The following is a 576,716-nucleotide window of genomic DNA, read 5'->3' as shown; positions in this document are numbered from 1 at the left end:
CTCTACCTATTGATTCAGAAAGAAAATCAGCATCCTCTGTCGCTATCTGTGCCCTAAATTGACTTCAGTCCCTATCAGCCGTGCCCCACACCTATACAGACCTGCTGCCCCTTCTGGGCAGCCACACCCCAGCAAAGACATAGCCCTTGGGCAGCCACAGGTCCTACCCATCACTTGGACGCAATGGCCACAGCCCGCTGGACTAAGGGTGGCACTCTGTCTAATGATGGTCCTTTGATAAGCTGACCAGCAACCCATGACACGGTCCAGCATGGTCATCAGCCTGAGTCAGTCATCATCTCCCCTAGGAATGTGAAGAAGCTGAAGCTGAGGGCATATTTTGAGGTAGAAGGGTATCCATGATGCACCATTCTCTGTACAAAATTCTGAGGGAGAAGTTGCTGGAAAAAAAAAAAAAAAAAAACAGACCCGGAGTAAAGAATAGAACACAGAGAACAGAGGGGTGGGGAAATAAGCCAGCCGGACGAGAGAAACAGACTTAGGCCAAGAGTCACCGGGTCTCCTGGTGAGGTTCCTGGAACCACCTCTTGTCCTGCTCCCCTTAGTGGGTGGGCTTCTGAGCACAGGTCTTAAATGTCTCTTTGTTTGAGGTACACTGAATCCTGGCCACTTAAAGTTAACCCTAATTAAAGCGTGTTCTGATGGGGGGTACATTTGTTTCCTCTTGCCACTGTTACAAATCGCCATAAACTTGGGGCACCTGGGTGGCTCAGTCGGTTAAGCATCCGACTCAGTTTCAGCTCAGGTCATGATCCTGGATCATGAGATCGAGTCCTGTGTCAGTCTCTGCACTGGGCATGGAGCCTGCCTGAGATTCTCTCTCCCTCTGCCCCTCCCCTGCCCCCAAAAGACAAATCACCATAAATATATGGCCTAAAGTAATACAAATACAAGATCTTTCAGTTATGGAGGTCTCAATTCTCAAATGACTTCCCCTGAGCTCAAATCAAGATGTTGAAAGGGCTGCATTACCCCTCGAAGCTATGGGGAGAATCTGGTGTCTTGTCTTTTCCAATTTCTAGAGGCCGTCTGTATACCTTGGCTCTTGGCCACTAACCTCTCCTTTGGTGACACTCCTGCCTCCCTCTTTCCCTTCAAGAACCCTCATGATTACACTGGGCCCACCCAGGTGATCCAGGAAAACCTCCCCAGCTCAAGGTCTTTAACCTGAATTGTATTTGCAAAATTCTCTTTACCACATTAAGTAACATAGTCACAATTTCTAGGAATTAGGACGGGGACATCACGGGGGACCATTTTTCTGCCTACCAGGGGAACCAGGGTGGTCCTCTAAGAAGAGCAAAGTAGACTGAGCCCTTGAAATACCCACAAAACCACCGTAAGTCAGCTAACAGAGAGATGCATTTTAAATGCTTCAAACAGGAAGCAATCAAGCCAGCCGACAAACAGGCAAGCAAATGTTCTTCTCACAAATATTCAACAAAGACCAGAGCCTCCCCCCACATTCTTAAGGCTGGTTTCCAGGCCTGACATGAACACAGGGGTTCCTGGGCACATGGGCTTAATTTGAAATGTCTGGTCAGCCCAGATGCACACTGCTGCGTAATTATAGGGCACTAACAAATGACATGATGGGAAGAGAGGAGAAAAAATGATTCTAAAATAATGCCCAGGGGCAGCCCTGGCCGATCGACCAGTGGTGCAAAGCTGCACCATCCCACGGTGCACGAGGGGAGAGAGACCGAGAAAGACGCCAGGTCCCATCCCATTCTAGTTCCATCCTTCCCAGCTCACCTTCTGGCTGCTTCTCTGCTGTGGAAGGAACATCAGGTGCCTTCTCTCGTGTTTAATTGGAAAGGAGCCCTATAGGTCTGGGATTTCATGGAAACCAGTTGTTTAAGAAGCAGAGATGCTTAATCCCCCCCCCAAAAAAATGTTGAATTTAGTTTTTAAAAAAATACATAAGTACCAAACACCAGGCACTGCATCTTCAGCAGCCAGTGACTGAGCGTTCAAATGTCTCCAGGGGGAGTCGGGTACCCACCTCCACTCCTGGGTTAGCGAATCCCCAAGTAGATTCTTTACCACACCCGTTCATAAAGGACATGAAATCAGCGTGATTCAAACATGTTGATTCTCTCTGATGTGATACGTAGTGATAATGCTTCAGACATGGCCCGAGGGCTTTGGGACTGCCTCTAACACAGCCTCAACTGGACCTACACTGGGCTAAATCTAGGTCGCTAGACAATCAGAGGGTTTCATCTGAGTTAGGAGGTCTGAGCTCCTCGAGATTTCTATGTGGGCATTTGTAGGTTCCTGAGCCCCAAATGTTAACACTGAAGAGTCAAAGATAGAGAAATGACCTCCATCTTCAGAGTCTCCCAGAGGGTTTCCCAGACCACCGACAATTTGCATAGACCAAGTGCAGAGTCTGCATGGCACAATTTCCATCGGTTCCATTTCTTTATGAATTCTCTACTGTCCCAGAGCCCCTCACGTAAGCGGCCTGTTTTCTGTTGTTGTGTAACAAATGAGATTAGGAAGGCAAGAGAAAAAGAGCGAAAGGGTATCCCTTCTCATCTGTTGAAATAACTTAGAACATTTTCTCTCTCTCTCTCTTTTTTTTAAAGATTTTATGTACTTCTGTATTTGCCAGAGAGAGATTGAGAGAGAGAGAGCACAAGCAGGGGGAGCTTCAGACAGAGGGAGAGGCAGGCTCCCCACTGAGCAAGGACCCCGATGCAGGGACTCGATCCCAGGATTCTGGGATCATGACCTGAGCCAAAGACAGATGCTTAACCTACTGAGCCACCCAGTTGTCCCACTATGACGGTTCCAATACAAAGGACAGCTTGTGGAACTTGTTGGAGCAGGAACTGGACTAGAGCCATCCCAGAAGTGGTTTTTGCAGACTCGGGAAGCAGGAAGCCACAAAGGAGCAAGCGCACTCTCTGCTCCCAGATGGATTTATTCCGGCAAGAAGTCCAGACAGGAAGGAGCGAATGCATATAGTACGACCCTACATAGCAGCACAGTGGGACGGAGCTTCTATAATGGGAAACTGCCTAGAAATACTGACGCCAAGGAGCAGAGAGGCTTAGAAAGCAGAAAGAAGAGACACTTCTGCTCTCTGATCTGATTTCAGATTTTGGGTCTTCAGTGAAGAACCAGAGGCACAGTCCTTATGAAATGGCTTCTGGAAAACCAAAGTAGGACTCATTGGAGGCCAGAAGGACCCTCTGACACTCTGAGAATTATGAATACCACAGGAACAGGAACTAAAGATTATAGAGCAGGCAAAGGAAATTGTTTCCCCGTCGACTTCGGTAGGCAGGAAAAGGACCCTCCCCCCAAGGATTTCCACGTTCTATACCCTAGAACTTATGAACCTGTTAGGTTCCAAAGCGAAGGGGAATTCATGTTGCAGATGGAATTAAGATTGCTAATCAAGTAACCTTGAGATGGGGAGATTATCTTTGGTTATCTGAATGGACCCAAGGTCATCACAACATTCTTAAAAGTGGGGGAGGAAGACAGAAGAGAAGGTCATAGGAATTCAGAGGCGTGCCCTGGGGAAAGGGCTCAGGCTATCCTTGGTGGTTTCATAGAATAACAAAGGAGCCAGGAGCTGAGGAAGGCAGCTGAAAGAAGCTGGAAAAAGCAAAGGCACAGATTTTTCCTAGAGCCTCCAGAAGGAGCTCAGCCCTGTGAGCACCTGATCTTAACCCAATAGGATCTTTTCAAATGGACTTCTGACCTTCAGAACCTTAAGATGACAAATCTGTGTTGTCTTTAGCCGGTAAGTTTCTGGTCAGTTTTCAGCAGCTATCAGAATCACACACCTGCCAAGGGAGTCGAGAATCGTTACAGGTGTCTGATTGGTCTCAATGAATACCAGGTGTATACCTCGCGCTCCCCTTGGGGCATGAAGTTTTTGAGGAACTCTAAGCAGTTGTTAGGAGGAAAGGAAACGTTCTCAGATTCCTTGATTTTCATACCTTGACTGTTAAGCTGGGGGCGTCTGAGCCATGAGGAGGGTCCACTCTTAACGGAGGTCAGGGATCAACCCTCTGACTTCCAGTGATGTGCAGGCACCTTGGCTGAGGATGGTATATCCACAATGAAAACACTTTTGTAACATTGTGGTCTCTGTCTGAGAAAGATCTCAGATGTGCCAATTTGTTGTTTCAAAACTAGAATTGGGTGTATAAAAGTCATGGTATGGCAGACACCATTGGAGGTAAACCCAAAGGTCATTGTCTCAATCTTTCTTGCTAAGAGACTCTTTGTTTTGTTTAGGTATCCACCTCTCCCCCCAGTGAGCTTCAGGGTCAAGTGGTGATTGCTCTAAGCCAATCAGTGGTCACTTTTGCCCATGACTATCCTCATGGGCATGTGATACCATTCTTGCCAATGAGCTATAAAGGGAAGTCTGCTTTTGACTTCCCTTCCTGTGAAAAGAGACTCATGGAAGAAAAGACACTCTTTCTGCCTCTGGGTGCTACTGGGATGAAGAGATGATTTCTGAAGTTCCAAGTCATCATCTCCAGACCATGGAGGCATGAGGCTGAGAGCAAGGCCATTTGTCAAGGATCACAGGGTGGAAAGAGAGAACCTGGGTCCCTGGTGAGGCCAAAGTCCCTGAATTAACCAATTTCAGAGCTTCCCTATTTGGGTCTTCTTTTCTTTTCTTTCTTCTTCTTCTTCTTTTATTTTTTTTTTAAGTAGATTCCATAACCATCATGGAACCCAACATGGGACTTGAACTCATGACCCTGAGATCAAGACCCGAGCTGAGATCAAGAGTCAGATGCTTAACCAACTGAGCTACCCGAGTGCCCCCACCTAGCTGGGTCTTCTAATTTATGCAATTACGAATCCCTTAGTTTTTCTTTTGGTTGCAACTGAAAGTATCCCACCTGATGAACAGATGGCTAATTAACATCCTTAAAACATAAAAGTTAATCAGAAAAAGACGCCTATTTTAAGATTTTAAAAATTAAGCAAAAGAAAAGAGCAAATAACTGCCTAATGAAGAAAAACAACTAGACGGTAAACATTTGAAGAAGCATACGAATTAACTAATCACCAACCGAATGTCAATAAAAATAACCAGATACTATTTGTTGGCTCCAAATTGACAAAGTCCTTTTTTCAACAATGGTATTTAATATTGTTGATGGCTCAGAGAAGTAGGCGTTTCTGTTGGAAATGTAAACGGACCCATCCTTTCTGAAAAACAACTTAGTCACATGTTATTACAGAGAAAATCCCTACTGGCTGGATCAGAGATTGGAATAGCCCTGGCAACACTGTCCTTGTTTAAATTCTCTGATTTGCTGGGGAGGCCAGAAGCTCTCCTGGAATTATCCAGAAGTATGTCCTCATCTGAAGTTCAGACATGTTTGGTGAATTACATGGGGCCATCTGAAATTCAGAGCAAAAACAGCAGCCTTGGAAGGAAGTCTTCCCCGAAGAAGAAAAAATCAGACAGACTTGTCAGGCAACAGGGTCTCCAAATGAAGGAGGTAGCCATTCAATCACATCACAAGTAGACCAGCCACCGAGGGTGTTCTAGGGAGAAAAAATGCTACATTTGAAACCAGAGATCCTTAATACAAAGATGGTAAGAGCTCACACCCCAGGGTCCTCTGCAAGGGGGGCCATCATCAGTATAGATTAGACAGGAGGGAAGGTGAGCACCCAAAGCAATGGGGAACAGCTCAGCAGCACCCCACAAGGCACACACTGATAGTGAGTGTGCCCGTGTGTCTGAGGGACCACCAGCCCAGAGGAGGCACCCTCTAAAAACCTCTGTAATACGCTCAAGAGGAAAAGGAAGCTGTACAGGGAACTCCAGTAATAGCAGCTATTCAAGTAAGAGGAGAGGCCCTCGGTCCAGTAAAAGCTGCCCTTCTTTGGCAGCGGTTGTGGGGGCGGGGAGCTGAATGTTGAGTTTATCGCCTTTTATATTTTGAAAATGCACATCAGCACAAGTCTTCAGCACCATGGGGATTTAGTACAAGACAAATCACCTCCTAGTTTACAGACCCTTTGCCCACTGAGCTGACCTCCTCCTGGTTTGGGAATTCTTTTTTTTTTTTTTTTTTTTTGGTTCTCAGCTCAATTTATTTTGATACTTGCCTTTAAGCTTTTTTTTTTTTCCCAATTTATTTATTTTCAGAAAAACAGTATTCATTATTTTTTCACCACACCCAGTGCTCCATGCAAGCTGTGCCCTCTATAATACCCACCACCTGGTACCCCAACCTCCCACCACCCCCCCGCCACTTCAAACCCCTCAGACTGTTTTTCAGAGTCCATAGTCTCTCATGGTTCACCTCCCCTTCCAATTTACCCAAATTCCCTACTCCTCTCTAACGCCCCTTGTCCTCCATGCTATTGGTTATGCTCCACAAATGAGTGAAACCATATGATAATTGACTCTCTCTGCTTGACTGATTTCACTCAGCATAATCTCTTCCAGTCCCGTCCATGTTGCTACAAAAGTTGGATATTCGTCCTTTCTGATGGAGGCATAATACTCCATAGTGTATATGGACCACATCTTCCTTATCCATTCATCCGTTGAAGGGCATCTTGGTTCTTTCCATAGTTTGGCGACTGTGGCCATTGCTGCTATAAACATTGGGGTACAGATGGCCCTTCTTTTCACGACATCTGTATCTTTGGGGTAAATACCCAGGAGTGCAATTGCAGGGTCGTAGGGAAGCTCTATTTTTAATTTCTTGAGGAATCTCCACACTGTTCTCCAAAGAGGTTACACCAACTTGCATTCCCACCAACAGTGTAAGAGGGTTCCCCTTTCTCCACATCCTCTCCAACACATGTTGTTTCCTGTTTTGTTAATTTTGGCCATTCTAACTGGTGTAAGGTGATATCTCAATGTGGTTTTAATTTGAATCTCCCTGAGGGCTAATGATGATGAGCATTTTTTCATGTGTCTGATAGCCATTTGTATGTCTTGATTGGAGAAGTGTCTGTTCATATCTTCTGCCCATTTTTTGATGTGTTTGTCTGTTTCGTGTGGGTTGAGTTTGAGGAGTTCATTATAGATCCTGGATATCAACCTTTTGTCTGTACTGTCATTTGCAAATATCTTCTCCCATTCCGTGGGTTGCCTCTTTGTTTTTTTGACTGTTTCCTTTGCTGTGCAGAAGCTTTTGATTTTGATGAAGTCCCAGAAGTTTATTTTCGCTTTTGTTTCCTTTGCCTTTGGAGACGTATCTTGAAAGAAGTTGCTGTGGCTGATATCGAAGAGGTTACTGCCTATGTTCTCCTCTAAGATTCTGATAGATTCCTGTCTCACGTTGAGGTCTTTTATCCATTTTGAGTTGATCTTTGTGTACGGTGTAAGAGAATGGTCGAGTTTCATTCTTCTACATATAGCTGTCCAGTTTTCCCAGCACCATTTATTGAAGACACTGTCTTTTTTCCACTGTATATTTTTTCCTGTTTTGTCGAAGATTAATTGACCATAGAGTTGAGGGTCCATATCAGGGCTCTCTACTCTGTTCCACTGGTCTATGTGTCTGTTTTTATGCCAGTACCATGCTGTCTTGGTGATCACAGCTTTGTAATAAAGCTTGAAATCAGGTAAGGTGATGCCGCCAGCTTTATTTTTGTTTTTCAACGTTTCCTTAGCGATTCGGGGTCTCTTCTGATTCCATACAAATTTTAGGATTATTTGCTCCAGCTCTTTGAAGAATGCCGGTGGAATTTTGATCGGAATGGCATTAAAAGTATAGATTGCTCTAGGCAGTATAGACATTTTAACGATGTTTATTCTTCCGATCCAAGAGCATGGAATGGTCTTCCATCTTTTTGTGTCTTCTTCAATTTCTTTCATGAGTGTTCTATAGTTCCTCAAGTATAGATCCTTTACCTCTTTAGTTAGGTTTATTCCCAGGTATCTTATGGTTCTTGGTGCTATAGTAAATGGAATCGATTCTCTAATTTCCCTTTCTGTATTTTCATTGTTAGTGTATAAGAAAGCCACTGATTTCTGCACATTGACTTTGTATCCTGCCACGCTGCTGAATTGCTGTATGAGTTCTAGTAGTTTGGGGGTGGAGTCTTTTGGGTTTTCCATATAAAGAATCATGTCATCTGCAAAGAGAGAGAGTTTGACTTCTTCATTACCAATTTGGATACCTTTTATTTCTCTCTGTTGTCTGATTGCTGTTGCTAGGACTTCTAATACTATGTTGAACAAGAGTGGTGAAAGTGGGCATCCTTGTCTTGTTCCTGATCTCAACGGGAAGGCTGCAAGCTTTTTCCCATTGAGGATGATATTTGCTGTGGGTCTTTCATAGATAGATTTGATGAGGTTCAGGAATGTTCCCTCTATCCCTATACTTTGAAGCGTTTTAATCAGGAACGGATGTTGGATTTTGTCAAATGCTTTTTCTGCATCAATTGAGAGGACCATGTGGTTCTTCTCTCTTCTCATATTAATTTGTTGTATCACATTGATTGATTTACGAATGTTGAACCATCCTTGTAGCCCAGGGATGAATCCCACCTGATCATGGTGGATAATCTTTTTAATGTGTTGTTGGATCCTGTTGGCTAGGATCTTGTTGAGAATCTTAGCATCCATATTCATCAGTGATATTGGTCTGAAATTCTCCTTTTTGGTATGGTCCTTGCCTGGTTTGGGGATCAGGGTAATGCTGGCTTCATAGAAAGAGTCTGGAAGTTTTCCTTCTGCTTCAATTTTTTGAAACAGCTTCAGGAGAATAGGTGTTATTTCTTCTTGGAAGGTTTGGTAGAATTCCCCAGGGAATCCGTCAGGTCCTGGGCTCTTGTTTTTTGGGAGATTTTTGATCACTGCTTCAATCTCGTTATTAGATATCGGTCTATTCAGGTTGTCGATTTCTTCCTGGTTCAATTTTGGTAGTTTATATTTTTCCAGGAATGCATCCATTTCATCTAGGTTGCTAAGCTTATTGGCATATAACTGTTCGTAGTAACTTCTGATGATTGTTTCTACTTCCTTGGTGTTAGTTGTGATCTCTCCCTTTTCATTCATAATTTTATGAATTTGGGATTTCTCTCTTTTCTTTTGGATTAGTGTAGCCAGTGGCTTATCGATCTTATTGATTCTTTCAAAAAACCAGCTTCTAGTTTCATTGATACGTTCTACTGTATCTCTGGTTTCTCCCTCATTGATCTCAGCTCTAATCTTGATGATTTCCCTTCTTATGTGTGGAGTTGGTTTGATTTGTTGTTGATCCTCCAGTTCTTTAAGGTGTAGAGACAGCTGGTGTGTTCTGGATTTTTCAATTTTTTTGAGCAAGGCTTGGATGGCTATATATTTTCCCCTTAGGACCGCCTTTGCTGTATCCCATAGGTTTTGGACCGAAGTATCTTCATTCTCATTGGTTTCCATGAATTGTTTCAGTTCTTCTTTGATCTCCTGGTTGATCCAAGCATTCTTAAGCAAGGTGGTCTTTAGCTTCCAGGTGTTTGAGTTCCTTCGGAACTTTTCCTTGTGATTGAGCTCCAGTTTCAAAGCATTGTGATCTGAGAATATGCAGGGAATAATCTCAGTCTTTTGGTATCGGCTGAGTCCTGATTTGTGACCCAGTATGTGGTCTATTCTGGAGAAGGTTCCGTGTGCACTTGAGAAGAATGAGTATTCTGCTGTTTTAGGGTGGAATGTTCTGTATATATCTATGAGGTCCATCTGGTCCAATGTGTCGTTCAATGCTCTTGTTTCTTTATTGATTTTCTGCTTCGATGATCTGTCTAATTCTGAAAGAGGCGTGTTAAGATCACCTACGATTAGTGTATTCATATCAACATGACTCTTTATCTTGATTAACAGTTTTCTTAAGTAATTGGCTGCTCCCATATTGGGAGCATAGATATTTACAATTGTTAGATCATCTTGGTGGATAGTCCCTTTAAGGATTATGTAGTGTCCTTCTGTATCTCTGACTACAGTCTTTAGTTTGAAGTCTAATTTATCTGATATGAGAATCGCTACCCCAGCCTTCTTTTGAGTCCCATTGGCATGAAAGATGCTTCTCCACCCCTTCACTTTCAGTCTGCGTGTATCTTTAGGTTCAAAATGGGTCTCTTGTAGACAGCATATGGATGGGTCCTGTCGTTTTATCCAATCTGCAACCCTGTGCCGTTTTATGGGTTCATTTAGGCCATTCACATTGAGAGTGATTATTGATAGATACGTTTTTATTGACATCGAGTTACCTTTGAAGTCTTTCTTTCTGTAGACTGTCTCTATATTTCTGTTCAATGCTATTCTTGGGATTTTTCCTCTTTTATAGAACCCCCCTTAATATTTCCTGCAGTATCGGCTTGGTGGTTGCATAGTCTTTTAAGTCTTGCCGGTCTTGGAAACTCTTTATCTCTCCATCCATTTTGAATGTCAGTCTTGCTGGATAAAGTATTCTTGGCTGCATGTTCTTCTCATTTAGTGCCCTGAATATATCTTGCCAGCCTCTTCTGGCTTGCCAGGTCTCTGTGGACAGGTCTGACGTTATTCTGATGGGCTTCCCTCTGTAAGTAAGGAGCCTCTTTGCCCTGGCAGCTTTCAAGAGATTATACCTACAATTATAATTTCTCAATTTGACTATCAGGTGTCGTGATGTTTTTTTGGAGTGTATAATCTTGGGTGGAGACCGTTCAGCCTCTAGTACATGAACGCTGGTTTCATTCGCGAGATTCGGAAAGTTTTCATGAAGGACTTGTTCCACGACATCTTCTAGACTTCTTTCTTTCTCCTCCCCTTCAGGAATTCCAATAATTCTGACGTTGGAACGCTTCATGGCATCACTTATTTCCCTAATTCTGCTTTCGTGGGATCTAAGCTGTTTGTTCCAGGCTTCCTCCTGATCCTTTCTCTCTATCTGTTTGTCTTCCAGATCACTAATTCTATCTTCTGTCTCAGTTACCCTAGCTTTGAGAGAGTTTAGATTGGATTGGAACTCATTGAGAGCATTGTGGACCTCCTCCCTGGTAGCTTTAAGCTCCGCCCTAACATTGTGAACATCCTGTCTGGTCGCTTTCAGTTCGGCCCTAATCAATTCTGTTTGGTCATCCATGGCTTTCTCCAACCTAGCTATTGCCTGGATAATTGTTAGCCTGAATTCTCTTTCCGACATATTGTCTATGTTGATAGCCGTTAGCTCTATTGCGGAAGGTCCATCCTCTGTATTTTTCTTCTGTTGGGCATTCCTCCTCCTAGTCATTTTGGTGGGAGAAGACTGAACAGATGTAGCTGGATGTATCAACTCTGGTGCAGTCAAGGTGCACCCTGGAACACTTCCTGATCTCCGTCTCAGAAGCCTCAGTCTGGGTGCAGAAGCTGAATAAATTCCCCCTTGGACGCTGGCAGTGCAGGTTCCAAGTTAAAGACCCTGGGGGCGCAGGATCTTTTGCTCGTCCCCAAAGCCAAGGCAGTGGCGGCTGTCTGGGAGCTCCTGACCGCCAGAGAGGTTCCAAGCAGCGATCGCACACTGAGATTTTGCCGCCGGCCGGGGCTGGGAGTGCCCGGCTTGCGCGCACCTCTTTTCAGAGGCGGCTGTGGGTCGGGCGCGCGTCTGGGGCACTGAGAACGGGGCGCTGGTCCGTAAGCCGCAGGCTGGGCTTTTGCGCGCCTCTGTCCGCGGAAGAGTTTCGCGGGCGCGCGGCTTAGACTTTGAAACAATGGCCCGGGTCAAGAAGCGCCCCAGGGCCTTAGAAACCCAGGAGAGCTGGAGCGACGTGCGTGTGCATCTCAAGCTTTGTGGTAGGGCTAGTGCGCATTCTGCAGACCAGCGCGGCTCCCATCCCCTCACAGGAGCCGGAACGCCCGCGCTCTGGGGCGCGCTGGCGGCTTAGGGACCAGGAGCCGGTTTCTCCGCCGCACTCTCTCTGCCTCCGCGCCGGGGAGGCCTTCTGGGACCGGGGACTTAAGCCCCTGTCCCTAGCCGCCCCGATTCCCACAATTTGCCCCCGCGATCCTTTGCTCTTTTGGAGTGCTTTCAACCAGTCTCCGAGTTAATGCTGGTCCCCAGACGCAGGGCACTCTCGCTCGTATCGGGGTATTACTTTCGCACCGGTCGCCTCTGGTGGCTCCCTCCCCCTTTTGTTTATCTTCCGATATCAGTCCGCTGTTCCCATTCCGCTTTACCTGCTCACTGGCGTCTTCTGCCCCTGTAGAGATCCAGACGTGTATAATTCTGATCTCAGGCTGATTTCATGGGTGATCAGAGTTCTTTGGTAGGTAATCAGCTCACTTTGGGGTACCAGCTGAAAAGACGCCTCTTCCTAGTACCCCGCCATCTTGTCCCCCCCCCTGGTTTGGGAATTCTGGCTGCTTCTTGGAAAAGTGAGGAGCTCAGGTGAGATCAGCAACAGGTGAGTCTCTTGATGGCCCTTGGAGGTCTTGCCACCAGAGCCCTTCAAGACAGCTGCCTCCTCGTTCAATAGAGTTGCAGATGCTGCTTTGGTTTTAAGCTAAGGAGGGGGTATTGCTCTGCATTGGACCTCCATGAGACACGGTGCTTTTGGCCGATAAGGTTCGCTGTCTTACTTAAGCTGTTTTATTCTCAGAGTACACGGAGGATTATAAGTCTGTGACTTCGCTTGTGTCCATATGCTGGAAAGACCTGAGTGACATTCACCACGTTCAGGAGACCTACATCTTTTCATACCCTGTGACCCAGCAGTTCTCTTTCGAGAATGTATCCTGATAACCAAGATTCACTCAAAGATCTTTGGACAAGAATATTCATCATAACTCTTTCATAATTGCAAAATATCAAACAAAAGATGTTGAAGAATTAGAGAACGGCTAAGTAATTCATATCATCTTTAGAAATTATATTTCTAAAAAGTACTTAACAACCTGGGAAAAAATGTTCGAACTAACCAAGGAAGGATGAATACAAAGAACTCAATGGGTGCTATGACCCTACTTTTTTTTTTTTTTTAATGGAAAAAAGACTGGAAGGTAATCCACCCAAATTTTGCTTAGTAATTAAGTCAGGATGCTGAGATTATGTAGGATTTTACTTTTCATCCTTTTAAGGGAGGGTTTATTTTTCATTTTTCCAAGGTTTTGCAATCATTTTACCATGAATGTGAATCGCTTTTGTGACCGAAAAATTATATGATTATAAGAATGCTGTGCTAATGAATTTGAAAACATCAATTCAAAATCTGATATTTCATTTACTTTTTTATTTTAATTCCAGTATAGTTAACATATGGATATACATATATCCAGTATAGTTAACATAACATATAGTTAACATATATAGTGGTCAGGTATACAATGTAATGATTCAACAATTCTGTACATTCTCAGTGCTCATCACGATAAATGTCTCATAATTCCCATACCTATTTCCCCCATCCCCCTTACCTCCCCAAATGTTTGTTCTCGAGAGTCAAGAGTGTGTTTCTGGGTTTGCTTCCCTTTCTCTTTTTTTCCCTTCTATGTTCATCTGGTTTTTTTTTGTTTTTGTTTTTGTTTTTTTAAGATTTTATTTATTTATTTGACAGAGAGAAATCACAAGTAGACAGAGAGGCAGGCAGAGAGAGAGAGGGAAGCAGGCTCCCTGCCAAGCAGAGAGCCCAATGCGGGACTCGATCCCAGGACTCTGAGATCATGACCTGCCGAAGGCAGCGGCTTAACCCACTGAGCCACCTAGGCACCCTGTTCATCTGTTTTGTTTCTTAATTTCCACATGTGAGTGAAATCATATGGTATTTATCTTTCTCTGACTTATTTCACTTAACATTATACTCTCTAGCTCCATCCATGTTGTTACAAATGGCAAGATTTCATTCTTTTTATGGCTGAGTAATATTCCATTTTGTGTGTGTGTATGTGTGTGTGTGTGTGTGTACAACTTCTTATTCCACTTATTTATTGATGGAGACTTGGGCTGCTTCCATAATTTGGCTTGTTGATAATGTTACTATAAATACAGGGGTACCTATAGCTTTTCAAATTAGTGTTTTCATATTCTTTGGGTAAATACCCTATAGTTCAAAGCTTATCATTTTAAAAGAAAAAAAAAATACAACAGGGTTAAGTTCCTTGTTCAGACAGAGAGTAGATTCGCCTCTAATTTCTTTTCTGTTAATCAATCTGCAAGACAGTACTTAAGATGATTGCATTCTGAAGCAGGCTATTTTAAAGCTATGTTTCTTTGTAGGCACCTGGTACATTTTTCTGTGATTTAAAAAAGATAATTAGTTCTATGCTGGATGTATTCATTTGTTGTAAAATGTTCCTCAGAATTAGGATATTCGGTTTTAATATAAAGTGGGAATATTATTTCTCTTCTAATCTATCATTTATTTTCATTTGTGTAAATACAGGGTTTAAATATACCTTTTTGCACTTAATGGGTATACAACTAGATTTGGAGAAATTTTTTAAATATACTAAAACTAAGTAAATAGGTAAACACAACTAAGGAAGCAACTATCATCATCTTTCGTGTTCATTACAAAATCACCTCACAAGAACAAATGAAATGTTTGGGGAAATGTTAAACGGGATGTGACAGCAAAGAGGAGCTGATTTTGGAATTCGCCTGGTCCTCTGACCCATCCTGATCCTCAGCTCCACTGGGCAGGGGCCTGGCGGTCTCTGTGGGGTGACAGCCCAGAGGCTGCCGAGAGCGCTCGGGGCCCCCCACCCTCACCCCGAGACTGCCTGCCGCTGAGCTCAGCCTCTGCCTGTCCAGCAGAGAGGAACTGAAGCATGCCAGAGGCTTGGGCACTGGCTGATGTCCCTTCAGCCCTATTTTCTAGAAGTAAGGATGTTCAACCCCAAAGCCTTCCCCATCCCCTTCTCATTCCTGGATGTCTGAACCCTGGTATAGATTCTTGATGGTCTCAAGTGAGCCGGGCCTTCTGGCAACCAGAAGCCCATGGAGAAACACAAGAAACACGGAGCAAAACACCAGCTTCTCAGACCTCACACTGAATTCTCACCATTTCACCTGCATCTTGGTCTTGCCCTACTGTCTTACCAACCTTCTTCCTGCCTGGCCTTCCATGCCTGCCTGGCCTGCCATGGCCTGCCATGGCCAGGCCCTGTTTCACTTCTTCCCCCTTCCCTCTCTCTCTCCCCTTTCACACATGGACACACAAGCACACAGAATTACACTCACACATACACACAGGTATACACATGTATATACACACATGCACATGCATGCATATACGCGTGTGTGTCTACACACATATACAAGCATACACATGCATATATGCACGTGCATAAAACATGTGTATACATGTGTGTGCATACATATACACATACACATGTGCATAGGTGCATACGTGCATGTGTGCATACACGTGTGTACACATGGGTTTACATGCATATATGTGTGCATACCTGCACACGTGTGTGCACATGCCTGTGCACACCTATGCAAGCATGTGCTCATGTCTACATGCATGTACATAAACATATGCAGGTATGTACATACACCAGTGCTTTGCAACTTACCCGTCATCAATTAATAAAAACCATTTACTTTTAAACTATTTGATTGTCCCTGCTACTGCCTTCTAATTTAGTTCTCCTCTTTTTCAAGTGTAAGTTTTTTTTCTTTTTTCAGATACTAAGGAAATCCCCACAGGTCAGTACAACTACTGTAGGCCCTGATTGAGAATGCCCATCCACTCCAGTGTCCACCCATGGGCGCTCCCAGAGTTTTTGCTTTTCCTCCAAGCCCCCAGATACCAATCCCAAAGCACAGGGGAGAGACCTCTGCTAGGGGTCCCTCTGTCTCAACTCTGCCCAGAGCCCAGCGCAGCCCTGGGAAGCCCCACACACACAGTGACTGCTGTGATGGTGTGGTCTGCTACAGAGAGTGCCCAAGGTCAAGTGTGCTATTAAATGTACAGGCTTGGTCCCTCCAGGACCCTGAAGCTGATGTTTATCTTTATTCGTCTGATCATTCTTTTGGTTCATTAACATCTCCCTTTGCAACAGCCTTTGTAACAATTCCCTTCCAACAGCCTCTGTAACACACTCTGTAACTTGAAAGAGAGTTGGGGAACATGTGGTGGTCATAGGGGCTCTCTCCAGTCGGGGACCACCCTGTCTGTGACCCGTCAGGCTCCCTGCTCTCACATACCTGAAACTCCCTCCCACTGTCTACTTCGTTCCAGGCCAGGAACACTGTCCTGAACTTCACTCCTCCCAATTGTGATTCTGACCTTCTCCCTCATTCCTGCCAGCCTCCTCCCCTCTATGACCATATTCTGCTTCCTAGACCCCAACCTGTGGGGTTCATGGCCTCAGGGCAAATGGGCTCAGTACCCAAAACTATGGGACTAGCACCTGACTTCCAGATCACCGACAGCCTCAGGCACTGCCTCCAGACCAAAACCAGTGAATCAGGACTCTATAATCTTTTCAGCTCTGAAGCAAGCTGGAGACCCTGCCTGCAGGAAAGGAAGTCCTGGAGCTGGGATACTTGTCCAACTTCTCCCTCATTCCCACCTCATTTGAACTGAAGCAACCGGCTTCAGAAACACCCAGATTCCAATTCTAGCCTTTGTTACTTACTAGAGGTACAATATTGGGCAGGTACTTAACCCCTTTCCACTTACCTGCTTCATCTTAAGAAATGCCCACAACAGAGGCGCCTGGGTGGCACAGTGGGTTAAAGCCTCTGCCTTCGGCTCAGGTCATGATCCCGCGGTCCTGGGATCGAGCCCCACATCGGGCTCTCTGCTCTGCAGGAGCCTGCTTCCCCCTCTCTCTCTGCCTGCCTCTCTGCCTACTTGTGATCTGTCTGTCAAATAAATAAATAAAATCTTTAAAAAAAAGAAAGAAAGGCCCACAACAACAACAGCTTTACAAGTTTGTCAGGGGGTTACAAGTAACAGTGTTCAAATATGGTATAGGGCACAGAGTAGACAAACAAAACAAGGTCCCCGCTACAATTATGCAGTCTTAGTATACCCTCTCCTCCCAGACAGGCTCAGGCTTGAGGCCTGCCTGTGGTCTATTCCTGTAATTTCCCAATTTGGACCACTGCCCACCTTTATACCCCCACCCCCAAGGCCTGCCTTTAGCAACACACACAGAACACCAGGGGTACACTGGAGCTATTTGTACTGACTAGCAAGAGCTGGTCATTACATTTTCAGGAATGTTGCTAGTCGGCTGAAATTAACCATGGTAGGAATATTTACACCATGGAAATTGGCAACCATTGCAAGTAAATCTGACCCCTCCCCAACTCCATGACCCCTGTTGCAGATTTATGATCCCACCCACACTCTACCCAGTGCTCACTCTTGAGCATGACTTGTCTATGTGACCCTCCCTTAAACCACATTCCTCCTACCACCTCATTGCCCATTACTAAGACCTCCCCTTAGGAAGGACTCACGGGGGACTGTATCAGGGATCTAGGACCTGTGATCCCAGCATGGCATATAAAGAATCCCAGATGTGGCACCATCCAGGAGAATAACACAAACTCTGGACATCCCAGAGGACTCTCAGCTTTGTTTACTATCAAGTTCCCATACATCCGAGACAGCGCCTGTCAAAATAGAGGCAATAGACCATTTCACACATTAATTATCTCAGACTGCAAACTTAATGGGAAGATTTCAGAGGTTCTCCTACCGAATAAATAAGCCCTGTCAAGGTTCCATATAAAAGACTCTGGAAATATGAGAGTCTAAATGACAGTCCCCTAGTAATATTTTAATTGAGATGATGCCATATGACAGAACGAATTCCATCCACGACTTCCTGTTGGCTCCCTGTGACCTCTCCCCCCATTTTTTGACAGATTTGTCTTGCTGAACATCTTGTGGAGAATGTGAAAAACATCCCCCCCCCTTTTTTTCTCTGTCATGCTGAAATCTGAATCTCATGAATTTATTTTCCTTAAAATAACAGGTGCTACATATTCTGATCACTTCTTGCTTCAATTATATTTGGTTTAACACTCCTCTTCTAAGTAGCTCTGCAGGTCTTCTCTCTCCTCTGTCAGTGAGAGATTATTGCTTTGACCTTTAAGTTGACCATGGTCAGCAAAAGAGCAAAGGGATCAAGAATGCTGTTGTTTCCCTGAGTATAAGTTCAGAGTCTGTTTTTCTAATCTTGACACCATCTTTAGTGCTTTTAAACCACAGAGGATAACTTTGAAAAGTCCTATAAGATTTACAGACTTCAGATGCCTTAAGATAGGAACAGGTGAACACGTCTGTCCATCCATAGTAATTCAGGTCACCTACATTTACGTAGCTGTTATGGACTAAGGCTCTTGCTATACCTCGTCTCAAAGACAGTGACTGCCTAGTAGGAGAGAGAGACAGGCAAGCAGATAAACACAGCAGGGCCTGATATGGGCAGAGACACAGTACAGACAAAGCACAGAGATAAACCATAGTCAAGAAGGTGGGATGACCGAGTCAGGTGGGGAGTGTATCCATTTCCCGTTGCTATTACGGCACATTCCCACAAACCTAAGAGTTTAACATCACAAAGATTTACACTCTTACAGCTCCAGGAGAGAGAAGTCCCAAAGCAGGCTTCAGAGCTAAAATCAAAGTGTTGGCAGGACGGGGCCCTTCTGAGGGCCCCATGGGGAGAATCCGTCCCTTTGGCTCTCGCGTCTTCTAGAGGCTTCTCGCATTCCCTGTCCTGTGCCCCCACCACTCCAGTGTCTAGCTCTGTGCCCACATTCCCTTCTCTTCTTTCACCTCCTGCTACTTCTGATACAGAGCATTGTGATGACAGTGGGTCCCCCACCAGCCACCCAGGAACACCTCCCCATCTCAAGACCTTTCACTTAATCACAAGGGCAAGTCCCTTCGACCCAGGTAATGAACGCACAAGTTCTGAGAAGGCTAGACACCAACATCCAGCCAACCACAGGCAGGATGCATGGAGCAGAATTCTGTGAAACTTCTTCCCGAGGAAAGGATGGTGGGGCCACTTGCTCTGTCCTGTCCAAGGAAAGGATGGTGGGGCCACTTGCTGTGTCCTGTCCAGGTCTCGCCACTCTCATACTGCAAATGGCCCTGCCACAGATGGCCAGCCATCAGCCTCTGCCCTTCTTAACTCCAGAGGAAACCTCAGCCTCCAGCTCCCCCAAGATCATGGTGGGGGTGTGAGTCTGGAGCTGTCTAATAGTCCAAAGTTGAGCTAGAAGCCCACTTGGCAGTGGCCCACCAACAACCTCCCTTTCTCAGGTTCAACAGCTGAAGTACAAAGGGCTTCCTGCTTTACATTGAAAAATAATGAGAATAATTTTTAAATGGCTATCTGCCATTAATACTTGTTATTAACAAGGGATACTACATGATTTATATGAATAATCTCCTTTAATTCTCAAAAAAAAAAAAATAACCCCCATGGCAAATACTGTCTTATTCCCATGTTCAAGCTGTATGAGGTTGATCCATTTGTTCAAAGTCATAAAGTCATAAAGTAGAAAAGATATGAGCATAGATCCTGGACCTTAGCCACATATAAACTTAGAAAATCGGGTCAATTGATTAATTTCTATGTGCCTCAATTTCTTAACCAGAAATTGGAGCCAAAAATAGGAGCCATTTGAGAGGATTACCATGGGGATTATATGGGATGATACTGGTCAGTATTATGTACCTGGAACACAATAACCCATTATTGTTAGCCATTTTACTGTTATTGAACTGAGTAAGTGTTGTTGAGAGTAGAGAACAGATGCATCTTCTGTCCGGTGAGGACTGGACTAGGGAAAGTTGTTCTTTGACAGGGAACCTGCAAATGAGGTTGGTGATAAGCATCTTGGTGCATGATCTAGGTCCAAAGAAATGTCAGCTCTCCTGCAAAGGGGATGCGAGGGCCATCGCCATGGTAAAGGGCCTTGGTCTATCTGTTATATAGACTATATATATATATAGTCTATCTGTTATATATCTGTTATATATCTTGGTATATCTGTCTTTCAGCTCTAAACTCCCTTCTACAATTCGCGCATGAAGACTGGGCTCGGAACTTGGCCAACTCTGTTTGTCCTCTGCCAGCTCTCCTTGTTAGGCTCCAGCAGTTGGTGGCACTGGATGAAGGCCAGAAGACCACAGGAGAGGGACTTTCTATACCTGTCTACATCACCCCAAGGATGGCCCTTCTTCCCAGTGCCAGCAGGTCAATCCTAGATGCAGGTGGCTCCCATTCCCAGCCTCCTCTCACTGTCCCAGAACATGGCTCCCAGGACTCCCAGCCCTCCTCTGAGGTGCCTCACCTGCCAAGAAGTGCCCTCTCCAGACACCTGAGCCCCGCTCCCAACTACTGCGGTTCCAGCAGCTGTCAGACAGTGTCCCCTCCTCAGAAGTCTGTCACTTACGTGGGTCCCCATCCCAACTTCCAGATCCTGGAGACCCCAACAGCTTTGTTCTCCCAGGCCTAGGGCTCCCAGCTTCTTCCTGCAGAGACTGTCTCTGTGCCAACACTGTTACTTCTGTGTTCTCTTCTTGCTTTTTCTGTCCAATCAACAGCTGCTTGATCAATTCCTTAGAGTAAATCCTCTCTATTAAAATAACTTGTGTGGATTCATTTTCCTGACTAGATCCTGAAGAATAACATGCTCGCACACACAACATACTTATGTACAGACACTGTTCATGGACATTTGTGTAGATACGTGCTTTCTAGATGCAGACTCCTAGCACTTTCCTCAGTTCCAGCCCTGCACCTGCTCCTTCGGCCCTCATCAACACTCTATCCTTCCCGGATTCTAAAAGGCATTGGAAAGAACAAAGCGACAGAGTTCTAGATGATGCAAAATCTTTTCCCTTTTATAAACATAAGCATCTGTTCGATGCTTCTATAGTCAAAAACTTACAGGCCAACTCTTTTTAACATCAGGCACTCGTGATGGTAACATTTGTTAGCAACTTACTGGCTCAAGTGGGAAATGTTAAACAATTCAATGATAGAAAAAAATCTCTCTTGAAATTCTCAATGGATTCCTTCATTTATTCCACATACAGCATTTTCTACTCGGTGCCCAACACTCTTCTAGATCCTTCCAATCCAAGAAATTAGATGAACAAAGTCACAGCCCTTGGGAGGTAGGCCAGGGGAATGAGGGACAAGGAAGTGGTCTGTGCACAGACCTGCGGCAGGGAAGACAGGTGCAGGGAGTGACTTCAGGCAGGTAGAATAGAGCCTCCATGTGAGCTCTCTGGAGTCTAACCATCTTTTTTTTTCTTTAATTTTTTATAGTTCTTTTTTTTTTTAGATTTTATATTTTCAGTGTTCCAAGATTCATTTTTTATGCACCAAACCCAGTGCTCCATGCAGTATGTGCCCTCATTAATACCCACCACCGGGCTCACCTAATGCCCCACCCCCATCCCCTCCAAAACCCTTTTGTTTCTCAGAGTCCACAGTCTCTCATGGTTCATCTCCCCCTCATTTCCCCCAACTCACTTCTCCTCTCCTCCTCCTAATGTCCTCCTTGTTATTCCTTATGCTCCACAAGTAAGTGAAACCATATGATAATTGACTCTCTCTGCTTGACTTATTTTATTGAAAAGAAGGGCCATCTGTACCCCAATGTTCATAGCATCAATGGCCACAATTGCCAAACTGTGGAAAGGGCCAAGATGCCCTTCAACAGACGAATGGATAAAGAAGATGTGGTCCATATATATATACAATGGAAGATTATGCCTCCACCAGAAAGGATAATATCCAGCTTTTGTATCAACATGGACGGGACTGGAGGAGATTATGCTGAGTGGAGCCTAACTATCTGGTTTCTTCTTTTTTTTTTTTAAAGATTTTATTTATTTATTTGACAGACAGAGATCACGGTGATCACAAAAAGGCAGAGAGGCAGGCAGAGCCGTTGAGCCACCCAGGCGTCCCTAACCATCTGGTTTCAAATCCTACCTTGACCAATTACTGGCCAAATGACCTTGGGAAAGTCCCAGAACTTGTCTGTGCGTCCTGTTTCCTCTTTTTCCAAAATGGGCATGATAATAAAGACCTTCTTCAAAGGGTTGCTAGGAAAATTAAAATAGGAAATGGGGGCGCCTGGGGTTAAAGCCTCTTCCTTCCGCTCAGGTCATGATCACAGGGTTCTGGGATCGAGCCCCACATCGGGCTCTCTGCTCAGCAGGAAGCCTGTTTCGGCGGCTCTCTCTCTGTCTGCCCCTGCCTACTTGTGATCTCTGTCAAGTAATTAAGTGAAATCTTTATATAAAAAAAAAATAGGGAATGAATAGCGCTTGCCACGGTGTGGGATGGCCATTATTACTATCAATACATGTGCTAGCTAATGCTTATCAACATCAGTGGAGCTATGCTCAGAGGGCTCATTTGCCCTGGAAATCTGACTCATTAATCCAACAGAGGACTCCAGAAGTGCCAAAGGCACTACCTACCTGTTTCACCTGCAGGCTTCCCTTTCACCATGACAGGGTTATTCATCAGAATTTAGACATTTACCTAATAGGTGTATCCAATCACCATTTAGTCAGTCATTTGGTATCTAATTATTTATTATGCAACAGTTTGCTGAGGGAATGAAAATTTTTAGGGTGCACAGGAGCTTCTACCTGGCCCTGGAGAAAGGTCAAAGTGTCCGAATAGCAGAAGGAGCACCGAAAGGGGAGGCGAAGCTGCACGAGAAATGATTTTCTCCCGCAAGGCAGGGCTGGCCCCGTGTATACAGCCTGGGCTGCCACAGCGCTTCACACAAGACTCATGAATCACGCTGACTATGTCCTCCGGGTCATTTACTTCCCTCTATCAATTACTAGGCAAGCCAGACACCGTCAGAATTTAAACCAAATCGTTTTTTCCGCCCCTCCCCCAGACTGCGACCCTCATCAACATCGTTATCCTCCAGCCTTTCTAGGGAGGGAGACAAAGAAATGCCCACATCTTGAAAATAACCTTTCCAATTACATGTTTTCTCCATCCTGATGAGCCTGGCAGAATCACGAGCCCCATCTCTGGATCCCATAAACGGTCCGGGCAGAGCCAGAGACCGGCAGTAGCTCCCCTCCTCCTCAGCTTATCCCCCGGTCATTGCTACATTGCTACGTAAAGCTTCTTGGGGTTTTTTATCATGTTAATTGCATCTTGCATGCCTACCATTTCTGCTCAAGGAGCTCCCAGTATTAATCACCTCCCGAGTCACATTGGGTAATGCTGAGTGCTTTATCTTCTGCTCTTGTCACCAACATAGGGACACGGGAGGTCGCAGGTAGGCAAATGGCTTCCTCTTCCATCACAGCCTCCATGAAATCCTAACCATGCATGACCCCGGAGGAAGACTTCTGGCCCTTTCCTCTGGGCAGCCATTCTTTACTCTAGTGAGTTGCCGCCAAGGCCAAATTCATCAACGTCCATCCCACTGGAAAAAAAGACAACCTGGCTGAGGTTTTATTAACCCTTTGCGTGCCATCCATAGAGGTGAATGACAGCAAGCTGCACGACAGGAGTTTCTAAAAGCTGAAGCCAATCAGTCTTAGCCTCGCTTGGCTCTGGGAAATGCAAACTCTTGGGCCCCACCAGGACTGTCTGAATAATCAGGACCTTGGGTGGGAGCCGGAAGCCTGTTTGATTACGTGCTCCCTGGGCTCCCGGTGCCCCCCTTAAGTCTGAGAGCCACTCTGGGTGGGAAACAGGAGTGCCTGCAACACAGTGATGAACCAAACCCCATGCCTTTGGTAGGGCCACTTCACTTTGCGCCTAAAGATAGGCAAACAAATGTCGCAAGGCTCTAGGGCCATCTGGGATTCGGCTCGGCAATCCTGACCCACCCGCCCCGTTGGGTTCAGGTGTAGGCTCCGGGCTTTGCCCCGGCCCCTTGGTATTGCTAGCAGCTCAAACCACCCGACGGCATGGCTGTCAGCCCCGGTCCTGGCTTCTCCAGCTAACGCAAGCTCTTTGAGGGGAGGGAGCCCACTTGTACACCAGCGTCTAGCCAAAGGTCTGGCATTTAATAAGTGAGTGAATCAAGAATGAATAAATGTGCTTAGAAAACCCAGAGGCATCAGCCAAGTTGTATCTTGGAGCCCCTTCAGTGACCACACCCTCCCCTCGCCCATCCCCCAAAACCCTTATTTGCTTGTGTACCTTGGAAATCTCCATAAAGAATTGGCTCAGGCTTTCCTTTTTCAAATACGCATGAAAGATCTGTCCTCTGAAAGCTGTGTCTTAAAGCTCATTGTTTTCGTGTGTGATGCCCAATTTCTAAGTGGGAGGTGTAACAAAACCCTTTTCATTAAAATGTTCCTGCATTTCTCCTCATACAAAAGCAACAGCTCTTCTCCCTCACTCATTGTCCCTCAGGAGACGGATTGGGAAGCTCAGCCTCAGGTTCCCTTAGCGAGGTGGTGTTAGCTTTTCCATAAGCCATGCACAAAACAAATTACAAGCATGTGAAGATTGTATTGAAAATCCTGAAACCATCCTCATAGACCAAGCAATCGTGTCCAAGGAAAAGGCCTCAGGGTTGGGGATGTGCCCAAAAATGGCCTCACTGTAGACCCATAAGCTGTTCTCACTCTCTAGCACACTTTCAGAAACTTTGTCTATGAGGCTGTGTGGGGAGAATTCTTAGAAGGCTCCCGAGATCCCACTCTCCCTGGGTGTACACACACCTTCTCCCAGTCATTTGACCAAACATAAGTCTGAGTGCTTCTGTGCAGGGATTTTGCAGATATAATTAAGGTCCCAAATCAGTTGACCCTAAGAAAGGGAGAGGGAGATTACCTCCAGTGGGCCTGACCCTATCAGGTAATCCTTTAAAGCAAAAGGACTATTCTCAGCAAGAGAGATTTGAATCATGAAGGACGTCCTCCACCACTGCTTTTGAGGATGGAGAAGGCCACAAAATAAAGAATGCAGGTGGTCACCAGCTGAGAGGCAGCAAGGACATAGGACCTGAGTTCTATGGCTACAAGGAACTCAATTCTGCCAACAACCTGGATGAACACTGGAAGCAGACTCTTCCTCAGTCGAGCCTCCTGATAAGACCACAGCCTGTCTGGCACCTTGACCTCAGCCATGTGAAAGCCTGAGCGGAGAACCCAAACATGTTGCACCCAAATTTCTGACCTACAGACTGTGAGTTAATAAATGGGGATTGTTTTAAGCTGCTAATGTGTGGTGATGGTCAGACAGCAGCGAGAAACTAACACAGAGGCTAATAGATAATGCCCCCTCCCTTACCCTAAAAGGTAAGTCTGCCCTACCCTACCATAGAGATGGCTAATGTATACTCCATGCCCACCTCTCACCCCCACTGCCATTTTTAGCCTTGCCAGACAAGGCTCCAGCAGTATAAAAACTCCCTCATTATAACAGAGGGCAAACACACGTGTGAGGACAGGAAGAGGCCAGGCTGCTCTGGGGCAGGCAGTGTCACACGCACGTTACCTGCCCCGCACCTGAGTAAGGCTATCATGTGCTTTTTGCAAAGAATTATTTTTATGCCCCGTGTCATCTAGCACATTGCCCTCACCCTCACGGAAGAGTCCTGAAATGTCACAGATGGTGCCGACTGCCTTTTGTTTTCCATGACCCTCCAGCTGTCTGCTTTGTTTTATTGGCCCAAATAGATGTCCTGACTGCGCTACACCACAAAATCAAGACGGGCCCTATTCTTCAACTTTCATGAGTCGTTTATGGTCTCTCTGGCTGGCCTCTTTATAAACAACAAGGCTGAGTTTATAGGCTCAATGTTCGGCAGGAATACCCAAAACAAATTACAAGTCAAGAGATTTCCCTGCAGGGGCAATTAGAGGGAGAGGGAGGTGGTGTCTTTTTTTTTTTTTTTTTAACTTCCTGGTCTTGGCAATTAACATTTAATGTCATACATCACCATGAGTCACTGGGGGAGGCTCTCCCACAGTACTCATTAGCTTATTAAAATGAACACAACTGCTTTGGTTCATCTAGATTGTAAAGTGATGATAAAAATAACAATAACAATAAATTATATATCCATTTCATCCCTTCTTCTGTAATATTTCAGTGTGCCTTCCCCCGATCCTGTAGAAGAGGGATGAGGACTGGTAACCAAAAGGGAAACTTACCACCCCCACCTACGGAATGCCATTCTTGAAGCTCAGGATGGCTCCCACCTGATTTGCTCGGTACCTAAGGGAGCAGGAAAGGGGAAGCATTCCCCTTTGCGTGCCCCAGGCAAGCACTTGGACTCTGTTTTGTTTTTTGTTTTATTATTATTGAAGTATAGTTGACACACATGCTATATTATTTTCAAGGGTACAAAATAGTAATTCAACTTCTCTATACATTATGCCAAGTGTAGCCTCATCTGTGCCCATACAACACCATTACAGTACCATTGACTATATTCCCTATGCTGTGCCTTTCATCCCCGTGACTTATTCATTTCATACCTAAAGCCTGTACCACATGCTCCCCTCACCCTTCTTACCTCTGGCAACCATCAGTTTATTCTCTATATTTATGAGGTTGCTTCTGCTTTTTCTTGGTTTGCTTTGTTTTTTTTGATTCCTTATATAAATGAAATTGTATGGTATTTGTTTTTCTTAGACTTATTTCACTTAGCATAATTCCTTCAAGTTCCATCCAAGTCTCAGGTGGCAAGATCTCATTCTCCTTTATGACTGAGTAATATTCCATTGAATATATACATCTTCTTTATCCATCTATCAGTGGACACTTGGGTTAGTTCCATTGTCCTCTATTTTGAAGAGCAGTGTAGCCTACTAATTAGTTCCCAAATTTCGCTGCATCCTGGAACCCACCAGTAATCTTTAAACAATACTGACACCTGGCTCCCACCCAACTGTTGGAGGAAATAATCAAGAAGGCATGACCACCAGCTGACCCTTGAGCTGGAACTGGGCAATCAGACGCTCCATAGCCCTCCCCCATCCTTGGAATGGTACACTATGCCTACTGTTCCCACATGGGCGCTGTTCCAAGGACATAGCCTTGAGAGTTGAAGGTGTTGCTGAGACCATCTGGATGGTATATGTGACTAAACCCAGTGAAGACGTGTTTATAAACTTTTAAGATTCGGATGGTGGGTGTGGAGATCTGTGGATCCTGCGACTACTCAATACAAACCCACAGGTAAGTTTCCTCACTTATTAAACCTGCCACCTACCGATGTGGAGTGGCCACCTCTTTCTGCGGTGTCTCCCTGGCCCCCGCGTAAGGGGCTGGTACACCTGATACTCCCAAGTAGGTTTTGAACAAACACCAAGACACTGATCTCATTGTGAGTGTAACCCGGGAACAGAGAGTCTTCAAACATCCCAGGTGATTCCAGTGTGAAGCCAAAGGGACCCACTAGCCTGGCAATTAAATAACCCTCATGTCAACCACTTTCAGGTGGACAACTGAGAGAAAGTCACTTATACTTTCTATACCTCAGTTTCCTAACCTGTAAAATGGTATAAATTGGCACCTACTTCATAGATACTACTAAATGAAAGAATGCAAGCCAGTTGTTTACCACAGTGCCAAACACTACCAAGCAGGCAGTCTGTGTTAATTGTTGACCTTCTAATTATTGTCATCGTGATTTCTCTTGGCCTCTGGGATCGTGGAACCCAAGAATCTTATGCTGGCAGAGACTTGAGTCATCTATGTTTGGAAGTTACTTTTCAAAAATCCTTGGCAAACGATGATCCAGTTTCAACTCCTGAGCACATTTTCCACCCAGTGGAACCTACCCTGATATTTAAATCCCCATACAGATGATCTGAAGGCATGGTGTGGGGGATGGGCAAAGTAGGTAGCATACTAAAACTCCGATTAATTCAACAAGTGTTTCCCAAACATCCACTCCCGGCCAGGTACTATGCTGGGAATACCACGTGGGACGCATAAACTCCCAATCCACTTAGTACAAACTCCTCCCTCTTGGTCACCCCATGGCCAGTTAAAGCTGAGAAGCCCCGTTGATTCACTTGTAAATTGGTTCTTTGACTGGGGTTTTTCTGATGCTTGGAACCCTCAGAACCCATCTGTTGTCTGGGCCTCCTCTTCCCCATGCCCCACCTCCCACCCCTACCTTTTGATCCATTTCTTCTCGCTGCTTTCCCCTGCCCTGTACCTCTGTTTCCTTGGTCCTCAGATCAACTGTGCCATTCAGCTATCCCAACTCTTGTGCCTTTCCCAATATTCCTCGTCTGCCTCTCCACCATTAGGGTATTACCTATCTATACAACCTGTTAATCACAACCACGCAGCACATACCAGCCTCTTTTAAGATTTTTTTGGGGGAGGGGCACCTGAGTGGCTCAGTGGGTTAAGCCTCTGCCTTCGGCTCAGGTCATGATGGGATCGAGCCCCACATCGGGCTCTCTGCTCAGCGGGGATCCTGCTTCCTCCTCTCGCTCTTTCTGCCTGCCCCTCTGCTTACTTGTGATCTCTGTCTGTCAAATGAATAAATAAAAAATTTTTTTAAAAAATCTTTTTTTTTTTTTTTTTTTTTTTTGACAGAGATAGAGACAGTGAGAGAGGGAACACAAGCAGGGGGAGAGGGAGAGGGAGAAGCAGGCTTCCTGCTGAACAGGGAACCCGATGTGGGGCTTGATTCCAGGACCCTGGGATCATGACCAGAGCTAAAGGCAGATGCATACGCACTGAGCCACCAGGCACCCCCATACCTGCCTCTTTCAAACGACCTTCTGAATGTCTGTCTAGAAATTTACTCCCTTATAAATTAATAACCAACATTTGAGGGAGTTTGCTGTAATTCCACCACTCTGTTTTTCTGTTCCCCTTCCCAATAAAATGCCCCAAAGTAGTTGTCTATACTGTTATCTCCACTTTCTTCCTCTCCTCCTAAACCCCCACCACAATCAAGCTTCTGCCCCTACCACACCACTGAACCCCCACTCCTATGTGCTGCTACAGAATCCTCCAATACTGGAATTCAGTTCTGAAGCTAAGCATGTAGACTTAGTGCGGACCCCACAAGTTAGGAGCTCAGTCCTCTGCAAGACTGCTGCAAGTTCTGGCGTGCCCAGGCCCCCTTTCTGACCAACTGGCTACAAATTCAGGGGTTCCTATGGTACTCAGTATTGATGATTCACTAGGACTCACAGAACCCTGGAAAGCACTATGCTTAGGATTCCAGTTGTATTATAAAAGATCCAAATCAGAACAAGCCCAATGAAGAAACACATAGAGCCAAGACTGGGAAGGTCCTGAAGGCAAGGTGTGAGCCCCCTCCCGCAGAATCGGGGGCATATCACCCTCCCAGCTCATCACTGTGTTGACCAACCCGGAAATTCTGCTGAGCTCACTAGTAGGCATGGTTGATGGAATTAGTGGCCGCATGATTAAACTCAATCTCCAGCTGCTTTCCACTGCCCAAGGTCAGGAGATCAGGCTGGTACCCTTGACTCAAAGACCCAACCTCTCATCATATGGTTAGCATTGTTCCTGGCATGGCCAGCCCCCATTCCCAGTCATGTCATTAGCATATGTGATCCAGGAGCCCAGCATGAATAACAAAGACATCCCTGGCAGCTGGGCAATTCCAAAGGTTTAGTCTCCCTCCTAAGAACCCAGGACAAAGACAAGCCAAATTCTTTTTCATACAGCAACCCCCATGATGCGGATCCAAAGATCCACGTCCTTCTCAGCAACCTTGGACAGTGAAGCACGTCCTTTTCTTGCAAGTTTCCCCGCTGATCTCTCCAGCCGTCCTCCTAGCTCATTGGCCCTGCCTCCTCCTGGGCCTGATGCTCGTCCTCTCAGAGGCCTGATTCTCAGGGTACCCAGAACTCTTCTCTCTCTGTATACTTTCTCTCACCAAGTCCCAGCCTTTAACTGACAAAGGCACACTGATGTCCCCAGATCCTTTGTGACCTTCTTATGTACCTAAGAGTCCTGGGACTCTCAGAGAGCGGCGATTCGCTCCTTCCACGGCTCAGATTCTTCACTGAGGGCTCTCTCTCTCTCAGAACACGGGGAGTGGGGCTACTTCGCACCAGCCCTGTGGCTGGCAGGCTCTTCCAAGCCCAGCATCTTTCATCCACACACCTGGCAACACTCCTGGAGTTCAGCCTACACTGCTCTCCTGCCGTGACTTTCCCGCAGCTTCACATCTTACTTAGAACCCCAAATCCTTCCAGGTGACCTGGCCCGCTGCCCCTCCCTCCATCCTCATCATCTGCCGCTCTGCCCTGGGCTCTCCCTGCTCCAGCCGCATCTCCAGCTCCTCTCTCATGGACTCTGGGCTCCCGTTCCTTCTGCCTGGAGCACTCCTGCCCAGACCCCGGCATGTCTCCCTCCCTCCCACCCCTCCATTCTCTATAATGCCGTATCCCACAGCCGCTGAGTTTCCTTCCTAAAGAGCAGACCCCATCCATGGCACACCCAGTCCTCTGGCCCTTCTCACTTCTTATTCTACATTTATTCACCTTGGTTGATAATGTCTTTACTTTGGAGGGGAAGGAGAAGGGCGTGGCGCCGGCAGGGGGCCGCGTGTATTAGTCAGCTCAAGATGCCATAACAAAACCTTACAGACTGGGGGAGCTTAAACAACAGATACTTATTTTCTCCCAGATCGGGAGGCTGGAGGTCGGAGATCAGGGTGCTAGCAGGATCGGGCTCTGGGGAGAGCTCTGCTTGCCTTGCAGATGGCTACCTGCTTGCTGGTCATACAAGCAGTCCTTGTTTTCATGGACTAGCTAAAAGAAATGCAGTGAGAAGAGCTGCTTTTACAGAAACAAAACAAAACTAAGACCAACAAAACCCCACGTCATTGTCCTCACGGGGGTCTTCCGCTAGAGCGAAGAAGGGGCACATGAACTTTCGAAAAACAGGAGACTCTTCAGTTCATGTCATTTTATGCTTATGAACGTTTTCATAGGAATCCTCCAGTTTTAGATAACGGGGGAAACCCATGTCTAGGCACCCACAGCCCAGGCAGACTGACACCCCACAATTAACCGTCACTGAGAAGAAAGCGTAATGAGCCGTCAAGTGTCCTTTCTCGCTTTAGCCCCTTCTTCTTCCCCACATCAGAGTTTGGGCAACTTCCTTATAAGCTCCAAGAATCATGGATTGAGAAGCAAGCAAGGGTGGGTGTCTGATGGTTCATAGAGCCTTCCGCTGCCTGTTTCCAGATTTCTTATTATAAGATGCAACAATCTATTCTTATCTTACGGATGTTCCTATTTTTCTTTTAATTTTTCTATTCTGGGCAGCCAAACTAAATTCCTTATAGACACGGGTTTAGACTTTATGGTCCCTAATAATAGCCTAATGTCCTCCTACTTGAGTACTCTGTGACGTGTTCTTCATGCAACAGGCTGCATTTTATGCCAGCCCCATATTTTTACCCTAAATGTTCAAAGCAGTAACCAGACACATAGCAGCTGCCAACCCACTAGACAGGTTGTACTCATCGCAGCTGTACCTCTTTTTGCCTCTTCCCAAATATTTGTACAACCACAGGGCACTATCAGCCACAGACAAAACTGAGAGGCCACCCAGAACCCAGAAGAGAGAGAGAGAAAATTCAAAAGGACTTGTTTCAAAACAATACAAGAGCAAACAAAGATGTTTGACTTCCATTTCTGTGACATATCCAAATTGTTTTGGAATTTATCAAAAGCACTGGAAGATGTAAACAGTGGGAGAGGGAAAGCTATGGATTTGCCCAGCTGTCCAGAGTCTCCTATAGACAGGCTATGCTATTTTAAATGCCTGTGCATGGCTATAATTGGGGATTTCTTCCCCTCTGGCCAGGGGGCTGAATCAGAACCAAAATTACGCTTTGACCTTGACTCTAAGGTGTAGTACATTTCTGGTTCAGTGCCTTGGTCCCTGAGCTTATCCAGATTGTGCACTGTTGAGCTGGGAGCCTTAAAATCTTAAAATCTCTCAGAGTCCCTACCACTGAGCCTCATTTATAACCCGAGCTCAGAAAATAGGGATTGGTGAATTGCCACATATTACAAAACAGTGAGTGGGCTTCTGAAAGCTGGACTCGTTCTTTAATGGAGGTACTATTTTGTTGAATAATATGAATTTAGCTTATAGATCATGAAAAGGGAGTCTATAACATGCAGAAAGAACATTCCAGAAACAAAAAGTGTATAGTAACGGAGAAGGAATGTCACAGATAATTTTAAATGTTAGTAAGTAAGAAAAAACAGGCATCTTGCTGTTGCTGGTCGAGCTGTTCTGACGTCATGGCAACTTCCTTGCAGCATCAGTCTCTTTCTGGTGGCCGGGGAGATAGCCGGCTTCAGCAGGATCCTGCACAGACACTGGGGAGCTCAGTGGTTAGGACAGTGATTGAGGGGCCTGACCATGCTGTTAGAGAAACCGTCAGACATTCTGCATGCTGGGAATGAAAAGGTAATGTAAACTGTGCCACAAGCCACATATGGAAGCAATTTGTACGTGATTCCCTAGAGAGCTGAGCTCCTCCGCTGGCCTGCAGAGTCCTCCCTGCCTGTTGGTTCCACACCTCTCTACGTATCTGCCAATTCTTCTCTTTTGCTGCAGACAGACTTTCTCCAAAGTGTAAAAGGTAAACCCACCACACCTGCCCACCTCCTGTTGTATATTGAATTGTGTTCCCCCAAAATTCACATGTTGAAGTCCTAACCCCAGCACCTTGGAATGTGACTATATTTGGAGATAGGGCCTTTGAAGAGCCAATGAAGTTAAAATGAGGTCCTCGAGTAGAGCCTCATCCAATGGGACCTGTGTCCTCATAAGCGAAGGAGGAGACACCAGGAATACACACAGAGAGGGAAGACCTTGGGAGGACCCAGGGAGAAGATGGCCATCGACAAGCCAAGGAGAGAGGCCTCAAGGAGAAGTCAAACCTGCTGACATCTTGACCTTGGACGTTCAGCCTCCAGGACTGTGAGAAGTCAGTGTCTGTTTTTTAAGCCTCCCCATTTCGCCCGGTCTGTGGTGCTTATTTCCATCAGTCCTAGCAGACGAATATGGCTGCCAGCAGCCCCCCACCTTGCTTCTCACAGCTGCCAAACCTGCAGAGGGGGGCCCTCTCAGTTCCAGTTCCTACAACATCCTGAGAGGCTTGGCCTGGTTTATAGTCAGGTCGACTCTCAGACCAGCCAGGAGCCAGGACCATGAACTGCACAGCAAGAGTGCTGGCTCTTTCTACCACAGTCCCCCTCCAATCACTTCCTGCTGGTCCATCAGAGAAGCAGAACCCCTAAGATAGGCACACACACATACGTGCACATGCACACTCGTTATAGGGACTCGACTGTAGACAATTGTCAGTGCTGGGTGAAGGGTCTCTGCAAAGCTGTTTCTCTGACTCTGCTGCTGGAAATTACAGTTTGCAGGTCAGAGAGCCTGGAAGGGAGGGTGGATGGAGAGTGCTGTGGACTGAATATGCATATGTTGGAAGCTAACCCCAGTGTGATGGCATTTGGAGGCAAAGCCTTCAGGAGGTAACCACATCACAAGGGTGGCGCCCTCGTGAACATGATTAGTGCCCTTGTAAGAAGAGACACAAGAAAGACGTGAGGACATAGCAAGAAGGCGGCTGTCTACAAGCCAGACAGAGGCTCTCGCCACAACCCAACAATGCCGGTACCCTGATCTTGGACCCCCAGCCTCCAGAGCTGTGACAAATAAATGTCTACAACTTAAGGTCCCTGGTCTATGGCATTCTGTTATGGTAGCCTGAATTCAGACAGAGGAGGACACTGAGGACAAGCCAGAACTCACAGGACAGACTGAAGCCCAACCTCCATGATGATGGGGCATCCCGCAGGACTCCAAAGCTAGGCCCCTTGGTCACGGAGCTGCACACCTGCCTGTCCCGGTTACTGGAGAAGCCGAGGGAGGATCCTGGTGATGTAGCTACTCGTCCCACCAATATGAGCCAGCAGATAAATGATAACGTGGAGAGGTTGCCGTAGCCCTGACTGTCAAGGGTAGAGACAATATGGATGCCCTCCACTCTTGTGTGAAATGTCACTTTGGCCCACCCTAACTGGAAATACACAAGAAAGGATGTTCTTGGACATGTAGTGCAGCCTGGTCAACTTAACACATGACAAAGCCACCACACTTGCTAAGAGCAGCCACTCTCTGCAGGACCATGTGGGTCTCCAGCAGAGCCCACCTGGCTGCCCTTCCTTCCCACATCCCTCTCCCGCTGCCTTCTCCCTTGCTTCCTTTCCCTTTGCCCCATTATCTATGAAGGCCATGGTGCCAGATGGTGGGAGTGTTCCAGAAAGTGTTAGAACCAAGGAGGGCCCAAAAGAATGCTGCCAACCCCCAATCGAGCTATGGGGACCTATGCTCTTCAGTGAGATAGAAACCCAGGGTGCAGACCCCAGCCCAGGGCTCCTGTACCCCCCTACTCTAGTCTAAAACAGGCTTGAACTCATTTTTGTTTCCAACCTTTGGAACCCAAAAAATGAGAGTTAGGCAGATCATAATAATTTTGTTTTCTAATATTTGGAAACACCTACTCAGTATTGAACAATATTCTAGAAATGGAGGTGGTTTCTTTCCTTCTTCCTGAAAGGGGACAAGTCTCTTAATGTCATCAGAAACACCTTAACAGATTCAAAGATTCAAAGTACTGTATTATTCAAAGATTCAAAGTACTGTATTATCCTCAAGAAGAGTCCTAATCTAGATCATGTACACATTTTTCCATGGATACAAATCTCAGTTGTTCACCCCTTCTCATTATTCATAATCAAAAGATAGAAGATATGAATTTTCAGAAGAAGGGAGGGCCCTCAAGTAGAAAAACCTGTTTTCCATGGTGACAGTTCAGAACAGGGAACTGAAGAAAGTACTTGAATTTGAAATCCATACCATCAGTGAGAGTATGGATGAGTGGGTGTGAAGTCACCTCCGCAGTGACTTCAGATGTTAGGAAGGATGAGTCACTAGTCATTTCATAAGCGCCATTCCTAGCCAGGCAGGTGGCTTTATATTCAGACCTACCAGGAAAAGGCAAGGGAGTCTAATTTACTGACCCTGACCAGGGGAAGCAGAGCTTTCTTTTCCCAAGTCACTCAAAGTTTTCTGAAGCATGACTTAAGAATTACTTATTCAACAGGTAGATTTTCCTCTCCTGGGGTCAATTACATCCTCACTAGAACAATGATTCACAGCCTTGACCATAGGTTAGCGTAACCTGGAGAGCTTCTCCAACAATACTGATGGCAGAGCTCCCCCTCTCCTGACATTCTGCTTCCAGCCACTGGAACTGGGGCCCAGGTGATGGAAGGTTTTCGAAGCTCCCCAGATAAGTCTAACGTGCATCCGGAGTTGAGAACCACACACTGAGTCTCTCTCCCCATTAAACAGTTTCCACAGGTCGTTTGGCAGGAGACAGGTCTCCCCTGCCCATCCTTCCAGTTATTGAGGGCTTGCTATGGGGAAGACTGAGGACTTGCATTCAGTTGTTTGCCTTAACCTGCCAGCAACCCTGTGGGGTAGATGCTATTTGATCTCTGTGTTGTAAATGAGACAATTAAAGTATACACAGGTTAAATAGTTGCCCACGTGGTGCAGAGTTAAAATGCATAGAGCTGGATTCAGAGTCCAAGCTGGTCACCCAAACCCATGCTGCTACCCACAGCTGTAGTACCCTCTCCAATCACTGGGTAGCCCTCTAGCTACTAAAATCATGTCCAGTTATCCAGTCTCATCCCCATCACACAAGAGGCAGAAGCAAAGACAGAAGATAAACGTACCTCCACAGCTAGACTTGGGAAGTCCTAGAGAAAGTTCTAGAGTCTTAGTGCTACTGCAGACCTTCAAGGAGACCCATTTCTACCACTGAGGAAACACAACTCCAGAAAGATCACATGATTTCCAAAGTTGATAGGGAGGTCAACTTTGGAAACATAAATCCTGAAAGATCACACTATTTCCAAAGTTGATAGGCAGGTCGACTTTGGAACCCCATCTCCCAGTTCTAAGTCAGGTGACTTTTCCCTGCATGAGTCAATTTCCTGTTGATCATCTAGTTGAGAGGAAACAAGCGGATGGGTCGGGTGAACTCACAGTTGGTTAATGGGAGCATTGAGAGGTGGGAGCATAGAGCAGGAGGAGCTTGCTTGGGACTGGCAAGATTGGGGAAATCGTCTTGGAGGAAGAATCTTCTGGTGGGAGCCTCAGGCTTTCAATGTGCTGAGCTGAAAGAAAGAGCACTCCATGGGGAGGGAAGCATGTCAGCCATGGCAGAAAGAGGGGAGATATGTTCTGGGAATGGAGGGTGGTCTGTATCTTCTTGAGAAGAAACCAGAAAAAGGAATAAGGAAGACAAGCCAGGGTACCATCCAAGGGGGCTGTCCTCTAATTCAAGGGCAGTAGGACCATAGCCACTGTGTTCAGGGGATGAATAACAGCTTCAGAAGTTGCAGAGCAGAAGTGGGATTCGAACCCACGCCTCCATGCGGAGACCAGAACCCTCTGTCGGAGGAAGCGGAGCTTGAGTCTGGCGCCTTAGACCACTCGGCCATCCTGACGCCTGGGTGGCTCAGTGGGTTAAGCCGCTGCCTTCGGCTCAGGTCATGATCTCAGGGTCCTGGGATCGAGTCCCGCTTCGGGCTCTCTGCTCAGCAGGGAGCCTGCTTCCTCCTCTCTCTCTCTGCCTGCCTCTCTGCCTACTTGTGATCTCTCTCTGTCAAATAAATAAATAAAATCTTTAAAAAAAAAAAAAAAAGAAGTTGCAGAGCACAGACCAAGGTGCACAACGAGGTAGTGGGGAAGGGGAGGGAGTGTGGAAGTGGGAGCAAAAAGCCACAATGGGCAAGTGACTGAGAATGCAGGGAAAGGGACAGATGGGAGGGACTGGCACGACCCCCATGGGCTGCTGGAATTTCCTTGCGGGGGTCTCACCCCATAAAAGAGAAACTAGAGAAAGAAGAAAACATGGGATGATAGGAGGCTTCTTCTGGTCACCTCAGTAAAGGTCTACTTTCCAAGGTGAGAGCTCAGTGGGAGTGGAAAGTTCTGGGAGCACGAGAGGCAGGACAGGTTCAGAGGCTGTGGGGTAGGAGGGCAAGGGCAGGGTTGGGGTTGAGGGGCAGGGAAAGACCACCAGAGAGGAAAACGGGGAGCTGGGGGCAGAAGCCAAAGGAAAGCCTCCGTTTTCTGCCCCTTGTCCTGCTTGGGTAGGTAACGAAATAGTCTCCGTGGGGACAGTAAGTGACAATGAACAGAGTTCTGGAGGAATGTCATGGACACAGGCATGTAGACTCTAACCCACTGGAAGGCAGCGCATTCCCCACCCTCAGCTGGGCTCGAGGAAGGAGGCAGAACTCCATTCAGGTGGTTGGAGGGCAGATACTTAAAGGAAGGTATGGGCTGAGCTAAAGAAACCATTTTCCAGGGACACCACGGGTGGCCTGAGGAGAGGTTCCAGAGAGGATGGCAGTGTCCTCAGGTGGGTGCTGCACAAGGTGGGCCTGGGAGAAGCCTGCTGACTTTTCTCTTCTGCCCCCGCAGGGCCCCTGCATGCTTCCCAGTGGTGAAATACAAGGGATGTGGCCCCCAAGGCCTCCCGGGGGGGTGCAGTCCTTGGGGATGGGCCCAGAGCAAGCAGAAAGGGACAGAGAACGGGCGTGGGAACAGGGCAAATGAAGAAGAGCTAGCCTGCCCAGCAAAGTGAAGACCTTGGCTGTGAGCATGGTGGAGCCCTCCGCTGCGTTGACAGGAGCCTGGCCCAGCTTGGAGGGGAGGACACAGCGACCAAGTCTGCCGGCCTTGCTGCTGCCACCCTGGGCTCCTCCCTGGCAAAGGACGAGCCACGTTTGGGGAATCTCAGGTGGGTGCTGAGTCATGTAAAACCTACAAGATGAGTGCACACCTTTCAGCTTTCATGCTATGGCAGACCTTGCCCTGTTGGGCCGGTGATTCCCAGACACTAAAAAGGGTTCTGCAGTCTGTCCAAGTATTTTCATCCTTTCTGAGTCTGAGAAGAAGCTTGGAAGATGTGGTTGGGAAGATGAACTGTTGAAATTCCCAGTTATTTTGTTTTTTGAAGGTGAGAGAAAAATTATGGTATCGCTTCTAAACGATAACCATAGCATGGAGTGTTAGGCCACTCCCTGCCAGAAAATTCAAAAATGTGTAGCTTTTGGAGCAGGAAGAAGGACATTCAGGGACCAACTTCTGATCAAAGTGTAAAGTCACGTCAGATTAGAAGAGACACAGATGAAGTGCAAAGCTGTGATTTATTTGCTTTATAACAAGAGTGCCAGAATGTTCTTTGCACAGCCCCACTCACTTCCCACTGCACCCGCTGTCCACTCCCGGAGATCAGTACCTTCCTGACACCCTCCGACCCCCAGCAGGCCTGACAACACCCTCCACCCCCCACCCCCAACCCCTGCCTGCTATCTTCTCCTCCTTGTTGGACAGGGAGCTGAGATTCCATCAAATCCAAATTGCATTGTCAGTTTAAAAATAGCTTTTCTTGAAGGGAAAAAAACACCGCTCTATCATAGGTATATATTGATTTTCAAAAACATAACATTAGAAAAAAATCTTCCATCAAATTTCAAATCTTCCCACTTCCAGGGGGCCACCTAGAAGTTGTTTTCTTGATTACAGTAATTCTCATGAAATTGCCGCAGAGTCTGACTGGCTGGCGTGGGGGAGTCGTCTGCTAACTGGAAGGACTCTACCATTTGTGGAGCAAGGGAAAGGAGATACTTTTGACCCAGGAAAACCATCTTCGGCCCATTTGGCATGCTGTTTCTAAATCTTACTGCTCCCAGACTTTCATGCCAAGACTTCAAAGGGCTTTACTGAGTCACTATTTGTATTCCAAGAACTAGCCAGCTAAAGAAATGGTAGAAAGGGCAGTCCTTTTTCCAGTTCAGCAAGAGCAAGGCCTCCCAAAGTCACCTAGGTATCAGAACTACTTGGGAGTTTTGGTGAAGTGACATGAAGATCATGAGGTATAAGTCCCGTTTAACAAACAATAAAAAGGGATACCCCATAACCTCTAAACCAAGATGAAAACTCTCATGGGGCCAGTGCTAAGGAGGAGAGGGGTATCCAACACAGAAAAGAAGATTAGGGGATCTGCTTTGTCAAGAAGGCCAGGGAAGTATTGACCTCAGATCCGAAGGATAAAGAGAAGTCAATTAGGCAAAGAGGATGGAGAAAATACATGCAAAGGCCCTGCGGTAGAAAGGACCATGAGCAAGTAGGAGAGACTGGAAGAAGTTAGTGTGACTGGGACAGAGCAAATTGGGAAGTAGGGAGCTCTGAAGCCAGTGTGTCAAGGTCTATGCAGAACCTTGCAGCCAATGTTCCGGAGTTGTCCTTTCTTGCTTGCTTCCTTTTTCTCTATCAATTAAGCGTTAGGGTTGGCAGGAGGTCCTGAAAAGCAGGAGAATGGCATTAACAGGCTTGATTTTTGATCAGTCTCTCTGACTATAGTACAGAGAATAGGACCTGCGGCAAGATTGATGTAGAAGATCAATTAAGAGACCATAGCAATAGTCCAGGTGAGAGATGACAGGAGTCTAAACCGTAATGGTCAAAGCAAATATAATTAATATTTACAAGCAAAAAGAAGAAAATAAAAATCACAATTCTGGAGGCCGGAAGTCCAAAACCAAAGTGTTGATATTACGATGCTCCCTCCCAAAGCTCTAGGAGGGAACCCTTCCTTGCTCCTTCCAGCTTCTGGTGCAGAATCCAATCTCTGTTTCCATTATCACGCAGTCTTCCCTGGGTCTCCCCTCCTCTCTTCCTTCTAAGAACATTTGCCATCGGATTTAGAGCGTACTTGAATCCAGGATGACCTTGCCTTGAAATCTTTAGCACAAATATATCTGCAAAGACTTTTTTCAAGTAAGTTTCCTTTTGCAGCTTCAATAGACCTATCTTTGCGTCCTTCCATTCCCATTTCCTGAAGCACCATTTCCTCAGACTTTCCCCAAAAGTCTCCAACCCCAAAACGAAGCACCAACAATCCTATCCTTGCCCCTTAACACCCAGCCACAGCCTTCCCCAGCCAGGTCACAACAGCCACTGACTATGACATAAAGCTGGTGCCCCCCCACCACCACCACTCCCCTAGCCAGCTGATAAGGGAGACTGTTCTCTTTTTTTCCAGACCCCAGGTCTCACTGCACCAGGGAAATAATTTTTCTTTGCTGGATGCGTTTCCACAAAGACTCATTGCTAAACTGCATCACTAAGTTCTATCACCTTCTTTGTTCAGGACTTGGGGCATCTCTTAGGATAAATGGTATTTTATGGGTATGGGTATGGGTTCCGGAGGAACTTCAGACAATGTCCATTTCCACACCAGGAACCCTGTTAAGGTTTCCTGTATCAATTCCTAAAAAAGAATCAGAACTCACCAGAGCTGACTGATAATTGGTCCCTCTAACCATGAGGACAGACTTGGGGCTACATTAACAGGTCTGTGGGGTGGGCGAGGGGTCTTGCTGGCTGCTTTCTCCTGAGAGCACAGGGGAATGGTGCACATGGTTCAAAGTAATTTTCACATGAATAATTAAAGACCTTTTTATGGGCTTCGTGACTTAAGAACTATATCTTCTTTTCAAGATGATCAAGAAGAAAAAGTGGCACTTCATTTAACTGCTGCGATGAAGTGCCGTTTTAAAAATACAGCTGGAATCTCTCTCCTCCCAAGAGCTCCTAATAGTCTATGTGTTTAACTTTGCCAGATTTCAGAAAAGCACTTTCAGATCCATTTCCTTCTGTAGTTGGAGAAACTGAGGCACAAAGACACTAAATGAGTGCGGTGCCTTGTCTTGGCCACCTGTGGGGCCATTTGTCCATTCTCAGCATCACAAAAGACACTTAAAGACTTAACATTGTCTTTCAGGGGGCGCCTGGGGGGCTTAGTCGGTGAAGCATCTGCTTTCAACTCAGGTCATGATTCCTGAGTCCTGGGATGGAGCCCCAGGGCAGGCTCCTGGCTCAGCAGGGAGCCTGCTTCTCCCTCTTCCCCCTGCTCATGTTCTCTCTCTATTTCTCTCTCAAATAAGTAAATAAATAAATAAAATATTTTTAAAAATTTGTCTTTCAGAAGTTATCCTGTCGCTGAGCAAGAAATAGCACACAAGCTTCATTTTCTTGGTTTTATGTTTTGTCTTGTAAATCATTGGGTCCCAAATCGGGCTGTGGGTAAAGTAGCTTGTTAACCTCTCACCTTCTGTTCTGCCTCAGACCCACTGAATCAGAACCTCCAGAGGTCGAGAATAGGATGTTGTTGGCTGAACCCCCCACACACACACACCTTTTCCGATGCTCCTTCACATTTGGGACCCCCAGCTATGGGCCCCCCGGGGAGCTTTGCTTGGCTATCTCTAAGCACCGGTTCCTGACCTTCTAGTAGTACCAGAGGCTATCTGAACACACTTGGTTTTTGGTATCCATATCTGGGCTCATGTTGCCTCCTGATAGACAAAACTGTACGAACGAATTGTCCCTCGGAAGGCTTCCCTGGTCACACAAATGAACAGCCAATTCCTTTAAACCCCGGGCAAGTTTCAGGCAAACTAATGAAGCCCATTCTCTGTGGGGCCCAGCCTCCAGTTAGTACAGGGAATGAAGTATGGATTCAGACAGCAAAGTAAACCTGGCCCTGCCCTTAACCTCTCCTTGGACCTGAGCCTTAATTTCCCCATCTGTACCAAAGACACAAGAGGGGAGCAGGAACAGTGATATAAAAGAAGGGTAACTTAAAAAAAAAAACAAAAAAAAACCAGTACGTATAAAATGCCTGGCGTGGTATTTAAGAAATGCCAATTCTCTTTTCTTCTCTCTAGAAGGTTCCCCTTTCCATTACACCAATTCTGGGAAACGCTGTTCCTTCTTTCTATTATAACAAGGCCATGGCCAATCATTCTGTGTGTGCCTATTTAAGTTACAGTTTGCACTTTAAAATTTTAACTCCCTGAGTTTCCCAAGCTGGCTGAGGAGAACCATTAACCATTAGTTCCTGATCAGATAAACCACTCTCTGTGGCTGTTCGCCTAATTCTTAACCAGCAGAATTACCCAGGTAAGAAGACGTTTGCATATCAACTCCGCAATTTGGGGCGTCCGTCTGGAGCTTGTCTGAAATCATTATTCTTTGCTTTTATGTATCTATGGCATTTCTGCCAATAATCATGAGGCCTCTGGCTGTATCCAGGTTTGAGGCTCATTTGAGAGTTCTCCCGACCCAAATCTCCAGAGTGATTTTTGCACACTCCCCAGATCTCTCTATTTTGCCGAAGATGATCTCAAAAATAACCTCCCATTGAATGAGATAACATCTCAACAGGCAGAAATAGGATTTTATTTATTTGTATGAAGTCAAAGGCTTGTCCTCCCAATTACCAAAATTCAAAGACTAGGAAACTGTGCAGTGACCAAAGCATCCCTGTTTGTCCAGAACAGAGGTGTTCTCTGGACCTACAACCAGGAACAACCCAGATAAATCCGGACACACCAGCCACCATAGCAGGGAAGGGATAGAGAGAAACAGAAGACTCTCCCACACTCTTTCAACAGCATTGACTGATGAGCCACTGCTCATAGCCACAGCTATGGGTAAAGCTGGCCCAGGGAAGATGCACCCAAGCCCTGTTAGGTACAAGTACATACCTCGTTGAGACACTCCAAAGTTTAGAGCTATCCAGGCTCTTCGAAAGCTAAAAAAAAAAAAAAAAAAAAAAAAAAAAGTTGGGAATGGCACACCAAGCAACTAGGATTCCTGCCACTAGAACAGCAGCATTTGCTCAGAATAATCTTTCAATCATATGACGCTCAGGACCAGTCTTGCAGTAGAAAGAGAAAGGGAGTGGAGACAGACTCAGCCCCTTACTAGCAGAGCCCCTTACTAGCAGAGCAGCCTTGGGCAAGTCCTAAGTTTGTCTGGTGTTTGCTTGTGTCAGTTTCCGCACCCGCGCGTCAGGGATGATACATCCTTCAAAGAACAGTGGGAAGAATCCCGGAGCTAAGGAGCATTCACTTAAAAAAAGAAACAGATTTCACGCCTCTTCCTTACCACCTCCCCCACCCCGCTGTGACGAGATTACATTTAGGGAGGGCTGGACGACCCCACTAAATGCTCTGTTATGAATTTAGTCTGATTCTCACCATTAGCATCACAGAATACCAGAGCTGGAATTTTTTTCATGTTCTGTTTTCCTCTTCTCTAGCATGGGCGTCGCTAACGATCCATGATGCTGTGAATTACAAAAATCCAGATTCTCTCGTCTAGCCGTTTGGCCGATAAGGAAACCAAGGCTCAGGGTGGACAGGTGAGTCACATGCCCATTCGACAGATCTAAAATCCAGTCTTCTGACATCCACTCTTCTGATCCGGCTGCTTCTCCGTCACATGTCTGCTAGCCTTTTCCTCAAGGAAGCAGTCTCTGACACAGTGAGAAAGAATCAAAGCCTTAAGAAGATGCCACCCCATTACTGATGTCTGATTGAAGGGCACAAATGCTGGTTTTGCTAGAAGGACACAGGAAGAACCTCTAAGTATCCAGTACCTCTAGGAGGTCAGTGGAGGGGGAACGAGAAGACGGGGTTTAGAAACACTAACCAGGGGGTGCCTGGGTGGCTCAGTCGGTTAAGTGGCTGCCTTCAGCTAAGGATTGAGCCCCAAATGGGTCTCCCTGCCGTCCGGGAAACCTGCCGTTCCCCCGCTTATGCTTGCTCTCTGTCTCTCTCCCTTGTTCTCCCTGTGTCAAATAAATAAATAAAATCTTAAAAAAAAAAAAAAAAAACACTATCCAGAAAGAAGGCAGCAAATGTTACCCAACTAGTTGGTTTCAGGGTGACCCTGATCAAGAGATTATGCTTGACATGTGATGATAGTGACCTAAACTTGGCTACGTTTTTTTAAGAGGTACATTTCTAATTACTGTGATGCATACTAAAAAAAATGGGGCTCCCTGAACTGGAAAAATGTGGGACCAGAAGCCGCCCTAATTAAATGGGGTGCTGATGCGAGCCTTTCCAAGCTATCAGATGAGCATCTTTTATATCTAGGACGCTGGTGAAAGCAGGTTCACCCGGTTTCCTTGTATCTGTAATTCTGTAGGGCTTCTCGCTTACACCTCGGGGCTGCCTCTATAATTTCGGCTTGTGCCTTAGGACAGCTTGCCCCTTGATGAATGAATCATGCCGCTAACATGAAATCACTTTGTAAGCCAGGAAAGAACTGAATGCATGATTGAAAAGCTATACCCAATTTGCTCAGCCCAAGAATCCGACAGCTCCAAAGGTAGGAAGTGCTACTTGCCAAGAGTGGATGGTGGATTAGAATAAAGTTTTTTACAGCAGCCCTGCAGTAACCCTGACCTTTGCCCTCTCACCCCATCATTTTTTTTGCTCAGGAGGGAACTATGGGGATGGTTTCAAGTTGTTTTAACTGTATTTTTTTTCCCCTTAAACTGAAGATAAGAATCAGGATTCAAAGCAAATTCCCTTCTTCTCACTAATCTACAAAGAAAAATGAGCCTGTTTATCAGGTTCTCAGGAAGCTGGAGATTTAGCTGGATTTAGGAATAACCTCTGACAGAGACAGAGTATTCCTGAAAATAATAGAAGCAAAACAGAATGTGATTCTCTATAAAGTGTGTTCAATTATGCATTAGATTAAAATGGAAAATAAATTATAGGTGAAATTGCTCATAACAAAAGAGATTTCTACACTTTATCCCTGGCCCACTTATTAAGAACCATACTCAATGAGTCAGAAGTCCAATATACCAAAGAAGTATTGTGTGATCGGGGCTCCTGGGCGGTTCAGTGGGTTAAAGCCTGTGCCTTCAACTCAGGTCATGATCCCAGGGTTCTGGGATCGAGCCCCACATCGGGCTCTCTGCTCAGCGGGGAGCCTGCTTTCCTCTCTCACTCTGCCTGCCTCTCTGCCTACTTGTGATCTCTGTCTGTCAAATAAATAAAATCTTAAAAAAAAAAAAAAAGAAGTATTATGTGATCACTTGAAGTCTGTCAAATGGGTTTAACGTGTAGTAAAAGAATAATAATAATAAGAGCATTTATGTAAATGCTTATCTTCTGCCAAGGGGGAAGCCAATCACTTCCATGCATCTTGTAGTTGACACAAAAATAAGCATTCAATAAACATTGGGTACCATCTTGGTTAACACATGTAACCAGTACAAACCTAGGAGTTATGTACCTTTATTGTTCCCGTTTTATAGAGAAGCAGACTGAGGTTCCAAGACATTAGGTAGTGCGCCCAAGCTCCCAAGGTTGTACGTGTTGTACCTGGAGTATCAGTGAATATCTGTCTGATCCACGAGGCCATGCTTTGGACTCCTGTACCTGGGACCTCCCTGCTATCCATGTTACCCTTGTTCAAAGCCTCTGTCCGTCTGGCAAAATCAATTATGCAACTAATGGTAAGAGTCCCATGGATTATGTATGTGAATTTTTAGCATTATGTATGGAACTAGCTCTACTACTTATCTGTTGTGTGACCTTCCGCAAGTTACTTAACCTCTCTGTGTCTATTTCCTCATCTGGAAAGTGGGGATAATAATACCTCACAATATGGTTATTGAAAGAAAAAATTAACACCAGATAGCTTCTCTATAAATGTTACCTATCATTATCACTAAATGAACCTACAGTCTTAAATGCAAATAGCCTCTCAATGACATACTTGTCTATACAATATTTGTTAAAAGGATCGTAATGTCTTAGGACAATTTTTCCAACTGGGGAAGACACCCTCGTCCTAGCCAATAGCCATAGATTCTAGGAGACTGAGCTTGCCCCAGCTGTGTGGGTGATGGTTCGAGAGAGTACCTTAAGCTACAGGAATAGAGACTCTATTTTAAGTACTTTTTCCCTTTGGGATTTATAGACACTGATGATCATACACTGTGCATAGATGACTAGCATGACCAGAGTTCTCTTGACATGGACCAGGTGTGAACTGTTCATTTCAGTCATGGCCACAGCTGGCTCAGTCAGCTTCTAGTTAGAAGAGGCTCCCCACTCAGGCTTTCCTGCCAGAAACCATGATCCCCATGTCTGTCATTCCACCATTACATCTTCTCGCCAGTTCCCAAAGGCCCTTTCTCCTGAAGAATCCACTGACAGGATTTGAATATGCCTGGAAGTTTCCATGGTTTATCAAAACCCACTTTGATGAACTTCCCACTGACACCTTCCACAAGCATCCTGGTGAAAAGTGAGATACTCCTAAGGACTAGACCCGGGACTGGCCTGGGTCCTAGGGACTGGCCTCCTAGAGACTGGACCTGGAAAGGTGAGGGATCAGACAGCGAAGCCAGCCTCTGGGAGCTGTGCTTTTGTGGGTATCCAAGCCCCTCAAGGCATTAACAGTATGTCCTGCCTATAAAAAGACATACAATAAGATGGCGCCTTTACCTACAAGATTCTATAGAAAAACTCACATCTGTAACACCTACAGTCTTTTCATGTCCTCACTAAGGACCCCAGGAATAGGCTGAGGCTTTCCAGAACAAATGAAGGGCCTGATGATTAAATCACATGTGTCATTAAGCCATTAGTGATTCATACATCTAAGTCTAATTAAAAATGGACTACTCCACTTAATCATTGTCACAAAGAGAAAGGTGCTCAGTGATTCCAAATATGTATCCTCCGTCTAGCAGGAAATGTGGCTTTTACCAAAGACTGGGCCACTAGGACCTTTCTTATTAAACAGAAGTCCCTCTCAGACAGGTTGAACTGTCCTCCTCCTGTTAAGGACACTACCTTCAAGTGCTAGATGCTGATGTTATTCGATTATCTCTAAGATGAGGAGGTAAGAGGAAAAATGAAGTTAGAATGTTTGACCATGGAAGAAATTCCCTCTCCATTTCTTTGTAGTTCAAATGAAAAACTTTCCTTACCCAATGAAAAGGCATTCAAGATTCATGCTTCAATGGTAATTCTTTAAAAAACAAATTGTGCTATCTTCTTGTGTGTTGTACTTGCTTTTTCTTCTAACCCTCCGATGTTTGTTTACTCATTTTAAAATCCAAAGTGTTATAAATAGTTTAAACACACACACACATACACACACACACTCACACACAGACTTTTGGGCTTTGTTTTGTTTTGTTTTCGATTCATTGAGGAAGAAACTGATCACAAAATTGTCATGATGATACTTTTATACATCCTCACCCGATCCCTTGGAAAAATCCTGGCTGGATATTTCAGGCCTGTCCTTCCTGTTCAGTTTTCTAGTTGGGGAGACATAATGAAAGAAATCATGCATAAAGGCAGATAACAGAGAAGAATACTGTTGTAATCCTTTCTTACTTCTCCTGTCCTAATTTAAAATCCAGGAGCTATTAATGCTGGACCAAGGACCCAACTTCTGTCAAAGCCCTAAGAGGTCTGCCCTCTTTTCCTCACTGGGGACTCCCACAGAGTGAGAACCCAGCTGTCTCAATGGTCCCAGATGCACCCAGAAGTCCCCTCTCCTCACAAGACAGGAAGCAGGTTTGGTGAGATATGAGCTGGGGTTTGGCCTTTGAATCCTAGTTCTGCCCTTAGTAGCTGCTAGATCTTGGGATTGTTCCCCAACCTCTTGAGCATAATTTCCTTCTTTACAGAGTATGGGTTCAAATAAGTACATCATAGATTTGTAATGACAGAAGTGAATGACAAAAGATACTTAACCAGTGTTAATTTCCTGCCTCTGATATGACTATTGATTATGAATTTCTAACTCCTTCTGTAAACCATCCTCCTTTTCAGAATTTTAATATAGTCTTTATCTTTGGCAGCCGTCCCCAAAGGAGTTATGATTTATGAAGGCTCAGGACAGAATGCAAATTTAAAAACTGCTAGCAAGACTGCCTTTAGGAACACACAGAGATCAATAAATTCTTGATGGATACCAGGTTGAATAGGGGTCCTCCACTAGGATATGTGCAAACCCAAATCTCAAGAACCTCTGAATGTGACCTTCTTTGGAAGATAAGTCTTGGAAGATGGAATGAAATTAAGGATCTGGAAATGAAGAGATGTCCCCATTTCACACTGGATGATCTAGACAGGGCCTAGGCAGTGAAGTGTCCTTAGAAGAATGAGCCACATGCAAATAACACAGAAGAGGAATAGGCAATGTGATCTTGGAGGCAGAGACTGGAGTGTTGTGGCCACAAGTCAAGGAATGGTGACAGTCACCAGAACCTAGAAGATGTAAAGGTCAGATTCTCAGAGGGAGCACAGTCCTGCCACATTTGGAACTTCTAGTCTCCATACTGAAAGAATGAAAGTCTCTTCTTTGAAGTCACCAAATTTGTGGGACCTTGGTATAGACTCCAGGAACCTACTATAAGGTGCTATTCTTATTATTAATAAACATAGACTTTCTTCTTCTCAATGTTGTTGTAAAAACCTAAAACTGCTCTGAAAATAAGGTTTTACATATACACGTATGTCTATAGACATATGTACATATGTGTGTATGTATGTGTGTGTGTGTGTGTGTGTGTAGAAAAAGAGATGTGTGTGTGTGTGTGTGTGTGTGTGTGTGTGTAGAAAAAGAGGAGACTGCCTTTAACCATTTAAACCAATACGTTTTAGCCTGGATAGAGAGAGCATTGAAGTCCCTACTCTTGGCATTTTTGTGACAAGGGTCATACTAAAATAGTGGCAGTCAAGGGTGGGTGGAAGAGTTTCTTGGCACATTAAAATCATACGAAGTCATTCTACTTTGAGTCACCAAAAGTGTCCCAAGAGTACTATGGAGAAAGACAAAGAGAAACTACAGGTAAAGAACGTTAGCCTTTGCGGGTCCATGTGGATGGTGCTGGGAGCTGTGTGGACACTCTGTGTTACCACTAGAGAGGGACGCCCCATCCCCACCCCACGCCCAGCCCAGATCTGGTCAACAAGGACAAGGAAGATACCTGATGACCCCACCACCTTTTTTGCATCACTTGCAATGCTGATAAATGCTCGGCATTTCAATACCAAAAGTAACATGTTGGCTCAGCCCTCTAACCTTCTTCTCAAAGTTCTTATTTCACTGTTGGGTACCTTCAGGTTGGTCTCACTCAGGAAATTGTGCTCTTTCCTGAATGCGCAATGAGCTAAGATTCTCTCGAAGGTATAGGTATGTGCTTAGGAAGAAAAGTTTCTAAGATTCTCTTTTTAACTCTAATAATTAAAAATTAGTTTTCTCATAAAAAAACAATTTTCCTTTTTCCCAGGGGTGTCGTACAACTGGAAGATCAGAGCTCATGGAGAACAAAACATCCAGAGTGAATGTAAACAAGTATTAAAGGTGATTTGGTACTCGGAGTGGCAGCGGGGTAGCTTGGTATCTGTGCTATTATTAAGATTGCAGTTTGGGAGGATTGCTTTACATCTCAGTTCAAATGAGGTTAATGGACTTTCCAATGATCCCTGGGTGGGGAGGCTGTGTGGGGGCAGCACCAGCATCTTTTATGTGATGAGCATGACGCCCTTGGCTTGTTTTGCAATTCCTTTAGTAAGTCGTGAAATATTTAAGTTGTACTCTCCCTTTTGCTCATTTTTTCCATCTATTTGGTACATGCTGTTTCTCTCTTCCACAAGAGTCAAGAAAGCATCTGATAGAACTTTTACCTCTTTTTGAGTATTCAGAAAAAATGTATAGAGACATTTCCTGCTTTTAAGTACAAGCTAAGCCTGGAGACTCGGTGGCCCATTATGGGAGAGGATACAAACTTCACATTTCCCCAGACCTTTGTTTGCAGCACCATAGTGGGTATACATATTAACTGGATCCTGAAAGAATATGTTTAAATGAATATGGTGAGCATCATAAGTAAAAAGGCATCACATGAGTAAGTCATGAAGCAAAGAGTAAGTTTTACTAGGAAGCATGAAAAGAGGACCAAAAAAATGATCAGTATTGAACAAGCCCCTACTATGTGTCAGGCACTTTTTAGGCACTGGGAATGCAGTGAGCAACACGAAACCCCCTGCCTTGTTGGACCGTCATTCTAGCCAGGGAAAAAGACAATAAACAAACATGGGGCACCTGGGTGGCTCAGTTGGTTAAGCATCTGCCTTCAGCTCAGGTCATGATCTCAGGGTCTTGCAATGAGTCCCACACTGGGCTCCATGCTCAGTAGGGAGTCTGCTTCTCCCTCTCCCTCTGCCTCTGCCCCTCCCTCCCCTCATGCTTTCTCTCAAATAAAATCTTCAAAACATATAAGGCAAAGTTAGGATTTCTACTTGAGATACCTGTAGACATTCAACCTAAAGTAAGGGTTGGTTGACTTCCAGGTCGATTCACTCCTTATTTTAAATCCCCCAATTTTAATTTTTCACAGTGCAGCATATTTTAAATGGAAGAGATCCATGTCTGCTAATCTTTTAGAGCTGACATCTTATGAAAGCCTTTTCCAGCTGTATACCACAACCCAGAAGTGGCACCAAAAGTCTAAGCCAGTTTCCCAAGATGTATTCTGCAAACCTGAAAATGAGAATTATTTGTTTATTCAGCACTTCAACAAAATATTTATTGCATGCCAAATACGTTTCTAAATACCAACTTTAGGGATACAGCTGTGAATGTATCAAAATCCCTCTCCTCTTGGAGCTTTTATCCTAGGGAGAGAGGCAGGCAGGTAGCAAAGAAATACATACACATTGACATATTGATAACTGCTATGAAGAAACACTAAGGAGATATATTTTAAATAAGATGGTCAGGAAATGCCTGTCTAATGAGTGATCGTTTAAACAGGGTCTCTAATGAAGTGAGGGAGTCAGCTATGCTGAATGTCTGAGGAAGAACATTTTAGGCAGAAAACAGCAAGTACAAAGGTCCTGAGGCAGAAGATCAGTGTGACAGGAACACAATTAAAAGGTAAGTGATAAGTGGTAGGAAATGAGGTCAGAGAGATAATAAAGGGCCAGATTAGGTACGGTCTCACAGACCACTGTTAAAGGTTTTGGCTTTTATTATGACTGCCACTGGAAGATTTTGAGCAGAGGAATGACATGACTTACATTTTTAAAAGCTGCTGTGTGGCGGTGCCTGGATGGGTCAGTCAGTTAAGCATCTGCCTTTGGCTCAGGTCATGATCCCAGGGTCCTGGGTTGGAGCTCCGAGTTGGGCTTCCTATTCAGCGGGAAGCCTGCTTCTCCCTCTCCCTCTGCCTCTCCCTGCTTGTGCTCTTGCACTCTCTCTCTCTCTCAAAGGAATAAAATCTTAAAAAAAAGAAAAAAAAGACTGCTGTGTGGGAAGCAAATGAGGGAAAACAAGTGTGGAAGCAGAGAGATGAGGTAGGTGGCTAAAACAACAATCCAGGAAGAAGACAGTGACAGGTAGACTAGGAGTTCAAGTGGAATTACTGAGACATGATCAGATTGGGGATATGTTTTCATGGCACCAGTAGGGTATGCTCATTTTTTTTTCCACATGTGAACAATTAGAAAAGGCAAGGAGTTCCTGAGACTTAGGAACCAAGAAACTAGAGTGAACTCACCACTTCCTAAGATGGGGAAGATGAAAGTTGGCTTGGAGAGGCAGAGGTCAAGAGTCTATTTCTGACCCTGTTAGTTGGAGATGTCCTACACATCCAAGGGGAGCTACATCAAACAGATTATGCCCTGTCCGAAATGAGGGCTTGTATCTTAGGGGACAGAGTTCTATGGGCAAAAGATTTGGAAATACTAGGTTAGACCTAACAGGTTGTTTTACTCTAGGCCTTCTTACTTTTTAACCCAAATATACTTCGTGAACCTCTAAGAGAAAGATTTAAGGTTTAGCAAACATTTTTTAACTTATTAAGTTTTATCAAAACTCTTATTTTGGGGAACTTGCAGTCCCACTATTATTCTATAGAAGTCCCTTCGTAGATTAGTGTTGAATCAGAGACATTAGTTTTTTAATAGAACTGTCTCTAACTTGAAGCAAGGTAGCACACGAAGCAATGAGTTTAGAATTTATATCTTTGAATCAGTGCTTGATGACTTTTGTGCTTCTTTGCATGTCCCCCTTGTGAATCAATAGCATCCCATTCTAGATTGGAACGCTATTTTGAGTTTGGTGATTTGAATTGAACCCCAAGATCTTGTGATCAAGATCAACCTTGGGGCAAACAAATTAAGTTTCTAAACCTCCAGAGCAAAGGGTTCAACCTCACAAAGGTCAGGCTGAAACAGTTCAACATGCCTTTATCCATTCTTCAATGCATCGGTCTTACAGATTTCAGCCAACGCCTGAGTCACCACCTGATTTTATTCATCTTGATCAGTTTCAGGCTTGGACCTCTTGTCTTCTCATCATCTCAGATCTCTTCCCTGATATCTCGTGTTCTCCCATACCTTAAATCACATACATGCCAATGGCCCCCCAATCCACATCTCCTGCTTCCAACTCTCTTGAATTCCAGGATGGTATTTCTACTGATGTCAGCATCCCTACTGTGGTATCCTAGGAACACTGCCAACTCAGTGTTTCCCAAACTGAGTGAGATGAACCTTTCCTCAAAACTTGGTCTTCCTCCTGAAATGTTTATTTTGATTCTTAGCACCGCAGTGCTCCTGCTGCCCTACACAGAAACCTGGAATCAGCCCCAACTCAGTGCCTCCATCTGTCTCCCTCTCCCCCTGCCCCCACATACAGCCCTTCATCATGTTATGTCATTGCTACTTTCCAGATCCCACCCAGACTTCTTCATCTTCCCCTTCCACTGATAATCACTCCCTCAGGTCAGATCCTCATTCTGTTTTACCTGAACTGTCTCATGAGCTTCCAGTGGTCTTCCCACCTTCCCTATGGGGCCATGACCAAAAACAAGTCCTCCTTTTGACTGCCAGAGTTGCCTTGTCAAATCAAAAACTCATCTTGACTAAAAGCCATCCCATGTCTCATTTTCTCCAGAATTAACCTGGTGTGCTCAGGGCCACCTTCCCTACTTTGCCTCCCACTATACCTCCAACACACACACAATAGCTCTTTCTGCCCATGACCCGAGCTTTCATACCTCCATAATTTTGCACAAGCTAGAGTCTTGCCTGCACTGGAAACATGTACCACCTCACTTCACCTCCATTGAGAATCTTCTGGAACCCTCAAGCAGTCAGATTTCTCTAGAACTTCTTCTAGAACCTTTATATTAACACAGGCTTTCCTGGGCCTCTGCCGCCTGGAGGTAGAGTGGAAGTCTGTGGGTCATCTGAGTGAGTCTCTTGCTCTTACTCCTGCCAACAGAAGTTAGGCATTGGGGGTTAAGATAAACACTCTGTAGGTGGGTGTTTTTAAGGCTGAAAACACTGGTGACAATGACTCTTAACATCCCAGGCAAGGAACCCAGCCCATGGAGGACTGAGGAGTAACATGGAGTCTTATAGAGACTGGAGATGAGAATTTGCCCGGGAACCAATGGGAGCTCTTGGGCACCAAGTGGTCCTACTGTCTCGTCAGCAACTAGAGTTCATGAAGCTCATTCCAGAACTCAGTTATACTTTCTATGTCGGCTTCTCTCTGGATCTATCCATATCTACAGCTCTACCAACTGCCAAATTTCTCCCTACTCCAGTACTCTCAACAGCTGAGATTCTCATTGTCAAGCCCACCCTGGAGGTCTCTGGAAGGTCTTTAAAATGTTTCCCTCAGATCAGGTGCCCTCACTTGCACCAGCAGTTATGGTCATAGGGGCTGCAAGAGCAGAGCCCTCAGCAGTGACTGGGTCCATCATGAGCACTACAATGTCTTGGCAGGTTCCACTACCTTCATTTTGTTTGGAGAAATCCCTACTGCATCACCATGTGTCCTTGAACCACCACGATGGTCTTCCACTTCCACATTTTGTGTATTTCCTCTTTTTCCCTGTGACCCAGATGCTCGATCTGTGTATGGCTCTCTGGTCACTGCACAGACAGATGTCACTTCTGTTATGAAGGTGGTGTTCCTCTGGCCCCTGCCTTCACCATCCTGAACTCAGCTTCTGCGCTCGCTATTGTTAGCTTGGTCTACAGCCATGTCTGTGTAAGAGCACAGTGTTCTTCATCCAGCTCATGTTAAACCCTCCTGAACCCTAGGGAGTTTCTAGCAGTGCCTATTATGAGGCAAATTTTTCCCTTTAATTTGCTTGTTTGCTTCCCTACAGCTCATCCACTCTGGAGGAACCTGACATATACAGGAGGTGACACCAGGAAACAATGTGACCATTACCCTCAGATGCATTCTGTCAATCCCCAGCCAGTATCCCAAACCAGGTTGTGCATTTCTACACTCTCTCCTCAAGGTGAGTTCTTTTTCCTTGGAGGACATCACCTAGCAAGTGAATTGCATATAAATCTTAGCATGAGGATAAATCATCAGTTAATTTGTCCACGCACTCATTGTCTGTCCCGAGAAGCTCATCAAACCCCCATAACTTATGACATTAGCCCCCAATGGCACACCTACCACCCCCCCTAACTGTGGTCCTGAGTAGGTAGGTACTCAGAGCCCAAGTCCTCGCCCTTACTCTAAGGATATACACCTCCGATTATCCTAACACTTGCCATGTCCCATTAATAATTATCTGGGAGAGAAGGAAACCAATATTTACTGATACCTGGTATGACCCAGATTTTTGTATTAGATGCTTTACATACATGACGTTATTTAATCTTCATGCCCACCTTTGGTGAGGGGGATACCTCCCTTCATTTTACACGTAAGGAAATAGCTCCAAGAAGTGACAGGTCCTGTCACAAGACCACAGGGCTAAAGAGGGCCAGAGCCGGAATTCATACCCAGGAGGGCCTGACTGAGCGGATTCCCCCCTCCCCACCATGCTGCCTCATCTTTATTTATGCCTGCCTCCCCCCGCTCCGCCCCCACTAACTGTGAGCTCCTCCTTGGCAGTAACTGTCTGTAATTTGTCATTGTATCTCCCCTGCATCTGTCACACTCTAAGTAGGGGCTCAAACAACACTTTCCAAGCAAAGATGGAAGGGAAGGAGGAAGGGAGGACGGAAAAGCAACAGCCACAGATTTTGGCTTGCACTTCGTAAGCACTTAATAGATGTTTATGAATGGATACCAAGTTGGAGAGAAGCCCTCAAAGCTTTCCCCGAGGCAACCGGGTGATCTGATTGGCGGGACTCAATTTATCAGCCTCCTCCAGGCAAGCCTGTGAAACAGAGCAGGAATGACGGGGGGCTGGAGCTAATGCAATTTCAGATGAATCCATTAGAGTCGGGTCCCTGGACTGTTGGAAACTGGGACGCAGAATTAAAGTGCCCTTTATAATTTATACTCGAATGCAAGTGGCATGTGGAAAGTGGAGCCCTTACTTTATATTCTGAAGCTTTTTCCTCTGGCCCTGGAACTGGTTATCAAATGACGAGGGGTTCCACAAGGGAAGAAAGCTGGGGATGATTTAGGAGCCGTCAGCCTCGTCCCAGAGCCAGGTGAGCTGACCTGTAGAGCTCCGCACCCATCTTTCAAGTTTATGATTATACTGTGTGGGTAACGGGAGGCAGGAGAGAGGAGGCGGGCAGAGGAGGGGAGCGCCTGTCGGATGAGAAGCTGTCAGGTTCGAGAGAGCGTGCAGACAGGCTGGGAGTCTATTTCACGGTGGCCCTCGACCCTGTCACTGAGACACTGTAATCAATAAATCATGGCATACGAAGGTATCGATGTTTCCAGAGCCTCTGTGTAAGAGGGGTCAGCTGGGAAAATAGGAAGTTTGCATCCACGGAGCTCTCTTACTTAGCATTCATGAAAAGATAAAAAGGATATTTCAGGAATTGGTGCTTGGAGCAGAAGTGGAGGGAGAGGGAGAGGGAGCACGTGAGACCACATTTTAAATTTACACCATTATCTTATCTTTGGGAAGAAATCTGCGGAATGAAAGTAAAGACTAGTGAGACAGATCTCCATCTCTTAAGACCGCATGGACTTTAGGATCCTAGGATTTTAGAGTCAGAAGGGACCTTTTGTGCAGCTCCCTGATGGTGTAGAAGAGAGGCGCTGGGATGCACAGGGATCTCGCTTGCAATAGTGAGAAGCAGAGTCCAGGCCACACCACGGTTACCGGAGGCCCGCTGCGATCCTGGAGGAGCAGATTCTACCAGTATCTCAGGATTCAGCGTCCTCCAGAAAATCAGTATAATAACCATACCTTGTCTTTTCCATTCATCAAAGAACATTTTTAAAAATAACCTTCAAATGAGATAACACGTTGGATGAATATGTTTTGCAGGTTATAAATCCTGTAAGGTACTATAAACCTCCGAGTAATCAGAAGCACCATTACATTGTTGGCATTAAAAACCATTTACCCTGGGGCGCCTGGGTGGCTCAGTCAGTTAAGGGCCTGTCTTTGGCTCAGGTCATGATCTCAGGGTCCTAGGATGGAGCCCCATGTCTGGCTTCCTGCTCAGCAGGGAGCCTGCTTCTCCCACTCCATCTGCCTGCCACTCCCTCCGCTTGCTCTCTCTCTCTCTCTCTCTGTCACATAAATAAATAAAATATTTAAAAAAAAAAAACATTTCCCTCTATTATATTGTCATTGTAAATAACAAAGACACATTTTCTTTCTTTGCAGGTGACTTTTTGGTTGACACTTCCTTTTTAACCCTTGAGTAACAATTCCTGTAAGTTTTCTTTACAAACTCTTCTTTCTCATTATACAAAGTAATATATGCTTATTATAGATAATTTTCAAAATACCAAAATCCATAGAAAAAATGTCACCCATGGTCCCCCAAACCAGAGAGAGTCACCATTAATCTTTTGACATAGAACCTTCTGAATGCTCCCTCTGCATATTTTAACAGAATTACAATGGTATCAAACGGAATATTCTATTTCTTGATGTTTTTCATTTAACATTGTAAAACATGTTTTCCCATATCATTAAAAACTTTATAAAATGTCTTAATGGTTGTATAGTATTTTTCCCCTACGGATATATCATAGTCTACTTAATCATTCTTCCTTATTAGCGACAAGGTGGTTTCCTTTTGTAAGATAAATGTAATGCAACAACTAATTATGAATAAAGCTGTTCTGCAGCTCACTCTAAACATTTTAGGATAGATTATTAGAAATAGAAACCCTGGGGCGCCTGGGTGGCCCAGTCGGTTAAGCATCCATCTCTTGGGTTTGGCTCAGGTCGTGATATCAGGGTCTTGAGATCCAGGCCTGTGTCCGGCTCTGTGCTCAGCCAGGAGTTTGCTAGAGAGTCTCTCTCTCTCTCAATCTCTCTCTCTCTCCCTCTGCCCCTTCCCCCACCATGTGCGCTCCCCCTCTCTCTAAAAAAGAAAGAAAGAAAGAAAGAAAGAAAGAAAGAAAGAAAAGAAGTAGGAATCCTGAGACTATAAATGTTTAAGGCTTTGATACATTTTTAATTACTTTCAAGATTTTATTGGGGCGCCTGGGTGGCTCTGTGGGTTAAACATCTGCCTTTGACTCAGGTTGTGATCTCAGGATCCTGGGATGGAGCCCCGCATCGGGCTCTCTGCTCAGCAGGGAGTCTGCTTCTCCCTCTTTGTCTCCCTTTACCACCTCCCCTTGCTCGTTTTCTCTCTCTGTAGCAAATCAATAAAAATCTTAAAAAGAAAAAAAAGATTTTATCAAGTCACCCCTGCCTGTCGGGATGGCAGTAACAAATGACAACAAGCTAAGTGGCTAAAACAACCAAAGTTTATTCTCTCACATTTCTGAAGTCAAGGTGTCAGCAGCACCCTGTTCCCTCTGAAGTCTCCAGGGAAGAATATGTTCTGGAATCTTCTACCTTCTGGTGGTTGCCAGCAGTCTTTGGGGTTCCTCAGTTTACGGCAACGTAACTGCCATCTCGGCCTCCCTTTCTTACAGCCTTCCCCTCTGAGATCCTGCATGCTCCCAAATCTCTCTCATAAGGACATGTCTTTGGACTTGGGGCTTGTCCTACTTCATTAAAACCTCATCTTAACTTGACTGTATCTGCAAAAACCCTATTTCCAAATAAGATCACATTCACAGTTTACTGGGGATTAGGAGGACTCAGTTCAACCCACAATCCATCTCACGTAGCCCCCAGCAGTATCTCGCTTCATATTTTAATTGCTTTATGTATACCCTCAAAACAGAAATAGATTTCCATAAAGATCTTCACCAATGTTGAGCATGGTGGAAAGATATGACTTTTCAGGGTTGTTGTTTTTTTTTAGATTACAGTCTTTTTTATATAAGCCAGCTTGATGTTTATGTAAATTTTGGAAACAGCACTGATTTGCTTTTGGTGTTGACCTGTATGCCAGGTCTTCCCAGACCCTTAGGGAAGCAGTCTATGAGGAGCCATCTGAAGACAGGAAGCTCACAAGCTCAGTAATGAAACAAACCTGCATTCAAATCCCAGCTCTGCACTTGGCCCTGTGTCACCTTGACCATGCACTTTGTCTCTCTCGGCCTCCATACGTGGAAGGATCAAGCACTTAGGCCAGCACATGGTAATTACTCAGTACCTGTTGACTGTGGTTATTCATGTTTGCTCATGTGGTCATTAATGGTATTATTATAATCTTGCTGCTGAGTCTTCTCAGTTTGTGTCCTAGGGTTCTGTCCCCGCAGCGAGGCATGCCGTGTCTGCACACTGTTCCTGGAACACAAGCATTTCCTGTCTGACTCTGACTCTCGGCCACCCCACCATTTATCATCTGGGTTCCCGATGCACTTTGCATGCCTGGATTCTCACCTCGATATCTTTGGGTCCCCTGCAGGGCCTTGTTTTTCTTCACCAGATCTTCCCCCCTCATGTCAGTGGGTGTCCTCTGCTACAGAAACAAGCCTAGGCAGTTTAGTTTCCACCTTGTGCCCAGTCGCATTTCAGTATTCCAAACCCAACCTGCATATCCAGAACTTGCTTTGTGTATAAGGCCTCCTGCCCAGACATCAGATGCTACTTAGCATTTCCCTTCAGCCCAGCCTTCTCTTCCAATCACTATGGCACACTGTGATTTTCCAAAACTTGATGACCTTTTCTGGACAACACCAGGCCCAGCTGCTTTCTCTGAGCCTGTTCAGTCTCTTCCCTGTTCAAGTTCTGGTTTCAAGAATTGACTTTGCCAAGATCATCCACATTCCTGGTTTTGAAAAGATTCTCCAGTACCATCTGCAAGAATTCCTGGAATAAAAAAAACCCAAGTGATGTTTCCCCCAAATTGAGCAGTTTTCTGCTCCTCAATTACTTTCCAGTCAACAGAATCAGTCATGGGGAATGGAAGGGAAGAGAGGGAACGGTCAACTTTTAAAGAGGTCTGGGGCCATGGATAATGCATACATTCTCTCCCATTTCTGATCGAGTAGCAAATTACTTACTCCACTTAACAAGGTGAGGGAATCTCAAAACTCATCTACACATATTTTATCATGTGTATTTATGTTACTTTGGGGTGCCTGCTTACCGTAGTTATGGTCAAATCCATTAATGATGAATTTTATCTCTTCTTAATGTCAGAGCCATCTGCTTGACCTCCCATCATGCATATTCATGGTGTCATTAACAGCGAGGTCATGCCCCTCCAGTCAGCAGGCATAGAACAATGGGTCCTCCATGACCTGGAGTTGCATGGTAAAATATTACACTTTAAATGATGTTTCACACTAGGTAAGACTTAGTCCCATGAGTCAGATATAGCCTCTTTGCCCTACATCACTATAAGTTCTCCTAAATGTTGCCAGATGTCTTCAAGCTGGCAGGCACTGGCGCCTTCCTTGTTGTCCTCTCCAGGACAAACCTCTTAATTCAAGAACAGCCAGAGTTTTAATGGATGCTTAGAAATGCCAAGACTTGGGTTCTAATGAAGGCATATGTCTAGAGTCAAGATAAAAGATGCCATACTGGATCTGATATAGTTTCTCCGGTTGTGTAGCCCATTGACGTGAATTTTAACTCATAGTTATCCATGTTATATTACGTGCCTGCAGATAGACCTACATACACACCCAGGCCTACTGAAAAGCCCCTGTGTGTCTTTCCCATACTCAAACTCACAAACTGGCAGTCGTGCTGCTCAAGGTCTTCACCTTATCTTAATTTATCAGGAAGGGGGGGTGACACAGCCCTAAGAGTGGGAGACCTTTTGCTCTGGGGCCTTAAAGTCCCTCCATCTTTCTAATCATAAAAGGGTTTTGGGACCTTCCCAGGGTTGCAAACAATATCCTAGTGGTTTCTGGTGGTTGCCAGCAATCTTTGGGGTTCCTCGGTTTACGGCTTTGCATACGAGATGGCGCTGAGATCAAGTTCAGTTTTTTGGTTCAGGTTTGGGTTTTTTATTTTGTTTTTTTAAGTAGACTCCACACCCAGCATGGAGGCCAACATGGGGCTCAAACTCATGAAGCTGAGATAAAAACTTAAGCTGAGATCAAGAGTTGTATGCTTAACCATCTGAGCCACCCAAGTTGCCCCTCAAGCACTGTTTAAGAAGATAAATTCTAGAATTCTGGGATGGAATTCTAGAAAACTGGGAGTTTATCTATTGTTACTATAGTTGCTTAATTCTTAAAGGATAGCCTCTCGTGGGAAACCAGCCACCATGGGATATTCACATGATGGAAGAAATGATAAGCTGATGAAGGAATGTAAGACAGTTGGGAACCAATTTAGAATCCCTCTTGATCTGACTGAGGTTAACAGCTAAGATTTGATCACTTAAAGAACACTTATTTTTAAGGGGCGCCCATTTGGCTCTGTTGCTGGAGCATGTGACTCGACCTCACGGTTGTGAGTTTGAGCCCCACACTGAGTGTAGAGATGACTTAAAAATCTTTCTTAAAAAGAACATTTTTATTGCCCGAAAAGAAAATGAGTATGTGCTAAAGCATAAATGATCAAGAAAAGTCTTATTCACAGAACTTAACAGAACTGCTTGGTGCCTGTGAATTATTTGCTACAATCATGGAAAGGGGGAGAGGCTGGTCATAAAGTGAAGAAAGCTGAGCTCTTCACTCTGCAGAGGATACAGATCTCAGAGCTGAGCTACACAGTAAAATCAGCTCATGATTTGGTCTTAGAGGTCTGAGACTGGGACTGACTCAGGGCTGTAGCCTGACATCAAAGGGCATTTTGCTCCTTCCCAGCACGCTGATGGCCTCCTAATCTGGTCACCTTTCACACCCCTCTCTTGGGGCGGTCTGTCTGGCCCTAATCCCACGGCTCTCAAGAGCTGGAATGTTGCTCTGCTAAACAGTGGGGGCAACTAGTTGTCATTCACTATAAAGTGGGAAAATTACTTTCTCATACTCCTGGGCCTCTCAGTAAGGGTGGCAAAATGAAACATGAGTTTCACTCTGCTTCTAAATAAATAAAAGCCTATTAGCCCACAATTTTTTTTAAGGCCACAACTCTTAATAACATCTTTTTCTACATCTTCTCTCCCGACCAGGAATGGAGACTACTTTAATCTTCCCTTTCCTTGAAACCAGCATCCTTTCTTTTATTCTCAGGGATGGATGTTCCTTATGTCAGAGAACTGTGGTCATGGGGAGTTATCTTTATCTTCATATTTTCAATAACTAGTGTGCATTCACTTAGCTATTGCACATGCAGGACTTTGAAACATGTGTGGCCAATCCTAATAGTCTTCCCTGATTTATTCATTTGATCTCTTAGCCAACATTTCTACAACTCTCTCATGGTGCTGTTTGGCTTACAGATTCAGAGCTACAGATATACCATGGGTACCCTCAAAAAAGTGAGATTCAGACAGAAAGAGGAGGGGTAGAAAAGTTTAAGATAAGTCAGGAAGATTAGCTACCAGATATGCAATATAATTTCAGAAGTTGTAGAAACTTTATGAGAGCCTCAATGAAAGGTCTGAAATTCCTAGATGTTCATCAAGATATTTAATACTACAAAAATAAAGCAAATTCCCCGAAGGGATTTGGAAGGGAAAAAAGGGACAAGTTGCCCAAATAAAAACAAAAATTAGATTCCACAGTGTTGCTTAGGAGATTTTGAGAAGAAAATATTATAACCCAAGAATTCCATTCTCAGTCAAATAGCATATATAACACAGATATGACCTTCAGCTAAATTTGAATTTCAGATAAATAATGTATATGTTTTTAGGATAATTATGTCCCATGTAATATTTGGTACATACTTATCCTAAAAACATATTTATTGTTTATCTGAAATTCAAGTTTAAGTGAGATCTTGTATTTTACCTGCCAACTCTGATATAAAAAATATTTATCTTTCAGACATTAAATAACTATAGGACTTACCACATTGCATTGTTTTCTGTAATAATGACTAAAGATATTCACAAAGTACATAAAAATTTGCATAAGAGAGTCATGATTTAAGGGGGTTAAGGACTAGCAGTGACCACTCAAACTAAATTCAAGAAACCAACATAAATATGGTTAACAGTCTAGGAGAAACTACATAGTACTAAAACGTAATCATGTATAAGGAATGGAAATCCTAACAATCTGGAACCTCTAACTGTCCCAAGAACTGGATGCAGTTGATGGCTGGGGATGAAGGTTTTGCCTATCCAGAGCACATTTCACACCAGGTAGCAAGGTTACAAGGAGGAATTATAACACACCTTATTTTGCAGAGTGCTGTTGCACATACTATGCCATTTTGTTCTCCCATAGTCCTGGCACAGTTGAGAGAATTAATAATAAGGCAGGCAAGCACACATTTCTCACCTACAACCATTGGAAGATGAGGCCAGGAGAAGGTGAATGGATCACCCCATGTTTAACTCCTCATAAGTAGCAGGTTCTTATCTTCAAGTTCAGTGGGTTATTCCAAGCCAAAGTGAGATACCCTCTTGGGGTTAGCCAACCCTCAAATCCAGCTTGTTGTTACCTAAGAGGTCTAAGAAGCCACTCCCACTCGATAAATATTTGTTGACTAATGAACATTTTCTTTGTCTGCTCAAGTGTTTATCGAGTGAGTTCCATGTACCCAAGAGGTATGTAGAAATAGTATGAAATATGACCTCTGTCTTTCAGGTTTAAAATCTACTTAGAGGGGTGCCTAGTGGCTCAGTCAGTTAAACATACAATTCTTGATTTTGGCTTAGGTCATGATCTTGGGGTCCTGGGGAGAGCCCCACATCACAACAGGCTCTGTACTCAATGGGGAGTCTGCTTCTCTCCCTCTCCCTCTGCCCCCCCACTTGTGTGTGCTTCCTCTCTCTCTCTCTCTCAATCTCTCTCTCAAATAGATAAATTAATCTTTTTTAAAAAATCTACTTAAAAGACCAACACACGTGGGTCAAGACTACAGGGAAGGGCTGTATTTCTAAGCCCAAACATTACAAAATAGTATTAACAGAATAATTCTAATTTTTCTAATTTGTGTATTTTTAGTTATGCTGAGGAAGAAAACCCTGGATATAAACTACATCTTTGTGATTTTCTACATTTCCCAATTTTTTACAGTGGATAAGAAAGACACATCAAGAAAAAATATCTTGTTTTGTTGTTTTTAAAGAAGATATTTTTCAGAAGAACAGAACTTAGAAATGTAGCCTTCTAAAAAAGTTGTAGGTGATTCTAGAGCTGCCTTCTCTGCCATGTGGCTCATGCAAATTTCCATGTGGTGTATTTCACTCCATATTTTGAAGGCTTGATATAAGAAAGAAAAGTAAGATGTCTTAATGTTAATATTGATTTTTACAAGTTGAAATGGTAATGTTTGGGATATATTGGGTTACATAAAATAAAATTAATCTCACTTGCTTCTTTTTACCTTTTAAAATATGATTACTAGAAAAAAAATTAAGGAGTAAAAGGTATTTTAATAAGTTGATGCTGTATTACTGTTTCATTTCTCAGAAAAATTGCAAAGATATCAGGGACAAATCAAACTTGGCATGCCAGTTAAAAAAAGGACAGCATAACTACCTAAGATATGCAAGGCTAAGAGCTACTGCCTGACCTGCAGCACACAGCAACCCTTTTCCCAAGATTGTCCTAGGCCTATCCAGAGCACCAGTATCATAGACACAAAAGGGTCATTCCTGGGTGGTCTTTACCCAGGAAGAAAGATGGAGGCAACTTAACACAAGATTTTTTAAGGATACACTCAAATGAAAATGTCTAAGAGAAAATGTCTTCCTTAGGACACAAAGGGAAAATATAATGGGTATAACAGAGCTGTACGTATGTTGTCCGTGACCTCTGTGGACATTTGCCTGAATCCCACCTGCATATGAATGGGGCAACAGGGCTGAGTTCATTGGGGGATGTGTGTTTTTGTGGTGTATGTGGCAGTGTCTCTGGGGTTGGGGGCTATAAAAATGAGAAAGCAAATAGAACAGGATGGACAAAGAACAGAATAATCAAGATTAATGGGGGCTCTAACTAGATCTATTTTGTCATGGTTCCCCCCACCCCCCAGGCCCTCCACAATCACAGAGACTTCGGGAATATGCCACACAGAATCAATTAGTTCAAAGACAGGCCACATGGAACTGATTTGTTAAATATCACCCCTCCTTTACCCTCAGCCTCCAGCAGCCTCCCTTAGAGTGACAGAGGCAAGGAAGACCTAACGACTGGGAGGAATCCCCAACAATTTTCCAGGGAAGAAGTCAGGCTAGTCCAAAAGCAGTTCTTCTTTTAGGGTTTTTGGGAAACCTCAGACACTGGAATTTTTATTAGTATTGGCAATGTTTGGAGTAAATTCAGCTCCAGGAGCTGCACGGTTGAACACAACAGGGGTTCCACCAATTGCCCCAATTCCTTCCACTGTAGCAACTTGGCCAAAGGGTTCAGTGGTTGGTGGAGTCGATCCCAAGGTTCCTTCTGGCATCGTAGTGGCAGGTCCTGGAGGAGCTGGGGTACCAGCTGGCACTGGAGCAGGGGCATGGCGCCTCTGTTGTTGATGCCCATAGCACCTCCCTTAGCCATCCGGTCCACCGTGTCTTCTGTTCTCTTGCCTCAGTGCATGTTCCCTTGAATCCTTCTTACCATTGCCACAGCTCTTCCTCATGCACCTACGCTCAAAATCCTGTCTGAGCTCCAGTTGTTTTCCTTTCTGCACTTCTTGGTTGAGCAACATTTCCATTCTCCAAAGTTGTTCTCGTTGCCTCGTCAAATCCTGTCTCATTAACATGACCTGGTGCTCATGGTGAGTGGCCTCCATCTCCACCTCCAGCTTCTCACCAGCTTCCCTGATGTTGTGGTCTGCTTGGTCCTGCTGCTTTTCCATCTCAGTGAGTGTCCTCCAGCTCCTGGTATACTCGTACTCCAAGGAGCCAGGCTGTGCAAATCTGGGCGGCTGCTCTCGCTCCTCGTGAAATTGCTGGTTCTTTATCACCAGCTTCTCTGGAAGTCCTCTTCATCATCCAACCAGTCCATGGGCTCCACAGTCACGGGCCTGGGAAATGTGATTAGCAGGAAGGCACCTTCCCTGCACCTGTCCAGAATCTTCTGAACTAGTGGCTTCCCTGCGAGTTCAACAACGTCTTTTCTTGAGTGCCTTTCTTAATCACCCACGATGACTTCAGATGGCCTTTTCCATTTGGCCAAACACAGAAAAGGCTTCGTCCCCTAGCTCATTAGCAACATACTGAAGAAGGTTTCGGTCTGTGAGGGAATGCACTGGGGCATGCAAAGCACACGTGCTGTGGCTTTCAACGGAGTGGCATGTTGTCCAGCTCTGCTCTGGCAATTTCTGCTGTGGTTCCTGTTCCCAAGCAGATAAAGCCAAAGCTCTACTCTGTGAATGCAGACTTCGCCTGCCTTCCCTTCTGTCTCAAACAGTTTCCTCATCAACTCAGTGATGTCATGAGGAAGATTGCCCACAAACCGCCAGCTATGAAGGTCTTCTGGTTTCCTAAAATTCTTCAGGTCAAGAGTCAAGCCTTCATTTGAGCTTCTGGGATGATGCCCATTGGCAGGTACTGGTAGCCATGGTGGCTGCTGCTGGTGACGCTGCTGGTGCTGTTGATGCTTCATTGGAATATGGTTTTGCTTCCCCAAGTTAAAGGTTTTATTGCTCTGCATCTCTGCACCTCTCTACCAACTCCTCTGCCCTCAGAGTAACAGCAGTGCTACACAGCCTCTACCATCCCTAGAGTGATGACTAGAAAATTGCACGACAATTTTGACATGCATGGCTTGCATTGGTTTTCACATATTTCTATGGAACAGTGGGGCTCTACACAGACCTTCTACATGGGAATTGGATATTGTAGAAAATGCTACAGATGTACCATTGGGGGTCCACACAGCCCCAGGAAGTTCTACCTGGGCATGCTACCAAAACAGTGAGTTATTTCTATTTAAAATCAGGGGAGGGACATCTGGGTGGCACAGCTGGTTGGTTAAGTGTCTGACTCTTGGTTTCAGCTCGGGTCTGATCTCAGTGTCATGGGATCGGGGCTCTGCACTCAGCTCTCTCCTTTGTCATCTGCCCTCCTACATGCCCCCCACCCCCAGGCTCGCTCTCTCTCTCACAGAAATAAATAAATAAATTTTTAAAAAATTAAATAAAATTAGGAGAAAGTCTCAGCGACATGAATCAATGAATCCAAGTCAGGAATCATTGAGTAGGGTACTTGGAATTTGCATTTTTAAGATCTTTCTCTACATGGTATATTCTTTTCCCCCACAGTGTTTTGAATTTTGAAAAATACGAGCAGAAGCGAATTTCTACAGTTTGTGGAATAGACTCTATCTACAAGTTAAAGGGGGTTCAGAGGCGGGCGATGGATGGGTATTTAAGAGAGTTTCCTGGATGCGGTGCTACATACACTGAATCTGGAAGGACAGTGAGCTTTTGAAAAATGTAAGAACATTTTCAGGCTCTCAGCCATGCTAGCATCCCGGGCAGAAGAGACATACGGAACACGACAGCAGGTGGCTGAGAACCCAAATGTGCCTGTCTTACTGCCGTCCACACGGATCACTGTTTAACTTCTTGGAGCCTTGGTTTCCTCCTCTGGAAAGCAGGGATAATAATGCCAACCTCAGTGTGCTGTTGCAAGGAGGAAATGCGATAGTTTCTGCAAAGTACTCAGCACTACAAAAGCACTCCACAAACTGACCATTATTATTGTCATTATTACTAATGGAAACTAGAGCTGTTTTGGCAAAGAGAGGACCAAAACTTGAGAGTTTGGGAAACCACTCAGAGAAGTTAAGAAACACAAAGGGCACATGGTGGACTAAAGGGAAGAACCAGACCCCAAGAGGTCCATCGCGAGGCTGATGTGAACCAAGTGAGAGGTGGTGTAGTCCCTTTCCTGGAGCTGCTGGAACAAATTACCACAAACTCGGGGGCTTAAGACAACAGTAACACACTGTCTCAAAGTACTGCAGGCTAGAAGTCTGAAATCAAGGTGTCAGCAGGGCCAAATGCTCTTCTGAGACTCTCGGGGAGCTCTCGGGGACGGTCCTCGCCTCATTCAGCTTCTGGTGGCTTGGCTGGATCTGGTTTGGGGTTACATCACTCTCAATGTCAAGACCAGCATCTTAGAAAACTGTTTTCCTCTCACAGTCTCCTCCTGTGACTTCTTTCAAATCTCCCTCAGCTTCCCTTTGGTAGATGTGATTGCACTTTGACCCACCCAGATAATCCAACAAAAGCTCCGGATCTCAAGATCTTCACCTTGATTACATCCTTCTGAGTTCACAGGTCCGCCTTTTAAAGTAAGCTATTTATCACACGCTTCTTATCTTTGGGGGATTTTTCACCCCACCATGGGTGGTAAGGACCTAGAGAGAGCAGGTTTTTTTGTTTTTGTTTTTGTTTTTTTTTTAACACTCCTGGGCTCCCAATTACGGGGATATTAACCCCTGGTGTGCTGGGTCCCAGGTGAGTGGCCAAGGACTGGCCTGGGTAGGGGGAAGAACTTACCAGTAGCTATTTGCCAGGTGGGATGCTTACTGGGATGCCAGTACAACCTAGAAGAATATTAAGCCTGAGTATAGGATAGAAAAGGAGAGAAAGGGGCAGCTGTGAGAGACTTCTTAGAGGCAAAACGGATGGGCCTGGTTATGAAACACGATGCTCAACAGACACCATGTAAAGAGAGAGATTGACAAGGGACAGAAGAAGGAAAATGTTCACATTTAGCCCAGAAGGCTGATTGATAGCCTGCAGAGTTCCAGTAAGGATCAGATACATGCTGGTTCCTACATTTTTTTTTTTTTTTATTATGTTCAGTTAGCCAGCATATAGTACATCATGAGTTTCTGATGTAGTGTTCAGGGATTCATTAGCTGTATATAATACCCAGGGCTCATCAGATCACGTGCCCCCTTGATACCCATCACCTGGTCACCCATCCCCCCAGTCCCGTCCTTTCTGTAACCCTCAGTTTGTTTCTCCGAGTCCAGAGTCTCTCATGGTTTCTCTCTCTCTCTCTGATTTCTCCCTATTCAGTTTTCCCTTCCTTCCCGTGATCCTCCCCACTATTCCTATGTTCCACATACAAGTGAACCCATATGATAATTGTCTTTCTCTGCTTGGCTTATTTTAGTTAGCCTAATCTCCTCCAGTCCCACCGATGTGAATGTGAATGGTGGGTATTGTTCCTTTGTGATGACTGAGTAATATTCCATTGTGTATATGGACCATGTCTTTATCCATTTGTCTGTTGAAGGGCATCTTGGCTCTTTCCACAGTTTGGTTATTGTGGACATTGCTGCTATGAACATTGGGGTCCAGGTGCCCCTCTTTTCATTACATATGTATCTTTGCTGCTACATTCTTTTATTTTTCTTTAAGATTTTATCTATTCAACTGACAGACAGATCACAAGTAGGCAGAGAGGCAAGCAGAGAGAGAAGGAAGCAGGCTCCCTGCTGAGCAGAGAGACCGATGTGGGGCTCGATCCAGGACCCTGGGATCATTACCTGGGCTGAAGGCTTTAACCCACTGAGCCACCCACTCACCCCTGTTGCTACATTCTTAAAGGGTCTCACAACTGCCAGTCCATCTCACCAACAATCAATATCAAACTGAATGATAAGCATCAGAAAAATCTTGCGAAAGTAGTTTATGGGTAGAAAGTTGAAGATATTTAGGATCTAATACTCCTGCACATTCCACTCCTCCCCCCACCCTCTGCTTGAGCACTAAGCATATAACCACCAGCTTAATACAACAAAAAGTGCAGCTCTTTCTACTCACAGGCCCTTCCCCATGCTACTTAAATAAACTTGGGTAGTTGCACCATACAACGTCTCGAGAATTCTTTCTTGACCATTGGGTTCCATGACCCCCCCAGCAATATCCCTATCTGTAAGAAAGATCTAAGGGCTTATTGTCCAAGCCATCCAACACTGAGGCTTCCAGGATGGGTCGTGTCCAGTGTCATCCAGTGTCGTGTTCTGGATGCCAGTTCCTGGTGCTGCGGGAACAGCAGAGGACCCTGCCTAGCAGACGTTAATGAATCCACTTCCCAGTCTTCAGACCTTGGGAGGATCCTGGTGTGAAGCTGTCAGTGACTGCAGGGTGTCAGAACAGACTGTTTACCAAGCTCCCGCAAACACGCAAATATCACAAAACCCAGGGGACTGCTCTAAATTAGGAGAAAACAGGTTCTTTCAAGACAGTTAGTGCCCCTGCCAGAAACTACTAATAGAGGGCTGCTTTTCAGTACCCTGTGAGCTGATTAGGAGGTTGATGGGTCCTAATTAGAATATGAGGTTTATTCATCTGTAAACTTGCAAAAGGAATGCTCTCTAGGGATTGTGAATCAGAATTGTTTCCCATCGGCGGCCTGGCTTAACAAAAAACAAGATATTTTGCCTCTCTGTTTTTCCTCGTAAGCAGGTAGACTAGAAGAGAGATTATTTCTTGATGATCCTTTTCAAATACTTATTAGACATCAGTACAGGCTTCAGTGACCTAGCAAATCAGCTTCCAGTATTTTCAATGAGAAAATGATATGAACGCTCATTAAAAGTGCATAATTTGACCCACGGGCCAAGAAATTGAGAACTGAGGTCGGTAGGGCACCTTAGACTCCATTCTTTGCATGGATGAGTAATCGTGATGGGGACTGTATGCTTGAACAGAAAAATCTCTGGTGAACGTTACTGAATAAGAATTAGATGGCTTCAATTTGCATTTATTGCAAAAGTGGGGTTTGTTTGCTATAAACATGAGACAGTAATAGCACGGCGTGGTAAGGCCAGGCCTCACTCCACGCACCCCTGGACCCATGTGATCGATGTGGATTTATTTATTTTTGCTGTTATGCAAATATGGGAAACAGGCTCAAAATGGAATAGACTCACCATCCAAAAACAACTGAGTCCTGCTCTGTACAGACACCCACAAAATGTCACACAGATTAAGAACAATAGCCCTTGCCTTCCAGGAGTTAACAATTTAACAATCAACTTTCATTGCCTAGGCAAAAATTATTTCCATTTCATTACATTCATTTGTTACAGATGCTTACATTTGATTTCTCAGGAGAATAGGAATAAGACTTCAGAAAACGCTTCGACCTATATTTTCCGAATCCCTATCTCTAGCTAATCCCAGAAGTCCCCCTTCACAGCTGAACACTCCATTGGTTCTGTTTTTTCTTAAGAAACATGTAATAAATCCCAAGGATCAGGACTGTTTAATACTTAGCCACATGCTTTAATGAAATGCCCTAGGGTTAGGCCAATTGTATCGCTAATCAGCAACTCCATCTTCCCGCATTTAGACACCCCCAAGCTGCCTTCCTCTCCAGATATCCCCAACATCTACTCCTGGCAAAGCTTGTCCTAGATGAATGGAAATCAGTCACAGGACAAAAGAGGGGCCAGCAAGGAGACACCTGGCCCTAATTTAGTTATTTTTCACACTCCAACAAAAGAGGAACGCGCGACTGAGTCTGAGTCCTGCCTAGAATAAGAAATGAGAATGAAGTAGTGTACCAGCCATTAGGAGAGCCCCCAAACCCCCTAATCCAGGAGTGCAACTGACTAAAGATTTAGGGCTGTGTTCTGAAATCCCTCCCAGGCATATTCTCCCCGCGCCCCCCTCGGGGCAGCATTTCCTGGCGGCTCCTGTGGTCACTAGGCACAGCCAGGATAGGAAGGCAAGCCTTTCAGTGGGAAGTACAGGGTTCTTCCAGCAGGAAGCTTTGCCCAAACTTCCTTAGATTTGCATTGCCAGCTAGATCACTTCCTCTCTGGGGTCAGACTTCTATCAGGGTCTGATGGCTTTTCAAGCCTCTCCCGGCTTCCTCCCCTTTTCTTTCAGGCATTTCTCCTAATTAATTTCTTGCACTTTTAATGGATCTTGGTAACAGCTTCTCAGAGGACATGGAATAACATAAACGGGGATCCACCAGGAAGAACAGAAAGCACCCAGGGGAGGAGGGACAGGAAACATGGTATTGGTTTAAAAACCAAACTCACTTCCCGAAATACGGGCCACCGTGTGAGGCTTTAATGAGGCGTTCTCAGGGCTCACAGGGATGGCTTTGTAATCTGCGTAATTGGCCAGGCTGGACTACATTTCCCAGGATTCCTTTTCCTTCTATGTTTTAGGTTAATAAGGGCCCCAAGGGATGTCGTCTCGCGAGAGATGGAAGCGGGCAACGGGGCGGCAGCCATCTTGTAGGGCGCCCCTCCTTGCTGTCGATCACCCCACTGAAGCTGAGGTAAAGCTGCTGGTGGACCCAGGCTTTTGCTCCCTTTCCGCTGGGCCTCCCTTCCTTTAGTTTGTCTGCACCCTGTGGCGGGTGTATCCTTGTTCAGCAGTGTGGTACACGGCGTCCGCGTCTGCCGGGTCCCTTCATCGATAAGGTCGGGGGAACAAACAGGACGTGGGTTTCAGTCTCCCCACGTGGCGTTCCAGCTCCTGCTTCTGGGGGTTCTGACCTGCCCTCGTGAGCTTCCCTTCTTGACTGTCTTAGGAATTTCGAGCTCCAGCGTTGGCCAAGACAGCCTTGTAGATGGAGCGTGCCTGGCAAGGCTCCCCTAACTGTGCAAGTCCGTTCCTAAGAATTCACGTATATTTTTCAGTCGTAGATACGTGAACATCCCTACCTATATGTCCTTCCTGGTTAAACCCGGAGTGATGCACTCGTGATGGGTCCTCCCCTCGCCCCTTTACTTCGGGGCAGCGGTACACGTTAGGAAGCGGAATAGGCCTTAGGGCTTCAAAGAACACGTTGCCAGCCCTAGGCTCTGCCGCTTTAGCCAGACCTGGACTTCAGCAACGTAGAGGAAGGGAGAACTGCACCTGGCAGAGAGGCAAGATTCATGATTTGGTTTTTTTAAAACTAAATTTTATCCAGCTTTGTGTCCTCCTCTCCCTAGCTGGGAGGACCTCCCAAAGCGGTTATTGCAGGGCCGCTTAGCACCACCACTTACCCTGATAGCTCGGCGTGGTGGAGACTCGGAATCCCGGGGCTCATAGAAATGGACTGGAGCCTGGTCCTTAGTCCCGAGTGGATGCTGTCCCTTGCTTCCTCTTGTTTCCCGGTGCCACTGTTGAGCTTGATCCTCTTCAGCTAGGGGATGTAACTGCCACTAAGAAGCCTCTCAACATTCCAGTCAGCGTTAGCCTAGGTCCCAAGGCTTCAAATCCAAGAAGTCCATGGATAAGTTCCAGGGAGCCATATGCCACATCATCAGAGGTCCTGACACCCTGAGGGGTGCATGGGGCGGGTATCCTCTCCCCCACCCACAGAACCTTCCATCCTGCAAGTCTCAGAACCCAATTCTCTTGGATCCACCTACATCTCTACCCACTCTTTGCCTCCTGTAACTTTCTGTTATCCAAAATAACCTGTGTGCTGTGTCCTGCTCCCGCCCCCACTCCCAGATTTAGAGAAACCCGGAGCAGATGTTACCTTTTACTTCACTTCTCTCCTGATAAATCTGTAAATACTACCTTTTTTTTTTTTTTAAGTTTCTAACCTATGGTATTAAAAATCAAAATAACTTTTATTCTAAGTGAAATAAGTCTGACAGAGAAAGACAGTTACCGTATGATTTCACTTATATATGGAATCTAAAAAACAAAGAAACAAAAACCGGACTTTTTAATACAGAAAACACACTGGTGGTTGCCGAAGGGGAGGTGGGTTGGGTAAGTGGGTAGGAAATGAGGAAAAGGGATTTAGAGGTACAAAAAAAAAAAAAATTAGGATACCTTTAGTTGGAAGGATGGAAGTAGAAGTTAGAGGGATCACAATGTGGGCTTTGGGGATGCGGACAGTGTGTTGTTTCTTCATCTGGGTGACCATTAATGATAATCCATTGAGCTGTGTATTTATGCTTTGTGTGCTTATCTAGATGTCTTATCCTTCAGTTTTTTTTTTTTTTAAAGATTTTATTTATTTATTTGACAGAGAGAGATCACAAGTAGACAGAGAGGCAGGCAGAGAGAGAGGTAGAGGGAAGCAGGCTCCCTGTTGAGCAAAGGGCCCAATGCGGAACTCGATCCCAGGACCCTGAGATCATGACCTGAGCCGAAGGCAGCGGCTTAACCCACTGAGCCACCCAGGCGCCCTTATCCTTCAGTCTTTTAAAGTTTAATAAAATCCAAATGCTAAAAAGAAAAACAGTTAAAAAAAAAATCCCTTTCCCACACATACATTCTATGCCCCATTTCCCCTCCCTAGGTGAATAGTGTATTTAGGAATTCCCTCCAGTACCTTGTAAGCATTGGTGGATTTTACTGCTGTTCCACTTCTCCTTCAGGGCACATGGTCTCACTGCATTTCCTGACCCTCCTGAGCTTGGATGGGAATGTGTGCCTAGTTCTAGACAGTAGGTTGTAAGCAGAAATGATGTGGGTCACTTCTGGGCCGGGGCATACAGTTGCCAGAATGAGATCCTCTGGACTTCTCTTTCCCTCCGGCCACAGTGACCTGCCATTTTTCAGTTCCTGTTCTCCATCAGCTTTGGTCTCAGAGGGTATGACAAGGGGCCACTGCGTAACAGACATAGGCAAGAGGCATGAGCAAGAAATAAATGATGTGTTAAGCCTCTGAGAGTTGGAGATTGGTAGTGCACTGATTCACAGCGGTACCTCCTGGAGAGGGGTGTGTGTGTGTGTGTGTGTGTGGTCTGTAGATCTCTGGAGAGTACACCAAGACAAGAAAGTTGAAGTAGAAACAGAGCTATAAGAGGAAATATGCATGTAGCTAATGTAGATACATGTGTCTGTTAAGGTATTTTCAGTTTTGTGTGTAGAAACCCAAGGTGAAGATTGTTCTGCACAGTAAGAGTATTGCTAATATAAGAGACGTGTGGTGGTCCCAGGACTGCTTTGTTCTGCTGCTCAACAGTGTCATCAAAGAGCCAGATTTTTTTCTGTCATTCTTGGTGTGTTGGCTGACTCCTGTTTTGGCTACAAAATCTCTTCCAGTCCACACTTCTCCAATCAAGACATACAAATGGCTATCAGACACGTGAAAAAATGTTCATCATCACTAGCCCTCAGGGAGATTCAAATTAAAACCACATTGAGCTATCACCTTACACCAGTTAGAATGGCCAAAATTAACAAAATAGGAAACAACATGTGTTGAAGAGGATGTGGAGAAAGGGGAACCCTCTTACACTGTTGGTGGGAATGCAAATTGGTACAGCCTCTTTGGAGAACAGTGTGGAGATTCCTCAAGAAATTAAAAATAGAACTTCCCTATGACCCTGCCATTGCATTCCTGGGTATTTACCCCAAAGATACAAATGTAGTGAAAAGAAGGGCCATCTGTACCCCAATGTTTATAGCAGCAATGACCACGGTCACCAAACTATGGAAAAAACCAAGATGCCCTTCAGCGGACGAATGAATAAGGAAGATGTGGTCCATATACACTATGGAGTATTATGCCTCCATCAGAAAGGATGAATACCCAACTTTTGTAGCAATATAGAGTGTTCTTTTGTTGGGTGACCATAAAATCAAGGAGGACCCATGACAGCCAAGAATTAAGAGAAGTGATGGAATGACATTTGCTATTTCCTGGTACCTTGACTTGGCCTGGTACTGAGCTGTGTAGTTTTGAGCTAGTTACTAACATCTCTAAAGCCTGCTCTTCTTCTCCTCCCCATAAAGGGATTAACAGTTGTACCTTTGTCACAGATCTGCCGTGAGGCTTAAGTGAATTAATACAAAGTGCTTAAACAGTGGCTGACACATAGTAAATGCTATAGAACCAGTAGCTATTATCATTATAATAGGGCTTTGGGGAGAATTAAATAAGTTAATGCATGTAAAAGACTTAGAATAATGTCTGACATATAGTAAGTACTCAATAAATCTTTGCGGTTACTACTATGGCTGTGATTATTATAGCTTTAAATAAGATTGTGGAAGTTAAGGAGGGTAAAATACAGAGTTAATCTTTTAAAAATGAATGTATCAGTAGGAGGTACATTTGTCATCTTAATTATCATGATCAATAATAAATTTTCATTGAACACCTCATGTTTACAACAGAGTAGACTAATCAAAAAAGAAGTCATCATCCCAAATATGTTCTAACAACTTCTATGAGACCTGAATTGTGCAAACCATCTCTTTAAAAGCTTCCTATAAAAGACAAAACTAGCTGGAAAAGATATATTGATGCTTACCGCCATCAGCACATTTCCTGTTGATCTGTTTATAACAATGAATATGTTTCTATGTGTTGCCACTTAGACACTTTATATTATCTTACTGTTTTAAAAAATAAAACAGAAACAGTACCATTTGGGCTGAACATATGGGCTTTTATAGTTATACCAAGTGTTTTTAGTGTCAAGCCCTAATATGTGTTGTTAATGGTGAAGAAGGCTCTATGGCCCAAAAGGAACTAAAGGAAACGAAGAAGGTACATTAAGAACTTTCTGTGTGATGGTTACCTCCATGCTGTGCTAGGAAGGCCTGACATTTAGCAAACAACTCCAAACTCTGTAAGACAGTGCCGAAAAATGCACTGACAGGAGCAGATGCACATTTCCTGTTTTGAACATGATTCTGAGTGGGCATTAATAAATGCTAACCGGCATTGCTTCCAGGTGTAAAACTAATAATGGAGTTGGATCTGATTAGGAAAATAAAATCAGACCTCTCAGTATTCTTGTGTCCCACCTGGGACAGCTTTAAAAAAGGTGGGGGTGGTCCTACCATCTCATCGCCAAAGAAGCATTCATCAACCAACTAATGTTAACTTAGAACAGTACATTGTCACTTAAGGAATAAACAAGTACAACAAACACAAAAACAGAAACATTTGGGGGCTGCCTGGGTGACTCAGTGGGTGAAACATCTGACTTGACATCTCAGAGTCATGAGATTGAGCTGCACATCGGCCTCCACACTTAGTGGGGAGTCTGCTTGAGATTCTCTGTCTCCCTCTCCCTCTGCCCTACCTGCCCCCTCTCTAAAATAAATAAATAAATCTTAAAAAAACAAAAACGAAAACAGACACATTTTCGGAGCACTCTAATGTGCTTATTATTCTCTAGGTTCCTCAGGCTACCAAGATCAAGGGTCATTGTCTCACAGAGCGTTGTGGTGGGAAGCAGCAGTGAACAGGTAACAACCGTGAAATGGCCTCTTACAATGGGACTTGGTGTTCTTGTTGTTATTGTTGTTTTAACTTTCTATTTTGAAATAATTGGAGACTTAAAAGTCTTTCAAAAAATGGCATGGGAAGTTCACATAATACTTTTGACCCAGCTTCCTCTAATGTTGACAAGCACACTGTCAAAGCCAGGAGATTAACATTAGTACAAAGCTAGTAACTAAACAACAGACCTTATTCCCGTTTCATGCTCTTTTACATAACAAGAAAAATTGCAGGGACAAAAACTTGAAAAGAAGATGCAGAGATGAAAACTCTGTGTGTGTGTTTGAAATGGTCAGTTTAATGTACTGATTTTTCTTTCCTTAAAAAATTCTCTTTAATGTATTATATCTTTCAGTTATTATTATATTACTTATATATTATATTATTCAATTAAAAAAATCTTAACTTGCCAGTATTATTCTTTCTTCCCTTCAGTAGGCACTTTCCCATGGAAATAAGGTTGTTAAATTTAGCAAAAATGAATGCAGGTTATATAGTTCAATTTGAATTTCAAATATTCAGCAAGCAGTATTGTTTTTGTTTTTGTTTTTTTCGTATTACCATGTCCTGTGCAATATTTGGGACATGCTTATGTTTAAAAATTATTTTTGTCTCTTTGACATTCAAATAACTGCACTTACTATATTTTATCTGGCAATCCTACAGGAAAAGAACATAAAGATGGAGAGTGGAGCTTAGTGTCCTGCACCTGGGAGGAGGGATGGCAGGACGTCTTCAAGGTAAGAAGATTAAAAAATTACCTCTCCAGCATTCTTCACCGTGTTGTGCTAGAGGAACAGTTTCTCGGAGGATAGAAAGTAGTTGCAGGGAAAGGAAACCCATTAAGCTTTTTCAGGAGCTATTTCAGAAAAACTGTTTACTACAGCTGTTACCTGGCCCTGGCCCACCTCAGCCAGACCTAGTATGTGGGGAGGGGTACAGAGGGGTAAAAAGGAGTGCATGGGGGGAGCAAGTGGGCAGTTAAGCATGGGGGGAGGCCTGGAAATGCAAAGGGAGAAGCAAATGCCTTCAGTACGAAGAACAAAAAGAGACTGGCCTTTTCCCCCCACTTCCCTTAAAAGAAATAAAACTGTGGGCCTATTCAGGTGTTAATAAAACTGAAAATATGCCTGTCCAGGCCAGTGCCAATTTCCGATTACTGCCTCTAGGCCCAAGCTATAGTCCTAAACAGATAACTCAAGATCTATTTCCAATGAGCTTGCTACATGCCTAGTTCCAACATAAAATCTCTAGAATCCAAAGCAGTAATTTAGGAAATACCATAAGAAGCATCCTGAGGCTTTCACCAGCGGAAATCCCATACTCTGGCAAGTCTACTTTGCCTGGGAGATGTTGGCTGCTGCCTTATTTAAACTCTGTCACCAGCAATGTGCCGAGTCTTTAGCTCGGTGGCAGGGATCTCTTCCCCTCCCACTCCGGTCCCCTGCCCAGCCCAAACGCTGCACTTCCTCCCCCCTGGATGAGCTGGTCAAGCTCCGAAATCCACCAGAGTGCCCTGGAAGGGCCCATGAATCCCACATGGAAACTGCTGCTACCCCCGGGAACTGCCCATCATTGGAGCACCACGTCCTCCAGGGTGTTTTTAATTTCAAACAGGGATTTTCCTAAGTGTGCTCCTGTTCATCATTTTTCTTTATAAATCCTTTTTCCACCTGCTTCTGCTAGTTCCCTTGGAAGCCCTAACTTGTAAGTGATTTACTCCCACCGTGTGTGTTGACATGTGTTGATGGTGCAGGCGGGCCAGGTGTGAGGACCCAGAGGGGGTCCTGCAGGACCAGCTAAGAGGATCCTTGGCTACCTGCAGGGTAGAAGTCAAATTCAAGCCAGTTGGAAATGAGAGAAAGGCTTATGGAAGGTGTAAAGAGAGAACAGATATATACTGTCTGGGAGACAGAAAGGAAAGGAGAGACCATTCCATCTTTGCTTGCGGTTTTGGGTTTTGTTCTGTTTTGTTTTTCCTTAAGATTTTATTTATTTATTTGAGAGAGAGCACGAGCAGGGGGAAAAGCAGAGGGAGAGGGAGAAGCAGACTCTTTGCTGAGCAGGGAACCCGACGTGGGACTCAATCCCAGAACCTTGGGATCATGACTTGAGCTGAAGGCAGACACTTAACTGACGGAGCCACCAGGTGTCCCATGGGGCCTCGGATTTTTGACTGAGGATTGTGGTCTGGCCTGCAGGTCCTCTCAGGCATCCAGGAGCCAGGTGAACAAAGACAAGGGTCTAGGTGTCTGTGATAAGTCACTTATTCCCTGGAGCCAGGGGTCTTAGCGTTGAGATGTCTAACACTGGTGGTCTGGAAAATGCACATGATGACTCCGGCCGTCGTTCTTCCCCAGTCCTTCCTTTGATGTTATCTACTGTGCTGGAAGACGCTAAAGAGATCATTAACTTCTTGTCCCTTACGAGGAAGACATACTCTATTTGCACTGTGAGGCATGTGCAAAGTGGGGGTGTAGGATCCTGAGGAACCTGAACTCTAGCACTGGCTTTCTCCTTTACTCCCTACAAGATCACAGATGAGCTATTCAGTTAACCTTCTCAGCTTCCTGTCTGTCAAAATGGATACGGTTCTTTTGGCCTACCTCACAGCTTTGTTACATGGGAGAAATGGAAAGAAATGGGAGTGGTTTGTAAACTATAAACCTGCTGTGCCCATAAGAGCAAACCTTTCTCAGTATCCGCCATGTGCTAGGCATTGAGTTTAGGTGCTTATCTGTTGAATTCTCACAGTAACCTCACATAGTAAATACTTTCATTCCCATCTCACAGATGATCATACTGAGGCACAGAGAGCTTAAGTATCTTGCCAAAGCATCATACCAGTAGTATGGTGGTGGCGTTGGGATTTGAACCCAAGTCATCTGGCAGCCACGCCTACTTACCACCCTGCTGAGCTACTTCTGGTATAATTAATGGATTAAAATCAACATTAAAAATCAAGGAGAAAGATACTCTTTCCCTGGCTTCACTGGTGCCCTCATCTTGGGCTCTCTCCTGTGACCTTTTCCTTCTGTGCCCTTAACTGTAGGCCCCACGGTGAGGCTAACTTGGAGGAATCAGAACCACTCACTGCTTACTAGCTCTTATCTATGTCTACGTGTTACATTTTAGGGAACATATTCAGCTAACAGCATATCCCCAGTTGCATACTAGAGAGGTGTGCTGTATTAGTCCTGCTTTTCTAAGACTGACAACAGAACAGGAATAACAGAAGACATCTATGACTATGAAATCTCAGACATGCCAATGGTAGTTTGGTGTAGCGTGGGATTTCTTAAATGTCTATCCAACATAGACATATTCTTAAGGAAAAGAATTCTCATGGATTCTAGGATCTTCAGAATCTTAGGACCTTCCTTAGGACCCCAGTTTGAGAAATGCCAGTGTGTGCTAGACAAATCAGTGCTGAACCCGCACTCAGGAATTCCAGGTTCTCATCCTGCCATCGCCATGATGCAGGGCACTATTGTTGCCTCAACTGTAAAATGAGATAGGTTAGATCAGTGCTCCCAGGGGCCACAAGCCCCATGGGGGCAAGCAGGTGACCTAAATGAATGTCCAGACCTGGTGAAAGGCAGTAGTGAGTAGCAATGACCTCAGTTCAGTGTGGCCATGAGGGAGTGCAGGCATCGTCTGTCCTCATCTTCTTAGTTTTTAAGAAGAGCTTGATATTCATGACTTCGTACAAAAATCTGTTGATTCTAGGGGTGCCAGGGTGACTCAGTTGGTTAAGTGTCTGCCTTTGGCTCAGGTCTTGATCCCAGGGTCCTGGGATCAAGTTCCATGTTGGGCTCCCTGCCCGGAGGGGAGTCTACTTCTCCCTCTCCTTCTGTCCCTCCCCCTACTCATGCTTGCTCGCTCTCTCCATCTCTCTTTCAAATAAATGAATAAAATCTTTTTTTAAATGTATTGATTCTACAAAAAAAAGTCTGTTGATTATAAGTGTTGGAAATTAGTACAACAATGTTTAAAGCACAGAGGAGCCAAAGAAAAACACCTCCATGAGCCAGAGCCATGGCTTGAAAACTGGGTCGAGATTCTGAACAAGATCGAGGGTTTTCAGGCTGTTTCCACTGAAGAGTTCCACAGAGCTTTTGTGAGGGTTCTGTGGAGGTCAGGGGAGGCCAACTCTTCCCCCCATTTCAACCAGAGTAGCTCAGCTCTATCTGCTTTTCTAATGACTAACAACTAAAATAGTTGATATTTAAGAGCAGTTACCTGCAACTTGTATTTGTAGCTAGAGAAGTCTTTAGGGGGGCTCCTGGGTGGCTCAGTCACGGGAATGTCTGATTCTTGATTTCGGCTCACGTCATGATTTTGGGGTCGTGGGATCAAGCCCCGTGTGTGGCCCTGCGCTCAGCGTCTGTTAGAGATTCTCTCTCCCTTTCTTTCTGCCTCTCTCCCACTGCTCGCTCTCTCGCTTTCGCTCGCTCGCTCTCATAAATAAATATTTTTTTTAAGTCTTTATGGTGTGCTTTAAAAAAACCAAAAAACATTCAGTGGGTGCAGACAGCTGGAACAAGAAGGTCGCATCCCTGTCAAAGGCAGCAACTCCCTGCTTCTGCTTGTGGACATTCTGTTCTGCTGGGCTCAGTGTTACTAGGCATCCCAGAATTTCCTTACGACCCAAGTGTTAGAAAGAAAAGCCTGGCTCTAAAGAAACACGGAGGCCAGCCAGCCAGCCTGTTTCAGTCCCTGGCAGGTTCTTACTTAGCAGCAAATTGTGGCAGTGTTAACTTTCCCGAAAATGGCTCCCTAAAAACTGATCAGTCTTGAAGGCAATTTCCCCTGGCTTGTAAAGCCCTTCCTAGACCTTTAACTGCCCTGTGTTTATCCTTTGGAGGAAGAAGCTGGCATGTTTGGGAGTGCATGCAGCAGAGAAGCTAGAAGTAACACTGCCATAGAAGAGTCCAGGAGCCTCCCCTGGAAACGTGGGAGGGAGTTTTTGCCAGATTCGCACAGTTGAAAGGATGTGGAGTGTTGACAACACGGCAGTCCCAACAGAGAGAAACTGCTGTTTGGATGCGGCAGGGACCCAGTGTGCGTCTGCGTGTGAGTGCGAGCTACAGACTTGGCCATCTTTATTCTCTCAGTGATCGTTTAAGTGGCTCTGCAGTTGCTTCAGCGGGCATCAAACCTAAGGGGGGGGGGACTGTTCGGACGAGTCTAAGGGAACCAACGTGAATGTAAGAGAATTAAAATGAAAGAAAGAAAAATACAAAGATAGGAGCAGAAAGATCTCTCGAACATTGCAATGTGATGAACCTAATGAGTTTCTCAAAGGAAAATAGGCAGAAGGTTCATTATGGAGGATAGAGAACTGAGATAAAAAACCATCTCCTGATGCTTCATTTAAAAAGGGATTTAGGGCGCCTGAGTGGCTCAGTCGTTAAGCAGCTGCCTTCAGCTCAGGTCATGATCCCAGGGTCCTCAGTGGAAGCCCACACGGGTTTCCCTGCTCAGCAGGAAGCCTGCTTCTCCCTCTGCTGCTCCCCCTGCTGTGTTCTCTGTGTATGTGTGTGTCTGCCAAATAAATAAATCTTTAAAAAAATATAAATAAATAAATAAATAAATAAAAGGGCTTTATGTTGAGAGTGGGAGCAGAAGGTAAAAGATGATGTGATGTTTTCCCAAACCTGCACATGCCTCTAACCCTCATATCCCAGAAATCTGAAAACCTTAGTCCGTGAGATTTCCAGGATTCACCGCACTCCCCACATCCTTCTCTTGAGAGGGAAGGTGTGTTTACTGCCCAAATCTTCCTTCAGTTTGATCCCATTTGTCCCATACCTGGCGTAAGGTGAATGTCATTCCAGCACTGGGCTGGTCCTCTGTACTTTAGCGTCTTTCCCTCTGTTTGGCTAAGTGAAGTCTACAAGCCTAGCATGGCACCAGTACTACTAACTTTTCTGGATGTCTGGCTGGATTATGTTCTTTTTCTCAGAGGAGCTCATGTGGATTTGGGAATAGAAACATTACAATGACGTCTTTGATAACGTTCTGTACAGCAGCCCTCTCCCACACTGTCACACACCTCTCAAAGGCTTTGAGATTCTTGTGCTTCTGAACGAGATCAGTGGCATGACCTTTCTTTGCTTTTGAGGCAAACCCATAATTCCAGACGGCCTACAAAAGCAGGAGGTATGCCTCTCTTTTCTGTCCTATGTGTTTGGGATGGCATGAAGGCAGCATTTGTAACAAGTGCACTACTAGTGTGTCATGAACCAGAGCTCAAATGTGAGAAACATCAGTGGCTTTGCTAACTCAACCCTGGTCTCTTCTGAGTTTCTAGACATGTGTATTTTAAGTATAAGCCTAAGCGCAGAAGTTGCTGAGAAAAGCACTGTTATTTCGATGTTCACTGACAGGCCCTGCATATCAGATGTTCTTCTGTCAATTCATCTAAATTTATGTTTTGACAGGTGCCATTTTATTTAGTTGGCAGGGCTTACGCTTATTGTTTTTCTCTTCGACCCTCTTTGAATTTCCTCTATAAGGTAGAAATACCAAGCTAATATAATAGGTAGCTTTGTCAGCCAGAAGTGATCATCAAAAGACAAAATTAACCAGTTCTAGAAAAGACCTCAGCAGTTCTTACACAAGCTCTTTTGTGGTATTTTATTTTATGAGGTGGTCTAAGTTTAGTTTAATTCTTTAGTTAATCCTTTTTTCTTTCCTCTGGTAAATTATTGATCCCTCAGGCCTCAAATGGAGATTCAGATAAATACTTGGCAAAGCAAGTTTAATGACTACATGTGTTTTACCAGAAGGGAGACCTCTATCCTCTCTCTAATAGCTCTGTGGCCTCACTCAAGTGTTACTGAAGTAGCCTCTCTGGAGAATCACAACACTCACTCTCTCCTTGACTATAATACCCCGAAGGGAATTCTGTTCCCTTCTTTATGTCAGTATAAGGAAATGAGTTCCATGGAAGACTGTAGTTATTTGGACAATTCTTGGCCTTCTCACTTGGTTTAAACCAAAGATAGTGGGTACATTTCATCAGGAATATCTCCAGAGACTAAAACTTTCCGTTTCCTTCCTAAGGGAGAAGTTAGACAACCTAGTGCCTCCCTTCTCTATGTTTAAAAACTTTTCCTTTGCAAGAAGGTGCTGCCCTTTTCTTTCTCCCATTTAGTTACTTAGTTTCTGTATTTGAAGTTGAACCCCAAATTCCTAAGCTACAGTGTACAACATGTGCCCTCGTTGGCTCTCACGATCTTAAGGATGTTGGGATGAGGTCATGTCTGTGGGACTTGATGGACTTCAAATCCCTCAGGGCTTGTGCCTTTTAGACATTTTCCCCTATCAGTCAACTTCAACCTTTGCTCAAGTTCTTTTGACAGGGCTATGTGAAGCCTGCCTGCATTCTGGCCTTCTCCGTGATTAATTTGCTTAGAACTGGAAATTGCTCTTCAACTGAGAACATAGCTAATTCTCTCGCCCTTGAAAACCATTCTATGCCTTCCTTAGAAGTCTCTGTCTTCCCAAGAAACTACCAATAAAAGAATTGGAAGGAACTTGTTAATATTCTCTGTGTCTGGAAAGGCAGAAAAGCCAGCCAAGAAAGAGCTCCCCTTCATTGCATGCAGTGCATAGGCAGTGGGATGCTGCCCAGACCCCCGCCCCTGAAGGCAGTCAGGGATTCCTTGGCTGTGGACAACCCCCTTGAGTAAGGTCACTCCCCTGCCCACACACCTCAGTGGATGAAGTGGGAGTATAAAGACCAGGTCATCTCAACCCCAGCTGGGATGATTGTGAAGGGCCAGTCTAACTCCAGCTCCCCAGTGGGCTGTGACTGCCAAGAGGTCTGCATTGCAGTCAGCTTCTCTCTCAACCCGCAGATGCTTCCTCCCAGAGGAAATTCCTAATGCATTATTTCCAAAGCACCAGAAGTTGTTCAATAAATGGGTCTATTGTTTTCACTGGATCATAAGCCCCTTGGGGGCAGAGATGGAGCTAATTCAGCTCTAGCCTCTTAAATAGTGCCTGGCAATATGGAGTGCCCTTTAATGACACATGACAAAACAGATGGGATCAAATAACAGTAGAATGGGAACCATGATGGATCCTGAGTTCTCTGGTAGTTACCCATGTGATTGTTGGAAGCTTTGCTGGGTCTCTGTTTCCTCAGAGGTAAAAGGAGGAGCTTTAACAGGGTCATCTGTACAATTCATCCTAGCCTTAAAATTTAGTGATTTTGTGGAGATAACAAAAGTTTAGGCACAGAGATGGATAAAGTGGATTGGAGTTATCTCCAATTCATCTTTCTCTGTCCTTCCTACAATGACAGCTGAATACTAGACTTGCAGGACAGGGAAAGGAGAATCCAGGATTCAACAGTAGAGCTTCATCCTCTGTCATAGCACCTTGCAACCAAACTACCTTGTTCCTTAGGTCATCTTGAAGGCAGAAAAGGATAGAAGCCTTAATGTCAACCAGAACCTATATATTGTTCTGGTCAAATTTACTAGCTAAGAAGAAGCATGAATAACACTAAAAGCTTAGAAAGCTTCGAAAAGGAGGGATCCCTCTCTCATTTCAGTAAAGATGATTAACTTTGAGGATGAACTTTGTCCATTAGTTCAGAATCACAAATATTTTCAGGTTTTTATCTTGTCCTAGCTAAATTCCTATACTGGTAAATCTTGCAACTTTTTGTCAAGTAATATGGATGTAAAAGACTTAAGAGTTAGGCAGACTTTTGATACATAATTTAAAATAATGGTCAAAAAAATACTCACTGAACTTGAGAAAAGAATGGAGCATCTCATTGAGGCCCTTGAAAAAGAGATAGAAAATCGAAAAAAGAACAATCATAGATGAAGAACTCAATAACTAGAATTAAAAATGTCCTAAAGGGACTAGATAGTAGACTAGAGGAAGCAGAACAGATCAATGACCTAGAAGACAGTAATGGAAAGCAATCAAGTTGAATAGGAAAAGAGAAAAAAGGATAATAAAAAATGAAAATAGACTTAGGGAATTCAACAATACCATCAAGTATAACAACATTTGCATAATTTGCATAATAGGGATCCCAGAAGGATAAGAGAGAGAAAGGGGGCAGAAAATTTATTTGAAGAAATAACACCTGAAAACTTGCTGAATCTGGGAAAGGAAACAGAAATCCAGATCCAGGGGGCAGAGAGCCCTGCCAACATAATCAACCCAGGAGGTCTGCACTAAGACACATATTAATTAAAATGGTAGAAAGTAGTAATAAAGAGATTTTTTTAAAGCAGCAAGAGAAAACAGTTATATATGAAGGAAATCCCATAAGCCCACCAGTTGGTTTTTCATCAGAAACTTTGCAGGCCTGAAGGGAATGGTGTGATGTGCTAACAACAACAACAAAACCCTCTACAACCAAGAATACTCTGTCCAGCAAGGCTGTTGTTCAGACTAAAAGGAGAAATAAAGAATTTCCCAAAGTTAAAGGAATTCATCACCACTAAGCCAGCCCTATAAGAAATGTTAAAGGGGATTCTTTGAGTAAGAAAAGTAGGAAGCACAAATGCAGTAAAGTATGTCTATAAAAATCAGTCAAGGGATTCACAAAATAAAAATTTATAAAGCAACTTCTTTCAAGATACATCTCCAAAGGCAAGAGAAACAAAAGCAAAAATGAACTTTTGGGACTTCATCAAAATCAAAAGCTTCTGCACAGCAGAGGAAACAGTCAACAAAACAAAGAGGCAACCCACGGAATGGGAGAAAATATCCGCAAATTACAGTACAGACAAATGGCTGATATCCAAGATCTATAAAGAACTCCTCAAACTCAACACACACAAAACAGATAATAATGTCAAAAAATGGGCAGAAAGCATTCTTCTCCAAAGAAGACATACAAATGGCTAACAGATACATGAAAAAATGTTCATCATCACTAGCCATAAGGGAGATTCAAATCAAAACCACATTGAGATACCACCTTACACCAGTTAGAATGGCCAAAATTAACAAGACAGTAAACAACATGTGTTGGAGAGGATGTGGAGAAAGGGGAACCCTCTTCCACTGTTGGTAGGAATGCAAGTTGGTGCAGCCACTTTGGAAAACAGTGTGGGGATTCCTTAAGAAATTAAAAATAGAGCTATCCTATGACCTTGCAATTGCACTACTGGGTATTTATCCCAAAGATACAGATGTAGTGAAAAGAAGGGCCATCTGTACCCCCATGTTCATAGCAGGATTGGCCACAGTTTGGTGACTGTGGAAAGAAGCAAGATGCCCTTCAACGGACAAATGTATAAAGAAGATATGGTCCTTATATACTACAGAGTATTATGCCTTCATCAGAAAGGATGAATACACAACTTTTGTATCAACATGGATGGGACTGGAAGAGATTATGCTGAGTGAAATAAATCAAGCAGAGAGAGTCAATTACCATGTGGTTTTGCTTATTTGTGGAGTATAAGTAATAACACGGAGGACATGGGGAGATGGAGGGGAGAAGTGAGTTGGGGGAAATTGGAGGGGGAGATGAACCATGAGGGACTGTGGACTCTGAGAAACAAACTGAGGGTTTTGGAGGGATGGAGAGTGGGGGGTTGGGTGAGCCTGGTGGTGGATACTATGGAGGGCATGTATTACATGGAGTACTGGGTGTGGTGCATAAACAATGAATTCTGGAGCACTGGAAAGAAATTTAAAAATAAAAAATAAATAAGATAAAATCTTCAAAAAAAATCTCAGAGGAAAAAAAATCCCAGGAAGAGCAAATAAAACTTATATTGATAGAAATGAAAAAAAAATGTATGAAGTATTACATTCTATAACTAAAATGTGGTAGGGGGGTTAGGGGAGAGGTGGGGAATAAAAATTCAGTGCTTTTAGAGTGGGTTCAAACTTAAGTGACCATCAAGTTAGTATAGACTCTTATATGCACTGAAATGTTATACATAAGTCTAATGGTAACCAAAAATAAAAATGGTAGTAAATTTGCAAAACAAACAAACAAAAAGGAATCCAGTATATCACTAAAGAAAGCCTGCAAACCATGAGAGAAGAGAGCAAGAGGAGAACAGAGAAGAACTACAAAAACACCTATAAAACAAGTAACAAAATGGCAATAAGTACATACCTATCAATAATTACTTTGAATGTAAATAAACTGAACAATCCAAAGACATAGGGTGACTGAATGGATAAAAAAGAAACACCCATATATATACTGCATGCAAGAGACCCTTCAGACCTAATGGCACAGATTTAAAGTGAAGGGATGGAAAAGCATTTACCGTGCAAATGGAAGCAAAACAAAAACTGGATATCAATACTCATATTAGGTAAAATAGACTTTAAAACAAAGACTGTAATGAGGCAAAGACACTACATAATCATAAAGGGAACAATCCCAAAAGAATTGTAAATATTTATGCACCCAAATGGGAGACCCAAGTATATAAAGCAGCTAATAACAAACGTAAAGGAAATAATCAATAGTAATATAATTATAGTAGGGGACTTTAACACCCCACTTATAGCAATGGATCATCCAAATAGGAAATCAACAAGGAACCAGTGGATTTGAATGTCACGTAGGACTAAATGGATCTAAAAGACATATTCAGAACATTTCATCTGAAAACAGCAGAATATGCATTCTTTTCAAGTGCACATGGAACATTCTCCAGAATAGATAACATAAAACAAGTCTCAAAAAATTCAGAAAGTTTGAAGTCATATCATGCATCTTTTCCCAACCACAGTGCTATGAACTAGAAATCAACCACAAGAAAAAATCTGGAGAAAACACAAATACATGGAGGTAAAATAACATGCTACTGAATAATAAATAAGTCAGCTACAAAATCAAAGAGGAAATAAAAAATACATAGAGACAAATGAAAATGAAAACACAATGGTCCAAAATCTTTGGAATGCAGCAAAATCTGTTTTAGGATGCAGTTTTATAGCAATACAGGCCCACTTCAATAAGCAAGAAAAATCTCAACCTAACCTTGCACCTAAAAGGGCTACAAAAAGAACAGCAAGTAAAATGACAAACCAGTAGAATAAAGAAAATACTGAATATTAGAGCAGAAATAAGTGAAATAAAAAAAACAATTGAACATATGAGTGAAAGCAGGAGCTGTTTCTTTGAAAAGATCAACAAAATTAATAAGCCTTTTGCCAGACTCATCAAAAAAAGGGAGAGTTCAAGTAAATCATAAGTGAAATAACAACTGATAGCACAGAAATACAAAGGATTATAAGAGATATTATGAAAAAGTATATATCAACAAATTGGACAACCTAGAAAAAATGCATAGTTTCCTGGAAACAAAACCTCCCCAAGCTAAATGAGGAAGAAATAGGAATTTTGAAAGACTGATTACCAGAAATGAAACTCAATCAAAAAACTCCCAAAAAACAGAAGTCCAGGACCAGATGGCTTCACAGGGGATTTTACAAAACATTTAAAGAAGAATTAATACCTATTCTCAAATGATTCCAAAAAACAGAACAGTAAGATAGTTTCCCAGTTCTATGAGGCCAGCATTATCCTGATACCAAAACTAGATAAAGACATGACAGAAAAAGAGAACTACAGAGCAGTATCTCTAATGAAAATGGATACAAAAACTCTCAACAAAATATTAGCAAAATGAATACAACGATATATTAAAAAAGCATTCACTACAATCAATGGGATTTATTCTGAGGATGCAGAGGTGGTTCAGTATTCACAAATTAATGTGATACATCACATTAACAAGAGAAAGGATTAAAAACTATATTATTGGGGCGCCTGGGTGGCTCAGTGGGTTGAGCCTCTGCCTTCGACTCAGGTCATGATGTCAGGGTCCTGGGATCGAGCCCCGAGTGGGGCTCTCTGTTCATCAGGGAGCCTGCTTTCCCCTCCCCCTCTGCCTGCCTCTCTGCCTACTTGTGATTTCTCCCGCTCTGTCAAATAAATAAATAAAATCTTTAAAAAATTTATTTAGAAAACCTATACTATTATCTCAATAGATGCAGAAAAAGCATTTGACAAAGTACAACATCCACTCATGATTAAAAAAAAAAATTCTCAACAATATAGGTTTAGAGGAAACATACGTCAACATAATAAAGGCCGTATATATCTTAATCTCACGAAACAAACTGTGGGTTGCTGGGGGGAGGGGGGTTGGGAGAAGGGGGGTAGGGTTATGGACATTGGGGAGGGTATGTGCTTTTGGGTAAATTGGAAGGGGAGATGAACCATGAGAGACTATGGACTCTGAAAAACAATCTGAGGGGTTTGAAGTGGCGGGGGGGTGGGAGGTTGGGGTACCAGGTGGTGGGTATTATAGAGGGCACAGCTTGCATGGAGCACTGGGTGTGGTGAAAAAATAATGAATACTGTTTTTCTGAAAATAAATAAATTGGAAAAAAAATAATAATAAAGGCCGTATATGAAAAACCCATAGATAATACCACATTCAGTGGTGAAAAACTGACAACTTTTCCTCTAAGATCAGGAATAAGACAAGGATATCCACTCACATGTATGTTGTTCAACATACAACTGAAAGTCCTAACCACAGTAATCAGATAAGAAAAAGAAAAGGCATCCAGATTAGTAAGGAAAAAATAAAACTTTTGACTATTTGTAGATAATATACCATATATAGAAAACCCTAAGGACTCCACAAAAAGAAAAAACTACTAGAACTCATAAATGAATTCAGGAAAGTCTCAGGGTACAAAATCAATATACAGAAATCTATTGTATTTTTGTACACTAATAGTGAAGTAACAGAAAGAGAAATTAATAAAACAGTGCCATTTATACCTGCACCAAAAATGATAAAACACCTAGGAATAAATGTAACCAAGGAGGTGAAAGACTTGTTCTCTGGAAACTATAAAACATTGATGAGGGGCACCCGAGTGGCTCAGCCAGTTGAGCGTCTGCCTTCGGCTCAGATTATGATTCCAGGGTTGTGGGATCAAGACCCAATTTGGGCTGTCTGCTCAATGAATAGTCTGCTTCTCCCTCTCTCTCTTCCCCTTAACACCATTTTGTGCTCTCATGAGTACACATTCTCTCTCATAAATCTTAAAAAAAAAAAAAATTGAACATGACTCAAATGAATGAAAAGCTATTCCATGCTCATGGATTAAAAGAACCAACATTAGGGCACTTGGGTGGCTCAGTCATTAAGCATCTGCCTTCAGCTCAGGTCATGATCCCAGGATCCTGGGATTGAGCCCCACGTCGGGTTTCCTGCTCTGCAGGAAACCTGCTTCTCCTTCTCCCACTCCCTCTGCTTAGGTTCCCTCTCTTATTATCTTTCTCTCTGCGTTGAATAAATAAATCTTTTTAAGAAAGAAGAAGAAGAACATTATTGTTAAAATGTCTATACTGCCAAAAGCAGTCTACAGATTTAATGGAATCTCTATCAAAATGCCAACAACATATTTCACAGAACTACAACAAATAGTCCTAAAATCTGTACAGAACCACAAAAGACCCCAAATAGCCAAAACAATCTTAGGAAAGATGAACAAAGCTGCAAATATCATAATCCCAGATTTCAAGATATACCAAAAAGCTGTAGTAATCAGAACAATATGGTACATTTTAAAATTCTGGCTCCATCTCTTGCAAGATAGGTTAGGATAATCACCATCTGAGCTTTGATTTTCTCACCTGTTAAAGAGGAGTGTAGGCGTAATAATGCCTATATCTTAGAGTATTGTGAGGATTATGTAAAGTATCTAGCATATGAACATGTAAGGAAAGATTTAATAGAAATTGTTCCTTATCATTAGCAAGCTAGGCCACAGTGACATGGTTGACAAGATAGAAACATCCTATCTCTGGCAATGTCACAAGATATCCCTACCTCCCACTATCTGCTGCACCTCTAAGAGCTCTCAGCCATAGGAAAAAGTGATCTGATTACTTAAAATTTTGCAATGATTTGGGTATAGATAATATTTTGAGAGAGCTGCAACAACCATAATGTGTTACAAAAGTATCACGGATTTCCACTGGTGACAGGTACTTCAAAAACTCCTAGGGATTGTTTCCTATACTCATAACTGACAGAAATGACAAATTTTTCCTTACAGGCTACTGAAAACAAAAATGTCATTTTTCCTTGCCCTATTTTGTGGGCCCTCTGGAATCTCTCCATAGACTCCAACAGGAGTCTGTGGATTCCATCTTAGGAACTCACAGAAATAGACTGACTTAAAAATAATTTAACACCCTTGTCTCTGCATTATCTTCCATTCATTCTATATACATTTATTGAGCACCTAATATATGCTAGGCATTGTGCTAAGTGCTGGGTATACAAGCTTTGAATAAGACACTGTACCTATCCTTATGCCCTACTAAGATAAATGTGTTAAACTGACAATACACATTACAATATGGTACCAAGATATAAACAAATTATTGTGGATGTGCTTGTTTGTGGTTTCCAAGTATAAACTGTAGTCTGTTCTTTCCCTCTGGCTAAGCAGTCTAAAATAGACTTCTATAATTATGTTACTTTTCTCTCTCATTTCTCATAAATGCCTTCACTATGCATCCATGCTAAATTGGTGATTTTCCAATTAGTTGCTCTATTAAGGTCTGATTATCTAAAAACAGAAGATATTTAATGCAGGGAATTGGCCACACAGATTATGGAAAAGTTGAGAAGACAATAGAAATAGTGAGGCATCTGAGAGATTAGAGAAGGAAACCCTTAACCATAGACTGGCTGGAGGAACAGAGAAAGGAGGTCATGTTACCAGAGTCCAGAGACCGGGATAGCCCACTGGGCTATACAGATCTTGCTATATAGTTAAAAGCTAGGGAAAGTAAGGGATGGTCCAAAGGCAAACATGCCCAAGATCAGCATAGTTGCATTTCTTCTTGACATGCAGTGCTACTTCCTGTCCCTTCTCCTAGATAAATGACTTCTGTTAAACTGCCTCAGATCCACATTCAGTGGCCTCCACAAACAGCAAACACCAGACTGTGGCTTTTCTTCTTTGGATCTATAAGAGGATTTCTCAAGATTGTCAGTGCCTATGAATCTTCATTTTGCTCTAGAACCTTACATACTACTAACTTTTTTGAATATCTGAAATAACCTACTATGGTCAAGGTTCTCTTGTGTTCTGTACCCAAAGGATGTGTTCTCAGCAGGGATAATATCACACCCAAAAGAGCAAAAATTGGTTCTTGGAGGAAGGCAAAGGGATGGGTGAAAAACCTTAGATTTTACAATGCTTTGGGATCCTCCAAAGTTCAGCTGTACCTGACAACATATTATTCTTAGCATTTAATTTCTCCTATCTGGGAGAGATTTAATTTTAAACATTAAATTATTGATTTTATTTTTCTTCTCAGAGGAAAGTAGTGAAGAGCAGAAAGGAATAGCAAAACATTGCCCCAAAGGATGAGAAGGGTACTTTCATCTTAAATTTTATCTCCTTAGGGCGCCTGGGTGGCTCAGTTGCTTGGGTGTCTGCCTTCAGCTTGAGTCATGATCCCCGAGTCCTGGATTTGAGCCCTCTGTTGGGTTCCCAGCTTGGTGCGGAATCTGCTTCACTCTCTTCCTCTGACTGCCATTCCCCCTGCTTCTGCTCTCTGTGTCAGATAAATAAATCTAAAACAAAACAAACAAACAAAAACCTTTCATCTCCTTGACACACTCTTATGCCAATAGAACTTCTTCACTTCCATTCTGAAACTTTTTTCATGGATTATTGTTTCTGTACTGGTTAGAAATTCTATCTCTACAACTAGACTATAGTTCTGGTTGTAAAAATAAAAATCAAACCTTGGTTGATTTAACAAAAGAACATTTTTTTAAATTAATAGGATATTGGGATCTTAAGAAATATTCCAAGTTACAACAAAATAAGTTTAAAAAAAAAAGTTGAAAGGGGGCACCCGGGTGGCTCAGTTGGTTAAGCATCTGCCTTTGGCTCAGGTCATGATCTCAGTGTCCTGGGATCCAGCCCTAGCATATGGCTCCCTGCATAGCAGGGAGTCTGCTTCTCCGTCTCCCTCTGCCCTTCCTCCCCCTAGTCCCCATGCCTTCCCTCCCTCTCTCTCTTTTTCAAACAAGTAAATTTTCATTTAAAAAAAAAAAAAGAAAGAAACGAGGGGCGCCTGGGTGGCTCAGTGGGTTAAACCTCTGCCTTCAGCTCAGGTCGTGATCCCAGGGTCCTGGGATCGAGCCCCGCATCGGGCTCTCTGCTCTGCAGGAAACCTGCTTCTCCTTCTCTCTCTGCCTGCCTCTCTGTCTACTTGTGATCTCTGTCTGTCAAATAAATAAATAAAATCTTTAAAAAAAAAAAAAAAGAAACTAGACAGAATTAATGAAGGAATGAAAGGGGAAAAGAAATTTATGAAAATAGAAAACAAAAACCCAGGTAAATTCAAAAGCAAGTTCTTTGAAAGGATTGATAAACACTTTTAAAACTATAGATAAAAGAGAAATTATAAGTGAATACTACATGCAACTCTATGGCAAACATCTTAAAATCTAGAATAAATAAATAATTTTCTAGCTAATTTAGAAAATGTAAGAATAAACCAGTTACCATAACAGATATTGGAAAGTAATTAGAGTCTACTACTGGACAAAATACCAGAACCAGATGGCTTCACAGCTGAGCCTTATCTAACCTCTAAAGAACAAATTATTCCAATGTTATTTAAAATATTCCAGTCATTTGAAAAAGATGAAAGCCCCTCCAATTTATTTTATAAAGATAGCATAACTTTAATACCAATTCCAGAATAAAATTTCAGATCAATCTCAGACATGTATAGAAATTTATAAATTCTGAATAAACTTTAACAAAATCCAGCAACATGTCAAAGGAATAATCCATTATAAAAGAGCAGAGCTAATTAAAAAAAAAACTGAAAGTAATAAGGCAGAACTTGCATAAAGTGCAAATGAATGTCAGGAATATCGTTAATATAATCTATTAAATGAGCAATTAAGGGGGTAAAAAAGCAAATGTTAAAGATCTGGTGAAATTTATTGCTTAACCTTTATAAAAAAAAATAAATAAAAGTGACATATCCCTCCCTGATGGAGGATGGCTACAGGGAGCCTGGCACCTCTGCCGCCAGTATTAAAAGTATGAGACAAAAACTATTAATCTTCCAGTCTCTTTTTGAAAGGGGCGGCACTCATGAATAGCTCTGATGGTACATTGGGGCAAAAACTAATAATGCTACACTCATTCATAGGTCGTTTGCTAAAAGCTTAATATGTGCTAAATGCTGAGGTAGGTGCTAGGGAAACAAAGATAAATATGACCGCGAGAAAGTAGAATTGAAATAGAAGGAAATGACTTATATATAATAAAGACTAGTTAACAAAAAATAAAACTGTATACTATAATAAATGATAAATCACAAACAATTTCTATTAAAGTCAAACTAGACTGCTTTGTCACCATTGCCATTTTTATTTAACATTATCTTGGAAATTTCAACAATCGAAACAAGAATAAAAAATTAAATAACTGATATCAACACTGGAAAAGAAGAGGTAGAGGTAGAAAACCCAAGAGATACTGTTACAAAAAGAAAATTGACTTACGAGCTCTAGGCAAAGTGGCTCGATAGAAGATAGGTATACTAAATAAATAAATAAATAAATAACTTTATCCTACAAATAAGCCTAAAAATGAATATGGAAGAAATATTCCATCCACAATACTGATAAATACTATAAAATGCTTAAGAATAAATATAATTTAAAAAGCAGGGTATAGGAAATTATAAACGTCTCAATGAAGGATACAAAGACATAGAATGTTTGGATGGAAACACAAATCATGAGTTTGCATGGAAAAATATTTAATATCATAAAAGTCTCAATCCTCCTAAACTAATATATAAATTTAATGAAACTCTATTCCAGTGAGAGTTCTTTCATTACAAAAGGAGGGAGAAGATGAAAGGAGAATTAAATAAATGATTTTAGAGTTTATATCAGTGGATAAGTATCTAAGAATAACCAAGAAAAGTATGAAAAATAAGATTAGTGAAGAGGAGTAGAGGGACATGCTTCAGCAGTTTAAATAACACAGCATCATCTGCTTTGATAAAAATGTTATTGGCATAGGATAGACCTCAAAACACAATAGCATAGACAATCCAATTACATACGAGAATTAATATAAAGATAGAATTTTCATTTAAGTGGGGAAGAGTGAGTTATTTAATAAATGGTGGTAATACAGTTATCTGACTGAAAGAAAATAAAATTAGGCCTTCATCTTACACAATATATAGAAATAAGTTCCAGATGGCTAAAAGACTTAAATGTAGAATTAAGAAAAAATTACATAGGGTGCCTGGGAGTCTCGGTTAAGCAACTGCCTTCGGCTCAAGTCATGATCTCGGAGTACAGGAATCAAGTCCCGCGTCAGGATCACAGCTCCGCGGGGAGTCTGCTTCTCCCTCTGACCTTCTCCTCTCTCATGCTCTCTCTCACTGTCTCTCTCTCAAATGAATAAATAAAATCTTAAAGAAAAAGAAAAAATTACAAAAAATATTTGAAAGACAACATGGGGACAAGGATGGAAAAATAGACACACAAATAAAATAGACATTTTGTCATATGTAAATTTAGAACAGTTTTATAGCTAAGAAACATAGTCAATAATAACAAGTTTAGAAAAAAATAATTGCAATGTAGAGAACATATGGGAGTTAATTTTAATATACAAAAATCTCTTTGAAGTTGAAAGAAGAAATTTTAAAAGTTGGGCAAAGGATACAGAGAGACCGTTCATAAGAAGGTAAATTCTAATGGTCACCAACATATGGAAAGATGAAACTCACCAACTATTGAGAAAATACAAATTAAAGTAATAATAAAATATCATTTTAACACCCAACAGAATGACAAATATTTTCAAGTATTATAACACCAGTTGCTGGCAAAAATGCTGAATATGAATTGTTTCAACCTTATGAGAAATCAATCTGACAATATTTATTGAATTTAACTACACAGAAGCATACCCTTTTGAATATTTAGAGGGGAGAAAACAGAAAACCATATATATAAAATGGTAAAATATTGAAAGCATTCTCTTTGAGATTAAAAAAAATGAGAAGAATTTCTGATAACACTTACCTAATTTAGCATTATAATAGGTCCTAGACAGAGTAGTAAGACAAGTAAAAAAAATTAGAATAGTCAGAGAAGATTGGCATTATTTGTAGATAAGAAAATTATATGTCTAGAAAACTTGAAAGAATCCACATAAATTACAAGATTTAAAGAGTTTAGCAAGTTTGCTTGATATGAAGCTAATATATAATCATATTTATAAGTACTAGCCACCAAATAGAAAATAAACAGTTTTTAAATTGTACTTATATTAGTATCAAAAATACCAGATGTCAAGGAATAGTCTATCAGAAAATATACAAGACTATTATGGAGAAAACCATACAAATTTTGAGAGGACTTAAAAATTACACAAATGGAGACACATACTATTATCATGGATTGGAATCCTCATGCTGCTTTTCCCCAGTTCAATAGATTTAGTGTGAAGCCATCAAAGTTCCAATAAATCTTTTTTTTTTAAGATTTTATTTATTTATTTGACAGACAGAGATCACAAGTAGGCAGAGGCAGGCAGAGAGAGAGAGAGAGAGGGAGAAGGAAGCAGGTTCTCCACTGAGCAGAGAGCCTGATGCGGGGCTGGATCCCAGGACCCTGAGATCACAACCTGAGCCGAAGGCAGAGGCTTCAACCCACTGAGCCACCCAGGCACCCCTCCAATAAGTCTTTTTTTCATGGAACTTGGCATATGATTCTAAGATTTATTTAAAATTACAAGAATAGTATTTTTCCAAGAGTAATTAAAAGCCTCTGAAGAACAGGGTAGGAGACTAGCTCTACCATATATCATGAATTTTTTTGAACTTTTTTTTTTTTTTAAAGATTTTATTTATTTATTTGACAGACAGAGATCACAAGTAGGCAGAGAGGCAGGCAGAGAGAGGAGGAAGCAGGCTCCCTGCTGAGCAAAGAGCCCGATGTGGGGCTCGATCCCAGGACCCTGGGATCATGACCTGAGCCGAAGGCAGAGGCTTTAACCCACTGAGCCACCCAGGCACCCCAAATTTTTTTGAACTTTTAAAAACTGAGCGATTATAGTACTGGCATAGAGATAGACAAATAGACTAACGGAATAGAAGAGAGAGTCCCTCTTCCTTGGGGAGATGGAGAGGAGAAGGGAGTTGAGGGAAATTGGAGGGGGAGATGAATCATGAGAGACTATGGACTCTGAAAAACAATTTGAGGGTTTTGAAGGGGTGGGGGTGGGAGGTTGGGGGAGCCTGGTGGTGGGTATTATGGAAGGCATGTATTGCATGGAGCACTGGGTGTGGTGCATAAACAATGAATTCTGTTACACTGAAAAGAAATTAAATTTAAATAAAAAGAAATTTAAAAAAAAAGGAGAGTCCAGAAATAGGCTTATGCACTATAACTCATTGTCAAGTTACAAGTTTTTTCCTCAAAAAAAGAGTTGTTACTTGCCTAGAGGGGTTTGGTTTTGTTTAAAACCTGAGGGTCCTCCACTGTAATTCTCCTAACAGATTTTCCAAAGAATCTGTCCAAAGAATCCAGAAATATATTTTCTGCCACAGGTACCTTGAGCACCTCTGGACCTTCTGGTAATAAGGGCCAAGGGAGAAAATTGCTTGTACCAACACCTAGACAATTTGAAGAAATTTCTCTGGGCCCCAGTCAAAGCTACCTTTCCAGTCACCCAATAAATAAGTCAGTACAGCACATTTGTATCAGTTAGGCATTGTATTAGGGACAAGATATCCAACCCTGATTGTTTAACCAAGTGGGGAGTTATTTTTGTCCTATTTTAGGCAGTGCAGAGGTAAACAGCCCAGGGCTTGTGCAGTGACTACCTAATATCAGTAGTGTCCCAGGATCCTTCAATATATCTGCTCCACCATCCTTCACCTGTGATTTGTGCTCATGTTTATTGCCTTACAATCATGGTCACAGGTGGTCTACCACAGCTCCTGATAGGAAGAGGGAAGGAAACAAAAAGGGGTGGTACCTTTCTTAGAAGTCTTGAACTTATGTCACATTAGTCCCACTCTGATAGTTGGGTGACTTCTAACTGCAAGGGTATCTGAGTATTTTTAGCAGAACACATTGCTGCTCAAACAGAGTTAGAGTTCCATTAAAAAAAAGAAACCCATATTGGTAGACAATTATTAGTGTCTGCCTCAGCATCCAAATGTGGTACACATGATTTCCAAAATTTAAAAAGATCTATAAAGCCTTGTGCCTCTTTCTTAATGGTATGAAAAGCAATGGACAGCTACTGTCTTTGATTTTGTAGAAATACATCCCAACATTCCCCAGTTCTTCCCCCGCCAACACGCACACATGCACACATACTTGTAACTTCATAAGATAACAAGCCCCCTAATTATATTTATTCTTCACCATCAGACACACATGATTTACCAAGACACCTAGGCTGCATGCTACTTCCTGTTTCCAAGTTTATCAGTTTGATGTCAGTACTATAGTTAACCAGTTCCATATTCTGTGGACTAAATTCGATACAAACCCAGAGAACTGGCATGACCCTGACGCAGTATATGGTGAGAGAATATTGCTGACCCTGACAAATGAAAACACCCCTGATGTCTCTTATAGGCATAGAGGAGGGAAAAGCAAAGGATACTCTGTGGGAGTTCAAGATTCAGGCTATTGTGGGTAAACTAGGTTAGACTGCAAGGGCTGGTCTTGGGTTCAAAAACTAATGAGAATGACTATTCAGATTTGGCTTAAATTATTTTAACTTGGTTTAGTTAGTAAAAGAACAAAATAAATGTTTGCCAAGTTTGATAGCTTCAGCGCTTCTCATGGAGTAAGGATTCTTTTTTTTTTTTTTTAAAGATTTTAATTTATTTATTTGACAGACAGAAATCACAAGTGGGCAGAGAAGCAGGCAGAGAGAGAGAGGAGAAAGCAGGCTCCCCGCTGAGCAGAAAGCCCGATGCGGGGCTCGATCCCAGGACCCTGGGATCATGGCATGAGCCGAAGGCAGAGGTTTTAACCCACTGAGCCACCCAGGCGCCCCAGGATTCTTATCTACCATTTATATTGTTTTGTTCTTGAAGATGGGTAGAGGAATCTGCCAGTATTCAAGGGTCCATCATGTCACTATGTAAGGAAATTCTTATAGTCAACCATTAGGTAATTGGGTCTTCTCAAGAGTTCAGTGCAGCAGGAGTGCCTGGGTGGCTTAGTTGGTTAAGCGTCTAACTCTTGATTTAGGGCACAGGTCATGATCGAGCCCTGCATCAGGCTCTGCACTCAGCCTGGCGGCTGCTTGTCCCTCTCCCCTAACCCCTGCCCCCGGCTTGTGTGCACTCTTTCTGTCTCTCAAATGACTAAATAAAATCTTAAAGAAAAAACGTTCAATGCAGCATGCCTTGGTCATGTCGTCCATGAATCATCTAAATATTCCCATTGAAATTCTCTAGGCCCACTCTCCCCCAACCAAGTTACAGCTTTCTCTTAAGAAAACGGGCTTAAGATGTAAATTCAACTCTTTTCTTCCTTTTTTATACCTTCATTTCTCCCCCATCATGTTTTTATTTAAATTCTAGCTGGTTAACATGCAGCGCAGTATTAGTTTCAGATGTCGAATTTAGTGATTCATCACTTCCATACAACACCCAGCACTCATCACAAGTGCCTTCCTTAATACCCATCACCTATTTAACCCAACCCCTGCCCCGCCCCAAGTAACCCTCAGTTTGTTCTCTTTAGTGAATTCAGCTCTTTTTAGTTCAGTAATTTTCAGGGTCAAACTGTACATTTGATATTTGACTTCCTGCATACTTAAGCAGCAAGTGATAAATTATTTTAACAAAGGCACAGAAGCCTCTGGTTTTTAGCATGTGCTTTGAACTGAGAATTTGGGAACTTGAGCATGACTTTCTTTTTACTTAAGCTATCAATTATCATTAGAAGAAGTCTTCTCATCCCGTAGTCCTTGAATTCCCTGTGACCTTCATATTATTCAATAGTATTGATCTCTTAGTTCCCTGAAGCTTTGCCTTTGATGGCAATTCAGTCTGGATACACACAGATGATGATCTGATTAACTGCTTCGCCAGATCATGACAAGAACCCTTAACAACGCCAGCTGGATTTTCATCACCTTCAGCCTCAACCAAGCCAGATGACACGTCCATGTTTCCACATGCGTCCCATATTTCTATAGGGCTGTATGACTTGCAACCTCTTCCTTCCAATTTCTGGATCATTCATAGTTCTTAGTTGCAAAGACTAGAAACCAACTCTGTCATATTGAAGGAGAATTTATTATAGAGTATTGTGTGGCTCACAGAACCTCTGGGAAGGCTGCCAAGTTAAGTATGTAGTGAGACATCAGGAAGAGTACTCCAGTACTCCTGAGAAGGGACATGGTGACTTGCATAGGCTTATGGGACCCCGGGCCCCACCAGCCCTTCTACACTCTTGCGCCAGAAGCTTGATCATTCTGCCACTCTGACCCTGAGACACCCTAGAGAGTTTGTTATGACTTCATCTCCTGCTATTACTCATGCTGACTCTAGAAGTAGAGACCACGAAAGCAAATATCTGGCACTTCAGTTTCTCTTGTAGAAGGTGTGCCGTTTCATAGACACAAGATGGGCAAATCCAAACATGGGAAAGGGTTTTAGATACTGAACAGCCAAAAAGAAGGATGAATGTTCACTTTACTTTCTAATCAACCAAAAGCAGGCAGACTTCAAGCCTCTTGCCCTTCTTCATTAGGGAGACAAGACCACATCCAGCAAGAAAACAAATCATGGCACCCATCCTGGAGGTCACTGAACCACATTTGTAACTGTGCCTGTTTCCTGGGCCTTACACTGAATTACATGTTCAAGTTTCATGCCCCTTTAGTGTCATTAGCCAGTTCACCACCTCTCTGCACTCGAGGTTTGTCGTAACACAAGAGCTTGCTTGGCTGCTTTCCTCCCTTTGGGTTCCGTCCAATACGGACCAACTATTGGGTTTCACATTGATTTTTACCACAGTCTTGTCTGTCTTTATTTCACAAGGACATAAAAGTTCACATTCTTCAAGGAAGGAACCTAACAAGGAAGGGTGATTGATGATTAGAAAAATGTAAGCACTCAGATTTTTCATAAAAATATCCAACATTTAAAGTATCTGAAAGCAAATAAATAAAACAAAACTCCCCAGAACTCCAGGGGTCTCCCCCTTGTACTTGGAATAAGCCCAGACTCATACTGAGCCTATGGGGCCCTCCAAGATTGGGGGTCCCACCTTTCATACTGACCTCCTCTTCCACTTCATGTCTATGCTCACTATGATCCGCACCCCCCAGCCGTCTTTCTGTTCCTTGAACAGGCCAAGTTCAGTCCCACGTAAGTGTTTGCACTTGATGTTCCCTATCTGTCATAGTCTTCTCCATGACTGGCTTCTCAGGGCATCCCTGAGCACTCTGTGTAAAATAGTACTCTCTTTCCAGTTACTCCATCTGATCAGTCCTATTTCCATTATGTTGTGTATTTACACACCTCTCCCCACCAAGAACATAATCTCTCAGAACAAGAACGTTGCTGATCATGTTTATTGCTTTATCCTTAGCAGACTGCATAGCACCTGCACATAGTAAGGTGTCAGGAAAAGTTTAATGTATGAACTAGGGCATACATGAAAAGATGGTGAAGTCCAAAGTGATCACAAGGGCAACTGTGGGCAAGTCAGGGGGTCAGGATACTTAATGATGCAGATCTCCAAGCTGTGCTAGCACATCCTAGATTTTCATATTTTCTGCAGATCTTTCTCGCCCTTTATAATGGAAGTATCTTTGGTCCAGAGAATGGAAGTATCTTTGGTCCAGTCCAGAAGAATCACATGGATGTTATGGCATTAAAAGCTGGGAGGCCTGGATTTGATCATCATTTAAAGAGTCTTTTCCAATAGGAGGAAAGCACTTGCTTGCTGTAATCTCATTGCAAAGGCAGGTAACTTGGGAAGGCATCATTCTGGCCTTTTCCACGTAGTGAGAGATGGCAGAATCTGCCCTCTTATCTGGTTGTGTGAAAACAACAATGTGCTCGGTCTCATTACATTTCAGGACTAGCAGCAAATAGCAGGACAAGCTCCAAATCAGCTGCTTCTCTTGTCAATGTAGCAATAGCATTGGCAACTTTCACTTTATCTCAGTACTCTGAAGCTATTTATACACTGGCATAGGGAAACATATTATTTGCAGAAATGCCTCCGGATCCTATGTCATTTGTACAGAGACAGAAGATGTTTGCAAAGAACCATATTTCTGTAGTATTTTTGCGACAAAGACTGTACAGCTTGCTGATCTGCCAGGTTGTGTGGGTGTGAAAACAGCCCCCATTAACTAATCTTCAGTTCTACTTTGGCTGTTTAAATATCTATTCAAGTTTTCAGTCTGCCCATATTTAGATTTTGGGTTTGACTCATGATCAATTAGCAGCTTTCAGAGTACAAGAGAGTGCTTGAGAGTTCCTTTCTCTGTCCTCTCCTTCTCTCTATTGGGTTTTATTGGAATATCAGTGCCCTTTGGAAGTCCTTACTTTAGATAATCTGGAAACCTGAAACTGGTTTCATTGCCATAGGCTCCTGTGTTAGTTCGGGTCCTTCTAGAAGCAGATACCAAGACAGGATTAGACATGCAAGAGATTCGTAAGGGAAATGCTAATGGGGGGGGGAGGGGAAAGAGCTGGAGGCAGTGAAGAGAACTAGGATGATGAGAGGGAAGTGGTCTCAGCAGTCTCCACTGGGTCAGCAGTGTCAGACTGCAGCCCAGTTCTAAGAATTTCTTAGCCAGGTTGACAGAAAGACAGGCTTGGCGCCAGAGTCCCCCATCAGAGGAGTCCCCCGTTTTGAAGGAAGAGGCCTGCATAAGCAGCCCTGTCATACCAGTCACTGGCCAGGCACTCCCCTGGGGAGCTTGGAGTCCTACAAGAGCCATAGGAAACCCCCATCTATCCCTACGCTCCCTGCAGCAGGAGATCTGAGTGGTGTGTTTTCATGGCCACTACAGCTCCCACTCGGTTTCTTTTAAAAAGTAAAAGGCAATGGCTTTTAAATTATATGCCTTAAAGCTCTGGGGACCTAAAGTGGGCCATCGGTACTCACTGGGAGGGAAAACAAGAGGTCAAGGACCACTGTAGAGACCCCTCCATCTTCTTCACCCAGAGAAGCTTTTTTTTTTTTTTCCTAAGATTTCTCTTTTTATAAGACAGAGAGAGCATGAGCACAAGGGGGAAAGGGAAAGAAAATCCCAAGCAGACTCCACACTGAGCACAGAGCCCAGCACAGGGCTCTATCCCACAACCCGGAGATTACGACCTGAGCTGAAAACAAGAGTTGGAAGTTCAACCGACTGAGCCACCCAGGCACCCCCTGAGCTTTTTTTTTACTGTTGTGGATACATTTGAGGGTTCTACATCTACCTTATGGGGGAAATGATTCACCTGTCTTCTGAATAGTTTTAAGAGTAGTTCAAGGAAGACCACTGGTTGGAGAGATTCTTCTTAGAACCCAAACCCTTCATCTGTGGGTCACTTGAGGGGGAAAAGATATTTTCTGCATGGTACTTATTTTCCCCTACACAGCTGTGGCTCTCTGAATGGTGTTCCATGGATCTGCAAGGCCTCTCTCCCTCCTTTATACCTAGAAAATTCCTTATACTCCAGGACCTGTCTCCACTGTCATCACTGCTCTGAGGCTTTCCCTCCCTGACTTTCGTGGGCATGGAAAGCAGTTCCTGCTGCTGCGTTCCCACGGTGCTTTGTGTCTTGATTACAGCATTTGTCATATTTTTATAATAAATTAGTTATACATTTGTGTCCTCCAAATTGTAAGATCTTTTATTTTTTCCCTCTTTCTCTAAAGAAAAAACATTGGCATTATTCCATAAATGGACATGCTCATAAAATTTTATTGTTTTACAACCGTGACTAATACCTCTAGCTGGTTAAGAAAAACCCATGTACTTCCTACATAATTTTGAAGTTCCCCTCTATGCTTTTAGAAGGAATAAAACTCAGACCAAGGCAAAGCAGCAAAACAAAAGTTGGCGTTCAAAAGGTGGCTCTGAACTAACTACCAACATGGGATCATTCGCATGACAACTTTGTGAGAACCATGAAAAGCATATATGGCAAGAAAATTGTACCTGTAATTCATTTATCCATTCATTCCACAAATACTGACTGAGAACCTCTGGTGTGCCAGGCAGTGTTCCTGGGGCTACCATGATGCAAATAAAACAGTGAAGTGATAAGGAGTGATGGAGAGGCTACTCCCGGTTGAGTGATGAAGAAAGAAGCTTTCCATAAGGTGTTAGGACCAGAAGCCTGTGTGAGGCTCTAGGGCTGGAGCAGTCCTGACAGAGAACAGCGTGGGAAGGCCCTTAGACGGAAATGCACCAAAGCCAAGGCGATACGCCTGGTGAGCAAGGCAAGGAGGGCTAGACATCGTTAGAGACGCAGTCAGGAGTCAGTTATGCAGGGCTTTGCAGAACAGTGGAAGGGTTAGGATTTTTTTTTTTTAAAGATTTTATTTATTTATTTGACAGAGCGAGATCACAAGCAGGCAGAGAGGCAGGCAGAGAAAGAGGAGGAAGCAGGCTCCCTGCTGAGCAGAGAGCCCGATGTGGGCCTCGATCCCAGGACCCTGAGATCATGACCTGAGCCGAAGGCAGCGGCTTAACCCACTGAGCCACCCAGGCGCCCTAGGATTTTTTTCATATGGGGGAACAGGAAGTTACTGGAGGATTATAAGTAGGCAAATGGTATGATGGGATTTATATTTGTAAAGGATTACTGTAGATACCATGTATAAAATGGATTGCAGTGGGTTAAGAGTAGAAATAAGACTAGCGGGGAGTCACTGAAGTCCAGACAAGAGCTAATAGGGGTTTGGGTTGGAGTGTGGTAGTACAATGCAGTGTTAAAGTGTGCAAATAAATACTGTATACGGACGCAAGCACACACACAGAGAAGCATACACATCATAGTGAAAGCAAAAAAAAAAATTAATGTCATCCCAATTATGCTCTTGCAAGAAATGATTAAACATAGCTTGTAAACCCACTTCTACCCTTGTTCTCTGCTCTCTGCTCTCTAATTATTAAGGGAAATGATTAAACTGAGCGGAGAGGATGGGAATTTCTGTTTGAGGGTTTGGAAGAACACAGGTTATAGAAACGCAGAGTTTGATCTGTGTGGCTACTTTTTTATTGTCCAGGTCTGCATTCATGAATTCAAGGTGATTTTTGATTTACTCCCCTGAGCAAATCACTAGTTATAATATTCTGAATGAATTAAAAAGGGGGAGGGAGACTTGGTGTTTAATTAGTTGACCATCTGTTCTTTTAAATCATTGCTTACCTTGACGAGGCACAGGTTCTTAACTGAGCTCCCTCTGTCCAGTGTAAACTTCCAGATCCATTCACCATATTGTTGCCAGAGGGCTAGAGCTAACACACGACTCTCACCATGTCGCTGCTCCCCTGCTCTGTAAAACCTTCCCGAGCTCTGGCTGCCCGTAGAATGAAGTTTCAGCTCCTTTGGTGCATCCAAGGCCATCTGTATCTCATGCTGTCGCAACTCTGGGGTCTGTCCTCACTGCACCTTTTGCTTGACTGGCACTGAGAAAGGGAGACCTGCTCTTCACACCTGGTGCCTTTGCTGGTGGTGTTCCTTATGTCTAGACAGTCAGCCCTTCCTTACGTATGTCTCCATTGACATGGAGCTGACAGGGCTGACTGTCTAGACATAAGGAACACCACCAGCAAAGGCACCAGGTGTGAAGAGCAGGTCTCCCTTTCTCAGTGATTGAGCCTCAGCGCAGGCTTCACCCTCTTAACAAAGCCTCCTGGCATCTTCCCAGGCTGTATTAAATGCCTTTTGTGTCTTTAAAACAGTGGTTCTCACAGTGTGGCCTATGGAACCCTAGGGGAGAGGAAGTTCCCTGAATTACTATGGGGGTCTACAAGGTCAAAATGAGTTTAATAATAATACTAAGGTGTTATTTGCCTTTTCTGCTATGCTGACATTGCCAATTCTAGTGTGAAAGCAAGGGTGAGTAAAATGCCAGCATCCTAACACAAATCAAAGCAATGGCGCCAAAGGACACCGGTCGTCCCTCTTCCAGTGTAGTGTCATTCTTCACAGACTACAAGCTTTCCACCACATCCTCACAAAAAGAAAGGAAGAAAGAATGAAAAAAAAGAAAAGACCAATTGCCCTTAACAATGTCCTTGATGAAGCAATAAAAATTAACTAATTTTATTAAATCTCAATCCTTGAATACACAACTTTTTAATATTCTACATGATGACATGAGAAATACAAGTAAAGCACTTCAGCTGCATCCCAAACCACAGTGGTTGTTACAAAAAGCACCTGTGTTTGAGTTGCAAGCTGAGCTAGCCGGCTTTGTTTTTGTCTTTTTCATAGAACACCATTTTTTATCTGAGAGGACGACCGACAGACAAACTAGGATGATTCAGGCTTGGGCATTTGGCAGACATTTTTTGAAAAAGGAACCAAGTGAGCCTGTCACTTCAGGGAAAACAACTGAAAGTATTTGTTGCCAGTGATAAAATTCGAGCTTTCCCGCAAAAATGAGAATTTTTGGAAAGCATGTATCTGCCACTGGGAACTTGACAGCTTCCCAGTACTTGGAAGCATTGCTGAGATTGGTGGCGATATTAATGAAGATGTTTTTAAAATACATTGTATAATAAAGTGTGTAAACATTTGGAAGATCTGCATGACTCAGTGACCCAATATTTTACAAATGACCAACCCATGATATTACAAAGTCATGTTTGGGTTAAATCCATTCACACTGTGAAATAATCAATGTATTTTAATGTGACAAAGTATAAAATGTTTATTTCTATCACCCTGAATGGATTTATAGAATCAGTGCAATCCCAAAGTGCCAACAGGCTTTATTTTTTTAAAACTTGGCAGGCTAATTCTAGATTATATATATAGAAACGCAAAGAAACTAGAGTAGCCAAAGCAATTTGGAAAAGAAGTTGAAAATTTTCTACCTGACTTCAAGACTTACTGTTAATCTACAGTAATCAAGATACTGTGGTATTGGTATAGAGATAGACATATAAGTTAATACAGTAGATACCCTAGAAATAATTCTGCATATATATGGCCAATATATTTTTAATAAAAAATACCAAGACAGTTCAATGGGGGCAAAGATAGTCTTTTTAGCAAATAATTCTAGAACAACTGGATATCCATTAAAAAAAGAGGGGGAGCCTCAATCTTTATCTCATCTTATATACAAAAAATAATTAAATAAATCAAACTGCATCCCTATCTTAAATGTAGGAGTCAAAACTATAAAACTTTTTAAGGAATACTTAGAATTTAGTGACCCTGGGTTTGGCAAAGATTTCTTTGAAAAAGCACAAACCATGAGGTTCCTGGGTGGCTCAGTTGTTAAGCAGCTGCCTTCAACTCAGGTCATGATTCCAGGGTCCTGGGATCAAGCCGCGCATCAGTCTCCCTGCTCAGTGGGAAACCTGCTTCTCCTTCTCCCACTACCCCTGCTTGTGTTCCCTTCCTTGCTGTGTCTCTCTTTATCAAATAAATAAATAAAATCATTTTTTTAAAGGCACAAATTATATATACGATGGAATATTACTCAGCCATCAAAAGAATGAAATCTTGCCATTTGCAACAACATGGATGGAACTAGAGGGCATTACGCCAAGCGAAATAAGAAATAAATACCATATGATTTCACTATATGTGGAATTTAAGAAACAGAACAGATGATCATAGGAGAAGGGTAGGAAAAATAAAATAAGATGAAAACAAACCATAAGAGACTCTTAACTATAGGAAACAAACTGAGGGTTGCTGGAGGGGAGGGGGTGGGAGAATGGGGTGACTGGGTGATGGGCATGAAGAAGGGCACTTGATGTAATGAGCACTGGGTGTTATATGCAACTGATGAATCACTAAATTCTACCTTTGAAACAATAATACTCTGTATGATAATTAAATTGAATTTAAATTTAAAAAAATAAAGTATTCACATTATCCATGAAAAAAGCACAAACTATAAAAAGAAAAAATCATTAAATTAATGAAAGTTTAAAACTTTGGCTCTCAAAATGCCAAGAATATAGAAAGCAAGCCAGAGCTTGTGAGAAAATATTTGCAAAACATACTTGATAAGACTGATATCTAAAATTGATAAATAGCTCTTACAACAGTAAGAAGACAAGTTACCTAATAAAAGGGGGGCAAATAATTTGCACAGACACATCAAAAAAGACACACCAAAAAAGATCTATGAAAGAGAAATAATATGTGAAAAGTATTGGTCATTATGGAAATGAAAATTCCATAGAATCGCCAAAATTAAAAAGGTCAGTAATAACACTCATTGGAACTCTTCATAAATGCTGATGGGAATGTTAAATGGTACAGCCACTGTGGAAAACAATTTGACAATTTTATAAAAAGCTTAACATATACTGTATGACCCAGGCATCTCACTTCTAGGTATTTTCCCAAGAGAAATTAAAATATATGTCCACACAAAGACTTGAATTTAAATATTTATAGCGGACTTATTTATAATAGCCAAAACGTTGATGATGGGAGAGAACAAATGTCCATCATGAGGAGAAAGGATAAACAAATTGTCATATCCAAATAATGGACTACTATTCAGAAATAAAAAGAACAAACTCCTGATACATTATAAAACATAGATACATTTCAGCATAATTATGTGAGTGAAAGAAGCAAGTCAAAAAAGAATATATACTTTATAATTCCATTTAGATCCAATTTTAGACCTGCTCTGTCAACTCTCTAGCCACTATCCATATATGACTATTGAGCACTTAAAATGTAAATAGTTCAAATTGAGTGATGCTGTTAAGTGTAAAATACGTACCAGATTTTGAAGACTTAGTATGAAAGAAGAGAATGTAAAATATCTGTCTTAGCCCATTTGGGCTGCTGACCATTGACTGGGTGGCTTCTAAATGATAGGAATTTATTTTTCACAGTCTTGAAGACCAGTAAGTCCAGGATCAAGGTGCTGACAGATTTGGTGTCTAGCAAAGGCCTGTGTCCTGGCTTATCGTCTCATATGTGAATGTATCCATACGTCAAACTCATTAAATTGTACATTTCAAATGTGTGAATTATTATTGTATGTCAGTAGTATCTCAACTAACTTGTAAAAAATAAGTTTATTGATATGTTTTCAAAGTTAACATTAGAAACAACTTCTAAGAAACTGTCACTTTTAAAAAAAACAATCTTTTCCCAAGTTTTTGTGTAATAGTAAAGAAGAATATCCACAATTATTTGAAAAATTGCTAAAATACTATACCCATTTCAAACTATAGATCTGTACATAAATAGGGGGAGTAAAAATTGGGTGCCTTTAAAATAGGTTCAAACATAAGCCACTATCAAATGAATATAGACTGCTATACACATAAAATAGTGTGTATGAAACTAATGGTAACCAGAAATCAAATAAACAACCTAAACTTCTACCTAAAGAAGCTAGGACAAGAAAAACAAAGCCCAAAGCCATAGGCAGAAAGAAATAATAAAGATGGGATTAGAGCAGAAATAAATGAAATAGAGCCTAAAACAACAATAGAAAAGATCAATAAAACCAGGAGGTTGTTCTTTGAAAAGATCAAAATAATGAACAAACCTTTAGCCCAATTCATCAAGGAAGAAAGAGATGACTCAACTAAACAAAATCAGAAATAAAGGAGGAAAAATAACAACTGACACGAAAGAAATATAAAGGATTATAAGAGAATATTATGAAAATTATATGCCAATAAATTGGACAACCTAGAAGGAATGGATATAATGATAGAACCATATAAACCTCTAAAACTGAATCAGGAAGAAATAGAAAATTTGAACAGACTGATTACTAGCAGTGAAATTGAATCAGTAATCAAAAAAACTCCCAACAAACAAATAAAAGGTCTGGATCAGATAGCTTTACAGGTGAATTCTACCAAATATTTTAAAAAGGGTTAAAACCTATTCTCGGGGTGCCTGGGTGGCTCAGTGGGTTAAAGCCTCTGTCTTCGGCTCAGGTTATGATCCCAGGGTCCTGGGATCAAGCCCCACATCGGGCTCTCTGCTTGGCAAGGATCCTGCTTCCCCCACCTCTCTCTCTGCCTGCCTCTCTGCCTAGTTGTGATCTCTGCCAAATAAATAAATAAATAAAATCTTAAAAAAAAAAAAAACACAAAAAAAAACCTATTCATCTGAAACTATTCCAAAAAATAGAAGAGAAAGGATAGCTTCCCAATTCATTCTATGAGGCTGGCACCAAAACCAGACAAAGACGCTACAAAAAATGAAAGTTACAGGGCAGTATCTCTGATGAAAAGAAGTGAAATCATCAACAAAATATTAGCAAACAGCATACAACAATACATCAGAAAATCATTCACCATGATCAAATGGAATTTATTCTAGAGATGCAAGGGTGGTTCAATATTCACAAATCAGTGGATATGACACATCATGTTAACAAGAGAAAGGAAAAAAAAAACTGTATGATCATTGCAATAGATGTAGAAAAAGCATTTGACAAAGAACAACATCCATTCATGATAAAAAAAAAAATCAACCTCAACAATGTAGGTTTAGAGGGAATATACTTCAACATAATAAAGACCACAAAAACCCCACAGCTAATACCATCTTCAGTGGCGAAAAACTGACAGCTTCTCCTCTAAGATCAGGAACAAGACAAAGATCTCCAGTCTCACCACTTTTATTCAATATACAACTGGAAGTCCCAGACATAGCAATCAGACAAGAGAAAGAAATAGAGGATGTCCAAATTGGTAAGGAAAAAATAAAACTTTCACTATTTGAAGGTAACATGACTTGAGACATAGGAAACCCTAAAGATTCCACCAAAAAATTACTAGAACTGATAAATGAATTCAGTAAAGTCTCAAGATGCAAAATTAATATATAGAAATATGTTGTATTTCTGCACATTAATAATAAAGTAACAGAAAGAGAAATTAATGAAACAACCCCATTTACAGTTTCAGCAAAAAGAATAAATACCACGGAATAAACTTAACCAAGGAGGTAAAAGATCTATACTCTGGAAACTATGAAACACTGAAGAAAGAAATTGAACATAATATAATCAAATAGAAAGATACCCCATGCTTACAGATTAGAAGAACGAATATTGTTAAAATATCCATACTACCAAAAGCAGTCTACAGATTTAATGTAATCCCTATCAAAATACCAACAACATTTTTCACAGAACTAAAACAAATAGTCCTAAAATTTGTATGGAACCACAAGGAACCCCAAATAGCCAAAGCAATCTTGGGAAAGAACAGAGCTGGAAGTATCACAATCGCAAACTTCAAGATACACCAAAAAGCTGTAGTAATCAAAAATCAAAAATTTTTGATTACTACACGTACCAGCAAAAAACCGATATAGAGATCAATAGAACAGAATAGAGAGCTTAGAAATAAACCCACCCTTACATGGTCAATTAACTTACGGCAAAGGAGGCAAGATACACAATGAGGAAAAGACAGTCTCTTCAACAAATGGTGCTGGGAATACTGGACAGCTACAAAGGAATGAAACTGGACCACTTTCTCTCACCATACACAAAAGTAAACTCAAAATGGATTAAAGACCTAAATGTGAGACCTGAAACCATAAGACTTTTAGAAGAAAACATAACGATAGTTTCTTTGACATAACCATGGAAACATTTTTCTAGATATGTCTCCACCGGAAAGAGAAACAGAAGCGAAAACAAACTAGTAGACTACACTAAAATAAAAAGCCTCTGCACAGCAAAGGAAACCATCAAGAAAAGGACAAGGCAACCTACTGAGTGGGAGAAGATATTTACAAATTTTATATCTGATAAGAGGTTAATATCCCAAATATATAAAGACCTTTGCAGCTCACACAAAAACCCGCAAATAATCTGATTAAAACCTGAATAGACATTTTTTCCAAAGAAGACATATAAATGGCCCACAGACACATGAAAAGATGCTTCACATCACTAATCATCAGGGAAATGCAAATTAAAACCACCATGAGATAGCACCGTACTCCTGTCAGAATGGCTAGAAGCAAAAAGATAAGAGGGGCGCCTGGGTGGCTCAGCTGTTCAGCGTCTGCCTTCGGCTCAGGTTTGGTCCCAGGGTCCTGGGATTAAGCCCCACATTGGGCTCCCTGCTCAGTTGGAAGCCTACTTCTTCCTCTTCCACTCCCCCTGCTTATGTTCCCTCTCTTGCTGTTTCTCTCTCTGTCAAATAAATGAATAAAATCTTAAAAAAAAAAAAGATAAGAAATAACAGGTGTTGAGAAGGATATGGAGAAAAAGAAAACTTTGTGCACTGTTGGTGAGAATGCAAATTGGTGCAGCCGCTGTGGAAAACAGTATGGAGGTTCCTCAGAAAGTTAAAAAATAGGAGAAAAAAAAAGAAAGGAAGAAAATTAAAAATAGGATTACCAATGATCCCATAATACCACTGTTGGGTATTTATCCAAAGAAAACAAAAACACTAATTCAAAAAGATATAAGCCCCCTTATGTTTATTGCAGTATTATTTGTAGTATCCAAGATACAAAAGCAACCCAAGTGTCCATCAATAAATGAATGAATAATGATGTGGTAAATACACACACAATGGAATATTACTCAGCCATAAAAAAGAATGGATATTGCCATTTACAGCAACATGGATGGAGCTAGAAGGTATAATGGCTAAGTGAAATAAGTCAGTCAGAGAAAGACAAATACCATATGACTTCACTCATACGTGGAGTTTAAAAAACAAAACAAACTAGGAAAAAAAGATACAAACAAATAAAACCAAACTTAAATACAGGAAACAAGTTGAGGGTTCCCAGAGGAGAGGTGGGTGGGGGGACGGGTGAGATAGGTAAAGGGGATTAAGAACGTACTTACATGATGAGTAGTGAGCAATATATAGATAGCATTGCTGAATTATTATACACCTGAAACTAATATAACACTATGTTAATTTGCTTCAGCTTATATATATTAGAAAAATGCCATTCACATTTTAAACTATATATCTGTGCGAGGTTATTTTTTTTCACATCGTTCACAAAAACAGCATATCTCAACAGATTGAATGTGAGCATATAAGAGAACCCATCTGTCTTCTATTAAGCCAGGTATTGAAAAGATCTGCAAAATTTTAGTATCTTGCCATTCTTCTGACTAAATGTTTTATGTTCTGGAAAATATAGTTATTTTTTAAATACCTTATTTAAATTAACACATAAGAGATTTATTATTAGTTACTTTGTATTGACTTAATAGATATTCAAAATGTTTTCTGTTTAATTGTCTTAAAGATGGAGTCAATGAGACACATAGTTTTTTTAACATGTCCTTGGAATCTTACAAAATGTTTGGTGCATTACAGGTTTTATAGGAATGGGAATTTCTAAAAGAAGTTCTTATGAAAGCAAGGAGAAAAAATATGCATGTGTATTTTAAAAATCATTCCTATATAGCTGATTAAATATGTGTATCTGTAAATTCATTTCTCTTTATAGCCCAGTCAAGTAGACTTTAGGAAAAGGCTTCTGAGCTACAAAAGAAGTAATTTTTTTCTTCTCTTATCCACAGGAAGTACTTAGCAACCAGTCCTGTGCATTCCATTAGGATTAACACTGACCTCGATCTTACTGTTTTAGGAAAGAAGCCAGAAATCACACCAGTTACTTTAACAGAGAAAATGTAACAGAAAGGATTACTGGCCAGGTACTAGAACGCCAAAAAGGCAAGAAAAGGAGACTGGTATCATGGAAGGGCATCCCAGTGTGCAGCTACTACCCGTAAGACTGAGGAACTAAAGAAAAAGGTCAGGGGCACCTGGGTGACTCAGTGGGTTAAAACCTCTGCCTTCGGCTCAGGTCATGATCCCAGGGTCCCGGGACCAAGCCCTGCATCGGGCTCTCTGCTCGGCAGGGAGCCTGCTTCCCTCTCTCTCTCTCTTACTGCATCTCTGCCTACTTGTGATCTCTGTCAAATAAATAAATAAAATCTTTAAAAGAAAGAAAGAAAAAGGTCAGAATTACTGGAACTCGGAAGCCTGGAGAATGGGTCTCACAGTGGGAATTCAGCCCTCAGAGGAGGGGCAGTGATACAGATGATGCACGTACCTCAGAGACTGAGGGAGAGGAGCAGGGAAGCAGACTGTGAGGAATGGGCTGGGGATCCCTGCTCACTGAGGCCGTGTCCCTGCAAGTGTATGACAAGGCTGTTTCTCCAAGGTGTAGAAAATTGGCAAACTGAAATCAGCTGGAGCCTCTAGAAGGGGCTGCTGCTGCTGGCGTGAAGTAGCTGGCTAAGGTGAGTTGACAAAAACCAGGAAGCAAACAGGAAAGCAGGCCTTGCTTCCTTCTCCACCGTTGAGCTCTCCCTCTGGTGCCTGAGGGGCAGAACCTAACGGAGCCGGCTGGGAAAGCAGAAAGTGGTTTGCTGCCACGGCATCGTCAAGCAGAATAGATTTCTTCTTTTTCTGAAAATACTTCCCTTGATAAACAGAAATTCACATATATGCATATAGATATAGGTTATAGTAACATACCTATTTCATGGCTAGGTCCCAACCTCCTCCTTATGCTTATCTCCATAAACATGACCCTTGCTTTATGTCTGTCCCCCAAATCCTATGCTGTCCTTCCTGGGGAGCATATTTGTCCAATAAACTATTAAGTAAATAAAAACAGCAGAGAATTCCATGCTGTTAGATTCAAACTTTAAAGCTTAGCAAGGCAAAGTTTTGTTTGAAGAATCGACAGAAGTACAAGTTATCGTTTCTGAAGGAATTTTTAAAAATTAACATATAATGTATTATTTGCCCCAGGGATTCAGACCTGTGAAACATCTGTCTTACACATTTCACAGTGCTCACCACAGCACATACCCTCCCCAGTGACCTTCACCCAGCCACCCAGCAGCCCTCAGTTTGTTTTCTGAGCTTACGAGTCTCTTTTGATTTGTCTCCCTCCCGATCCCATCTTGTTTCATTTTTTCCTTTCCTACCCACCTTAATCCCCTGCCCTGCCTCTCAAATTCCAGAAGGAATTTTAAGATGTTCACTCATGGGGTCCTAATTTAATGGTAGCTTAAAATGATGATTATTGTGGGGCATGATGTAAGGTTTAAGTATTTGATTCTGAAATTATCTTTTACCAATACTTGGGAAGAGAGCCCATGAAGCCCATTATTCCATGTGAGTTTTATGTAAAGGAATAAGAAACTCCTAGGGTCTGCACATACTTGATTTGATTAATCTCAAAATGAAAAGCGCCAAGGGATTAAGAATACAAGATAGAGCATTTCCCCTCTTTATACTCAATAAGAATGTTAGACTACACTACAAATACGAATGCATCAATACCAAAACTTAATAAAGTCATCATTCACTTAATGTAAGGGAGCCCTACCCAGCAAAAAAAAAAAAAAAAAAGAAGGAAAGAAAAAAGGCATAGAGCATCCTGGAAGCCAAACTGGGCCCTGCCTGTGAAGAGTTTTCCTAGATAGAGGCGCGATGGAAGGGTTTCCAGACCTCAGCCTTTAAGTCCGACCTCACACCTTTATTTTAGGCCATGGACTTCCTGCTTTACCGTATTCCCACCAAGAAATTCTTCACAGAGAGAGAGAGCTCGCTCAATGCCCAAATTCAGAAATTGAGGGCTTTTAAGCAATATAAATTCATCAATTAATGTTCTGTAAACATATTCCTTTCTCAGTAAAATTATTTCAAAATAACAGTGGCTATCACAGAATGTCAGAAGGTTTGAAACACTTGGCTTCTCCTCCCATTGTAATCAGCCAACTTCATTATGCTTTCTGCTTAATAATTATAGATCTTATTAACAGAGATGGGTCTAATAACATAAAAATAATAGGAATTACAAATTGCATGTTCTCCCAAGGGACTAGAGATTTGTGGCATTTCATATACCATATGAAAACGTGCCTTTTATTTAAACCCATGTGCTGAGGTTTCCTAAATATAGTAAAGTGATATGATTTAACAAAAATATAAAATGCACAGGTCCTTTCTGACAAAATGCCATTTCATCCCTGCTTTGAGGAACTGACAATGATATATCCTACCTGTGCCATTACATTTCTTTCTCTCTGTACATGAGTCAGTTCATGTATGACAAATATAAAAATATGCCACCACCTTAGAATTTTTAAAATATCTTCTTGTTTTTTAGTATAATGGTGGTGGTGCTCATTGTAGAAAATCTGGAAAATAGAGAAAAGCATAAAGAAAAAACAAAATCACAATCCCACAATCTAAAAATTACTACTTGTTAATATTTTGGTTTATTTATTCCATTGTTTTTATAGATATTTTACATCGAGATCATTTTGTATTACTTCATAGTACTTTTTTCATTTAACATAACATAAATATAACATAAATATGAGCATTTTCTCTTTCCATAAAAATTGTGGGCTTATCCTCCACAATATGAGTCCACAGTAAGTTACCCCATCTTCCCCCTGTTGATGAATGTTTAGATAACTTACTTTTTCAGCATTGTCAGAAACACTTGATAAATATGCGTGCACATTTATTCTGTGAACTGGGACCCAGGCCTCTGAGGAAGGAAAGAGGGAGGTCCCTGTTGACTGAGGCCATGTCTCTGAGAGTTTTGAAAGAAAGAGTCCTAGTAGAATTATAAGGTCAAAGAATATGAACATGTTTAGAGCTCTTAATACCTTCCAGCAAACTGTTCTCCAGAAGGTTGTCCCAATTTATACTCCACTATAAGAATTCCCACTTCACAGTATCTTTGGCAGCATTGAGTATTAACATTTTTAAGGTGAAATGGTTTATCAGTGGGTTATTAGTGAGTTTGAATATCTTAGTCCCAAAGCATTTAACTCAATGCAAGAAGCATAAAAATAATTTTTGTAGGATACTTCCTGCTAAATTGGCATAGCAGATCCTCCTTTCAGTCAATTCTGAATTCTTACAAGAAAAATATTTCAATTATCATTCCAAATTTGAAGGTCTCGTCCTCTGGCTAAATAAAAGAACTGTTTACTTAACATTAAATCATGGCTTAAAGCAAAATCTCGGGTTAAGGACAGTTGGTGGTGGTTTGTTTTTTTTTTAAACCAGAAAGACTTCAATATATTAGAATATATGGAAGTATACAGTTGGAAATTTAAAAAGCAATTCAGAATTTTGCCCAAAATGTATTTCTCCATCCAGAGGAGTAATTTTAATATCAGGGGTAAAACTTCTGAGAATATACAATTAAGAAAAATCACTTTTTGCATGTCTCCAACAAATGATTTGGTTATGTGTTCCAATCAGAAGACTTTTCCTCATTGATCTCTCTCTGTGCCTCCCGTGCTTTGAAGCTAGTACTGATTCTTCCGATCCATGAGCATGGAATGGTCTTCCCTCTTTTTGTGTCTTCTTCAATTTCTTTCATGAGTGTTCTGTAGTTCCTTGAGTACAGATCCTTTACCTCTTTGGTTAGGTTTGTTCCCAGGTATCGTATGGTGCTATAGTAAATGGAGTCCATTCTCTAATCTCCCTGTCTGTATTTTCACTGTTAGTGTATAAAGAAGCAACTCATTTCCAAGCATTGATTTTGTATCCTGCCACATTACTGAATTGCTGTATGAGTTCCAGTAGTTTAAGGGTGGAGTCTTTTGGGTTTTCCATATTAAGTATCATGTCATCTGGGAAGAGAGAGAGTTTGACTTCTCCATTGCCAATTTGAATACCTTTAAATTTTTTCGTTGTTGTCTGATTGCTGTTGCCAGGACTTCTAGTACTGTGTTGAACAACAGTGGTGAGAATGGGCATCCTTGTCGTGTTCCTGATCTCAAACGGAAGGCTGTCAGCTTTTCCCCTTGATGATAATATTCGCTGTGGGTTTTTCGTAGATAGGTTTTACGAAGTTGAGGAATGTTCCCTCTTTCCCTATATTTTGAAGGGTTTTAATCAGGAATGGATGCTGTATCTTGTCAAATGCTTTTTCTGCATCAATTGAGAGGACCATGTGGTTCTTCTCACTTCTCTTATTGATTTGTTCTATCACATTGATTGATTTGCGAATGTTGAACCACCCTTGCATCCCACGGATAAATCCCACCTGATCATGGTGGATAACCTTTTTAATGTACTGTTGGATCCTATTAGCTAGGATCTTGTTGAGAATCTTGGCATCCATATTCATCAAGGATATTGGTCTGAAATTCTCCTTTTTGGTGGGGTCTTTGCCTGATTTGGGGATCAGAGTAATGCTGGCTTCATAAAAAGCTAGTACTTAACATGATCAAGGAATCAACTTTTCTTTCTAACTGTTGTAGTTACAAACATCCTCCCATGCACTCATAAATCTCCTTCTTAAAGGGCTGGTATTCCTTTTTCAGAAGTATTTCAGCCTCCAGAAATTATGTAAAGTGTCAGGCCATATCTTCAGAACTTAAATACTGATGAAAGAGGGAATTCAGGTCAGGATGCAACAGGCAGCAGAGGGTGAGAGTTTCTGACCAAAGTTTACCCAGTGGGATGTGGAAGCCTTGTCACAATCTTCTGGTTTTCACCCCACATGAGCTTAGTTGATAATAAAGTCTACCAAGGTCATGCTGTTGTACAGTCTGTAATCTTTACATATGTTATTTTTTTACCACACAACAATGCTGACAAAATAGGTCCTAGTATTCCCATCCTATAAATGGAGAAATTAAAGCCACCTGGGCTAAAGCTAGGATTAGAACCTATGTCTCTCTCATTCCAGAATCCAGGCTAGCTTTCATTTTATGTTTAGTAATATATAAAATACCTATGAAGAGCTTATAGAAATATATTACACCAAAAAAATAAAATAAACACCACTCTATTACCATCAGTTTACCTTAGAAGCCCCTTTGTGCCACTCCTCGGGGAATCTCCCCCTCCTCTCCTGAATTTTGTGTTATTAATTTACTTTCTTTTCATTATAATTGTTCTTTATATGTCTGTATCCCTAAACACTGTATTTTTAGGTTTTGCCTGTTTTGTATTTAATCTATATGGAAATAATGAATAATGTCTGTCTAAGAAAAATTTCTTTGTCATGCATTAATCACAGACTTCTCACCCTATCTGTAGTGCTAGACTTTTAAAACCAAAGTAGAAGGCCTAGACTCCTAGTTTTAAGGTAGACTTGCCAGATTTAGCCAATGGAAGTATAAATAACATTTCAACATGTATATCCCATACAATTCTGGGGACACACTTACACTTTAAAAAAATTTTGTTCTTTATCTGGAATTTCAAATGTCACTGGACATCTTGTATTCTATCTGGCAACTCTGTTTTAAGGAGACATTACATCAATTACCAGACTGAATGCCAACGGCTAACCACCCTGGAGAGTAATCAGCATCTTTCTAGTAATCCCCACAACACATTGGTGGAAATGACACAGATTCTAAACTTAGAAGATGCAGGTCCTAATTTCCATTGGCTCTTGGTTATGTGGTCTTGGACAAGCCCCTTAAACTTCCTGAGCTTTGGTTTGCTTCTCCTCAAAATAGGGATCATGGGCGACTTCCTCAAAAAAGTGAAATCAAGGGATGCCTGGGTGGCTCAGTGGGCTAAGCCGCTACCTTCGGCTCAGGTCCCGATCCTGGGGTCCTGGGATTGAGTCCTGCATCGGTTTCCTTGCTCAGCAGGGAGCCTGCCTTTCTCTCCACCTCTGCCTGCCTTCTTCCTGCCTGTGTGCTTTCTCTCTCTCTCTTTCTGGAAAATAAATAAATAAAATCTTAAAAAAAAAAAGTGAAATCAATTGCTAACATCTAGACTTAGAAACCAAAAAATAATAGCATAAGCACATTCCTCAGAGATAGGCAGGGACCATCAGAAATCCTGAAAATGCTAACAATTCAAATGCTTGCCCCTGAGTTTCAGAACCAGGGACGGAGTGTGGGAAGGGGTAGCACAGGAAATGCTCCTTCTTAAGATAAGCTGTGTAGTGGCATTTCATGTTTTGAACATCAGTTTACTTTGGAAGATTTTCAATTGTTAAAATAAAAATTGAATGAAAAACAAAACAAGATTGAGTTTTAAAATGATAATAAAATAGGGATAGTCATAATGCCTCCCTCACAGAGTTAGGGGTAGAATGAAAACATGTATATAAGAATTCTAAGAAAATACCAAAGTGGATATCGTGCCCATCATTTTAGACAAGGGAAAGGAATGGTATCACCCTGCTGTCTCCGAAAAAAATTGACAGCAGGAGAATTTCCTCCAGCATTTTTCCATAGGTCACTCAACCTTGACGGGCCAGCATGTTTAGTCTTTTCTGGCTCAACGCTCACAAGCGTACAATGCTGCTGAAGGACTTTATAAATAATTTTCATGCCAATGATGAATTCAAGTTACAGAATTTAATTCCAAAAAAGGAAAACTCCTCCTGGGCTCCCAGTGCCGGGCAGCATCTCAGAGAAGACAAGGTGCCCCTCCCAAGCTGGCCTCTGAAACAAGGTAGATTTCCACCCCCACTCCAGTGAGGAGCTCCCTGCCTGGACTGCGGACCTGACGGCAGGAGCAGCAGCGCCTTCTGGGGACCCGCCGGGGAGATGCAGCGAAGGGCTAAGGCTGCAACCCAGGAAAGCGCATCCTCAGGCTGAGCTCTGCCCTCTAGTGGCTGCAGGGGCTAATTATGCTTCAAAATGCTCGTTACCCCCTGCGGGTCGTCTCCCTCCCACAGGACCCAGAACTTTGAGTCCCAAACACCGAGAGAACTAACTAGGGAGACAGACAAATGAGAAACAGTGCAGATGGCACATGCTGTTGAGATGTGGGTGAGAGCTTGGGTTTCCACTTCTCTGAGCATCTGTCCTCTGAGCTACTGGTTCCCTCGAAATTAGAAAAACAAGACTAAAGCACCCAGCAACAGTGCCTTGAAGTTAAAGGACGGGCTTTCATTCAGAGATTTTGTGTTCTGCTTCCTGAAATGGTAACAGTAAATGGTGAATTTCTTTTAATGTCCGATGTCATCTTCCAAATGCCTTGGGTGTTTTTACCCATTTGTTACATCTAGAAACCAGTGTTCCAGCCCACCATGGGGCAGCCTTTCACATCATAATCACAGAATTATTTTCAGTTAGAGTGGTTGTCTAAGGTCATCATATCCTAGGAAAAGAAGGTATTCTGTCCATGTTATTGACTTGAGACCTTGGCAGGGTAAGTAATCTGCCTGGAGCAATTCAGTACCTAGCAGGAACACAGCAGGAATTCAGAAGGGAATGGCCTGAAACTCACATGTTCTGCCACCTTAGGCAATGTCCTTTTCACCACACCAGGATCACAAGATTTCTGATAAGATACATGTGTGGTGATCTGCTTGATTGAAGAACTGTTAACTTTTCATAACCAGAAAGGGTTGGACTGGGGCCCAGAATAGCAGGAAGTTCAGTGGGGACGGTAGGGAGTGTCTTTAGAGAGGATCAGATTGGACTAGGGGAAATTTGGGATAGTTGTTATCGCTCTTGGTGGCTTTCCGCCCTGGCTGGCCGATGACTCAGACTAGGGGGTGGAGAGGAAGGCTTCGTGTGCTGCAGAGAGCAAGTAAGGAAATAAAGGCTTATGAGAGAATGGGAAGGTTCTATACCATGGAGGGAGACGGGGAGGGAGCCTTAAAACTAGCTGTAAGGTCTAGTGCGTGCAGCTTCCAGAAAGCCAGGTGCCCTGAGTAGAGTGAAGGAGTGAGTGACTGCATCGCTAACATAAAATCCAAGCAGCGGGTCAAAGTGACCTTTAAAAATTTCTGTACATTTAAACTTTGACAAACTCTGTTTTATGGTTTCAGAAAAACTGTTTTCAAAAATATAATTAATGATGTTGGTAAGGACATAGAGAAATTGGACCCCTCCTGCATTGTGGATTGGAATGCAAATGATGCAGCCCCAATGGAAATCAATGTATTGGTTCCTCCAAAAGTTAATCATAGTATCGCTACATAATTCGTCAGTTCCACTCCTAGGTATATATGCCAAAGAATAGAAAAACAATGCTCATAGCAGCGCTGTGCATAAGAGCCAAAAGAAACAACCCAAATATCTGTCATCCAATAAATGGAAAAACAAACTGTGGTATATCCATGTAATGGGATATTAGCTACTAGCCCCCAAAAAAGAAATGAAGTACTGACACGGGCTACAGTGTGGGCGAACCTCAGAAACAGCACGCTAAGTGAAAGAAGCCAGACCCCAGAGGTCTTACGTCATATGATTTCATTTATATGAAATAGCCAGAACGAGAAAAACCCATAGAAACAGAGAGAAGATAAGTGGTTGCTGGGGGCTGAGGACAGTAGAAAATGGGGAGGAGACTGCTTAACAGGTGCAAGATATCCTTTTAGGGTGATGACGCTTTTTTAGGATCAGATGTGGTGGTTACACAACATTGTGAATGTATGTAATGCTATTAAATTGTGCCCTTTTCTTTTTTCAAGATTTTATTTATTTATTTGACAGACAGAGCTCACAAGCAGGCAGAGAGGCAGGCAGGGAGAGAGAAGAAGAAGCAGGCTCCCCGCTGAGCAGAGAGCTGGGTGCGAGGCTCGATCCCAGGACCCTGAGATCATGACCTGAGCCAAAGGCCGAGGCTTTAATCCACTGAGCCACCCAGGCACCCCAAATTGTGCCCTTTTAATGGTAAATTTTATCTTATGTGACTTACCACAATGAAAAATGAGATGGGGGTGCCTGGGTGGCTCAGTGGGTTAAGCCTCTGCCTTCGGCTCAGGTCAGGATCTCAGGGTCCTGGGATTGAGCCCCGCATTGGGCTCTCTGCTCAGTGGGGAGCCTGCTTCCTCCTCTCTCTCTCTCTGCCTACTTGTGATCTCTCTCTGTGTCAAATAAATAAATAAAATCTCTTTTAAAAAAAGGAAAATGAGATGAATTTTAACGGTCTAAAAATACATTTAATGCAAGTCACTTTAGTAACTAGTTACTGGTTAAAAGAATGAGAAGAATATTGTAATCTACATAATTGCCACGTGTTCCTCTTGAATTTAAATAATCAAATTTTAAGGGTTCTTTTCTTTCAACTAGTTGTATTTAAACTACTAGCAAATTGAAATAATTTTATGATCAACCCTGCAGTTCCCTTTCATGAGATGATTATCAATGTGCAAATAACGTTAGGAGAAATGTGAATGAGAGGATTTCTTGTCCCCTTTTGCTGTAGTTGAATTGCTATAGTTAGTAAAATTTAGCTACTCCACAATAGTAGAGAGAAGGAAATCAGAATTGTTTAGACATGAAAATCATTAAGGTCTTCTGAACTGGGTGTGTCATTGAATTTCGTATTTCATTGATTCTAAGATTCCTTTTTTTTCACATTTTAATATTGCTGAAACTGAGAGTCCTCTTACAGCTCCTGAAGCCAGAAAGTTCTAACTGATACTTATAGCCTCTGAAGCTAGAAAATTCTAACTGGGCCTCAGAACATTTTTTTATTTTTCAGGTTTTATTTTATTTTTATATTCGAGTACATTTAACATACAATGTTATATTAGTTTCAGGTATACAGTATAATGATAAAATAATTCTATACATTTCTTACAATAATTCTATACAATTCTATACATTTCTTAGTGCTCATCATAGTAAGTCTACCCTTAATTTCCTTTATCTATTTCACCCATTTGCCCACGCACCTCCCCTCTGGCATGAGTTTATTCTCTGTATTTAAGAGTCTGGTTTGTCTCTTTTTTTCTTTGTTTTGTTTCTTAAATTCCACATATGAAGGAAATCTCATGGTGTTTGTCTTTCTCTGACTGGCGTGTATCACTTAGCATAATATTCCCTGCGTCGTTGCAAGTAGCAACATCTCATTCCATTTTATGGATGAATAAATTGCGTTGTAATTTACAACACACCACTTCTTCTCTATCCATTCATTCATTGATGGACACCTGGGCTGTTTACATATCTTGGTTCTTGTAAATAAAGTGAAAAAATATCATTAGCAAATATCTTCGCCCATTCAGTAGGTTTTCTCGTCATTTTGTTGATGGTTTCCTTCACTGTGCTAAAGTTTTTTATTCCCCAAAATTTATTTTTGCTTTTGTTTCTCTTGTCAGTGAGACGCACGCAGATAAATAAATGTTTCCGTGGCTGAAGTCAAAGAAATTACTGCCTATGTTTTCTTCTAGGGCTTTTGTGGTTTCAGGTCTCAGGTCTTACTAGGTCTTTAATCCATTTTGAGTTTATTTCTGTATATGATGTAAGAAAGTTGTTCAGTTTCATTCTTTTGTTTGTAGCTATCCAGTTTTCCCCACACCATTTGTTGAAGAGACTGTCTTTTCTCTGTTGTTTCTCTGCCTTCTTTGTTGAAGATTAATTGACCATATAAGCGTGGGTTTATTTCTGGGCTTTCGATTCTGTTCTATTGGTTTATGTATTTTTTGTGCCATACTATTTTGATTACTACAGCTTTTTGGTGTGTATTGAAATCTGCAATTGTGTTACTTCGGCTTAGTTCTTCTTTCCCAAGACTGCTTTGGCTATTTGGGGTCTTTTGTTGGTTCCATACAACTTTTAGGACTGTGTGTTCTAGTTCTATGTAAAATGTTGTTGGTACTTTGATAGGGATTACATTAAATCTGTAGACTGTTTTTGGTAGTATGGACATTTTATCAGTATTGGTTCTTCTAATCCATGAGCATGGAATATCTTTCTGTTTGTGTCATGTTCAGCTTCTTTCATCAATGTTTTATAGTGTCCAGAGTATAGGTCTTTTACCTACTTGGTTACGTTTATTCCGAGGTATTTTATTCTTTTTGCTGAAATTGTAAGTGGTATTGTTTTGTTAATTTCTCTGTTACTTCATTATTAGTATATAGGAAGGCAACAGATTTCTGTATATTAATTTTGTATCTTGAGACCTACTGAATTCATCGATCAGTTCTAGTAGTTTTTTTGGTGGAATCTTTAGGTTTTTCTATGTCTAATATCATGTCATCTGCAAATAGTGAAAAGCTTTATTTTTTCCTTACCAATTTGGACATCCTCTATTTCTTTGCCTTGTCTGATTGCTGTGTCTAGGACTTCCAGTTGTATGTTGAATAAAAGTGGTGAGAGTGGAGATCTTTGTCTTGTTCCTGATCTTAGAGAAAAAGCTGTCAGTTTTTCCATCATTGAGGATGATACTAGCTGTGGGTTTTTCATATATGGTCTTTATTATGTTGAGGTATGTTCTCTCTAAACCTACATTGTTGAGAGTCTTTGTCATGAATGGATGTCGCACTTTGTCGAATGCTTTTTCTGCATCTATTGCAATGATCATATGGTTTTTATCCTTTCTCTTGTTAATGTGATATATCATCTTGGTTGACTTGCATACTGTCTTGCATACTGAACCACTCTTGCACACCTAAACTAAATCCCACTTGATAGTACTGATGATTTTAATGTATTTTTAATGATTATTTAATGCTATTGCTAATATTTCATCGAGGATTTTTGCATTTATGTTCATCAAGGATATTGGCCTATAGTTTTCTTTTTTCATAGTATCTTTATCTGGTTTTGGTATTATAGTAATGCTGGCCTTATAAACGAATATGGAAGCTCTCCTTCATCTTCTGTTTTTGGAATAGTTTGATAAGAATAGGTCTTAACCCTTTTTTAACTGTTTGGCAGAATTCACCTGTGAAGTTATCTGATCCATGTCTTTTGTTCATTGTGAGTTTTTTGGCTGCTGATTCAATTTTATTGCTAATAATCAGTCTGTTCAAATTACCTATTTCTTCCTGATTCAGTTTTGGGAGATTATGTATTTCTAGGAGTTTATCTATTTCTTCTAGGTTGTCCAATTTATGGCATATAATTTTCCATAATATTCTCTTATCCTTTGTATTTATGTGGTATCAGTTGTTATTTCTCCTTTATTTCTGATTTTATTTACTTGAGTCCTCTCTCTCTCTCTCTCTTTCTCTTTTTTGATAAGTCTGGCTAAACGTTTATCGATTTTGTTGATCTTTTCAAAGTACCATCTCCTGGTTTCCTTGATCTAGTCTATTGTCATTTTGGTCTCTATTTCATTTATTTCTGTTCTAATATTTATCATTTCTTCCTTCTACTGTCTTTGGGCTGTATTTGTTCTTCTTTTATTTACCTCCTTTAGATATAAGGTTAGGTTATTTGAAATTTTTCTTGCTGCTTGAGGTAGGCCTGTAATGCTATAATCTTTCCTCGTAGAACAGCTTTGCTGTGTCTCCAAGATTCTGGACTTTCTTGCTGCTTGTCTTTTCATTTTCATTTGCCCCCATGCAGTTTTTTATTTCCTTTTTGATTTTTTTGGTTGATCCATTCTTTGTCTAGTAGCATGTTATTTAGCTTCCATATATTTGTGTTCTTTTCAGGTTTTTTCTTGTAACTGATTTCTAGTTTCATATTGTTGTGGTCAGAAAAGATATTTGATATGATTTTAATCTTTTTTACCTTACTGAAAATTGTTTTGTGGCCTAACGTGATCATTTTGCAGAATGTTCCATGTGCACTTGAAAAGAATGTGAATTCCGCTATTTTTGGATGAAATGTTCTGAATATATCTGTTCGTTCCATCTGGTCCAGTGAGGCATTCAAAGCCATTGTTTCCTTGTCAATTTTCTGTCTGGGTGAGATGTCCATTCATGTAAGTGGAGTGTTAATGTCCCCTACTATTATTGTATTACTGTCAATTTCTCCCTTTATGTCTGTTAATAGTTGCTTTATGTAGTTAGGTGTTCTCATATTAAGTGCACACATATTTACAATTGGTATAGCCTCTTGTTGAATTGATTGTTCCCTTTATCACCATGTAGTGTCCTCCTTAGTCTCTCATTACAGCTTTCATTTTCAAGTCTATTTTGTCCAGTATAAGGATTGCTACTACAGCTCTCTTTCTGCTTCCATTTGCACGGTAAATGACTTCCTATCCCTTCGTTTTCAATCTGCCTGTGTCTTTCAGTCTGAAATGAATCTCTTGTAGGCAGCATATAGATGAGTCTTGCTTTTTTATTCATTCAGTCACCCTATGTCTTTGAGCTGGAGCATTTTATCCATTTACATTGAAAGTAAATAAGGATAGGTATGTATTTATTGCATTTTGTTACTTGTTTTACAGTTATGTTTGCAGTTCTTCTCCATGTCCTCCTTCTCCTGCTCTCTTCCCTTGCATTTTGCTGATTTTCTTTAGTCATATGCTTTGATTCCTTTCTCTTTAGTTTTTGCATATATAGTACAGGGTTTTGATTTATGGTTACCATTAGGTTTGTATATAACATCTGATGCATATAACAATCTGTATTAACCTGATGGTCACTTACGTTTGCACCTATCCTAAAAGCCAATTTTGGCCAAAAACCAGAGGTGGTGGTGGTGATGGTGGTGAGCGGGTCCTTGCATCCTAGGAAAATCCTGCAAAAAAGTCTCCATACCCACCTCTTGAAGATCTGAACGTAGACAAAGTTATTCAGGCTCAAACTGCCTTTTCTGCGAATCCTGCCAACCCAGCAATTTTGCCTGAAGCTTCTGCTTCCAGCTCTCAAGATGGAAATCTCTATCCTAAATCGTATCCGGAGCTCTCCCAGGACATGGGCCTGAGTTTAAATGAGGAAGAAATCCATGCAAATATGGCTTTGGCCCCTGGGGCATCAGTTCAAGGACCTTCCAGTTTGGACTATATAGTGGCTTCATAACTGTTAACAGTGTTCGCATTCATAGAGCAGAAATTAAGGAAAGGATTCATGAAATCATTTTGTGTAACGATCAAGATGGAAAAATTGGGTTCAGGCTTAATTCAATAGATAACAGTTTATTTGTTCAGCTGGTGCAGGCAAATTCTCCAGTCTCACTGGTTGGCCTGAGATTTGGGGACCAAGTGCTCCAGACCAGTGGGGAAAACTGTGTAGGCTGGAGCTCTAAAAAGCACACGAGGTGCTCAAACAGGCTTTTGGAGAGATGATTATTATGACTGTGCATGACAGGCCCTTTGAATGGACAATTACCAGGCATGAGAATAGTACTGGATGTGTTGGCTTTATCTTTAAAAATGGAAGGAAAACATCCACAGTGAAAGATAGTTCTGCGGCCAGAAACGGTCTTCTCAGTGAACGTAACATCTGTGAAGTCAATGGGCAGAATGTCATTGGGCCGAAGGACTCTCAGCTTGCAGACATACTGTCAACATCTGAGACTGTAGTTACTATTACAATCATGCCAGCTTTTATCTTTGAGCATATTATTAAATGGATGGCACCAAGCATTATGAAAAGCCTAAGAGACCACACCATTCCTGAGGTTTAAAAGTCATGACACAATGGAAACTTCACCAAACTTCTCCAGTTTATTTTGTGGGCAATTTAACTTTATATTATAACTTTATATCATATTATAACTTTATATTATGCACTTGAAGCTTTCTAGGAGTCAGAGAGCATATGCTGATGAAGACCTTTCTATCTTGTCGGTGCCCGAGCGGCTTGTGGCGCATGCGCGGTGGGTTGGGCTGTATGCAGGGCCAGCGCGGAGCCGGAGCAGCCCCGGAGATGCTTCTGGGCTCCGCCCTGCCCGCTCGTTGCCTCGGCCGCCGCTGCCTCAAGCCGTCGCCGCTCCGGCTGGGCCCGCGGGGGAGTCCCGGGCGCCGCACGACTTTGTCGGTGCCCGAAAGTAAACACACCATTAAGATGGCGGCTGGATGCGAACCAGTAGGCGGAACTTAAGATTTTGTATCTATGTGGCTGCAAGTGATTGGTTGTGCAACCTGGGTATATATAGACATGCACGGGCGGGGGAGAGAGAGATCCCAACAGCTACGCAGAAATAAAGCTTGCTTCGCTGAGGTCTCCTGGTCTTTCTTGCTGGCGAGAGCGACACTATCTGACATTATAGTTGGGAACCTTACTGTTTGGGTTGGATAACTTGTTCACACTTCAAGAGTGGTTGTGGCCTTATCCTGGTTTTACAGATGTGAAACTTTGGACAGATTTACTGATTTTCATAGAGTAGTTTCTCTACTGGAAACCTGATGCTTTTATAAACTATTATAGTTAGAATGACTGATACGGGCTTAGCTCTGTGTTAGAACCAACCACCTTTATCTAACATATCAGTAGCGCTGTTCATATTACTTTAGTTCTATGGCATAGCTACATTTTTCATGTGTTACCATAGTCCATATAGAATGACTTCTTTTGATGGTTTTTCAGTTGTGTGTGTGTGTGTGTGTGTGCACATGTGTATGGGTGTGTGTGTAAAACACCAATTAAGTATACTGGTTTCATTCCACGTAAGCATTATACAGTGTATGTAGATTATAAGAGATTGTGTTGCTCATCATTAAATTGTAACTACTGTTACTTAAAAACAAACAAATAAATAAATGCACTAAATTTTTACCCCCACACACAATGTTATGTATATGATGTCATACTTCACATCCTTTTATTTTGTGAATCCTTTAACTGATTTTTATAGATTTTAAATTGATTTTATGGCTTTTGTGCTTTAACCTCTGCACTGGTTTTATAAGTGATAATCTACTACTTTTATTATGTTTGTACTTACCTGTGGAATATTTTCCTTTCATAGTTTTCGTACTCCTGATTATAGCCCTTTCTTTCCACTCAAAAAATTTCCTTTAACATTTCTTATAAAGCTGTTTTAGTGATGATGAATTCCTTTAACTTTTATTTCTCTAGGAAACACTTTATCTCTCCTTCTATTCTGAATGATAACCTTGCTGGATGTTTTTGGCTGCAGTTGTTTTCTTGTTTGTTTGTTTGTTTGTTTGTTTTCCTATCAGCACTTTGAATATATCATGCCACTTTCTTCTGGCCTACAAAGGTTCTGCTGAAAAATCAGCTGATAGCCTTATTGTTTTTTCCCTGTATGTAATTGTTCTTCCTCTTGCTGCTTTTAAGATCATTCATTATTACTACTTTATGCCATTTCAATTATTATGTGTCTTGATATGGATCTCCTTGGATTGGTTTCGTTGCGGGGTCCTGTGTGCTTGTTGGATATGGAAGTCTGTTTCCTTCCCCAGATGCAGGAAGTTTTCAGCTATTATTTTTTCAAATAAATGTGATCTTTCTTTCTTCTTCTTCTTTTTTTTTTTTTTTTGTAGAGGGAGAGGTGGGGAGAGAGAATCTTAAACAGGCTCCATGCCCAGTGCAGAGCACAACAAGGGGCTCAGCCTTACAACCCTGAGATCATGACCCAAGTTCAAATCAAGAGTTGGACACTTAACTGACTGAGCCACCCAGGTGCCCCTACTGCACCTTCTTATTTATAAGTAAGTATGCTTTAATTCAGTAGAATTTACCTCCTTCAATAAATATTATTTGAAAATCTGAAAAAAAAAAAAAGAACTATATTAGGTATAATGTGGAATATCAAAATAAATAAGATGGCCCCAGCCTGGGTAGCTCAGATGATTGAGAGTCTACCTTTGGCTGAGGTTATGATCCCAGGGTCCTGGGATCGAGCCCCACATTGGGTTCCTGGCACAACAAGGAGCCTGCTTCTCTCTCTTTCTCGGCCTCTCCCCTGCTCATGCTTTCTCTCTCTCTGTCTCAAATGAATAAATAAAATCTTAAAAAAAAAAAAAAAAGACAGCCCCAGGCCCCAAAGAATTTACAATCTAGTGGATAATTTATATTACTTTTCTGGTGTGTTTCATTTATTTATTCCTTCAAAAATATTTGCCAGACAATCGACCTAAGATTATACTCTTGCCTGACTTTCTATCCTCCCCCATCTTGTATCTCCCTCGACCTCACCCTTCTGTCCTGGGAACACCTCTTTAATAAATCATTTGCACTTAAATCCTTGCCTCAGGGTCTGCTTCTGGGGCATCCAAACTAAGACGAATAAATAAATATCTGAAGCCAAGAGTCTAGATAAACTACAAGATATCAAGAGACTGGATACTCATAATTTTTGTCGATATTTAATGTTTTAAGAGATTTGAGTGTTACTTTTTTGGAACCAAGGCAATTCTGAATGTTTCCAAGTATGGTTTATCCCTAAACAACATGGTTTTGAACTACACAGGCCCACTTATACACGAATTTTTAATATAAATATATTTTCTTTTCCTTCTTCTCTTTTTTAAAAGATTTTATTTATTTATTTATTTGAGAGAGAGAATATGAGTGAGGGGGAGGCTCACAGGGAGAGGGAGAAGCAGACTCCCCACTGAGCAGGGAGCTTGGTATGGACCTCGATCCCAGCACCCTGGGATCATGACCTGAGCCAAAGGCAGAGGCTTAACCAACTGAGCCACACGGGTGCTCCATCTCTTCCTTATTTTCTTAATAACGTTTTCCTTTCTCTGTTGACTTTATTTTAAGAATAGAGTATATGATACATATAACGCACAAAATATGTGTCAGTTGATTGTTACTGGTAAGGCTTCTGGTCAGCAGTAAGCTATGAATAGTTAAGTTTTGGGGAAGTTGCATGTGGATTTTTTACTACATGGGAGGTTGGTGCCAAAACCTCTGCATTGTTCCAGGGTCAGCTGCATAAATCCTGCCCTTACACTGCTGAATTTGTATAACAAGCATCCAGGACTCAGCTGGAATAGGATTTCTGAACTAGGCCATCCCCTTGATATATAAATATTGGTTTCTGGACACAAGTATAAAAATGAGTAGAGGAGGGGCGCCTAGCTAGCTCAGTCAGTAGAGATTGTGACTCTTGATCTCAGCCTTGTGAGTTTGAGCCCCATGTTGGCTGTAGAGATTACTTAAAATCTTTTTTTTTTTTAAGATTTTATTTATTTGAGAGAGAGAGTGTGTGCAAGAACGAGCAGGGTGGAGGGGCAGAGGGAGAAGCAGACTCCCCGCTGAGCAGGGATCCCAATGTGGGACTCGATCCTAGGACCTGAGGATCATACCTGAGCCAAAGACAGATGCTTAATCAACTGAGCCATCCAGACACCCATAAAAATAAAATCTTAAAAAAAAAAAAAAAGAAAAGGGACACCTGTATGGCTCAGTTGGTTAAGTGTCTGCTTTCAGCTCAGGTCATGATCCCAGGGTCTTGGGATCGAGTCCTGCATGAGGCTCCCTGCTTGGTGGGGAGCCTGCTTCTCCCACTGCCTGCCTCTCCCATGCTTGTGCTCACTCTGTATCTCTCTCTCTGACAAAGAAATAAAATCTTTTTTAAAAAAATGAATAGAGGAATATGAGTGTATGTGCATGTATGTGTGTGTTGGTATATGGGTACAGAGCAAGGACAAAGCAGTCCTATGTATGTGGTTGGCTGTTAAGGCGGCAAGGTGAGGGACAGTCTCAAACTCGACTAGAGAATACATCCCAGATTCTAGAATTATCTGCCACATATTTAAGAGTAATGTAGGCACATTCCAAAAAGGAAAAATGGCCATGAATGCATATCATTATTCACTCAAAACTATTTGTTTTAGGCCATTTACTATATGTCAGGCCCTATGCTGGGAATTGGGGATACAGTGTGAATTGGCACACGTAAGTCCATTTTCTCCCTGCACTTATATTTTGCAGGAGAAGGATTAAAGGAAAAGGAGAGACAAACATTAAATAATTACCTGAGTAAGTAAGTATTTATGTACAATTTCTTATGTTAAGAAAAAAAGCACACAGCATTATTAGAGTAAGTAACTTAATAAGAAAGGCCTCTCTGAAGAAGTGACCCCCAAGCCGAGCCTGAAGGGTACATAGAATTAAGCACAGAGGATGTATGTTCTGGATCTGGGGCCCAAGCAGGTGTTTCTTCAAGCCCTAAATGATATTACGGCGGTGCTCTAGCCATAAGAATCATCCCAGCAAGACCACAGGGGATTTGCCCTCCCAGACCCTTTTTTCTGAAAATGGATTTTGCCAGTGCCCTACCTGGAGGCCATCTGCTCATCTCTCAAGATTCAATTCGAGCCACTACCTCTTGGAATCTTTTGCTGACTCCGTGAAATGTTAGACACTCCCACCACCAGGTGCCTTGGGCGTTCCTGGCACATCATACGTACTTGGAAAATATTCATTAGATATTTAGTGAATAAATATGATAGCACCTTATTCAGTAGCCTTTTTTACATGTTTAGCCCATCCCCACACTCTGAGCCCCGGGAAACAGAGGCTGTGTCTTGTTCATTCATCAGAAGTTTGATTTATGACACTTTTTAAAGGTTTGTTGAATGAACGCATGAGGTTAGGGAACTGGTGGTGAAAACAGCTAAGAGATGAGGTTTCAGCATAACTGAGGTCAAATCATGGAAGGTCTTAAATGTTATTTGAAGGAGTTTGGACTTGTGTGGACATGGGGAGGCGCTACAGGTGTCTGAAGGAGAAACTGACCAGTCTAGAGCCGTGTTTTATGAAGATAACTCGTGTCAGCAAAGTGAATGATAGGCAGAAGCAGGAAGGGAGTGGAAGGGAGCAGACCAGGTAAGAAGTTACCTAGATGAGTGGTAGTAGCAAAGGATGGAGAGGAGACAATTGGAAGGCAGAACCAGCTGCATCAGGCTGACATGACTCCCCATGGGAGATTCATGCTGGGGCATTTACCACCAGAGGCTGTAATTTGCATAAACTCTCTATAATGTTTCCTAAGAATTCTCCAGAGGCACATGAGTTTCCTAGTTAGGTAATTAAGAAATAGTTTCATTCTCCAGAGAATAGTTAAATGCCCTAGATACTGCCTCCAATTCTGATTTAGCAAAGGGTATGATAGCTATGCCAAAATTCCTTTGTGGTTAATTCCTACTGGTTCAAAATAAATAACCATTGAGTAACAACCCAGAAACATCAATAACCTAAGCTTTTTCTAGAAATTTCCCTGTATCAGCTCCTAGATTCTGGGCTTCCCTCTAATAACTAGAGTTAATGTTTCATTTTTATTGCTCCATCCCCCTGCAGCTTTAATTACTAATATGGTAGACAATGCTGTGGGTTTATTTGTTCATTCAAAGTAAATAAAATGAAAAAAGAGGAGGGAGCATATAAAAAACTTAGAGTGTATTACAAATTTTATACCAGAAGTCAGGAAATAGAAAACTGAATATTCTCAAGGCACATGAATATTAATTTGTCTGCCCTGCATATGTTTTACAAGATGTTTTGGTTTGCATCCTGAATCCAAACTAATCATCTGTAATGTGGGTGGGTTAACATTAGTATAATATATCTTTTGATTTTTTTAATTTCATGAACAATATTTATGAGTGACTGTTCTGTGTACTTCTAAACATTTATGAGGACCCATTATATTCCAAGAACTGTATTTTGCATCCTTACATATCTAAAACTTGAATGTTTGCAAAGCTCCTGCAAGATGTTGTATTATTATATCTATTTAAGAGTTGAAGAAATAGGCTCAGAGTGGCTCAGTGACTTGCCTGAGGTCACACAGCTCACAGGCAGTGGAGCCTGTTGGGAATTAAATCCACTTGGCTCTAAGCATGCCCACCATGCTGCTTGTCTCTCAGATTGACCCACACTGCAAGTCAGGCCTAACATAGCAAAACAACTCAAGAAAACATTGACAATGTTCCCTAAAATTTGCAAGTAAGTAGAATTAAAGCTGTCTTCCAGGCTGCCTGTGGTCAAAGTCAAGAATAAGCCCCTATAAGCATAATAGTTGCAATGAGCAAAAGAAACGGACTCCCAAGAAGTAGTGCAATGACCACAAAGCATGTACTAGCTTTAAAATCGTTTTCTCTTCCTAATGTAACTGCTTTCCCAGGTCTCACCAGATCATACAGTTGTAACAATACTGCAGGTTTCAGTGGACTGTTCCATTGAAAGTCTCACACTTTACAAGCATTTTCCCTCTGCGATACTTGTTATTGTGTGGAACAAGACTCTGAAGCATTTAAAGGTAATTGATGGCTTGTTTATATTTACAACAGCCCTCCCCGTGGTTTGAAACTGAGTGCGGCTGTCTGTGTCTCTGTCTCTCTCTCTCTCCTGATGTATAGAAAATCAGGAGTCCCAATTGGATGCTGAAATCAAATGCTGGTCTCTGGCTCCAAGTTCAGTGTGATCTGTGTACTTGAAGATTATCCCTTACTTGTTAATGTGGGAAAATACTAAGGATAGATGCTTTCCTGAGGACTGCAGGATAAAAATATTACCTATCTTTTTTTCTACCTCTGAAGTTCTGGAGGAAGGGATTTGTGGCTTCTCGTCCCGCTCTGCGTGCAGCTGTGCCAGCCAGCCAGTCCCTCACTGCGCCATCCGCATTCTGGATCTCCATTTTACAGGCAGGCAAACAGAATCTCAGATACATTAAAGAAATGGCCCGAAGCCATTCATCTAGCCAATGGCAGATACAAGGTTCAAACCCAAGGTAAACAAAGCCCAAGCTTGTCCCACCCTCTCAGTACTACATCTCTCACTTTTTTATCTTTAACTACTGATATCTGTCAGAAAATTCTAGAAACAGGCATGAAAAAAACACAAATAGTTAAAATTCACAGATAACTGCCAATTCTTATTTTTGTGTTTCTGCCAGATCTTTAATTGGAAAATCAAGACTGTTATGTACTTAAATCGGCTGCCATGAAATCCCATGCTTCACCCTAGCGATGTTCTGTATAATCGGGATTTACTTTCATATACGTACTCCTATTTGAAGAGTAAATTTCAGATATCTTAATTTTGCATTTTAAATAGTAAATTCATAATATCACAAAGAAGCAACACCAGTGTATTTTCTTTTTCTCATGGAAGTTCAGGATGAATGTTTTGAATCATCATAATAGACTAAAACTTTTCATTTCTTTCCCAAAGCATAGTAATTTCTCAAGGCATTGTAATACACATGTTACAGAAAAAAATGCTAAATATTCCTTTTTAAGGGGAGAAATGTACAGAGCTGATAAGGAAAGATTAGGGAGTAACTGCTGACATCAAAAATATAGAGAAAGGAACACCCCCCCCCCCGAGTCTGGGTCCAGCTCTGGCCATCTCACTGAGGTGGCCTGACACAGTGCACCCTGGGACCACATGCCCACTCCCACTCCAGCTCTGACTGGCCTGTGAAAGCCACTGAGCACACACAGTCTAAACAGGGGTTGTTTCTACACAAGGCAATTCCTTCAAGACCGTAGAGGTAGCTGTTCTGCCTAATTCATAGAAATAAACACAGAAAGTCAAACAAAATGAGGAGACAGAGGAATATGTTCCAAACAAAAGAACAAGATAAAAGCCTGGGGGATGGGGAACCCTTCTCTTCTAAAGTGAAGAGATGGAAAAAGATATTCCATGCAAATGGAAGCAGAGACAAAGGTGGAATAATAACACCTGTATCAGACGAAATAGACTTTAAAACAATGACTTTAACAAACGACAAAGAATAGCATTATATGGGGCGCCTGGGTGGCTCAGTGGGTTAAGCCTCTGCCCTCGGATCAGGTAATGATTCCAGAGTCCTGGGATCAAGCCCCGCATCAGACTCTCTGCTCAGCAGGGATCCTGCTTCTCCCTCCCTCTCTGGCTGCCTCTCTGCCTACCTGTGATCTCTCTCTCTCTCTGTCAAATAAATAAAGTCTTCAAAAAAAAATCTAAAAAAAAAAAATAGCATTACATAATGATAAAGGGATCAGTCCAATAAGAGCATGTAACATTAGTAAATATTTATGCTCCCCAAATAGGAGCATCTAAATATATAAAGCAAACATAAACAGACATAAAGGGAGAAATTGACAGTAATTCAGTAATAGTAAAGGACTTTAATTCCTCACCAACATCAATGGGTAGGTCATCCAGAGAGAAAAACAATAAGAAAACATTAGTCTTAAATAACCAAAGAGACCAGATAAACTTAATAGATTATACAGAATAATACACCAAAAAAACCTGCAGAAAACACATTTTTTTTTCCTGAAAAGCACATGGAACATTCGATAAGATAGATAACATATAAGGCCATGAAACAAGTTTCAATGAATTTAGGAAGATTGAAATTATATCAAGTATCTTTTCTGACCACATGGTAAAAGACTAGAAATCAATTACAAGAAGAAAGCTGTGGGGCGCCTGGGTGGCTCAGTGGGTTAAAACCTCTGCCATCAGCTCAGGTTATGATCCCAGGGTTCTGGGATCGAGTCCCACGTCAGGCTCTCTTCTCAGTGGGGAGCCTGCTTCCTCCTCTGTCTCTCTCTGCCTGCCTCTCTGCCTACTTGTGATCTCTGTCTGTCAAATAAATAAAATAAAGTGAAATCTTAAAAAAAAAAATTACAAAAAAGAAGAAGAAAGGTAAATACACACACTTATACACACATACACAAGCACAAACACATGGGACCTAAATAGCACGTTACTGAACAACTAATGAGTCAGTGAAGAAATCAAAGAGAAAATAAAAAAATACCTTGAGACAAATGAAAATGGAAACACAACTTTCTAAAATCTATATAAAACAAAAGCAATCCTAAGAGGGAAGTCCATAACAATACAGAACTGGCTCCAGGAACAATAAAATCTCAAACCCTAAATTTGTTATCCCAAATAAACAATCTAACAATATACCTAAGGAAATTAAAAAGAGAACAAATGAAGCCCAAAGTTAATAGAAGGAAGGAAATAATGAAGATCAGAGCATAGATAAATGAAATAGACTAAAAAAAACACAAGAGAAAAAAATTATTGAAACTAAGAGCTTGTTCTTTGAAAAGATAAACAAAATTGATAAACCTCTAGCCAGACTCATCAACAAAAAAAGAGAGAGAGACCAAATAAATCGGAAATGAAAGACAAGTTACAGCTGACAACAAAGAAATACAAAGGATCATAAGAGACTATTAGGAACAATTGTACACCAAAAATCGGAAAACCTAAAAGAAATGGATAAATTTTTGGAAACACACAACCATTCCAGACTGAATCATGAAGAAATGAAGTAATCTCTACACCCAATGTGGGGCTCAAACTCATGGCTCTAAGATCAAGAGTTTGGGAGTCTTCTGACTGAGCCAGTCAGGTGCCCCTACTTTACAGTTAATTTTGATGAAGAATAGAGAATTTAAGTGTGACCGACAGCCTCCTACATTAAGCCAGCAAAGTTCAGTATGAAATCATCCAGTCCCTTCTTTCTTGGAGAGGCACTATAACCCTCAAATCAGAGTACCTGAATTTGGCTCTTGACTTCACCCTACACTGTCTCTTAGAGCTTGAGCTGGTTTGCATCCCAGTGTTTCCAAACGAATCTTGTATCCCAGCATTGGCCTGTAACTGCAGTAAGACACACTGGGCAGGAAACACCTTCAGCTCACTCGGAAGTTCCAGGCAGTTGACAGGAGTTTCAAAAGGTCCAGGTAATGAGCTTTGTAGTGATGAGCTGAACAAGTGGGAGATTGCTGGCAAGCATAGTTGTAGACGCGGGCTAAGGAAACTTTCACTTATATGGATTTGTGTCATCTCCCAAGCATTTTGTCTTCAGCTTCATGGGGAAATGATGCAAAACAGGACCTTACGTGGCCTTAACTTTTTCAGTTTATTTTATTATAGTGCTAGGAATTTAACTAATGACAGATTCAGTTGTGTGAACAAATAAAACCAAAGCTTTGCAGACAAATGCAATAAAATCTGCTAAGTGATTCCAGGAAGCCTGGCTGGCTAGAAAGGAGTGGAATGTGAAGAGACTGATTTTAAGACAGGTGGGAGGCGATGATAGACCCTTCTCACCATTCACGGGGAAGAAGGCAAACCAGCCTCCACTGGTCTTCTCTCAAACGCTTAGAAACCAAACAACGGAAGCACCAAAAAGGCCCAAAGCCTTTCTAGGGTTGACTGTGGGATTGGGGTATTAGGATAAGTTTTGGGGTAGAAGGGAGCTCCTTCAGTGGAATAAGTAGCATGTCATCCTTTGGAGGTCTTATCCCCACATTCATGGTACTGATGGGGAGGCCGGGGCTGTCATCAGGCAGGTGTTTTGTGTCAAGCACCAGAAACCCGTTATTGAATGGAAAGGAATTCATCGGAAGGAAACTGGGGTACAGAAGGAAAATGGAGAAAGGCAGTTTCAAAATGGACAGGCTCCGGCATCTCCAAAGACCGCAGTAGCAGACATTACTAAATGGTTTTACCTGGACATCCCCACTGGAAAGGATGAACCATTCCAACTCTTCTTAGTCTTTTTGTGCCTAAGTTGAAAGAGGAAGACAGCAGTTGGCCTGTGCAGGGTTGGTTTGCCCAGCCATTGGCTACAGACAGGATGACCAATATGATTGAAAAACCCATTCAATACATCCAACAGGAGAGGGGTAATTCCTCCAAATGAGTGAGTGCTTTTGCCCAAGGAAACTATAGGAAGGTAGACTGCCCAGAGCAACTCGGATCTGTTACAAAGGTCAGTATCACCATGCAGGATTCATTTCTCAGTGGGAAAATGAACGGTCCTGCCTCATTGAGGCAGAATAATCAGGCACGGGGTGGGGGGGGGGGCGACAGCCCCACGCTGCTGTTCTGCAGGTGGTGACTTGTTTTGTCTCAGGAGGCAAGGAGTTGAAAAAAAGGATAATTACAGTCTGAGGCAAGGTCTCAGAAAAACAGATCTATTATTATCTCGTGTCCCATTTGATCCTCCAAACTTCTATTGCCAGGTGAAATCCCGAACACAGAAGCAGTCTTTTCCAAAGACCTACGCACTTATGGAAAGGAAAAGACTGCTAGAAAATCAGATGTTAGTTTGGACGAATTAATTGTTTGCTTTTCTGTTCATCTTCGTGAGGGACTAGGGTTTGAGTAAAGAGGTGGAGAAGGAAGTGGGTGGTTTGGGGTGCCCTAGAGAAGTTGGGGCTGACCCAGGAGAAGCGTCAGTGTTTAGGACAAATGAAGGTCCAGATCCCTGGAGAAAGGGGGATCTGCGGTGGAGGAGGGCAGTCAGGGCTGGCATTGGCATTGGACCCTGGGAGGAGCACTTCTTTCTCTTCCTCTCCCCAGAGGATGTGGCTCCCACTCCCAGACTCGGAACTCAGGCTTCTGTTCTCATGTGGCCACACTGAGGGTTAAACCACCTTCTGCAGAAAAGTCTTTGCAACCAAGTCACCACTTACAACCTTGTGATTGGGGAAGACATGCATCTTGGGTTTCTAAGCACTGACTTAGAAACTTCTGGAGCTCAGCTTTTTCATAGATTGGGCACTGTCTATAATATGTCATTTATACTCTGTGATTTTGTTGGTGGGATTTACTCTGAACCATCCGGCCCGGGGAGTTGCATCATCAAGCAAACATTTCTCTCTCACGCATGTAATTTGGTTAAGCCCTTAAGGATGCACAATGGCTTTTATCATGTCTGCCTCGTGGCTTTATTTAGTCTGACTGATTAACTAGCTCAAATCCTGTGCCTCTGCGGAGTACAGAGATAAACAAGGGTTTAACAAACTCAAGGGGACTGTACAGTCAGTCTCCTGGGCGGCAGTGAGAGACGGGGGGAGCTTCTCAGAGTGCTCTTCGGGGCAAGAGCACGTCAGTGACCTGAGGTTAAGAGGGAAAGAGAGGTTTGGTTACCCAGGTTGGACCGGAGAGGTGGGAGGGGGACCGGGGCTCTCTGCAGAGGATTGTATTGGAGCCTAGTTAAGGGAAACATCTTTCCCCTTTCCCTTGGTCAGCCCTCCCACTCCCCGGCCTGCCCAGGAGAACATAAAACCACAAGAGGGAGGAAGAACAAAAGCCAGAGCACAGACTGGTCCTGACCTCATCCATCTTCCTCTCCAGGAGGCTCCACTGAGCCTTGGCCTGCCCTGCATCTCAGGAGGGCAAGAGGGGAGGATGGAGCTTTACAATGGACCAACCTCCTTTGGTGGGGGAGGGGGAGGGTGGCGCGGAGGTTAAGTGCTGGAAATTGCAGTTTTGTGAAGAAATGACTGATGTGTTATTTTAACTGCTATAACTTCAGCTTTCTTTTCAATAGGATATATTTAGCATAAACCATTGTAGTTTTGCATTTCTACTATTGAGATTGTTGGCAGGAAGCCTTTAATTAATATTTGTTTTCTTTTCCAAAAATAGTGTTCCAAGGACATTTGTATCAGGTCAGATTTCCAAGGGAAAGCTGGCCAATTTTCTAGAAGTTTTCAAAGGGCAAATAGTGCCCCCAACAGAGATTGTGCTATTCCATGTTCATTAATGGGGGCCAAGTCTGATGGGGAAGAGCAGTGGCGTGTCTGGACACACCCCCTACTCCCCAGACAGTAGATGTGAAGACAAGGCACAGGTAGGACAAGGGGAATTTATTGGCATTTAACCAAATTCTGATTGATTAAAGTCACAGCTTGACTCTGATCTTCACTTCCGACTCCCATTCCAGCCCTGAACTATTTTTAGGGCAAAGAACTTGAGACTTTACATCAGAGGTTAAATTTAGTGATGACTGTGAAAGGGGGAGTTAATGGAAACTCTCCTCCCACTTGAGGACATCATCAGGTTTGGGTCAAATGCATTTGTGTCGAATGCAAAAAGCCATAAAGAAATGACAACGAAAAGAGGGGGAAAAGGTCCAGTTTGAAGGCTGGATCTGATCCTTGACTGAATTCCATTTGGCCTGTGAGACGAGTTCCCAGATCTGATTTTATTTAGGGCTGCAGTCGTGAAAATGCAATAAGGTATTACATTTAGTAGTGATGCTCTCCGTTGAAAGATGAAGACAGGATGGTTTATGGTCCCTTAAGAGTACACAAGACACTTTAAAAAGAGAGAAAATAATCAGTATGGCCCATGTTTCCCAGACTGTGCCCCGTGGGAGTACAAACAAGGGGGTATGGGCACAGGAACACATTTCTGACTTACCACTCCCTCAAGGCTAGACTCTAAGATGCCAGGAGATCCTGCTTCATGAACCTGGGGTAAAATTATTATATGTCAGCCTCCAAACTCCACCTGTCACTTGAATGGCTTTCTTCTCTCTGTACGGGCCTCCCTCTCATAATAAAGCAAAGAACTCAGAGATTGTCTTCGTTCAAGGAGCTAGACTTGCTTTATTTGGCTAGAGTCAAAATTCAGGTTCACCCCCATGAGGCTAGAGGGATGACTATTACTGGATACAGCTTATTCTGTGCTAAAATCATTCTGGGCTCCCAGTGAAAGCATCTCTATGATTCCGGTCTCTGTTACATACATAAACATACTGACTTACACACAACCATTTCCCACCCACCCTTTCCCCACAAGCCCTGCTGTACGCAGATTAGCCCTTCACCAATAGAACTGGGGCCATGCTATGGGCCCAGGTGATCAGCGCAAACCTCTCTTCCCCAGCTTCCTCCCCCTCCCTTTCTACCAAGATGACTTTCCCTTGGGTCCCTCTAGTCCACAGTCTTTCTGTCCCCTGACCTCTGTGAGACCACCTTGACCTGTCTGAGATGTTTCATAATGTTGGATGGCTCCCAAAGGGAAGGGATTAGCGTCCTTCTGTCGCTTCAGCAGGCTCCATGGACTGTTTGCAATTCTGTGCATCTCCTCACCTCCCCAAATATTGTATTTCAACCTTCCTTGGGAGCCAGCTAATGCCGATTTGCATTCATCTGCACTCATTTGCATAACCAAATGGGGCTGCATTAATGCTTCTTCCTTGAAGACCTGCTCCACGATGACCATTGTCCCCACTGTTTGGACCCTGTTCTGTGTTCCTCCTAGTCAAACAATCACAGATCCTTTAGAAGTGTAACTGACTCCAGAAATCCTTCTTATAGTGTGAGCTGAGTGAAAGTCAGATGGGCTTTGGGACTATTTCCTGAGGCTGGGGGCTCCAGAAACGTCATTTCTACGGGTAAGTATCAGTAGGCTGTGTGTGACTGCCCAGACCCCAGTGCCATGTAGGGGACTCAAAATGCGGGTTGTCCTCCTGCAGTCATACAGGCGTGCCTTAATCCTCTGAGTTTGAGGAAGTGACGCTGGGGATGACCTGGACGTGACCCCACTGTCTGTGACTACAGGCAGAAGCAGGGCGCTTTGGTTTGGTCAATAGGATGGACGGATTCCCCAGCCTGAGCCTACCTCCTCTCCTTCTTCTCCGCTAGAGTCAAGGCTCCACACCCCACCCAGGTTTCTGACTCACATTGACATGGGGAAACCTCTTGGGCCCATAAGGGAAGTCTCCTCCTCCCTGACCCGAGTCTCTGCTGCAGGATCCTAGCCAGGGGCCGCGTAACCCTCTCTGGCTCCCTTCCAGATGGCAGAGCGCAAAGGCGTCTTGCGTGGACATGGCCCACCCCTCCCCCGCTCTGCCCCTAACACTGGTGGGCTCTGGGTCTTCTCTAGTCCCTCCTTCTAGGGTCTTGCCAGGCTAGAAGGTGTTTCCCTGCCGTGGTGGAACCATGGAGAGCTGCACCATCAGGCTGCCTGGCTCAGCTCCCTCTGCTGCCATATAACCAGGTGCCATTTTTTTTTTAAGATTTTTATTTATTTATTTGACAGAGAGAGAGATCACAAGTAGGCAGAGAGGCAGGCGGGGGTGGGGGGAAGCAGGCTTCCTGCGGAGCAGAGAGCCTGATGTGGGGCTCGATCCTAGGACCCTGGGATCATGATCTGAGCCGAAGGTAGAGGCTTTAACCTACTGAGCCACCCAGGTACCCTAACCAGGTATGATTTGCCAGGAGCTGGCCCTGAAAGGCTGGGCCAAATGTCCAGCCTCACCAACCAAACACACGCAACTTCCAGGAATTTGTGGTGATGTCACCGCATGTAAATTTCCCAGATGGCCCCCAGTGATAGGCCTCACTTTGTGATTCCTTCTTCTAAAGCAGAGTCGAGGCTAGTCCTCCTCCATTGGGGCGGTCGCAGTCACACATAAAGCACCAGTCCCCTCCCCTCTAGATCATAAGCTCTTCATGGGTCCGTTGGTGCCCTCGTGTCCCTATTTCCTCATCTCTAAAATGGGCAAAAAAGGATGTGGAAGTGCTTAGAACCCTGCCTGACACAACAAGCTCTCAGTAAATAACAAACATCGTCGTTGTTATAATAATAATTTAAGATAATATCAGCACCATTACCGCGTCCCTGGCATGCAGTAGAACGCCTCGAGTAGGCGGAGCCTCACAGTTATTCACTGAGTAGACAAAGTTGCAGAAAACCATGAGGACTCAGGGCTTGCAGATCGGAGCGATGGCTTTTGGGAAGCCAGGGGAAATAGCTACGTGGAATGTTCTCTTGGACTCCCTCCCTGCCAGTCCATCTTACTCTCTTGGTAACAACCAAGTATCTTGTCTTCACTACAGCCTCCGGAAGGGGAGGAATGGGGCTCCCGCTATGGTTTTTCCCTCCCGTGACATTTCCTGTATTTGCAAAAGTGGAAGTTTCATGAAAAGCCCTTCATGGGCTAGTTCATCCTCTCTCTGTGCCATGTTTCCTCACCAGTAACACCAGGTCATGAGTGGTGGCTAAGTCAGAGTGGGCCAGCACAGTCATTAGACCCCCTCAGGAGCAGGACACCAACAGTGGAGGAACAATTCAATATATTCTCCAACCTTTTATTGGCATATAACAGGTTTTTTTTTTTAAAGATTTACTTCTTCACTATACAGTGGATAACTGAACATAAAAACATAAAGCAATTAAAAAAAGATTTATTCATTTTTAGAGGGAGAGAGAGAGAGAGAGAAAGAGCACACACATGCATGTGTGGGGAGGGGGAGAGAGAGAAACCAAGCAGACTTCCTGCTGAGCACAGAGCCAAACATAGGACTCCACCTCATGACCCTGAGATCACAACCTAAGCAGAAATGAAGAGTCATATGCTTAACTGACTGATCCGTCTCTAAAATGGCTTATTAAGACAACAAATACATCTTTCACTTCTACTGGTGTGTGAAAAATAAGCAGAGACAATACACGAGTTGAAACAGAGGAATCCAGTACTGGTGCGTGTGAGAACCACTTTCTTTTCTTCCCTTGAGATTCCCAGCATATCACAAGGCAGTGTTTGAAAACTTTGTTTACTGTGTATAAACCTCTAAATAGAAGCAACACAAGCAAAAGGCTACCAGGTACACACTGGATACATTGTCTCTAATTTAGCTTATATAGCTAAATTTATATAGCTAATTTATTATTAATAATATATTATTATATAGCTAAATTTATATAGCTAATTTAGCTTATATAGGCTTATTTCCTCTTGAATGGGTCTAGGAAACAGCCTCCTCTAGTCCCCTTTTAGGACACAATTAAAAAAAAGAGAGAGAGAGGGGCCAAAGCAGTTCTTGCCCCTGTTTTTTATCGTTTGACCTGTAACCTGGCCCCAGTAGCCAGGGTTGGGAACGGGTGCTGGGGCTCCGGGCACATCTAGCCTGAGTCAGGCAGGTTGGTTCGGAATATTTGTCTGTTCGAGGCATTCTCTGTTAAACGAGAGATCAATGAAGGCGTTTAGAGCTTTTTTCTTGTCCCTGGGGAGGGGGCAGTCAGTGGCAACGGCAGAAACCAAGAGGCAAGGGAACACAGAGAGATGGAGAAAGCCGAGCCATCAGGTGGTAAGTATCATATGGGAGAGCGGAGATTAGAAAGAGTGTAAAATGGAAGCGGAGGGCTCATTCAGAGACAACAGGACTGGAAGAGGCATCAGGAGAAGGGACAGGAGCACTTTTGCTGGAATGACAGCTCAGAGCTGCTTAAGACATCAGAGCGTTTGTTGTTTCCTGAAGGGCAGCCAGACCCTTGCAGCTTGGGCGGCCTGGCCAAGTCTCAGAGGCAGCTGGTTCCAGAGCTTTCCTCCGTTGGCTGTGTACACAGCCCTACCAAAAGACCACAGGCCTTGGGGCAGCCTGAGCACTGCCATGCTCCTGACCGATGCCCGGATGAGGGCCTCCTGTGCCCCTCACACTGTTGCCTGTGGGGTCAGCCAGCCCGGAGTTGCTCAGGCCCATGCACCCAATGTTACAAACCAAAGTGATGGAACTGGTGGCTCTTTGAAGATGCTGGGAAAGGTGGGGAAGACGGCCACCTACAGTGCTGGAGACAGGGAGGGGCTGGGTGGATTCTGAGATCACAGGTGCTGTGCCAGCAAGAGTGTTTGCTGCCTTTCCCTGCAGAAGCTTATTAGCTCAGTGTTCCTGGCACCCACCGATTGGAATCACCCAGAAGCTTTTTAAACAGCACAGATGACGAGATGGTGCCTCCGACTGATTAAATCAGAGGGTCCAGAGGTTGGGCCCGGGGAATAAGTATTTTTTAAATGCTTCTCTGGTGATTCCAAAGTGCAGCCACGGTTGAGAACCATCCGTTCAACCACATTTAAAGAACTCTTTCCAGTTACCTACTGAACTCTCTAATTATCAGCTTCCAGGGCCATGGACAATTCCTGTAGATAGAGAGGAACTCTTTGTGCACCAGAACGTGATATTTGCTTTGCTCTGCAATCCTTTTCAGTTGTTAGGATCTCCCTTCTGCACACCCCCCCAAGCTTATAGTAAGCTGATAGTTAACTACCGGTAATAATTGTCTCAATCATTTTTGTGTGTTTGTGCTAATTCTTACTAAAGTGTCCGTGTGAATTAAATTCTCCCATCCAAAGAAGTGCAGCTGATGTCCTTTCCGAAAAATACTTTTTTCTAGGGAAGACCATTTATGTATAGGATAGCACGTGGTCTCCTGTACCCTTTTAGAGCCTCTCCACTTTGATGTATGGCTTCACTTGGTGGTTTCGGAATATTTCATAGGTCATACAGATCCAAATGCAGATGAACAAAAAGGAAGAGGCTTCCTACTCAAATGCACTGTGCAGTATCTTTTTTTCATCTGAGCAAAAAGATGAGATTAGGTGCCTGATTACATGGCATTAGAGCGTGATACATTTTTTGAAACATAAATACAGCTGAGCTGCCCGTCACTGTTCCTTCTCGGCTCTCACCTTTGCTCCTTCCTGTTGGAATTCCCCTGCTGCCTCTCTCTGGCTCGGATCTCTGCTTCCCTTCTCAAAATGCCATGCTGATGTTACCTTTCCAGCTTCCATAGCTCACCTTACTCTTGGAACTATCCTTACCTCACGAGAAAGGATTAAAGCCTTTAAATGGTTTCTTCTGACCTCTTTAAACACTTAAAATTAACATATCAAAAATATGTGGATAGCTTGGTTTGTAAAAACTTAAAATAAGTTAATATTGGCGTACTGTAGATTTACAAACCCAAGATTTCCGTAATTCACATGGTTACTGTGCCTTTCAGTTACGCCAGAGGACCACTGCCAATAAAGCGGTGTGACATATTCTGGGTTCTATAGCTTCTTCTTTTATAGCCTCTTTCTCTTTGGTTCTAATTCTACCAGATTCTCACTTCGCACTCCCTACTCGAAGAATCCATTGAGACAGCGAACCCCTTTCCTTGGCCAGTGTCCTTGAGGAGTGCTTCTCACTTCTTATATGAATACGAATCACCTGGGAATCTTGTTAAAATTTGGATTCTGATTCAGTAGGTCTGGGTGGGATTGTGAGAACCTGCATTGCTACAAGCTTCCACCTGACACTCATGTTGCTGATCTAGGGAAGCAATAGTCCAGGTTCTTCTGTGCTTGTGCCAAATGTTTTATAACCAGAGCTTTCTCTGTGCTTTGCAAATATCAGATCAACTCTCAACCAATTGCTGGATTAAGATGAGGCCAGTAGCCTTTAATATTGATGTTGCTTCTCTAACTACACTTAAAAACTTTATTGTTGTTGTTTTCATTTTGCCAATCAATCTTTCTAGCTTTCGGCTAATTATCCTAACTAAGATCAGCACAACATAGCACATGCTTCAAACCTTGGTCCTTAATCATTCTTGCAAAACAGCATGTGTGACCATAGCCATTTTCTCTTTACATTCATTTCCTAAAACTTACTCTTGTTTCTTAATAATTGTCCTTTCTTATTAGCCCTTTTAAAACTTCCACTGATTTTCGATTTACCAGACATGATGGGATTAAAAATGTTCATAAAACACCTTAAAATGAGACATACACGTGTCATAGACTGATAATGCAGTGGTCAAGACAAAAATGATTGGGCATGACAAGTAAAGCCATTTCCTAGTGATGGGCAGAGTCTTTTGTTCTGATTTGGTCCTTTGTAGGAACCCATGAAATAGTAAATTGACAATTTATGAGCAGAGGTAGTTACTTAATTGAATAAACTTTTTAAAGATTTAGTATTTCTCAGTAACTGTGGCTTCCAAATCAACTAAATACTGAGGCATCTTTCGCGATAGACTTGATCATGTGATCACTTACTCAGTACCCATTTCTGGGAGGTTGGAGGAGGGCTCAGCGACAGCACCCCTCTCCCTTACTTGTCTGAACCAACCGAGAAATAAGACAAGAGCGTCAGCATAAAGTGGCCAGAACATCACTTTCATTTCTGGTAAGGCTGATGAAACACATGGCTTATGTAATATTTATGGGCCAGCAGAATTCCTGTTACTGAACCTCAGTTTAAGGCTTGCCTCTCCAGTCACAGAAAGCAACTGGGTCGCCCCAGCCTCCTCACCAGGCAGCCAGTCCTTGTGGAATGGAGTGAGTGTTCTCTGCTGGAAATTTGCAGCCACAATAAAGAAAAGAAGATGAGGCCGGGCTCCTTTGTCCCTAGCTTACTAACCAACACAGTCACCTCTGCTCCAGGAAAGGCCTGGAGTGTTACACTGTGGAAGGAGACTTCTCCACAGGGAAGAAATTATCCAGAGGGGGCAAGAGGTGTTCCCCGCTGCCCCAACCATAAGCCACATGCTTTATCTTATTTGATTCCTACAACAAAACAATCAGTATTTTCTGTTTATGTTTGATATTTTGTTTATCACATTTTTTGTATGAATTCTGATTTTTTAAAATATTGCATTAAAATATTATTTATTTTGAATACTGAGCTTTTTGGCTCCCCTTAAATTTTGCACCTGAAGTGAATACCTTACCTGCCTCACCCTAGTCCCAGCCCTGAATTTATAATAAATGATGCTAAAAAAATTAGTCAATAAACAACTTTTTCTAATAATTATTAAATAAATTACCAGAGAGTGATGTGTACTAAGTTGAGAAATAGGTCGTGTACAGGAAGTGACTGTGTGGGTAACATGAATGATCTGTGAAAACCTACCTAAGGGGTTGATATTTAAGCTGAGATCTGAATGCCATAAAGAAGCCAACACTGGGACATTTTGGAGAAGAGCTTGTGAAAAGGCCTCAAGATGGAAATGAACCTGGAGTTTTCAAGGAACACACACACAAGGTTACTATGGCTTAAATGACAAGGTCATGATAGGTGAGTAGTACAGTTGACCCTTGAACTGATCCCCTAAGCAGTTGAAAATCCACATATAACTTTTGACTTCCTCAAAACTTAACTACTGGGGCGCCTGCGTGGCTCAGTGGGTTAAGGCCTCTGCCTTCAGCTCAGGTCATGATCCCAGGGTCCTGGGATCGAGCCCCGCATCATGCTCTCTGCTTAGCGGGGAGCCTGCTTCCTCCTCTCTCTCTCTCTGCCTGCCTCTCTGCCTACTTGTGATCTCTGTCTGTCAAATAAATAAATAAAATCTTTTAAAAAAAAACAAAAAAACTTAGCTACTAATAGTCTATTGTTTGCTGGAAGCCTTATCAATATAATATAAATAGTAGATTATTTTATATATGTATTAAATACTGTATTCCTGCAACAATACCTAATTTTTCTTTTTTTGATATTTCTAGGCTATGTGCTTCCTCTTCAGGTTTCTTCTAATTGTCACATATCTCCAAAAAAAAATTTTTTTTAAAAGATTATTTATTTATTTATTTGACAGAGAGACATCACAAGTAGGCAGAGAGGCAGGCAGAGAGAGAGAGAGGAGGAAGCAGCCTCCCTGCTGAGCAGAGAGCCCGATGCGGGACTCGATCCCAGGACCCTGAGATCATGACCTGAGCCGAAGGCAGCGGCTTAACCCACTGAGCCACCCAGGCGCCCATCCAAAAAATTTTTAATGTATCTATTGAAAAAAATATGCATGTACGTGGTCCCACACAGTTCGAATTCGTACTTGCTTTGGAGAGAGTATCAGGAAGGGGTCAAATTTTAGGACTTTTTAAGCCAAGTACGGAGTTTGAATTTTATTCTGAAGGCACAGGAAGCAACTGAAGGCTTTAAAGTAGGAGAGCAACATGATCTGATCGCTCTTTAAGATAATTCTCTACAGTTGCCATGTCAAGGATGGATTACAGGGGTGTAGATGGCAAAAGACTAGAATCAGGGGAACTGTCAGTGTTCCTAGTATGAGCTGACAGTGTCCTGGTCTAGGGTGATTATAATGAAGATGGAGAAAGGGGAGCAGGTTCCAGGAATACTTTAGAAATAGAGTGGATAGGAAGTAATAAAAATAGAGTGACTTAACTTGAACAGCTTGGTGGATGGTGACGCTATTTACTAAAACGGAAAAGACCGGGGAATGAGCAAGTCAGGAGTCGATTATGCAATCAGGTCTTCAATTTGGGGTATGCTGGCTTGGAAATGCCTACTGCATACATGTTAAGTGAGCAACTGGTCTAAATTGAAGGGGCAGGAAGGAGGACAGGGCTGGAAATAAAGAGTTGGGCGTCCATGAGTGCCTTGATAAAATTTCCAGCATGGTAGAGCACACATGCAGAGCGGGAGGCTGGTGATGGGGCCCTGGGAGCGGCTGTTTGAAACAGGAGTGGAGGGGAAGGGAGAATAGAAATAGGATGTCAAGAGAAGGCAAGAGAAGAATGTGTCTTAAAAATGGCACGTGGGGGGGGGGTGGTCAGAACCTGGGTGGCTCAGTCTGTTAAGCTTCCGCCTTCCACTCAGGTTATGATCTCAGGGTCCTGGGATTGAAGCTGGGGTGGGGTTCCCTGCTCTTGTGCTCTCCCTGCTCAGCAGGGAACCTCCCCCTGCTCTTGTGCTCTCGCTTACATGTTCTCTCTCCCCCACTCAAATAAATAAATAAAATTATTTTTAAAAAATGGTATAAGGTACTGCTTTGAGAGCCACTGAGAGGTCGAGAAAAAAATCAGGGCAGGTAAGTAACAAATGGCACTGGCAACATGGCAGTCCACGGTGACCTGACAAAGGCGATCTCCTTTGGTATGGAGGGCACAAAAGCATCATGAAGGTCGAAGTGGAAAAGGGTGATGTCGAAACAGCTGATTAATCGTTCCCATTTTACGAAGGAAGAAACCGAGGCTTAGAATAGTTAACTGTCTCATCCAAGGGCAAAGCCGCGGGGTCAGATCCTGTACCTGGTGCTACAGGGATGTGCATGCTGCCAAGAAATTTACCCAAATCTCTTCCAAACCGTAAAAACCAGCCCTGCATTCAGCGAAGCCCTCGATGAAAACATTTTCTCATGATGCCAGTTCTGTTTCGGAGAAAAACGAGAGGGCCTGGTTTGGGCTACAAAACGGCATCAGGGCCTCAGTGGCTTGCTCAGCTGGACAAGAAGAACCGCCCCTTTTCCGCAACCCGAGGCCGACGCGTCCCACTGCGCCTGCGCGGCCCTGGGCGCGGCGGGGGCGGGGCGGGAGCGCGCGAGCTGGGGGCGGGAACGCGGAAGGGGCTGCGGCGCTGGGCACCGACCGAGCCGGGGGCGGGGTCGGCTGCGAGTGTGCGGGGCGCGCGGGTGACAGGTGTGGCGGCAGCCTTGGGGGACCCGGGGCGACGGCAGCGGCGGCGGCCTGAAGCCTGAGCGGAGGAGACGCGGCGGCGACGATGCTGGAGACCCTGCGCGAGCGGCTGCTGAGCGTGCAGCAGGATTTCACCTCCGGGTGGGTATACGGTGGGGGACGGGAAGCACCCGGGGGCTGGGCCGGGGACCCCTGACGCCGCCTCCCGCCCTCCCGCGCCCCGGTCCGCTCGGGTCCCGCCCCGCACTTCCCATCCCCGCCCGGCCGAGGAGCGGAACGAACTTTGCGGCGTCGGTCCGGCGGCTCTGAGTAACTTGGGTCCCCGCCGGCCGGCTCCGCCTCCCTCCGCGGAGTGAGCGGGGGACGCCCGGGCTCCCGTCCCGGCAGCGCGGCCCGGCGGGGCAGTCACGTGGCGGGCAAGCGCGCCCCCCGCTTCCGCCGGCCGCGGGACGGGGGCCTGCGCCTCCGAGGCACCTGCCGGCTCGGGCCTCGGGCTCCCGCGGCGTCGCGGGGAGCCGGGCCCTCCGCCCCCTGCCCAGGCCGGAGGTCACGGGCGCCGTCGCGCGCGCTGCGGCTCCGCGTCCCGAGTCCGCGTCCTGGGGCGCCCCGCTCGCCGGACCCTCGGCGCTGCCGGCCGGCCGCCTCTTTCCCTCCCTTTTGTTTGCGCCCTGTGTGTCTGCCCCGGGTTCGGCGCCTTGCTGAAGAAATTCGTGGGGCGAGCACAGCCGCAGAACTACGGCGACGTTGCTCACAGCGAGGTCATGGTGACAGGCGCAGACCAAGCGGTTCCCCAGCTTGTCCTAGAGTCCCCGGGGAATCTTGAATGCGCCCGACCCCAGGCTGGCGCCCTTGCCGATGTAATGAGTTTTCAGGATTTCCCCCGGCTGATTCCGGGGCGCGGGGAAGTTTGGGAACCACCGGCACAGATTCCCGCGCCAGACTCCCGGACTCTCAGTCTCCCATCTTTTGCACAGTACTTGAGTTGTCTTGCCTCCGTTTCCACAACTGCACGGAGGTGATCAAGATGGTACTAACAGGATTGTGAAGATTAATGGACATTAAGACACAACATGTAGAACAGAAAGCACCGCGTCATCTGTTGTTACTAGTTCGTACTTAATTCATATTTTTTCATTTCTTTAGAAAAGGTGTCACCTTCATAGTCTGTTACTTTATCATACAAATCCTTCGGAGAATTTTCTGAATGAGGACACCTCGATCATAGGGTTTTAAATTGTCATTGAGAAAGATGGGGCTAAGATTTTGTCTTATGGGACAAAAATGTTTACGTGGTTTGCCTTTTGGATGCTGAGGATTTGAGGCAAATACTGGAGCACTTACCCCATGTAAATCATTTTTGATAATTTTGGTTTGTAGTTGGTGAGAATATGATACACTCTCTGTGAGTTATTAATTTATGGATTTATGGGTTTTTTGTTTTGGGGGGTTTTTGCACGCTTGCATCCCCCCCATTTAAATTGAAAAAGTAACTTCAGGTGTAAATGATCGAAGAGTTTCAGTGGGATTCTGGAATAGTCTGCTTGGAGCATGAGAGTGGTCATAAATAAACCCACCTGGTACACCTTTTATTACGTTGAAGGAGTTTTGAGGAGGTAACGGTCCAGCTTCTGGTAGTTACTCTCTCTTTCCCTTGTGTAGTTGCCATTCATACTCATGATCTTTGCTTAAGAAGGTTAAACTTAACTAGGAATAAACTTAACTAGGAATGTAGACTCTGGACCCAAACCATCCTGGGAGGTCTGGACACTGCGTTTAGGGTTTAGTTAGGAAGAGAATTGAGATCTGGTTAGAGTCCCTTGGAAACTGACTTCTTGACCCTATCATAGACTGGAGCCACTTTGGGATTAGATGTCCTGAGAGGGCTGTCAGTCCATGTAGACACTTGATTGGCTCCCTCCTGTACTGGCCGCTGTCAACTGACAAACACCCTGGTCACTGTGTGCCACTTAGCTTGTCACCTGGCAGAGAAATCACTCCTTTCCAGGTGAGGTCTGCCTTGCCGCTGACTGGCTGCTCTGAACTCTGATGTTCCCTTTTGTCCAGTTCACAAATTCCTATAGGACTCTTAGAAGAAAGAATCCTCTTAATTAACTTTGGTAAACACTCTGTATTCAGCTGGCGATCAAACTATTTTACGTAACTGGGTATTTTGCCTTGCTGAGGAAAGATGAAATTAATCAGCAGACGTGTGTATTACATGAAGGCTCAGGGGAATTCACAGGTGAAAGCTACATGGCCCTCACCTCCCAAAACTACCCAGCTGCACCTGATACTCGTTTAGAACACTTGGTGTTAGTGCGTGTAGAAGAAACTGGAGCAGCGTGCTTCTAAGGAATTGGAAACTTGCAGTGTTGGGTTGCCCGAGGGAATGAGTAGAAGGAAGGCCTGGTGGGTTTCTGTGTTCCTTCAGTGTTGCGGGAGCTGCTCTTTCCAGTTGCCCAGAGTGCCATCCTCTCAGCTTTTCTGCTCATTTTCAAATTCCGAAAGTTCATGGAACTGGACCTTAAAATGTAGGAAAATCTACTTTTTTTTTTTTTTTTTTTAAGAAAAGAGGCTTAGCTTTATCAGTCTCCCAGGAGAATGTCACATTAGTGATAAAAGCATGTCTGAACACAGTGAATTTCCACCTTCCATGCAGACTTTAAAAAAAAAAAATGCAACTTAAGATCAGTTTGGGACAGTGGCTAGAGATGCTGGTGGCCTGTGGGGGGTGGGGACTAGAAGTTGTCCATGGACTTGGGGTATTTTTATAATTTTTAAAAAGGTTATATTTGAGAGTGAGAGTGCACAAACGGGGCGGGAGGGGCCGAGAGGGAGAAGCAGACTCCCCGCTGAGCAGGAAGATCACAGGACTCAGGGTTCCTGACCTGAGCTGAAGGCAGCCATTCAACCAACTGAGCCGCCCAGGCTCCCCTTTGTAAATTTTTACTCCTAATAATAGTTATGCCAAAATTGAGATAAACCTGGAAATTATATCATGTTCTTTCTGACTTAAGTGGTTGGCTGGCTGGTCCAAAGGACCACAGGAGTGAGGTTTGGGACCTCACCCTTCTTGAGTCCTAGTTTCATTTAACCTACTCAGAACTCTTCGAGCCTTTTGGGGTGTTCACGTAGAACATGCACTTTTTAGGGATCGGCTTGAGCTCCGAGGGAAACTTTGGGAAATAATGAAGAACATACTTCAAATCCACTCTGGTGTTTGGTTTTTACCTTCTGAGCAGGTAGGACGGAAAGCCTCAGGAATGAAGTAGTCAGGAATGCAGGACCCTCAGGGAATTGATAATCAGATTTACTGAAGGTTTATAGCTGCCTGTCACCGACTGGTGTTTCCTGTTTTTTTGCTCTGGGTTCTTGCAGGTAGGGATAGAAAACTTGTTGCAGCCAAAGGGTGGGTGTTTACCCCGGCGAGGTTACCCCTGCCCCGCAGACTCATTTTCTCTGCTGCCCTTCCATAATATCGAAATCCACTGGAAGGAGAGGCTCGAATAATCTAATTCATAGTGTGCTAAAATGGCAAGATTTTGCCTAAAATCTTGACTCTTCCGGGATTACTCACCTTTTTAATAAGCATGGAAAGAGTCTCAGTATTCGACCTGATTAAGTTAGTATGTACTGCGTTCCTACTAAGTGTCAGACACTACTAGGTGACGCACTCAGACGTGTCCTTTTTCCCAGAAGCTCTTTCTCATTTCATTAAAAAGCAAAAAAATGTAAGCCATGTGCTCAGTTTTCTTTACTAATCGGTGTGTGTGTGTGTCTGGCTGGATTCTGGGGCTACAAAGTCCTGGGAAAATGTAAAGGGAGGAAGGAGGAACAGAACAGTAAAGATACAAGTGAATGTGTGCGTTGTGTGAGCCCAAAGTGAGGAGTCCTTCATTTTTGCAAAAGGAAGCATCGCAGAAGGCTTCAAAGAGGAGGTGGCTTCTGGACTGGGCCTTGAAGAATGAGGAGGGGTTGTAACAGATTTGAGGGAGGGCATCTCCAAGACAGAAGTGGTTGTGGGAGAGGAAGCTGAGAGGGAAGTTGAGTGACTAAGAGAAGATCTTCAGCCCGTTGCTGAATTCATTCATTTATCAAATGCTTACTGAGCACTTACTGTGTGACAGGCATCTTCTGGGAGCCAGGGATGGAGCAGAGAACGCAGCAGGCAGCAGTGAGTGTCCCTGGGCTCGCTCTTGTGGCTGGAGGCACAGTATCTGGAAGGCCATAGGAACCGTTGCAAACAGTAAAGCAGGTTAAAGGGGTTGGGGTAGTCCTGACGGAGTCTTGGAAGGTTTTTGTGGAGGGAGCAGCGTGAGCCTGCGTTTCTGGAAGAAATTTGAGAGGCTGTGTGATGGAAGAGCCGGCGATGGGGAACAGGGAGAGTGTTTAGGAGGCTCTAATTACGGGCCAGGGGAACCATGGTATGGTGGTGCTGGTAGCAGTTTCTCAAGGGAATGGACAGGACAGGCACCGGGGGATTTGTAAACAGTGAAATGTAAGAAAGGAAGATGGTGGGGAAATTAACGATGTCAACTCGAGTATCTTAGATAAATGATGTCATTTACAAACAGAAGAATTTCAGAATAGTTTTTTTTTTTTTTTTTTTTAAGATTTTAAAAGAATTTATTAGAAAGCAGGAGCAGGGGGAGAGGGAGAAGGAGAAGTCAGCTCCCCACCCAGCAGGGAACCCGATGCTGGGCTGGATCCCAGCACCCGGGATCCATCAAGACCGGAGCCAAAGGCTTCCCTGACTGAACCACCCAGGTGCCCCTCAGAACAGTTTGAAAGAGAAGGGGGGTTGGCTGTGAATTTGTTGTGTGAGATCACTTAGGGGTTGACCTTGAAGAAGCAATTAAGACTGTGAAACACTTTATACACAGAGCTAACTGCCAAGATGTTGTTTCTTAGAAAATGAGTAAGTCTGCTGTCTTATGGTCATTCCCGGCTGTAAGCTGAGATTTACCATATAGGCATTAACTAGGTTGAAAACATGGGCAAATCAGATAAAATAAAACCACAGCAGGACCAGTGGTGAGGGATGGGGGGAGACGAGTGAAACGCTTAGGGCACAGGTCAGCACTGACTCGGTGTAGTTGGGGTTAATTAGGATAGAGATGGTCTACATTCCTCTCCCTTTCCTGTTTGTGCAGCTTTTGTGTGACTCTCTCAGGCTCCAGAGCTGAGGGGTCATGTGTACTTTTTTTTTTAAAGATTTATTTATTTATTAGGGGCACCTGGGTGGCTCAGCCATTAAATGTCTGCCTTCAGTTCAGGTGGAGAGCCAGCTTCTCCCTCTCCCTCTGCTGCTCCCCCAACTTGTGTGTGTGCGTGCTTGGGTGCAGACTCTCTGTCAAATAAATAAAATCTTTAAAAAAATTTATTTTAAAGCCAGGATACGAGTGGGGGGAGGGGCAGAGAATTTTTTTTTAAAGATTTATTTTTTGACAGAGATCACAAGTAGGCGGAGAGGCAGGCAGAGAAAGGGGGAAGCAGGCTTCCTGCTGAGCAGAGAGCCTGATGTGGGGCTCGATCCCAGGACCCTGAGACCATGACCTGAGTCAGGGGCAGAGGCTTAACCCACTGAGCTGCCCAGGCACCCCGGGGACAGACAATCTTAAGCAGGTTCCTTGCCCAGCAGAGAGCCTGACGTGCTGGGCTCCATCCCAGACCCTGAGATCATGCCTTGAGCCTAAATCAAGAGTGAGATGCTCAAGAGACTAAGCCAGTCAGGCACCCCAGGTCATGTGTATTTTTAAGTGTGATCGATGCTGTCTTATCATGGTCTTGTTTTTGAAGGAAAAAAAAATGACGAACATTCACGGGGGAAAAAAACCAGTAGATTGGATTTGTCTTTGTAAGGAGAATTTAAAGTCAGAATAATGGGGACTCGTACATGGTTAAAGGAATTGAACCTTAATGACAAAATCTGCTCATTGATAGGTTTTTGTGGTGTTCTGCATCCTGAGCTTTCACAGTCGCTGATGAGCTTTGCTGATTAGGAAATTGAAGCACAAAGGAATGCCATTAAGGTCCCCCGGTGAGGTTGCGTCAGCTAGAGAAAGCGCCTTTCCTGCTCACCTTTCATTACGGAGCTCCCGAGGTCATTGTGTTGATCTGCTTCTCTGTAAACTTGTTGTGGGGCAGTTCTCCTAATCACCTCCATGTCTTAGGAGGATGCCCCCATTTTAATATTTTCTGCACAGCCTTTAAAAATAAGTGTGCTCTTGTCAAATCAGTATGTAAGTCTTTGAAACAACCTGAAAATAAATTGTTGAAGCCTTAGGACAAATTTGAGGTTAGTGGCTTTTGGCCGAAGATAATTAGGTGCTCACTTATGTCTAAATTGGTAGTCACACAGCAGCGCTTATGTCTTCCTGGGGTTGTGTGGGTTTCGGAAGAAGACTGGGAACGGTGGGGAAGCCTTTTCTGGAAACTGGTGCATTCAGGAACCTCCACTTTATTTGGCCTGGGCCTGATAATGTACGGAGGTTCTTACCTTTCTTGGCGGAGATAATTCTTACTATACTTTTTATGTGAGTGAGTTCTGTTTACAGAATGCTGACAAAGTCGTATGTGGACTTTTATTTAATTCCTGTGGCAAATCATTACTGTCAGTATTATACCACCATTTTATGTTTGTGGAAACTGGAGTATTACACCCAAATCAGTATTTCCCTCTTAGTGAGTCCTGACTTGTGAGGCATTAAATTGCTTTCATCAGCGTGTTGTTCCCAGCACAGAATCACCATGAGAAACTTGAAGTAGAATTAGTACCCAATAAAAACAGTATGTTGCTTTTGGTTGAATTCTAGGTTTTGAGTATATATTTTAGAAGGGACTTTTTTGCTTTTTTTGTTACTTGTTAAATATACCTGACCTTAAGGTATGTGTGTGTCTATGAATATATATATACATACATACACAAATATCTATATACACTTGACCTCACTTTTTCAGCTCTAAGAATAATAGTCCTTGTGACCCTTGTCTGTGTTCCTCTCCTCAACCTTCTTCACTGTTTCCCACCTCCTTCCGGCTTCCTTGTTTTCTCCATCAGTTTCTGTTCTGAATTTTGGCGCATGGATGATTTATGTTGAGAAGGTGTGATGAGAAGAGGTGAATGTCTAAAAGACTGTGTTTGTTACAAAAATGTTCACAAAGTTTCAAACATATAAAAAATAGAGTCACCCGGTTGACGGGGCATATCCATGATTGAGATCCAACAGTTGTCCCTTTTTCTCTGTCCAGTTGTCCAGTGTCGCCACTTTCCCTTTAGTCTCCTGTCACGGCTGTGATTGTATAGTGGTTAGTACTCTGTGATGTGTCTCTCCGGTCATTGTAAAAGTCTCAGATTTGTCTATTACATCTCTCCATCAGTTTGCACCCCTAAAGAAACAGATTACATAAATGCAATCCCGACATCATTCTTAACAGAATTAACACCAATTCTTTGATATTATCAATGATCCAGTCCATAATCAAATTTCCTTGTTCTTCGAAGTGCCTTTTTACAGGTGATTTGTTCAAATCCAGATTAAATAAGTTCCACACATTACATCTGGTTAAGGACCAATTTTAAAGCAGACGGCTGTTAAGGAGCCACGTGGAGAAGCTCTCCTTGACCCTTCCAATGATTTTATTTTCAGCTTCCTGTGATATTCCTTCTTTCTATTTTTTCTTTTTTGGGGGTGTGTGTGGAGGAGCACCCCAAATTTGATGTATTACAGTTGACAAAGCAAAAGTTTATTTCAGAAGTAAATATTTGAGATACCAACCTCCAGATTTGCCAGACCATGTAAGAATGGTCCAGAAAGGATCTTAACAGTTCCTTGCAATATCCTTGTATACCTAACTATATGGAATTGCCCTCGATCACTAAAAAATTATTAAAATAATTTTGAGTATAATGTACCACTGCGTATAACCATCCTCGTATAATTCTAGCTGGGACGTCACAGCTAGGTGCCTCTCTCAGTTTTGGAGTGGAGGTGATAGAGGGGACGGTCAAAATACCTTCTCCTAGTTGTTGCGTAATCTTAATTTAAATCTTAGTTGAAACTGGATTTACTAGTTGCCAAGATGAAGCTTGGAAATTTTTTTTTTTTAAGTTTATTTATTTATTTATTAGAGTGAGAGCGACAGAGAGAGAGCGTGAGCGGGGGCAGAGGGAGACGCAGGCTCCCGCCACGCAAGGAGCCGGATGTGGGTCTTAATCCCAGGACATTGGGATCGTGACCAGAGCTGAAGGCAGACGCTTAACCCACTGAGCCACCCAGGTGTCCCGAAATTTATATTGTTTCTCTAGGACAGTTCAGACTTTTAAAATACAACTCCTAGACTCATCTAGAGAGAGAAACAAATGAGTTTTGTATTAAAGAGATTGCAGAGTCTTTTTAACAACAAAGAGCTCATCTCATCAGTATTTTAGTTTTTGAAAAACAACATAGAATAATGTAAAAATTTTTGTATGAAACTGGCATTCCAGTTTTTTGTTTTTGGTTTTTTTAAGTCCCTTTCTGGTGGTTAGCCAGGCATTACAGACAAAAAGGATGGAGTCCTAGGTCTGGGCTTACACAGAGAGGCTCAGGCGCGGGGGGCGTACGTGGGAGAGTCAGCTTGGACAGTCTCGGTTTCCAGCTGAGAGCAGTCGAGCACTTTGAAGAAGGGGCACCGGTTTCTTGTTTTACCAAAGGCATGTTCGGGCTAGTGGGGGTACTGTGGCCTGTGTTTCAGACTCTACATAGAAACAAAGATCTGTTGAAATAGCCACATTAAGAACATTTAACAGTAATATCTCATCTGATATTAGAGTGGCTCACAAGGTAGCACTCACTTTCTAGCAACTTCTGTTCTATGGTACAGGATCAGCAGCCAAAAGAAGAAGAAAATGGGCCAGAGAAGCAGAAATAAACTGTGCAGAGTCTGTGAACTTCATATGCTCTGTATGGAGGAGCCCATTTAATTTTATTTTTCTGTGCATCTCTAGCCCATTTATCTGTTTCCTAGTCCAGGAATTTTAAAAAGCTAATAACAGGGAGGGAGGAGGCTGCAGTAGCGCGGGAGCAGCTGAAGCAGTGAAGTTGGCCAGTGGTGGGAGTGGGAGATTTAAATCGAGAAAAAAAAGAGACACAGGATCCCAGACACCCTCAGATCACCGTAGACTGACTTCGGGTAGGGAGATGAAAAGGCATTCCCAGCTCGGACTTCTGAGGAGATGACCACGAAAAGTCATCAGTGATATTCATAAGAATGACCTGGAGTTAGCAGAAAATGTTAAATAGAATATACCAAGTCCTCTTCGTGGGAACCCTCCTGTGCTGGTGGTGGGAATGCCAGCTGGTGCAGCCCCTGTGGAAAACAGCATGGAGGTTCCTCAAAAAGCTGAAAATAGAGCTACCCTGTGACCCAGCAATCGCACTACTGGGTATTTACCCTGAAGCTACAAAGGTAGTGATCTGAAGGGGCACGTGCACCCAAACGTTTATAGCAGCAATGTCGACAACAGCCAAACTATGGAAAGAACCTAGATGTCCATCAACAGATGAATGGATAAAGAAGATGTGGTGTACACACACACACACACACACACACACACACACACACACACAGGAATACTATGCAGCCATCAAAAGAAATGAAAACTTGCCATTTGCACCGACATGGATGGAACTAGAGGGTATTATGCTGAGCGAAATAAGTCAATCGGAGAAAGACAATTACCATATGATCTCTCTGATATGAGGAATTTGAGAGGCAATGTGGGGGTTTTGAGGGGTAGGAAAGAATAAATGAAACAAGATGGTATTGGGAGGGAGACAAACCATAAGAGACTCTTAATCTCACAGAACAAACTGAGGGTTATTGGGGGTGGGGAGGGGGTGGCTGGGTTATGGACATTGGGGAAGGTATGTGCTATGGTGAGTGCTTTGAAGTGTGTAAACCTGGCAATTCACAGACCTGTACCCCTGGGGCTAATAATATATGTTAATAAAAAAAAATTTAAAAACATTAAAAAATTTTAAAAATAGAATATACCAAGTCCTCTTTAAAGAAAAAGGTTTAAAGAAAACTTTTGATCAGTGTCTAAAATTTCACAAATAGCTTTGAGTGCCTAGTATCTTACCTGTTTTATTAAAATGTGCTGCTTAGGCATCTTTGTTACCTACAAAATTCACCTGTGTGCATCACTCCTTTTTCTACTGATGCCAGGTAAATGACCTTTCTCTAGATCAATCAGACTTAGGAATAATTTATAAAAAGGGGATTGGGGAAGAAAAAATATGAAGATGTTTGCTCTAGATATTCTATTTGGGGTGTGACATACAGTAAACACTCAAATGCTTGTCTGTGGAGGTCCTGAATTCTTGCTAAAATAATTAGCTCATCTGATCTAAAATTTTAAGAACTATGAAATTCATGGTTGCAAAAAAATTTCTTAAGCTGTAAAAATATGATAACTTCTACTTATTGAATTATAGGCTGAAGACTCTAAGTGACAAGTCAAGAGAAGCTAAAGTAAAAAGCAAACCAAGGTAAGTCTGTGCTAAGATTTAATTTACTGTGACTTAAATTTCACACGGCCTTCGGCTCTAGTTCTAATAGCATGATTACTTTAGTGGGGTTCACGTCTGTTGAGTGCCTCTGATTACAGAGCAGTCAGTATTTATAAATTGTGTAATGCGGGAAATTGATAAAATTGTGAAATGGCTGAGGACATGGCGAGGTGTAGTTGTTTTATTCTTGGACAGCCAGTGGTTACTGTTTGATCACAGTTAATCATTTTGTATATTAAGCACAAAGTAAAAGTCCTCCATTATTGAGAAGCAGATTAATAATGAAACAGTACTTGGCAAGGGAGCCTCTGGGGCTGTAACCTGTTTTATATAAAAAACAACAGTATTGTGCAACTTTTCATTTTTTTTGATACATAAAACATGACCAAATTTTACTTTAAACCTAGAGATTATGAGCTTTTAAAAAATTTTCTTGGGCACCTGGGTGGCTCAGTTGGTTAAGCTACTGCCTTAGGCTCAGGTCATGATTCTGGAGTCCTGGGATCGAGTCCCACATCGGACTCCCTGCTCAGCGGGGAGTCTGCTTCTCCACGGATCTCTCTCCTCTCATGCTCTCTCTCTCTCTCTCTCTCAAATAATAAAATCATTAAAAAAAATTTAAAAAAAATTTTTTTTATTGGGGCGCCTGGGTGGCTCAGTGGGTTAAAGCCTCTGCCTTCGGCTCGGGTCATGATCCCAGGGTCCTGGGATCGAGTCCCGCATCGGGCTCTCTGCTCAGCAGGGAGCCTGCTTCCCCCTCTCTCTCTACCTGCCTCTCTGCCTACTTGTGATCTCTGTCTGTCAAATAAATAAATAAAATCTTTAAAAAAAATTCTTATTTAGCTTTTTATCAAGGTGTTTATCTTATGTGCTAAAACCAACTGTAGGGCAGAATGATGGGTGATAGTATATTACAGTATTTTAATTGTGAACAAAAGCAATACATTTCTCTGAAAGTTTAGGTAAATTATCATTAGTAATTTACAAATATTCCACATTACAATTAACAGTGTCAAAATTCTCATATGTAGCTTTTTTTTTTTTTAAGATTTTATTTATTTATTTGACAGAGAGAAATCACAAGTAGACTGAGAGGCAGGCAGAGAGAGAGAGAGGGAAGCCGGCTCCCTGCTGAGCAGAGAGCCCGATGCGGGACTTGATCCCAGGACCCTGAGATCATGACCCGAGCCAAAGGCAGTGGCTTAACCCACTGAGCCACCCAGGCGCCCTGCTTTTTATTTTTTTAAGTTGGCCTAAATTAGAAGCAATTTTAATTATATAAGTGGGTTTTTTGTTTTGTTTGTTTTTTGGCAGAACTGTTCCGTGTTTGCCAAAGTACACTGCTGGTCTAGAATTACTTAGCAGGTAAGTGTTTCCATTTAAATAAGAAAATTATGCTTCTGACTATTGTCTAAAAATATTTATCATTTTATAGATAGAATCCTTAAAGCAACTAAATTGTACCTAAACAGTGATTAGAATTATTAACTTATTCGTTTCCCAGAGGGGTTTTTACTTCTCATAGATTAATGCAAAGGCCATTCAGACTTTAAGCAGATTGATCACTTTTGTATCTGCGAGTCAGTACTTTATTATGTGTATTTATATTTATGGTTTTTTTGTTGCAAGAAAATTGATTTTGAATTTAAGTCCTTGATAATCCTCTTACTTTGGCTTTTAATTTTATGCCATTTCTTCTCTACTCCCCTCCTACTGGCACGCAGATTAATATTAAAATACATAATTTTCTTACATGTGCACCAGAAGCATAAGCCACAAAAGAAAAAAATAAATTGAACTCTATAAAAATTTAAAACCTTTGTACTTCACAGAACCCATCAAGAAAGTGGAACAACAATCCACAGGATGGGAGGAAATATTTGCAAATCATTTTTCTGCCGAGGGACTTGAATCTAGAGTATATAAATTTTATAACTGAGCAATAGAAAGACAGTCCAGTGAGGAACAGGCAAAGGATTTGAGCAGGAGTTTCTCTATAGAAGATAAAAATAGCCAGAAGTCACATGGAAAGAAGCTCAGCACCGTTGGTGAGATGCGCCTTCACACCCCCTAGCCGGGCTGTAATCAGGAGCACGGACCGTAGCCGGCCTGGAGCACCTGGAGAAGTGGCGCCCGTGTGCGCTGCTGGTGGGGACAGAAAGCGGTGCGGTTGCTGCGCACAACCGTTCGGTAGTTTCTTAGAAAGCTCAGTGTAGAGTTATTGTCTGACCTGGCAGTTTCACACCAAGAGAATTGAAAACAAATGTCCACATAGAAACTTGTGCACAAACGGGCATAGCGGTAATATTCATAATAGCCAGAAAGTAGAAACAACACAAATACTCATCAACTGATGGGTGCACGGTCAGCCACCGAAAGGAACGGAGTGCTGGTACGCGTTGCGAAGTGGGTGACGCCCAGAACCAGCACACGGGCCACGTGCTACATGATTCCATTTGTGCACATGTCCCGGATCGGCAAATCCGAAGAGACAGAGAGTAGATTAGTGGTTGCCAAGGATTGGAGGAGAGAGGGGAGTGAGCATGGGATTTCTGCTGGGGGTGAGGACAGTGATTTGCGATTAGATGGTAGGGACAGTTGCCCAACACTGGGAATACGCTGAACACTACTGAATGACACACTTTAGAAGGGTGTGTTTTATGGTGTGTGAATTACCTCAGTATAGCTGTTACAAAAATACGTGATTTAAGTATCTTATATGCAGTTCTGAACTTAACGTGCCCTCTGACAGATCTGAGCCAAAGATGTGTCACTCCTTGTCCTGAGCTGTGTTTAGGATGACACAGTCACCTGCGCCTAGAGTTCGCTTTCTCTTTTCTAGCTCTTTACTGCCTTTCTTTTTGTGGTTGCTAAATCTAGAGATTTTTTTTTTCTTTTTTGAAATGAAAAGTGTTTAATTTGATGCCAATTTCCTGCTTGGTTTTGTTGAGTGAAGAGTAAGTGAACATGAAAGAAGGTGTAGTAAAGAGCAGTGGTGTACTGTCTTTATTTTTGTAAATCTAGTGATTTCGTTGAATGGACTTCATTGAAAGAGGTGTTTTAGATGCGTAGCTCTTCCTCTGTGGTAGTGGTTTGAAAGGGGGTGCACCGTGGGACTTAATATGAAAATTTACAGCTGTAGGAAGATGTACATAATATGCCCGTTGATTGCCTTTAAACACTGCTTTAGGGGCACCTGGGTGGCTCAGTGGGTTAAAGCCTCTGCCTTCAGGTCAGGTCATGGTCCCAGGACCTTGGGATCGAGCCCCATATCGGGCTCTCTGCTCAGCAGGGGGCCTGCCTCCTCCTCTCTCTCTCTGCCTGCCTCTCTGCCTACTTGTGATCTCTGCCTGTCAAATAAAATCTTTAAAAAACAAAATAAAACACCGCTTTATTCTCTTCGGAACTAATATGTGGAGGAAGGACTATTTTAAATAGCAGATCTCTAAATTATAATGTTTTTAACTGTGAAAATTGTGAGGAAGTGCCCATAACATGAAATTTACCAGCTTAACCATGTTTAAGTGCACGTTTCAGTTCAGTAGTGTTAATAAGCACATTTACATTGTTACGCATCCAAACTCCACAACTTTTCATTTTGCAAAATGGAAACTCTGTGCCCATTAAACAACAGTTCCTGGTTGCCACCTTCCCTGTCTCTGGTGGCCATCATTCCACTTTCTCTTTCAATGAATCTGACTACTCTGGGCACCGAGTGTAAGTGAACTCAAGCAGTGTTTGTCTTTTTGTGACTGGCTTGTTTCACTGAGCATGCTGTTGGCAGTTCTGACATATACTGTCGAAGCCTATGTCAGAAGTTTCTTTTTAAGGCTGATTAATTTTTTTTATAACTACATACCATATTTTGTTTATCCATTCATCCATTAGTGAACACTTAGATTGCTTCCACCTTTTGACTATCGTGAGTAATGCTGCTGTGAACGTGAGTGTGCACATCTCTCTTCAAGACCCTCCTTTCAGATTTTTAAATCCTTTCAGATTTACTCACAATTGCTGGATCATATGGTCATTATATTTTTGATTTTTGGGAGAACTACTGTACTGTTTACACAGCAGCCACACCGTTTGACATTACCAACAGCGGTGCCCAGCGGTGCCCGTTTATCCATATCCACACCAAAACTTACCTTCTGGTTTGGGTTTTGTTGTTGTTTTTTTTAATAGCCATTCTAATTGGTTTGAAGTAGGATCTCATTGTGGTTTTGATTTGTATTTCCTTAACAATTCATGGTGGTGAGCATCTTTTCATGCGCTTATTGGCTCTTACTATATCTTCTTCAGATAGGTGTCTGTTCAGGTCCTTTGCCCATTTTTGGATAGGGTGGTTTTTGTTGAGTTTTAGGAGTTCTCTCAGTATCTGGATCTTAATCTCTTATCAGATAGATGATTTGCAAGTATTTTCTCCCATTCTGTGGGTTTCCTTTTTTCTCTGTGTTCACTGATGCACAAAAACTTTTAATTTTGATGAAGTCCAACTTCATCATTTTTTGTGCCTTTGGTTTCCTGCCCAAGAAATCATTGCCAAACCCAAAGTCATGAAGCTTTTCCTGTGTTTTTTCTAAGAATATTATAGTTTTAGTTCTTATGTTTAGATTTTTGATCCATTTAGTAAATTTTTGATGATGTAAAGGGCACAACCTCATTTTTAGCATATGGATATCCAGTTTTCCCAGCTCCATTTGTTAAAAAGACTGTTCTTTCCCCATTGCATGGTCTTGGCACCCTTGTTGAAAATAATTTGACTGTGTATGTGAGGATTTATTTCGGGGCTGTTTCATTGGTCTGTATATCTGCTTTTAAAACAGTAGCACACTGTTTTGATTACAGTACCTTTGTAGTAAGTTTTGAAATCATAAGTGTGAGTCCTCCAGCTTTGTTGTTCTTCTCAAGATTGTCTTGGCTGTTCTCGGTCCCTTGAGGTTCCATATGAATTTTAGGGTGGATTTTTTTTCTGCTTCTACAAAAAATGTCATTGGGATTTTGATAGAGTTGGCATTAAAATTTATAGATTACTCTGTGTATTATTGATAACATCTCAATGATCTTAGTCTTCCAATCTAGGAACATGGGGTATCTTTCTATTTATTTACATTTCTTTAATTTCTTCCAGCAGTGTTTTGTAGTTTTCATCTCCTTTGTTAAATCCTAAAATTTTTTAATGCTTTTACAAATGGAATTTTTAAATTTCTTTTTTGAATTTCCTTGTTGACATATGGAAATACAATTAACTTTGTGTGTTGATTTTATAATCTGCTACTTTGCTGAATTTGGTTATTAGTCCTAACAGGGTTTGTTTCTGTGGAATCCCTAGGCTTTTGTACTTGTAAGATTATATCACTGGCAAACATAATTTTACTTCTTTCTTTCCAATTTGATACCTTTTCTTCTTTTTCTTGCCTAATTACGCTGGCTAGATCTTCCAGTATCGTGTTGACTAGAATTAGCAAAAGTAGGCATCTTTTTCTGTTTCTGATTTTTGAGGAGAAGCCTTTTAGTCTTTTGTCACCAAGTAAGATGTTTTTTATATTTTCATATTTCATATGTGGTTTTTATTTTGACATAGTTCCCTTTTATTCCTTGTTTTTTAAAAAATTTTATAAGATTTTATTTATTTGAGAGAGAGAGAGAGAATGAGAGAGAGAGCAAGAGAAGGGGAAGGGTCAGAGGGAGAAGCTGACTCCCTGCCAAGCAGGGAGCCCAGTGTGGGACTTGATCCCAGGACTCCAGGATCATGACCTGAGCTAAAGCCAGTCGCTTAACCAACTGAGCCACCTAGGCTCCCCTGTTTCTTGAAGTTTTATCTGAGTTCATGGAAGTGTGTTGAGTTTTGTCGAATGCTTTTTCAGCATCAATTGAAATTATATATTTTTTCCCTTTCATTTTGTTAATGTAACATTGATTGGTTTTCATATGTGAAGTCATTCTCAAATTCTAGGATAAAATCCTGATAGGTTGTTGTCTATATCCATTGAATATGCTGCTGAATTCAGTTTGCTGTATTTTACTGAGGATTTTTACATCCATGTTCATAAAGGAAATTTATTGGTCTGTAGTTTTCTTATAGCATCTGTGTCTTTGGCTTTGGTAACAGGTCAGTGCTGGCCTAGAATGCATTAGGGAGTGTTGCCTCCTCCAGTTTTTTGGAAGAGTTTGAGACAGTTGTTTTTTTAATGTTTGGCAGAATTCATTGGTGAAGCCATCAGGACCCAGGCTTTGCTTTTCTGGGGAGGTGTTTAAATTTTTTTTTCCAGTTTTATTAGATGTAACTGAGAAATGTCACTATGTAAGTTAAAGGTGTACAGTAATAGTTGCTTGATATACGTGTATTGTGAAATGATCACAGTGAGTTAAGTTAGCCTTTATTATCTCATAGAGATGAAACAAAAAGAGCAAAAATAGAAATTTTTTCCTGTGATGAGAATTCTTCACAGCTCCCATACATGTCACACAGCAGTATACTGAAGTCATCCTGTTATACTTCCACTCCTAGTACTTACCTTACAACTGGGCACGTATACCATTTGACCACCTTCCTCTAGTACCCTCTCCCTCCACCCTCTGCCTCTGGTAACCACAAATCTGATCTCTTTTTCTGAGTGAGGTTTTTTTTTTTTTTAATTCCACATATAAGTGAAATCACACCATAGTTAGCTTTCTCTTTCTGATGTATTTCACTTAGCTTAATACCCTCAGAGTCCGTCCATGTTGTCATAGACGGCAAGATTTCCTCATTTTTTGTGGTTGAATAATATTCTGTTGTATATATTGTATATGTATACACCATTCATCCATCAGTAGATGCTTCCATTGTTTCTGTGTCTTTACTATTGTAAATAATGCTGCTGTGAACGTTGGGGTGCAGGTAACCTTTTTGAATTAGCGTTTTTGTTTCCCTTGGGTAAATACCTAGAAGTGGGATTGCTGGACCATTTGGTAATTCTGTTTTTCATTTTTTAGGGTCCCCCATTTTCCATAGTGGCTATACTTGTTTAAAGTCACACTAAAGTGCGGTGAGGGTTCCTTTTTCTCTACATCCTCCCCAGCATTTGTTACATCTTTCTGATGATGGCCATGCTAACAGGTGGGAGGTGCTGTAGTTCATTGTGGTTTTGATTTGCATTTCCATGATAATTAGGATGTTGAACACCTTTTCATATACCTTTTGGCCATTTGTCTGTCTTTGGGGAAATGTGTACATCTTTCAAAATTGGATTTATTGGGGGGGGTTTGGTATTGTATATGTTCCTTATATATTTTGGATATTAACTTTTTACCAGATACATGGTTTGCAAATATTTTTTTCCCATTCTTTAGGCTCTTTTCACTTTGTTATTTCTTTTGCTCTGCAGAAGCTTTTTAATTTGATAGAGTTCCACTTCTTTTTATTGCTTGTTCTTTAGATGTCGTATCTAAAAAATCATTGCCAAGACCCAAGTCATGGAACTTTTTATGGGTGTTTTCTTCTAGGAATTTCATGGTTTCGGGTCTTACATTTAAGCCTTTAATCCATTTTGACTTAATTTTGGGGTGAGGTATAAGATAGGGGTAGAGTGCCATTATTTTACATGTGACTATCCCATTATCCCAGGACCATTTACTGAAGAGACCATCTTTTCCCTGGAGTATTAGTTGACCACATATACTTGGGGTTATTTCTGGACTTTTATTCTGTTCCATTGATCTGTTTGTTTTTATGTCAGTTCCATACTGTTTTGATTACTGTAGCTCAGTAGTGTAACTTGAAATCTGGAAATGTGATGCCTCACTCTTTATTATTGTTTACTAGGATTGCTTCAGCGAGGTGAGGTCTTTGTGGTTCCATATAAATTTTAGGATGGCTTTTTGCACTCCTGTTAGAAAAAAAAATCCACTAGAATCTCGATAGGGATTGCATTGAATCTATGGATGGCTTTTGGTAGTACTGATATTTTAACAGTTCTTCCAGTCCATGAATGTGGGGTGCCTTTCCATTTATTTTCCATCTTTAATTTCTTAAATCGTTGTCTTAACAGCTTTCAGAGTAGAGATCTTTCCTTTCTGGGTTAAGGTGATTCCCCATTATTTTATTGTTTTTGATGCTATTGTAAACGGGATTGTTTTATTTTTCAGATAATTCATTGTTTATAGAAATGCTACCAATTTTTGTATATTAATTTTGTATCTTGCAACTTTTATTGCATTTGTTGATTAGATCTAACAGGTTTTTTTTGTGGAGTCTTTAGGATTTTCTACATTTAAAATTATGTCATCTGCAAATAGAGACAGTTCTACTTCTTCCTTTCCATTTCTGATGCCTTTTATTTCATTTTCTTGTCTGATTGCTCTGGCAAGGAGTTCTTAGTACTCTGTTGAATAGGAGTGGTGAGATTGGGGACCAGAAAAACTTTGAACCTTTCACTGTTGAGTATAGAGTTAGCTGTGAGCTTATATATGGCTTTTATTATGTTGAGTTATCCTCTTTTTATACCTAATTTGTTAAGATTTTTTATTATGAGCAGATGTTGAATTTTGTTAGGTGCCTTTTCTGCATCTATTGAGAAGATCATAGGATTTTTTTTTTTTTTGGTCTTTCTATAAATGTGGTATGTCACATTGATTTGCAGATGTTGAACCATCCTTTCATCCCAGATCAGGTCATGATCTCAGATCAGGTCATGATCTCAGGCTCCTGGGATGTGCATGCTGCACTCCCTCCGTCACATCCCAGATCAAAACAGATCGTGGTGAATGATTATTTTAATGTGCTGCTGAATTCAACTTGCTAGAATTGTATTGAGAGTTTTTGCAGGTGTATTCATCAGAGATATTGGTCTATAGTTTTCTTTTCTGATACTGTCCTTTACTGGCTTTGGTTGAAGAGTCTGCTAGCCTCCTAAAATGAGTTTGGGAATATTCCTTCCTCTTCATTTTTTGGAGGAGTTTGAGAAGGATTGGCATTGACTCTTTTTGAAATGTTTAGTAAAATTCATCAATGAAGGCATCTCATCCTGGGCTTTCCTTCATTGGGAGATTTTTGATTACTGATTCAATCTCCTTACTCATAATTACTATTGAAACTTTTTGTTTCTTCCTGATTCCATTTTGGTAGTCTGTATGTTTCTAAGATTTTTTTCCATTTCGTCTGGATTATCCAGTTTGTTAGTGTATAGTAGTTCATAGTAGCCTCTTGTGATTCTTTATATTTTTGTGGTGTCAGTTATAATGTCTCCTTTTCCATTTATAATTTTGATTTGGGTCCTCTATCTTTTTTCCTGCGGTTAGTCTAGCTGAAATTTTGTCAGTTGCATTTGTCTTTTCAAAGAATCAGCTCTTAGTTTAGTTAATCTTTTCTATTGTTTTCCTATTCTGTTTCATTTATTTCTTCTCCAATCTTGATTACTCTCTTCCTTCTTCTAACTTTAGCCTCAGTTTTTTTTTGTTGTCTTAATTTTTTCTAGTTTCTTAAAGTGTAGAGTTAAGTTGTTTATTTAGGATCTTCTTAATGTCGGCATTTGTTGTGAACTGCCCTTTTAAAACTGTATTCCATAAGTTTTGGTATGTTCTATTTTCATTTGTTTCAGGATACATTTTTATTTCCTGTTTAATTTCTTCTTTGATTCATTGATTATTCAGGAGTGAGATTTTCAGTGACTGATTCAAACTCCTTACTAGTTACCAGATTTTCTATTTCTTTGGGATTCAGTCTTGGTAGGTTTTGTTTTTCTAGGAATTTGTTTATTATTTTAATTTTTTTTTTAATTTTATTTATTCACTTGAGGGAGCATGCACATGAGCACGAGTTGGGGGGAGGGACAGAGAAAGAGGGAGACGGAGGGAGAGGAGCACACATGACCCCAGGAGCCTGAGATCAGGACCTGAGCCGAAGGCAGACCCCAACCAACTGAGCCACCCAGGTGCCCTAGGATTTGTCTGTGTCATCTAGATTATCTGATTTTTTTGGTGTACAGTTACTCATAGTGCTCTTATAATCCTTTTTATTCTGTAAAATTGGTAATGTCCCCACTTTTTTTTTTTTTCTCATTTTGAGTCTTCTCTTTTTGTTCCTTAGTCCACTTAAAGATTTAATTTTGTTGGTCTTTCTGAAGGACCAATTTTTTGGTTTCATTGATTTTCCCATTATTCTCTATTTTATTTATCTGCCATGGTGTTTATTTTTTCTTCCTTTTGCTTTGGGTTCAGTTTGTTCTTCTTCTACTTTAAACTGTGAAGTTATGCTGTTGATGTGAGATCTTTCTTCTGTTTAAATGTAAGGCATTTAGAGTTACAAATTTCACTCAAAGCCCTGTTGTTCCTGAGTTCCTTAAGTTTTGGTATGTTGTGGTTTTATTTTGATTCATATCTTAGTATTGTTTGATTCCCCTTATGATTTTTTTCCTTGATTATTTAAAAGAATTTGTTGAATTTCCACAAATTTGCAAATCTTCCAGTTTTCCTTTCATTGAGTTCAAACTTCATCCCATTGTGGTCAAAAAAAAGATACTTCGTATGATTCTCTCTCTTTTTGTTCAAAAAAATATATAGACTTTTTTAGAGCAGTCTTAGGTTAGCAAAATTGAGCCAAAGTTTCAGAGATTTCTCATTTACCCCCTTTACAAAAATCTCCTGAGAGTTAATCTGTGGCCTCGCAGATAATCTGTCCTGGAAACTGTCTTGTGTGCACTTGAGAAGAATGTGTATTCTGCGGTTGTCTGGCACAGTGTTCTTTATATATCTGTTCTACCTAGTTGGTTTATTGTGGTGCTCAGGTCCTCTCTTGTTTATCTTTTGTCTGGTCACTTTAACCATTACTAAGAGTGGGGTATGGAAGTCTCTGTTCCTGGAGAACAATTTATTTCTCCCTTCCATTCTGTCAATTATTGCTCTGCGTATTTTGAAGATTTTGTACAAGAGTACAGTTGTGGAACCCAGGAAGTTAACACTGCCCCCTGGTCTGCAGACCTCGTGCAGATTTCATCAGCTCTCCCTCTAGTGTCCTTATTGTGGGACCAGGATCCAATCTAGAATCATAGGTATAGTTAGTCACTGTACCTCCTCCATCTCCGTTAATCCAGAACAGCTCCCGAGTCTTTGTTTTTCCTAACCTGGACACTTTTGAAGAGTACTTTTTGATATTTTGCAAATTACCCCTCAATTTGGGTTTATATGCTCCCCCACCTGATGATTAAAGTCAGTGATGTTTTGGCAACACTACCACAAGGGCAGTGGTGTGTGCTTCTCAGGACATCACATTAACAGGCACATGATGTTTCTATGTTTCATTACCGTGGATCGTGTGGTTAGGGGAGTGTCTGCCTGGTTTCTACATTGTTGTACTATTTCCCCCTTCTTAATTATGGGTGTCCTGTAAGGAGATATTTTGAGACTGTGTAGTAAACATGTTGTTTCTCTTCATAATTTCTCATTGATTTTAGCATCCATTAGAATTCTTGCCTGAAACAATTATTGTCATGTTTACCAAGTGGTGATACTTTATTATCGTTTTTTCTGCAGTTGTTAATTGGAAGTCTACAGGAGAATTTCTCCCCCTCTCCCCCATTCATTTAAATTGCTGTGAACTCGTGGATGTTTGTGTTAGCCCTTGAGTTATAACCGTCACTATCATTATTTATTTTGTCGCTCAAATTGCCCCAGGTTTGGCCATTGGAAGCCTCTTCAAGATTCTTCTGTGTCCTTGTGTGTTGTTATTTTTCCTAGGATACCATAGGATGTTCCAGGTTCATCTTTAGATGTTTTCTTTTTTTTCATATGTGATTTGCATTTTGAATTACTTTTTGCTTTTTTGAGGTATGAAGATACATGGGCTGCACTTCACAGGAGAGCCAAGGAATGTGCAAGCGCTGGAGAGGTAAGGAACCGGCTGATCTTACACTTGTGGGAACAGTATCTGTCTGCAGTGCTAAAGGCTAGTTTCTAAGGAATTCCATTTGGGATTACATTAAAATATTTTACAGGATATCTGCAATTATATTTGCTAGTTGATTATGGAACTCCCTCAATTACATTTTTGTAATTTCTCCAAACTAAGCCCAAGATTAGTTAGGCTTAGAGAGATTATTTTATTTTCAAGTCACAAGTAAATATTTGGCTCATCTAGGTGCAATGCTCTGAATTTGAGTCTGATGCCTAAAATCATTAATTTGCTTAACCAATAAATGTAAACGTTTCAGGGCTCATCCTCAATTCACTCATCTTCTAGCAGTATGTGTACAGTGTATAATGAGTAAAAGTGACTTGTAATTAAAAGTATTTGGTACATGTACTGAAAGCTTTATTAGCCAAGATCAAATACTCTGTGCTTTTGATGTCAATCAAACTTACTTCTTTCTAAAAACACTTCTGTGATTCTGACTTTTAATTAATTTAACCTGACTTCTTTATCACTTACCTAAATTAGTGAAGCTGTAACACTTACATAGAGTAGAGTAATACATGTGATAAAAATTAGACATTAGTGTTTCTCTTAGAAATTATTGAAAAGAGAGAATATAGGTTTCTGGTAGTAAGGTAAACCAGGTACTTTGAAAAACCCTGTAGCTATAAACCACTTCAGTGCTGGATAGATTTTTTAAAAATTATTTAACACACTAGGCTCACAAAAATGAAGGGAAATCCTAAAGGGCCCCCCCAAAAAAAAAAAAAAAGCCCATCCCTCCCCCCAAAAAAAAAGAAGAAGAAGAAGAAAAGAACAGGGAACTGAAATCAGAGTGGTTAAAAAAAAAAACCCTGTGGAACCTGGGGTTAAATACTAAGATAAAAGCTTTCAAGCTCTATGGAGGAAGGAGATTTTGTAGGGAACTGGGTCGGAGACTCCTGCACAAAGCTCTTGAATTTTTGAAGTGGCTGCATCCCTCTTGGTGAATGGTGAAGGTAGGAAAGAAAAGCTCCCTGTTTACAAAAAGAAGCAGCATGGAAACCTCTCTGTCTTCATAACAGCTTGGAATAAATACAGCTCCCTTTCTAGATTTCTCAGAAATCTAGAAAACGCCTTGGCCTCGTTTCAGTGTGGGGCTCAAATTTATCCTTCCTGTACGACTGACGAACCACCGAGTTAAGAATGTAAGGACCAAACGTGACTAGGTTCTTTGACACCCAACAGAGACAAACACAAATTCTACATGGATGAAACTCTGTAAACCTAGGTCCCTCCATATTTCTACGGATTAATTTTCTACAACCCCTCCACAAAAAAATTAGCAAACACAAATTCTATATGGATGAAACTTTATAAACCTAGGTCCCTCCGTATTTCTACAGATTAATTTTCTATAGCCCCTCTACAAAAAAATTAGCAAACACACAGAGGAATGTATTTTCAAAAGCTTGAGGGGTGCCTGGGTGGCTCAGTGGGTTAAACCTCTGCCTTTGGCTCAGGTCATGATCTCAGGATCTTGGGATCTGCCCCCACAAAAAGGCCCCCTGGTCAGCGGGGAGCCTGCTTCCCCCTCTTTCTCTGCCTACTTGTGATCTCTGTCAAATAAATGGAATGTTTAAAAAGAAAAACAATGTTTGAGAGGCACCAGAACCAAAGAGTACAATTTAGACCTACAAAGGTGTTAGATATTGCACCATTGGGTGCAGACTATTAAATAGGTAAATGCATAGTCTTTTAAAGCTTTTATAGAGATAAAAGATGGATTAAAAAATGAATAAGGAATAAGATTTTATCAAACATGACTTTAATAAGTCACTGACAGTGAAAACCCCAAGGGTGTGCTTCAACAGCAATTATATAAAAATGAAGAAAGACTATAGTGATGTAGAAGGGATTCTGAGATAAAGTGGAAAATATGAAAAACAAGTTAACAGAGAATAGTTCTAGAAGATCTTGAGGTTGAACCAAATGAGATGACCAGTATTAGACTAATTTTGATCTGTAAAGTTAGAGTCTCTTATGGGTCAACTTATCTAATAAACATTCTAGAAAGAATGAGGAAAAGACAATGTAAGAGAAGATCAATAAACAAAAGGCAAATAGAATTACAAGGAAAAAAAAACAGATAAATCCATAATCACAATGGGAAGATTTTAATACATTCCTCTTAATTGAGAGGGGAAAAAAACAGATAAAACAAGTATGGATATAGGAGAATTAAGTAATGTGAGTAACAAACTTCACTAGGTAGGCAAATGAGAATACCGTCTCAGCAAATATAAAATACAGGTTCCTTAAAGCATATCTGGAACACGCAAACATTGACCATGTGCTGAAACATAAAGCAGTCCTCAGCTGAAGCATAAAGCATAAGGGAAGTCCTACAGACTGTTCTCTGATCTCACTGCGGATGAAGCTGAAAGTCAGTTCAGGAAAACAAGTTTGAAGATTCCATGTGTTTGGAAATAAAAAATATTATGGGGCATCTGGGTGGCTCAGTTGGTTAAGCAACTGCCTTTGGCTCAGGTCATGATCCTGGAGTCCCAGGATCAAGTCCCACATTAGGCTCCCAGCTCCACGGGGAGTCAGCTTCTCCCTCTGACCTCCTCCCTTCTCTTGCTTTCTCTCTCTCTCTCAAATAAATAAATAAAATCTTTAAAAAAATATTATGACTATGCATGGCTCAAAGAAGGGAAAGTATTGAAAAATTTGCAGTTTACATATGAATAATTGAATGAGCTTATCTGACTTAAGAATTTGGAAAGAGAAAAGAATAAACTTCAAAGAAGCAATGAAAGATGATAAAGATAAAATAAGTAAATGAAATAGAATATAAAAATACAGTGGAAGCTAAACAAAGTGCAAAAGCCTTTTTAAGTTTTATTGATTTATTTTTAAGTAATCTCTACACCTACCATGGGACTTGAACTCACACCCCAAGATCAAGAGTCACATGCTCAGGGCGCCTGGGTTGTTCGTTTGGTTAAGCAACTGCCTTTGGTTTAGGTCATGATCCAGGGTCCTGGGATCGAGCCCCATGTCAGGCTCCTTACTCAGTAGGGAGCCTGCTTCCCCCTCCTTCTGCTGTTGCTCCCCCTGCTTGTGCGCTCGCTCGCTCTGTCAAATAAATAAATAATTTTTTTTTTTTTTTTAAAGTTACATGCTCTACTGATTGAGCCAGCTAGGTGCCCCGAAGTGAAAAGTTCTTGGAGAAGACTAATGCAGTAGGTAAATCTCTGTTCAAAAAACAAACAATTTTAGAATCAATATCTGATCAAGAAACAAACAATTTTAAGAATTGAAGGGAATGTAACCAGTTATCACACAGAGTGAGATTATGAGTTTGTGAACAATTCTGACAAATTCGAAAAGTTAGATGAAATGGCAGAAATCCTAGAAATTTTTACCCAAACCAGTTCTAGAAGCAATTCAAATCCTAATTAATATTGTGGTCACTAAACAAATTATGTTCGTGTAGTGATTAAAAATTTTTTTCTGCTGAAAAAGCACCAGGTCTGTCTGCAGAATTAGGAGATTCCTATCAAACTTTCAGGGAAGCTTCCTTTTCAGTGTTAGACAGACTTTTGCAGCAAGTGAAAAAAGAGCAAACTGTGCCCAGCTCATAATGAAACCCATAAGGGAAGTATGAGAAAGTGACACCGAGTCTAGTCACACTCATGAATATAGATACAAAAATTAAAAACAAAGTCAAGTCATTATCTTTCACCTAACTTCCGTTTCTGAAAATCAGATGTTCTATGCAAAAACTCTAGCTCGGACCCTGTTTCCCATATTCTAAATTGTAGAAGTTACAATGTGTTCGGTGTCAACCCCAAACCCTCAACCAACTTGCCTAAATATATGTAAAGCCAGCAAAATGTCTACACATGGGTGTAGTGCTCAAGGCCTAGTTTTCTGATTACCAAACCTTTCACATGCCTGTTTGTAAACAGTTGCTTATGTGTGGTAATGAGATCCCTCAACACTAGCAGCACGTAAGGCCTGCAGCTCCTTCATGGGTGTGCTCCTCGTACTGTCCTGTGATTGTGGGATGCTACCGATGGTATTTGATTTATAATTTGAGAATCTTCTTGCACATTGTCTTAAAATGTGTATCAAGCTTAAATATAAAGTCTTCCTAGGTAAATATTAGCTAGAACTCTGTACTGTTTATGTGTATGTCCTGTGAGTATTGGATGATAGACAGAAGGCATTCTACCGGGGACACCTTTGGCAGTGTGTGGTTGTGTTGGCAAACCAAAGCCAGCAGTGCATAAAAATCAAAATACTGTACACCAGGTTTATTCCAGGATTGAAAGGTTGACATTACAGTGTTTTCTTTTCTTTTCTTCTTTTTTCTTTTTTAAAGTGAGAGAGAAAGTAGGGGAGCAGGGAGGGGCAGAGAGAATCTTAGGCTCAATGCCCAGCATAGAGCCTGACTCAGGACTCAATCTCATGACCCTGAGATCATGACCCGAGCCCAGATCAGGAGTCGGATACTTAACTGACCGAGCCACCCAGGCACCCTGACCTTAGAGGTCTTTTACATGTAATTGACCATGTTAACATATTAGAGGAGAAAAATACATGATGCAGAAAATACAATGGACCAGTTGTACAATATACAATCAAAGGTAGAAATTCAGTAAAATTAAGCACCTCTTTAGAATAAAATGATTTGGCAGGTTTTTGTAGAAGAGAATTTCATTGTCCTGAAATCTGCCCAAACCTGCAGTATTTGACTTGTAGTGCATTTCAGCCATCTTGCTGAATCCTCTTTTCTTTTCTTTTTTTTTTAAGATTTTATTTATTTATTAGAGAGGGAGAGGGAGAGAGAGAGCGAGCATGAGCTGGGGGGAAGGGCAGAGGGAGAAGCAGGTTCCGAGCTGAGCATGGAGCCCGATGTGGGGCTCAATCCCAGGATCCCAGGATCGTGACCTGAACCAAAGGCAGCCGTTTAACCAACTGAGTCACACAGGAGCCCCAAAATCCTCTTTTCTAGTAATTTGTATTTGGGTGTGGGAATTCTTTTGTGTAGATGGTAGGTTTAGTTTCTTCCTCCCTAATGTGTGTAACTTCCCTGTCTTCATGTTTTTTTTTTGTTTTGTTTTGTTTTACACTGGTATACCTCCAGTATAATGTTGAGTAAGAATAGATGAAGACCTTTATTCACATTTTGGCTCCATCAGAGTTGAATGTGAAAGGGAAATTATTTCTTTTGGGAAACAGTGGAAGACCTTTAAGACCTCCAGCTAGAGAAAGATTCCTTAAGGAAGGCATAAAAAGCACCACTGAAAAATACTAATAATCTTTATCAGGGCTTCTACTCATTAAACAACACCATGAAAAAGTTAAGCAATTCATAAAACACAGAGCACAAGTATTCAGAAAATATGATCAGCATATACAAACCAATAAAAAGAGGGCAATAACCCAATATAGAAGTGAACGAGGGGTGCCTGGGTGGCTCAGTGGGTTAAAGCCTCTGCCTTCAGCTGAGGTCATGATCCCAGGGTCCTGGGATTGAGCCCCGCATCAGGCTCTCTGCTCAGCGGGGAGCCTGCTTCCTCCTCTCGCTCTGCCTGCTTATTTTGATCTCTGTCTGTCAAATAAATAAATAAAATCTTTAAAAAAAAAAAAAAGTGAGCGAAAGATAGGACCAGGCATTTTACAGAAGAAAAAATACGAGTGGCCAATAAACATGAAGATGCGTTTCAAGGTGATTAGTAATCAAAGAAATACATATTGAAACCACAGGTTTATACTCATTAAGTTATCAGAAATTGAAGCCTTGAGTCTCTGTGCGATGGTCATTATTTACAGAGGACAGTTTTGGTTTCTTCCCTGGGGAAGAATCATGATGAGCAAGTAGAACTGGAGAATATAAGTCCATTGCTAGAATTGTATTAGAAAACAAACATTGGCAGGGGCACCTATGGGGCTCAGTCACTGAGCGACTGCCTTCAGCTCGGGGCATGATCCCGGGGTCCTGGGATCCAGCCCTGCATTGGGCTCCCTGCTCCGTGAGGAGTCTGCTTCTCCCTCTTTCTTTGCCGCACCCCCCGACCCCACTTGTGTTCTCTCTCCATCAAATAAACAAAATTTTTTTAAAAATTTAACAAAACAAAACGAAAAACAGACCTTGGCGTTAAGTAGGAGTTGATGTTGGAAGGTACCTCTCCAACAGCAGTTCTGTACCTGGAGGGACATCTGCAGAGCATTTTCATCTCACACTTTCCCCTAATAGTACTGGTGTGGCACATATTTCCTCCGATAATATTGCCATGGTCTTTATTACACAGTAAGCAGATGAGGCTACTTGAAGTCAGAGGTAGCTAGGCTGGGGTTGTCTGATGACCCCAAGGCCCACTGAGCCACTCTGAGATGAGACCAGTACCTCGGATGCCTCCGTAAGTCATTGGTGAAACTTGACTGCGTGCACCAGGAGATTTGTACCAGAATGTTTGAGCAGGTTTTTTGAAACTTTAGACAGTCCTGCGGTCGGTCTATCTACAGAATAAATTACAGTATCATTCATAAAATCAAATATCGTACAGTGGTGAAAATTAGCGAATGACTGCATCTGTGTGAATCAGCATAGAGGAGTCCCACAGTGCTCAGTGAAGACTGTATCTTTTAGGGGGGCCTTAAGAAATAATTCTTTTGATTGTAAGAAGTATTTTTCTATTAAATATATAGGAGAAAAAAATTTAAAAAATATATATATAGGAGAAAGAATTTCCTGTAAGGTATGTTGTTGAGTTTAGGCTATTTGGTAATGTTAAATTTATTCATAGACTTGTTTTGAGACCCCCATCTGATCAAAAGTGCCTCTGTTGCTTTCCAGAAATACAGTACTCAGCTTTAAAAATGAAAATTTTGGGGTGCCTGGGTGGCATAGCCGGTTAAGTATCCAACTCTTGGTCAGCTCAGGTGGTGATGTCAGGGTCCTGGGGTTGCTGCCCTTCAGATCAAGCCCTGTGTTGGGCTCTACACTCAGCATGGAATCTGGTTAAGACTCTATTTCCCTGTCCCTCTACCCCTACCCATAGCATGCACATGCTGGCTCATGCTCTCTCTCTCCCTACCCCCTGCATGTGTGTGTATAAATCTTTTACAAAGAAAATTTTTTGTTTGAATTCAAGTATTGTTAGTTTCTGAGGTAGAATTCAGTGATTCATCATTTATATATAATACCCAGTGTGCATTACATTACATGCCCTCCTTAATACCCGTCACCCAGTTACCCCATCCTCCAACCCCCCGGCCCCTCCAGCAACCCTCAGTTTGTTTCCTATGATTAAGACTCTCTTATAGTTTAAAAAAAACAAAAAAAACAGAGTCTCTTATGGTTTGCCTCCTTCTCTGATTTCATCTTGTTTTATTTTTTCTTCCCTTCCCCATGCTCCTCTATTTTGTTTCTTAAATTCCACATACGAGTGAGATCATATGGTAATTGTCTTTCTCTGACTGACTTATTTCATTTAGCATAACACCCTCTAGTTTCATCCACATCGATAAAATGGCAAGATTTCATTTTTTGCTGGCTGAGTAATATTCCACTGTATATGTATATATACCACATGTTTTTCCATAGTTTGGCTGTTGTGGACATTGCTGCTATAAACATTGGGGTACAGATGTCCCTTTGGATCACTACATTTGTATCTTTGGGGTAAATACCTAGTAGTGCAATTGCTGGGTAATAAGGTAGCTCTATTTTTAACTTTTTGAGGAACCTCCATGCTGTTTTCTAGAGTGGCTGCACCAGCTTGCATTCCCATCAACAGTGTAAGCAGGTTCCCTTTTCTCTGCATCCTTGCCAACATCTGTCGTTTCCTGAATTGTTAATTTTAGCCATTCTGACTGGTGTGAGGTGGTATCTCATTGTGGTTTTGATTTGTATTTCCCTGATGCTCAGTGATGTTGAACATTTTTTCATGTGCCTATTGGTTATTTGTATGTCTTCTTCGGAGAAATGTCTGTTCATGTCCACTGCCCATTTCTTGATTGGATTATTTGTTCTTTGGGTAATGGATTTGGTAAGTTTCTTAAAGATTTTGGATACTAGCCCTTTATCTGATAAGACATTTCCAAGTATCTGCTCCCCTTCTGTAGGTTCTTTCAGTTTTGTTGACTGTTTCCTTCGCAGTGCAAAAAGTTTTCATCTTGATGAAGTCCCAATAGTTCATTTTTGCCTTTGTTTTTCTTGCCTTTTGCAATGTGTCTAGCAAGAAATAACTGAGGCCGAGGTCACAGTCACACAAAATCTCTAGCGTTTTGATGGATTCCTGTCTCACATTTAGGCCTTTCATCCATTTAGAGTCTATTTTTGTGTGTGGTATAAGAAAGTGGTCCAGTTTCATTTTTCTGTGTGTGGCTGTCCAATTTTCCCAACACCATTTATTGAAGAGACTGTCTTTTTTCCATTGGACATGTTTTCCTGCTTTGTTGAACATAGAGTTGAGGGTCCATTTCTGAGCTCTCTATTCTGTTCCATTGATCTGTGTGTCTGTTTTTGTGCCAGTACCATACGGTCTTGATGGTTACAGCTTTGTAATAGAGCTAGAAGTCCAGAATTGTGATGCCACCAGCTTTGGTTTTCTTTTTCAACATTCCTTTGGCTGTTCAGGATCTTTTCTGGTTCCATACAAATTTTAGGATATTTGTTCCAGCCCTGTGAAGAATGTTGATGGTATTTTGAAAGGGATTTCACTGGATGTATAGATTGCTCTAGGTAGCATAGGCATTTTAACAGTATTTGTGCTTCCAATCCATGAACATGGAACATTTTTCCATTTCTTTGTATCTTCCCCAATTTCTTTCATGAGTACTTCATAGTTTTCTGAGTAGAGATCCTTTGCCTCTTTGGTTAGGTTTATGCCTAGTCATGTGGTTTTTGGTGCAATTGTGAATGGAATCGATTCCTTCATTTCTCTTCTTTCTTAGTGTTTAGAAATGCAACTGATTTCTGTGCATTGATTTTATATTCTGCCACTTTGCTGATTTCCTCTATGAGCTCTAGAAATTTTGGGTGAAGTCTTTTGGGTTTTCCACATAGAGTATCATATCATCTGTGAAGAGTGAGAGTTTGATGTCTTCTTTGCCAGTTTGGATGCCTTTCATTTCTTTTTGTTGTCTGATTGCTGAGGCTAAGACTTCTAGTACTATGTTGAACAACAGTAGTTATAGTGGACATCCCTGTCATGTTCCTGACCTTAGGGGGAAAAGCTTTGTTTTTCCCCATTGAAGATGATATTTGCTATGGGGTTTTCATATATAGCTTTTATGGTATTGAGATATGTTCCCTCTATCCCTATACTGTTTTAATCAAGAAAGGATGCTGTACTTTGTCAAATGCTTTTTCTTGGTCTGCTGAGAGGATCATATGGTTCTTGTCCTTTCTTTTATTAATGTATTGTATCACATTGATTTGCTGGTGTTGAACCAGGCTTGCAGCCCAGGAATAAATCCCACTTGGTTGCGGTGAATAATCTTTTTAATGCACTGTTGGATCCTATTGGGTAGCATGTTGGTGAGAATATTGTTGAGAATTTTGACATCCATGTTCAGTAGGGATGTTGGTCTGTAGTTGTCTTTTTGGTGGGATCTTTATCTCATTTTGGGATCAAGGTAATGCTTGCCTCATAAAATGAGTTTGGAAGTTTTCCTTCCATTTCTGTTTTTTGAAACGGTATTCTTCTTCAAATGTTTGGTAGAATTCCCCTGGAAAGCCATCTGGCCCTCGGCTCTTGTTTGTTGGGAGATTTTTTTTTTTTTAAAGATTTTACTTATTTATTTGACAGGCAGAGATTACAAGCAGGCAGAGAGGCAGGCAGAGGGAGAGGAGGAAGCAGGCTCCCTGCGGAGCAGAGAGCCCGATGCGGGGCTCGATCCCAGGACCCTGAGATCATGACCTGAGCCGAAGGCAGAGGCTTTAACCCACTGAGCCACCCAGGCGCCCCATGTTGGGAGATTTTTGATTACTGCTTCATTTTCTTTGCTGGTTATGGGTCTGTTCAGGTTTTCTATTTCTTTCTGTTTCGGGTTTGGTAGTTTATGTTACTAGGAATGTGTCCATTTCGTCCAGATTCTCACAAATGAATCTTTAAAAAAAGAAAACTTATTTTAAAACCTGATGTATTTTTTTTAATTTTTAAAAACTTTTTAAAATTTCTTTTCAGTGTTCCAGAATTCATTGTTTATGCACCACACCCAGTGCTCCATGCAATAAGTGCCCTCCATAATACCCACCACCAGGCTCCCCCAAATTCCATGCCCCCTCCCCTCCAAAACCCTCAGTTTGTTTCTCAGAGTCCACAAGCCTTCTGATGTATTGTTGAGACATACGTAAGTTTTTAAAATGTATATCTTTGATACGCATAGTGTTAAACCTATGATGAGTTATATTTTGTCAGATTGTGCTCATGTGAGAGGCCGAACAACCTGCCAGGGCAAATATACTTAAGAACCAGTCATTCTTTTTTGACAAGTTATTTTATACTCATTTCCTTTAAGGCTGTTTCTTACTGCATAGTCTTAAAATTCAGACAGTATCTTGTAAAATAAACATTCATAGTCAATAATAACTTTAGGCATTTTCTACACTTTTTTTTTTTTTTACAAGTTCTTTGACTTTTTTTTCCTAGCAATATTATAAATGAAGAATAATAACGTTAGGGGTTAGACTCTGAGGGCAGTTTTTAAAAGCTAGACTTCCAGTGCATTATTTGCTTCTGATTCCTATTGCTGTGAAGTATTTGCTTGCCTTCATGTTGAACTCCTAAGGTTCATGGTTGAACAGTTTGAAGTGTAAGCTGGTTAAATGAGACATGCTTCACTGTCGGGTCCAGGGTGGCTCTCCTCTGGCTGTGGCAGAAAGTTCACTGAACTGGGTGATGGAAATCCTACTTTCTGCGCTAGTCCATTTGACCTTGGGCCCCTGATTTGGTTTCTCTGTTCTTGGTTTCCCCGTCTATAAAATGATATAACACTACCTACCTTGCTTACCATATGAAGTTGTTTAGAAATCACATGAAATTGTGTACCCCAAAACACTGAACTGATGAGCTTGGTGTTCTCCTTTTGTCTTCATGCTCCTGCTCCAGTGTCCGTGGGAAGGAATTTTGGAATGAAGCACGGCGGGTTTGCTTTAATTGTTTGAGTTTGATTTCCTGGTGTTTGATCTGGCTTTATTCAGAATTGTTTATTTAGAGGTGGAAAAACTGGCCTTCTGGTGATAGATCATTTCTTATCATTAAGTAGAGTTGAAGTATGATTTTTTAGAATGTTTTCTTCCGCTAGCTTCTCACTCCTTCCTTGCCTACACCCCTGTAGCGCAATCTCTAGACTCCTGAGTGAGGGCCTGGACTTGAGTGTGAAATTCCATGGGAGGATTGACCTCAGTCCACGGAGGCCCTTGGAAAAGAGACAGCTTCATGACACCTTAGGGCCTTCATCTGTAAAATGGAGGTGCTAGAAGTGCTTAGTTTATAAGGTTGCTGTGTGGTCTAAATGAGATAACATATGTAAATTGCTTAGCATAGGACTTGGCCCATAGAAAATGCTCAAAATGTTCTTAGTATTATTGCATAATTTTTTATCTCATTCTTTTAAATAAAAATGGTGTTTTAGTGTATTCTTATATTTTTTTCTGTATATGCTGCTTCTATCCTGTGTTGAGAATATGATTTTCAATTTTGTGGAAGCCGTGAACTAGATTGTAGTTGTTTTAATATTTATGTTGCACTTTCAGTAAGAAGTGGTTAATATAAAAAAATTGTTCTCGATTTTTCAAAGTAACCTAATTAACCAGGGTAGTTATGATTTCACAGACTTTATAAAAAAAAAATACACCATGTACCAGGAAAAATATATTTAGCCTTAAATCAGCCCTGTGATCCAGGAATTATTATTATTTTTTTTTTTTAGAGTTTAAAAAGTGAAGCTAATTTGGGAGACCTGCTGTGAGGATTTAAGCCCCCAGGGGGCAGGATTTTTTTTTTTTTTTTTTTTAAGATTTTATTTATTTGGCAGACAGAGATCACAAGTAGGCAGAGAAACAGGCAGAGAGAGAGTGGAGGAAGCAGGCTCCCTCCCCGCTGAGCAGAGAGCCCGATGTGGGGCTCGATCCCAGGACCCTGAGACCATGACCTGAGTTGAAGGTAGAGGCTTAACCCACTGAGCCACCCAGGCGCCCCTGTTTTGTTCACTGTTACATCTCCGTAGCCTGAACAGTGCCTGGCAGACAGGGAGCGGTCAGTACAAGTTGTACAGATGAATTTTAGGGACACAGATCTTCATGTCAGGCCTTAGTTTTCTTATCACTGCACAGCCAGATATGGTAGCATCGCTCAGCATTTCCTAAACTACTCTAACCATTTTTATAAAAGTGGTTAGCAATACGCATTTTTAAGTATATGAAATTAATGAGCTGTGCCACCTGGGTAAAGCTTGGTGTCACCTCTCCAGCTCAGCAGAGGCTTGTCCCGGAAGGATGACGTGGTCTTCTCTCCAGTATAGACCAGAAAGCAGTGGGGAGGTGTGTGAGCCAGGGGACACAGTAAGGAAACCAGGCAGCTTTTAACCCCTCTGTCGGAGCTTGGTTCTTTTGTTGCCATGTTGGAATTTCTAGAATATTAAAATCTAGAAACTGAAGCAATCTAGCACTACGTACAAGTAACTTTGCACTTGATTTTGATATTTTTATTTCTCTAAAGTAATTTGTTACCTTAGTGGGATATAGTAAGAATTTGTGTTCAGGGGCGTCAGGGAACTCGGTAAGTTAAGCATCTGAGTCTTGATTTCAGCTCAGGTCATGATCTCCGGGTCCTGGGATCAAGTCCAGCATGGGGCTCTGCGTTCAGTGGGGAGTCTGCTTGTCCCTCTGTCCTTCCTCCCCAGGCTTGTGTGTGCACATGCACGTGTGCTCTCTCTCTCTCAAATAAATCTTTTCTTTAAAAAAAGTCTTTTAAAAAATTTGTTGTATTCATGTTCTCACTTGAGAAATCTTAATCTTAGGATGAGTAAATTGCCTTTTTATTTATTTTTTTAACTGAATTGTGAACTCTGACTTACAGATAAAATTCAAGTGCATTTTGTTATATAAGGGATTTTGCAGTCTTTGTATTTACTGTACTCCTGTGGTTCTCTTTCACAATTCTTGCTTATCGTTGGTGGTGTTTTCAAAAGATGACCTCTCCCTGCTCCTTCTAAATCTTATTCTAAGCTCTTTCCCTCCCGTTATGTTAAGACCAAAATAGAATTGTCTGGGAGAAACTCCCGATTGCCATTTTCTATATAGTCTTCAGTAAAAGAGGTTAGCGTTCTTTCAGGCCTGTCTGCTATGTCACAGCCGTGCTATCAGGAGCTTTACGTCTGAATTCCTTCTCTGGAAGGAATGCTTTCCCCCATTTTTTCTGGAATTGGTCAATTGCCTTAATTCCTTCACATACAAGTACTGTTTACATTACTTTTTGCAGTGTGTTGCTGTTTAAATATAAATTCAATCGTATATATTCTAAATGGATTCAGTAACTTTTCTGTTCATAAAAGCCCTTTTGTAAAGCAAGTAATTATCCGATAATTGTGGTTTGGGTTGTCGTGTTTTCTTTTCGGTTGTTAGTGTTGGGTTTTTTATTTATTTTTTCTAGATTTGGATTTTCAAATACATAGTTTCCTTAAAAACAGGGTATACTTCGTGATTTCTAAGGTCAGTTCTGGACTTTCTCTTCTCCAGGTTATGATGCAGCGAGACAAGCAGTAATTTGAGGTTTTCTGCACTGAATGTGAAGCTGGTGCTTTTCTAAGAAAGAAAACAAGTCCAGTTTTCTCTGGGGGGGGGTCCTGTTGTGGACACTCAGTGGAGGGGTTTTAAAGATAACATTGAGTAACCCTCATTCTGCTGTCATTTCCTGGTGCCTGAAATCTGCTTTGACTTTGCCCTTGCTCCTCTGTGTTGCAGCTGGTGGACAGCGAGGTGGTTATGCTCTCAGCGCACTGGGAGAAGAAGAGGGCGAGCCTGGTCCAGTTACAGGAGCAGCTCCAGCAGCTTCCCGGCTTAGTAGCGGACTTAGAATCCATGACAGCCAGCCTGAGTGAGTTTCATGTTTGTATCATGTCCATCACTTTGAGGAAGGGGAGTAATTTGGACAGAAATGGGAAGAAATTCAAAGCCCTCTAAGAATACATTAACTTCTTAATTAATATGATTTTTTGGAAAAGAGTGACTTCTAACTGTAACTTGTAACTGTAACCTGTAACTATAATTTCATGTCTGATTAACGGAGGATTGGACCGGAAATAGTTTGAAAGTACAGAAATTATTTCGAAAATAAATCACTAACCTTTTCTGCCTCTGTTCAGCTCAGGAAGCACAATTATAATTTTTTGATTCTTAGAGTGACTCGGGTGTGTGTGTATGACATTATATCCCAGTGTAAAAGGATAAATATACGGGGCGCCTGGGTGGCTCTGGTGGTTAAGTTTCTGACGCTTGATCTCAGCTCAGGTCTTGATCTCAGGGTCACGAGTTTGAGCTCCGCATTGGGCCCTGCGTTTGGTGTGTAGCCTATTTAAAAAAAAATCAAAAGTACAAATATATAAAATAAAAGGGGTTATAGTGACTTTGTTCTGGTTGTAGAATGTATTCTGGAAGTTGTTGCTTTAAAAATGAGGTCTGCTTAGAGCTTTATGTCTTGAAATGTGGTTTTTTTTTTTTCCCTCTCCTTGAACACTTGAGAGATGAAACAAACCCAGGCAAATGAGGGTGCGTGTTTGGCTCAATTTATACCTGAGGAGGTTCATACTGTTTTGTTTTCATTGGAATGAATTTTGCTGATATTCTTCATTTCTTGGGTTTATAGTCAAAAAATTCCCTTTTCGTTTGATAGTGCCACATGATGGGATAATACTGTGGCTCACTTTTCTGACCGAGCTTAAGATCTTAGTGAAGTATAAGAGGTAGGAGTATCTATGCAGGAAATAAACTTCCCAGGCCAATAACCTGATTCAGTCTTATAGGTAAGAAGGTACAGATATCCTGTCATCTCTTTCCGGTTTTCAATATTACCCTTCTTAAGCAAAACAAAAATGGTTTACAAAGCCAGTAATTTGTCATAACACTGTTTTTTTGTGTGTGTGTAGATAAAATGGCCCTGAATGGCATTGGGAATGGTGTAGCTGAGAACAGTAGCTAACATTTACAGCACCTGTCATAAGTCAGAGACGGCGAGGTGCTCTACAGACATGACCTGTAGTCCTCACGTGAACCCTTTAAAAGTAGCTATTACTATCCTACTTTATAGCTAAGGAAAGCAAGTCTCAGAGAGACCGTGAGCTGCTCAGGGTGGCACAGTTACTAAGTCGGGGTTCCAGGATCCCAGTCACAGAGATGATGTCCTTAGTGGGGATGAGACAGGCTGGCAACTGTCCGCCGCATCAACTAGACGAGAGAGCGCGCGTGGGAAGGGTAGAGGACGAGGGAGAGAGAATCTTGAGCTGAAGGCAGATCCCAGTGTGGGACCTGAGATCACCACCAGAGCCAAAACCAAGAATCAAGACACGTAACAGACTCTGCCCCCGGGCACAGCACCACCCCCTCCCGCGAACTGTATTCTGAAAGCCCTGGCTGTTACAGGCATCACCTGGAGCCCATGTTTTGTTGTTTCTGAGGACAGGGCATGAAAAAGAGATTCTGGGTCTTAAGAGACATGTCAAAAAGCTGTGGTTACCCTCTGCCGCACTTCCCTCTTGTGGGTATAGTAATGATCCGTCTCAAGCCTTTGATGGCTCAATAGAGAAATAGCCTCCAAGACATTTGGGATTTTCTTTTTAGCCACTTTATTTTGGCCTATCTTCCTGCATCTGTCTGAATCATTGGCTTTAAATGGGTTATGTATTTCTTTACAGGCCGGAAAACCTTCCTTCTTTCCTAGCTGGGAGTAAACGCTGTGGATAGGTGTTCTTGGTTTGATACCACTTTACTGATTAAGGGCATTTTGCCACAATTCTAATTATTCTCCTAGTTAATTCTGCGTGGGAAATGCAGTTTATATAAGCCTTTCTTAAAACAGAATATACAGGCGTGCCTCAGATACTGTGGGGCTTGGTTCCAGACCAGGGCAGTAAAGCAGGTATTGCGATCAAGGGAGTCAGATGAATTTTTTTGGTTTTCCAGCTCATATAAAAGTTATGTTTACATTATTGTCTGTTAAGTGTGTACTAGTATATGTCTAAAAAATTATGTATGTACCTTAATTAAAAAGTACTTTGTGGCTGGGGTGCCTGGGTGGGTGTCTGACTCCGGGTTTTGGCTCAGGTTGTGATCTCGGGGTCCTGGGATTGAGCCCTGTGTGGGGCTGTCTGCGCAGTCTGGATTGGGATTTTTTTTCTCCCTCTCCCTCTGCGCTTACAGATCTTCTGTCTCACACACTCTTCTTTCTGTCTCTAAAATAAATAAATATTAAAAAAAGAATACGTCATTGCTGAACAATGCCAATACCTCAGCTTCCAGCGCGTTGCCATCTTCCTGCTGGTGGAGGGTCTTGTGTCCATGCTGCCCGCTGCTGACCAGCCAGGGTGCTGGTTGCCGAAGGGGGGGTGGCTGTGGAAGTTCTTAAAATAACACAGTGATGAAGTTGGCTTCATCGATGGACTCTGACTTTCACGATTTCCCTGTAGCTTGTGATGCTGTTTGGTAGCATTTTACCCACAGTAGAACGTCTTTCCGAATTGAAGCCAGTCCTCTCCAACCCTGCTGCTGCCCGATCAACTAAGTTTATGTCATATTCTAAATCACTCACTGTCGTTCCAACAATCTTCACGGCATCATCACCCAGAGAAGCTTCCATCTCAAGAAACCACTTTCTTTCCTCATCCATAACAAGCCTCTCCTCATGAGGTTTGATCACAGCTCACTCCCATCTTCAGGCTCCACGTCTAACGCTGGTTCTCTAGCTCTTTCCCCCACTTCTGCGGTGACGTCCTCCACTGACCTCCTGAACCCCTCCAAGTCATCCTTGCGGGTGGGAATCAGCTTCTTCCAAACTCCTGTTCATGTGGATATTTTGACCTCTTCCCATGAATCATGAATGTCTTACTGGCATCTAGAATGGTGAGTTCTTTCTGGAAGATTTCCCATTTGCTTTGCTGAGATAAACCAGAGGAATCACTGTCTATGCCAACTTCAGCCTTACAAAATGTCTCTCTTAAGAAATAAGACTTAGAAGTCGAAATGACTCCTTGATCCACGGGCTGCAGAACAGATGTTGTGTCAGCAGGCATGAGAACAGCGTACATCATGTCCATTTCCACCAGCTCCTGGGTGACCTGGTGTGTTGTCAATGAGCTGTCATATTTTGAATCTTTTTTCCTGGGCAGAAGTTCTCCACAGTGGTCTTGAATAGTCAACCATGTTGCAAACAAATGTGCTGTCATCAGGCTTTGTTGTTCCATTTATAGAGCACAATGTTCTTAAAGAACCTATAGTCTTCAGAATGGCGAATGAACATTGGCTTCAACATCAAGTCAACTGCTGCATTGGCCCCTAACAAGACAGTCAGCCTGTGCTTCGAAGGCAGGCATTGGCTTCTCCTCTCCAGCTACGGAAGTCCTGGGGGGCCTCTTCTCCCATGACAAGGCTGCTTCATCTGCATTGAAAACCTGTGCTTGGTGCAGCCGCCTGCATTAGTTCTCAGCTCGATCGTCTGGAGAACTTGCTGCAGCTTCTCCCTCCGCACCTGCTGCTTCACCTTGCACTAGGTGTTACAGAGATGGTTTCTTCCTTGAACCAACCTCTGCCAGCCTCAGACTTTCCTTCGGCAGCCTCTCACCTCTCTCAGCCTCCACAGAGCTGAAGAGAGTCAGGGCCTGGGCTGGCTTCGGAGTAGACTTTGGCTTAAAGGAATGTTGTGGCTGGTTTGATCTTCTGTCCAGACCGCTCAAACTTTCTCCATGTTGACAATACGACTGTTTTGCTTTCTTATCATTCGTGGGTTTGTTAGAGGAGTACTTTTCATTTCCTTCAAGAACTTTCTCTTTGCATTCACACCTTTGCTAACTGCTTGGTGCAAAAGGCCTTGCTGCTTTCAACCTGCCTCAGCTTTCATCATGCCTTCCTCACGGAGCTTAATCATTTCTAGCTTTTGATTTAAAGTGAGAGACATATGACTTTTCCTTTCACTTAAATACTTAAAGGCCGTTGTATGGTTATTAATTGGCCTCATTTCAGTATTGTTGAGTCTCAGGGACTAGGGAGGTTCGGGGGGGAGGGTGGCAGGGGGGAGCGGCCCCTTGGTAGAGAGAACATACACAATATTTATCAGTGAAGTTCGCTGTCTTTCATAGGTGTGGTTCATGGCATCTCAGATCAGCGACAGTGGCAACATCAAAGATTACTGATCACAGATCACCACAGTAATAATAAAGTTTGAAATATCATGAGAGTTACCAAAATGGGACATAGAGACATGCAGTGAGTAAATGCTGTTGGAAAAATGGCACCAGTAACCTTGCTCCAAGCAGGGTGGTCACAGACTTTGAATTTGTAAATAACACAGTATCTGCGAAGCACCGTAAAATGAGGTATGCTCATTTTGAAGAGTTTATTCTGTTTGCTTAAAAATAGCTCAAATCTAGGTGGTTTTCATATCTGTTGCCAGTCTGAATTACCATTAGCATTTGAAATACATGCTGTCTGTGGTTTTCACTGTGCTGCTGTTCTTTGTCTGATATGTACAGTTAGTAATTAATGTATACTGCTGTCTACATTATGCTGTATACAGTACTGTCCCAGTAACGTACCCAGCTGGAGAACAGACAGAACAGGAAGTCTGAAGGCCTCCTGTCTGTTGACTTTGAAATTGAGACTTTTAGATAACAACTTAAACATTTTAGACTGGGTGCTGATATTCTTTACAATAGGAAAATATTTTAAAGCCAAGTTTGGTAGGGTAGGTTATATAAATATATCTATATCATTAATGTAGTTTATGACGGTTTTTTTTTTTAAGATTTTATTTGACACACAGAGAGAGATCACAAGTAGGCAGAGAGGCAGGCAGTGAGGGGTGGGGGGAAGCTGGCTCCCCGCCGAGCAGAGAGCCCAATATGGGGCTCGATCCCAGGACCCTGAGATCATGACCTCAGCTGAAGGCAGAGGCTTAACCCACTGAGCCACCCAGGCTCCCTATGAATTCATTTGAAGGAGTATGTACCATTCCTAGATATTGGAACCCAGTGTTTTATTTATTTATTTATTTATTTATTTATGGAACCCAGTGTTTTACATGTTTGCTCATATATTGCTGGATTCTTTTATTTTTTGGCAGCTTCAGAATCTCTCTTATCACCTGAATACTTTGACATAATAGAACAAGGCTTAAATAGTCAAGCAAATTATTTTTAAAAATTTAAAAACTAGGAAATAGTAACTGACCTGTCTATAGTCCCAGGGTTCCCTTAACTTTTTTGAATTTTGTGCTCTTTCCCTGTCAGATCTGATACCGTATCCAGTGGGTCCCGGCACCTTCTGGGCTACGTGTCCTTTTCAGTCTTGCTCTGACCTCTAGACTGTCTGCCCTTTAATTACAGAGTAAAGGACTTATGTGATGTGAGCAATCTGAACCTGGATGATGCTTTTAACTGTGCCTTATCTTGTAGTTTAATAAACACGACTCTTGATTTACCTGATCCCCAGGAATTGTGATGTAAGACTGGATAATCCCTTCATTTTTTTTTTTTTTCCAAATGGAGTGGGATCCATTCATCTCACATAAGCCTGTGTAATAGATAATTTCTGGTAGTTTGATGTTTAAAAAAAAAAAAAAAAAAACCGATGACGATACGCGGGGAACCGGAGAATAAGGGCTGTGAACTTCTCTCATATCTGGGTTTGGATCCCAATACCACAGCCTCATGTGGGAGCCCGTGCAGGCTTCTTGAGCACTCCAGGCTTGTTTCCTTGCAGAAAGAGGACGAGAGTTCCTGACTCAGAGCGTGGCTGGAGGGTTGAACGAGATGACAGATGTACGGAGAGCACTCAGCTCAGTGCCTAGTACCTAATGAGACACGTACCGTGTGCCGTGGGCTCTGGGTCGGCGCGGGCACTGCAGCCCTGCGCGGGACTGGGTACCTGCAGTTGCCGACGTTCTCGTGGAGTCTCTCCAGCCTTTGCAAATGTACAAAACCACTCTTCTCTGACAGAAGGGTTCGGGTGGATGTTACTCAACTGAGCTTCTCGCGTAAAACTGGGTAGGATGCAAAGCCACACACGGTAGATCACGTATGAGGAGGGAAAAAAAAATGGAATGTTGTCAACCAGCTTCTACAGACGTGCTTCTTCTGACAGAACCAGTGTCCGTGTTGTCACAAAACTGGTAAAATGTGTGGAAAGTATTGAATTCTCTGAACTTCCACTAGAGGGTAGCCTCCCCCTGTTCATGTATTGAAGTTTAACACGTCAAGGGCCCCTCGGAGTTTTTGCTCTCGCTTAGTTTATTTTAAGTGACCTACTTTGGAAAGACTGTTCTCTTCTTCCAGAGCAGAAGAATCTGTGAATTCTTAGATAACAAAGTGCTGTGAGAGTGACAGCCATAGACTCAGTCTGTATCTTTCTTTTGCTGTGACCTAACCTGATACGTTGTTGTTTGGCTGTCTTTCTGGAACTTGAGAGCCTCTAGCCAGGCGACTGCCCCAGCTACAAGTGTCTCGGGAACTAGGTTATTTTTATTGTCCAGGTTCCTTTCTGGGATTAGGCCCTTCGGGAGGCACATTAACTCTCCTTAGACACCTTTCCATGTGCTCCCCAGATCTCGTCTGTGCCATAACATTTGCAAGTTAATGCACTTCTTAAAGTTCCCCATCACTGCTGTATTATCGTATTACATAAAAGGGTAATGTAAGCATTTGAAGACTCTTTCAAGCCTTTTAGTACCTGGCCTCTGTGACCTCTGGGTTTGCAACCAGAGGAGATTTCTTTCTTCTTTGAGGCTACTTGTTTTGTTAGAAAAGTACTCATTAAGTATGAAATAATTTTAGTGTGCCGCCCCATTCTTCATACGTAAGTGGTTCCCCTGCAGATAATATGTATTTCAAACAAATGGCCCAAAGAAAAATGCCAGACAGAATCGCACTTCCTCTGGGACGGTCTCCTCACAAAGATTTGTGAGGCTCTCTCCTGCACAGCTGTCAGGCATTCCCACATGGCTTTTCACAATAAAATTCCACTGATCTTTTCCACTGATCAGTAAATGAGACATATGCTGTTGTTCGAGCGAGCAGAGTGGTCAAGTCTGAGCTTCTCGTGAAGGTGCCTATGGAGGCCTGCTGGTGTTTTATGCACATGCATTCTGAGTTTGGTTGTCTGCTTCCTCATATATGTGATTCATTTGGTCTTGGAAAATGAGCAGGTTGTGACTGGGACATTCGGTTTCTGCCATTTATATGCAGTATAGGGGCACCTGGGTGGCTCAGGGGGTTAAGCCTCTGCATTTGGCTCAGGTCATGATCTCAGGATCCTGGGATCAAGCCCCGCATCGAGATTCCTGTTCAGCAGGGAGCCTGCTCCCCACCCCCCCACCCCACATCTCTGCCTACTTGTGATCTTTGTCAAATAAATAAATAAAATATTTAAAAAAGAATAAATGCAATATAAAATATTCAGGTACACATCACATACATATGCTTATAATGATTTAAAAGGACTTTTTAAAGCTTTTAATATAAAAAGGGAAGAAGATTTATTTTTGTCAGTATAGCTCTTCTGCATCTGATTACTGATTTCAAGCCAGTCAGAGTTAAAATGGAAAATTTCCATTGCTTTTGCTGCTCTAACTCACTGATAAATGGGCCTGGTCTGACATATCAATAACAAAGTACCATTGTGTTGCCTGATGTTTTCTAACTTCTCTGCCTGTGTTTAATTTATCCTTTTACAAAATTTAGCATAACCTCCTAATATTTAAGTTCGATGACCACGAATCATGCGGTTGCTTTTGTGGTTATTATTTGATGTTTTAGTGGGATAGAGCCATTCTTAGTTGAGTTCAGTAGACTAGGTATTAGGGGATACAAACATGCAAACATACAGTTAATACCCTTAAGACCCTTCCTGATTCCTGAGAGAATACTCAGGAATATACAAGTAGTTGTAGAATATCAGAGTTTAAGCTCGGTGCATGGTTCAGAGGTATGGAAGCACAGGAGAGGAGGGAGGGCAGCGAGCACCGGCATCCCACGAGCAGACAGAGTCGGAGAGACCGGAAGGTGCATGAGTTGTCTTAGGGTGGTGAGTGGTCCCGAAGGAAGGAAGTAGTGAGACTGGAAAAGTAGGCTGTGGCCCATGGTGGGGGCGGGAGGAGGAGGTGATAGATATCTGAATAATAAATCAAGGTGTTAAACTAGATTCTTTTCTCTTTTTTAGACTTGATTTATTGATTTGAGTGAGAGTAGGGGGATAGAGCAAAGGAAGAGAGAATCTTAACCAGACTCCCCTCTCCACTGCCCTCCCTGTTCCCCCTTGACCCCTCCCCCTGCAGGGAGCCTGATGCAGGGCTTGATCCCAGGGCCCTGAGATCATGACCTGAGCTGAAGGCAGACGCTTAACCGACTGAGCCACCCAGGCACCCTACACTGGATTCTTCAAGTACTCAGGAAGCTTTAACTTAATAAAAGGAGAGAACAGAAATAGGAATTTGTGGTAGCAATGAAATGGACACTGAGTCTCCCAAGTGTTTTAGATCTAGATTTGCCATTCTGAAACAAGAACATGAAGCTGTCGGTCAATTCTGAAGCATGTACCGTTTGTTTCTTAGTAGTAGTCCCAGGCTGGTACTCAACCAGTCCCATGTTCCACTTGGTCGTCATTTTATTAACACAAGAGTGAACCAGGGTGGCAAGTTTAATATGTATCTAGAAGACGGTTTCTCTCCATGAGAAATGAACTGGCCTGTGTAGGTATCAAGTCATTTCCTTCAAGTTCCTGGCCTCACTAGTTCTCTATCACAACAGAGCTAGTCTCTAAATACAAGTTGCCATCTGTCCCAGTAAAAATTAAAAACGTAAATACATATGTGTATGTCTTCAAACACAGAACAAGTATTGATTCCATTACTTACTTTCGTTTTAGCAAAATCATTTGAAATTTAATGCCCCTCACTTACAAGGGATCTTAAGTCTAACAACATAGTTTTGAGTATAATTTATAGGCATGTCAGTTTCCTAGAAAAAATGAAATTCTCTTGATATTTTGGTCTGTTCGATCCATAGGTGTTCACAACATGATAATTTCTGTTCTGCAGAATTATTTGCTTAAAATGACTTTTGTGTGAGGGGCTCAGTCAGTTGAGCATGCAACTCTTGGTCTTGGCTCAAGTCATGATCCCAGGTTCATGTGATCGAGCCCTGTGTCAGGCTCTGTGCTCAATGGGGAGTCTGCTTGAGATTCTCTCCCTCTGCCTCCCCGTCTGCTGCCCTCCCTTCCCCTTGCTTGCATGAGTGTGCATGTGGACTCACTCTCTCTCAAATGAATTCTTTTAAAAAATAAATAAATGACTTTCATGGAACTCAGCTATTTTTTATACATTTTTTTTCTCTGCTTTTTTTTTTTTTTTTTAAGATTCTATTTATTTATTTGACAGGCAGAGATCGCAAGTAGGCAGAAAGGCAGGCGGGGGTGAAGCAGGCTCTCTGCTGAGCAGAGAGCCCGATGCAGGGCTTGATCCCAGGACCCCGGGATCATGACCTGAGGCAAAGGCAGAGGCTTTAACCCACTGAGCCACCCAAGCGCCCCTTTCTCTGCATTTTTTAAAAAAGGATTTTATTTATTTATTTGACAGAGATCACAAGTAGGCAGAAAGGCAGCAGAGAGAGAGGAAAGGAAGCAGGCTCCCTGCTGAGCAGAGAGCCCGATGTGGGGCTTGATCTCAGGACCCTGAGATCATAACCTGAGCCAAAGGCAGAGGCTTTAACCCACTGAGCCACCCAGGTGCCCCTTTCTCTGCATTTTTTAATAGTCAATTATAAATTACTGTCAAGTGCTAAGTTAGGTACGCTTTGTATATTTATATGTAAGTGTATAGTGTTTATATGCTGGGCCCCATTGGACCCTTTTGACAGCTTTGCAAGATGTGAACTGTTAGCCCTTTTTTCACTGATGAGATGTCTCAGGTCATTGTAAGGGGCAGAGCTGGTTTCCAAGCGTGCTTCAAAGCCCTCCTCCTGGCCAGTCCGTATGCTAAGGATAACAACTTAACATGCATGATACTGCAGGAACCAAGTAGCTTAGAGTTAAATGGATTTCATATTAAATTTAATTATTCTAGTTCTTATCACTAATCAAAGTGAAATAGCCTTTTAAATAATCCTATTAGCTATGATCGCCATTTAAGACCCTGTCAAGCTAGTTATAACAGAATGAGCTGAACACTTGCTTCTTCAGGGTCTGTAGCCCTAACTCCCAGACGGAGGTGCCTACTCGTTTTTCCACTTAATGTAATAACAATAACAAAATAACGCAAACAGCAGTGACTACAGTAACATCATTTTGCCAGTTTTCCCGGACATGAACTCTCTATGTATCATTCAGGTCATTATTAAAACTCTTGGATTTAATTCCTCGTGGTCTGAAATTTAGATTTGGGGCATATGGTTTCGGGTTAGGCTTTCCATGATCACGTCTCACATATAGTAAGTCTTTTGTGGCCCCAGAAGATAGATTCAAAACTGCCATGAACTGCGTGACCGTCAGCCCTTTGCAACCCTCGTACAGGTTTACTTACGGTGACCCGTCAATATCTGGGAGTCCCGGACGTGCTTTTGAAAAGGAGTACTAAACGGTCCTCACGCTTTCACTTTTCAGTAAAATTTTATTTTCCCCCAAATCCCTGTCTTTAAGCCCTAAGTTCTACCAAACAGAAGAGGGAGGTTGGATAGGTAGCCTGGATATTTAGACAAATCTTTGGATCAGAGGTTACAAACAGGCCAAAATTTGCATCTTAATAACCGCAAAACTGCAAATCGAAATTTGTAGAGTTTGCGTCTAATCCTGATGCTACAAAAGCTGCTTTGGGCGGTCCTGTGGAAATCCAGCGGACACATGAAGGAATTAGATGCGCCGTGATTTCGTTTAGCTGTTTGTGTGAAAGCGGGACTGGACGTCTACACAGCTAGCTCGCTCCGTCTCTACACAGCTAGCTCGCTCCGTCTCTGCTGCCCCGACCCTTCCCCACTGGGTGGCTGTGACTTCCAGATTCAAGGGTCCTTCCCGAGCTGGACCTTCCCCTCACCTCCCTCCTCTGTGTTAGGCGCCACGCTGAGTTTCCCGAGCGCTGCATGCCTCACTCTGCCAGGACGTGGTGTCGTTGAAATAGATCTCTCCTGCTTTCAGCTCTTTGGCACAAGGACCGTCTTTTTCATCTCTGTGTCCCGTGTCTGGCACAGTGCTGTTGGAATTCTCTAAAATCTTCCACCTCTAAAACTTCTCTCCTGTGGGAGGAAACAACCAGCCCTCACTTCTACAACTAGGAAGTCCTCGTTCACTAACGCCCGATCAATTCAGAAATCGTTGTAGTGCAGGAGGGACTTGGTTTTGATTCCCAGTTGCCCTTCAGTCGTTGGGTGACCTTGGGCAAAGCGCTGAATTAATTTCTGCCGGCTCTGGTCTTGGATCTTTTTAAATGAAGGCTTTTACTGGAACATGACCTCCATGTTCCAGTAAAGTTGCCAAGCTCTGTGGCCTAGAGACACAGTAGACACCTTAGTGGTCTGGTGGGCAGAGCTGAGGCTCTTCCCCAGCAGCCTGTGCCCTGGGCTTACCAGGTCTGTGCAGCTCAGCAGCGACTTGTGAAGATTGCCGTGGACCATTTGCCAGGGCAAAACAAATGCTCTGCTCAAGTAACTTGGAATCTCAAATTTTAAATTATGTTTGGTATAATTTGTGTTAATTATAATTTGCTATATTCTCCTTTGAAAATTGATTATTCACATGTGGTTTGTGGGATCATTAGGATATCACATTAGATGAATCACGATGCTCTGTTTCCTCATCACCCTGGTTAGTAGAATATTTAAAGTATTTTGGAAAATTACATTTGCAAATGCTTGAAATATAAAAATAAAGTCAAGATAATTTGAAGTACATCTTAAAGATGGTCAATATATTTTATTTTGCTTCAAGAAAGCTTAATGAAGGGGTGCCTGGGTGGCTCAGCAGGTTAAAGCCTCTGCCTTTGGCTCAGATCATGATCTCAGGGTCCTGGGATCGAGCCCTGCATCGGGGTCTCTACTCAGTGGGAAGCCTGCTTCCCTTCCTCTCTCTCTGCCTGCCTCTCTGCCTAGTCTCTGCCTGATCTCTCTCTAATAAATAAAATCTTTTTTTTTTTTTAAGATTTTATTTATTTATTTGACAGAGATCACAAGTAGGCAGAGAAGCAGGCAGAGAGGGAGGAGGAAGCAGGCTCCCTGCTGAGCAGAGAGCCCGATGCGGGGCTCGATCCCAGGACCCCGGGATCATGACCTGAGCCGAAGGCAGAGGCTTAACCCACCGAGCCACCCAGGCGCCCCTCTAATAAATAAAATCTTAAAAAAAAAGAAAGAAAGAAAGAAAGCTTAATGAAGAATATTAAATAAATGCAAGACAGTTTCAACATTTTAAACTTTGTAACTTTTGGACATTTTTTTTTTTCTGTGATCGAAGATTCTGACTTTTTACGTTTGTTTCTATTTTTTTTGGACCTTCTGCACTTCCAGCTCATTTAGAGGCTAGCTTTGAGGAAGTTGAAAACCACCTGCTGAATCTGGAGGATTTATGTGGACAGTGTGAGTTGGAAAGATACAAACATATGCAGTCCCAACAGCTGGAAAATTACAAGAAAAATAAGAGGTGAGTTTGAAAAGTTGGTCAGCAGTATTCATTTACATGTTCTTCTTTATAAGTTCAGGCCAATAAAAGACAAAGGTTGCAACATGTAAAGCTCATTTGTAAGCTTTCCAGAATATGACCTTTATATACATACGTGGTTTGGTACCACCGTGTGTTGCCATTTTATGGAGATGAGGCTGGGATCAAAGGTGGAGGGAGCAGAGCAGCAGGTGGAGCTCTCCCAAAAATTCTGCAGGAGCCCGGCCTCATTTCCTCCCAAGTGGCATATCCTGAGCTGCTTTTTCCCTTTTCTTTTTTTTCTCCTCCTCTATTATTAGAGCAGGAAGAAAAGGAACCTGAGCCCAGGCTGGGGAAGGAGGCTTGTGGGGTTTGAAGCTCAGCTTTGTCACATGCTGGTTGTGAGGCCTTGTGCGATTACTTGATCTCTCTTAGCCTCAGTGTCTCTGGCTGATGGGGAGGAGGATACTGTACCCACTTCCTAGAGTTGTGAGCATTAGATGAGGTAAGAGCCATCAGGCCCAGTCAGCTCTGTAAGTATTAGTTATACTCACGACCATTGTCACGGGGCTGATAGGAACTTGATGCAGAGGAGAATCCTGGGGGTGACAGCTTATGGGACCAGCTGTAGCTCCCAGTTCATACAGTGCCACCTTGGGCAGGCTCAGGGGGTCCCTGGTAGCTGATGACGGTGCTGAGACAGTCCAGGGTCTGCCCTGCACAGAGCAGGGAGTAGAGCTGGGGGGGGTGGTGTCTGTGATAGATGCAAGAAAGCAGAAGTTGTGGGATTGGAGTCGGGCTTAGGGCTAAGAACAGATTTGGAGGGAGAGCAAGAAAGATCAGCTGGGCAGAGTACCCTGTGGGTTTTAAGATTATTGGCAAATTGAGTTGTTCTGGATCCAGGGTGTAGCGGTCAAGGAGGAGTGGGTTGTTGACATGGACAGGAAGTGCTGATCATTGGCATACAGGAGGTTCAAAAAAAAAAGCGAAGCTAATATGTGGCTGACATCATAGTTTTCCAGAATAATGCCAAGGGATGGGGCGGAGATGAAACTGAGTATTCTGAAATTTTCGGTCAGGTCCAGGTCTAAGACCCTAGGGCTGGGTCTTAGATGTTAATGAGCCCGAAGAATCACCTGGGCAGTGTTTCAAATACAAACTCCTGGGTTCCATCGTTGGACAGCCCCAACTGACAAGTTAATTCCAATGGTTTTGCTGTAGACAAGCCTTCCGGGCGATTCTGTCACGGGCAGTTCAGGGGGAGACCTTTTAAGAGACAGCCAGGTCGGGGTGAGATGGGGTGGTGGGCAGGCTCTACACCGAAGAGCTTCGAAAGGAGCCCCACGGGGGCTGTGGATAAAATTGCTTGGAGAAGTTTGTAAGTATATGAATTTTTCTGGAGGTGCTTTCTGTAAATTGCATTGGCCTACAGAGATTACAGCAGGGTATGTGGCAGCCTTAAGAACGGAGTCCTTTTCACAGATAGGACTTTTGAATGAGTGGGTGAGCGCTGGGACCCAGGGGCTTTCAGACTCAATGACGGGGCATGAGAGATGAACTTTCTCTCTAGAAGAGAACAACCCAAGATACCAGAGTTCGAGATGGCCAAGTTAGAGATGGTTTGGCTTGTCTGTAATTTTAAATGAAAAAGTAGGGAAATAGTCTGTCGTCAAAGTGTTAATCATGTAAAGAAGTTTATTTATAAAACAGTAGGTTTCAAGGAGCATAATAGGAAGGCTTAGAATTTTGAAAGGAAACTTTTGCAAGAAACCGGGCAGCATGTGTACAGGTCTTGTGAGCCCTAGAAGTTACATGGTTTCCTCATCTGTAAAATGGAGATACTACAGGACCTTGCAGGGTTATGTTAAGGATTCGGTTGGTAACGGGCTAAGAATAGCGCTCAGCACGGGGTGAATGCTGTGTCCCTTGGCCTGCACTGGCTGACCTGTATGAGAACGTGTACAGCTGGACTGAGGGGTATTCTGTATTTGTACCAGTTACGTTGTTCCGCTAGTTGAACACAGGAATTGTATGAGTATCGTGGTTTTTCTATTCCATATGTGTTAATATTGATTATTTGAAAAAGGGTATCTGGTACTTTAGTATGTAAAATTCAATTTCGGATTTTTATAACCTGATTAGATAGAAAAGAGTAACAAGAGTTGGAACTATGAGGTTTTATATCTTTCTTTTCTTCACTTTCACCCAGTGACTTAAATGTATTTTAATTAATGCATTATAACTTATATGTTATAAAATGAAAATTACTTTTAGTATTTGGAGAGCAGCACTGCCTGTAATTTAAGTGAAAGTCAAAATTTGTACTGAATGGGTCTTAATACGTTTCACGTAATTGAAATGACACACACAGCATTTGTCTTTTAAGAGATAGAATTATGTAGTAGAAAGAGTGTGTCTTTAAACTCAAAAGACCCAAGTCCTGGCTCTGTTCGTTCACCAGTGTGGTCGCTAAGCCTTACCAATAACGTAAACAGTTGATCAACACATACTTTGTATATTTCATGTACTGTATGCTATAATCTTACAATAAGTTACAGAAAAAAATGTTACTAAGAAAATCGTAGGGGAAAATACATTTATAGTATTATACTGTATTTATCAAAGAAAAATCTGTGGATACGTGGACCCATGCCATTCAAACCTGTGTCGTTTAATGGTTGACTGAATATTGAAAACAGCGGGGTTCAGTGAGAGTCTGCATATCACACAGTAGGGCTATTTCGGCCTCTGTCCTCACTGGCTCGCAGAAGTCTGACAGCCAGTCCTACACCCCTGGTGCAGATTATTGGAGGGCTCATCTGAGAAACTGAGCAGCCCAAGAGAAAAGACCTGCCCGTATGGACCTTTGGGGGAGTGCTCTGATGAAAGAGCAGGGTCGGCTTCGTAGCACCCCACCCCCACCCCCATGCTGAGCTCCACACTGGTGTGTGTGATTTCTAATCAGCTTCGTGATGCCTCACTCTTAAATAGAAAGGGGCAGCTGGGGAGTAATAGCCAATGGAGGAAAGCTTCCAGAGTGAAAGAGGCCAAAATAAATAGAAAATAAACAAACTAATAATAATTTTAAAAAGCACCCAGACAAATGAGAGACTGTAAGGGGAACAAAAGGAAACTTACAAACAGAAATCATAATTAATAGCCTCAGGTATATGAGCCCACCTTCTAAGAGACCATTTTGCATTTATGAAACATGAACAGGATGCTACAGAAAAGGAATAGTAAGAGACAAGAAAGAACTCTCAGAAATAAAGCATGACAGCAGAAGTAGTAAACTTCAGCTGAAGTATTGGGAGATCAGGTTTGGCCTCTATGTAAGAAAGCACAAAGATAAGAAAAGCTAAGAAGGTTGAGAAAATTACAGAATTCATTCCTGAGTCCCATAGCTGATTACTAGAAGCTTCAGAAAGAAAGGGGGAGAAAGGCAAATCTATTAAAGGACTAACACAAGGTAACTGTTCAGAACTGAGTGATAGGAATAAGTTTGAAAGGGCCCACCAAGTACCTGACAAAATGAGTGGGAAAAACCCATTGTCCATGCATATTTTTATAAATTTCACTACACTAGGAATAGAGGTCATAAGAGTCTTCAGAAAAATCTTCGTATTAATGATCAGGAATCAAAAGGAACTTGAGAATGGTTCTAGATCTGGAGAGTGATTTTCACTTTACATTTGCTGAGCAACATTTTCATCAAGTGGGAGGAAATGGTCGTTTCCAGGCGTCCGGGGCTCCGATTTTGCTCCTGCGCACACCGTATCAGGAAGCCGTGGGAGGATATGCTCCACCCGCAAGGGCGTAAACCAGGGAGAAGGAAGAACGGACACAGAAGAGACTGAATTGCAGTGAGAATTCAACCAGTGCGAAAGAGAAACAACGGGAATGCTCAGCGGGATGGCAAAGAGAAGTCGGAAGAGGTCTGGTGAGCGATCCAGACTGGAGAAGGAAGACCTTCTGGAGGATTCCAAGAGCAATGTTCAAGGGAAAAAAAATGAAACTAATGGGTTGTCTGATAAGCTTGATCATATTGAGAGTTTTATAAGCTCTGATGGCAAGTCTTTTGTGATAGGTAAAACGGGCCAAACACGGCAACTGTTAACACTAAGGGAGAACACGGTTTTACCAGAAGAGAAAGAAAACACCGCATGACCCCATTACAGACAGTATGTATAGGACTCTGTAATAGCTAATGTGGAGTTAGGCTGCAATTCTGATATAACTTACTGGAAAGTTGGAGAAGCTTGTAGACCATGAGGGAGGGATTGAAGAAAGCTCACCTCGGGCTTCCACAGCAGGAGATCAATATGTGGTATTTGAAATAGAAAAAAATGAATATCGCTGTTGGCATACTGTTTCGAAAAAATGGAAGTAAATACCAGAAATAGCCAAAAGAATGGAATGTAGTTTCTTATGAAAAGCAGGACAGGAAGATGGAGAGAGCTGGGGCAGGGAACTCTGATCCTCCTCATGGATAAAGCATGTGGGCACTAGTTGACTTTAGGAATGTACGTGTGTCGTTTTGATAAATACAGAAACTGAATTTAAAAAACACTCTAGAAGGACGCCTGGGTGGCTCAGTCTGTTAAGCTGCTGCCTTTGGCTCAGGTCATGATCCCAGGGTCTTGGGATCGAGTCCCACTTTTTGGCTCCTTGCTCAGCGGAGAGCCTTCTTCTCTCTGCCTCTGCATGCTCATGCTCTCTCTCTCTCTCTCTCTGATAAATAAATAAATAAAATCTTTAAAAAAAAATGAAAATACTCTAGACTGAGAAGATTGCCACTGACAAAACCTTCTATGATCACATAAGTTCCAGAAGCACTCCAACCTGTATTTGCCTCCTGGAGTTTTGTAGGACATGTCAGTGCCTTCAGAATGCTGGGAATTCCTGTAGTAAAGAAATTTGTTTGACCCAGCCCCTCACAGCTTGCTTGTTCCCAAACCAGTCTGTGTGTAATACATGTTAAAATGCCATGACTTGGTATTCTCTGTATAACACCATCTGAAAAATTTTCAAATACTGGTTCCCCAAATTATTTGATTGCACAGGGAAGACTTTCTTAAAAATAAACCTCCTTCCTTTTTAACAAGATGCCCTACAATCTGAACTGATGACTTTTCTTGCTCTAAAGAAGATAACAAAAGATTGGTAACAAAAGATTGGCTAGTGTGTGTGTGTGTGTGTGTGTGTGTGTGTGTGTGTGTGTGTGTGTTAAAACGTCTGCACGCTGGGGGGCCTGGATGGCTCAGTTGGTTAAGTGTCCGACTCCCACCACCCCTTGAGATTTATTTATTTATTTGCGAGAAAAGAAGCAGGAAGGAGGGGAAGAGAGAGCTGGAGAGGCAGACACCCTGTTGAGCAGGGAGCCCAGCTTAGGACTGGATCCCAGGGCCCTGAGATCACGACCTGAGCTGAAGGCAGAGGCTTCACGAACTGAGCCCCACTTGATGCACTAAGCATCTGACTCTTGATTTTATGGCTGAGATGTCAGATAATTCAGAAGATGCATTTGCCGTACATGCCCAACTCGTTCCCGGCAATAGGAAATAAATACTTTTCATCAGATAAGAAGAGCTAATATTTTGTTTTTGTTTTCTTTTTTTATTTGAGGATAGTTGACAAGAGTCAGTATTTTGTACATGAGCCAAAATAAAGAACTTCAAACCATTCACATGTTTGTCTGTCGCTAACAGAAGAATGGACCTGAGATTTGGAAATAGTCATGGTATTTGGTGGGGGAGGGGGGTTACAGATGTGTAACAAAGTATAATTTCTTTTCTTTCTTTTTTAATATTTATTCACTTATTTTAGAGAGAACGAGCAGGGGGCAGAGGGAGAGAGAGGATCCCAAGCAGAATTCACACTGGGCGTAGAGTCCAACCTCATGACCCTGATAGCATGACCTGAGCCAAACCAAGAGTCGGATGTTTAGCTGACTGTGCCACACAGGCGCCCCTGTAATAAAGTATAATTTCTGGTGATTATGTAGGATTTGAAGAAAATAAAACAGGATAATGTTCTCTTGGTAAGGTGGTGGGGGAAGCTGCTGTCATCAGGGTGAGCAGGGAAGGGCCTTCTGAGAAGGTCCACGAGAGCCAGGACCTGAGTGGGAGGGCAGCCATGTAAGGATCTAGCATGACACAGTTCCACGCAGAAGGAAGAAGAGGGACAAAAAAACCTGAGTCATGGGGCACCTGGGTGCTTGGTGAACCACCACCAGTTGGTGAAGCATCTGCCATGGGTCCTGGGATCGAGCCCCGCATCAGGCTCCTTGCTCAGTGGGGAGCCTGCTTCTCCCTCTGCCTCTGCCTGCTGCTTCCCCTGCTTGCTCTCTCTCTGTCAAATAAATAGACAAAATTAAAAAAAAAAAACCCACAAAAACAAAAACTGAACCATGAGCCCTGTGAGAGAATGGAGAAGTGGAGAATCCCAGCCTTCTGAATTTTTCTTCTTTCCACCATTATGTTCCTTAGCATGCTTACTAAGATTCTTTCACAGTAATTATCCTTAAAACCATACATAAGTGTGTAACTTTATTAAAATATTTCTTATTTCCAAATTTCGGGATCCTTTGTTTTCTTCAGCATGCAGCATGCTGTCAAAATTTCTCTGAAAATAGCTACATCTTGAAGAAGACAGTGATTTTAGTGATTCCACTTAATTATAAATACTCATAATTTTCACAGTCCTCTGTTGGCCTTGAAATCTGCTCAGTGGCATACTAAAACATTTTTTTCACTGGTTCAGACTTTGGAACTGGGCTGTTCTCTCTTAGAAACTCTTGTTGGGTCGGGTGGGGGAGGGTCACTGCTTCTGTTGAGGTCTAGTGATCACGCATATCTTGAGAAAGTTACTCCTTTTACTTTGTGTGACAGGTAATGCTAAGAAACTGTGCTCTCTCTCTCTTATTTGGTAACACGTAGCCTGCAGACGAAGTTTCAGAAATCTTCGAAGCTGAGTGTAAGAGATTTATTTGAGATGGTACGACATCCCTTTAGTAGAAGTTGACCAGTTTATGTTCCAGAGAATAATCTGCCAAGCTCCTGAACTTCCAGAAATGACCATCCAAACTAATCTAGAAAAGGAGTGGGCCTTAGGTTGAGCTGTACTTCCCATACCTGAAAGTTGGGGATGGTGGTGGCGGGAGGCTTGGCAGGAGTGTAGCACACAGGGCCTGGCTTTGCTGAGGATAGAACAGAGGAAACCGGTGCATTCTACAGGGTGAAGATGGTTCTGGAACCAGAGGAGAAGGTCCCAAGTACCTCATCCAGAGGAGTTGGGCAGAAGGTGGACAACCAGTTTCTGAGGTTTTGCAGCGGAGTCTGGTTTGGATTGGAAAGTGGACTGACTAAAAGGGCGTGGACCTATCTACCCAGGATGGAGTATTAGGGACCAGATTTACTTTCCCACCTGATACAGCCCAAAAGCAGACAAAACAATGCTTCTTAAGACGCTGGTCATGAGGCAGAGAAGAGAAGTGATCCTTGATGGACAGGAAACAGGTGCAGTGAGACCTCCTCTTGCCCCTTCATTCTGCCTCGAGAGGGTTTCCAGGCTACAGAGCAGGGCGGGGGACCCAGGAAGAGCCTGGCACATTCTGAGTCGAAGAAACAGAGCTGGGAGTCCGGGAGTCCGAGGCAGCCAGGGTTTATAGGACACAGTACTAGAGAGGAGAGAGCTGCACAGAGCGGATCCCGGAAATCCGCCAAGGGTTCCCCTTCAATATCCAGCAGCGTGTTCCTAATGCACGTGAGGAGACTCCCAGAGGCGGGGGGCGGGGGGCAAAGCTAGCAGTTGCTGTTGCTTACGCTCTGCCTGTTCTCAACAGCCCTCCTGGAAAATGTTGTAATTCATGGGACGCTGGGAAGAGCACTCGGGAAAGTGTTCTCTCAGTAGGGGGTATAATTAGCCCCGAGACGAGTCCTGCTCCAGACCTGTTTAACAAATCATGAAAGCAGTCATCAAAAGGACCAGATTGTTTCCAAGGAAATTAACTCCCAAAACAGAGCTCAAGAATATTTGTAGGAGGAGGACCTGAATATCTAGCACCCAAAAGATAAATCACGATGTGTAGCATCTGATTAAAGATTACTCAGCAATATGGTGAGTGCTGTGAAGTGGCGATTCAGAGACCTGTACCCCTGGGGATAAAATATATGTTTATAAAAAATAAAAAATTAAAAAAAAAAAAGATTACTCAGCAAACATGGAGATAACCAGTCAATCAAAAGCAACTCAGAACTGGTACGGGTGTTAGCATTAGCAGACAAGGACACTAAAACCAGTTATTGAAACTACTCTCTAAGTTCAAAATATTAAGTGGACACATGGAAGATGAAAAAAGGCCCAAACCTGTCTCTCCATTTTTCTACATTTTACTTCCTCCTTCCCTATTAGATGCTAGTTTTAGGTGGTTCCCAGGTGGTTAACTGATAGTAAATTATTGTATTTATTACGCTATAGTAATCACACCTGCTAAGCCAGTGACCTCTTGCTAGGAGGCTGTGAATTTATGGGGTTCATGAATTTGTAATCAGATCTTACATCTTCTTTCAAAATGAAATCTAAGCTTATGAGTTGGCAGGGAATCCAACAGATTCCTATTCTGAAGTGTCAGAGAATAAATCTTGACAGTTTCAGACTTTATACATAGTCATAAGAACAGATGTAGCTAGAATATTTTCACAGGTTATTAGATCCTCGGATTGACAGTAAATATAGTTCAGGACTGATATTTAAGTTCTTCAAGCTTTATTTTGAACAACGAGTATCTGTTTGCCATCAACATTAAAAACGCATGTTCCGTCTTGCTGCTTTAAAAATAATATTTCTCTGATTGGTTTACAGTACTCTTTTCCCAAACTTTTTCTTCCAGTTGTGTAAATGGGGTTCTGTATGCTCATCAAGATGTTTGTTTGGACAGAGACAGTAAACACTTAAAATATATATTTACATTTGAAAGTGGTCAAGACTTAAAAATATAGCAACCTTGAGAAAGGTTTACTGAAATTCGGGCAAACATAATTATGATTATCCTGGGTTTACAAAAAAAAAAAAAAAGGTTATCCTTTTTCTGAAGATAGATTGGTTATAGCTTCTGCGTAGTCATTTACAGAGCATGTAATAACTGTCAGTGTTCTAGAATTAGCTTGTTAAATTCAGACTCGTAATTTACATCTTACATGGCCTGATATAATTTGTTGCGTCTCCTCATTCGTTACTCTTTTTTCCAAGATGCTTTCTAAAGTAGGCAACCGGTTACTGTAGTCTTCAGGTGAGCATGACTAAAACATGGTGGGACCCTCTGCTTTGCTCCTCTGACATTCTCAGTGGATTCTAGAGATGGGACAGGCAGAGACCTGCTCAGCAGCCTGTCCTACCTGCTCGCCCTATGGTCAGTGGCCGGAAAAATCATCGCAAAGGCAGCAGCATGAAAGGGAGGCTCCTCCTCTCCCACACGCGTTCCTCCAGGGCGGTGCGCTCTAGCGTGGCTATATTGGTTCCATCTCTCTGTGGTCTCGCTTCCTACCTGCGTTCTGCCATTTATGGTCTCCGTTCTGGCTCAGAAAATTGTCACCATCCGTGTTTCAGAGGACATTCAGTCGTTAGCTACTGGAGAGATTTGATCCTGGATTTCAAAGAAGGACATTCTCCCCCAAAGTGAGCAACGCTTTCCTTTCTCTCTGGAAGTTCCATGGCATGTTTTGTTCATGATGAATTCTTCTCGTTATACTGATGGCAGAGAAGTGCTTTACTGTCATTACATTACTTCTTAGAGGAGGAGAAGATAGAAGCTGATAATACATAACTCTTAAGGATGAACTCAGATGAGAATTTATCGCTTGATACCAATATTCTGTGCTTTTACATGGTTTTAAAAACAAAGCATCCCGTAAAATAAAATAAAATTGGACCAACTCCAGGAAAGTTCAAACAATATTTACCCTATTAGCAAACTTTTAAAAAGATTCATTCATTCATTCATTCAAATGAATGGACAAGATGCTTGGCACACTGAAGTCAAAATATTGGTAGAGAAAGAAAATTGAATAAACATTGTATAACGTGAAGGCCATAATAGAGACACAATCTATGATGTACTTTGAATGTTTAATTTGTATTTTTTTTCCTTAGTTTTTAGGGAACCAAGTCCATTGACCTATAAATCCCTATTTATCTGACTTCTTAAAGCTGTCCATTCTTGACTTCTACAATACTAGCATCCTTTCAGTTTCCTTCAGAGGCGCTTGAATGTTGGTGTTCTCTTGGCCGTCACCTCCTCCCGTTCTGCATAGCCTCCCGCAGTAGTCCTGCCGTCTCCTTGGCTCACCCACCCCCCATGTGGTGACCACGATCAAATCACTGTCTTCGGTTCAGGTCTCTCTCCTGCCTGCAGAATCAGCTGCCATCTGGACAGACTTACTTGGACATCTCAACAGATGCCTGCCCCAGATTACACTCCACAGCCACACTTGACCTTTTCTTGTCTCAGTAAGGCCCTGCCGTCTACAGATCTACCCATTCCACAAACGTGGGAGTCGCCATAATCCCTTCCCCCCATCCTGCCGTCTCCGCTCCATTCCCAGTCCAGGCCAGTCCCGTATCCTTGAATCTGTTCTCGCCTTTCTGTCCTCACGGGTCCTTTCTAGCTCAGTCGTGTGCAGCCTCAGTTCCGGTGACAGCCCCCTCATTAGTCTTCCCGTCAGCAATCGTGTCCCCCAACCACTTATGTTACTGTCCTTGCTTTTTTTTTCCCCCCTAAAATACAGTTATGATTAAGACTCCTCACCATCTTCAAGATAAACACTAAGTTATGGTGATTGGGTTACTTAGGGAACGGTAACATTTATTTAGCATTTACTGTGTACCAGGTACTGTGCTTAAAAACCGTAGTCTAAATTAACTCGAGAGAATTCTCCTAATGCCTGTCTGAGGGGGCGTGCTCTCCTTGTTACCAGCGAGGAAAATCGGACCGGGGAGATGAATTCACCAGCAGCTGCAGAGCCACGAAGCGGCAGTGCGGCACCAGACCAGTGTCTCGGACTTCCAAGTCTGTCCGTACCCTTTATATTATATCCGCGCCCCACAGAGCTGTGCACACTCCGGGGTGGGATGCTGGGGCGTAGGAAGACCATCTTGCTTCTCTCAGAGCTCTGATCACTTCAGCCCTCGTGACTGCTAATTATAACAATGAGCTAGCAGGGTTTTTCCATCGTGGTACCACTGGATCACAGACACGTCTGAATGTGGGATGCATGATTTTTTTCCCTTTAATCTACCTTCTACCCCATCAGCCACATACTCCCCACGCTTGTGGGGATGTCGGGTTTCAGGCGGCAATCACGTGGTTGTATGATGCTGAGAAACAGCAGACCACTGCTTTGGTCGTAATGAGTGACAGAGCGGGCTTTTTTAGGAAACTGGATGGCCAATTAAAAATTCTGAATTAAAAAAAATCAAAATCAGTAATGCAAAGGTATTAGAATTCTTTCACTTCTTTCAATATTTAGAAATTAGTTACCATGACTTAGTAACTGGAGACTTTTCAGTACATCAGTGAGAATAAACATGTTTAATAGGCCTTGTGAAACTCACGAGACATCTTCAAGGGCATGCAAGGTTTTCACTTTAGGTTCACATCAGTGATGATGGCTTTCAATTTTAGTTTCATCGGTTTCCTAAAAAGGAATGTGCTTTCACAGAGATGAGTGGACCCGGATGTGGCCCCCAAATGTGGGGGTGCGTCTGGGTTTTATATACATGACTTGTATCCAGTAGACTAGGGTGTTTACTTTAAGTACTTTCCGGTGGGCTGAACTCTCAGGTGGGCCACAGCTTGCGTTAACAGAGGGTGTGTGTCCTTGAACTACATTCTGGGTGCCACAGATAGCACACGCTTGGAGTCCGAGAGGGGCACAGATTTTGTTCCCAGTCCTGTCTCTTATTAACTGGGTAGACTTTGATCCGCAAGCCCCTTTTTCTTCCCTGGGTAGGTGTTCTGTGGTAAGAACCCGGTGACTAGACCTTGCTCTTGTCTCATCCTTCATCCTTCGTGTCCTGCTTCCTTCAACCACAGGCGTCCCTCTCCAGCTCCGAGAGATTTGCATGGAAAACAGGCCTGGGAAGTAATCTTCTTGCAAGTTTGGAGGGAATTTAATCTGTACGTAAATTTGTTGCCACCAACCAGCTGATTTCCTAGACCTTCATTCTCTTTGGAGGGAAGGGCATTTTTTAAAGTTCCAAATCCTTGTTACCATATTGTTCAGATTCTTTTCCTTTTTAAAGGCCAATGTTCTAGGATCCTATCATTTCATTATTTTTTTTTAAGGCTGTACTTTGCCAAAGTAGAAATATATGAAACTGGTGTTAAAAACATTATAAATACGGCCTTAGTGCAGGTTTTTGTTTTTGTTTTTGTTTTTGTTTTGAACTAGCTGCTTTTTCAAAGGTTTCATTTTACAGATAATGTTAAAAATTGTTTTGTTCTGCAACACATCCCCTGGGCAGGATCTGTATAAGGAGTAAATGACAACAGGGATTTCAAAGATACAGATGGTTTTGAGAAAATTCACCGCAAGCTAGAAGGCCAGCTCTCCCTCCCCACCCCCACCCCCACCTTCTGCCCTGTCAACCCCAAAGCCACCAAGCCTGTAAGGATACACGTTTTCATGACTGTAGGGTGTGGGGAACGACAGATTTGATGGTGAGTGGTAAGTGGGCCGTTTTGAAAGAGGTCGCGTGAGACCTTTCCCTTGGACAGTTCGTCATGGTGACAGATTCCGTCCATCCGCCATAGCAAAGGGAACGCCCTTCAAGTCTGTTCTAACCAAAAAATACCCCTTTTCATTCTAGAAAAAAAAAAAAAATCCCCTGAATATTTTCAAATGTGAAGAAAAACATTAGAGTTGCTGTTGCAGTTGGCTTTTTGAATGTGGCACACAGCATCGTTGTGTTAGCTTCCGGTCCCGGATTCATCCTCGGGGAAGCCGTTAGTATTGGGAGCTTGCTCCATCCCTGAGATGCTTGTCTTTATGGACACAGTCGTCCGGTGGTTCCAGTCTGTTAGGTTTGCATCCGCGAGTCTGATGTAGTTCATTTCTATACATATACAGATTTAAGACACTTTCTGGAACATTCCACAGACTTGTTTATTAGTATGATGTTTTTGTTCTTTTTATTCTGCCCTTGTAACTCAACCCCTGTAGAGAAGATGATTACACAGCACTTCCATCCTTTGGAAATATTATTAGATTTTGCGACTGGTGTTATTTGTTGAATGTTTTAGTTTCAGGGTTCGTTAGGCTGAATTTTGTAAAGGCAGTTGCTGAACCGAGAAAATTTTAAAATATGGTAAAATGTAAGAGAGTATTTCAGTTCTTTCTACTTATTTGATCTTCTGAAAATGCCATTAAACTATGAAAAATAAGAGACTTAAATTTTTGGAAATGAAAGTGGCAAACAAGTTGTTATCAAATGAGATACTATGTGACCAGACTTTTTCATGAAGAATAAAATTCTCAGGGCGCCTGGGTGGCTCAGTCGGTTAAGCATCTGGCTTCAGCTCAGGTCGTGATCCCAGGGTCCTGGGCTCGAGCCCCGCATTGGGCTCCCTACTCAGGATCTCTGCTTCTCCCCTCTGCGCCTCGCCACTGCTCATGGTCTCTCTCACTCTCTTTCTCTCAAATGAATAAATAAAATCTTTAAAAAGAAAATAAAATTCTCTATAGTTACAGCAAGGGCTTCCTTGAAGAAGCAGATCTTAGTCATTCCTTGATTTTTCTGAGCGTTGGTTGGGTCTGACTCTGCACGCGTATGATCACGGTGGATGACACAGGCTTTCTGCACGTCAGGAGCTCGGCAGCGTCATTGTAGAGATGATGTCTGTCCGGAAATAACCGCATCACAGGGCAGCACGTGAGATTTTCTAACACCGAGAGAGTTAAGCACCCTAGGAATTCAGATAAGGAAAGATCGCCAATTTAGGTGTCAGAGATGAACTTGAAAACTGTTCCACATCATTTCTGTGTCTGATAGAGTTTGGAGAGTGACCAGAACGTAAAACACCTGCTGAACCTGTGCCTTTCATTTGCTTAACTGAGAGAGTGACATAATGGCTAAGAGTAAAACATCTGCCATGTCCTCGGTAAGTGTTACCCACCATCCTTCAAAACTCAGTCCTGTCCAGAAAGCCTTTGCTACAAAGCAAGGTGCACGGGCTGCTCCCTCCTCTTTATTCCTAGAAAAGCCTCAGCCTATCGTTACCAGAACACTCCCCTGTAGGAAAGATTTCTGATTGTCGCCGTACTTCTGTCTCCCCCACCGGAGGCCCTTGAGGTTATGAGACATGCACATTCGAACCCAGGCATTATTCCTAGAGTCCAAGACGCGATAAATTTATGTTGAATGAATAATTGAGCACAACAAAGGTTACCTTCAGTATAAGAAAATGGGTCTAAGGCTGATTAACAGTGACGATGGGGAGAAATGGATGAGCTCAGGATATGTTTTGAGATAGAAGTGACAGGGTTTCTTGACAGACGGAATGTGAAGAAGGAAGGAACGGATAAAGCAAACTTGAGGAACTTGGTGATGCTGTTAGCTGACACGCAGGAACCTGGGGAACAAGAGGCCGTCTTGCACACACTGTTCAAGACGCTGACCCCGCTTGAGTACAGCTCTCAGACGGGCGGGCGTGTGTGCGTCCGGAGCTCAGAGAAGAGATAGGAGACGGAGCTCGAGAAATCAGCCTATAGCTGGTATTCAGAGCTACATGGCTGGCTGCAATGGCCTTGTGAGAGAATGTAAGTGAGGGAGAGAGAGCCCCAAGCCAGTCTTGCCGCGAGCACTCCAGTGTCACGGTCAGAGAGAGGTGGAGGGGCTAGCAAAAGCTAGAGGAAGCTTTCTCGGGGATTGCCGATTGGGTCAACTGCTGCCGAGGGATTCAGAGGAGCCGTGAGGAGTGATCTTTGCACTGGGCAACATGTGATTGTTGGTGACCTTGACTCTGCAGGGGGTGGGGTCCGGAAGCCAAGTTGGAATCCGTCCAAGACTGGGAAGTCAGGGAGTAGAAATCTGCAGAAGCTGGATTTTCGGGGTGCCTATGTGGGGTGGGCATCGTGTCTTTCTGCATCACCAGATGATTTCATCAGATTCCAGACTGAACTCCTGCACTGCTTTCCTCTTTCCGAGTGTTCATTGCTCATGGACTCCCCTCCCTCCAGGGGTCTGGACCGGAACCCTCAGCGGTCAATGTCCTCCTCCCTTTCCTCTGCTTATCCCGGTGGGATCAGTTGCCAGGACTGTCGAGTCCTCTCCACGGCATTTTGCAAACCCGACTCCTCCTGTCCATCGCCCTTGCCAGTTCTTGCTCTTCCCAGGCAGCAATTAGCTCTTCTTCAAACTCCTCTGTAGCTTCCCGAGTTCTCTCTGCTTTGATTCTCCCCCTTGTCAGTGGATCTATCCATCACAGCTAGAATGTTCTTCCTAAAACACAGCTTTGCTCCTGCGATTCTGCTAAAAATAAAACCAGATCCTTTTAGCCTGGCACTCAGAACCCTCTACCTTTTTAACCTCGTCTCCCACACCTTTCTCTCTGTTCAGCCCGCTGCTCTCCACTGTTCGCTCTGGCCTTTGTCTGTAACCTGCATCATCTGACCTGCACCTGCGTGCCTTCGCGCTCACTGTGGCGTCTACTTGACACACCTGGCCCTCGCTCCTCTCCTGTCGTCTGTACCTCCAGATGCTTGTGACCCCTCAGAGACGCGCCGTCCGCCCAAAGAACCTGCAGATTCCCAGCCTGTCAGTGCCCCTGCTTCACTGAGTTCTTACTCAGTCCGCTCAGAGTTCCCCGACACGGATCTCTCCCTTACCCCACAGCTGTCCTTCCCTTTGCTACCTCAGCCAGTCTTCCTCTTTAGGAAGTGGGGACAGGAACGATTCCCCGTCTGGAAGTTTCTCGAAGATTTTACTAACGGTGTGGGTTCCATCAATAGAGGACACCTGGGGCGCCGCTCGGCTGCTCCCCATTTCTCAGTGGGCACCTTCCTGTTAAGGGGCCGGGGCAGCCCGAAGGTGGAGAAGTGAGCGTGCCCCTCCCGTGAGAGGCGACTGTCCCCCACCCGGCAGCCACCCAGCAGTGAAACAGACTCTGGATCGTTTGTCTGGCTTTTAGCTGTGGGGATTTGGGGGTGGGAGTGGGGGAGATGTCTCTGAAATTATGACTCTTTGAGTTCCAGCTTTTTAAAACAGAAGGTGCCTTTTGGGAATTTTGCTCATGAAACATTCTAGAAGCTTCTCATCAGAAAAGAATTACTCATTAATATGGAGCTGAGGGCTGTGTCATCTCGTGCACCCAGGAGGGGGCTTGGGGACTTGCTCCGGGGAGGGCATCCATGGGAAGCACATTGAAGGTGTGTTTATAAGATGCTTTCTGACGACCCTGTTGCCTCTCGGTTAGGTATTCTCGGTTTCATCCCGTTCTTAGGAGGTAAAGTTAAGTTTTAGGCACATTTAACTTGTACCTAATTAATCTTCCAAGAATGAAGTGGGGCTGTTGATTGAAGGGAAACAATTGCATTTTGTTTTTCAAGGTGGGATTGAAAATAAACCATGTTTCTGGAGCGTTGTTACGAGGAGTTGGTGTTTTCAGAAAAGAGGAAAGAAGCGCCTGTCTGATTTTAGAGCCTTCCCTTGGCTGTGACAAGAGTATTACGTGTTTGGCCTTCCAGCAGGCAGATTGCCCGTCCCCTCCACCAGCTGGTAATTGTAGTCGACTATTTTGGAACATGAGGGGTATCGTAATTAGTGGTGTGGGGTACTGACTGGTGAGTTCAGAATAGCCCTCCGTGCTTAATAAAACCTAGAGTGCAAATAAGAGATAAATGTCTCCTATTTTGAGTGTGATAATAAGGTTTTCCTAAATAAACTCACCTCCTCGACAGTACTTCTTATCACCACCAATAGAGAGGGACAATCTCTTTCCAAAATTACGAAGGAAAAACCTGAAAACAACTTCCTTTGACTTCTTGGTCGAAAATGTTCTGTTTCACGATTGTTCATCTATTTTCTGCTGCTGTGCATGTCCCCGGGAAACCTGGTTATCTCGGGATCCTTAATTGACACTGACAAAACGACAAACCAGAGCGGGTCCTCCAGGCGTGGCCCTTTTGTGTCTGGATGAGCTGTGGATCTCAGTCTTTTGATAACGTGCTTTCCTCTTTCACTTAAAAGGGGCGATAACTGTTCATATTCTGGATGATTTGTAGCCAAAGATCTTAAAAATCTGTTATTTAATATTGAGCGAGTTGTTAAGTGCTTTTATAAACTGATTCTTATATATACGAGATGGTTCATAGCTGGTATTAAAATGCTTTTTATTTTTTCTAAGTGTTTTCTTTCAATTCTGGTTGAATTTTTTTTAACCCATTAATAAAGTAATAGCAGAAAAACTGAAAATAGTGGGATGCCTGGGTGGCTCAGTGGGTTAAGCTGCTGCCTTCGGCTCAGGTCATGATACCAGGGTTCTGGGATAGAGCCCCACATCGGGCTCTCTGCTCAGCAGGAAGCCTGCTTTCTCCTCTCTCTCTGCCTGCCTCTCTGCCTACTTGTGATCTCTGTCAAATAAATAAATGAAATCTTAAAAAAAAAAAACCCTGAAAATAGTTGCTTTAGACTAATTTTATTGGTAATTTCAGTAAAGCATAGGGGAACGTCCAGAAACCTCACTTTGGGTTTTTTAAGTATATTTTCATTATGATCAAAGAGCAGGGCTTTTTAAAGTATATTTTTCTTATAATCTAAGAGCAGTTTATATTGGAAACAGATGATTTTAAAATTTACATTTTCTTAACAGACAAAAAACCCCCTGACATACCGAGAACTGGTTGTCGGCAGAGGGGAGGGCAGTGGCGGGATGGGGGGAAATAGATACAGAGGTTGGAGAGGTACAAATTTCCAGTTATAAAATAAAGAATTCACAGAGATGGAAATAGGGAATATAGTCCATAATATTGTAATAATGTTGTTTGGTGACGGATGGTGATGGCATTTATTGGGGTGAGCACTGAGCAATGTATAGAATTGTTGACTCACTTATGTTGCACACCTGAAACCAATGTAACACTGTCATTATATACTTCAAATAAACAAATAAAATTTACATTTTCTTTTTTCTTCTACAGGAAGGAACTCGAAACCTTCAAAGGTAATTTTGTGTTTAATTCTTCACTTTAAAGTAAATGAGAGTTAATCGATGTCAGATGTTCTCTCACGATGATGAACGCATTCCTTTTTCTTTGAATCAGTTTACATCAAAAAAAAGTTTACTTAATCCTGTTTTTGTAAGTTTTATTTAATCACCAGTGGTTTTGATAGCCTCTTTGAGCTGGAACACATATCCTAAGTGAGAGTTTCTGCTGATGACAATGGCAAGTAATACGTAAGGATGGCCTCATCCTACTTGGAGGTTGTTGCGAATCCCAGTTTGACAAGATTCTGGTTTCTCGTGTGCACAGTCTGGGCCACGTGGAGAGGGCATGGTGATAGAGAGATGAGCCCCTGTGATCGATCGATTTTGGAAGGTCAGGTGACCTTCCAAAAATCGAAGGTCACCTGACCTTCCAAAACGTGTTCCGTCCTGGGTCCTGCCCTGCCACTGTCTTGTAACTTTGGATAAGTCTCTTGCCTTATTCAGGCTCGGTCTCTCCATCTGTAAAATAAGAAGCTCGGGGAACTATATCCTGAGATACCAAAAGCACCCCGCTTTGCCTTTTCATCTTAGGGAACTTTTGAAGGTGGGACACTGGAAAAATAACTCCAGGTCATGTTGACCCTTGCTGGTCATGGCGCAGCACTAGTGCAAAATAGAGGAAACCACAGACTCTCCAGCAGCTCCGAGCCCTTCCAACGTGCTGCTTTTCAGTTACCGATGAGCAGGTGCACAGAGAAGGCAGCGTTCTCCAATAGACTCATCCCAGCAACTAGGAGGCTCTGAATTACTGCCTCTTACAGTACACATGAAACCAGTTTTATGCTTATTGTATTTCACATATGAGCTAGCACTGACTAAGATTGACTGAATGAGTACGTTTTTCTAGTTTATCATTTACAGCTGACTCGTTTGTGCGTACGGTCTGTTTAGCTGTTTTGGGAAAATGACTGACCTTCAAGATAAAAGGTAGAAAGTCTATTCCTACTCTGACTCTAATTGAACAGGCTTGTTTTGGCTGGATTTCTGTTTGACTGACTACAGTTACAGTAAAGTGGCTGAGGTCGTGGCCGGTTTGTTGAGGGTAATGCTAAGTATTATGTGATAGAACGTATTCTCGTGGTTGTCATTATTTCTCATCAGTTTGTGCACCAGGACTCATGGATGTTATTTTCCATCCATGATTGAAAATAAGAATGAAATCCTCATAAAATGTACATTTCCATCTCATTCTTTCTCTTGTAGGCTAGCATGTTATATAACATTAGGAGGCGGGGGCGGGGGAAGCAATGAAGTTAATATTGAAAGACAGGCAGGGACTCAGATGATGCACATGTCAGCTTCACTTGCATCTCAGACTGGGGCCTTTTTTTTTTTTTTTTTTGGTATGACAATATTCACAGTGAAAGAAGAGACCAGCCATTTCCAAAACGTTAGGTAGTGTTATATCGTACCCAAGAGAATAATTCAGTTTATGCCAACATTTCTACATTTATACACACATGCCTAATTATGGTATGGTCTGTACCAGCGTATCCAGCCCACCCACGGGCCAAAGAAAGCTCTCATATTGGAACAAACCATAAACTGATCATTGCATCATAACAAAATTTTTTAGTACCAATATTCATTGAAAATTCTGTCCTCCTGAGTGTTTTGCTAATATTTCAAAAGCATGAGTAGCACATAATTAAAAAGAAGTGTAAGTGTTCTTCCAAGAAAAAACGTGGAGGAAAAAAGAAAAAAATTTACAAATTGTGACAGTTCCTTACTATTTGAGTGTTGTCTTTGGTTTTCCGTTACAGGTTACAGGAAGGCAAAAGATGTTACTTGGTCTAATTGTTTTATTCAACTCTTGTAGTTGTATTTGGAAGCTTATTTTCTAAGTTCATGAAAAGCTAACTTCGGGGAACAAAAACAAAATTAGTAACCCTCAAAAGTCAGTGGTACAGATGAGAATCATCCACATTCTGGATTCTTCCTTCTGTACTCCATGGGTGTTAGTGGGATAGGTCCCCATTCCTGGGTGACGCCTGTAGCACAGCTCTAAACATTATCGATACTGGCTATTGTTTGTTTGTTTTTTTAAATATTGGCAGCAGGAAAGTTCTCTGTGTTCGCTGAATATTGCTTTGTTTTTTGGTTTTTGTTTTTTTTTAGAGAGAAAGAGAGAGCCAGGTTGGGGTGGGGGGGAGTGGTGAAGAGACCGGGGAGAAAGGAAATCTTAAGCAGCCTCCCTTGTTCAGCACAGAGCCTGATGTGGGGCTCTGTCTCACAACCCATAGATCTTGATCTGAGCTGAAATCAAGAGTCAGAAGCTTATACGACTGAGGCCACCCAGCCCCACCCCCCACGAATATTGCATTTTTAAAAAACTTTAAATGATAGTCCCTTGGATATTAAACAATAGAAAAAGGAGATTAGGATTTTCTAAATCTTAATTTTTAATTTTCAGTGGGAAAGGAATTCCATTATTGTAAGCATGTGTAAAGTAAGGTTTTCACAGTCCTTAAGGACATAGGGAATTGGCCTTGAATAGACCTGTCTGTTTATTAGGGATTATTTATCACTTTCCCCATTTTAATTTTAAAAATAGTCATTCCAGGGGCAACTGGGTGGCTCAGTGGGTTAAAGTCTCTGTCTTCGGCTCAGGTCATGGTCTCAGGATCCTGGGATCGAGCCCCACATGGGACTCTCTGCTCAGTGGGGCAAAATTCAGAATTAGAAAAGAATTGGGGAAAAAATAAGAAAAATCCTGAAGGATTCCATATGTGAATTGTTTCACACATCTTAAATTCCTGCTCTGCTTTTTAAAATAGACCGGAAATTTTATTCATGGTAGTATGGGTAGCTTAAGGAAGATTTTAAGGAAGAATTTTCAGTCCGTGAACCTATGCTCAAAAATTCACAAATAAAAGTATTGGTTATATTTTATATTAAAGTGTGTGTATATGTGTTTTTAATGGATCCTTATATTTTTTATAAAGATTTTGTTTATTTATTTGACAGAGATCACAATTAGGCAGAGAGGCAGGCGGGGGGTGGGGGGGAAGCAGCGGGGAAGAGAGCCCTATGTGGGGCTCGATCCCAGGACTCTAAGATCATGACCTAAGCCGAAGGCAGAGGCTTAACCCACTGAGCCACCCAGGCGCCCCTAATGGATCCCTGTATCAACTGTTTTTTAAAAAATTAAATGAAAGGGTGCCCGAGTGGTGCAGTAGGTTGAGCATCCCAACACTAGGTTTCTACTCAGGTCATGATCCCAGGGTCATGAGATCGAGCCCCGTGTCAGACTCTGGACTCAACATGGGGTCTGCTTGAGACTCCCTCTCTTTGTCCTAATGTCCCTCCCACTGGTGCTCATGCTCTCTCTCTCAAATAAATAAATCTTGGGACGCCTGGGTGGCTCAGTTGGTTGGACGACTGCCTTCGGCTCAGGGCGTGATCCTTGAGTCCCGGGATCGAGTCCCGCATCAGGCTCCCAGCTCCATGGGGTGTCTGCTTCGCTCTCTGACCTTCTCCTCGCTCGTGCTCTCTCTCACTGTCTCTCTCTCTCAAATAAATAAATAAAATCTTTAAATAAATAAATAAATAAATAAATAAATCTTGAAAAATTAAATGACCAACATGGGATCTAGTTGTATCATATAAGAGGATGTCCATTGTAATCTCCTTAATATAAAATTACCCAGCCATGTCAGATGTGTGACTGATGGTGTGAAAACCTGCCAGGATTTAGGAGTTACCACTATCACAGTGAGTGATAGAGTATGTGGGCAAAACCAGCTAAGGCCAGCCGGATACAGTGTGGTCACCAGTATGGCTTAGCTATGAAAAGCAAAGCCAATGCAGGACCTAGGGCCAGAGTGGTCAGAGAAATGGGAGGAAGACCAAGACAATTTAGTGACAAGGAAGGATAGAGAGGAGAAAGTGTAAAGGAGAGGTGTTATCAGTGATACAAGTAGTGCGGTATGGGGAAGTCCCACTGGATTTGACAGTGAACAGTCATGTTGGTAATTGGGCATCGGAAAGAGCTATTTGTAAAGGGAGAGTCCAGATTGCAAATCAGAAGTGTATAAGGAATTAGCGTACACGGGTGATAGGAACTCAGTATTCTTTTAAGAATGAGATGAAAGAAATGAGAAAGTAACTTGAGATAGAATCAGGGTCAAGGTCGTGAGAGAGGGTGAAATTGAAGATATGAAGGAGTCGAGTAAGATCCTGGAGAAGACAGCGGTCTTATCCAGATGCATTATCCTTGGACAGGATCCAGAGACATCTCTTTCCCGAGCCTTAGAGAAGGGAAGATGCCTGGTAATATGGGAAAAAGTTGATATGGAGGGAAGAAGCAATTTTTTAAGAATCCTTTTAGAGCGAGATGCTCTGAATTTTGCAGGGCTAGGCCCAGAAGTAGAAATAAAAACTGAAACAAATATGCTTCGGTTAACACAGAGTGGGGACTCGGGGAGGCACATAGAGTAGATCAGCAGTTTGGTAATCTTGGAAGCTGAGGAGAGCAGGGTTGAAATGCCTGGGCATGGAGTTCGGGCTGGCAGGGAGAGGACTGACCAGACCAGTAAAATAAGCAGGCTGGGAGGCCCCAGGGATGCTGTGCACCATGAAGATGGAGAACACGTCAATGGTTGAGGTAGATCTTGTGGACAAAGATGGAGGTTTGAAATCTTAGCGGTGGAACAGTTCCCAGTGATGATCGCTAAAACAGAAGTCATAAAATAGTGGAGGTCATCCGAGTCAGAGAGTTCTGACCCCGCTGGGAGTCTCACTTGTTTGGATGACTCTTAGATGTGAACTGTAGATACTTTTGGCTTGGCAGGCCTCATTCTGCTGTAAATCTTCATGTATGGTAGATGGTAAACTTGGTAGAGTTTGTTGATTCCATTCAAGGGTTAGCTTGACGTATAAGGTACAACTATTCAGCTGCCATTTTTCAGTATTTAAGTGATGGAGACTCAGGTTGGATCTTAGAACTGCCTTCTGTCCTCAAGGCTAAAGCCCTGGGGTAAAGCTTGTAGGATAAAAAGGCAAATACATACATTTAATATAACGTAAAAAATATAATAGAAGCTCACTACAGCAGGAATAATGGAGTGTTTAGAGAGAGGGGCGGTACTTGAGCTGGATCTGAATGAGGAGGGCTTACCAGGTCAGAAAGGGCAATAAGGACATTCCAGAAGGAGGAAGGAACAATTGCAAGGATGCAGAGATGTTTATTTTGAGAACACAAGATTTAACTTCTTGTTCAATGAGGGAACTACAAATAATTTGTTAGAGCTAAAGCATATGGTGTGTGGGGCAGAGCTAGTGAGGGATGCATCGAGATGTAGGCAGGAACAACTGATACCCAGCCTCAAATGTCATACAGAGGAGTTTAGACTTTTCCCTTTGGGCCAGTGGTCTCCAAGGAGGGATGTGACTACGCAGAATAATAGCCGTGGAAGAAGAAAACTGGAGCTTCGTTTCTTTTTTAGGCCTTCCTTTTAGATTGCAATTTTTGTGTGTATTATATAATAAACTGGTACAGGAATTCATGTATATGATGTATAAATATACAAATCTGGGTTACATGTTAAGTTTTTAACTCATGGTGGAGGACCATGGTAAGGGAGCTTAGAGGAGGGTTCTGTGGTAGCTGGTAGACACAGGATGGGAGTGGGAGAATGCAAAGGGTTTTCGTTAGGGTGGTAGAATCAGATGATTTGCATTATAGAGCAAGCGTTCTGATACCATGGAGAAGGCCAATTGGAAAGAGCAAATCTAGAGGAAGAGATTTGTTGGAAAACTTACAGAGATTTGAATTGAAGGCAGCAGTAGATTGGAAAGACGTAGGAGCGTGACGGTGTGTGGAATCACAAGACTTGTAACTCCGTGGGGTTCCTCTTAGACTTCTGGGTAGGACATTTACACGCAAAGGGTTTTTTCATGCACCAAGAAATGTGATACTGGCCAAAGCAGATTTGGGAGGGAATGGTAGTGAATTTGGCTGTTTTTGGCGGGGAAGAGGGTGGTAAAAGTACCATTTTGCAGGCAAGTTGCCCATAACCTCACAAAACTTTCTGGTATCTAATAGATTGAGAAATGATTTTTGAGGACAGTTTTATTGAGGTTTGATTTGTGTACAGAAGGTTCCTCCATCTTTAAGTGCCATTTCAGTGATTTTTACTAGATTCATGGAGCTGTGCGGCTGTCGCCACAGTCGAGTGTCACAGTATTTCCATCACACACAGCGGTTCCTTTCTGCCCGTTTGCACTGAGTACCGGCCGCCTCCCAGGCCCCAGGCCATCCGTCATCAGGGTCTGTCCCCATCAGTTCGCGCCTTCTGGACATCTCATAAATGCAGCCAGACAATTTGTAGTCTTTTTGCATCTACATTCTTTCAGCTAGTTTAAAATTTTTGAGCTTTTTTTATTGACCAGTTGCTGTTATGTGTATGAATACATTGTGTTTCGTTCGCGCGTTGGCCAGCTGATGGGCATTTGGACGGCTTCCAGCGGGGGGTGGTTGTGGGAAATGCTCTAAACTCTCCCGTGTGCCAGTCTGTGTACGGACATGTGTTTGCATCTCCCTTGGGTGTGTAGCTAAGGCTGGAGTTTCTGGGTCATATGATAAGTTTAAATTGAACTTGTTAAGAAGCTGTGTGACTTTTCCAGAGTGCCTGCCATGTTTTCCATCCCCACCAGGCGTGTATGAGGGTTCTAGTTCCTTTCCTCCTTGCCAACACTTACTTCCTTCACGCTTACATTTAGGTCTGTGATCCATTTCCTCTCCCATGATCCCTTTCAAGTTACTATTTTCTGCTTATGGGATGGAAGAGTCTAGGTTGTTTTTGTTCTTTTGTTCCTTTTTTTTTTTTTTTAAACATATCAATATCTTTTTATCCCAGAACTGTTTTTTGGTTAGACAGTCTCCCCCCGCCTCCCCCCACTGCCGCCATTGAATTGCTTTGGTACCTTTGCAGGAAATCAGTGGCCATAAATATAAGAGTTTATTTCTGGATTCTCAGTTTTGTTCCTTTTTGCCAGCATCACACTGCCTTGATAACTGCAGCTTTGTAAAAAGTTTTGAAATTGAGAAGGATGAGTCCCTCAACTTTGATTTTTTTAAAAATTGGTTTGGCTATTTTAGGTCCTTAGAAATTCCATATACATTTTAGGATCATTGTGATCATTGTGTCAGTTTCTTTAAAAAAAAAAAAAATCTGGGGCTTGGGTAGGGATTGTGTTGAATTTATAGATCAGTTGGGTGAGAATTGCTGTCTTAATATTGAGTCTTCCAATCCATGAACCAGTACCGTGTTCCTATTTCTTTAGCTCTTTTTTTATTTTTCTGAGTAGTTTTTTATTTTCCAAATATAAGTCTTGGACTTTTGATAAATTTAGCCCTAAATATGTTATTCTTCTTGGTGAATTCTATCTTGATCATACTAAATTTGAGGTGTCTATGAGACATTACTAGTAGAAGTGTCCAGGGGGTATGTGGACCTTCAGAGAAGGACCTGTACTATATTTGGGAGTAGTTAGCATATAGGTGGGAAAGGAAGCCTTGGGTTTGGATGAAGTTGCCCATGGAGGGCAGGCAGAATCCACAAAAAAATGACCACGGAGAGAAAGTTAGGAAGCGCTACTATTCATCAGACAGACAGAAGAAGAGTACTCCAGTTGACCCTTGGACGACACGGGCGCTGGCCCCCTGCATGGTTGAAAATCTGTGTAGAACTTTCGACTCCCCCCAAAACATAACTACGGTAGCCTACTGTTGACTAGAAGCCTCACCAATAGCATAGTCAATTCACACATATTTTGCATGGTATGTGTGTTATATACTAAATCCTTAAAGTAAGCTAGGGAAAAGAAAATGTTAGTAAGAAAATCATAACGAGGAGAAAAACATATCTACAGTGCTGTCCTGTAGTTACTGAAAAAAATTTGCACATAGGTGAATCGGTGCCATTTCAAACCCGTGTCGTTGGAGGATCAACTGTAGTTGCTTATCATGGAGGCTGAGGACAGTCAGCCCAGAGGTGAGGTTGAAAACCACAGGGAACCTTTCCAGGAAATGTCAAGAAGCAGCGTCATACTGCTGTGGAGAGGGCAGGGAGAAGGGTTACTTAATCTGGCAGTCAGACGCCGATCGGTGGTGTTCCTGGGAATGGTTTCAGCAGCATGGGGTGTTCACGTGTGAGGGGGGCAGTGGAGACCGCACGGGGGAGGCTCAGGGCACGAGGAGCATGAGGGAACCTGCCTCGCACAGCACCATCCCCTGGGGGCTTGGCACACTGGCGGTTCCTAAGTGTCTGAACGAATGAGAAGTCGATCCAGTGCTTTCAACAGCGAAGACTCGGAAGGAGAGAGAGGGTCGAGGGGAGGGTAAGGTGCAGAGGAGGAATTTTTTTTTTTTTTAAAATTTGTGAGAAACTTGAATCTGTATGAAAAGGGAAACGCAGCAGATGAGGGAGAGGGGCTGGCAGAGCGGTGGCTCAGAGGAGACGGGAGGGAGCGGGCTTCCGAACATATGGTTCTGAAGCGGGGAAAGACGCGGACAAGTGATTTGTAACTGTTGGAATTGTGATGATTTAAGATACTTATTAAAAACACGCAGCACGCTCTAAGCCACTGGTTAGTGTTGCTGAATTTGAAGAAAGCTTTAGGCTAAATTGATGTTAAAAATGAAGTGGGGGAAATTTACAAGATACCGAATGTGTTATGAAATGAACTGTATTCTTCATCTTCATTTTACTGCTTTCCGAGAGTGAGGCTGCTTCTCTCTCTTCGCGTGTCGTGAACACATCTCTGTGTCTCCAGGACCAGCTCACATGCACTGAGTGTATTTTCAGCCCCACCCCCGTGGCTGAGCCGCACTTGGTACGCCCCCCCCCCCCCCCCCCCCCGTTCGTGCATCCATCTCTGCGCACCAGAGCCCCAGGAGCTTGCGTTTGGCTTTTACAGAGGCGGTAGATTCCGACACATGCCTGCTTAAGCCATCAGCAGAAAACTAACAGGCTTCCTACAGTCTCTTTGGAAAAACCTGCTCCGGGCTTCAGCCTTGCTCCCTTTGTTCTCCATCTCAGAAGATGCACATCAGGGGGGCTGCCTGGTGACAGAGCTTGCCCTTGACCAGCACTGAGCTCCGGTTCCCTTGTCCACTTTTCACATCCATGTCATCTCCAGGACTCACCGAAAATAGTCAGAGGAATCCCTGTAGGTGGAACTTTATTTTATGTTTTTCCTTCGCTGCTTTTCTTTATCGTTTTTACCTCCGTGCTTGAGTACATAGCAGTGTTTGTGTGGCATACAGATGATGGGTTACTAAAAAGCAGAAATTAAATTTCAGTTGGATTTGACTCTTTAGGCAGTACAAGCTAATGAAAGCTTGGTTAGTTTCTTTATATGACCACGTAATACTTACCAGACTAACACCTGAAACAAATAAATTAAAGAATGTTGCATGCAGATCTAGGACTTTGGGTTTTATACTGTTGTGTCTTATCCTCCATCAGGTGAACTACACCAGACAGTCACTCTTATGAGGTTAAAAGAGAAATATAAGATCCCAGGAAGGTCAGGGCAGCTATTAGAATAAGGAACCCTGTTCAGTTCTCGTGGTACAGCTCCATGAAACTAATTCGGCTTCCCTTGCTGCTAGTGTGCTCATTTTCCAGCAGTCCGTTAATACAGTTAAATTTGTGAGCCCTAGCCTACTGGGGAAAGTTAAAATTCATCCCATGCTACTCTATGGGTTTGCCTAAAATGGCGATTTTCCTGATGGATTTTGAAAATGTCATAATGCTTCATACAGATTAAAAAATATATATATGTATCCTTTTCCTGATTCTGCAGAACTTTAACACACCTTGTATCACTTGTTGGCTGGAGGCCACAGTTTTCATGATGTCTGTATGTGGCGTTGTTATAAATACACATGCAAGGATACTAAATTTGGGCAATTTATTGCAAAAGATTATACCTTAAAATTACCCGGTGGATTTTTTGTTGCTGTCGAGAAATCTGTTTATTCCCTGGAGAACACTGAATAATTTTAAATAATTATTGCATTTTTAGAAACTGCATATTATGCCTTGTAGGTGTTAATGCCGTGTCAGTCTATGGTGCCCCGTCAGGAGAGAAATGAAAGAAGTACATGTTGTCCCGACAGCTTACTCTATCACGATTGCTCTGTTTTTAGATCACAGATAAGAATCAGGTTCATCGGACTTGAGTTAAATGGAAAGTTCCTTCTTTTTCTCTCCCTTGTCCATCTTGTGTATATAGTGAACACTTCAGGCTTCTTCAGCTTAGATAGAACTACTGAAGCAAAATGGTAGCTCAAGACTTTAGTATAAAATTGGAGAATTAGTGGAATGAAATTTTAACTTGAGGTATTACCACCTTCTTCATTATTTAATTGTTCAGGAATAAACTGGTAAAAGTAGAGGAAGTGAGAACCTTAGTGTTTATCTTTCAAGTATTTATAGGGACTTTATAATAAATGGCATTTTCCTCCCTCAATCATTACTATCTTAACAGAGTTGTTTGTAAGAGGAAAGCTTCGAATATACATATCATCATCTAGTGTTTAATTTTAAAGCTCCATATTATTCATTTAAGAAGTTACTCCCTGAAAATCTTGACTTGTTAATGAATACTGGCAAGATTCTTGAGTATCTGCTCTTTTTTTTTCTCCAACATGTCAACATGTGTAAGTATATATTTGTTTTTTAAAAACCAGGTTTATATCCTGTAACTGAGTATTTAAATAAAGTGACTGTCTGTCCTGTAGTACAGAAATATTTATATCCTGTCTGCTAATTTGGGTTCTTAGTTTATTTTTAGGACCATTGTTGATTTCCTTGTTCTGATGCCCTATCAGAAGATGCCGTACTGTGGCATGACCTAGGACTCTCGAAGGTGATGTTTTGTTTTCCAGGGAAATGGGAGTTCTAACAGCTTGTTTGGGTTTTAATCCACACAAAAGTAGAGCCTTGAGTTTAGGTTGTGATGCTTAAGTGTTACCTTTCTGTGATTACTTATCCTGATTATATACCACTGCTGTCTAACCGGTAATTGTAGCGATAGTGTATTGTAGCTCTCATGAGGACAGCTCTGTGTTGTGTATCATATATGCTTGGTGTCATGAATGAATACAGCTGTTCTCTTTCATTACCTTTCTGCTGGAACACAGTGTAAACTTGACAGCAAAAATTACACCTTTCAAAAAAGTAAATTCCAGTACCACAAAAAGGAGAGTTCTATGAAAGTGTTACCTGTCAGGCTCAAAAAGAGATTTCATTCGGAGCTGCCTGATTTCGTGTCAGGTTTTTGGAGGTTTGTGCTGGAAAAAACGTGTAGGCTCTTGTAGCGTAAACTGTCTCGGGCATCTTCTCAGAAGACTGGTAGCTGCCTGATGATTTTTAGAGACTTTGGGACAGGGGAGAAGTCAAGTGGTCCTCCGAGCCCCACGCGTGCCCTCTCTCTCTCCCCTTAAATGTTCATCTGACTTTCCATGTGGATCTGTGTCCATTCCGTAAATAAAAGTCTGTGAAATTTGGTCAGTTTGACCGTAGTTGAGGAATAGAAACAGTGTTCACCCTAAGATAAAGGAGGTAAGTACAGAAACACTGGCCTAGTGTTAAGGGCTTTACCTCCCGTTTCTGCTGCTCTGAAGGCTGGAAGCACTAGTATAGGCTGACGAAGAGGAGCATAAGGTCCTTCCGGGCAGGCTGTCTGCTTCCAAGCCTCTAGTTACCATCCGGAAAACTTAGGAAGGAAGGATCGTGCTTGTCGATACGATGAAACTGAACAGGCAGAAACCTACTAGGTGAGGAGCACTCCTCGTTCTGTTTACATTTCGTTCTAATCAAAAGTAAAGGTAGTTTTAATGAAAATTGTCTCAGTAATTTCAAAAATGGAATAAAAGGGATGTCTGGGTGGCTCAGTCGGTTAAGCCACTGCCTTTGGTTCAGGTCAAGATTCCACGGTGCTGGGACCGAGTCCTGCATCGGGTTCTTTGCTTGGCAGGGAACCTGCTTCTCTCTCCACCTCTGCCTGCCTCTCTGCCTACCTGAGCCAGTGCTCTCGCTCGCTCGCTCTCTCGCTCTGACAAATAAATAAATAAATAAAATCTTTTTAAAAAATGGAATAAAAAAATAAATAGTATTTGAATATACAAACTTGACAGGATTTGTTCTGTTTTAATTTAGTAACATTGATGTGGTACAGAATACCAGTGTACCATGAAAGCTAGCGGAGTATAATCCTGTTATTTCTATTAAAATTATAATAAAGAGAAGGAAACAATTAAGCATCTATAGAATGCCATCCTATCATAGTATCACAGTAGCTCAGTTAGGATGATAGTTACTAATCCATAAGGTGAGAAGATTGAGACTCAGAAGCAGTCACCTGGCCATGAGCATCTCAGCAAGGATTTAAACCCAGGAATGTCTGCCCTGGAAACTTGAGTTTCTCTCTCCCTTCACCACAGTGATTTATGGGAAGTGAGGAAAAGCAGACAGTAAAAATAGACTAATTTTCTGTTCCTGTAGTGTTTTCCTTTATGTATTATGTTAATAGCTATTTATTGTATGCCCTGCTCTCTTTCTGTACCAGATCAGCTTAAATTCACACACTTTCATAGCTCAGTGCTTATTGAGATTTCATCTTTAACTTCATTTTAACTGTTGCCTGGTCTTGCTGAGTTTCTTGCCTGACTTCTTTTTTTTTTTTTACTCCCTTCCTTCCTTATTTAAATTTTGCTTAGTTAGCATATAGTGCAGTATTGGTTTCTGGAGTAGAATTCAGTGATTCGTCACTTACGTACGACACCCAGTGCTCATCACGAGGGCCCTCCTTCATGCACAGCACCCATCTGGCACATTCCCCACCCACACACCTCCTTCCATCAACCCTCAGTTTGTTCTCCATCGTTAAGAGTCTCTGGTGGTTTATTTCCCTCTCTCTTCCCCCCTCCCCAACTATGTTCATCTGTTTTCCTTCTGAAATTCCACACATGTGTGAGATCACATGGTATTTGTCCTTCTCAGACTGACTGACTTCACTTAGCCGGATACTCTCTAGCTCCATCCACATTGTTGCAAATGGCAAGATTTCATTCTTTTTGTTGGCTGAGTAATATTCCATTGTGTGTATACACCACATCTTCTTTATTCATTCTTCAGTCGATGGACATCTGGGCTCTCTCCGTAGTTTATGCCGGGTGGTTTTAAGGACAAATACAAACAGAAACCCAGTGTAAGAAATGGCACGGGGTCGGGGGGGAGGGCAAGCAGTTAGATGCTACAGAACCCTGGAAAGATCTCTCTGAATTTGGGGTGTGGATTGCGGCTGAAAACAGGACTGAAAGAAAGCCTCCCAATCCCTTCCTCACACCATCGCTGCATCTGATGTGAAAAATTGAACTCTTCTTAAAATACAGTCTGTTTCTTTCAGATACTGATTTCTACCTGAAAGTTTTAAAGGAATTCCCCTTTCTCTACTTCTGGAACCCTGTCTTAGAAAAAACCCTTTTCTGTCCTGTAATCCAGCATCCTATCCTGTATAGAATCCCTTTTTTGGGGCAGTTTTGAGGATGTCTATGTAGAGTAGGTTGAACATCCTTATTCTCCATGGACTTTCCTGAGTTTTGGAATCTTAATTCTCTCCCCTTTTTATCCACAGTACCTGGTTGGAGATGCTTTGATCTCCTGGTCACCCTTTTCTGGGCACACGGTGGTGTTCAGTACCCGTACCCCTTAGGAAAATGATGTGAAACTGCCCTCTTCCAGAAATGGTGACTAAGTGACCTAGCATTTACTTTTTCACCTGTCAGGGCAGTTTAACCACAATGCTCACATCTTTTTTAGTAGAAAAGTGCCCCCATATTTTTATTTTTTTTACATGACTCTAAAAACAAAATGTCTCTATTGTGGACAACTTACCAAAAAACACCAAGAAAATTATTGAATCACCAGTCAGAAGCAGTCTCAAAAGTTTTGGCATGCACACACACACAGACACACACACACACCCCTGCACACCCTGTTCTTGACTTTCTATTGTGGTTATGTCCTGATAAACCCAATCATTGCAAGTTAAAAATGCATTAATATTCCTATCCTATTGGTCATCGTAGCTTAGTCTAGCTGGCTTAATCATGCTCAAAGCTCTTATATTAGCCTACCATTGGGCAGAGGCGTTGAGCATAAAATGCCTGTTTCATATATCCTTAGCCTGGGAAAAGTCAACATTCAGAACTCAAAGTATGGCTTTTACTGAATGCATATCACTTTTGCACCATCATAAAGTTGAAAAATTGTGAGTCAAACCATCTTAAGTTAGGGACTGTGTACGCATACATGTATACGTGTACAGAGATATATCCATATATAAGTCGAGATAGCATATAAACAGTTCTGTTCCTTGTTCACATTATTGCCTCATGTCATTATAATGAATTCTTTAAAAATACTGTTTTCCTGTTGGAAATATAGGTAGTTGCCAATTTTATGCTTTAATTAGCACTGCTATGCATGCATATAGTCTTAGGGTCATGTATTTTTTCAGTTCTTGGTGTCTGTTGACCTTCAGCTTTTCAGAAGGGTTATTCTAGTTCACACCTTCAGTAACAGTGTGCCTGGACTGCCTCACGTACCCGCACGTGAGAATTTTTTTTTTTAATACAATAAAAGCAACATGTGATTATTGATTGAGGTGCAGTGGTGAGATGAAATTTGATTTATTGGCCTTGCACTGTGAGCTGTCCCGTTCATGCTCTGGCCACTTTCCTGTGAGGTTCCCATGGACTTACTGATGTGAACAGTAAGGGCCTCACATTGCTGTCCTGTTTGCACCAGATTATCTTTCCCAGCTGGCTATTTGCCCTTTAACTTGTTTACTTATTAATTACACACACAGAGTTTTCACTTTCTGATGTATTCAGATGAATGTTTTAAAATTATGTTCTCCACTGTGTTTATGCCTACAAAGTTTTCTCCCAGTCCTAAGAAATAAATTTTAAGTTGTAATTATTTCTAGGTTTTTTTAAAATTTTTTTCTAGTTTCTATCTAGCTAATTTTTATTTGCTGATTTTACTAGTTGACCTGGAACTTAATTTGGATACACTGCATGAAGGGAGCCCTTGGTTTTTTGCCATTTATCTCGTTACCTTTTCTAGTCCTAGGGAATTACCCTGTGCTGTTCTCTGCCTCTGCTGTTGGCAGGTTTTAATTGGTTGGATTGAACTCTGCCTGAACGGAGCTGGGGAGAAAGCAAACCCACCGCCTTTCCCCGAGGCCGAGGCCGCCTTGAGCGCAGACCCCCCAACCTTCCCTCAGGCCGCTCACTCCCCCCAACCTTCCCTCAGGCCACTCACTCCCGTCTCTCCTATTCTTCCTGATGTGTTGCTTCTGACCTCACTCGGGAGATAGAAGCCGTCAGAAGGGGGCTTTCCGTCCCCGATGCTCCCGGCTGCCTGTGTCTGCTTGCCGTCTGTCTGCTCCCCCGCCGCCTGGGGACTGTCCCGGCTTCCACAGCCACCCTGTCCCCCTGTCTGCTCTCCTCCTTCAGGACTTGGGCGGGTGTCCCCCCTTCCTGCATCGTTAGATTTTACCTCCTGCTGCGTCAGTCCCAGGGATTATTCTCGTTTCGCTAGTTTGCTGTCTCCTTCTGTCTCCCTGGCCTCGGCGTCCTTTGTGCTCAGCCCCGAGGGATGGTGAGGTGCCCCTGAGCTCTGTCCTTGGACCTTTCTCTTGTCTCCTGTGGTCCCAAGGCTTGAAATGCCATCTGATGCTAATGACCCCTGGAGTTAACAGCTCCTGTCCTGGCCTCCCGCTGAGTTCTCCACGGGTACCTGCAGCTCCTGATGGGGGATCCCCAGGGCTGTGCCCGCAGGCATCTCACCGGCAGCAGCGCGACCTCCCGCCTCCCTCCACCTCCCTCCGCCTCCCTCCGTCTCCGCGTCAGGAAACCGGTCTGCTGTTCATCCCAGGACCTAGGCCAGACACAGCCAGAAAATGCTGCTGGATTCTTCTCTCGCTGTCGCACCTCACACCCGGTTCCCACCAGTCTAGTCCGCTCTGCCTCTGCTCTAGACCCGGCACCTGACCCCCCCCTCCCTGCCTCGGCCGCAGCCTCGAGTCCAGGCTCCCGCACCCCCCACCCTGCTTCTACTCCCACCTTCCAGCCATCGGGGGGTCACCTCCCCTTGCCCAAGACTCACTCCGGGCTTCCTGTCACCCTGACAGTACCATCTGAGCCCTTCTCTGGGTTGGCGAGGCCCTCCCCACGCAGCGCCTGGCTCCCTCTCTGACCTCGCCTCCCTCCGGCCTCCCGGCCTCCAGGCAGCCCCCTGGCCCCTTGCTTCTTGCTGCCTCCTCAAGGAGGAGCAGCCCTCTCTCTCTCCCTTTACCTGGCTTTGTTTTATTTAGGACGTATTATTATTGTTGTTATCGTTCTTGTTTTGCTCAAAGTGCCAACCTGGCGTACGTTTAGCTGGCTTTTCTCTGTTCGAGGGTCTGTAACAGAGCCGGGCGCGGCTCTGCCCCATGTTCATGGGCTGAGCGGAGAACGGTGACAGCATCTTCCCTCCTTGCTTTCTGGCGGGGCCGCCTTTCAGCTCTGTCTTCCAGACATTGCCGGAGCCCCTCACCTGATCCTTCACGTCCGCCCCTGTCGCCAGGCCGCGGGGGCGGGGGCTCCCTGATCCCCGCAGCCGTGTCTCCCACACGTCAGTCACGTGAGCGTCACTGCTGCAGCCTTTGCCCCGCCCGTGCACAGTCCATACTGTTGTTCAGGGATTTTCTTTACATCATTGGGAAGCTGTTTTGTTTTAAAGGTACAGTTATTGTGGTAAATGGGAAATTAGTGGCCCTTGACACGAGTAGAAACTAATTGCGAAAGTAAACATGTAACCGTTAACACTGTCCCAGCCCCAACTGAGCTTGCCTACGACGTGTTAAAAAAAACCTGAGGCCCAGAACACAGCTCTTTAACGTGGAGGATGAAATTCTTCTCGAAAGCTGTGCTCGCCTTCTGGCTTCTTCACGTGGCCTCTGTGTCTGCTCGTCGCAGTCCAGAAACACTTCATCACCTGCTTCAGCCTTTGCTCGGGCTCTTCTCCCCGGATCCATCTCTTCCCCCTCGTCCCTCATCTGGCCGTTACCCCTTTATTTCTCAGGGCTGCTCAGTTGCCACCTCCTCTAGGAAGGCCTCCTTGAAAGCAGGTTAGGTAGGTGCCCTTCGGTGGCACCCTTTCCGCGCCCATGGCTCCCCTAGTTGCCCCTCATCTAATCCATATTGAACTGCGGTTTTCTGCAGTAGACTGGGAGCTCCTTAAGCACGGCATCCCGGCCTGCGTGAGTAAATATGGCAGGTGGCTGAACCCGTGCCGAGGGGGGGCGGGTGAGCCGTGCATGCAAACAGGACAGAGTGGTTGGCTTTTGGTTCCAGGTTGGCCTGTTTCAGAAGATCCCGAGATGTTTTGCCCAGTGGATGCGGGCCAGGAGGGCAGGCAGGGGGTAGACGGGCTGCCTGTGGCGTAGCCGCAGAGAGAAGCGTCCAGCAAGGCGGGCACACAGCAGGTTGGGTCCGCCTCGGTCCGGTGCCGCTGCTGACTTGACTTCTGCACATGTTGTGTCCAGGCGGGAGGAGTGACCAAAGTCTGGGCCCAGCGGAGGATGTCCCAAGCAGGAGTGTTAAAATTAGTGGAAACGGGAGGCGTTCAATAGAGAAAGCGGTGGGAGAAAGCTAGCACACGATCTTCTGTGTCTGGAAAGGAAGAGAGGGGGGCAAACCCCCGATTTGTGTCTGCAGAGGAGGACGGGGGAAGAATTTGGAGCATGAGGGCAGAGGTGCGGTGAAGCAAGCCTCCTGCGCATGTGTTAGTTACTTGGCCAAGTTCAAAGGGACTTGTTTTGAAGCTTCCGGGGTACGTTCCCAAGTTACTTGCTCTGTACAGGACTTGAGAGCCATTTTTTTTTTAAACTACTCTCCTAGGAAGCACGAAGCCTGCCTCCTACAGGGCTTTCCTAACAAAATGGGGTCGCCAGAAATGCTTTCCGTGCTGAAGGCTTGGAAGGTGTGCCACCTGCTGAGTGTATCTTGAGCCAGACAGTGTTTTGAGAAGTGTTTTTCTCCTCGATCTATACTAAAGTGCAAAAAGAAAACTGAAGCCCTCCTGAAAGCTCTTTTGCCAACAGCACCCACCGCGCTGGTGGCGACTTCCCCTCTCCTTCCTTCCCGGGGGCACGTTGTTAGCAGTGGCATTTTTGCGGCCAATTTTGCCGATTCTGTTCTTTGTGCCTGTGTGAGACCGAATACCAGAACGCCAGTTAATAGGAAATAGGACCATGACACTAAAGCGACGTGTGGTCTCTTGCCCGTGTGATTGTGGAGATCGTGGCAAACATGGAGGGGATGAGTGGGTTTTTCTATCTCTCCTTCTTGTTCGTTTGCTTCCTGGGCAGCCTCTTCTCTGAGTGCCTTTGAGTCTGTATTGTAGTATACTCTGAAGAACACGTGTGTTTCATTTTTCCAGAAGCATGTAAGAAGGTTTATATTACGTGTACCTTTGTTTTATTTTACTGTTCTTTAAAATTTCTTTTCAGTGTCCGTGTACCTTTATTTAAATTTAACGCTGGAACAGCACAAGAAAGTATTTTTTTTAAAAAGTCTCCGTGAGGGGCGCCTGCGTGGCTCAGTGGATTAAAGCCTCTGCCTTCAGCTCAGGTCATGATCTCAGGGTCCTGGGATCGAGTCCCGCATCAGGCTCTCTGCTCAGCAGGGAGCCTGCTTCCCCCTCTCTCTCTGCCTGCCTCTCTGCCTACTTGTGATCTCTCTCTCTCTCTGTCAAATAGATAAATAAAATATTTTTTAAAAAAGTCTCCATGAAAACCAGAAGAAGATACGCCTTTAAATGGCAATTTGGTCTGTGTAGAACCAACAGCAGAAACATTGCTATTTTCTGGAATCAGACCATTGTGCTGGCCTGGCAATATGACGTGCATTGTATTCAGAGAACATGTAGCAGAAAATTGTGATTGTGTTTATACAATAAATCTGTCTTCAGTTCTCTGTTCAGAAAAATTCGTACGTATCATACCACGGTGGAAAGCATTCTGTTCAGATCAGGGCCCTCTCGCTCTTCTTTTAAGGTTGTACTGAGTAATGTCAGAAACTTGGTGTCACTTCCTTTCTGCTCGAGAGAAATATCAGAGGATCTCAGCACTAACAAATAGATAAGTTTGTATTTTATTATGTCCAGGTAACTCTTCCTCTGAATGGTGAGACGCTTCATTACCCTTCTCCTGCCCCACAAACATGTTTCGAGCGTTCGGCTGCTGCTCTGGCTGCTGGAGCGTGTTTATTTCCATGTGCATTGGAGAGTGACAGAAGATTCACTTCTAATAATTTTTGGTGAAAAACCTATGCTTAGAGTGGACTGAAATGAATATATATAAGACATCCCAGATTGTGTGGCTTGATGTACTCTGAGTCTTCGCTTTGGGTCTCAGAATCTTGACAGCTGCCTCATGCTTTCAACACCCCCACAACCCCCTCCAACCCCCCCCCCCCACCTTGGCTGAAATTCTCTTGATTCATTTAGGAAACACCTGTGTTTACTGTTGTTTCCTCCACTCTGTGCAGTGCCTGGGGGCAAAGATGACTAGAGGGGCCACTAGTGCGGGCATCTCCAGCAGCTGTGCACTGACCTCCCAGGGACCCCTCAGTCAGTGTTGAGGAAAGGAGGGAGGGAATAAGTCATCCATTTTCTCCTCGTAATGTTTTTTTAGATTTGGGATGATGCTGAGAATCTGCATGGGATTCTTGTTTTGTGTATGTGCTCAGATTCTAGAGAGGTGGGCCTCAGAAACAAGGTATCTTTGTACCTTTGAAATACGTAACCATGTGGATTTGTTGTCTTTCTGACCAAGACCTTTAGCAGTAGGTGCTGGGACTCTCCTTTATGCTTTAACATCGTGCTAAGAATTTATATTAACTGCATGCAGCAGGAAAAAAAATATTTATAGAGCAACCTTTCTGGTTTTATTCATTTTTAAGAATTTTCCAGAGTATGTGGACGCTTGGGTGGCTCAGTCAGCTAAGCATCAGCCTTTGTATCTGGTCATGATCCCAGAGTCCTGGGATCCAGCCCCACGGTTGGGCTCCCAGCTCAATAGGGAGCCTATTTCTCCCTCTCCCTCTGCTGGCTCGTTCTCTCTCTCTCTCAAATAATAAATAAGATTAAAAAAATTTTTTTTCCAGAGTTGACTCTTTTACTATGATTTATATAATAAGCTTATTAGAGTTGACTAGTCCGAGAAATTATATTGATTGGATAAATCATATTCCCGAGTTTATAAAATGGCCTTTTGTTTAGTTTTGTTATTGTATACCATGCATGAGGTTTTCTTTGTGATGATAAAGATGGAAAATAGCAGTGTCCACTTTTGTAAATTGATGTTAACCGTTTTAATTTTCCTAAATACGGTATTAAAGACCAGACTACAAATATGGCTGGGAAAAACAGGGTAGGGGGCAGTAGTAACTTTGCTCCTATGTAAGGGCTATACAAGGCTTAATCCTTAAACCGTGCCTTTCAGGTTAACCCAGGTATATGTGTGCCTGTTGGGCAGGGTAACAGGTGTTTGGCAGGGGGACAGGCAGGTGAAAGCATGGAATCTGGACCAGGCCAGGAGTGCGGCAACCTTTGCTTATCTGCTCTCTGGGTATGTTGTATAACCTGGCTGAGCCTTAGTTTCCTTTCTTCATTAAGGCAAAGATGGTAACAGGACTCACATCCTCGAACTGCTGTAAGGATTAACCGGGTCGATATGCGTAAAGGGTTTGCAACAGTGCCCAGCGTTTACCCACAAGTGCCATAGGTAAGGGTTAGCTCCTGTCACTACAGAGACAAAGCCAATGGCTTAAGTGACTTGTTTCTTCTTACTTGGGTTCTCTGTCTTGTGAGGTGTAAAGATAAATCAGAACAACAGAAAAATCAAGTGTAACCCTTCCTAGGTCACAAAGTACATAGTAAATGCAGGTCGGCAAGTGTCTGCCACAGTGAGTGGGAGGAGGGCGTCAGCACATCAGCACGCAGGCTGGGTTTGAAGGGTCTGTACGTCCTTGGACAAGCTAAGGTCTTGGACAGCTAAGGTCTGTACGACCTTAGCTCTGAGTGCATTTGCTTATCTATAAAATGGGGATCACAGTAGTACCTACCTCGCTGGGCTTTTGTGAGAGCAAATGAAATAATAGTAGCGCCGGCCAATATAATAAATACAGAATGACTGGTCAGCCCTTTGTGATTAGGAATTCACGCAAATTCTAATTCTTATCTATGGTGCCCTCACTCTTCATTTTGTGATCAGCCATCGGCTCTTTCTTTGATGGATCAGCGGTGAAGTTCTCTGAGGCAGCTGTTCACATGCAAATATTAAAGGGCTATTTTTATCACAAACGCATCTTCACGTTCAGATCTCAGACTTAGGTGTCAGAAACTCTTTAATAACACCCGTTCAATAGTAAGATTAAAGTAGGATATTAAAATAATTTCTGGAAAAATGTCTTAAAATCACAATATGAAAAATCCCAAAACATTTCGGGTTTAAGAATGAGGTATGAATATGGAGATTTACAGATTTATTGTTTCCTCACACATTTATTTTGTACTAGTTCGGTCTAAGTGGAGGATGTAAAGATGGGTAAGACCGAAAATCTACCATCTTGAAGTGCACAGGGCAGTTGGGAGGCAGTCGATGGATCGTATAGAACCAGGAGACCCCAGGCTCCCAGAGGGGGGCGCCCGGAGAGAGGGCGTCGGGCGTCCGTGCACTCGCTGTCACTACACCTGTGGAATTCCGTGCACCTGTCTGTGCGACAGTACGAGTGTCTTGAAAAAGATCCCACGTGGCTGCTGGCACCCCAGGAGCAGTGGCTGCAGTGAAACAAAGCGAGAGGAAGGCTCCGTGATTTTCCCTCTTTACGGTGAGGTTCAGTGTGGCAGGTAATCCACCTTTTCAGTCTTTTCATTTCGATTGACAGTTCTTTGCATACATAAGAACTGTGACGAGCTGAAATCGTTTCTTTGATCAAGTAGGCAGTTAAAAGAATTACTGTGTCTCCCCTCCCCTTTCTGTTACTGAAGTTTTCAAACATGTACGAGAACAGAGTGGTGGAAGGCCGTGTCCCCGTCGCCCAGTTTCAGCAGCCACCGTGTGGCCAGTCTTGGCCCATCCCTCCCCCCTGCCTGTTCCCTCCTCCGTTTTTAAAGGCAAATTCCATGAAAATATCACATCCTCTATAAGTAGTTCAGTGTGTACTGCTAAACAACAAGATTTTTAATATACCCACCGTGCCATTATTATACCTAAAATAATGTAAGTCCTTAATACCCTTAAGATAGAAAGGGATTGTAATGTTAGGTTTCTTAGATTGGGTGAATCAGATGGTAAGCCCTATGTTGTATTTCTGTAAGACCTCGTTTACTTGTTTCTATCTTACTAAATGTGCGGTTTTTGAATTGCTCTTTATTTTTCATCTTACACTGGTGGAAAACTTTGCCTTTCCTCCCTTCTAGCTTCTTTGGCCGATCTAGTAAAGTGACATAAGACAGATGACAGGAGAAAAACAAACGTGATCTTGTAAATATGGGAGCCCCATAAAAATACGAGATAGGCAGCCGGGCAGCTGAGGCTCAGGTGCCGTCCTGAGCTAAGGAGTGAGAAAGGGGCCTGGGGCCTCACAGGGGAGGAGGAGTCCCCGGAAGATGAAAGGACAGATGCTTAGTAACCAGATGCAGGTGGATCTTTCAAGTAAAAAACAAATTACCTCTGGTGATGGCTCTTACCTAGGCCAGACCCCCACCCCCGCCCAATCTAAATTCTCTTAGGGAAGGAACAAGTCAGAGTTTTTCCTGAGTCCGCTGGGTCTTGATGGCCTTCAGCTCAAAACAACCCACATCCCAAAGTGGCACGTTTCGGGGTGGCATTTTCCGCTCCCCTTCAGTATCGTCTGGCGAGCAGTCAGCAGACTGCCCTAGTTCACGCTCCAATCAGAAACTTTGACCTCCTTAGCATGGAAATCTACAAAAAGGCACAAGTGTCGTTGGCTTGCGGAAAGCTCTCCCGAAAGAACAAAGCCATGACTTCACCAAGGAAAGTGTTGTTCTCGGAATGGGGTCCAGAGGTTCTGCCGTCTGAGGCCAAGCTGCGTGGCCCCGGGCCTCTGCTCATAGCACGGCCCACTTCCTGCCGAGAAGGCTGGGACACCCCCGGACGCGGCACGTGGCCCGGCCTCTGCCAGCCTCGCAGGCCTTATGCCACCAGCCTGAGGTTCTTCCAAAGACACCTGCTCCACGTGGGCCACCTGTGCCCGTGACAGGGTCAGGGCCACCTGCCTTATGGGGCAGAGAATTGATGCAAAAGGGTTGTCGGCACCAGTGGAGAGTCAGAAACATAAATTTTTAAAAAATGAAGCTCTTCTGAATAATAAAAAAGAAAAGAAAAGAAAGCGTTTACAAGCAGAGCTGGTGAGTCTCGGGTCTGCGAGGAGAGAAAAGAATTTAACTTCCGATGAGCCAGTGAAGACCCTGGAAGGTGGGGCTTCTGGGCCTGGCTCAGAAAGTCAGACGTTCGCAGGCATCAAGCCAGGGTGCGGCGCGCGGCGTCCGCTCACTGTCCTCACACACAAGCTGCCGAATGACAGCGCTTTCCGCCTTCCTGTTCCTTCTCCTCCTCCTGTTCCCTCGGGCCCTGAGCTGAGGCTCAGGAGCACAGCCCTTCCTGCTGTTTCTCTGACAGCTTTCCGAAAGCAGGCCCTGGCGTCCCATAAAAATTCCGGTCGAATCGCACTTGTGGCTCGGGGTTGCGGTCATGGGTTCCACTGTGACGTGCGGCCCGGCACATGCTGGTCTTTGCAGAACCGACAGGTCGTAACATGGCTCGTCCGCCTTCGCGGGGTGAGCCTCTGGTGCCACACATAGGTTGAACTGATTTTTTTTAACGGATGCCTTTTATTTTAGTTTAGTTTGTTTCCGCTAACGTGATTTTATCCTGACCTCAGCGTTCCATGGAGTCTTCCTGGGCGAGTACAGGATGGAAACAAAACCGAGTCATCGGCCGGGACTAGGACAGCCTAGGAGGGGAAAAGCAGCCCCAAGTGGGTGTGCGCACTTAAAGTGGCAGAGAACTCACGTGCCTGTTGTAGTCAGTTCAGCAAGTTTTGCAGGATTATGTTAAACGTGTGGTCTCAGCAGCGCTGCGGCCTTCTGGCGTGTGGGCCTCTGGTCCGGCCGCAGAGCTGCCGAGTGGCTCGTGTATAATGCCAGCAGGATGGGGAGGCCCTGGGGGGAAGGGGCATTTTGGCTACCAGTGTGTGCGGTGCGTCACATAAAAACCCCCGAACTGCCCCAAGAGAGCAGCCTGCACATCACGATACCTCTTTGACTAGAACCCATTTTTGGCAGACCAGTGATTTAAATCCTAGATTGTTCATTGGGTCTTTATTTGAAATGATGAAGTCTATTTTCGTGGGAGAATCTTCTGGCAGGGTGTGAGTGTGTGTGTGTGTGGGGGGGTACTTTGTTTAGTTCCTTTTGTATCAATTTCAGATTTTTAGTTTATTTCAAAAATTTATGTTTAGTAATTAAGGAATTGATTCAGTCTGTCTCTAGGCCTGAGTGGATCACAATGCTAAAATGTGTGGTTTGATGAAACCATGGGCACAGTATAGCCATGTAGGTTTTATTTTCAGATTTTTTAAATTAAGGGTTTAATTATTCAGATTTGGATTATATATGTGTTGTAAGTGTATTTGATGGAAAGTAAAAGCAGGGTCTTGGAAGATGACATAGGTGGTTTGGCTTTCTGTTTCTAACTGACTACTTATTTAAAACCTTAACGTGAAACCAGGCCTATTTGCATACTGGTACCGTAAAGGTTGCCCAGAGACTACCCAAGGTCTTTAAAAATGAATTTTTGCCATAGTAAGCATTTGTTGATTCAACAAAGGTTTGTGTTTGCCTTCGTTAAGTGTTAGGAATGCAAAGTGGAAAAGGTTATTTCTTTCAAGCGGCTGCTGATAGCAGGAAGAGATAGAAACATACAGTGAGGTAGTCGCTTTATTAAGAGCACAGCTGGGCGTAGTTGGCACAGAAGGGAGTCTCCACGTCATCTTGGGGTGGTTGCGCAAGGAGCCTGGAAGACTTTGGGGGAGTCGCGCTTTCGTTTTGTAAACCTCAACAGAAGGGAGCACGGTTCGCTGTTGCTTGCCACTGTGTGCCAGGCGGTCTACCAATGAGTAGGTCTACCTGTTGTTACAGAACTAAAATTCAACCAAGTCTGGTGTTGTTCAGCGATTCGGGAGTTGGGCTCGTGCACTGGGCAGTGTCCCATCTAGCAAGTGGGGGAGGAACTCTGAAGAGTTGGAGAAATTGGAAGATTTTTACAAGAGGGCACCGAAGTTATTAGCAAAAGAAAAGGAAGGATTGTTCCCAGCAAGATCACTTTCCTCTTCAGGGAAGAGGGCAGGAGATCGGACACAGAGAACATCATCTTTCCTTGGCGGATGGAGAGGGCTCACTTAACCGATGACTTCGTTGGTGCTGACCAGAAAATGCTTGAGCGACCAGCTAAGGCCGCATTTCTGGGGGAGGTTGAAACTGCAGTTACATTGGGTGTGAAGCTCCTGTTTGGAAACTCAATCTAAATGACACCATTTGGGGCCCGCAGTTTCCTTTTTTTTTTCTTAAATAAATGGAAGGCAATAAAAGATTTTAAGTAGTGTATGGGAGGGGGTAACATTGATTTGATAACTCGGACAGATCACTCTAGTTGGCTATGTGGGAAAGGGACTGTTGGTTTCTCATTCGCTGTGTGGAGAACAGATGGGGGAGAAGTCGGGTAGAAGGTGCCATAGGGAATGGGACTCTGGATGGAGGCCATAGTGATAGAGATAAAAGTGGACTTGAGATATTTTGGAAGCAAAATTGAGAGAGTTGGGAATAATTAGACATTAGAGAGAGTCCCGAGCTTTGTCATCTTCACAGAAATATGGGGACTCATCAATGTCCTTAGGAACTGGCAACAAACATGTAAACTCTCAATGACCTTGAGAAGAGCGTCTTCAGGGGAATGAAGGGGACGGAAGCCATGTCGTACCCACCTCGTTGTTAGTCCTCACGGCAACCCTAGTAGCGTGTCCCTATTGTATTGAATTTAAGAGATTTTAAGTAACTTCTCAAAACTACCCAGCAAGGAGGTGGTGAAGCAGTGTTTGAACATTATCTTCTAGACTCCTGAGCCTGTGCTCTCTCTCCACCGTGTAAGGCCGCATCTTATAAAAGAAGCAAAGTGCTTGAGAGGCCTCTGTTTCCTGTCTGAGTGCCCAGGACGCCAGATGGGACCTTAAGTGCTACAGGGAGCCACACGTTCACATGAGGTCTTGTTGTTGTTGTTTTTTTAACAGCTATGGTGAGGGGTAATTTATACATCATAAAATTTGCCCATTTCAAGTGTATCAATTTTTAATAAATTTACAGAGCTCTGCAGTCATCCCTGATGGAAGGGAACGTGGGGTCTGGAGCCGACAGCCCAGAAAGAACTCTTGACATGACTTCTGTGCAAAAAGGCGGTGTCCTTGAAGCAGGGGGCCAGGACCGCTGGGCGGAGAGAGCTGCACGGGGGCTGTGAGAGGTGGCTGGTGATCTGCTGTGGCGTTGGGGGAGGAAAAGACAAAAGGAAGTGCCCGAGAGGGCTTTCATTTGTTCAAGGAGACTGACAGGTCTCTGGAGGCCTGGCTGTTGATAAGCAAAGGTGGTTTTTCCCTTAAGACAGTTGAAAGTTTCCAAAAGGCTGTCATGCTCCACCTGCCTCATGCATTTGTGAACGGGCTGCAGGTTATAAAGATATTTAGATTTGTCTACATTTCCTTCTGCCTGTGTTCCCCACATCAATCACTGCATCCAATTTTAGGACATTTCCGTCAGCTCCAAGAGATCCCTTTCTGCCCATGTGCCGTCAGCGCCAGCCCCCAGCCCCAGAGAGCCACACGCCAGCTTTCTGTGTCTTTACGGACAGTCCCTAACGTGGAGTGACGACAGGAAGCAGGGCCTTCTGTGCTGAGTCCCTCTCATTCAGCAGAATGTCCCTGCGTTTCATCCATGTGGTAGCTCATCTCAGTGCTTGGTTCCTTTCGTTGCTGAACCATATTCCATCATAGGAAAACAGCGCCTTTTTGCCGATCCGTTCCCCAGTTGAAAGACAGCTGGATTGTTTTCAGTTTGGGGCCATTAGGAATAATATCGCCGTAAACATTCACGTGCAAGTGTTCATGTGGATATAGCTTTTCACTTCTCATGGGAAGGTCGAGTCCTCGGAGTGGAATGGCTGAGTGGTATGATAAGTTTCCGTTTCACATTTTAAAGCAACTGCTGAGTTGTTTTCCATAGTGGTTTTCTCATTTTACCCTCCCCCGCCCTCCTCCCCTCCAAACCCCCCCCCCCCCCAGTTTTCCTCCATCCTTGCCCAGCGCTTCTGGCCGTCTTTTAGAACAGAGCTATTGTGGCGGGGGTGCAGTGGTCTCTCCTGTGATTCTGACTTGGACTTCTCCACTGACTGATGATGTAGATCATCTTTTTATGTGTTTATGAGCCATTCCTATATCTTCTCCGGTCAAATGACAATGGCAATGTCTTGCCCATTTCTTAGCTGGGCTGTCTTATTGAGTTAAAAGAGTTCTTTATATATTTTGGATACAGGTTCATTATTGCATAGACGATTTGCCAGTATATTCTTTCAGTTTTTAGTTTTTCATTTTCTTAATTATCTATTTTGAAACACACAAAAGTTTTTAATTTTGATGAAGTCCATTTGAACAAAAAAAAATTGTAATGAATTCTACTTTTGCTGCCGTCTTCAAGCACCTTTTGCCTAACCCGAGGCAGCGAGGCTTTTCTCCTAGAAGTTCCCTACACGGTTTTCTTTTTCTTTTTTTTAAAAGATTTTATTTATTTTTTGACAGAGATCACAAGTAAGCAGAGAGGCAGGCAGAGAGAGAGAGAGAGAGGAGGAAGCAGGCTCCCTGCTGAGCAGAGAGCCCGGTGCGGGGCTCGATCCCAGGACCCTGAGATCATGACCTGAGCCGAAAGCAGAGGCTTTAACCCACTGAGCCACTCAGGTGCCCCCCTAAACGTTTTCTAACAGGTTTGGATCACTTAATTTTGGAAGTCACAGAGTTCTTCTCTGGGGAAGTGGTACTTAAGCTGAGATCTGAAAGCCGAGTAGGAGGCAAGGGGGCAGGAAGTGATTCCCACTCGGGGAGATAGCAGGTGCACAGCCAAGGCTGTTGGGATCGTGTTGGGTTCGATGAGGTAGAAGGCGGCCCTGAGTGCTGGGCTCAGTGAGTGCCGTGGTGCCTGACTGGGGAGCTGATGGGATTCTGCAGCCCCGCGGGGCAGTCCTCCTGTTGCCGAAAACCGACCTCCCTGCTTCAGAGCCAGAATAGGACTTGGGAGACGAGTCTGGGATGAAGAGGAACCGGAGCTTTATTGCTTTGCCAGGCAGAGGCGTCTGTGGCAGGTTATGGCCTGCAGAAACTTCCCGAAGGAAGGCACTGCAGGGTTTTCTAGGGAAATACAGGAGCTAGCCAGATTTGACAGAAATTGTGTTCATCTACCGGCCTCCTTTGTCCTGTCTGTAGAGTGACACGAGGTTCTTGAAACAAAAGGCTAGGAAGAAGGGAGGGAGGTTTGTGGAAGAGAGGGAAAAGGTTACTTGAAAATGAAATTTTGGGCGCCTGGGTGGCTCAGTTGGTTAAGTGACTGCCTTCAGCTCAGGTCATGATCCTGGTCTCCTGGGATCGAGTCCTGCATCAGGCTCTCTGCTCTGCAGGGAGTCTGCTTCTCCCTCTGACCCTCCCTTCTGTGCTCTCTCTCTCTCTGTCTCTCATATAAATGAATAAAACCTTAAAATGAAATTTTGCTGAAGCATTAGTGCAGCCATTTTGATTTTTATTCAGCTTTGAGCTTTTAAGTGTTTCCACTCCCAGGAGCTGTTGGGCCAAAGAGGGCGTGACATGATCAGATTTGCTTTGTAGGACAGTCCCTTTGGCTGCTGTGTGGAAATGGATTGGGAAGGCGGCCAGTGTGGATTTGGACTGACCAGCTTGGGGACTCTTGTTTCCCCATTAGTGAGACATAATGGCAGCTCTGACCCCATGGGCTTGTGAAACCAGAGAGCGCCCCCTGGTGTTTGAGAGCCTGCCTTGAGTTCTAGGCGGTCCTTCATGCCTCCCAGCCAGGAGGTTCTAGTAAGGGGGAGTGTGAGCCAGTGCCCGAGGCTGCACTCCCTTCCCTTGCACACACGTACTTTTGGTTGTGTTCATTGGGTTTTTCTTTTTCCAGGAGATAGAGTTTGCACCCAGCAATTTCGTTTAAGCACCTTCACTGCTTTCTTTCTTCCCAAGATTTTGGGGAAAATTGAAAGCAAGTGGGGCGCCTGGGTGGCTCAGTGGGTTAAAGCCTGTGCCTTCGGCTCGGGTCATGGTCCCAGGATCCTGGGATCGGGCTCTTTGCTCAGCAGGAGCCTGCTTCCTCCTCTCTCTCTGCCTGCCTCTCTGCCTACTTGTGATCTCTCTCTGTCAAATAAATAAAATCTTAAAAAAAAAAAAATTGAAAGCAAGTTACTTATTCATTCATGCATCCATTTATTTAAAAAAAAATACAACTCTCACCACTCCGCTACACACACAGAACACAAGAACGGCAAGTCCTCTTGTTGGGGGAAGGAACATCTTCGGGTAAGCGCGGCTCCTAATCTGGGGTCCTGGTAGCATAGGACTGACCAACCTGTTCTCTTAATTCAGGAAGTCATGGGGGAAATGTCACTGAGTCTGATGAATACAAGAGAACCATGAAGGCAGCACAAACTGTGAGGTTGTAATCCACTAATTCAACAAAAAAAGATGATCGCAAGACATTTTCAAGGACCGCAGTATCCAGTTACACTGAGCTTTTATTGTAGTTTTGAAATACAAAACGTGGAAGAATCTTTTCTGTGCTTTTCCATGAGTGTCCTCTGATTGACTCAGTGAATTAATAGAAGCAAATTACTATTTCTCAGAGGGATTACAGTAAATCTAATTCATTTTATCCTTCAAAATATGACAGAGAGCGCTGGGATTTCTAGGCCAAGGGTGAGAAGTGTCTTACTCAGAAAACTAAAATGTATTCTTTTTACTAAGTGTTTCCCACTCTGTGTGTGAAACAGATACCAGAGAACATATTGCCCTTTTTATAGTTTTCTAAAGTATACAGAGAGAAAGGTTTTTCTTGGAGTTACAGAGAAATACAGGTAATGAAACGCCCGCTCTAAGGAAAGGAAAATAGAACGTGGTGTTGAAATCCCTTTGCTGGGTCATCTTACTTTGTAACGTCTAAAATGGTAAATGGCAGGTAAATTTTGAGTGTCAGGCGATTCTAGTAAATTGGAAAATATTTCGTGTCTCATGGCATACCCATAATCCCAAATGGAAGATGTTAGGGTTAGGACAGGAAGTGAGGGGAATGAAAAAGACAGAAGAAATCAACTCTTGTACCTGTGGGCGTTTTCTAAAGGAACCACATAGGTTGTGTTTTGTTTTGTTTTTTTAAGATTTTATTTATTTATTTGACAGAGAGAGAGAGAGCGCACGAGAGAAATCACAAGTAGGCAGAGAGGCAGGCAGAGAGAGAGGGGAAGCAGGCTCCCCGCTGAGCAGAGAGCCTGATTTGGGGCTCGATCTCAGGACCCCGGATCATGACCCGAGCCAAAGGCAGAGGCTTAACCCATGAGCCACCCAGGCGCCCCCCCCACATGGGTTTTTTTAAGTAAGTTTATGAAATAGTAAAGCTGAGCCCAAACCAGAGAGCTTGTTTGTCGACAAGAGCCTTGTCATTAATTGCCTCCTGCGAAGAGTAAACAGAGTTGGTCGAGTGCAGTGGGGCGGGGTGGGGGGGGCGTGGAGGCGTGGGGACACAACGATGGATAAAGGAAGTTCAAAGTCCTGAGACTGTTTACCCCAAATGCTGATCAGGTCACCTCTCTGCAGCCGGCAGCTCCCCTGAGGTCAGAGCGGTGTGGATATTGCATTGCGTGTCATCCTCGCAGGGTAGGATGTTTGTGTTTTCTTTAAGTGCTTTAAAATCTTGTCTCATTACCCAGGGCCGTGGTTTATACACCAGCCTCCTTAAAGGGCGGGTGGAAGAGAAGGGTCCCCGCTGTGTTAGTCTCCCAGAAGAAACTCAGCTTGCTTCACGAGATCTGTAGGCAGACTTCTTCATAAAATGACAAACGTTGGGAACCTTTTTTGTTGGTGTGTTTTTTCTCTCCTGCTTACGAGTATATACAAAACGAGACAGTGATGAAATGAAAGTAATTGTGTGTTGGCTTAGACTAAACCTTTCTCTCGAGTGGGTGTTTCCTGAAGGCTGCGCCTTCTCTCTCTCTCTCGTCTCGTAATGAGTCGTCTGTTCACTCATTTCATGGTCACTGTTGAGTTCCCGCTTTGCACCTGGCGCAGTGGAAGACCACGGAATACCCCCCACAAAAACAACCTATTCCTGTGGATTGGTAATGTGAAAAACAAAGGCAGAAGAAAAATTATTAAAGTTTCTTACTACTTAGAGCGCACTGACAAGTTCTTGAAACAGGCAGAGCGACCTTCCTCTGGGAACCCAGCTGCCTTGATGTTGACTCTTTACTGAGGGCAAAAGGCCATCTTAACCCGCCCCCTCTGCCCCCGGGATCCTGTGAGTCTACTTTAAACATACAGAAATTCCTTTGGAAGCTCCGTTTATCTCTGCCCCCTCCAAGATACCTGTTGGCAGTCCTCCCCGAAGCATATGACCCACCGATACACATCTCAAGAGTCTCATGATGGAGTTTTTACTAAACAGTAATAAATGACCTTTTCCTTACAATAGCTGGCCCCCTCCGGATCCTGGAAACCTTGCTTCCAAACTACCTGGGAGATTTGTTCTGTCCCTAACCCCCTCAACTTGAAGGTAAATAATCAGCCACCTCCGAAAACCCCAGTGCATCTCTTTCTGCCCATGGATCCTGTCCCCGGGTTTTAAGAAAACCACCATTTTGCACCCAAGATGGATCAAGAATTCTTTCTTGGTGGTCAGCTCCTGACCTCACCAACATTCCAAAACTACCTCATTGGATTGTGTGGGCAGGCCTTCATTCTAGGGAGTGTTGACATTTTCTGGATCATTCATGAAAAGGACATGGTCACATCACAGTTTTCATAACACGGAATCCTATTTTAGGATTGTTAGCGCCGTTGATGTTATACTCTCCTCACAACAAAATAATCTTGTGGATGAATTGCTGTCATTTTAGCTGAGTACGGACAAGGGAGTTCTCATAGTCTCTTGCGTGTGTTGACTGGATAGAGAGCCTACGGGTTAATGCTGTTCTGAGTAAACTCTCAGTCCTGCCTCGGTCTCTGCCTACTTTGCGTTGTTGTTACCCTAAAGGAAAGATTTATTGCTTCATTTTGTAAATAGGAATTTCAGGAAGTGATTCAGAAGCCGCATTTTGTTGATCATTTGGAGGTGATTTAGTATTTTTGAAGAATGCTGTTTTTAAGGCTTCCCAGATTTCTCAGCCAACCCTCCCCCAGTCCCCGGGTAATGGCCTTTTTGTGTCACCGTGCATCCTGTTAAGCCCAGGTGTTTCTGAGTACGCACTGACTGTATGGACCTGTCTGACGTCATGGTCCATTGCCAGCCCGAGAGCTCTGGTAGCCACTCACCCCCCCCCACCCCCCACGTTTAGCCCCAAAGAGGATGCTTGCTTGTTGTCAGCCCCTCTGAGGTCTTGCCCGTGTTTCCTGGCAGCCGGGCCTCGTTCCCTGAGCTTCTGTGGCTGTTTCTCTCCTGCCTCACTGCCTCCTGAACATCTGGCCTGCTGTGCCCGCCTCAGGCCGCTCTGCGGTCAAGCCAGCAGTTGAAAGCCTGCCGCCGAGATCAGCTGGTACAGCTGGTGTTCCCGGCCCCCGGACATTTGGCATTTTGTGATCGTGACCCTCTCGTTCATCTGACTTTTGCTGATCCGTCATTGGCACTAAGGCTACCAAGCTGAAAGTGTAACAGGAAGAACTTTCTTCTCTGCCTCTTAAGTCTAGTGCTTAGGGCCCTGGGAAATAAACGGACAAAAGACAGTTTAATAGGAGAAAAGGCATACGAATTTTACTTGGGTGTTCACATTTTAATTTTTAGATGCACACAGAGGCCCTCCTAGAAAAGAAGGGAACACCCATAGGCCAGAGTCATACCCGCGGGCTTATATACTGTCTGAACAGAGGGTGATAAACAGAAAAGACCCAGACAAAGAGGGAGAGTTAGGCGCCTGGGGTGGTAAATTACAGGAAGGTCCATAAATGGGGGGACCCAGTGGCAGGTGACGGTTACTTACTAAGGTTCACCACACAGAGGCGAGTCGGTGCCGTCTCTGATGGCGCGTCATCCCTGGGGATTAAGATTCCCCTTCCGAGCGCCTGGGTGGCTCAGTGGGTTAAGCCTCTGCCTTTGGCTTAGATCATGATCTCAGGGTCCTGGGATCGAGTCCCGCATCGGGCTCTCTGCTCCGAGAGGAGCCTGCATCCCCCGCCTGCCTCTCTGCCTGCTTGTGATCTCTCTCTCTCTGTCAAATAAAGAAATAAAATCTTAAAAGAAAAAAAGACTCCCCTTCCTCTTCCTGATTATGTGAGAGGGAAACACTTCACATATCGCATTTAGACAGAAAGGGGAAGGTTAAAGAGCTTTCCCTTTGTACCTGCTGTTTCTCAGCTGCCTTCAGCTCAAAGTAATCTCCGTGCCAAAGTGGCAGATTTCAAAAATTCTCAAAATTCTCTCTGAACCCCATTTCCAATCAAGAGGATGCACCCCTGACATTTCCTATTTGTCTCTCTCATTTTCTGGCTCCTCTTTCTACCAGGCATTAAAGCCTTCGTGGCTAGAAGTCCCTAGTGAGGCCCCCACAGTGGCGGCTGTCTCCCTGCCCGCGTGTCCCCATCAGACCCCAGTTAATCTGAGAAGTGGTGGGGAGGAAGCAAGCGTGGCAGACCTCATTTGTGTTCACTTCTCAGTGTCAGAATCTTCTCAAAGCTCCCAGACACCATATTCCGCTGACTTAGAAGAGGCATATAAAAACATGCAAATCTCCAATTGGGGAAATTTCAGGAAGGAGCACTAAAGGAAGTGAGAAAAAGCTGACTATTCAGCAGGCCACCCCCATGTGTCGGCAGCTCCCCCGCTGGTCCCTTCCTCAGGCATCTTCTTCCTCTGCTTCAGGACTCAAGGCTCTGCTCGGGGGCCATCTCCTGCCATCCCCGCCGGCTGCCCCACCAGCCTTGCTGGGAAGCGCGCAACCCACCTCTCGCCGCCGTCTTATTAGCTGGCCGCGAGGGCTTATGGCTGCCATTTATAATACTAATTTATTCGTAAGTCACCTGCTTGTGAGTTTTCAACAGCTTGCAACCGAAAGTGATAAATCCCCATTTCTAAAATATTTTTCTGGAAATAATTACATTTCCAACAGATACGATCAGCTTTCAGGCATTCTGAGATTTGACTGTTGCGAACCTTTTAGAGGCTGACGTTTCCAACTTGTGGCTTGAGGACATCTATAACGAGAGGCCCTTGCCTCCAGAAGCACATTGAGTTTTGTGTCCCATGTGATAAATGTTTGTATGGCAAATATATGCAGTGTTCGTTTCCAGTGCGTGTAAATGTTGTGGGAAATATTCAGTCATTTTAAAAGTGCTAGTATTGAGGAGCGCCTGGGTGGCTCAGTCGGTTAAGTGTTGGACTCTTGATTTTGGCTCAGGTCATGATCTCAGGGTCGTGAGATCGAGGCCCGCATCAGGCTCCATGCTCAGCCGGGAGGCTGCTTAAGAGTCTCTCTCTCCCTCCACCCCTCCCCCACTCCTGCACACACCTGTGTGCTTTCTCAAAAAAAGAAAGTGCTACTTTAATTCTTTTTTTTTTCTTTTTAAAGATTTTATTTGACAGACAGAAATCACAAGTAGGCAGGCAGACAGAGAGGGAGGAGGAAGCAGGCTCCCTGCTGAGCAGAGAGCCTGATGCGGGGCTTGATCCCAGGACCCTGAGATCGTGACCTGAGCTGAAGGCAGAGGCTTTAACCCACTGAGCCACCCAGGCGCCCCTGCTACTGAATTCTTAATAGATTTGCTGTAATATATTTTCTTAGTAAATTGTCTGGAAAAGTACACCTGCTTTTACACTTGAAAAGGTTTGAAACTATTATTCTTGAGTGTAATTTTTCAAATACTTAATTTGAATTTTGGGGCAGTGTAAGTAAAAACATCTCTAAAGGTGATTGTTTCAAATATTACTGCGTATTCATCAGTGATATTCAAAGTCTAAGGCAGGGCAGAATCAAGGTGGTAGAATAGAAAGTCCCTCGGCTCACCGCCTGCCTCAGACCTGCCAAAATAACTACAGGTGCCACAGCTGGGGCTACGCATGACCCGAAGACAAGCCCAGCAGATTTTCCCCCAACTAAGAGTATAAAGAAAAAGCCCCATCGAGACAGGTAGGAGGGATGGAGACACAGTTTAGTCAAGACCCACACCTTGAGCCCAGTGACCCACAGTCAGGAGGGCTGTCACAACCCCCAGAGGCCCTCCCTGAGGACTGGAGGGTCCCGGCCCCACACCGGACCTACCCACACAGCCAGGAAGACAAGCCTACACAATGTCTGGCTTTGAAAACCAGCGCGCTTAATTCTGGGAGAGACGGAGACCTATGGGGAACAGACGTCACTGCTAAAGGCCGCAGGTATAGCCTCCCTCCTTCTCCAACCCAGCATGGAGGCAGCACTTTGAAATTCGCCTCGGTTCCAGATGAAGAAGATTCACTGACTTGTTCAGCGCATGTGCAGGAAGGGCAGGGATCTTTGGAACTTTCTCTAGGGGTGGAAGTGCTGGAAGGTGCCTTTATTTTTTTCACTTCTACATGGCTGGCTGAGTGCTCGTGGGGACCATTTCTGACACCCTCCATCTACCGCGCTAGTACTGCTTGCCCTGCCCTGGGGCTCCCCTGTGGACTTGCCCTTCCCAACCTGCCCACCCTGGCCAGTGCCCCTCCCAGTGGACCCTGACGCCACCACACCCAGCAGGTAGCCTAGCCCAAGACTGGTGCCACCCCCGTCAGCGCCCACGCACTAGAATGTTTACAGCAGTTGCAGCAGACCTTGCAGAGCTGCACCGAGGACCGAGTCCACACACCAGCTCACCCAGGCCTTGCAGACAGCTATGCCGGGGGAAGCATGCACACCAGCAGATCTGCACCAACTGTAGCCCGGCCACAGTAGGTGGGCACATGCAGCCCACACAGAGGACACGCCTGGAGCACCCAGGGGTGCAGGTAACTAGGGGGAGTTTTCACTGCTGGGCTTCAGAAGACACCTACATGAAGCCATCCTTCTAGACTGAGAGACTCAGCTGGCACACCTAAGATATAGAAACAAGTGCAGAGAGGCAAAAGGAGGAAGACAGAGGAATATATTCCAAATGAAAGAACACAGATAAACCTCAGAAAAAGAGGTAAATGAAACAGATCAACAACCTACCAAGTAAAGAATTCAAAGTAATGGTCATAAAGTTGCTCATCAAACTCAGAAGAATGGATGAACACAACGCAGACTTCAACAAAGAAGTAAAAACTTTAAAAAGTACCATCCAGAGCCAAAGAATACATACAGTAACTGAAGTGAAAAATACACGGGGGGTGCTCCACAGCAGAGCAGATGATGCGGAAGAACAGGTCAGTGATGTGGAAGACAAGGCAGTGGAAATCAACCAACTGGAACAGCAAAAAGTAAGAAGAATCAAAAAGATGAGGAAGGTTTAAGAGGCCTCTGGGACAACATCAAGAATAGTAACATTTACATTATAGAGGTCCCAGAGGGAGAAGAGAGAGAGAAAGGAACAGAAAACCTATCTGAAGAAGTAATGGCTGAACCCTTTCCTATCCTGGTGAAGGAAACAGAGACTCAAGTCCAGGAAGTACAGAGAATTCCAAATAAGATGAAGCCAAAGAGACTCATAGGAAGACATAATCAAAATGTCAAAAATAAAAGACAAAGAGAGAATCTTAAAAGCAGTAGGAGAGGGGCACCTGGGTGGCTCAGTTGGTTGAGCCTCAACTCTTGATCTCAGCTCAGGTCTTGATCTCAGGGTTGTGAATTCAAGCCCCACGCTGGGCGTGGAGCCTACTTAAAAAAAAAAGAGAGAGAGAAAAACAATTAGTTGCATACCAGGGAATCTCCCCACAACCCCATAAGATGGTCAGCTGATGTCCAGCAGAAACTTTGCAGGCCTGAAAGGAATGGCATCGTATATTCAGAGTGCTGAAAGAAAGCACTTAGAACCAAGATACTCTACCTGGCAAGGTTACCACTCAGTATTGAAGGAGGGATAGGGGTTTCCCAGACAAGACAAGACAAGACATGAAGGAGTTCATCACCACTAAGTGGCCTTGCAAGAAAATTAAAGGGAATTCTTGGTTTTTTTAAAGTTTTTATTTAAATTCCACTTAGTGAACATCCAGTGTAATATCAGTTTTAGGTTTCCCATATAGTGATCAGCACTGCCCTACATCATCCAGTGCTCGTCACAAGGGTGCTCCTTAATCCATGTCACCTTTTCAGCATATCCCCTCACCCACCTCCCTTCTGGTGACCATCAGTTTGGTTTATAGTTCAGAATCTGTTTCTTGGTTTGCCTCTCTCTCTCTCTCTCTTTTTTTTCCCTTTGCTCTTTGTTTCTTTTCTTCCCTTTTTTTTTTTTTTTTAAGATTCTATTTATTTATTTGACAGAGAGAGTGTGAGCACACAAACAATGGGAGCAGTGGGGAGAGGGAGAAACAGGTTCCCTGTTGACCAGGGAATCCAACATGAGACCCAATCCCAGGACCTGGGGATCAAGACCTGTGCCAAAGGCAGACATTTAACTGACAGAGCCACCCAGGTGCCCCTGCTCTCTGTTTCTTAAATTCTACATATGAGTGAAATCATATGATCTTTGCCTTTTTCTGACTGACTTATTTTACTTAGGCTAATGTTCTCTAGCTCCATCCATGTTGTTGCAAATGGCAAGAGTTCATTCTTTTATGTGGCTGAGTAATATTCTGTGGTGTGTGTGTGTGTGTGTGTGTATTTTATATATGTACCATCTCTTCTTTATTCATCGGTTTAGGATACTTGGGCTGTTTCCATAACTTGACTATTGTACAGAATGCAGTTATATATACTTCAGGTTGCATGTATCCTTTCAAATCCGTATTTTTGTATTATTTGGGTAAATACCGAGTAGTGTGGTCCCTGGATCATGTGATAGTTCTGTTTTTAGCTTTTGCAGAATCTCTATACTGTTTTCCAGAGTGGGTGCAAAATGGGCCTTTTTAAAATAGAGAAGAAATGGCCATCATTAGAAATAAGAATATTATAAAAGAAAAATTCTCACTGGTAACGGTGAACATATAGTAAAGGTAATAGATCAACCACCTATATAACTAGTATGACTGCTAAGAGACAAAAGTAATAAAATCATAAATTCACAAAATAAGATGTAAAATATCTCCAAAACTTAAAACATCAGCTGGGGAAGCAGGGAGGGAATGTAGTCATTTTAGACTATGTCAAAACTTAAGCGACCACCAACTTAAAATAGCCTGCTGTGTGCATAGGATGTTATACAGGAACCTCATGAACCACAAACTAAAAACCTATAATAGATACAAAAAAAATAAAGAGAAAGGAGTACAACACAACACTAAGGAAAATCACCAAGTCACAAGGGAAGAGAGCAAGAGAGGAAGTACAGAAACAACCAGAACACAATCAACAAAATGGCTGTAAGCACATACCTGTTAATAACTACTTTAAATGTAAATGGATTAAGTGCTGCAAAAACATACTCTACTCCATCAAAAAATTTTTAGAACTAATAAAAGAATTCAGTCAAGTTGTAGTGTACAACATTAATATATATAAATCTGTTGCATTTCTATACATGAGAATGAGAAATTAAGACAATAGTCCCATTTATAATGGCATCAAAAAGAATAAGATGCCTAGAGATACATTTAACCAAGGAGGTGAAAAACCTGTACTCTGAAAACTGTAAGACATTAATGAAAGAAGTTGAAGATGACACAAATAGATGGCAAGGTATACCATATTCATGGATAGGGAGAATTAATACTGTTAAAATGGACATACTACCTAAGGCCATCTAAAGATTCATTGTGATCCTTATGAAACACTAATGGCATTTTTCATAGAGCTACAACAGATTAATCCTAAGATTTGCAGGGCGGGGCACAAAGTTGCCCAACAGCCAAAGCATTAGCTTGAGAAAGATTTAGCCACAGATGAGGTGCAATCCACATTTCTGCCAGCCTAATTAGTGACAGTGAAGGTTGAGACCACAAAGGCCCCTTATGGACTGGGACCCTTTATGACAGATTCCCCTTAGAGCAGACAGACAGACAGAATGCTGCTGCTGCTCAGCTGCTGTTCGGCTGTACCACACTGGTACCCACATCTCTGGTTGGCAGAGACCTGAGTGAATGTTCTCACTAGTGGTGAAGCCAAGCTCTGAAGACACACACAGAACACAACAAAAGGAAAACTGCAGCCAGTTTTCTTGTATACACGCTAAGAGTTTTAGCTACACCTTGGGTCTCCCAGAGCCAGTACCTATTTGTAAGAGGGATATGCCACTGGGTCGGAGATCGTGTGGTATTTTACTGTGTACCTCATTGCACAGAAATTTTCTCTAGGTTGCTTGGTGACCTAGTGTCACAAAAACCTATTTTGTAACCAACTTATGCTGTCTCAGGGATTTTCCATTAGGTGGTCAGCTCTCTAAGAGCGTTCAAGTGCTCAACTGCTGCCCACTAGTTACACGGCCTTGGTGCCAAAGATGTCCCTTAGCAAAAGCCTTTACCTCCTGGCAATGTCTGTCTAAACAGGCGCCAGGCTGGTGAGAACTGTGAACTGCCCAGTCTGTGAGACGAGCTAGGACAGCAGGCTCGCAGAGCCTGTGCCTGCATCAGGCCCTGTGCCTCTCCTCCTCGTGACCGACAACACGACGGATAGAGCCCGTGACCATCTCTGGGAGGAAACGGGTCAATAGAAACTAAGAGTACTTACAATGCATCGTTACTGAAGTTGCTATACCAAGGATCCAGGTCCACAAATACTTTCTTCTGCTAATCCAATTTTAGGAAAGGGAAAGGGGGGTGGGGAGAGACTCACTTGCACCAGCCTTTGTAGGCAGAGATCCAGGAGACTGACGGAATCTGGTCACATTTTTGTTTCTTGCTGTATGAAGCTGTCAGGCCACTGAGCAGGGGCTGGGAAGGGATTCCACAGAATAAGATCGAGCTGCTCCAGAGGGACTCCTGCCCCGAAAGTACTTGTCTCTCACCAGTAAAGATGACCATAGGTCACACTGGTTTATGATTCTGCATTTCAGTTGCTGCTGGAGCTTTTCCTTCTTAGATGATACACCAGAGAGTTTGAAAAGCATCAAGGAGATGACGTTTCTGTCATTTTCCTGAAGTGTAGCAGCTTCCCCGTCATGTATTTTTTTTTTCCATTGTATAAATATTTGCACAAAGTAAGAATTTGAACGAAGTGGAAGAACAGATACAGTTCACCTAGAGTAGCGGTTCCCAAAGTTTGGTCCTCAGACCGGCAGCATCAGCATCGTCTGGGAATTGGTTAGAAATGCGGAGTCTCTGGCCCAGCAATTACTGAATGAGAAATTCTGGACATGGGGCCCAGCAATCTCTGTGTTCACCAGCCCTCAAGTTGATTTTGATGCCACGAAAGGTTGAGAACCCCTGGCCTACCATCTCCATAACCTATGTGAATGAGCTCTGGAATAGCTGATTTCCACATTTAGACGTAAGCAGCTGGTTTCTACTTTTTATAGTCTTTCGTTGTAGTAACAGGAAAATACCTTCGGAATTGGAAAGGATTCCTCTAAAGATCTAATGCCCCCCCACCCCAATAATTTTTATTAAGTAGGTCAGTACCCTAAGTAAAACTCAGGAAAGTGTCAGATCTGACTTAAAAATTCTAGGTAATCAAGCTCTTGTCCAAATATTTATAACACAAAGCTTCGAGACTGAGGTTTGGTTTTTTTTTCTCAGTCTTATAAGAAAAAAATTGGAAATCATCCAAGGAATAGGCTGTCATGATATAGGCTTGATATTCTATCATTTTTATGTACTGTTTCTGTAAAAGGTATCTTTTGTCTATGTATCCCAGAATGATAGCACTTTAAAATGGCATCGAACCACTGCCTTGTATGGTGACTCATCTTGGCCATCAGGTCCTTTGTTGGTCCCCTGCAGGAAATGCCACAGGCTGGGCGCTTCCTGCGCTCATATTCAGGCTACGAAGCTCTCCTGGCAGCCCTCCCCCCCCCCCCCCCCCCCGCCTCGCCCCCGAGCTTGTGGCTGTCCCAACAGGTTAATAACTCACAGAGCCTCTGGCTGCAGACTGCACTGCTCACTTGTCCATTAATCTGAAGCTTTTGGGTTCTAGTCATTGTTTAAGCAGGAAAATGAATGCAGAAATACCACCAGGTTTTTGTTACTAATTGAAGCTAATTTTCTCGACATGTCACTGTCTAATTGAAAAGGTTCCACATTTCTTACTGCTAATCTGGTTTTCATATAATTTTACCAAAAAGGACACAGGATTTAGGATTGCCTCTTCCTGCCCCAGTCACCATTTTGCAAGTAAAAATAGAAGCGTGGTGTTTAGAATTGGACATAAGCTCCTTATGGAAGACATTGAACCCTGCCCCCCACCCCCATTTTCACTGACAGGAAGCCCTGGGCCTGGAGGGGTGAATGGGGGGGGCAAAGGCTCACAGCTGCACTGGGGTTGGGGGCAGCTTCTGAGTGCTTTGTCCCTCCCATGAAGGACAGCAAGCTGTCTTTTCTGAGCGTTTCTGCCCCACGGTTTTCAGCAGACCTTGTGCACACAAAACTCTCTGCTTTACTCATACTCTGGATAGTGGTCATTTCCTTCAGGGTGGTTGGTAGAAATTGTAAAATGTGCCTGAAGTTTAGATAGTGGACTTGTGTTTGTTTCCGGTGACATGAGTTTAGGAAACAGCTGCTCCAGGAGCTGTCCCAGAGGACCGAGCTTTGGAAAGTCTTCTCAGGGCTTGCAAGGAGCGCTTTGTTGTCCGAAAGTTAGTTATTCTGTCTGCAAAACCTGCCATTTTGCAACACTCCTGTACTGTAGGTAAGGAGCATCCTTTCTTAACTGCATGTGAAAAGAATTCTGGTTCCCTATAAATGTGTATGAGGGGAGTGTGTGTGTGTGTGTGTGTGTGTTTACGCACGCGCAGGTGTGTGTCGGAGGTGAGGAGAAGTTCTCTTAAAAAGTCATTTAACTTTCTTGAAAAATTTTGGTAATTCTCCGTGCGCAGAAAATTTTCTTAAAAATACCAATCCTGAGGAATAAGGGCTCTTTACTACTTTATAGCTTTTGTAGAAATAACGTATGGTTTACAAAACTTACAAGTCTGTCTCAACAACTAATTGTTGATGAAGGCCAGAAGAAAACTGTTAAAAACTGTAGAAATGTCGGGTGCAGAATTTGACATTTTTTAAATGGACGTATAAAAACCCCGGTTCCAGGAAACCATTAGTAAAAGTCTGTTTTTGATCTAGTTAAGACAATCTGTATTCACTGTTTTTTAAGGTTGGGGCAGGAGGTTGGCAGACTTTAAACATGGTTGAGTATGCCTTATTTTGAAAACTTACAAGCTAGTATGAGTATACCTTATTTTGAAAACTAATTTACTGCTAACTAGTTTAAAAAAAAAAAAAAGGCCAAAAAGCTACGTGGGTTTTAACACTGGAGAGAAATCTTATATATTTTGCCTTCATCTGAGTCCTGAGTTTCTGAACAGAATTTTTCCAAAATTAAATATTTATTAAGTCCAAATGAAACGTAAAGTGGGGGGGACAGAGGGAAGAAAATATCTCAGGGAACTAAACGTACCTTTAGAAAAATAGGAATTATTGAAAATAAGAGGAATCCCAGAGTTGTTTCTAATAGACACAAACTCTGGGGAGAAGGAGGAGGAAAGCACAGATTTCCTGCATTACAGTTGGAAGGTCTCACCGTGCCGGCGAGGGCACGGATACGCTGATGGCAGGGCTAGAATGTAGAAGAGCCACTGCGGAAGAGAGTTTGGCAGTTTCTTTCAAAACTAAAACAAAACAAAACAAAAAAAAAAGGGCACATACCTTAGGACTCAGCCATTGTGTTCTTGGGCATTAATCTCAGAAATTACCTATTTTCATCCAAGAACTGGTACACAAATGTTCATAGCAGCTTTATCGTAGTAGTCCAATTTGGAAACAACTCAGCTGTCCTTCCATGAGTGAACGGTTAAGCCGTGGTACATCCAGACCGTGGACTCAGCAATAAAAACAAATTATCTGCATGTGCACCAGCTGGGATGAACCTCGAGGAAATTATGCTGAGTGAAAAAAAGCCAGTCCCAAAAGGATATATCCTGCATAATTCCATTCTGTAACATTTGTGAAATAACATAATTAATAGATTTGGAGACCAGATTCCTGGTTGGGGAGGAAGGGTGTGGTCACAAGAGGTAACATGAGGGGGCCTTGGGGGGTTGGCACAGCTGGGTGTCTTGATTGTGGTTTGTTGTGTAAGACTGTACTGGGATTCGACTGCATAGAGCTGCCCTCATACGCACATGCTCACACACTCGAGGGAGTGAATGATGAAATTGGAATGACCTCTGGGGGTTGTACTAATGTCATTTATTTTGGTTTTGATGTTACACCATAATTAACTAAGATGTTCACATTGGTGGAGGTTTGGTGGGGAGGTGCGTGGGGCCGCCCTTGATACCCTGTTTTTGACAACATCGCATGAACTTGGGACTACTTAGAAGTACAGAGTTCAACAACTATGTTAGTGGCACCGAAGGAAAAAGGGTGGGGAGGGATCAGATGTTGCAGTTTTGTACAGTTCAACCTAATAGGACAAAAGAAAATCTGATGCATGGATGCGAGATGCCAGCAGTGGTCACCTCTTCACTGTTACGTAAGAGGGATTTTCACCTTATTATTTTTGCTTTTTAAAAATTTAAAAATTTTCCACAATGTACATGCATGATTCATGCATCCATAAAGACCTATTAAATAAATGCAAATAATTAGAAGCATGAAAAACATTAGTCCCAGAGTTTAAATTCTGTCATACGGATAGAATTTAGTATGGTCTTTAGTGGTCATGTGGTTTGACTGTCAGCCCTTAAGTTTGTAATTAAAAACCTTCAGGAAAGAGATTTGTTTACCTTTAAGACAAAACAGTAGTCTCCACACCCATCGTGGAGCCCAGTGTGGGACTTGAACTCATGACCCTGAGATCAAGATGTGAGCTGAGATGGAGTCAGAGGCTTAACCGACGGAGCCCCACACGCGCCCCCGCTTACCTGATGGTGTTTAGAAATGTACAGAGATGTCGCATGATCTGCCTGAATCTTGCCACATGCACTTGACTATCACCGAATTCTTACACTCTCCCCGTCTAAAAACATCTGAATTGTAAATATCTTCTAGATTTTAAATTTATTTTTATTCTTGGTTGTTTAGCTCGAATGAAAAATGTTCTCGATATTTAAATGATATATGGAGATTACCAGCGTTTTTCTTAACTCTCATACTTAAGAAATTTCCCTCTCTTCTGACATTTTGGGATTCACGGGATTATGGTCAACTCTACCCGAGAAAGGTTTCTCCTTTCTTGGCTCCCCGCAGGCGTGGGGGCCGTCTCAGCCCTCGGCACCTGTCGTCGGTCGGCGCCCCCAGCTCTGTGCGCAGGCGCAGGCGGGACACGGTCCCGGAAGGAGCTCAGTGGACGCGCATACACGCCTGCCTCGCCGCTCTTACGGCCCAACGAAACCTGCAGCTGAGAATTGCTGACACCAGTTTGTTGTTGTGAGAAAGTGTCACCTGGAGGGGACGCGGCAGTCACAGGAAGCGGGGCCGACCGTGGGGGCGCAGTGCCGGCCGGTGACGTGCGGGTGACCGCTCTGGCCTTCCAGCAAGAGAGCTAGCGCTGCTGGTGCATGCGTCGTTCTTCTTTTTCTTTTTCACCTTAAGGTCGTATGTTGAAGCTCTTTTTAAAATCTTTGTATTTGTCTTTTCCCAGTATAATGAATGACCTCTCAAGCATGAACAAGGGGTCATTTTTCTGTGTAGAAAATTTAAGATTTTCCCACAGTCATTCTAAAATCTGGATGCTGTGAAACCCCTAGATCTGAAATCCCCCCGCAGACGGCCTCCCACGGTGGCAGCACCCCAGATGCGGCTGCCCGGCGGCGAGAGCTGGCTGACCGTGGGCTGTCCGAGGCTCTAGAACCTTCCCGCTCAGGCCCCAGGCCGCGGTGCAGCTTCTGCAAGGCTGAGCCATTCGGCTGTGTCTGCCATCCGCCCTGTGCTTTTTCATCGTCCCCCTGACCGCAGAGCTGGTTCGGGTGGCCGTGCTGCTCAGCAACCGTCACCACGCGGTCAGCTCGGAAGTCAGGGACAAGCCGGCATCAGGCAGTCGCCAGTTTTTCCAGAAGGACGGCGTCACATGCTTGAAAACCAAAAACAGTGGTCTTCTTCCTCTCCTTTAAGACATTTTAAATTCCGTGATCCACCCCTGCTTTTGTGAAGGATGACATGTGACTGGATTTCATTCCAGTATAGAAAACCTAAGATAAAAAAACCATAGGACTGGCTGTCTGGGTGGTTCAGTCGTTCAGTGTCTGACTTCGGCTCAGGTCATGGTCCAAGAGTCCTGGGATCGAGCTCAGCATCCGGCTCCCGGCTTAGTGGGAAGCCTGCTTCTCCCTCTGCCTCTGCCCGTCTCTCTGTCTCTCATGAATAAATAAATAAAATCTTTTAAAAAAAAAAAACAACCCATAGGACTTAGAATTCAGAAGCAAAAAAGAATTGAGCTTCTGAAACAGAAGTGTTAAGAAGAATGAACGTTTTCAAGCTTGTACAACTGTCTATAGAAAGTCTAATTCAATCAACACAAGGTGTTCTTTCATGAAAAACCCCTTTGATGATTTCTACATTGATCTCTGTTTTTGACCTGCTTATTCTGGAATTTTTTTATTTTTACTTATTTATTTTTTTAAAGAGTTTATTTATTCATTTGACAGTAGGCAGAGAGGAAGGCAGAGAGAGAGAGGGGGAAGCAGGCTCCCTGCTGAGCAGAGAGCCCGATGCGGGGCTCAATCCCAGTATCCTGGGATCATGATCTGAGCTGAAGGCAGAGGCTTTAACCCACTGAGCCACCCAGGCGCCCCGGATTTATTTTTTTTAAGATGAATTTAACTTTGCTTGAAGCATCTGGAGCATCTCTCCTCTGTTCGGGTTGACCTACTCCAACGCACGCGGGAGCCAGGAGGCGTTTGGGCAGAGGGGTTGGCGGCTGTAGTGACACAAACGAAGACACACCCTCCTCAGTCCCCTCCCTCCCCTCTTCGAGTCCGCTCAGTCCCGCGCACACCTACTAAGGCCCCTGGAAGGGGACTGATGCCCAAGTGCCTGAGTGGGGCTGAGTGGGCTGGCGTGATTCTGTGTCGCACACGTCCTAGCGCATGGTGATGGCTCAGGTGTCCTTTTCATAATATTCCTGCTCTAGAGGCCGCTGTCTCAAATGGCGCTGGTAGGAGGAGTCACTGTTGGTCAGTGCTGTGCGCCCGGTGATTCCCATCCCTTCCCTCATTGAGTCCTGCCAACTCCTTACCGAGTAAGTGTTTTTACCTTCCTTGTACGGAGGAGGACGTGGACGCGCAGAGGGTTACATGACAGCTCGTCCTGGCTGGGCTCGCGTGGGTTTTTCTGGGAGCCAGGCCTGGTCGTTTGTGTGGGAGGCGATCCCGGAGAGCAGGAGTGAGGACGCAGAGCCTGAGCTCGGAGGAAAAGCCAAGACAGGGAAGCCTTGTGCAAGTGGACAGCAGAGCCCAGGGGCTGAGTCCCCAGGATCTCCGAGAAGTGTTCGGAATGCTTCCTGGAGCCACCCGTCCAAAGCATGGGACCCTGGAGCATTGATACATTGACGTCCGTCACCCGTTGGTTGACTCCCAAGAGCACCCTGAGCAGAAAAATGGAGAGAGGTGCGGGCAGGGGAGCCTGCAGGGTCTGCAGGAAGTAGCTTCAGGGGTGTCTGCGCACCTGACCTGGACTGAGTCCAGACCTGCGCTCCTTCCACACCAGCTCCCTGTAAACGGACCTATGAGATGGGGACATGGAAATACAGTGATTTTAAGAGTGTAAACCGTGGTGCTTTGTAGGGCCAATACCTGTAATTATATGAAGTCGGGAAGATTTCCTTTCTGTTGGTGTTGCTCAGTTAATGCTAGTTTCTATTCCTTGCTTAGATGTAGGAGAGAATACAATAAAAACTCCCAGAATATTCTAAGTCCTGGAGACTGTAACTGATTTGGGATTAAAACCATATTCCATTGGGGCGCCTGGGGTCTTGGTCAGTTAAGCATCTGCCTTCGGCTCAGGACATGATCCCAGGGTCCTGGGATCGAGCCCCGCATCGGGCTCCCTGCTCAGTGGGAAGCGCACTTCTCCTTCTGCCCCTCACCCCGCTCATGCTCTCTCTCTCTCTTGCTTCCAAGATAAGTAAAATAATATCTTAATTTCCAAATAAAAATCTTAAAAAAAAACTCCATTACTGAGTTTTTAAGGTATATCATGCATATAGGATTATGATATTCCCAGCATTTGTGAAGTGTGGTGGTGGCCATCAGTGGAGGTGGTCAGGCGACTGATTAGGGCAAAGCATAGTGGGCCTCGTACACTGTTCACTGCAAGTTCTGTATATTTTTTGTTGTTAAAAACCACTGCTGGGGGCAGGCACCTGGGTGGCTCAGTTGGTCAGGCTGCTGGTGTGGGCTCAGGTCATGATCCCAGGGTTGTGGGATCGAGCCCCACATCGGGCTCCTTGCTCAAAAGGGAGCCTGCTTCTCCCTCTGCCTCTGCCTGCTGTTCCCCCTGATAGTGTTTTCTCTCCCCTGCCCCTGTGTCAAATAAATAAATAAAATCTTTAAAAATAAATAAAATCATTGCAGGGGTGCCTGGAGGGGGCTCTGTCGCTGGGGCATCCAGCTCTCGGTCTCAGCTCACGTCTTGATCTCGGGCTCGGGAGTTCCACACTGGGCATGGAGCCTACTTTATTTATTTTTTTAACATTTTATTTATTTATTTGACAGACAGAGATCACAAGTAGGCGGAGAGGCAGGCAGAGAGAGAGGGGGAAGCAGGCTCCCCGCTGAGCAGAGAGCCCGATGCGGGACTCGATCCCAGGACCCTGGGATCATGACTTGAGCCGAAGACAGTGGCTTAACCCACTGAGCCACCCAGGTGCCCCTGGAGCCTACTTTAAAAAAAAAAAAAAAAGTCCCTTGATAACACCCTCAGGATTTCTGTTGGTATATAATGGACAGATAACATTGTGTCCGTTTAAGGTGCACGTGTTGATTCAAGGCAAGTACACCTCACTGAAGCGTTTGCCAACACCGCTGTCACCTCGCAAAACTGTCATTTCTTTTTTGTGGTGAGAACATTTAGGATCTAGTTTCTTAGCGACTTTGAAGTTTATGATAGATCGCCGGGGACTATAAGCACAGTGTCTTCCACGAGATCTCGTCTAACTACAAGGCTGTGCCCTTTGGCCCACTCTCCCCATTTCCCGCACCACGGGGTCTCTGGTGACCATCTCGCTGCTCTCCCGGCTCTGCGAGTTTGGCCTATTTAGAGCCACATCTAAGTGGTTTGCAGTATTTGTCTTTCTCTGTCTGACTTGTCCTGGCACAACGCCCTCGGGGCCTGTCCATGTGTCACAAATGGCAGGATTTCCTTTTTGCTTTTGAATGAGTCGTATTCCATTGTGTGCGTGTGGACACGCCCCCCCCATCCATTCATTCTCGACGCTTGCGTTATCCGCGTCTTGGCGACTGTGAGTAATGCTTGGGTGCACCGGTCTTTCCTACACGCCGTTTTCATGTCATGTGGACATGTGGTCTAGAAGGGAGTGCTGGGCCGTAGGGTAGTTCTAGTTTTCACTGGAGTGAGGACCTTCCATACCGTCTCCCGCCATGGCTGCACGAGCTTGCCTTCCCCCCGGCAGCGCGTGAGGGCGCCCCGTTCTCCGCATCCTCGCCAGCACCTGTCGTCTGGTCTCCTCAGTGGTGGCCGTCTACCTAGCAGACGGGACAGGATCTCTCATTGTGGTTTTGATTTGCATTTCTGGGATGATTAGTAGCGTTGGAACCTCTTTTTGTGTACCTGTTGGTCATCTGTGTCTTCTTTGGAAAAACGTTTCTTCAGATTCTCTGTCCATTTTTTAAGTGGATTCGTTTTTGTTTTTAAGTTGTAGGAATTCTGACGCCCCAAAGGTGGGACCCTCCCCAGAGGAAAACTGTGGGGAATGGTGTCTGTTCCAGCTTTCGGCCCCTCCATTTCACGCTCAGCGGTTAGGTCGCCGAAGCATTCTGTTCCGCCCAACTCAGCCTCTAGCATCGTGTGTGCCAGCAGGTGGTTGTTGCAGAATATTTGTGTGAAGGAAATAACCCAAGTTGTCATTCTGTGATCCTTCGGCCAGTCCGGTTTGGCCAGGGCTGGACCGACGGGTGTATCCGGAGTATTCCCACGTCGCTGCCTGAGACTGCGGGGCACACTTCGTGGGTGGAAGGAACCGCACAGGCGTCTCCGCGCCCCGTCTGTGGCTTCGCCATCCAGGCCCCGCGCCTCCCAGGCCGACCGCAGGCTGCACTCGGGGAGTCCGGAGAGGAACCCACTTCCTCAGGGTGTTGGCGGAGCCGCAGCTCCCGCAAGGCCCCTGCTTCCATGCCAGTGGCCCCCAGGGACAGCTCTCCATCCCTGGACACCGCCTGCCCTCCTTGCCGTCTGGCCCCGGCGCTTCTCAGCCAGCCTGGGGGTGTGTCCCTGGTCACTTCCCTTTCTCCGGGAACAGTGTCCGGGGATTGGCACAGGCCTGCCCGCAGGGCGGAAGCTGATCGTGGCAGTGAAGTCGGATGCGGTCACCGTCCGGGGTTCTGCAGGGTGTGAGCCCCGGGGAGCCGGGGATCTTGGGGGCTGCCTCATGAAACAGGGATGCAGGGATTCGTGACCCGCGGCCCGCGGACAGGGTGACTGATGGTATTCACCTGACCTGGGTGTCGTCAGCCGTGTCTCCGTGGGGGCACCAAGGGCAGGGAGGCCCCAGAGAGCGTGGACCCGGTGGCCAGTGCCGCTGCGGCTCCTGCTGGTGAGTCGCTGCCGCCGCTGGGGCTGGTAGGACTCACGGTTGTCATCTGCTCTTCCTGGCTCGGCCTGGACTCAAAGGGCCCCTCACGTTATGCCGTTGAAGTCGCATGTCACGATGGGGCTCCTGTCTCTGTCCCAAATCCCGATGGACCCTGTGAAGCCCCGGGGAGTCCGCGGTCATCGGGCAGGTTGTGTGGCTGGTGAGCAGCAAAGCCAAGAGGACCCGCGCCCCTGCGGCTGTGTCCTTGTCCCTCCCCAGCGCTCGCGGGCCCTGCGGCCCGAATCTTACCTGCTGGGCTGTCGCTAGAAGCTTCAGAAGCTGGAGGGCCATGACGCGGAGGCCTCAGGACGGAGGGGCAGGTCCCCCGAGTCAGGTGAAGGGCTCACGGAGAGGCTGGTCTTGGCACATGAGCGGCTTTTCCGTACACAGTGGAGATGTGGTGGGAAGGTCGTTCCGGGAGGGGGGACAGAACAGGCGAAGGCCCGGGACGGCCCCCAGACTGGGGGAGGGGAGGCTGCCTGCAGCTCCGAGGGGGCACCGGCCCCTCAGCTTGCAGGCTCACGGGGGTCCGATTTGTTCCCGTTCCCTGTCTCCGTCCCTGCTCAGCCCCTGACGCAGAGTTCTCTGTTTCCTCAGCCGACCTGGACGCGGAGCATGCGCAGAAGGTTCTGGAGACGGAGCACACCCAGCAAGCGAAGCTGAAGGAGCGGCAGAAGTTTTTCGAGGAGGCCTTCCAGCAGGACATGGAGCAGTACCTGTCCACGGGTTACCTGCAGATAGCGGAGAGGAGAGGCAAGTGGCGGGGGGCGGGGGGTCGCGGGCAGCGGGGCCCTCCCTGGGAGCACGGAGACGGCGTCACGCTGCTGTCCCTGTCCCACGGGCGGGCGTGGGGTAAAGTCCCCAGGGGTCCGTTCCGGTGTGAGTCCCCAAAACTCAGGGCGGCGCGTCGTACCACATGTCTTGTGGTTATGTGTCTTCTGGTAGTTCCTGGCTTTAGCTGGAGATACTCAGAAATCATAAAATGTGTTTTTTAAAAAGTAAAAAAGACAAACATTACCCCTAATTCTACAGCACAGAAGAATCTGTTAACTGTTTTCGGGTGGTTCTTTCCAGGCTGCGTACGTAGCTGCTGTTACACCGTGCGTGTGTCCGCTTTTATCTCAGCATCGCACGCGATCATTCCCCGTGTTTTCAAATATGCTCCAAAAGGACACGCGTCCAAAGCGGCGTCTTCGCGGTCAGGAAGTGTGCTGTGCTGCTTCTAACCCGTCCCCAGCTGCACGCGGAGATCTTTCCCTGTATACGTGTTACGTGAGGTACATCGAGATGCATGAATGTTTACGCTTGTCTGCATCTCGATGGTTCCCCAGCAGCCAGCGGAGCAGGGGAGGCGTCAGGGCCGGGGTCCCTCAACCCGCCTCTAAGACCCTGGGCCTCAGAAGGAGTGCGGCCAAGGCCGCCCCTGCTCACCTGTCTCCTGGCACCTCCTGCACCCCAGACTGCCCCCCCCAAATCTGTTCATCCTCCGCCTCTGTTCTCTCCCCGGGCTTTCCCGGGCTCCCCCGTCCCTCACCACACCCCCACATAGCTCTGTTACCTTCCACTGTTCTCCCCTCTTTTTCGGGCCTGTGCCCACCCCCGTGCCCTGCCCAGGAGAGGTTAAAGAAACCAGAAGCAAGGAAGGGAAATACGGTAGAGGAAACAGATGAAAAGTAATATCTGAGCGCCTCGGAGTGCGCTGAAGGCCGCGTCGTGTGGCCGGTCGGGTGGGTCAGACAGAATGGATGGTGAGCATCTGTCTCTCCGGAGGTGGCTCTTGCCTGTCGTAGGCCACGGAGCTGACACGTCTTTGTCTAGGAAAGTCAGGCAGCCCGTCTCCTCCGAATACGCTCGCTGTTCACTTGCTCCGGTGCTTGGTGCTGGGAGTAAGCGGCCCCCGTGGGGTGCAGGGGTTTGGGTCCTGTCGTGGGCTGGGGTGACGAGGAGGCCATCTTAGCGTGAGCCCCTGTGATGGACCCCCACACGCAGCCACCTTAAACTGTGAGCGTTTATTTCCCACAGTTCTGGAGGCTCAGGTCCAAGGTCAAGGCACTGGCAGACTCGGTTCCCAGGGACCAAGCCCTCTTCCTGGCTCGCATCTCACCACACCCCCACGTGGCAGTCAGAGCCCCTGCCTCGGGCGTGTCTTTTCAGAGGGCACTGATCGCCTGAGGGGGGGCCAGCCCTCCCCACCGCATCTAAGCCTATTTGCCTCCCAAAGGCCCCCCGCAGCAGACACCGGCACGGTGGGGGTTAGGGCTACGACATAGGAGTTTGGGGGCTACAAACAGGCCGTAACAGACATGCACGTCCTCACGGACATGACCTGCGGATTCAAGCATCACCAGCTGCCCCTGTACCAGGAGGGCCTGGAGGAGGTGGGACAGCGAAGGGAACGGCGAGCTCTCTAGTCGGTTTTGCTCAGCAGACCTTACAAGGCCCTGGGCGCTCGGCACGTTTATAGGCCCAGAGGAGCAGAGAGCAGATGAAGTCCCTCTTACGGGGGGAGCCCTGAGCACGCGCCGAGCAGGCCGGTGTGGCGGAAGCAGCACAGGTTCAGAAGCCCCCTCCTCCTGTTGATGGTGAGCCCCTGGGGACAGGAACCCTCTGGGCAGCACAGTGACATGGTCAGCACTTGTTGAATAGAAGTCAGTTAAAAAATAAGGAGTTCAATTTGTGTGGTGTTAAGACACCTAAAAAAGAGCCTTCTTCAAATTCCAGTGAAGTGTTGGGCTCATTTTTATAAGGTTAAAAAAAAAAAAATGTGGAGTTGGGCACATGTTGCCAATTTGTGTGGTTTTGAAAGCACTGACGAAGAAAATTGGAAGATTTGGGCTTTTTCGCTTTGTGCTGCAGCCAGAGCTGGAAGGACGTTCACAGATAATAGGCATCTCTCTGCACGGCTGTCCCTTGGGCTTCCCAGCCCGGCGGGTCCCACGTGCCTGTGTCCTGGAGCAGTTGTCTCCAGGGATGAACGTGGGGCGGTTTCGTGTGGGAGAATCCGTCAAGATGATGAAATGCCCATAGGAGAACATGGTATTTCGGACTCCTTCAGCAACATCAGAAATAGCAGTCTGAATTCTTCACGTTTTCCAAAGCATCAGTTTTTAATGAAGACGAAGGCATGGGAAGTTTTACCCAGAAAAGCGTCCGTGTAAAGGGCCGCCCAGGTCAGGGTGAGGCTGGAGAACCCACAGAGGTGGAGCGCCACGGCGGCCGCGAGGGGACCTGGGAGCCACCTGAGTGTGAACAGGGCGCGGGAGCGGGGGTGGTCCGGACCCGCTTCTGGCATCTTTATCGCCGCTATGTTGAGGATGCAGCTGGGAGCGAGTATCCGCTTGCAGGCGCCCTGCTCTGTACGTGCGTCCCCGCAGTGGATCTCGGGCTCCTGGGGGGCCTCCCGGAACTCAGCAGAGTCGAATCCTGGAGTCAGGGGTGCCCCCCGTGCCCTGAGACTCTCTGACTCAGCCCGCGGATGTCCAGGATGGACCCAGTGCTTGGGAAAGAGGAGGAGGGATGTGTGGGCTGGTGTTAAGATTAGCAAAGTTAAAGAAGAGAGAACAGATAAAAATGCACCAAACTAAAATTCCTCTCGTGTCCCCCTAGGGTACCATCTTGATTGGAGGAGTCGCTCAAAGCACAATCACCAGCTTATGCGTTTATCTCCTCATGAGGGTTTTATTTAGAACTTGGACATTTACCATGATCCATTATGGGCTCTCACTGAATTAGGAAAATATCCTTTAAATATCCAGAAAAGAACTGAAAATGTCCCATACTCCTGTTTTCCAGATTTAACATTTTAATACTTTGCCACATTTAGTTCAGATATTTTTTTTTAAATGTTATGAAATATTCCAAACATACCCAGAGGTATAAGGAAGGACGTAAACCCCCATGTGCTATGCACCCAGCTCGAGTACGAACGCAGCACCCTGCCCTGCGAAGGCCCTGCCCGAGGGCCCCGCCTGGCCTCTCCGCCACCTCCCCGCTCACCGTCCACACCGGCCCGTTCAAATTCGATCGTTCCTTTCCGCTCTTAATCATTTCCAGATCTACTGAGTGAATACGCGGAACTGTTCGTGGTGTGGTGGGTTTTCCTTGTTTCAGGAGCTTTCTCGAAAGTTTTAAAAACCCCACTGTTAAGGACATTCTTGTGCGTCCTGGTGCACAGGAGGAGAGTTCCCGGCCTCCCGGTCACCGCGAGGGCTGCCCCACCCCAGGGTTCCTGATCGAGTAGGTCGGGGATGGGGCCTGAGAATTCGTGTTTCTGACCAGCTCTGGGGTGAGGGAATGCTAGAGCCTGCTGGCCCCGGGGCTCCCACTTTGAGAACCGCTTCCTTAGGCCGTACAAGGAGGATCGTGGTTACGGGGTCGTTTGATGTGTTATACTTGTTTTTCCTGGATTCGGTCACTGACCCGCCCAAACCCGCTCGTCCGTTCACAGCGGCCCTGGCTGTGTGCACGCCCGTCACTCCTCATCTTCGTCCTCACCGGCTAGAGCGAGATTGGAATTTTTGCCAGTGTGTATGAAATGACCTCTAATTTGGGTTTTAATTTGCATTTCCTTGATGGTCGGTAGTCTTACGCCCCTGGAATTGGCCTTTGCTGGTGATGACCTGAGGCAGTCACCTTCCCCTGACCCGGGGCTTAGCGATCCTAGAGTGGCCTTTAAATAAAGGCACATTTAGCAATTTAGCGCTTTGTCCATTTTAGCGCGACGGTGTGTCCTGTTGCTTCTGGCGCAGGAGCTCCTCGCCTGCAACGCACTAGCGGAGCTGGGCCGGCGCGAGCTGCAGGCACATCCCGCCGCGTGCCGGTCGCAGTGCTCCGTGCCGTCCCTGTGGCGCTGGGCTCTGCGGTCTGTGCCGGCCGGTCTTTCCGCGGGTCATGCGGGAAGGGCCCCTTCCGGTGCCTGGGCCCGGGCCACCGCCGCCCCTGGACGTCATGTCCTCGCCCCGTCTCCACCCGTACTCCCGCGGGGCTCGCCCGGGACCGCGGCGCTGCCAGCCCCGTCCTGCAGGAGCGCCGGCTCCCCGGCTCTCAGCGGTGGGGTGTGCGGCCGGGGGGCAGACAGACGGCAGCTAGCGGACGGACGGACGCGTGCAGCCGGCCGGCAGACCCCACGGCCCGCCACAGGGTTAGGGCCTCGGCCGGGGAGGGCCGTCTTCCGCCGAGCCCTCTGCACCCCTGCGCGCCTTGGTGCGCTCTTGCCGCTGTGCGGTCGCCGGGGCTCTTCTGGGCTCTTGGTGCCGCGGTAGAAACCTGAGCGTCCGAGCCCCGAGGCCCAGGAAAAGGCCCGGACAGACGTGGGCCGCCCGAGTTCAGTTCCTACACGGAGGGAGCAGCACTGCGCCCCGCGGCTGTCCTCACTCCTCTGCCCCCAGCCTGGGGTGGGCACAGCGAGGTCCGCGGGGCGCGTCTCTGTCTCGGGCGTCTGGGTGGGGCGAGCTTTGCTGCGGCGGCTCTCACACTGCGCATCTGTACGTGGACCCCTTGGTTTGGAGTCTTACCCGGAACACTTGTTTCCAAGTGTTTTCTCAAAGACCCAGCTTTTCGTTTTGTTGGTTTCTATGGAATATTTCATGAAGTTCTCTTCCCCAGTGCTGGAATTTTCAGGTGGTGGTTTTTTGGGTTTTGGTCCATTTTAAGTTGACCGTTTGGGCTGAGTTTTCAAGATCCTTGTCTGAATAAGGCAGTTGAAGCTATGAACATTTCAGGAGGTTAAAGTCCACCACTTTTAACAGAATTCTACAAGTTTTGACAAGTAACGGTTTCTTCCTGGGTTTTTCAGATGTTCCATTACAGTTTGACTTGCGAGCTGCTCAGAAGTGGCTTTAAATAATGCGTGAAGGTGTTTCTAGTTACCGTTTGTTACTGATTTCTACTAAACTTCATTATGGTTGTCAGAGAATGGGATTTTTTTTTTTAAGAATTTATTTATTTGACAGACAGAGATCACAAGTAGGCAGAGAGGCAGGCAGAGAGAGAGGAGGAAGCAGGTTCTCTGCAGAGCAGAGAGCCCGATGCGGGGCTCGATCCCAGGACTCTGGGATCATGACCTGAGCCGAAGGCAGAGGCTTTAACCCACTGAGCCACCCAGGTGCCCTGGGATTTTTTTTTAATTCAAGACTTAGAGTTTGTCTTCATGTTTCCTGTGTACTTGAGAGCAAGATTCTAACAAGTTTGTAAGTAGGGCTGTTGAAATATTGCCTATCACTAAATTTTATGCCATTTGGTTATGTAATTACCAAAGAGGTATACTGAGCCCTCCTCCCCCTCATGATTTTGATCTTAGATCTTCCTTGTCTGCCATTCTTCAAATGTAACCATAATGGTATTGTCACACACAGTTTGGAATTGTCTTTGCAAACTGAACCTTTATTAAGTACTACACTTTACCCCAATATTTTTGCTTTCCCTTAAAGTCTCTTTTATTTACTAAAATTACTGTGTCAGCTTTCTTCAAGTTAATCATTTAATTACTTTCCATTTTTCCTAAGCTTTTTGTGTGTTTCAGGAGTGTCTCCTATGAATGAAACATAGGTAGATTTTTATGACTTTAATTCATTCAGTCTTCTAACCTGTTACAACCAGCAAATCTGATTCATTTGCCTTTACTGGGATAACTGGCAGAGGTGGCTTCGTTACCATCTTTCTTGTGCTGTTTCAGTGCTTGTTAATCCAGTTTTTCTCTAAGTCCTACTCCCGCCCTCTTCAAGAGGGTGGGACAGAAAGGAAAGGGAGCTTCTGGACCTTTCAGAACTGTGCCAAAGCAAGGCCAGTAGCCAGAAAGGCAAGCGGACAGGCCTCCATACCCGTAAAGGAGAACCTGCCTGGTCTCCACCTTCTGACAGCCCAGCGGCCGCCGAAGAGGACCCCCAGGGCCCACATCTGACCAGTGGGCACAGTGCCCCTGACCAGCCGGGCTGTGGTACAGCACGGGGACTGCATGTCCTTGTCCACAGTCCACGTGGCTTTGGATATTGCCACTTTGCGGGGAAGCGGGGCGGGTCATTTAAGCTCGAGTAAGCTCCGTCACACTTAGGGTCAGAAACGATGTGCTCTTTCTTGGAATCTCACACTGACCATTGACGATGCTGTGCTTCAAGATGCTCTGGTTCCCCTCCCCCCGGAGCAGGGCCTCCCACCCCACAGGTTCCCCACACACCCCGCGTGGCTCCTGTCACCTGTGACCAGCTTCCTGGTTGTCTGTGGCCTCGCACGCCGAGATGCTTCCCGAAACAGGCTTCCTCGTGGCCCGGACCTGCCCTCCGCAGCCCCTCGGCCCTGCGTGCCAGTTCACAGGGCAAGCGTTGTCTGACTGAGCTCATATGTGATCCTTGATCTTAAATGCCATTTAATGTTCTAGAATTTTAGAGAGGACGTGGTTTCCCGGCTTCTGTTGTTGAGAAGCGGTCAGCCTGGTTATGGCCACCCTTGCCCCATCTCCCCTTCCTTTGGACGTCCCCCAGCTGCCCTGCCGCCGACAGGGGACTGTTCCTTTTATCTGTCTCCCACGGGGGAGATCCTGCCCCCTTGGTCTGGGAGGTCAGATCTTCCAGCAGGTGAACTCCTCACCCCATGGGCCGCGCTGCTCCCCACCGTCCCTGGGCTTTGGAGCCAGGACGCGCCGGGCCTGTGCGTTTCCCCTGCTCCGGAGCCCGTTTGGTCTAGCGCGCGCTTGCGGACTGTCCGGTCGTCACTCACCTTCCATTTAGCTCCTGCCCAGAGTTCTCCGTTCCGGTGACAGATGTTCCTATCTGGAAGTTACTTGGCTTTTCTCAAATGTTTGTCTAATAAGCCCTTGTTTTTTGATTCAAGTTCATTACAAATGAACCGGGAGGGGGTGTTCCCCGCGCGCATCTGCCAGCCCTGCTCGCGAGCGCTGGCTCCCGGGTGGCCCGGAGAGTGGGGCGGAGGCTGCGTCCACATCCAGAAGTAACTTGCGTCTGCCGCGTCCACATCCAGAAGTAACTTGTGTCTGCCGGACGCTGTCACGCCCGGAATGGGGACACCACAGGGCTTGCAGTTTTCTGGGCCACAGAGGTAGTGGGCACGGGGCTCCAGAGCAGGGGCAGCCGTCCCCCCCGGGGCCCAGAGCCGACTGGACTTCTCTGTGCTTGCACTGCGGGGAGCTCGGTGGGCCCCGCTCACCAGCCTGCAGCTGCCCAAACCTTGTCTGTGGTTCAGAGCAAAGACTCAAGGGAGTTCACCAGGGCAAGGACAGCTTCAGCCGGGATTATCAAGTTCAGGGTCGTCTGCAGGCAGGAGGGCTCTTTGAAACTGGGGTGGCTGCCGGAGGGATCCAAAGTCACCAAGGCTGGTCCGGGAGGCAGTCACAATGCCTGACTGGGAGTGGTCCTTGCTGTGGTGTAGAAGGTTCGAGTGGCAGATACCTCACACCTTGCGAACGCTGGCCTTTGCATTTGAAGCTCACCTTTTAGGGGGTTATGCACCCCTGGAAGCGTCACTTCCTCTCACGCCCTTCTCTTCCCAGAGCCCATGGGCAGCATGTCGTCCATGGAAGTGAACATCGACGTGTTGGAGCAGATGGATCTGATGGACATTTCTGACCAGGAGGCCTTGGACGTCTTCTTGAACTCCGGGGGCGAAGACAACGCGGTGCTGTCTCCGGTCTCAGGTGGGCGAGATGGTCACACTCACACACCCTCTGCCTCCGGAGGGAAGCCCTCGGAGGACAGTGATCAGACTGTGCCAGTCCCTGAGCGCACCCCGTGGGGCCTGCCGGCTGCCCGGTCTCCCACTTCTCCCTGTGTTTGGGGCCCCCTCAGGGGCCGTTCCGCTGCACCGGGGCTCAGAGGGCCGCTGGAGTCGGGCTGTCTGGCCTGGACAGGAGATGGGGGCTCTGCGTGGCTCACACCCCAACCCCTCCCATCCCCTCTCGATGTCCCCCACCCCACCCCGGTCCTGGAGTTCTTGCTCTGCACAGGCTCCTAGCTGGAGATTAGTTGCAACCCTGTGGGCACGTGTCCCCCACACACAGCCGTCCCCAAACTGCGAGTCACGGAAGGTCAGCAGATGATTTTCCGAGGCCCCAGCCCTGTCCCCAGGCTCAGGGAGATAGTCCGTCCGGACGGGGCAGGGTCTGTTTGCACTTGGGCGCTGGTAAGCCAAGGCCTGTCCTTCCAGCAGCAAACCGTGGCCTCCCGCTCGGGCCGCCGTACCACAGGGCCCCCTTCCTCCCCATCCGCTGCTGCTGCCTCGGACTTCTGCACAAGGCAGCGCCCTCCCCCTTCTTGTTGCCCCCGAGGCACCGAGGCCTGTCCCCAACGGGACGCTGGGAACGGCAGGAGGGCTGGCCCCTTTCCCAGGGACTCGACCATCTGTTCGTGACTTTGACCCCTTTAATTAAGACCTTCTTTTTAGTTTCCACGAATTGGGAGAACTGCTGAAAGATGAGGGAGTTTTTCTCTTCACCTTGTTTCTACTGAATTACTCCCAAGGATGTAGAGGGATCGGGATCATGGAGGGGACATGGGATGCTCCTCCAAGACATGCACCCTGTGTGGTTAGCACCATGTTTTCCTGGACTTGGTAGAAAGGCCCGGCTCGGGGCCCCTGGTGCCACCAGCTCCCAGCCCCCCTGGCAGGCTGGCTCTGTCCCCGCTGTGCTGTCAGTTGCCGGACGTCATGGCAGATTTCCTTCACTCCGCAGGGCCCGCATCGGGGATCGGGCAGCACGAGACCGCTCTCCCAGCTCCAGCTCCTGCCGAATCACAAGCCACGCAGCCTCCCTCGCCGTCTCTCTGCACGGAGCTGGCCGCCCCGGCCCCCGGCGACGGTGGTGAGTCCCCCATTGTCCAATCTGATGAGGAGGTAGTGGAGGTGGACACTGCTCTCGTCACTTTACACACGGACGACAGCGACTCCTAGGTCAGCGCGCTCCCACGGCGTGGCCAGGGAGACGCGGCCGTGTGCGGATCCTCACTGTGAAGGCAGGTGGTTTAATGGAGGCTTTTGGCTTGTTACACGGTTGCCGATGAACGGACTGTAAGAACAGCTGACAATAAAGTTTGTGCAGAAGGGCTTCCCGCTAGATCTGTCCTTCGGGCCTTCAGTGCAGGGAGGGCAGCTGGGGGCCCCGTGGGCCACAGAGGAGCCCATGTCAGGCAGGACTGGGCCGGGAGCCGCGTCCCGGCTCTGCTCAGCGCGGGGGAGGAAGCCCTCTTGGAGGTATACTGCGCTTCCTCCAGAATCCGGCCGCAGTCAGCTTGGGTTTTCATGTGTGGATACAAGATCACGTGCACCACCTGCCCCTCCTTCAGTAGGAGCCCACACCCCTGGGCCCGGAGGAGGAGGAGCCATAACCCGAGGGACTCCTCTGGTCTCGTTCCTGCCAAGAAGCCGGCCATCCGGCGGTGTCCCCTTCACCACCGCTCCTAGCCCAGCACCTCGTGAGAGCACGGCCCGGCCGGCTGTAAGGCCGCCATGTCCCACAGCCCCCAGCAGCCCGCGAGGGAGCGGGGAAGGAGGTGTCGCCGCCTCCACTCCCTGGCCGGGGGCAGGGCTGGGGGGGGGGGTCAGCCCTCGGCCCGGTTGCTGGAAAGAAAGAGCTCGTTTCAGTGCCCCATCTTCCACAAGACAGACAAATATCCAAAAAACTTCGTTTTTATTATTAAACCTTGTAGTACAAACCTGAAAAGTAAACAAAAAACTGGCAATAAACAACATGAAGTCCTCCCTCCCGCGGGAGGGGTGCAGAGCAGCGCTAATAAATTAAATGTCAAACTGTAAGCCATAGGCAGAAGTTTACTGTCAAAAAGAGGGAAAGTACACAGCAAGGCCATAAAAACCGGACAACCACATTGGAAAACACTTGACTCTGTTTATGTAATTGTTAAATATTCCAAAAACAGTTCAGTCTTCCGCAACAACAACCGACAAAGTATCACAGGACGCTCCGGACAGTCCCACCGGCCAAGCTCAGTGCAGCGGGGGCAGCTGCGGGCTCGCTGGATCCAATCACGAAACAAAGAACAGCTTGTGAAAACAGTTCCCTTTTTTATTCCACACATACTGTACACACAACCGGAGAAGGGCAACAGCTACTCCATTATTATTTTGTTGTTGTTGTTCAGTGATGTAAGCAGCACTTATAAATGTTACAAGAAAAACCCTGTAAGCATCCAATCCACCCGATGAAGAAACGGAAACGTAAGGCTTTTCTTCATCTTGTCTTCGCGCCCTCCCCACCCCCCACCGAGAAAAAGGCTCAAGTATTTAAAACAATTTACAGGCGTATGTACAAAAGGGATGGGATTTTTTTTTCTTTTTTTCTTCTTTTTGTTACAACATGGAGAGAAAAAATAGACAAGGTGAGCGCAAATGCATTTTCACATTCAAGCAGACCTGCAGAGCTCCTGGCCGCTCGAAGTGTGCCACCAACGAAACGAACTGAAGGGAAGATTAATGCTGACGTGTGAAGGTGGGAACAGGCGGGAGATGGAGACGGAATGTTACAGAGATTGCACATCTAGGACAAAGAAGCACTTAACGGCTTCGATCACTTTTTTTTTCTTTTTTTTTTTCTTAAGGATGCTATTGAAGGGTTTTTGATAAAGTAGCCAACAGCACCAAAAAATAACAGAATGGATTTCCTAATGAAATCAGGCACAGGTGTCCCTCACGTGACCCCTCCAAGGCAGGCAGGCGTCTTCCCTCGCTCTCCTCTTTTCCGAAAACAGATGCATAGTGATGTGCTGGTAGAGAGGACCGCGGCGCTCCTCTTCCGTGTTTTGCCTCGGGTTAGGAAACTACGTCCGCCTTCAGCTGCCATGACCACCCCAAGACACAAAATGGGGGTTCTCCGGTTTTAAAAATTACAAACTCGTTTTGCACATGACAGAAGAAAAGACAGCCAAAGTAAAGCCATTTCTTTTCAAGTTTTGTGTGTGTGTGTGTGTCTCCTATCCCTTTTCCTCTCTAGAAAAATCTGCTCACATGACTGATGGGTTTTAAAATTTGTTCTCCAAACTTCACCCTCTTCAAAATGGGTTAAAAAGCCTTTTTTCCCCAAGTTACCGAAGAAAACAACAAAACAAAACAAAAAAACAAAATAACAAAAAACGAAAAGGCTTTTTCAGCCACAGGGGCGATACAAATTAATACAGCCCCTCAAGGGTTTTTAAAACAGTGAATATACGGCAGTTTCAAAAATCTAACTGCAGTATCTAGGTATTCTAAGTACAAAAAAAAGTTCAACAGTTTAATGCTAAAACAAAATTAGTTCTCTAAAACCAGAAGAAAATCTTCTTTAGAGCTAGTGCAAAGACAGCTTGTATCCTACAGCAAGTACTCCAAACTAGAATATAATAATTACAAAAAAATATATATCAATCGACACGGGTGTTGGCATCTTCACGACGAGCTCGAAGCACTTTTGGATGAACTGGAGGATGAAAGCCGGGATGGCGGCACGTCCACGGTCGCTCTCTTGCGGGGCCCTCTTTTTGGTGTAGGTTTGCTGAGACAGTTCTCAATGCTGCCGTTCTTACCAGACACTTTGCCACAGATCTGATTGACCAGACTGATGATCTGTTCCTGTTTCGGGTCGAAACGGAGAGAGAATTAAGAAACCAGAAGAGCACTGGCCAAGAGCCACCCAGGGACGCGGAGCACAGAGTCGCCATCACGTGGGGCAGAGCCCTTCCAGGCGGCCATGGCCTGAGACCCAGTGAGAACAAGGCTCCAGGAGAGTGAGGTCCCTCCCTGGCAGCTGGAGTAGAAGGCTTCCTTGGCCACAGGCAGGAGGGGCACAGCTGCCTTGCCGTGGGGTCGGCAGGCAGCTGAGGTATGGCCGCGAGAGCCGCCCCGACAGTGGGGCGCGGTCTGAGCCCGACTCTGCCCGCACTGGGCATCGGGGGGAAGACCCGGGGCTGGGGGTCTGTCTACTTGCTGCCGCACGGTGACAAGTGCCTGAAACTGTTGGCTCCAGCCATGACACGCGAGCCTCCCTTCACCAGGGCGTGCACACACACACGCACCTGTCTGCTTGTAAATGTGCCAATACTCCCTCCTCGGCGAGGGGGAGCCTGTTCACTCAGCCGCTACATCAGGAACGTGTGGGTGACAGCCACACGACTGACCCATCCGGTTTTACAAGAGACTGTGGGCGAAAATATGAAAATGGCATGTGGCCTGACCTTCGTGTCAAAAGGACCTGCTCTGGACCAGGGAAGGAGGGAACCGTATGGACACACAGATGAGAGAGGCCCGCCCTTTATGCAAAGGCCCGGGGGTCAGCGAGCCCCAGGCTGGCCCTCCAGCACCAGGAGGCAGGCTCTCATCACAGGGGTGGAAGGTGTTACAGGTGAAGTGAAAACTGTCTGGAAAGAAAGGGAAAAGCACCCTAGAAGGAGCAAGGCCGCCCACTTAATGAAAGTGCCATCTCCGGCCATTCTTTAAACCATTTACTGCAAACCTAATCGAGGGTAAATAGAGGAACTTCTTTAAAACCTGGTTCTCCAAGCAGCAGAAGCTGCCTGGGCAGCACAGGCGGGGCAGCGCCCTCTCTGCATCGGCCTGTGCACCCGCAGACCGCTGCCAGGAAAGCCCGGCGGCTCCCCTCTGGCGGCCTGGACACAGCCTTGGGACCTGCAATTGGCCTCATAAGCCACTTCCGAAACACAACCCAGAGTGAGCAACTCCCCAGGTACCACCCCCCCACACGCACATTCAGTTCAACCTGAGAAGGAACAGGAAATCCTGAGAAGAAAAACTCAGATTTTCATTTACTAAGACCACCGACAAAGGAGGCGGCTTCAAATAACCGTTCTCACTCATCGAAACCAACGATGAAGCTTCAGAGGACCCGACCCGTGACTCTCAGTCCAGTATTCTGGTCACACACAACCCCTAGCTACACACAGGCCGGTGGCGGGGACGCCCCCTAGTGCCGGCGGCCGCGCTCTGCACACCAGCCCGCTGCTGGCCCGGGCACAGAGCCCGGCACTCGCCGCGAAGCGCAGCAGGGACAGCCAGGGACCCGCTGCCCTCACCGGATCTCCCGTTTGAAAAACAAGACCCACATCTGTGTTCAGCTTTTCAGCCTCCCTTACCCAAAGGCTCTCCCCTCAGACCCACAGCCTGAGCCCTGAGGAGTCCCACCTGGGGCTCAGACGTGAGCTGCCAGAAGGCCCAACCGCCAGGGCAGCCCCCAGGATATCGGGCCGGTGGCATGACAGAGGCTCGCCCTCCAGAGGAGGGGTCTGTGGGAGGAGGACCCCTCTCTGGACACAGTGCGAGGGCCTGGCAGAAGAGCATGTGCTGCTCGGGACAGGTGACACAGCACCACTGCCATATGAAAGGGACTCTGGGTCTGTCACAATGGGAGCTGTGCCCTCTGAGGGGTGGCATGGCGGAAGGACAGCCCGAGGCTGCCAGGTGAGACACTAGGCACAGACCTGCCACCTGTGTGGGGACAAGCTCAGGATGGGGTGGCCCGCTCTCCCTGGGAGACACTGCTCTCTGTGGCGGGCCTGACATGCTGTGGACACAACCGACCCAGAACTGGGGCTTCGGATAGTGTCCGCCCCTAAAGACGGGCAGCTGTCACAGAACCCGGAGAACGACCACAGGGGACACGAAAGCATGGATCCTTGAACAAGGACAGAAGCACAGAAGTGACAAGAGCCAACTGAACCTGGGATTCATCTGGAAGGTGGAAAGGGACTTGCAGAGTTGGTTGCCTAAAGAAAAAAGCTCCGTGTTTCTGCGGAGGGCCCCTGGTGAGGACAAAGCTGAGTCCCAGCTTCGAGAGCTGGCCCTGGGGCTCACGTGCCATGGCCTGCTGCCCGGCCCTGCTGGGAGGCGCCCCGGTTCTCACCTGGAAGTGGGATGGAAGATGCCAGCACAGTCTGCGGTGCCTCCTAGAGCCATGGAAGGCAGCAGAGCCCCCGGAGCACCCTCAGTGTCCCTGCACCACCCACCTGGCCCTGGCTCAGGGCTGGCTGGCACATGCTCATTTCCAGGCAAGGAAACAGGTGCAGGGGGTGTCTCTGGGGGATGCAGAGCACCCCTGCCCTGCCTGGGGACCGCACACTGTGGGGAAGGGGCACTGAGCCAGCAGGAGGACAGGACTGCATCTAGCTGGGCCAGGGGAAGGGCTAATTCCCTCTATGTCAGAGAGGAAGGCTGCTCTGGACCTGGCCCCTGAACCCCAGAATGGGACTCCTCCAAGAAAACAAAAACCAGAAAGACTGGGCTCTGTGGCCTCGGAGCTCCCGGGCTGCCAGTGCCACCACCAGCCCCCCAGGCTCTGTCTGTCCTGTTGTGGACGTGTGCAGGTGGCCCAAATTCCTCCCCTGCCCCCCGGATCTGCACCCCAGCCCCAGCCGCTGGGGATGGCACTGCCCCTTGTTTCCGGAGACCGGCCCACCCATGTGGCCAGCACCCACACTGCTTGTACATGGAGATGCTGCGCGGGGGCTGGGCTGGGCCCCCACGCCGGGCAGTGAGCACCGGGCTTGTGGCTGCAGAACTACTGTTACTGGGAAGAGGAAAACCGAAATGGAATGAAGTTCATAAAAGTAAAGAAATCCGATTTTAGTCCCTGGGATTCTCCACGTTCGTCTGGAGACAAGACTACGCTACTTTCCATCCCCCAGCCGGGCTGTGTGGCGAGGGCCTAGCACCCCAGGAGAGCCACACAGCTGCCCTCCACCACGGGCCGCCCCCAGCACGCACTGACCTCATCGTAGCGGTACATCAGCTTCAGCCCTCGGCAGGACTTCTGCTTCTCCACGTGGCGCAGAGCACACTCCAGGCAGAACACCACGTTCTCGTTCTCCTGCACGACCTGCGGGAAGAGCACCGGTCCTGAGGGGCAGAGCTCTACTGGGGACAGGCCCTGGAGGCACTGCCACCTGACAGAGCAGGGCGGCCTGTCCCCGGCCTGTCCCCCAGGCTCGAGTGGGGGGAGGGGGTGCCTGGAACTTGAAAATGTTGGGAAACGATGAAAAACCCAAACCAGGCACCTGCAGCAGCACTTGCAGCTGGGGAGCGAGCACATGACAATCTCTGAGCTGCACCCACGGATGTGGAGGCCTCGTGTCCCCTCCAGCTTTCTGCCGCCCACAAGCCAGAGGAGACAGGAGGAGAATGTGAGGCCTGTTCCTAAGCGCTCAAGTTCCAGGGCGTTTGAGACCCCATGTGCACAAACCACGGCGGGACGCGAGGTGGCAGACTAGGGCCAGAGCAGCTGTGAGGGACGCCCCCCAGATGTCCTCACACTGCTCTTCCATGGCCCCATCAGTTCTGCTGGCTACCCAGAGGCTGCCCCCCGAAACTCCAACCACCCAAATTGGCCCCTCCCGCCAGCGTGCACAGGAGCCTCCAGGAGCTTTGGTCAAAGCGTGTGCCCGGGGCACACACGTCTGTGGACCCCCAGCGCAGGGGATCCGGATCCCAGAGGGACACCCAGTCGGTGTCGGGGTCCTCGCCCCTCCCCCGACCCCCAGTCCTGCTCTCCTGAGTGAAAAAGGGGAAAATGCTGCCTTAATACATAAGATGCAAGAGGCTGACCCCTTTTCACAAAGATGCAGGGCAAACAGCCAGCTGGTAAAGCAAGCTGTGAGGGAGGAACTAACACTTAGAGGAAGGAACCCCTCACCTTTTATTTATTTATTTTTTAAGATTTTATTTATTTAATTGACAGACAGAGATCACAACCAGGCAGAGAGGCAGAGAAAGAAGAGGAAGCAGGCTTCCCGCTGAGCAAAGAGCCCAATGTGGGGCTCGATCCCAGGACCCTGGGATCATGACCTAAGCCAAAGACAGAGGCTTTAAACCCCTGAGCCACCCAGGCGCCCCACCCCTCACCTTTTAAAGACACTCAGGCCAAGCACAGAAATAGACAAAAACAGGAAATGGTAAACAAAAACACAAAGCTTATGACTAATCCAAGCAATAAAAATTAAAAATAAAACCTCATTTTTTAGGTACAAATTAGAGTCTCTCTGCTTTCTTAAAACACCGGGGCTGCTAGGGCACACCTAGTGACTACTCTCGGGGCCAGGCCCGCCCATCTGCAGGACGGCCCGAGCACACACTGACCGGAACCCGCCGGGCCCCACACGGAGCTCCTGACAGCGCCATTCGGACTCGTGGTAAATAAGGGACTCGCTCCCCTGGGAGCGGCTCCAGCCAAGCGCAGAGGACACACAGGGCTCCGTGGCTTTCACAAGTGATGCTCACGAAACAGTTTTAAGATCGGAGGAAATGCTTCTTTCTCTAAGAGAGCACAGCCCTAAATCTCCTAGAAATACCTTGGAGAAGACAGGCCAGGCAGAAGAAAATACAGATCTTCCTTGACTTACAGAGGGTCACATCCTGATAAACCCCCGAGAGTTCAAAATATCCTCAAGCCAGAAATGCGTAAAAATGTGTAACACTGCTGACCTCCCTGACATCACCCCTCCGCTGGGCCTACCCCTCGGGTGCTCACGCCGGCATCCTCCTGCACAAAGCCCATTTGGTAAGGAAGTGCTGACTATCTCCCGTGTCTCAAAGGGTGTGCTGGACCGGAACACAGAGTGGCTGTCGGCACACAGCAGGGGGCAGAGGGGACAGGGGCTCAGAAATAAAAATGTCAGTCCGGTTTTTACTGAATGTGTACCACTTTCAGACCATCATAAAGCAGAAAAATCCGAATTCCAACCGTCTTAAGTTGGGAGCCACCTGTAGGTGAGCTGGGATGTATGGGTGCCACGGACTCAAGGATGCCCCATGTCCACAGGCTCCAGTCCTGGCCCCCGTACTTGACGGGGCACCTACAAAGAGGCAACCCAGATAAGCGGAGGTCCCAGCGGGGGCCTCGCCAGAAGAGGTTAGGGGTCAGGCACACGGGGGAGGGTGTGTGAAGACCCAGGGAGCCAGGGGCCACACCCCAGGCTGCGACTCACGCCCCAGAGCTGTGAGGAGGGGGTCCCTTGTCCACGCCCCCCGTGCGGTGTTTGTCGCAGCGCCCCCTTCTGTTCACCTTCTCACTCCACGGGGAGCAGCCGGGAGGGGCCCCTTCCCTGCAGGGCAGCTGTGGGCGCTGGGGCTGGGGGACACACCGGCAAGGGGAGGGGCACTTCCCATCTACACCGCGCTCTCGGGAGGCAGCAGCCCCACCAGCAGGGACAGGGAACAGGGCCGCCGTGCGTGCGTGCGGCCGCCCGGGGGAGACTGGCGGGGATGCGGGGGACACGCGAACACGAGCAGAGCTGCGCTCCTCAGAACCACGTTTTCACCACAGACGGAGTTAGGAGTCCTCGGGCTGCAGCCCGACAAGGCCAGAGCCGAGGACAGACGGGCCCGCGGCCCCCATGGAGCAGCAGCGGGGGCGGAGTGGGCAGGGCGAGGACCGGGCCCCTGACGCGCAGCCACCGCAGACACCCGCAGGCCTGAGCCCCCCGCGCGCCCACACCAGGCGCCCCCCAGCTCACCATGGACAGGTAGCACAGGTGCTGGCAGACCTGACACCTCCTCTCCGACGTCTCCAACTGCAGCCACTTTCGAGGCTTTTTCTTGCCATCCGCCATGGCGCCGTTGCCGTCGTGGCTGCCGTAGCGGGCGGACGAGTGGAGGCCGGCCTCGAACAGCTGCCGCCGCTGCCGCAGCTCCGTATCCCTGCGCGCACAGAGCGGGGCCGGGCGGTCAGCGCACCGCCGGGCCACGCCGCACCTCCCGCACCCCCACTCGCCGCAGGCCTCCGCCAGGGCTGCTTCCGGACTCCACAGACAGCAGCCAGGAGAGGGCGGCGCGCTAGACCCCTGCCAGGACGGCCGCGGGGGCGACGCGGGGACGCAGGGGCAGGGCCCGCCCTCACGCCTTCCCCCAGGAGACAATGCTTCCCCCCACAGCGCGCCCGCCCATGCCCACCCCAAACATCACGCCTCGGGAGGAAGAGCAGAGAGAACCCACCCTGCACCCAAAGCCTCCACCCGTGGGCCAAGCGGGTAGCAGCCCCCAGCCAGAGAGGGGGCCGGACCCCAGGGGCTCCCAGAAGCCAGACCCCGGCTTACCTGAGCTCATCCAGAAGGGCGGAGATGGTACTGAGAGTGGGGCCGTTTTCCTTTTTCGCTTCCGCTTGTGCAATCTGGTAGAGTAACTTCTCCATGGAGAATGGCTTAGCTATATGGCGACGCTTCATTTCCTGCAAGAGGCCACACAGCCTGTCAGGGGAGACGGGCAGTACCAGGCTGTGGAAAGTCTCAAACTCTGAATTCCCAAAGTCTCCGGAAATCCTACAACAGTCCTGCCGCCTGCCAGAACAGCAGCAGCAGAGGGCAGGAAAAGTCCTTGCTCCGGCCACCGGCCACAAGGCAGGGGCCACAGCTCAGACTTTCTACCCACTTTGAGATTTTACCTTAACGCCTTCTGTGCTCTCTTCCCAATACTGTATGTGCATCAATAACAAAATCTTTCACCATACACACTCCCCTTTCCAAGTGAAGCCCCTCAGCTGCCGGTGAAGGCCTCAGAGGGATATTCCGCAATTCCACCCTCCCTCAGAGCACATGCGCACAGGCAGGGATACATGCACTGCTGTGCACTCACGCACGGTCCACGTGGACCAACACAGCGGGGCGCGCAGGGGGCTCGCCCAGCCTCACCTTGGCCGTCTCGAAGCCCATACTTGTCCACTGGGTGGTGGCAAAGTGCACGGTCTCAGAGACGCTGTAGCCACAGCACACTTTGGACACAAAGGAGCCCGGGAAGCAGACGACGAACTGGCCACTCTGCTGCACGGTCCTGTGCACCTTGATCCCCTCTTTGCACAGCACCTCCGGGGAGATCTAGGAAGACAGGTGGGGCTGACTCCTGGGCTGCTGCCCCCCCACCAGGACCCACTGCACATGGAGCCCCCATCTGTGCCAGCCCTGGCAGCCAGCCCCAGGGCTGCCCTGGGACACAGCCTCTCCCCCAGCAGGTATGAACACGCATACCTGCTCTCCAGGCGGGGAATGAGGACTTAAGGGGCCTGTGTGCCAGGAGACAGATTATGTTTCATATTAAAGGTCTGCTTTCCCTTTAGGAAACACACATAACTCCTCAAAGAAGAACAAAGTTCTAAATGGGTACTGGCCCAACAGTGACACCATGTCCATGCAGGGGCGCAGCCACCGTGAGTAACAGCCCTGTCCCATGTGGCTCCGCCCGGTGGGAAAAGGAGACATTTACACCACAAGGGGGCGACTGCATGGCCTCCGGAGCCTGGTGGGCACAGTGGTACAGGCTGGAGGCCTTGGGCCCAACAGCCCTAGAGGGGCAGCTGCTCCCCTTCTCTGGGCTGTCCCCAGGGTGAGGTGGGCCTGGCCATGAGAGCACACAGAGGCAGAGATCACCAGAAGCCAGAGTTCAGGTGTCAGAACATAGCTCAAGGCTAAAGAGATTCCCAGGAATTACTGACAAGGATCAGAAGCCTCCTGACCAGGAGCCCAGTCACTCCAGTGACCCGCAGGTGGGCACCACCAGACTGCCCAACACCAGCCCGGGGCCCTGCCTCCCTGAACACCCCATCCTCTGCTTGCAGCACGAGCAGGCCCTGAAACAGAGTCCACGGCCGCCGTGAATGTCAGCCTGGAATTCTGTCCCATCTGAGGAAAACACTTCCCTGGTTTGGGTTTCATAGAAGAGGGCATCCGGGCTTGGGTAAATCCCTGGGAGGTTGATACCTCAATGTCGTCATTGCCTCTGAGGGGCAGGTCAGCAAAGACAGTGACTCTATCCAACAACCCAAATCCCCGCCGCGCCCAAACGCTGGCGGAGCGGGGGGCGCCTACCATGACGTTGCTCTCCAGCATCTGCAGCCCTGGGGTACCGTTGGCCTGCAGCAGGGTGTGGACCACATCCTCGAGCTTGTTCTCCTCCTCAGCAGGAATGCAATACCTGCAGTGTTTGGAGACACCGGCAGAGCAGAGCCTTGACAAGGACCCTCTGCCTGGGGAGCACGTGCGGGCCCCACCGTGCACCAGCCCCCTCAGACAACAGAGCAAACATAGGCTTCAGGGTGTGGGAAGAGAGGTGTTCTCTGGGGACCAGCACCCCACTTCCCAGGGCCACACGGTGGCTTCTGCCTAGCGTGGCCAAACGGCAGCCCCTCCTCTTACGCATAGCTGACCTACAGATGAGCCAAAAACCCTTCAAGCCCAAACCAGATGTTTGAAGCCCCCTATAAATCAGATCCAGACACACGTGCAGACCCCACTGGCATCTGGTGTATGCTCTAAACCTGCAGAAGTCGCCGTGGGACAAAGGGGCTGGCCCCCAGGCAGAGGACGCCAAACCCCACCACTCTCCAAACCCACTCAGGAAAGGAGTCTAGCCCGTCTGTGTGTGTGCCGCCTTGTGGCCAACGCTGCAAGGGACTCCACAGCAGTGTGATGTCCTGAAACCAGGGACAAAGGCCCGGCCCCATAGAGGGCACCGTGTACCAGCGCCCAGCAAGCCCGGGACCTGGCCCGGCCAGCTCGGTGCCCAGGGGAGCAACACCATGAGAGCTGCGTCAGGCAAGCCTTGCAGGTGGATGGGCGACCTGGCCCGGTCAAGGCCAAGGGCGGGGACAGTGCAGACTCTCCTGGCTGCAGCTGAGGAGCTGGCTGGGATGGCAAGGAGGAGAGAAGGCTGCAGATGTCGGCAGAACTTAACCGACCCGAGAATCTGGAACCTTACTGCATCGTGGGGGAACAAGGGAGCTGTCATAGTGTCCCAAGAGGGCCCACCAGGAACACACTCCCAGAGCAGTCTGACCAGGCCATGGGCAAACGAAAACCCTGACCTTCAGTAAATATCAAAGCAGCGCAAACATCAGCAATCACTGCCCCCGCACCCCGCAACCGCACAATCAGCTCCAAACCTGGCCCTTCCCCCAGGCCACCGGCCAGCCCTCAGCACTGGTTTCTGGGGGGAAATCCTCCACTTGGAGGCAGGATCCTGGTTCAGTACAGGGACAGCCAACCCCACGTTCATGTTCTCGACAAATGCTTAGGTTATTTCAATACCAGTCCATGTTCCTGATTTGTGCCTTAAACCCAGGGTTTCTAACCTAAATCACATGCTTTCAGAAAAACCGCACATCATGAAGTTCTCCGATCACGTCCCGGCCTCCTCTTACTACGCACCAGTGGGGTCCTCCAAAGGCCCACAGTCTGACACTTCCCCACCTCTCCCTCATGGTCAGGCCACAGGCCTGGGTGGAGCCCTGTGCACGCCAGGCCTGACGCGGCCCCAGAAGCTCGGCAGTGGGAACAGCAGGCCCGGTGCGGCCTGCACGCACGCGCTCCCAGTCTTCCAGGCCACTCGGCCTCGCCGGCCCGGCAGCCACTCACCGTCTCCCCATGGCACCCTGAGGACCCCTTCCCGCAGCAGGGAGGCCCCCATGGAGGTCCCTCCCTCCCAGCATCCCTCAACATAAAGCACACTCGTGGGCACGCGGCCCGAGAGGGCGGGAGCCATCACGAGGCTGCTGCAGCTCCAGGCTCCTCGGAAGGAGGACGCGAGCTAGAAGATGCTAATAAAGAGTGCCTCGTCACCCCATCAGAACAATAAGCGCAATTTGCGGGGGGCGGTGGTGGTTGCCGGCCTGTCAGACAAGACAGCCGGTGGCCTGCAGTCATTTCCCATCTGGCACCGTGAAGGAAGTGTCGGGGAGCCAGCCGCAGGCCAAGCAACGGTCACAGGTGGGCCCCCCGGCAGAGGCCTCCCCCACAGCAGGACGAGGGGAACCCACTCTCTGCGGCACGTCGGCCGTGGAGACACTGAGAACAGCCTCACACGAGGCCCAGAGGGACGAGTTCACAATGGGCGGGGAAAGGCTGGGGACCAAGCTATGAGCCCCTTTCTGGGGCTCCCCTAACTGCTCTCATCCCTAACATGACACCACATCCTAGAAACCACCACCACCAAATACCATCCTCGGAGAAAACACGAGGGTAAGCAGACAGCAGACAGAAGGAGGGAAACGGCCCACAAGCACGCGAGAAGATGCTCAGCCCGGCTTGTGACCGGGCGCTTCAAACCTCCTAAAACCTCGCGCCCCAAGAGCTTCCAACCCCACGGCTGACTGGGAGCAGGGAACCGACCCCCATGCAGATGAGCTCGCCGTCGGCTGCGGCACACTCACCAAATGCAGTCAGCACCAGTGTGTAAGTAGTCAATGTAGGGAAGGTGGTTTTGGTCTCGAGACCAGCATGAGGTAGAAAAGACCATGCCAATGTTTAGCCAGGGAATTGTCACTCCTGCGGAGGAAGAAAAAGGCATTATAGGGGCGGCACCAGCGTCTCTGAGTCAGGGCAATGAGAAATCTCCACCTTGTTCCCAAACCGGGAGAAAAAACAAAGAGAAAGGATTCAAAATGAGGAAACACCAGTGAGAAGGAACTTGAACCTTCCTGCTTGCTATAGAGAGGAAGCCAAAAAAGGAGACGCGGTCACAAAACAGTAATAACAGGGGAGCCTGGGTGGCTCAGACAACTGGTTAGGCATCTGCCTTCAGCTGAGGTCATGACCCCACAGTCCTGGCTTCCTGCTCAGAGGGGAGTCCTCTTCTCCCTCTGCTCCTCCCCCAGCTCGGGCTATTTCTCTCCCTCAAATAAATAAAATCTTTAAAAAAAAAAAAAAAAAAATCAATCTGTGAGTTAAGTCAGGAAGCAAGAAGCCCCAAGGAGCAGGACCGTGATGACTGCTGTCAGGTAACCAGCAGCCACACACTGCCGCCACCTGAACCTCGGGACAGAGGGACAGCAGACATGCCAAGCTGGACCACTCACGGAGGCCTCCACCTCCAGTACCCACCTGGCCCCAGCCAGTGTGGGAGGCCCCCGCCCTTAGTGACCACAACCCCTAGGACACCTGCTGTCCTACTATCCTCATCCATCACTTAGGAGCCTGCATGGGCCCTATAGCGTCAGGACGTTAGCTTTGAAAATACCAATTTCAAGATGAAAAGCTGGCCACTAAGTGTCTGCCCAGCTTCCAGGTTCTATTATTTGGTTCACCTTTCCACATTTTTACTGACTTCAGCAGTCCTTTTCCTCCCTTTTCCAAAGACCAATGTTTCTAATACACACGCTCTGCACAGTAACCTGTCCCCTCTGGTCACGTGGGGCACCTGCTGCGCACGCTACCGGAGGCCAAGGCCTGAGGACCCTAGAGACAACGGTGACATCGGGGCGCCTGAGGGGAGCAGTCGGTTAAGTGTCTGATTCTTGGTTTCAGGTCAGGTCATTTCTCAGGCTCTGTGCTAGGCTCAGAGTCCACTCGGGTTTCTCTCTCCCTCTCCCCATGCCCCCCACACTGCTCGCTCTCTTAAGAACAAAGACAGCAGCCACGTCAGGCTTACCAGGCACAGCACCGAGGTGACGCAGGATGGACCCTGTGTTATTGGGGAGGACGGTGAGGTTCCATCCATGCCTGGGAGGAAAAACAGGGGGCTGTCACAGGTGGGCAAGGAAGAACACCATCTGGTCCCCAAAATGCAGACCACAGTGTCCCCAATTACCTTGAAAACGGTTCTGACTTCCCCACCGGGAACCCGCTGCCGTGTGTGTTGGTGTCCACCTTGCCGCAGTGCACGGCCACGTGGCAGTCCTTCTCTTCCACTAACCTCCAGTACTCTTGCTGCGGGGAGAGGAGAGGCCCGGTGAGCAACCCCGCTGTGCACACACCACAGGGATGCCCACGTGCCACAGAGGGGCCTGCCACACGACTGGCGCCGAGAGCCACAGGCAGAGCTCAGAGGAGGACAGCAAGGCTCAGATCCCCGCTGGGGCCTGTCCCACAGGACAAAGGACGGGCTCGAGCACACTTTAGTATGCTGGGTTCCCAAAAGCAAAATGTGGAAGCAGCTGGCGTGCACGGCCGTCAAGGTGAAGGACGTTCTCACGCAGGCCACAACCACAGCTGACCTTGAAGGCCTCGTGCCGAGGGAAATGAGCCAATGGCAAAAGGACAAATGCTATGGGATCCCATGTACGGGGAGGCACGTGGCAGCGTCAGAGTCGGAGGGAAAACATGCAGGCGGCCGGGGACCAGGGGCCGGGAGGTCCGCGTTCAATGGGGAAGGAGATTCAGTTTGGGGAGATGAGAAATTCTGGAGACGGATGGTGGTGAGCATCATATAACAACATCAATGCACTCAAAGTCACTCGACTGCATGCTCAGACATGGCAAAATTGGTGTTGGTATGCATTTTAACACAATTCACGAAGCCCCTTAGAGGAGAGCTGGGGGAAAGCAATGGCAGGCCGGAAGCGCAGATGTCCCGCCACCCTCGGCATCTCGACAGACGCACGCCTCACCCCCCTCACTCCCCACCACCAGGGCCCAGCCCCTCTGCAGGGCGTCAGCCGGCTGCAGGCAGCATCACCAGCAGGGGAGACGACAGCCAGTCGGGTTCGAACTAGGCCAATGAGCTCAGGTCAGTGCCAGGGACATAACACGGCCAGCTTTAAGCGCCGACCAGGTGATAGTAACGAGCCCTACCTAGCCAGCCAGGGATGCGGCGGCGGGGGGGGGGGGGGGGGGTGTCAGGAACAAGTTTTGCTAACAGGTCGGTGGTGCTCAATGTCCCTTAGGCAACTCCCCAACTCAGAAGCATTTTGGCATTTTGTTTCCAATTTTCATTCCGGAAGCAGAGCAGATCAAGTCGGTGTAGCTGGAACCCCATTTAGAGGAGGAAGCTGAGCCAGTAAGCACAGGGCATCACGAAATATGGTTCAGCTCAGGCAGGTGCTACCGGATCTATGACGCCATATAATGCCTCCAAAGAGGGGACCAGCTGCAGAGGCCAAAGGCCCCCCAGAATAAATCCCACACTTAAGTGTCTGCGTTCCTTAAGCATATCTCCTTGAAGGAGAGGACTGCAGCCGCAGCCTGTGTTGGGGGGATGGGCCCTGCTGCCCTGCAGGAGGAAGGGGACCCACCACGGAGTTGACCACCAGCCAAGAAGGCCCGGCCCTCTCTGTAGGATCCAGAAGCCACATAGGCTCAGGCCGGAGGTCTGGATTTTCGCAGACCTTCCCCTCCCACTGAGATACCATGTTAAGTGCTGAACACCGAGTACAATGCGGGATGTTCAGAAAGCAGGCATAACCCTGCGCAGGAGACCAGAGGAGCTGTGTGTCCTTCGTGCCACGCGCAGCAGCAAACCCTGCGCCCTTGCAGCTCCCACGGGGACCTGTGCCAGACAGCAGAGGCCTCTCTCTCCAGCTCAACCATTCAGCCCAGAGGCTCCCAACCCCAGTCTTTGCACATCTCTCCCAAAGATGCCACAAGTGCTCCGGAAGCAGCGGTGACACAGCCCCACGTGTCCCAGAATCAGGGCCCAGAGGACGTCATGGGTGACAGGAGGTGGCTTCAGTGGAGCCAGAGCTGAGGGACGGGCAGGGCGTCAAGCCAGTGTGGCATTCAAAGGCATCACCCACGTTACAGAGCTGGGACAGCCGGTGCCCAGTGGCAAGGACCTAACACCTAAGGGAAGGGAAGAACAACACCGAGTTCCCTAACTGGGAAGCCCACAGCATGGGGACTGGCCATCCTGCTCCAACCTAGCCTGTGAAGGACTGTCCTCCAGCCCCAGTTCAGGAAGCGGGGCCCCTTGTGGCCAGCACAGGCATACCCAGAGAGCGGACATACACTGGGCTCGATGACAGAGGAGGACACGGTCTGAACCTGGTCCACCCGCGGCAGCCCCGGCCCAGCCACAGGAGCCTGGCGTCCTCCCCCAACAGGCCCGACCGCTAGGCAGGGCCCGCCTCCACCGGCAGCCGGCTGTGCGCACCGAGCAGCGGGGCCCCAGCTGGGGGACATAAACAAACAGATCTGGTCCCTGTCCTGCCGTGGCGGCTCACCCAGAAACTCCCCCTAATTGGTCTGGGCACAGAAGTGCTCCCTGTCTTTCCAACCTCACACGAACTCAAAGACCGGAGTTGGCAGAAGCACAAAAATGGCAATCTGCCAATCCCATTAGACAAAAAATAGAGGAGAAAACGCACAACTGTGGTTTCCAGGGATTCCAAACATTCTCTTGCATAACAGACACACAGAGGACAGGGTGAGGAGCGGCCACCCAGCAGGGGACGGGACGCGCCTGGAGCTCGCCCCGACTGGGAGTCTCATGGTCCCGGGCAGGGCTGAGTCAGGGAGAAGCCCGGCAGGTGTGCCCCTTCCCTACACGTCCTCTGTCTCAGAGCGAGGGGAGAGACTCAGGTACAGCTTGCCTAGACCCCGGCAGCAGACCCTGATGACAGCCCTTGGGGCCCCTCCATCCGTCAGGCAGCGGGAGGCCTGGGGACCAGGTGTGCCCCCCCACCAACTCACCTCGATTTCAGCAGGGGCAGGCTCCTTGCTGAAGCACATGTTCATGATATTTCTTGCTGTTCGATAAAAAGTCGTTAAAGAAACGGATCTTCCCTGAAAAGAAAACAAAAACGAGAGTAAAACATAAGAAACTTAGCTAATCAGGTCATGATCTCAAGGTTCTGGGATCGAGCCCTGCATTAGGCTCTCTTCTCAGCTAGGAGCCTGCTTCCCCCCCGCCCCCCCAGCTCTGCCTGCCTCTCTGCCTACTTGTGATCTCTGTCTCTCTGTCAAATAAATACATAGAACCTTTTAAAAAACAAGAAAAAGAAAAAAGAAACTTGGCCAAACCCCCACCCTGAACGAGGCCGCACCGCATCCCAGGGCCTCCCCGTGTCCATGCGCCGCCTTCCATCCCAAGCTGATGTGAGCAGAGAGGGCAGAAAAACCTGTGGCGACTGAAGAGGACGAAGGACCTGGCGCCCTCACCACGCCAGCAGCGGGCAGACCCCTGAGCCAGCAGAAACGGGCTGCGCACCAGGCGGCCTCAGACAGGCGCCCACGTGACGCACAGGAGCACAGTTCGCTTGATGGGGAAGCAGACATGGGAAGGGGCCAGAAGGCCTCAGTTTACCCCACCTGAGGGGGCAGAGAGGTGACTGGCGGCATCCCAGATGGGCTGGGCCTGGGAGAACTGTGGGGCATCCCCCGGCCCCCGTCAGGGAGGTGAGACAGCAGAATCACTCTGGTGGTTCTCTGCCACGGAAGCCACCGAGTGGAAAAGCAGCCAGTACCGCCGGACACCTGGCCCCCTGCCCTCCACCCAGAACGGGCACGAGAAGTGCTAGCTGCCGTCTCAGTCTGCGAGTCCCACCCCAGACCCCGCGCCCGCTGACCGCAGAGCAGAGGCGTCACCTCACAGAGGCCCACCCTGTCAGTCGTGCACTGCTTGCCGCTTGACCGCAGGGGTGCTCTTTGGAGCACCGACTGTATACCAGGCCTGGTTGTGGGGGCCAGAGACAGAGCAGTGCTCACATGGACAAGGTCTCCAGCCTCTGGGGCACAGCTCTGGGGAGGCTGGCGAGGGCTGTGAGGAGTCAGGGGGCCGGAAGCCAACCGACAGAGTGGCAGGAGAGGGCGGCTTCTACCTGAGGTGGGCAGGGAAGGCTCCCCGCACGATTGGGCACGGGAGCACCCCATACAGAGGGACAGTTTAGAATGGGTGGCAGATCCTTCCTGCCTTCAGAGGGACAATCAAAGCCGTCAGCACTGAAGTTCCGGCATCTGCTTCTGCTTTCCAGCATCGGGGTTCTGCCCAAAGAAAGTCCTTCCCTACAATCCCAAACTCGTCCAGACAGCTGTTCCCAACAAGGTAAGATCCTAACTACCAAGTGGGGCATGATTTTACATCAACTGAAAAGCAGAGTGCCTGTGTTTGCGATCACACCTGCACACAAGGTCAACACCCGCAGGGCGTGAAGGGCTCCAGAACCAGGGGCTCCCCTCCAGCTCATGCGGGCGCGCCCATGGCTGCCAGTAACGTCACCACGGCCAGGCCACCACTGGACATTGGTGATGAACCCCAATATTGTCAATGACAGGGCACGTTTCCAAAAAAACTATCAGGTTCGCCTCATTCTCACTGAACTGTCCTTCTTAAATAACAAGTAACAAATAAAAAACTTTTCAATTTCTCAGACTGGCCATTCCGTTCCTGGGCTTAGCCGTATTAAATGAAAAGAGCTTCTCATGCACACAGCCAGGAAACATCCAGAAAGTGCTCCTGAGTTTGTTCCAGCACCCTCTTCTCCCTCATCATGAAATATTTAACTGTCACAGAGGCTGCTGGCAGCCTCTCCCCACCCCCAGGGTCCCTGAGGGGAAGCACCAGGGACTGGCAACTCGGAACCAGAGCAAAGGAGACGGAGTCCTGCTGGGTCTAGGGGGAGAAGTTCGGTGGAGTCCAGCATGGTCTGTCCCTCCAGAGGAGCGGAGGACGAAAGCTGAGAAAGAAATGGCCGAAGGCTGCCAGAGCCATGACTTTGCGTGCACTCTGAACCCACAGGTGAGTCAGCCTTCCCAGGCTTCCATATGGGAACCAGGCACTGGAAGCCCCCCTCGATGGCACCCCCAGGGAGGGACAGGCCAGGGCCCGCTTTCAGGCCATGACAAGGACCTGAGCAGTGACAGGAGAATGACGGAGGCTAACCCAAGGCAGGTTTGTCAGCTCAGCAGAAAACCATCACTCTGTATGCGGCTGCTGGGCGAGGGTCTTCTCTAAGGACGATTCCCTCCCAGGAAGTCCACGCCGGGGTCCCTGGGGCAATTCAGCAGAGATCTCTGGTGAAGGTCACAGCTGGACCAGGTGTCCCGCTCACCCTGGCAGACAGGTGGCCATGGGGAGGGTCACAGGGACTCTGCCTACCTCTGGGAAGAGGGAGCCTCTCAGGACAGCACATGCTGCACTGTGATCTGGAAACCCCTGTCTGCCAGGGACCTGCCGCGCCCCCGCCCCCCCGCCCCGAGACTCAGCCGGGAGGCCTGTCCTCATCGCTTCATCAGGAAGGACCAGGCAGAGCCAAGAACTGGCAAGCTGCTCAGAATGCAGGCAAGGATGCAAAGGAAGCAAGTGCTCCAAGCCCGGAGGGTCTGGCTCCCCTGGACAGCTCCCACACCAGGCCAGGCTCGGTGCTCAGAAGGGGCAGGTCATGCCATGGGCGTCCGCCCCCAAGCTACCGAGTCCCCAGCTCACATGTGTGTGACACACATGTGTGTCCCCGGGCACACATACCTCATCTCGTGCAAAGGAAATTAGAGGCTGGGAGCCGGCAAGTGGCTCACCTGCAGTCACGGCTGGTGGGAAGCCGAGCCGTCGCCAGACGCCTCGGGCCTGCATCCTGCCCGCCCCCAGACCCCCACAGTCGGTGCACGCTGCTCTCAGCTACAGGCAGCCACCAGAGCCCCGCACCCTGCCCCCGCCAGCCCTGCTGGGGGCCCACCTTGTATATGCACTTGTGGAAGTCACTTAGGACGCCCTTGTCCTCCTCCTCCTCTCGCGCCACTTCCTTTTCCTGAGCAAAGAGTCGCCGCCGGCCCGTCTTGAGCTGGGCCTGGCCCACCTCTTTGAGCTTGCTGCGGAAGCCGTTCCTGTGGGCCACGCCGTTGATAAGCCCATTCTTGGGCTCGAAGCGGGGCAGGGGGTGGAACTTGTTGTAGTCGTGCTCCGTGTGGCCCTCGAGGGGCCCCTTCCGCTTCTCCAGGATCTCCTTCTCCATCAGCACCTCCTTCTCCAGCCGCCGGTGCTCCTCGGGGGACAGGGAGTCATAGGAGAGCAGGTACTGGCAGTAGGCTTCCTGGAGCTTGGCCAGCCGGTCCTGGGCAGTTTTGGGGATACGCAGCATGTCTGCTAGTTTGTTCCATTTTTTGAGGTCAGTCACTTGCTGCATGCCGCCCATCTCGTTAATCAGCCGGAAAAAGCAGGCCAGGTCGAGCTCGCAGCCTCCTGGGATGGTGAGGGGACAAATCACGGGGACAGTCAGGGAAAAGCACGAGCACAAGCCCTTCTCCTTCCATCTGGTAAGTCCGGGAACGCCCACTCTGTGCCACAGACACCACTAGGCACTGGGGTCAGAGCAGTGAACGGAATCCCTGGCCCTCAGGGAGACGAGTCTACAGGGACAGACGAGAACAGTCTGGGGCGCCATGGAGGTCACACTGCTGGCAGAGGGGCTCGGCGCTGCGGGGTCTGCAGGCTCAGATGGGACACTCGGGCAAGGTGTGCCCAGGGGGCTGATGTGTAAGTAGAGGCCTGAACGGAAGGAGAGGAGAGCGGGCCCTGCGGACCTGTGGCGAGGAGCTTTCCAGGGCCCCCTCAGCAGGGGCAGCATGTACCCTGCATGCCCTCCGCCCCACACGCACACCAGGAGGCAGGGCAACCAGTTTCGGAGCAGGGGCTCATCACCCAAGGGCAGGGCCTAGGCTGTGACACCTTGAGGGACCTGCGTCCCAATGTCACCCACACCAGCTGTGAGGTCAGAAAGCAGACTCGGGTAGCAGGCACTGCCTGTACCCATCCCTTTGCACACATGCGCATGCACACACACACACACACTAACTGGTTTTCAATCCCAGTGGATTTCCAGGGCCAGAGGCAGTCCCTGAGAGGGCATAGAGCTGTCTGTCTGTCCCTCCACTCTGGTCACCCCGTGCTCCGAGACAGCGCCCATTTCAAAAGCTAGCGTCCACCACCCCCTGGATCAAATCACAGAACCGTCTAGATGCACGTCCAACCCAAATATACTTGAGTGTTCACAGAGGAACCGTCTACACAGGGCCTAGGAAAGCAACCTCCCACCAGACAAAAGAGGAGAAACGAAATCTTCCAGAATAAGCAGCCCCTAGCTATTAGAAGATAAATCCCTAACAAAATGCTAGGTGAGAAAAGTAAAGCTTGAGTTTTAGGTCATTGCAAGGCAGGAACGGATTTCTACCCAAAGTGAAAGAAGCCCGAACTCTTGTAGAACAGCAGCCCAGTGCAGGGCGGGCCGGGCATCGCAGCGTCCCTGGGGAACAGGTCTCCCAACCCCACAGAAGACCAGGAGATGGGAGTGCAGCAGCCTGGATGCCAAGGAGCTCTGCCTGGTGAGAGGCTGGACACAGAGAAAGCCTGCCCTGCCCGTGGCCAGGAGTGGCCAAAGGCCAAGCTCCCCTCCCTGCTCCAGGTGTACAGCTCAAGCCGGGCAGAGTGGAGGCCAGCAGCACCCTGTGGACTCGCAGCAGTGGAGCGGGAAGTGAGCCACTGCAGCCGGCCACGGAGACTCACATCACAAATCAGAAAGGAGGCACCCTAGAACTTCTCTATTTTCCTCTTTGGAGATCATCAGAACCCCAGAGCACCTGAAAATGCACACACCATATGGAAAGGCATCGTTTTGTGGACTCCTCACCTGTTCTGACTGGCCCATTTGCAGGGCCACCATCCCGTGCAAAGTGGCTTCCGCACCCCCTGCTCCCCTAGGGGCTGATGCAGGAGGAGCAGATTCTGCAAAGTTGCTGCACACCATGGAGTCCCTTGCTCTGTGGGGAGGCCAAGCTCAGACCCAGGGCCCAAGGACTCTACAGTGACAGGCTGGCCTGGCCTGGACAGGCTGACCCCTTCCACAGATGGTGACAAGGCTCCACACTTGCGGGCAGTAGCAAAGCGTGCAAACGCACACACCATGGGGACACGTCTGCTTGGCCTTGGGCTACGGGAAGGAATCGGGCTTAAGAGAAACCTACTCTGAGGTTACTGGCCATCATTGTGACATCACCTGTCCCTCAGTCCTCAACACGGTGAGTGGGGGGACTCCCACCACAGCGGGGGGCAGGAGGGGGGTCCTCTGAGCATGCCCAAGGCATAGCCCACACCAAAGGCTCACACCTGCTCAGCCTGTCCCCACAGCCTGAGCCGTCCACTGACGGTGTGCCATCCCGGAGCACAGACCCCAAACCAAGGATTTCTCCAAATTAAGTGATTTCTGCTCAGACACCTGCTGAGACAACAATCAGACCCCACCTCGCAGGGTGCCCGAGCTTCCTGCCAACTCCTGACACGTGGATGGCTGAAACTGGCTCTTCTCGCTGCCTCTACAAACTCGGGACCTCCAAAATGGAGGCAGCCACGCGCCCTGTTCCACAGGCCTGGAGTGGAAACAGAGGTTGTGCAGGCCCCTCCCCGGCTGTCTCCAGAGGGGGCCCCCACCCAGCAGACCCAGCTCCTCCCACACAGAGCGAATGAATCCTGGAGGAGCGAACAGCAGCAGGGGCAGGGCGGGCAGGGCAGAGGGGGTGGGGGTGGGAGAGAGACACGGGAGCCTAGGAGGGCCTGTATAGGGGCTCTGCCTGCGGCCAAAGCCCCCACATCTGCCGGGACGCTCACGCACACAGGGGTCCCCGAAATGAGCTCTGCAGTGAGCCCCACTCTCAAGAAAAACTTAAACCATCCCCTGATCTGTGGTCTCTGAAAGGGCCCCGCTGGTCACCAGAGAAAGTGATGGGCAAGGAAAACCCTCCCAAGGAGGACACAGAGAGAAAGTGGGCTGGCCTGTGTCACCCGCACCTTCGGGCGTTCAGGCCCTACCTCCTGGCGCCCCAGGAGGGGACTGTATTTGGAAACAGGGCCTTGGAAGAGGGGAAGAGGGTAAAATGAAGTATCTTGGATGCGGCCCCCCCACCCCCCAGGGAGAGCACCTAACCCACCGAGGACCTGAGCAAGTGAAGCCCAGGATAAGCCTACGAGCGAAGCCCACGTGAGGACACGGGGCAGACGCCAGCAAGCACAGGCCAAGGCCAGCCGGGCTCCAGAGGATCCACGTTGCCCAGGGCTGGGTTCTACCACCCAACTTCCCCTGTGGAGGAAGAGGCCCCTGCCCCCAGCACTGGGGCCCCGGGGCGAGCTCCCCTCCCTGCCACCCCCCACCCCATCCCAGCCCCCAGGGAGCTCACCTATGAGCGGGAGCTCGTCCATGGTGATGCCCTGAGATCTGAGGTGCTTCTTGATGCAGGCCAGCCGCTGCACGTTGGGGCCCCAGCGCCGGCCCAGCTTGTGGATGTGCTGAATCTGCGTCACGAACCGCATCTCATCGTTGAGCTTGCACTCGGGCCGCCAGTCCGGAGGGGGGATCACCCTGCACATGCCGTACTTCTCCACCTGAGCGCGGACCGACTCGATGTAGACGAGCGGGTCGTGGAACTCCTTGGCGGACGGCCTGAGCACGGGGATCTCGTCCATGGCCGCCCAGCCGGCCCGGCCGCCCCCCTTGTCAGGCTTGGCCGCCGCCTCATGCGGCTTGTGCAAGGGCTCCGTTTGCGAGGTAGAACGATTTTCACAGGAGGCGCCATCCGTCTTGCCGTGTGCTTGTCTGCCTGGCGCGCTCTTGCCAGCCGTGGCCCGCTTCGGCCGGTTCCTTTCCAGACTCCGCTCGGGCACCTCCTTCTTCACATGCCCGTGCAGCAGAGCCTTCTCCACCGGGGCCGGCGCCGTGGGGGCCGCTGCCGCCTTTCTGCCAGGGGCTTCGACAGCGCCCACTGTCCCTTTCATCTTCTTGGGCGGGGACTGCGGCTTCTCGGCCTGCTGTGCCTCTTCCAGTCTCCTCTTGGAGTTCCGCAGCCCCTCCCTCAGCTGCCGCCCCCCCACCTCCTTAGTGCATGACTTTGGGTTCAACCTGCCACTGACCTTGAGGCCATTGACGGCGTGCCCGGTGGACTTGGACGCCCCCCCGAGGGATAGCACCTGTTTGCGGGTTTTTGCATTGCTACTTTCAGTTTTCCCTGAGATTGTGTGGTTGACAGCGGAACTGGGCTTGTGGTGATTGGGTTTGGTTTCCTTGACCAGTTCTCTCTTGGCTTTGGTGTATGTGACAGTCCCCTTCGTCACCGTTGCAGTGTACTTCACAGTTTTGGACGGTGAAGGTCTGACTTCGCGCATCTTTTTGGCACTGGTTGCACTTGTACCCAGAGATGACATTCGAGTGACTCCATTTACCTTCGAAACCTGGAGGCAGCAGGAGAAGCAGAGGGAGGAACAGGAGATGGTGAATTAGTACCTTCCGAGAGGGCGACCGCTCCCTGCGGGGAACCCAACAGAGCCGGCCACAGAGGCAATCCGGGGCTCTCGACAGAGGCACACCATGGACACAGCCGGGAATGTGAGGCTGATGGCCTCACGCTTTCGAAGTCTTTAGACCAACGTGCCCATCCTCCCACACAAAAACACGGTGCCCACCCGCACGCCCGCAGCATGGCTTCCTGAGGGATTTAACAATCCCACTAAGTGCTCTTCCAGAAAACCCACGTTTCACGATGACGACCTGTCCATTTGCCAGCCATCACCTGTCACAGGTTAAGGACGTGGAGAGCAGCAAGTTGCTGAGCCCGTGTAGGGACACATGCGTTCTCTCTCTCTCTCTCTCTCTCTCTCTCTCTCTCTCACACACACACACACACACACACACCCTGTTCCAAGAAAAGACGTGCCTGCCATTCTGTGTGCTCTACAGAACAGCATGCTCTGCCCACAGAATTTTTAAATCTAGGTGCTAAAAAAGGGAAGGAAACCAAAATACCATACAGAGAAAAGAACCAGCGCACTCATGTGGCCCGGCTCCCATGAGGGTCACAGGCAGGCCGTGGTCGTGCAGACAGGGCCCCGTGGAGCAGGAATGTGCCCCATCTCTCCAGCCAAGCAGAGGACGCCTGCCTGCCCTCTCCTGCACGGACAGTCCTGGGTTCTGACCCCCGACAAGCTCCATATTCAGTTCTATGGGAACCGCAGGAGCCAGCAGCCTCTGTGTGCAGCCTGGATGCAGCAGTAATCCTGGGACCCATAAAAATCACCCTTGTTTATATAAAGCAAAACCAGAGAGGGACGGGTGGACACCGGAAACACATCCCTTCTGAAAGATGAGGAAGGGCCCAGCCCGGGGCTGCTGTGGGGGAGGCGGTTTGGGGTGGACATCCCGTCCCAGCTCTGCCTGCCAGTGGCCTCTGATACTCATTTGCATCTTGGGCTTCAAGTTCTCATCAACAGCAGGAGTTCCAAACACAGACTCCAGCGTACCATAGGTACCACCATCTCCAAAAGGCCGACTAAAAATTACCCAATACCCAGAAGACAGAACTACCACAGCCATCTCCTCTCATACTAATAACCCCTACGAGGAGGGGCGCAAGAGGAAGTGGACCAACCAGCCGTAGTCACACACTAGATAAGTCCTGCCAAGCTGAGATGTGCGGCTCCCACGGGCCCCGCAGCTGCCCTAGCAGAGGAGCCAGGTTCCCCAGGACGCGGCCTGAGTGCCAGGGACCTCTGCCCTGGGCCCCGTCCCAGCCCAAGAAACACACTTCGCCCACACGGAACAAAACAAAACCAAAACCACAAGTTTCCCGTCGGGACCCAAACCAGTGCTGTCAGAACCCGCTGGAGCGTTTGTCCCGAAAACAGACCACAGGGCCCCACACCCAGGGATTCTCATCCACTAGGTCTGTGATGGGGCCCGAGAACTCGAATTTCTTTTTTCTTTTTTCTTTTTTTTTTAAATTTTTTTTAAGATTTTATTATTTACTTGACAGACAGAGATCACAAGTAGGCAGAGCAGCAGGCAGAGAGAGACAGAAGGAAGCAGGCTCCCTGCAGAGCAGAGACCCCGATACAGGGCTCAATCCCAGGACCCCGGGACCATGACCAGAGTGGAAGGCAGACGGCCTTAACCCACTGAGCCACCCAGGCGCCCCAGAACTTGAATTTCTAATGAGGTCCTGGGTAATGCGGAGGCTGATTCAGGGACATACTTGGACATACTTGGAGAACAAGGAAGTGAACTACCAGTAGTAGGAGACTTTGGAGACAGAGAAGGAAGCGTATTTCTTTTAATGCCACAGATCACACACAGTCCAATCGATCAAAGCCCTCCTTGGTATGAGGCTGTGTTCCATAAGCCAGCCGCAGGGCGTCTAGGGAGTCAGGTTTCCAGTGAGCCAATCTGGACACCATGAGGGGCTGGGCCCCACTGGGGACAGCAAAGGGCAGACCCCGGGGGGTTACAGCCACAGCCACCACTGCTCACCCCCCCTACAGAGAAGCAGGACCGACCAGATCAGCTGGGGTGCAGAGATCTGGAATAAAGAACAGGAAATTAAAACAAACAAAACTAACTGCCTGGCAATAATAAGTGAGAAATACATTGATACAACCTGGGGGTAAGGAAATTTGAGGACCAATTTCCCACGGTGAGTACCACTGATCTGGAACAGGAGGGAAAAAGCCGAACACAAAGACCTCTATTTTTTTCCCCCAAATGCTTCCATTAACTAAACACATACCGTTTAGAAAAACAAAAACAGTGAAATCCTGCTGTGGCTCAGAGAGACTTTTCCATCAAGACACAGGCCTCAGGGACCCAGAATCTTCAAAGTAGAAGACGTGCCCTTTCGGCCTTTGGTCTTTGCTTAACCACGGAGAGGACAGCCCCTTCCAAGTCTTCACGCAGCCCCAACAGTGCGGCTCCCACAGCCTAACCCCCCACTGCGGATGCTGATCTGCTCAGCAAGGGTGGGAGCCCCAGCGGGCTCAGAGTTCCCCTAATGCTTCTGGCCCCAGCCCCGCCCCGCCCTGCCCTGCCCTGCCCCGCCTCCCAGAGCCCGTGCGGGAGACTCCAGAGACAGAGAGGGGAGCTCTCTGACTCCACCTCAAAGAAGAGTGCAGTGGCCCTCAGGCCATCCCTCTGTCCTGTGGGCACCTGATGACCTCTCCTGGCACATTAGGGGAAGGTCCATTCCCTGCATTTCCTGCACAGCAGAATCTACACAAGTATCGTGCCGCCTTCAGTGGGAAAAAGAATCCCCTTCGTTACCTATTTCTGTCAACCTGAGTACCAGTGGTCACTCCCAGGATGTGCAGCCAACTGCCCAGCTCTACCAGAAGGAGGAGTTACTCCATTCCTTTCCTTCCGCTCTGTCCTTACAGTCCTCCCCAAGAGCAGCTGGCTATCCAAATCCTATACGTGCGCGTCCACATCACAAGCTCAGAGGCTAACGGCATCTCCCTCGGGACTCATCAGAACAATGAACTTGATGTTGAGAAATAAGTTAGGGAGCCGGGAAAGAGCACACTTCGTGAAATCTATTCCTTCTTCCCACACCCCACGGCCCACCCAGTGTGCTAGGCCTGCCAGCAGAGGCCACGATCCAGCTCACAAGTTGGCCCAACCCAGGAAGCCATCTGTCCGTCCCACGCACAGGGCCACATGTCTTAAGATAGGGACCATACGGAACCAGCGACCTAGGACCCACCTGTCTGCACACACACGTGCCTCCTCCTTGGCCTGTCCTGGTCTTCAGGGGTCCAGCACTCAACTGTTACCAAAGAAAACAAAGGGAAGGCAGAGGGTGCCACCTGGCCACTGAGGGTTTCTCCCCCACCCACCCCTCTATCAAGAAGCAGCGAGCCAGCGAGCACTGAGTTTCAGCTTAACAACACGCCCAGCTCACTCAGACGCGACACAGTGCAGTGGGTCTGACGTCACTGGCGCAGGCCCTGGGAAGTCCTTGCCCAGAGCACGTGAGAGGTCACCTAATCCACTGAGGACTAATGACGGTGTGCGTGTGACAGAACCCTCTGCAAGCATTCACCTGAAAAACCCTCCCAAGTCTCTCCTCCTCTCAGCTCTGGCTGGGTTTTCGGTCTTTGCCTCCCACTGCCCCACAACCCGCCCAGCTCTGCAGGAGGCCGGGTGGGGACAGGGGGGTGGGGTGGGGGGACGACGATGACATCTGCAGCCTCTTCGCCCACCACCACCCACTGGTCACCTGTAGCCCGGGTTCCCCCAGGCACGCGGCCAAGAGGCAGCTCCAGGCTGAGAGGCTGTCCTTGCTTCCCAAGCAGAAATCCCACAGGCAGGCTCTGGTCTCCCACCAGAGGGAGCTGCTGAGTCGGGAGCCTGGGCCCATTCTGGCCCAAAAGAACTGGGGAGGGGGCCAGAGGGAGGGATGCTCAGGAGAAACATCTGCTGACTGGGCAGAGCCCACTTGAACTTCAAAGCCTGGACTGAAAACCAAAGAACCTGAGGCAAACAGAACTGCACCAGACAGGCAGTGAGTTCTGGGAGGGCAGGCCTGCTGGTACAGCAGACCCTCTGGATGAGAGAACCAGTAAGACCCAAACTCAGGAGCACAGGACAGATAGGAGAGGCTGGATTTGGGCAGGAGCCCCTAACCCTTGGACAGCACCTGCTCCCACTCCAAGCGACGGAGTCACAGACACCACGCCACCAACACACACGAGACCAGGTACAGGCCCGACCTGGCAAGCAGCCCGGTGAAAACCCCAGAGTCCGGACACTGCAGCTGATCTCCTGACCTTTTTTCTCTCTGAACGTTGCTATTTCATTTTCCACAACTTAAAGAACAACAACAACAAAGACTACTCCCAATTCTTGGATCAGAGTTTAAACCTCGAATCCTTGAGGCCAAAACAGTTTCGGCAACCCGTACACAGCTTATTATGTGAGGCCGGAGCTCGGAAGACCTTCCCGCCAAGCGCGTCGCTGGCTCTCACCGTGTGGCTCGGCCTCAGCGCCACATGGAAGCACATGGAAGCACAGTAAGGTGACTGCGTCTGTTGCAGCCTGACAACCCACTTCTGGGCTCACCGGACACACAAACCTCTGCACCAGGAAGGACGACCTCCTCGGGATGCTCTTAGAAACCAACGTTTCAGAATCTGCTCCCGGGCCCGAAGGCCATTGTCTTACCATCCAGAGTGTGTTATGGTCATTTAGTGCATTAACACTGAAGGGGCAGGTTAAGGCAATAAAGACGGAGGCATCATGGACTCCTCTGACACCAAGCCCATGTCCACATTCTCCTGCCGCTGGCCCCTGACAGCCCCAGGGTGGCCCACACGTGTGACGGGCACAGCATCGCCGCTCTCGTAAGGGCGCGAGGCTCAGAAGCTTGGGCTCTCGGGAAGCAAGGGCGGCCGGGGCACGTGGCGTCACACAAGGTAACGGGCAAAGGGCTCTTACAGTAAAGACAGCAAGTGATCAGTGCGCCCGAGCACATCAGTGCCAACAGGGTGAAGCCCCTTCTGGGCAGCACCCCCTTGACACTGTACCCCCTGCTGCCCACCACCCTGAATACCGTCCACGTTCATCCTTCTGTCTCAGGCAGACCCGAGTAAGTTAATCCTATGATCTGAAGTTAAAAATCAGCATGTCCTCTGGCGCATCTTTTATGCGGTGAAGGAGGAAAGACTGGATCCCAGTCATCTCCATCAGGAGGTTACCAAGGAATCTGCAATGTAGCTTTATGGACCTCATTTTCTCTGTCTTTAAATAACGGGATTCAGTGGTTTCCAAATTGTCCTTCCGTTTCCCCAATCACGCCGAGGGGAGTGGGCGTGACTGCCTCCAAGTGAACAACAGCAGCCAAGAGGTTCAGGTATCAGTGAAGGTCGTGGTCAGCCACCACGTGAGAGGGGAGCCCTGGGCAGGCCCTTCTGGGGTGAGGAGACAGGGGAGGAGGGGAGGAAGGAGGAAAGCCCTGCGCAGGGCATGGTGACAGCCGGCCTGTGAAGATGGCTCCCTGAACAAAAGCCCATGAGCCAGGCTCCTGCAGGTGCCCTTCGAGGGGTAACCCCGGGTCTCTCCTCTGACTCCAGCTGCAGCGTATGTGCAACGGGCCGCACCTGCGTGCCAGGGAGCACAGGGCAGAAGGGTGCCCCCACCCCCCCACCTCTTCCCTCCAGCTATGCGATGCCTCACGGTCAGTTACACAGGGACATCCTGAGCCGAGGGGCCTATGCTGACAGCCGAGAGGGGGCAAGGTTTAAAAGATGCCACACGTACTTGCTCAATCTCAAGATACCAGCACAAAGGCTGAAACGGTGGTACGTGAGGAGCCTGGGAACAAAAACAGGAATCACCAACCCCCGAGCTGAATCACCCGTGAAGGTGAAGATTAACACTAATAACGAACATGGAGACACACGCACACTCCCACGTACACGCACACGAATACACGGCAAGAATACACGTGTCCAGGAGAGATCACCCCACGTATCGTCAGGAACAAGAAAGGCCAGATGGAAAGGAAAGATCCACAAAAGCAAAGACCTGTGTCCCCGCCATCCCTTCGTCATTCTAGAATACTGCCACGCAGGACCTCTCCTCCGTCCTCGCCCTGACTCCATCTTTTAGATTACAGTCTCTGGTCCATTCTGGAGAAAAGGTTAACTCTGGCTCATAAATGCCCTGTGAGGAGAGCTCATCTGCGCTCCCCACCGCTTCCTGACTTCAAACTGCAGTGAGGAAGGAGCAGCGGGGACAGAAGAAATGCCACCGACCCAGGGGACACAGCCGTTCCACTGCGGGTCTTCAGACACCTGCCTGTCTCCCAAGCCAGCCTCCTGAGGCCCTGAGAAATCCCCGTCCAAGGCCGGGAACACCAGCAGTGGCAGAGCCCGAGGCTATTCTTGGGAGGTTCCCAATAGGATCTGTGTCGTCTGTTACGACTCTGCAGTGGGGACAGCGGGAGGCAGACTAGAGAGCTGGGTGCAGCCGTGCTCTGTGGACCCTGAGGGGCAGACCATGTGTCCCCCACTGCTCCCCAGCACAGGGGAGCAGCTCAGCAGCGCATGCCCAGGCACGTCCTCTGCGCCTCAGTCCCAGAAGAGACACTAACTTTTCAGACGAAGAACAGAGCAGTCGTCCAAGGCTGTCCCTGGGTGCACTCCAGCCGGCAGGCCTGCTGTCCAGGTGTAGCTTCTCTAGGCTCACCCTGACAGGACTCTGACTCATCTGGTGCCCGAGACACGGGGTGGGAGAGAGGTAATGCAGAGGAGAGGCTCCCCCAACCATCGCCAACACACAGGACCCGGGCGTGCTCCATGGCTGATGTGAACACACCCCAGACCAGCTCACGGATGTGCACAAACCCCTCCATGCAAAGGTGAGGTTTCCGTCCCCATCCTACCTCTGACCACCACCCTTCTGCGGCCGGAGCCCTCTCATTACAGATCTCCTGAGGCTCTGACTCACAGGCCCCCTTTGGTTAGCTGGTGACATGGGGAAGTGGTACCTGGCAGACAGTCACCGGTGTGGTGGGAGTCACCGGTGTGGTGGGGGTCACCCGTGCAGCGGGGCCGGGCTTTACCTGTTTCCGTAAGTCCTGAGCCGACCGATGCAGAGGGGGGTGGTGGTGGTTAGCAGCGAGCCCCTTGGCCGAGGAGCCCGTGGACGGGGCCGCTGGGGGGTGGGCCGCTGAGGCCTGTTCCCTCCGGCTGTCAGCCCGGTGATCGCTGTGCTTCTCCTTCCCGGGAGTGGCCTCTTTGCTTTTGTGTTTTTGAACAGGTTCTTTCTCCCGTGTTGACCTGCTGGAACCATTGAAAACTAGAAAGGAAGGAGAGAGAACGAGGTCACTACAGCAGAGACTGTAACTACCAAGCGCCAAGGCCCCGATGCCAAAGGGAAAGAGAACATTCTGGACGGCCTATGAATCCCATCCACGCTCGAGAGCGACCCCAAGTCAAAACACCCCCCACCTGTCCCCACAACACAACAGCCAGGAATAATCCCAAGGCTCCGAGACAAAAACCATTCAAGGCACAGCCGAAGAATTACTTGCTGGGGTTGAAATGCTAGAAAATCTATTTTTAAAAATCCCTACTGAAGTAAAACAAAACCCAGCCGCCCTCGGAGTATCAACATCACTCCTTAAACAAAAAGAAACTCAAATGAAGAGACGAACACCAACGGTCCTATCCTGAGTCCTGAGAACAGGACAGCCCCGCACATGGAGAGACGGGAGCTGGAGGAAGACCGTGTATCCTCAGACACACAGGCCGGGAGACGGACGGTCTGCCCACACATGCGGGTCAGGGACGCAGCTGCTGCACTGCCCCATGGGTGACCAGAGGGAAGAGTGTGTCGGAGCTGGAGCTGGACCTGTTTCTGTTCCAGAAGCCCGCACAGCGGTCACAGCCGACAGGTCACGATGCTCCCCACAAACCTGGGTCACAATCAACAGGTCACGTTGCTCTCCACAAACCAGGGTCACAGCCGACAGGTCACGTTGCTCCCCACAGAACCCAAAGGGCCCACGAGGACATGAGCATCGGGCCCATGTTACAGATGAAGCCAACAGAACGGGGCAGAGAAGGGGTATGCCTGGCAGAGGCCCAACCCCTCCCCGACCCCCGATGCCACCCACCGAGCCAATTTAGAAGAGGATGGCACGGTGCTTGGCTTTTTATAGGAAACTCCAATTTGGTTCCTGTTCGGAGTTCCCTCTCTGCGTTACCACTGGAGCTGACGATCACAGACTGTGGGTACGGGCCCTCTGCACGGAACCCCCGAGCCTTTCCCATCTGTTCCCCTCACACCATCCGGGGGGGGGGGGGGGGTGGCTGCCTTCTTTGGGGGAAAGACAAAGGCAGGACAGACAAGGAAGCTACAGCGAGCCCTGGCACCTGTCCCTTCAGAAAGGGTCCCAGTGCATTTCCTGATGAGGGGGAGCCATACAGATCACGGCGTCCACTGCCCTCGGGTACCTCTTCTCCAGGCCACACCTACCCCGAAGGGGCTATGCAGAAGTCACTTCCTGCTGGCATGAAGAAGCCACACGCCTTGCCACCCCCGGCCCCCATTCCGAGAGCTCAAAACCAACGAAGCCTGTCTCTTCTGAGGACGGCTGCCTGCACACTGCGTGCCCAGAGCTCCCTAAACTTTCTCTTTCACCTCTGCTGTGTCCTTTAAAGGCCTGCGATGCCTGAGAGGTTGCAAATATTTTCCTCTTCTCTATCATGCGCTTTCCCATCTGTTGTGAGGCTAAATCTGCTAACCTTTTTTTTTGACGTTCGTCTTCACGTTTATGCTTAGAAAGCCCGCCTGTATTTCCAAATGCTAAGAGAGCCCTCCACGTCTCCTCCTGATTGCTTCCTGATCCCAGTGCTAACACAGACGGTCTTGAGGTCCCTTGTCACGACCCGGCAAACCACAGAACAGAGAATGACCGTCGCCCATGCCCAGACTGGCTGTGAACTTCCGTCTCAAAAGTTCCTCCCTGCACCAGTGACTACCTCTTCTACACAGAGTTTCAATCCCGCAGCTGAAGACTCCCAGCATCACCAATCCGGTATGTGCTCCCACACTGCGGGAGGTTCTACAGGAAACTCAGTCACAGGGAAAGTGCAGGGCTGTGAGCGGTGTAAGCACAGAGCCCGTCAGTCTCACCCAAGCTGGGAGTGTCTGTACTTACTTTCAAGACAAATTAAAAGCAGCATCTGTAAGAAGCCCTACTTCAGTGTGATTAAGCTAAGGAACATGAATCTGGGCAATTCTTGACCGCTCGCCCATTTCCTAGAGCCATGAACACAGCTTCTTTCCTGGAACAGCATGGGAAGCTGGCTTGTTTAGGGGTTCTGTTTTTTTCTTTTGTTTTTTAAATCTCAAATATTCTATACCCCTCTGTGCTTTGTCACGACTGCTAAGAAAGTCGCAGTTCTGCAATTACTTCCCTTCGTTCGGTTAAAAAGATGTGCTTCGAAGGCTCTGTCCTTGTTGGTAACACTGTGCTGGACAGCAGCTCAATTCCCAGCATGGCCCTCTGCAGCCCAGCAAGTCTATCTGCCCCACGGTGCTCTCTGTAGAATGGGGAGGACGCATGTCCCCCGCATGGAGCTTTGGGAAGCCTCATCAGTGCCTGTTCAGAAGGACCAGCTCAGGTGACTAAGGAAGGAGTCAGACCATGTGGCAAACCCTCCTTTGGCTTTCTGTCCTCCCTGCCCAGAGCAGTGTGAAGAAGGGCTTCCATACGGACAAGTGGCTGCCCTGGGCAGACCTCGGTTTCATGGAAGAAAGACATGGGGCTGGTGTCCAGCCCGAGCAAGAAGAAATAAATGCTGACCACAGACCCGATTATTTTTCTACTGGCTTAATGAGCAACTTGACCCTCAGGGGACTCGGAGACCCTTTCAGGGGATTCCACAGGACAAAATTATTTTTGTAATTATACCAAGACCCTCATCTGCCCTTCTCACTGTGTTGAGCTCAGGAATGGTAAAAAAGAAGGTAGATTAGCATCGGGGAAATGCTGATCAAAACCACCATAAGACACCAACAACTTCACATCCACTAGAATGGCCTCCTCCAAGGACAGATAACGGGGAGTGTTGGTGAGGACTCAGAAATTCTACCCCTCATTCCCTGCTGGTGGGGATGTGGGATGTCGCAGCCACATTGGAAAATGGGCCAGAAGTTCCTCTAAAAGTGGAAGAGTTACTGTATGACCCAGCAATTCTACTCCCTGGTATGGACACAAGAGAAATAAAATGTCCACACTGAGGTGCCCCACTCTCGGCTGTGACTCACGTCATGACTGCAGTATCCTGAGATGGAGCCCTGCCTCGGGCTCTCTGTTGAGTGGGGAATTAGCTCAAAATTCTCTCTCCGGGGGTACCTGGGTGGCTCAGTTGATTAAGCGTCTGCCTTTGGCTCAGGTCAAGATCCCAGGGTCATGGGATGAAGCCCCGTGTCCTGTGTCCTGCTCTCTGCTCAGCAGGGAGCCTGCTTCCCCCTCTCCCTCGTCCCTTCCTCCAGCTTGTGCTCTCTCACTCTCTCTTACTCACTCTCTCTCAAATAAATAAAATCTTTAAAAAGATTCTGTCTGCCCCTCCCCCACTCGTGCACCCATACTCTTTAAAACAAATACATCTTTAAATCTACATCTCCACGTAAAAACTTGTGTGTAAATGTTCAAGGCAGAATAAATAATAACTAAAAACTGGGGGGAAACAAAGGTTTCATCAACTGGTATTTAGAGAAACAGAACAGGATACTGTCCATCCCAAACAAGGAATCAAGCGCTCGCATGTGCACCGGCGTGAAGGGTCTAGAAGGCGACTACAGTAAGTGAAAGGAGTGAACGACAAAAGGTCACATCTGGTAGGAGCTCATTCCCATGGAATGACCAGAACAGGCTGATACTGGGAGCTGGGGTGCCCATGAATGGTTGTCAGCAGGTTGGGACGTTTCAGGAAACTGGGAGTGACTGCTGATGGGAACAAGGGGGACAGGACACGAACTGCCACCGAAGCGGAGTGTGGGGATGGATGCACAATTCAATGCACAAACAAACTACTGAACGGCATGCTGAGATGTATCCTAGGATTTGGGACTCATGGACAGTTGTATCTCAACACAACTACTGTTTTTTAAAAGGGGGGTCCGGGGGCCTCAGCTGTTAAGCATCTAACTCTTGATTATGGCTCAGGTCATGATCCCAGGGTGGGGAGATTGAGCCGCCCCCAGCAGCACGCTCGCGCTGGGCTCCAGGCTGGGCCGTGGAGCCTGCTTAATGTTCTCCCTCTCCCTCTGCCCCCCCAACCTCATGCGGGCACATGCTCTCTCCTGAAAACAAATTAGAACCGAAACCAGCGGGCAAAACACAAATTAAACACTCCTACGGATTGACTACATCATCACCAGTTCCTAGCAGTCAGCAAGAAGGCAGGCAGGCAAGAGGAGGCGGCTCTCACCTCCGCGAGTGATGAGCAGCACAAATTGTTACAGGTATGAAACCCCGACCCTTGGGTGTCCGTACTTTGTGTGACAAAATGGCACATGCCCATGAAGCACTCCTCTGCGCATCAAAGGAGCTCGTTTCCAGGAAAAGGCCAACCCGTTGCGATGGTTGAGTGTGCAAAGCTAGCCGTGTGCACGGAACACTATTTTCCCTGGGAAGAAGGGCTGACGTAGTGATTTGTCCACCGTTTTGTTGTGGAAAGTAACAAAAAACTATGGCTGCCAGGAATAGAATTTACGACTTTGGGCAAAAGTCACAGTCGTGGAAAAGCTTTCTCTGCCACCGAGTTCCAGAGCCTCCCCACACGGAAAGCCTTCTCCAGTGAGGCCAGGGGACATGCAGGACCGCTCGCCTGTGTTTCATGAAAGGTGCCGACGACTGGGAGAGGTACTTGGTGAAGCATTAGTTTCAAGTGATCAACACAAAACGTGACAAAATTGTGCAAGGGTAAGAGATCCATCCAAGGCCCAAGGCAAACCGATGGATTTTAATGTAACGGAGCATGAAAGGTTCACCTTTCACCAGATCAGACTGTTGCACCAACCGACCTTCAGGAAACTACCACTGGCTGAGTCTGGGTGTGAGACCAAAGGATAAAATCACCCTCCCATATTCCTGCCTTTCCGGAGTGTACTTTCGTCTGAGACAAAACAGAAGAACCTCGCCATCTTCTCCTAAGCCTGATATTAAAGAGCTTTCCAAAAATGCAAAACAATGCAACTCTTCCCAGGTATAACTTTTGGCGTTGGGAATAGTTACTTTCCAGAAAAATGTTACTTGTGTTGATGTGTAATGTGTTTGTGTCATTTTTTAAAAAAAACATTTTAGGGGCTTCTGGCTGGCTCAGTCACAAGAGCGTACGACTCTTGATCTCAGGATTGGGATTTCAAGCCCCACGTTGAGTGGGAAGATTACGAAAAATAAGCTTTACAAATAAATAGAATTTTTAAAAATATTTTAAAACTCCCTCACTTTCAATTTTAATATGGCAAATACCCATACATACAATCCTTCAGTGGGGTGGGGGGTGGGGGTGGGGGTGTCCCTGACTAGAGAGGGGTCTAAACCCCGGGGTCAAAACCAAGACCCCAGACATTGCCAGGCTGGAGCAGCTTCTCCAAGGTTAGCTCCAGCACCAAGGTTTCCATATATCTGGTGGCCCCTGGACTTGGATCTAGATCTCGGAACCTCTCCCCCAAGATCTCAGGCTCTGAGAGGAATCGACCTAAATTTGAGCCCAGGATTCATTAGCAATTTGACCTCAATTTCCCATTTACCACCTCACGGGGTTGCTTGGAGAAACTGGAGAGAATATTCGTTTGGCCGGTTGGGACCCCCACACTCTTTCTGACGGCGCCCATGCCAGAGATGTCGCAGGACACCGCCATGCGCACTGTCGTCCCACTCCTTTCCAAACGAACCACAGGACAAGGCCATTTGCTCCACAGGGACCTCAAGGAAATCCGTGAAGTGTGGCACTGTGGTTACAGCCAGTGAGAGCTTTCTGAGATCCAGAAAAATCCAGATCCTGCATCAGCCTTCCCTGCAGAGCTAGGGTGTGACCCTGACACGGAAGAAGGGCTCCCCCTCAACCCCAGCAGGGAAGCGGTGCCTCAGGGAGAAGGGCGAGGGGAGCCTGGGAGCCATGGGGTCCGGGAAGTCTGGGCAGCCGAGCAAATGCCACGAACCTCATAAACCAGACTGAAACACAGCACTGCAGACGGTTTTGATCAGATCGTCGGAAGAAGAGGAAGCATTCAGAAAGACAAAAATTAAAAACTGGATGAAATTAACGTTGAATTGCAAACAAAGAGACAGCTTTCCAATGAATCCACTTTCTGTAACCACTTTGCTATTTTTTTTTTTACAGCAGCCATATACCCAAATGGCAAACACAGCCAAAAAGTCAAATCATGTGTTAAATGGGAAGAAAGGGGGAGAAGGGGCGGGGAGTGGGGGGACGATGGAGCCAGAGACAAGGTATATTTTGTCCTCAACAGCTCATTAATTTTAAGTGTCGTGGGAACCTGCCAGTTTCACCCCTCCAAGTAATTATCTTTTGTCTTAATTTGTAAGATTCTCGAGAAGGAGAAAGGAAAAAAAAAAGCTCACTCTCACAGGGAAAGACTAAACCCTGTGAACATAAGAGACAGAGAGAGAGGTGGATGGAGAACTACGCACGCTCTCCCCCAATTAAAAGGAATAATTGGACTCGTTTCTTCAAGGGGAGAAAAAAAGCATTTATCACGGTGAACTGTATTAGGAAACTGTATTGTGCTCAGATACAAATAGCTTTACATTAATGAACAGAGACAAATATATTGATTTGTATACACATACGCTGAAGGTTAAATGGCCTACAGACAGTGTTTTCACACCATGGCAAGCAAAGACCATATTTTGATTTAGGGTCACTCCGTGCCCGAGCAGCTCAGAGCTACACCCAATCAGGGATGAAAAAGAAATCAGGCAACACAAGTTACTCTAGAAGCCTCCCTCCAGCAATCCCACAGTCGCAGGGAAGCTGGAAAAAGCTACACGTCCCGAGAAAGCGACTCCCCTTTCCAGCTCCAGGGAGCTGGAACGCAACGCCGTGCCCCACAGAAGCTCAGTGCCCACAGAGGGTCGCCAGCAGGTTCGGGGGAGGGGGGGGAGGTCCAGGAGGCAGCCTGTCGAAAGCCAACCACAGGGTCTTTAAAACCTCCGCATGCCCACGGGCTCTCATAGGGATGTGATTAGCTCGTTTTGATTTTTTTGTTCCCAGATCACCAAACACATCTGTGTCTCCATTCCCTGAACCACAAAACCAGCTGCCTCCTCTTATCTGTCCTCCAGGAATCGCTCAAGTATTTAAAATAAAGTATATAAAATGCCATGCGTTCTTCAGACAGATGAAGTGGGGCAAGGAGAAAGAGGCTTGGCTTCTTCCAAGGTCCTGCCGTCATGGCAAAGCAAGGGCCACGTGTGAAAGCAGTGATTCCCCTTGAACAGAGCAGACAAAGGACGCGCGTCCACGTGGGCCAGTGTCCGTGCCCGTCCCAGAACAGATGCCCCAACCTTGCTGATTATTTGTGCGAATGAAGGCACCTCATCAGAACCCCAGAACATTATCCTGATTTCCCTATGTGTTTTGTTTCTGTAAGAGACTAGGAGAGAGAAATCCCCTCCGGGCATCTGACAAAAGTTACAGGACACACTGAGATGCCTCCGTGCCAGACCTGAGCTAAGGGGGTTCTGAAGCCTTCGCCTCCTTGAAAGACAGAAGTAAGAGCAGGAGCCACCGTGGGAAACCGGGCTGCCAGGTCCGCTAGCTGAGGCATGGAAACAAGGAGGAAGGAATGAACCCAAGACCCAAGGCTGGACCAAACACCAAATTCCATAAAATCAGACCGGCTTCCTGTCCCACCCCCAAAACAAACCGAAGGGACAGAAACGGAACCGCCACAAATAGAGAAGAGCATGTGACAGAGGGGCAAAGAGAAGCAGGCCAAGTTTCTGATCCCAAGCCAGATATTTAAATGGAAGCGTCCCATCATTACAAGGCGTCCTGACTTGGGGGAGACAGACTCCATCAATCGGCTGGCATTAAATCCTTGTTACTGTACAAAAGCTGCACTCACTCCCTGGAGTCAGTTCAACTTTGAGTCACTATTGTCTGAAAACAATGGAATGTCTGCCAACCTTGTGCCCGCTATTCAAAGGGATTTTCACACAGCAGTGTGAGTGCCGTAACCCGGGCTGCCCGGGCAGAAGCCGCTCCCGGGCTGGCGGTGGCACTCACGTGGGCCGCGACGGAAGGCAGAGAGGCCGTGCTTGGGTCAGCACAGGTCCCGTTACAACCTCGAGCACAGCTCACGCACACTGAGGGCCAGGGCCAGGCCACAAAGCGAGACGGGAAATCTCCTGGCACCCCGACCTCCAGCATGGCAAGCAAGCTCCACGGGTTTACGAGGTGTCTGCAAAACCCCTCTGTATGGGATTCTACATACTGAAATCCTACCACTTTGACTTACATAAAAAACAGGAAGGAGGGCACCTGGGTGGCTCAGTTGGTTACGCCTCTGCCTTCCTGGCTGGGGTCATGATCTCAGGGTCCTGGGATTGAGCCCCACATCGGGCTCCACACACCCCATAGCGCTCTCTCAAGTAAGTAAAATATGTATCAGGATTTTTAAAGCAAATTCAATTTTCTAAGTATGAACTTAAAGAATTTAAGTCCTAGAACATTTTTCTACCATCGGAATCTGGCTGCCACTGCCCCAGGATCTAAGAAAGTAAACACGCCACGTGCAATGACGTATAGTAATGGGGCTGGACGGATCTGCCATTTAAACATGTTTCTTGCATATGTTCCTAGTAACTTCTGAAACCCAAGTTTAAAAGGGCATAAGACCTTTACGAGAATATAAAGGTCAGGGCAACAAAAAGACCATAAATCAGGATGAGTGGTTTCTATCATTGAAAAATGGTTTCTTGGCCCACCGGCCCCCAAAGGAGCAGAGGACAGGACGAGACAGAGTAGGATGGTGACCAGCTACCCGGGACGGTACCCACATCAGTGGGCTCTAAGACATTTGCATTCTCGGATGCGCCAGAGCAGGACCTGGGGAGGGATATCTGGCAAACAGCCTCTTGGGACGGTAGGCAGTGGGCTGAGAGGGATTTCATGCTTTATCACTCTAAGGAAACAAGACAAAGGGCACAGAACGATGGGTTATATTCAGAAGGGGTGTGCATTAACTACTGAAGAACAAAGGATGTTTTTGCAGTCTGGGGTTTCGGAAAAAATTCTATATGCAAGGGGATGACTTCTAAAAGGCCGGCCCCATCTGAAGTAATAAGATTTCCGGCCCACCTCTGGATCTGCACAAGGCATCTGCACGTGCTCGCGGCATACTGGGAGAAACACCCGTGGGAAATGTGCAGAAGTGCCCGTGGAAGGCTCCCCCACGAGTTCCAGAACTGCTCACTTTCAGAATAAAAATACAGGAATGTTTTTATTTTGAGAAGGATCGCTGTCAGCATTCTCCAAATCCTGTGGACCGCTCCTGTATCACAAACACCTCTCTGCCCACCCTCCAGCCAGGAAACAAAGGGCTGTCAAAAATCCTACGTGCACGTTTTACAGTCTCTGGGAACAGCCCTCTTCCGGGCTGAAGGTTCCCCTTAAGACAGGCCAGATGAAATTAACTGAAAATATTAAATACCAAGCAGTCTGGCGAGGAGCTCAGGAATTCAATTTACAATGCGTAGCACATAAACAAATCCCAGCCAATTTTGGACAACAAAACTGATTAAAGACTCCGAAAATCTAATAGAATACGTTCATTTTTTTCAGAACTGCAGGGTGTGCTAATTCTTTATAAGCGCCATTGGGTGAGACGCCAGTTAGAGGACGGCAGCCAGCTCCCACTGTTTTAAGAGCTCACCAAGCATCAGGCACTGCGCTAAGGGCATCTGTCATTCATTCGGTCCTAACAGATTTTTGTTTATCTTTAATAAGCTACAATTCACAGATCGTGTAATTTCCCCATCTGAAGCGGACCTACCAATCCCATGGATTTCTGCATACTCAGAGCTGTGCAACCCATGACTGCGATGCCAAGTTCAAAATGTTTGCATCGCCCCAAGATGAAATGCTGTACCCATCAGCGACCACTTCACAATCTCCCCTTTCCGACCCCAAAACAACAGTTTTATTGCTATCAGCTGTTTATGAATGGAGACAGGGAGGTTCCAGGGGTTTAAGTAACTGGCTCACTGACCGTTGGTTAGGAAGGCATCCGAGCCGGAAGCTGGTCTCCATCAGCTGTTACTGACGGCTGTGTAAGCCCCTCTGCCTGGAGCGGAGCTGCTCTACCGTGACCAGGAAAAGGAACCCCCCCACACTAAAATAGCATGGCCCAGCCCACTGTCCTAGCATGTGTGGGGATCCCAAAGGTTCTGCCTGGAATACTGCATTCTGTATCTTTCTCTCTCTCTCTCACTCACACTCACACACACACACATAAGCATTAAAAAAATCATTGAAAAGGGCATCCTATTCTTTTTTTTTTTTTTTTTAATTTTACTTATTTATTTGACACAGAGAGAGCAGCAGTGCGTGAGAGAGCACAGAGAGGGAAAAGCACACTCCCCGCTAAGCAGGGAGCCTGACATGGGGCTTGATCCCAGCACCCTGAGCCAAAGGCAGACACTTCATGGACTAAGCCACCCAGATGCCCAGCATTCCTTTCCTTCTTTAGAAAGAAAAGAAGAACAAAGAAAAGGCTGCAGCCATCTGGGGGAAGACAGGGGCTTGAGCGTGGTGCTTGCAAACCATAGCACTGAAGGCCCCAAATACAGACGCAGAAGACAACGAGCCAATAGACCCTCGGCCCCAACACTGCACACACTACTGCTCTTCAGAACCACGCTCCCAGCCCAGAGTCCAACTATTGGGAAAACTCACTTGCCTCAACAGAGGTGGGGGGGAACCCCACAAAAATATGAAGCTGTCAGAGGTGAGAAGAAGGTGAAGAGGACACCCCAGGAAGAAAGAAGACTCTCCTGGCCATCCAGGGCTGCCCCCACCGCAGTGAGACCCCCCTCCCGCCCTGCACAGACACGGGACGCACCTCCACGGAAGGACTGGGGTAAACTCATCCAAATGACTGCGTGTGGGCCCTGGCACAACAGGCCCTCAGTGTGACTCCAAAAGCAATTACATCATGCCAGCTGGGAGTCCAATGGCACATTGTTTAAAAAGTCTTCTGAGAAATGTCCCTCTTCGGAAGGATGAGCGCGGAGAGGTAGGACACTCTATGTGGCTCCTCCCGTTTCTCTAAAGTGCAGAAAAGCCTGTGAAAACGCTACCATGGGGGCTGATGCAAACAGTGGACTCACCCCACGTTCCTCTCTGCAAAGGAGGAGGAACGCCCGGCCACAGCAACAACAGTGAGGAAAAATTCGTGCCTCTAGCCACGCTCATCCCACTGGAAGAAAAATAACCATGAGAACGTTTCAAAAACGAAGCCATTTCAAGTACCAACACGTAACATCAGTATCCCAGAGCAGGGATCTGACGGTGTGGGTTTGTTTCCAGACAGGGATTATGTAAGGGCCCTCTTGTTCGGATCTGGGAGGTCCTGGAGATGGATGAGTGTTCTGGGAATCTGCAGAGCTGGTGGGGTAGGAGCTGCCGGAGGTGTCAATACCGGGACCCTGAAGCATGGACCCAGGGCTGCAGATGCACGTGACACAGCCCACGTCACGGAGATGATGCATTTTCATAAACAAATGCCTTGCATTTTCATAAACAAATGCCTTTCCATGAGGATGCTCCACAGAATGGAAATGAGAACATCAGAGTCCAGGGGCATGGCTGCAAAACGGAACACCTGCCTGGGGATAGCAAGCCCTCGCAGGAGACAGCTGGGGGCAGCACTGCGTGGCCACAGAGGAGTGTGGTCACAGACAGGCCCACCTGGACACTGGTGGAAGCCCAGTGTCGCCGGGCGAGCCCGGGGGGGCATGTTTCCCCTGGTGCCACCTTCCATGGGGTCAGGTGCCACGCCTTACCTATACACCCTGAGCCACTGGCCAAGCTACACTAATACCTGAAGTGGTCACGTTTCACATTTTGTTTTCTGCACGTTAACTTCCCCGCATTTCAGGGAGGGTTACCGTCCTGGGGCAGGATACAGATGTTCCTGGACGCCCCACACACCTGCACATCCCCAGCACACAAAGCAGGGAGAAGCACCACTCTGACACTAGGAACCACAGGAAAGCAGCCTACATTCCACATCCTGCTGTGAAAATGATTAGTGGTTCACAGGACCTGCCTGACCACACGATAAGGATGCCCTCATCCAGGTCCGAATTTTAGTCAGGGATCTTCACCCGGCTCAACAGGGGAGCCTGGAAAAGTCCTGCGGCTGGCACACACCGCAGTGCCTATCTGCCGCCGTAAGAAATCCCAGCGGTGGCTGTTCCTGTCCGTGAGACACGTGTGGAGACCTGTTCTTTGTGCTGGGTCAGAAATGAACCAACGACTGCGAAGCTACTGTATCTGGCTCCTTTTGCAGAAGAGGAAATTAAGAATCAGAGAGGTTACACACCTTCCCCAAGGACACACAGCTCATCTGCAGCTTTACAAAAGGCAGGGTACGGAGCTCCTGATGACTATGATGCTGATAAAGACCTCTGTAGGAACTGGGCCAAAACCAAATCAAAACAAAAACAAAACGCAACAAAAACAAACACAGAACAAACACGTGATGGGCAACCTGGTATTACAATTCCAATTAACTAGAAATGGCTGGGTAAGCTGTGCAACGCTGATTACTCCATTTTTGAAGACCACATTTTACTTGTACCACTCCTGGGTGATGACGTTCTTGGATCGAGGGCTCCGTGGAAAACCATGCCTGCAGGACTATCCTCACGGTCTCCTGCCTGGGGCCCAAGTCCCAGTCATCCCTGGAACGGGCTTTAATAAACCGCTGGTGGTGATCTCTCTCCTTATCACCGCCTCCTTTCTAGAAGAAAGGCTGCAGAAGGGACAGCGTGAGGCAGGTCACCTACCCCAGTAACGCAAGTGTCCCTCCTTCCTCTACAACTCGTTCAAAACTGGCCTTTGTCAAAGAGGATCCCCCGTCCCCGTTTTTCTTTTCTTTTTACATTACGAGCCCTACTGACTTCTCTGCTTTCAACAAAAGCACTCTGTCTCTGGGTCATCTGAAGGCGGACGAGCGCTGCCAGCAGTGTGGAGGTTTCTGAGCTGGCCTCCAGATCCTTCCCTTCCACGGGCCTCGCAGAGGAGCACTGCCGTCCTATACATTTTAGTTATTTGGCAACCAAGTACATGAAGGCCAGGCGGGCCACGCACGAGCGCAGACCCAAGCGGACGCTGCCATCCGGACAGGAGTGAACCCCGCCATCGCAGCACACAAGTGTTCACCCCCTCCCCGTCACAGAACCCTGCGCAGGGCCGGCAACATTTCCAAAACCTCGACTCTCAGCAGCCACCTGCCTGCTTCGTGACGGGCATTAAGAGCTCAGATCTGCCATGTCCCCCACTGTGAGCAAGACCACCATCCACCCCGACCCCTTGACAGTGACTCTCGTACAGGAGAGAACGTAGGCGAACACATCCTGAAAACTCTGGCACGCGTGGGAAACAGCGTTCAAATCACACCTTCACACAGAAAAGCAGGCGAGTGAGACCACCTACCAAGACAAGTTAGAGGAATCACCCTCTCTCCCAGGGATTTCTACCACCATGTCTACATACTCAGCAAACACAGAGCCTCCAGAACTTTTGCTTAATGCCCACCTTCCAGGCAAGGAGCCTGAGGCTAAGAAAGTAAGACACTTGCTCCAAGGAGGCAGCCATCAACCGTGTGGCCAGCGCAGACACGTGAGAGCCCAGTGGGTCAGAGTCCCAAGCCTGGGTGGAACCCCTGCACTCCGCTCTCCCCACACCGCATCGCCTGGTTTCACCAACATGAAAGGTCAAAGGTGGAGGAAATGCAGCGAGTGTAAGGCAGGCTGATTCCAGAGTGGGAACTGGGGCTAACTGGCTCACTGCCCTTGCTAGGAGGTTCCCCCACCCCCCACCGCCCCGAGCACCACACCGGCACCCATTTCCCATGGCACCTACACTCCCACTGACCCAGGCCATCCCCGTGGGTCAACGGCCTGCCTCAAGTGACCTTTCCATTTCAGTGCGATGGCACCTCGGTGAAAACCTCAGTCTCTGTAACCACTAGGGCAATGGTCTCTTAAAGGGTCTCTTTTTATTTTTGCCTCTAAGCTGTGCACACTCTGTCCCTCAGAATGCTATCCTAGGTCGTCTTCCCAAAATGCACATGTGACCCCGGAACACCCTTGTCAAGGTTAAGTGCTTTGCTTCAGGAAGGAAGGGAGAGGGGCAGGGAGAGAAGGAACACCCCGCTCCCTACATCACAGGACTCCTGGACACTACATCTCGGCTCACATTCTCTTTCTATGTGACCTTACAAAAGCTTTGGTACCCAGACGCCCAGAAAGGGAAAACAAATTCACAAAGAACATCCACACGAAACTCCGGAACACTACTTTTCACAGAGTCCGAACACTCGAGTACCTTCGCTCCTTGTACCAAGCGGCCCCCACTTCCTATCAAGTATGTTTGAACCTGGGTCTGATGAAAGCTTATTGAAGTAACAGGACAGAGGGCCACAAACGACAGGAGAGTGAGAAACACAGTGATGGGGGAAGGGTGTACCTGAACCAGACATTAAGCCTGTGTCATGAAAACACGCGGAGAGAGCCTGGAAGTCCGTTTCTGATCGCTTCTCCGGGAGGGACCCATACCATCAGCCCCTGGGGGAAGGTCCGTATCCCTTATTCATCTGGGTTACCTTCCAAAACCACCACAATGAGCGCAAGGTTTCACACACGTTTTTCATCTGCTCACAAGTTAAACTTATTGTATGTAGGACACAGAAATTAACTCCATAAAATTGTGTAACTGGTTAACAGCAAGATCCTGCCCTCTGTAAGGCTCAGACTGGGTTTCGGCACTTCCCCCACAAAATCATTTCCAGAACCTCCTTCCAAATCCTCCACAGATAATACATTTTCAGGAATAAGCAAACAAAATCTTTGCCCAACACTCATGGGCGCTAACATTTGCCAAGAACTCTCAAACTAATTTTCCAGGCGATAATCTAGTGCAGTTGATTTGGTACCTTAAGGTGAGGTGTTTGGTCTTTTGAACACGTCACAGTAGAGTAACTTTACTAACAACGGTGTTTGTTTAGTATATAGAAGGACGCGGAAGGTCTCCATGCCCATGGCAACACCGTTACCAACTCAGACATAAAACGGATTCCTACTTTTCCTTTTTTTTTCTTTTTTTTAAAGATTTTATTTATTTATTTGACAGACGGATCACAAGTAGGCAGAGAGGCAGAAGAGAGAGAGGGAAGCAGGCTCCCTGATGAGCAGAGAGCCCGATGAGGGGCTAGATCCCAGGACCCTGGGATCATGACCTGAGCTGAAGGCAGAGGCTTTAACCCACTGAGCCACCCAGGTGCCCCTGGATTCCTACTTTTCTAAAGGAGTAATAAAGAGCAGGTGAACGGAATTCCAGAGGAAATGCCCACGGGAGATCAGTGCCTGGGACAGGGTTGGGCAACAGCATACACCGAGCGATAGCATAAAGCCAGCCAGGATCTCAGACAACATGGCACTGCAGGAGGGGACTGCAGTTTGGCCAACACCCACACACAAGGATAGACCACCTGAGCTTCATCCCTCCCCCGAGTTTAGGTAGGTACCTAGCCCCATGGCTTCTCACCAGGATAGGGGTTCTGGGACCCAACTGGGTTGAACCCAAAGGCAGACCTTTGAAACGGCAGCCAATCCCTTCCCAGCTCAAAAACTGACATCATCAAAAAGACAAGGGCTGGGGAGCCACACTGAATCACAGATGAACTCCCTCTAACTAAAGCTCTAAGTCAACAACCTTGGGAGAAATCAGAGTAGAGTAGGGGACCCTTTGTCTTACTTGCACCCCCACCCAAAGAAACTTCATTCCCTGGTTAGCAAATATATACACTGTAGATCATAGCACACGGTCTTACACAATACAGGAAACAGAATTTTTAGACAGAGGAGATGTATGTAGGACCCATAAAGAAGAAAACAGAAGTAGACCCAATGGAACCAGCATTATTAGAATTAGCACACGGAAATTCAGGGCCTTGCAACTTTTGGTTTCTACAAGTCTCATCTCGGGAAGTGTCTTTCTGAGTATGGGCAGAGTCAGGGCTCTGATAAACCCAGCGGGTTTGGGCATGCTCCGTGTTCCACTTTGTCTTGCACGGGTTCCCCCCGAGAAGCCAGTGCAGTTGTGGGGGAAGAGAGGGGAGTGTACAGGAGCACAAAAACCAAGGACACTGAGAGGCGAGTGTGGGTTCTCAGGTCAGGCACCCCATGCTACATCCAATGACACACACTGTCCCCCCCAACCCATCCAAGAGCCCTAAAATTCATGACACAAAAAGAGCCCCAGAATATTTCAACAAGTGAATCCCCAAAGTGAGCATTTAAAACCCTTTTATGGGATGCCTGAGTGGCTCAGTCGGTTGGGGGTCTGCCTTTGGATCAGGTCATGATCCTAGAGTCCTGGGATCGAGCCCCAGGTCGGGCTCTCTGCTCCTCCTCGCTGTGTGTTCTCTCTCTCTCTCTGCCAAGTAAGTAAATAAATAATTTTTAAAACTTAAAAAATAAAAATAAAACCCTTTTACAGTTGGTGCAGTATCATTCTCACTCACACATTAACTACTTAAGAGCAAAATCTCCTGACATTTTAAGAAATAAAAGTCTCCCTGTATGCGAAGGGCAGGTATGTGCGTCTGTAGACACAAACACATTTTCTGTGACTGCTAATGGCAATGACCGTGGTCAATGCAAAACTCTTACCCTCTTCCCTCAGACAGGGGAGACGTCAGTCAATTCCCTCACCCTGACCCCCACCCCGCATGGAACTTTCTAGTGTGGCAGCAGCTGTCTGTTCAGCTCGCGTGGACAGAGAATTAGAGAGAGAGTAAGCCCATGCACAACCAAGGAAGGGAACTCAACACTGGAGGGTGCATCAGCGAGACAGTGAACCAGCAAGTTCAAACAAGCTGCAAGGGAGGAGGTCAGGACCCAACCACATATGCAAAAGCAGTCATGGGATTATCTACCAGATCCACATGATGGGACCGTGATAGTCTTACCTATAAGAAGTACAATTTGGTCATTAAGATACAGATCTGAGGGGCCCCTGGGTGGCTCAGTCAGTTGAGCATCCGACTCTTGATTTCAGCTCAGGTCGTGATCTCAAGGTTGTGAGATGGAGCCCTGCATCGGGTTCCCCAATCAGAGTCTACCTGAATACTCTCTCCCACGGCCCCCCTTCCCCTACTCGTGCTGTCTTCTCTCTCAAATAAATAAATAAAATCTTAAACAAAAACCAAAAAATTCGTATTTGGTCCTCACTCATGATTCCTGGCTCCCAGCTCCCCAAGCCCTGGAATTTCCAAAGCACTGAAAGGGATACAGAGATCTTTTTATTATTTTCGTGAGGGGAACTTTGGAAAGTACCTAAAGATGGGGGCTGGTTGCCAGGAGAACCAACCATGTCAGCAGTGGACTCAAACTTTCAGCCCCGCCCCCTGGCCCCAGGGAAGGTGAGAGGGGTTGGGGAGGAATAAAATGGCCAAAGACTTGGTCAGTCATGCCTATGTAATTACACGTGCATAAAAACCCAACAGGACAGGGTTCTAAGAGTTTGTGGGCTGGGAGACCTGTGGAGAAGCAGAGTGGCAGGCATGGAGGGGGCACAGGAGCTCCAATACCCTTTCCCCATACCTCACCCTCCATATCTCTCCATATGGTGGATCTCTATCCTTTATCGTATCCTTTAACAAACTAGAGAAGGTAAGGGTCTCTCTGAGTGCGGAGAGCCACTCTAACACATTAATCGAAGCGGAGGGAGAAGGTACTGGAACCTCTAGTGTGTAGCTGGTGGGCCAGAAGCGCATGTTAACAGGTGAGGGTGGGGGGGATGAGGGGCCGCCTCACAGGACGGAGCCCTCAGCCTGTGGAATCCAATGCAATCTCCACGCAGGCAGTGCTGGCATGGAGTTAAATTCTCGGAGCCCTGCTGGTGACCCAGAATTGCTGGGTACTGTGGGGGAAGGGGGCCCTCACCCCCGGGCTGGAATTGGGTCCAGAAACTCTAAAAGACTAATGAATTCACACACCCAACACAGTGGGACCGTGAGAAATGGCATCAAGGAACCATTGTGACGCTAGCCTAATGAAACAGATTTCCATCCCATGGATGCAGAGACCAACCGAGAGGGGCTTAACTTCACGTTTCGTTCGTTTACTCTCGACTCCTATTACACCAAAAGAAAAACTAGAAAATACCTCCTCAAGAACTGGAACAAACAAACAAATCTCCACTGTCTTCTTCCCGGCTTCATTCTACCTCAGAAAGCTCACCCCTTCTGACTGCTGCAGCCAGCAGCTCCGGGATGATAAATTCCTAGTCTGTTCTCTGGAGCTGTGTCTCTCACCATCCCTGCAAACTCAGCAGATAATAAAGTTCCTAACTACCCCCAAATCACCTCCCTTCCTAATGCCTGTTCTATTACCTCCAGCCCTGGCTCTCCAGGCAGCAGTGAAAAGCTCCTCACCTTTGCAGCAAATCGCCCTAGCGCTCCCCTGGACCACGCTCTGTTCCCACGTCCGGCCCCCCCGGCAGCAATTTCCTGGCCGGGCTCCTTGGACGCTCGTCATCTGTCTTTTCATTTCAGACAGCTCAGCGGCTAGAGGGATCCTTATGAACTTGAGCTATTTTATCTCATTTCCACATCTAAAATCATCAGCTATTTCCTATTCCCCACACTGGAACCCTTCCTCCTCCCAGCAGACCATGTTACTACCTCCGTTTGGTCCCTCCCAGTCACCCCGAAGAACACCACCCCCTCCACACACACTCAGGTGCGACAACCATCCCACCACCAGGCCACGTGCCACGGTTCACGAACGTCCATGGCAAGTTCAGCTCCATCCCTGCACCCGTATCCCGACTCCTACACGGAGCTCTCTTCCAACTGTCAAGACTTCCCAAGGACCACAGCTGCAGGGGGGGCCCTTGTTCCTCTGAGGTTAAAATTAAGTCAGCACTCCGTAGTCTGCACTGGGAGTATTAAGCCCCTCTCCCCAACTCTAAGTTCTTAAAAAGAGGGTCTCCGCCTCCACTGTGTCTGCATGCCTCCTAAACACAGTCCTAGTCAAGAAGCAGGACAAATAACCATGATAGTGACAAGGCAGAAAGGCTCAACAATGGTGAAAGCCAGGCATGGCCCCATCACACGCATCCCACGCTGGACCTGAGCCTCTACTGCCCACAGGGTCCAGAAAGACAACAGGAGCTCAGTACACAAACGCGGGAGGAAAGGGGGAAATCTGCTTTTGCCTCAGTCACTTATTGACAACACAGGTTTTGTGCTGGCTGAAGCCATAATAGACAGGGGCTGGCCACCTCACAGGGTCTCTGAGCCCCGAATGAAACAGGATGCCTAGTGTCCCAGTAGGGACACAACAGGAAATGTGCCATAATAGCTCCCGGAGGGATTCTCCCCACCTCACCTTGCCTGTTTTTCTTGCCTCCTTTCTCTCCCCAACCCCCATCCTCCCTGAGGCAGTGCAGCGAGGAATTCCCCAGCCTTTGTTACCTCTGGCCAGGAGCCAGCCACAATCCCAGCCTTCTGAGGTGTCCCCTTCCTCAGGTCCCCTTCCCTTTCAGCAACCCTCACCATCGATGCCAGCTTCATCTTTTCAGGGCGCAACTCCGATTACGTCACTACCCTGCTCTAGCCACGGCTGACTCACTTCGGTCGATTCCTCACTGATGACCACTCTTGTCCTCCTCCCAAACCACAACCTTCAAGGAGGAGAAAAACAATCCGTCTGGTTCATAACACAGGTGCATTTCCTTGATTCCACATGTTCGACAATAGTTTACTTTCGACATGACCTCTGACTGCTAAAATCACAGTAATTTTAAGTTGATCACAAAAGATTTTTCACGAGATCTTTTTGGCCATCCCTATGTAGAGGGGATCTCTTCCTCTTGCGGATCCCATTATCTACAGTGCTTACAGGACTGACCATCGCCTCCACAATGAATATCCACACCCGTGTCTTAACAAAATCTCTTCTAGAACATACGTTGACTGTACTGGGCGGTACTCACCTCTTTGCCCTGCAAGCTCCTAGCACCTAGACAAGGGCCCAGAACCAGCTCTGCAGCCTTCATCGTCCTCTTCTACCTCAACAGATGACCTACTGCAGCTCTCTCAGCCAGAGCTGTGCATTCTAGCATTTTCTGCCCCAAATCGAGAGTGGACCTACCATGCCCATTGTGAACATGCTTGTGGGTTTTTCCTTTCCTGGGGGTTGACTGGCATGAAGATGAAGCATTGTTGGCGGCTGCTTTGACGTCTTCCGTCTCATCGTCTTCCTCCTCGACGTCCTCCTCATCCTGAGAGCTTCCGAAATACACCATGCTGTTGGGCAGTGCAGGAGAACCTGGCGGGGTTGAAAGAAGAGGGCTCGTCAACACAGGCCTGGGTCCTCGCCCCTCCTTTAAGGGGCACTACAAATGGGGACACTTATTAAGGGACGAAGGGAAATCCCGGTGCCTGAGCAGATAAAACAAAGCTGTTCATCTCCCTGCCATTTTTATTTTTCAAATATCCCCCAGGACATAAAACTCCATCTGTGCCCTTTCAATGGATTTCAAGCAAATTCCCCCAGTAGAGGGATGATGCCATTCACCAAACACAACAAATCAAAAATTTTAAATCTCATATGAATGGTCTGGGGAAGGAGGGACATGACGACCACAAAGAACTGAACTGAGCTGGGGCGGGCAGTAAAATTGAAACACCTACTTACAATGTCAAGGAAGAGAAGAGACTATTCTGGGTTATGCATTTAACTTACTAACACGAATTTAAACAAATGAATTTTAAAAAGAAAGACACAGCTCAGGTCATGATCTCAGAGTCCTGGGAGCGAATCCTGCATCCGGCTCTCTGCTCGGCAGGAAGCCTGCTTCCCCCCCTCTCTGCCTGCCTCTCTACCTACTTGTAATCTCTCTCACACACGTACACGCACTCTCTCTCTCTGTCAAATAAATAAATCAATCTTTTTTAAAAAGTTAAACAATAAAAATAAAACAAAAGACAAACCAAGCGATAAAAACGCTTTGACGTATTCCCATATAAGGTAATGGTCTTGTATTCACTACGAGGGGAATAACAGACAAGGATTCCCCCGAATCACAATGTATTTGGAAGCGGCTCTGATATTATGACCAGGTTAGTAGCAGGTAAAAATTACTGAAATAAATCCCGGCACAACACGAAGCTACAAGTGCTGGAGCTGGATTTAAAGAAACAGAACAAAAACCTCCCAAGAGCAAACCCTGTATCCCTCACTCCTTTTATGCTTTAACCTTCTGCTTGTGCCCCTCAATGTTCTCATTTCTGAACTGAAGATAAAACTAACACCAGAAGATAAGCTCCATTTACAAAGAAGCACAACTCAGTTCTTTATCACACAATGACAATTTAGAGATCCCTCAACTCACTGATTAAGACCAGAGGCTGCTTAACATCCAAAGAAAATCTCCCAAATTAATTTCCAGCAACAAAGTCAATCTTTGTTTCTTTTTCCTTTTTAAATATTTATTTGACAGAGAGAGTGAGAGAAAGAACACAAGTGGGGTGAGAGGGAGAAGCAGGCTCACCGCCAAGCAGAGAGCCTGACGCAGAGCTCAAACCCAGGACCCTGGGACCACGACCTGAGCCAAAGGCAGGCGCCCAACCGACTGAGCCACACAGGCACCCTAACTTCAATCCTCTTAACCATGAAGTATTTGGGGAGAGAACTACTACCAAGTAGCAGAAGAACTATTAAATGTGAAATTCATTCCTTCTCTTGCCTTTCCCGAGAATGAGCTTAACGCTTCAGTGTATCAGCATTGACACAAGTGACCAATCCACTCTCCCTCCTGATGGAGATTTTGAACTTCAGCCACGAAAGGTTAAAACCATCCCTGTCCGGCTGCCAGCCACATGATCCAACAAGGACACGGAATGAATGGGCAACACTGGGGGAAGTGGTATTAAGCCCAATACCAATCTTGCAGAAATGGAAGGACCACAGACACCTCCAAGGCCCCTTCTTCTCCTATTCTGTTCTTTCTTCCTTCCATTACATTTTAAAAACCCCAAAAGTTATGTGGGTCACACCACTGGGTAGAAATGAAACTCCAAAGGATGTACACGGCAGAACAGACTGGGCCATGGTCCGAAAAGCCATTAAGCTTGCTTGTTTCCGCCCCTTTGATCATTGCCAGGTAGAAGCAGGTTTCCGATGGAAGGAAGGTTCTTATAAACCAGGAGCTACCGATGAAGAAAAAAAGGAAAAGAGGAAACAGCTAGCCGAACTTCCCCTGGAACGACTTATCTATAGATCTGTTCTGAAGTGGTTTCAGAATTAGCGCGAGGGGCGCCTGGGTGGCTCAGTGGGTTAAAGCCTCTGCCTTCGGCTCAGGTCATGGTTCCAGGGTCCTGGGATCGAGCCCCGCATCGGGCTCTCTGCTCCTCTCTCTCTCTGCCTACTTGTGATCTCTGTCTGTCAAATAAATAAATAAAATCTTTAAAAAAAAAAAAAAAAAGAGAAGAATTAGCGCGAGAGTGACTAGGAGGAGGGGACGGCACCCGTCCCGGTTCCAACCCGGAGCGCGCAGTTAGGATTCTCCGTTCACAGGTGGCTACGGGTGCCGCTGTCCGCAGTCCAGTGACCAGTCCTGCTGGACCTTTCCTTCCCGAATCTTACCGCAGAAGTACTTTACAAAAAGCAAGACAAACTGTATTTTGCACTCATGAGACAGACGGACAGACACAGACCTTTATCTCACCACGAGGTCCCACTCATCCCCTCACAGAACAGCGCAGAAGACATGTCATGTGCTGTCGGACAGACCGAGCAAGGAACCTCCAAGCTTGGAACTGGGGGGGCTCGGTCATTCGATTTCTCTCTTCTATGAAATAACCAGGAATGAGGGAGGCATCTCAAGTGCCTCCCAGAGGAAATGAGCCAAGCGGGATTTCTTCCAAAGAGCCTCCCCAGGCTCCATCTTGGATACGCGCACGAGCACAGACCAGGTGCGTGTGCGTGAGTGTGCGCATGCGTGTGTGCATGATTATGCGCATGCGTGGAGTCCGCAGCAGCCCATGGACGCCGCCGCCCACCAGGGGGCAGCAGGGGAAGGGATGTGCCGGTAGGGGGTTCAGCCCAGCCCCTCCAACCTTCCAGCCTTCCCGGGATTCCTCTCAGCACCCAATGGAACAAATTCTGCAACCAAGGACCATTGGGGAGTCTTTTTTTTTTTTTTTTAAGGTGGGGGAGAGGGAGTCAGACTGTAAAAATGGTCAAGGTTTCAAAGAGGATCTGCTAAAAGATCCAGGTGCAACATATGGAAAACAAAGAGTTTATTTCCATTTAACAGCATCTGTTGAGGATTTTTTTTAGGACTCAAAGGTTGGCTAAGCAGCATGAAGCAACTATCCTGTATCTTATACTGAGGATTCTGAGAACAGGGTAAACGTTATGTTCCAGAGAACGATAAAATGGAGATGTCTAGATGCATCCAAGCATTAATATCCCTTAAAGAAAGCACACAGGGTAATTTCTTCCACAATAGCAGCAAATAACCAATCTTTTGTATGTATCCGTTCTAGCAGCTTCTCCGCAAATACAAACAAACTGCTCTAACCTCTAGAGAAAGTCAGAGGCTAACGCAAGGAACAGGTAAGATGTGAAGAGCAGGAGACGGGGTGTTCCCGAGAGGCATTCTCAACATGAAACTCTGCCACCAAGTCCTGGGGGAGTTGGCTCTGCAGAGGGGGTGGGGGGAGGTGCTGTGCCCTCAGTTTAGGGGGCAGGGCATAAGCACAGAGCACCCTCACACTAACAGGTGCCTATGCTTCTCATCAGGACCCTGCTGGACCCAAAGGTAAAATCATCATCAAAGCATCCTCACCTTTTTCATACCAGTTCTCCCCTCTGGCAGGTGCCACTCGTGACAAACAACCCAGCTCCTCCTGGGTATGTCCTTTAGCCTGTGTTCAGGAAGCCACCACCAACCTTGTGAACTGTGAGCTTCTGCCTCGGAAGAACAGACCTCCAGAATTTTCTCATGCCCTCCCATTTCACTAACTTTAGAGTCCATCTGAAGCCAGCAGGAAACGTTAAATCCCACAGAGCCTGGTACCCTATCACCAGTGTCTACTGTATGTGATCCGTGAAGCCCCTGTTGCTGGCCTGTCTCATTTGCAAAGCCGGCATTCAGATCAAGACAAACCAACGGCGCCTGGGTGGCTCAGTGGGTTAAGCCTCCACCTTCGGTTCAGGTCATGATCTCACGGTCCTGGGATCAAACTCCACATCAGGCTTTCTGCTTAGCGGGAAGCCTGCTTCCCCCTCCCCCTCTGCCTGCCTCTCTGCCTACTTGTGATCTCTCTCTCTCTCTCTGTCAAATAAATAAATAATATTTAAAAAAAAAAAAAAAAAAAAGACAAACCAAGAGCTGGCCAAGAGTGGAAGGAGCTTTCATTCTCATGGAGATAAAACCAGTAAAATCATCCCATTATTTCAGGCCACACTAAAAATAATCAGTGACAGAGGAGCACTGTTATATACTAATACCTGGAGAATAATGAGGGAACAACTTCAAATAGATGAAAGTAAGCATAGAGCCTATAAGGAACCACAACTAGTTAAAGGCATTCATGCAGAGCACATTCATTTCTTCTTAGCCTAGATTCAAGCTTGATTATCTAATTTACAGATTAGCAGAGAGCAAGAGGAATCTGCTAGACATAAGAAAAGGTAAAGGAAAGGCATTTTATAAACCCTAAGGCAATCTGGGTTATTTCTCGCTAGTGAAAACGACCCCACATTCCTCAGGATTTTAAAAAGGGGTGAATGGGTGTGTTACACAGTCATTACGGATGCACAGTCCCCAGAAAGCTCAATCAGTGTTTAGTATTTGAAAAGAGAAGGGCACGTATGCTTTTAAAGTTTTCATCAAAAACACTATGCAACTTACAGATCCTGGTACATAAGCAAGCATCATCTCTAGACAATTTATTAGGGAGAATTCTTTACTACAAACATCCGAGGAGGCAGACTTCAGGAAAAGCTTGCTGGGGGTCTAGTGCTGAGGAAAACTGGAATGGAGCAAGGAGAAGAGGGACAGGGGGCGGTTTGGTTTCACAGCATGAAAAAGCTTCCCCAGAGAGCTCTTCCCTTTCCATAGCAAGACCCACCTGCTGCACACCAGAAAAGACAGGGAAAACAAGGGGTCTCCCAGGGGGCTCAGCTGCTCCCCATTCGGAGGTCTTCCCTGGTGTTTTCAGGGTGGTCCCTGCGCCACCCCCCCCTCAAGCGCCATGGCGATGTTAATTAACAACACAGTGAGGCTGACTCACCAAGCAGAATTACATCCCGTCTCCCTTGCAAACTGTAACTCTAGCAATGTAATCAATGAAAAGGCCAAGGTTTGGAAAGACTTAAGGAATGTGTGGGGTATCTGGGGAGGAGCAAGGGAGTTTCTATACCCATTAAATTATAAAAGTGTATTTAGCGTATACAGTTTTCTCCTAAAATCACAGGCAGATTTTTCTCTTCTGATTATTCAAGTACATTAGCAAATGCGGGAAAAAAATCTGAACTTGGATCAGATAAGTGGAATCGGGAGTACAGAATGCATGCGTGCTTTGCCAAAGCCGTATTTCATTACTTTTCAGAATTAGCTGGCAATGTCTCCACAATATTTACTGAAGTGAAAACCAAATGTTTTCATCTGGACAAAAATCAAACTGTGGTATGTTACAACCACAACAGAAATCATTTTAATCCAAAAGCTTGCTTTCTCTAATTTGGGCTGTGGTTTCCATAAAATTGGATTCTTCTCCATGAATCATAATCATGTACACATACAAGCCCTTCTTCCCATTATCTTCCCTCCCCCGACCAGTTCTTTATCTTAACAAGCTAAACATAGCTCCGTTCTATTTTGGAAAGACCCTACGGGGATTCCCTGCACGCTGTCATTTAGCTGGGGAGTCCAATCCTGTAGCCTGACCTAATAAACCCGGCTGGCCCACCGCCTTGGCATTTTCACGATTGATCCTTCAGGTTACGCAAACAGAATGAAAAGCAGTCGGCTCCTACGACCATACAAAGACATTTTAAAACAAAACTTCAGAGCAAAGTGGTAGGGGCTGGGGGCGGGGGGTAGGGAATAGTTGTTTGCGGATATCCTGAGTTAAGGGAAAGCTCCAACCGCTGACACGGGAGAGTCGCAGAAAAATGCAGCTGCAAAGGCCCCGCGTCGTTCGCGTACCCCTGGATGTACCAGGCACCAATGCTCCTGACCCAAACAGAACAGAGCTCTGAACTCATCCACAAGCTCGTGTTACCCCCGCAGGTAAACACAAAGTGCCCTGAAAGGCTGTGGGACAGCGAGGACACACCAAAAGGAGGGATCTCTTTCTTGGTCTTTTCAGGGTTGGCCTTTGTAATTTACCAGCAAAGCGCTGACAACAGGAGTTCCCCAACTTCGTCTGCCGCGTGCCCTAAGATTACTGGCCATAGCCAGCCTTTCCGTGTGCTATATTCTTTACAGTAATCCACATTCATGCCGTCAATGGCTTATCTGTAGAATATGGCAGAAAATGAGTATCACTTGTTCTAAAGGAAAGGTAATTAAAATCACGGTAAAATTTTAAGACGTTGAGCGAAAGCCATCTCTGGCACTACCAGGGGTACAAGAGGGCATGGGGAACAGCCCGCCAAGCTGGAGGCCAAATTCAAAGGCAGTCCCTAACTCCTTATGGAGTAAGGAGCTGTCTCCATGGGACGGTGCCCCATCCTGGGCCTGTTACTCCTTTTTACACGTGCAAATCTGAATCACTGGAAAAAGACCCTCCACGGAATCTGAAAGTCTAGACTGAGGTGTCAGCTCAGCTGGCACGTGCTTTTTTGCTCTGAGACCGTCTGCCTATCTGTACAGGCAGGATGAAGTCTCCCGCCACAACAACCGTGATGGCCCTGAAGGGTCTAAGATCATGTACGCAGAAGCACCGTTAAGTCGGTCTCGCCGAACCGCTATTAGGTTACGACTCGGCTTCAGTGACAAAAACTTAGACCCCGAACATCAGGCCGTTGGGTAAACTCCACAAGGTTGAAGCATGAAAGCAACTGATTTCCCATCTGCTTTCCTACACGGAGAAGGCAAGCGGGTGGAGAACAAGAATCTTGGGGCAGGGGGTCAATGCAAAGTGAACTCAACAGTTAGGATTTCTGGAACTGGGAGCGAGTGAGTGATGCCAAGAGCTGGAAACCTTCAGGCCTGTGAAGGTCTTCTAAGAACAGGGAGGGAGGGAGGATGACCCCCCTCACTGGCCGATCTTTCGCACAGCATCCCTCCCCCATCGCAGCTCCCTGGCATGGGCCTAGGGGCAGGTGCAGTCTGTGCCTATCTGACCCCACATCTGGGAAACTCCCCAAAGTGAGGGCACGTGTTCTGGCCACCAGCCCTAACACAACAGACTCAGCAGTGACAACCACGTTTGCTTCCAACAATTGCTGATCCGCCTGTAGCAACAGAAGAAACTAGCTTTCAATCAACAGCTGGAACTCTCCCCTTAAAATTTTGCCCAGGATTCTTATCTACACCCAGGCTTAAAACAGAACACAAATACCCAAATGGAACGCAGTGAGGGCTTTGGGACTCTAGCTCCAACGAACAAACAGCTAGGATGACTTTAAAAGTTCCTGACTTCTACCCATCAAGTTCAGAAGTGGAAACAAGTTAAAAAGTGGCTTTAAGAAGGTCACACGCCACCCTCTGAACACAGAAGTCTGTGCTCTCCTCATCATGCGAAACATCCACAAATCCTAACAGACACCGAATGCTGAAGGCAGAGTCATCTTGCCTGGGGGACACGCACACTGTGAAAATTAATAAAGGGGGACTTCGTGAGAGGTGGGAGGCTGGAGAGGGGAGCCGGGACACCATCCATGTAAATTACAGGAAGAAGTGTCAATTTCCAGGCCCCAACAGAAGACACGGCGTCTCCGGTAAGAAATCCACCACCCCTGCTACTCAGCCCCTGAGAAATGGTCAGCACCCTGAACTCTTTACTGTTCATGGAAATAACCCCTTCCCGACTTCCTCCGCCACACAATGTTCCTCTTTAGGACTTGAGTGATCTCAGAACACTGATGCCTCGGCAGCCAGCAAAGGTTGCTCACCAGCAAACAAAACAGGACGGTCCCGACTAACAGTCTCCACCACCCCATCTACCTTCACTAAATGGATTTCAGAATCTCTAGAAATTAAGGAGAAGGCCAGAGACGATTGTGCGGAATACCACTGACTCAGGGCCAGCAGCCAGCGGCGGGGAAGAGGGAGCCTGCTTTATTGTCAGGGAGGGCAAAGCCTCGCGCCGGGCCAGCCCTCTGAGCAAAATGTCTTGGAATCTGAAAAACTGATGAAGGTCACAGAGCGATTAAAAGGAATCCATCCTTCCCCTCCTCGGTGCGGAAGAATGCCATGGTTTCATATTTCTTCCCAACTAGCCTGATCAACAATCTTGGCAAACAAATCGCTTGCTCAGCAGAACTCAGCCACGTTTACATGGACTCCACTGGAAAACCAAGGATAGAAAGGCTGGTCTGACCTGGAGAAAAGAGAAGGTAGGTAGCCCCTTTAGCCCTCAAGACAGCTGTGAATACCATCCTGGACCCTGCTTCCTCCCCTCTGCTATAGTCCTCAAAAATTAAGATGCAACGCCTCTCCGAAGGAGCCATCAAAAAAAGTTGTGTACCACTGTGGCAGTGTGCCTTCCTCCCCAAAGATCTCGTATAATGTAACCACATTCCCATTTTGCTCCACGAAGTTCATTATTAGTGCTGAAGTGTTCCTGGCAATTGGAGGACTGCTTAATTGCTTTTTAGCAGGTTAATCCCCTTTCATTCTATGACCTCTAAACCACCCCAGGCTTTCTGCATTTGCCCTACTTACGATTTATCTATCGTTCTCAATACCCAAGGTCACTGCTCTATCTACCTGTGTGCTCCCCGTAAACAAAGCAGGCTACTGTCCTCAGAGAAAGCCCCCTGAAGGCTGGTGGGGGGGGAGGGCTAACTACAAGGTCCCCTGCTCTGCTGGTCTTTCAGAAGGTTCCTTCCTAAATCTCAAATCCTGCCTCTTCCCCTTGGGGAACCTGAAAGGACTGGACACACAGAAACCACCTGAAATAGGCTTACTGCAGGTGGAGGGGCCTGCCAGTGACAGGAGATTCTAGGCCTACGGCTGGATGCTTGGATAACTGCCCCCAACCCAGGACCATGGAGGGACAGTGGGCCCCTCTGCAGCCTCAAGCCATTTTCCCCCAGCTGCCAGCCAGGATCACCTTCTGGAAGGTCCTGGCCTTGTACAGCACCCTGTCAGCTGCAGAACCCCACTGGGACCCAAATATGTAGCCCAAGGCCCCCAGGAGTGGACAACACAGCGCACACTTCCCGGCATGCACCTGGGGCCCTTCCGTGCCTCGACAGGGGCCACCCCCACTGCACCCCACACGCCCACAAAGCCGGCTCCAGTGCTCCTTCCTTTGCCAGATGGCATTTCCCTCCTCCTGGTGCGCCCTCCGCACCCATCTACCCTGGCATCTTCCACAGGTTCACTGTGAGCCTCTCCGCTTTCGAGTTCCTAATCTGTTTTCTCAGTGTCTAGCATATAAAAAGGGTTCCACAGAGGGCCCGCTGAATTAATTAGCAACTGAATGACAGCTGATCACTGAAGAGTCTGTAAGACTCTAGAAACAAAAGGCAGGCAAGTCCCCAGACAGAAAGTGCTGCTTCGCACAACGGCTGACCGTCCTGCTCCTTGACCAAGAACACTGCCCACCCCACGCAAGAGACCTCTCTGCACCAGGCAGGTCTGTGATGCTCTATGTGACACCCTCCCCAGTGAGTGAGTGAGTGAGTGAGTGAGTGTGTGTGTGTGTGTGTGTGTGTGTATGTGTCTCTCTTTCTCTCTCTCTCTCTCAAGAATCCCCTTTGGGAATCCCCCTTCTGTGCAGCGCCCTGTAAAGAGAAAAATGTAAATAAGAGAAGCATTTAACCTACCACTGCTCTACTGTGCTAAGCTTTTTAATCTGTTAATAATCATAGTAAGAACAAAGGGAAGACGATCCAACTCATTAGGGAAAGCAGAGGAACGGGGATGGCACCCATCACTGGGCACGGCACACGACGCACGGCCCCTTCTTGGAAAGAACCAGGCGAAGATACTAACTGTGCCTCTGGCAGGAGACACGCCGACCCCCCCTTCGAAGCCGCTCCTTAAAGATGAATACACCGCAATACACCGCAGGCAAACACTTCCAGCCCTGCTGGAATCCACGTTCACTTCCTCTAGAAATTTTAGGTCATGATCTTAAATGGGAAAGGAGAGAGAGCGCCTTGCCGAGCTGAGCTGAGAGGTCTCTGAGGGCCTGAAAGCAGATTTTTTTTTAATCACTGAGGCTTCTGAACCTGACTGGCTGGCTGGCGTGTTTCCATATACACTCTACTCCCGGGGTCAGTAATGGCCCAAAGAGTCCCCACCCACCACCAAGATATCTGATGGAAGTGTGGGGAGAAGGCATGGTCTTGGGATCTCGGGAGGCTGGGAATGGACAGTCCACCTGATCTGACTCATTACTTCTGCAGCCAGACTCTCCTCCCGTGTAAATAAGCTGCTTATTAAGGGCTGATTTTTACCCCCAACAGCGCCGGCCGTCACCCAAACTGAGGGAGCAAACGGGGCTCTGAGGAACCTGGAGTTTGGGGGACTCTGACAAGCTCTCTGTGGTCTGGAATCCGCAACCCAAGAAGAAAGCACTAGAACACAGGTCGCATTCCTGGCTGCCAACTTCAGAGAACAGGAGGCAAAGTCAGGGCAGAGGCCTAAGGACGTGTGTCGGCAGCAACTGATAGCAGAAAGTCCCAAATACGTCTGAGCACAAACAAGGAACCTGCTAAGTGACGAGACACCCACAAAATGGACCCAGTATTTATGGGATGCTGTTCGGCAGGAAAACCAGAATACACAGTGACTGGGAGAGAGGTGGGGTTTGCAGAGGGAAGGGGACACATGTCTCTGTGTCTCTCTCTCTCTCTCACTCTCTCTCTCTCTCTCTCTCTCTCTCTCACACACACACACACACACACACACACACACACACACACAGACGATCCAGGGGAAGGCTCAGGAATATTTTCATCACAGAGATGGTTACCAGTGGCTGTCTCTGAGAGACCAGAGGGAAGGTATTTTGGATTATTATTCTGCCTACTACCCCCTTCTTTTCTGCTGACGTTCCCTGGAGAAATATGGAATAGTTCCCTGACCAAAAACAAAAGTTCAACACCGTATTTTTCTTAACTTCAAATACTAAGAAAACCACTGACGTACCACTACATCAGGGATCTGTTTAACCCTTGTCCACATCAGACAAGGGATTTTAATTGGCTCAAACAATCACATTCTCAACTGTGCCATACCTATACCCCCAGACCCACCCCATTCCCAGGACTGGCAAGGCACCATAGAGGAATCACCCACCTATCATTTGGGGGCTTTTGAAGACAAATCAGGTTAAGCATTTCTGACTTCACAAAAACATGATTTAAAAAAAATAAATAAAAATAAATAAAGCTAAAGATGACTCGGATTTTTTTTTTAAAACACCTGTAGTCAAGAAATTATAGGAGAAAGAGTATAGTATTGTGTGTCAGACCAATCCAGTTTAACAGCAAAAGCCAAACAACAAAACCTATTTTATTGCCCAGCTCATAAACTCAGAAATTTCCAAAGCTCAGAGCATTTTGACACAATTGTTTTAAACACACCTCCTGGACTTCGCTTACTCAAGCCTTTGTTCCATCCCACAATGCAAAGTACACTGTGGTGATCTTCTGGCCTGGTTCTCTTTTATCTAGAGCCATGAAACGTCAAAGCTGGATGCCATTTACAGAAGCAATCAGCGTGCCTCTCTACAGAGGCATTTTTTTAAAAATAATGTCTAGACAGGTGCACACAGCACAAATTCCTCTCTAAAAACTAAGTCGCACCCGCTCCACAGCAAAGCCCTTCCTAACTTCAGCTCTCAGGACCCAACTTTCTGGAATCCTAATGAAACAGGATCAGTGAGGCTTTCCCTAAAGAAAAGCAAACAGGAGTCAAGGCTCCAAGTAAAATCCAGCTCCAATAGCGTGTGACCAAGGGCACAGAAGCAGGGTTCCACCACCCCTGCACTTTAATTATTAACCTGAACGTGCTGCTGGTGACCCAGTTAACCCTTTCAGAGACTGCTTTAACTCAAAGCCCTTCCTCCGGGCACCTCGTCCCACAGTCTCTCCATGAACGGGTGAGAGCCCGGCGTGGCTCGCTGGTCATGGTCCCCACTTTTTCCTTCACAGACACCACAGCATGCAAGCTTCTCCTCTGGGCCCCACACATTCCGTTCCATCTTCACGCTAGACCCCTGGGCTCCCTAGAATCTCAGCAGGGAGCTCTGCAAAACCACGGAGATGAGCCACCTGCCTCACCCCCCCTTGGTCCCGGCCAAGAGAACTTTCAATAGCCCATTATGTCCAACATGAATGTGAACTCCTCACTTTCCCTTCTTTAAGGTGTCATTCCTAAAGCAAAGCGGTGGGAAGGAGACCAGGGAGGGAGGGAGGGGGAGTAACGATGGTGGCCTCAGTTAGGGTGTCAGAGCCAAAGCAGAGGGAGGAGATAGGCAGCCCAATCAAGAGTGGCAGAGCCAAGCAAGGTCACAAGGGGTCCATGTGGCAGAGGAAAGGGCAGCAACAGAGACGGGTGTTGTGTGTGTGGGGGGGGGGGTATGCTGGAAAAAACTGATCAAATGAACAAATCCACTAGGGATGACTAGAGCCAGATTTCTCGGTCTTTAATGTGGAAAGGAAGAAAACCAGAATGCACCCACAGATGCTGAACTGAAATCAGAGGTATCAGTGCAAATTCTCAAAAGTAGACCTACATGTAGATATGCTAACTGAGCACATGTGTACATCTGCACACACACATGTTCCTGTGCACGCAGGCGCGCGTGCGCACACACACACACACACACACACACACAGCATGCATTCACAGAGCACCTACAATAAAGGGCACTCGAGCGAAGAGCACATTGCAGGCCCAGACCGTAGCTCCTTGGAGAAATGGCTGGTCCCAGAGCTCAGGAAGCGAAAGGAGGAGGAGCCCGGAGCAGGGTTGGGCCCAGAATCAAGGCTGGAAGGAAGACAGGGACAGGGCAAAAAGGACAAAGAAGCCAGCTCAGATTGTGCCAGCTCAGTGCAGCCGCACTGAGGAGATATGGGACAATCTGAACATCAAAACAGAGCAAGAGAGGCGTGTCTGGCTGCTCAGGTAGTAGGACACATGACTCAGTCTTGGAGTTGTGAGCCCCATGCTGGAGGTAGGCAGACTGAAAAAAATCTATTTTTTTTTTCAACTAAAGTTGAAAAAATATATATATATATCTATATATATCTCAATGAAGACACACACACACACACACACACACACGTGTGGATATTTTGTCATTGGCTCCACACCCACTGTGAAGCCCAAGGTGGGGCTCGAACCCACAACCACGAGATCAAGACCTGAGCCAGGATCAAGATGCAGACCCTTGACTGAGCCACCCAGGCATCCCAAAATGTACTTTTAAAAAAATGGATTATGACCCTTTGAATGAAATAAGAATTGAGCCCATACAGATTTTCAAAAACTAAATAGGGTTTGATGAGAAATGGAATAGGGGTTTCAAAGAACCTCCCACGAAACACTGCCAAAAACACAAAACGTTGAATCTAATGATGAGGAAACACTCGATAACCTGAATGGAGGGCCACTGGACAAAACAAGTGGCCTATAATCTCCCAGAGTCCGAGTCATGAAAGACAAAGACTGGTGGGGGGAAAGAAGACCGCACACACCTGCTCCAGAGGAAGACCATTAAAAATGCCCAACTGAGGGGCGCCTGGGTGGCTCAGTGGGTTAAGCCGCTGCTTTCGGCTCAGGTCATGATCTCAGGGTCCTGGGATCGAGTCCCGCATCGGGCTCTCTGCTCAGCGGGGAGCCTGCCTCCCCCTCTCTCTCTGCCTGCCTCTCTGCCTACTTGTGATCTCTCTCTCTGTCAAATAAATAAATAAAATATTTAAAAAAAAAAAAAAAAGTGCCCAACTGAGAAAGAAAGGAAAGAACGAAAGAAAGAGAAAAAGGAAGAAAAGGAAAAGAGAAAAAGAAAAAACAAAACGCCCAGCTGGGACCTGGATCTTCCCGCTCTAAACTGGAGCCTCTCTCTGGGGCATCGGAGGCCAACCTGAGAAGAGAGCTTGTAAACAGTAGGGACAGATCACTGACAATCTTTTGATTTGGATCATTCTGGAAGAATGTCCTTATTTTAAGAAAATACACGGTAATGTGTTAATAAAGAGTGATGGGGTGCAGGGTGGAAATTCTCCAGTAGTCTAAAGAAAAAATTCTATCCTACTGAAATCTTGCTGTCAGTTATTTCATAAAACTAATTTTTTTTCAAGTACAGAACTCTAACCCTCAAGCCCCGTCCTCCCCGCAAAATGACCCACAGCAAAGACCTTGACCTCCCGCTCCCTTTCTGTCAACGAACCTCACCAGAGGAAACCTCCATGTCCACAGCTTTCTCTACTCCAACACTTCTCCGCACCTCCCATGGCCGTAAGAGGCTCTCTGACAATCTCGCACCTTCTTCAACAACTGTGATGAAGTTAGTGCCTGTAGCAGCCAGTTTCCCGAGTCAGACCGTGCAAATCCAAACTCAACCTTTATTGAAAAACATGAGCCTCAACCTTGCACTCTGTTCCTCAGTCCTGTCTGTTCACATATAGGGACGACTATTTTCACCATTTATATATAGTTGAACCTCAAACAATATAGAGGTTAGGTAGGGGTGTTGGAATCCCTGTGTAACTTATGACTCCCCCAAAACTTAACTAGTTTTACAAACTACTATTGACCACAAGACTTTCCCATAATATTAACAGGTTTAACACATATTTTGTAGGCCACGTGGATTATATATTGTGTTCTTATAATAAAATAAGCTGGAGAAATGAAAACGCTATAGAGAAAATCTTAAGGAGGAGAAAATACACACCCTGCTATATTTAATGTAAAACAAAACAAAACAAAACAAAACCACGCACACGGAAGGGAGCCTGGGGCTTTTCAAACCCACGTCATCCAAGGGTCAGCTATACTTGGAAGTTATTGCCTGAATTCTTCCCAGAGTAGTACAGGGAAATTGTGAACCTCATCTGATGTGACTTATGACAGGCTTTACAAAACTTGAGCAAAGGAGACAATCTCCACTCACATGCCCTAGGGGCGGGGCGGGGCGGGGGGGGGGGGTGTAGGTCACAGGACAAACCCTGTGTTGGCAAAGCACGGGTGTGGTGGTGGCAGTGGAGTTCTGGAAGGGGAATGGGGACAAGTCAGGTTGTAACAGTAAAGCTATAGAAACAACAATCTGGGGGTGCCTGGGTGGCTCAGCGGGTTAAAGCCTCTGCCTTCAGCTCAGATCATGATCTCAGGGTCCTGCCCCGCATCAGGCTATTTAGCAGGGAGCCTGCTTCCCCCCTCCCTCTCTCTGCCTGCTTCTCTGCCTACTTGTGATCTCTCTCTCTCTGTCAAATAAACAAATAAAATCTTTAAAGAAAGAAAGAAACTGGGGTGCCTGGGTGGTTCAGTGGGTTAAAGGCTCTGCCTTCGGCTCAGGTCATGCTCTCAGGGTCCTGGGATCGAGCCCCGCATCGGGCTCTCTGCTCGGCAGGGAACCTACTCCCCCACCCCCCGCCTGCCTCTCTGCCTACTTGTGATCTCTGTCAAATAAATTAATAAAATCTTTAAAAAATAAAAAAAGAAAGAAAGAAACTACGATCCGAGACACTGTGGAGAAGCCAAGAAAGGGGACTTAAGTGTCAAATAATAATAAAAGGAGAAAGAAGAAGGCTCCAATAGCCCCTTTCCCTCCACCATACTGGTCACGTCCCACAGAGAACATGTAACTCCTGCGAACCGTCTTCCCTTTTCTTGCAACTAGGTTCCTCCTCCCCAGCGGACAGGGGACACCATCTCACCTCGAAGGCAGAGAAAGGTAAGAAAGTCTTCTGTCTTGGGCTTCCTTTTAGAGAGGTCAGAAATCTGAGTAGCTGGAGGGGGCAGCAATGGCTCCACTACCTTGACCGGAGTTGTGCTGGGGCTGTTCGGCTGAGACTGAGCAAACTTCCTTTGTGCTTGCAGCCTGGGCCTGGAAAAGCAAAGGAGAATTAAAAATGAATTAGGCAGAGATTGGAGGGTATAGATCTACGTGTGGCCATTAAGTCAGGACACGAGAGACGGGGGAAAAAAAAAAAAGACCCTGATTCAAGCAAACTCTTTCTAATTAAGGTTCTCTATCTCTCACACTCTCATGAACCCCAGGCCTGCTGCAGAGGACCATAAATTTGGTTAAAAGGCTATGTTTTACACACGGATATAAAATGGGCGCCCTGAGCGTGCCTGCACGAGCCACATGTGGGCCGGGCATTTCCAACACCACGTGTGGCCTTTGAGGACAGGGGATTAATGAATGGCTTTTTTAGTTTTAAATTAAGTCTGGAGTTATGACAAACACTCAAATCATCCTGCCTCATGTATCCAGCAGCATCCACTTCAACAGGGTCCTGTCACCAACACACACACGATTCCCTTCATCTGTGCCCTTACACCAGGCCCCTGCCCCCAACTGCCTGGACACCACTGACCCTGTCTGCAGCCCCCTGAGGAAGCAGCCTCCCCACCTCCAATCTCTTCTGAAAGCTTACCATGCAGGAAAAATCGATTTCTCTAGTCCACCCGAAATACAAATTCTGGGTACCCTCTGCTTACAGCTTAAATCCAAACTTCATCCAGTCAGGGTTTCCAAAACCAGGCCCTGAATCTCCCCTGTTGGGCTTCCTCCCTGACACAATCCCACACAGATACCAACCCCTCGTTTAACCACGGTGTCTACAAATCACAACACTTCTCTCCTTCTCTTCTCTCCCTCAACGAAGTTGATCCTTTCTATCATGAATCCTGATGAGTCCTGGAAAGCCGCCTTCACTTCCTTCCTAGCACTGAAGCCGCCAGTTACTAATTTCCCTGCTTCCACGTAAGAATACTACCTCATTTTTAGTTTATGAGTAACCAACCTGACATTTATCACGGAAGACCTCGATCAGCTCTTTCTTCACTGCAAAGATCGATTCACAAGGGGAGTGGCAGGTATTTCTGAGGGCAAGAACCCGCAGGTTAGACCTTCTGGCCAGCCCTGCTCATAAAGACGCTCAACAAACAGGATTTGAGGGCCAGGGGAGGGGGAAAAAAACCAAGAGAGAAGAACCCACAAGCAGCCCCATGGCACAGGGATGGGTCAGAATCCAAATCCGAATCAATCCCTGTGTGCAATTGGTAACTGCCCCCCAACAAACAGCTTTGAGTAATGAATGTTAAAAGAACACCACAGAGATTAGTAAAACACAAACAAATCTTTTAACTATTGTCAGAATTACATAAAACAGTAATCGTTGTACCTGAAATGGTTGATGACTCAATACCTTAAATCAACATTCTGGTATTTAACAAACTAGTACAGCAAAACACACACACAGACACACACACACACCCTCTCCCCCTCTATTTTCTACTAAGAAACTAAAAAAAACTTTCACCGCCCCTTGTCCTGACCAGGCTCTACTCTTGCCTCCCTTCCCAAAACAACAAGAAACACCGCCATACAGACGACAAGCCCAGTACCAACTAACGTTTGCTCAAAAGGGAGACAAGACCCCCACTCCTTATCTACCGGGCAGCCTGCGGTCCTTGACACCCACAAACATCACGGCTAATCACAAGCTCCTGCGAACCCAGGACGAACCACAGTGAAGCAGCCACATTCGCAAGCTATCAGCAAAGAGTTAAACAACTTTAAGGGAAACTCCCAGATATTAAAAGGGTAAGAGAATGGGGCACCACCACTGTCCCCCTGTTATGGAGAACAAAGAGTTTTTTGTAACCAACGGACTGCCCTGCATACCCCACACACACGACACAGGACAAGCCACTGAGCCCAGAGGAGGGCCCTTAGGGGGAGATGCTAAAGGGAGATGCTGAAGGACCAGATGGAGATGGGGAGGGCGGGCGGGGAGCAGGGGGCGGTAGAGAGACTGAGACAGCACAAGGGTGCTTCTCAGACTGCAGGGATCACGGTTGTTGAGTCTGGTTGAGTTGGTGAGTCTGGTTATGTTTCTCCCTCTGCACTTCCTATCAGTTGCAAACAGGTATTTTTATAATAGGACTAAATGGGGGAGGGGGGGATATGAAAAAAGAGGGGGCAAGCTAAGCTCAAACTTATTATTAGACTCTACAGACATCATACAGTTTGACAGAGTGACTGGACCTTTCTAGCTGCTCCTTCTCAAGTTCTGTGTTCAACTCCCCGGTGCAGGCGGCAAGGGTGTCCGGAGAAGGAAGGGGCAGGCAGGAGGCAACTACCGCATCCCCACCAGCCAGAAACCCATGACACAAGGCCAGCATCGGGGTGGAGGGACCCCACAGAACTGCCCCGCCCCTCCAGCAACGTCCCCTCCCTATGAAAAGAAGAAGCCCCCTCACCCTCGGATTCCACCTGACAAGTTTATCCTTTTAAACTGGCAACTGCAGGAACACGCCCATCTCCGACTAATCAGACCCAATTCTCACACTGAGCATTAAAGAAACCGGACCGAAGTACTGCCTGCAATGTGTGGGCTGCCGCTCACGGCTTTTTAAAACGTCACCGACAACAAACGCCACCCGTCATGAGCCCGCACGGAAGTCCGACACACACACACGCACGAGGCGGGAAAATATTCCGCAAATCCGGGACCCAGAGGATAAACTGCTCCCACCACTCCGGCTTCGAATAAAAGGCACTTTTTGCCTGATGACTTACTTGCTCGGTGAGAGCATGAAAAATAAAGCCGTTAACAGATTTAAAAACGGCAGGCAAACAAATTACCCCTTAAAAGAATAAGCCAAGCTCCCAAGTGATAAAGTATTTGCAAGACCCAGATGAAAGCAGGGACTGAGCGGCAAGACAAACCAGTATCAGAAGACTCTCTCTTTTGCACAAAGTGCAGGTCTGTGGTTTGGCTTCTCATCCTGCAGAGTCCTGGGAGAATTACAGAGGTGCTGGTGGGGCCCTGCTAGTCCCACACAGCAGGAGAGTCTGGATGACCTGGCGTGGAGGCCACACCCACGGGGGTAAGCACACTCGGCCCACTCCACTGTGCAGGGCACGTTTGAGGCGATTTATTCTAGAATGCCAGATACGAGGAAATTAAGTGCATGTTATTTTCAGTCAGTAAAGAAGGGGGAGGTGGCGGGTTCCCAGACATGAAGCACATACAGAGTGTCTCCACCTGGAGAGGCCGGGGAGAAAGGATCTCTGTGGAGCAGAGGCACAGGCCACACAGGCCACCCACCGAAGGCTGGAGGAGGAGGTGGAGGGGCAGTCTCTGGCAGCAGCAAGCAGGCATACCCACTGCCGGGGGCATTTACTTCGCCCACCCCCTTCCAGCGGCTGACACGCAAGCCACAACCACGTGCACAGTCCTTTCCATTACTCAGCCTGAAGATGTCTGAAAAGGCCAACACTGTTTGGACAAAGACCGTTCCCAATCATCGAGAGGGTGGACAGAGTATGGGGCCCCGGGGTCAAGTGGAAAACACTATGTGGGGCCTTCAGGGTTGGCCAAATGGCCGTCCACTGCCCGCTGGGGACCCACAGCGACGCCAGCGTTCGGAACGCACCGAAGGCGTGTGTGTTCCTCACCCAAACCAGACGGGTCGACGAAACCATGGTGCAGTCCCTTGTTTGTTTTATTAACTGATCAAGGAAGGCGTTTCCCCTTACAGAAGGCTTCCTTCTAGAAACCTAGGTACATCCTTAGGTCAAGAAAACCCAGTTAAAGCAAACTCTCCCGCGAGCCAAGTTAAACAGATCAAACCGATTGAAACCAGCGGAGGAAGACATGAATAAATGGATTTACAGAAGAATAAATATACAGAGGCTTCCATTTTATTTACTGTGTATTAAGATCAAGGGTTGGGGTGGGGGTGACGGAGGAGAGGTGGTCCGGGGTCAAACCACGACACCACTGCCCGTCCACAGTGTGAATGTGTAGGTGTCCACCAAGTAAAAGACTAAAAAATTCAAACAGCAAGCTCAGAGAATAGAGATACAGTCTGCTACTTGTTTGGCGTTTGAGACAAATGTTAAAAGCTAAAGTCCTTAGAGTTTTTTGGAAGTCTCTTGCCAAGATCATCCTCACTACACCGATCAACCGAATGGGGGAGACCTGTCTGGGGCCACACGCAGCTTGGGTGCAGGGCAACACGCAAGACTAAAAGGCAAATGCTTGGTGCTTGGGTCGGAGTTTTCTCGGTCCCATCATGCTGTGTCCAAGTGTCGGGGGGGGGACAGCCTCGTCACTGACAAGGCCATCTGGGGTGCCTTTTCTCTAGAAGCTCCTGGGTCCGGGAGCCCCACCGTCAATTCACTCATGAGACAAAAACAAAAACAAAACCTCAGCCCTGCTGGGGTGAATCCCATTTAAGCTCAAGTGTCCCAAAAAGGAGGAAAGAAAATGTGCTGAGAGGAACGTCAACCCACTAATCTGATCTCTGAGTGTCATTCTATGGAGAGATAGATAAATGCCCTAAGACAGAGAGGCAAATATCCCAAAAGATCATGCTTACTTGAGACTGCTCTCTCCATCTGGAACACTCTTCCCCTTCACCTTGCCATGGCTGGTTTCTCATCATCCAGTGACGAGAACACTCCAGACCTTTTCCTTTTTAAGGAGGTCACCTTTTCACCATCTCTGCTCACAAGTCTTCAATGTGGAGGGAAGGACCAAACCATCCTAATGTAAGTACACTGCCCATGACTAACCCCTCAAGCCCAATTCCACCCCCTGCCCTCTGGGGTCAAAGGAGGGTCTGCAGAGGACAATACTGCTATGTCCCCTGCAAACCGGTGTCACCAGGTACAGAAGATACGCCCTCCAAGACACCCTCCACCATGAAGGGAGGGCACAGCAGGAACCCTGAGCTGCTGTACCATCCATTCCTGAGGAATCACACAGTTACACCCACGTTTTTGGAGCAGAGGGGCACACTGAATGCTATCCAGAGGGGCCAGAGAGAGATGGGTGGACCTCAATGAGACCCAAACAGAAGGGGAAAGGAAGAGGTGTGTGCTTCTGCCCCAGGGAAAATGACCAGCCATCCTTCTGTAAGTCTACCCAAAGGTCAGCCAGGATTTGGTGTCATTACGGATCTATTTCACAGGAATCCACAAGGCATCTGCCCACATGGTCACCATTTGTGCCATTTCCACGGTCATCACTTAGTTAATCCTGCCATGTGCTCACCATCAGCGGCGTCCAAAAGAAGCCAAGTGAGGTCTGGTTCTGGACCTCGACCACCGTGCTGCACAAGAGGCCATCCCACCACAAGGTGCGATGCCCCTGTGGGTCCATGCATCAAACGTCGTGGGCTAGCATCCACCGGACCCAGGATGAGGGTCCAGCCGCAGCCCCATGCCTGTGGGACAGGCACATGGAGGCCGTGCCTACTGCGGGATCACACTGCCTGAGCTCCGGTGGGGGCCCCCATCTTCCCCCCTCCTCCCTTCAACAACTCCCTGAGCTACACACAAAAGCTGGCATTATTTTTCTCCCGAACCTTCTCTCATTTGGGGTTCAATTGGCATGGCCAACAGCCAAAAGAATGTTTTGCTTGATTACTTAAAATTTTACCCAAATAAATCTTCAAGTATATTTCATATTTAGGTTAAAAAAAAAAAAGTTGAAGTAACTTTATGGGAATTAACAGATCAAGAGAAACACTGGCACTCTTCGGAAGTTAACAAGCAGCAACATACCACCTACAAAGAAAAGCCACTGACGAGCCAACTAAGTTTCATGCAAAATATTTTCTGCTTTGTTAGAAGCCTTCCTGGGGCTCCTTCTGCCGACTGATGGCAGCTCTGCAGGCAGAGCTGTCGGAGGCTCATGAGGGGGCAGCGGTGACAGTCGGGGTTCCCTGGCCTTATCTACAGGATGGAGTTAACCGGTTAACCAGCTTAGTGCTATCTGCATGCTCCATCTCTAGGACAGCCCTAAATACAGAGCGACAGCAACAGCAATTTCTAGGTTAATTACATTCCATTTCTGTCCAGAATTTCTGATTGTTTAACCCAAGGAGGACACAGCGTATGGGCAGGACTCGGCTGCTGGAGAAGGCAGGAGTATGGGGCATCGGGCGATTTAAAGAAATGCCCAGCTGGCCCCTTGTGGAGGGGCGTGTCTGCCAAAACACTGTTTTATTAACTCAATTTTCCAATATGAAAACCAGAAGCTGGCAAAATCCAATTACTTAGATTACATCTCAATTCTAAACAAAGAGCAAGGAATGGGTGGGAGGGTCAGGTCTGTTCATTCAAAAAAAAAAAAAAGACACATCGTGTCTGGCAAACGCAAAATGACCGACAGGGCTGTGCTCTTTGTGCCGGGGTGGGAGTGGGACCTGACGCTTTGCCAACTTGCTGAAAGGCCTATTCAAAAAAAAAAAAAAAAAATTTCCTGTGTTTCCATCCCCAAAATAATTACCCACTCTATTCTACCCCAGACACACACACTACAAACCTGGCAGCAACTCAAAGAGATCAGGAGTGTATGTGTGTGCGTGTGTGCGTGACGGGGACTGTGGGGGTTGAGCGGGGGGGAATAGCCCCTGCCCAGGGCAAGCTGCCCACCAAATTCAAATGCAAGTGCAGTTGTGGGCAAACCACACAGGATGGCTGTAAACATCCTGGAGAGGAGAGAGAAAATAAACACATCCTCAAGTGAACCAAGAGGCCAGCACAGACCGACTCATCCCCCCCAACTGGAACGAGAAGCCTTGCCAAAAGATGACCCCCTTCTACGCTTGCCTCACACTCTGCTCTGAGCTGCCCAGCAGTGTTTGCTTCCCCAGGGTGTGAGGATGGCTCGGGACAAGAAAGGGAGGTCAGCGGGCTCCGGGAGGAGAGGCACACTGCAGAGAATGCTCGCCTTATGGGGTTTCTGGAGCTCCTACCATACTGGTTTTCACAGGCCTCGTTCCTTGCTTTAACTCCTCAACTAATGCAAGAAGACGGAGATGCTCAAAACCACAGGACGGGAAATACCTACAGCATTTGTCTCTGTGACGTTACACAGGCAGCGATTCAGAGTCGAGGTCCCCAAACCCCTGAGAAGGAATATGCACTGAGTCTGGCTCGGCCAGAGGGGTAGAAAGGAAAGCACGGGGGTTTGAGAACCCCAGCTTTCGTTCTACTGAGACGCCCTCTAGGGCAGGCTGGCCTCCTAGTCCTTCATTAAAGCCGGGTGGAGCGGGGCGCGGCGGCACATGTGGAAAGGAGAATATGGAAGCCCCTTCTAGCTCCCTCTCATTGGACCTCATCTATAAAACTTGAACACAGTAATTCCTTTAATAAATTCCCCTTGGGGCTGCGACTTCACAACTCCACATGAGAAATACCCAACTTTCTGCCATGCCCAGTGGGAAGTCAGAACGTTCTCTCAATCTCCCCGACGTCCGCAGGGCTCCACTCACGACTCGGAGCACCGAGTTTCTAACTACAGCTCATTAGGGGATAACATCTCGATTCTGAGATAAAACAGCCTGCCTAGCACTTCAGAAGGCGGGAGCAGGAAAGTTAAAATATATATACATTTTTTATATGGTACAATTCCAGAAACCATTCCACAATTCCGTTAGATGATCCTACACCCTGCTTAAGATTTCACCTTTCCGGGGCGCCTGGGTGGCTCAGTGGGTTAAAGCCTCTGCCTTCAGCTCAGGTCATGATCCCAGGGTTCTGGGATCAAGTCCCGCATCGGGAATCTCCGCTCAGCGGGGAGCCTGCTTCCTCCTCTCTCTCTGCCTACTTGTGATCTCCGTCTGTCAAATAAATAATAAAATCTTAAAAAAAAAAAAAAAAAGATTTCACCTTTCCAATCATAAATCAAATCCCTCATGTAGGGTGACACCCCAACTTCCTTCAGAACCCAAAAACATCCTGAGGAATACAACATGATGCAAATATGCGCACATTCATCCGCTCTACTCATCACAACACCGGGTGCCCAAGGAGAAGGCAAGCCCGTAAACCCAAGTGTCACACAATTGCTCCCAAGTACCACACTCCCTCAGAATGCAGGCACTGGAAAGCAGAGAGAAGGAAGGAAAGTGTGGGGGCGCCTGATAGCTTAGTCAGGTGAAGTGTCCAACCCTTGACTCATTTAGATCTTGATTTCCAAGCCCTGCACTGGGATCCATGCTGGGCATGGACCCTACTTTAAAAAAAAGTGAGCCTTTGCGTTTGCTCAGATGAAAGGACTAGGGAACAGAAAGGATAATATCAAAATTTAGTAACAGCACTAACTACCAGTAAGCCAATGCAGAACAGCATCTTCCTGAGAAAAAGAGTACTCAGGCACATAAATGTCAGGCGGGTGGGGACAGCCCCCACAAACAGTATACAGAGTAACATGCAGTGAAGCTTCTGATTCAATTAATTAGAAATTATGCAATTATGCTTTAAAAAAAAAAAAATCTTCCACGGCACCCTGAAATGTCAAAGAACCAAGGACAGCCTGGAGATCATGACTCTGTCGTGATCAAGGAAATATTTGACACTGACTTCTTTTGTGCGCTAGAAAGCAACCATGTCAAATTTGAGAGGGATCATCATTAATCAACAATTAAAGCGGCAACAAAGCCCTTTTGTTCTGTCAGTCACAAACGTCCCACGTGTTATGGTTTACCACCTATGGAAAACTGCCTGCTTTTGCCAGGCCAGGCACCAGAACCTTCTTTTTATCGGGGACCCAACCTCAACCCCAACCCCAGGATCCAAGAGCTGCGAATGCTCTTTCTCTATGGAGACAAGTTTCACAGCAATCCTGAGCAAAAATCCTATTTTAGAGCAGGAGCAAACAAGGTTTGGAGTCCTGGGATACCACATGGAAGTTAGGAATCCAGCCAGGACCTGGGCAAAGAAATTCCTGATACATATTGTAGTTACAAGGTGCAAACAAATTATCTAAAGTCCATTCAGTTTTAAATGACTCAAAGAGCCAGTTAAAATGTTAATCTGCCTTTCCACTCTGTCTGGAAGTAGCACTGCCAATTTTGTTTTTAAAACATTTCAACAAAAACCTATGCGTTTTCTCAATGTGAGGTTACTCAACACCCAGTTGCAAATGGCCAGAAAATCTCCCTGAATTCTGGCAAAGGAGATGGTTGCGGGAGGGACAGTGAGTGCATCACCCGGTGAGGGAAGAATCAGGTCTTACTTCCTCTCTTCCTTCACGGAAATAAGGAAAATTCTATGAAAAAATGACCTCTTAGAATGCTTCACGACTCATTCCTTAAAAAACAACACCCGGTGGGGGACGCCTGGGTGGCTCAGTTGGTTAGGCAGCTGCCTTCGGCTCAGGTCATGATCCCAGCGTCCTGGGATCGAGTCCCACATCAGGCTCCTTGCTCGGCGGGGAGCCTGCTTCTCCCTCTGCCTCTGCCTGTGCTTGCTCTCTCTCCCTCTCTCTCTGACAAATAAATAAATAAAATCTTTAAAAAAAAAAAAAAAAAAAAACACCCGGTGGGAACCTTCAAAGGGTACAACCACAGTCAATCCTGTAGGAACTCCCCACCAGTAACACTCACGATGGGGTCGCGTGGTGGGGGAGACTCTTGACTCTGCCAGCACGAGACACAGCAGAGCACAAAGGCAGTGCTCAGAACTAGTCCCGGAATGATCCAGAAGAGGCTTCGGCTTCCCACGTTCCTCGGCTTCTCAGGTCGTTATGTCAGCTAATAACTGAGACCTGCCTTACTGCACAGAAAGGGACCCTGCACCATTTCTTCGCCCACTGGAAATCCCATGAAGTAGCCGACAAGCACCAAGAGATGGCAACAGAGAGTCCTCAGATGCCCCTGCTGGGATCACCTGGGCAGAGAAGGGCTTCTGATTTGGGTAGATTTAGGATAAGCCCTGGCATTCACCAAATTTTAAGACCCACACTAACGATGCTGGCTAAGAAACCAGCCGCTGGGTAAAGAAAGCAGCAGGATGAACACTTGTCTAGGTCCTAAAGGTACGCCAGGGCTAAAATCCGCAGGACTGGCTTCAGAAACACATGCCTCCCCCCAAAGCGATTCTTACCACCAAGAAAAGATACAGCAAAACTTAAGTAATGTACCACAGTCTGAGTGTTTCCTTCACGACAGAGCCCCAAATAGTCCTCTTCGGGCTCTGACAGAAATTCATGTAGTAGGCCGAAACACAATCCTGCGCAACCCCTGTGTGGGGGGTTACTGAAGCTCTCCACACCTGAAATATTGAGTGAAATCTGCTCTGTAATAAAAGGAGTCACTACGCCTCACACATTCTCTCTTCTTGAACATTTAAAGCTTTGTCAGAGGGGCAGGCAGAAGAAGCAGGGTCCCCACTGAGTAGGGAACCCAATGGGGGACTCGATCCCAGGACCCTGGGATCATGACCTGAGCTAAAGGCAGAGGCTTAACCGACCTGAGCCACCCAGGTGCCCCTCCCCTCCATTTCTTAACAAAAGAAAAAGAGCGTTTTCTTGAACATTCATGAAAGAGGTCTAGGCTCTTACGACAATTGCCTAAAGATGAGGAACCACGATCATAATTAAAGAATCTGATAATGGCTAATGAATATAAACGGCAAGTAAGTACCCTCTTTCTTATTATTTGTACTTTGTAATCCTGGATTAATGGCACTAAATTCTTGCACCAGGAAACGGGGGGCTCAATCCGGACGCAGACGCCATCCCAGACGCAGCCCCTCCTCTCAGGCTTCACGGCGCTTCCGCCAGCTGCCATGATGAATCTTGGAGACGTGTCAGTGGTACGGGAATTTACATGAAAAACAAGGAAACCATGTCAATCCAAAGAAGGCAAAAGACGGTCAACAGATGAATGCATCAAGAAGATCTGGTGTATACATAAACTGGATTATTATTCAGCTCTAAGAACGAATGAAATCTTGCCATTTGCAGCATCATGGATGGAGCTAGAAAGCATAAGGCTAAGGGAAGTCAATCAGAGAAAGACAAAAGACCGTATGACTTCACGCACATGTGGAATTTAAGTAAGAGGAAAAAAAGAGAGGCAAACCAAGGGACACTCTTTTTTTATTAAAGATTTATTTGAAAGAGAGAGAAACAGCCCGTGCAGCAGGGCCGAGAGAGGCAGAGAGAATCTCAAGCAGACGCCCCACGGGGCACAGAGCCCAAGCCTGGTGTCACACGAGCCCAAATCAAGAGCTAACCACCCACTCAACCAACTAAGCCTCCTGGGCACCCAAGCAACAGACTCTTAACCACAGAGAACAAACTCGTGGTTCCTGAGGTGGGGGAATGGGCATAACAGGGAACGAGGATTATCCTCCGTTGCGATGCAGCAAGTGCTGAGTCACCACGTCGTACACCTGAAACTAGTACGTACTGTACGTGAACTATACCGGCATTTTCAAAAATTAAACACACACACACACACACACACACACAGAAGGCAAAAGGAAGTCAAAGGCAGGAAAATCGGGAAAATCACCCTCCTAACAACGCCTAGACTGTCCCCCACGCAATGCTGAGCGTCCACCCGTAATCCAGGCCGCACGGCGCCACCACTCGTCAGGCTGGGAAGCAGAAACATCTTTCCAAGTGCCACCTGCAGACTCGAACCAAACCCCGTGACCTCTTCAGCCAGAACAGTAAAGAGGAATGAGGGAAGGAGAGGCGCACGCATCACATCTTACTAACAACAACTCGTGACATTTGATCTCAAGAGCCGTCCATGACCTCAGGTAAGGTCCCACTCTCTGGCATGAAAGTCCTCCCAGTCGCTCCCACCAGCCACCTGGCAGGGCAGGTGTGAACCCAGGGGCCTTCACCTGAACGCACTACATGGAGGGAGTCCACCTCTGTGCACAGAAGCCATTGAGAGCAGACAGTGAACATCTGTGGCACGTACACGCCCACTGTAACTGTGGGTGCCTGAAATGAATCCTCCGGGAGGGGCTGGTGAGGAGGTCCTCAGGCTAGACCTCATTTACAGCACAAAATAGAAGCTTCTCCAAGAGAGGAATGTCATTCTGACCACAGGGGAGCTTGTTGAATATGTTTATCTCTCTTCCAGCCATTTAACCAACAAACCCCTGCTGTTACTAAGATGAGTGACTTATCGCTCCTTTTCCCGAGATCACATATTTGTCTCTGCCAGGATACTACAGAAATAGCTCGGTGGACTTTCACAGGATCTGAGCAAAGCCTGCAGGAGAAACTCCTGGCAGAGGGACCGGGAGTGTGCAGAAATCCAAACCACCCCACCCCCCAACCTGCCATGCTGTAGCCCACAGACTAGTCGGCTTCCCTCTGCACAGACTCCCTGACAATTTCCGACCCCCACTTAGCTCCAGGAAACAAACGGAAGTCTAATCTGTTAGAGAAGACTCAAGATAAACACCCCAGCCCCATGGACCACTTCAGCAGCCCCAAAGGGCTGAAAGACTTCCTGTTCAGTTAAGCCCTTCATGAATCCCCAGGGCTGCATGGAGCCTCTTCTCCTGGTCTACAAACGGGAAGTGATCAAGCCACGAGATCTGCGTCCTTCCCACAAAGAGGGCCACGGCCACGGAGCTGGTGGTCCGCTTCAGTACAGCCTGGTTCCACTCATGTTCCCAGAAGGGCAGGACCAAAGAGAGGGCAGGACGACCAAGAGCAAAGAACAGAAGAACTGGGTGAGAATCCCAAAGCTCTAAGTGATCCTAATAGAACATGAAAGCAACGGGGGAGGGCAGATGCATGGGGGAGAAGGGCGGCGATCCCACAACTGAAACAAAGGTCCATCAACAAGGGACGTTCTCAACATTCATGAGCCAGACAATTAAATAAAAGTGACTCACCTCCAAAATCTTGGTTTTTTTTCAACCCACTTCAAACCCAGCTTCCCCACGTTAAGAGTAATTAACGACTGTGATGGGTCCCTATAAGCCCATGCTTGCCCATGGCCCCCGGGGTGCTCCCCCCAGTCCACCGCCCCACCAAAACCAGAACAAGCTACCTAGCTCCGCTGAGTGGGCGAAGCTCTCTGTCAAAGGGACTGTCTTCAGGGTTCTTTGCAGGCGATGCTGCTCCTCCCCCACAAGCAAGTTCCCCGAGAAGGGAAAGGGGAGAGCCCAAGGGGCACAGTCAGGAAGGGAGAGGGCAGGCAGGGGCCGCACTACGCAGGAGGGGTTGGGAAAGTGGGGGGAACCGGTCACAACACCCCAGATGTTCAAAAACAATGGTACAGGCTCGGAACCCTGGAAATCAGCGACATCTTCCTTGCCCCTGCAATCCACGGATGAACCCCAAGAGGCAGAAGCTGAGTTCAGCTGGTTCAGCAGAATGATCCGCCAGCAAACTGGGCCAATCAGAAGGGGGCTCGTGGAGACGTGGGTGCAGAACCACTCCCATTAGGAGTCTCCTCAATTCCACCAGCCTGAACACGCCCTAACGGTCTCCCTTTATCGCAGACCCATCCATCTCCAACTGTGTCAATACGCCACCAGACACCACGCTCCTGGCCATCCATCTGTCCTGGGAAGGGTGGCCGGGCCTCCACCTCCAGCAACTTGTCACCAAGCCTGGTCGGAGCACATTTCCAGCTGGACACTTACGGCTTCCTGCCCCTCCTCCTCCGCCCGACTCCCACCCAACCAAAGTCCCCTTGGAGAGCAGTGCTAGCCCCCACCCAGAAAGGGTCCTGGACCCTGGCCCTAACTGGTTCACAAGAGAGCAGGCATGCATTTTCTCAGCTTATTCTTTCAACCATTCCTGTCCAGGGTTACCTCTGTTTGGCATATTTTACACAGCTCCTGGCATCCCAGAGGTCACCTAGTACTTTCGGAAGTGGACACTTTGACGGAGTTGTGGGGTACAGTAGTCTAACTTCACAGGGTTTTTGTTTTGGTTTTAAGTAACTAATTTCTTTTTTGGCCTACCATTTTAAAAACAGAAACCGTGACACAAATCTGAACTGCAAACACACAGGGCATGACAGAGGCTGCCGATGCCACCGGTCAAGTCAGACGTCCTTGCTCTCGGCTGCCACGGTCACTCAGTTCCAGGATTACAGAGACAGCAACAAACTTGACAAGGGATCGCAAAACAAAACTGGACTCGGTGGCCGAACAGACACGCAGTGAAACAGTAAATGAGCTCAGATTATCCCCGCTCTGTGTGTCTGGTTTCTTCTTGGAGAAAGGAGAGGAAAAGGGCAAGCCCGGTAAGTAAGGGGCCCACGGAGGACACCACCCGCCACGCAGTGTAAGCACAAATATGCGTGCATCTGAAAGGGGTACAGAGGCAGAGGGAGATGCCGCGGTGTGCTGGAGCACCGAACAGACACACGAAGGAGACAAACGCTGTCTTCTGGGTCTGAACACGAAGGCTACGGTTCCGGGAAGTGTGGGCTCCTCAACCCACAGCAGGACAATATAAAACATGGCCTGCGCACCAGCAGGGAGTCGGCTCGGACCCCGCACTTTGCCACTCCCGCCAGCCCCTGCAACAGCTTCCCTCTGAGACAGAAATAGGTTTGGAAATGCAATCACTCACCGCAAAAGAACTTTCCAGGAAGAAAGGTGCAATTTATTCCTTCCTGGCCTCCACTTCTCAAGCAAACAACAAAGACAATCTCACACCCCTGGGCTTCCACGCTGATTAGCTCAACAATAAAATCAGAAAACCACTGGGCAGGAGAAAACGGGTGTGGCTCCCAGGGGTGGGGTGGGGGTGGGGGTGGTCTGGAGCTGCTGGGCCAGACAGGTCCACCTAGAGCTCCAGAGACCCCAACCCTAAAAAGCCAGGCCTGAGGAAGAAAACACCACACATCAGGGGAGGACTCATCTCCAGAGTCTGGCTCTCTCATCTTCTGAATTCATTTCAAGTAAATGTGAAAACAGAGTATCAACACCAGACAAAAAACCGACGTAGAGAAAAAGAGCTAAGTGCAGGCCAGGCCATGGAGATAAGAACCCCGCGCACTGGCAGTGGAATCACAGACTGGTGAGCTTCCTGGGTGGCTCAGTGGGTTGAGCCGCTGCCTTCGGTTCAGGTCATGATCTCAGGGTCCTGAGATCGAGTCCCGCATCAGGCTCTCTGCTCAGCAGGGAGCCTGCTTCCTCCTCTCTCTGCCTACTTGTGATCTCTCTCTGTCAAATAAATAAATAAAATCTTTAAAAAAAAAAAAAATTAAAATGAGAACCACGGGACCATGGAGCAATTCCAGCTCAGCCAGATAGCCGAAGGAAATGGAAACACTCTCGCAAACGCACACGTGCAATATCTACAACGAGACCCGAGCCACGGAAATAAGCTCCAAGGCCATGGGGGGGGTGGGGGGGGTGCATCAAGAATACATGGTACACAGAATACAAAATGGAGTATTATTCAGCCATAAAAAGGGAAGAAATCCTGGCGCATCACGTGGGATGTGGATAATCCTTGAGGGCATTATGTAAGTCACAGATTAAGAGTGACCTCATTTATACGTGGAGATCTTAGAAAACCTAAGTTCTAGAAACAGGGTAGAATGGAGGGGGGGGTGTGCGCGCGCATGCGCACGCACATACATGTATGGGGGTATGAGCGAGAGAGGGAGTGTGGACATGGTATAAACTTGCAGGTGATGAGTAAGTTCTGGGGGTAGAACGCACAGCATGGAGACTAGAGCTAATACTGTACTGCATACTTAAAAGACAGAATGCGAATCTTAAAACCATTAACACACACACACAACCCCCACACACAGGAAACTATGTGAGCTGATGCGTGTGTTACCTAGCCTTATTTGGCAATCATTTCACCATATGTATGTACACCAAACCATCAGGTCACACACCTTAAACTTAAGCCAATGTTATAGGTCAATAAAGCTAAAGCTGTGAAGGGAGACACACACACGCAAGCGTGTGCGCCTACACTCGAATGTAACCCAACATTCAGGAAATCTCAAAGCAGCCAGAATTAAAGACCCCACTTGGTAGTAACTAAAAGCATTTGCTATTAAGACAACTGCAGGGGTTGCCTGGGTGGCTCAGTCAGTTAAGTGTTGGACTCGACTTTAGCACGGGTCACGATCGCAGGGTCATGAGATCGAGCCCCAGGTTGGCCTTTGTGCTGGGCATGGAGTCAGCCTGGAAGTCTCTCTCCCTCTCCCTCTGCAACACCCCCTCCCCACTCTCTAAAGAAAGTAATCTTTAAAAATAAACAACAAACAAATCCAGATCTCTTTATAAAGTAAGAAGTAAAAATGTCATTAAGACTAACCACAAGAATTCAAAGAAATGGGGCACCTGGGTGACTCAGTCAGTTGAGGATCTATCTGCCTTTGGCTCAGGTTGTGACCTCCAGGTCCTGGGATCAAGTACCTCATCAGGCTTCCTGCTCAACAGGGAGTCTGCTTCTCCCTCTGCCTCTGCCCCCTGCTCGTGGTGTGTGCATACTCTCTCCCACCCCCTCCCCCCTCTCAAACAAATAAATAAAATCTTTTTTAAAAAGTTGGGGGGCGGGGGTGAAATGTCCCAGCACAGGAAGACTCCTAGGGTCCTGGAACAGAAAGAGAACTGAAAAATCCTATTCTATTGTTGGCCATCTTCTTTTTTTTTTTTTTTTTTTTTTAAAGATTTTATTTATTTATCAGAGAGAGCGAGAGAGGGAGAGCGAGCGAACACAGGCAGACAGAATGGCAGGCAGAGGCAGAGGGAGAAGCAGGCTCCCTGCTGAGCAAGGAGCCTGATGTGGGACTCGATCCCAGGACGCTGGGATCATGACCCGAGCCGAAGGCAGCTGCTCAACCAACTGAGCCACCCAGGCGCCCTTATCACTCCCCTCCCTCACCAGACAGGAGGGGAAACAATAGCTCAAAAAAGTTATTTGGTGACTAGAGCAGCATTAAGCTACTACTGAATACTATTCGAGAATACACAATGATATTCTATCAAAATACACCATTAGCAGTCCATGGAATTCACACAATGGAATTCTGAGTCGCTTGGATAAATGAATGGGTTGGTTTCCGGTCATGGGACACCCTGCCGGGGGAGGGGTTAGCGACGGTTGGCATGGCAATGGTAAACCAACACATTCCCATCCACTCCTGACAGTGGCTCAAATAAACAGATGAGAGCTGACCCTATTTGCCCTTGCAAGAATTTGGTGAAAATCTCTCTCTCCCCAGCATCTCTTTATGGGAACAGGCTCCATCCCAATCTCTATACAACTCTCTCTGGGAGATACCACGACCCCTTTAAAAACCCCACAGGCTAAAAACCCAACAAATTCCTTTTTAAAAGATAAGCCCCTGAGAAAATGTTGAACAGTAGACAGAACTGCCCTTCATAGCAAGCAAGACTAGAAGCAGGAATTCTAGATGCCCACGGACCGCTAGAGTGTTATTTAGTGTCCTTCTCCTGTTCTAAAACGCAACGTGATTTGTAAAACCCAGAAGCTGTTAGGCACACAGAGAAAAGTGGAGACAGACTTTCGGAGGTGTTTGTTTTATGGGTAATTCTGCCGCTGGGTATAAATTAAAATTAAATCTGGTACAAGGTGAATTGGGAGAAACCAGGGAAGGAATGAGAGGTGCATTAGCACACATGTGTTTCTTCACCTCCTTTCCACCGCTACCCCCCCACATGCAAACACAGGCACACTCTGCGAAGGACTATGGGAAACGCTCTCAGGCCTGCAAGAACCCTGACACCAGGGATGTGATGGATACCACACTGTCTGGCTGTCAGTTCAAATGCCATCTGAGAATATGGAGTGTAAAGCGAAGAAATAACTTCACGTAGCATTGTTTGCACGTTTTCTTCCCTATGGCCCAGAAATGGTGGAAGCCATCCCAGACCTAGACGTACTGTGCCAAGGGTATGAGTGTGTTGAGTGCATCTATCTGGCCAGAGAGAGCATCACCCACTGTAACCCACAGTGAGCTGGGAATCATCTCAGAGTTAGGAAATTCAAGCCAGATGATGACATTCCCTTGCCAAGGTAATCTAAGGTTAAATCGCATTGTCTGCTTGGGGGAGCTGTTTGCGGCAGGAAAATCCTTTCGCTCAGATGGCAAGTGTTTAGGTCGGCAGTACAGTACACAAGCTATGATCTAAAGTGAAATTACACCAGAGAAAGGCGGGGGATGGTGGGGTGGGGGTAGGGGGGGAGAGGAGGCAGGCAGCCAGCCAGTGACGGGTCTATAAATAATTTCAAATAAACCGCAAGGGAAGGAAAGACATTATTACTCTTGTGTTTTTGCACAAGGCAGATGAACAAGCAGGAAGGAAACATTTGGGGACATATAAAGAAAAAAGTCTCAATAAGGCATGGTCTCTAGTAGGCAGGAGAAGATCTACCAAGAGCTAAAAACTCTGACATCTAGGAAGGGAAGGGGAGAAGGAAGGAGGGAGGGAGGGAGAGAGAGAGAGAGAGAGAGAGAGAGAGAGAGGGAGGGAGGGAGGGAGGGAAGGAGGAGGGCAGAAATAGTTGAATTCATACCACCCTTCACTCACTGGTTTGAGCAAAGGTTTGTACAAAGAACCCGAAACAGAAGACAAAATGATCACAGAGGGGCACCCGGCTGCCTCAGCAGCACATGTAACTCCTCATCTCGGGGTCATGAGTTCAAACCCCATGGTGTGCACAGAGCCTACTTCAAAACTAAATTAAAAAAATCATCAGAGAAGGACACCTGGGTGGCTCAGCGATTAAAGCCTCTGCCTTCAGCTCAGGTCATGATCCCAGGGTACTGGGATCGAGCCCTGCATCAGGCTCTCTGCCTGCTCATGGTCTCTATCAAATAAATAAATAAAATCTTTAAAAAAAAAAAAATCACAGAGCATGCACCAAAGGTGGGGGAGGGGATTCACTGAATTCATTTACATTATTACCTAGAGGAGTCCCAGAAACCATCAAGATGAGAATATTCTGGTGAGAGTGAGCTCTTGGGGAGCGAAGCTACAGCTCCTTGATCTACTTGATCCAGGCGAGCTGGTCCTAAGAATCCTTAACCACAGGGATGGATAGTCACTGTCCATTCCTCTACACAGGATGGAGATCAGAGTAACACGCCAGCTGCTTTCAATCACACACGAATTTAGTCCTTAGAGCAGTGGTTACCCGTGCGACCCTCCAACCCAAAGTATCAGAATCAACTGGAAATCTAGTAGACATGCAGATCCTCAGGCTTCACTTCAGAACTACTGAATGGACCCCTGGGGTGGGACCCAGGTGGCTGCATTTCAGCAAGCACACCGGGCGGTTCTCACGGGAGCCGACGTTCCAGAACCACCCGCCTGCAGCTGCCTCTATCTGGCAACGGAAAGGAGGCTCAGACTTGAAGTAGCTTTTCAAGTGCATACATGTGAAGCAAAACAATCTACCTCACGCCAAAGCCTGTGCTCGCGGCGCTGTATACACCACATCCCTGGGGCCCTCCACTCCGAGCACCTGCCAAAAAGGCTGGTTTAACTGGGGAGGCACTCTCAGGATCTCCTTTACATTTTACATTAATTAGAACAAACTCAGTCCAAAGTGATTTTAATTCTGGGTCTGTCCCCTTTTTTGTGGATAAGATCCACTTCCAAAAGAAGCCCCAGAGGGGCACCCGGGCGGCTCAGTTGGTTGAGCAACTGCTTTCAGCCCAGGTCATGATCCCAGAGTCCTGAGACAGAGCCTCCCATCAGGTTCCTTGTTTGGCAGGGGCCTGCTTCTCCCTCTCCCTGCTACTCTGCCTGTTTGTCTCTGTCAAATAAATAAATAAAACTTATTTAAAAAAAAAAAAAAAGGCACCACAAAAGGGGCTGTATTATTAGCACCGTATGTACTGTAGCTCTAGCTCGCTTAGCAAAAATATATGGGCGCTGCTCGGCAGGGCCTGCCTGTTTACCTAAGCCAAGCATCCCTGGGAACGGACTCCCTATCGGCTGTATCCAGTAAGAGAAATGGGACCCTTCCCATTGGCATACCTTTGGTGGCTACTACTTTACCGGTATTTCAACAAAAGCAGTTTCAATGTTCCCAGGGAACACTGGAGAAACACCCTCTCTAGAAAAATCCACTGTGTGACCATCCAAACGGAGTCATTTCATAAAGCTGCTTCTTTGAAAGAGGAAAGGATACAGGCGGTCTTCGATCTTTCCTTATACACTGATTCTTTTTTTTTTTTTTTTTTAAAGTATGAATTTAAAATACCTATCTGGGATGCCTGGGTGGCTCAGTCCGTTAAGTGTCTGCCTTCAGCTCAGGTCATGATCCCAGGGTCCTGGGATCGAGCCCAGTATCAGGCTCCCTGCTCAGTGGGAAGTCTGCTTCTCCCTCTCCCACTCCCCCTGCTTGTGTTCCCTCTCTCACCATCTCTCTCTGCCAAATAAATAAATAAAATCTTTAATACAAAATATAAAATTAAAGAACCTATCTGGGCAAATGTAGGAGACTGGTAAAAGATGAACCTTTGTAACTAAAAACCAGAGACGGCTGATGTCTGTCCTCAAATAGGAAAGTCTGTCCTGCTCGGCTGAGGCTTAAGCCAAAAAAAATCTGAAGAACATGGAAACGCACTTGTTTATACCCAAGGCCCTTGGCAGTAGGGGGAGCAACCCAAAAAGTGGGGTGCGTAAACCTTGCCCTTCTGGAAGTCCCAACAAGCAGGTCTCAGGCAGGAAAGGGAAGGCTGTACCTGACCCCCACCCCCCACAACAGCCCCAAACCCACAGGCTGAAGGCATCTTTCAGGAGTCACACCAGTTAGGCTATAATGGGAAAGATCAATATTTTCATTTTGCTTCCTAAATCCCTTAAGACCACAAATGCCATTGTTCTCGTGAGGACTCACAGCATGCCTGTCCTCTCTTACCCTTCGATTTCTCATCTTTGGAACAGGGGATCTCCCTCCCGGATGATCTAGAAGGGCTCTGTTAATTCCAGTCTCGCTCAAGCAGACCAGAGTACAGGGGCGAGAGGAGCATAGAAGACACGAGAAAGGACGGCACAGGCGGCTCAAATCCCCACAAAGCAGAAGAACCAACAACAAGCTCCAGAAAGCCCACGCGCCAGCCCACAGTCCATAGCCCACACCAGCATTTGCAGAAACAAGAAGCCCGTTACGGCCCCACACTGTACCAAGATCTTGAAGGCTGTCACAGCAAAGGCAAACATATTTCCTGGGGGCAGAATAACAGGCTGAACAAATGTGTAACTTATGTTCCAGGAAAAGGAGAAATATATGTATTTAAAAATGGCGAGAACCCCATCCTGTAGGAGTCCTGAATGGACAGAACCTGAAATTTTTTCTTAAAGAGTTTAAGTTAATGAACGTATCAAAGGCTAATCACAAAGTAACCACGCTTCCCTCCCCCAAAGAAACTTCGGGCTGATTCATGTTCTTGGTTACTTGGAAACACTGTCCTTCATTCTCCCACACTCCCTCCAAGTGTGCAAGGAGTGAAGGCAGGCTCAGGCCTGTAGAGAGAGGTCTCCTCGTCCAGCGATCCCCAGATAATCAGCCTGGCTAGAGCAGCTGGCCTTCCCTCCAGCTAATAACCAGTAAGCACTACACAGATTTACATCCTACTCCATCAGAGCCAACGCGAGCTCTGTGTGTTTTTTAATTATAGTTTCAGAGAACCATTTCCTTGATTCACTAAAGCACCTGGCCTACTACAGGACTACATTCTCAATAGAACAGACTTCATACGAAAGAAGCAACATCTCACACGGCCTCCATTCATTTCGGAATCGGTCTGAAACCAAGCAGAACGCTGACAAAAAACTCATTTTAATAAGACCTGGCTTTTGTTTTCCTTTTCAACGTTTTCGTTCTCCCTCCGTATATGTGGCAGACAACAGCAACTAATATTCGTGTTAATTCTACATAACGGACGCTTTCTGTCAAGTCGTCCTGTGTGCTATTTAAACTTTAAATTTTCTTCAAAAACTGAACTCGGAGAACACAAAAAGCTGGGTGTTCTACCTCTGGGGAAAAGCAAAATCTGTGAGTAGGAGATAAGAGGAGAGAATGCCAGATCAAGCTTATCACTATCATCATCAGAGAATATTTATTGTCACGGAATTAGAGGATCAGGTTGAATATTTTAAAATATTTAAAGAGACTAGAAAACTGCAGCCAACCTCAAGCTGGCTCCCCAGGAAGAACCACAGGGCTTTCAGGCAAGAAGGCATTTCTCCCCTCTCTTGGCATCCCACATTAATCATGGTGGATGGAAATTCACTGACCTTATACTCTATTAGTCTGAGGCTGCTGGAACCTGCTGTGAAATGAAAAACTTTCTTATATCCTAAACCCATTTTTTTGGTCCCAGGGAGCATTTACAGAACCGAAGAGCACTAAGAAGGGTGGAGAAATGGGGAGTGGGGAGAGAGACAAGAAAATTATATCGCTACCAGAAAAAAACAAAAAAAAAAAAAAAAAAAAACCAGTTTTTTCTTTCCTAACCCTTTAAAGATGAACAAATAACGATGGGTAATACTTCCAAAGCACAGGCCGCACAGACACACACAGGCACCTACCCCCAGTATGACAGAGTGGAGGGGAGAGGTCTGGACAATTCTAAAAAGGGAAACGTGCTTCTCCAGTTTAACGACTCCTCCAGGAAGACTTCCTCTCCTGACAGTTTACATGGCTACCGGTAGCAGTGGTTTATTTACACCGACAAAAACACTCATCTATCTGTTGCATACAAGACACTCTGCTGGTCATCGGGGACACAAAGATAAACAAGGACAATCCCGTCTGAGGGAGCTGAGGGTCAAACCCCTTTTAAAGCTTGAAGGACAAGTGAGCAGGACTGGGCAGCAAGATCGCCTGCTTCCTTGCCCACGCTGAGGACACAGACTCTACATACCCATTCTCTGAATAGTCCAAGCTAAGGGCACAGATCTATCAAGGTGTTTTATAGGAGGATTACACCCTTTAAATGCAAATCAAAGCAATGGAGCCTAAAGAAAAGAGAAAATATTCTTGTCCAGTGTTTACCTTATTCCAACAAAGGGGGGAAAGCGGTAGAGGGGAGAGACCCACTTCTGATTAAGAGCTCTTCTTTACATTTCTAATAGCAGAAGCGGACCAAAATCTCTCCCTAACAAGTCATTCAGACTGCTATCTGCCTCCTTACCCTACATGAGAATCTCTCCCGCCAACCCTCCACGCCAACCCTCCACGCGTATGCCCAGCTCTAAGAATGAGGGGGGTGGGGGGGGCGGTGGGAGGGAGGGAGCAGAAGTGCTTGGTACTCAAGAACACTCTCCTCCCATCCAAGCTCAAAAGCAGCCAAGGGAGGTAGAGACATCGGGAACATTCTGCATCAAAAGCCAGATCTAACCACCTGCGCATAAGCACTCACATGTGCACCACAAGGGACATTAATGGCCATCACCCCCCTTTGCAGCAGAGGTGCCTTCAAATCCCACAAACCCGAGGCCAGTGTCCTGCAGGGGAGCCCCCCACCAAAACCCCAGATTGTGTGTTCCTTCCCTCTCTGAGTTTCATCAAGGAGGACTCCCAGACTGATAAAAATGTCTCCAGGAGGGTCAGATACTGCTTCGACGATCAGGGGCGGCTTACACTTGTCCTTTGGGGTGCGGAAGGGAAGTGGGCAGAAGCTCGATGCATGGATGTTCGCGCTCATATTTAAGAGACTATGAAGAGCAGGGATGCGGGAAGAAGGCAGAGCCCCATCCCTGGTTTCCATGGCAACCACAAGCCTCCTAGACCAGAATTTGCACGGGCGGTGGAAGTGATATCCCTGCAATCAGTTCTCCAGGGTAAAGGAAACAGGAAATGGTCACGGCAGTCGGGACACTGCCTCAGGTGAAGTTCACAAAAGCCATTTTCCTGAAACAAGTAAACATGGCGAGAGGCCGGGAACTGTAAGCAAATTTCAAGGACAGCTGCCCACTCCCACAAGGGTCTAAACATTTGCCTTCAGCAAGCCGGCTAGCCAACCCGTCCCCCTGAAGAGGACACACCTAAACCCAGGGAGGGCCCCACGCTTCCCACCTGCCTCGGGGAGGAGTGGGGGGGAGGGGGGGTACTGTCTGTGCAGAAGAACCGGCCATCTACAAAGACCTCTCCAGACAGAATCCCACACCTGGCGGAAACAATACCTAAAGAGGAGCCCAGGTTCACCAAGGAAAAGCTGAATGCGCAATTCCAGAAAAATAACCATGAAGAGAAACTGTAAGCTGGACGAGAACAGAAAGACAGGGCTCTCCCTGCTTTAGACTCCTACAGAGGACAGACCTCCAAGTACCACTCCTACCCCAAACTTCCCAGGCCAGATCCGTGCTGCTTTAACACAAAATTAAAAATGGAAATTCCACGCTGACTTCGAAACTCAAGACCCAATGGAGCTGAAATAAATGTATGCTAAAAGCTCTATGATCAAAACCAGAAAACAGGGGCGCCTGGGTGGCTCAGTGGATTAAGCCTCTGCCTTCGGCTCAGGTCATGATCTCAGGATCCTGGGACCAAGCCCAAATCGCATCGGGCTCTCTGCTCAACGGGGAGACTGCTTCCTCCTCTCTCTCTGCCTGCTGCTCTGCCTACTTGTGATCTCTCTCTCTCTGTCAAATAAATAAAATCTTAAAAAAATAAAAAACAGGGACGCCTGGGTGGCGCAGTTGGTTGGACGACTGCCTCTGGCTCAGGGCGTGATCCTGGAGTCCCGGAATCGAGTCCCACATCAGGCTCCCAGCTCCATGGGGAGTCTGCTTCGCTCTCTGACCTTCTCCTCGCTCATTCTCTCTCTCACTGTCTCTCTCTCTCAAATAAATAAAATAAAATCTTTAAAAATATAAAAAAAAATAAAAAATAAAAAAAGAAGACGTAAAAACTTTAAAAAAAAAATAAAAAAATAAAAAAATAAAAAACAGAAAACAGTACAGCTTTCGACTAGGACGGAGTCCCCCTTCCACTCCAACTCCACATACACAACACTCCCTTTTACTTAACCAAGGACCTCTTATGTTTAACTCAACTCTTCCTCTGGTATAACAAAGAGAAGAGAAGACAAGACAAGAGATCGAGTTGAGGATATTTCATTTACTAAGGTGAACACAGGGAGTGCGGCCCCTCCTAGAAGCGAAGGAAACTAACAAATGCGAGTCATTCCACAGATTCAGTGCCTATAAGCACATCTTGGCTGAGACTGACTTGGGGACTACAACGGTAAAGCTAAAAGCCAAATGCTAAAAACTTACCAAGCTCCTACCTAGGGCTGGGCTAGGTGACTTCATTTAATTCTAAGAGCCACCGGGGTTGCTGGTCATTGCTAGCCTGCCTGGTGGCCCAGCCACCTTGAAGCCCACAGCACGGTCTCTGCAGGCCTCTTGCTGGTGGAATATTTCTGCGCCGGGGGCGGGGGGGGGGGGTGTAAGACCACGAGGTGTGGGATGTGCCCTGCTCTTACAACAGGCAACTTCTTACATCAACTATAAGAATACTAGATCAATTCTAGGGCTTCTACAAGGTAGCAATAACTAGACTGGGACCTGATAGCCAAGCCACTCCCCACTGCCCCACCTCTAAACCATTCCATGTGCCTTTTCAAAATTTCAAGAAACCCTCTGGTCTCAAGCTCAAAGAAGAATTAGTAAATAAACCCTCCCTCCCCTAGTCCCTCTTGTGAAGCCAGGGAGATCAAGCACAGAAGTACACAGGCCTTCCAGAAGCAGCCTGCTACGAAGCCTTAAGGACCACTTCCTGTGTCAAGGCTCAGCCCCACCCAAGGGCAAGTGAGAGGTTCAAGGCTCAGAGTGCTGGCTCCTGCTGCTCTGCGGGTCTCCTGCTGCGGCCCAGCAGCCTGGGACTCTGCATCCATCAGGTTATTAATGTGCCTCCAACTCCACACAGCAGCCGGTCACTCGAGCCCTGGGACTGGGCCAGTCTCTTGGTCTCTCCCTCTCTCCCCCTGCATTATATGATTTGGCTGAAGACACCCATACAGGTCTATAATGTGCTATCAGGAAGCTACCATGGGGCCTAGAACATACCAAAAACATACTCTCCATGGAAAGAAAAGCTCGGTGCACAGGTCCCCTTCCTAAGGATGCCCCAATGTCCCTAGACACGCCCTGATCGACTCTTCAGCCTGTGTCCCCGGAGGTCACATCTTCTATGGCACTCTCCACATTGCATCTGAGATGATCTGCTGCTGTTTCCTGTCCCTAGAGTGGAGCTCTCCTGGACCACCACACTGGGCTTCATGAACCCTCTTTTAGATCCGTAGCAGGACCCAGCAAACACCTTGAACGCTAAAGAATTGGCACCTCAGGACACGCCTTCCTCAAGGGTCACACTCCTCGGAGAGTGAAAACGGGATCGCTTTGCCCAGAAGGCAGATTTCTCAGGTCGCTCAAAACCCTTCAAAAACACAATTCTTCCTTTTCTCTCCTCCAGCGGTCCTCCGTGGGGGGCTCTTCACGAATTTACTCAAGGTGGACAGAGACCATTTACAGAGCCCCGACCACGTGCCAGGAGCTCTGTGTCTCTCGTGCCCGATGTACTCCTCTGTGCCCCATTGGTAAAATGGGCAGATGATAAAAGACCTATCCCGCAGAGTCTGCTATGGAGAATTAAATGAGCTCATGTATGTCAAGGACAGAAAGTGGTGGCCAGCACTCCACTGGTACCTACACAAACACTGTAAGCGTGTTACGTGTTAGATTAAGGGTTCATCATAGCCCCTCGCAAAGGGGGTACTCTGCTGGGGGACTGACTCTCACATAGAGAGCTAAGAGGAAAAATTGGGATTCGCACCCCCTCTATAGGATTCTAGAATCTCCAATTTCTCTCCTCCAATTTCTAGTCAAGGGCCTCATTAGAAGACTGTGCCAGGAAAACATGTTCTACTTTAAATCACCAAAATCTGAGATTGTTCAGGGAGAAGGGCCTCAACCCCGGTACCACCTGCCTTGCCCTCGGGAGGCTGTCAGGCACGGATGCCAACAGACTTCCCACGCCTGGGGACTGCCATCCGTGGGTCTGCAACACCACAAGGACACCAAGGCCGTGGAAGGTGGTCCCAGGAAGGGAGGCCTCATGGAATGTGGGGGACCCAGCCATGCTCAGAGGCACCTGAGTCCTGGTGCCAGGGAAAGAAGGGAGGTCAGGTACATGGGCTCAGAAGGCTCAGTGACATGTCCCAGCCACATGGCCCAGAAGGAGGGGAAGCAGGTGGAGGCACGAGGAAAGGAAGGAGCATGAAGCAGCAGAAAGATGCTCCATGGATAGGAAGTGCCCTGAGTACACAGATAAGGAGACACACCCGAAGACAAGGAACCCCGAAAGGGATAGACACGCCCAAAGTGAACAGTGCCCTCTACCATTTATTCCCCACCCCTCTCTACCACTCCTTGGGACTTGCAAGCCGCTGGAGCCAGCAGGAGTCCAGCGCAACCATGCCCCCACTCCGCATCCCAGGTATCCGGCCCAGGATGAGACACAGGCGCGTAACGCAAGATGAAGTCAAGTAGACACTCTCAGCTCCCATGTCCCGGCTGGGGACTAACACGGTGCCTCTTCTTCAGCTAGACACCTGGGCTGGAAGGACAGAAGAAGATTCCAAAGGGAACCTGTAGTCCATTCTGCCATTTAAACCAAACTCATCGACCTGCATATCTTCCATCAAGGAAACCCCCAAACACCAGCCTCCTGGGAGCCTCCTGTGCCATCTTGTCCCATGCTCTTCCACGAGGCCAAACTCCACCCCAACTTAAACCCTCTGGATTTCCTCCACACCCCCAAATCCACCCAGACCTCTGCTGTCTTTGCCTCCCAACAGATGACTCGGCTGCACCTCTGGGCCCCCGTAAAGGAGGTACTGGGTAAAAGACGTTATTGACGTACAGAGTCAAGCAGGCTGTGTGTGTGTGCGTATGTGCGTGTATGTACACACAAGGACAGACCCAAGATGCTTCCGCAGTGAGAGCAGGATTTGGAAGATGGTCTTGTAAGCCTCCGTCCTGCCACCTAAATAGTACTCCGACAAGTCATAAATATTCTAGGATCGGAAGGGGGAATGGGGAACCCTATAAAGCGCCCATAAATAGTTTCATGCACAAAACCAGTCAGATGGCAGGTTCATTACAACGGCTTCCTTTGTTCTGCAGATGATAGCATGCAGCCAGGCCGGGGGTGGTGGGTGGTGTCCCTCTTTAATAGAGACAACCAGCCCCATGCGTTAGAGGGAGGGCAGGCAAGAGACCTCACGAGAGTCATTAGAGATCTCAACGGGAGTCCAGGGATGTGACTGCAGGGGAAGAACCAAACCGCGAGAACGTGGGTGAGTGGCCCACGCTCTCCTGCAGTGAACAGATCATGTGTGAGCTTCCGCCAGCGAGAATCTCAGGCACTGTCAGAAATGGTCTCGTAGCTCTCCACAACTCCACGTTAAGACCTCTGACTCTTGGCTTTGCCGTGGTGATCCTTTCATCTGGGAAAACCTTAAGATCGAGGTTAAGGTAGGAAGAGAGAACAGATACAAACCCCCCTTCCAAACCTGAACTGTAAGAAAGGGGAAGTTCATCCCTAAGTAGACACCATGAGGTGAGGCAGTGTTTTAAGTCTTGCCCCCTCGGATCCCACCTACTCCAGCCAAACTAATGAAAAGTCACATAAAAAAGTATTATTCTCCCAGAGGAACACAGGCACAAGCCACTGAAGCCACAAAGTAATCACAGATCTGTCTGGAACAGCTACCTGAAAGGAACAGTCAGCTTGGTCCTAAATGGTGTCCCATCCAGGACTGACCTCTCCCCGGTGCCCTTGGGAATGACCTCTAACCTCTAATACTGGAGGACACCAGAGAGGACTTCAAGAGCAAAATGTGTTTTACTCAAGAGAAGCTGAAGCTTCCCCTTCTCCCTACCTTTCTATTTACTGCTTGGTTTGCAATGCAGAAAAAAATTTATTTTATTCAAGAAGGAAGGCAAACACGTGGCCAAGGAGAGAACATATACTAGAGTCCTACGATCTGGGGGGCCCCAAGGAGAGTGCACTGCACAAAGGTGCTCGGCCGAGGAAGAAAGTGAGGCTGTGACCCAGCCATGGTTGGGCTCACCAAGCCAGGTGCCATGGGCCCAAAGGGTGTTTCTGGAATTTGTCTGTCCCAGAGGTGCCTGAAAGAATCAGAGCTACAGTTTATGTCCCCAAAAGAAGGGGACGTGGTGTAGTGGAAAAATCCAGGCATTACAGATATGAAGACTTGTATTCATGCCCTTGCTACTTATAAGAAATGGGTCACTAGTCAAGTATTTTCAACATTGGTGGCTTTGGCTATAAAGCAGGGGTAAGGAAACCCTCAGAGGTGGGGCGCCTGGGTGGCTCAGTCAGCTGAGATCCAGCTCTTGGTTTCGGGTCAGGTCATGATCTCAGGCTCCCGAGATCGAGCCCATGTCGGGGTCCATGCTGAGCCTGCAACTTGCTTCTGACCCTCCCGCCCTCTCCGCCACTCCCCACCTGCTCCCTCTCCTCTCTAAAAAAATAAATTCGAAAATAATTTAAAACAAACAAACAAACAAAAACCCTTCCAAGTGTTTCCTTAGGGTTAAGGTAAGATTTATTAGCACAGTATGTTCTATTCACTAAGCAGTTCTTCCTCTTTTAGAAACAGAGGTTCTGGAACTTCAAAGAGACTGAAGTATTTCTAAGAGTCACACGCTTTCTTGTAGAGTGGGGACTTTCTATTTATAGGCCAATTGCTTCTTTATTTTCAGATGTTCTTACATTGCGTCAAGGCTTCCTTAGTCATGAGAAGAAGAAAGCGAACTGCGTAACAAAACTAAATGGAAAGGTTAGGGTCCAGGCTAAGATAAAGTACAAACGTGCTAGTTAGCTAGGATTCCTGGTGGTCTCCTTCTCCCTCTCATTCAACATTCAAAGAACAGAGTAGCAGTAGAGCCAAAACAGACTTCTAGCTTGAATGAAACCAAAAGTCGACATGAGACAACGGACATCAGACCACAAAGCACTTAATCCCTGAGAGATGGGGAGGGTTTGGTGAGTTCACAGCCCCAGGAGAATTTCCAGGCCACAGCCCAAGGAGGGGAAATTCAGACAGGGTTCAGAGTAATTAAGGCAGGGTATCGGCAAGGGCCACACAAAAAACTCTAGAACCTCCTCACATCTTCATGGGGTACTCACAGCCACTAGTGAGGAAATCTACCCAAGGAGATATGCAGGAAGGACTGGAGGGAACCATCCCCGAATCCCACACATGGCCAGGAACTATGCCTGTACCTACTGGCCAAAATGGTAAACCTCCTGATTCACAGGCCAGCAAGGACTCTTCCAGGTTTCGCCTGAGCACTGGGGAAAACTTAACCCTACACCAAACACTTCTCTGGCTCTACTCAACAAAGCTGAAAAGCCACGATCCAGAAGGACCCAAATGCTTCCTCCAAACTCAATCACACCTCAGAGCAATGCTCTAGACAGAGAAATACAAACATATCCAGTACCCAAAGGGAAATGAACAAGGCCTGGCATCCAATGCAAAGTTCTCAGGGCGAGAGCACAAGAGCAGGAAAATGGGGCCACTAGCGAGGAGGGATGGGAGTCAATCCAAAACAGATCCATAAATAGCACAGGTAAAAGAATTAGCAGACGAGTAGACTAAATCCTCTACTGTAACTGGATTCCGTGTGTTCAAGAAGGCAGAGCAAAAACCACGTCAGGACAAGCACTGAGGATCACACAGACCAAACTCTAATTTCTGTGGGTAAAAACAGCAATCTCTGAAGTTAAAGAAAAATATACCTCTGCAGATCTGAGAGAGCCACTACCTAAAACAGAATGGGATGGGGGGAGAGAGAGTAGGATAAAATAAGCAGCACCGAGGTGCTGCAGCTCAATGTCAAGAAGCCAAATATATATCCAACTGAAATCCCTCAAGGGGAAAGGAAGCACACACACTAAAAAAGTATCTGCAGAGATGCTGCCTCCAATTTTTCCCGAAATGGTGAAATCAACAGAACTAAGCAGCAGCTCGATGAACTGGCAACATGAGAAAAATAAGTGACACCAATGGACATGGTAACAGTGACGAAAAAATCGGTAGATCAGGAAAGGGGCAACTGGGTGGCTCAGTCAGTTGAGCCCTTGACTCTTGCTTTGGCTCAGGGGCCCAGCATCGGGCTCCAAGGTCAGCAGAAAGTCCACTTCCCTCCCTCCCTCCCTTCTTTCTCTCCCTCTGAAATAAATAAATCTTAAAAAAAAGAAAAAAGAAAAGAAAGAAAGAAAAAAGACTAAGGAAAAGGATACGTTCTTAAAGTTAAGAGTGACAGCAGACTTCTTATTGGAAACAGTGCAAAGCAGGGACAGCTGAGTGATGTGCCTGTGCCTACCACAGCATTTTAAGATAACACCCTCAAATTCTGTAATGAGCAAAAGATCTTTTAAAGATCAAGGTAAATTTCTTTTTTTTTTTTTAATATTTTTTATGTATTTGACAGAGAGATCACAAGTAGGCAGAGAGGCAGGCCGAGAGAGAGGGGAAGCAGGCTCCCCACCAAGCAGAGAGCCCGATGCAGGGACCCTGGCATCATGACCCGAGCCGAAGGCAGAGGCCCCAACCCACTGAGCCACCCAGGCGCCCCAAGATCAAAGTAAATTTCTTACGAGTACATGTGGTCCTAGGACTACAATTCTCATAAATATAAACGTATTTTAAATGAGGGTGAAATAAAGACTTCTGCAGACACATAAAGCCAAGAGATTCATCCACCCTTGCAAACCTGTAATTGGAAGTATCTAAAAACAAAAACAAAACTGTATCGAAGTCCTTTCAGGCAAAAGAAAGATCCTGGAAAGAAAGATCTAGAAGAAGGAATAGAAAAGCACCAGTGAGGATAACCATTTAGGTAAATTGGGGTGGGGAGGTGGGGAGAGGAGCAGATAGGCTGCCACATCTACATTTACTTTGTCTTTAATTCCATAATCCTGGGCACCTGAGTGGCTCAGTGTGTTAAGCCTCTGTCTTCAGCTCAGGTCATCATCTCAAGGTCCTGGGATCAGGTCCCACATCAGGCTCTCTGCTAAGCAGAGAGCCTGCTTCCTCCTCTCTCTGCCTGCCTCTCTGCCTACTTGTGATCTCTGTCTGTCAAATAAATAAATAAAATCTTTAAAAAATAATAATAGTAATTCCACAATCCTCTTCTGTGGTTACACTAAGGGTCCCACAGAATATCCCGCTCCGCCATTCTGCCCCTTCTTCACTCCTTGGAGAGACTGTTTCGGTCAAGACAGCTGCAGAACAGTACTAAACTCTAATTTGTAAAATTGTCTTCAAGGTGTTACCAGCAAAACAACCCATAACACTCTGGTCTGTGAAGAGGTCTAAATCTTAACCAAAACTTAAGAGAAATAGATCTAAAGTAGTTTGTGGCTATTGCTGCCAGGATTCAAAGCAAAACAAACAAGTACGTTTAACATTGCACTAGACTATTAATGCATTTTGTTAAGGGGAACAAACATTTAGACTTTTAAAATTCTGTTTTTACGAATGTTCACAGTGAGGGGCACCTGGGTGGCTCAGTTGGTTGGGCGTCTGCCTTCAGCTCAGCTCATGATCGTGGGGTCCTGGGATGGAGCCCCACAAGGGGAGGGACCCTGCTCAGCGGGGAGTCTGCTTCTCCCTCTGCCTCTGCCCCTTGGCTTGCGCTCTCACACACCTGTGCTTCTCTCTCGCTCTGAAATAAATTTTAAAATCTTAAAAAAAAAAAAAAGTTGATTCTTCAAATTCAAAACCCAAATCCACTGGAATGGGACCATCTTTTTAAACACAGTCCTCAAAAAAAATTAATTTTAAAAAAACAAAAAAACGCAGTGCTCTTTCCATGGTCAAAGACACCGCCACTCGTAAACAAGAAAGCAAGTAGGCCCCTGCAAAAACGGTGTCTGTACTTTTTCACTAGATTCTCTTGAAGGTTTTTTTTCCTTCCAAAGTAAGGCAGGGATTTTAGCAGTAAGTACTAGCAAAATAGCCCCCTCTCCCCCGCAAGGTAAAATGATGACTAATGAGCACACAGCTGAAACAGAATCTGCTCGCAGACAGCCCACCGTCACGAACTTGAACCTCCTCTCACTCCTGACTGCTCCATGCAAGTAATTAACCTGGTTACACCCACCTGGGGGGGGGGGGAGAAGAGGACATGAGGACTCACGCTGTGTGCCACAAAGGTCCTTCCTGTGACTCAGTGACTTCAGAGGAGGGACACACAACTACACTTTTCCATCTGCCCGCAGAGGGTGTGGACAAAGACACAAATCACAATTTGTATAAATCAAAACTCCTCTAAAACACACTTGAGAAGTCCCCAATAAATGTGCATGCTCAGACACAGGAAATTCAGGTTCACACTCTGTGAGCACAGCTAATAATAATAATATCTAATGGGTAGTCCCCCCCCATACACCTGCTGGCCCTTCGTAACTCACCTAGCTCATTCAGTGCACAAGACCACCACGAGGCGGTTACGACTTTGCAGACACCGTAACACATCAGGAAACGAGGCCCAGTGATGCTACAGAACCTGCGCAAGCGCACAGGATAGGCAGATGGTGAGCCACAGTAAGATGTCACACTGTCCAGCTCCTGCGCATACCGTTAACCATTACGCCAAAGACCAGATCCCCTTGACACATCCCTAAAAACTGTCATTTTATTTTTCCTGCTTATTCCCTTCAGCCAAAGACAAAGTAAAATATATAGACACAGTTAATCTTTCTATATATCTGGTCAAGCCCCCTTTCAACCCATGCATTTCAGATCTTCCATTTACTTGCATTTAAAAGCATACGGGGAGGGGGGGGGGCACGGCACCTGGGTGGCTCAGTCGTTAAGTGCCTGACTCTTTATTTCAGCTCAGGTCACAAATTCAGGGTCCTGAGATCAAGGCCTGCTATGGGGTCTGCGCTGGGCATGGCACCTGCTTAAGGTTCTCTTTCTCCCTCTGCCTCTGCTCCTCCCCTCCTGCTCACCCACAGTTGCTCCAAATAATGCAATCAATCAATCAGTCAGTCAGTCAGTCACCACCATGCCAACTTTCTACACCACCTTCTTCCTTTCCACCAGCCCAACAGGTAATCCCTATGCCCAAAACCATCATTCTGGAGTTGCTCAGTCTATCCACACTTGACTGACAGAATCTGTCCATTTGGCTTCTGAAAACACGTCAGTATTTCCTGCGGGAAACCCGAGTTTTGTAAGAGCCAAGTGTGACAGGAGAGGCCATGTGAGTGTAGCAGGAGGATGAGGGTAAGCAGCTAGCTAGGCATGGCCACCACCAAATTCAGAAGGAGCTGATTCCAGGGTCAAAGTCTTTAGGACATTTCCATTTGAACAGTAATATTACGTTAATGTACAACTGGTTTCTGATATCATTTACCCCAATGATCAAAAGAAAAGGAAAATCAACACTTAGGAACTCCCACCAGCACAGAGTTCTTCCCAGTCTCCAGGGGCTGGGATACAGTGTCCACCACACAGGACAAGAGCTTGTAGAGAGAGCAGCTTTTCCTTTCACCAAGAGTGAACGACAATTTCAGAGGATGTCCTTTTCATGGCTAGGTAAAAAGATAACTTTCACTTTTGCCTCAATAAAGAAAAATAAATGCTACAGAACTCTGGATTCTACTGCTTTCTGCATTAAAAAAAAAAAAAAAAAAAAAAAAATCCCCGACATCCAGTACACCAACAGCACCAAGTACAGCGGCCCCAAACATAGCTTAGGGGGTTTCCCATAGAAAAGTAACACTTTGCAAACACACGAGATGTTTGGGCTGAAGACTCACAAAACACAAGACCAGCATCAGAAAATGGAACTGCTTTGATTTCTAGGTTGGAAACCCAAGGCAAAGGTTTGCACAGTCTACAACTCGTATTTTAATATTTTGTCGAACGCAAATTCCCTCTTTCTACCACTCCCAAGAGAAAACGCCTATTAACTGGTGATCCTAAAAACCATACATTTAGGAACAGCAATGAATTGTGCAAGAATGGCTAGCAATTCCTAGAGAATAAAGAATGCTCAGCCCAGAGCAAAGACATAAATCACAGCCCTGGAATTTTAGGATCCAGGGTTCTGTCCCCCAGTCTAAATGCCTACCAAGAACGCAGGGGGTCAATCAGAAGATACAGTCCTCTCAGGTGTACACACGTGATGCTCAGGGAACTGCAAGCACAAGGTTAAAAGCAAAGTCTCAACAATGCTCTAAGCGACATTTTGAACTGACCACTTTAGGTAGATACTCTGGGTCTGACATCATCATCCACAGGGCCGAGACACCCCCCCCAACAGATTACAAAAGGTCTAATACAACTAAGAAGAAGGAAGGCTGACCACTCCTTCTGGTAAGGCACTGACAAAGCCCCAGGAATTCAGATCTCAGTTCTAACAACATGCATTAGAAGGCAGGGTTCATACTAATTTCTACTCAATACTAAAAAGGATCAAAACAGTGAGCTCTTTTAAGAGCCAAATTATTAAAACTGATTACTTGGGAGGCAGCTGAGTGGCTCAGTCAGTCAAGTGTCGACTCTTAATCCCGGCTCAGGTCATGACCATAGGTCGTGAGATCGAGTCCCCATCAGGCTCTGCGATGGACGTGGAGCCTGCTTAAGTTGGTCTCTCTCCCTCTCCCCCGCCCTCCCTTTCAAAAAAAAGTTTAAAAAAATATAAAAAGTTTATTATTTTCTATTTGCTACATACCCTACAACACTGCAAGAAATCTTAGCCCTAACTTCCCTAGTTACTTGTAAACTCCAAAACCTCCTCCTGTAACATCCAGGCCACCTCAGACCAGCCCTCAATCTAGCCCAACCTGTCCGACCGTAACCTACATTATGTCCCTGATGGTTTCCCTGGTGGAGAGTGAATATAAACACATAAAATGCTGCTGTGAATCCCTGATTCAGTAAAACAAGGTACTTGACAAACTAATTAAAACAGATTAGAAACAATTACATTTTTCTTAGAGTCATCCTGAACAAAATTTCTCTTTTCCACTATCCTGGAGACAGAAGTTAAAGGACCGATGTGCACCCAGCTGCCACTCACCGACACAGCAGCGTGCGAAGAGGAAGCCATTCGCACGGTCAACAAAGAAAGGCACTCGGGAGTCAGGGGTGAAGGGCCAGCACCCCCACACACACCCTGAGAGAATGAAGCCATACAGATGTCGGTCATGGCACCCCCTCGCTGGCAGGATTGGGGTGGGGGGCACGCCCCTTGGGAGGAACTGACGGCCATGCAGCTTAAGGACCAGGTGCTAACATGCCCAACCACACTCAGAATTTTGCGCCCTAAATGGAGATGAAAGACGATGCCAGAGGTAGGACCACCCACCCATGTTTGGAAGCACGGACAGTATCATTACAGTTACCAACCTATTTACTGATGGGATTTCTAACACACACCCTTGACCTCCCTCTCTTGCGAGGATGCATTTTTCCAACTGCGGACAAGCGAATGTTCATGGCAAGCAAGTATCAGAAACCTGACAGACTTGTCATTGAGACACTCACCCGAGGGCCGTTTAAAGAGACTAACCTACAAGGCCCAGGACACTTGCAGACCCTATATCCGTAGGCTTGCTGACTATCCACGAATCTGAGACCTCTTCTGAGACACAGCACTGAAAAATTAAGAGGAAATTGTATTCTGGGTTTTCTAAATGAAGACACGGCATGATGGAAGAAAATAAACTAAGACTGAGCTATTGTCTCCAGTTCCAGACCAAAGTCGAGCTTTGTTAAGGATCTTAAAACACCTAACGCATGGCTAATCCGATCCTTTCCTCTTAATTTCCACTAGACTCAGTAGTTCAGCAGATATATGCATCTAGACAATTTCCAGAGGGTAACTAGAATTCTGGAGAAAGTACACAGCAGCAGCCAGGCCAAGGGATTTTTCTTTTTTCTTTTCCCCAACCTCTCGAACTACCAGGTTCTAAGAAAAAGTCATTCATCTAGTCATCCAGGAACACCTCGAGTATGGGGAGCGGGGGGGGGCTGCGGAAACTGAATGTAATTTCTAGAAAGGGGTGGGAGGTGGGGAGCACAACACGTGAGGTACAAAATCAGGCAGACGACCAGCAAGGGTTTTTTTGTTTTTGTATTTTTGGTTTTAAAACACCCCATTTACAAGCAGCATGATACAAGGTCACTGCTGTTTGACCGTGAAGCCACAAACTTTATCCAACTCCCATGGCCAACTTCCCTATCAAACACTCAAGCTTATTTAGGAAAGTCATTTTAAACCAGAGGAAAAAAAAAAAAAACTGATAAATTACGTTTTATGAACGATTCCTCCACCGGCGCCGGGGTGAAAACCCCACACCGATCTGTTTTCCTGAGGAGGAACACTGTTCAGAAACACTGCATTTTAATTCAACATTTTTAGGAACAGCGGTCTTCAGACACCGAAATACCACCAAATGGACTCCACAATCTGAGGAGAGTCACTTAAAATGATCGCAGCGGACAGGAGTTACAAGCTGGCAACACCGTGGCCAGAGCTGAGGGCAGAAGCTGGCTCTGTCTGGCCCAGGGCATGTTCGGGTGTGTTTGTTTTTAAGGTCAGTGAGCGGACCACGTTTCGAGACCAGGACCTGAGATAGGGAACCTCCAGAACGCAGGCTCCTCTCTGAAAACCAGGAGCCTGGGGAGGTGGGCCCGAGCCGGCTCCCCTGGGGCAAACACTGGTGTCCCTGGTTTAAGGCACCAGCATTTTCAGCCTTGGGTACTAACCTTTTCCTCGACGGCCCTTCTTCAAAATCTGAAGAACTAACATCGTTGCTAGCAGAGGACACTTGGGATGCATCGTCCTTCTCATTCTCTGACTGTTCTGACGCTGGTCCTAATCCCTTAGACTGGCCATTACCAAGGAGCCCTACAGGTGAGAAAAGGGGACAAAGACTTAAAACACATGACACAGGAAGTAGTACTTTACCACAGTTACCCCTACACCACGGCTGATGAGGCCGGACCAGAATTTGCAAAGAAGAGGATTAGAAGGTGCACAGGTGCCCTCCCCCTTCTGGGTGGGACACCTCATCCTACGCGAGCCCCAGGAAATCATTTCGACAGTATGAAATGCCGGCAGGATTCTATAACCGTTAACAGACTTTACAGGTTCTTATTGACATACACAAACATCTCTCAGGGCTTGGGCTAGGAAGAAAGGCACCTCGTGTATTACCAATTCGAACTAGTCAACCTTCAAAGGCTAACAGATGTACACGAGAAACACTGAAATCCTGGGGCGCCTGGCTGGCTCAGTAGGTGAAGCGTACAACTCTTGTTCTTGGGGTTTTGAGTTTGAACCCCACGTTGGGGGGGGATGTTAAAATAAATCTTTAAAAAAAAAAAAGAAAGAAGCTGAAATCCTTTTAGAAACTGGCTTCAGGAACCAGACAAGAGAAAGCAGAAAGCATCATTTTAGAGCCATAGTTTACGTCGTTAACTAGAAATCCTACTACACAACTTCCTCTTCATAGTAACCCGTTATATTAGACAAGTCCCGTTTGCCTCTGATGGTCTCAAAGGACAAGGCCTCTCTAGGACCTGCATGTATGAGGTCACCACGCAGAAGAGGGAGTTCTGGGGCCCCAGGATGTCCTGCTAAGTAAGGGAACTGGATAAAAGTCCCAGGGTAGAGCCTATGCCAAAGAATATGGTTAGTGTTTTAACAAGCACTGAGGCCTCACCAAAGGGTGACAGAGGAATAGAAGCCTGGCCGGCTGGTCCTCCAGCAGAGACATGCTCACATCTAGGATTCTGGATCGAACTCAAGTGCTACCGACAGGAAGCCTGCCCCAACACAAGTGTCCGCAGCGACTGGCCCCCAATTTCCCAGTCGCGTGGGCATCAGAAGCTGGGAATCTGCAGGAATGCCTACACAGGATCTCCATTTTCACAGCCACACAAAGCATAGTGTGGCCCCTTGATTTCCATCCTTGCAACATTTCCACCAACTCTGTGAGCAGTGAATCCCCTGTATTAAATTCCTTTCGGTTCAGACACTTAAGACTGGTTCGGACTGTTGCACTAACACTGTAGAGGTAACAGGAGTCTATGTATTCGGTAAAGTCACCTGAAAGAACGTGATTATCAGGCAACTGAGCCCTGACACTCAACCTGCTCTTGCGTGCCCTGGCCTGCCTGTGCGTTTTCAGCTCCTTTCTGAGGATGAGTAATACCAGAACGCTGGGAAGCCACTGTGGTGCAGTAAGGCCCGTGGCTATCACCAAGACGTGCAGCTTCTGGGGGGCAGGGCTGCAAAAACGGAAGTGGAAAACATACACATCTTCCCCGAGATAGAAAAAATGTGGGCAATTGACACCATGAGGTCAAAAGGAAACACGAACTGCATGGAAGCCAGAGTCTACGGGTAGAGGCACAGTCCATGTCACCCACTACTACAGCCACAAGTCCCATGTAGCTATTCTTTTTAATGCGTGGGTTTTTTTTTTTTTTTGAGGTGGGGGAACGGGACAGAGGGAGAGAGAGAAATCTTAAGCAAGCTCCATGCTCAGCACAGAGCCCAACGCAGGGCTTGATCTCATGACCACAAGATCATGACCTGAACTGAAACCAGGAGTCGCACGCTTAACCACCTGAGCCACCCAGGCGCCCCCATTCCGCGCAGCTCTTGAGCATCTGAAATCCAGCTGGTGCACAGAGGAAATGAATTATTTCTTTTATTTTAATCAACTGAGAACGGACCAGTAATTTTGTACTGATTGATTTTTGAAACATTTTTGGACAGATCCTTGGGGTTGAGTCAGTTCTATGAAAATTCATCTTCCCTGCCTTTAGGTTATTTCGTGGAGCTCTAGAAAACTAAACCTACGTAATAGATAGTTATTAACTACATAAAATGACCTAGAACGCTTCAGTAAGGTCGCAGGGTGGGAAGGAAGCCTATGGAAAAGAGCGGGGTGGGTGCAGGCGGCCCTAGAGATGAAGGAACTGGGCCAGGAGAGAAGTCGCACAAGTGAGAAGAGACGAGTGAGGGCCACGCTCGAAAAGCATGGGCAGTCCGAAATAAAAACATGTGGATTCTAGAACCACATGTAAAACTCATGAGGCAGAGAAGGAGAGGTTTACTCTTGGCTGAGATCACGTTTTCCAACAGTCCGTAAGCACACAAAGGAGAATAAAGCAAGAGAGGAGGGAAAGAATGGGAGTTCATCCATGCTTTTTTCTTAAATTTTTAAGCTTTTATCATCTGTTCATTTTCTTAACACCTACCATATGCCAGGGCCCTGGGGATACAGGCACAATCAAACAAAACCTAAATTCCAGTGAGGAGGGAGCTCGATGAGCACACAGGGTGAATCGGTTAGTATGTGCAAAGCAGCAGCCTTGCACTTGGGAGGGCAGGGAGAAAATGACAGAGAGAGAGACCCAGTGAACGTGAATCAGCGACGCCAACACACTTGCAATAAAAATGAGAAACCTAGAAAACCAAAGCCAAAAACAGGGGGATGGTGCTAGTGAAGGGGGAGGGGCTGGTTTTGAAGCGGAGCTTGGATCGAGGAGGAAACAAGCAAGGACCACGTGCCGTCAGGTGAAGCTGGGGCAGACACACTGCCGTGCCGTTCCGTACATGCCACGATCTTCTGGGTGTATCTGCTGCAGGAATAAGCAGCCCGCGTGAGCGAGCGAGTTAGCAAAGAAGAGTAAAGCTCTTCAGTGACGAGCTACATGGGCCTGCCTGCCCTTCTGTCAAGAATGATCTCCGCAGATTCTCAAACTGAAGCTTGAATCACAATCCCTGGTCCAAACACAGTCCCCGAGACCCCGTCATCCCCAGCGTGTCCTAGTCTAACGGGTTTGCACGTGCTGCCGGCGCCGCGTGGACTGGACCGGAGAACATCTTGAGAACCATCACCCGAGGGCAAAGCCAGGTTCAAGGCGGGGGAGACCTGAAGACACCAGGATGCTCAGGGCCAAGTGTGAAGCAGAGGGGAGGAAACCAATTCTGATGGCGCCATTTATGACCTCAATGAAAGGCAGGCACCCGAACCGCAAAGTTCTCTTGGGACATTCTTCTACTTTTTACCAGGGATTTTGGGAAGGCAAAGAAGATTGCCGTACACAGCTTATTGCAAAGCTCTAAGGAGTCGGTTAATGACAAACTCAGGGGAAGAAAGGCAACACACTGGGGGGAGATAAAGCATTCGTCTCTAAGAGGCGTCAATGTAAAAAGTAAAAAGGCACAGGATGGTTCTCCCCTCCAGAACTCGACTGTCCAGTGTGCAAATTCAGGGAAACTGGACTGTGCAATTTTACAAGGAAACCGGGAACCTGAACTGATTGTATGTGAGCTCACTGAGGCTCGCGGGGGAGACAGAAGCAGGCAGGATGCTCCACGAACCCACCTTCAGGCGTGCTTGAGCTACATGAAAACCACGGAAAGCAGTGCTGGGTCCACTGCCCCAAGCCCTCCACCCGACTAATGGGATCTCCAGAGAACTCCAAGGTTTCCTCTCTTCCGAAGATTAGCAAGGACGGTCTGCTTTCCAGATTAGGAAAACTGGGGCCCACACAGAGGCCCTCAGTGCCTGTCAATGCAAACTGAAGGAACTCAGCTTTTCGTGGCCTAAGGGGCAAGACCCATCTGTTCTGCATGCGGTGTGCTTCTGCAGTTTGAAGACCCCCGCCCTGTAGAGAGAATACTTACATTCGTCTTTAGTGAGGCAGTCTACAGGGTTGGACAAAGGCATGCCCGCTTCCACCTGGCTCTCCCCACCCAGCCCACTCTCACACATCCCCTGTACTAGCTACCTTATTTCATCCTGAATGTTTTAGTCCAACTCCTACTACCTGCTCAATCCGGAAGAGCCAGGTCGGCAAGACGGACTAGGGTGCCACAGGGCAGAAGAGCCATTACCAGAAAAGGAGACAAGCTAATGCGTGTTGCCTTTTCTTCTCGCTAACAAAGCCCTGCCATCAATTTTTTCAATTATTCTTTTTAGTCGATGAGAAATAACGGAACAGCGTCCCCTCCTTCAAACACACGAGCTCATTTTCTTTTCCCAACCCCCCCCACCCCGATCACCACGAACCTTCGCTGGGAGAGGAGGTTACACGGAGAAAATTGAATGGCCCAAAGATCCCGTTTTCCCCACATGAGCAATTGTTCCCCTCTATTAATATTCAGTAGGTTGAACTTAAATTAAGCCACGTCTATTGTCTTTCACAAAAGCAATAAATAAGAGCTGAAAATCCCAAACCACTGTGGGGGAAGGCAGCTTGGGGACTGCCTGCAACCTTGGCTAGCCACCAGGGGTGGACAGAGGAGCGTGTCCCAGGGATAGCGTGTCCCAGGCCCGAGACCACCTGGCCACCGCAGGCAGCGGTGCCCGTCCTCACAGGCTGAGAACGCCCAAAAGAATCCAGTACAACAGAACCGGGCCATCACATTCCGGAGCCCTTCAGCCCATCTCCAAAATTAGCAAAAAATGAAAAGGCTCTCCATTCAAGGCAACACACCAGACTGGCTTCTTTTCTAAGCCTGGAGCAGCAGCAGCAAGCGGGTAAGAAGATTTCCTGTCCCTGGAAGACTGGAGATGCAGGAGCCTCAGCTCCCTCTTGCCTTCACATTCGAAGGAGGGGGGCTAGTTTATTAACGAGGCCAAGGACCCCGTTAGCTCCAGAACTCCAGCTTAAGCAACTGACAGGGGCTACAGTTTCAGAATACTGACATCGAGAGAGAAGGGAATCTTTTTCTAACACTGGAACACACACACACACAAACACACACACACTTAGAATGTGCAGCCCTTGTAATTCCATGTTTTAGACACAAAGAAGTTTCATCAGCCTTCCCATTAGCTCCACGTACGTGACAGAATACAAAACTAAAAGCGGGGGGGAAAAAAGAAATTGAACCCCTCTGTTTCACAAAAAGCAGTACCTCAAGATGGGTTCGAGCAAAGGGGGAATAAATAAATAAATAAATAAATAAATAAATAAATAAATAAGGAGACCTCTGAAGCGATTCCCTAGCTTCCAAAACATCTGGAGCCCACCGAACGTATTAGCATATTAGGGAGAGCCAATGGATTTGGCTTTGTTGTAGAAGAGATACACAAAAGGTAATTCTGTATTATACAGCCAATGCCCGTCTGTCACCCCGTCACTGGGAGACAAGGTATCACATTACATATTAAACAGTCAAGCATCCAAAGAGAGCTTTCATTTTCAGCTGCTGTGTGTGTGTGTGTGTGTGTGTGTGTGTGTGTTGGGGGATGGGGGATGGCTGCAGCACTTTGACTTCAGAGAAAAATGATCACAACAGCCCCCTTGGTTGAGGCAGGACCCTCTCAGATACTCAGAATGCAGAGCCTGCTAGTGAAAATAAAGTCTGTTTTTCACTTAAATATTTAAAGGAAAATTTGTGGACTGTTTGGTTTTTTTTTTTTGCTTTGGGATGCCAGGGGGAAAATGTGGGCTCAGGCCAGCCTCAAGGGTTCAACAGGAATACAGAGTCTGAACCCAACAGGACACGCTTGGGTCAGCAGCTAAGCTTTCAGAAGAATGCTCGGGTTCCAGGGAAGGGGGTGAGCGGGGCAGAAAGGTCTGCGAAGCTAAGCCCAGGCTGGTCCATGGACATTCTCCCCCCATCAGAAGACAGAGGTGGACAAGAACAAATGAGTCTCGAGGCGCGATGTCACTGCCATACTTGTGGTCAACAGAGCACAAATCAAAGTGGGTTGAATACCTCCGCATATGGGACGTAATAATCCCTCCCCTCAGGAGCACGGCCCCCAAGCAGACAGGGCTCCCCTTTGTCTGCTCGCAATCGGCTACAGAGATTTCCCATTCCAACCCACAAAATGGAACCCAAAAATAATGCCAATGACTCTCAGAAGAGCCCAAAGATAGAGACGACGAGGGTTTTTTGTTAGTTTACACTATTGGGTAAACAGACTGATAAGGCCCCAAGAACCCTTTCCCAGCACCAATCTTTCCCCATGAAAGAAACCTTCTTGGGCAATCTGAAGGTACCTTGCACACTCAGGTTTTTGAAAAAGGGTGTTCCATTTGAAAACAAACAAACAAACAAAAACCAAACCTGACCCAGTACTAATTAATTAACATAGAAAAGTTGGGCCACTAGGTAAGGAAGGCCAATGTCAGATTCTACCCCATTTTTCTTATTTCAGAATCAAGCACATGGCTAGCTACCTCTGAGACAGTCGAGTGGTAAGAGAGGACCCTTGAGCCCAGTAGGGATTTCCTCACCTTGAGGCACAAAGGAGCGAGCCATGAGACACTTACACACAGGAAGGGCGACCACATTGCTGTGAACACTAAAATGGGCCCTGCTCTAGCGGTCTAAACCCCAAAGGAGCGAGCACCACCAGACAAAAGACCTCTCCTTCCCACATCCTGACCAGGAGGCGCAAGAAGAAAGAAAACAAGCCTCGTGGAGGGGCTCCAACCCCCCCCACCGCAGAGCCACAGTTGGACTTCAACTGGTACAGAAAGCAATCAATCAATCAATCACTCCCTCAGCGGGAAAGATCCAGGATCTCTAGTTTCTGGACCAGCCGTGGGAGCTACTGGAACTATGATGATCACAATGGCAAGAAAACTGTGCCGTGAATTTTGCAACAACTCCTTTACTTCTTCAGGGTAAAGGGCTCTTCCTCCTTACATTGTCCCTCTTTTCCCTCATTCCTCGTCCTTACCATGAATTTTACAACATAACAGGAAGAATAGCTTGAATAATCATCGCAATGACAACAACTGAAATAGAAACATCTACACTGCCCCACAAGGAGCTCCTCTCTCAACTTTGGCATGCAAGCATCCATAAATCCCCACCCCAGGCCTTAACCCCATCCCAATACCGTACTGATTTTACGCTGGCAAACCAGGCGAAAGCATGCCCACCAGGCCACCTAGTTAGAACTGTCCATCCAAAGCACGAATCCTTGGAATCCCCTAGGACACACAACTCAAGCTTCTGTCAACTGTGCAAATGGCCCAGGACTGAACACCCCAGAGGTCAAACACCACCTTCCACATTCCAAAGAAGAGGGATTAAAGACAGATGCTGGATTTAGGTCGGTGTGGAGACCGAGCTGGAGAACAATGGCATCACTGCAGAGCATGAACTTGGGAGTCACACACAGCAGAGGTAAACACGGGACATTTCTAGAGAAATTCTTTTAGCTAGATCAAGGAGACCCAACACATGCAAAGTTTTACGTTCAGGTAACTGGACATGCCAAAACCCAGAATTTTTTTCCCCCAAATCGTGCAATTTGCACTTGTCAAAGGCAGATTTCCATATACCTATGCAACAAATTCTCAGAGAGCTGGGGAACCTTTAAATAACTGCCATATGCCTGTATATTTATCTTTATTTAAAGCTTAATATCAGCACTTACATTTACCCCACAGATGCGTTACCAAAAGACACAGGCTGTCAAATATTAACAAGTCTCTACAAAGTTAGGCAAAGCTGGCTTCCACTCAGATCAACAAACCCCATAAAGTTACTAGTCCGTGTACTAGTCTGTGCTGATAAACAGGCACCACTCCAAATACTATGTCCTAACATCCCAGTTTGTAGAGAAGAGCCACACCCTTAGCCCTAAAACCTCTCTGGCTGCTTTGACTCCCCTAATACAATACAAATGAACCCCAGAGAAGTCCTCCATTCCCTCGTGTTTGCAGCACTGGAGCACGGGGAGGGACGGACGTCGGGGAGGGATGGACGGTTCTGAGGGCCCTCATGACCTCACTCACAAATCAAACTGCACACCCACTTTTCAGATGAACACACTAAGAAAGAATTAAGCAGGCTATTCGAAGCAAAAAATCATCATCACAATAACAATAAAGAGTAATTTTTAAGGTGCTGACAGCAAGGAAGTTCAGAGAGGCCTACTACCTCCCAGAGCAACATTCTTTCTCATACTGAAATCTAAGGGAAGCAACACAAAAAGAACTCGAGGCATGCGGCCACAGAACCTGCAGAGACCAGAGGCACCTCAAACTGACAGTTCCTAAAATTCATTTGTGTTTACAGCGAGTAATGCAAATCCGGATTCATTCAGGAAAGGTGGGAGTGGGGGAGGGGAACTGAGAGCACTCTTGAGTTTTCAAGCTTTCAGGGCTGACCTAGAAGCACCCAGCATCCATGTTCGTGCCTCAGTTTCCTCCATCTATCGAGGAAGGAAGACAAGAGATACAAAGTATTAAGGGAAAGGAAACCATGCACGCTGCTGATAAAAGAAACCAGAGCTGCGGTGAGGATGAACTAATTAACTTTAATCAAACATCTATTTTTAAATGCTGGGAAATGATCACATAAACTGGCAATAAAATAAAGGGACCAACCATAGCCGGATGGCGTTCAGTCCCCAGAGAAACGTCTCAATTCATACAAGCCTAGCTAAAACTGCAGATTTGGCCAAAATGGTCAACAGAGCTGAATGCTTTAAGAACGACATTAATTCTCTCTTGTAAATTTCCACAGTGCCTTTCCAGGAGCCACCACTGCCCCCAGGGAGGATATCAAAGCTCAAAGAATATTAATATCAAGCAATCGCAACACTTTTCACATAGTCCTACATATACACGGATAGACAGATCTATCTAGCACCTTGCCATCCATAATGGATTTAATCAGGACCCCAGTAGGGGGAAAAAAAACCACAAAAGGCCTATTTCTCCAACAAAAGCCACAGCAGCCTGAAACAAACCTAGAGCTATTTGGTTTTTATTTTATTTATAGGAACAGACCTTCTATCCCAGGTTCCTCAAGATAAGCCACCAAAAACTGCACCTGACAGACCCGTGGAGCAGCCATCCTCAGAGCCGGATCATTGCAGAGAGACAGAGAGGAAGGAGGACAGAGGGAGGGCGGGAGGGAGGAGGGAGGGCGAGCGCGGCGAGGCAGGCTCCAGAGCACTTGTCAACAATCCTCCCCTGTACGTAATAAGCAGGCGGCGAGCACATTCCGCGCGGCAATAGGACGGCCGCCGAGCAGCCCTGGGCCCGGGAGGGGGAGGGGAGGCGCCAGGGAGGGAAGGTTATTTATGGGCAGGGGAGGGAACCCAACCCCGCAGAGGAGGGGTCTGGGGCGCCTTCCCCCCTTCCTGATAAATTGAGAGGAAGGGGGGGGGAGGGAAGGAAAAGAGCCACTGGCTTTTCTCTATCTAGGCAAAGCAATTCTCCCAATCTGCAATGCAGACAAATCCTTATTGGAGAATTTCTGACTGGGGGGGGGGGGGGATGAGGAGGGGAGAGACAGGACACCTCTGACGGAAGGGGGGGCGGTCAGCTTAATGGTGTGCCAGAGCGCCCCCTCCATGCACACATTCCACCCTGCGCACAGCCCCCGCTCGGAAGTGGGGGGTCCGTGGCACATTTTCAATGGCATCCCTTTTTAATATCATAATCTGTGTCATTCAGCACTTGCCTTTTATTTATTTGTATTTGTTTTTTTGGCTGGGAGACCTGGGCAGAGATCCAGACAGACTGCAGAAATCTCGTTCCACGGGCTCCTCCTCCTCCTCCAGCCGCCCCCCCTCCCCCCCTCATCTGGGCAACCAGGGTGCTTTATTACTTTTGGGATGAACATCATCCCCCTCCCCCCAGCCGTCACCCCCCAGCACAGGATGGCCACCCCGACGCACCTAAATTCATCTCATCTAATAACACAGAAGCTGTTTCTCCTCATTGTTTCTAGAGGGTCTGTCACAGAACAGGCTCTGTGGCCTGGCAGCTGGGGAGGTGGGGGGGGGGGGTGGAAGGGTGCCGCTCAAGACTCCAACAAGGCTGGCCAGCTCCTGGTCCCGATAACTAGAGCATGTTATCTCCCTTCATTTGTCATAAAGCTATTTGATTTTAAAAATCGATTCTTTCAAAGCTTTAGAACTTCAGATGGCAATTGTGATGTCCAAAACACATGCTCTGAACACCAATCCACACCCTCTTTATGCCTTTCCATGGGTGGGGGGGCACGCCATCAAAGATCCCATATGCTAAACTGAATTTTACCTCAGATTCATCCAAGGGAGCTGGGAGAAGACTGGCTCTCATTATTACTTCTAGTTCATTGCTGTTTAACCACCGAATGAACCCCTCCTGGGCTTTACACACGTTGAGACCTCATCAAATCCCTCAAAGCAGTTACCACATTCGCTTATGGCATCAAGCCCACAGCTACCCAGGGCTGGTGATTATTCTTTCCATGAGGGCAGTCTCCTAAATCACCAGGGCATGGCTACCTGCCTCACTTTTAAACAAAGAAACGAAAAAAACATCAGGAGGTTGGTGGGGGTCTTTCCTGATTTCTACCTGCTATCCATTCACTTTAAAATCAGAATTACAGGCAGGGCCTTAGGGAGCATCTAGTACAACCCCCCACTTTACTGATGGGCACAGGGAGGCTTAGGCAGGTTCGGGTTCATAACCAAGATCACAGCTAACTCCTTTTAGGGCTCTCAACTGAAGGTCATCCAAGAATTCCAGGGTACCCAGGGATCGGAACAACCTCAAGATATAATTTCCCCGGAGAAATCACAGGGTTAAAAAATCCCTCACGAGTCCTATCCTGCCCTGTGTGGAAGCCTGCAGAGCAAAACCTCATCCAGTTTTCTCCAGTGCAGGATCGTCCTGTAATGTCGAACAACTGTTTGGCCCGCATCCCACCGCAGCATAAGTCATACACGGTCAATTAAAGAATGTTTAAGGGATGACTGTCTGGCTTTTTTCCTCTTCTTTCTACTGGGACTGGTCTTTCGGCACCCTCGATATAATCAAAAGCACCCAACCCAGAACTGGAAATACGGGATGGTAATTCTGAGAAAGGTAAGGAAGACGGAAAGAACCACAAGACCTAAAATGACGGGTCAGAAGCCCAGTCTGATGGTCATGTATGGCACTGGTCCTCCTCTACGTCCCAGCTCTGCAGCCCCCAATGGGAGAGGGTACAGAGTCCTCAGCCCGTCCGAGGGAAGCAGTGTCTGTTTTATTTTTTATCTCTGTTCTCCCTGACTTCGCGGCTTCTTCCCCTTCCCACTGCCTGGAAAGTAACTGGGTGCTTAAATGTAAAAAGGTGAGACCTCACCAAGTGTTGGTCCTGACTGTGTTTACTTCCAAGACCATCTCTCAGGATCAGATCGTGCGCTCCACACTCCCTAAAATATATGCTAAGTCAGACCCCTGTGTGTCCACTCTGACCTGTGCTCTGGTCGGGAAGAAAGCTGAAAACCTCTGGCCTGTAAACCTCAGCAGGTTTTGGGACTGTTTGGATGAAACTCTGGTTCACCAAAGAGAAAACACATCGAAAGAGATGGACTAACAGCAGCCTCTCGGGGACACGCAACAGAACCGAAAACCGTGTCCTGTTTTTCAACAAAAATACAACTTTCAATACTGAAAATCTGAGCTACAGAAGGCAGAGAGGCAGGATGAGGCCCGCAAGGGCTGCGGCTCTGTTCCAAGGTGGTATGATTGACAACACCAGCAGCTCAGTTTCCACATTCAAGTTCCAAGTTTTGAGTGAAGATCCCCAAATGTCACCCACCTCAGTCCTCCTGTTTTAGTTTAATATAAAGAAGATCTATAATCCCATGGCCAAACCCAGTTACTAAAGCATTATCTATATGCCTTATCTATAAATATACATATAGATTATCTATATATCTATATGCTTCCGCCTATCCCACTTCTTTATTTAAGTATATATAACTGTGCTATGTTCTTTCACTGTGCTTGATTATGAACTGCACAAAGAGGATACTGCGCAGAGTGGGGGTGGGGGTGGGGGTGTACCCTGGATGGCTCAGTGCGTTAGGCATCCAACTCTTGGCATTGGCTCAGGTCATGATCTCAAGGTCGTGGGATATGGCCCCACATTGGACTCAGTGCTCAGCGCAGAGCCTGCTTCAGATTCTCTGGTCTTTCCCTTTCCTGGCTCATGTGGGCACATGCTCCACCGCGTGCTCTCTCTGTGCACGTCTCTCTCAAATAGATAAGTATTTCAAAAAAAAAAAAAATAATGCTCTGTGTTAAGTCTCAGGGGATTTGCTTTTCCCCCGACTCAACATGAGGTTACGAAGATCATCTATCCACGATCTTGCTTAGTCTTTGCTCCTTTTCACTGTTGTTCATCACACTCCACTGTATGAATATTCCACACTTGGATTATCTCATCCAAGGGCATCTAAGCACTGCCAGTTTGCTGCTATCACCAACCAGGCTGCAAACTTCCTTCTGCTCGTCCCCTGGAAAACATGCACTGGAGTTTCTCTAGGATACACACCTAGAAGTGCAACTGTTGGAAATTCTTGAATATGCAAAAACAAGTTTGCTGGTTAATGGCAAACTGGTTTCCAAAGGAGGCATCAATGTTGGCCAGTCCACCAGCACCACTGTAATCTCTCAGTGCTAAAACAGAGAGACCTATTCACCTAGGACTCTAGAGAACATGGTACTTTCACCAGCTACTTCTAAAGAGATGAGCATGATCCAGAAGGATCTCCCATCCTAAGAAATGCTATGCAGCCAGCCAGCTACACGGCCACCATCTACCTAACGATCACCCAAACACCGGGACATAGGAGAACATACTTTGCTGCCGAGAGCTTCAGAATGGACGGCCCTGGCGGCATATACAACCGTCTCATTACTTCTGAGTTGGGCCAACTCCAGCAGCCCCACCAGCTGCACTTGGCATTTAAAGATCTAGGACTGGGGCAAACCCCAATCGAGGCTGTGGATGAAATGTGAGAGAGCAATCACTTGCATGTCTTCATCAAATTTGGTATCTAATAGTGCTGTGCTGATTAATTACAGAAGCTGCTTCATAAGCATTTAGACTTGTTTTATTCATGTATCCAATCAAGGAAGTCGGCTTATCTGGAGAGCAGGGACCGAACTCAGAAAAGGAAAGACAAGCCTTGAGAAGTAAGAGCAGGTCGCCAAATACTCCTTCTCATCTGTGATCTGCTTCCAAAAGCTCTCCAATTTCCTGCCCTCTGTTACTGCATACAAAGGGTGGCACCTTACCAAGCCAACACGCCCGCCCCCCTAGAACATCACTACAAAGGATTAGAGTGGAGTGGGCTGCCGTGTGTTCATGTAAGAACAGAGGGTTTTAATGATCACACTACATTAGCCATGTCCTCATAAAGACAGATGTGATCTCGGCTAAATTACACAGTATTGATCACATCACCTACGTTATGATAAAAAGCCAGTGCAAGAAAAAAGTGATCCATGGGGCTAATATTTGACTCTCAAAAGTACTAAGCGTGGGCCCTTTACAGCAGCCAACATAATAATAAACGGTACTTTGTTAGTCTTCTGCTTAAATAAAAGTTAATACACTGGCGGGGCGCCTGGGTGTCTCAGTGGGTTAAGTGGCTGCCTTTGGCTCCGGTCACGATCCCAGAGTCCTGGGATTGAGCCCCATGTCGGGCTCTGAGCTCAGCGGGAAGCCTGCTTCTCCCTCTCCCTGCAGCTCTACCGACTTGTGCATGAGATCATTCATAAATAAATAAATAAATAAATAAAATCTTTTTTTAAAAAAAGGTTAATACACTGGCAATATACCAAGCAGAACTGGGTACACAGGGAGTCTGGCTTGGACTCCTTCCAAGAGGGCTTGGTAATTCCTGAAGAAACAACAGCATTCAACTCTGTAATGCGTGTGGTTGGCCCTATAGCCAACTTGCCTTCAAGGCCATGCTGTACAATTATAATATAATACCAGTAATTACAAGAACACAGTAGGGAGATCGAGGCTGGGGGGCTGTATATTAACAAGTGAAACTTGGTTGCTATGGATAGTACCACTGAGATGGTACTACAACTAAACCAGGAAATTCAGGTTAAGAAGCTACTGGAAAGGACAATGTGCCATCAGACTTTACGATCTAGTAAACATCTAGTCCTAAGAACCTTGATGGTTCACAGTACACACAGCACAATTTGGACAAGGCTGCCTGGTTCTAAGTCTAACTCTTCATCAAGTGTGTGAACTTCAAGAGAGAATCAGGAGAGAAACAGAGAACCTATTTCCTCTGTTAAATACACGTAAGGACAATTGGTTAAATCAAGGCAGTAAATTAATTATATACGTAAGAGGGTTAATGGTACCTAATCACTTTATAAGGGCTACCTTGATGCCTTAATAAACTTTGGTGGTAATCAGTTACAGAATTTTTTGTCAAATATAGACTTTTAATTATCTGGTTATAAAAAGACACAAGATAAAATAAGCCCTGTGCTTCAATATATTTTTTTAAATGATTTGGGTAATGGATTTATACAAAGGTAAACACAGAAATGATGCCAAGTTAGAGGAGATTAGCAGCTTTGAGATTATTTTGAAAACATGCCCCACAGACGTATCCAGTAAAACTCAACAGAACTGCAACATGGCTATTTGACCTACTTCAGAAGACTGAATAATGGAAAACTGTATCTGAGAAGAACTAAAACAGCTGACTCAGGTCATCACGAAAGAATGTCGATCTCAAATCTGATTCTGACAAAACCCATACTCCCTTACTCTGCTAGGATGGGAACAAACTGGGGGGAAAAAAAGTATTTCTGGAGAGCAACTCGGTGATAGATGCCAATTTTTAAAAGTCTGTAATTCAGCAAGTTCGCTTCTAAAAAGGCATACTAGGATACAAATCAGAGAAACAAAGATGTGCAAGGATAATTTACGTGCAACAATTCTGTTGGTCCTTTAACTGGTTCAAATTCTATCAGCATCCAGTTTAAAAAAAAAAAAAGTGGTGCCTGGCTGGCTCAGTCACTAGAGCATGTGTGACTCTTCCATCCAAGTACTAACCAGGCCCGACCCTGCTTAGCTTCCGAGATCAGACGAGATCGGGCGTGTTCAGGGTGGTATGGCCGTTAGACAGCATGTGTGACTCTTAATCTCAGGGTTAGGAAGCAAGCCCCACATTAGGGTAGAGACTAATTAAAAATAAAATCTTTAAAAAAATAAATAGCGGTGCCTGGGTGGCTCAGTGGGTTAAGCCTCTGCCTTCAGCTCAGGTCATGATCTCGGGACCCTGGGATCGAGCCCCACATCCGGCTCTCTGCTCAGCAGGGAACCTGCTTCCCTCCCTCTCTCTCTCTGCCTGCCTCTCTGCCTACTTGTGATCTCTGTCTGTAAAATAAATAAAATCTTTTTTTAAAAAAATATTTATTTATTTTGGCATCAGCTTCCTAAGCCATGTGAAAGACCAACAGTGGTTTGGTTTCCAACCTGATGGGCACCCATGATGGAACACGAAGGCACAGGCAGAGCCGGATCCTGCGTGTATGGCAACGGACACATTCCCTTAACTTGATCCCTCAAGCCTCTGACTTCACACAGGCTGTTCCCACTTACGGAATATTCTCTCCTCTCTGTCTGTAAAGCTCCCGCTCCTCCTCCTGGTAAGCCTTCAGGGATCCCCACCACCTGCTCTGCAAGCACCCTGTTCCAGGTAATACCCACCGTGACAAGCAACTGTCTACGGAACTGTCAGGTTCTAGGAACAAGAGGATTTAGTCTCAGGGCACCTGGCTGGCTCAGTTCGGGGAGCATGGGAAGGACGCTCGTTCTCAGGGTCGTGATGTGGAGATTACATAAATTTTTTAGCTTTTTAAAAGAAGATTTAATCTTGCTCATCTATCTTAATCCTCAAAACCTAGCATGCGCCTAGAGAAAATAGCTGAGACCCAATAAACACTGTTCAAAGAATTGCGTGTTCCTTGAGGCCATTTCAATGTCTCCAAAGCCCGACCCGCTCTTCCCTTGGAGGCCCCCTTTTGCAACTTCCAAGCATTCAAAGGCACCCCTCTCTTCCCGAAGAGGGAAGAATTCCTTAGCTCTTTGTGTTTGGAAGTTACCTGGCTATCAACACATCTTATAATTTGTAATACGCTGCTTTTTCAGCATTTACAGATTAAAAAAAAAACAGCTCCTAATTTTGAAGATTTTAAAGAGAGCAACTAACCTAGGGGCGGGGAAAGCAGAGGGCAAAAGAGAATCTCTAAGCCTACCCAAAGAGCCTCAACATGGGGCTCAACCCCATGATCCTGAGATCACGACCTAAGACAAAATCAAGAGTCAGACGCTTAACCAACTATGCCACCCAGGTGCCCCAAGAATGCTTAGCCTAGGAAAAAGATTTAACCTTCAGATTTTCAGGTGAAAAAAAACCTTATGAACACTATTTAATACTCGATAACCTTCATTTCATGTTTTCTTAACATTCAATTCCTTTAGTAATTTCAATGCTAAAGTCCTTTGCTTTATTAGAGTCAATGATTTCTTCCTTTCTGTAATAAAACTGTTCTGGGTCTTACTCAAAGATCTGCCTTTTATACCCTGCTAAGCTAGATGAATTCATTTTGTTACTCCTATGTTCAAATAAAAGCCAAAAGTAACTACAATTCTTCCACCGTTTTCACGATGCGGAACTACATTGGTCTTTTGACAATTCTGTGTATTCTTTGTGGTATTTTCCTTAAAGGTTTCACGTGCCATTCCGACAACTTCTGAATACGGAATAGGACAGAAGACAATACCCATTTTAATAAGGAAAACCAAAAATCACATTTTCCAATACTTAGGAACATGAGGGAAAGACTGACAATGTTTTGAATTGCAGAGATTTTACTGCATGAAACACATAACAGAAAGTAGATCCGAGGAAATAAAACAAATTAGTGATTTTTTAAAAAAAGTAGTATTCTGTCCAGCAGCAATCTTTCCAACTTTCTGAAATGTCCACATTTTCTACAACGAATTACTTTAATAACACAGAGAAAAGGGGATTTTAAGGATTCTTCAAATGGTATCACTAGGAAAGCAGGGGTGTTGCCAAGACAGAACTAGTACTGATCACAGAAAGAAGTACTCGATCAAACAAGTTATACATGGCACACAGGTCGATCATTCAGTTAAGCGTCCAACTCTTGTATGGAGATCTCTGGGTCATGAGTTCAAGTCCCACCGTGGGCTCCACCCTCAGCGTGGAGCCTACTTAAAAAAAACAAAAACAAACAAAACACCACCAAGTTATATGAAATGTGGACTCACACGGAGCTAATAAAAAACGAATCAAGTGAAGAACAGCAGACATGCCAACTCTGAAGCCAGTACCGTACTGCTGTACCGAAGTCCGGGTAACAGGAATACCGCGACACGAATACCACAGGCAGAAGTACTCTCCAACTGGCCAACACACTAAAAACACACTGTGTGTGAATAAACAGGCCCTGTTTTCACGGGGTCAGCACTGCCTACATACACAGCATACCATAAGGCAGCTAAAAGAGTGTTCCTACATTGAACTACACCAGTGATTTAGAAAGACCTCCCGCCGCCAACACCACCACCACCACCACCAGACCGAGCTCGAGAACAAAAGCTCAGAATGTGACCGCTATGCCCATCCTGTCTCTACAGCTATGCTTGTTCATGTGGTAGCTTGTCATCATACAGGTATGTATTTTTTATTAGAACTGATCAGACCAGCCAGTGATCAAGGACTCGTGGACTCTGAAGTGGCTAGTGGCTCCCGTACAGGACAAAGCAGATACACAGCCTTCCCCACGTTCTGGAAAGTTCTCCATCTACAGATTTGGGATGGGCGTCGTCTCAAGACCCTATGGCCACATCTGTGGGCAGCAGCGGTCCCTCTGCCTCTCTGCCGTCCCCCGCGAGAGCTCAGACCCAGTAAACAGGGAAAGTCTGACACACGGGGACAGCTGTCCAGGCGGCAGGGTGAAAAGCAGAGGGGAGCCGACGGAGTGGCAAGCTGACACCCTTCCGTTCAGCAGCAGATGGCTCCTGGTAGCATCCCTCTAGCTTTGAGATGTAGGGAGGAGGGGAAAATGCAGGTTAGAACCTTTATAAAAAGCCACGCGCTTCTTCAGTAAACCAGACACTACAGGCAAACTCTTTGCAAAGCCATTACCCCCAAAAGGTGGTTTTTATCATGGAGGACTGTAGGCAATTCTGATGGAGCTTCAGGGCAAAGGCCAGGAATTATCAGTTAATACTCATGAACAAAGTGCTGCATGAAATTGTTCAGAGTTAGAGGCGTATTTTGCTATCCTTGAGGCTACAGGCACAAAGAAGGGTGTAAATCCACATACAGAGAACTCTCGGCTCGCTTCTTGGCTCACACGCGCGCGCGCACACACACACACACACGCACACGCACGCGCGCGCACACACACACACACACACACCCTCCAAAAAGACACCATCAATGCAGTGGGAGTGGAGGGACAGGGAAAGCTTCGCACACCACAGGAGAGAATCAGAGGTCACAGAGGATGCCTGTCCTTTACTTTATCTGCATTCTACTCCCCACCCCCCAAATTCTGCCGCAGCACCTGAATATATCCTACCCTGACGGCCAGTGGTAGAATCTAGCAATCAGGAAGACCCTGAACAGTCCATAAAGAGTCAATCAGTCGTCTCTGAAACAAAACGAAATGGGACAAAGGGACGTCTCAAGTGTTTCACTTGACGTAAGAAACCCGCTTGCGATGGTCCCCAGTTCCTTGTACAACTAGACCTCCAATGACGTCAGTGCTCGTGACAGCCTATTACAACATACCAATTTTCTCGATGCATCCAATATTACTTTAAGTGGCTAGAATCCAGGAACTGCGGTTTAATGATCTGACAGATTGCAATGTCAATGGTTACATAACATAGCCTCCATCACTTCTAAAAAAGCTGCTGCAAATATAGAAGCCCTGGAATTGTCTTTCCTTGACCCTAACCTCAAGTTGCACTAGTGTGCTGATGTACTCCCACAGTCCCTCTCTCTCTCTCTCTCTGCCTGCCTCCCCGCTCCACCTCTCCCCTGCAACCGGCTGCGACAGATCCACCTTCTCCCACATACCATGTGCCCGCTCAGAGACCTCTGAGACACCCCAATCAAGAGCTCTGTGCCCCTGCAGGGGCACCCCACATATACAAACCTACCTCCTGCCACTGCTATAGGACAGGTTTTCCCAACACCATTAAGGAATTACCTACTGGGGAAAACAAAGAGGGCTTCACCTCCTTCTCCCTTGGTCAGAGTTTCTGCTCCCCAAGTCGCAGGGGTGAGGTCTAGTTATAGGGGGATGGCATCCAGACCCAGGGAATGCGGCAAACAGATTTTAATCCAGTCCCTGAAGTAGGCTGTTTTATACACAGCCAGCTACAGCTTTGATGGGAAGTACTTAGGTAATGTGTATCTAGAACCTCAATCACAATTACCCTTTGAATGCCTGCTTCCTGCCAGACACTAAGGACTTTAAATAAATCATCTCATTAATCCTAAGAAAATCGCCTCTGAGAAAGAAATTATTACTCCATTTACAGAGCCGGGAAATGGGGAACAAGAGCCAAACGAAATGGCCAAGTCATGTGTGTTAGTGTTCTTCTCCCTCGGTGGGACCGCGAGGCCATTCTTTCGGGGATGACAGCATGATCCTCCCTGCCAATTTCCAGGCATGGAGTTGGAGGGCAGCATCCTACCGGGGCTGGAGCTGGCAGGAGGCTAAAGGCACACGCAGTTTTCCCCAGTAAGCGTCTAGATCATCTGCGCTCACCACTCCAGGGCCCTGAGCTCAGGCCACTGCAGTGTTGGGAGTCCACTGGGGAGGTGCACCTTGGGCTCACAGAAGAGCCCTTCCTTGAGGGCGTACAGTACACAGACGCCCTGAGCTCCCTGTGCCCGGCCCCTGCCCCAGCGGCCCACTCTTCGGACTGAGCTGCTGGAGCTGGCTTTGTCACAAAGGGGCCTAAGAAATTGGAGGAGGTCTAGGAGTCAGCCAGCGCGGAGGGCCAGGTTCCTCCCATCCACTACCAAGAGCAGCCACTTGATGGCAATCTTAACCTATTCCCTTGGAATTCTTCCATCAAGAGCGACCCCAGCAGGGTGGGAGCAACAAGAATGGGCTGCAGAAGGTGGATGGTGCTAGAGAAAGGCTCCTTCCCGTGGCCCGAGGCGGCAGGAGCACGCAGAGGCATGGAAGGAAGGAAAAGGAAACGATGCCGACATTCTCCCGTGGGTGATTCTCACGTCCACAGACCTCTCCCGGGGACTGGGTGGAAGTCAGGGTACAGCTTCTGCAGTCAGACAAGTCGGGAAGACCAAGATTTCTCCGGCCCCGAGCCACACTCCCATCCGCTCTCCATCTACAGCTTGAAGTGCGAGGCAGACAGATGGTAACAAACAGGGTCATCAATCAATGGCAAGCTCCTGCTTCTGATCTCAGCACCTTGTCGCCTCAAACCATGGGGGGAAAAGCCCAAAAATGGGGGGAAAAATTGAAAAAGGCAACTTTCTTTCATGGTGGGAGTTACACCTGTTGAATCAATCAGCCCAACACTTGTCTGAAATTATAAAGGAGGGGAGGAGATAAAAGCCATGTGCACCTATCTTCTAGAGAGAAGGGAGGCCGGGGGGAGGGGGCGGGGAAGGAATACAGTCACTGGATATTCTATTTTCAGTGGCAGGAATATTAACATCACAAGATGGGGGGGACAGAAAACTGCCCACGTATTAGCGTGGTTAAGGATTCATATCCCCCACCGTGGTTCAAACCGGCCCTTTGTGATGGCTTCCTAACTCTTGGCTTCTCAATTCATAAGAAGAGTTCAGGCACAGAGTGGAGAGTTTGCCAATATTTTCCTCTGAGGGAGTCAGAAACTGCCAGCTGAGAGCCTTCCAGCTCACCCTTTAAAACTCTGTAACACTTTCCAACTGAGTAAACTGGAAAGGCCCTTTTCAAATAACACTGGTCTGAAGTTGGGTAAACTGCTGAGTGAGGACAGGGTAAAGCAGCTCTGGTCCAGGCTAAGCAATTTGCAATGCAGATCCCTCCAGAAATCACCAGGCCTCCTGCATGCCAAGGCGGTAAGTGTATGTGTACCATTTCCACTGGGCGGTGGGGGAGGGGGGTGGTGTCACCTGCCCTACTCCTGTCTGGAGAGGAGTCGCTGACCTTCTAGATTCACACTCCTTCATAAATACTGCAAGCCCAGTAGGGCGAAGGTATCAGAACTTTTTAAAACATGTTTCCAAAGGGAGACTCTGAGCTGCCTTCATGCGTTGAAATGCAACGGAAATCATTCAAAGCTGTTGGAAAACTGGAAGGAAACTGCCATTTGAGGCAGCACCAAGAGCTGATGCGGGGGGGGGGGGGGGAGTCCCTCAGGTACAGAGGTCTTTCCCAGTCACCAAGACCAGGTGTCACATACCCCATCAGGAGGCCCACCTACCCACCAAAGGTTAACAGGAAGGCAGTGAAGGGATGGACCCAAAAGCCACTGGAGGGGCAGGTGACATAGGAAGAGGCCCCTGTGCGCAGAACTGAAATCAGCAGCTCCAAAGCATGAATGAACAAAGAGCACTAGTGAAAGATCAGGAACAGGAGAAAGGAGGAACGGGGGCACTGGGCCTGAGGAGCCCCAAAGCTCCAGGAACACGGAGACAGCCTGGCGGACAGACTGGACAGATATTGATACTGGACACTCTGGTCCTTGACGGGCAGGTCTAAGGTTATAAAACAGCTCTGAGTTCCCTCACGGACCCGAAAGCTCCACACAAGAGACACATGTACAGTTTTAGAGTCTTCCAGAAGAAATCATGAGGAAGCTAGTTTTGGGGCTCTGCAGAAGTCCCCCTAAAGACTACAGAGAAAGCTGGAAGGACAGAGGAGATCTGACCGCAGGAGAGCTTGAGTAACAAACTATAAATTAAGGAATTTATGGGTTGTAGGGTAATTTCCCAAAAGCATACCCAGTTATCACCCTTCTGGCTTTAAGGATATGCCATACGGGATACTGAACATTTGACGTGGCTCAAGTAATAACGGGTTATTTCCAAAAGCAAGGTAAGAGGCCCTCTAAAGTTGGGGGAAATGGGATCAAAGAAGTTCACGAGCAAAGCAAATCTGCACTAAGGCCACTGTAGATCAGATCGTCCTTAATGCTCCGTCAATCCACACCAGAACCCAAATCACAGCGTGGCCCAAAGCACCTATCCCCACTATCTCCAGGTAAGGAAGAGGTCAGGGACATGAGCATTTGCCGGCCTGCACACAGATAAACTCCATGCCGGAACAATCCTCCACTTGGGCGGAGGGCAGCCCTGTCTGGGGACCCCCCCAGGCTCTTCCCCTTCCTATACAAGTTGAGAAGTAAAACCAATTGGAAAGCCTTGCCCTAAATTACACTCACAGCATATAAAAGTAAATTGAATCCGTGTATAAAATACAAATAAAATGAATTTGTGTATAACAAACAAGACACATCAACCTCCAGTAAGGCCATGATTTTTCCCACACTGAAAACAGAAACATCCCTCTGGGGCCATCTCGATTCCTGCTCCCTCCCTGATCCCTGGAGCCTTTGAAATAACCCGCCCCTTCCTTTGGGCTCTTGGCCTCCAGCAGCTCAGGAGTCTTGTTTCAATCCCCACTGAAGTATGGGATTTAGATAAACGCAAGAGGTCTCAAAAAGGCAGGCATGTAATAAATAAAAACCCAAGCTTAATTCCGTCCAACTGAGAGGAACAGTAACTTCTCCAAGGTCAAACAAGTTCTTAGGGGTTCCCAGCATACCAGGAAACCCTTCCAGTACCCACATAAGCACAAAAGGAAACACGCTGCGGATGAACACGGAAATTAACTTAACCGAAAATTAAAATGAAATAAAACTGTAAGTATCTCAGAGCCCTACCCGTGTGCCAGTATTGGTAGTAAGACTGCCCCACCCCAAATGCCTATGTTGAAGCCCCAAAACCCACTGTGACCGTATTTGGACAGAGCCTGCAAGGAGGTGAGAAAAGTAAATGAGGTCATCATAATGGGGGGAGGGGGGGGGCGCCAGGGGGGCAAGGCGCGACACACAATAATCTACTAGGACCAGTGTTCTCATAAGGAGAGGAAGAGACACCTACGCACTCTGTCCCCCACTCTCAGTCTAGTGAGGATATGGCCAGGAAGCCATTCTTCATCAGGAAGGACTGGCTGGCACCCCAGATCCGGGACCTCCAGCCTCCAGAACAAGGAGAAATGTATTTCTGTCTAAACCACCCCACCCAGACTATGGTACTTTCTTAGGGCAGCAGGAGCTGACTAATACACAGACGTTCGCCACAGCTGTAAAAAAAAATGAACAGCAATCAGCCGTTTGACCACGCTGCCCCCCACATCTGCATCCTCAGGGCCATGGGGCAGCGCACAGACTCCAGACAATAATCACTGGAACTGAAAACACATCAGCAGAGAAGGGATATGCCCTAGGGATGCCTCTTCAGCTTGTCTTTGGGGAAAAGCCATGTCTGGAACCCCAGTGTCAAGAACCTCCTGAATTCTTGAACCAAGGCTGTGATTTCTCAACACTCACAGAGGGGGAAACACCAAGCAGGAGGAGAGGCAGAGCTGTTCAAACGCTCATTAGATCCAGACTTGCACACAGCTCAGGACCAAAAACGTGCCCAGTTCAAGACCAAGAATCTGGCTCCACCAATGCCACCTTGAGATGGTAAAGGTCATTCATGGCCATGTCCAACTGTAGGAGGTCTTTTATTCATGCTTACCTAAAACCAGGGCTTCTGGTACATTCTGGGAAAACACAAACCCAGTTATCATAAAAGGTTAAAAAAAGAAAAAAAAATAATCAAGACAGCTATGGTGACAAACCCCAAAATGAACCCATACTCTCATTTGGAAAGGGAAAGGTATACGACCAACATTTCTGGGCTGATGGAAAAGTCCTCAGTCTAAAATAGAACACTTATCACATGGGTATAGGAGCATTTGGAAATCCATCAAATCAAACAAGTAAGAAGCATGATTTCGCAGAGCATTACAGTTTACCTCAATTACAAAAATAAGGGTGGCGGGGGTGCCTGGGTGGCTCAGTGGGTTAAAGCCTCTGCCTTCGGCTCAGGTCATGTTCCCAGGGTAATGGGATCAAGCCCCGCATCCGGCTCGGCAGGGAGCCTGCTTCCTTCCTCCTCTCTCTCTGCCTACTTGTGATCTCTGTCAAATAAATAAATAAAATCTTTAAAAAAAAATAAATAAAAATAAGGGTGAGGGGGTACGATCTGAGTCAGGAGTCCTGGGGTCAAATCCTGATTACACCGCTTAGTTCTGTAGCCTTGTGCAAGCCGCTTAACATCTGAGAGCCACGACACAAACCCACAAAATTAGGATAGCAAAAGATTACGAAAATGTTATGAGATTAGAAGGAATGACTTATTTCTTATAAGCTCAATTTTAACTTAAACTACTAAACAACGTATCCTGTACCTGAATAGGTAAACTAGAAATAGCGTTAAGAAAAGGTGCGGGGTGGGGGCGCCTGGGTGGCTCACTCTGCTAAGCACCAAACTCTTGGTTTCAGCTCAGATCATGAACTCCGGGTCATGAGATCAAGCCCCACGTCAGGCTCCGCGCTTTGTACAAAATCTGCTTGGGACACTCTCCCCCTCTGCCCCTTCCTCCTCTGTGCACATTCTCACTCGCTCTCTCCCAAATGAATTAATCTTAAGAAAGAAAGAAGAAGCAAAGGAAAGGAAAAAGGGAAGAAAAATGAAAGGAAAGGTAAGGTACGGGGTGATCCAATCCTAAGAAACTTTAGGGTGGTTAAGACTTATAAATTTATGACAACCATGAATAAACATGTGCTTCAGAGACAGGGAAAACAGCATAGGGGAAGTTGTCAGACTGTATTTCCAAACTAAAAGCTGGAGTCATACGTGGGACACTCAACCAATGATCAGACAGGAACAGGTCCCCAGCAAGGCAGAGGGTGCTGGAAGGGGGAGGCGGGAGCAGCTGGTGGGCAGAAAGCGGTCTGCACACCGTGTCACACAGCACATGCTCTACAGAGCACCAGGAGTCCACGCAGCATGGACTTTCAATCTACTGCAGGGAGAGAACTCAGAACTAGTGAACAACAAGAATACAAGGTCAGGCAGTGTCAATTCTATGCAGACAAGTATTACAAGGTAAAGAGCGAAAGGGTAACAGACCAAGAAAACGTTTTTGATAGGATGCTCAAGAGGGACACTCCAGTTCCAACCTCCGAGTTTGAGCAGGCACCTGAAACACGGGCAGGGAGGAAGCATGCGGTTCTCTAAAGCGAGACAGCTGTCAGCAGAAGGATCAGAAAGGGAGACAGCTGTCAGCAGAAGGATCAGAGAAAGCACAAAAGCTCTGGGTGCTGGGGTGCTTCAGACAGTCGAGCATCTGACTCCTGATCTCGGGTCTGGTCATGATCTCATCCTGAAACTGGGCCCCGAGTCAGGCTCTGCACTGAGCAGAGCCTGCTTCAGATTCTCTCTCCCTCTCCCCCTGCACACACTCTCAAAAAATTAACTGCTTTCTTTTTTTTTTTTTTTTAAAAAAAAGGGCACAAAAACTGGGGTGCCTGGGTGGCTCAGTCGGTTAGGCTTCTGTCTTCAAGCTCAGGTCATGATCCCAGGGTCCCGGGATTGAGCCCAGCATTGGGCTCCTCCCTCCCTTCCTCCCTCCCCTCCTCCCTCTCTCTGCCCCTCACCGCCTGCCCCTCCCCCACTCGTGTTCTCTCCCACTTTCTAATAAATAAAATCCTTAAAAAAAAAAAAAATACATAAAACACAAAAATTCTGGTGCACTTCGAACAGCAAAAAGGCCAAACCAGGGGAGACAGTGAGACTAGACAGATACTGTGGCCCACATCCTGTGGTCAGGGTAAGGATGCTAAACTATCACACTACAAGACAGGGAGACACTGCAGGAACAGAGCATGTGCTAATCTGCATTTATGAAGGACTATGAAAGCCCACATTCTGACTGCTGCCTGGAGGGACAAAAAGGCAGAAGCTGAGATCAAAGAGCATCAGGGATCCCAGCCCAAGCTAGAGGTTTCCAGCTAGTGGCAATAGTGTGAACTCAGATTCGGAAGATGTGAATTTAGAACAAACAGGTTTTGCTAAAGGAAGGAATGCAAAGTATAGAAAAACCAGAAGTACAGATCACTCCAAGGCTTAGGCCAAAGGAACTAGAAAAACGGAACTGGCATTTATGGACAACGGGAAGATGGGCAGAGCAGAGGACAGACTCAGTTGGAGACAGAGTTGATGTTGGGACAGTTCGTGTTGACGAGACCTTCCAAGAAATCTGTGTAGAAGCCAAGTAAGCAAGGGGAGTTCAGGACAGGTTCGATCATGTCAAATACTGCCAAAGGGGCGAATAATGCTATATTGACTGGAATTTTGAGTTGGCAATCAAGGTCATTATGAAGCCTTAATCGAGGACTGATCCCTGGGATTCAAAGGAGAATGAAAGCGGAAAGGATATTAATATGAATATAGATAGTAGAGGGTACAGCCTGGGTAGACATTTTCTTTTGAGGCACTTGCCGTAAAGACAGACATGACAGCAGGAGCGATATGCAAGATCAGTAGAGGGATTATTTTATCATGAGAGCAACCATAACATGTTTTGTTTACTGATGGCAATCATCTAGGAGAGAAGTAAATAATGAAGAGGGATACGTTCCAGAATGATGTCCCCGTAGAGATAAGAAAAGGAGATCACAGCAGATCTCCATCCTCCTGCCCTCAGGACCCCTCATAGCTGGGCTTGTCTAAGAACCCTGACAGGTAGGAGAGAGCACACATGCTTTCTCTGCCCACCCCCACCCCCAGGCTGTACCCCACACACACACATAACACCCCTACCTGTCATAGGCCCCTCCTCTTAGAGCAGCCCAGATTTGGCAAGGATGAGGACAGAGCTAACAGAGGAAGTGGGCTGGGAGGCTGGAGGGGTAAGGTGGCCTCCAGCACAAAGTGACAGGAAAGAAGAGCAACAGCGTTCTGTTTTACGACTCCCAAAACCCGTCTGTGTTCTAAAGACACGATCAAGTGTCAACCAAACAGAAGCACGATCAAGAAATGCCCCGAGCGTCCCACTCAGGTCCGGGACGGACCACATCAAAGCCACAGAGAAAGACATCAAGTTTTCTGATGCGATCATTTTCTAGGATAAAAAGTTTTGTTGTTTTTTTTTTAAAAAAAACAAAGAATAAATTTAAGTTGTTTTCAGTGAAGTGTATTTACCTTTCGTCTCACCCAGCTTTTCCATGGAATGCTGTCTCACTCGTGAAGGGGGTAGGAACAGAAGGAAGAAGGGTCTCAGGATGGAGAGTTCCAGAAACCCAACCCGCAGCAGCTGCATGAGGGCAGCGTGAGCCCGCAGTGCCCACAGCTTACAGAGGACACGGAGGCAGACACACGGGCGGTGGGGTAAGCCACTTTCTCTAGGAGGAAACAAGCAAACACCCAAAGAACAGTCTCTCCCATTGAAAAAGCTGGATGTGAACACTGCAGGCGAACACCGCGGGCCCAGAGCCGACAGGAGAGGTGTCCCCCGTCAGCTGACAGAAGGCACCCATAGGCCCATGACCATCTTTTCAAATACAGCCGCGTACATCAAGTGCCATCCGTGGGACGATGTGCTCGGACTTTTTATTTGGGCTCACAAAACATCTTTATTTTATGCAGAACAATGACCCTGCAAGAGTTGGGACCAAGTTTCATTTCACAATCAACACATCGGGAATCTTTAAGATTTTCAAGGAGCTGGAGATTCTAGTCCTTAGAACAAAGAAGGTTTATATGTAGGGGGTTTGGGGGCTGTCCCCTGTATCCACATCTCCAGCTTTGGCCCCTCACTACAAGTCAGCAGTGGTTGCCAGAAAGGCCCATCCCCCTCCAGTGTGGCACCAGGACCAGTGGCCCTTCAAGGACTGCCAACCCCGTGGTTCAGCAGCAGCATTAAAAATACAAAGTTTGGGGCACCTGGGTAGTTCAGTCGGTTAAGCATCAATCTTCGGCTCGGGTCATGATCTCAAAGTTCTGGACGGAGCCCCTGTATCAGGCTCCCCGCTCAGCGGAGAGCCTGCTTCTCCCTCTCCCTCTTCCTGCTGCTCTGCCCACTGTGCGCTCATTCTCTCTTTCTCCATCAAATAAAGAATCTTTTTAATAAGTAGATTTAAAAAAAAATAAAAAGCGCTACCTCTCAGTGAAGAAAGAAGATGGATGCGTCTGTGTACCAGTGACGGGCCCCAGGAGGGTGAGCAAGTAGGACAGGCGCCATCTTTGGATTCCCTCGATCAATGACATGCATGACAGAGGCCCACATTCACACTCACACACCCACCCCACCCCGGAAGCCTCCTTCCCCAGCACAGCATCACACATTATCTCTTTCAAAAGAAACACCTTTTAGAAAAAGTGTCCTCCAAATTCTTATTTTTGGAATCCTATCTTTACTTCTTTCTTATCAGATGCGTGGCGCAGAAAGCAACGGCTGCCAGGACCACCGGTGCAGGCCAACAATGAATCCTTGCTACTATACCACATCCTCATCCACAGAACGGTCTGCTCAGGAGATTACAACGACTGAGATGCGGACCGAGTGCCGGGATCGGTGGGGAGTCAGTAGTGGGTGCTCAGTACCGACGGGCCACCAGGACCACCGCAAGGCTGCAAGGAAGAGGAGCCCGGGTCCCTCAAATCCACTCAAGGCTCTTCGGCTGGCCAGAGGCCTTGCTCGATCTCAGATGACATTTATAGGAAGCAAATGAAACTCCAAATACAGCTAATAGCTCCCCCTCTCTTACTGTGTAATTATGTGTACTCATTTGTGTAGCATGTTATTATTTAAATGTCCCTAATTTCAGCCCCGGCGGGCCAAGGGCCCTCAAAGAGTGGCCGAGGCCTCAGCCTCTGCCAGCCGTTCCCGAAGCTTTTGTCAAATTTGTTACAGCCAGAGTGGCATTATCTACAACAGGAAGCAGACAGAAGGCTCTCGCAATCAGCAAAAATCTGAACCCCACCTCCCCCCCCCGCTCTAACCAACCAACCCAGTAGAGGGTTTCAGTCCCTCCACACGGATGATCCGTGAGGCTGTTCAAGATTCACATTCACTACCTCTACTAGGATCAAAAACAAACAGAAAACAACAACAACCAAACCACAACCTCATTCCCTGCAAGACAGATGGCCAACATGGATTTCATGATATAAACTATGAGCTCCCCCCATAGTCTCCTGTCTGGCTGGGTTATTACGACGACCCGAGACCCAGAGAAAATGGGACAGCAGAGTTCAGCCACTCAGATAAAAACTGCCGCCTTTTACGCCAGGTTCCCGGACACCCGATCCCTCACACGCTTCATCATCCTCGTGGGCCAAGTATTTAGAGGAAGTGATGTCAATTCATTCTCAAATTAGAGGAAAAGTTCCATCAAGCTCCTCCTATGGTCAACACAGCGTATTATTTGAAGACCGAATTTTCCCCAGGAAACACTGGGAGGACGAATAACCCAGAAACAGCTCAGAAAAGTGACATGGGCGTGGGGGGATCTTACGCCTTGTTTTCAATACCAGTGCTGCAAAGATACGGGGTCATTTTCACCGCTTCTGCCTCCTTAAATGAGTGCTAGATCCAGAGTTCCAGGACGTGAGCTCTAACTCCAGTTCTGCTACAGCACAGTTGACAGCTGTGTGACCTTGGGAAAGTCACTACCACACAGAGCACTCCCAAAGCCCTGCAAGGACACTCTTCAGCTTACAGCTGAACACACCAGGGGCCTCAGAGGTAGGTCACCACCCAAGGTCCCCAAGCTGCAAAGCATGGGGTGGGGGGTGGGGGGATGAGACGGATGATGGCACAGGGCAGTAGTGACCCCACCCTGGTTCTGGGCACATGGACCCCCTACAACCCCTGTCTGGTCAGCTTCCTTCCCTGTGTCCTAGAGCAAGAGCTCTGTACTGGGCAGAGCTTCAAAACTCCACCACGAGACAGATTCCTCCTGTGACCATTAACACAGGACCAATGGATTTCAGCGTTTACAAGGGAACCTCAGGTGGTTCTGTGATGAACTGAAACAAACAAAACAAAAAAGGAAACATTTCGCCTGGCAGGGCTGTGAAAACGGCTCTCCCCCCACTAACCTACCTTCATTTGCCCGACAGTGAAAAACCCCAAAATAGGGTGCTGTGATGTCCAGCTCAGGATGAGGTCCTTCCACTGCGCAGTATGGGAATGAGGTTTATGAAGTATCCGCTGAACAAGTGACACATTCACAGGCACACGCGCGCACGCGCACACACACACACACACACACACACCACTGCTTGCAACCTTCCTACCCCCAACCTCAGCCACCAACAGCCTGGGATGCTCCACTGCCTTCCACTGTCTCTGGATCGTGCGCCCTGAGTGTGCACTGCTGAGGTCCAGGGACCTCCAGAGAAGGAGCTATTCTCCAGCGAGTGAGCAATGCTGTTCCCGATCTCTCCGGCAGGCCCCCAGTGAGAAAGCACACTTCAACCTGTTTGTGGCCTCTGAGAACATTCTTCTTACAACCAGAGGGGCTTATTTAGAAGTGCTACGGAAATCCACGACACAGAATGACAAACGTGGACTCTGGACAGGTGGCTGCGTGGACACCAACAGGAAACAGAAACGGGCATCTTCACAGCCATCCCGCAGCCGAGAGAGAGAGAGGCAGGCAGGCCTTGGTGTCTCCGGACGGAACACTAGGCAGGAAAACGACAAGCCGGTCTTCATCAGCATGAAATACAAACTACCACAACAAAAACCCCTTTTCTTTATGAAACTGATACAAGAATTCTTTAAAGTCTCTAACGACCCCCAGCAGGGCAGTCTTTGCCAGTTTTCTTAGAACTCCTTCCTGGGCACTGTCAAGCCCTCAACGAGGCCAGTTAAAAACGAGAGCTACCTTTGCTCCATGAGGCTGGCAGTGCCTGGAAGACCTCTAGAAGGGCTTTAGTTTTTGTTCTTTTACCTAAATCCCACCTTTACTTAATCCTGGACACCTGTCAAACTTGTCCTAAAAGTGGATTTTTTTTTCCCCCTCAAATGGGTTGATGTTTGTTGTTAAGATTCTAAAACCACTATGGCTGTACCACATGATGTACACAGCAGAATGAGATTATGCCTTTTCACGACAGTGACCTCTAACCCCCAGCTGTCCCTGCTCTGCTGTAACTTTCAGGGTAGAAGGAGACTCTCCTGGGCCACACTCCCCTCAAACACGTAAAAAGCCAGACACTACGTTCAACATGAATACGTTCAACATGAAGCAAGGACACCAGGAACAATCACGTCACACAAAGGGCCAGATTCTAGACTGGTGGCAACAGATTCTACTAATTGTGCTTCTGCGTAGGTGGGGGGAACAAAAAAAGGAAAAAAAAAATATATATATATATATATATATATATGAACAAAAAAAGGGAAAAAAAAAATATATATATATATGAGGGGTGGGTGCCTTCCCATATACATGTGGACTCCAACTTCCAGAAGCTTTAATTCACATAGAAACAGGAAAGAGACAGGCCCTGGGTAGGTGGCAGGGCAAGCCCAGGTTTAGTCCAGGGAGGGTGTCCCTGGAAACCCAGCCAAGGCTTCACACGGGTCCCACCTGTGTGGGCACTGCTCCCAACAAGAGACTCCTCAAGGGGTGCCTGGGGGGCTCAGTCATTAAGCATCTACCTTGGGCTCAGGTCATGATCCCAGGGTCCTGGGAGCGAGCCCCGCATCAGGCTCCCTGCTTGGCAGGAAGCCTGCTTCTCCCTCTACCACCCCACCCACCCCCACTTATCTTCCCTCTCTTGCCATCTCTCTCTCTATGTCAAATAAATAAATAAAATCATTAAAAAAGAGGCTCCCCCAGACAACCCACCTTACAATGAAGCCAACTGGAAGGACAGTGGACACCTGAGGTGAACGTGGCTGCTGGACCCTGGCCAGCTCTCAAGTAGCCCACGTGTCCCGACGCTGTCACTCCACGGACCAGAGCAGAGACATTAAAAAAAGAACAACCACCTTTCCCGTGTCTCTCTCCTTGCTCCAAGCCACGTACCAATCAGAACATGGTCCATTCATTCACATTTATCTAGAATTCCAAAGGACTAACGAGGAAGACTGCGGAAGGCACCCCAGCCACATCCCCTGAACGAGCACAGACTGTAACCAAATGCATGTTCTAAAATGGTTTCCAGTGGCTGGTTTCTGGCCCGTCCTCCTAAAAAGCCCATGACAAAGAGTCAGTGTTATAAACTCAGAAGAGCACGGTTCCTTCCAGGCTGCAAGACCTCGGGTAGCAACACAGCTGCCCTCCCAGACGCACAGAATTCCAGGCCACCATCTATTACCTGCTGCCATGCAACCACCTGCCCGACCTGCTAAGCAAGGAAGGAAGCAGGTCCTCAGCAGGCCTCTGAGCCAGCGAGCAGGAAGGGCAGCGTGCATCCACCAGACTCAAGCTACTTCCTACACAAACAGGAAAAGAACCAGGAGCTCCAGGGTGCGGCGAGATCCAAGGAGAAAGACAAGAGACCCACAGAAAAACCGGTAAGGCAGACTCTACCTTCAACCCAGGATCTAGCAGAAATCAGATCACAGCCCCCATCTTATCTGTAGGGAACAGACTAATTAAGGCATCTTGCCAATTATATTACACAACACATAAAAGAGCATAAAAATGAATCCATCAACCCAGTCGGATGTCCGAAATAACTGCCATTAGGGGCCTAACCTGAGAAGCACAAGCTGCCCGAAACACATCCGATTCAGAAACAAGGTCGTGCCCAAAGATACCATCCGATTCCAACAAAAGAGGCAACTCACCATTCACCGTTTTCAGGCTCCCAGCAATGCCTTCCCCGTGCTGCCTCTTCTGGGCATTCTTGAACTCCTTCAGAGACAAATAAAGGACTTTACGTACCACCCTTTCTTCTGACCATGGAATCCCATCACTGTCATCCTGGAGAAACAGAAGAAAGGGAGAAGGGAAATCACTAAAAAAAAAAAAAAAAAAAAAAAAAAAAAAAAGGTGGGGGGGGAGTAGGTGGGCAAGTAAATACGAAGAGTTTGAATAAAGTTAAAAAAAAAATCTAAACAAGGATCATGCGACCAAGACCCAGCTCTGGAGGCCAGAATTCCATCCTGCGGTCATGGTTCCAGCACTGCTCCTAGCAAAAAGCCGAAGGGTATTGGAAGGGAGCCAAGCACCTCGCTTTCTTTACAAGCCCTGCGCCCAAATACCCTCATTAACCAGTAACACTAACATATTCTGGGCAAAATTCAGAAAGAGGCGTTTTGTGCACTCACAAGCGGAGGCCTGAGGAACCAGTGTGCCTCCAGAGTTCCGCAGAGCAATGCCAGAAGGTGCCCTGCCTTTCGACCCTGAGCTGGGCTCCTTCAGAAACGGCTGCTGGGGGGCAGGGGTTGGTGCTGCCTGCCAAGAATTTACCGTTAAATCATTAGAAATGAAATGGGATCTCCACTGACCCCTCAGTCACAGAAAGGAGCCCTAATTAGGAAAGAGAGCACGTGGGAGACGGGGCATGAATCCTGGTGGGCAGCGGTAGGAGGTCTGGGAGGGAAGGGAAGGGGTGACTTAAAGGGGAAGGTGGGGGGAGGAAAGAAAAATACACACAGGTTAATAATAGGTCTTGAAGGTCTAATTTGCGAGGCTCCCTTATGTCTGTGGTATCAGATGCGGTGCACGCTCCTGAGAGAGGCTGGGAACGAACACGTGAGGGCCAGGCTGGGCAAATCCAAGGAGCTAGCCTGCCACCAGTGCCGCCGGCGCCCCTCCCAGCCACTCCAGCGGTAAAGGCAGAAGGACAGAGCAGGGGCGAGGAGCAGCAAGAGAAGGAAGAGAGGGAGCCCCCCCAGCTGGAGAGGGAGGTCAGAGCCCACTCTGGAATCAGAAATGTTGGATCCCGGATCTGAGCAGAGAGGTGACTGCTGTAGGGAACCAGCGAGAAGGTGTGTGTAAGATCTGAAGTGTTGCTTCACACAAGGCCAAGGACAGCCCTAGGTTCTCGCCTGTGCGCACCTGCCTACTGTCTGCAAACGCAAGAGGTCCTTAAGTTCACACTCAAGTCAAGACTTAAGCATTTTAGAGCCTTTCACCTTAGAAGGATAGGCGCTTCTCAGATTCTTGGGACCTTCAGAGAATAAGGAGAACGTTAATACCATAGGTAAAAGCAGGAAGGGAAGGGGGATATTCGGGTTCCTTCTGCTCAGGCCTTACACCCCAACAGCCAGCGCAGTGCAGACAGAGCTATTTCACCCTCCCTGCCGCCCGCAAGTCCCGGGAAACCTCCCCAGGACTTGGTCAGGGGGGCCAGATGACCTGAGGGCTTTTCCAGAGTGCACGTTCCTAAATTCTGCATAAACACAAACTACCTCTTAGAAATCCGACCACAGAGACTCTAAAGCCCTAAATAACTTGAAACTGCACTCCGGTTAAGCTGCCAGGATTTTCCCCAGGAGAGCGTGCTTCCGTCTTCCGTAATAAGGGGGAAGAGAGCCCTGGGAAAGAACAACTAGGATTTCCACCTTGCCCACGCCATCCTCCCACTCCTGCAGACCGGCCAAGCGGAGATTTCCATTGGCTCCAAGGGGGAAGGCGCCTCCTGTCTTCCTGGGGGTGCTCCCCAGAGAGGCAAGAGGGATCTAGAGGCCATGGTGAGCGGGTCAAGGTCCGGACCCAAAGGCTGAAAGAAACCAGACACCTGCCTCCACTGGCAGGACAAGCCCACGGGGTCTCTGAACCACTACCATGTACAAGTCTCTCTCTACCTTCCGATCACATGGTTCACAAACAGAAAAAGGAGGCCCTCTGACCAGACTCCACCTGAGGAGCTTGAATAATTAATCAGAGGACGTAGGCACACAACACACAAAAGGCACAAAGAAGGTGAATTCGCTGTCCCACCAGCTCCCCCAACAAAAGAGTACTGGCTCCTCCTAATAATACTGAAGACAGTGAGGCTGAAACCCCAGCTTTTCCCAGCACCCAGGAGAGAACACTCTTCACGGGGACCTGATCCCTATTCTCATCCTCGAACGAGGCTGGGATTATAAACTATTATTCCGTACATACCTACAGTTTATAAATTATAAGACCTGAAAATAGGTTTCAAAGTAAAGTTCCTGCCATGATTTACTGAGTCGTGTTCAGACTGGTGCCTTCATTCTGACATCGGGCCTCCACACAAGACAGCCCTGCCCCTACAATTGTGGTCTCGTTAAACCATAAACCATGGGGGCAGAAGCCGCCCACAAAAGAAGATGCGTTTCGGGTTCACTGACATGAGAGCCTTCATGAAATCTATAAAGTACTTTAAATACAGGGGAGCCAAATCCATGACCCAGATTATGGGCTTTCAAATTGTAGACATTAAAAAACAAATTTGGGGGGGTACACAAGAGCTCTTTTCTATAACATACAATACTGGTCAAGCTTTGTCCCGTCCCTTGACACTGACACAAGACACAAGAAAGCTCCATAGGTGGGTAATAACTCCGAAATTAAAACTTAAGCTGCTTTTCCCAGCTGCAGGGCCAAGACGGACCATCCTACGCTATGCTGGGAGGCCTGGCCTCCTCCCCGGTGGAAGGCCTGACGCAGAACACATAGGGGTGCCTGCACCCCCCGAGGTGGTAACACAGAGCTAGCCAAGATGGGGGGTCATGGAAGGTCTACAAGAAGGTACCTCAAGTCCAACACGCACTCCGCTCTAGCCTCAGCTGTCGTTCGGAACAGCCAAGGGCTGAGCACTCCAAGAAAAGCCCAGAGAGAACTCTCAACAGGTCAGGCAACTTCAAATGCCAACATCTGAGAGTTTACTACCTTTTGTTTCCCCCACCCTTCTTCAAGCATGGTCTCATCCTTTTCTTTTTCTTTAAAAAAAAAAATTTTTTTTTTGAGAGAGAGAGAGAGCACGCAAGAGAGAACACAAGCAGGGGAGAGGAAGAGGGAGAAGCAGCCTCCTCGCCGGGCAGGGAGACAGACATGGGGCTTGATCCCAGGATCCTGACCTGAGCCAAAGGCAGGCGCTTAACTGACAGAGCCACCCAGGTGCCCCTAATAATGGGCTCATTTAATCAACCATTTAAACAATATCTGCACGGGGCCAGGAAATCCCCTTGACCACTGACATCCCAGCGACACAGGGCCTCCCTGATACAATACGGAGTTCAAAAGGTATTTCAGGGTAACAAAAGAGACTCAAGTTCAAGCTCACCTTCTTCCCACTACCTTAACCCACACCTGGTCTGCCGGTCCCTAACCTTACAATACCCAGGGTGTTTTAAGTGGAGTGCAGTGCAGGAAATCCTACAGTTTTCTGGACTCAAGTCACCGCTACCCCCCATAAAACACACCCCACAGTGATAATCCGAAAGGACAGTCTACCCCTCTCATTCTCAGCTGTAAGCTTCTCATCGTCCTGGAAAGCTCATCCTGCAACCACCTAGTGCCCACAAGAAAACCGGCCCCAATCTAGAAATCCACATGGTTTCCTAGAACCCAAACCTGACAACCCAGTCACAGCCCCTTACCGTGTGTGTAAGCTCAATTCTGACCGATTCCTTCACAAAACATCTGGACCATTGGCTTTTCCTCTCCCATCGCGTCCACACAGATTCCTCCTCCTCTAGAATCCTCCAGGATTCTGGCGTGTCCTTTTCCCAGCACCCTCTGTATTCAATTATGCATTCCCAAATCATCATTTTCAGAATCGTCCGATAGTCTACTCGTGCCTCAGTGCTCAAAATTCCTAATGATCTCCTCTGATCTTCCCTAGACCGCGTCAGGCCATGGGACTCCCTCTCCTCATCCGAAGGAATCCTGCCAGATTTGACAGTGAGGCACTGAACAGGGAAAGATCCTTTCTGGACTTCTCCCAGGATGCTTCCCCAGAACCAAGTACCCAGTCCATTCTGGTTTACTGGTCAGTTTAATAAAGGAGGGCCCAGGAGGAGCTGTAGCCACAGTCAGAGAAACCCAACAGCTTAATTCTGATGGAAATTCAGTCACCCAGAGTGTGTGTCCTTTCTTTCTTTGCATTTCCTTAAAGATTTTTTTTTTTTTTTTAAAGCTACTGCCATTGGGGCATCAATAAGACCTCCAGGGTTTTTACATTTTCATCAAATTATCCTGGGAAGTGCAATCAAGGACCCTCCCTCATTCCCATCCCCTTATTTCTTAACCTCTATTTCCCCAACTCCAAAATAAATGCTTTGTAAATACTGCCATGTGTAGACTATCCACTGAAGGGGTTTAAAAAAAAAGAAAAAGAAAAAAACAGGAAAATCATCACACAGATCTAGATTCACTTTGCTATTCTGACTGCTAAAAAAAATAATCACTTTCTTCGGCAGATGGAAAATTGAGTATTAAGGCCTTTAAAAAAGTAAAAGTGACAGGGTTTTTCTTTTCATTTGAAAAACGTTTGCCATTCTTTGAAATAACGGGAGAATCTCTTATCAAAAATGGCAGCTGGTCAGGAATTAAACTTGAATGCTTATGGTCATAATCTTTTTTATTAAGAGTAAAAGAGCACAGCATAACCCTAAGCCGCTCCAAGTTTTGCAACAGACATGCAAGAAAATGGAGTTGTGCGGCCAGCACGGGAAGATACACTGTACTGAGCCCTCCCTGTGGCAGACGGAACCTACTAACAATCCTCCAAAACCTAGGTCCAGTTAAAGACTAAAAAGCTTGCTACCACAGTCTTTTGGCTTAAAATGGGGTGAAAAAAGTAATCACGAAACTCATTTTTTTAAAAGAGGTAAGTTTCAATGTCTTTCCCAAAGTCACGCAGCTGCAGAGAACCTGGAACTGGCAAGCGTGGTCAATGGGTCCACAGGACGAGGCAGGTACCCAAAGCAAAGTTTCAAAAACTCGGAAATTCATTCTCTCCCCCCCCACACCGCAAAGATTTTATTTATTTGACAGAGAGGCCTACAGAGAGAGAGAAAGAGGGAAGCAGGCTCCCCGCCGAACAGAGAGCCTGACACGGGGCTGCTCGATCCCAGGACTACAACCTGAGCCTAAGGCAGAGGCCTTAACCTACTGAGCCACCCAGGCAGCCCTAGAAATTCATTCTTAAAGAGAAAATGTCAAACCTGTAACTCACATGAACTCCTAAATGAAAGCAAAATTAAAATTACTCATTTCAAGAGGTGAATGGAAAATATATGGAAAAAAATTAAAAATTAAAAAAGAAACCCACCAGAACCACTCATGAACAGCACTCGCTGGAGATTAGTAAGAACAGGAGGGAGAGGGATTTTCTCTTATTGGTCTCTGCAGCTACCTCATGTAATTTGAAGAACACGGATTCTAAGGTCACCCCTCAAGACATCCTCATGCAATCTGTCGGTGTCTGTTAGGATTTCAAATTCAGGTCATCTTGATTGAGGAGAGGGAAAAGAAGGATGGAAAAGCATGGGTTCAAAAGGTTTCTGATTTTAAAAATACAACAAAACAAACTTTTCTAACATTACAACCACTTACAAATGAATAGGGTCCACCCAATGGAAGATGCTTAATTTCCTATCACTTGTCAGCAAACGTTACATCACAGGCAGAATGACCAAGTAATGTATCATACCAACCATGGGCACTATTAATAAGAACTACTGTTGGAAGCTGGGACACAGGTCAACCAACCAATTATACTAGGTGTTCTTTTCAGCAAATAGGAATCCATTAATAAAAAAAGGTCTAATACACTTGAGATCATTTTAACCACATCAACCAAGAAAAATAAAGCCAACATCTAAGACGTACCAGGAATGCAGTGTGATACACACCTCTGTTTTAAAATGAAACCCAGAACCTCCCCACTGAGATTTTAAAGGTCACTTGTGAGGGAAGGAGGGGAAATCCCTTGGGACAGGCACAATTAAAGATGGCATTACAGCGGCACCTGGGTGGCTCAGTGGGCTGAAGCATCTGCCTTCGGCTCAGGTCATGATCTCAGGGTCCTGGGATCAAGCCCTGCATCGGGCTCTCTGCTCAGCAGGGAGCCTGCTTCCCCCTCTCTCTTTGCCTGCCTACCTGCCTACTTGTTATCTCTATCAAATAAAATCTTTAAAAAAAGAAAAAAGATAGCATTACATTGCCCAGAAAACACTCATGCTTCCATAGGGAGGGGGTACAGGAAATCAAATGTTCTTCGTAGCCTCCTGTAAGTTCAACAAGCAGATGCGGAAGGGTGGGGGGCATTGCACAGAAAGACAATGTTCAGATCCGGAGGGAGGAAGGCCTTCTCCTACCATGAAACCTCTGTATTGTAGCTTATACAAGTGCTGAGACGAATGACTTTGTGTTTGGATCCCCGGAAGCCACTGGGGAAGTTCACCAACAGCACCAGCATGTGAGTACAGCCTCTCATCTATGTACCTTGCCAAGGCTCTGGGAATGGAGGAATCTGTGACTTTCTACTCCTCTTAAAATGAAAAGGAATGCCATGGCCCAATTCCAATGCTCAACCTGACCCTAAGTTGGATTAACAAGAAATAAGCACATTTCATGGAGAGGAGGAGAATGGGAGGGGGGAGGGGGTTTGGCAGGTGCACAGAGCCGACTAGTAACGAGACAAAATTTGAAAGACTGGGTTCGTGAGGGAGACGGGGGAGAAAAACTTAGCGCTTTCCTCATTCCAGGGAGCACGACTGGAATCCTCTCCATGAATGCCTTTTCTCTTCAGAACAAGTTCTGCCTATACCTGTTAAGTCAACCTACTTAATACAATATGTGCTGTCTGAAATGCCAGCCTCTTCCATCAAGTGTGAGAACAGAACAATGAAAGCATCCCCCTACCTAGGGGGTAGGGTGGGACTGGGGGAGGGGAGGCTGTCTGGATTCTTGACAAGGATTCCAAGTAAACAAGGATTTACAGAGCCAAAAATAAATGAGAAAATACTGAAAAATGTGAGTGGTGTAACTCAGGTTAAAACATAGTATTTCCCAATGGGGCGAAGCTACCATCTGTGGGATTATGACTGAACGCCTCTAAGTCAGAATCCCGCCCAGGCAGAACGATACGCAGCGCCGCGGAGCCTCGGTTGGCCTCGGATGGCCTCGGATAGCCGGTCCCCCGCCGTCCCCACCGGCGGGCCGCTGCGGGCGCCCCGCGTGGCATGGCGTGCCCCACCCCGCGTCAGGACCGGTGCGGAGAGCCCCTTGTCCTGGGAAACGGGGCGTGGCCGGGAAGGGGGCTGCCCCCTCGCCCAACACGCAACGCACGTTCCTGGGGAACCTGGTGCTAAACCATTCCTAGACGACCTGCTTCTGGGTCGGGGTTTTGTAGGTAGCAGAGCAGCTCCCTCGCTGCGATCTATTGAAAGTCAGCCCTCGACACAAGGGTTTGTAAAAAAGAAATAAAGAAAAAACAAAACAAAAAAAAAAGTAGTATTTCTTCCCTTTTCACAAAATAATGTCTTCTCCATTACAAATCCCCATTTTTTAAATCAACCTGATGCGAATCCATTTTTTTTTTTAAATTCCATGAAATGGATCAACGGTCAGTGCTGACACTATCAAAGGGGGATATTCACATCTAGAAAGATGACAAGCAGACAGGAAACCACTGACTTACTGAACTTGTGAAGGATGTTGCTTCTGCCTTGACTTTAAATTAAAAAGCACTTCCAGCAGCACATTTTCCTCAGACAGACATGCTTCCTGGGATAAAGTAAACGGCCTGAAAATGCTTATGCAAGGAGACTTTTACTTCTTCCAAACTCCCATTAAATAATGTGTACTTATCTTTGATTACCGCCTATTTAAAAAAAAAAAAAAAAAGCCACAGCTGAAATTGGATTAAGAACTTCTGCTGAAAACGATTTATTGCATAACACACAACTCTGACAGCCTGATTCTCCGGCCACCAACTGAGCCTTTATAAAAATCTACTGGGCAGCTGCCAAGTCAGCTCTTTTGCGTCTGAGCGTGTCACACTGCTGTTGTCAAGACAGCGGCAGCATGGGCTGGGACTTCCCCAGGTTCACGGCTAAGCGGTGCAGTTGGGGAACCGTCCACCCTCCTGCCAGACAGTTTGTGCTTTCCTCAGAAAGGCCCAAGATCACAGCAGGAGCACCTCCAAGAATCCAGCAGGAATCTGGACGGATCATCTACCCTTCAAGTGTAGGGAAAGGGGGAACGCAATAAAGATAGATCAAGTTACAAAGAAATGCTTGACCGGCATCCTTGAAAACCCAAGCAGAATTAAGGAAGACTCGGCAAAAGCACTGCAGACGGGGCAAGTAGACAAGGACTTCATTTGGGAATACATCAGTAACGAGTAGGTTTCCAACGGCATTCTAACCAATCTGGATCTTTTCATCATTAAAGCCTTTTTAATGTGAAGAATACACCCCCACCCCTCCCCCCAAAACTCCCCAAATGGCACTAACCAACAAAGCCAGCACCAGCTACATGTGGCGAATTACGATTAACTTCATTACAATTAAAAATTATGTTCTGAGTTGTACTAGACGCATTTCAAGTGCTCAACAGCCCCGGTCTCCCTACAGAAAGTGTCCATCATCACCAGAAGCTCCCACGTCTAACACAGTTCTAGAGCATCCAACTGCGTTTCAAAGACTGTGTGCTACCTCCTGCTGCATTTTCATCATACCCCGGACATTCTTCCAAATATGTACAGGAAATACGTAGCAAGAAGACTCCGGAATATTAGATATTTCGCACAAGAATCCAAGTCTAAATCTGAATTACAGATACCCAGACCATGCTCAGGAAAATGGCTGCGCTCCTCTCCACCACGTTTTGCAGGGGACGTACGGAGAGGAAATCTGGGGATAGAGTACAAGACTCTTCAGGCTACAAAAGGAAGCCCGTAAAGACACACCACTTGTGTAGGCCTTCAAATCATTTTCTAAGCTATCGCCCACAAAATAAAAGCTCCAGGAGGGACGCCTGGGTGGCCCAACTGGTTGAGCGCCCAACTCCTGATTTGGGCCCACGCCATGACCTCAGGGTCCTGGGATCAAGCCCCACATCAGGCTCTGAGCTCAGCTTGGGGATTCTCACTCTCGCACTCCCCACACCTTCGTGGCATGCACATGCTCTAAAATAAATAAATAAAATCTTCAAAATCCAGGATTAGGACTAGACACAAAAGCCAGTCCTCCATCAACCAGTTTCCAAGCACCGACAGAATAACCAAAACCACGGAGATCGAGCGCTTCCCCACCTTCTGCCAGGACCAGTCAAGGTTATGAGCCTCTGAGCCATGGTGAGGGAGGCAGGGCAACTTCCACACTTCTGTGGTCTTCCCTGAGGCCCTAGGACGCTGCTGGGAACGCTTTAGGGATTCCAGCAACAGCTAGCTGAGGAGTGCCGGCTCTGGTTCGGCAGTGCCCCCATCCAGGAAGTCTATCTCCACCTTTGTCATTCCCCCCAGCCCTCAGTAGAGGGAACGACCTGGAACTGCTGTGCACCCTGCCATTACAGGGACAGGTCTCCAGAAGCCATTTCCACGCCTGCTCCCCCGTCCATAAGCACTTCGCACCACTGGGAAGCGGAGACCGCTATGTGGCAGGCCACATCCTACATGTTTCTTGCACACATTCCCCTCCCCATTTTACAACCCACCTATGAAGTATTATCCCACAAACACCTGCAAATGACCAACCTTAGGCACAGGGGTGTTAAGATAGATCCCACCCTGATTAGTCCGTGTTGAGTGCAGAGTACCTGCCGTGTGCCCCATTTCTTTGTGCTCCTAGCACGGAGCAAGGAGTCTAGCACACACTACATTCTTGAAACCACTTCCTAGGAGTGAACGCTTACTCGGAAACAGATGGAAAACAAGACAGTAGCCTCGAAGGAAGAGGGACCTCAATTCTAGAACTCGGTTTCCCCACCTGTAGAAGAGTGACAGCCAACTCTAGCATCCACGAGAAACCTCCACAAGGATGGACAACCGGCCCCATGGTAGACCCCACCTCCAAGTCACTCCCAGGCAATGCAGACACTGTCAGCCCGGGGACCACACACTGAGAAACACAGGTGCACATCAGCCTTGCGGTGGGTTAGACTCCCGCCCTGCTGAGGAAAATGGTTCTCACTGCCATGGAAAGCAAGGTCATTGCCAAATCTAAAGCAAGCTTTTCTACTGGAAACCTGAGGCCCACCCCTTCCCCCCACCCCCGCCCCCGGCTTTCCCATTTCCTGTTCCCAACCCCTTTTAACCAGGATTTTTCTGCCCTTCCCAATCTGTAATGATCTTAATACCCATGACGACTAATGCATTTTCTTGACAATCTCCTCTCTCCTCTCCCCTGCCCCCACCTCCTTGTGGGATTCTACCTCAATTATCCCTCCTGCACACTTCCTGGCTACCCACGATCTGAAATCCTAAAGCAGGACTTGGCACATTCTCATTCCCCTCCACTCCCTAAATCCGGGTAGGATGGTATTTGCCCTTCTAGGCCTCGGATAGTCTTAAGACACACTCTCCTCTCCCTTCTTACAGAGGAAACCTTCCAAAGTGACTGCAACAAACCAATCCCTAGTCCCACCGCCCCCCCCCCAGTTTTTCTCTTAAAAGAAAAAAGAAAAAAAAACACCAACAAAAGAAGGACATGAGTTACTCTGTCAAATTATTAACCCATGTCACTCCTTCCCCTACACCAAAGCCATCCATGGCTCCTACAGAGAAAATTTCCAAATTTCTTAGCGTGGGCTACAAAAATTCCTTTATAATCCACCCAACTTACCTTGTAGGCTGTAATTCCCCCACAACTCTCAATTGTCCCCACCCAGGACAAGCTCAACAAGAGGGAACAGCTAGCTCATCTTGCATCCAGATCTCAAAAGGAATTCCAGCAAACCTGAGTACTGGTGTTTAGTAACTCAATGGTCATCGTGACTTCAGTAATTCCACAGAAAATGGGAGGACAGACTTTCTAAATGCACCAGTAAGAGTCCATTCTCAATTCGCTTTCTTATCAATACTGCAGTACCAGGAAACACAGTCAATGGGGCTCACCGACCACTTAGAATCAATGTACCATCTATGGTGGTTTCAGTATTCACCCACATCTCTTGGGGTTTACAGGATATAGAACGCAGAATTCTATGTTGACCAGGACCCTCCGTACAAGTGAACAGTGGTTTTCAAACAGAGAGATTTCCTACAAGTTAATCTAGTCCTAGGCCAGTCACAAGATTCAACTCATCAAAATGTCACACTGGTGTGCAAGTCATCATTATTTCTGTCACCTAAACAAAACTGCAAACCCTCTTTGGTTCCCGCATCTGAGCCAGTTCTAACATTGCTCCTTTCTTGCAAGACAAGAGTCCTTGCCGTTATTTAGCTCTACAAAACCTGACGTACTAGTGTAAAGGACCAATAAAGGGATTCGTGGGGCGCCTGGGTAGCTCAGTGGGTTAAAGCCTCTGCCTTCCGCTCAGGTCATGATCCCAGGGTCCTGGGATCAAGCCCCACATTGGGCTCTCTGCTCCGTGGGGAGCCTGCTTCCCCCCCACCCCTCTGCCTGCCTCTCTGCCTACTTATGATCTCTGTCGAATAAATAAAATCTTTAAAAAATAATAAAGATAAAAAATAAAGGCACTCCTGTTCACCTATGGTTCAACAAAGCTCACACACACACACGCAAAGTCCCGGGGCTAATCCCCACCCAGGGGACACTACATGCATACGATCTGATTTTAAAGCAAAGCTGTTAGGGAAAGCAAATATGGCTATCTGGAAGCAAAGTCCTGATTCTTCCTCTGCTGACATTTCACAGTGAGAAGAGAAAACCCGTGTTATAAGCAACATGGATCTAAGTGGAAGCTTACCATTTACACTTCAGGCAGGAACTGTGAAAGAATTAAGCAGAAGCAGGCACGGGACAATTTCACTCTCAATGGGAAACCACTGGAGAGTTTTGAACAAAGAAGGAACAATTTGATTTACACGTTTTTGTTTTGTTTTGTTTTTTAAGATTTTTATTTATTTATTTAATTGACAGAGAGAGAGAGAGAGAGAATCACAAGTAGACAGAGAGGCAGGCAGAGAGAGAGAGAGAGAGAGGGAAGCAGGCTCCCTGCTGAGCAGAGCCCCCTATGCGGGACGATCCCAGGACCCTGAGATCATGACCTGAGCCAAAGGCTGCAGCTTAACCCACTGAGCCACTCAGGTGCCCCTGATCTGCACGTTTTGAAAAGTGTCCCCAGGCTGCTCGGTTGAGAATAAACCATGGCGGGGTGGGCTGGGTGCGCAGGGAAGCAGGGAAGGAAGGTCTCAATAACCACCTGCCCAGGCCATAAGGGCAAGTGTGGTAGAGTGGCAGCTGCTGCTTCTGGTCACATTCTGCTAACAACTTGGTGCTTGTCTAGAATGGGGCAGGGGGGAGTCAAAGATAAACTCCAAAATGTTTCATCCCTGTAAATGGACTCACCTCTTGCGGGGGAGGAGGGGGGGAAACCTCGGGGAAGAAAAGCACTTCTGAGAAGAGGGCTCTGGAAGAGACAGAAGGGAGGAACCAGAGTTTCATTTTTAGACTTCTTAATCTGAGTTACCTCTAATCTGCCCGAGACGAGAGGTCGGAGTTCAGGCCATGGGTCAGAACCAGAGATCGGAGTATCTCCCAGCAGCTGGAACATCAAATTTCTTGTACCCTCATTTGCTGATGGGCAGAAAGCACAGTTTACCTGTCCCCGTGAAAGTTAAGAATGAAGTCAAACGAAGGGCCGGCTGACCTGGACAAGTCACTTACTTTATGGCTATGAAGGTTTCTGGAGCCTTAGGAAAAACGAGACTTTAAAATAGTGAGTGAAGGCATAGGGGTGAGCATGGAAGAAACTGGAGGTTTCAGATACTCAAGAGTCATTCTGCAAAAAAGCCACTTGCCACCACAACCCTGATTCACCAGTGATGGCAGGTCAGTAATGGGGCAGTGATCAGCACAGGCGACACTAGAGCTCATCAGCTGGTGCTGGTAAGAAAATCCTACTCGGCCATGTGAACCCTAAATAAAATCAATCTCCATCTGTTACGCACCCCAGAACATCCCTTCTTCTATTTAAGCTTCACATTCAAATAAGAAAAAGGACGAACATCCACCCGAAGCAGAGATAGGCGACCAAGGAGACACTGGCCTGAGGCCTGGGCTCACAAGTAGTCAAAATACGGTCCCAAGATAAAGCTGTGTGTGGAGATCCAAGCTACAACCTGTTCCCCCTCAAGTGAAGGATCCAGAGCGGCCCCTTCTGGATGCCAGCTACCGGCTGAACCCAGACAGAAAAGCGGAACACTACAAGATCCAAAAGGCATAAACTCTCAGACCCAGGGAAAGAACATAGAAAAACATGCCTGGTAAGCGATGAACATCTTTATTTTCCCCATTGCCACAAGCCACACCCCGCTGCTACCCCTGGGCTGTGTGCTTCATCTCAGCAAAACCTCCAGCCCCTGAAGCCAAGATTCTCACCTTTTAAAAATACTCCTTTACTGGGTTTACCAAAAAAAAAAAAAACAAAAAAAAACGCATATACTTGTCTTCCTAATAAGTCAGTCTTTCTTGCCTCCATCACGGAGGACTCGTGCTCCGGGTCTGAGCAACCCCAGAAGCTCTTCTCTAGAATGCTACGTGTCAAGCTTGGCTGCCTTGGAAACCAACCCCCCCGCCTCCCCGTGGAGCTATAATAAAATACAAACCTCATCCCCTCTCTGACTTAACCAGGTCAGGGTTGTGGCATGTGCCCGGAGGTTTTGATAAACCCAGATTCACTGCTCTAGAACGCAGTCCTGGGACCCATTTACAGACACATGCTCCCTGGGTAAAAGGCTCCATTCACAACTGCCCAACATCATCCCCTCTATGCATTTCCAGCCTCAGTAACTGTGGAGCAAATGAAGTTACAAACACAGTAAGAAACTCATGTAAATAATAAGGAAACCAGATTACTAAATAGATACCCAGAATGTCCTAATACACTTTATTGTTTTTACAGAAATTCTCAAAGATCAAGATTTCAGCATTCTCTGAAATAAGGGGGGAAAAAAAGTTATTAGCAGATACTCGAGCTTTCGTTCCTTGAAACATAAACCGAGCACCTAGTAGCTTGAAGGAAACAAACTACTCAAAGTTTCCAGAGTTCCCACTGAATGAGGGAAGCCCTACGTGTCTGAGTCAGAGATGGGTTCTAGTTTGCCAATAATAAATACAAAAATAACATCTCAGTACAAGTAGCAGGAAACCAAGTTAGGACTGCTCGTGGATTTAATTCTGTAAGGAGGGACAGATTTGAAATGTGGATGATCTCTAACCCTATATCCCATCACCGGGAACAGAAGCTAAACCAAGATCAATTTCCTAGAAGGAGGGGGTAAAAATTTAAAAAGCCTCCGCAAGTTCTTTGACATTTTTTCCTCATTTATCCAAAACTCAAGCTACTGCCAAATAACCCGAGGCCAGAGGTGAGGCTTATATTCCTCTACCTGCACAGTCTGAGCGGGAGGGTCAGGCTCTACATTCTGGGAAATCTCCTGTCTGTTAATCTATAATTCCATTTTTGTCTCCGTGGCCTGCGGGCTCTCTTCTTGTTCCTAACATTCCTCAGTTATCAGGGTAGCTCTCAAGAAAATCTTCTCCACTCCTGGAAAAAGAGCACGTGTGCACACACACACAAGAAAATAGATCTTGTCCTTCCAACAGGACAGTAATGGATGGATTTCATCCTTAACACGGATGTAAATAAAACTCAGGGGTGGGGGGTAGGAGGTTTGGGGGAGTGGGAACGGTCCTATATAAAACACAAAATTTTTAATGGCCAAACTTCTCAGACCATTTTACAAAAAAGCCCTGACCTCAAAGAAAACAGTCTGCAACGCTACCATGCATGCCCACACAAAGAAACACAGCAGGCACTCCCCAAGGGCCAAAATAAAATGCTCTCTAGTAATTACCATAAATAGAAAAGGAGACGGGCTTCCTGAGTCAAGAGTACAGAGTACAAGAAAAACCACCAGCAACAAAAACATCATAAACAAAATTACACGTCCAACAATAAATCGGGAGGAAGGCAGAATTGCTTCTCAGTGAGATGTAAAGAAACACATCTGGAAGAGCCTTCAACAAGAGGACAGGCCTATGAGCCTGCAGGGAGGGCTGAACATGCTGCTACCTTCCTTAAATACAGAAGCAGAATGCAATGACCATTCATTTTCTCCGGCACAAAAAAAGAAAAGTTTCGGAAAACAACAAGTAAACCACAGCTTAATAGTTGAGAAAAGATTTCTCATTACTCTGGGCATTTATTATTTCCCCGAACTTCGGTACAATTTCCCCCAATCAATTCCCATTTCCTGATTTTTTTTTTTAAATCAATAAAGAAAATTAGAGATCCTCCCTTAAAAAAGAGCCTAAGAACCTCTCAAATGAGCACATGAGGCAGTTGCCCATCAGATCAACCACACTAGCTCCCACTGTGCTTATGAGGTTATCAGTTTGAAATTATGATTTAAGTTCATGGACATGTACTGTATAAATCATATCCAAAATGAACCTCTGATTGAAGAGAAGCAGCATAGAAAATACTAATGAGTGAAGAGCAGGAAAGCACGTCTGCACATTTGCCTCTCATAATCCTCACTAGGCCTGTAAATTGTATTCATCTGACCAAGAATTGTTCTATTATGAAAACAGACATCTTCATCATTGCAAAATCCAGTGTTCTCTCTGCTTACCATATATGCTGGGCACCCTCTTTTATTTATTTTTTAAAGATGAGAGAGAGAGAAGGGGGGAAGATACAGAGGGAGAGAGAGTCCCAAGCAGACTGCGCTAATCGCAGAACCTCGAGTGGGGCTCGATCTCACGACCCTCAGACTGTGATGTGAGCTGAAACCAAGAATCAGTGGTTTAACCGACTGAGCCACTCAGGCGCCCCTTCTGGGAAGGCTTCTAGGAGATTTACATGAAATAATGCATTACTGAGGTAACAGGCAGGTTCGCCAAGGCACAGTCTGCTGCCTGGCTCCAACAGACCTTCCTCAGGACATTCTGAGGCGCTCTCCCTAGTGATCATCTTTCACTTTGTTCAAAGCCTTTCTGCTCAGTGTGAACAGGAGTCTGGAGCCTTCTCTCTTATCTTAACCTCTAGAAAGAAAACCCTGAAAACTGTACACCTTAAAATGGTTAAAATGGGACGCCTGGGTGGCTCAGTTGGTTAAGCAGCTGCCTTCGGCTCAGGTCATGATCCCAGGGTCCTGGGATCGAGTCCCACATCAGGCTCCTTGCCCGGCAGGGAGCCTGCTTCTCCCTCTGACTCTGCCTGCCTCTCTGTCTGCCTGTGCTCACTCGCTCCCTCTGTCTCTGACAAATAAATAAATAAAATTCTTAAAAAAAAAAAAAAAATGGTTAAAATGGTGAATTTTACCTCAGCATGTGAACTTTACCTCAACAACAACAAAAAGAACTAAAGATGTTAAATTTGCTAATCTCAAAGCAAATTCTACTTAAAATTACTTTGAGATACTGAGTACAAGTACTGAGGTAACTAGTACTTTATCCCATGCGGAAGTTCTAGAAATAAGGTTACTGGCGAACGGGGCTTGAGTTCAAAAAGCAAAATCATCCACCAATATTCAAAACAAAACCAATCACTTTTTACCAAGTAAAAACAATTTCTCAATACAAACTAAACCATTAATATTGCAGCATACGTGAACCAAAACATGAGCTTATTGTGGTTTTATGTTCACTAGAAACTTCTGCTAATGTATTGTCGAAATTTAAAAAAAAAAAAAAAGGTCTATAGAAGATATAGGGAAGCAGTTCCTTCATAATGCATACTACTTCTGGAAACCCACAAACTTCCTCTTCACAAAGGGCAGGACAGGGCTGTGTGGGATTTGCTCCCTTCTAGAACCAGAGCCATTGCCTGGCCAACAGGAGTGATCAAAGCTAGGAGGGGAAGGAGCAGGAAAGATTCGTCATTCCGATAGAAGGGTCTCGACCAGCATTCTTGACTTTCAGGACTTCGGACTTTGCATCCGCACTGTGGTCTGCAGAGGTTTGAACCCATCTCCGAAATACTCTTTAGCACTTGTTTCTCCCATAACAGTCATCCTCTGGCTCTTCTCTTAGCACAACACTTCTCAAATAACACCTTTGTAATTAATTTTCTTAAGATTTTTATTTCCTTGAGGGTGCACGAGCGAGCAAGCATGTGCACCCCTGGGGGTGGGGGTGCACAGAGGGAGGGGGAGAAGCAGACTCCCTGCTGCTGAGCACGGAGCCAGAGGTGGCCTCCATCCCAAGACCCCCAAGGTCAAGACCTGAGCCGGAATCAAGAACTAACCCCTAAAAGACAGAGCCACCCAGGGGCCCCTCAAATACCACCTTTTGAACAAAGGCTTCTAGATCATCCAAGTAACTGCTTCCGCTTGCTTCACAGGACTTCTCACCCACAAAAATGCTCATTTGTCAGAGGAGAAGGTACATGGTTTTCTAAATTACCAGCTGAATTCCACCTGTAATGCAACAGAATCTGGTAGCATTCAGTGTAGAGCTGACCCCCAGACAACACGGGATGGAACTGCGCAGGTCAGACTTACACACAGATATTTTTGCAACAAGCACAGGAGAGGACTGTACGTGTGTTTTCCTTAGGATTTTCTTTGCTCTGGCTTAGTAACACACAAAATACTGTGTTATCGACTTCATGTTATCAGTGAAGCCTCCAGTCGGTAGTAAGGGTTACTTAAGTTCTAAGGGAGTCAAGAATCATACACAGGGGGCAACTGGGTGGCTCAGTGAGTTAAAGCCTCTGCCTTAGGCTCAGGTCATATCTCAGGGTCCTGGGATAGAGACCCGCATTGGGCTCTATGCTCAGCAGGAGGCCTGCTTCCTCCTCTCTCTCTGCCTGCCTCTCTGACTACTTGTGCTCTGTCAAATATATAAATAAAATTTAAAAACAAAACACCATACACAGATTTTCAACAGCCCAGGGGACCAGTGCCTCTAACCTCCAAGTTGTTCAAGGGTCACCTGTATTCAAAACTTGATTCTCTAGGGTGAAACGGTTTCTTTTTTTCTAACCTAAAAAAGCAAGGGTCAAAGGAGTAAAAGTTAACGCACGTAGCTCAGAGTCAAGCGTGAATCCCCACCTCCCTATAAAAATCAGAATCTGGAGCTGCTTACAAGCCGTGTGATCATGCGGACTGACCTCACCAGTCTGTGCCCGGACGGATGCCAACCGCGTGCTGTCACACGGCGGGGCTGGCACGAAGACGGGGTTCGAGGAGAGGGTAGGCCTCCACAGTTAGTGAGGAACGAAGGAACAAACAGAACACTTGGCCTGGTTTTCTCCCGCAGCTTTTCAATTCCCACAAACTAGTGTCTGAAAACACCAACTTAACGTCCGGTTCTGGAAGTCCGAAGCTCAAAATCAGTTTCACGGGGTTGTAACAGAGCTGTGGGGCTGGCGGGGCTGGCTTCTCCTGCCGGCTCTGAGGGGAGAAGCCAGGTCCTTGCCTTGTTGCAGCTTCTGCTGGCTGCCTGTATTCTGTGGCTTGTGGCCCCTTCCCCCGCCCTCGGAAAGCACCACCTGCCTCTCAGCTTCCCCACGTCACTTCTGCCCACCCCCTCCTGCACCCTCTACTTTTATAAGGGTCCCTGTGATGACACTGGGTCCACCTGGGTGATCCAGAGTAACATCCCATCTGAAGATCCTTAACGCCATCACACTGGCACAAAGTGCCTCCTCGACCATGTGAGAGGACAGGTGCGTGGCATTAGGACGTGGCGGTATCAGCCTTCCTGCCGCCCACCAGAAAGTACGTGTTGGTATCTTCGTTTCTGAAAAACAGACCATAGCTGCAGACACAACACTCCTCACTGCTGAGCACAGCCACACGCACACTGGGATGTGTCGGGACAGAGCTGAAGGCCACCTTCAGCGCTCTGGGAGGACGTTTCAGGAACACGCCTGGCAGAATGTCTTCCCCATTTGTTTTGCTTTTTAAGTCTAGATATACAATCAGTTCCTCATAAAGCAAAAACACCTGCATGGGCCAACAATGAAGAAGGGTGCAGCTCTTGGGCTCACCCAGAACCGCCATTTCTCAAAGCTTACACTCTGTGTTTCCCCTAGAAACAGCGAAGTAACTGAGTGTTTCAACGGAAAAGACTTTTTCTTTTTTCCGGCACTGAAATCATGGCACCGCCCAACGGCTCTCTCCAAAGCAGCACTAAAGCAGAAATTTTAATGAAGAAGACACGAACGTGTTGCAAATTTCTCAGATAGAATGACTGGAATTAATCTCAAGATTTCTTTTTTTTTTTTTTTAAGATTTTATTTATTTATTTGACAGAGAGAAATCACAAGTAGAGGCAGGGAGAGAGAGAGAGAGAGAGAGAGAGAGAGAGAGGGAAGCAGGCTCCCTGCTGAGCAGAGAGCCCGATGCGGGACTCGATCCCAGGACCCTGAGATCATGACCTGAGCCGAAGGCAGCGGCTTAACCCACTGAGCCACCCAGGCGCCCTAATCTCAAGATTTCTACTCTGAGACACACAAATAGAGAAGAAACACGTGAAAATAAGCTGCGACAGCATTAGTCACAAGGGAATTCCAGCTGGAAACCACAATGCGATACCACTTCATACCCAGCAGGATGGCTACAATCAGACAGACAGTAGTAAGTGTTGGCAGGAACGCGGAGGAACTGGATTCCTCCTGTGCTGTGGTGGTAGTGAAAACTGGTGTGGTGGTTGTGAGAGCCGTTTGGCTCCTTCCTCAAAAGGTTTAAGGGAGTCAGCACGGGACCCAGCAGTTCCACTCCAAGTACCTACACCCAGGACAGCTGAACTAAATGGCTGCAATAAAGCCTGCCCTCAAATGTTCACAGCAGCATGATCCGCGGTGGCCCACACGTGGAGACAGCTCAGACACCCATTCCCTGATGAACGGACAAAACGGGACGTGCATCCACGAATGCAACTGCTGGACAATGAAACTGAAGGACTGATCTGTTGCCCTGTGCAAATCGCCTCTGCTCTGCTCCACTACGTAAAACTCATAAAACTCATTACTCTACTTTGCACATCCAAGGAGCGTTCCCTCCATCCGCTGTGAATCTAGGCTCAGTAGCAAATCTGGAAAGGAAAACGCTGAAGCCGCACGCCACCTTTCCACTGCCCTGCCAGCTGGAAACGCGCCATCCCTGGTCTGTTCCCTACATGACAGGACCGCCAAGGAAACTACTTAATAGACATTCGACAGCCTCGTGTTCACAGCAGGTTAAGGGAGAGGAAGCAGAGAGCTGAGGACGGGGGAGGGGAAGGAGATCCAGCAGTCCCCTCCATGTGGCCCCCACAGGCCGCCCCCCACCATTTGGCCCAGAGAGAGGCAGGTGCGTTGACTCCTCGGAGCCTGCTGCTTTGGGAGCCGACATCTGAGCCAAGGGAAGGGGGGAAAAAAAAAAAGGCTCACCTACAGTGACAGCACACGTATTACTAGGAAACCACGCACAGACAGGGGACACTGTGACATGAATGTGAGGGAACGGGGTGGGGGGAAGAATCTACAGAGAGTTTCTTGTCAACGACTCAAAGAGCTGTACTTGTTAAAACCCACAGCCTCACAGGAATCTCAGCTAGGCATGGTTGCTCAGATTCACAGCAGCCTTTAATGTGTTCTGTTATAAAGAATTACACGTCAATAAATTAATCTGAGGGTAAGAAACAAACAGGATTTCAGGGGAGTGAATGCTGGGGAAGACAGCAGTGAGGACAAGGCAGGCGCCTGGCCTGGCCTCCAAGGAGCCGGTGGGCAGAGCAGGAGTTCCTCCACTGTATCTGAGGGACACAAGACAAACTATTTATTGGGGGGGGGGGGGGATCAACCCGGGCTGCAAATACCTCCTGGCCTGAGACTGGGCACAGAAATTCTCCTTTAAACGAGCACAGACCCAGGAGTCTAGGCTCCTCCTGATCAACTCTCCAGCCAAGCCCCAGATGAACTTGTACAGAGAAATCTCCTGAGATGTGATCAGCAGAGGGAGGGGGGCGGTGAGGGAGGTGGGAAAGCCTGGAAGAAGCACCAGGGAAAGTGACTCAGGCTGTCTCTCTCCCTGCCAAACGCAGCAGTTACTGATGCCAACATATCCCATTTATAACGCTGCACAAAAGCGTGTGCACAGAGGGACCACACAGCGACTTTTCAGAAGCCTAGAATAACTTCCAAGTTTAACCCATAAAGTGGTCACTCTTTAAGAAAAAAAAAAAAAAAACAGCAAATATAAAAGTGACGAATAGGTGAAGAGGCCTGGCTTCTAGAAAAGAGCTGCTTCTCAGAGGCTCCAGTATACACCAGGCCTGTGGGACACAAAAGCCCCTCCTTCTATTGCCAGAACTCAGCACACTTGCACCAACATTTACAGAGGACAGTGTGGCCTAGAAAGCTGAGTAATGGTCAGAAAGCTTGTTTGCACTCTATTGGGAAGATGATAGATGAAAACCAAGACCTCCTGCTTCATTACCAACAATGTCTTTTCTTGACGCTCCACTGGCCTGTGCTGAAAGCAAGGTTTTCTCTGGCTGGTCTCACACAAGCCTCCCCTTTGGCAGCTGGTCTTGGGAGAAGAACAGGGCCACTGCCCAAACTCAGCAGGCCTTTCCCCTAGTTAACTCGGACCCACCTTTCAAGTGTTGACAGAAAATGTCTCCTGGCCTCAGAAAAGTTCTTCTCAAACTGTTAGCATCTCCACATGCTGTTCGCCTCTCAGAGCGAAATGCTTCCTCAGAGAGCCCCCAACATGATCTGCTCCCCCACGAGACATGAAGCTCCCTGAGGCGAGCTCTTTGGTCTTCACGTGGAACGACCACCTCTTCCTTCGCCACAAAGGTTGACCTTCAAGTAATGGTGTCGACGGACAGGGAAGCATTATATTTATACCTAACACTAAACACACTCCTGTCAGTCAAGTGGGACAAGATACCAGTTTATTTGCTTTCCATTTCCTTTCTTTAGGTTTAGTTTCTCCTGCCTTCAGGTGCGCTGGAACAGGCCATCCTGGAGGACCTACCAGAAGGTCCACTGGAGGGCACCTTTCTTTTCAAGGTCCTGTAAAACACCTGATGGCTGTTTTGCATGAAAATGCAGAATTTTGGCCACAACAAATACCTGTTGTGTGAATATGAAATTTGTAGCCTGCTGCTTTCATTTCTGGGCCTTTGTCTGCTCTGCATACCTTCAGACTAGGATCGGGGGAAGGCCCAACTTGACAGAGGGAATGGCAATCCGAACCACCGTGACCAAATTCGCTCACGCTCAGGCGATGGAAACCATGTCACAGATGCCACCCGGATTCTTTCTTATTTTAGGTTTTAAAAGTAGGAAAACCAAGTACATCTTAGAGTCAACACAATACGACAATTACTGAGCACCACTGGTCAGCAGCACATTCCCCCATGGGCTATACGGTCTCCATGTTATTAATCAGGGATAGCTGGTAGGCAGACACGTAATTAATTAACACATTTAAGTAAATAACAGAGTTCCAGATAGAAATAATGAGAAACAGAGTGAACTAGACCCCAAGACCTGTGGTCGGCCTTCATCATGAATACAACAAAACACAGAGTGGGCACGGCTGGTGCCTGGCTCATATTCTAAACCAATACAAGCAAGGTCATCATGTCGAATGTTCTCTCCAGCCCATTCTGCATTCTTCAGGCTATCTGCCTTGACTCATGCCTACAGTTTGCTCCAACTCCGTTAAATCCTGGTCCCGAGTCAGGACAGACGCTGTGTGCCCGCAGACTGGAATAAAGAAGGCTGGCAGGTGTACCCAACATTTAGCTCTCAGATATACTGGGCCCAGTAACCCCCTGCAAACCAATTTCCAACTTTCATTGTGTCATGTGGATGACAGAAGGTCACTAAAACAAGGAGTGACCAGGTGTGATGTCTGTGACAAGATCAGGGGTCAAAGTGTCTTAAGAAACTTTATCATCAAAAACACAGTTAAGGGGCGCCTGAGTAGCTCAGTCAAGCATCTACTTCAGCTCAGGGTCCTGGGATCGAGTCCTGCATTGGGCTCCTTACTCAGCGGGGAGCCTGTTTCTCCCTCTGGCCTGCTGATACCCCTGCCTGTGCGTACACCTGCTTGTGGTCTCGAGTACTTGCGCTCTCTCTCTCTGAGAAATAAATCTTTAAAAACAAAAACAAAACAAAACAAAAAGCAGTTATGTGGTGTTTGCCCTGTCTCCAAAATATGACAGTCAAGCATTTTAACTAGAAAAGATGCCTGTGTGTTAAGATGAAGGGCAGAATGAGAAATTATACTTTGGGATCCACTGAATCTTGGTGGCTTTCCCTCACTGTCACTGATGGAGACAATACTGCAACCTGCAGAAGGTTCTGGAACTAGGAGCGGGAAGACCGGGCGGGGGGGGGGGGGGGGGGGGGATGTGTCAGTGTTTCCTCTCATTCTGAGCTCCCTTTACAGTATCCCTTCCCTTTTGCTTCAGTGCTTCCTCAGGAGCAACTCCTGACTGGCAGGCCCAAACCCACCAAAGGATCTTCTGCCAAAAATGCAATTATCAAGCTCCCAGCGCCAAAACCCAATCCCACTTCTAAAAACAGTGCTCTTTAATTTGTGCTCTACCTCCAGACTGAGCAACCCTGGAAATAGAAGTGGGAATTTTCCAACCTGGAAATAGTTCTGACTGAAACCTTCTCTCTACCCATTCTCTTTGGAATAACCCAGTTGGGCCTACTTCACTCACACGTGCCTAATTAGGGCACATAATGTGGTTGTGGCAGTGCATGGAGACATTAAAAATTCACCCACCCGAAAAATTCCATTCTCAGATGGAACATCTTTGTTCAGCATCTTCTATCACCAAAAAGAAGTAACCATCTTGGATCAGAGAACAACAGCAATTAGGTCCTTCAGAACTAACCATACAAATCTACCCCATCACCCACAGATGAGCTACAACCTCATGGGTAAGGTTTTCTTTTCCTTTAAAGAAAAGTGGTAAGTCAAAAAGCGAGTTCACATTACAGTATGGTCTAAGGAATCGCACTGGAAATGTTTTCCATCCCTAATGCACATGCTGTTAACCTTTTAAAAAATAAAAAAAAATAAAATAACCACCTTTTCAAACCGTGTCCTAGAATTCCTCTCATGGCCTTAATTAAGGAGTTGTCAACTTCCAGCCTGTGTGCCTGAGATGGTATACTGCTCTCTTTCTCGGGATAATTTTTATCCATTTAAGTGGCTTGACTCCCTGCCCGCGCCCCCCCCCCCGCCAAATACCCACCCAAAGAAGCAGTAAGTAAGTAAATGCAGAAAACCTCAGCAGCAAAACATACTCTGGTGAGCTCTTCCCACACCCGCCTCCCAGTCCAGCTGCTTCACATCTAGCTGTATGTTGTTCCAGTCTGCAAAGGCTTGCTTTCTACCCTCTGATGGTTTTAATGAAGAATAAACCTGTTAACTTTGACTCTGACATTTTTATACTTGAGAAGAAAGCAAGAGCAGTTCTCTCTGCCCTTTCAAGTATAACTAAAAACAAAGAAAATCCACTAGTTAACATCTGGAACAAAATATTAAAAAAATTAAAATGTTAAGCCATTTCTGTGAGCTTAGGAAAAGTTGGAAGCCATCAATGCAAGTTTCCAAAATACATTTTAGAATACACTTCGATAGCCCCTTCCCCTCTAGCAATCTGCTATAATGAAGATTCGGAGAAGTCATAGTTAAGAGAAGCAGTGAGATCTCCTTGTCCTATGAAATGGATTTCAAGCCACTACCACCAACATACACCATGTAAATTTTCAAGCCCCAAGCAGAATTTATATATATATATATATATATATTTTTTTTTTTTTAAACAAAGTCAGTGTCATTGGTGACAAACATCCCATTCTTCGTCTCATTTTTGTCCACATCTTCAAACATAAAACATTATGCAATACTCCCTGGAGACCTACAACACATAATGGGAACTGAACCATTTCTCATAAACGCTCACCAGTCCTGTGAGTGATCAGGGAAGGCAAAATGGATTCGGAAGGCTCAGAAGGTGCAACTACTTAGAAGAATGCTGACTAGCTTAAAACAAACCACCATTTCTCTTGTGAGCAAGCACATGCTCTTCTCCCTTTCCACAAACCCCTTCCCTGATTTTCATTAAAAACTTTGCATTATCGGGGAGACTGGATGGGCAGCTCAGGTCCTGATCCCGGGGTCCTGGGACTGAGCCCAGTGCCGGGCTCCTGCTCATGGAGGAGAAATGGCTTCTCTCCTTTCCTCTGCCCCTTAGCCCCGCTCACACTCTCTCTCTCTCTCGCTCATTCTCTCTCAAATAAATAAAATCTTTAAAAAAATAAAAATAATAAAACTTTTTTTAAAAACTTGATTATATCAACGTAATTCCTTTTCTCTCTATCCTGAGAAGATTGAGGGTAACTTACTTGCCCTAGATTCTTCTTTCCCCACATCCTCACTGTACACATAATTTGGACCAAAACTCTCAGCCCCAAATCCTTAAATCTAGTAGCTACAGAATATTTAGCTGCATAACGTGTCCCCATGCACGGATTCAGACTACTTAATCACCTAATGGCTCAGGTGAGGAGAGTGGAACAATGCTTTCAGGACATCACCCCACCTGGCTTTTTCCGGATACAAAATAATCAATGCCCTAATTTTGACCACTGTATTCAAAATCTATTTGGAATTACCGACATCCAAATGTTTGCATCCACTGGGTACATTCCGGACAAATGAAACCAAGCAATGCAAGTTTCTTTCAACGGTGGCTTCACATACCCTCTTCCCAGAGAAAGGACGAGAAATTCATTGCTTGGTTATATACACAGGTGCACCAACTACATGCAGAAAAGCAGGAAGGAAGGAGGAAAAAAGCCATACCACAGCTGACTAATCTGCCCTACAAACCAGAGAACCATCAGCACGTTAATTGAATCCAGAATTTGGGAAAGCCAAGAAAACTTAAAAGAGATGCATTCATAACAAGAGGAGGAGACTCATGGATTTAATTACTTCAACTATACATGACAATTAAGAATAAATGGTGGAAAACCACAAGACAGCAGACAGTGAAAAAAAAAAGTTAAATGTTGATTGCCATTAGCGTTAACAACAGGAGTTTCTAACACCTGCTATAAGCTACTGTGTAATAAAAAAATGAAGTACTCTTCCTAGTGAATAAATGAATCCATTAATGTAAGCCAGGGTCTTCAGAAAGCACATTTAAAGTCCTTTAAGCCACCAAAAGTCACTTTCCCCAAATAGAGGCTTCAAAATGGGATGGAAATTGTCTGAACCTCTTCAAAGCTTCCAGTCTACATACAACAACATAACACAGAATGGAATATTACCAGACAGGAAATTCATTTAATAAAACATTCATTATTTCAAATACAAACAGCATACCAAAAACAAAGACAACAAACATTTACTGAGTTCACCGCGCATGTATCACAAGTCGGTCTCAGAACCACCGCATGTATCACAAGTCGGTCTCAGAACCACCCCGTGAGGGGCGCCGGGGTGGCTCAGTCTTAAGCCTCTGACTCTTGCTTTTGGCTTGGGTCATAATCTCCAGGGTCCTGAGATCCAGCCCCGAGGCAGGCAACCCGCTCAGCACAGAGTCTGCTGGACATTCCCTCCCTCTGCCCCTTCCCTCTCATTCTGTTTCAAATAAATAAATCTTAAACTTATAAAAAAGAAGAGAAAAGAACAACCCCCTGAAGGAGAAAGGCTAACTTGACCCAGACTGCAGAGTTTAGTCAAGAGCAAAGGAGAGGCTCAATCCCAGAAGTTCCCTTCTGAAACAACCTCCCAAAGTGAGCCACAGCTCAGACTTCTGGTCTACCCAAAGCTCCATGAACCCAACAGAACAAAGCAAGCTAGGGGCTCTATTAAACCAGAACCTTTATCCATGCTACCCTAAAACAACATAACCAAGTGGAAATCCTCTTTAGAAAATTTCCATCTAAAGGGAATAAAGTCAAGTCAAAATTTTTAAGTAAGTTCATAAAAGCGAAAAAATTTATATAAAGCACTGATGGGGTTTTATTCCATTCCCAACAGGACAATAAACTGTCATCTACGTTTAATTATAAATGCAATTTTGATTGAATCATAATGCTCCCAACCCCAGGACTTGGACTACTTTCCAATACACTAAAATTCATATCAAAAGCTCTTTCTCCATTGCACAGGCAAAGACAGGAAGAGGGCAACTACATCAAGATAAATGGATAACCTTGACCTTCAGACTTTCACTCCAAAGACAAACCGATTTCTAATGTTCTCAAATTGGGGTGCAGCTCCAACCATCAGAGAAGGCCTCCACTCCAGTTATTCTAAACTAGTCGCGGGGAGCAGTACCACTCAGTGGGCAATTTTTATGGTTCCACAAGGGATTCAGATGCTCATCCGTGGTTAAGAATATTAAACCACACTACATTCCTGAATCTACTCTGGCCCTCTTGCAGCCCGAGGGTGGGGGAGAGAGATTACAAACTGTAGCAATACAGACAGAATCACTTTTGGTGCACAATTTACAATTTAGTTTTCTAATTAAATTGGGCTTTGACCAAAAGAAAAAGTATTTAAAAAAATAAAATCTTCAACTATCCTTGTTTAAAAGGATAATCCAAAAAAATTTTTAATGATCATCTAAAATGGCAAATAATCCAAGTCCTCAAAAATGTCTGATGTTATCAGTAGCAATTTAACAGCTTAAGTTATTAAATAAATTATGTATCTATGGATGTCCTGAGCATTACAATAGGGAATTAAAACTATATTAGCTCATGAAGACTTGACTATTACAGAAAACTTGAGACCAGGGAAAGGGCGGATAAGCTAGGATTAAAAATTTTCTGCAGAACATGTATAAAGTAATAAAAAAATCCACATAACTAGGTAGGATAGAACCTATCAAAGTAACTCCAACACCGAATGATTTATACTCGTGGAAAGAAACAGATGTTTTACTTCTAAAATCAGAGAAACTGTAGTCTGGGAAGATTCTGAAATTAGACTGCAACGGTCATTCTACAACCTGGAGAGTTCACTAAAAATCACCAAACAATACTCTTTTTTTTTTTTTTTTAAGATTTTTATTTATTTGACACAGAGAGAGAGAAATCACAAGTAGGCAGAGAGAGAGGAGGAAGCAGGCTCCCCGCTGAGCAGAGAGGCCGATGAGGGAGATCATGACCTGAGCCTGAGCTAAAGGCAGAGGCTTAACCACCCAGGGGTACCCAAACAATACTCTTTAAATGGGTGGCTTGTAGGGTAGGTAACTTACATCTCAATAAAGCTGTTTAAGATAAACACCAGGGAGCACATCAGACTTCCCTGTGAACCATCTTTCCAAACAAAATCTTTCAAAAAGTTGTTTTCATGACAACAGCTCAGTCAGTCAGAGCTACCCACACTCCATGCTCATTCCCAATACCAATTTTATGCCAGTGTATTCAATCTCAGCCACATGAAACAGGCAAGAATGCCAGGGAGGGTATATACCCATGCTAAAAACAGAACAACAACAATAACAACAAAAATACAAAGTCAGTGAACATCTCTCTCTTTCATCTACTTTCCAAAACTGCCTTAGGGTTGACCACTACTTTACAGTCAACGACGAAGGTGAATTTAACAGCCACCACTGGAAACTATAAAATCACCACCTACTCCCAAGTGTGACGGAATATCCTACACTTCCCTAAAACCCAAGCAGACACTGCATTGGACCCTGTAATACATTCGCATTAAGGTAACATTAAGTAAGCATTAAATAAAAACTGAAGATCCAGGGCAAGTATCAAACAGTGAGGGGGTCACACCGTGGGGAAAACAACGGAATGGCTAGCTGGCCCCTGGATCTGTCTCTCTCCCTGGAGGTCTGGAAGGATAACCCGGACTAACGCTGATGCCCAGATCAGCAAGGTCAGCAGCGTGTAGCGTAATACTCCAAAGCTATTTAAAAGGTCCTCCCAGGTCAATCTAAAAGCAGCATTCATCAGAATGAATGAGTCAAGGACACCAAAGCCATTCTCCAATTATAAATTGCTTTGTTTTCAAATTTAACAACCCACCGCCCGCTCTTCCTTGTCTAGGAGGCTTACAGGCTTCTGCTTACTACGCCAAGATCAACGTGCATTAGTCTGAGCAATCTGATCTTAACCAGACCCCACTTCTGTCAGAGATAACTGAAGGGCAACATTAACTCACAGAACATCTGCTAACTGTTGGAGGGCACGGGGACAGGATGGCGAGCCGCCCTTCCCCCGCTCCAAAGACACTGATGAAACCATATAAAGCACCAGCCTCTTTGATGTACAATAGCCTAATTTTACACCAAGAGGTGATCGTACTCTCAGGACGCATCCAATCCTTTAACCTGACCTCAACCCAGCTTTGGGGGAGTTTTTAAATTCGACATTCACCGTCTCTGAATTCCACCAGCAATAATGATGCCCACCAAAATTACAAGACCAATCTGGTTACATATGAGAACTTAATGACCCCCTTCCTTTGAAGTGGAAAAATCCCAGAAATCACAAAACCAATTACGAAAAGGATTCGTAACAGCTTTTTCCTTTAATTTAAAGTAAAGCAGCTTTTCACACAACAACCCTCATTATTTTACCTGCCTAGGACTTAGGGCACCTATCTTCGAGCGTGGATATAAATAAACTGTAAAAATCAAAGCATCTAACAGTTGAATACTTTAGTACTAGTACTAAAAGACTGAAGTAAAAATAAACAAGGAAACAAATGAAATATAGGGGTGCAGAAAGGTCACAATATATAGTCATGTTCCCTTTGAAGTAGCAGGGAATTATTTGAATAATCCTATGGAAAACTATCTCCTAACTTTTTCTGTAATTTTAAGAAACTAGGAAACCTCACAGAACGTCTCCATGAATTTTAAGAGTTACATCACATAAGACTTGCCAGGACTTTTTTTAATAAGATTTTATGTATTTTCTTAATAGGGGGAGAGAGGGCTGATGAGGAATTTGAGAGGCAGGGAGGGGGGTTGTAGGGGGTAGGGAAGGAAAAAATGGAACAAGATGGGATTGGGAGGGAGACAAACCATAAGAGACTCTTAATCTCACAAAACAACCTGAGGGTTGCTGGGGAGGTGGTTATGGAGAGGGTGGCTGGGTGATGGACATTGGGGAGGGTATGCACTATGGTGAGTACTGCGCAGTGTGTAAGCCTCATGATTCACAGACCTGTACCCCTGGGGCAAAAAATACATCATATGTTAATTTTATAAAAATTAAAATAGGGGGAGAGCGTGAGCATGCATGTGTGTGTGAGGGGAGAGGGGAAGGAGAGAATCCTGAGCAGATTCCCCACTAAGGGCAGGGCCCCCACCCCACCACGGGGCTTGATCCCAGGACCCTGAGATCACAACCTGAGCCAAAATGAAGAGTTGGATGCTTAACCAACTGAGCCGCCCAGGCGCCCCAAGACTTACCAAGACTTTAAAAAACAAAAATTGTATACCTGGAGTAAAAAAGGAGTAATTCCCTCTTTTTTTTTTTTTTTAAAATCCTAAGGCAATAATTATGAAAATGCACTCACACTGAGGACATTCAGTATTTTACCAGAAAGCCAGGTGTTAATAAATTCTAAGGCAGGCAGCATAGCACAGTGGATGGGCGGCTAGCTGAAGATCTAGGAGTCGGACCACGCTGGGTGTGGGTCTGCTTTGCCCCAGGTTCCCATACCAGTACCCGTCCTCTGGGGCTGTTCGAGAGGTTCCACAGACCCGAAGGAAGGGGGAACTGCTCAATTCCCTAGGACAGGGGGCTAGCAGTGATTCAAGTCACTGCCCTATGAAACACTAGACAGCCCAATACAAAGAAAGAAGCAAAAAAGCATTTTAAGACTTGAAATGAGAGCAGCGGCACAGGCAATGTGCTTTGGGAACGGTTTCTGGTTTGTTTCTTCATGTTTCAGCCTACTAGACGAGAAAAAGAGGAAAACTGATAAACATAAAATGTTAATAATTATCAGAGTGGCACAAATGTCACTGGTTTTCTTTTCCCTTTTTTTTTTCCCAAGCATTCACAGATTCTAAATGTCTAAATTAGTTCCAGATTAAAACAAATTACTCATGTGCTATAAAAGGCTACTTTAAATAAACCATACACAAAATCAAGTAGCAAACTGTACCCCGTTCTGTTCTTCCTCTCTCAGGAGTTCCTAATGTTTTAGACATTCCCAGTACTGCCCACCCTCTTGGTAATATAATTAACGTACTTTCATCTGCTACAACATTTACTGAGCATCCATCAATGAAGGTACTATGAGGAGACTGGGCACTACTCCCAACTCAGCCTTTCATCAATGTGATTTCTCATCTCCACTCACTACAGAATAATGGCTAACCCAGCTATCAATGGCAAAATTAATGGGTCTCCCTTCAGCAATTCCTAGAGTACTTTCTTACCCAAAGAAGAGATTCTATACGTAAATATAAACTCTGATGACAAAATAGGAGGTCCAGCCAATGCAGTGTGGTTGGTCTTGTTTACCGAGCACCTTCGGTGTTGACAGGCAGGACCGTGGAGGCAAGGCGGCGTTTCTGGCAATTAGAACGTTTGAGGCTGGGACGGGCCCAGGACTTGACCACTTCCCTATCTGCTGCAGAGAAACTGAAGCCCACGTGCTTAACGAAGCCTCTGCAGATCTTACATCTGCTGCTTCAAAGAAAAAAAAAATCATAACTCCTTTTAGGAATAATTTTTTTGATTTTCCACTCAAAATGAAGCACAGCAGGAAAGAACGTAGGGTGCTCACTGAAGAACGTTCACGTAAACATGAAGTGTAGACAACACAAGAGAATGGGCCACAGAGAAGATACGAGTTCTGCTAGAGCAGTTCATACTTTTCCATTGACAAGGAAACATCTCAAAACCGCACGGAAGAAAAATCATCAAGGACTTTTACGTAACAGTGAAAATAACACTTTTTCTAACATGACCACGGGCAGGAAGGATAGCGTAGGTACAGAAGAAAGTATTTCCTTTTGAAAACAGTCTCTCTCTCTTTTTTCTTTCTCTCTCTTTCCCCCCCACCCCAAGAGATAAAGTTCGGGGTGCCGGAGTGGCTCGGTCTGTCCAGCATCTGCCTTAGGCTCAGATCATGATCTCAGGGTCCTGGGATCAAGCCCTGCCTGTGGCTCCCTGCTCAGCAGGAAGTCTGCTTCAACCTCTCCCTCTGCCTGCCACTCCCCCTGCTTACACTCTCTCCCCCTGTCAAAAGAATGAATAAAATCTTTTTAAAAATTTTTTTAAAATAAAAAACAAAGGGATAGATAAAGGCCAATGGGTTTCTATGCTATTCATTAGTGCTGCAAGCCTGCCGCCTGCCTCGAGGGGGCCAAGACTTGAACAAAGTTTACATTATCATGGAGACACAGACAGGTCCCAACACATGGCTTGGAAGGAAAATTCCATTACTATCCTACAGGGGATGCCTAGGTTACTCAGCCAGTTCAGAGCCTAGCTCTTTTTTTTTTTTTTTTAAAGATTTTATTTATTTATTTGACAGAGAGAGACCACAAGCAGGCAGAGAGGCAGGCAGAGAGAGAGGAGGAAGCAGGCTCCCTGCTGAGCAGAGAGCCCGATGCGGGCCTCGATCCCAGGACCCTGAGATCATGACCTGAGCCGAAGGCAGTGGCTTAACCCACCGAGCCACCCAGGCGCCCGAGCCTAGCTCTTGATCTAGGCTCAGATCATGATCTCAGGATGCTATAGGACTGACCTAAGTCAGGCTCCACACTCAGCAAGGGAGTCTTGCCAGACATTCTCTCCCTCTCCCTCTGCCCCTCCTCCTGCTCGCTCGCTCTCACATAAATAAAAAATACATCTTAAAAAAAAAAAAAAATACCCTACAGGAGACTTCAGGACTAGACCAGTCACAAGCTCACCTAAGCGTGTTGTCTAAAACCATCTCACACTCATGCTTTTCCCACTGAAGAGGAATCAAGGCACATTTCTGACCTGGAAGAACTACGAAGAACCAGAATAAAGACTTCTCCATTCGAGAAGAAGCAAGAAGGGACACACAGAGAAGAAAGGGCATGCCACACACCCGAGCCCAGCATCTGCATTCCCAGAGATAACCCTACAATCTGGAACGCGGAGAAGAGGGGTGATCAAAAGTCTCAGAAATTGATTTGTATGTGTGCCCTGCTGAACCACTCTCTAAACTGAAAATAAGTTAACCGTTGCCTGGCAAAAGGAACTTGCTCGAAGTCCAGCGCTTGCAGCACTGGTTCTGGATCCTGGCAGGATCACAATCAACCCGGACAGCATGTTAAAATGCAGAACCCTGGTTATGCGTTAAAATGCAGTTAACGAGCTTAGAAGTTTTTACTTTTTAATTAAACCACAACAACCATGACCCTGTGCTTCATGCATGAGCCAATGCTGGAACAGAACACCGAAGGAGGTGTGTCTGTAACAAACTCCAGAGAGCTGTTTTCAACATTTGGGAATTAGTTCAACATTCTTTTCCCAAGCAAAATGGTTTCCTTCCAAAAGTCTTAGTATCTACCATTATACACAGGGATTTACAAATGTTATTTGAAATATATGCTTAAAATGTATACTACAGTTCTAACTAAATGTTAGTGATTATTCATTTTTGAGGTTCACAAAAGTAGTTCAATCCAAAACTTGACAAGCCAAAATATTTAATCCTTGGATTCCTATTTTTAACAACACGCTTGAAATTTTAGAAATAGTGTCATAAAACATACAAGTGAAGAAGTTCGACTTGACATACTTTTCCTTCCCTCCCAGAGGCAATCTACCCACAGCACTGCACCCCCCGCACCCTGGGGTCCCCGCCAAATTTGCGGAGTTTCAGCCATAGAAGCCCCAACACCCCGACCACAGTGTTCACAGACCAGTCTCTTCCTCCGGGGTGACGACGGGGCCAGGCTCTGCACAGCCACATTTCCCAAAAGGCAGAGGAGGACACAGCCCATTGTAACTGCTGATCAGGAACAACAAAAAGCAGTCATACAGGAAGGGTGAGCCACAACCCCCCGGGGTGGGGAGTGGAGACAGGGAATCAGGGACTCTTCTGCACACTCCAGCAAGTACCGTGGACACGTCAACATCTAGGGATATGCAGCATAAGAGGAAAAACAACTAGAGAACGGTCAGAAACAGGAAGAGAACAAAGGAAGGGAATAATGGTGTCCAGGATCCAAAGAAAGGGGAGAGGACATGTGATGGGGGTGGGGGACGGAGGGGGAGAAAGCAGCCGAACATGGCGTTACAGGTAGCGCTCCAAAACAGAAAATGTCCTGGCCCTGGACATCTGGGTCAGACCTCTGCTCTAAACGAGGTGACCCAGACCTCTCTAACACTGCCCCATACAAAATGAGGGCTGGGAGGGCTTAATTCCCTGGGGCCCCCTTCAGTTCTTCAGAGCTAAGACATACTGACTTTCAAGGGCCATTTATAAAATCAAAAAGAGAAAAAAGGCTGGTCAGTGTTCAACAGTCTGCATCAAGAAGGCATTAAATAGACTCCACTGGTTTTAATACCATTAATTTTTGAAAATTAAGCCAATGAGAATAAATTAATTGCAACATTCCTGAGCCTGGGTAGCGTCTACGCTATCAAATTCCAGTCCTCTGGCAGGCAGTTAGGAGTCCGTTTTGAACAGCAACTAGAATCTTCCCAGTCCCACATCAGCCCGTGTGTTACGACTTCACGAAGAGTTTCAGAACGACCTTCTGTTTTTATAGTTATACGCTGCCGCAAATATTACAGTATTAAGAATCTAGAAGAAAGGGACGTACGGAACATTATGTAGTGTACAGATGCTCTTTGGTAACCCACCTGGTAGTCGGCGGGGTCCGAACGCCATCGGACGGAGGGGACATGGAGCGAGGGCTCTGCCCCAGGAGAGCAAACATGCCGGAAAAGCGAGGTCAAGCCCAGACCACCTTAAAAATTAAGAGGGGGTCAGAGAACCAAGGGCTGTAAAAATAAGCAGCAAATGAATGAAACGCTCTAGTCCCTTCAATGTATATAAAACGTGTCCATACAAAACACATCTTCATATAAACGGAATTATCAGGATGTGTTCTCTAAGATCGGAGTTATTCCGGAGTCACTCTAGTGGGACTCACATTCCTCCTGGTGACAAGACCCTCACAGGCACCCCCGCGATTACAAGGTCAAATTCTGTTCCATTATGCAGCATGCTGACAATGCCTCTTCAGAGACATGATCTGTTAATGTATGATTTATTGTAATTAAGCAACACAGTTTAATGTCATCAAGAGGCTTTAATTAGAGAAGGCTGCCGTGTCTTCACGCTGTCAGATCAATTGCTGTTTGCACATCCATACAGACTTACACATGCTCTGAGAACACGTCTGTGTGTACCAAGCCGGCTGTGGACTCCGACTGTAAGATGTTCTTATTTTAAAGGTTTGCCCGTTTAATGGCTTTTGTCCATTCGTCCGTACCAATAACCACAGACTTCAAAAACATAAACCACAACAACCACTGCTCTCTTCTCCAGAATGCCGTGCATGTGGACAGAGACCTTCGGTGCTCGTCTGAACTCGGCACTACACCTGAGTGAAGTGCTTGCCTTGACCTGGGATTTCCCTGATCATTCCTATGTTATGAAGCACAAAGTACAGACCTCGCATAACACAGCCTCCATCTCCTTTCTCCTTTACCTACACATTCCAGAACAAATCTGGGTGCTTACCTAGCTATAATCTTCCTTTCCAATTCCAAAACTCATTCACATGATCTGAGGGGGAAAAAATGGGGGAGGGGGGTGTCAACATAAACCTTTATTTCTACGACAACAGGCCAAGAAATCATTTAAAAAATACTTATATTACTGAGTTCTATCCAGGCTATATAAAGAATATGGTGGTTTAGTTGATTAGGTGTCCGATGCTTGATTTCAGCTCGAGTCATGATCTCAAGGTCCTGGGACTGGAGTCCCATGTCCAACTCCGCACTCAGTGGGGATCTCTCCCACTCCCTCTCCCCCTCCCTCCACCTGCATGCACACTCTCTCTATAAAATAAACAAATCTTTAAAGAAAAAAGAGGGGGGGGGGAGGGCCAAGAACCTAATTTACAAATGGGCAAAGTGATATGAACAGACATGTAAGAGACCTATGTAGTTAACTATACAACCAATCAATTCCACTCCTAGGGGTACACCCAAGAAAATTAAAATCCTACATCGAGACAAAATCTTGGACACATTATGGCAGCATTATTTATAATAACCACCAAATGAAAACAAACAAATGTTCATTAACTGATGAATAGATAAATAAAATACAGTATATCCACACAGTGGACTATTATCAGCAATTAAAATGAACGAATTCTTGGGGCACTTGGGTGGCTCAGCTGGTTAAGTGTCTGTATTGGACTCCGGCCATGATCTCAGGGCCCTGGAATGGAGCCCCATATCGGGATCCCCACTCAGCAGGGAATCTGCTTCTCCCTCTCCCTCTGCTACTCCCCCCACAACTCATTTTCTCTCTCTCTCTCTCATAAATAAATAATCTTTAAAAAAAAAAAAAAAAAGACTGAATAAATTCTTGAAAACTGAGAGCAGCGGTGGTTGTACAACCTTGGGGTTAAAGTCCATGCCACTGAACTGCACTCCTAAAACTGGTTAAAATGGGGAATTTTGGGCGCCTGGGTGGCTCAGTGGGTTGAAGTGAAGCCACTGCCTTCAGCTCAGGTCATGATCTCAGGGTTCTGGAATCGAGTCCCGTGTCAGGCTCCCTGCTCAGCGGGAAGCCTGCTTCCCCCCCCCCCCCGCCTGCCTCTCTGCCTACTTGTGATCTGTGTGTGTGTGTGTGTGTGTGTCAAATAAATAAATAAAATGGGGAATTTTGCTGTGTACATTTTATTGCCATTTTTTTAAATATAAAGGCAGGGGGGACAACTGAGTGGCTCAATCATTAAGCGTCTGCCTTCAGCTCAGTTCATGATCCCAGGGTCCTGGGATAGAGTCCCGCATCGGGCTCCCTGTTTGGCACGAAGCCTGCTTCTCCCTCTCCCACTCCCCCTGCCTGTGTTCCCTCTCTCGCGATCTCTGTTAAATAAATAAATAAATAAATTTCTTAAAATATAAAATCTTTTAAAATAAATAAAATCTTTTTTAAAAAATGTAAAGGGGGGAGGGTGTTCCTAAGAAATAAAGTTCTGATTCATGGTATAACAAGGATGAACCTCGAACACATAATAGGTGAAAAGGGCCAGACACACAAACCACATGTTTTATGATTCCATTTTATGACATGTCCAGAAAAGGCAAATCCAGAGCCAACAGAAAGGCCATTAGAGAGTGCCAGGGCCTGGAGCGGGACCGGGGTGGGGAGGGCATAGGCCATACTGCTCATCATGGGTACGGAATTCTTTTTTAGGAGTGGGAAACGTGTTCTAAAATCAGACAGTGGTGATGGCTTGCACAACTCTGTGAGTATGCTAAAAACCACTGAATTGTATACTTTATAAGGATGCATTTTATGGTACATGGATTATACCTCAATAAAGCTATTTTTAAAAGTCAGTGGGAAGAAGCTTAAGAAACAAAAGTGTGTGTGTGCTTGTGTGTGTTCCTCAATTTGGAATTGTTTGTCTCTCAGGGGAAATCGGCTCAAAGAATGGTCTGTGTCCCATCGTGGCCAAGTCTTGACAACTGAACCCCTCCGGTCTGGCTACAATGGAGAGGCCCGAACAGACTGGAGCCAGATGAAGGAACAGCCATCCCAGTCTCCAGACTTTGGCCACGGTCACAGTCCTTTAGAAGAAGGACAGGCGAGTGACAGGCAACTGGAAGGGGGATTTTAAATTCTGCACCTTCCCTGGAAGAGAACCGTTTTTACACAGGCCTGCCTTCAAACACCAGCCCGTTTAATGAAATGAAAATAAAATCTTCGGGCTTTACCTCCGTTAAGTCTCCTATGTCAACACCGCCCTTAACAAAAGAACCGTGAGGTCTGTCTGAGTGCAAATTACTGTTCAGATAGATCTTGGGCAAATTGCTAATTTGTTTTTCTGAAAAGAACCATTTGATCCTCCTCCCCCGTAACAGATCAGTGTGTTATTGATGAAGTCATTTCTACATGAATATAGCTCATCATTCTTCGCAGGCATTTTTCCCCTCGCCCGTTCTAATCCTCCCACCGTCTTCCTCCCACTACATGCTGATGTCTGCCTAAGTCACCGCTACTGGGTTTTAGTTTGGCAGTACTTTCTACCAGGCTTTCCAAATTCTTTGGTCATGACCCGACTGGCTCCTTTGCCAGAGCATACATTTGTAATGGATTACCTTAGCGAGTATTCCCAAATCTCTGGGACGTTCATAAAGTCTTGCTCACACGGACAGCTTTAAGTAAAGTCCTTTGGGGTAGGGGTCGGGGTGCGGGCATTCTGTTTTCCTTTCCCAAAATGTCAGCCCCCACGTTTTGTTTTGCTTTTTAAATGGGGAGCAGCGGTGCGGAGGACACCGATTTCACAAAACAATGAATATGTACATTTCACTGCCTATTGGAATGACTATGTAATGACTATGTGAGCACTTACTACTTAATTACCACCCGGAACAATATTTCACAGAACTTGAATCAAGTCCCCTTCTAAAAACAACTGCCTGCTCTAGAGTGTTCAGCAAGAAAATGGAGAACTGAGGACTTTAAAAAAAAAAAATTTTTTTAAGAAATCTTTTGATGTCACTTTCCTAGTATTAAACAATACCTCTTTGCAAGGCTCGCATCTTTTGGCTGATTCACTAAAAATCATGACTGAACAGAGAAGTTTCTGACGACGCTATTTCCATTATTCATGCCATGGAGGGTGTTCAAAATGTTAAGTGTTCTGAATACTTTATTTTACCAATTTTTGAAATCCACATTGTCCCTTTCACAACACAATGTGCTGATCTAAGACTGTCAACCTAAGCTATTTATAACCATAAAATGCACTTAATTAACATTATTAGAGATTTTTTTTTAATGGGGGGGGGAGCAGGAGAGGGGAACCCACACACTGACACCACATTTCCTCCGGTAATTTTGAGTCAGTAATTTTGACCACTGTGTTGTATCAGGCGCTGGCCACACAAGTGGATCGACTTAACTATTCGGGCGCTGGCGGACGATGCGGCCGGCGTGCTGTTGGTGAGAACGCGCTTACAGCGTAACCTCCCCGGACCAAATAACCTCCTGGCCACACAAGTAGAAAATAATTAAAACAAGCACGATTCCAATTTAGCTTTGTAACCAGATGGTGAATGAAAAAGCAGACAAAGACTCGTTTTGTGAATAACCTGGGGAACAGCTCCTACAGTTTCTTTTAAAGTTACAGCCTGACTTGTGAAATAATAAAAGGGGAGGCTTGGGGGGGTGGATACAAAAGGTTCTCACCAGAACTCACTCCCAGAATACACACATGTCATTTTCCCCTAGGTCGTGACCAAAGAACCCACAGCTCATTCCTTAAATGAAGGCCAAGTTTGATTACAGTAAAAACCCAAAAACTCGGTAAAAATTAAATGAAAGTGAGATTTGCTATAGGCATATCTCATGGATCGGTGCTGAGTTGTATGGAAGCGATCACACAAGGTAAGGTTTTCCAACCATCAGGACTATGGAACAGCATAAACCTCCACCAATATTCTATGACAAATTTTTCCAGAAAAATAAACGTTTTCAACCTAGCACGGAACTTGTGTTCTTTGTTGACCTCCCCCAAGGATAGAGGTATTTCCGCATGTGGGCAGAAGACGACATATTAAGACAAAGCCCAGTGACTATGCGAACACTGCGTGACAATTTGGGCAGTCTGGAAACATGACAAGAAAATCCAAATGGCTGCCTGACCTTCACTGGCTGGACAGAGTGTGAGCGGTCTGACCTGCATATTAAAGATGGACCTTCCTGCTTAAGTCGGGGAAATGCTAACTCGTCTGTGCACCCTTAAATGGGGGTTGGGGGCGGGAGCAGCAGAAGAGGCCATGTGTAATGTCTTGCCTTTGTACATACACTCACAAGTGTATACAGGGAGTGTTTCTGGGGAGTCTGCCGTGAGTGAAGGGGCAGAATCATTCGCATTGTCACCAGAATCATGCTCAAACATCTGTTAGATCTTGGAAGGCTGTCACCTTGCCCTATGCTCCCTCCCCATGGACCATGGGGACCTCTGGCAGCAGCTGAATTTCACGGGCATATTCCTCCAGCTCACCCCTTTCCACTCTCTCCCCCCCACCCCCCAGGACTAGTCACAACCACAGAGCAGAAGCAGCCCAGGGACAGGACAGATGATGATGAATGATGATGATGATGATGATGATGATGGTGGTTAAGGAGGGAAGCGCAGGGCTAAGGAAATGCCAAAATAATGCAAACAAACTTATGAAAAGGACATTTTTTCCCCTACCTCACTCAATACAAGCATCAGTACCCAGACTGTTTCTCTGGGCTCCTGAATTCTTTTTCTGACCTAATCGGCTTCCTAAGTACAATGGATTTATAATGGGGGTACAGAGAGATACTCTCCTGGCTCCAAGGGAAACATGAGAACCCAGCAAAAAGCCTATTTTAAGGGCATTATATTTGGAGGCCTGCCAGTCACTTCCTAGGCTTTCGCTGCGGGCCACTGTGCGCCAGCTGTGTGCACAAGGGGTGTGTCCCCAGCCCATCGTTCCACGGCACAGGCCCCCGAAAGGTACAGCTCTAACACACAGCAAGCAACCTTCCTACGCAGCACCAGCCCACATCCCGTAAGCCACACAGCGCAGTGCCGTAAGTGAAGTCTCTACCAGTTTTTAAAGGGGGCAGGGGCTCCTGGACAACTAGAATCTCTCGGTTTGAGGTCACAGGGGGAAACACGTCTCGTTATCACTGGATGTGTGATCTGAAGTCCGGAGTAAAACAGACTGAGACAGACTTCAGGCTTGGCTTTAGCACTTATGCATTAATATGACACTGGGCAACCCGGATGAACATTTTTTTAAAAAAAGATTTTTAGGGGTACCTGGGTGGCTCAGTGGGTTAAAGCCTCTGCTTTCGGCTCAGGTCATGATCCCAGGGTCCTGGGATCAAGCAGGGAGCCTGCTTCCTCCTCTCTCTCCCTGCCTGCCTCTCTTGCCTACTTATAATCTCTGTCTGTCAAATAAATAAAATCTTGTAAAAAAAAAAAAAAAGTTGTTTCTTTTTTTTAAGATTTTATTTATTTATTTGACAGAGATCACAAGTAGGCAGAGAGGCAAGTAGAGAGGCCGGCAGAGAGAGAGAGGAGGAAACAGGCTCCCAGCTGAGCAGAGAGCCCGTGATGTGGAACTCGATCCCAGGACCCGAGCCACCCAGGCATCCCAATCATCTAATCCTTCTAAGGACAGTTACCAACATCCTCAGTCTGTGGCATGTCTTCAAGGAGCATGCCCAGTTCCTACAGCTAGAAGACAGCACAGCCAAAGAAGCAGAAACCAGCAGAGCAACGGAGGTAATACATGTGAAGCCTCCCCCCCACCCCGCCCCACTCCACAGAGGGCGGGTACATAGTAGGTGTTCAACAAACAGTGGCTCCTGAGGCCTGACCGCCGCCACCGATTTCTGGGGAGTTCCTTCTCAATTCCACGCAGGGTCCTCTGCGGGAGTGTGCTTTGCTTCCAGAGCACTCAAAACATTAAGAGGTAAGCGTGCTGCAACCTTTCTGTCAGGACCTATAAAAGGGCCCACATCTCGCGGAAAGGCCCTCCCTGGAGCGTTGCAGAAGGATGACCCGTACCTCACCTCCTGGTATTTCCCTCCCTGATCTCTCATTCAGGGGGATCCTTTTCATTCATCCTGCATCCCTGAACAGCTCCCCAGGCCGGCATGCGGTAAATATTCACCATCAATCTGCTAACAAGACGGATCAAAGGGGGCCAAAGGCACCTCTGAAAACAAACAGTTCGCATTGTGTGTGACTGGCGTTGTGACAGGACAGAGAGGTGGTGACAGCATCCAATGGGGGGGGGGGGGGCTGCTCAAAGGAAGGGACACTGAGTCTTGAAGGACGAAAATGTGAATATAAAGAGGAGACAGACCTCCAGTCAAGCTCTGTTCATCTCCAGGTACATTAAATCTGATTTTTGCAAAACTGCCTCTGAACCAAGGCTGTCCAGTCCTGTGGGGGCCTGTTCACACAAGATCCTCCCACTGGTCTCAGGCGTGTTGATCCTCTCTCCCGCCTCGTCCTCTTTCCTACTCCCCTCCCCAGCCAGACCCCACCTGCAAACACCCCCATGCACCACCCTCCACCAGCATCCAGAATGGAAGGGGGGCCAGCTGAGTTCAGCCCCACTCACATTCCCACCTCCCTAAGACCCCACGGTCAGATCTCACCTCGGCTTCGCTAATCGTGCATCCCGAGGCCAACAGGACTCCACACTCCCACCCTCTCCATCACATCACCTACCCATGTGCCATGGTGCTCACAGACCCAAGGAGGCAAGAACCTTCCAGAAGTTTCCAGATACCAACTGAACATGACACATACCATCATTTGGGCCCCTCAGAAAGTGCAGGTGAGGGAATAAACTATGACGAATGAGAAGGGAATATTGTGGAAGCCAGGCAGAAGGGCCTCCTTCTATGAAAAACACTAAAGATGGCATATCCTCAAAACAAAACTCTATCAACAATCAAGTGTTTCAGATCCACCCCACCCTCCCCACCGAACGCTGCTGATAAATTAGCCCGCACACGTGCACACCCAAAACCTGTGCCCCTTGGGACAGCCAACCCTGTGTCCTCAACCAATAACAAAAGGCAGGACCACGGGTCATGGTGGAGGTGTCAGATTAGTAATAAAGTCATGTTTTTTAATCAACCAATCTCAATGTATGGACCTCATTTTAAACCAACCTTCGGAAACAAGATGAGGGAAAGATAACACAGAACCTCTGAATGCTAATTATCTGGGATTAAAACCTATCGTAGGTATTTCTTTTAAAGATTTTATTTATTTGACAGAGAGAGAGAAATCCCAAGTAGGCAGAGAAGCAGGCAGAGAGAGAGGAGGAAGCAGGCTCCCTGCTGAGCAGAGAGCCCGATGCAGGGGCTCAATCCCAGGACCCTGAGATCATGACCTGAGCCGAAGGCAGAGGCTTTAACCCACTGAGTCACCCAGGCGCCCCTAAAACCTATCGTATGTATTACCGGTACCCTCATCTTTTTTTTTTTTTTTAAGGATTTTATTTATTTATTTGAAAGAGAAAGAGAGAGCACGCGCACACGAGTGGGGAGGGTAAGAGGGAGCAACAGAACCCCCACCAAGCAGGGAGCCCGATGGGGGGACTCGATCCCAAGACTCGAGGATCATAACCTGAGCCGAAGGCAGTCACTTAACCGACTGAGCACCCAGGTGCCCCAGAATCCTCATCTTTTAAAGCCTAATGATGCTACGTTTACCAAGTATATGACACCATATTCGACACACCCCAGTGGAAGCAGAAGCACAAGTGAAACCAAGTCGACCACAAGCTCGACACAGCGGGGGCTAAGAGAGGAGTACGTGGTGGCATATTATATTATTTTCACCACTTTTGCAGATATGTTCAATTGTCTATAATACAAAGTTTTAATTTTCTTATTTTTTAGTTAATTTATTTATGGGTAGGGAGCAGAGGAAGAGGGACTTAAGCAGCACGGAGCCCCATGAGGGGCTCGACCTCACGACTCTGAGATCATGACCTGAGCAGAAATCAAGAGTCAGATGCACAACCAACTGAGCCACCCAGGTTTATTTTTTTTTTAATTTTTTATTGATTAACTGGGGAGTAAAGCGATAAAAGTTCATTGAGTGAAGATAGAGGAAAAGCTCTAGAAAGTGAGAGGAGTCCCGACAGGGTTGCCCAAAAAGGTTTTTAAAGGGTGGAAGGTGTTTAACTCCTCCGGCAGGAAAGGTTTTAAGCCAGAGGACACGGAATTGGAGCAGCAATGTTCACACTGCTGGGTTTCAGGATCTCTCTGAACTCTGAAAAATGACTGAGGACCAAAAGCACTGCTGTTTATGCGGGATACAGACATACAGATATTGATAAACAGAGACGTGGAGGGAAACTTTCTTCACTTGAAAGTTAAGTTTCAAAAAATTGGTGTGCCTAGCTGGCTCCGTGGGTAGAGTGTGCGACTCTTGATCCCAGGGTTGTGAGTTCGAGCCCCACACTGGGTGTGGAGATTACTTAAAAATAAAAATATATATACATTTTTTTTAAAGTATCAGGACGCCTGGGTGGCTCAGTCGTTAAGTGTCTGCCTTCGGCTTAGGTCATGATCCCGAGGTCCTGGGATCAAGCCCTACACCGGTTTCCTTGGTTTGTGGGGAGCCTGCCTCTCCCTCTGCCTGCCTCTCCCTCTGCCTGCTTGCTTCTCCCTCTGCTTGCGCTCACTCGCTCTCTGACCAATGATCTTTAAAAAAAATAATAAAAATAATCAAGTTTCGAACTAAAACCAAGAAAATTTTAAAATATATATATTAATTCATTTAGAAAATAACTACCAAACATTAACATAAATAACATTCTTCCAAAATAAAAAAATTTAGTGAAAAATGAGGCAATGTTTCCTGCTTCTGCAAATCTCCTTGATGTCTGGCTTGAATCAGTCAGCTGGATTCTCCTACCCAAATTCAATCTGATGTGATCTCACACATCATGCAGCATCTAGAGCTCCCTGCCGCACTTTTAGGAGAGAAGGACAGGAAAAGCAGGAATACCTCTTCATGTGCAAATGCCTGAAAAGAGACTCTGAGAACCCCAGGATTCCCTGGGTGGCACTTTGGGAACCACCAAGATGGAGGGAATCTCTGGGGGGAAAGGCAGAATTTCCTTGACACCAGGCCTAGCAAGGACCCTCTAGCCTCCTTTTTAATTGTGAAGTAAAATGAGGCACCAAATTTAAATACCCAGCATTGGCAAAAAGAACACCCCCTCCAGGTACACATACCACGAAGAGGAAGGCCCTCCCGTGCAGTCCATAAATCCAAGACAAGCTGTGACCATTCCTCACAGGAAATCAATATGCTCGGTCTCCAGACAAGCATTCTTCTTTTAAATTAAAAACAGAACAAAACCGGACAGGTCAGAGTATGTCACGGATAAATAGAAATCATTTATTAATATGGCCGAGTTTCGTGAAACAGGCTTCAGTTCCGCACGTGTGTGCACAAAGAATGGGTCTCAGTTCAAAATTTCTTAGTGCAGATACAAACCCGAGTTTACAAAAGTTTTTGTTTTTTCCCTTGAATGAGTATCCTTTTTTTCTTTTTTCTTTTTTCTTTTTTTTTTAAAGATTTTATTTTTAAGTAATCTCTCCACCCAACTCAGGGCTCAAACTCACAACCTAAGACCAAGAGTCACATACTCTACTGACTGAGCCAACCAGGCACCCAAAAAATGACCCAGTTTTAAAAGGGGCAAATAAACATATGGAAATATGCTCTACATCTGTCAGTCACTAGGGAAATGCAAATTAAAACCATAGTGAGATTCTACTACACACCTTTTAAAATGGCTAGAATTTAAAAACGGACCGCACCGAGTACAAAGGAACCCTCACGAGCCAACTGAACCCTCATGCGTTGCTTGCAGGATGCAAAAGCGTACAATCTGGAAAAGATCGGCATTTTCTTGTAAAGGTAAACATGTGCATGCAATGAATACCTAGCAATGAATGAATACCATAACCTCACAAAAACCCATACACAGCAGCTCTGCCCGTAACTGCCAAAGACTGGAAACAACCACATGTCTGTGAGCTCACGAAGCGACAGACACCAACTGTGGTCCGTCCAGACGCCAGAATGCCACTCAGCAGTGAAAAGAAACGCACTTCTAGCATGAACAATGTGGATAATCTCAAACGGATTAAGAAACTGCACTCAAAAGGATACATACTGTGTGATTCTACTTAGGACATTCTAGAAAAGTCAGAAAATCTAGATAAGAGATCAGTGGTTATGACTTGATGGGTTTACAGGACAATGTGCATTTTTCACACTTCCTAGAACTGTTTACCTAAAATAGATGAATATTATTGCATGCTAATACCTCATACCTCAAAATGAGTCTACTTTAGAAGGACAAAGGCCACAGATATGCCCCCAAATTCTGGCACAGAACACACCAGTGCTGTCCAACAGAAACAGAACGCCTTTTAAAACTATCGAACAGGGGGCACCTGGGTGGCTCAGTCGGTTAAGCATCTGCCTGCCTTCAGCTTAGGTCCTGACCCCAGCATTCTGGAATCGAGCCCCAAATCAGGCTCCCTATTTGGCGGGAAGCCTGCTTCTCCCTCCGCCTCTGCTGTTCCTTCTACTTCGGCTCTCTCGCTCGCACGCTCTCTCTCAAATAAATAAAATCTTTAAAAAAGGTATTAGAACTATCAAATGGCCCCAATAAAATTGCTAAAACAGGTGACAACTGCAATTCAAATGTATCTAAAACAGCATCACTGAAACATGCAACCAACATAAAAACCAAGTTCTTTAGCTCCATTTTCATATTACAAAGACCTAGAAAGGCCACGTGTATGTCCCACGGATAGCACATGACAACTGAGACCAGACACATTCACATGGCCAGGGGCTACCTTCACATCCGAAATAACTCTGAGCACTTAAGGCGGGATCTCGAGGAGAAAGCACAAAGGGGAAAACAGCACGATGCTTGCTGCAGAACTCTCCCCTGGTTTTACTCTTCGGGGGTAGGCGATAGTCACCCCCAGACCCAGGAGTACAGGATCTCTCCTGTGCTGTGGCACACCCAAGCTGGGCTGCGGGAGTCTCTCCCCACGAGCACCCGCACCCCCACCCCCCCAGCCCATTCCTCCAACTGTAAGAAAGGAAAAAGCCAAACACAAGAGGTAGCTACTCCCACGCGATTCAGACAGGCTTTAATGGAGGCAGCAAGGAATGCAGGAGAAATGCATTTGGAAAACCAGGCTGTGCCTGCTTACCCAGCAGGCAAAAGCCCACCACCCACACAGATCTAAGAGATTCCTTACCAAGGCTCCGGGAGCAGAAAGGAAAAAGCCAGAATGATTCTGTTGGGAAACCTACACTCACTATGCTGCAGAGAAAAGTAACCTCCAGTCCTGGTCGCTTGCTACCCCCAGCACTCCCCACAACTGCAGTTCTAGAACGAGCCTTACCGCTAGGACCCAATCGCTCGGGGCCCAATCTCAAATGAACCAGGTGATTCAGAACAGCTTGGCATTTTTTTCTTGCTTTGGTTTAAAGAGGATGCTGTTACGTTTATATTATGGTTATGTCTGATCTTCTGGATTCAGGGTGGCAGGAAGCTTGAAGACACAATCGTCTGTCTCTCCTTGTCTATCCTGAAATCTCCCCCTGCCGACACCCAGCCCCACCTTACAGATCCCTCCTACAATGGATCGCCCTGCAAGACGAGCTCTCTTTTTTTTTTAGCTGAAAGACTGAGGAAGAGCGGGTTTGATTCTGCCGGGCGGCTTAATGCAGATATTCCCCGGCTGCTGGCTGAAGATACTGCCCGGGGACTGTGTTTAGTCAAATCCCAGAAACAGTTCATGAAAACTCACATGCCCCCGGAACTATTCTAGGCTTTGCTCATGTGGTTCCCACTCCCTGAATCCCTACAAGGTAGGCACTATTACTGAGCATCCTCCTGTTCTGCAGGAGGAAGGGAAAGGACTTGGGGAGAATGCTGCTCAAAACACACACCCAGGGCCCCTGGGAGGCTCAGTGGGTTGAGTCTCTGCCTTCGGCTCAGGTCATCATCTCAGGGTCCTGAATGGAGTCCCGCATCGGGCTCTCTGCTTGGTGGGGAGCCTGTTTCCTCCTCCGTTCTCTCTCTGCCTGCCTCTCTGCCTACTTGTGATCTCTCTGTCAAATAAATAAATAAAATCTTTAATAAACACACACGCATGCACACACACACACACACACACACCCAGGCATCTGTCGAGACCTTCTTGAGCCCAGGGAGTTCTCTAAATGATAAAACATTTTGTAACCCATCGCAAATCCACATAAAATTAGTCTAGAGAATGAGGACAGTCATGCTTTCACGACCTGAGCTCCCTGTTCTTTAACCAGGGACAGAATCAGAGCCACAGGGGCCCAGACACAGGCCCTCTGTTCTTACTGTCCCTTGAATGCTAAGGTCCAACGAATAGTCATCATTCCATGTACGTCTTAGTATGTGTGAAATTACATTTATGAGCTTTTCATTCCACCAATCAGGACTATGAAGATTTCCCACCCTCCCACCCATTCCAATAGTAGAGAACCCATCCCGTTATCAAATTAAAATGCTATTCTAACTTGGGCTCTATTAGTGACCGACTTTACCTATCTTCAAGGGAAATCTTTTTTGTTATCGTATCTGTGTTAACTACTTACCCAGAGGGCAGTAGTCGTTTGCAGATACAAGGGGCAGGGGTAGGAAATGAGGCAGAAAAGGGGTTTTCTGCTGACAAGTCATGAAACAGCTAGGTCCCCCAACGCACTCAGTCTTTTTGGTTCTGAACAGACACCCTGGTTTCCCCGCCACAAATTCCTGGGCTTTGAAACAGGGCAGAAAAAACAAAGCTTCAAAACAGATGTCTTATGACACAAACCAAAAGGATTTTTAAACTTGCTAATACACTTCCTGGTCAGATCTCGTGTGAACGGCCCGGCTGTCATATTTAATCTTTATACAAGGGTGCACTTTCACGTTGACAGCGTGTTCTAGTCTATAACCGGAATTCTGAACACTCCACATGCCATGGTGAGACTGTTATTGTGCAGGGCAGACAACACACTTGTAACTCTTGATTGGAGGGGCCCAGTGGGCTAGGGGTCTGCGGCTCGGGCCACTGGGATCCAGCTCCCCTGCTCAGGGGGAGTCTGCTCCCTCCCCCCTGTCCTCCTCAACTCATGCTCCAGAGCGCACGTGCTCTCGCTCTCTCTCTCTCTCTCTCTCTCTCGAATAAACAAACAAAATACTTTAAAAATAATTAATTGTATGAGTTTTATCTTCTTGAGTAAAAAAAATAATGCCATGCCCTTTACATCCCTGTAACAAGAAGGCGGCTGTTACACTGATAATATTAAAACTCAATGTTTTGGTCTTCCAAAATCAGTAAGGTTCAGGAATCACACTCAGTTTTTTTAAAGAGATCTTTGTGATTTTCTTCCCAAAATCCTTTCAACATGCGTCCAGCGCTCCAAATGCTGCCTTATACAATCGAGTAGAGATATTTTCGGTGAATGTTATCATTATGATACACTGCCTCCCTTCCCCAAATCAAAATGCTACAATTTCACAAAACTCCACAAACAAAATGGGCAAATGCACCAGTACCAGAAAACTGCTGCATTCCAAACAGCAGATCATACTTCATACACAGATTAAAATAACCAACAGTATCATCGTCTTGTGTGCCACCGGCTAAAAATACTACAGACTGCTCTTTATTGGTTTTATTTTCATTTGCAATAGATGCAAAGTTCGAGGCCATATGGTTAATTCCACAAGTGAAATATGGTTAGTAATTATTTCTTATATTATCCATTCTGAATAACATCTAATCTAGCTGCTCTAAGAGTCCTGATTAGATAAGGAGGAAACATTTCATGTCATTAGCTATACACAGTTTCATCTTGTTTAGGAACTGCAATTGTAATGAATACCAGATGAATGGAAAATACAGTAGGGTTCCAAAACCACCTCCAGGAACGAGGAGTCGGTCAACACTTCACCGTCTACTGCAACCCCGAGATACCTCTGAACTAGCCCCGAGTACAGCCACGGAGTTCCACAAAGTCCATTTTTTCCCACGTCCACCCAAATATTCTACGTACTGGCTCATTCCATTCCAGTCAAGGTTTTCCTCTTTCCTTGTCGATCAGTCATGACGGAAACAGAACAAGGTTAACCCAGTTTGGACCGCTATACACAACCAGGACTCTACACTTGCGTCCTAATGAAATATTAAGGTCCCTGGAATTGGGGGTGGCCGGGGTGTGCGGAGGACTGCAACAGCAATGCCGCCTCCGTCCTCTGCACCAGGCCTCCCCACCCCCGAGCCACTCCAAGTCTGGGCAGTTTTTCTTCTCTTTTTCTTTTTCTTTTTAATTAATTTGACAGAGCACATGCAAGAGAGAGGAAAACACAAGCAGGGGGTGGGAGAGGGAGAAGCAGACACCTGCTGAGATACCAGGCTCCATCCCAGGACCCTGAGATCATGACCTGAGCCCAAGGCAGACGCTTAACACCTGAGCCACCTAGGCACCCGTTTTGTTTTGTTTTGTTTTTCAAAGATTTTATTTATTCGTCAGAAAAAGACTGGGGGGGGGGTGGCCGGGGAGGGAGAAGCAGGCTCCCTGCTGACCCTGGATCCTGACCTGAGCCCAAAGGCAGATGCCTTACCAACTGAGCCACCCAGGCACCCCAGTTTTCATTTGTGCAACATAGGGGAAAACACCCTGGAGGACGGAGAAGCTGGGGAGCGAGCACAGACTAACGGAGCTCTAATAATTTAGCCTCGTGAGTCTGAAATTAGCAGCTTGTTATTTACACAGATGCACTCCCCGGCTAGGGTGTGACCCAAGTCTCTCGGCACCTCGCTCCAGTTCAAATAAGGAAAAGAGTCACGGTGCTGAACTTCTCTGAAATCAAAAAGGTAAATGAAGCAGTGGAGCAAGAAGCTTGATTATTGCATCAAATTTACATAATTTGCAACCGTTGATTAGGTGGTTTCTCCTCATAGAAAGTTAAAGGGCCATCCTCAGGGTAAACCTCATGCTCCCCCACTCTCGTACAGAGCGCCCCCGTTGCCCAATTCTGTTCCAGGAACCAGAGACAGCTCGTCCATCGTCTCACTCGCACACCGAATGGCCAGCGCGGGCCCGTGTCCAGAGAAAGGTGACATGCGAGACAGAGACCGTCAGAGCCACGATCCTAAAATCACGTCTAAGGCGGCAGGCCCTCATTGGTCCCAGCTCTCCAGACGGAACAAAACATCTGTTTGTGTCTCATGAACCCCTTTGATGATTTATAACATTCCACAGATCTCTCGGCCCTCCCCCCCCAAGAAAGTGAATAAGCCATGAAGCCAGTCATCCTTTCTCTGAAATCACCAAAGGCCCCATTCCACCCCTCCCCTCCGCACCCCCCCCCACCGGCTTAGCTCAGAAAACTGATTGGAACTGAATGTCTAGGCTGCTTCCTTATGCCCTTTTAATAAAGCCAACCACAGCAAAGAACACAGAAATTAGTGGCAAGTACAGAGCTTTTTGCCACTGGGATTCAGAGCTTTGGACAAGCCATTCCGGCTGTCTGGCTCCAACTCTCCTCTGGTAACCACCACCCCCTCGCCGGCCTGCCCTGCACCACCCTCAGAGATCAAAGGGAGCACTTACGGTTTATAACATCCTGAGCAATCTGGGAATCCCAAGAGGGTTTTGTTACCTTTCCCATCCCTCACTGTCTCTGCTCCAAAACACGTTTTCTAATGAGGCAGGCCCGCCCCGGCACAGCCATAGCGGTGAATCAGGCCGGTCCGAACGACGCTAGAGAGAGGGTGGGGGTGGGGGAGGCCCGCGGGGGAGGGTCAGGACAAGCTCTTCAAGGGTGTGTGGTTCTCAGACTCTATTTCCGGCTAGAGGCTGCATGGCAAGCTTCCCGTTACAGATGAGGTAGCCACAACAGCAAAAACCAAGAAACACCCAAAAGTTCCTGCTGCACGTGTAAAAACGTCCCCGGTATCCAAGGGGGAAATCCTGCTTCTTCTCCTGGAACCCCTGCGTGACTGCAGAGAGTACCCACAAAACCCAAGCAGCAGCTCCCCTGACCTTGCCCCTGACTCTCCCTCCTTTTCCACTCATCTTTTAAACCTGGGCGTCTGGGTGGCTCAGTCGGTTAAGGTTAAGGTCTGCCTTCGGCTCTGGCTCTGATCTGGGGTCCTGGGATAGAGCCCCTCATCCCTGCTCAGCCGGGAGTCTGCTTCTCCTGCTGTCTGCCCCTTTCCCCTGCTCATGCTGGCAGGCGGGCTCTGTGTCAAACAAATTTTTAAAAATCTTAAAAAAAAAAAAAAATATATATATATATATATATATATATATATATAAATATATAAATATATATATATATAAAAAAGTAAAGCCCCAATGCTGGCCATAGCCATGCACCCTCCAGCCTGGCCCTGGACTTCAGCTCTCTCTGTGCAGCGCAGACACAAAATCAGAGCAGCAAATGCGTGTGTGCACACTCCCCTCATTGTCCCGGTCCCTTCGGGGGCCTGCTCGCTCAGCAAACCGGACTCGGCCTCCTGTGCGCTCTTCTCCTCAACTGCTGAAGCCCGGTGGCGAGGCCCAGCCAGCAGCAAAGAGGGCAGGAGAAGGGAGGCGCCAACACTGCAGCTTGGTGGGAGCAGGACTGCTGTGGAAAACAAACCACCAGCAGGGCTCCCCTCCTCCCTCCGCCCAGTTCTGCACACCCCAGCTCTGTGTAGTGCCTTGAAGGACATAAATGCCCCCCCCCCGCCCCATGGCACAGAAGGGCCTAGAACAAATACCTACGCATTCCCTCGGAGCAGAAACTCAACGGAAGAACTCACTCAAACTGAAACCCAAAAAACGCATTCCAAGCCAACGTGTCACAAATTCAGACAGCACGTTGTGGTTGGCATTCTGGAACCCCCTGGTTATACCATAAGCCATCAGGTAGCTTTGGGAAAAGCTCACCTTGTAATCAGGGCAAAATTTAAGTGCAAGAGGCAAGCAAAACTCCAGATTTACTGAGGTAAAAGGTAAAAACTTCCTAGGGAGTTTTGGGGGAAATTACTCTTCAAGCAAGGTTTGCAGATATCAAACCAAAGTTTCTGTTACCCACAAATCGATGCATCAACCTTTAAATGACTCCGAAGTTACACCAAACCATAAACAACCGCCTCAGAAAACAAACCACTGTCCCAAATAATACTTACATTTTCTCAAGTGCAAGAGGGGAAAATTAAAAAAAAAAAAAAAGGACATGTTAATCCAGTCTCTTCATTTTAGAGACATGGTTTCTGAACAGGTCCTAAGAGCTGTTTCTTCCCCCCCCCTTTCTCAAGGGGTTTTCACCAACAGGAAGAAATAATTCTGACTAAAAAAATTCTATTGCTCAGTGGGTTGGGCCGCTGCCTTCAGCTCAGGTCGTGATCTCAGGGTCCTGGGATCTAGTCCCTCATCCGGCTCTCTTCTCAGCATGGAGTCTGCTTCCTCCTCTCTCTCTGCCTGCCTCTCTGCCTACTTGTGATCTCTGTCTGTCAAATAAATAAATATAAAGAAATTTAAAAATTCTATTGCTTAAAAGAAAAAAAATTTTTTTTCCTGTTGCTAAGTTGATACAATGAAGTTAAAAATTCTGCAGCAATATTCCACTTTTAATCTTAAGTACCTGGCAGCAAAAGGACGCATGAAATCACGAGTAGTTAACACAGGGACTCATTCTGCGCCAGACGTACACTCATCTAAACCCTGCATCAAAGGGACTGCTGTGACTCCCTTTCCACTAGGGAGGAAGCAGAGGCACACACGGGATAAATGACTCGCCCACAGTCCTTCCACTAGCGTCACAGGTAAGCTTCAAACCCAAGGCCTCTGGCTCAAGCGATCCTTTCACTGCATCACGCTGCTTCAAAGGTCTGCTAAAGACTGCTAAGCTCTTTAAAGAGACTGAGGACATTCCAAAGCCACAGAGAGAGAGAGAGGAGGATAATCTTGGCAGTGACAGGATTTCAGTGATACCACTACTGCTAATGTCAAAAACGGTCCAAAATACCCTCTTTAAAAAATATATTTAAAAAAATATATAAAATGTACTTTTGGTTCATATATATATATATATATATGAACATATATATATATATATGAGCATATATATATATGAACATTTTTTTTAAAAAAAGATTTATTTATTTGAGAGGGAGCACGTGCGGGGCAGGCAGGGGCAGACGGAGAGAAAGACAGAGCCAACTCCACGCTGAGCACGGAGCCCAATGTGGGGCTCGAACTCATGACCCTGAGGTCATGACCTGAGCCAAAAATCAAGAGTCAAGCATTTAACATAGCATGCCACCCAGGTGCCCCAAAATGTCCCTGGTTTTAAGCAGTCTGAAGCACAGACAGTACTACCAACCTTGGGAAACCTTAAAATTTGTTAAAAAGGCAACCTTTGTTATAAAATATTCCTAAGTCAACAGCAGAATCTGTATTTTGTCTATCTTTTCAAGAAAGACACTTGCTTTTTAGAACCAAAACATGTACAGAACCTCCCCCGCGACCCCAGCCCCTTAGCTGTACCTGAGGTATTAGTTGAAAAAGTACTTAACCAAATGACATTTATGGAATGGAACCAAAAGAAAGCAGGACCCATGTGAACTACCTATGATCTAATCCTGGCTCCAGATTATGTCCTCAGCCTCATGAAATCCAACTGAACAAAGAAGATTAATTTAAAAGCATCACTTCCTTCTTCCATGGATTTGGGAACCACCCAAAAACAAAAACAAAAACAAAAAAAACATTAAAAAAAAAATTTGTATTTCAACAGTCAGTCATAATAAATAGCAGGTACTAAGGAGATGGCTGGGACACTGCGCCCAGGGGACACATAACCACATGACTTGCTTTTTTTTTTTGGAAGATTTTATTTATTTATCCATGGGGAAGGGCAGAAAGACAATCTCAAGCAGACTCCAAACTGACCTAGGAGCCCAACATGGGGCTCAGCTCACCACCCTGACATCATGACCTAAGCTGAAACCAAGAGTTAGGTGCTTAACTGACTGAGCCGGGGGGGGGGGGGGGGGGGGGGCAGGACTTGCTTCTTTAAAGCACTTTCCTAATTCCAGTTAAAATATTAGACTGAAAACTCCAATCAGTCCTGAATTAAGCACTGAGCACACACACCCCCTCCTTTCTACAAATAACTCAGGACGACCACACCTGATGGGGAACGGCAGGCTACCCCCCATTTGACCACACCCCCAATTCTGAAGGTAGACGAACCGCACCCTAGACACACGCGGCCGCTCCCAGCACTGGTGGTGCCGGTCAGAACCCGACTCCACTCCTCCCTCTGGAGTTTACGACCCCCTCCGCGTCCCACGCTGACAATCACAGCTGTCTGAAACTGTAATTCTTCTAGATGAGGCACCAACTCCCACCTTAGTTCTCACCACCCCTGCCCAAAGCCAGCTGTTCTCACTGGGGCGAGAAGTAAGGCCTCACTCTGCAAGCTGCCCACACTGATGCTGAACGAACAAAATTCCCAGAGACCAACACGGCTTCTGATGCTCTGTAGCCCTACAGTCTGCATGGTCAAGAAGCTGACGTTTGTCCCGTCTTTCTGACAGAATCCCTGTATGTCAGTACAATGATAATTCTCAGACAAGCTCCACGCTCCTCCTGTTTCTTGTGAAACTCTCACAGGAGCAGCCAGGACCAAACTGGGCCAGGTATCCAGGTATGGTTTGGGAGGCTGGGTTGGGTTTGGTTTTGGGGGTTTTGGGGGGATTGTTTTGTTTTGTTTTTTGGGGTGTTTTTTTTTTCACTTTACTGATAATTCTCCAGAAACCAAGAATCGCAAAAGACTAATAATAACTCACGAATTTTTACTACAGTCCCACTTCATAGGCCCAAAACATTTCTTTCAAGATCTACCTTCTGGTCTCTGTGTCCCATGGATTCCCTCCGCCACTTTGCAAATTCAAGCTCCCTCTTCCCTCCCCTCCAAGAGACCTCCAAGTGCATTTCCAGGGTCAACACACAAGTACCAAATGATACAGGAACTTCGGCTACTGCAGGCTTTTTACCGACCTCCCAACACCGTGTACCCATCGAAGCCATGCCCGTGACAGATCACAATGTGAACTATGTGAAATGTGAACTATGGCATATTTCAAAGTTTTCTATACTCAACACCACTCAGGAAGCATGAAGTGCCAGGCACTGTTCCAGGGGCTTGAGGTAAATCTGTGAGCAGGAATGAAGAGATTCCTGCCCTCAAGAGTTTATATTCAGCGGAGAAAACCAAAAACGAGTGAGGAACAAATAAGGTATCAGAGAGGAAATGGCAAACGGCTAGAAACAGAAGAGCAATGAGGCAGATTACCCTACAGGAGTGAAACACAGGTGGGGCGCCCCTTGAGCCACAGGGGGCCCTCTGGGCAGACCCGCACTGGAATTCCAGGCCAACCTCACCACTCAACTGCCTGAGTTAACTTCACTAGGTTCCTGGACCTCTGGAAGCCTCACAAGTATCCTCACCTGGGATCCAGAATCAGAGGGACAGAGGGACATGTCCTAGCAAGACCTTGGGCAGCAAGACAGAAGATTCTTCCCAAACAAGATAAGGATGAGAAAAACAAAAGGGGTGCCTGGAGCCAAGAGGACATTTCAGCTCCCTAAGGGAGATCGCCAAAGGTGATTACCAACACTCACCCTATAAGGTCCAGGGAAAGGTTTCATTGACAATGACAAATATACTTAAGGTACTTCATTTCTTAAAAGTCCAACTGGGAGGCACCTGGGTGGCTCAGTCGGTTAAGCCTCTGCCTTCAGCTCAGGTCATGATCCCAGGGTCCTGGGATTGAGCCCCACATGGGGCTCCCTGCTAAGCGGGGAGTCTGCTTCTCCCTCTGCCTCCACTGTTTCCCGCCCCTCCCCCCGCTGGGGCATGCAGAAGCACACGCTCTGTCAAATAAAGTGGAAATACATGTGGAAAGAAACTGTCTAATAACCTGTTCTTAAACAAGTTCATCTATCTATCTATCTATCTATCAGCCAGGGAATGCTGCCACCGAGTCTGGTTTCAGACGGGCTGTTCTTCCCCACATTCGCAAGCCAAAAAAACTCGTGCCCCTGAGGAAAAAAAAATTAAAAAATCATCGCTGGAGTTTAAGGGAGACCCCACGATTTAAACAGTGCTGGTTCTCCACTCTGGGCTTGCACACACACTCTGCTAAAGCGCCCAGTGCAGGCTTTGGTGTGACCAGCAACGCGGGTCACCGCAGGGCTGAGCAGATGAATCAGAAGCGGCTCTCTCTCTCTTCAAGATGTGGGGTCACCAGTGAAGAGGTCCAAAGACCAGGTCTGTGCTGTGAGAAGTGTGTCCCAGTTGCTAGGGTTTGTAAAGAGCCTCCTGGGGCAGGAGGAGGTGGCACACGGTGACTCTCAGTCCAGGCCGCTCCCCGCAACCCGTCCCTGACAAGACACTGGCTCTCCACACAGCACTTTCTTCACACAAGAAAAAATGTGTCATTACAGCGTGTGTGCACCAAGAAAGCACAAAGATCCAACGGAACGCGACTTTCTCATCCATTAAAGCTGCATTAGCAGAGATGATCAGACAATCCTCCAGTTCCTGAAGGCCCCGCCGTCCTCGCCGTTTGGAAAAAGGCATGCTTCTCCATTCCTCTGGGAGGAAGGAATGTTGCCTAGCACTAACTCTAGGACATTCGACACTGAACCCTTTTCCAAAACTCCAAGTTTCAAAACAAGCAACGCGATCAGACAAAAAGCTCACCTACTTTGTGCAAAGGGAGCCTGGCAGCCTGGTGTAAGGGGAAAGACGCTGACCCAGAGTCAGAACGCCAGCATTTAGATCCAGCTGATAGTACAGAACAAGGCTTTTTTGTTTTTGTTTTTGTTTTTGTTTTTTAAAACCCTCATCTGGAAGGGGGAAGGCAGACTGATCTCTCTCCAGTCATTTGGCTTTTTCAAAAAGTTTCAGTTTGTGTGAAAGATACAACAGGGTGCTTCAAGCGCCCAGTTGAGGAACAGACTCTAGAAAATAATGCAAGGACCCTGCCATTCCTGAAGCCTAGAGAGAAAGACCAAAAGCACAGAAAACCAAAGAAAGGCAAAGACAGACAGAAAAGCCCAGAAAGACGGAAAGAAAAGGAAAGCTTATGCAGCGATAAAAGGAAGGAATAAACTTCTGGTACACCCAGCATGGGTGAGTCTCAAAAAGGCATTGAAGGGAAGGAATTCGACACTGGAGTGTTTCCATTTATAAGAAATTTTACAATAATGCTAGAAATCAGGTTAGCGTTGGCCTGGGGCTGGGGGAGGGGGAAACTAGCTGCAGAGGGGAATAAGGGAACTTTCTGAGGTGACAGAAATGTTGCATCTGGACATATGTGTGGCTTAGTCGGTAAAGCATCTGCCTTCAGCTCAGGTCATGATCACAGGGTCCAGGGATGGAGTCCCTGCTTGGTGGGGAGCCTGAGTCTCCCTCTGCCTGCCACTCTCCCCTGCCTGTGCACGCTCTGTCTGGTAAATAAATAAATAAATAAAATCTTTTTTAAAAAAATAACTGTTGCATCATCTTGATGGGATCATTAATACCCAGGTGTATGCAGCTGTCAAAATTTATCCAACTGTACACTTGAAGGGTTGTGCTGTATACTGTACTTCGATAAATTTGACTTCTTAAAAAAAATCCTGAACAGATTTACAATTGTTTAAAAACAAAAGAGGGATGGGGAGGCAGAATTGAGTTGTGACAACTCCTTAGGTTAAACTGATTTTTCTGGAAAGTAGCCACCCAAATTAAATACAAGTCAAAGCCAAAAGCCACACCTTTGGTGATACACTTGATGGACCTGGTCCAATTGTGGAAAATTCCTCCAAGCTCCATGCTGTTAAAAGTGACTTATTAAACAAATATTTACAATACAAACCCTTTCACAACTTGAGTTATTTAAAGGAAAAGTAGATTTTATCTTAAAAAAAAAAAAAAAGGAAAAGGCAAGAGAAAACTAGAAAGCCACTTCTCTACAAAATGAATCAGCATACCATGTGTGGTTTGTGTGAAGGGATTTGTTTCTGTGTTGTGCAGAAAAGCAAATCCAATACTAATCTGCGGGGAGAAAAAGATGTGCTCACAAGTGCTTATACTTTTTCAAACCCAGAAATTCACACTCCCACGTCTGCAGGAAGCTCCCCACACTCCGGCTTCGTACTAGGTGGAAGGAAGCAGGCGATCAGCACTCCTGGGGTGGTTACTGGATTTGGGATGGGGAGGATATGGATCTATTGCCCCAGTCTCTCTCAGCTTCTAGAAGGGGGACACCCCCAGAGACCAAACAAAGAATGCTGATTTTCAACGTTGACATCCCATCTCATGGAAGACACTGGTCAGAAGTCCGAGGCCCATTCCCTTTTAGTACCTGCAGAAACTTCCATGCATAGGTGAGGGTATCCCCATATCCCCAGAACCGCCTGGCATGAAACTGCAGACAGCACAGGCCAGAAACAGGAGCGGGGTCTGGGGATGCAGTGAAAGCCTCGTGCCATCTTAAGCATCCCTGTGCTAGAATTCAGGGCCATGTTCCACTCAGCCTGTGTTTTGCTATGTAAATCGTGTTTCAGTTTTGGTTGGGGTAATATGGGAGGGAGAGGTTTATTAATGCTATCTACAAATGGTAAGTTCAACAGACAGGTTTTTTCCGCTGTGACTAGTCATTTGTAAAGAATACTGATTTTCTTCATTTTATTCTGCAATGCGGCTACGGCAGGAAGCGTTACTTTTATGCTGTTCTGCAGCGTAATGATAAAAACTAATATTCATGTATTTTTACATAAATCACATGCTTGTTTTGCTCTAACCAGTAGTAGGAGGCAAAGGCACTTAAGCAGCACTTCTAGAAATTAAATTAGTTATCTGGTGTTCATCTGTTTCACCAGAGACGCCCAGCCCAGCCAGCAAGCCAGTCTGGGAAAACCTCCCTTGCCTCAACCCACAGCTGGATTAGCTGCTTCTCCTTAAGAAGACTCGGCACACCCTCTGGGTCCCCACTGCTTCCCTGACTCTTCTTCTGAAGAGGAAGATTCCAGATATTTTTAAACTGCATTGAAATAATACATGTTTCCTACAGAAAATAGAGCTAAGTGCTTTATCTCGAGTACCCCTCCTTCTTCTCCAAGTCCTGCCTACTCTTTCCCATCTCAGAACCCTACAGTGTCCTTAGAAACACACACCGCTCTCCACCACCCTCTTCACCTGGGCAACCGCCCCCTCCCAGGCCCTCTACACCCTGACATCCAGAAAGCCTTCTTTCAGCCCTTCCTGTGTGCGTGCTGTTTCTCCCAAGTGTGCCAAAGAGTGCCCACCACGCTTGCACACCCTCACATACCCTCCTCCGTCCCTGTGTAATAACTTAAGAGCCACCCAATGGGTGCCCAACACTCAGTGCGAGTCCAGCTTAAGGCCGGAGATCAAGAAATATTACTCAGATAAACCAACAAAAATAAAACTGCATGTGTTTTGACCACACCTATATACAAACACTGCTGATCTGGGCGTATAACCTTTTTACACTAGGTTTCCTAAACAAAGAGTCAACTGAAATGATTTTAACCTGTAGGTACTGTTTTCTCACACGTTCCAGGACATGAGGTCATTCAATATCCTTGCTACCATATCATTTTAATGACTGCATGGAACAGATGTTCCCTAATTTAACCAATCCCCTACTGGTTACGATTTCAGTGTGATACAACAGTAAAATAGACTTGATACATATCCCTATGGCCAAATCTAATAAACTCTAGAAGCAGAGGAGCCAAATCAAAAGGCATGCAAAATGTGTTAGCCCTAACATACAGAAAGCTTGAAACACGGGTTACAAGTTTTTGAGGATCCTAACACGGTATCCACAATCAGAAAAACGGAGGCCCCTGAAAACATCCCTTGAAAAATGGCTGAGGCAACACAGGGTTGTTGAGCCCAGAGAAGATGAACAATGAGCCTGCTGGATGGGAGATAATGTTTGGTTCCATCAGAGGACAGAACCGGAACCAGCTGAAAGAGCCGGAACAAGGGACTCCATCAAATTCGAAAGAATGGAATTTTCCCCAAGAGCTTTCCAACGTGGACTCTGCAGTTGCTGTTAGTTAGTTAGTATTCAAGGCCCCGGGCAGCTGGAATCTCCACGAGGGAAGAGACATGGGGCCAGCATCACCAGGAGGTCGTCAGTCACCCAAAAAGGTCACTTGTGTTTGGCTACTACTCGTTTAACCTTCCAGAGGGCCACCCGCGGCATTCTTCAGGTGAAACTGGAAAACAGCCACAATGAAACTTTCCTACGTGAACTGAAGCCCTATCAGAGCTCACGGCCTGTTCACCGCACGCAGACTGCAGCCAAGCACAGAGTCACGGCGGACCCAATGGCCGGCTCCGTCGCTGACAGCCCGGTACCGTATTTTCAATGGTAGATTTCATGTCTCCTCAAAATGGGGAGGGTCTGACTTCACTCACCGCTTACAGCCCTCACTGTAACATATGTAATAATAAATGACTCTCCTGATAACATTTGATGCAACTGCCCAATCTCCCTCTTGTTGTGTGTTTTTTTTAAAGAAAAGAAGGCATTCAACAGATCAACTGTCACTATTTAACCACAAAGTGGAGAGCAAGGGGATAGGATTATCTCTTCCTCAATTTTTACCAACGTTCATATGTAAATGAAGTTAAGTCTCTAAAAGATGCCTTTTCTTTTTTTTTTTTTTTTAAGATTTTATTTATTTATTTGACAGAGCGATCACAAGTAGGCAGAGAGGCAGGCAGAGAGAGAGGGAAGCAGGCTCCCCACCATGCAAAGAGCCCAATGCGGGGCTCGATCCCAGGACCCCAGGATCATGACCTGAGCTGAAGGCAGATGTTTTAACCCACTGAGCCACCCAGGTGCCCCACCTATTCTTTTTTTTACGATTTTATTTATTTCTTTGTGAGAGAGGGAGGGACAGCACAATCCCGGGAGCAGCAGGCAGAGGGAGCCGCAGAGCCCGCTGTGGGGTTCAATTCCAGGATCCTGAGATCATGACCTGAGCTGACTCAGGCGACCCCCCCCATCCCCACGTTTGTTTTTTTTTTTAACAAGAAAAATAAAAGGAGCAAAAACACCAGTGTATTTCCACTTCTCTGGAAGTCTTGTTTCTCAGGAAAGGCAGGGGGATAAAATGAAATGGCGAACAATGCCAACGTCAAGTCCTCGGTGGCTCTCAGTAAGATTTCGGAGCCAGACAGCCCGCGAGCTGGGGTCTGACATGTGGCTAACGGTACCTGCTGACACGGCTGGTGTGAGGATCAAGTGAGTTAATACATGCAAAATGCCTAAGACAACTGGCCCGCGCGCAGCCAGTGCCACGGAGCTGTCAGACGCATTCTCACCCTCGTCGTCATTTCCATGTGGACAAAGAGGGATGAGGACCATGAGAATAATGAAGGACCACGCGTAAGCAGGGAGGGCTGCTGGTGAAGAGGTTTTGTTGTTGTTTTTGTTTTTGTTTTTAAGTTTGAGCAGTGGGGCCGCCTGGGTGGCCCAGTGGGTTCGGCTCGGGTCCTGATCTCGGGGTGGTGATTCTGAGCCCCAGGTTGGGCTCCACACTGGGAAATAAATGAAATAATTAATAAATTCAAGACACAAGCAGAATCGCCATCCAACAGTCCACCTTCTAAAATTTCATTTAGTGGAACACGGGGAGATTAAGGGTGGCGCAGTCGGTGAGGCCTTCGGCTCCTGACTCTGACTCTGACTCCCGCCAGGGACTCAAAGGTTTGTGAGGTGGAGCCCCAGGCGGGGGGGGGGGGGCTCTCTGTGCTCAGTGCAGAGCCTCCTTGAGATTCTCTCTCCCTCTGCCTCTCCCCTCCCCCGACCCCACCCCACACTCCCTCTCTCTAAAATAAATGAATCTTTTTAAAAATAAATAAACAAACGCAGAACGCCATGTCATTGTAGGAAGGAGGTTTTCTAAGATGGTAGTTGCGGTTCTTAAGCCAGCACAAAGGATTTAAACCAAACTCACCAGGATGCTAAAGTAAAAAGAGGGAAAAGATTAAGATGACTAAAAGCTGCTAAGGGACATTCTGGGGAACAAAACCGAATTATCTGCACCGATCCAAAAGACTGGAAAAATTCAATGAGAAAGTGATGTCACTCCCGTACTGGGGCAGGAACATTAGAATGGAGACTCAGGTCTGAATGAGAAAAACCCACTCTAGTGGGGTTTCTAGTTTAGCATGTGCTTGTTTTAGCTGTCACTGATGGGGCTCCAAAGAAAATAATTAAGTTTTAAGCTACACTGGCTAGGAGTCTGGATTTCTTGGACCTGATGAATTATGCACTATAATGAACTCTGCAAATTAACTGAAACCAGACTCTGCTATCCTAGCAAATTTGGGCAATGAATATGTATTTCTCATTGGCTACTCATAAGATGTCTGAAATCAATCACATAATTAAAGGGAGAAACTAAAGTACAGAAATATACAAAATTCACCCCCCCCCACACACACACACAAAGAAAAGCGTTCTTGATTTATGGAAGGGCATCATCAGAAAAGGCAAAACCATCCAGAGCAACATCCCCAGCCTCAAATACTATATAATGAAATTCAAAAACGACCCAGTCAAATTTCCTGGTGGGTGAGATACAGGTCCTTTTCAGAAGTCACAACCGTCCCTCTCCTCTTCCCCACAACAGAGCTCCAAGGAATTTTAAAGCTTGAATGTAAATGTTAATTGCAATCTACTAAAAACAGAACAAAGAAAAGAGATACTTAAACGTTCAGTATGAGGATGCAGACAGGAGAAAAGGCGGGCTGTCAATCTAGCCCATCTCCCATTTGTTCTCCGTTCCACTCCCCCTCATGCTTTTCTCCCTACTTGTACCCTGTTCTGCCCTCCTCTGAGAAAGCATTTCCCACACCTGTTCAGACGTCCGAACAATTCCAAACTCAACTAAGCCGCCGAAAACAGCTTCTGGGGAGGAGCTGGTAAGATTTTCTCAACCTGGGCGCTGGTTAAACACCAGGTATGCTCCGTTTCTGAAACCTCAACGTGCATCGGGATTCGTGAACATGTCTCATGTGTGCTACTTCCGTAGAAAGTTTAAAGACTTCTGGGGGCACCCAGAGGGCTCAGTGGATAGAACGTGTGACTCCTGACCTGGGGGGTTAGGGGTTCAAGCCCCACGATGGGTACAGAGACTACTTTGTGGGGAGGGGTACTTATTTGAGAGAGACAGAGAGAGAGCATGAACAAGCAGGGGAAGGGGCAAAGGGAGAGAGACAAGCAGACTCCCTGCTGAGCACAGGGCTCCATCCCAGGAACCTGATCATGACCAGATCCAAAGTCAGACTCGTAACCGACTGAGCCCCCCTGGCATTCCGGGTGCACAGAATACTTAAAAAATAAAATCCGAGTGGCTCAATCAGTTAAGGTTAAGAGCCTGCCTTCAGCTCAGGTCAGGATCTCAGGGTCCTGGGATGGAGCCCTGTGCTCAGCAGGGAGTCTGCTTCCCCCCTCACTCCTTCTCTCCTTTCTCCCTCTCTCGCAAATAAGTAAGTAAAATCCTTAAAAAAAGAAGAAGAAGAAGAAGAACCGTAAACTGGGTAATTCTCCGCATTTTAAAAACTGTGGCTAAAAACACAGTCATGAATGCTAGTAAATTCTTTCCTTAAAGAAGCTGGAAATAACACACATATGTGCATAACGTGATGGGTAGAGCACAAATACCCCTGACACGGTGAGACCCCTTGTTCAACACTCAGACGCCGTCCCAGGAAGTCCTAACTGCACCTGAGCTGGTGAGCTCATCTCTCACACTCAGAATGTTACGTACTGGGGAGTTACCCAAAAGGGACCAGAAAGACACCAAGGCCAAAATGAGACCCCTTGAACTTTGTTTTTTTTCTCGGTCAACAAGGACATCTGCTCTGGGTCACTGACCACAGGGATTAAATAAACCTGCTTTACTCACACGTACGAACCCGATTCTAGCTTGAAGCCCCACTCACTGCGGATGGAAATAACAAGAGAAACACCACCAGAGAATGAAACCAATTTTAACTCGAAGCTGGACTATGTTCCAGGAAGGGACAATGGTGCATCAGAATGGCAGGGAACGTGGTGAGAAGACTCTCAGTCCACGAGCTAGGGCATCTAAAGGGGGGGGGGGGGGAGGCAGAGAATGGGGTGCTGCTCGAGATGGCCAGTCTGCATCATCTCCGGTGGACACGTGTTAAATCCTTCCCTCCCAGCCGCTGCGGAAGGCTAGCCCGGCGCCCCCTCCCCGCACCAAGGACAGAAGGCCTTGCTTGCCAACAGCAGCCGCAGATTTCCCCGACGGACATCACAGGTAAGACACCCGTCCAACAAGACCCCAGGCTCGTGCTTGCTCCCAGGGTCAACACTCCCGTCAGAAGCTGAGAAGACTCTAGGCCCCAAAACAGGTTTCAGAGGTCCTAGCAGAACTGAAGAAGGTGAATAAAAGGAAGGAAACAGAGAGTGAGCTGCATGCCCACCCCCACACCCCTACCCCCAAGTTCACAAACCTGGAAGTGGACTCCTCCTGGCCAGCACGTGCTCTGCACACACACACAGGGAGTGTGAGCGAAACTCCAAGCCTGTTCAGCCCCTGGCCATCATCTCAGAAAGCAGACACCGAAGAAATCACCGGGGGCGACCATGGGCTCCCTGGGTGACAGTGGGATTTGCAGCGGAAATCCAGAGCCCCTGGAGCCAAGGAAACGTTCAAGAAATGTTTGCTGATTAACTTTAGGGTGTGATTAAAGGGTTCGAGGGAAAAGGGCCATGGTAAGGTCAAAAGTAAAGCACTGGTCCCCTAGCCACGGGCGTCCGCAAAAGACCACTGGGTAACGATCTGGCTGGTCTGGCGGGTACAGGGGGAGCTGCCCTCCCACGAGGGGGCTTCTTCTCGGTGTCTGCGACTTGACTGACTGGAAGAGGCTGCCAAGAGAGACCGAGGATCCTCCTGCTTTAGAGTTCTCTGAGAAAATGAATTAATTATCACTTCTCCAGGAGGTTACCAGAAAGTGCTGGTTAATCTACCCAAATTATAGTGGGGAAGCAGTAAACCATGTCCACTCTCTACCACTCACTCCAGGAGGGAGGATGGAGGAGGTGGGGTGCTGAAAACACCAGTCAGAATGGCTAAAATCAACAAGTCAGGAAATGACAGATGCTGGCGAGGATGCGGAGAAAGGGGAACCCTCCTACACTGTTGGTGGGAATGCAAGCTGGTGCAACCACTCTGGAAAACAGCATGGAGGTTCCTCAAAATGTTGAAAATAGAACTGCCCTATGACCCAGCAATTGCACTACTGGGAATTTACCCTAAAGATACAAACATAGTGATCCAAAGGGGCACGTGCACCCGAATGTTTATAGCAGCAATGTCCACAATAGCCAAACTATGGAAAGAACCTAGATGTCCATCAACAGATGAATGGATCAAGAAGATGTGGTATATATACACAATGGAATACTATGCAGCCATCAAAAGAAACGAAATCTTGCCATTTGCGACAACATGGATGGAACTAGAGCGTATCATGCTTAGCGAAATAAGTCAAGCGGAGAAAGACAACTATCATATGATCTCCCTGATATGAGGGAGTGGTGATGCAACATGGGGGCTTAAGTGGGTAGGAGAAGAATCCATGAAACAAGATGGGATAGGGAGGGAGACAAACCATAAGTGACTCTTAATCTCAGGAAACAAACTGTGTGTTGCTGGGGGGAGGGGCGTTGGGAGAAGGGGGGTAGGGTTATGGACATTGGGAAGGGTATGTGCTTTTGGGTAAATTGGAAGGGGAGATGAACCATGAGAGACTATGGACTCTGAAAAACAATCTGAGGGGTTTGAAGTGGCGGGGGGGTGGGAGATTGGGGTACCAGGTGGTGGGTATTATAGAGGGCACAGCTTGCATGGAGCACTGGGTGTGGTGAAAAAATAATGAATACTGTTTTTCTGAAAATAAATAAATTGGGAAAAAAAAAAAAAAAAAGAAACTGAGGCCCAGAACGTGTAAGCAACTTGCCCAAAGTCACATAGCTTCCACAAATGGCAAAGTTAGGATGTGAACCCCACTGCTCTTAATCATAAACTATGCCACGGATCGAGTTCAAAATGACCTGGTTCTAAACCTGCAGGCAGGATGCATCCCACAAGGAACTAAGAAGGCACCAACCACCACCAATTACAAACACAGTAACTTCTGGACCCAAAGTATCACTGAAAATTGAAAACTTAACATCCCTTCAACTACTGCCCTGTTTAACCAGCTTCCCTTCTGTAATGGTGACTGGATGTGGGGTTTTTCTGGGGGACAGGATGTTGAAGCTGGTGTTAAAACCATCACCAAATGATTTTACTCATAATGATTTAAATAATTACCAAAAGGGCAACTCTTCTCACATTAGTGTCTGACACGAATGGGCAGTGAGGGCAGACAAGCATTTTAAATGGTGTTCCCAATAAATGGATAAAAAGGAAATAGAACTGCTGAGCTCTGGGAGATCAAGCCCTGAGGATAATAAAGCCTCCTAAAAGGGCACCTGGATGGCTCAGTCAGCTAAGCATCTGCCTTCCGCTCAGGTCATGATCCCAGGGTCATGGGATCAAGACCCACATAAGGCTTCCTGCTCAGCAGAGAACCTCTGCCTGTTGCTCTGTCTACTTGTTCTCTCTCTGTATCTCCCTGTCAATTAAGTAAATAAAATCTTTAAAAAAAAAAAAAAGCCTCCTAAAAAGGAAAGGCCCAGAGCAACAGGTGCAAGTGAACTTAGAGATGGGCTGATGGGCCACACTCCTGCACCACGCACCCCCCCTCCCTCCCACTCAGGATCAGCCAGTTTGAAATGCATCCTCAGGGTAACAACTGAACCTCCACAGGCATTTCCACAAGATCCCTGGGAGCCTCCGAAGTGCCGCCCGATGGGATGCATGCCTTCAGACAGGAAGCAAGTGAAGGCAGGGAGGTCAAGGAACCAGCTGCTATACGGCTGTCCACGGGAGCCCCAAACTTCTGTAACTTAAGTTTACGACCACACATGAGAATTGCCATTTTATTCTAATTCCTGCCATCAAGCACGAACATAGAGGAAATTTATTGAAAATCCTTTGCAGTTCATAACGGTTACCAATTTTAAAAACGAACCACCAGAAATCCTGTGACCACAATAAATGTATTATTAAATGAGGCTGTCTGTTCTTCTTTGTGCTAAAATGGTCTCCCCTGAGCAGTGGGCAGAAGCTTTAGATAGAGGAGAAATCCCCAGCTATGAAAGTGCATCACTGTAAAATCAATGAAGCTAGCGACATAAGAAAATTTGGAAAAAGAATGTAAAAAAACTTCAGTACATTTAATCAATATGAAATATGAACATAAACCATCCAAAAACAGAACTTCTTCCTTTAGGTTTTTAGCTACTAAAGCTACACTGAGTGGATTTCTTCAGCATTCCTGAATTAACTCATTTCTAATAATTGTAAAATGAAGGTTTGGCGTGTCATAAATCATTATTAGCTTTCACGCAGAAAGATCAGAGGGTATCACCTTCCCCTCCTGTGTAAGGAGTTACAAACCAATATCCCCCTGTCAGAGACATACTTTTCCAGATTACCAGTGACCCCACAAAACACAGCAACATACAATTCAACCCAAACAATCTACATTAATCACAATTTTTAGTACTCCAGAAACACAAGGAGCTCTCGTTAGAATCTAAGTCATTAAACCAGACATTTCCTTCACAGCCTAAGAATACAATGTGGGCACCTGGGTGGCTCAGCGGGTTAAAGCCTCTGCCTTCTGCTCCAGTCATGATCCCAGGCTCCAGGGATCGAGCCCTGCATCCAGCAGGGAGCCTGTTCCCTCCTCTCTCTCTGCCTGCCCCTCTGCCTACTTGTGATCTCTGTCAAACAAATAAATAAAATCTTAAAAAAAAAAAATACAATGTGTCCCTCAACACACCAAGAGAGCACCTTCATTTCCTGATGTAAATATCATGCTCAAGGCCCCAAGCAAGTTTCCATTATGTTTCAAATATATACAGCACAACAACAGTTCTGCCTTCGCGCTTCCCAAACCATGGTGGCAATGAGCACCAAATCGTCCCACACAAACTTCTCTTAAGGACTTAACGGGCTGCAGAGTTCATTCTGTAAAGGAAAAGAAAATGTGGGGTGCCTGATAGCTCAGTGGGTTGAGCATCTGACTCTTGGTTTTGGCTCGGGTCATTATCTCAGGGTCGTGGGGTTGGGCTTTGCGCTGAGTGGGAAGTCTGCTTCAGATTCTCTCTCTCCCTCTCCCTCTGCCCTCCCCACCCAAGAGCGGGCACCTTCTCTCTCTCCGTCCCTCTTAATCTCTTAGAAGAAAACATGGCCAGCAATGAAGATGGGGAGTGATTATCCATTAGTGTCATGCAGCCTCCAGAGTCAATAAACAAATGTCACTTTCAGTGATGTAGGTGACACCGAGTGAGAGGCCAGAAAGAAATCAAGACATAAACAAGATGTTCTGTAAACATCCAAGGAGTACACTGATGACTGATTTCAAGCCAAAACGTCTAGAACTCGTGACAGAAAGTGAGAAGCCCATGATTAATATGGTCTCTCTCTTAAATGCCTTCATGTTTTGGTAACCGGCTCACCAGTCTCTGAAAAGGGAAAATTTTTTATGTGAATTAAAAAAAAAAAAAAAGCTCAAGTTCCAATTTGTAACTCAAGTCACACCCTATCATCTTGTAGCTTTCCTCCTTACGTGGCCCCGCTGTTCCTTTGGAACTTTTTTTTTTTTTTAAAGATTTTATTTTATTTATTTATTTGACAGAGAGAAATCACAAGTAGGCAGAGAGGCAGGCAGAGAGAGAGAGAGGGAAGCAGGCTCCCCGCCGAGCAGAGAGCCCGATGCGGGACTCGATCCCAGGACTCTGAGATCACGACCTGAGCCCAAGGCAGCGGCTCAACCCACTGAGCCACCCAGGGGCGAACTTCTAAAGACCTAGGATTTCAGTAATTGCAGCCATTTCAGATATAGTTACTGAAAACCTAGTTACCTACCCACATACACTGCCTCAAGTGTTTGCCTGTGCATCTTTGGTTTGTAAAGGGACTATGTAGCAAATCTTCTGTACCTGGGGTCTTCTCACCCCAACATATTCTGCTTCCTAGCTACCAGAATCCCCTCTCCGAAGAGCTACCTACTACTTGCTAACTGATTATCTTATCCCTGATATGGTCTGAAATAAGAATGAAATAAGAATGGAAGCTCTGGGAAACACAGAGGGATAGCCTCCTCCCCTTCTCCACCCCTCTTAAACACACACACAAACACACACACACACACACACACCCCACCCCACCCCACCCCCACCCCCACCAGCGCAGTGACAATATGGGCCACTAGCTTGGTCTTTGCAAACAGGCTCCACCATCCAGTAATTGGCTCATAAATTTCATTCATAACTTGAAACAGAAAGGGCCCAAAATGAGCGATCTGTAATTTTAAATGTTGTCATTATTCTCCTGGCTGCAAGCAGTTAAAGAAGGCCTTGCGAGCTCATGAATTACGGGGGCAGTTTATTACTCTGAATAAGCTCGGAACGAGCACAGTATCTCAGGAAGCTGGAGATGAAGGGAGAGGGGTTGTTGGCAAAGCCCAGAAGCTTCCGTGCAACACAGCTTAAACGTCAATTGTCCAATCCTCGTGGAGTGAGGGCCCCTGCTTCTCCTCAATGCCCATAGAAACACCTTTAAGGTAGGGAAGTTTTACACGTGTATTACTGTGCATTTTTTCTTAAAATATATTTCAGATCACCTTGCAAATTCATTCATCTTTAAGCAGAGGTTTTGAGATTTTTTCTATTTATTTGACAGAGAGAGCGAGCACCAGCAGGCAGAGAAGAGAAGCAGGCTCCCCACTGAGGAGAGAGCACGATGCAGAGCTTGATCCCAGGACCATAGCAGACACCCAAAGACGGAATGAGCCACCCAGGCGCCCCTAAGCAGAGGTTTTTAAATGCTTAGGAGAGGAAAGGTATAGCAAGTCGGAGAATTGGGAAAACCACAGCCAAGCTTCATTGCCAAAAGGTTTTCCAACAGATTTCAGTTTATGTACCCTAATTCAGGCCATCCCAACCCCAAATGGAGGGTTAAATACACACACTCTGGAATCAGTGATTTATTCTTCCAAATACTGGACTGACGAGAAAACACGTTCATGTTCATCTGGAAGTCCAGGGATGGGAGACACCAGAAACCCTGGGTTGTGGGGAGACATGGCAGAAGCCCACACTCACAGAGCCTGAGACCTTGCCCTTGGGCGGACAGAAGTCCAGGTTTTTAAGGGACATCAGGCAAAGTGAAAATCGAGAGAAGAACAAGGGATCATCCTCAAGGCAGACAAGTCAGACCAACAGAAAAAAATGATTCAATATGCCCTATCTTATCTCATTCACCCACACCCACGCCCACCCCTTTGAAGTGAGGAAACTGGCAGGGTACCGCAGTAACTTCCGGCCAAGGGAGGATTGCTCTGGAAACTGCCATGGGGCCATCTGGGTGGCCCCCAAGCGACGGTGCGGAGGAAAGAAAAGGGAACAGAGACAAAGACCACAGATTCTGGCAGAGCTGGGCAGACTTGCTCCAATTTCCTCTCCCAGGCCTAACGGAGCCGGAAAGCAGGGCTTCATTCCAGCCCCGTCCCTTCTCCTAAGTTTGAATTCCTTACTCGAGAGAGGGTTAACACCAGCTTTGAGAGCTGATGTTATGAGCTTAATGACCTAAAGCACAAGGGGACACAGCCAAAAGTCCCAACTCAACGGATGTTTTGGTTCCTCCACCCCTTCCCAAAGAAAGGGGTGTTCCCACCAGCGTGCAGACCAGACCCTCTTCCCAGGCCCCCACCCAGAGATCAACGCCTTCTCTTCCCTGGGTCAAGCACACCTGGAACGCTGCTGGGGAGAAATTGGAAACATTCGTGACCCTACTAACGTCCCCGATTTTACAAATTAGTTGTCGGGAGAAGAGGCCCGAGTACAACACAGTTCACACTCTTCAGTGTGAACCTCAGTGGGTGTTATTAAAACCAGGGTTCACTGAAGAGCTAAGTTTGAGAAACATCAGGCTAAACAGGTTTCTTCCTCTTAGGCACTGTGGTTCTCTTTAAGAAAGAGTCCAGCACCCACCAACCTGATCTTGCCCCCATACATCATAACGTATTTCTCAGAACACACTTGTGATATACCACACAACCCTGTCTTGTCCAATTTTGATGGTGGTTTGATTTGGGTCTTTATTAAAGGGGAGGGTGTTTTCCTGAGTAATAAATAAATGAATGTTCACTGTAAAAAGTAAACTACACTGAGTGCATCGGGTAAAAATAGGAATTTATTTTCTACAGCTCAGAGAAGCTGAAAAAGGCCATTATCCTAATCCTTTGAGATTTCCACCGTACACATAACAGAAAGTTATTAACAAAAGATAACCAGAGACACTCATGAAATTGCAAGTTCTCACCACAGTAATGAACTCAGGACCCTTCACACAACACTATCACTTCATTATAAATTCCCAGCAAAAACCAGCAGTCACTTTTTAGGGAATATTTTTGTTTTTACTACCAATAAAGGTATGAGAAAATAGACAGGAGTCCTGAAAAACTATATAACAAAGCAAATAAACAAACTGAAAACAAAATGACTTGACCTACAATTCAAATGTAATTCTGAGCATATTCTGATTACATCAATTTCTGTTGCCATATACGGGAAAAAAGTTGGAGACACTACCCCTAAAGTCTTGGTTACCGAATTTCTGCTAAAGGGGCGCCTGCCAGGCTGGCTTAGTTGGTAGAGCATGCGACTCTATGACCTTGGAGTCATGAGTTGGAGCCCCACGTTGGGGATACAGATTACTTTTAAAAAACAGTAACAGAGGCACCTGGGTGGTTCAGTTGGTTAAGCATCTGACTTTGGCTCAGGTCATGATCTCAGGGTCCTGGGATGGGAGTCCTGTGCCCAACTCTGTGCAGGAAGCCTGGGGACTCCGGGCTCCACACTGGGTGAGGAGTCTGCTTCTACCTCTCCCTCTTCCCCTGCTCCTATTCTCTCAAATAAATAAATTCTTAAAATGATTATTAGTAGTAATAAAAATAATAATGAATAATGACTTTCTGCTACAGCATTCCTGGGGAGAGTTCTGTAAGGAACAGGCATTCCATTGTGTGATTTAACAGTCTTAGATCTATTCGGGCACATAGTGTGTGTGGATTACTATAATAATAGCAGAACAAGATTAATATCCTATGTCCCCAGTCTTGATCTTTCTTTACTTTCTGAATTTTCTCTACTATATATACACCCCTTCCAAAAGGAAAAATACAAACGTGTTATGTTTAGAGAGAAAATATAGGGTTCACTAAATAATATAACGCGCTTTTTTTCCCCAACTCCCCTGCCCATTCTTGACACATTAGTAGGGCTACCGCAAGTTTTGTGTGGAAAGAGTTCCAAAAAGACTCAAGGAGGTTAAGATCTGCCACAGCCAGGGGTCTGGAGGCAAGGATGAGAATGAATGGAACTCACCAACCTTGGTGAGGAGCAAATATCTCTAGTAAGACTCTATGTGGTCTGGGAATGGACATGACCTTTAAAAGCCTAGGCACATTAATGCAGCAGACACCGGACAGCCAAAAAGAAATCGTTAAAAACGCCGGGTTGAAAGGACCCCTATGAAGATGGCTAGGTTTAGGAATTCTGAGACTCGCTGTATCTACCCCAAGGGGAGTGGACGCTTCAAGGATGGAGCTGCTTGGAGGACGTAGACAGGAAGCCACAATATAGACAAAAGCCACCCTTGAGGAGCTATGAATGCTGTGGCGTAAACCAAAATGGAAAATGAAATTAAAGACAAAATTTCTGCCGCAGCATCAAAGACCGTAAGATAGTCAAGATATAGAAGGGGCTGGGAAAGTACACGATGAGCCCAGCACCCCTTGCCTGGGCGGAGTAAGGGAGCATGGCCCAAGGAACGAAGGGGACACAGGACAGGGACACAGGGCCCCGCTATTCACCTTGTCAATTAAGCTAAACTATGGCTTTGGAAGAGGACATATGGAAGAGGACATTCTCACGTTTTAGGAAATACACACAGGAGTGTCTGGGGGGGAAAAGGGGGTTACGTCTGCAACTTATCCTCTAACAGGTAAGAATTTACTAAAAATGATGGTGGGAAAGGGACACGAGAGAACAGAACAGAAACATGATGATAAAACGTTGAAATGACAGAAATCCTTCATGCTGTTTTCACCACAACTTTTCATTTGAAAGTAAACTGTACAACATACCACAAACTAAGGAGAGAAAAGGGAAGGGAAAAAAAAAAAAAGACATAGCAGGAAAAAGTCCCCAGGAGTTGAGAGATGGGACAGGATACCAGTGTCACTGACTTCTCTAGCAAAACCCACAAGCTTGAATACCCAAAAAAAGATACCATTCGAATGCGCTGCCAAGCTCAACCACAGCCGCACATGCCAAGAATCATGCCAAGACTAATAAAAAGTAGCATTTACTTCAGGCCAATAAAAATGTGACTGACAAAGCCACTTACAAAAATGGTACTGACAGAGGCATTTCTTGTTGTAGGTTACTCAGGAGATAAAAGGAAACTTCGCTTTTTGGACTGAAAAGAAGCAAGATCAGAAAATGAAGGGGGAGGCGGGGGGGGGGGGGGGGCAGGGGCGGGGAGGGGATGGGGGATTTACCTTTCCACAGAAACTTCTAGCCTTCAAGGGCAGGCCTGGCAGAAGTGGTCCCTCTTTTGCATGTGTATGTGAGACCGAACATGTTTTTCCAAATGTAAGACCAGAAGCAGCCAGTAGCCCAGACCTGCTCCTTAATGAAATACCCATTTCTTCCACTCCAGCTCATCACAGAGCAAAGGGCCCCAACCTCCAGCAATACCAACAGCATTTTCACTACACCAGGAACCTGTCAATAGTTTGTAGTCACGCACACGGGGAAAGAAGAGCCTCAAATTCTGTGGCTTTAATAACCCACCTTTGGTCAGTTTAGCAACTGGTCAATTTATAGACCAGAGTAAAACAGCTGTTCAATTACAAAGACTTTTTTTTTCCTCGGGGCGTCTGGGTGGCTCATTTGGTTAAGCCTCCTACTCCTGGTTTCAGCGCAGGTCGTGATCTCAGGGTCCGGAGATCAAGCCCTGGGTCTGGCTCTGCACTCAGCGAGGAGTCTGCTTGGGTTTTTCACTCTCCCTCTGCCCTTCTCTGCCCTCAATCTCTCTCAAATAAATAAATAAATCTTCTCCTCTCCCCCCTCAACTGGCCGACTCAGTGGGTGGCCCATGCAACTTGTGGTCTCAGGGTTGTGGCTTCAAGCCCCCATGCTGAGTGCAGAATTTACTTACAAATTTTTTGTGGTCCCAAGATGCTAACTGCTTTGCACTTCTTGAAATCTTCACTGACATAAAATTAACTTCATTAACGTAAGAAAGGACACATCTGGTCATACCACTAGTCCTCATAACGCAATGGATGGTTCTATACTTGGGAGCTTCCAGACCAGGCTACGGTGGTCAAATGCTAGTTACCTGCTATACTGCTTTCAGGTTATCTAAATCCTTGAAGCCATGTGTAGGTTTCCTCTTGGAAGAAACTGTACTTCTGCTCCACCAAAAAGAAAAGATTCTCTGAGTGCACCACAGTCTCTCCTAAAACAACCTCGATTCCAAGACCCTCCCACTGTCCCCACTTCCCAGCTGTCGCCCAGGTGGCAAAGACTTTCTCTGCATCTCGTCTCCAGTAGGAGACAGTCAGGTAGAGGCCCTACAACTGAAGTCAGCCCCCACCAGAGTTCAGGCTGGACCCACTGCACAGCTTACCACCACCCCAAAGCTCACTACCACCCCAGCTTAAAAATCTCTATGATTGATTCTTGATTACCAACAGGAACAAGTTCCACCTCTCCAGCCTCGCCTCGTCCTCCCCTCCATGCCCCGCACTGACCTCTCCACTCCAGCAAACGAACACACTGACAAACACGGGTGCACACACACATATATACCACCCATGCACACATACTGTTCCGGGCCCTTGTGCTTTCACTCCTCTCCCATGGGCCTGCCATGCTCTTTGGCCCTGCTTCTCTCACCATTCAAGCCCCAGCCTTTTACCTGACTTCTCCTACTTCACCCTTAGTAAGAAGTTGGCTTCCTCCAGGAAGCTCTCCCTGATTCATCCACCTCACCCCACATAGGTTTACCCGCCTCACTCCAAGACTACCCGCTTCCTGGAAGCTTCCATAATAGCCTATGTGTGACAACCTGTTCACTCACACATTACAATCATCACACTCTGTGAACCTATCTAAACAGGGAGCTCTTTAAGATAAGGGACAGTCTTGGGGCGCCTGGGTGGCTCAGTGCGTTAAAGCCTCTGCCTTCAGCTCAGGTCATGATTCCAGGGTCCTGGGATCGAGCCCCGCATCGGGCTCTCTGCTCGGCAGGGAGCCTGCTTTCCCCTCTCTCTCTGCCTGCCTCTCTGCTACTTGTGATCTCTGTCTGTCAAATAAATAAATAAAATCTTTTTAAAAAAAAAAAAAAAGATAAGGGACAGTCTTACTGGGAATTACTAAGAAACAATCCATGTTTACTGCACAAATAAAAGAACACGGAGCAAAGCCCTGGCTCAAACATTTACCAGGTGCGGTCAAAACTAATGCCCACTAATTCCTTTGTTTGCAAAATATTTGTCCCTTCAAAGAAGGAGAGTGCTTTAAAATTCAATTCTAAAATAACTCAATAGTAGAAAGTTTAATGGGTACCAACAGGCATCACAATTTAGGTAAGAAAAAGAAAGGCAAAGGGGTTGTCCTTGAAAGTGCCCCAATGCCCTTATTGCCATGAATTCATGATGCCTCAAAGACTTGCCATTTCTACCTATCAGCTCAAGATCTGCGGTAGGCGTGGGAGAAAAATGAAAGTAGACCTAAATCCACACACAAAGGTTACTCACACTTCAGTCCATTGCAGAGTTCAAGGAAGCCCTAGGGAAGTAAACTAAGGAGAGCTCGTTCAAGGGCATCAACACACAAGCAGGCCCTGGCAGGGAAAGGTACCTCTCCCTGTGAGGCCCTTCCATACCCGGGCTTCTGGACAAGCCTAGAAGCTAGCTGAGCCACCTTCCTTTAACTGGTCGGTTCCTTCGGTTATCTTAGGGATAGGCAGCTTTCAAAAGGCAAACAGCTCTCAAAGCTTGAAGGCAAACGACAGTCCTGAGTGCCTTCTGGCCAACTACATCTGCGTATCATTCTAAATGGTGTCCTCTCCTAAATTAATAAAATACTACAACTTAAGCTTTCAGGGGACTCTGGATTTCACGGTTCTAATAATGTTTGTTTGGTTTTTGTTAAGATTTTATTTACTTATTTGACAGAGATCACAAGTAGGCAGAGAGGCAGGCAGAGAGCGAGCCTGCGGAAACAGGCTCCCTGCCGAGCAGAGAGCCCCATGTGGGGCTCGATCCCAGGACCCTGGAATCATAACCTGAGCCTAAGGCAGAGGCTTTAACCCACTGAGCCACCCAGGCACCCCACGGTTTCAATATTTAAACACTCCAGTGGGCTCTCGGGTGCCACAGGCATCCACACACCCTCACTCGGCCTTTTGGGGAAGCAGTGGGGTTATATTTCTAGTGAATCATTAAACACAGGAGGCTTTAAAATGCCCACTTCCACTGACCTAGGCATTCTGTATTTGGTAATCTACCCTAAAGGAAACAAAAAGCTTACTATAAAAAAGATAGTTGTACTTGGACAGCATCACCAAAACTCAAAACAACTTAATATCCTTAAATATAGTGGGATGGTTTAAAAAATAATAATAATAAACACCTGGGTTGTACATTCACTGAAAAGATACATGTCAAGTAAAATTGTTATTATGGAAAAAGAAAGAACAAATGAAAAAAGAAGGTGCATTGCACAGGACTGGGAAACCGAGGGAAGACCTAGTATGATTCACTCATTATGAAAATCTAAAGTGATGGAGTTGTTTAAGAAATGGCAGGGTTGGCAATGAAGTGGGGTAAAAAAAAAAAATGTTATTATGGAAAATAGGTAATAACATAAGGCAACGCTTATGATAACACCTAATGGAAAAAAAAAAGGGAAAAAAATTCACATACAGTATTACAAAAATATTTGCATGGAGGGCCAGAAGGGCTGTAAAAAGAAAAATAAAATGTTTACAGGGGTTGTGTGGAGTCTTGAAGAGAGAGATCACTTCTTTTCTGCTTTTTTCTGTGGTTTCTCTTTTACTACTTGAGAAAAAAAAAAACACTGCTTTAAAATATGCATGTGTGAATTATGCAGGAAGGTGGTATCCTACCCCTGAGCTGGAGGTCCAGTTGCCTATTCAGCGCACTGCTACACGTCACTGTGATTTGGGGCGTCACAGGCTCTGCTATGTTGCTCCCCTGGAGGGTCAGTGCTCCCTCCTCCTTTGGTCCAAGAAAATCCCCCTCTTGACTTAACTTTTACTTCAAGTCTGATGCAGGCTGCGAACCAGATCATTTAAGTCACTTAGAACTGGAGAAGAAAACAGCGGATTGTGCCCCTAAACAGCTCCTCTGCTTCACTCAATACAAAGACCACATGTGAAAGTGAGGGTTGTTTTTTTTTTTAGTAGGAGAGTCAAAACTTCAAGAAGGTGAATAAAGGTGCACTTCCAACCCAAGAGAAGGCAAACACTTTCACCAAGATGTCTCTCAGTAACTCTACAAGCTCAGTCTAAAGTGAATTTTTCAGGGGCGCCTGGGTGGCTCAGTGGGTTGGGCCTCTACCTTCGGCTCGGGTCATGGTCTCAGGGTCCTGGGATGGAGCCCGGCATCAGGCTCTCTCTGTTCAGCAGGGAGCTGGCTTCCTCCTCTCTCTCTGCCTGCCTCTCTACTTGTGATCTCTGTCTGTCAAATAAATAAATAAAATCTTTTTTAAAAAATAAATAAATAAAGTGAATTTTTCAAACCATTTTTAGTCTCTTTGAAAACCAACCATTCATCCCACGAGCTTCACTCGGGACAGACGCTAAGGCGACCAACCATTTCAGGAAAGCACTTCAGAGTGACCATACCCAAGCCGACAGGGACGCGGAGCAGCTGGAACGTTCAGGGGTGCAAGATGGTGGGAGCACTTTACAAAACTGGGCGACAGGGGCACGTGGGTGGCTCAGTGGGTTAAACCGCTGCCTTTGGCTCAGGTCACGATCTCGGGGTCCCGGGATCAAGTCCCACATCGGGCTCTCTGCAGCAGGGAGCCTGCTTCCTCCTCTCTCTCTCTCTCTGCCTGCCTCTCTGCCTACTTGTGATCTCTCTCTGTCTAATAAATAAATAAAATCTTAAAAAGAAAAAAAAAAAAAAACTGGGTGACGGGTTCGTCCGAAGTGAAACATTACACTTGCTCCGTGACCCAATGACACACCTCAGGATTTACCCCTGAGAAATGAAGACTTGGACTACACACAGCCTTGAACTCATAATGTGCCCAGCAACTAACAGTCAGACATGGGAAACGACCCAAGGTCCGTCAGCCAGCAAGTACACCAACTGGGCTGCGTCCACACGATGCAGAATTATTCAGCAACAAGGAATGAGCTTCTGATGAGCACAGCACCGGAGACAAACCTGCAGAGATCAAGCTGTGAAGAACAGGCAATGCCCACCTATGGTGGCAGAAATCAAAGCGGTGGCTGGAACGGGATCGAACAAGTGCAGAGGGTACAAGAGATACTTGCGGAGGGGTGGAAAGAGACTACCATTTGGTCAGAGTTCCATGAAGGGAAACAGGACTGTCAAAACTCAACTGTGTACTTGGAATCGGTGTGTTTGTATGTAAATTATACACCATCAGGTGTTTGCTGATGTGGCTGCAGGCGAAATTACTGATATTTATTGATTAAAATAAAAATTAACATTATTTAAAAATTAAGAATCTTCTCCACCCCTGAAGATGAGTGGTTCACGGGCTTATAGACTTATCTATAAGTCTTACAAGACTTATCTATCTATAGACTTATAGACTTATCTAGGTTATTTTCCCCTCACCCCGCTACTAATGCAGTACAGTTTCTTGTCCCCATTAAGTCAAGTTTTTAAAATACGTGAGAGAGGGGAGGCTGGTTGGCTCAGTCGGAAGAGCATGGGAGTTCAAGCCCCACGCTGGATGCAGAGATTACTTAAATAAAATTTAAAAATTTAAAATAAAATATGTAAGAGTAGGGAAAAAATGGCATTAAAACAAACTCAAAGGTATTCTTTCTAGACTGTTCTAGACCCTCCTCCTCCCAAGAAGCACACGCAATTCTGCTTTCTTCTAGTTCCCCTGAATCCTCCCCACCAACACACTCAGCCTGCTGCTGGAGGAAATCATAATCACTTCTTAAAGGTCCACCTCAAGTGCCACCTGAATCGTCAACAGACTTTCACCAACCCCAGTCGGGACGGTTTCTTTGTGTGACCACTTGTCCGCCAACAGAACTGCCCCAGTGACATTTGTCTCGAGCCTCTCTCCTCCCTCCAGGGCTTGGGACCATCAAACCGGGCTCTGGATCCCAGGCCTGAGACCCGAGGCCCACTGTCTCAGGAATAAGAAAGGTGACCTCGGGATAAGATCAGAGGCTGCGGCGCCGGGCAATCAGCATCCAAATGGCTCTGACAGCCTTCTCCTCCCCTCTATGCTAGCAGCTTCAGGATCCATTCCTCCCTTCCTTGCCCCTGCACAAGGCAAAATCCAAATGATTCACCTTCAGAACTCCACAGGGCCTACTGAATGCCTGTGGTAAGGGGGACAATAAGCTTAGGGACAATCTAGAAAGGGCCTAGCGAGGAAGGCCCCTCATTTTTGCCAAGGAGCAAGCGGCAGCCCAGAAAAGTTGCACAACCACACATTTAACAGACACTCACAGAGCACCTGCTAGATGCCAGGCAATGTCAGTGGGACCAATATCATGCCATATATAACCAAACACACACACACACACACGTGTTTTTACAAAAATCTATGTATACAGATGTATGGGGCTTACATCCCACTGGAAGGGACCAAGACAGAGAAATGACACACCTGCATTCCTCTCGGGCTGTGTTCTACGTCATCTCTCCCCTTACCCACTCACGTGCCTCGTTCGAGGCCCCAAGGAGCCACGGCCTGGAACTATCACACTTCGGAGTTCTTCTCACATGGTTTGTTCCCACTGCTTAGGGTGCCCTCTAGGTCACTAATGCGGTCAGGGTTTAACACATGCGTGTTAAGGCACTGGGGATCAATGGGTGGACAGTCACTGCAACCCCCCAAGGCTCACGCAGCCACAGAGCACCCCCCCACCGTGGGAAGCAAGGTGTCCTACAAATCATTTCATAAATGTCCACGACTGGAAGGGCTGCGGGTAAGCAGAGGCAGCCGCCACACCCCATAACCACGTGCTCCTGGCCTAGAGAGGCCGCCTTGAGGAGATGACATTTAAGCTGATGCTGGAGAACACTGGCACAGGGCACGGCTGCGGGAGGAAAGGACAGGCATCCAGGGGGCTCAAGAAGATTCATGGACCTCTTAAAACTGGGAACCTGGAAAAGCAAACACATCTTGACAGAGAGAGATCACAGTAGACAGAGAGGCAGGCAGAGAGAGAGAGGGAAGGGACTCGATCGCAGGACCCTGAGATCATGACCTGAGCCGAAGGCAGCGGCTTAAACCACTGAGCCACCCAGGTGCCCCAACATCTTCATTCTCCTTAACCTCTTCCTGAACCTTAGCATTTCCTCCAACTATGAAAGCAGGCAATACACCTGAAATCAATAAAAGTATCTGTGAGTTTGATATCCAAAAAAGTCGTAAATATCCTTGTACCCCATTACAGTGGTTGCAGAGAGCATGAAATACCCAAGTACCTTCTGGATAAAGAAAAGGACATGGTGGCACGGAGAACAAGAATAAGGAGACGAAGAAGGGCTCTAGAAGATTTTCTGGACTGGAGGAGGGAGGGAGGGAGGGTAAGCGGTGGGTGGTAGGAGATGCAGAGTCAACAAAAGCCAGCAGGCATGGGCCAGAACGGTAGCTCAGGGTTTTAAGCCTGGAACAGGATCCCTTCCCCTGCTATCTGCAAGATGGGCGAAGGACAAAGGGAGCAGCCACAAAGAAAAGGCAGGTGAGTACAGGGAAGCGAGCTGGGACATGGAAGCTTCCCAGGGTGAGGCTCTGGTGGGCTGTGCTAGGAAGGGAACCCGTTTAGAAAACGGAGCATCACCAAACTTAGCATAACCAATAAAGAATAATCCCTAGGTCTCTTCTCGGGAAGTTGCTGGCTGCTGAGTCAAGCGGCATAAATCTGCTGTGCTTTCATCAAGTGGGTTTTAATATAGAAGTCTGATACATAATGCATGTTGATGCCTGCAAAAATTCCTCTACAAGAGATTCCAAAAGGCTTTTCAAATTGTTCTGGTGCGATATGAATTTTATGGAGGCAAAAGGTTAGGAAACAAAAGAGAGTGCCTTCTTTTCTAGAATTCAGTTATCCTATGACCTCACTTATTGGGGAAGATGGCAGAGAAGCAGAAAACAAACAAAAGGTCTCTGAGGCATCAGAAAGCCATTTCAGAGTTCACACACAAAAGCAGTGACATCTTACTTATCGGAGAGGCCCAGCCCCATCATTGGGGACTTTTTAGCTCTACTTGACACTCACAGCCTTGTTAACCCGTTTCCCATACAATGATTCATTATGTCACCAAAACAGACATTGGGAGACATTCAATGTGCCAGTGGTTAAGTGGCAAGTGTCAAAAACGAAAAAAAAAAAAAAAAAAAAATCAGGGAAAACTGGAGTTGGGGTGGGGGGGACAAAAAAACACCACAAGTCTAAAAGCAGTTGCTCTAAAATGCTTTTAAAGCAGTTCTGCCCTTCAAAAGAAAACGTGGATGGTAAATGGAAAGCAAGCCGCACTGAGCACAGACCAGGCATGGGGCTCAGAGGTGGTCTTGGAAGTGACGTGAAGACCCAGCCCAGCTGAGTCGGCACCTGGCTAGCGAGGTCATATGGACTTCAGTGGTACTTGTCTGTTTTCCACCTTCTTATCTCATCCCACTTCATCCTTTCTTTTCCAGGACCATAAAACTCGTAAGGGTGCCTGGGTGGCTCAGTTGGTTAGGCATCCGTCTGCCTTTGGCTCAGGTCATGACCTCAGGATCCTGGGATCTAAACCCATGTCGGGCTCCCTGCTCAGGGTAGGGCCTGGTTCTCCCCCTTCCTCTACCCCTTATCCCTCCTGCTGGTGCTCTCTCCCTCTCTTTTGTTCACTCTCTCTCAAATAAATAAAATCTTAAAAAAAAAAAAAAAAAAGGAAGGAAGGAAAAGGAAACAGAATTCATGCATATTTTTACATATAGATTTTGAATCCAGAAATTCTGATGCACAGGCTGGAGCTGTTTTCACATACATCCAACGGGAACATTAATACATCATTTAGCACAGGATAATAATGGTGGTCATGGTAAGTACTGAGAACCAAGACTCTAAAAAGCACATTTTAGGGGCACCTGGCTGGCTCAGTAGGTAGATCATGGGATCTCAGGGTCACGATTTTGAGCAGTGGAGGCCACTGCTCAATTGGGTGTGGAGACCACTTAAAAATAAAATAGTATTTTTGCAAATAAACAAAATTAAAAGTACATGTTAAGCCTTTTGTACATAGAAAGGGATCAGCCCTAAGGTATCCGTAACATGTGGCTGTCAGGAGAGGTCATTACCAGAAGATTCCAGAGAGCTGAGGTTTCATCCCACTTTAGTGGTTGATGTGGAGTACAGTGAAGATTAAAATACTGGAGGGTGATATTTAACTAGGTGGAAGTAATAAAGAGAAAAAACCTCTTAGAGAATATTTCCATATTCTTGAGGTCAGAAAAGCATTCCTAAGCAAGACACAAAACCCATAAAGGAAAGCCAACTGGACTATAGAAAAATTTTTAAAACTTTCTGTTAACAGAAAAAAAACACTTTCAACACCATGAAAGGATAAAAGACAGAGTAGGAAAAAGTATCTGTAAATGGTTTAAGAAACACTCAGAACGTAAAGAGCTGACAAGAAAAGGACAAAACAATACAAAATTGGGCAAAGGACAGGGTGCTTGGGTGGCTCAGCGAGGGAAGTGCCCAACTCCTAACCCCGTCTCAGGCCACGATCTCAGGGTTGTGGGATCTAGTAGGGCTCAGTTCTCAGTGAGAGGACTCTGCTTGAGATTCATTCATTCTCTCTCTCTCTCTCTCCCCCTCTGCCCCTCCCCACCCCTCTCTAAAATAAATAAATAAAATCTTTAAAAAACTGGGCGAAAGTCATGAACAAAAGAAATATGGATGACCAACAGACCAACAAAGAATACAGAATACAGACAAAGTCAATTTATACAACAGTGATGGGCCCTGTTTATTCATTAAGCAAAAACTGAAACAGCTTTAGAACACCAAGTGTTGGCAAGAAGGGAGGGAAATAAAGACTTTCCTACGCTGCTGGTGGGAATGTAAGCTGGTTAAACCTCGCTGCATGGAAAAAGCTCTTCCTGCTACAAAAACTGAACACATACCCTTGGACTTGGTGCTTCCAAATGAATCCTACACCAATATGCCCACATGTGTGAAAGATGTCCAGAAAGAAACTTGTTTCTAAGTAAACAAAGCAGTGGAAAAAACCTAAATGTCTGTGAACAGGCACTCTTCGAGAAGAGAGGCGTGAGAAAGCACTTAGATCTAAGTTACAGGACGGCTCCCAAGAGCCGCATAGAAAGATCTTCAAGACAGTTATGTGAGAAAAGGCTGAATTATACAACATGACCATTTCATTCATATAAAACAAGTAGAAGGAAGGAAGAGGAAAGGAAAGGAAAGACAGATGGATGGATGAAAAGATACAGGGATCAGTCCGTTAAGCATCTGGTTAAGAGTCTACTTTCTGCTCAGGTCATTATCCCAGTCCTGGGATCACGCCCCAGGATGTGGGCTCCCTGCTCAGTGGGGAGTCTGCTTCTCCTTCTGTCTCTGCCCCTCCCCCTGCTTGCTCTCACTCTCTCTCCCTCTCCCTCTCTCCCCCTCTAATAAAATCTTCATCCAAAAAAGAGACTGTGTCTGCATAAATATTCTTATAAATATGTAGAGAGTAAACAACAGGAGTACAGGGGAAATACAGAGGATTTCATATTTCACTCTGAAGGTTTCTGAATTTGATCCTGGCATTTTTTTTTTTTTCCAAAATCCAAAATTAAATTGAATTCTGTATGCTACGATGTATTCACTTTTTTTTTTTAAGATTTTATTTATTTATTTGACAGACAGAGATCACAAGTAGGCAGAGAGAGAGAGGGAAGCAGGCTCCCCGCCAAGCAGAGAACCTGATGTGGGGCTCGATCCCAGGACCCTGAGATCATGACCTGAGGCTTTAACCCACTGGCCACCCAGGTGCCCCTCACATTTTTCTTTTGGACACAAAGTTGTATCTTAATGACATCGTGTGTACCAAAAGGCAGTGAAGAGGGAAAGGTCATCTGGGGCAAACCCAAAGTGGCATTCCCTGCAGGTCCCCTAACCAAACATACTGTACAAGGGGCTTGTAGCCCACAGGCCCAACCACTCCTTTGGGCAGGTTGAGGAGAAGCTGCTTCCCCAAAGGCACATTACCTTCAGCCCTCCTACGCTCTCCAAAATCAAACCCTGACACACCTAATACTCTCTAACATACCCCCAAACCTGTCTTTCGAATACCAGCTAACACGTAAGGGTGCTGAGCTAGCGTGTGCTGACGTTACTTGACACGGCTTGGATTTCCAGGCTAGTAATGAACTTGCGCTGCAGAAAAGCAAAAATTCCATGTTAAAAACCAAAAGGTTACATGGCCCTGACCTACCATCTTATGGTAGGTTTCAGAAGAAACATCCTAGGTCACGTTCAATACAGGGAGCAACGATTACTTCAAGATTATCACCCACGACCACCTCCTACAAATACTGTGAGAATCAGATCCCACGATTCCTTCTGCTGACAACTTAGCCACTTCCTCATCATCATCTTTTTTAACGCAGAAAGAGGAGAGAACCGGGAAGAAGATAGGAACAAGAGTATCCAAAATCTAATTTTTTTTTCCCCTAAATTGGAAGGGAAAAAGCCGAGAAACTAATTTCTCAACTTGGCCCTGCTTTAGTGTAACTCGTACAAATTGAGAGAAGCCACATTACTACAGCTGAAAGAGAGCCAACGTTTACTTTGGCAGAAAAAAGCCAAAGTCATTGAAATTATTTTTTTTATTACCACTAAAGTGCCGCAACAGGAGCAACAGTGTGTTTATTTTTATCCTTTTTTTAATGGATAACCAAGAGCACGGTTCCAAATTTTCCAAAGTCACGGATTTGAGCAGGGGAAGAGAGCGGACCCTGGATGACACCTATACACACAACAGAATGTCCCTGTGTACATCGCAACACCCTTCCAACCTCTCCACGTGACCTTCTTTCTAAAACAAAACATCGGGGAAAGGGACTTAATCACATTCATCTGGATGAGCCGAGGATTAATATGGAAATCAGGGTAACAACATTTACTGACTGCCTGCCAAGTGCCAGGAGACCCAAAGACCAACCACACAGGTATTTGCCTGTCGACAGAGCCCCGTGCCTTTGTTCATGCTGTTCTCCCAGAACAAGGCCAAGTGCCCAGCACACGGTGGGCGCTCTCTAGTGATACACAGAGTAAGCACCAAGAGCTCACTGATGCTGAGGCTCGGAAGGGGGAAGCAGAGGTTCACCGACAGTGAAATGAACAAGGAAACGTGGCACAGGACCACCGTCTTTAAGGACCATGACCTTGACAGCAAAGAGATAGAAGAACCGGAATGTTATACACAGGAGGAGACGAGGTAAGACGGATCTAATAAAGGGTTTTAGGTAATGCTTCAGAGTTTAGATTTTATTCCCTAAGCAAGAAGAGGTATGGAAGAATTGGACAAAAAAGTAAACACTTTAGGGGCGCCTGGGTGGCTCAGTGTGTTATGCCTCTGCCTTCGGCTCGGGCAACGATCCTGGGGTCCTGGGATCGAGCCCCGCATGGGGTGGGGGGGAGCCTGTTTCCCTCCTCTCTCCCTGCCTGCCTCTCTGCCTACTTGTGATCTCTGTCAGATAAATAAATAAAAAATTTTTTTAAAAAGAGTAACACTTTAATGATCTCCAACAGTTGGGGCACCTGGGTGGCTCAGTCAGTTAAGCATCTGGGTTCAGCTCACAGTTAAGATCCTGGGGTCCTGGGATGGAGCTCTCTGCTCCGTGGGGAGCCTACCTCTCCTGCTCCCTCTGCCCCTCCCCCTGCTCATTCTCTTCAGCTCTCTCTCTCTGCACTCTCTCTCTGCACTCTTGCTCTCAAATAAATAAAATCTTTAAAAACAACAACAATCTCCAAGAACGTGACCAATTAACCCAAGTGTGGGGAAATAATGGTGTCATTTCAGGACAAGACAGGTGAGCCGGGACAGCCAAGGGAAGTGACAACAGAGTTAAAATGCAAGTGGTGTTATTTAGCAAAGGCTTTTATAAATTAGCGAGATAAGAGAGGAAAAGCAATAAATACACTTGGACACATCCATGACTCCCAGAACATCACTGAAAACAGAAAATACGCTGTACCATGAAGTTTACCACAAGCATCCATATTCAATACAAGTCAGATGCACAAAATTTAAAAAAAAAAAAAACTAGTTAATATCAAAGCTTATCAAAGATGTGTATCACCTGGGACACAGACGTTTCTAGCAGGAACGCAGTGTTTCGACCGCTTCAAACCATTTCAGAGACCACCTCAGAATTCACTAATTGAAAATGTTGAAAATACACACGCCCTCTTAGGGTCAGACAACTGAAATCCCAGGTCTGTAAACATTAGAGCACCTCCTGTACCGGTGAGATCAGTAATAAAGATGAGGACCAATCACCAGTGCCCATTATCAACACATATGTAATAATTAGTTTTTCTCACAAAAAAAAATAAAATAATATAAAAATTCAATCTCAAAGAAATCCCTTCCTGAATCCCATTTCAAACGTCAACTTTGTGTTTGTTTGTCTGTTTGGTTGGTTGGTTGGTTGGTTGGTTTTTTGCTGGTGTCTGAAGGCAGACAGCCATCAGCCCTACAACTTCTGGTTCCTCTGCCTGGACACCTGCCACGACCCCTCCCTCTCTTCCCTGTCCACCTTCACTTCACCACCACTACCTCCACAGGGCCTCCTGTGTATTTTCCTGGGAAGGCAAAAACACTTTTTAAAGTAGATAACTGAAAGCACCCCACAGGGCTAGGTTCTAACATCACCTGTGTCCTCTCCTAATACCAGGTGGGACCTGCATCTCTTGGTTCAGTGGGGTAAGGCCTGGGAGATTCTTCACAGCACTCAGAAGTTTTGAGAACTGAAGGTATGTCTTTTTCTTAATTCTGGAATTCTTTTCAATCCTCTAATTAAATGCCTTCTTTAGGGGCAACTGGGTGGCTCAGTGGGTTGGGCATCTTCCTTGAGCTCAGGTCATGAACCCAGGGTCCTTGCTCAGTGGGAAGCCTGCTTCTCCCTCTCCCTCTGTCTTCCACTCCCCGCTGCTTGTGCTCTCAGTCAAATAAATAAATCTTTTTTAAAAAAGTAAAGTAATTTAAAAAAATAAAACTCCTTCCTTATACTGTCACTTTCCCACTCTTTCAAGGGGAGAAAACATTCATATTCAATCCCTCCCCCTCTTCCCTCTTCCCTCCCCCTTAATCCCCTCACCACCTACACCATAGGTGGGTTCAGTCCCATCAAAGGAAAATGCCAGACAAAATGAGGCATTCAGCAGCCAGGGTGGGGCTAGGGCAAGGTTGGCGGTAGAACTCCCCAGGGCCACTAGCAGCTGGGTTCCTCAGAGCAGGCTCAGCCTACAGCTAGGGAACCCCTTCCCTATGCGCTCCTCCTACAGGCAATTCCCTCAGGAAGCAGCTCTGGCAGACAGGTGGCTGCGGAGGGCTGGGTCCCAGACCCTTCCCCCATCCTGAACTGTGCCTACCTTAATTATCATTATTCAGCCACAAAGGTCTTGCTGACTTCATATATTCCTTACTGGGGTTAATTTTTTTTCCTTCCCCCCCCTTTTTTTTAAGATTTTACTTATTTATTTGAGAGAGAGAATGGGTGTGGGGAGGGTCAGAGGGAGAAGCAGACTCCCAGGGGAGCAGGGAGCCCGATGCGGGACTTGACCCTGAGACTCCAGGATCATAACCTGAGCTGAATTCAGTTGCTTAACCCACTGAGGCACCCAGGCACCCTTCCTTCCATTTTTTTACGGCTTGCTCCAACGGTGTGCTCTCTTCCCCAGAAAAGTAGCTATTTCTGCTTTCTCCCCATTTATCCATATTGTTCTTGCTAACTTCCCCTGAAATGTCCCCAAGCCTTTCTAACTAGATGGAATTCTTGTTGTTTCTTTCCAAACTCAATTATCTATTAATAAGCTCTACAGTAACATTTCCTGTCTTTCTTCTTAAATATTTTTGAAAATGGAATAAATGGGGGCGCCTGGGTGGCTCAGTCATTAAGCGTCTGCCTTCAGCTCGAGTCATGATCCTAGAGTCCTGGGATGGAGTCCCATGTCGGGCTCTCTGCTCAGCGGGAAGCCTGCTTCTCCCTCACCCTCTGCCTGCCTCTGTCTACTTGTGATCTCTGTCAAATAAATAAATAAAATATTTTTTTAAAAAATGGAAAAAATGTAATGCTTCAGCAACAGCTATTCAATCAATAAAAATCATTACGTCACCGTATTAACTTGTGATTTCCAACAGCTCTCTTAAAATGCAAGATGAGGCCTGCTGGACCTTGATTAAAGAGTCCCGTTTAGCTACTAGTTCCTTTTTCCAGTGGGTATCCTGAAAAAGAGACTGGCAGGCAACCATCAGGGTTCTCCCCGGAAAAAAGAAGTGGCAACATCTCTAAGCCTAGAGACACCTCTGGGAGACAGAAATATCATCTCATTATTAAAATCTGCACATGGAGAAAAGTATCTTTAATAAAGCGGGATACAGTCTGGCTTGGAAAATAAATAAATGGATTAATTAATTAAATAAAATCAGCACAGTGGAGCCAACTGGGCTTCACCTCCAGCCCCCACCCCACCCCCATACCACATACTGCTTTAAGCCATTTTATTCCTCAGAAGCCAAGTCTGTTCATCAGTAAAAATAAAAGAATAAATCCTGCTTGGCAAAGGTGTGTGAGAACATACATAGCTCATCTATGTAAATGCATACTGCTTAATTAACAGGCAAAAGCACTCAAAAATGTAGTCGTTACCACAGTGGAGAGAATATGACCAAGTGCTTGTTTGAAGGACTCATCCGTGAAGAACTGAAAACCTGAAGGAAATGTACCTTTCCACTGAAATACATGATGACATTTTGCTCTGTCACGTGTGTTCCCTCTTCCTTTAGGTATGCATACCTAGGGCTTGTCTGTTGATGGCCTTGTGACCTGGGGAGAAGTCCAAAAAGCAACCGAACTGTGCCAGGCCTCAGCAATTCCGTGTTGAAGAACCACTAGAAAATTCCAGGGGGCAAGGATGACACACAGAAGGACCCTCCTGAAAGACAACACTGCACAGCTTGTCTCTCCTCCAAGCCCAGTCTCTGTGCCAGTCCTTGACCCTGTACACGGGCCAAGAAAACCCCAGCAGCTTCTTTCTGTGGGGCCTCCAAATCCCTGACCCAGCGCAGAGTATGCACAGGACAAAGACGGTTCTCTGGTCATGGGGCAGCCAATCAGTTCCAGACCCTCAGACGAGTTCTGGGAAGACAGAAAAACGGAAGGACTGTGCTGGAAGAACTACTTCCCTGTTTCAGTGGTCACCTTCTGTGCCCCCAAACAGCCAACCAATCCTAGAATTCCTTCTCCTTGGCTGCTCCAGCGTGCTAACTTGACAGTGCCAAATCTTATGGGACACAGAATTCCCCAAACGCACTGACAGGGACATGCTTTCCCTCTCCGGGGACACTTTAAACTCCTTTCGGACGAAGCCCACGTCTCCTACACCCTTTTTAAATTTCCCAGATCACGGAGAATGCGTACACATTCTAACAGGCACGTCTGCATGGCTGTGGTTTTTCTGCAAGTCAGCCAAAAGTGGACACTCGAGGGGAGGAGAGGGACTAACACAAAATTAAATTAACTAGAACATTTGTCAAGTCAAACTTTAGTCAAGTTGGGTACCTTCAACAGGGAAAGGAAGGGAGGAAACATCCATTTATCTCCTTCCCTCCAGCTTTTACTCGTTTCCTTATTAGCATCACAGAGAGACCAATGGAAGGTGAAGCAATCTCCCTTTTTTTTTTTTTCCCCTTCCCCCTGAAAATTAAGAGAGTCGGTTTTTCCTTGCAAGCTGCTTGTGGAACATTCTGTATCTATACAGAAGCACTCAATGGCCTCACCCTTGCACTTGCTAACTTTTTTTTTTCTTCTAAGAAAATTTCCGCACTGCCCCAAAAGCCCCACTATTCATGGCTTAATTTGCAAACCCCATTAGACCAAAAGTACCAGAAAATTGCTTGTCCCATTTCATGCTGCACCTTCCCTGGTAGCAGTGACACAAGCAATTAGGCTAACATGCCCGTGTCCCAAGAGGAGGAGAGGGGACAAAAGTCTCAACTTTTCTAAATGGAATGAGATCTTCCCCCACGACAGAAGCAAGGTTCAGAGAGTGACAGAGGGGAATTGGCAATGCAGCTAAATTCACTATTTAATGATACAAGGCCATAATCAACCGCAAGTCCTTGAACTTACATTATGCCTTTCTACTGGGATGCTCCAGTAATTTCAAATGTATTACTGTAAAATCTTGGTCATTGGAGAGGCAAGAGACTGGGGGGGATAAAATGGACTTTAATTAAAATATGAATAATCCAAGTCCAGCTAATTCAAAGCATCTGATTCAAACACCTCGTCAGCTGGGAAACAGCAGCTGCTTCCAATTACAAGCGATTTTGAATTAACCGGTATCAGTATCTAATGAAGGAGCTGTGTGTGTAGGAAATTTTCCAATTCAGCTGTGCACAGGGCCTTTTAAAAAGGATGGAAACGTGGAATATCCAGAGGCCCATCTACAGAACCTCTTTTAGGTGAGGACAAGGTTTCCCAGCTTGTTCTTGTCCTGCCTCGCCTCTGACCCCGAAGGCCGGTCTCCTCTCTGCTGCCCCTTTCCCTGTGCCTCTCCTTCTCCAGTCTTGGATCCTGAGCCCAGATGCTTTGCAAGAGAGATCCAACATCTCTTCCCAGCTTGTATCTCCTGTGGCAGAGCTTGTGACCCCAGGTCACAGAGACCCAGGTAAGCCATTCGAATCCTATTACACAAACAGGGATACCTGAAGGCACCTCTCTGCAGTCCAGTGGCCTCTCCAGAGACCATAAAACTAAAGGCCTACCTAACCAAACCTATTTCAGACACTCATACCAGCCTCCTATAGAAAGAACATTCCAGAAGGATGACCCGCTTCTAACTGCAGGTGGAGCTTGAGACCATCACATTGTCAATAGCTTTCTTAAGGGTCCTACTGATGCAATCACGAAATGGCAGAGGGAGAGAAATAAAAACAATAGCAAAGGGGGAGTGAAACCTCCAGAATCTCCTTCGTAGACCCAAGAAAGACTAAAAGTGCCAAGGATCATCACTGAGAGAAAAATCCAGAATCAAAAGTCAGCCAACAGAATTGCTGGTTCTGATCTAAATTACCGCCTTCAGGGGCACCTGGGTGGCTCAGTGGGTGAAGCCTCTGCCTTGGCTCAGGTCATGATCTCAGGGTCCTGGGGTCGAGCCCTCATTGGGCTCTCTCTCTGCTCAGCAGGGAGTCTGCTTCCCTTCCTCTCTCTCTCTCTGCCTACTTGTGATCTCTCTCTGTCAAATAAAATCTTTGAAAATAAATAAAATAAACTACCGCCTTCACACACAAAAACTCAAGTTCTAAAACGACCCCTCTTACTTCCTGGGGTACTCTAAAATACACCGTTCTGGAAACCTCAGTTACTAGGCTGTGTTATCTGAACGAAGGCAAATTAATTTGGATCCAAGAACCCAATATGCTACTGAATGGCCTTTTCCCACACACTTCCTGTTTTATCAACAGAACATGTTTCTTCAGAACAAAATATTAGATAATACTACACAGGAACCTTTAGCTTTTCTATGAAAATAAAACAGAATCACATAATTCTCTATTGAACAGACAGAAATGCACCCATTTCTTCACCTGCCTCTTAAAAAAGCATGCAAAAACAGTTAAGGACAGCCCGAAAATTCTCATAAAATGCAAAGTGAAATACTTCTTAACAAAGGAAGACGACAGAGTCAGAAATAGTTTGAAAGAGAAAGAGAACGGCAAAAAAAAAAAAAAAGAAAGAAAAGAAAACATATTCTTCAGTGAGTATCCCCGTAAGAATGAAATTGATCTTTGGAAGACTCAAAACCAGGGTCCTATGAATATACATCACATCTAAACATCAGGCTTCCAAAAAGCAGCCTTAAAAACAGTTGTGGGTTTGTTTGGTTTTTTTTAAGATTTTATTTACTTATTCTGAATTTACATATTTATTTAAAGCAAGCTCCACACCCAGTGTGGAGGAGCCCAACGCGGGGCTTGAACTCGGAAGATCAAGCTGGGAGCTGAAATCAAGAGCTGGTCACTTACCTGTGACTAAGTCACCCAGGGGCCCCCGAAGGTTTTATTCTCAAGACGTCTCCACACCAAACGTGCACGCTCCACCGACTGAGCCAGCCAGGCACCCCCAAAAACAGTTTTTTAAAGAGTACCATCATCACTTGAAGATCACTTCCTCAGTTTTCTGAATAAGAGCATGTCCCAGAGGGGACACTGGCAGGGACAAGCGTAGGAGGACATATATGTATAAATGCACATCCTAGTGATAAATCTTTAATCATCTGGCTCTTTGCTGTGCTTACAAAAAACCCACTATGTGTATTCCATATTGTTAGCAAATGAAAAATATTTTTAAAAATAGTCTCACAGCGGCACCTGAGTGGCTCAGTGGGTTAAAGCCTCCGACTTTGGCTCAGGTCATGATCTCCATGGGATGGAGCCCTGCATCAGGCTCTCTGCTCCTTGAGGAGCCGAAAATTATTCCGGGGGTGGGGGGGCAGAGCAGGGAGGGTTCTTGGGAGGGTTAAAAATTCAGTGACAGGGCGCCTTGGTGGCTCAGTGGGTTAAGCCTCTGCCTTCAGCTCAGGTCATGATCTCAAGGTCCTGGGATGGAGCCCCGCATCGGGCTCTCTGATCAGCAGGGAGCCTGCTTCCCCCTTCTCTCTGCCTGCCTCTCTGCCTACTTGTGATCTCGGTCTGTCAAATAAATAAATTTAAAAAAAAAAAAAAAAAAGTCTCACAGCGGCAGTGCACATGAGTGTGGGGGAGACCAGGCAGAAGGAAGTACCTGCACACACCAGAAAATGAAGTGAGTAAAATATGAAGACCTGCAAAAATCCAGTAGGCCCCCATTCCGAATCACCCTTCTCCATAAACAGCTACTTACCGGGTTCTATTTTGCATGTTGACAACAGTACATAAATATAATCTATCACACCTTTTAATCTGAGAGGAAAACTATTAATAAGATCCTGCTTTCAACACTAAGGACAATGTGTCTGAAAATTATTCGGGGGGGGGCAGAGCAGGGAGGGTTCTTGGGAGGGGGCATCAGGTTAAAAATTCAGTGACAGGGCACCTTGGTGGCTCAGTGGGTTAAGCCTCTGCCTTCAGCTCAGGTCATGATCTCAAGGTCCTGGGATCGAGCCCAGCATCGGGCTCGCTGCTCAGCAGGGAGCCTGCTTACCCCTCTCTCTGCCTGCCTGCCTCTCTGCCTACTCGTGATCTCTCTGTCAAATAAATAAAATCTTTAGAAAAAAAAAATTCAGTGACAGTATGGCCGTAGTAATAAATAAATCTGTAGTCATAAAAATGAAACATACAGGAAGTTGGCAGACATTCCCAAGTAAATGGCACGAATGCTACACTGAGGGCCTCCATTTCCCAGATCATCTGTGTCTCAGTTTCCATGAGGGAGTTAGGAGACTGAGTACATGACCAGAGTCAGAACTGAAACCCAGGGCTCTGGCTGTGTGACTCCGCGGGCCAGGATCCAAACCTCACCTAGGAGGACGGGAAGGGGAGCCCAAGCCTGGCCCCCTCTTCCCAGCCTTGTTTCCTCAACTGCAAGCTGGGGAACGCAGCTACCTCACGGGGTCGTGGGGAGACTAGAATGGGAGAAATACTGCAGGGCTTGCGGGGAGGTATGCATCCCCTCGACGGCAGCTTACTAGCCAATGGAGAACTCTTCTTCTTTTAAATGGCATAAAAGCTTTCAAGAGCAGCTCTGGATAGAAACCAGCAGACCAGTAAGGGCTCCACACAGAAATCCCTGAGACTGCTCTGTGTTTACCAAATGAGACATGACAGAGTTTTGGGAAATGCATAACACTATACAGACAGTGCATTATAACTAGTTGTCTTGCAAGGAAACAACACCAGGCTTCCTTCCAGAATAAAAAAACTGAAGAATGGTCCTCAGAAAGGACGGCATATAGGACATGCGGCCAAAAATGGGCTTTTTTTCAAGCCATGTTTATTAGGGTTTACAATCCCACCAGTGCTTTCAAACATCTTTCAGCTGTGGGAGAAGGACCAATGTGGTCTTCCATTCCTGCTGGTTTGGAAACCGGGATGCCCTAAAATGACAAGTTTTCAAACTTTTTTTTTGATAGTGGAGATCTTATGAGAACTCGCCCAATGAGTAAGAAGCTGCTATGACTGGAACAGAGCTAGGAGAAGGGAGAACCACCCCACTAAGTCACTCCTAAACCCTTGCTGTGGTCTCCTGAGAGCCTGTGAGAAAGGCAGACCAGCTGAATGAGAAGCTCCTTTGTAGACACCATCTTTGTGTGAGGAGCTCACACTGACTGAAAACCTCATCTGCTCTCAATCCTGGACGTCCTTCTCACGTCCTTCCCCAGCACAAGAGTAAAAATACGTCACTGGACAAATCGCACCGAGTAGATAATATATATTTGGGGAGATAAAAGTGAATAAAGGGAAGGGAAGTTGAGCTGCAAATGTCGAGAAGACAAAAAAAAAAAAAAAAAAAAAAATCACAGCAATCCAGAGAGAGAGAGACTCTGTTCCACTCATGTCCTCTGACTTTCCAATAGAGGAGACTCAACTGTAGATAAGGCCCCACGGCTTTTTCAAGGTAGAGCAAAAACCTCACCCAGAGCCAAACACCTCTCAGGCACAGTCACCACAGAGCCAAGGTGTCAAGTTCTAGCTGTATTATGTATTGGCCTGACAGGACTTGAGACCAGTAAGCTTCTTAAAAATCTCAATTCCATACCTATGAAATGAGAGGAGACTGTCAGACTACGTCAAACAAATGGTTAGGGTCAAACACACAAATACCCAAGAAAGATCCTGAGGAAACCATTCTGTCTGAAGAAAGGAAGTGCTAGGTTCTACAGAAGCATGGCTTCTGAAAGGAAAGGCTTTGTTCCCTACATAAAAACTCCATGTGTAGGGGCGCCTGGGTGGCTCAGTGGGTTAAAGCCTCTGCCTTCAGCTCAGGTCATGATCTTGGGGTCCTGAGTGTCCTGGCTTCGAGCCACGCTTCAGGCTCTCTGCTCAGCAGGAAGCCTGTTTCCCTTCCTCTCACCCTCTGCCTGCCTCTCTGCCTACTTGTACTCTCTCTCTCAAATAAATAAATTAAATCTTTAAAAAAAAAAAAAAAAAACTCCGTGTGTAAAAACACAAATGGCGCACACATGATTTCCATGTAACTACTCAAGAAAGAAATTTAAAAGTGGACATGAAGCTAAACCATCTCCTGGCAAAACAAAACTCAATTTAAGGCCATGTCATCAAATATTAAATTTACCGATCTTCTCAATCTGTGAGAAAAATCCTAAGTGTCCTTCCCGGGACAGTCCGGCTGGCTAGACAGCAATTCACTTCTGGATCCTGACTGGGCTCTGGTCTATGGAATCGGTGAAAACACTTCAGCCATCCATAAATACTGCCTGAATGATAATAGAGAGTGTTCCCCCCACGGAGCAAATGTAGTTGCTTGTGAACATGTGTAAAAAAATCTCCAAGGCCAAGGAACCAGCCCCATCATCCAAAATGCTCCGACGGCCCTCATTGTATCCGAAAAGATTTTTATAAAAAGCCAGTGTGAGGGGCGCCTGGCTGGTTCCGCCCATGAAGCACACGACTCGACCTCCAGGTTGTGCGTTCAAGCTCCCAGTTGAGCACAGAACTTACTTTAAAAATACGAATAAAAAAAGTCTGAATAAAAGTTTAAAAAAAAAAATGGAAAGTCAATGTTAAAGAGACCGTGGTTGTCCAGTCAGACAGAAGCTTCACGTTTTACTGAAGCCGGGTGACCGCCCAGGGGCTTGGTCAGGGACTGTGGGGCGGAGCACTGGGTGTGAAGATTGGGTTGGGAGGAGACAGAAAGCTCCTTCAGGCTTTCCCTCCTCCAAGAAGGAGGCAACCACCTAACAACGTGGCAACCGTTTGGAGGCCGCCACCACCAGGTGACAAAGCTCTGGGGTATTCCCCGAGCGCCCTCGTGAAGCAGACAGGGAGGCCTTCCATTTCAGCGCCGGGAACAGCTTCTGGCATTTTCCACCTTGCCTGCCACTGGCGCGCGCCTGACTTTAAGAGATTTAACAAAAAGAGTTATAGCCCCCCGACTTCCTGGAGTTTTAATTAAACTTGGCTTGCACTTCTGAACAACCCTCAAGTTTTTATTTTGTTCTGTAGGCCCACGAATGCTTTTAAAGGAGAGCTGCTGTGAAGGGGGGCGGGGGGTTCTCTGCAGCTGCGGGTGAGCATTCTGCCAAGAGCCCAAGAGCCGCACAGGAAGAAGGCTCCCGTGTTAAAAATTTCCAACCAGGAGATTTACAAAACAGCAGGGGAGAATGGATGCAGGAGAGGAAGACGTGTGCATGTGAAAGATTCTGCCAAAAGCTCCCTTTTTTTTTGTTGTGAAGTCCCAGGGGCCTCGGGAGGCTGGTCATGCTTCAGCGACCCTAGCTCCCTCCCCTTCTACCCCCATTCTGAAGCCACTGCCTTTCGGGTATAAGGCAGAAGCACTTCTTAGCAGCTCCTTTCTCTCACCCCCAGCTCCCCAGGCCTTCCCCCCACCCCCACCCCCGCCCCTCCACTCCCCAAACAACAGTCAGTTCTGCCACAACTGGATAATGGAAAGAAGCTTGGGGGGGAGGGGGTACAACCATTTCCCCTGGACTAAATGAAGTCCCAGACTAAAGCAGCTCTCCGGAGAAGGAAATGACAATCGTTTGCACAAATGAACTTTTTCAGTTTAGTTTCTATCCTATTAGCAGTAGCAAGATAACGACTGTCAACAGTCAAAGCTCAAAGATGAGCTGTGTGAGAGCACTTAGGGTAGGAAAATCTGGCTCTGCCCTTACAGAAAAGCTAATTTGGGTGGAGCAGGCCGCCTGAGAGGATTCGGAGATTTGGCTTTCAACTTCTGTACCAAGTGATGGGCATCTGGGCCTTCCACAGCAAGAACAAAATGGAGGCTGCCATCTCTTACCCCCAATTCCAGTGACCAGACAGGCAGTGAGGAGTAATGGTTTCATGACCCGTCCACCATGGTCTGGGCTGCCCTCACGCCCACGGTGGCCAGAGAGTACAAAGGAGTCATTGACTCATCTCCCCTCCAGAACTCCGGGGTGAAGACCTTAGAGGTTCTGACCCAGCAGCGTCCTGGGAGTGTGTGTGTCAGCGTGCATTCCAGGGAACCAACTTTCCTTGTGCGGAACTCTCAGGTGAATGGCCCCCAAGTAACACAACAACACCCGCAGGAACACAGGTAAAACACACAGCCCTCTGGGGATCAGCATGCACACAGCCCAGCCACCTGCCAGCCCTTCCAGATGAAGGTACAGTGACAAAGGGCTGTCAGACGATCGGCCAGGAGGCTCTCTGAAGTCCTCGGTCATGAAACGAAGGTGAAATCCTACTCCTTCATCACCCCCGACTCCCAAAGGCAGAAAAGCCAATGAACTATCCTCCCACAGTTTCCACAGCTTGGCTGAAACCACTCAACCAGAAAACACTAGAACCAGCACAGTCCATTCCCAGGGCACTGGGAGCACCGTCTACATTTCACCAGGAAACCCGATGCGAAGCCCAGAGTTGTACCTGGACTGATTCACGAGTGACACCCCTGCTGGGGGCCGCAGACCACTAGGGCACCCCCTGCCAGGGCACCCCCTGCCGTGTTCAGCCAGCCAGTTTGGATTCGGGTGCTCCTGTCCCAGCTACTGGAGTCCCCAGCCCTTCTGCTTCCCCTCAAGCTCAGCTCCGAGCCACAGCTGGGAGGAAAACCTCTACACTGGGTGCCTGCTAGTGACCGGCTAGCCTGAGATTTTTCTGGATGGGTGGAGGACGCCGAGGTCAGGAGGACGGCCCGCCAGGAAGCTCAGGCTCTCTCTGGACACATCTGTTGTGTGCAGGGCGGTGAGCTCACCCTCGCTCTCCTGCCACAGGCAGAGAACAACTTAACTCACGGTTGGCCAGGCAACATCTGTGTCAGTGGAAGCCCTGCAGGAGCCACGCCCGGGTGCAGGGGGAAGAGCAGGCCTGTGTGCGATGTGGAGGGCATACATACTAAATACCTCCCCTTTGCTCAAGGAGGCAGGTGCATCCCATTTTACAGGGGAGAACACTGAGGCTGGCTTTAAGTTGAGGCCCGGTGGTTTTCTGTGGCGCTCAGCTAGTAAGCGGCAGGGCGGACCTTCAGTGGTCCACCCTGATCTGGAGCTGGCAAGCGAATGAGGTCCCCAGGGGTCACAAGGTGAGGACATTCACTTGAACTTATAGACACGAACACACACACATACATGCACGCGCATTCACAATCACTTGGACAGGTATTCAACAGAACTGCTAAGAATAGAAAGAAAAATGCCATACTTTCAAAACAAAGTAGAGCAAAAACACTCTGTTGCCTCAGGATGGCTTCCCTAAAAGTGGAGGGGGTTAAGAGCAAGGATTCCATAAGCTTTCTGGAAATATATCACAAGCGCCCCAGCCCCAGGAGAAAACCAGGCGGGGCCCATGACGGTTCCCACCAGCGGAACCGAGCACTGCTGACTGCTGGTTCCTTACCAGGCCCTACAACCCCCGCTGTCTGCCCCCCACCCCGGGGGGAGGGGATGCTGAGCTCACTGAGGCTACTTCCCTTTTCACTGTTACTGTTCCAGGGGTGTGTGTGTGTGTGTGTGTGTGTGTGAGAGAGAGAGAGAGAGAGAAATGAAGACAGTTAAAACTCTAAACTGGTTATTTGTATTTGCTCTCCACTGAAGCTTACTGTCAGAGTTAAAATGTACTTGTCCAGGGGCGCCTGGGTGGCTCAGTGGGTTAATCCACTGCCTTCGGCTCAGGTCATGATCCTGGGATCATGATCCTGGGATCGAGTCCTGCATCGGGCTCTCTGCTCAGCGGGGAGCCTGCTTCCTCCTCTCTCTCTCTCTCTCTGCCTGCCTCTCTGCCTACTTGTGATCTCTCTCTGTCAAATAAATAAATAAATTCTTTTAAAAAAAGTGTACTTTTCCATCCTCTCTCCTCAAGAGTTCATTAGGGGCACCTGGGTGGCTCAGCTGTTAAGGGTCTACCTTCAGCTCAGGTCATGATCCCAGGGTCCTGGGATCCAGCCCCGGACTGCATCAGGCTCTCCGCTCAGTGGGCAGCCTGCTTCCCCCCACCCCAACTTCCCCTGCTTGTGTTCCCTCTCTGGCTGTCTCTCTGTCACAATATAAATAAATCTTTAAAAAAAAAAAAAAATGCTCTTTAAAAGGGGAGGCCATACAAGGACCCTCCCAAACTGCTTAATCAGCATACAGACCACATGGGAATTCATCAGACCCACATGTCCTTGCGCCCCAGGGGATCCATAGGGCAAAACGCAGAGACGTATAGGAATTAAGAAGGGCCTGTGTGGCGGTGCCTTGAGGTCCAAAGCTGAGCAGTACTGACCTTTAATTTAGAGACCCTGAGCCTCGTGCCATCCTTTTTATGAATATGCGAGAGCTCTTTGGGACATTTCCAGCTGGGAGGAAGGAAGCACTATTATTCATCACCGCTGGCTGCAGAGACCTGACAGGCTCTGCTTTGCAAACCTAAGCAGACTGGGCACCGCCTCCACCCTCCTGCTTTCATGAAGCAGGACTTCTGGAGAGACCCATGAGCTGAGAAGAGGGCTAGGAATAAATCAGGGGCAGCTGGGACAAGGCTACGCTAGCCTGTGAAAGATCACGTATGCGTGTCTAGTGGCCAAACACATGCTTGCCCGGCCCAAAAGGGCCAAGACACACAGCCACGACTAGACCAAGTCCCTGCAGAAAGGGGCTGGCATCTGCTGAGGGACCCTGGGGAACAACCCCGAACTGACTGGACAGGGAGATGTCCGGTGGGTCTTCCTACAGCCAAGAAGTAGCCTTAACTTATGTATCTATAGGGAGAAATGAGGGCAATTCCCAAACCATTACCCCTTGGCAAAATCAATTCCCAAACCATTACCGCTTGGCAAAATCCCACGGAGCAGAATCCAGAAGGTTACTGGAGACCCTGAAGTCCCAGCTGCCAACCCTGGACCTACCTGGGGCTGGGAGGCGGAGGAAGCCTTTAAAATTCAGTTGCAATTACCCTAAATAAGGGACTAAAAACAAAAGAAGGCAAATCTAAGCTTGGGGTAGGGATCTCGAGAGACAAGAAATTCCCTGGCCCCCCCCCCCCCGTCCCAAAGAAGGTCAGCCCCACAGCACCCACTGGCGCTGCGGCTGTTCAAGACCAGGGCTGGGCTGGATCCGGCCAACAGGACGAGGCCAACCGACTGGTCCGGTTCCTTAGCCTTGTGCTTCTGAAGGGCGGTCGAGGTGCCAACTATTTTAAAGCTCCAACACACTAATTCTGTAAACAATAATGGCGCAGCCTGCACACTGCAACACTGGAATGGATTCCTCAACTTGGCCTCATCACTTATGCAGCTGATGAAACAAACACTGACAGCTTTTTTGCATTTGTAAAGGCCCCACAGCAGCTGTGGTGATCCCACCATAGAGCAATGAATTAAGCCTGAAACCCAGCTGGGTCTGAACAGAAGCCCTTTTTGCACAATACAGCAAGACTATCATTGTTAACCTAGGCATTATTGGGAAATATTCTGCATTACATTAGAGGGCAGTTCTAACTCAATTCTTAAAATTAGCTCTAATAAGCAATTTTTAGGAGGAGGGATGTGGCATTTGCTTTTGAAATGGCACAAGGAGGTGGATAGGTTCTAGGTACAACACACAGAGGCAGCTGGGCAGAACAGGACACAGATTTCCAGTTAAACAATGCAAAGATGAAAAAAGTAGCTCCTTCTTAGATATTCTCTCTCTCTCACACACACACACACACAGACACACACACACACAGACACACACACACTCCCTCACTCACATCTACCTTTTAAACTGAGGTCGGTATCTAACCTTGCCAATTCTTGGTTGGTTGGCCACCACAGAGGGGGAAAAAAAAAACGCCAAAAGTAGCCATCTCCTGGGGCTTCCCATTGGGTAAGCCAAAGCAATGACCTGAGCACAAGAGTCAATGTGGGACAGAGAGGTGGACCAGAAAATAACAGTGTGAAAAAACATGATTAGCATCATGAGTCAGAAACATCTGTGACACCAAACTTCAGCGCTATGTAATAAATAAGATTCCAAATGCTGACAGACACGCTGGTCTTCAGCTTCCAGTTTTCACCAGGAACCTTGAGATAAGGCACAGACATCCATACCATGATGTCCACTCCTCCAGAGTGAAGACAGGCCCTCTGCACCTCCAGACAGTCTGGAACACCCTCGGGCCACATGACATTTTCAGACACCCCCCCCCACCGTTCCACCTCTGTTCTCTTGCCTCCCAATTTCTCTGAACGCTTAAAAGTAAGCAAAAAGTTCCTAATTCAAAGAAGAGACCCAGATCATCTCAACAATTTCACACCAACTCGGGGAAAAAAAATAAATCTGGTACAAATCAAAAACATAAAAGAAAACATGGCACCATCCCTCTTCCTTAAAACAACTCTCATTTCTTAAAAGGAGTTCATTATGAAAAACCTCGGAAGTGCTTTTTTGTTTAGGCAAAGCAGGCCTGGAAGGACCAGGAAAATCAGGGAGAATTTCTGGTAGACAATGGTTCTATGCCCTCAAGGTGTCCTGCCCAAAAACCACTCACATAACCATGAGAACTTTCTGGACTCTGAAGGTAAAGCCTGGGCAACAGTCCTCCTAGTCCTTCTGCATGCCCCCAGAGAGAACCCAGGGTTTTTACTCTACCCTCCCCCCCAAACTCTATGTGTATCTGAGAGACCAAGTACCACAGCCAGAAACACCTGAGCATTCACAAAACGCAAACTTTGTGAAGTTCCACCGTTTTTCTCACACCAAAGTGGAGCACACGTGGGTCCAGCCGAAACTTCTGTGAACACTGTTTACAGTGTGCCAAGGGGCCAGGGAAAAGTGAGGCCACTCTTGGCCCCCCTACACACACAGTGAGGACTGGAACTCAGGGAGCGAGGAGGGGGAGAACCCCAGTCCCCAAAGGCAAGCCCAGAGCCCCAGAAGGGGAGAGGCCACCGCGGCGCTCGGCTGAACGGAGCACACACAGTGGTTCAGGGACCCAAGCTGAGAGACTTGCTTAGCAGGTTAACTCAAGAGCAGTAAATAAACCTGGTCACGAATGGGTTGGATGTTCCAGGTTTTCTAACTGGAGATGTTCCAAGCGAATCTCACCCCACGCACCCACACACACAAACACTTGCACACAAATGTGCATGGCAGCACCATTCACAACAGCCAAAGGAGGAAAGGTAACCCAAACAGGCTGATGGACGGATTAGCAAAATGTGGTATGCCCATACGGCGAAGTACTGTGTGGTCACAGAAAGGAACCTGAGGGCTGGTCCAGGCTAACACCACGCAAGAACCTTGAAAATGTTACACTAAGTGAAAGAAGCCAGTCACAAAAGGCCACAGATTGTAGGATTCCATGTATACGCAATGTCCAGAGAGACAGAAAGTGGATCAGTGGCTACCAGAGACCACAGAAACTGGGATGAAATGTGGGGTCACGGTCAGTGGGTATGGAGTTTCTCTGCAGGGGGGGAGAGGGGTTTGACCGAAATGTCCTGAAATGGATCGTGATGATGCCTGCACAACTGAATATATTAAAAAAATCACTGAATTGCTGGGCACCTGGGTGGCTCAGTGGGTTAAAGCCTCTGCCTTCGGCTCAGGTCATGGTCTCAGGGTCCTGGGATCAAGCCCCGCATGGGGCTCTCTGCTCAGCAGGGAGCCTGCTTCCCCCTCTCTCTCTCTGCCTGCCTCTCTACCTTAAATAAATAAATAAAATCTTTAAAAAAAAAATCACTGAATTGTTAAGGGGGGAAAAAAATCACATCCACATCCAAAATCACTCAGGGAAAAGACTGAGATGCTTAAAATGCCTTCCGTCTTGAGCTACCACTGAAACGCCAGAAGAAAAATAGTTGACGAACTGCCAAACGAACTGGAATAAGTTGGAGATGTAGGAGAGTTTTAAAAAAAGAAAGGCTAAAATGGGCTGACACTCTTGCTAAAAAGATACAGCAGCAAAGGACAACAACGTGTGCGAGAATATACAAAATGCTGCAGTTAAACTTAAAAGTGCAATGAGGGGCACCATGGATCTCCCCCCAAAAATAAAACCTGTAACTTCAGGCTTCCTAGTCGCCACCCCCTCACCCTGGAGCTTTGCTGTGGGTTTTAATTAAGAGCATGGGAGTCTGCCGTTTAGGTGCATTTACTCAATGTCAGGGCCTATCCAGACAAAGCCTTTCAATTACTTTTTAAAAAGCCATCTTTGGATTTGTTTTTTTGTGGGGTTTTTTTTAAGATTTTATTTACTTATTTGACAGAGAAAGAGATCACAAGTAGACAGAGAGGCAGGCAGAGAAGATGGGGGAAGCAGGCTCCCTGCTGAGCAGAGAGTCCCATGCGGGGCTGGATCCCAGGACCCTGAGATCATGACCGGGAGCCGGAGCCAAGAAGGCAGAGGCTTTAACCCACTGAACCACCAGGAGCCCCTGGATTTGTAAATTGGGTAGGAAGCAGAGAGGAGGGGGCTCTGGAAGTATATTAGGTATCTTTCCATGATCTTTCCACACCCGCAGGGAGGATTATCTGCTGTGGATGGGGGCGGGGGGAAGCAATGAGCCACCATCCCAGGTCTTCCCCAGCTCCTATACAATGTCTGCCCCCAAGGAATAATCACTTGTACCTGGGGGCATAGTGGTTCTGTGCTTTACTGAGATGACCACAACGTACAAAGAGAGTAAAAGGACTCCGCTTACAACACGGTACCACTGAGGTCTTCATTCGTGTTAGACAACTGTAAGCAAATAACGTTGGGCCTGAAAATCTTTATTAGCAAGTCAAAGATGATGGCCCTCCTTGGTAAACTGACTGTTCTTTATGTTCTTTATAATCATCATTATTTACACTCCCAAAAGGCTTTGCCTGCTGCTCCAACAAATTCTGGAAAGAAATAACGTGACAACTTCAGCAAGCCTCCTAGAAGAAGGAAAGTGAAAAAAAAGCAGTTTGGAGAGAAAACCGTGGATCATTCTGGGCCATGTCAGCGCTGGGGCTGGGATGGCGTCACTGAATTCGAGCGCGGAGCAGAATCCGGAGAGAGCAAAGAAGACCGCCTCCGAGCTTCAGATGTTCCCCAAAGTCAGATGGGCGCTCCCTGCCTCCCAGGGCTTTCCAGCTTACCAGGGCCAAGAGAGAGAACCCGTTTTAACAGCATCATTAGAGTTCTGACTTAGCACAAGGACAAAACAGTGTGTTTCTCACCTAGACAAGAACGCGGTTGTAACATGAAGCTTTGCAAGTCCGTATCTGCAGCAGGAGTTTCTGCAGGACTAACTGATGGTATGAAGACGGGGGTTTGGGGGGACGGGGGGGGGGGGGCGGCCAGTGGATTGAAACAAGTAATCTCCAACCTCTTCAATCGGGAGACTTGGCCCGTGGCTCCCATATGCCCAGAGCCCAGACTCTGGAACAATCAGGCGAGCCAAATGTGTTCCCTATTTAAAGGAGGTTTCCTTTCACTCTGTCAGCCACCTTTCAGATTCCAGCTAAGTTTAAACCACAATGGTTTGGAATCCTAACAGTAGTTTTGATGATTACGATACAGAATGAGTATTTGAAAACATTTTTAAAGACACAGGACGCTGAATCATGCACGAACATCTCCCAGTCACTACCGCCCGCCCCCCGACAAAGAAGTTCATTATTAAATCCAGAACCTTCCCTGGCACCCCTGCACTGTGGGTAAAAAAGTGATAAACCATCCTGGCATTTACACAGAAACCTGATCTCTGCCACTCAAGGATGTTACCACCGCTGGGGATTACTTTCATGCATCTTTAAAATTCTTGCAGATTAAGAGTTCTGTCAGGGTGTCAATACCAATATTACTTAACAGAACTCGCCTTTAATTAAAAGTTTTATCTCCAGTTTCCAACGCTAAAGCAAAAAGCTACTCGGCCCGAACACTGCTGGGTCGAGAAGGACAAGAAATTGCTCCCCGTGTGTTTTCCTGTGGTTGTCACTTTTCACAGCTAGGAAGTGAACTTCTTTCAGATCAAAGCAAAAATTATTTGCTCCCAGGAAGACTGCTCATTATGGCCTTAAGTCCTTTTTTGGAATGAGGGTGCGGTATATGTAAGTCAATACATAAAATAAACACACCTCCCAAAAAAGGGGGAACCAACTAGGAGTCCAACCAAAAAGGCTGCAGGGTTGGCAATGTTAAAACCGAGCTAAAATCAGGCTCAAGGAGACCACCAAACCCCTCCAGCCCCGTTCCTAAATAAAGGCCCAGGAATGGCTCTGCAGGGGGCCCCACCCAACATTTCAGGCTTTTCAAACTGCTGAGAAACCAAGTCTACTATTCATTTGGCACCTTTCAAGGGCAGCTGGCCTTTGCCACTTGGAATCATCCAGATGAAAAGGAGTCACGTGGCAAGTGCAGGGGACCAAGTTTTGTGGTGTCGTGGCCAATGCAACTCCAGCAAGACACCACAACCAAAGCCCATGAAACCCAAGCAGGGCCAATTTCACCGGGACTCCAGGCCGTGGCTCCTTATGCAAGGCCTTCCACTCCCGTTGGCTCTTTTATCCTCCAACATCAAGACATTATTACGAGCCAAAAATAGAACACATGGAGCTTTCATGCTCTGGGTGGCCCGAGAATGGAAAAGGGGGCAATTTGGGTAAAACCAATAAACATTCAAGTCCTACCACATCTCTAAAGGGACATCTTGACTACAGAATTAAAAAGGAAGGAAAAGAGGCTTATCCAAAGTACTCTCTTATACACCAAAAAGTAATGCTTCTTAGCAGTGCTGTGTTATCACCTCGTCCTCATATGCCAGGGTGGGAGTTTCAGGGGATTGGGGGGGGGGTGGGATCCAGCATCTGAACAATCCAGAAGTGTGGCCAGTGTAGAGAGCAGCCTGCATTTTCCCCTTAAATTAGGAAGAAAAAGTGAGTCTTGGTGAGAAGGAAAGTGCTGAGCACCTGCATTATTTTCACTTTTTTTTTTTTTTAAAGATTTATTATATTTGAGATAGAGAAATCGAGTACATGCGGGGGAACAGGGGCAGCGGGGGAGAGAGAATCCCAAGCAGACCCCTGAGCGCAGAGCCCCCACATGGAGCTGGATCCCAGGACCCTGAGATCACGAACTGAGCCAAAACTAAGCATCAGACGCTGACCTGACTAAGCCACCTAGGCGCCCCTTATTTTCATTTCTACCTTCTTCCTCAGACACCCAGACATGCTATATAATCAGCAAAGAAGATAACCCAGAAACACTATATTCCCTCTTCAACCTTGAGGTCAGACACAGAAGGACAGCCACAAAGACCGTGGACTTAGAAGAATAACAGAATCTAGGTAACAGTTTATAAAGCACATCCCCATGGACTTCTGCCTCCTCCAAAATGACCTTGACAGTAAAGGTGTAATTCTCCCCCATTTCACAGATGGAGAAACAGAGACTTGGGTCAAGTGATCTATCCAAGGCCATCTGCTCTTTTCCCATTGTTTTGCAGTCCTGCTGTCAACCCAACTACAAATTTTTTGAGGAAAAGGATGATAACCTTTTCCCTAACACCTAACCCGGGCCAGAGCACGGCAACCAGAATGTGTCAGCTGTATGTAACTGAACGGTCTGCCAAGCTTGGCCCCAAAGGGGCCTCTGTCACCATGCAACACCCACCTCCAAACAAGGCTGAGATTCCACATCCTCTTTTTTTTTTTTTTAAGATTTTATTTATTTTTTTGACAGAGATCACAAGTAGGTAGAAAAGCAGGCAGAGAGAGAGGGGGAAGCAGGCCCCCACCAAGCAGAGAGCCCAACTTGAGGCTCGATTCCAGGACCCTGAGATCATGATCTGAGCTGAAAGCAGAGGCTTAACCCATGGAGCCCCCCAGTCACCCCAGATTCCACGTCCTCTTGATGCATGTCAACCCTCACAATAAAGCATTTCATAAACAGGAAACACGTAACCATCCCAGCACACATACCAGTTCACCCTTTAGACTACCGTCCTTCTAAAACAGGGCGCTGGGTTCTTAGAGCAATTTTGTTTTACAAAGTGATGTCACCTTCTGATTTATCTCATCCGGTTGGAATGCCCTGAGGAGGACCAGGAAAGAAAACAGAAACTTAAATAAAACCCAACTTCTTCACTACTTGTTACAAAGGCCTGTAGCAGCGTTAAAAGCCAACAAAGGAACAAAGCCGACGGCTTCATATGCAGTACCTAAAGGACTACAGGTGAGCACAGCCTTTCTCCAAGAGAGAACAACGTGGTCACAAGGTTCTCAGTGTAAACAGGGGGCACTGCTGGGGCGCCTGGGTGGCTCCATGGGTCCGGCGCCCAACTCTTGATGGTGGCTCAGGTTTTGATCTCAGGGTCATGAGTTCAAGCCCTGCACTGGGCTCTGTGCTGGGCGTGCAGCCTACTGAAACAAACAGCACAACAAACAAACAAACAAACACAGGCACTGCTAAGCCGGTAACTCCACTCTGAGGAATCTGGAGTGAAGAGAAAACATGCAGATGAAGTCTACTGGGTACATCATTTTACACAACAGGCCGCAAACCAAAAAGGCCATCAAGAACGGGCAGGTCGGGTAAACTGTGCAGAGATCAACCGATGCCCCGCAGCCATGAAAAATAGTTGTGCACTGTCGTATTTTGATTGAGATAAGATATAAATGCAAAGAGCACAGAACAGAACATCACTTGGGGAGCATGCGCCCAGACACGTCAAACCACACACACACACACACATACACCCCTCCACAAGTGCAGGAATGCCCGGTGTGCAACTGTAAGGGTTCTTAACACTTGCAGTCCTCCGATTTGAAGGATTTCTTATGAAGCAAAAAAGCTGTTTTCAAAAGGGGACAAAGTGGGGGTGCCTGGGGGGGGGCTCAGTCCTTAAACATCTGCCTTCGGCTCAGGTCATGATCCTGGAGTCCTGGGATCCAGGCCTGCATTGGGGGGTCCCCGCTCAGTGGGAAGCCTGCTTCTTCCTCTCCCCCTGCTTGTGCCCGCACGTGCACTCACTCCTGCACTCCTTCTCTGCCTGTCAAATAGATATGTCAAATAAATAAAATCTTAAAAAAAAAAATTGGACAAATGCTATTGGCATATAGGTACGGGCTTACATGTGGATTTTGTTTTCCCGTGAAAATGAAATCCGTGACTGCAGCTCTCAATGGGTAAGACAGAATCCACCTGGAAGGAGGCAGGATCTCTGAGAAATGTGTGCAAAAACACGAACAGAAAGCCTTCTGCTCCATCGGGGGCTGGATTTCGTGCCCTGGCTGTGTCACTGACCAAATGCGTGACCTCAGGCAGGTCGCTCAATGGCACCAGACACCTCTGTTTTCTCAGCTAGGAGATTTTCTGCTTAGTTATGCTTATCTCTTTCTGCTAGACCCATACCAATTCCCTCCCACAACTAGCTAGTATCAGACATACTCCAAAAGCTTCACCTCAACAAATATTTCCTCAGCTGCCAACTGACATTAGACTTGGCCCCTCCTCTTGGAGGGTTAATAGGGTCAGACACAGACAAACATGAATTCCAGTGTCCAGATGTAGGTGTTGAGGAGTCAGGCCGACAAAGAAAAGGGGCTTAGTCCTGCCTGACTGGAGGAAGGGGCTGGCAGGCTGTCCAGCAAGGCCTCAGAAGGGCCAGGCGGGCTCCTCGGGCAACCCACATGAGAAACCAGAAAGTGCAAAGGTCAAGGGGCCAAGTGAGTTCTGATAAACAAATGACAGGACAGGCTGGGGCGGGGAGGGGGGGGGCAAAAAGGTCTTATGGTGTGCTGAGGACACACTGGGTTCAGATTTATCCTTAAAGCCACGGGGAGCCAATGAAGGATCATGATCAGATTTTCAATTTCAAGGATTATTGCTCCAAGATCCGGTTTAAACATCTGGGTGAAACTTCTTTGTGCAGGGATTCGGGGTCACACTCATCCCTACCTTGGTCAAACCTGCCTCCGGTCCACCACCCAGACGTGCCCAGGAGTCAGGTGCAGGATGAAACAGTGCTTCAACAACAGGAGTGGGGCTTGGAAGAGAGGACTTGGAAATGGACGTCTTCTACGGCTGCTTATTTGGTTTCTTAATAGGCAAAGTAGAGAATTCATTTGACTCATTTATTTCTGAGTTGGGCAGGAAGGCTGCCGCCAGGCCAGATGTGTCCAGGTTGGTGATTTCCAACAGTGTAATGATACCTTGACCATTTGTGCAGGCGTATGCAATTTACAAAGTGCTTTCACATCAAAAATTTCATCGGCTCTCCCGGTAACCAGCCCAGGAGGAGCACGGAACCAGTTTTCCAGATGAGGAAGCAACTCAGTGGGGTTCGGTGGCCTGCAGTAACATAGGACCCAACCTTGAACTCAGCTCTTATTCCCAATCCTGTCCCTTACCACAGAGGTGCCCTATCTATTCACAGCGAGCCTCTGAATGAAATCTGGGGAACGCATTACGGAACCCCACGTCCTAGAAGGAAGGCATATAAGCGAAGAACCAAACACTCCAGGTTTTAATCACATCTATGCCCGACCTCTGCCTCACAGAATGGGCATCCATTCAGTTGCCCTCCTTCTGCAAACCTATGGAAGAAATTAATGCAAGAAACACATGCTCAGTCTTAATCCCTGCTCATTTCCTCCGGGCACCTGTTTCGGCCCCCACAGGCACCAAGCACTTTAACAGCTGGCAGCAACAAGAACCAAGAGATAACCATTGCAGATCAAGCCAAAACCAAAATTGTGCTTAGGAAATAACAAGGGAAAAAACCACCCGAATTTTTAAAAAAGTGGAAAAAAGAAACCAAGGCACCAAAAGGTCTCCCACACTCTCCTGGATCATTCATTCACAGCGAATCAGAGGGTCTCCTGATGGAAGACAGACAGACAGACAGACACACACACACACACACACCCCCCACCCCTCTCACTTCCACCCCCCCCCCCAAATAAGAGTACTGGAAAAGACCTCCTGCTTCCACGGGACAAAACAGGTGTGTGAGGGGAGAAGAGCTGTATTGGGAGGAAAAAGGGGGCAAAGCTATGGCTATTGTGTTAACCTTCTAGGATTCCGGGTAACTAAACCCTGCTGGTGATGACTTTTCAAGGCACACTGGCCTTCCTCTTCATGGGTGGTGGAGCTTGACAGACTTACAAAATTAGAACTTAACATCCAATTTAGGCCTCTCAGGCAGCACCAGCCCTCAAAAACAGCTCTCAAGAACTTCCATCAGTAGGGTTCCCCGTTCTAACCCCCTCATACGTTCTATGAATATATGAGTAATTATGCATACTGTTCCCATTACTCATGTGGCTTCATTAGCATATATGGGCAGCCTCTGTTTACCACAAGGCCTGGACCCTGGTGAGGACCAAGGGCAAATGATTTCCCCAGCGCCCCACAGCCCCCGAAGCAGCGAAGTCAGGGGCAACAATACAAGAGAGAAAAAAAAAAAGTATCCAGTCGATCTGTCACGCCCCTGCGACGAAAGCAGGTTCTTGGAAGCCTGGAGAAGCTTACGCGCCAGCTGGGCCTCAGGTACCACCGAGAGGACAGTGGGGGACACGTACAAAAACACAGCACAAACCAGCCAGTCCCAAGGGGTCCTGGGATCTCAGCTCTTTTTCCAATGAGAACTCAAGGAGACAGCCAGCTGGGGATGAGGGGGTAGCTCCACCAACTGGTGTTGAAAAAAACAACAAACACAAACACGCACTTGAGACCGATGTACTCCTTCTGTTCCAGGGTGCTGATGAACTGCCTGAACTTCCCCAACTTTCTCAGGCATAAAACCCCTCCAGAGCCTGCCCAGAGCCCCAGGTATGGCCTTTCCTCCCTCTCTGTGGGGCTTCAGTGATCATTCATTTTACGTCCCTTTCATCTGGATGGAAAAGGAGAAAAGAGATACGTAGCGTTTAACTCTCTGGCCAGCGTCTCTCTGCCTTGGTTTTCTCTTCTGTAAAATGGACTCAAAAGCCTCTTTTTCAGGTGTGAGCTCACTTGGAAACAGATGTGGGCGGCGACTTCCGAACTGACTGGGCCTGGTCTTCATGATGCTTTCAGGAGAAGTGGGTGTTGTGTGGCCCAACTACGATGTTTTCTACCATCCAAGCTCTTCTGGCACATTTCTTCCAACTTCAAAGAGAACTCCAGGAGAGAAAGGCAGCGTTTTCACAAGATTAGCAAAATCTGTTGCAAAAACATTGTGGAAGTGGAAAGAAAGCCAGACAGACACCCGAGAGGCTCAGGTTGGACCTGACCTGTGGGACAGGATCTACATCCGTAAAACACAGACCCTTTCTGACCCCAGACGTCCTCAGAGAACAAGAGATACAAGCCACGCGCAAGCAGAGATGGGAACAGCAAGTGCCGGAAGCAGGCAGGTTTCCCTGACCAGGAGCCAGACCACACCACCATTGCCTAGAAGGTTTAGCTCTGCTATTAGTGACTGTACTCTGGACTGGCAATCAGTGAAAACCCCCTTATTAAAAAGGGTGAGGCTGGGGCACCTGGGTGTCTGTCTTCTGCTCAGGTCATGATCCCGAGGTCCTGGGATGCAGCCCCCTACATCGGGCTCCCTGCTCGGTGAGGAGTCTGCCTTTTTTTAAAAAAAAAATTTTTTAAGATTTCATTTATTTATTGGGGGCGCCTGGGTGGCTCAGTGGGTTAAGCTGCTGCCTTCGGCTCAAGTCATGATCTCAGGGTCCTGGGATCGAGTCCCGCATCGGGCTCTCTGCTCAGCGGGGAGCCTGCTTCCTCATCTCTCTCTCTCTCTGCCTACTTGTGATCTCTCTCTCTGTCAAATAAATAAATAAATCTTTAAAAAAAAAAAAGATTTTATTTATTTACTGGACACAGAGAGAGACATCACAAGTAGGCAGAGAGGCAGACAGAGAGAAAGAGGGAAGCAGGCTCTCCGCTGAGCAGAAAGACCGATGTGGGGCTTGATCCCAGGATCCTGAGATCATGACCTGAGCCGAAGACAGAGGCTTTAACCCACTGAGCCTCCGGGCACCCCCAAAATTTTTAAAAATAAATAAAAGGCATGAGGCTGGCATAAGGAATAGTGTTAACTGAAGGCCTAAGAAAGATTTTAAAAGGAGAAGAAAAATCTCACTCAAGATGGTCTGCAAGAAAAGCACAGGAATTAACAGTGATACCAAAGTCATCGGAGCTCCCTCCTAGAATGAAGGAAGCCTCATGAGGATGAGGCAGGCAGGGAAAAGGCTTTAGGGGCACAAAAGGAACCAGGAAAAGGGGAGACTGGTGGCCAGCTGGAGACATAACTGAGATCTTGGGGGTGGGGAGTGGAAGGAGGGAGGTAGTAGTATCAGAGGTTACCTCCTGGAGATGGAAAAACAAGGAAAGATAAATTGATTCAAACTAAGAAACTGAGATTCAATTGGTGTCCTTGCCATTAACAGGTAGGTTTAAGGATCTGAAAGGGAACAAGTCTTCGGCAGTATCTCCTAGGTGAGACACAGTAATTAAGGTTGCCGGATTACAAGATACAAGCTTCTGAACTCCATATAAACTAGTGCAAAATCCCTAATCTTTCTGCCCCCTGCCATCCAGGGATTGACACAACTGTGTTTTGCCTCCACAGGACCCATCTAAACGAAATCACCCGCGCTACCTGGCAAGAACTAATAGAGAGTCAGGCGGCTTTCATACCTGGGGATTAAGACTAAATACAATGTAAAGGTTCTAATCAGAGGTGATAGGGGCTAGAAGCTGGTTAGCTCCTGTAAAGCCTGTCGGTAGGAGAAACCTTAAAATCCATATAGATTTTGACATTCTAACTTAAACACCTAAATGTACTTTTAATAAAAGATGGCCTGAGAATTCCAGTGTTCCACGTTATGCTTTTTTGGTGTGTTTGTTGGGAAGAGAGTTTGGGTGTAAATGAAGTTCAGTTCCCAAAAGGGAATCACTTGCCATACCCATGTACGTTCCCGATCCTTGAGATTTTCCCCGAGTATTTTAAATGGCAGGCCCTTGTCTAATTTAATGTCCCGTTTTGTTTTGTTTTTTTAGTAATTCACATTTATTAAGTGTTCCCAAAACAGTCAACTTAGAAGTTTTCACAACTCTCAAAAAAAAAAAAAAAAAAGGAAAGAAAGAAAAAGAAACCAACTCTCTTTCCACACTTGTTCAAAGGTTTACATAATATTTAACTGTAATTGCAATAATAAGTCTAACTGGAATAACCAGATTTGGAAACAAACAATTGACACTTGGCAAACCTTCTGTGGGTGGGAGCCAAAGGGGACAGAGGCACACACACCCCAGGGCTACTCACTCACCAGGACCGTCCTGCTGGGGGGTATGACAGCCAGGATGTTCTGCAGCCAACAGAGCAAGTAGGTTGGATAGGGAGAAGGCGGTTAGAACAGCGGTTATGTAATCCCAGGGGAGCCTTACAGACAGACCACTAACAGGACCGAACAAGGAACAGGCGTACCTGGCTGGCTCTGTCCCTGGAGCATGCAACTTCTGGATCTCCAGGTTCCGAGTTCGAGTCCTCCCTTGGGTGTATAAATTACTTAAAAATAAATTCTTGGGGCACCTGGGCGGCACAGTGGATTAAACATCTGACTCTTTGTTTCAGCTCAGGTCATGATCTCAGGGTCATAAATTCTGATTTCAGCAGGGTTGTCTGCTTAAGATTCTCACTTCCTCTCCCTGTGCCCCCATCAGCTCGCTGGCTCACGCTCTCAAAAAAATAAAATCTTTAGGGATGCCTGGGTGGCTCAGTGGGTTGAGCCGCTGCCTTTGGCTCAGGTCATGATCCCGGGGTCCTGGGATCAAGTCCTGCATCAGGCTCCTTGCTCAGCAGGGAGCCTGCCTCTCTCTCCGCCTCTGCCTGCCTCTCTGCCTGCCTCTCTGCCTGCTTGCGTGCTTTCTCTCTCTTTCTGACAAATAAATAAATAAAATCTTTTAAAAAAATAAAATCTTTAAAACATAAAATACATCCTTTTTTCTTTTTTTTTTTTTAAAGACTTTTTATTTATTTCTTTATTTGACAGAGATCACAAGCAGGCAGAGAGGCAGACAGAGAGCAGGGGTGCGGGGAGGGGGGAGCAGGCTCCCCGCCAAGCAGAGAGCCCAATGCGGGGCTCAATCCCAGGACCCCGAGATCATGACCCGAGCCTAAGGCAGAGACCTAACCCACTGAGCTACCCAGACGCCCCCAAATACATTCTTTTTAAAAAGGAATAACGCAACAAAAGGTCCAAAAAAGAAACCTCTTATGCTGCAAAACTTTTTAACCGTTTTAGATAAAAATGTCAGGAACCTGGGTCCTAAGAACATCACGATCAAGGACAATCCTTAAAAATACTCCAGCTTGGCCTTTACCAAGTGTTTTAACGTACAAAGCTTCATATGACTTGTCTGTGTCATCTTTGAATAGTTCCATTTTAAACATAACAGACACCTGCTAGATACTCCAACAAAAGATTTTCTTTCTGAACGGGAGAAGCTTAAATAACCTTTGGAGCAGAGGTATATATTAACACTGGAGTTATTTCCAAGGCAGTTGGAAGGGAGTCAACAGCCCCCAGCTCAGCAACCAGAACAGACTGGGATGACCTACTTTGAGAAAAGACACAGCCATTATATCATCTGAATACCAATTAATTCCAGGTGGCTCTGCAGGCCAATGGAAGACACACAGGTCAGGTATTTGTCTACAAGGAAGGGATCATCGCACAAGTAACAGTAACTCGAACTATTCTGGGCCGTAACTTCTTTTTCCTTTTAAATTTATAGGACAGACTTCGGACGCTTGATGTTCTTCCTTCCATAATCTCTCCATACAGTAACAGCCCATCAAGCGCCCCTGCGGTATACACTTAGGCAACAAAGAATGAAGTTCTCCAGAACTAGGAAACAAAGAACATGGCAGAAAGAAGGCCATGCAAACAGCGAAGGAAAGGAAAAACACAGCAATTAAATGACATGTACGGGGTTGCTTTTTTTTCCCCTCAGAACTGTGAAATAACCCAACAGTGTAAAACTGGGAGGGTGGAGATGGGGAGCTCATAAATCCTGCCACTGTATTTTGGTGTACTTCCTTTTCTTTAAAATTTTATGTAATTTAATTATAGTAAATCCTGCTTTTGAACCTTGTAAAGTCAACTTTTCCCAGCTCTGCTGAATCACACTGCAACTTCTACATCAGAAAATCAGATACTTAAAGCATGACGGGCTAGTGGTACAAATTCTGCCTGAGCTGTCCTAGAAATCAAACCGGTAATTTGTTTTGGTGCTCGCCACATGATCTTTGTGTGGCCCAAAAAAAAAAAAAAAAAAAAAAAAATTAATTTCCAACTCAAAAGTGCTGTAAAGCCTCAAAGATCAAACCGTTCTGAAGCCCAGATACCATCCTCGTGATTCTCCCCAGGAATAACCCATTCAGTGGAGTAACGGAAATGGCAGAAAACATCCATGGAGCAAAGACATGCGACTGTTTTTGTTGTCCAAGTGGATTGGGGCTTTGAAAGCAAATGTTTTCAGTGAATCAAGGTATTACGGGGTGAGTCGTGCCCAGCACAATTAAGATGGAATTACATTACAATTTGTGTTTCTCAAGGTTGCCACTTAATACGAAATATAACCGTCATTTCTCCCAAAGCCTGCCATCAACAATCGCGCCCCCAAACGCTGCTTGGCGGAGGCAATAAACTGAGTGGCAAGGCGGCAGCAGCTGGGGCTACCTGAGGCCAACTGGAGGAAGTATGTCGCCTTCCACCAGCTCGAGGGCTAACACCCCTTGACACAGAGGATACTGTTTTACATCTCTCCCGCACAGGATCCTTCCAGGTACAAGTGAAGGGCAAAGGCAGGTGTTACCTTTTCCATTCTACAGAAGACTCTGAACAGACTGCAAGCCTCCTGTCCTACCGCCCGGAACTACGAAGCCCAGGGCACCCTAGTTGTCCACGTGCGCTTCCAAGAACACCTATCAATGATGAAGTTTTCCCTGGTCCACCCCCAGCCCCCGCCCCGAAAGATAAAGCACAGACCCCGCACAGCCAAGAAGCTCCAACCCCTCCCACGGTGTTACAGGGCTCCCAGAAAGAGCAACAGTTGCTGCTGAACAGGACCGCCCAGAAAGGCATCCCCCCACACCCCCCAAAGGCACCCCAAACAAGACTTCGAGTGACAAGCTGGCCAAATCCACAACACGGTCCTCCTACAAAGCAAAGCCTTCCCTGCATAAAGTTTCCTTGCTTTCTCAAAAGCACTGCTGAGCGATCCCAGCGACCACCGTAGTCATGCCACACCGTCAGCAGACCTGGAAACAGAAGAGGCGAGACACATTTCTGCAGAAAGGAGGCGTCTCCTCCTTGCTCCCCACCCCCTAAATGGAACCGGAGCTAGGTCGGCAGCCCTCCATGGGGGACCAAAGGCTCCCAAGCGCTCACCTGCGGGGAAGCGCAGCGTTTCGGGGCGGAAGGCGGAGGCCGATCGCATCCTCCTCGGCCTCTACCTCCTCCCCAGCCGCAGCCCAGCTCCGCCGCGGCCCCCGCCTCCGCTCGCTTCCCTCCTCCCCCGGCCGCCCCGCCGCCTGGAACCTCCCGCCCGACTTTTGACGTCACGGAGGAGGAGGAGGAGGAGGAGGTTCCACCCGGGCCCGTCCCTTTGTGACGTCACAATGACAACAGAACGCGGCCCGGAGCGTCCGGGAACCCGGAGCCGCGGGAGGGGGGACGGAGGGAGGAGGGGGAGGCCGGCGCGAGGCGGGGGGAGAACGGGGGGGCGGGGAGGGGGCGCGCTGACGTCTCGCCGGCTTAACCTGTTGCTCTCGAGACTGCACTGGAGCCGGCGGGCAGGGCCGCGGGGAGCCGTCCGGGCCGCCGCCGCCATGCTCCGCCGTGCGCTCGGCGGGGGGCGCCCGCTGCAGCTGTGCGCCGCCCCCAACCCGGCACGCCCCCGCCCCCCCCCCCGACCGCGCGCCGCGCCGCGCCGCCCCCTCCCCTCCCTACCCCGGGACCCAGCAGGCCGCGCCGCCCCCGCGCCCCACCCACCCGCCCGCGGGCCGGCCCGCGCCGAGCCCCGAGCCCCGAGCCCCGAGCCCCGAGCCCGAGCCCGAGCCCGAGCCCGAGCCTCGGCAGCCCGGAGCCCGGCGCCGGAGCCCACAGCCCGCCCCCTACAGGCCACGCGCGCGCGCCCGCCCAGCCCCGGCCCAGCCCGCCGCGACCCCCGCACGCCCTCCACTCCGCTGCCGGCTAGAGCACGTCGGGAACACCGGCTCGGCTCCGCGCCGCTCCCCCGGCGTCAACTCGTGCTCAGCCTCCCGCGGCCGCCGCCGGCCACGGGCTCGCGGCCGGACGCCCGGACTCGACACAATCCACTGACTGCCAGCAACAAAAAAAAATCCCACCCCACACCGCTCTCCAAGTTAGCGAGGTCTGGGATGGGGATCGGGGGGAGGGGTGGGGGCGACGGAGGCGGTTCTTGTCCAAGTTCTACCCCATTTGCTTTGTGGCTGCACCCGGATCGGACGTGCCCCGGGAAGGCGTCCACGCTCCAAGGCAAGGTTGTCTCCATGCAGTTTCTACAGCCCGAGTTTAAACTAGTCCTTTGCATTCTACCCAGCCCTCTGCAATGCGGATGTATTTTAATTCTTAAATTCTTTAGAGAACAGCTTTTTTAAGTTGAGCTTGATTATTTAACCTTGCATTTCTTTCATAGTTGAAGTTTACGTGCCTAGATTAGAATCAGCCCTCTAAAAGAGGCATTCGGCTTTTTCATTAAATGTATTTTTTTTAACAAAAACCACTGCCCCGAAGGTCATCTACCATTACACACATCACGCTGCTCAAAAAGGGAAAATATTAACACCAATTTGTCGACTCGAGTTAAATAAAACTTTCTTACAACGTTGCATTATTCCTAGTGTATGTTCATTTGGGCTTTTAAAAAAAAATGGGCTCTTTGATTTAAAGCATGCAGCTAATCACCGATCACTCGAGTGCATATTTGGTTAATCCTCCGTCCCCCTCTACCCTCCCTCCCCCCAAACTTAAAAAAAAAAAAAAAAAGCCATACACAAAACAAAAACACTCCCCATGCCAATCAAAACGTAGCTGTACTATGCACAAAACAAATTTAACTATTCCAAGCCATTTAAATCTCTGAATAATCGCCCAATTTCAGAAGCCCAGTTAACAGGGAGAATTTATTTGTAGTCACTTACACATGCATTCACGTACCTACTTAGAAACATTAGGTATATTGTATGTCTTTTTCCCCTAAAACTGGAAACCATGAATTTTTAAACAAAACCAGTCCCATTATTAAAGTCAATCCCAACAAATGCATTCGCTGTAACATGATTCCCAACTGGTTTACGTTGCGAACCAAATAAGCCAAACGACCATATACATTAAATTTGATGTGCCAGTTCAAGGAACAAGATCGCCATAATCGGACCCTCGATTGCAACTTAAAGGGCTTCCAACACACACGCGTTACACGATTTTCCAAATAACATTAATAATAATAACACAAGCTCATTTGCATGCAAAGTGCAATATGGGGCCAAATCCGCCCGAGAATGCAGTTTAGTTACATTACCGCAGCCCCCCAACCCCCTCCCCAAGCACCACCAAAATCCCTAGCCTTTCATCTAAAACTAGATTATGGTTGTGTCATTCGAGGTCAATTTATTCACTTGAGGTATCGCTACACCAAGCTGTTTTTTCATCCAAACTAGGCAGACACGACTTTGCCTGAAAAGCCCTCTTTCAGAAAAGAAAGAAACAGCCTTATCGGACGCTGTGTTTAAAAACCCTTCAGCAGCAGAATTATCTATAAACTTGACATTCACAGCCATTGCTTAAAACTGCAAGTCAAAGGATGTGTTGTTAAGAGCACTTACGTATTTCTTCTGAATGATATTCCTCTTGGGTCTTTCCTTGCTCATTCTGAGATCCAAATGCTGATTGCAAAAGGGGACAATTGCTTCATGAATTTAAAGCCGTCAGAAATTTGCAAAAAAATATCCTGGTGGTTTTTATTGTTGTTGGTGGAGGTTGATCTTGTAATCCGACTTTTCTTCCTCTTCCCCCAAAGCCCGATTCGCCTTGAAATAAATCCGAAATTGGGAAGGAAAAAAAAAAAAAAAGAGCCAAAGACGAACGAAGCAAACAAAAAAAAATTCACTTTAGTAAAACACTCATAATGGAAAATTTCCCCCGAAACACACACACACACAAAAAAAAAACCGACGCCCTTCACTCCCCCCCTTTTTCCTCCAAAAACTACATCAGCGAAACGTGAAGGTCCTTAGTGTCTGATCTGTAGTTACATCTTGGAAAAGAAAAGGGAAAGATAAATAAAAAATGTTGGAAGTCACGTTTGTGCTGCAGCAGCAGTGCGAGCAGAAGAGTCAACTCCAGCGGCGGCGGCGGCGGCGGCAGCACCACAGCGAGGGCTCGCCGAGTCTCTTTTTTCCAAGCCCCCTAACCAATGAGAGAGAGGCTATCCAGCCCAACTTTAAATGGACTCTGCTTTTATACAAGTTAGGGCTCCTCGGGTAATTCCCCGACGGACGCTAGCCGAAAACTCCCACAGCTGAGCCGCCAGGCGCCCGCCTACTCCGGCGCCGACCGACCCCGGCCCAGTCCAGAGGACCCCCGCAGCCCACTCGACTAGAGACCCGAGAAGCTTCGACGAACCCTTCCCGGGCAAACCCTCAGCCATCGCTCCCACGCCGAGCCCAGGAGTGGAATTGAGAGAGGCTCCCTAGCCCAATGCATGGCACGCTCGGTCGCTCCACCTCACCCCCGTCCCCAGCTTGCCGCTCACCCCACAACCGCCACACGCCAGCCCCCGCCACTGCCCTCGAGTCTACCTGCAGCCGGGCTGCTGGATACCAGTGCCCCAGGACGCCCGGCCCCGGGGAGAGCCGCCTATTCCCGGGGCACCTTAGAATAGTCCCCTTGATCTTCTGGAAGTTGTAGTCCCCCGACTACAAAATGGCTATGGCCACGGGAGCGGGGAACTACAATTCCCAGCCTGCCCCGCAAGCCTGTCACTCAACTCCCCACCCTCCTCCTCGCCCCCTCCCCCTCACGGGCCCTGCCAACAAACGCTTGGATGTGTCCCGCGTGTGACACTGCTAGAGGCTGGCTCGGGATTGGCCCGCAGAGCGTGTGGTCCGCGAGCGAGGAACTCCCCACGCCGGCCCGCCCCCGCCCCCGGGCCCCGGCCCCCCTCCCCCGGCGGCGCCCCGCCCCCACCCGCGGCGCGAACCGCCTGTGGAATCGAGGAATCGCGCGCGCGCCGGCCCGAGCCGAGCGGCGGGGGAGGGACGCGAGGCTTCTAGGGGGAAGGCCTCGGAGCGTGGCGGCGCGGGGGGCGGTGGCGGCGAGGGGTTGGAGCCCGTCCTAAGGAAAACTGGGCCACGCACCAAGAGGAATCCTCGGTGCGAACTAGTTGATCGGCGGCGCCTGCTGCCTGTGCCGCGCAGCCGGTGTCAGCTCAGGACACCGCCTCGCGTATTCGCACACGGCGTGCTGCGGCCGGGCCCGGGGTAGGCTGAGGTCACCTCGGCCGGCGCCCCGCAGCCGCACGCGCTGGAAGGCCACCTCCTGGCGCGGCACGCGGCCCGCCGGCCGAGCCCGGCGTCGGGGGTGGCCGGGAAGGGCCCCCGGGCCGGCCGCCTCCGGCGAGAGAGAGCCCGCCCGGGACGTCCCGCTCGAGCTCTGCCCTCAGAGCCTGGCGCCGGGGCTGCCCGCGGGCGAACGAGGCTACCGCGCGGAGGGAGCCGCCCGGCCGTGCAGACGGCAGGGAAGCGTCTGGAACGCCGAGCGCGGGGAACGTGCACCGCGCCGGCCACGCGGGAGCCGCCTTCTACCTGCCTCTGCCCCCCTCACCATGCGCTTATTTAATAGCTGCCCGGAAGGAAGGAGCAGGGACCCCGCTCTGTCTCCTCGGGCCTTCGCCTTTTCACAACTTCGTCAAGTCTTACGCAGCCATTGTGCATCATAAATTTCCTTGTTTTAACTGTGGCTGCGGAGAAGTCCTGTTTTGAATTATGTCCTCTCAGGCTCCCCTCCGGGTAAATGAAAAGTGGGGTCACTCACATCGGCTCGTGCTCGCTGCGCTATGTCTTACTCTCCTTCCCATCCCGTGGGTTCTCCTTACCTTGAACGGAGAACGATGACCCCGGCAACACAATCGGTTAGGGTGATATGGGCCCCGGCGTTTCAGGAGGTGACCGTGGTCTAGAAAGGTCTCCGAAACGGGTGGAGAGAGACCTGGATTCCAATCACACCCTAACCCTCACTAAAAGGCCGGCCGGTGGCTTCTCGGAGCTTGTCGTTGGCCTCATCCGCGGATTCGGGGAGACCAGACCTTAAGGGGGGCGGGGGAGAGGTTAGGTAATAACATTAACTTAGCTAAAGGACCAGCCACGTTATAGGAACCTCTCGGTAAACGAATGAAAATGCCTTTTTCAAAGGCTTTTAAATTATTGCTCTACCTTTTAAAAAAATCTGAATGCCTTTAAAAAAAAAAACAATTTTGTCTTACATTCATTTCACAATCAGAAAAATAAGTGGCCTTCTGTGCCTCGATATTGCAAAACTTGTTTGACAGGGCCATTTGCTTGGGAGGACTCAACAGAACAGACTCCACTGTTCAGGACTGGCCACCCAAGTGACTTTATGCTTAGGTTACAACGAGGTGTTTTCGAAAGATTTTCTGATCATTACGACCTGTATACTGGAGGTCTGCGCTCCTCCACAGTGTTATGGTTTTAACCAGTTTTCTGGAGGTTTAATGTCAGATCTGTCATTCCCCAGGCAAAATATTAAAGAACAAAGGTGGGTTTCTTCTTGGTTTCCTGAGCCAGCCCTGAGGCTGGGCTGCTCTGTCCCAGGCCTGGGAACTCCCCTGCTGGGCTACCAACTTCAGCTCACCACACACACAAACTAAAAACCCTTCTAGCTGAGGCTTGAGGGCAGGGGAAAGGAAGGAATTCTGCTCCTTTCCAAAAGATTTGGGTAACATTCCTGTTGTTTTGCGTGAAAATAAAAACTGATCGGCCTTTTTGGTGATTTAAAGCTTTTCCTGTTGTGGAAGGCACGGTCTCCTGATGGACATCCTTTTCGCTGCTACTTTGGCAAAGTTATGTATCACCTTTCCTTTCTTTTTCCTTTTTTGTTTGTTTTCTTTCAATCTAATTGACTCTCTCCTGATGATTTTAACTCCTCACAGCGCTTCTCTTGATGTCTTCCAAGTCAGGGCAGTAGGAAGGGGAAGGATGGAGGGAAGATCTCACTGGGTACATAGCTCCTAGAGGACCTGCCAGCACCTGTCCTCATCCCTGAAGACACCCAGAGAAGCCTTAAAGTACACAGCTGAGTACAAAAGGCAGACTTAACAGTGGATAGCGATACCCCTAAAAAGTGCTAATTCACTGGGGCATCTGGGTGGCTCAGTCCGTGAACTGTCTGCCTTTGGCTCAGGTCATGATCCCAGGGTGCTGAGATCAAGTCCCACATCAGGCTCCCTGCTCAACAGGGCAGTCTGCTTCTCCCTCTCCCTCTGCTCTTCCCCCACTGCTTGTGCTCTCTCACTCTCTCCCGAATAAGTACATTTTTTTAAAAAAAAGTGCTAGTTAGCAATAGGGAAAAACATGCTAAAGGGAACTCAACACTTCTAGTTTCCCTAAGAACTAGGGAGTTTTGAAGGTTGAGTAGGGGTTCAGTAATTTGAAGGAAACCAAGCAACTCTGCAGCATGGAAAAAATTATAAGAACTCCAAAAACATCAAATTTATGCATAGGACACAATTTGTGTTTGGGAGTGACTAGAGATAAAATTCCGAGAGGTAAGCAGGAGCCAGGACCAGAAAGGCTCAGTATGCCAGGCAAAGGAGTTTGAACTTTGCCCAGAGGCTAAATGGAACCTTAGGATTTTCAGTGGAGTTATAAAGCAGATTTGTGTTTTTGGAGAGTAGTTCTGCCTGTATGAGAGAGAAATTAAGTATTGGAGAAAAGAAAGAGACTGGAGGCAGGCAGCCTAGAAACCCATTGCAATGTTACTGCATGAATGAGGTGAGAAATGGTTATGATCTGACCCCAGTGACAGAGGAAATACATAGAGAGCAGAGGACAGGTTGAGAAATATTTAGAATGTCAAAAGTCCAACGGACTTGGGAACTGGTTAGCTGGAGGGAATGGTGACTAACAGGGTAGAGTCTAAAATGGTTCCTTAATCTTACTTTTTATGCTCTTTTATATTTAGGTTAATTAGCTACTCTGGGAAGAATGGGAACGTGAAGGAGGGGAAAGAGGAAGAGGTGGCAAATCATCAGACAGATAAGAGCAGGCACTCACTCTTCTGGGTTCACATCCGGACAAGTGACCATATTAACATGGGCTTTCTAGCCTACCATCCCGTTTAGAATAAGAAATGACAGGGAGGGGCGCCTGGGTAGCTCAGTGGGTCAAGCGTCTGCCTTTGGCTCAGGACATGAATCCAGGGGCCTGGGACTGAGTCCCACAATGGGCTCTGTGCTTAGCAGGGAGCCTGCTTCTCCCTCTCCCTCTGCCTGCCACTCCCCTTGCTTGTGTTCTCTTTCTGTCAAAAAAATAAAATCTTAAAAAAAAAAAAAAAAGGAAAAGACAGGGAAAGGATTGCAAGTTAATAAAGACCAAGTACAGAGCAATAATCCATAGTCCTGTATTACATACATATTGAAATTTCCCTCTTAATCCAGGAAATGGCACGGATTACCCCACCTGCTTCCAAAAACCAATCACGTGCATGGTTCTCTCAAGAAACAACAAGACTCCTCTTCTGCAGAAATCCTGCCCTAACAGTACGTATGTCACCCCTTTATATCGTATACTAACTTGCTCACATTCTCCAGTTTAGTCTTATGTTCCCATCTCTTCTCTCCAAATTAAAAAAAAAAGCTTTCCAAAGTCAGAGACCATGTTACCTACTTCTCCTATGCTCCCCAAAGTTCCAGAGACTTCCATGAATTTGGAAGTATCCAGTAAATGTTTACTACTGAATATTTCACCGAAACTCTAATGGCCACTTATTTAGACCACTGGCCAGCCCTCTGGTCTTACTGTCACCTCCAATTCCATTCTGGAACACTACTACTTCTCCTCTTGCAGTATCCAAATCCAGTATCACCTTGTACGCTCTTCCTGGCCACAGTCCTATGGCCAGTTCAGCCTGGCTGTTTGGCTTACTCATTCCTGTGTTCTCATTGCCCTTGTTACTTCAGTCACATTTTTTTTTTAAGAGTTATTTGTTTATTTATTTATTTATTTATTTGGGAGCGGGGAAGGGGGAGGCATGGAAGGAAGGGAGAAAATCTACAGCCGACTCCTTGCTGAGGGCAGAGAGCCCTGGGGGCTAGATCCCACACCCTGAATTCACAACCCAAGCCAAAATCAAAAGTCAGATCCTTAACTGCCTGAACCACCCTGGCGCCCCAGGCACATTTTTAAAAAATAAAAACGGTATATGTTTAAGGTGTACAACATGATATTTTGATGTGCATATTCATTTTGAATGACTGCTGCAGTCGAGCTAATTAACATACCGATCCCCTCCCCTGGTTATGATCAGCCATATTTTTTGAGCTTTAAAATGTTGTTCTGTGTTTTCTTGTTTTCTGATGATGTCATTTGTATATCTTGTGTCTCCTAACTAGATTGAAAATTTCATGGAGCTGTGATTCATCTCAGAGTCAGATAACCCTTGGCAATGAGCCCAACCCCTGGATGGGATTCAGATGTTTCTAATATTAACTTTGTGAGTGACCTTAAGCCATTCACTTGACCCCTCTGGACCTCAGCTTCATCATCTATAAAATGAGAGGGTTAAATTCCATTATCACTGAAGACATTTCTGGATCCAACATGCTCTAATCTTGCTTCCACCTTCGTACCGTGCTTCGTTGCTCCCCTCTTGGTGCTGGCCTCTAAGTCAGACTTAAGTAGACAGTTGTTGAGTAGGAACTGCTGGGGCAACTTTCTTTATACCTGTACATTAATAATTTTTAAATATAATCTTTATATCTCTGTGATATCTAGTGACACGTTTTTATAGTCTTTAAAGCAGAGTCATAATAATATCATTTAAGCTGTAAACAACCTGGATCCAGATGGGTATTACCGTCCTGACTCTTCGAGGTGAAAGTACATGTAAAGAGGTTGTGATTTGCTCAAGGTCACACACAGAATAGGGTGACAGAGCCAGGAGTCAAATCCAGTGTTCCTGGCTCCACATCCCACCCTGGTTTCCCAAAGTGTGATCCAAGACACATCATTCCACGAAATGTTACTAAATATGGCTGGAAAGAAAGGGATGCTTTGACAAAATAGATGTGGAAATTGCGAACTCACAAAGATAACTTGATTACCGTAGGATGTTTCAATCAATCTCAAAAAGGCATACAGTTTTCCAAACTTATTTGGCCGCAGAGGCATTTTTTTTAAGATCTTATTTATTTATGAGAGAGTGAGTGAGAGAGAGAATGAGCAGTGGGGAGGGGCAGAGGGAGAGGGAGAAGCAGGCTCCCCACTGAGCAGGGAGTACGACATAGGACTCCATCCCAGGACCTTGAGATCATGACCTGAACCAAAGGAAGATACTTAACTCACTGAGCCACCCAGGCGCCCCCCAAAAAGTCTTTTTTTTTTTTTTTTAAGATTTTATTTATTTTTTTTATTTGACAGAGAGAAATCACAAGTAGATGGAGAGGCAGGCAGAGAGAGAGAGAGAGGGAAGCAGGCTCCCTGCTGAGCAGAGAGCCCGATGCGGGACTCGATCCCAGGACCCTGAGATCATGACCCGAGCCGAAGGCAGCGGCTCAATTTTTTTTTTTTTTTTTTTAAAGAAAGAGCTTGTGGGGGTACCTGGGGATTCAGTTGGTTAAGTGTCCAACTTTTGATTTAGGTTCGGGTCATGATCTCAGGGCAGAGGGACTCCACACTCAGGGCAGAGTCTGGTTAAGATTCTCACTCCCTCTCCCTTTGCACTATCACCTCACGCTTGGGCGTGCATGCTCTCAAATAAATAAATAAAACAAATCTTTAAATTTAAAAGAAAAAAAAAGTAGCTTGTACCCACAGAACAGTGTTGGCAATAGGATGAATTTATGTTTCATAAATGATTGCTGACTGACAATAATTCTTCTCTAAGTGACTGAGTATGTGAAGTTTCTAATTTTATACAGGTCTGCCTTCATAGGTGGGGGAAGGGAGTAATGAAGAGGGATGTAAAAAATAATCTTTGACTGACATCAGGTTTATAAATAACTATGAGCCAGTGCGCTGAGAAGTTAGGGGCTTCTATTGAAAGAAGGTAGAAACAGCTATTTCAAGCTGACTGAGATTTGCAAGAGTATTTTAAAACACACTAGGAGGTAAACTCAGAAGTAAACAGCCTTCTTAAGAGTGAGTGATGTCAAGGAGACATTAGTTCTTTTTGTTATTCCCTGCTTCCTGTCCCTGAATTTACAGTCTGATTTGTCAAGCCTCACTAAAATGCCACAGTGTAAACCCAACACAATAAAATGATGTTTTTAAAATCTGGTTGTCAGTGGACCTTGTTTACATGAGTCACTGAAAGTCCCTGGTTCTCTGGATAATTTGAAATTTTTGGATTGTCATTACTATTCTGCTTAGACTGCCTCTCCTGTTCCTGCAAGACACCTGGCCCTGATTCAGAAACTCTGGTAAAGGAGCCAAGATGGGAAACCTGCAGTTCCTAAGAATAGAAGTTACTGTTTATAATAATACTGTACTCTGTGTTTAGGGGGAAAAAATCTTAGGAGCGATCAACTAATCCACAGGAAATCATTAGGAGGAAACTGAGTCACAGAGGTTACTGGGCTCCCTTACGTTGGCAGGGATAGAGGGGGAGGAGTCATATTCAAGGGGACACTTTCTCTTGCGAGTGAAAGAAGCCCCAATGAAAATGGCTATCGGAAAAATGGGGGGAAGCGGGATGGGGTCCACCTAGGTGGGAAGACCAGGGTCAGAGTTTCAGGGATACAAATAATGTCCATCTTTCTACCCTCCCTCCTTCCTTTTAGTTCTCTCTCCATTCACCTTTACATTTCCTCCTCCTTTCGGCCTCTCTGGCCTCTCCGTGCAGCCAGTGGGGATAGCCCCAAAGAAAACACTTCTTTCCCACTGGGAGTATAGGGGGTAGGGCAGAGGTGGTTATCAGAAGGAGTGGAAGGAAAATATTCTGGGCGGCAAAAAAGGGACCACAGATCACACCTACGGCAGAACATTCCTTCTTCAACCTGTCCAAGCCTCAGCCCTGGGCAGGTAAGAGAACAATGCCCTTTCACCAGTCAGGAGGCTAGGAGACTTGCTCTCTGCTGCCTGGGGCTGCACTCGTTCAAGCCCACTTCCAAAAAGTTTACGTTTTTCACAGACACAAGGCTCACACCAAGATGCTGCTTGATCTTCCTATCAGACACTTCCGCCCACAGCTCCAAGGCATCCGTGTGCGGATCAACAAAAACACAGCCAACCTTCTGCAAAACCGTAACGTCTGCCAAGTTTACATTGTTTTTTTCCCCAAAACCTAAATGTTTCTAAAACCCCAGATTCACCTACATCTTTACAGAAACCTGGAGCGATCTCCCTTTCTGATCCCACACACATACACACACAAACACACACACACACACACACACAAAGTAAAACATCATAAAAAAAAACTCAGACATCAGCAGTTACACTGTGACGGAAACTTAGTGGATTATTAATTTCCAGATGTTTGTCTTCTTCTCAATTGTCAAGGATTCACTGAAAGAAAACATTTGTTGAACATTTATTAAGGACGCAAAATTAAACGCAGACCTTGTCCTCAAAGCATGCTTTTTGTGCAAAGCACTAAGAATTTTGTCCCTTGTAACAAGGAGTGGCAAGGAAGACAAAAGGCCTGGGAAGACATTTGCAGGTAGAAGTGGGGGTGGGAGGGCCTCTAGGCGCTACTCAGCTGAGGGCTGGCCAGGAGTTGCTCTAGTCTTGACCCTGAGAGTGGTCCCCATTCCTTAACTCCAACCCTTGTCCACTTATCCCTCAGCCCTGAGGCTCATAGATGCCAACCAAGGACCCAGAAGTTCAGCAAACCGCCCCCCCCCCGGTTTTTTTTTCTTGCCTTCTAACTTATATTTGTTCATTCTTTCATTGGTCCATTTATTAATCCAAAGAGTACTTGAGAAGGGCTTCCAGTGCTCCCTTCTCCACGCTCTCCCTGCTGTTCATCCTTGCAGGCCTCCTGACTGAGCAAAGCAGAGCTTCTGTTGCCTTTAGCCCAGCTGTCCTCGCGTAGGAAAAGCAGCCAGGGTGGGACAAGGGGAGAAGCACGGACTGTCAGGGAAATCCAGAGAACTTGAGACAAGACAAAGGAACCCAGATTACCAGAATCTGGCCTTTGCTTTTACAAAATGACAGTGTTTTTATGTATGTGTGTGTGTGTGCCTGTGCGTAAGATAAGGGAAGAGAGGCTTCTAAACTGGTGTCTAGCATCTAGAGAATTTGGGGCACGTATGATTCTAGATAAATACAGGTATCAAGAGAAAAACTATAAAACCAGAGTGATTGTTTAACACAGGATGGCTTGATGGCAAGATTATGCTGGGAATCTGAAGGCTTGAGGTTTAGTTTCAGCTTTTTGTGACCTTGGACCAGTCACTTGGCTAGGCCTGCCTTCGTTTGTGAAAAAAGGAACTGACCTAGAGGTGCCCTGAAGACCTTTGCAAATGTAACATTCTGTGATTACATACCAAACAATATTAATCTTGGTAATCTGTGATCATACCAGTTTTATACAACACGTTTAATGTTGTTGTAAATTTTTAGTACCAGCAGTGAATTCTTAGTGCATAAACTATGGACATGGTTTATGCAGTGTTCATAGACTCATAGTACATAAACAGACATCCTTATCAGAAACATAAGGGAAGGAAGGCCAGGGAGGGAGGGAGGGAAAGATGAGGGAGGGGAGGAAGGAGGGATGGGAGGAGGGGAAAACATTAGTCACAGTCATGCTTTGGACACTCTGGGTGGATCAATATTTTTGAAGATGAGACTAGAGTCCCATTCGGTAAGGGAATCCGTAACTCTCAGGCAACCTAGGACCCAGACTTGGTCCCCTGGATTGCTCTTGACGTAGAAGGCGGGAGAAACCACGAGGAAGGAGGCTAGACTTTCTGAAGTTACTACCCAGTCGATCCTTGGAGAGTTCTCGGCCACATCAATTGCCTGCACCTGTGCCAGGCTTTCCAGGTGTCAGAAATAGATGATCAGGATCACATTCCTCACACTTACAAAGCACCTAGCACTTACCTAGCAAAGTACCTATCACAGAGTGGAGAAATTGCTTCTTAAATAAAATGAATGGAATTTGGCACTGTGCCAATTATCATCTTGTTCACAAATAATTCCCTGTGCATCTGGAGTGCTCTTTCAAATGGGTCAGCTCCCACCAAGCATTTGCAATTACAGAGGAAGTGAAACTGTTTGACAAGTGGCATTTAAAAGAGCTCCATCTTTGCTTTTCAGCCAGCACTTGTCTTACAAAACGTCCAAAGAAGGGAGGACGCAACGAGAAATTACCGAAATACTGCAGTAGTGTAACAAGCCCAGACATCTTCATATGGTGAGTCTAAAACTCAGGACCAGTATAGATACATTCATCTGACAAGTAGTATTTGTCTGCTGCTGTTATGGACTGGATGGTGTCCGCCTTCCCCCTAAAAATAAACCTGTTGAATGCCTACCCCTCAGTACCTCAGAACTGTTTGCATTTGGAAATAGGGTCTTTAAAGAGGTCATGACGTTAAAATAAGGTCATTGGGATGAGCCCTAATCCAGTATGACTGGGGTCCTTACAAAAGGGGAAATTGGGACGGACACAGACAAAGAGGGAAGACCAGGAGGGGAAGGAGAGAAGGCGGCCATCTTATAAGCCAACAAGAGAGGCTTCAGAAGAAATCAACTCCACTGACACCTTGGTCTTGGACTTCTATCTTCCAGAAGTGCAGGGGGAATACATTTCTGTTGTTTAAGCCATTTGGTCTTCGGTACTTTGTAATGGCAATGCCAGCAAAGTAATACAGTTGCCCTGTAAATTAAACCTTTGATATATGGAAATAAAACTAACGGGTGACCCTAAAGTCCTGATGTTGTTGTTTTTCTAGTCATGGAGATAAGTTGTGTGGCTGTATTTTCCCTCCCACTTATGCTGAGACATAGATTTTCAAGATGGTATTTGAGATTAGGATCCTCCATTGATGATACTCCCAGCCCTCGGTCTCTTAGCCATGGTCTTTCTGGGGAGCATGGGTATGGGAAGTGCAGTGCGGAGGGCAAGAGATGAAGTTCTTACTTCTCTGTGTTGTGGCCCAAGGAAGGGTCTGATATTTACAGCCAGCACAAGGGCTTAAGAAAACTACCTTGTTCTTCCCAAGAACTCGCAATATCCTTTGGCTATTTGAGGGGTTTTTCCTGCTAAAGAATAGGAAGGAAGGGTTTCAAAAAGATAGAATTACTTTCTCTGCCTAAAAATTTTCTTTTCCTACCCCAGTTTTTAAATAAAGAAATAGCCAAAGTATTTCATCTTTCTGGTTTAGTAAATGGATTTACACTGTGATAGCACGTTATTTAAGCACAATTTAAGTGTCTATAATTGTTGACATAATTTTAAAAGCCCAACAGGTATGGCCTTCACATCCCCCAAAGTAACTGTTATATATCGACAGCCCAAATTATTATCTAGGTAAATAGAGGCACTTAATAAAATACCTAATTTCTCAAATCTGTGGTCAAGGTTGACCACAGATCATTTGCTGCCCTTTTAGGTAGTTAATTGGCCTACATAGTTAGAGTTCTACTATTAGAATAACATTTTTGAGAAGAAAAGAAAATGTATCCCTTTGGGAGAAGGCCCTCCAAGATCTGGGGATCCATTTTTAAATGAAAATTCTATGAAAGAGTTTTAAAACCATTATTAATCATTAATACATTAGCATGAATTAAGTATCAAAGATTAGCGAGCCAGACTTCTAGAAAGGTCTAAGGAAACAAAATGAGGAAGTGTTGATGATGTATGTAAGGTTCTTCCACTTTAGAATAGGCAAGAATCTTCAGAACACTTGTTCGAAATGCAGATTCCTAGCCACTAGGCTAGAATTCTCCTTTAGTAGTAGGTGGAGGGTGCGGTTTAGGAATTTGCCTTTAAACAAGCACTCTGGGTGTTTCTTCTGCGGTCCATTTTATGCTGGAAGGTTTAGAGAAATACTGGTCTCCATGATGCCCTCCTAGTTCTCTGTCATACGTTGTCCAAGCCTTTCAAAGATGGATCTCCTACAAGCCTCATTTAGTCATCCAGAGAGTCCCTTGCTTTTAATGTCCCCAGGATCACAATTATTCCCTATGGACCAAGCACTCTAAAGTGACTGGAGATGTGTTACTTACTGACTCCTGACACTATCTAGTTAGAACGGGTGTCTAATTAGAACTGGCGTCCAAATTCTAGAACCTCTTGCGCTCTGGTTAGACTCTATGTTGAGAGAGGAGTCTGAACCAGATACAGAGTCTGAGTCAGGTTCTGCCTGGGGAGGTTTAGCCCAATGTTAGCTCTTTGGGGAAAGAAGCATTAGGAGAAGCAGGGAGTTAAGGAATCCAGAAAGAGAAGGTAAAAGAATGCCAGAGATTTCTTTTAGATGAGTCCTGTTTTATAGACAGAGTTGTTTCTTACACTTTTCTGGCAGTACAATGTATTACAAATATCTTTTATATCTCATCTCTCTTATCGATAAAAAGAAGGAGCTATCACATGCTCTAATATGGATTTTGATGAGGCAAAAAATATTGGAAATATAAAAACCAACTGAAAGGAAAAGCTGTTGAGAAACACAGGTATCATTGTAGATATCCTGTAGCAGGCAATACAGATAAATTCTTGAAATTTTGACTATAAAGCAGATTCTGCACAATTAGCTTTTGCTAACTTCTCATTAGAATACTGCAAATGCATTCTTCTGAAAAATGATTTCAGTATACACTTGTACAACAGCCTCCTCATATCCAACATCTAAGTACCCAGTCTACCCTTCTACACACTCTGGCCTATCATCTTAAAATACACGTAACCATTCCCTTCCTCAAAACCCTAGATTGTGCCCTAATCCATGAAAACTGTCTATGATGACCCACAAGACTATTACAACTCCCAACACTAAGTGACCAGAACAGGGCTTTGCTGCCCTCTGTCAATGCCTTCAGGCCCAAGACCAGTCCAAGGGACTCTTCCTTTGCCATTCCCATACTCTGCTTCTTCAGCTTGAAAATCACCAACTCCAAGCTACCATGTTCTTCACATCTCCCCCTTACTTTGTCCTACTTTGAAAAAGTGATTTAAAAATGAAACGCTTTTGGGGCCCCGGGCTGGCTCAGTTGGTGGAACATGTGACTCTTGATTTTGGGATATGGGTTTGAGCTGCACATCGGGTATGCAGATTACTTTAAAAAAAGAGAGAGAGAGATTACTTTAAAAAAAATCAAACTTGCGGGCACCTGGGTGGCTCAGTGGGTTAAAGCCTCTGCCTTCGGCTCAGGTCATGATCCCAGGGTTCTGGGATCGAGCCCCACATCAGGTTCTCTGCTCAGCAGGGAGCCTGCTTCCCCTCCTCTCTCTCTGCCTGCCTCTCTGCCTACTTGTGATCTCTGTCTGTCAAATAAATAAATAAAATCTTTTTTAAAAAAATCTTAAAAAAAAAAAAAAAGAGTACACCCCCTGTCCTTTTCACCCTCAGCTTTCTTGGTTTCTGTGTAACTCTTCTCTCAACATCCCCTATTTCCAGAGTGCAAAGCCGTACGTGGCTACCACTAGTGGCTACCATTTGCAACCGAGCAACTCTACAGCGGAGTCATTTATTATTATTTATGTACTCTTGAGCCCAAGTTCATGAATGACAGCCATGACCAGGAAAGGTGGGAGGTGGGTAGAGTTCCCCTTTTGGTCTGTCCTGAGACTTTGCCGGTGTTAACACTCAGAGTCCCGTCCATATCCTGGAAAACCCCTCAGTGCTGGACACACCATCAAGGCTGGTCAGCCCAGCTTAGAAGGACAACCAAGACTTCAAGCCCCACGAGGGCAGAGCCTCTGGCTCCATTCGTAACCGCATATCCAAATGAAGAGCAGAACAGGCCCTCAGTAAATATTTTCAGAATGACATTCCATGAATGTCCGCTGAACCAGACTTCTCTCCTTGTCCCCATACCTCTGGACACTCTTGAGAGGACAGACATGACATAAATTCCAGGTATCAGCAGCCACTATCATGCGTTAGGGCCTCTCTGGTCCACCAAGGGTCTTTTTCCAATCAAGTTACCTTTCCAGGACTCCCAGGAAATGCTTCCAGTTCTCTCCGGCCTTCGCCAAAAGCCTGTAAGTCTCAGTACAGCCACGGAGGCAAATCTTTCCATAAGGGTGATTTTTAAAGCCAGCTGCCGTGGAGAATCATGGGAGTGGCCCAACTTCCAAAATCCAAGGTTAATAGGCTGTGAATTGCCACTTTCTTCCCTCATTGTCTGTGCCCCAGCAGTTCCTTTAACCCACTGTCATTCAGCTTGGGGAGGAGAAGAAAGTGGGAATCGCACCAGCTGCGAGGGGGCAGCCAACAACAATGCCCTCTCCTCCCCGCCTCCCCTCGCCCCCCACCCCACTTGCCCCCCAAAAGCACCAGGCATTCAGTTATACAGTAGATATTTATATAGCCTACCCGATGCGTATTCCAATTTATTTCCAAGTCATTGGGGCCACTCACTCACCTTTGGGCCCCGTAATATCATTTGTTCTCTGCCAAACTGATGGCTTTTCCTGTCACCAATACGATAAATCCTTCGAGGGGTTGCTCAGTCGCATTTAAACTGATTCCGATGGTCGCAGAGTTGGGAAAAATAAATGAATGGGCTGAGTCATGAGGTGTAGTTCTCACGGACGATTCTTGCCATTTGAAAATCATTCAGTCCCACTGAGGGAAAAGTTCTGACTGGGGAGGGCTTAGCGTGAATGCTGGGACTATTTATTTCCTTTAATTTAACCAAGACCTGGAAGAAGGCAAATATTTTCTTTTGCCTTTATTGTTGCCATTAAGGATCCTGTTTTCTTTCTCCCCCGGCCTTCACAGATGTATTGAATTACACTCTGGGTCTAACCCTGTGCTAGGGTTTAAGTCAGTTAGAAAAACAATGCTAAAATCGTCCCTGCCCTGTGGGAGACTGCAGTCTGCCTGAAAGAGAAGACAGGCACCCAAGAGAAAAAGTACCAAAGGATAATGTTCAAAAATGTCCGTGACTAGGTTCCTAAAATGACCCCGTCCAGGGATCAGAATTCGCTGGATTCAGACTTGCCAGAAAGGCACACTGTTGGGCTCTGTCCCAGACCCCCTGACAGAAATCTGGGTACAGTGCCCTGTGTTTCAGCAAGCCCTTTGGGGAACCCTGTTTCTCACCAGGTTTGAGAGCCTCTGCTATAGACGGTCTCTGCCAGAGGAGGCTGGGAGTGTGATATGGAAAATAGAAAGGAGCATGAACAGACTTTGGTCTGCCTGCTCTTCCCTGGACTTCAATTTCCCAGAGTACCAAGTATATCTCTGTATAAATAACTCTCTTCACAACTATAGATTTTTTTAAACTGTTTGCGTTAATAGGTATTTATTTGTGATGGCCTTAGCTCCTTTCATTAGGACACAAGCCCCATAAGGAAGAAACCTCGCTTCCATTTCCTTCTCTCTCTTGACAGTATGTTGAAAAGAAAAGTTGAACATGTTTCTTGTGGTCCCTGGATTTTGTATTTGTCCATGATTTGTTAAATATACATTAAGGACCTGTAACCTGGCTGGTATTGATATGGAAGGGAGTAAAAAGTCACGTAAGAAATGATCTTTGCTCTTAAGAATCTGGTTAGAACAAAAATACGTCCTCAAGAAAAATTAAATAACAGCACACGGTGGCATATGGTTAAGTACAAATAAAGATGTAGATTAGATTAATAAATGCCAGAGGATTCAGAAAAGAGGGAGAGATCCTGCAGGTCCAGAAGGCTTCCGAGAAGGGGCTGGGCTTGAGCAGGATTTACAAAAAGACTGTGAGGTGTAGGCTGGCCCAGAACGCTGTGGAAAGAGAAGGGTGGGACAAAGGCACTGGGGTGGCCTGTAGCATGGATCTGTAGAAGCATTCGGATTCCAGCAGCCTGGGGTCTAAGTTCCCTGCTGCCGAGGTGCCCAAGAAGTGGGGAGGGGTTGGAGCGGAAGATGGAGTGTATGCGGGGTCTGGAGAGCCATGAACACCTGCTTTACCTAGAACCTTTCCCTTAAGTGTGTGCTTTGTTTTGATTAGGGGATAGGGCACATGATGAAGAGGGTAGACTGAGAACCTTGTGCGGAAGGAATTGGAATTGGAGGCGGGAAAGGAAAGGAAAAATACTCAGGGGCACCTGGGTGGCTCAGTCGGTTGTGTCTGCCATAGGTTCAGGTCATGAGTCTGCTTCTCCTTCTCCATCTGCCCCTCCCCCTCTGCTCCTGTTCTGTCTCTCACTTTCTCTCAAATAAATAAATAAATCTTTTTAAAAAGAGAGAGAGAAAGAGAAAGAAAAATACTGAGAAGGGGCTCCTGCAGTAGGTACAGACATCTGCACCTGAGTCAGACAGAGGGCTCGTCCCTGTAGGAGCTCACCGTCTAGTGATGGGAGACGGGCTATTCTAATACCGCGCCATGAATACTACCCCGGAAGAGTTAATAGCCTGCGCTATCAGGGGAGGCTTCCAGAAGGAAGGGACACTAGATGGGCCAAGTGGAAGGGCTAAGTGGAGTTAACCAGGTGCAGAAGGTGGGAGAGGGAGCAGCAGACAGAGGGACAGAGAGCACAGGGGACACTGCAGGAGTGGCAAGCAGATTGGTTAGCTTTGGACAAGGGTGGACGTGAGCAAGGGACCTAAGGTGAATCTTGGGGAAACGGGCAGGAGCAAGATCGTTAGGGATTTACAGGAGAGATGCTTAGGGCTCACTTAAAAGCTGTTAGGAGCACCTGGCTGGGTCAGTCTGTAGAGTGTGCAACTCGATCTCAGGGCTGTGAGTTCGAGTCCCATGTTGGGTATGGAACCTATTTAAAAACAAACAGATAGGGGTGCCTGGGTGGTTCAGTGGGTTAAAGCCTCTGCCTTTGGCTCAGGTCATGATCCCAGGGTCCTGGGATCAACCCCACATTGGGCTCTCTGCTCAGCAGGGAGCCTGCTTCCCCCCTCTCTGCCTGCCTCTCTGCCTACTTATGATCTCTATCTGTCAAATAAATAAACAGAATCTTAAAAAAAAAACCAGATAAATAAAAAGACAGAAGTTTAGGGAGCATGGGTGGCTTGGTTGTTGTGTGTCTGCCTTCGGCTCGGGTAGTGATCCCAGGGTCCAGGGATCGAGCCCCATATTGGGCTCTCTGCTCAGTGGGGAGCCTGCTTCTCCCTCTCCCACTCCCCCTGCTTGTGTTCCCTCTCTCACTGTGTCTCTCTCTGTCAAATAAATAAATAAAATCTTTAAAAAAAAAAAAAAAAGATGAACGTTTAGGAGTAAGAGGAAATCTTTGAAGGCACTGGGATGGCTCAGTGGTAGAACATGTGACTCATGATCTCAGGGTTATGAGCTGGAGCTTCAGGTTGGGTCTAGAGATTATTTTAAAAAAAGAGAGAGAGAGAGAGAAGCTGTCAGAGAGTGTGACGTGCCAGGAGAGCAGTTTGAAGATGGCACTCTGATGGGGCATGGAAAGGAGGGAATATAGCAGGAAATGTAGAGAGGTGAAGGGCGACAGGCTAGACCCTGCGGGGAGAGGACAACAGTGGGGATGTCAAAAGTTTTGGAATGGATCAGCAAGATTTCGTGACAATGGTTATGTGAGTTGGGGGACAGGGAATGGTCAAGACAAAAGACAACCAAGGGTGCCTGGCTGGCTCAGAAGGGCGCGTGACTCTTGATCTTGGGGTCATGATTTCAAGCCCCATGTTGGGTGTAGAGCTCACTTAAGAAACAAAACAAAACTTTAAAAGAAAGATAAAAAGCAAACAAACAAAAACACCTCAGTTTTTTGAGCTTGGGCAGCTCAGAGAGTGCTGTTACTCTTGAGAGAAATAGGGAAGTTAGGAGGGGAAACCGGTTTTTGGAGGGGAACCTAGGGGTGCGGAAAAGATGATTACTTCAGTTTTGGGACACGTTATGTTTTCTCTCTTCAGCTGCTTTGTTTGGTTTCTGTAGTTGTTCCTTCTTCCCTTAAAACTTAGTTTCAGTGCCTAAAGGGGGAAAAAAAAAAGAGCCCAGTTTTGTATCTTGCACAAGATCTAGGTGCATCTATTTTTATAACTTAAAACTACCCAAGAGGCTAAGGAATCAATAGACAACTGAGTTGCTCCAGATTTTAAGTGCCAAAAGCCAGGGCGAGGAGGTGCTCCAAGAGAGATGGTTTCATTCTTGTCATCTCTGGCCGCAGGTAAAGGTTCATTCCGCTTGGGAACCTCACTTGATTGGCTAGACTTTTGTTTTTCTGAAGAAGTCCTTACTCCAAGAATCAGGGCTTCCCGATGGACCTGTTTGACTAGAATCACGGGTCTCTCATCCAGGACCATCCTGGCTCAGCATCCTCAAGAAAAAGCTTTCAAAACAGACACAGATTTTTACTCTCTCCGGGGACAGGAAGCTTTCCGCAGCCTCCTAGACATTCACCTACCTCAAGTATTTTAGAATCCTACTCCAGCTGGTGGCTGACACTACCTGTCAGAGAGAAAATAGGTCAGCCTGACTCTCCTGATGGCTGAAGTGGAGAAAGTCCCAAGGTGTGGGGTCAAGGCAGGACAGAACCGCCTGACTGACCCTGGCTCCTCTCCACGGGGTGGGGGAGGGGTTTGGGCAGAGCCTGCTGGAGCGGGACCAGCTGACCTACCTGCCTCCTGATAAACTCTTTCAAGCCACCAGTCGCGCTGCCTCATAGACTCCCACATTGCAGAGTATCCCTGACTGGCCTCTTTAAACCCAATAAATTTCACTTTGATTTCTTGAAGTCAAAATAATCCTACCTGAGCTCTTTCCTTAGCAGGAATAGAGCTCTTTCTGCTGAAAGATAGACTTCATCTAGGAACCAGAATGATGCTCTTAAGCTGGGTTTTGATGGGAGTAGGAGGAGCTAGCTGCTCTGAGATCAGGAAGGAACCACCGTGGTGTTCTTTTCTTTTTTTCTTTTTTTTTTTAGATTTATTTATTTATTTTGAGAGAGAGAGAGAGAGAGAGAGAGTGCGCTCATGGTGAGAAGGACAGAATCTCAAGCCAACTCTGCACTGAGCGGGGAGCCCAAAGCAGGACTTAATCTCACGACCCTGAGATCATGAACTGAGCCAAAATCAAGAGCAGGATGCTTAACTGACTGCATCACCCAGGTGCCCCTCTGGTGTTAGTCTTGACTCCTCTCTTCGTTCTTCTCTTGGTCCCAACTGCCATTGACCTGATTCTACCACCATAAAGCCCTCTTCACTTCTCTCCATCTTTACCATTAGCCTAGGTCTTCAGTTCTCACCCATTTCTCTGTGACACCCTCCAAACCGGGCTTCCTGCCGTCGTCGTTCCTGCCTAGCTCTGGGCCATTTCCCGCAGTGAACAGAGACTGGTCTTCCCACTGGACCAATGTGGTTCTGCCCCGTGGTGGACGGTCTGCAAAGGAGGCTGGCAGCAGTTACTCTAACCCTCAGATGTGCACTCTTCCCACAAAGCGCTAGAATCCACTTCCCCCTCTCTTGACTCTGGGCCTTCCGATCTTAACCAACAGAATGTGCTAAGTGGTAGAAGTGATATTCTGGGATTTCTAAGCCCAGGGGTAAAGGGCCCAGCTTGTTTTCCTTCCTTTGGAGTCACCTGCCACAGACAGAAGTTTGGGCCAGATTACCAGATGATGAGAGACTAGACGAAGAGGCAGAGGACCAGTCAGTCCCCACATATTGCAGCATCAGATACGTGCCTGAGGCCCTGTGAATATTCTAGCCCTAGTGATCTCGGATTCTCCAGTCGCGGTCAATCTGGGCAACCCCACCCTGGCCTGCATCACAGGCAGCAAAGGAGATCCATCCCTGTCAAGCCCCGTCCAAATCTCAGAATCATGAGCCGGTAAAAGCGTGCCGTTGTTTCGAGTCACTAAGATTTGGCACTGTTTGTTACACAGCAGTAGACAGCTGAAACAGGTGCTGCCCTTCCAACAAAGTCAGCTTCCTTTAAAATAGTGCTGGCCAGGTCCTTGCATGTTCAGACTCATGGATCATCACCCCACCGAGTCTTCTCCTGTAGGCCTTTGCACACTTAGCTCACTTATCTCCGTCTTCCTTCCTAGCCCCACCCCCAGCCATCCACCAGCTTCCTCCGCCCAGGAAACACCACTTCTTCCAGGAAATCTTTTGATTCCTTGAGACTAGGCTGGGGGCCTTACTGGGCTTTCAGTTGCTCTTGTATTTACTTTATAGTATCACTCAGCAGGTCACATTATAATGGCCAGAGTACTTACTTGCCTGCACCATCACACATTTAACTCCATGAAGGTGGGGACTGTCTGCCTTATTTATTTATTTATTTATTTTGGGTAAGGTCTATGCCCAGTGTGGGGCTTGAACTCATGCTCCTGAGATCAAGACTTGCACACTCCACCAAAGTCAGCCAGGTAACACTGTCTGCCTTTTTTTTTTTTTTTTTTAAATAAGTGTATCCCTTATTGCTGGCAGACTACATGACACAGTATGTGTCATTGATCAATGCTTGATCGATAAATGAATGAATGGTCAACTGAATAAGGGATTAGAACTATGGCATATTCTTTTTAGACTTGATCATGTCATCCTTCCCTATACCATCCCCCATCAGTCCTAGCAGAATATTATCTTCTAAAAGCTTTGTTTCAGATTCTCTGAATCTTAAATTTCTACACTTTATCTCAGCCGTCTCCGAAGGGACAGTAACTGCTGTTCATGATGATGAATCCTGGGGTACAATGAAGACTTGAAGTGATGAGTTGTCAGAGATTAAAGTATAGTCTTAATTTTTTAAAAAATTACTAAGCCAATTCATGGCAATCTACAACCACAGTGTTAAAAATTCTCAAACAACTCGGGGCACCTGGGTGGCTCAGTTGGTTAAGCACCTGACTCTTGATCTCAGCTCAGCCCTTCATTTCAGGGTCATGAGTTCAAGTCCCACACCCAGCTCCATGTCCAGGGTGGAGCCTACTTCAAAAGAAAAGAAAATATATTTTCAAACAACTCAAATGTTTGTACACACTGGCTAAGAAAAATATCCCTTGCTTTTGTAAATATTTTTACTTTTTCCAGGGGTGGATCCTATACCTATTACCCATTTAATTATTCATCTATTTATTTTTATTAACATATAATGTATTATTTGCTTCAGGGGGACAGGTCCGTGAGTCATCAGTCTTACACAATTCACAGCGCTCACCACAGCACATACCCATCACTCAGCCACCCCATCCCTCCCACTCTGCACCCCCAGCAACCCTCAGTTTGTTTTCTGAACCTATTTGATGCTTTTTTTTTTTTTTTAAAGATTTTATTTATTTAGGGGCGCCTGGGTGTCTCAGTGGGTTAAAGCCTCTGCTTTCGGCTCGGGTCATGATCCCAGGGTCCTGGGATGGAGCCCCACATCGGGCTCTCTGCTCAGCGGGGAGCCTGCTTCCCCCTCTCTCTCTGCCTGCCTCTCTGCCTACTTGTGATCTCTCTCTGTCAAATAAACAAATAAAATCTTTATAAAAAAAAAAGATTTTATTTATTTATTTGGCAGACAGAGATCACAAGTAGGCAGAGAGGCAGGCAGAGAGAGAGAAGGGGAAGCTGGCTCCCCGCTGAGCAGAGAGCCTGATGCGGGGCTCAGACCCAGGACCCTGAGATCATGACCCGAGCTGAAGGCAGAGGCTTAACCCACTGAGCCACCCAGTGCCCCTGAACCTATTTGATTCTTACCACAGTTCTATGAGGTAAATAGAAGAGGTAGTTGCGGTGCATTTCTCTTTCACAGGTTTGAAAGCAGAGGTTATATGGGCCTCCAGGGCCATCCAGCTGGTTGGTGATACATGTGAGGTAGGATCTCGGTCAGTAGAGCATGCCACTCTTGATCTCGGGGTCTTGAGTTTGAGTCCCACGCTGGGGGTAGAGCTTACTTAAAAACAAAAAGAAAAAATATGTCAGATAGGATCCATTCCGCTGATAATTAACTAGCCTGCAGCTCTCGCCCCATATGGTCTCTGTAACAATAGTAGGAAAGTCCAGTTTATTGAAAAACTGAAAGTTGCACTTGACACTTGTCTGTTTCTTTATAGTATTTAGTTGCTGAGATTTCCTTTCCATTCCTTTTTTAAAACTCACTTTTTATGATGGAAAAAATTTTTTTTAAAGATTTTATTCATTTAGTTGACAGAGATCTTAAGTAGGCAGAGAGGCAGTCAGAGAAAGGAGGAAGCAGGCTCCCCGCTGAGCAGAGAGCCCAATGTGGGGCTTGATCCCAGGACCATGGGATCGTGACCAGAGCCGAAGGCAGAGGCTTTAACCCACTGAGCCACCCAGGCACCCCTATGATGGAAAATGTTAATAGATAATAACATAACCATATGTAATACTGTGACAAACCCTCACATACCATCCCCCAGCTTCCACAGTTGTCCCTATTTTGCCGTTCTTGTGTCAGTTATCCCCTCATTTTTTTTTTTCCTGGCGTATTTAAAAATAAATCCCAGACATCATTCCATTTTACCCATAAATACGTCTCTCTGTCTATATATGTATATGGAGATAATATAAAGACATATATAGATTCCATATATATATATAGATAAGGGGCCTTTTCTCTCTGTCTAAAACATAACCATGGTACCATTTCACACCTACCCAAATCAGCAATGATGCCTGAACATCATCTAATAAACTGTTAATATTCATTTTCCCCCAGGATTGCCCTTTTGCAGTTGGCTCATTCAAACCAGATTCTGAACATGTTCCACACGTTGCCATGTCTCTTATGTCTCTTTCAATCTTTTTTTGGGCAGGGGCATCATTTATTTGTTAAAGAAACCAGTTTGCTTTGTCCTGTAGAATTCCGAGCTGGTCAGCGGCATCCTCACAGACATAAAACACTGTTTTTATATAATGCATTATGTGTAATTCATCCATGCAAATCAAACCTATCAGAACAATTTATGAACACTGTATTACAAATATTAAACACTTCCACATTTAGCAAGATTTTATTGAGCATCTACCCTGTACAGGCTTCTCTTTGTAATCTCTCAGGTAATGCGTAACATCTCCCACACCAGAAGCTTTGGTCCAATCTTCATGTCGTCTTCTCTATTTCTACACCATAGATTTGGGGGGAAAAAAAAAATCCTGCTAACAAATTCAGACTTGTCACTTGTCACTTATTCTTTTTTTATTTTATTTTTATTATCTCTATACCCAACATAGGGCTTGAAATCACAATCCCAAGAACAAGAGCCTCACGCTCTGCCGACTGAGTCAGCAAGACACACCTTGTCACTTACGCTTCCTTAGTTTCTATCATCAGTATTCTAAAACCTTCTCAATCCAGTCTGAGTTCCTACAGCGGACACCAGCTGGATTGTAAGCTTTATGTAAGCTTTATGGTACCTTGTCTGCTTGTTTACCGTACGGCCAGATAAAGATATCCCTAGTACTTAACATATTCTCCTACATTACAGTAGGGAGATGTACGTATTTGTTAAGTATGAATGAATAAATGAACTTCTTACCTCCAATCATTATTTCATTTCCAATGAGAACACTTGGTCTAGATTCGTCTTCCTAACACATCGTTGTAATACTCTGGTTTCTCTTCAGAACGCACACAGTTTTTCACCGTTTACTAAAATGTCATCATTCTTCTCGCTTTACTGAATACATTCCAGGTTTGGTGGTGAGCTAGAACCAGCTCATATTGCTTTACAAGAGCTGATCATTGAATTTTCAGGAATTTTGTGAGCCAACTGACATTATATTGGTAGTTTGAAATTAGCCACGAGAGGAGTATTGACACCACAGAAATTGCCAGAGAGCACAATGTTAAACGTAGCAGCCTATGTTCAGTATCGCACCACACAAAACCACGATAGCTCCGCTTGTGTTTTGTAAATGTAGAAAATGCTCAGTTTGGTCTTGGAGTCCCTTCGTTATTTAGATTTATCTTATGAATTAAAAATTTTTTCTGTGCACGCTGCTATAACCATCCAGGGTATTTCAACTGCCCTCACTGCCCCATCCCCCAACAACGTGACCTCTTTTATATTTAAATCTAAGCTTCTAGAGCAGGTACTCACCTTTGGAAAATCAGACCATAGCACAGTGCTTGGCAAGTAATGACAACAACTAACATTAATCGAGCACATACAGTGTGCCTCGCTTTTATTTTACTTAATCTTCATTATAAGCTTATGAGACACTATTGTCCCTACTTTACAAATGAGGATATCGAAGCTCACAGAAGTTTCCCCTGCAAACATTTTTCACCCCTTAACCTCCATCTCAGTTCATGTCACCACCTTCCAGCCTATTGCTCAAGACCCTAACCTAAGAGTCATCTTATGTATTTATTTAAGATTTTATTTCTTTATTTGTCAGAGAGAGAGAGAGAGAGAGAGCACAAGCAGGGGCAGCAGTAGTCAGAGGTAGAAGCAGACTCCCGCTGAGCAAGGAGCCCGATGTGGGTTTCAATCCCAAGACCCTGGGAACATGACTTGAGCTGAAGGCAGATGTTTAATAACGGAGCCACCCAGGCACCCAAGAGTCATTTAAAAAAAAATTTTTTTTTATCTATTCATTTTTAGAGAGAGAGAGAGCGAGCATGGTGGGGGAATGAGGGGTGTAGCGGGAGAAGGAGACGGAGAATCCACAAGCTGACTTACCGCTGGGTGCAGAATGTGATGTGGGGCTAGATCCCAGGACCCTGGGATTATGATGTGTGCTGAAAGCAGATGCTTAACCAACTGAGCTATCTGGGCATCCCAATAAATAAAATGTTAAAAAGAAAATGTTAAGAAGATGTTAATCCTCTGAGTACAACTTTCCCATGATTTCCCAGAGCGACTGGGCCCAAGATGGTGTTGCTCCTACCATGCTCCATATCAGCAAACCAAAACTTAACTGTTTCTGTGCTGGGCTCCCAGAAAAGGAAGGCCAAGGTCAATCAAGCAGTGCTTGTCTGCTCGGTGCTAGTGACCTCACAGGGCTCCAAGACTTCCTTTTGCTCTATGTAAGGAAAAGAACCTTGCTTTCACCAATCAGCCAATCCCTAATATAATTCCTTGTTTCTGCTCATTGTGGTCTATTTTTTTCTTTTTTTAAGATTTTATTTAGGGGCGCCTGGGTGGCTCAGTGGGTTAAAGCCTCTGCCTTCGGCTCAGGTCATGATCTCAGGGTCCTGGGATGGAGCCCCGCATAGGCTCTCTGCTCAGCGGGGAGCCTGCTTCCTCCTCTCTCTCTCTGCCTGCCTCTCTGCCTACTTGTGATCTGTCAAATAAATAAATAAAATCTTTTCAAAAAATTTATTTATTTATTTGACAGACAGAGATCACAAGTAGGCAGAGAGGCAGGCAGAGAGAGAGGGGGAAGCAGGCTCCCCGCTAAGCAGAGAGCCCGACGTGGGGCTCGATCCCAGGACCCTGAAATCACGACCCAAGCCAAAGGCAGAGGCCCCAACACACTGAGCCACCCAGGCACCCTTCACTGTGGTCTATTAAACTCTCTCCAGTTGTACAGCTCCTTGGAGCCTCTTCATATCTGCTAGATTGTTTGCGGCCAGATTCATGAGCGCCTGTCACAGGAATCTCCTTTCTGCCTTTGGTGGGCCATTCCTAGGACCAAGCCTTCAGACTTCCTACACCTGAGACATTCCTGAAGCACTTAGCCAACCTGCTGCTTTCTTGACAAGGACCTCTCTGGCCTCTGCCCCAACCCTTACACATTCCTCCTTTTATTTGCTTCATTGCAGCCTATGTTATCGGGCTACTGTTGGTCTTCTTCCCTGGAATGTAAGTTCTGCAGGTGTAGGGTCCTTGTCTTTCAGGTGGGATGTTGGAAACCCAGGGCCTAGAGTAAGTGCCTGGCACATTGCAGGTGCCTAGGCTGATTTAACAACAGAACAAAACAAAACCAAAAACCGAAAAAATTAAAAACTTGATTAATCAATAAAGGAAAATAAACAATCTGAGACTCGAATCCAAGCTTCAGAACTGAGCTTGTTGGTTAAATGGACAGTCTTTGGTTCCAATCACGGAATGCCTCTGGGGTTGGTTTGGAGGTCAGCTGGACAGAGAGGTGAAGCAAACTACCTCTGTTGGCCAGCTCCAAGCCCCTCCATGAGTCCCGGATGTACATTCATGCGGTGTGATGTTTCCAAAATTTGATGCCCCCACCTTTCACCTGAAGCGTGGAACAGAGTCAGGGAGTACAGAGGTGACAGTCATCAACAGTAGAAACAGTTCAGGGAAGGAGAGTTCATTTCAGTTTTGAAACTGATTTTCCAAAATTCTCTATTTTATGGAGAATTAATACCCCAGCAGGACAGAAATTAGAGCTCAAAGGTGAACAGGGAGGGAGGTGACTTGTTTGTCTTTGGGAGGGTTTAGGATGACAAGAATAGTTTAGAATTACATAGCCGTTGTTTTTCTCTTTTCTAAATCCTTTTTATTGTGTTTTATTTTGAATTCAAGATCCTGAGACCAGACCTGAGCTGAGATCTAGGGTCAGACGCTCAACCGACTGGGCCTCCCAGATGCCATGATAACCATTGTTTTTTTCTGAAAGAAGTCCGAAGGCTCAAAAAGTGGGGATTTGGGATATTTTCCCTTTTGGAAAATGTGCTGCTTCTCACGAAACAAGATATTTTGGAAGGTTGTTTTTTTTTTTTTAATTGTATCTGTGTGTGCAACAAAGGTTCATTTCTTGGGTCATAGATGGTGCTACCTTCATCCATCTCTTTTTATGGAAGCGTAATTGACCTACAATAGTGATTTGAAATTTCTATACACTGCAAGCCGATGTTTACTGTATTTTGTTTATTGTTACCTTTGCTAATCTTGGAGACTTCCCCTTCCTTTGGGTTTATACCATTAGGATATGGGGGGGCAGATTTTAAGGACTTCCCCTTCCCAGCACCAATTCTTGGAGTTTTTCCTTCAAATGCAAATAAATTATTTACCATTTGAAAATGTTATAATTAAAGAGAGGGAGGGGCTGTCTCTTAAACTGAAAAGAGACTTTTTTTTTTTTTTCCCCCCTGTGTGTGGGGGCTCAGAGACCTTTACAGACATTGAGAAGACCCCTTCAGGAAAGGTAAATGTAGGGGGGCGGGGATGCTAAATTCCACGGCAGGAAAGAACCGAAGCTGGATCAAATTATGAGACATCAAATCCCACCCGACTCGACATTAGACAGCTCTTTATGGTAAAATGTTAAGTACTTAATATTTTATTTTCATTGCGGTTCATCCTGCATAGTACCCAAAAGCTATTTGTTCTTAGAACAAATGTGCATATGCTTATTAGATTTAACAATCCGCTGCTTACAGTTAACAAAGGGGTCAGGCTAAACCTGCCTCCTGAGTGAAAAAGCCTCATTTGCACTTGTGGTGACAAAAACATTAGTTCTCAAACCAAAAAGGAAGAGAGAGGGCGGAAGGGATAATACGTGAGTAATGCTGACTCGATCCTTTTGTTCTTTCGTGTCTTTTATATTCCTGTGCCCCAGTGAGTGTGGACTCTTTCTCCCCATGTGCTTAAATTTGAGAGTGGCTTCTTACCTAAGAAGTTATCGAAATAGCTCCAGAACTTAAGCCAAAGTGAAAAGCTCGCTGCCACCAAGCCTCCCTTCTGTGGCTACCTCTCCTTGGACATGGCTTTTATCGAGCATTTGATGGCGTAGGCTTCCAGAAGGGAAAATGACTGAGCCAAAAATTAGTGTTATTTGATTCATTCTGCTGATTCTCATCTGTGCGGAAGGAAATTTGATTTATTTTCCCAGACCAGTACTAATTTTCGGATTCCCTCTTAAAGGAAAAAAAAAGATGGTTTTTGGGGGCCAAGCTCTGAATCATGAGTTTTGTAGGAGGTGGGCCAACCAACGCAGTTGACTAACTGGGCTGTGCTTCTTTTGCTCTTCCAACCACCTTCCAGCAGCCTTTCTCTGGGGATGTGCGGGTGAAAGTCTGAGGCGGAGGCTCTTTTCCAGTTGATGAAATGCTTCGTCATGCTGTCATCATCGGCCAGGCGGGGGGGTGGGGTGGGGTGTCGGGGTTGGGGGGAGATGCATCTTCAGTAATAAGGCATGACTGTAATTCCTCACCCTCTGGCTATTATTAATCATGATTCATTTCATGCAAGAGGGAATAAAAGCCTCTGTAGACCCAAAGCACATCTAAACTGAGAGGATTTCAGGTTCGGGCATGTGAGGTCTTTACGAGTATGAAGGGGGGAAATGAGTGCATGGTAAGGGGAGGGAGGTCTGGCTGCAGCCCACGAGAGAGCCAGGTCGGTGTCTTGCCTGGGAGAGGCCTTCTAATCATGAGGAAACAAACTCACCCCTTTCTAACTCTCCATTCACAATCTGAATTGATTTAGTATTCCTCAGTGATGTTATTCGCCCTTTTTTTCTCCTTAGAAAACAAGACATGCCCAAGTGCCTTGGGCTGTACGCCTCGTCCCAGTTTAGGCTGGAATCCTTTGGGGATTATTCACCCTTGCTAAGGAATAACTCGTAGGTTGCAGCTGGAGGGCTCTTCGAGATCATCTCACGTACCCCATCATCTCCAAGATGAGGAGAAGAAACAAGACAACAAGAAACAAGACAAGGTTTAGAAGAGCTGTTCAGGAATCCGCCCACCTGGCCGTGGAGCTGGGCCTCGCACCCAGGGCTTTTGGCTCCTAGGCTTGTGTTTTTTCCCACTGCAACAGAACTTCAGCTGTGCGTGGGCTCTGGAAGGTTCTCGAGTCCCGCTGGGGCTCAGGAAGAGGGGTGCCTGATTACGACCAGAGACAGCCTGGCTCTCGGGGAACAGCTTGTGTGCTCAGAGGCCAGGCTTTGCAGATGCAGAGGACCGGGCTTCAAACGGAGACCATGCCCCTGCTTGACTGCGTAGTCTTGGGCAAACTTTACCTCTAGGGAAACTAAAAACTAGAAAATCTTTGCTTCCTCATCTGTCAGATGAGTCCAATAACATTACCAACAAGCTGGGGTTGCTGTGAAAATCAAGACAGTACCTGGAGTGGGGGCCGTGTGTCATTAGCCCTGGGCACACACAGCCTTGTATTGCTGTTGTTATTAATTATTAATTTACTTCCATTTACTGGTAAAGACTCAAAGGCTCTGGAAGGTTAAGAAACTTGCCTAAGGTCTCTGGGTACTAATCAAGTGGGGTCACAATTTGCACCCACTCAGTTTTGAGTCCAGTGCTGGCGATCTTTCTGTCAGTCACCCAGGGGACCCCATCCCTTCCTGGAGCCCCAGGAGCCAACGGCCTCTTCATCGAAGCTCTGTAGTTCTGTCAGAACGATCAAAGCCAGGAGAACCCTTCGTTGTGGGGTGCAGGAGGGAGAAATCAGAAGCTTTTATTTCACTCCACAAACTCCTCTGCCTCTTCCCTATCAACGACTTTCCCCTGCATCCGGTTCTAGACAAAGAACTAAGCCTAATAAAGGTAGAATTCGTAATTGTCATTTCGGAGCAATGACACCATAACGCTAGCTTGCCCTTCCTGCGAGAGCTCTCCCGGTACACACCTCTTCACCCCCACACATCTGCACATCTTCTTGCTTTATATTTGTTCTTCCATCTGCCTTGCAAAGCTCTTTCGTCCCGTGTGAGTGTTCTTGCGGGTCTGTCCTCCTGCTGACCCTGAATTTCCAGAAGGAGGCAGCTGCTCAGCTGCGGCTCAGCCCTCTGGCTATACTTTGAGCCTCAGAGAGACAAGCAGGTACATGATTTTCTGCCGAGTTACAAATCGGGAGACATGAAGGAGTAACTTGGGCTGTATGGGTTATGCAGCACGGCTCTGTGGGGCTTGGTTGTCTTCCTGTGCTTTGGCTCAAAGGAAATTATCAATGTTTTTAAGCATTTGTTATATATTCTGTCTCTTGGGAATTTTATTTAGACCCCCGATACATACAGGATCTGTCTGGCCCGAAGTAAGAATGTCATTCTCACTTTCCGATGATTCTCACTGTGCCAGACACCATCAAAGGCCCTTTACACGCATCTGTTTCAGAACTTTCAAGGTAGCCATGATGCTCCCATGTCACTTATGAACAAACAGGCTCAGAGAGGTTAAGCAACTGGCGTAAGATCACACAGCTAGGCACCACGCTCTACAGCTTTGGGAAGAAATGGACTTATGATACCCTGAACCTTTAAAGATAGACTTTTTTTAAATTTAAAAAAATTTTAAGAAAGATTTTATTTATTTATTTGACAGAGATCACAAGCTGGCAGAGAGAGAGGAAGGGAAGCAGGCTCCCTGCTGAGCAGAGAGCCTGATTTGGGGCTCGATCCCAGACCCCTAGGATCATGACCTGAGCCGAAGGTAGAGGCTTTAACCCACTGAGCCACCCAGGTGCCCCTAAAGATAGATATTAAAGCTATTTAATATACATTGTATCCTCAAAGCAATTTAGTGAGACAATTTAGTAAAAATGTCCTTCCTTTTTGACTCCTTTTTCTCTTCCCCTAACTACCCCTTTCAAGGCCAAACTGCTAAAATTAGTGCCCATTCCCTTACAACCCATTCTGTCTGTAGCATGCTTCCATTGGACTTCCATGCCCGTCTTGTCACAGAACCTGCTCCTGTCACTGTCCCCAGTGACCTCCATGGTGACAGATCACTGGTCCTTCCTTCCTACCTCATTGTTGTCAGGTTTTTAAGGAATATTTGATCTCTGTTGATCCTTCCTACCTCCTCCTCCTCCTCCTTTTTTTTTTTTTAAAGCTTTTATTTATTCATTTGACAGAGAGTGAGCTTAAGTAGGCTGAGTGGCAGGCAGAGGCAGAGGAGGAAGCAGGCTCCCTGCTGAGCAGACAGCGGAGGGCTGATGCTTAACCGACTGAGCCACACAGGCGTCCCCCTCCCTCCTTCTTGAAAGAATCTCCTCCTTTGGTTGTTGCGGCCCCACACACTCTCCTTACTTTCCTTCTACCTCCTTTGTCACTGCTCGGTCTCCTTCCCGGGTCCTTATCCGCTGGTGGCACACATCACCAGCTGTTGATGCAACAGCCGTTCCTTCCTTCTGCCTTACGGATCAAACCCCCAGTGTTATTCAGGGCAGCAAAGTGCCCAGCTAAAATTACTGCCTTTTCTGGACTGCCTTGGTGTTACAGGTGGCTATGTGTCAGTTCTGGCCATCGAAGAAGTCAGTTGAGTACAGTCTTCTGGGACAGCTTTCATTTCTTGAGAAAAAGGAGCCGATTTGTCCCATGCCACTCCTTTCTACCTGAATTGTGGTTGCATGTCCAAAGGTGCAACACCTGTCTTGTGACCACGAAGCCAAGCTCAAGGGTAGAGACATACATGTCAAGACAGCAGAAGAGGACGAACAAAGAACTTGGGTCCCCAGAAGTATAATTGATCAGCTGTGCCATCTTGGGTTGCTCAGCTCCAGACTTCATGTTATGTGAGAAGAATATACCCCTGTCTGTTTTAGACACCTGACCAATATTTTCTTTATTTGCCATTAAATACATTCTTACTTGGATGCCTGGGTGGCTAGGTTGGTTAAATGTCTCCCTTCAGCTGAAGTCATGATCCCAGGGTTCTGGGATCAAGCCCTGTTCCGGCTCCCTGCTCAGTGGGGAGTCTGCTTCTCCTTCTTCCCCTCCTCCTACTTCCCCTGCTTGTGCTTGATCTCTCTCTCAAATAAATAAAATCTTTAAACATAAATAACTAAATACATTCTGACTTGACACATTACTTGGCCTCTGAATATGGGAAACACCCAGGATTAGTTGTTAGACCCTCTTCTTTTATCTTTCTAATGACATATAGACACATGGAGAAGGAAGCTCTCAGGAAGCAACTTTATGCATTCTGTCAGCTTTAAATAATAATTGTGTCCTAATGATATCCAAATTTATACCTCTAGCCCAAACTTGTTTTAGTGAGATTTCTAGGTGTTGTTGATTCTTCCACGTGTCTCACATGTCTGGTACAATGGGAAGCCCTGCATTTCCTGCCTCTTAAATATGTTCAGAATCTAGTTACTTCCCTCCATCCTCAGGGGTACCTCTTAGGAACAAGGCACAGAAAAGGGAAAGCATTTGCCCTTACACAGAAATGTCCCATAAACATAACTCCCAGAGATGTCCACATAAATATGACTTTTCTAGGAGATACTTACTCAGGCAAACAACTTGATTGTTCCTTACAAGAACTTCTAGAAAGATCCATCAAATTTTCAATATAAAGCATCAATAGACATTTTATGCCTCAAAATTCTTGGAGCCACCTTGCCTTAAAATTCTCCCCCAGTGGGGCCCCTGGCTGGCTCAGTTGGTAGGGCATGCAACTCCTGATCTCAGGGTTCGAGTCCCAGGTTGGATGTGGAGATTACTTAAAAATAAGATCTTAAAGGGGCGCCTGGGTGGCTCAGTGGGCTAAAGCCTCTGCCTTCCTCTCAGATCATGATCCCAGGGTCCTGGGATCGAGCCCCGAATCGGGCTATCAGCAGGGAGCCTGCTTCCTCCTCTCTCTCTGCCTGCCTCTCTGCCTACTTGTGATCTCTGTCAAATAAATAAATAAAATCTTAAAAAAAAAAAAAAACAAAAAAAAAATTCTCCTTTTGCTAGTTCCAACAATTGTAAGCTGTTGTATCATGATCTTTATCTGATTCTAATCAAGCCTCCACGCTTAAAACCTTGCCCTAAACCAGACTTCAAATTCTCAGTGAAATTCTATCTTGCCTTCTTGTATCTAAGACACTGCCAACATTTTGTTCTGCTTTACTGGAGAAAGCAATAAACTCAGCTTTGTCCTGTCAACAGGTTACACTGGGAAGTCAGCTTTGGACAATATCATCACCCTCTCACCAGCACCACCACAATAATTTCTTTTTTGGTCCCCATTTCCACTCTCGCTATACTCAAATCTAGTCCCCAAGTTGCAGCCAGAGTGATCTTATTAAAAAACAATTGGAGCTCATTGTCCCTCTGCCTAAGACTCCCTATCAGAGGCATCCTCACCTCTTAGTCACTTCTGAGTTCAGCTGCGGCTGGGATAGACAGCCCCTGTTGGGCTTCCAGAAGACTCGGCGCACCGTGGCCACCTGCTGTGCACAGCTGGGTGGAGGGGATCTTGGCTGGGGAATCCTCCACCAGTTCCAGACGCTGCAAAGCCTGAGGCAAGGATTAAACAGTCCCTCCTCTAGACGGACCTCTAGTACGGCAGGATGAGAATTCTAAGAGGCTTACTTTATGCTTTTTGGGAAGTGGAGGATGAAGCCTTTAAGTACAAACCTTATGCATTGCTTTTTCCTCCTCCCGTCTTGATCGCTTCTCTTTCCTGGGATCCTTCCAAATAAACTACCTGCACATATATTTTTATTTCAGGCTCTGTTTTCTCAGGGAACCCAAGCTAAAGGACCCTTTCTTGGCCTTCCCTTTCACTTGGAGTAATCTGCACTCTGCCGACAAATCACTGATTAGCTTTGACCTTATGTAACTCCACTCTTTACTCTTACATACTGCAGGCACTTTGGTCCCCTCCTACTTTCTTGAATATATAAAAATAAAAATGCCAACGAAGGACAGCAGAATATGCCACCCTAAAATATGCCTCTTTGGGATAAGGATTATTCTGAGCTAATTATTTTTGAGAAAAAGCAGACACAGGAGAAGCTCTAAAAACAGTAGAATTCACCCTTTTGTAAGAGAAATTTACATTTATAAGGGATATCATCATTTGTAGGGTAGCTCACCGTCTGTACCAGGAAGAGACAAGTGATGCTAAATTACAAGAAACTCTGATCAATGGAGAAGGGGCCAGACCTAAAAGTAGAACCTTATTGTCCTCTTCTTGCTAACCTCTGGTAATAAAGAAACAATAAGGGCGCCTGGATGGCTCAGTCAGTTAAGGCTCATGTCATGGTCCCTCGGTCCTGGGACCTGCTCAGTGGGGAGCCTGCTTCTCCCTCTTCTTCCTGTTTGTGCTCTTTCTGGCTATCTCTGGCACTATCTCCGTCTCTCTCTCAAATAAATAAATAAAAACCTTAAAAAACAACAACAAAACCAACAGATTCAAAACGGAGTCACTTGTGCTAAACCCCACATCAGTAAACCAAGACTTGATACCTGTCCTAATTACAGTTTCTGCCTTTCCTGGGAATGTGACCTTTAACCAGTCCATCTGAAATTACCAGGTCAGCACTAGTGAGATAATCTGCCTGTTAGGACCCCTGTCTTCCCCCTAAGGGTGGAGACCTTACTTGAAACAATCTGCTCTGCTATAGTAATGTCCTTGCCTTTCCTCCTTTTGCCTACGCAGATCTTCCAAAACTAAGATGGGGTTACAGCCAGATAAACCTTTCATAAATTCAAAAATGCCTTTTTTTTTTTAAGATTTTATTTATTTGACAGACAGAGATCACAAGTAGGCAGAGAAGCAGGCAGAGAGAGAGGGGGGAAAGCAGGCTCCCTGCTGAGCAGAGAGCCCAGTGCGGGCTCAATCCCAGGACCCTGAGATCATGACCTGAGCCGAAGGCAGAGGCTTAACCCACTGAGCCACCCAGGTACCCCTCAAAAATGCCTTTAATACACCTAAAATACTAAACATCATAGCTCAGGCTAGCTTACATTAAATGTACTCCAAACACAAATTAGCTTATAGTTGGGCAAAATCATCTAACACAAGGCCTACTTAATAATAATGTGTTGAATGGCTCATGTAATTTACTGAATGCTGTACTGAAGGTTAAAAACAGGATGGTTGTATGGGTACAGAATGGTTAGTGGTGTATGGGTTATACATCTAGTGATCTCACGGCTGACTGGGGGCTGAGGCCTGCTGGTACTGCCCTGTAGCACAGGAGATTATCATTTCACATATCACTAACCCAGGAAAAGATCCAAATTAAAAATCTAAAGTATGGTTTCTAGTGAATGAACATAGTTTTCATACCATTGTTAAGTAAAAAACTCCCAAGTTGAACCATCGTGAGTCAGGGACTATCCATAAATGTCTTCTATTTTGTACAGCTCCTCAGAACTTCTTTCTTTCTGCTAAGATGGGATGTTACCCAATTCATGAGTCATTAAATAAAAGCTAGTTAGATCTTTAGACTGTCTCAGGTGAATTTTGTTTTTTAACAGATTTGGTGGCATTGGTGGGAACAAAGACTTCTGACTTTGGCTTATGGACAATGAGAAGTACACATGTGTACTTCAGTGAATCCTTTGAGTTCTGTCCTTCTCACCATTTCTGAAGTCCAGGGGTAAGTTCCTCTTAGTTTTGAACTCCACTCTCTTTGTGTCAAGCTCCACTTGAACTGGCTTTGCAGTCCAGGCAGGTCAGCTTGAGCTAGCAGAGTTCCATGAGAAACACAAATCCCCAGGCCTTGGTTCAGTCTATAATTCTCCACTTTGAGTGCAAACCCCCAGCCCTTGGTTTTGTCCCCAGATTACATGTTAGGAGTTGCTGGTAGTTTAGGTTTCAGTTCCCCGATTTGTCTGGAATCAGTCTGCAGTCCTCATTTTTGGGGTCTTCTGGTTCAGTCTTTTCCTGTGCCAGGATCCATATTGACAATTGTTGGCACTATGCAGAGGGCATTCTCTTAACCAGGCCACAGTAATATCCCTTGGTCACATCTGGTGAATTAAGGTGCACATGCTTGTGTTGTTTTGTGTGGATAAAGGCTATCGTGTATGGGAGTCTCAGAAGCCAATAAGCTGCAAAACTTGATGGGCATGAGTTGAACACTTAAAAGCTAAGAGAGCACTAGCCACTTCATTCTAACACTCTCATGTTAGGATAAGCTGGTCACAGAATGCATTAGACTGGCACTAGGTCACCTGTCAACCTCAGGAAAATGTGATGCAGTGAGGTACACTGTAAAACATCACACAATCTCCAGCCTAATGGCACATCCCTGTTAGGAATTAGTTTGGCTCCAAGAGACCCAAAGGCTTAGCTAAAAAAGAATGAGTAAGTTCCAAAGAGTCAAGGGCACCACCTTCAGCCCCCTCCCTGCCCATTTTATATCCAAGAACTATGGTTCTAGAAGCTATAAATACAAAAAAAATGGCAAAAATTAAAGA

General features: G+C 46.2%; 2 protein-coding genes, 1 non-coding gene and 2 pseudogenes across 6 annotated transcripts; 2 read left to right on the top strand and 3 right to left on the bottom strand.

The window, feature by feature from the left end:
- Positions 1-36,364: 36,364 nt before the first annotated feature.
- Positions 36,365-36,474, bottom strand: TRNAL-CAA. Its single transcript has 2 exons — positions 36,437-36,474; positions 36,365-36,414 (listed from the first exon to the last, which is right to left on the bottom strand). It is a non-coding gene; the product is annotated as a tRNA-Leu (tRNA).
- Positions 36,475-64,544: 28,070 nt separating this feature from the next.
- LOC122908448 lies at positions 64,545-65,914 on the bottom strand (annotated as a pseudogene).
- Positions 65,915-65,989: 75 nt separating this feature from the next.
- Positions 65,990-128,951, top strand: LOC122908382 (annotated as a pseudogene).
- Positions 128,952-152,181: 23,230 nt separating this feature from the next.
- On the top strand, positions 152,182-280,268 carry DTNBP1 (dystrobrevin binding protein 1). The gene is made up of 10 exons (XM_044259328.1): positions 152,182-152,339; positions 162,680-162,733; positions 164,069-164,119; positions 174,560-174,620; positions 188,611-188,743; positions 201,393-201,525; positions 219,717-219,739; positions 270,815-270,970; positions 278,718-278,861; positions 279,897-280,268. The coding sequence occupies exons 1-10, from the start codon at positions 152,284-152,286 to the stop codon at positions 280,112-280,114; spliced, it is 1,029 nt and encodes a 342-aa protein (XP_044115263.1). The 5' UTR covers positions 152,182-152,283; the 3' UTR covers positions 280,115-280,268.
- A 565-nt stretch (positions 280,269-280,833) lies between these two features.
- Positions 280,834-540,830, bottom strand: JARID2 (jumonji and AT-rich interaction domain containing 2). Of its 4 annotated transcripts, XM_044259295.1 has the most exons (18): positions 540,211-540,830; positions 419,363-419,498; positions 386,387-386,528; positions 348,517-348,686; positions 332,587-332,763; positions 312,214-312,449; positions 304,009-305,056; positions 300,522-301,024; positions 297,544-297,636; positions 294,725-294,843; positions 294,566-294,636; positions 293,349-293,463; positions 291,010-291,115; positions 289,840-290,022; positions 289,249-289,379; positions 288,670-288,853; positions 285,930-286,037; positions 280,834-282,781 (listed from the first exon to the last, which is right to left on the bottom strand). In XM_044259295.1, exons 1-18 carry the CDS (start codon positions 540,253-540,255, stop codon positions 282,599-282,601), a joined length of 3,750 nt encoding a protein of 1,249 aa, XP_044115230.1. In that variant the 5' UTR covers positions 540,256-540,830; the 3' UTR covers positions 280,834-282,598. The 4 variants fall into 4 exon arrangements, with proteins under 4 accessions (XP_044115230.1, XP_044115239.1, XP_044115256.1 ...); XM_044259304.1 differs by lacking the exons at positions 419,363-419,498; positions 540,211-540,830 and adding an exon at positions 395,408-395,499; XM_044259321.1 differs by lacking the exons at positions 386,387-386,528; positions 540,211-540,830 and having other exon boundaries at positions 419,363-419,438.
- Between the last annotated feature and the right edge of the window lie 35,886 nt (positions 540,831-576,716).

The sequence above is a fragment of the Neovison vison genome, chromosome 1, assembly GCF_020171115.1.
Source record: "Neovison vison isolate M4711 chromosome 1, ASM_NN_V1, whole genome shotgun sequence".
NCBI lineage: Eukaryota > Metazoa > Chordata > Mammalia > Carnivora > Mustelidae > Neogale > Neogale vison.
This window is presented reverse-complemented; position numbering and strand designations above follow the sequence as displayed.

Excerpts from the sequence above, each read along its gene's own strand:
- DTNBP1 (XM_044259328.1), top strand. The coding sequence starts at position 152,284 with ATGCTGGAGACCCTGCGCGAGCGGCTGCTGAGCGTGCAGCAGGATTTC. Across the intron at positions 164,120-174,559 it reads GGTCTAGAATTACTTAGCAG|GTATGAAGATACATGGGCTG; the intron begins GTAAGTGTTTCC and ends TGCTTTTTTGAG. Across the intron at positions 270,971-278,717 it reads GCAGATAGCGGAGAGGAGAG|AGCCCATGGGCAGCATGTCG; the intron begins GCAAGTGGCGGG and ends TTCTCTTCCCAG.
- JARID2 (XM_044259295.1), bottom strand. The coding sequence starts at position 540,255 with ATGAGCAAGGAAAGACCCAAGAGGAATATCATTCAGAAGAAATAC. Across the intron at positions 386,529-419,362 it reads GAGCCTGAAAACGGTGAATG|GGCTCCTTGGTAATGGCCAG; the intron begins GTGAGTTGCCTC and ends TCTCACCTGTAG. Across the intron at positions 301,025-304,008 it reads GGACGAGCTCCCGCTCATAG|GAGGCTGCGAGCTCGACCTG; the intron begins GTGAGCTCCCTG and ends TCACCATCCCAG.